At 39.9% G+C, this 547304-nt stretch overlaps 4 protein-coding genes across 5 annotated transcripts; 1 reads left to right on the top strand and 3 right to left on the bottom strand.

The window, feature by feature from the left end:
- Positions 1 to 3285: 3285 nt before the first annotated feature.
- aspm (assembly factor for spindle microtubules) lies at positions 3286 to 66420 on the bottom strand. The gene is made up of 29 exons (XM_052012453.1): positions 66055 to 66420; positions 63376 to 63516; positions 55699 to 56929; positions 54599 to 54697; positions 53348 to 53494; positions 52839 to 53087; positions 47219 to 47286; positions 46869 to 47010; positions 42671 to 42801; positions 41644 to 41819; positions 38743 to 38885; positions 38562 to 38647; positions 37884 to 38102; positions 35728 to 35929; positions 31745 to 31890; positions 31307 to 31435; positions 27104 to 27298; positions 20353 to 24825; positions 19584 to 19733; positions 18259 to 18425; positions 17274 to 17433; positions 14518 to 14727; positions 13291 to 13440; positions 11975 to 12166; positions 11212 to 11404; positions 7388 to 7542; positions 5555 to 5731; positions 3828 to 4000; positions 3286 to 3703 (listed from the first exon to the last, which is right to left on the bottom strand). Exons 1-29 carry the CDS (start codon positions 66325 to 66327, stop codon positions 3601 to 3603), a joined length of 10080 nt encoding a protein of 3359 aa, XP_051868413.1. The 5' UTR covers positions 66328 to 66420; the 3' UTR covers positions 3286 to 3600.
- A 4330-nt stretch (positions 66421 to 70750) lies between these two features.
- zbtb41 (zinc finger and BTB domain containing 41) lies at positions 70751 to 101209 on the bottom strand. The gene is made up of 12 exons (XM_052011024.1): positions 101136 to 101209; positions 100232 to 100474; positions 97182 to 98477; positions 96437 to 96633; positions 94521 to 94601; positions 94204 to 94351; positions 91252 to 91381; positions 90925 to 91020; positions 88065 to 88171; positions 87561 to 87666; positions 78640 to 78728; positions 70751 to 74624 (listed from the first exon to the last, which is right to left on the bottom strand). Exons 3-12 carry the CDS (start codon positions 98296 to 98298, stop codon positions 73972 to 73974), a joined length of 2724 nt encoding a protein of 907 aa, XP_051866984.1. The 5' UTR covers positions 98299 to 98477; positions 100232 to 100474; positions 101136 to 101209; the 3' UTR covers positions 70751 to 73971.
- A 35121-nt stretch (positions 101210 to 136330) lies between these two features.
- crb1 (crumbs cell polarity complex component 1) lies at positions 136331 to 247793 on the top strand. The gene is given in 23 exon segments (XM_052010771.1): positions 136331 to 136558; positions 170639 to 171223; positions 176233 to 176428; positions 179387 to 179526; positions 181454 to 181636; positions 186341 to 187083; positions 187085 to 187159; positions 187161 to 187239; positions 187242 to 187298; positions 190537 to 190671; positions 190674 to 190808; positions 190811 to 191085; positions 194357 to 194522; positions 196026 to 196091; positions 198834 to 199710; positions 207173 to 207295; positions 210875 to 210911; positions 210913 to 210981; positions 210983 to 211130; positions 224060 to 224263; positions 231802 to 231963; positions 239264 to 239328; positions 240571 to 247793. Coding segments are annotated over 23 exon segments (4821 nt in total). The 5' UTR covers positions 136331 to 136479; the 3' UTR covers positions 240793 to 247793.
- An 11850-nt stretch (positions 247794 to 259643) lies between these two features.
- On the bottom strand, positions 259644 to 499626 carry dennd1b (DENN/MADD domain containing 1B). Of its 2 annotated transcripts, XM_052012640.1 has the most exons (23): positions 499417 to 499626; positions 492609 to 492673; positions 427319 to 427362; positions 402052 to 402101; positions 397438 to 397557; positions 375291 to 375360; positions 371062 to 371142; positions 355767 to 355823; positions 352083 to 352136; positions 350053 to 350163; positions 334262 to 334362; positions 328342 to 328387; positions 323956 to 324057; positions 314928 to 315053; positions 301427 to 301528; positions 297163 to 297253; positions 295672 to 295712; positions 292729 to 292797; positions 288539 to 288595; positions 287791 to 287904; positions 269144 to 269217; positions 264069 to 264285; positions 259644 to 263563 (listed from the first exon to the last, which is right to left on the bottom strand). In XM_052012640.1, the coding sequence occupies exons 1-23, from the start codon at positions 499431 to 499433 to the stop codon at positions 263036 to 263038; spliced, it is 2337 nt and encodes a 778-aa protein (XP_051868600.1). In that variant the 5' UTR covers positions 499434 to 499626; the 3' UTR covers positions 259644 to 263035. The 2 variants fall into 2 exon arrangements, with proteins under 2 accessions (XP_051868600.1, XP_051868601.1); XM_052012641.1 differs by lacking the exon at positions 355767 to 355823.
- Between the last annotated feature and the right edge of the window lie 47678 nt (positions 499627 to 547304).

Here is a 547304-nt window from a genome sequence, read left to right as displayed (position 1 = left end):
CCATATAGGAGTGAATTGATTGAAATATTTCAAAGAGCATCATTTGAGATGTGGTTGTGCTAATGGCTGTACAAAAAGGAATGGGATTGAAATAGAAAATTAAGAACTGTCACACAAAGTACATTTGACAGCGTGATTTGCAGCTCTGCCTCCCATGGCCTGAAATCCTCACTTGGTCCAAGTTTCATTATTTTATAAAGCATCCTACAACTATGTATAATCAACAGATTTGGAAGATTAGGAAGAAAATAGCTGAATGCCCGAAGAAAGGAAAGTAACTTTCTATTTCATCAGAAGCCAAACATAATTTTACAATGTTTAAACTTTTATCCTGGTCTTTTATGCTGCAATTAAAATGTTTATGGCACGCCAACTGTTAATACAATTATCACAAGTTCTCATTGTCAGAGAAACAGAGACATGGAAAATCAGAGGAGCCACCATTCAATATGATAATGAATGATCACCTACTTCAGTACCTTGTTCCTGCTTTCTCCCCTTAACCCTTGATCATTAAGAAATATATCAAACTTCCCCAAGAATATATTTCATGATTTGATGTCCATAGCCTTCTGTGGTAGAGAATTGCATTCTCATGACCCTCTGGGTGACAAAATTTCTCGGTTCTAAATGATTTTCTGCATACTGAGGCTGTGACACACAGATCTGTCGTCCTCAGCCATCGAGAACTTCCACCCTGGATGTGGTCTGTCTGATCCTGTTCAAATTTTATAGTTTCGACGAGATTTCCTCTTTTTCTCCTAAACTCCAATTAACTTGGGTCTAACCAATCCAATCTCTCCTCATGTGTCAGACCATCGCAGAAATCAGTCCAAAAAACTTCTTTATGCTCCCCCTATGGCAGGAACATCCTTCCTCAGAGAAGGAGACTAAAACTGCACACCATAGTCAATGTGTGGTCTCACCAAGATCCTACACAACTACTGCAAGGCATCATTGTTCTAGTACTCTTATCCTTTTGCAGTGAAGGTCAACATACCATCCTTTCAGTGATTGCTATGCAAGGACACCCATATTTTGATTGGGAAAAGAGGAGCTACAACAATCACAATTCTGACAACAATCTCGTTTTTAGCTCTAATGTGGATGATCTAACATTTATCCGCGTTGCACTGCATCTACCATGCACTTGGCCACTCACCCAACTACTTAAAAATCATATTTGGATCCCCTTTGCATTCTGCTCACAGCTCACAATCCCCCCCTAGCATTGTGTTGTCTGCAAACTTGGAAATGTTACATTAAGGTTCTCTCATCCAAATCACATATATTGTGAATAACTGGTGACCCAATCCCTGAGCTGTGAGTTTCCATTAATCACTGTCTGATACCTGGGGAAAAAAAAATGCTTATTCCTTCTCTATCCTGTCTGTCAACCAATCCTTAATCCAGGTCAGTATACTTGCCCCATTCCCGGTGTTTTAATTTTACATATTTGTTGGACCTTATCAAAAGCCTCCTGAAAGTTCATATATATCACATCCATTTGCTCTCCCTTGCCTGTTCTACTAATTACACTGCAAAAAAGTAACCAATTTATATGCAACTTCAAGTGTTTGATTGTTTACCTTTGTTTATGAAGGGGGTTACTGTAACATTTCCTTCCCGAGTGGCTTGACTAGTTGCACCACTTGGCCTTCTGTCCCACCTTCTATTCAAATCACAATCCATTTTTTAAACCAGCATCAAGAACAGAATATCAGTATTTCTAAGTTAAGACTGAGTCTTAGAAGTGATGGTGTCCCCCCGCACCTACCGTTGCTGTGTTAGGTGGTGGAATACACAGGTTTGGAAGCAGCAACTTACTGCAATGTGTCCTTTAGATACACAATACTTCACTTGAGTGTTAAAGGGATCTTCTTTGTATCTTTGGAGATGCTCCTTGCTTGGATTATACTGCACGTGGACAAGGTTAGCTTCATTACCTGAAGAACCGTAAATGGTGATGAATACTGCAGTGGTCAACAAACAGTCCTACTTCTGATCTGATGGAGGAAAAGTCATTAAGAAAACTATGAAATTAATTTGGAATTGGAAGCTGTTGCTGAGGTTCCTAACACAAGGCTGATGGTTGGCCTCCAACAAACCAGTCACCTACTTTTGCTTAAGTTATGAGCACACCTTTGCATGTTTCACCTGGGCACTTTATGCCAAAGACAGCCGTAATAACTTCAGCTCTGGAATTCGGTATAATAGCTTTGCTTTTTGAGAGCAACAGTGACCAACGTCACTTGATGACTCTATTGATAACTCCTTCCTCCAACTAGACTTTCAACCCTACTCTGACCTTGCGTGGGCTAAAGGGCCACTGGTTGTCCAGATTAGATTTGGCTTTCAGTTTGTGCACAGATTGGTAGATCTCAATTTTGTAGCTGCATTGGAAAAATCTAGTTGGAGGAACAGCCTGATCTGAAGCACATCTTCAAGTGTTTGATTGTTTACCTTTTTTCATTGTTTATGAAGAGGGGTTCCTTTGTGCTCTTTTGGAGTTGGTTATGGATAAAGGTGCTTTACTCAGCACTCTGCTCAAATGGATCGAACTCCTAGTTAACACCACTCTGGGAACACATTTTGCAAAGATTACACTGGTTCTAGGTGAAAATAATAATCATCTTAAGGCAACCAAGGTTAGGCAGAAATTGCAGCCATGCTAATATGCTGCATCCCAAATTGTGTAATCTCAATCCAATCAAGTGCATTCTTGTTCCCTTGAATTATGTACCAGAAGCAGTGATAAGCAGTGAGTTACTTATCTGCCCTAACAAAATATTTAATCACCAAAGTCCAGTTTCCTTGCCTTTCTACTGGCAATCATGAGAGCTCTTCAGATTTTTTCGTGTCAACATGTTATTTCAACAGTTTGCCACCTATCTAAGCTGCTTAAAATAACGAGGTTGAAAAAAACCTGATCCCCCTTGAACCTTTATCAAGTTTGCTTAGCTTTGCAATGATAATTATTTATTTTGTATAATATTTTAGTGTGACAAAGCACAAGCAGAGTGCACTAAATCTGCTTAGGGAAGTGGTCAACCTAGAGGAGTCGAGATTATTGAACTGTTCTGTTACTACAAAACACATGGTTTTTGTTGACATAGTTGCACCTAATAACTGTATTGAAGTTCAGTGGAGACCAGGGTAATTATCTGTGAGGAGGCTCCTGTGTATGAAGTTTGCCTTCCCTACTTTAAACTATTAACAATATATTGATACAGCCAGGAAAGAGGATGACATCATGACATTTCTATTTACAGTACTGGGTGTAGTATTGTAAAGATTTATTTCTTTTCCTTGAAATGCAATAAAAGACAAGCTTTGAAAACACACTGTACAAAAAATATTAACAAATTTTGTTAAACTTAGAAACAATTCATTGATTTTCAGATTGAAGGTGAACGCTAACATTTCACCATGATGTGTGACTCGCATATGAAAACCGCTTGTGTAACCAAACTGTATTTATCCAACTTTGGCAAATATACAAGCAATACAAATTGGAAAAGTTTACAAGATTTTTTTTGCATACACATTTATATAAACATACCCATCAGAAAAATCAATGTTTGTCCTATTTTTGAGATTTTAAAGAGAAATTCCAAGTGTATCTACTATTAACTGAATTGCCTTTAAAGGATCCACAACTTCTTTCACATTGTCTCTCCTCAAGACCCAGTCTGGTTTTAGTCTGTAATACAAAAAAGTACAAAAGCTTAGCCATGTCCCACAGGAAAAATTAAAGGAAAATGGAGCGGGCAAGGCAAGGGAATGCCAGTGATGAACAATTGTTAAGTGAATAAATGGAGTCTTACTTAGAAACTGTCCTTGTTCGCATTGGAGTGGCTGGAATATACAAACTACCATTGAGAGGAGCTTGCATCCGTTGCTTAACATTTATTCTGTCTGCATCCATTTTATGTTTTCTCACCGTCAGTTTGTAAATATTTCTGATTCGATCTTCTGCTTTGGGCAAGCTACGGACCTCCTGGAAGCAAAAACCACCATTAGATAGTGTCACATTGACCAAATAATCACACTTTATTCTTTTGTTTTGGTGGGACCAGCTGGGGCAAAAGAGATAAGCAGAAATTGTGACTCATTAATTTTCAACATAAAACTTTATTCTTTGTAACTTCTATATGTTCAACAAAATAAAACTGCTACTCTGTTCAAACAGAACAAACCATAAACTGCATCCTGAGAGTAAAGTGAAGTATCACTTCTAATGTGTTATGAAATTATTTTAGATATGACAATAACCAAGTTCTTCACACAATTGTTATCAAAAGAGTATTATTTCATAAATTCGAGATCTGCTATGATGTGATACCCATCTATCCAATGTCAGGCAACACCAATTCTTTCAACCACTGGAATATGAGAATAATTTCAATTACTTGTAAGTAGCTCATGAAGACCAACGACACAAATCTACACCATTTGTGTACCATTTTAAATGATAATTATCGTCTATAAGTCTTTAATTGCTACTTTATTTGTAACAATTAGCCAGAAGTATACAAAGATTTCCTGCGCTAAACCAATGATCCTTGGACAAAGACTATTCTCAGCTATCAGTGCCCTCACAGACCTAGAACATTTTTTTCTTGACGGTATTACGTCTAGCTGAAATTTATAGGTCGACATGAACCTTGCCACTTGTGCAGTAGCCTCTATTGACCACCAATTCATTGGAAAATAAGTGAAATGTAATGAAACATTAACTCAAAAACAAAATTTACTCAAAGCATTGCCAAGGTTTTTCAGGAGGAACTTTGACAACCACCAAAATGAAAGCTTTCTTCAAGTTTTCTATACGTCATTTGTCACAAAAATGAAGCCCACAAACTTGTAAGGGGATGAGAAGGTGGAGTTTGTGTACCGAGCCATTCTTCCTGTTACTTATCTCTCTCTCTGATGTTCTAGGGTTTCTCAGAGGAAGTGATCAACTCTCAGCTTTTTCACTCATTTAAATGAGTTTCCATTTTAATACCTAATGTTTGGTGATTTCATTAATCAAGGCTAGAAAAAGAGCAGGAATTTTACAACTGGCTTCAGTATTAGGTCCAGAAAAAAGTTTGGTATAGAAGTTTTGCACAAAGATATTTCTGAAATGATCCCTCATCACTAGCTGATGATACATAACTCCAATGAAGAGCAAGCATGACATCTGCTTGGATTGTTCTCCTTCAGGTAGACTAGCCTGCCAAAGATCGCCCACATGTAGGATTAGTTATTCAATGTACGAGAGGTTAGCTGGCTCCATGTCCAGACATTACTGCATTCAACATGGAAAGATAAGGGAAATGAATGAAATGGAAACTCTCCACATTAACCATGTCTAACAACTGCTTACTTACAGCCTATTCTTTGGACTTAATTGCCCTATAGTGCTTGCTTTTCCATTAAATATTCAACAAAAGCAGGAAGCCAATTGGTAACACAAACACCTTCTTTAAGCTGGAATGTAAAAAGGCTATACCTAACATAAAACTTAAATGTTAAAACATTAAACATATACTTAAATACATATACTCACTAAAGCCTTCTTTGAGTCCTGTGACAGAATTGCAAGTAAACAGCACACTTTTGTAAAAATGCTGCCACATTTGTCAGATGTCTTATCACCAGCTTTCCCTCTGTATGTGTACAACAGGTCGAGCAAAGTATCAATGGAATTGTCCACTTCATAAACCACTGAAGCAGTTTTTTCATACTGGAGGCAATGAAAAAAAAATATATTCACAATTAAAATTAAAAGCTGAAAATTTATCATCCAAACAGAAGGAAAACCTAGAGAATAATCAACCGCTTGACAACTTTGATGACAATAATAAATTTTCTCTCAAAAAATTCAATATTTATATGGAGGAGATAAGAGAGAGCAGATTATGTAATGGTATGATCAATCTCAGAAGCCAAAGCTGCAAACAGCAAAAGAAAAGGGCTGCACTGAAGGCAGAACATATTAGATTATGTACACCTTACTAAGGTGTCTCATCTCCTCTAAACAAGTAGAAAGTGATCTATTGTTGGGGGGGGGGGGGGGGGGGGGGGGGTGTGGTGGTGAAGGGCGGGGTACATTTAAAAAAAAATTGGAAACACGCCCATAATTTGTGTTCAAAACTTCCCACAGATCATAAAAATAGACCTCTTCCCAAGGCTCTGTGACATGAGGTTTGTTGCCATCCAATGTCAGTTCAAAGGGATCTCTGAGGCCCACAGGTTGGTTGTCAAGCTGGTTAAGCAACTAACCACATAAAGGAGTTCACAGATAGGAAACCAGAAATCAAATTGTAAGTGCTAAAAATTAGAACATTGAGGGAATTAAAGCAGCTGAAATATAACAACTAAAAAAAAATTAAAATCAATTACACTTGGAAATATTTATGCAAAGATATCGCAACAAAAATACTTAAATCACTTTCGTTATAATAGGATGGAACAATTATTATTACCATTAAGCTAGATATAGGTCAAAATCCCAAAGTTTCATAATGATAATAATAGGAACACTAAGCTAATACTTCACTGAATTAATTGTCAAGCTACAAACCAATTCCAAATGGGATGCGAAAGATGTAGATATAATTCAAATATACAGTACAAAAATTTCTTCTAGATAATACTTTGGTGGTAAGAATACAAGTATTGTGATAGAGGAAGTACAGGTGTAGAACGCCTGGATTAATACAGATGGAAATCTGCTGCCCAAAACTTTCTAACACTCAAATTTCCCTTGCTTTACATGATTGGGTTACTATGGACTAATTGAAAAACAATGAATATTATGACAAAACCACTAATTCCATACCCAAACAGTTGAACTAACTGAACCAATTAGCAATTCCTATTTTGGCATTCCGCCTGCAATACATTAATTTAGATCTTAAATAATTTACTTATTTTCTCAGTTTAAGAAATAGGTAAACAAATAACTTAAAACAAAGCACTTGATTGCCTGATGAGGAAACTACCTACAGTTAAAACAATCTCAGTACATAGGACAGTTAAAACTATTAGGGTATCGAATGCACAGTTACAACTTTTTGAGTACTATCTTAAGTTAAATATACTCATTTACGTCCATAAAGCAATGACAGGCTAAAGAATTTATACCTATAATCATGCACTTGGATGCTAGTAAAGCCATGATAAATAAATCCAGTTAAGATTTTGAAAATTTAATGAGCTAGGCAAATTTTGTAACATACTGTTCCTGCAGTCAACATGTGCTACATAAATAGTTATTTTTATACCAATTTTATACCAATGTTAAATTGAAAGGATCAACCGAATAAAGAACCAAACTGCTTGTGAGAAATAGAAAACAGTATTTTAACTGACAATTGTGAAAGACTTCATACAATACCTTAGAAAGATTGAGGAGAACTTGAACTGCATTTTTAATGACATCCATACAAGGCACACTGCGGTTACAACTTCTGATCAAAGTGAAAATTACAGGTGTTGCTCCACTTTGAGCAAGATTTTCACAACAAATAGCAGATAGCCTAGTTGCAACTTCTGAAATTAAATTAATGATAAAACCACTCAGAATCTTATGACGAGAATTAGCAGAAATATTTAATAAATCAGTAACTATTATCAATTTCCATTTAAAATATTTTTAAACACAACAGAACATCACAATGGACTTGAGAAAAGGAGTCTACTTGTTTCACTAGATTCCTTTCTTATGCATCTTCCAACTTCAAGTTCTAGAGTTTGGACTTCCTTCTCATGATATTTTAAATTCAAATTCTAGCAGGCATAGCTTTAAGGTGAGAGATAGAAAGTTTAAAGAAGATTTACCTGGCAAGTTGTGTTCTGTTTTAAACAAAGAGTGTTGGGTTCCTGGAACACACTGCCAGGGAGATGGTGGAAGTAGATACGACAGCAAAGTTTAAGCAGCGTTTAGTGAGTCACATGAACAATCAGGGAACTGAGGGATACAAACCTCGTGCAGGCAGATGTGTGGTTTAAATTGGCATTGTGGTTGACACAGACATGTGCTGTGCTGTGTTCTAAACTGCCTGTCCCCTCAGTCCACAATGCCAAACTTTCTTAAATGATCCCTCTGCTCTCCAACTTGCAGTTTTCTATAGTTTCTCTTCAACATCATCATAAACCCTTGGACTTAGCTTGTTCAGAAGCAATTGCTCGCATTCTTTTAATCCTAACATCACTGAATTGGTCACACACATTTTTCCTCCTGGATAAGTGAAAGTTAATAACAAATGGTTTTGCCTTCTCAAGTATTGCCTTTCCTTTCAAACCTGCAATAATCTGTCAAAAATATGTTTGACAAGGGCATTACAAAGTACATAACCTCCCTTGCATCTAAAATCAAGGAAATGTTGTTGCCATCCAAGGCCAAGTCCATTACACTATCAATTACACAAATGAACCTCTCCAATAATTTTTCAGTGCCATCTATAGCACTGAAATAGACCTGACCAAACTATGTCTCCTGTGACTCTTATCGTGGTATATGGTCAGTTTTCACTATTCTCAACCTTACAACACCCTCTGACAGAATCGGCCACATATTCTCCTCCAATCATCCTTCTGGATAGTTCAGCTGAGATGGCCAAATCTCATCTGCTTCTGCTCTTGTCCATGACTATAGCCAAGGAATCTACTATATTTGCTTCTCTTCTTAACCTTGTTTTGCAATCTCTCAAGTTCTCCTCTGCATTTCTCACCTGCATGCTACCCTTTGGCAAACCATACAAAGAAATGATTTTTAGTTCCACATATCTACTAATGAAAGCCACTTTTACATCAATTTCCTCAGTCTTGAACCCTTCATTGCCAACCAGGTCATTTGAAATTCGCTTCTGAAGTTTGCTCCTTGTCAGCACTTGAAAGTCCTAAGCCACAGTCTTCATCCTGCATCACTACCTCCATCCTTAGCCACTGAATCTATCCATGTTCTCCAAGGATCCAATCAGTCTCAACTGCCTCAGGCTGAACTAGTCTTTCCAACCAACATCCTATCTGATTCTGAGCTAAGTTTCTGACCCAAGTTGAAGTGTACTACCAGAATTGCTCTTGAAGCACCCATCAATGCCACTTATACTACCATACTGCCAATCAGTAACTGGTGCGTCACCGGCATCAGTGCTGGGACCTCTACTATTTATAGTGTTGAATGATGACTTGGATGAAGGGACTGCAGGTACTGCAGTCAAATTTGCTGAAAATACAGAAACAGGTGGGTTCCCAACTTGTGAGGAGGACACAAAGAGCCCACAAAAGGGATGGACGTAGGTTGGTATAATATAGGTATAGGTAGATATAGTATAATGTAGAAAACTGATATAGGTAAATACAGTATAATGTGGGAAAATGCAAAGCTATCTACATTAAAAGGAAGAATGAAAAGCAAATTATTTTTTTATATGGAGTGAAATAATATGTTGTGGTTCTAAGGGATGTAGGGGTGCTAGTTGAAGGTACAACAGCTCGGAAGGCTAATGGAATGTTGGCTTTTACTGTATAAAGCATGGAGTATTAGAGTAGGCCACTGAAGTACTGGGTAGAGTATTGATCTCCATTTTTAAGGAAGGACATGATTGCATTGGAGGCAGTGCAAAATTGGCTCACTAGTTTGATTCTTGTGATGAAGGGGCTGAAGTATGGAGAAAGCTGGAGCCTGTACTCATTGGAATTTTTAGCAATGAGGAGTGACATTATTGTAACATATGAGATTCGGAAAGGAATTGACAGGATGGATGCAGAGGTTGAAGGAAGAGCCATGGTTAAAAGATGGCAAATGAGCAGAGATCAGGAGGAAGGAAACAAAGCCTTTGGATTTTCCTTTGTAGAAAGTGGAGAAATTCTGGTTCAGTCTACAACCTGGTGTCAGATACAACCTAACAGCAACATATCATGCCAGTAAATATCAGCTGAGCAGCACAGCCACAAGAAAGATTAGGACTCAGATGCATTTTGGAAACTTAATTTATGTGGGAATTAGAAGAGCCTCTGTTGGGACAGAGAGAGGAAGAACAATACACGAGAAATACTGTGTATGAGAAACAAAGCAATGTATAGGTAGGATGAACTTCAAATGTATTTGGAAGCTGATCAAGGAGATTAGCCTGCTGTAGATCAATAAAAAGTGATGGTTTTTGACGATTTTGACCACCTCCACCTTGAAAGAGCATGAACCAGATCAAAGGAATCAGAACATGAGAGAGAAGTGGCCACAAAATTAAAGGGAACATGCAACGATCTTAGATTGAAACTGGAAGCAGTATCTGGAGAGTTCAGTATAGAGAGTGCTAAGGGAATGAGCTTTTTGGGAAAAAAAAAACAATAGGCTTGGAAACAGCTTGAAAAGAGAAAAAAAAATGTGGAGTAACTATATAATTGAAGAATCGTTAATAGTAATGAAAACAAGCTGGTATTACAAAACTTTCTAAAGTGCCGAACTGGTACACATGAAATTATATACAATTCAAAATAGGTTTATAGCCAAACTCTCACCTGTAATATTGATATTTTTTTTTAAATATAAAAATGGACAAAAAGACTTACAAAAAAGAATAATGAACATTTTACATTCTTGCAATCAAGTTTTTCACCCAAAGTAGATTATGAGTTTGCATAAATATAAGTGGTTTAAAAATATTGCATCTCACCCAGCAAATAAGGTGATATAAAAATGACAGTAGCATAAAGGCTAAAAATAAGGATGGTAGCATAAAGCTCGTCATTTATCAGCTTCATCTGAACACTAATATTTATAGCAATGAAATATGCTTAGGTGGAGTCTATTTACAAGGTACAATAATGGTTCTGTACTTGCTATCCAGAGGTTTAGGCTCATGGTCCATGAGCACATTCAAATCTCAGTAAGGCAGTTGAGAACATGAATTTTCAAATTCTTGTTTGGTATACAACCAGATATCAGATGCATTTACTTAGTAACAAGTAATGTTTCAGGTGCAGCATCAACACAAGAAGAAAAAAAAACCAGGAGGGAAAACATGCATTATGGAAACTTTGGTAATAGCCACGTAAGAGTTAGAGGAATCACTGCTGGAAATGGGTTTGAACAGAATCATACATGGAAAACATTGTGTACGAGAAACAAAACTTTGAAGCACGTTAAACTGCAAATATTCTTGGAAACTGCTCAATAATTACATTTATAAAGATTGTGAATCATAGAAATATACAAACCTAAATGCTGTAAAGCTGCAAGAATGTAGGAGAAATGTTTATATTTAAGAATGTAATCTACAGCTATAGCCGTTCTGTTGCACAACTTCTGATCCTCGTAGCTGTTCTCATTGACCTGTTGTATGCGCTGTCTGATAGCAATGATTTGAGGATTGCTGGTTTTCTTACGCAACCAATATCCTTTCCACAAAGCCTGCAAAATTAGACAATGTTGATATTTTCTTAAACAAATAGGTGCATAATTCCAATAAACATCTAATGTTCACCAAGAACACTAATAAGCGTAACTAAGATATCTTCATTTGTCACATGTACATCGAAATACACAGTAAAATGCATTTTTTTGCATCGATTGTTCTGGGAGCAGCCCATAAGTGTCGCCACACTTCCGGTACCAATATAACATGCCCACAACTTCCTAACCCATATGTCTTTAGAATGTGGGAGGAAACCGGAGCACCCGGAGGAAACCCACGCAGACACAGGGAGAACGTATAAACTCCTTGCAGACAGTGGCCGGAATTGAACCCGGGTTGCTGGCGCCGTAATAGCATTACGCTAACCGCTACACTATTGTGCCTGCCCTAACTCCAATGTTTTGTGTACTATATCTATCAACACAGCAACTATTATGCAATGGCAAGTAAAATTCAATTGGTATTCAACATGCCTTTGCAAACTTAAATGCAAAACTATTAAGTGGATATTTTTCTTTTACAATATTTGGAATGTCAAGAATTCTCAAATGGCAGCAACAACTAACCTGCATTCTGATAATTCCACTGCGAATTCTCTTATTCCGGATTTTATAAAGAAACTTCCTTACAGATTTCTGAATGACAACAGCAGCTTTGTGTCGTCGCATCAGCCAAGCTTTTACAATTCGCTGTGCTACAATGATCTTTCCACGTTCATTAAGATATCTGCTGCGCTGAAGACAAGTCCGGAACCATCTCTGTAATGGAAGATTTGTAATAAATAAACCACCACTCTAAAAGGACAATTTGACTTTTCACAAGGAAATGAGGATATCTTTCTCCACCAATCTGTGGTGGACCAGAAAAAAATTTGACAAATACCAAATGAAATTTTAGGGGTCAGAGACATACAGCACAGAAACAGGTGCTTTGGCCCACTGAGTCCTGCTGACCATCAAGCATCCATTACTCCTCTGCCAATCTCATTTTTATTCTCCCCATATTCCCTTTAACTCTCCCTCAACCCCACCCAGATTCTATCACTCACCTAAACAGAGGGGACAATTTGGTGCAGCTCATTAACATATCAGAACTTGGAGCACCTGGAGAAAGCCCAAAATAAACACTCCACACAGTAAGGATCGAATCTGTGATCACACTCCTCTGAAAACTACACTTTCTGTCTTGGCACAGATAATACTTCCCTTGATGAACTTGATACGTGCATCGAAAAGGCAGCCATCAATTTAGCCAATTCACAAAATGGCACAGAAGAATAATAAACTTGTCCTCTGGACTAAGATGCAGATCTGTAAAGTCTACATTGTTAGCATATTTCTGTATGGCAGATAATTTACACAGCTGCCAAGAAAGGCAACTTATGTCTTTACGGAGGATGAACGGAGCACGACCAGCTATTGATGCTCCCGCACCTGTTTGGCACTTCTAGTCCTCAAATATCCCGACCAACATTTCTTGGTCAAGTATCATTACAGATGTTTTGGTTGTTCAGCCATTACCTGTTTTATATTTTTGCTGTAGGTAGTAGGCTGCCACAATTATTACATGGTGACTTAGGAGGAATTCATATTTTATCTGTTCTTGGACATCTGTTGGATATGTTAGGAAGTTATGAAAGTTTTGTTTTTCAGTACTGATTAAAATTGTTAAAATGACACATGAATCTTTTAAAGCAAATTACAATTGTGGAATAACTCCTCAAATCAACATATGCAGAGATTTTTTAAATTATGAATTACAATATTATAATGCAATGACCAGATTAGTTCTTCTGTTAAGATGTTAAATTCTAGATTTTGAAAGAGACATTTTCAAAATTTTGATCAGCCAGGTGAAGTTCACCTTTTCCATTATTTATTACCTGGATATAAATGACCGAGTTGATCTTGTCTTTTGCACGTTTAAGAGCCATGTGGGCTCTGTATGCTTTTTGAATCTTAATAGCACAAAGATTGTGATAGACAGCAGCAGCAAACCTAAGCTTTCTTTCTGCCTGTTTTTTCTCAGCAAGCTGTAAATAAAGACAAAAAGCAAAAAAAAAGTTAATGTGGCATCATACTACAGTAAAAATACACTTTTATGGTATTCTAGACATTACAAAAATCACATTTCCAAAATTGATAGACTAGTTACAGCCCTGACGCAAACTGTCACAGCATTAACATATTTGTACAACAACATATTCATTTTTACAATCTTTTTCAACGTGGTGTCACCTTTTCCTTTTCCCAATTTTATCGCTACATTATCAAATACACTATACTCTATCAAAAAAGCCTGTATGGTTTACAAGTACAGGACAATCGCTCCACTCCGAATTGTCCTGAAGACAGACAACTGCTGTTGCATTGTTGCTGTCAGATTTGACACATGCTTTCATTAATCCTTTTGATTAGTGCTGTGGTAATATGTAAAATCTTGCCATTAGTTTAGTTTTCATTTAATGTACTTCTCCAACGGGAAACTGGTAATGTTCTGGATGAGATAATTAAATAAACCTCAACCCCAGCTCATTTACTACAAAGCTCTTGTCCATGGATTTTCTTACCTTTAAATTAACTGTTCCAACAAACTCCAAGCTAGCATCCCTTACTCTAATGTCCATACCAGGTCATTAAAAATTCTGCTGTATTGTCCACCCATCACCCTAATGCTTGCTGATCCAATGTACCCCTTTAAGCTATGGTTCAATTTTATACTCTCATCCTCGTTTAAACTTCAGTTACCAAAGCTCAGCCCTTTGCGATTCCCTCTCCAAATTGCTCTATCCTCCTCTAAAGGTGCTCAATGAAGCCAAACACTAGCATGTTTTTGAGTCATCTGATTTCATATCTCCTCGTGGCTCAGACCAACAAATTTTAGATAAAACTGCTTTTCGTGCCAAGGGATGCTTTGCTGCATTACAGTGAGCAGAGAAAAATATGGTCCCAAATCATCATTTTCTTCATTCTCTTTATAAGACATCCCATTGACATGAAGGAGTAAAAAGAAAATCAATGTGGGGTTTACAGAAACCCAACTCCATTGAAGATTGGCTTCAATAAATACTGTTCACTCAAAGCACCCATTTCAGTGATTAAAATCATACCTTTTTGCGAACCAACCATCCACGACAAACAGATTGCAAGTGAATTATGGACTTTCTAGTTTTATTGTATTTCACATTTTCAGCTTTTGCAAGGTGCCATGCTTGGTATTGCCTCTGTATCACCACTGCAGCTCTTCTTTGTTGAAGGAACTTCTTTCTTTGGGTACAAGCTCTAAATGCAAGTTGAATTTGAGAAGCTGCTGCATGTTTCTGCAATTCCAATAAAAAAGGATAACACTTGTAGTACATTGATTTGACAGTGCCATCTGTCCAACTAATTAAGCTTCACATTCAATTTCACATATTGGATCAGGCTTTCTAAGCATACCAAGATTCTTTGAAGAAATTAAATTATTAGATTAGGGGAGAGGTAATATAGTGCCATGCAGAAGGTGGTGTAAAATTCCAAGCTCCATGCAGAGTTTAATGAGTGCAAAAGAAAGCAATTGTACAGAGAGACTAATATGTTAATATGAAAAAGGTGTGGGGTTGCGCAATGATCTTCAACTGCAAGCTTCACATAACGATAGAAGCTGTTGAAAACACAGGAGTCTTTCAATAACAGAGAAAATGCATGACAATTCAGATACAACAACCTAAAGGAAAAGTCATGCTATTGCAGCTCCTGAAAACAAAACCCTCTACCTTGAAAATAGTGTGGAATACATGGTCTTAAGTTACTTATGAAACCATTCCAATCACAAAGCCACAAAATTTGACACTATTACTTTTATTCCATCTTGAATCACTTAGTATTTTTCAGCTAAGATGAAGGGATGCACTTGAAATATTCATTTTCTTCTCATATAAATTGACTGCTTCTATTTAAGAAATTATTCAAACCCTCCAGATCGGTGGGGTGAAAATACTATCCGAACTTATGCTGGAGTTTCCACACCAGTGCAATTGATTTAATATCAGGCCAACCAGCAACAGCATGTTGAAATCGTACAGTAATTTCAGGGCGAAGAAGAAAAGCACAAGTATGAGTATGCAACGGAGATAGTACACAAATGAGTGATATGGGGGAAGGTTTGAAGGAGAAAAGAAAATGAACAGAGGGAGGGGAATGAAGTGGTATGAAATCCACTTGGTTTGATTTGGGCTAGTGCTCTGGCCACTGGCTTGTGTGAGCATTGGATATGGAACCATTCCCCCTGGACTAGCAAACACTGTTGTCACTCTGGGTGTGTAGCTCTGCTGTGGATCCAAGTGAAGTCTAGTGCTAACATGTTCTCTGCATGACCCTGGAACCAAGTCTGGTTTGCCTCAGCAAGCAACCTGCTAAAGGAACTTCGCAGGTTGAGCAGCATCCCTTCCAGCAGATCGTTTGTTGCTTCACATTCTACCATTTGCAGTCTTTTGTGTCTCTGGTTTATCTCAATACAACTTGGTCACCAATACCAAAGCATGTGGAGACTGCAAGGTGATAACACTCTTATTGGACCCACATATATGGTTTCTATCTAAGAATAAAACCCCATTCAAATTTGAGCTAAAAGTGTAACAAAGCTTTTTAACAAATAGCCATATGGTTTATTGGTGGTGTGACAAATTAAGTCAGAGCAACACAGACCTGAATTGAAGGAATGTAGCGATCTAAGATTTGCAGGACTGGAAGATGGTAGTTATAGGGAGGGTAAAATCCATTGAGGGATGGATAAATGCCCATTTTTCCATTTGGAATATGCATAAACGTTGGTATTCTATTATCGCTGAACAAATGTGATTAAAGGTGCAATTAACTCTATTTTTTTTCCACATTGCACAATTAAAAAATAATTGCTTTACATTCCTACTTTTAAATACAAAGATACTTAAGGCACTGACAGGTATTACCATTAAAGAAAAAGAATCATTTACTAAAATCATTAATAGTCTGACCCAGATTGCTGTTCTTGAAAGCATCAAGTATTTTCTTCAAAACATAGAAAAAGATTATATTCCTTGCTGCTATCTCATCGATCAAGATTTTACATTCATTGATGTGTAAATGAGCAGAAACTTGAACAATATTTCACTTTGCAAAGCCAATGTAGTTTGCTCTCCATTTGCCAAATGCATCCAAAGCTGACCCTCTACCCTGTTACATCAGGTTGTGAATGCATATATTGGAAACCCCAAAAGGAAATCACAACATGCTGGTAATACTCACCAGGTTAGGCAGCACCTTGGAAAGAAACAGCTAACATGTTGTGTTTCATTTGAAGCAGATAATGTTAGAAATTTAACATTTAAAGTGGTTGGTGGGCTGAGGTAAAACACAGGAAAGATCTGTGATGGGGTAGAAGTCAGGAAACTTGAGGGATGATTTTAAGGCAAAAAGGGTCAAGGAACAAAACAGATTATCAACATGAAAAACACCCAACCAAACCACTCCCTTTTCAATCCCGATTGGTAACCCATTCAAATGAATGGGGTTGCACTACATACACCAGAATGCCACATACAAGTGCATCCTGTCCCCTCACCTCAGACCAACCATGCTCTACCCATGCACTCAATGCTGAGTGTAGTGGCAGAGCTGGAATGTCAGATGCATTAGCATCATACCCTCAGTTCCCGAGTGTTTGGGTTGCAATGCATAGGCACAGAAGTCAGGAACGAGTCGACCTGTGCACCATACAACTACTGAGCAGTTTGATTTGCTCTTCTTTCACTTTTTCCGCAGGTGCTGCCTGACCTGTATTTCAAAGTATTTTGTATTTATTTCACGAGACTCCAAAAGGGACTAGTTCACTATCAAAAGTGGTTACCCTGATCATTTGTTTTCTGACATTAAATCCTTTCCAAAAGGCCTGGATTTTGATAGCTGCCATGGTTCTTCTAAGGTTTGCATCTTCCAATTTCCTTGCTGCAATAGCCATTCTCCATCTGCGTTGAATAACAATTGTGGCAGCCTGGATCTTTAGAAACCTACAACCATGGAATTTGAGGAGGTTACTAACTTAATCAAGATATATTTAACATTCAGAGGACTTATCATTCAAGGACAACTTCATCTAAAGAATATTACTCAAACAAACAACCCACGTGTATTATTTTCCAAATTCAGTTCTTTTACATCAGTGATAGCTTCTGGATTCTTCCTCCTTCCTTGTGCTCTAACACGACTTAGTTGCCTTCAGGTCCTAGAAATTTGCTAGTGTGGGGGTAATTCTTTTTCCAATGCACAATGAATGTTGGTGCAGATGGTAAAACAGATTGTAACAGTACACATGTTGTTCTATTGAGCAGGTCATATCAGGATTCTGTAATTGTGCTTAGAGTAGAATAATCATTGCATGAAGAGTGATTTTTAAGTCATCCTAGAACTCTATAACTGGGTGGTGTCTTTGCCAAAACTTGAATAAGCCTGAAAACAGTGTTAAAAACAAATATGAAGTAAACTACTTTTTCTTGAATAGAGGAACTCAAGTTTTGCAGGGGATGCAAACCAACCAGTTTACTTCTTTCTTGCTACTAAAGAGTGAAGTACACAGAGTTAATATGAAATATACTTTGGGAAGCAGAAGCAAATATTTCAATCAGTCAGCGAAAAGCAAAAAAAACTGCAGATGCTGAAACTCAGAAATAAAAACAAATTGTAGGAAATATTCAGCAGGTCTAGCAGAATTTTTGGGGAGGAAAAACAAGTTATCGTTTCAGAACTATTAAACCATGAAAATTTGATCTGTATCTCATGTACGGGGCAAAAATATTGTAGAAAACCCACACAACTTTCCTTTATTGAAAAGTTACCTGGATCTATCTTGTTTTGCTCTGAAATGCCTTTGGACGAATATAACTGAAGCAAGAATGGCCTTGTACTGTTGACGTATAACTTGCCCCTTAAACCAAGCCTGAATTTTTTGTGCAGCTGTTGTTCTTCTAACTTGTTGTCTCACTTGGTATCGACGGAATGAAGTCTAAAATAAAATTAAAATGCAGGATAAATTTTGCTGACAGTAGGTACAAAATTTGATGAGAAAGTACAGATTTTAAAGAAAAATCAATGATGCATTTCAACCACAGAAGTAGCACATTCACATTAGAACATTCTTGCAGTTAAGATTAAGACAGTAAATTGGAACCAAAACAGGAAGGCAAAATAATATAATTTAAAATGAAATTCTTAAATGTCAATGTTGGCAGCATAAAAAGGACTCAATAAGGAGAATTAACATTGGACTGACAGACTTGTTTAAATCAATGTTTGGAGTTACAATACTTCTATTACTTTAAGGAGGCATAAAACACAAAGCTACTATGGATGAGATTTTATGTCAACAGCAAACAATTCTGAAGACATCTAACCAAAGTGCAGAGTTCAGAATAAAGTTCAGGATTAAAAGAAACATGTTAAACCACAAGAGGAAGAAACATTTAATAATAAACACAGTGTGTTGATGGCAGTTTCAATAACCAAAAATCTCAAAGTTATGGAGTGAAACTGCAAATGGTCAGTGCATTACATTTTGATTTCATGGGGTTGGCAAAAGGTACATAAGTCTGTTGTAGTCCTGTGGAAGAACAAAGAATGTTATTGTTGAAACACAGGTTCATGGCCAGCTGAAAGCAATATCAAAACACCATGCTGGAAGGCCTCACTACTCTAAAAGAATTACCATTGTTAAAAATTAGTACATATTGTAAAGAAAGGAATTTCCAGAGTTGTTTTTGGGATGAAATTCAAGAAGAGAGTTTTCAAATTAAGTTTGAATCAGTCTTTACAGGGAGGAGAAAGTCATTTAGTCAGATCTAGAAATCAAATCAAAAAGCATCCCAGCAAACAAACATTCCGAAGACTAGGTACTTTTGAAGCAAATCACCTGGCCCAGATAATGTGTGTGAAACTTTCAACATAGAAATGGCACATGTTATAAACAAACTTTTTAAATTCATACCTCTTAGAATTTGCCTGAAAGTGAAAAGTGATAAATAAGCATTATCTGACAACCTTGGTCAGGAGATATGAAGACAGGCAAACTTATCAATTATGGGGGAACTTCATTTTTTTTTAAAAGGAACAAATGGAGTAGCATAACTTAATTAATAGGTAATCAGTATGGATTCAAAGGAAATACCTGTATTATGACAGCAGCACATTTCATTTTCAAGTATTTTTCTTGTTCAACCTTTCTTTGACAATAAGCTCTGTAGTGTTGTTGTATCACACATGCAGCTTCCTTGTAGAGAAGGAATACTTGCCTCTGTTTCTTTCCACGATAACAAGCCTGCAAGGATTATTAAATACAAATAAGTAACCCACATGAATTTGTATGTGCGCTTCCAGTGCCAGATCTTTTCCTTACTTAATTAGCATTTGGTGAGTGTCCATGCACAAGAGGTGAGCCAGAAAAGAAAATGTTTTAATGAATTAGTTGGGCAAAAATGCCCCTCTTGATCATGACACTCAATAATTCAACGCAATATACAGTAAAGCTCCAAAGCTCTGATAATCCGCTAACTAAATAATATGAAAACCCAACAGTTCAGCATCTGGTTCACTGGGTGCTGTTTACTGCAGCTCCTTTCAACTCAGTGGGGCCCTGGTTCCCATGGTCCCTTTCAATTCATTGTGTATATTGGAAAATTTATCATACTGTGTAACATCGTGAAAACAAAAACACATTGGGTATTAATAGGAATAACATTCAATAGTTCAAAGTATCTGTCAGTCTGACACCAAAGTCATGAGTGCATTATATTATTGGAATTTTACTATCTGTATTGCAGTGAAGTCAAAAAGTTCCTCTATTTACAATTTTATTCTTCAACTGCTTTCAAACCTTAGAATTGCAATAAGATATTACTGTACATATCATAGTTTAAATTTTCTATCAGAAATATTACCTGAATTTTAGTGATACTCTGATAAAGTTTTTTATAGTTCCTTCGAACAATAAAGCTTCGTATTCTGGCTTGAAGGCTGATGATTGTCTGACGGAATGTTAAATAAGTACTTCTCTCTTTCTTCATTAAGAGGTAGGATCGGTATCGTCCTTGCAATACAACAGCTGCTTCTACATATTTTCTGTATAGTTTCCTTGCTTCATAAGCACGGTAGTGAGACTGCAGTATAATTGCTGCACATTTTAGTTTGAGGAAGCCTCTCCTGTAGTGAATCATACGGAGTAATGACTGAATTTTTGCAGCAGCTCGCTGTTGCTTAACCCACCGTCTCACCACCATACCTTTGTAGGCAGCCTGAATTGCAGTGGCTGCATACCTCATGGACTGATATTGCACAAACTGTGAACGTCCTACTTTGCAGGCTCTATACCATCTCTGGATCAAAATGGTTGCCAGCCGCATGGCTCTGTAGCGTACCCTTACTCGATAACCACGGAATGAAGCTTGCAGAGTTACAATAGCTGCCTTCTGAATCAAGAAACGTTTCCTGGTAATACACATCAGCAAGAATGAATTAATACGGTAAGTTGCCTTCATTTTATGAGCCAAATCTCGGGCTTTTTTCCCACGGTAGAAGGCCTGAATACAAACTGCTGCTTTTCTTAGAGTATCGTACTGTCTCACATGGGCATCTCTTATTTGACAAGCTCTATATCTTCGCTGTATAGCAGTTGTTGCCCATTGCAATTTCTTGAAGCACTGTTGCTGTTTGTGCGTTCGATAATACGTCTGTATGATTCTGGCAGACTTGTGCAGGTTCCTCAAATGCCCTCGAACAATCATTCCTCGGTAGGCAGCCTGAAGCAGCAAAACGCTCTTGCGGATTGTCACATAATTAACACGATCGGTTTTCCTTTGAAGGTGTGCTCGATAGTGGTTTTGTATTATCATAGCCGCCAGTCTCATTGCCCTGTACGGAAGGTATACCCTATGCATTCTAAATGCTGCTTGTATCACAGTTGCGGCCTTGTGTTTGTGCCGGATCTCTTGCCGTGCCTTCATTCCTCTGTAGGCAGCTTGTATAGATAGAGTTGCATTCCGGATCAAAATGTATGCTTGCTTTTGACTTCTGGCAAGCACAAGTGCACGGTACCTCTGTTGGATTACAGAAGCGGCAGCTCTTAGCAATAGGTATCTTTTCCTTTCAATATAGGCCCTGAATCTTCTTTGTATAACTGTTGCAGCTAGGTGAATTCTTTGGATTTGTTGCCTGGTTTTCATTCCGCGGAAAGCAGCCTGAATGCAAACTGTTGCTCTTTTCATGGCATTATACTGTTTCATGTGGGCATCTCTTACTTGACAAGCTTGGTATCTTTGTTGTATAGTGGTTGCTGCCCAACGCAGTTTTTTGAAATATTGGTGCTGTTTGTGCATTCGATAATATGACTGTATGGTTCTGGCAGACTTGTGTATGTTCCTCAAATGCCCTCGATCGATCATTCCTCGGTAGGCAGCCTGAAGCAGCAAAACGCTCTTGCGAATTTTCACGTAATTATCACGATCAGTTTTCCTTTGAAGGTGCGCTCTGTAGTGGTTTTGTATTATTATAGCTGCCAGTCTCACTGCCCTGTACGGAAGGTATACCCTGTGCATTCTAAATGCTGCTTGTATCACGGTTGCTGCATTGTGTTTGTGCTGCATCTCTTGCCGTACTTTCATACCCCTGTAGGCAGCTTGGATGGATATAGTTGCACTACGAATGGACAGATAGATTTCTCGCTGTTTTCTGGTCAGGAGCAATGCTCTAAACTGCCTTTGCAGTACAACTGAAGCAGCTTTAAGTGTGGTGTAATGCTTCTTAGCCAGGAAGGATTTAGTTGCTCTTTGAATAATTGTTGCAGCTTTGTGCATTTCTTTCAGCTTTTTTCTGGTTTTCATGGCATGAAATGCAGCTTGCAAAACTATTACAGCAGCCTTCATATTTTGATATTTTTGATGTTGATATTTCCTTTGTATATGAGCCCTGAAGTGCTCTTGTATTAACAATGCTGCTTGTCTCCTTGTTTGAAACTCTGTACACATTTTGTGCATTCTGAAATAAGATTGTATTACAATACAAGCCTTCCGTTTCCTTCTAAGTTCTTTCCTTGCAATCATACCTTTATAAGCTGCTTGAAGTGTTATTGCTGATTGGCGTATTGTCAGATATGCATAACGTTCTTTCCTACCCAACAACTTTGCTTTAAAATGGGATTGAACAGTCATCACAGCGCTTTTTAACACAGCGAAATGGTACTGTGCACTGAACCTCCGGAAAGCAGCTTGAATGGTCACAGCAGCTTGATGTTGTGCTTTTATTTTTTTCCTTGTAGATAATCCACGGAATGCTGCTTGAAGAATAATCACTGATGCCTTCATATCAAGGTACGTAAGTCGCTGCTGTTGCCCAGCTTTGCAACTCCTGTACCAATTCTGGATTGCAATGGCGGCATTTTTCATTGCCAAATACTTGATCCTTAAAGCATGCCCTCTAAAGGCTGCTTGGATTTTGCCGGCTGCTTTATATTGAAGCTTCATCTTTTTGCGTACACTATATCCTTTGTATGCTGCCTGCAAACATATTACTGCTCCTTTGGTTTTTAGGAAGTTCTGCCTTTGACAAGTTCCTTCCTGGTAGGCACGGAATCCTCTTTGAATTATGACTGCGGCAAGATGAATCCGAAGGTATTGACTCCTTACTCTGTACATCCTGAACGTAGATTGAATTTTAATTGCAGCTTGTCGACTCAAATACAACTGCTTTTGAGCTCGGTGCTGTCTAATAACAGACTGAAGATATATACAAGCTTCCTTTTTTCTCAGATATTCTTTTCGCTTTTCTAAAGAAAGCTTGTTAGCCCGGTAATGTCTCTGGATATATGTTGTCGCTTTTTTAAGGGATCTGTAATATTTCCGTACTTGGATCATTTTTACCAAGGCCTGAATTTTGACTGCTGCACTTCTGATTTGCAGGAATTTCTTTCGTGAAACATATGCACGAAAGGCAGACTGGATCTTCACAACTGAATGCAACAGGCAAATTTGTCTTCTCATTTGTAACCGCCTATAGGCAAACTGTAAGACAATAGCTGCAGCCCTTACTGCCCTATACTCAGCTTGTGCTTTCTTTTGAGCTAAAATAGCTCTGAAGTGGGCCTGTAATGTAAAAGTTGCTATTTTCACTGAATGGTATCTTTTTTGAGCATATGATCTTCTCACATGGGCTTGCAGTGTAACAATACATTGCCTATAATACAAGAACTTCAATCTCTCTTTTCTCATTTTCCAATATGACTGAATGACTCGTGCAGCTTTCATTCTTCTGGCAAGCTGACGAGTGTTCATACCACGAAAGTAAGCCTGTATAATCATTGCTGCTTTGAGCATTAATACATACTTTTCATGCTGAGCTTTACTTTCCCTGTAAGCTCTGTAATATTTTTGGATAGCTAATGCTGCAGTTTTCTTAGAATGAAAAGCATGTTGAGCAATGCAGCATCTATACCATGATTGGATTCTAATGCAGCTTTTTTTTGCATGTAGATATTTTTGTTTTCCTCTGTGCATTCGGTACCAAGATTGTATTGTAACTGCAGCTCGATTCTTCCTAACCTCTTTTTGTGCTTGCCTTTTCCGAAAAGACACTTGTAGTTTTATAGTTGCTTGTCGAAGTTTCAGGTAGTTCTTCAAGTCATTCTTCCCCTGCTGTTTAGCCCTGAAGTGCCTTTGTATGGTAATGGCAGCATGCCGGCATTGTAGAAACCTTGTTTGAGCCAAATGCATTCTTACTAAAGATTGCATGGAAATAGCAGCTTTCCGGACAGCGACAAATCTTTTTCGCTGCTTGTACATTCTAAAAGTTGATTGGATTAGTACAGCTGACATAGTTAGATGATAAAGCTTTCTCATTTTTAAGCGACGGTAAGCTGTTTGAATTATTCCTGTAGCCCATTTGAGTCTCCGATAAGAATCATATTCATGCTTTGCTCTCACATAAGCCTTTATGTACTTCTTTAGGGTGAGAGCAGCATTTTTCCTCCTGCGCATATCAGTTCTTATGAGAAATCCTTTTGCATGTGCTTGTATCAAGGATATGGAGTGTCGAAACCGCTTATATTTGCGTCGGGAGAGAAAACCCCTTATATACTTCTGTAGTACAATTGTTGCCTTTGTCTGCTTTTCCATTTTGTGAGCTTGCCACCTTCTAAATGCAGACTGTATTTTAACAACAGAAGCCTTCAATTTTAAGTAATTCCTTTGCTCAGATAGACACAGGAGACGTGCTCTGAAATGCCTCTGAATGATAACAGTAGCCCATTTAATTCGTCTGTAAGAGATGACCGCAATTTTCATCCTGATGCGACTTTGCATGAGAATGCAATACTGCCGTGCTCTCAGAAAATGCTTTCTAATAATATATCCTCTCCAGTAAGCCTGTAAATGAAATAAAGGAAACATTACATGAATAACAAAAATTATGCACCAAAATTAAAGGAGAACATAACACCATATTAAATTAAATTGGCACTCAAATAATGTTCTGTGATCTTTGTTCATTTATTGCTCAGTACAACGCAGAGCAGATTACAACTAGGGTTGAAGTTCAGCCTTCAAAACTTATTTTTATAAATAGAATGACTATTTTGGGCAAAATACAGAATATTTACCTCTACGGTTAATTACCTCCTAAATGATAATTTGGCATTCAAACTCAACTGTCTAGAGTGCTGCATTTTACCTTTAACTAGCATTCATCAAAAATCTGATCATCAACCATCTTCATGCAGAGTCCTTCCTTTGGAAAAAGTCAAAGCATAGACTTTACAAAGAGTAGAAAAAAGCCTTAATACCACTTTTGCAGTCACTGAAGAACCTATCCAAGCCAACTAATTTTGTGGCCTGGAGATTTATATATGGATACGTGGCCCCCCTGTGGCCAGTACTAAACTAGAATCATATTCATAAAATGAAGCTGTACATTTCTCCAGAGATTCATATGACAAGATTTATGAATGAATTTTTAAAAAATCATTTCACCAGAAATGTCAGATTTTGAAGTGCATCCCTGGAAAGAAATGTGGATCAAAACTCATAGTTGACAAAGTCCATTGCAGAGCTTGTCTTCATAATAGCAAGTTATACCATTAAACACTTGAACCAGTTTAAGACCAGGTTTCAGTCAGTCAACTCCAACTTGAAAAAGAACACTAAAGCAAATGAAGTTAAAGGGAATTTTAAGATGTGGCAACAAATGCAGATATATTTCTGCATGGTTTCCATGTTCTGAACAGAGAGGAACAACCCAAGACTGCTAGCAGACAGCTCAATCACAGCTTTCACGTACAACTCTGATATCTGCAACTACAAAAATAGCTACTATAAATATGAAGCAAAAATGATCACCAGGAGAGCAGAAGAGTCTCTTCCCAATGGGACTGGTTGCTGGGAAAGGAGGCCAAGACATGACTGAGGAACTAATAAGGACTTTACATTAGTCTATATCAAGAGCAACAATGTTGTTGGAAACTCAGCAAAGGAAGATGCAGTAGAGATTTTAGATAGGCCAGACATCGATAAAAAGGAGTTACTAACCAACTTGTTTTGTTAAAATGGAGGGTTCATGAGGGAAATACAGTTAGTGTGATATGTATGGATTTCCTAAAAGTATTTGATAAAGTGCCACATAATCAGGTTATCATCAAGATTGAAGCCCATGGAAATAACTGGGCTGTACTAACATAACTAAAAAGTTGACAAAGTTACAGGAAACAAGGCTATTTTCCCAACCAGAGGGAAAGTACAAGGCTAATAGTACAGGCTGATTCAATTGCAACATTTAAAAAAGCTCCATAAATATTCAAAAGGAAAGAATTTGTAGATCTGCGTGGAGAGGGACTGGCTGGATTACTCTTGCAGAGCCAGTGTGAGCAGCTTCTCTGCTGGAATGATTCTGTGAAAGGAGGTCAAGTTGAGGGCAGAACAGAAAGAAATGACTATATTATAGCAGGTATAATATTTTTGAAAAGATGGAATTTAACAAATTTCCCACTCATGCGTCATGTTGTTCAATAGCCCTCTATTATGGGACAACATGAAAAAATAAACTTTCATCCAGTGCAGGAAGTTTTCAACCAAAATATCTGTTTTATCATTTGGAAGAAATTACCACCTTTTGTTTTGTCACCAAGTGTTCCACAAATAAACTCAAGGTGATCCATTCCTTCATCTTCAAGTGTTTGTTAAAATATTACTTAGCTTTTCCCACTCAAGCTATTTTCTTTGGTCAAGGTGCAGGTAGTGGAAATTGTTATTACTCTTTGGAATAGAAGACTAATCTCAAGAGTAACCATTTATGCATCAATGAGTGAAATTTATGAATAATGTTACTACTTAGAATGAGAAAGTCATGTGTAAATAGTTTGGTTTCTCCCTCTAATCTACCAAAAGATGCCCGGAATTTTTGTTGGCTGTCAAAAGCTTTGCACAACTTGACTTGCTTTTCAGGTCTGACAAAGTAGAGAACAAAAATGCAGCATCACTAATGTTCAAGTAATTGAAACTTACTTCTGCCTTGTATACTTAAAAGTTAACTTCATAGAATAACATTTGTAAAGTGGGAAGTCAGCAAATGCAGCAAGGTATAGGTTCTAAATTGGATACAGTGTGTATTATTTTAGTCATAAATTTATTTCTTAAGGCAAAATGATCCAACCTGAAGAAGTGTTGCTGCTTCATTCCGCAATGCTTGCATCTTAATCATCAACAGTGCTTTGGTCTTCTGCCTTGCCACATAGCCACGCCAAATAGCTTGTATAATAATTGCAGCATTGTTTTTCTTCTTGATCTGCTGTCGATGCAAAAATCTACGCACTGCTGCTTGAATGACACCTGCAGCTTGCTCTTTCTCCTAAAATGCAATACAATTGTTAAATTTAAAACAGTAAGCTGGCATCTTAGTTCACACTTTCACAGCTTTAAATTCCAAAATTACATCCAGCAATATATTTCCAATAACGAACAGCATATTCAAATACATAAAGGATAATATTGATACAAGTTTGGGAAGACAATGGCTTAAAAGTGCAAGTTCAATACTTTGCACTCTACAGACCATGTAACTTTCTTTTACTCTCAACAGAAGACAGCTACCCAAACGAAGATGAGATATGGAAAACAAATTCCACATTCTTGCTTTCTGCGCTGCCAAATCTACTTTTAAAAATGGGGGGGGGGGGGGGGGGGGGGGGGAAAATAGTTGGAGGAAACTTTTAAGTACTTAGTCGTTTAATAGAAAATTAAAAGATCTAATACATTTCAGGAAAAGTATCATAATTATAAATTATGCCTGTTCCACAAAACCACTGAAAGACGGTCAAAGAAGGATTGCATCAGTTGTTGAACTCAGTTCATGCCACATGGCTTTTGAAAGGACTGAGTTGTTCCTTAGTTCCTCCACTGAATTTTCGCACAGCTTATCATAGACAATGTACCAGCAAGTATTCACTGTTTCGTAAAAATATTAACAAAAACAGGAAGGAATGGGCCATAGACATTTTAAAATTTGCCCTGCCATTTCAATGTTATGATGGCTGATCTGATTATTGTCCTCTGCAGCAGTTTCACTCCTGATCATATAGACCAACAATCTTATCTTTGAATACATCAAATAACTCAAGTTTCAATAGCTAAGTGAATTCCAATTTATAATCCTAAAAAAATCTCAATCTTTAAAAAAAATCTTTTAATCTTAAATAGCTGTCTTTCCCCCCCACCCCCAAAAAATATTACTCCTCCTTTTGTTCTGGATTTTCCCCATCTATATTTTCATAAGCATCCACCCTGTCAGGTAAACCCCCACCACACCTTCCCCCCCCCCCCAAAATAATCTTATTTCAATAGAATCACCTTTCATTCTACTAAACTCCAGAGAGTAAAGTCTAATGCAGTCAATCTTTGTTGATTAGACAACTTCCACCCTAGGAATCAGTCATTTAACCTTTTCTGTAATTGCTCCAAGATAAATAATAAGACCAAGTCTATACTCCAGGCGTGGTCTCACTGAAGCCTTGTACCGCCGTTGCAAGACTTCCTTATTTTTGTATTCTACCAGGCTAAGCAGCAAGAATGGTGTCTGTCACCTCCTGAAAACCATTGCCACCTCCCGAAAACCATTGCCACCTCCCGAAAACCATTGCCACCAACCCTAAAAGTGGCATTCAATTCCTTGCTACTTTATCAAACAGCTCTTCAAGTCACAAACATCATCCACGTCTACGTTAAAAGGTTAATAGATCTCTCCAGACTTGTCATGCCCTCAATATTGGGCAAATCAACCTCCTCCAATGCCTTCCTCCATCTTCTAGCTGAGTAGGATACGACTTACTCAATTCCATTCTTATCTAGTTAGTTTTACATTCATCCTATTGTGTTCTTCCAGTGTTACTTCTGGCACTCCTCAAGGACCCATATGCGGGTGTCTCATTCTCATTCATAAGACATAGGTGCAGAATTAGGCCATTCGGCCCATCAAGTTTGCTCCACCATTCGATCATGGCTGATTTATTTCTCCCTCTCAACCTCATTCTCCTGCCTTCCTCCTGTAACCTTTGACACCCTTACTAATCAAGAACCTATCAACTTCCACTTCAAATGTCTTGGCCTCCACAGCCGTCTGTGGCAATAAATTCCACAGATTCACCACCATCTGGCTAAAGAAATTCTTCCTCATTTTTGTTCTAAAGGGATGTCCTTCTATTCAGAGGCTGTGCCCTCTGGTCCAGACTCTCCCACAACTGGAAGCATCCTCTCCATGTCCACTCTATCCAGACCTTTCAATATTCAGGAGGTTTCAATGAGATCCCCCCCTCATCCTTCTAAACTCTAGCAAGTCCAGGCCCAGAGCCATCAAACGGTCCTCACACATTATCCCTTTCATCCCCGGGATCATTCTTGTAAACCTCCTCTGGACCCTCTCCAACACCAGCACATCCTTCCTTAGACATGGGGCCCAAAACTGCTTACAATACTCCAAATTTGGTCTGACCAACGCCTTATAAAGCCTCAGCATTACATCCTTGCTTTTATATTCTAGTCCTCTCGAAATAAATACTAACATTGCATTTGCCTTCCTTACTACTGACTCAACCTGCAAGTTAACCTTTAGGGAATCCTGCACTAGGACTCCACAGTTCTTTGCACCTCTGATTTCTGAATTCATTCCCCATTTAGAAAATGGTCTACACCTTTATCCCTTCTACCGAAGTGCATGACCATACACTTCCCTACACTGTATTCCATCTGCTGCTTCTTTGCACATTCTCCCAACCTGTCCAAGTTCTTCTGCAGATTCCCTGCTTCTTCAACACTACCTACCCCTCCATCTATCTTTGTATCATCTGCAAACTTAGCCACAAAACCATCAATTCCATCATCCAGATCATTAACATATAACATGAAAAGTAGCAGACCCAACACCAACCCCTGTGGAACACCACTAGTCACAAGCAGTCAACCAGAAAAGGCCCCCTTTATTCCCACTCTTTGCCTTCTACCAGTCAGCCAATCTTCTATCCATGCTAGTACCTTTGCTGTAATTGTAATATCATGGGCTCCTGTCTTGTTTAGCAGCCTCATGTGCATCACCTTGTCAAAGTCCTTCTGAAAATCCATGTAAACAACTTCCACTGACTCTCCTTTGTTTATCCTGCTTGTTAATTCCTTGAAGAATTCCAACAGATTTTTCAGGCAAGATCTCCCGTTAAGGAAGCCATGCTGACTTCAGCATTTTATCAGGTGCTTCCAAGTATCCCGAAACCTCATCCACAATAAGGGACTCTAAAAATCTTACCAACCACTGAGGTCAGGCTAACTGGCCTATAACTTCCTATCTTTTGCCTCCCTCCTTTCTTAAAGAGTGAAGTGACGTCAGCGATTTTCCAGTCCTCTGGAACCATTCCTGCCTCTAGTGATTCTTGAAAGAAGCTGCTCCTTCAACCACTGGCAGTGCTCAATGATCAACATTGTCTTTCAATTAAGTGCCAGATGGTAAAATTACTACTTTGTTATTGTTTTCTTGCTTTCAAATTTGTTCACAACCTCACTCCTTGCTATTTCTAATGTTCTTCTAGACACAATATTTTTCAAATTCTGGCTTCTTGAGAAACCCCCAATTTAATTGTGTGTTACTGGTGTGCCTCTCTTCGAAGGAAGCTCAAATCTCTGCAACTCCCTTTCCAAAATGCTCCACCTCACTATCATCCTTTACTTTGCTCTGCAAAAGCTCTGCGTGACTGAGCTTTTCGTCAACTGGTCAGATATTTATCACTTTGAACTGCAAAAGAGTCGAGGATTACAATGAACAGGCCAATAAGTGAAGTTGAGGCCAAGATCAGATCAGCTGCGATCTTACTAAAAGGCAGAGCAGGCATGAGGGGTCACATGGCTGCACCCAATTCTTGCTTTATGAGCTTTCTTTATATGTGGCTTGGTGTCAAATTTTGTTGAAGATCATGTTTTGTTGCTTTAAGGATTCCATAAAACATAGATCTTTCTAACCTACACGTTTGACATAAAAATGTGGAAATCTGGCAATACATCATGCATGCTTCCATGAAGATTATTGAACTTTACTGGATGTAAAGACCTTGCCTCCAAAATACATCATTTTTGCAAACCTTTGATATTCTGAATTTTGTCTACAGACTACTAAAATACCTTTTTGCCTCATTTCATTAGGATGCATATATGTTTAAATGGTTATTAAAATGTATAAATATTTAAATGGGATTTTCTTAAATTAACTTGATAGAACTTAACTTGCCTCACCAAAGGCATAATGTGTTACAATAGTTTTACCCAATATCTTGCAAAGAATAGGCAACTTTGACAGCAGAACAGAGCAGGATAACTACACTACCTGTAAAAGCTGAAGCTCACAGTTTAGCTTGTATTTCCTCCAAGCAGCCTGTATGATTCTGGCAGCTCTTGCTTCTTTTCGTAGATCAAGAAGACGTGCGCAAAGAAATGAGACATAAATGATAACAACCTGTTTAAAAAAAAATAATTAATATGTACCTCAGAGAAACAGTTCATAAAGCAATTATAGAACTGCCATTTTGCTGCAGTGAATCATTCAATCCAAGAAGCAAACATACTGATACTTATTGCTGGCTCTAACATGACTACTCAACAGTCATGGTCCATAAATAAAATGAAATTTCAAAATTCAAGACATTCATTTTATTAAAAGAATTGTCTTGTAAACCTTCAAATGAGATGCAATACTCCCTTGCTCAGAATTAATTAAACATTTCAATTCATTTTAAGCTTTCATTTGAAGGCAAGAAACTTGTACCTTCTCTTCTGGGATGGTGTTTGACATGTCCACGTGCCGTATCATAGCTGGGATGCCTCCAAGTTCTGCAACAGCAGTTGTCACTAAATTAAGATTCTTCTTCTCATTCTCCAAGAGTTCTTCATAGATACTGGCTGAAGGCAATGCTAAATAAAACGGATATATTATTCTGTATCATTTGAATAGCAAAACTAAAAGCAGCAGATCACTCAGACATATGTGATCATTAGTTTTCACTCTAATTTATTCCAATCAGCAGAATTTCATTTTAGCATGACACAGTGATAGAAACCTGCCACCTGACTCTGTTTGTGCAACTCAAAATTACTCTGTTGTTTGCCAAGATTGCCCCAAGTATCCACTTGTTTTTTTTTGTTTTAATGGACTAGCCTTTGGATTCATTTTGCACAAAAGAATTGATATTTGATCTCTGCAGTTTTCCAAATGCTTTCAAGTTGCCTATTTAAAATTGACCAACTTGCCAAAATGAATAGCTTTTCTCTATTCATAGCAACAAAATACTTATAATTTTTTAAACTTTTGCTAAATATCTGCTGAACTTCAAACAGTTCTGGTACCTAAACTTTCTCCTCATAAGTAATTTTTCATCAATAGTAAATATGGATTAAACACTTCAAGAATGCAATGTTCAAAAACTGTATACCAATCAGACTGTGGCCTAACCATTTACTTCCACACATTTGCATTCACTAACACTGCCTTAGTTGGAAAACCCAGAAAACTGGGCAATTTTTAATGACTATCTCGCAATACTTCCATTTAAAACAGCACGTTGGCTGCTGTCTGCATTGTGTCTTTGATATTCAAGCCACTTGAGGCTTCCACCTCAACCAGGGGAAGTACGGCAATATGAGTGGAGTCTGAACTGAAATTTAAGTCAGAGCTGGTTGCACCAGAACTGGGGAAGGCAGGGGAAATAGTCTAGCAAAATGTAGAGAACCTTGCACTCCCAACCCTATTAGTATTTTTCTTATGCTGGGAACCATCCACTACGGTCATCCATTCTAGCTGTCAAATACCGAAAAACTGGTTCACAGGGAAAAAAAAAGCCCAATCAGCCAGCTCCATCATTTATGCTCATTTCGAGTCTTCTCCTTTCTCATTTAATTTTATCCATGCAAGCTTCCATTCCCTTCTCTCTCACATGCTTTACCAGTTATCCTTAAACATATACATTGTATTTGTTTCAACCATACCCTGCAGTAGCCAACTCTGCCTCCTTACCAATCTATGGGTAACAAGGTTTGTCCGTTCCCTCGCTGGATTTCTTAGGTCATAATAATGGCTCCAGATATACATTTCCCCACAAATGGGAATATTCTTTTTTGCATATGAAAATGTGTCATAATTAAGCCCCCTATATTCTCAAGAAAAATCTAGTTTTTCATCCTTTCCTGATACTCATACCCTCACATTATCTTCCTTGTAAATTTCCATTTTGTCCTCCCCAGTGCCTCTGCATCCTTTTTACAATACGGCATGTCGGACAGTATGCAGTTCTAACAAAGGTTCAATTCAGGTTAGCATGACTGCACTACTTTTCCCAATTACAGCCCTCTGGAATTTCAGAGCTATTTGCTTTTTGTTTAAAATATTAAAAAGGCCTTGCTAGTCTTCAGTTTGCATTCTGAAATCACTATGTTTCTCTACCCCAGCTGAACTTGCATCTTCTAAATGAGCTTGATTATTACTATCAGAATGTACTCATCCTTGTTCTATTGCATGTGCCAATTATTTGTCCATTCTCTGTTCATAAATGTCTTCCTGTATTGATTATACTTGTTACCTGCCACTATTTACATGGCTCCAAAAAAAAGTATCAACTACAAATTTAAAAAAAAGTGTATTTCTGATTGCAGTGTTTCAGCATAAACAAGTTGTTCACAGTAATGGAGTGTTGAAAGAGGTGGCTTCAGAGATAGTTGATGCATTAGTTATCACTTCCAAAGTTTCAAAGATTCTGGAATTGTTTCTGTAGATCAGATGCGAGCAAATGCCATCCCACTATTTAAGAAAGGAGGGAGAAAACAGGGAAGTACTGACCTGTTAGCCTAATGTGAGTGATGAGGAAAAAGTTAGAGGCTATAATTAAGAATGTAATAACAGAAAATCTTGAAACAAGGATCGAGCAGAGTCAATATGGATTTACAATATGGAAAATCTTGCTCGACTAAACAGCAAGTGTTTTAGAATTACAGAGCATGAAACAGGCCCTTGGGCTCAACTTGTCCATGCCAACCAAGTTGCCCACTTGAGCTAGGCCTATTTGCCTGCCTATTTGGACCAATCCCTCTAAACCTATTCTATCCACATACCTGTATAAATGTCTTTTAAACATTGTAATTTTACCCGAGTCTACCACTTCCTCTAGCAGCTCATTCCATATATAGACCAAACTGTTTGTTAAAGATTTACCTCTCGTCCCCTTTAAATCTTTCCCCTCTCACCTTAAAACTATGTCCTCTAGTTTTAGACTCCCCTACCCTGGGAAAAAGACTGACTATTCACCTTATTTATGCCCCTCATGATTTTATAAACCTCTACAAGGTCAACCCTTAGCCTCCAATGGTCCAGGGAAAGAAGCCCCATCCCATACAGTCTCTCCACATAACTCAAGCCTTCCAGTCCTGGTAACATCCACATGAATCTTTTTGGCACCCTTTCCAGCTTAATGACATCCTTCCTGTAGCTAGGCGATTAGAACCGTATACAATACTCAAATGTGGTCTCATCAACATCTGAAAATTGATCAGACAAAGCCAGCAAGCAAAACGAGAATAACTGGCTTGTTGTCAGGTTGCAAACCACAGGGTCTGAGGTTTGGGCCCCAGCTTTTAAGTCTTTATCAATGATTTAGCAGAGGGGATCAAATGTGACTAATGACACTAAACTAAGCGAAATTGAAAGCAGAGGATGCTGCAAAGATGCATCAAGGGAATATGGACAAGCTGACAGTGTGATTGAGAATAGTCAATAGAATAAAACAATGGAAAAATGTGAGCTTATCCACTTTGGAGCACATAACAGGAGGAGAGTTTTTGTTAAATGGTGAGAGATTGAGTAGTGTTGATGCTCAAAAGAACTTGGGTACACTTGTAAACAAGCTGAAGACCAACATGGAGGTACAGCAAACAATCAAGATGGCTTTATTACAAGAAGATCTAAATACACGAGTGATAAAATGTGTCGTAAAATTGTACAGGGCCTTAGTGTGGCTGCACCTGGAACACTGAGTACAGTTTTTTCTCTCCTTACCATGGGAGTGCAGTGAAGGTTCACTTTTCTGGATTCAGGGATGAGAGATTTGCCATTTGAAGACAGATTCAGTAGATTGGGACTATATTCTTTAATGTTTGGAAGAATGAGAGGGGCTCTCATCAAAACAGAGCTTTACAATCTAGATGCAGGAATGATATTTCCCTAAGATGAGGGATCTAGGACAAGGGAACAGTCTCAGAGTAAGGGGTAGGGCACTTAGAACTGTGATGGGGGAAGGGAATTTCTTCACTCAGAGGGAAATAAACCTTTAGAATTCTCAACCCTGGAGGCTTGGTCATCACGCTCATTCAAATCCACAGTTTTCTCAACATATCAAGAGATAAGGGGATAGTGCTGGAAAATGGCTTTGAAGTGCAAGAACAGCCATGATTTTAATGAATGGCAGAGTGGGCTCCAAGGGCTGGACAGCCTGTCCCTGCTTCATCATCTTATTTTAATGTCCCAGCACCAACTTGTGGAAAAACACCTCTCCCACTGCAAAGAGCTCTTTACTGGTCCTCTCTTTTAGTGCAACATTATAAGATTTCACCTACCTATTTTGTGCACTAACCACCCCAATGATCTTTACAGATTTAAAAATCAACCTCAGTGTTAACCTAATTTTATTGTGAGGGCATTCCCAGAAAAACTTTTTTTTATTTACAAGTTTCACCACAGCCATATGGAACACCAAAAATACTCACAGTTTGTAGGTATGGCATCAATGGAACTTTCATCAGACTCACTGGTTGATGTATCAATTGCCACTGTACCATGTTGTGCACATTCCACTGTCTGAGTGGTTCGCTGACAGATGTTGTCCACAGCCAAAAGGCCAGGGTGGTAATGATGAATAAGGTAACATAAAACTCTACCATCAGAAAAGGGAACAGTAAAATTCTCAACCTGAAACAATAAAAAAAATGCATTATACATCCAATTTTTAAAAATGCAATTTATTACAGTTTTTCTCATTTAGGCCTCATTAAAATAGCCATTTGCTAATATTAGAGCAAAATGACAAAGTTCTGCATTGACACTTCAATTAGAATAACAGAATTATGGCAAATAATTTGCTAATTCTTAGGTAAATAAGAATTATTTGCCTTGTGTTGTTGCAGGCTTTATTCCAAATGTTAAATCTTTGTCCTCTAGCTACCAGACAATTTCTAATACTAATAATTTCTCTCTACACCATCCAATGACCACTAGTTGATCAGTTATTCTTCATGTGAGCTTCAACTGTGTACATAGCATTTTATTCAACAGCAAGGTAACATCATGCCCACCCTTATACTATAACCACAGAAGCAAGATTTCTGGCATGGGTCACTAAATCATGAGTGGAAACACCATATTTCTAGTTTGCTGATACCAGGATGAATTCTAATTGATGATACTGTCCTGTACTATCAATAACACATTGTTCATGAATCAATAACAGGACCACCAGTTTCCCTTCAAATCATTTACAAGCCAAATTCAGTGGTCTCATGTTTTTTCCCCCCTTCTTCAAACAACGTCAAGCTTCGGTAAAATTCAAATTTAACACGGTAGACAAAGGGTCATCTTCTTTCACTTTACATGCTGGGCATTGGGAAAAAGTGAACCATGTATGAAATAGTAAGATTTCAAACAAAATAAATATTACTTACAAGATGGTGAGAATAACAAAACGTTTGACTAAAAATTTGTCAGTTGTATCCATCATATGAACTAATTTTTAATCACTGATTTAGTTACAACAGAAGAAAACTTTTAATTGAAGATGTTTACATGCAAAATGATAAGACAGCTTGTGTGTTTTTCCATTATCATGTTATGGGTTAGGATTTTTGTTCCTTACCTGTTGAAATTTCACTTTTTCCCCTTTTAATGCCTCCAGATCTGAACCATTATTTTGAAAGAATTTTAAAGTCCCGCAGCATTGATTAAAAGATGTTCAAGGTACAATTTCATTTGAAATGAGTATTAGGTAGATGAAGACTAACATAGCAAGACAGCAAAAACATTACAATTAATATGAAGTTGCAGGATTCCAATTAGCACGTATATTCACACGTTGCATTTGTATGAATGCAAACCTTATCCTCCCCAACATATTTCAGAACCACATTTCCAATGTGTTAAACTCTTAAACATTTTAGAGACAATGTTATAATTGCTCACAATACAGTTCACCTGTCTTTATAAAAAGTGACCTGTAAAGTTCTAAGATAACTAACTGCCTTGCTCGGTCTGTTTGAAAATCAGTTGGCTCTTCCCTAGAGTTTCAAAGATAACTTGAAAACCTACAACTTTTGGAACAAACGAGTTCTCCTCCTTAAAAATGCTAAGATTATTACCGAATTTATAGACCTTCTATAAGCCTCAAATTAGACAAAATTTGTTAATCAACAGATATGAATATATTGAATTGCTTAAAGATAACAATAATAATAATAATAAAGATATTAGTTTCTTGTCATTGCAGCTTTCAGGTGGTTCAAAATATTGAATTTATAACATTAACTATATCTGGAAAAATATTCTTAAGCATTAAATTTCATTAAGCATATGTGAGACTTAGAAAGTTGCATCAAGAAACTAAGTTCATGAGAGTTTGATGTCTTCCTGAAATGAAATCAGTCATGTGTATTTTTTTCCCCATGGATCACACACAGTGATGTGCACATCCTAAAAGTAAATAAAATTTAAGTCAGGGAATGTATGAGAAAATATGCTTATACATATTATCGCCTGAAGAGCCTGTCAAAATCTTGCACCACCAGCAGAAAAAGTCAAATACACAAGGCAACCAATGACGACTCATTTTAAATGCAAAAAGCAAAATTTAATTCATTATAACAACTTTACCTACTTTCACACCATAATATGCACATACAGCATTTATCCAATTCATCAACAAAGTGATCTGTGGACTATATTTTTCAGGCATGCAGTTGAGGTCTTTATCTTTCACTGGGTGGGATGGAACAGACAGAGAACGCAGAGCTGCGAGTTTGTGTGATGTATGCAACGCTTTTTTCAGAAATTCAATTTCTTCTCGCAGCTGATCTTCATTTAGCAAAATCTCCACCTGAGTAGATGAAAACAATGTGGTCAAAACTGGAATGTTAGTACTCTATGCACAATACTTAAACTGGTTAACTTTTTGCTGTCAATCTTATCAGTGTTATTGAACCGCTCATTTTCTATTTGAACCTTGCTTCTAATAGCGAGACACTAGAAGACAAAAATAAAATTAGGGCTTTGGGCTTTTATAATATTCTTAGTTATATTTGTATGCTCCATGCACTTCATTGTACATCTGCTTCCCTGTACAAAGGTGCAGGGCCAGTTACTACCATTTACTTTTGACAAAAAAAAACTAAAATTAACAATGAAAACTAAAAGAAAGTCATATACGATTTCCCAACGTGTACTTCAATATTTAATTTCAAAACTACCCAAGCAACATTTAATGATTATAAAAATAGTATAGGTGAAGGTCACAACTCTTCAAAGTTCACTTAGATTTCCATAGTCTATACTATACCTGAAAGGCAAAGATGATTCTCCACAGTAGTGCCAAAGTTTTTTCCCGATGTCCATCTACAATATCTCTAGGATCTATATCATTGCCTGGTGGAGGACAAAAAACAATTGTATTCAAAATCTATTTGAAAATTAGGAAAAAAACTAATCTTTCTGCCGAAGTTAAGAAAATTTAATTTTACCCCGTTCATCTTTCAGATCAACTCGAGTTTTAAGGGCATTAAGTGCAACATCCACATTATGCAGTTTTTGAAGGCGGCTAATTGCTGGGACCCTTAGCTGCTTTGACAGTTTCCAGTTTTGAGTAAGAAGCTCCACTGCTCGCCTGTAAAAGATCACCCCAACAAAAAAAAACATGAATTTTAAAAGTGCACATCTATAAGAAACACTTCACAATTGCAACCCTCCAGCAGTGTTAGTGCATAATTTTCTTTCATAAAAACTTCATCTCATACCAGGAGGATAAAATCATGGACTGCAGCCAAGATGCTTCTCTACATCAGTACATTGAATAACTATTTATATTATACTTTGAAAGAGGGTTAATTAATGCTGTGGTTAATACATTTAGGAAAGAACAATCATAGTAGTGGAGATTTTTATATAAGAATTGAAAGCTATTTAGTTCACTCTGAAATTATGGCTTTGCAACTAAAAGCAATCTGGAATAATAGGAGGCACGAGTTGACTATGGTAGATTGGAGAAAATAAAGAAGAAATGTATGGCAGTAAATGGAGCAATGACTAACATCCAAAGAATTAATAAACAACATGACAAGTACACTTCTTGTTGGGTTTTTGAGTCTTAAAAGGGATAAGTGGTCAAAGCATGATTCATAAAATCTGAATATTTTATTAGATCAATGGAAAAGGTATACAACATTGTCAAAGAAAACAGCAAATCTGAGGATTTGAGCTTTTTTAGAATTCAAAGGGCAAAGACATCGATTAGGGTACATAGAATACTTAAGCAATCTCAAGGGAACAGGCTGGAAAAGCATCTACACATTTAAAAAGGAAAGATTAGTAACGTTATTGTGGATCCCTTATGGACAGACAGGATAAATTATATTTTGGAATAAAATAAAATTTTATTTTATTCAATATTCAAATATTTTGCCATTGTCTTCACAGAAAGACACATATAACCTCACAGAAAAGGTGGACAAAAACAATTAGCAATAAAAAAAGTATTCAAGAAATTAATAGGCCAGAAAGGCAAAGAAGCCCAAGACTTCTTGATCTTCATCCTAAGATTTTGAAAGAGGTTGTGATAGACTTGTAGAAGCACCAGTTGTCATCTCCCAAGTGCCACAAATTCTAGAATGATTCCTACAGATTAGAAGGCAGTAAATGCAACTTGCCTATTTGAGTAATCTCCAACCAGGGAATCAACTGGATTGCTTCAACAAAGAGGGTTGTTGTTTTAATTAACTAGAAAGTATCAATAGAAGAGATTGCCCTGTCAATTTACAAAGCAAATCTCAAGTGGCCTCCCAACTGTGAACCAGCAGCTGTGATATCGACAGGCAATGGGTCTGCTTGATTACTATTGGGAAGTTACAATTATCCATTTTGTGTTTACTACACCACTCCCCCCACTTCCCCACATTCCGCAAGTGTGAATTTTTATTCTGTATCTCAGAACCTTTTGTAGTGATCTGTGAAGATTGCAAGATGAATTCCCATTACCTAAACTGCTGTAACGCAGGGGTCATCTGTACTTGAACCATTGATAAGGAAACAGAGAAGAGATTATTGAATAAAATTCCAAGGTCAAAGACACTGACATTGATAACAGTAAATAAAGAACAAGGTTGTGGTCAATACATTGATGTAGATGAAGATTGCTGAATGGACAAAAAGCAGTAAAATAAACACGTCATTTTCAGATTGGGAGGCTGTGACTTGTGGGATGCCATGGGGGTCAATGCTAAGGCCCCAAATGTTCCCAATCTATATTAAAGATTTGAATGCCAAGACCAAGTACAATATATTCAAGGTACTAAACTGGGTAGCAGTGTGAACTTAAGAAATAATGCAGAAAGCCTTCAAGGGGCTGTAGACAAGCTTAATGAATGAGTACATGGCAGAAAGAATATTAATGCATAAATATGTAAAGTCATCTATTTTGATGGAAAAAATAGAAAATCAGAATTTGTTCCCCCCAATGGCAAGAGACCGAAAGGTTTTAGTGTTCTGAAGGACATGAAAATACACAAATCACTGAAGGTTAATGTGAAAGTTCAGTCAGCAATTGGAATGACAAAGGGTACGTTGGCCTTTATTGCAAGAGACTTGAGTAAAGACATTGTACCACAATTATCCAGTGTCCGAGTGTTACCACAACTAGAATTTTATCTACAGGTCAGATCTCTGTACTAAGATAATTTAGTGGTACAAGTGCACCCAAGACTCATCAGATTTGGGAGTGTGGGTGGAAATCATTCTATGAGGAGACACTAAACAGATTGAGCCCACACAGACTCTAATTTAGAAGAATGAGAGGTGATCTTATTGACAAAGTACAACATTTTTGTGGGGATTCACAGGGTAGATTCAAGGATAATGTTTCCTGACTAGGGTACCTAAAACCAGGGGTCACATCGTCTCGAAATGTGGGAATGGTCATTCTGGACCGAGATAAGATAAGACTTCACCCAGATGGAGAATTCAATCTTTGCAATTCTCTACTCAAGAGGGCTGTGGATCTCAGTCACCGAATATGTTCAAGATAGAGCTCCTTTGATCTTTGGCTATTAGGGGAATCAAAGGACATTACGTTAGCACAGGAAAGGGAAGCGGAGGAAAGAGATTTGCCAATGGATGAACAGACAGGAAAGGTCAAATAGCCTACCCTTATCCCCATCTTATATTCATAAAGATCTACCAGTAAAACATTAAATTGACTGTTTGGTCCAAAGTCGCAGCAAAAACCATTACTGCATTTGTAATTTTGTATGAATTACTTTCAATTTAACATAATTATGTTAATTGCTACTCAAATTTTTAGATCACACAACTCATTTAACAATTAATTTTAGAAGCATCATTGTTCTACTGGATGACTAAAATATACTTACACCAAACGAATACCACATCGAAGATCAACAGCAAGGTTGGTGACCGCAAAATTAAATTCATGAAGGGGCGTCTGACAATGACTGACCGTCAACCCCAAGAAACCAAGATGACGGGAAATGTCTCCTTCACCACTGAGAAAGTCTCTTGAGAAGGCAAGTAACAGGTCTTTGCTTGTCTAAACAAAAAGAGCAAGTTAAGGGAGCTTGGTAGTAAACAAAATCATCTTGTAATGCACCCTCATCCTTCTGTCCAGGACATGCACCATTTTAGGCCAACTACAATTTCACAGATGCAAAAGGTTTTCTAATAAAATGAAATTCATTTTCAATTCAGTAGTATTACCTATATTACATTTTAACAAAATCAATAAAATTGTAGAACCCAAATTAAACACTTCACTTGTTTACCAAATGAATTTAATTGTCTTTAACAGATGCCACAAGTATACAGAAAGTCCCTATGCACAATGCAACGAACTGATGAATCTTAATTTAAGTCATTCATTCCATCTTTGGTGTGCACCCTTATGGCCCTCGTGCATTAAAACAATTTTTCAAGCATTAAACTAAATCTCAAATCTCCAATTTATCTCAAATTCTTTTGGTCCAGAACATCACTCAAAATGGAGAACATAATATCATGGATAAACATCAACTACAGTTCTGAAAATACAACTTCACATAAAAACATGAACACAAGTTAATGTAATAAATGTTTTCATTTAAGTACTAGATTTGAGGGTTGAACAGGTTAATCTAAAACATTCTATCCAAATGACCTGCTTAAAAATTTAATAGTTCCACTAAAACATTGGAAGAGTGAAATGGCTGTACAGTTTGGCAATTCATGCTGGTAGCACACAGAATCAAGGGTCTATCCGTGTTCTAGACTAATACGTTCATCGTTCCAGAAGATAATTAATCTTCTATCTCATATATTGCTTTTATACTTGTCGTTAAGAAAGAGAAACTCTATGACAATTGCTCAGTGACGTATCTGGAAAACTACCATATATTAGTATCTTACCTTAAACTCAGCATCTTTGCAGAAAAGACATGGATCATGATCTATCATTCTGGATTGTTTGGCAGTGTCAAGAAACCAAACCAGAAGTAGGAATTTCTTCAGTGTGAATTGTGCCAAAACTTCTTGGTGCTCTAGAAAAATCAAATCACAAAAACTACAATATTTAAGATTATTCCCCAATTTGCATTAATACTACAAAATATCAAATCCAAAATTTAGCTGTCAAAAGTCATCATTAAAATGGCTTTTTTGAAAAAATGGTTTTAAAAAGTGACCAGCTTTAAATGTATTATTGATCACAAACTTAATGTTTAAACATCTGGGGACAAAAATTCATATTTGGCTGATTAGGAATAGTAAAGGAAAGAAAAAGTCACTGGGAGTTGTCTATAGGCCATCAAACAATATTACAGTGGCATAGGTAATAACCAAAAAATATTTGATCCCTGCAAGAATGGAACGGCAAATGTCACGGGGTACTTTAACTTCCACATGAATTGGGCAAATCAAGTTGGTTGAGGCAGCCTTGAGGAGGACTTCATAGAATGGATCCATGATAGCTTTCTTGAGCAGCATGCCAGTGAACCTACAAGGGAAAATGCTATCTTGGATCTGGTCCTGTGCAACAAGACAAGTAAAATTAACGATCTTGTAGTTCGGGATCCTCTTGGAAAGAGTAATCACAGTTGAATTTCTCATACAAATAGAGGGTGCAATAGTTCAATCTAAAACCAGTATATTATGCCTAAACAAGAGAGACTACAACGGGATGAGAGGAGTTGGCTAGGATAGACTGAGAACACAGGCTGTATGGTGGGACAGTTGAAGAACAGCGGAAGACTTTCAAAGGGATATTTCATGGTGCTCAATAAAAGTATATTCCAGTTAAAAGCAAGGACAGTAAGGATAGGGAGAGCCAGCCTTGGATAATTAAGGAAATAAAAGAAGGCATCAAACTAAAAGCTCATCCATACAAAGTCGCCAAGATTCCTGGGAAACTGGAAGATTGGGAGAACTTTAAAAAGCAACAAAGAACCACTAAGCAAACAATAAGGAAAGATAGATTATGAAAGTAAACTAGCTCAAAAAATAAAAAAAATTTAATAAAAAAAAGTAAAAGTTTTTATAATTATATAAAGCGGAAAAGGGTGGCTAAAGTGAATGTAGGTACCTTGGAAAATGAGAAGGGAGAATAAATATTGGGTAATGGGGAACTGACTGAGGCCTTGAACAACTATTTTGTGTTGGTCTTCAAGGTCCTTGCCTCCCATCACATCCAACATGCCAAAGAGAGATGCTATGGATGTGATGGGAGGCGAGGACCTCGATACAATCGCTGTCACTAAAGGGGTAGTGATGAGCAAACTAGTGGACCTAAAGGTAGACAAGTCTCCATCCTGAAGGGATGCATCTCAAGGTACTGAAAGAAATGGCGGAAGTTATAGTAGACACGTTTGTGATAATTTACCAAAATTCTCTGGACCCTGAGCAGGTTCTGGCAGATTGGAAGACAGCGAATAGCACACTACTGTTTCAAAAAGGATGCAAGCAAAAGGCAGGTAACTATAGGTCAGTTAGCTTAACGTCTGTAGTCAGGAAAATGCTTGAAGCTATCATTAAGGAAGAAATGGTGAGCCCACTGGATAGACGTAGTTCCATCAGGCAGACAGCATGGATTCAGGAAGGGCAGGTCCTGTTTGACAAAGTTACTGGAGTTCTTTGTGGTTATAATGATAGCAGTGGATGGAGGGGAACAGGTGGATGTTGTATACTTGGATTTCCAGAAGGCCTTCGATAAAGTGCCACATAAAAGACTTGTGCATAAGATAAGGATGCATGGAATTGGGGGTAATGTATTGGTTAACTAATAGAAGGCAGAGAGTTGGGAATAAATGGGTGTTTCTCTGGTTGTCAATCAGTGGAGAGCGGAGTGCCGCAGGATTCGATGCTGGGCCCGCAACTGTTCACGCTATTCATTAATGACTTGGAAGAGGGGACCAAGTGTAGCGTATCTAAGTTTGCAGATGACCTTAAATTGAGTGGAAAAGCAAATTGTGCAGAGGATGTGGAGAGTCTGCAAAGAGGCATAGATAGATTAAGTGAGTGGGCAAGGGTCTGGCAGATGGAGTACAACGTTGGTAAATGCAAGGTCAGCCACTTTGGAAGGAAAAATAGAAGATCAGATTATTACTTAAATGGTGAAAGATTGCAGCATGTTGTTGTGCAGAGGGACTTGGGAGTGCTTGTGCATCAATCGCAAAAGGTTGGTTTGCAGGTGCAACAGGTTATCAAGAAGGCAAATGGAATGCTAGCCTTCATTGCTAGAGGGATTGAATTTAAGAGCAGGGAGGTTATGCCACAACTGTACAGGGTACTGGTGAGGCCACACCTGGAGTACCGTGTGCAGTTCAGTTCTCCTTACTTGATGAAAGATATACTAGCTTTGGAGGCAGAGGAGGTTCATCAGGTTGATTCCGGAGATAAGGGGGTTAGCCTATGTAGAGAGATCAATTCGCCTGTGACTATACTCACCGGAATTCAGAAGAATGAGAGGGGATCTGATAGAAACATAAAATTATTCGAAGGATAGATAAGACAGAGATAGGAAAGTTGTTTCCACTGGTAGGTGAAACTAGAAACAGGGGATCTAGCCTCAAGATTCAGGGAAATAGATTTAGGACAGAGATGAGGAGAAACTGCTTTTCCCAGAGAGAAGTGAATCTGTGGAATTCTCTGCCCAAGGAAGCAGTAGAGGTACCTCATTAAATATATTTAAGACACAGATAGATTTTTGCATAGTAGGGGAATTAAAGGTTTGGGGGAAAAAGCAAGTGAGCCCACAACCAGATCAGCCATGATCTTATTGAACGGTGGAGCAGGCTCGATGGACCAGATGTCCTACTCCTGCTCCTATTTCTTATGTCAGCACTAAGTGGGTACTAGATTAATGACTGCCCACTATATAGCAAATACTCCAGCAACCAAAGATGAATTTTTAACTCTTGGAGTTAGGCATCAAGTAACTTAACATTTGAGACAACTGCAAAAACTGTATGTAGAGAAAACACATCCTCAGATGATATTATTGCAGCTACAAAATACAGTTTTGTTTTAAAAAGAAAGGCAATCCCCCAGCTGGGATTTGTATCACTCATACTGGTCTAGAAGCATTAACTTCTAAAAGAGTGTACTGAAGTACATGTGATTACAATATCCAAAACTAATCCATGGAAATTCCACAGTATTTTCTCTTATACACTCCCAAAAGCATTGCATGATACAGATTACTGGCATTTTAAATGTCATTTTTGGGAATCTATATGTAACAAGAATAAACAAAAGTGACCAGCTTCATTCCAAAAAAAGGTGAAATGATGGAAAGGATCAATTTGAAAAGCAATATAAGCTTAAATGACATTAAAGAGCTAAAGATTTGGGGAAAAAAATCAGAACATGGTAGAGCAAGAAAGATCATACAATTGCTTTGGCAAAATCTCCAATAAAGAGAAATCAAAGAAATATTAGCACAAATAATGGCATATTTCTGCAAGCTTCTCCACTAGAGTCACTCATAACAACAATTATAGTTATAGCACTGGACTGGGCAACTGAAAGTTGCAAATAAAAATCCTACATTGAGATACAAATTTAATCCTAATAAATCTGCACACTTGTGGTTTGACACCCAGACAATGAAAGCTCACAATCACAAAAACACAACTTATTCCGTCATTCAATGGGACTGCCCAATACTACCTTGTAAAGCATCCGATTTGTGTGTCACATGTAGGTATTACAACTCACCAACAAAGTGGACTAACAAGCCACTGCAATGGATAATTAAATATAATAATAATAAGAAGCACTAAAGATAATAAAAATAGTAGTGGAAGCAGAATCCACAATAGCTCTTGAAAGGAGAGAGAGTATACATTTAAGGGGAATGGAAATAAGTGGAAAACTTTCTCAAGAGATATACTGCATTGAACAATGCAACTACTGATTCTATGGTTCTAATGCAAAATTCTATAAATCTGATCAATGTAAACCAAAATTAAACATCTCTTCACATCTAGTCAAAACTTGTATCCAATTTTCTAAATTCAAATGGAGATCCTTCCATTTGTTTTAACTGTGACCTACATGCTCAATCTAAGCTTTGGAATACAATCCACATATCGAAAGCATAATTGCTTACCATCACGATATAAATGTGGCACAGTTGGATGTCTATAAGCTGCAGCTATGTCAGAGTTCCAAAGCAGGCGATTCAAAATGAATCTGGCCAATCCAGTAACATCGCTGTTGCTTTCCAGTGGAACCAGTTCACCAAAAACACACTAAAATGTAACAAGAGTTAAAGAATTTAAACAAATACACTAAAATTCACTGCAAACAGAATTGCCTTTATTATGCATCGTCTTTATTATTGTTAGTCTTGCTCACTACACATACCAAATAACGTAATGTAAAGAAATGTGTATCTAAATAAAGAAGCAATTAAAACATAACTATTTTACTTTACAGTTACACCAAATAAAACCCTACCTCTAGTCCAATTCGTAGCCACAGAGGATTATATGACAAAAGCCATTTGAGGATCTTCTGTCGATGTCCTATTGTGGAGAAAAGAATATTAACAAAACAGCAAATACCTACTCCAAATGTGTTCAAATATTAAAAATTCAAAACAGAGCTCAGCAGTGACTTTAGTGAAAAGCAATTAAATTAGAAAAGCAGAAGTTATGGTACGGCCCACACTAAAAAAGGTATGCTCAACGCAAATTGAACCTTCAGTTATGAATAATTTCATTCTAATTGACTTGCATTGGTAATGGAAGAACTCAGCAAGGCCATGGATCATGCTGAATAACGTTGGAGGCCCCCACAAAACAGACAGCTGGAGAAGGTTGTGTAATTCTAATCTAAAGAGTGTGGAAGTCATGGTCATTAAAAAATGTTATTCTGTGTAAACATTCTCACCCTGTGAAAAAGATCTGATGTCCATTCAACATTACAAGTGATTCACTAATACCAGGTATAAATGTACTACTCTGTACCTATAAATACTGAATGCATTGTGGATTCCTGAAATGTACTTGTGTTCCTTCAGGCCAGACAATCATTAGAAGCTGAGAATGCGTGTGGAGAAACAATTATGGAATATTCAGGCTTCAATAACCATTGGAAAAGTATTTCAGGATTGTCTGATACTTTGCAAGAGGGACAGGGAGAGAAAATATACCCAAATACTTCTGACTATGAGCAGAAGTTAGAGAACCAGCAAAACATTAACTTAAATATTCTATAGTGATCTGTTAAGTTCTTCAGTTTGGTGTGTATTGTGATGATTTGGTGGTTTTAAATCATAGCAAATGGTAAATCAGTTTATTTTAACTGTAATGGCACAGAGATACAGATGATGGAAACTTCCTGAATAAAAAATGTTTCTTGAATATAATAGCCCCTTGACACTGCATATATGCTGATCAAAGTTTCAATAATCATTTACATTAGTGTACAAAAGTGCATAGATTTTTACCCAATTGAGAAGTTTCAAAACTAAAGATTCGAAATTTCACCCGAGTTCATGCTTCCCTCCCTTCCTCCTCCCTTTGTGTATAAAGTATATGAGGTGCATTGAATGAACAATGCAATGAGGGCCCGTGACTGTTTTATGAAAGGGCTCAAGTAGTAATATTCCATTATGTTGGAACTATGGCAAAGTAGGCAGCCATTGGCCCATTAAATGCCAACTGATAGTAGAACAACTCCCCCACTCCTTCCCCATAGCTCTGCAAATTGTCGTTCATGTGCCCATCCAATTCCCCCTTGAAAACCTGCTCAATTGTTTCTATCAGTCTTACAGTTTGCGAGTTCCAGATCATGTTTTATTCATACCCTCTTTACATCTTTTACGTAAAATGTTAAACCTATACCCTCTGCATATGATGCCAACTTGCCACCATCTAACCTAGTCATGATTTTGTACAACTCTAATAATCTCTTCTTAACCTTCTTTGCTCTGAGAAGGACCACCTTTATGGAGCAAGCCTTCCACACATTACATTGGTCATGGAAGAACTCAGATCACATAAATAACGTCGGAGGCCCCCACAAAACTGACAGCCGGAGAAGGTTGTGTCAGTGAACAGCAGAAATGCTTAAAACCCAAGTGCCAAAAGACAACACCTCAGGCTCTCTAGCAGTAGACCTCTAAAGACTGGGGCACTTAACACAAGAAATATCAAACCCTCCAGTTAAAAACTGCTTTGATCTAAGGAGCCTGCATTGTTCCTGGCATTGAATGCAAAATGTAACATTGCTTAAAGCAAGCACGTACGTGCTTTTTGGCCTCTGAATTTTTGCATCATATACATAGAATGTCAGAATAAATTTCTGTTAGTGCATGGCACACACACAAAACAAATGATCAGGCTGCAGATAATATTCTTAAACTAGCTTACATTTCATGCTCATCTGTTGAATGTACTGTATTCAAGATGGGACATTATCAGGAGGCAGGAAGAGAGAAGGGATGAAGAGCTAGTTGTCGTTGTACATAGTGATATCAACAAGAGATGAAAGAATTAGGTACTTCAAACTGAATATAGGAAGTTAAGAGCTACAGTAAATTAAGAAGACAGACCTGAAAGGATTACTCTCAGTGCCATGTATGACCAAGAGCAGAAATAGTAAGATATCTTGGAATGAATACATGGCTGGAGAGATGGTGGAGAGGGGAGGGATACTGATTCCTGGGACATTAGGACTGCTACGAGCTAGAGAGGTCACACCTGGGCAAGACCGGCACCAATGCCTTGCAAGGGTAAGGGTGGTGTTTGCTTGGGTTAGCTCGGTCGGTTTTAATTAGAAATGGCAGGGGAAGGGGAACTTGAGCACGGAGACAGAAGAAGAAAAATGAAAGTCAAGAAAGAAAGGTGGAAGGGAGAGGAAACAAAACTGAGAGGCAGATAGGGCCAGAGTGCCAACAGGGCTAATGTTAAAAAGTCTAGTTTAAAGACAAGGTACCTTAACACATGAAGCATTAGCAATAAGGTGAATTAACAATGCAAATATATAAATATAGTTATGATGCTGTTGCTGTGGCTGCATGGTGACCAAAGATGGGAACTGAACATTTAAGTGTTTTCATTATGTAGGAAGGACAGACAAAAGGAGGAGGTAGGCTAACATTGCTGATAATAGAGGAAAACAATGTAATGGTGAGGATGGACATTAGCCCGCAAAATCACGATATAGAATCTAGAATGAGTGCAGCTAAGAAACACCAAGGGACAGTAAACGTTGGTGGGAGTTAACTATAGGCCCCCCAAATGGAGGTGGTGATGTAGGGGGATTGAATTTTAACAGAAAACTGGAAATGTATGCAATAAGGGTACAGCTATAATCATGGGTAACCTCAATCCAAATTCTAGAGGGTGTAATTTTTTTGAGACCTGTGTGTTGATGAATGAACCAGAAAGCAGCCATCCCTGACAGGGCATCATGCAATGAGAAAGGAATAATTAATCTTAGTGTGGATTTTATCATTTAGGGAAGTGCGACAATAACACAACAGAATCCTTCATTAACATGGGACAGTGAGGTAGTGGGAGCTAGGGTCCCAAATCTGAACAAAGGAAAGTACGTGGAGATGTGGCACAAGCTATGGTAGCTGGGGAACATTTCTAAATGGGTTAACAGTGACTGGGCAGTTAACAAAAATTAAACAATATATATGTGAATTATAATTATTCATTCCTTTCAAGCCCAAAAAATTAGTCAGGAAAGATGGTCTACTTGTGGCTTATGAAGGGAAATAGGGGTAGTATTCCTCCTCTTTAGATCTAATACAAGATTGCCAGAAAAAGCAGCACGATTGGGAACCGTTTAGAATTCAGAGGACAAAAAGAGGGGAAACATGAAGCACGAATACAAACTTACTGAGAAGATAAATGCAGATTGTAAAAGCTTCCCTAACTAAATGAAAAGAATAATGTCCGTGAAGAAAAATGTAGGTCCCAGAAGTCAGAAATGGGACAAGTTATCATTGAGAACAAAGAAAGCACAGGTGAACATAAAATAGGACACAAATAACCTTGTAGATGTGCTTGAGAACCAAGAGTTAAGTGAGAGGAAGAAGTGAAGGAAATCATATTCATCAAGTATTGCTATGGAAACTAACGGGACTTAAGACTAACAAATCCCCAGGACCTGATAATCTGCAACCCAGAGAACTAAAGTAAGTGGCCCTGGAAATAGTAAATGCATCTGTGGTCACCTTCCAAAGTTTACGGAGACACTGGAGCTGTTGCGACAGATTGGTGGGTGACAAATATAACCTCTCCATTTAAAAAAGGAGAGAAACAAAGGGATTTACAGATCAGCGTCCATTCTCAGGAGTGTGAAAAATGCTAGAACCTATTGTAAAAGAAATGCATTAAATAAACAATTGTAACATATCAACAGGATTGGATAAAATCATCAAGGGCTTATGAAAAGGAAATCATGCCTAACAAATTCACTGCAGTTTGAGAATATAACTAGTAGAAAAGGAAGAATCAGCAGATGTGATGTATTTGGATTTTCTGAATTTTTTTAAAAATAAGGTTCTGCACAAGAATGGAGTGTGCAAAATTAAAGCAAATGAGACTGGGGATAACGAACTGACGTGGTTGAGAATTGGTTGATGACAGGAAAACATTAGTGATAAATGGCTCTTTTTTGGGTGGCAGAGAGTAACAGTCTAGCTGAAAGGTCCCAACACGAAACGTCGACTCTCTGTAGATGCCACCTGACTCGCTGAGCTCCCCCAGCATTTTGTGTGCTGCTCCAGATTGCAGCATCTGCAGTCTCCTGTGTCTCCAGTAACTAGTGGGGCACCGCAGAGGTCACTGCTTCAGTCTCAGTTATTCACGATATATAGTGGTGATTTAGTTGCAGCAGCTAAACATAACATCTCTACATTTGCTGGGATAAGCGAAATGAGCCGAGGAAGAAAATCTTCCCTGAATCTAGTCTTTCTAGTTCTGTTAATTTTTGTTTTAAATATAGGTTTCTATGAGATACTTTCTTGATCTTCCAAACTCTATGAATCTGCCCTTGGAGCAAAGAGGCTCCAATGTGATTTAGACAAGTTGAGTGAGTGGGAAAATGCTTGGCCATTACAATTTTATGTGGTTAAATGAGGTTATCCACTTTACTTCCAAAAACAAAGACTTCTTACCTGAGTGGTGACAGATTAGGAAAAGATAAAATGCAATGAGACCCAAGAGTCCTTGAACACCTGTTGCTAAAACCAACAGTTCAGCAAGCAATTAGAAAGGCAAATGGTACATTGGCCTTCACTGCAAGACAGCTTGAGTACCAGGAGCATGGATGTCTTGCTGCAGTTGCACAGGGCTTAGATGAGATCCCAAGGATGTTTTTGCCATGGTGTAATAAAGATTTACCAGACTGATTGCTAAGATGGAAGGACTGATGTACAAGGACAGTGTCATCAAGTTGGAAAAATAAGAGAGGTATCTCACAGAAAATTATAAAAAAATTTAACAAGACTTGAAGGCATGGATCCTGAGAGGATTTTCCCTGTGGCTAAGTATTCCAGAACTGGGGGGGTCCCAGCCTCAGGATATGGAGTAGACCATTTACAACAGAGAAGATTTTTATGCCCCCACTGAGAGGGTGGTGATTTTGTGGAATTCACTTTCATGGAAGGCTGTGAAAGAAAAATCAATAACCATATTCAAGATAGATCTATCCCTCAATGCTAAAGGAATTAAGTGATATAGGGAAAAGGCAGGAACAGGGTACTAATCAGTCATGTGTCGAACGGCGGAGCCTGCACAAAAAGGATGAAAAGGTCCTATTTCTATTTTCTGTGTTTCCATGCAAAATAGATAGATGTTTTAGGTACTAAGGGAATCACAGGGTTAGTGCAAGAAAGTGGCAGAGATAATTGATTGGTCAGGATCTTATTGAATGGTAGACCAGGCATGAAGGCATGAATGGCCTCCTACTTCTATTTAACCTCTTGCCAATAGTCTGTGAACATGATTCCTTATCAATTCTAATCAAGCATCATCGTTGTACAAAGAATAAACCGCAAATCATAACAATGATCATTTGGCTGCATTGAGTAAGAATTAAATGTTTGTAAGGTTACCAAAGTCTTTCCAGAGACATCGATCTTTCCGCACAAGGAGATGTTTTGCTTCAATGGTTGCTTCCAGTTTCTGTATAATTTTGACCATCCCTTCAGATGTAAATAACCTGCAGGCTGCACGGCGGAGACGATTGAGTCTACATTTTGCAGTATATGCTCTCAGTGACATTTCTTCTTTAGTTGGTGCTGAAGAAACACTAATTTTGTGGTGCTGAGTCTCAGAACCCATAAACAATGTAGCAGTATTCACTGGAAAGTAGAGCCAAACACTTAAAAGTTAATATGATATATAAAACATACAGCAATTTTCTCCCACACTATTGAATGCCCAAAAAGAATTTCTTTTAATTGAGCTTAATTAATTGAATTTTGAAAACAGATGCAAATCTGAAAATGTGAAGACTGATTGAATTGCATGGACCATAGAATGTCGATGAGCAAATGAAGCGAATCCAAAACAACATGACCGAACATAGTAAGAGTAGCATACTGTAATCATCAGAGCTCACCTTTGGAGGACTCTGTGTTCACTGTAAAGTCATCAGGAGTAAGAATAAAATTTAACCACCACGTGAATCCTCTTTCCTGCTTCTCTTTCCATCGTTCATCATAAAACATGTTTTTTGCAGCAAATGGCAATGGATGTCTAGGAATCACTGAAAAATACAGGTAACCATCTTAAATGCTTATCAATGGAAATTCAAATCAAAATGTTTTTTGAAACAATAGCTTTCAATTTACAACATGTGCTTTAATGCAGGATAGTTGAACACACTGGCCATTAATCACACATCTAAAAGGCATCCCCATGTGGCTAACTATAGTTGTGATCAATAAAAGTGAATCAAGAGTGATATCAATACTGATGCATACTACTAATATTTGTAATTTAACCTTTTGTATACATTTGCTGATGACATCATAAAAGATAACCCCGAGTGTGGGTTTCTTCTGATGTTTTGAGTGTTTTGCTTCTTATGGAATTGTGGCTTATGCTTTGAAGAAAATATACATGGAGTTGATCTAATGGAATCAATACATGTAGCCATACAAGGCCAAACCTGTGATTATTCAAAAATGCTTTATAGTTCAGTTAGTAATAAAAGAATATCATCCTGTATTTAATGTGTTTCTCAGTGACATTTATTCAAAATTTCCACTGTATGGTACTTGTGACCAGTGCTCTAAATTAATGAAACCAGCTTTTAAAAACAAGCAGCAAACAATTTCCATGGACTGAATAGATAGAAAAATAAAAACCCTAACTTTGATCAGTCTCCAAATTTTATCAATTGATTTCCTTAAGTTGTATTTTTTGTCAACTTTAACATCCCTGCTCTAATGCCAAAAGAAAGCCATTAATATGATCCATGTTCCAGTGACTTGACAGCTTCAAGGCCAATAATTTATAAACTTATCTGCTTGTAGTGACAAGTAGGTATTCACTAGAACACTGAACCAGACAATTTCACCAACACCAGCCCTTTGCGTCAGGTCAAAAATCAAATTTTCTATTATAACCAAATGCAGCATTTCTTGAACTGGATTAATCCCAGGTATAACAACTTAAAAAAATTTTAAAAAGATTTTGCATTATTACTTTATAAGAGTAAATTTCAAAGAATCTAACACAACTTTTAAGATAAAGCATTTTTTCTGTCAACAATCAGAATGCAATAAAGCTTGAGTTCAATTTAAAACCTTTTATAAAATATGGAACAAACATTTACACGTGCTGCAAGCTTGAACTTTTCACTCACCAGTCTTCATCAATTTTCTGAAAGTTAATTGTGATTGTGCAACTCCAGGCATAAGTTTACCCCTGTTGGCTAGAACAGTGGAAGACTTGACTTGAGAAACTGTAGAGTGCAACGTAAAAAAAAGAGCATGTTACTATACATCCTATTACAACCTGAATTAACTGACAGATTTTTTTTTAAAAAAGAGAATAGAAAATGAAAATGTTATCATATGTTACTAGTAATCAGTTATACAGATATGATCTTTATTGACAATTATAGTGTTGATATACAATAGCTAAGAAATTGCAAGGCAGTAGATGGGACAAGTTGACTCCTGTTTTTAGGAAAATAGATTTTACTTTGGAAGGCATTTCTTAGGCAATTCAGTGCAGTATTTGTGTATTACATATTAATGTCACAAAATCAGCCTCAAAGTGGTAAAATGCAACACCTTCTAACGTAACCCAAGGACTTGTCTAATTGGGCGTAACTAATAAGTAGCTTGATTATGTGGTGATTTGTACAGTATTGTTTTGAAATATCAACACATTGAACAGAATAGACAGGGCTTAATTTGAAATTTTCAGTGGCTGTTTAACCTTGCATTGGTGGGCATCAAGATAACAAAGTTAAACTAAAGTAGAAACAACATTCTTAAGGATGAAATAATCTCTGTCGTTAAGCTTTCGGCAAGCCTGGAGTGTAAAATACTCAGTTTCAGTGACGTGCACTCAAAACAGTTCTGTTTGCACCAAACTTTAGGGCTCTACAAAGATAAATTTGGTTAAACTGAAACATCATTTCTACAGCTCAGATGAATGCATCAGCGTTGAACTTATTAAGAATTTCAGGCCACAAAAACTTGAAAAGACTTTGTTTATAAATACTGCGTTGGGCTCTAGTATTCAAGTCCTGTCCCACTGAAGTGTGGGATGCAGTATAACACCAAAAAAGAAGTTGAATGAAATGATCAAACATGTTGGTAAGCTGCATCTTGCTTAGTTTCAAACACCAACACATTCATTGTATGCTCAAACAAGCTAGAGTACATAATCTGTTTAAATTTATTAATCCATTGCACTATCCAAATACAAAAAGGCAAGTACTTAAATTCATACCAGATTTTCTTTTCTGGAGTCGTTTACCACCTCCATTCAAGCATCTTGAAGTAGTCTTCTTCAGAACATTTGACTTCAGACTAGGTTGTTCAACACACTTAGACTTTCTTTTATTGGTATCAATATCCTTTTCACATGCATTATTTGACAAATATTCTGAACTTTTTCTCTTTCTGCTTGGAAGGGATGACCTGTTAGCAAGTTTAGGGTTTCTGTTTTCAGCTTTAGTCTCTACACCAATAACAGACCTTGATTGGAAACGAGAGTTAACTTCAACAAAATGATTGCTTGAAAGTTTAACTTTATTATCCAACTCGTGGTGACCCACAGATTTATTTTTGATGTCTGTAGTAGTGAAAACAGGGAGCATCTTAGTTTGAGCAGTGGACTGATGTACTTGTCCACTTGCCTGTGAATTCTGAGGGAGATCAGAAGTTTTAGAATTTACAAAAAAAGTTAATCTTGACTTAGCTGGCTTCAATTCTTCCACATTTACAACAGGTGATCCAAACTTTGATGCAAATCCTGGACTACTTTCCTGCAGTGAAGAACTTCCAGATTTCAAATTTTCAATGGAGGAAGCTTCAACATACTTATCTTGACTTGACCAATGCTGATTCATAGACATCTTTGCATCCTTCAGAAATTGATCTGGTGATAGCACTGATGATTCAACAATTGGTTCAACATCTTCATCAGGGACATAACTGTCATTTACAAAAGAATCGGGGCTTAAAATCCGCCGTTTGTTCACAGGAGTATGAGGAGCGGAAGTGCAAAGAAAAGTTTGTGGTGTTTTATTCAGTCCAGACTTCACAATCTCAGATGCACACAATTCATCAGTCTTCTCCTCATATTCTAGCCTCCCATCTATCTGTAATGACATTCCTTTACCTTGACAGACAGAGAAGGAAGCAAATTTCTTAAGTGATTGTGGAGTATAATTTTCAAGTTCTTTTATTTGGCATGGAGGCAATATTGGTGATAGACGCATTATCTCATAGTTAGCGTAGTCTAAAGTGTCCGCAGGGTGAAGGGGAGGAACTCTTTTGCCAACTGATCCAAGATTTTCACATGGCTGAAGAGGACTTAAAGGTCGGCCCATTTTCATAAGATCCTTCTTCTGTGATATGATGATTGTCTTGCTGCCAATTGAAACATTCCTTTTTTGTTTCAACCGAAGAGTACTTTCTGAAACTTTCTTGCCTTTAATTGATTCCCATAGGCTTCGCTATGGAAGTAAATTAAACAGTTACACTGCAAGCAAGAATATATGGCTTCAAACTATTTTGGTCAGACATGTTCAAAATTAAAATTAATTCATTGATTAGAATTATTGATATTGTACACATAATAAAAGACATGTTAGAATTATGATCAATCTCTTAGTATTCCTATTTGTTTTAGAATTAACATATACATAGAACAGTACAGCACATCCACACCTACCATGGTGCCAATCTAACCAACATCATCTGTCGGCATACCATCTGTATCCCTCTATTCCTCGCCTGTTCATGTGTCTGTCTAAATGCCTCTTAAATGTTGCTATCGTATCTGCTTCTTCCACCTCCCCTGGCAGCACGTTCCAGGCACCTACCACTCTCAGGGTAAAAACTTGCCCTGCAAATCTCCTTTAAACTTTCCCTCTCTCATCTTAAAACTAAGCCCTTCAGAATTTGACATTTCCCCCCTGTGGAAAAATAATCTATCCTATCTATGCCTTACATAATTTTATAGACTTCTGTCAGGTCGCCCCTCAGCCTCTGACAATCCAGAGAAAACATCTTCCAGTGCATCAATTTTGAAATCCAAAACTCTTCCTTTGCTACTTCATGTCATGACTAAGTTGATTTTACCATCATTGCCTTTGGTGTTTTAATTAATGTATCATCACCTGTTGCAGAAGATAATACTTTGTGATTCAGTACGTGACCTTATCAAGTCACAAAAGTCTAGCAAGTGAGCATACTTGAAAGGAAGGCCAACTGAACAAATGGGACAGGCAAGACCGTAGAATCTATATGAGATGACTTTTTTGTTGCACTTGTGATGTTCCTTTTGGCCAGTCATTTACACAAAAGAAACCAGGTCTTTTGAAAAAATTCTCCCAATCAGATATCACTCAATTGTGAAGCTTGGAATATCTGCAGATATATGCACCAATATATCTAAAATTCATAATTACTGTATTTTGGAAAGTGTAAACATTTGTTTCTTGGTCCTACTACAGCTAAAAGAATTTTAATGGCAACAATATGAACTTGCATTTATATAGTTTTAACACAGTAGTGTGTCCCAAGGCACATCACAAGAGCATAATCTAACCAAATTTGACATCTAGCCATGAGATTAGGACTGGTGGCCAAAAGATTGATTCAAAGGTAGGTGAGTTTCAAGCAAGCGCAAGAAATAGAAGCAGGCAAGTTTTGACTGAGTGCAGGGAACAGAACCAGGCAAGTTCCAAGGGAGCACGAGGGGCAAGAGACAGATGCAGAACCATCAGCATGTACAAATAGTTGGATAGCTGCTCATTTTTTTTTTACTACATTCAGTTGAAAAATCCTTTGGGATGTCCAGGGATTGTGAAAAGAACAGCATAAATGCAAGTGATAACATATTTCCCTTCCAAACCAACTCTCAGTTTTTACCTGGAATATTTGAAACAACACAAAACTTTTGTTTATCATTTGGCCCTCCATTCCCCACAACAGAATTTACAAATATTGGCAGGTTTTCATCAAAGCAACAATCCCAATTCAATTATCAATAGGAATACCTGGATAGCAAAAGCCTTGCTCCAGAAAACACCCACTTTGGAGGGAAGTTCAAAGAAAGGCAATGGTTTTTAATCCACAGGCAGAATGGAAGATAACAGTATGTAGGATGAATTGGATGCATAGAAAGATCATTACAGGACTGCCAAGATCACAAGATCACAAGATAAGGGAGCAGAAGCAGGCCATTCGGCCCATCGAGTCTGCTCCAAGGAAAAGGGAAAAAGAAATGGGGTGGGAAAAAAAGAGAGAGAAAAAAAAAACTATTCTAATCCCATTTGCCAGCCTTATCCCCATATCCCTTGATACCCTGACTATTTAGATATCTGTCTATCTCCTCCTTGAACACCCCCACTGATCTGGCCTCCACTGCTGTGCGTGGCAAGGAGTTCCACAATTTCACCACCCTCTGGGTAAAGAAACTTCTCCTCATCTCTGTCTTGAAACTGTACCCTCTAATTCTAAGATTGTGCCCTCTGGTCCTGGACACGCCCACCAAGGGAAACAGCCTAGCCACATCTACTCTATCCTTACCTGTCAACATTTTAAATGTCGCTACGAGGTCCCCTCTCATCCTTCTGTACTCCAGCGAGTACAGTCCAAGAGCCGACAAACGCTCATCATACTTAAGCCCTTTCATTCCTGGAATCATTCTCGTAAATCTCCTCTGAACCCTCTCCAACGTCAGCACATCCTTCCTAAGATGCGGGGCCCAAAACTGCGCACAGTATTCCAAATGAGGCCTCACTAGCGCCCCGTAGAGCCTCATCAACACTTCCTTACTTTTATACACTATACCTCTCGAGATGAATGCCAACATAGCATTCGCTTTCTTAACCACCGATCCAACCTGGTGGTTAACTTTTAAGGTATCTTGTATAAGTACCCCCAAGTCCCTTTGTACTACCGCACTATCAATCTTCTCTCCTTCTAGATAATAATCTACCCGCTTATTTCTACTTCCAAAGTGTACAACTGCACATTTCTCAACATTGAATCTCATCTGCCATTTTCTTGCCCATTCTCCTAAACTGTCTAGGTCCCTCTGCATTCTTTCTATTTCCTCTATGCTCCCTACTCCTCCACTTATCTTGGTGTCATCCGCAAACTTAGCCACACAACCATTTATTCCATCATCCAAATCATTGATGTACAAGGTAAAAAGGAGAGGCCCCAACACCGACCCTTGCGGCACACCACTAGTAACCGGTAACCAACCAGAACGAGATCCTTTTATTTCCACCCTTTGCTTCCTGCCAACCAGCCAATTCTCCACCCATTTTGCTACCCTGCCCATAATTCCATGACCTCTCATCTTATTAATCAGTCTCTTGTGAGGCACCTTATCAAAGGCCTTTTGAAAGTCTAAATACACAACATCTACCGCCTCTCCCTTATCCACCCTACCTGTGATTTCTTCAAAAAACTCCAATAGGTTGGTCAGACAGGACCTCCCCTTCACAAAACCATGTTGACTAGGTCCTATCTTGCCTTGCGCCTCTAGGTATTCGGTAACCTCCTCCTTGAGGATAGACTCCAATAATTTTCCCACCACTGACGTCAGACTAATAGGTCTGTAATTGCCTTTGTGCTGCCTCCCACCTTTCTTATATAACGGAACTACATTCGCTACCCTCCAGTCCTCCGGAACCATGCCAGAATCTATCGATTCCTGAAAAATAATCGCCAACGCCTCCGCTATCTCCACAGCCACCTCCTTCAGAACCCGGGGATGCACCTCATCCGGTCCGGGAGACTTATCAGCCTTAAGCCCCTTTAGTTTTCCAAGCACCTTCTCCCTATTAATCTCAATTGAACTCAGCTCCAATTCGTGAGACTCCTGACTAATGGGCACATTGCTTATGTCCTCCACGGTGAAGACCGATGCAAAATATTCATTCAATTCCCTTGCCATCTCACTATCATCCATTATAATACCTCCTGCACCGTTATCAATTGGTCCTATGTCAACCCGTGTCTCTCTTTTATTCCTTATGTATTTAAAAAAACTCTTAGAATCCTTCCGAATGTTGTCCGCCAGCTTCCTTTCGTAACTCATCTTTGCTTTCCTAATGACCTTCTTAGTTTCTCTCTGCAGATTTTTAAAATCGTTCCAATCTTCTGTTTTCCCACTAATTTTTGCTACTTTGTACGCCGCCCCTTTTGCTTTTATTTTATCCTTCACCTCCCTCGTTATCCACATCTGTGCCTTTTTTCCATTCAAAACCTTCTTTTTTCTTGGAATATATCTGTCCTGCATTGTCCTTATTTCCTGTAGAAATTTCTTCCATTTTTCCTCTGCCGTCCCTCCAGCTAACTTACTCCTCCAATCAATTTGGGCCAACTCATCTCTCATACCTTTGTAATTTCCCTTATTCCACTGAAATATCGATACACCAGTTATCAGCTTCTCCTTCTCAAACTTGAAACTAAACTCAATCATATTGTGATCACTTGTTCCCAGTGGTTCCTTTACCTTTAGTTCCCTAATCACCTCGGGTTCACTACACAGCACCCAATCCAAAACAGCCGATCCCCTGGTGGGCTCCTCAATAAGTTGCTCCAGAAAAACATCCCTTAGACATTCCACAAACTCACTCTCCTGAGTACTACCGCCTTGCTGCATTTCCCAGTCCACCTTCATGTTAAAATCCCCCATAATTATCTTCACATTGTCACTCTGACATGCTTTTTCTATCTCAATCTGCAACTTATGGTCCACTTCCTGACTGCTGTTCGGGGGCCTATATATGACTGCTATTATTGTTCTTTTACCCTTGCTATTTCTCAGCTCCACCCATAAGGATTCCACCTCCTCTGACCCAATGTCCTTCCTTTCTATTGATTTTATATCGCTACTAACCATCATGGCCACACCTCCCCCTCTGCCTACCCTCCTATCCTTCCTATATACTGTATACCCCTTGACATTCAGTTCCCAATCACATCCATCATGAAGCCACGACTCAGTGATTGCAACAATGTCATATTTATTAACCTGTAGTTGTGCCACTAGGTCATCTACTTTATTCCTGATGCTACGTGCATTTAAATATAGTATGTTTAGACTGGTATCTGCTATTGATTTTATTGTACCTCTATTGATCAGCAGATTATCCTGACTTTCTACCTGTCCATCCTTCTTACTATCTTCGCTACCTACTATCTTAGACATGTTCGTGTAGACCTCATCCCCTATCCTAACATTCGGTATCCGAACATCCTCATCCCCGATCCTAACATTCTGTATCCTAACATCCGGATTTGTTGTACTTCTATTATTCAGTAAATTATCCTGACTTATCACCTGCCTGTCATTCTTGCCATCCTCAATGGATTCGTTTCTATACACTTTCTCCCTCACCTTAGCATCTTGTAACCTAGCATCCTGGTTACCATCCCCCTGCCAGATCAGTTTAAACCCTCCCCTACAACTAAATTAAACATTCCCGCCAGGATATTGGACCCTTTGGAGTTTAGATGCAACCCATCCTTAGCAAATAGGTCTTGCCTCCCCCAAAAAAGGTCCCAGGTATCCAAGAATCTGAAGCCCTGCCCCTTGCACCAGTCACTCAGCCAGGCATTTAACTGCCAGAGCTTTCTATTCTTCCTGTCATTGATACGCGACACGGGTAGTAGTCCTGAGATTACTACCCTTGAGGTCCTACTTTTCAACCTTCTCCCTAATGCCTTGTATTCCTCCTTCAGGACCTCTTCTCTTTTCCTACCTACATCATTGGTACCTACATGTACCAAGATTTCTGGCTGCTCACCCTCCCCCCTCAGAATATTCTTGACACGGTCTGTGATATCCCGTACCCTGGCACCAGGGAGGCAACACACCATCCGAGACTCATTATCGCTATCGCAGAATCTGCTATCCGTACCCCTTACTATCGAATCCCCAATAACCACTGCATGTCTCTTCCTCTGCTGGACCACTGCATGTCTCTTCCTCTGCTGGACCACAGTATCAGACACGGTGCCAAGGTCCTGGCTGCTGAGGTCTTCCTCTATGAAGTCATCCTCTCCAACCGAATCTAAAATGAGATATCGGTTTTTGAGGGGGACTGCCACTGAGGTGCTGTCTACATAATCTTTATAACTCCTGTCTATCTCCTGCTCGCTCTCCCTAACCAACCGAAGGTCATCCAGCTGCTGCTCCAGACTCTCAATCCGTTCCTTGAGGAGCCGCATCTCGGTGCACTTTGCGCAGATGTAGTTATCAGGGAGTCTGGTCGTCTCCCAGGGGCCCCACATCTGACACTCCAAACACAATACTAATCCCAGATGCATACTGCTGAATATCACTGAGCTCAACACTAAACTAAACTAATAACTCACCCCTCTCTATAATCTGGAAGCAGCTTTAATTGCAATGTACAGGAAGGTAGTGACACAAGTCCCAATAAAGTACTGCTGATTGGTGAGAAAAACATAGCTATGATTTTATCCACAGAATTTGAGTTTGAGACGATAAGAAAATAGGAAGTTACGAAGGAAGAAATGCATAGAGAGAAAATAAGCACTTAGTTGGATGATGTGGGAGAGCCCCAGAAGAAATAAAATATACAAGTATTGGCAAGTATCTGAAGTGTTTGTTGAAATTCACAGACAGATACAAAGGAAATTTGGGCTAACACAGACTGCAAGGATTTCAAGAGTCATTATGGGCAACATATAGCAATATTGATTTTGGAACAAAGACAGTGTTATCTCTTAGAAAAATAGCAAGTTTGGCAAACAGTAAGGAATGTCAGACTGCACAAGATAGAGACCATTTCACAGAATGGACAGAGACAGCAATGATAAATTAATACTATACAAGACCCCAGTACAATACATTCAGGTTGTAATAAGGAATAAAAATTAAGATGCTAAAGGATACAACATTTCTCACCTTTTTTTTGGGTGGGTCTTCTGCCTTGCCCAAAAGAACGCAAAGGACTTTCACACAACCAACACTAAATGTCACTGTTTCTCGGACTCCTCCAGCTTCCACCGGTGTCCAAGTTATGGAAAGATAATACCTTTCTGCTGGCTGTGAAAGTGAGGACACATTTCAAAAGATGGATTAAAAAGTATATTTTTTAATTAATTTCTTGCACAATTAAAACATGAGATACCAATCCTAACTTCAGGATCTGGAACAATAAATTCCAACTTTTGTACTGGACTTAAGAGCTTCATATTTACTTAAAGCTATTGCTTATGGGATATGTATTAATTTTCATAAACCATACACAGCCCCTCAAGCCTATGCTGCCATTTAATAAGATTGTGACTGAAATCATATTGTACATTTTCACACAAGACAAGGGGTCATTCAGCCTGTTGAGTTTTTGCTGGCCCTCAGAGCATTCCCGTCAGTCCCATTCCCGTCAGTCCCATTCCCTTACCCATTTCTTGCGACTTCTACATTTAATAGTGCAATCTCTGCAATTTCAAACTTGCCCATTCATCTTTCCCTCCCTTTCAGCATTTGAAAGGGTCTCTTCACTCAGACTTGTTACTCCACTCAAGTCACCATTCTGTCCAACTGAAACCAACAAAATCCATCACCTCTTTCCCCACTCTCCAGAGCATAAAACATTATCAGGTGGAGCGGTTCGTTTGTAGTACTTCGATTTAGGATATGGTATTCAGTGTTAATGATATGTTCTCCACTCTACTGACGTGTCTAAATAAAGATGGGGAGTTTTCTTAACGGGACGGCTGTTCGGTCACATCACTTAATTTTCCTCCTGACCTCCCAACAAGTTTCCACCTTTAGGAATGCAGAAAATATCAAAGGGGGTGGGGATGGGGGAAAAGAAGGGTACTTAAAGAAATTAGGACAAAGAGGACACATGAAATATCTCTGGCTGATAAGCTTAAGCAAGATCTTGAAGCATTTCATAAAGGAAAGAGATGGGCTCATTTGGAACCTCTTTATTTGGCCAGAGGTGAAGTCTTCTCATCAATGTTTACAAAAGAGAAGGACATTGAGGGAGGAGGACAATGAAATTCTGAATATGTTTCTAGAACAATTCTAGACTGGTGAAAGCAGCCACCTTAAACTCCAGGTATCATTGGATAAAGTGTTCCAGGATTTAAATTCAGTGACCATAAATGAATGGCAGTACATCTTCTTGTTGGTTTGTGTGTGTGACATGCAGGTAAACCAATATGTAGTGGTGTCCCCTTGCCCTTTGTCTGGTAAAGGGTGCATGTTTGGGAGGTGCTGTCAGGGAATTGGAGTCTATTTTGTTGACGGCACCATGTACAATTGGTGGAGGAAGTGGACATTTAGAGTGGTGGAAGGGATGTCAATCAAGTGACTCCTTTTAAGATTCATCTCTGGATCATTATCTGTCAAGGTGCTAGAAATGCTGTTGTTGCTCAGCAACTTCCACTCCATATTTTGTTTTTTTATAGTTTAACAGTCCACTATATTTTAATGTATAGTTTTATTTAGCATTTAAGGCATTTTAACTAGAAGAATAGTGAAACAAAATTTAAACATATATTTGGGCCGGTGAGCAAATGTTTGATTAATGAGGTGGTTCTGCAAAACCAAGTGCAAAAGATGAGGTGCAAATTTCAGAGCTTGAGGTCCTGAAGAGCCACACGCAGCGTTTCAGGAACAGCTCCTTCTCCTCTGGCATCAGATTTCTGAACAGTCCGTGAACACTACCTCCTTATTCATCTTCTGCATTATTTCTGCAAATCATAGTAATTTTTGTCTGTCTTGAATTTACTGCTGCCACAAAACAACAAATTTTACGACATATATCAGTGATAATAAACCGGATTCTGATAACTCAAGGCATTAATTCCGATTTGACATTTAAATTTGAAAGTGATCAGAATTAATATGCAAATATCTCGAAGGATTATGCATATGTAGATCACAGAGACAGTGGGGCCATGGCAAATCTCAAAAGAATTTCAGAAACAAGGAGTTGCTTAACCAGTATAGATCATCAAACACAAAGGTGACAAGTGAACGGGGCTTGGTGCTGTAGCACAGGGGAACTCAACCAGAAACACATTGGGGTATTACATTTAGAAGAGCAAATGTGGATTTCAACGGGGAGGATGAGCTTGAAACGGCAGAAATCATCATCATCGGGATGGCTGGGCAGAGGACACTGCTGAAACGGAAATATTCAGACTTGATGACAGCCTGGATACGAAACCCGAAACTTATCTCAGGGTGGAGATTGACAAGGATGCGAACAAGCATGTCCGTCTGAAGGAGGCCAGGGAAAGTGATGGAGAAAGCAGCTCGGGCACGGTACATTTTGCGGGTAATGAAGATGTTGGCTTTGAGCTTCCCGATTTTCGGTCGTTGGAAATCTCTGCTCAACTTTCTGCCAGACGAAATGGTTGAGGCAGCTACAATAACAACGTTTAGAAGACACTAGAACCGGTACATGGATGGGAAAGGTGCAGAGGGATATGGGGCAAACGCGGGCTTGCTCAAATGGACATCTCGGTATGCATGGGACCCGTTGGGCCGAATGGCCTCTTTCCACGCCGCACGATTGATCCTGCGACCGACTGGTTTTCCAGCCGACGAGAGGGCAGCCCTTACCTCCACCACGAACTCCCGCTCATTCACCGCGAACCCCTTGCAGCTGGGGAACTTGTCCACCGTCACCAGGACCGGCACACTCTCGGGGTTTTCCACGGCCAAGCGCTCGGTCCTGGCGCAACCTGTCCTCACCGTCTTGAAGCAGACGAAGGGAGTCCGGGCAAAGTGAGTGAGGGTGAGGACGGGGACAGCCGCCTCCTCCTCCTCGGGTCCGCGGTGCGGCCGTCGGCTCGGGCCCCCCGCCACAGCGGGGCTTTGAACCAGCGAGTCCATCCGAAGTGTGCGTTGGAGGCTACACGGGTACGAATTCGGCCGCCTCCGGCTCCGCTCCTCCAAACCCCTCCTCCCCCCAGATCGCACCTCACCACACCCGCCGCTCCGTTCAAACTTCCCGCCGCAGCCAATCGCCCGCCGGCGTCCTCACCGCGCATCGCCAATCAATCGGGACGCCGAGGAAACGACAGCCAATGGCGGAGAGGCTCCTCCCGCTCACGCCCCGCCCCCCGCCCCAGCGCGGCCTCCGACCGCGTCGCCCAATCGGCGCTCGGCGTTCCACGGGTGACCAATCACAGGCCGCTGCTCCAAAATATTTTGTTTCAAATACCCAGGGCCGGGCCGGCTCGTGCGGATTTGAATCTCGGCTTCGTAAGAGCCCGGTAATAGCTGGTGGGGGAGCCGGAGGGGCGCGGCGCTGGCAAGGTGATCACACGCTTCCACACAGAAAAGCATGGTCACTGCTGTGGCAACTCTGACGCGATTTGGTGCTTTATTAATTTTTTTTTTGGGGGGGGAGAGCCTTGCCAGTGAGGCGAATTATAATCCCTAACAACTAGTTGGACCGAGAGCGCCCTGTCTGGACTGTGATTCAATAAAATGCAAACGAATAATGACAGCGTGTTATTTTATTTGCAAAGTACTGCAGGCACTGGAAAGGTTAAATAATACAGAACATTCTGGGAATGCTCGGGGTCAAGGAGCATCTATGGAGGGAAAAACGGAGCTCGAGTCTATAACATTTCAAGCGTGTTTATTCACTGGTGCACACTCAGCTGTTGACAGCCACCTCCCCAAACCGCTCCAGTCCTTGCGTGTTGGTGCTTATCAGTGCAGCTGGGTCGGGAAGTCCCAGGATTTTGACAATGCTGAAGAAACAATACATTTGGTATCTCGGAGGTGTTGGCGTTTCCACGCATCTGCTCCTGGTACAGTTCGAGGGGGTGCGAGCTATAATGACATATAGTACCAGGATCTTGTGAATGGTGCACACTGCAGTGATGGAGGGAGGGCAGTTTTAAGAGCCTCAAAACATGCAGATGACGAGACTTCAAAAATATGATTGTGATAAAGCAGTTTGCAATAGAAGTTAATCGAAGTCCAGTCTTTCAATGAGAAGCTAGACAATGAAGTTGACTTTTTTTTGTTCTGGTTGATTTGGGCTTGCCCTTGCAGCACAAGCTTTGTGGGGCTGGTTTAGTTCAGTTTCTGTTCAGTGGAGGGCTCTGGACACTGGCTACAAGTGGCAAAAGCAGGGAACTGGCTAGAGAACAAGATCGTTTTGGAGATGATTTATAGTTTTGATTAACTCAGTAATTTTCTGATCTTATTTCTGAGAATAAAATAAAATGTTAAATTAAAATGTACACGGTGAACAAAAATAATCTCCGACCAAGCAAAATGGACCTTATAAAACAGTTAAACAAATCGACCACACAAAAAAAAGCCAACTGCCAATTCTGTAGTTTAGTCTGTGGCTATCATCTGGTGCTTACTGCATGAAGAGAACTTGGGTTTCTCTATCAAATATAAATGATCAAAACAGAATAAGCTTTCATTATATTCATTCACAAAAACATGGGAACTGTTGAAATGATATAGAGTTCACCAGAAAATTCACTGTACCATACAAATTGTGTTGTTATGTCACTGCTTACTGAATGCAGAGAAATAAGCGTGAAATTAATTTTTCAAGCAAAATGTCAATAATGTGTCAATATAGAGGTGATAGTTGTTATTGTGCTTTCAAAAGAGTCATACTGTTTATCCTGTGAACATGAACAATTTTGTATAAATAATTCACAGTGAATTACATTAATTGAAGTGTCTAATTCCTGCAAAAGCACTTATAGCAATGAAAGTTATAAGATAATCTAACTTCAATAAAGAGAAAATCCATCAGTATTTACTTTGGAAAAATAAACCATTTCCTTTTTCAATAACTGTAATCATGGTTTGGTAAAGGGTTTAAATTTTCCCTTGCCACTAAGAATGTGAATAAGTATTGCTTATCAGCCAGACTGAATTTCTGGTCTCTGCCACAGCAGAGATTTTTATGTTATGTGGCCTTGAAGGAGCCAGATGACACCAATATGTGGATAATGTGGATTACAAAGCAACAGACCCTCTTCGTAATAATGGCAAATATGTGGAGAGTAAATATCAGAAATAATACCAGTTTCTTCCATATCACAGTGGATCAGTGAAATACTTACAGTAAATGAAATATTACACCAAGGTGGGATACTTGATACAACACTCTGCATGCCGACAAAAGAATTATTCCCTTTAAATGTACAATATATGGGCAAATCTCCAGAGCTTATCATTCTTCTAACTTTTTCCATTCAAATAATGATATCCCTTCATTTTTATACTCATTTTTTTTTACTCTTTGCTGGATAAAGTAGTCCAAAAGCATTGGGTACCTCATGCATTGAAAGGTTCTGGTCCTTGCAACAAATACCTCCAAACTCTATATCAAACAAGTCTCACTGATCCTGATCTTTCATTCAGCCAAAATTGATGACAGTCAAGGAAGTACTGAAACACCTGCAAGTCAGTATTGGCTAAATGCATCAAGCTTGATTAATGGTTTGGGAAAGCAATATTAGCAAGCAACACAATTAGTCACTTTCATTATCCACAAAGAAAAGCTTATGATAGCCACTTAACATATCTTCATTTCTGTCTCTAGAACTGCAAAACAAAGATGCCAGCAAGGAAGCAGCAGCAAGAAGACTTTCACATCAGCTCATCAACCACATCTTCACCCAAGCTAGCAATCTAACAAGCCTAAGATGTGAACTGCACAATTTTAACTTTGCAGGTTGTTGTCATGGTCCTGTCATTTTGCACACATCCTTCACAAACAAATCTTGTAAGCATCCACTTCCTTTGAAATTTACAACTTGCATTTATAACACTTAAGATAGAAAAACATTTCAAGGTAATACCTAATCAGAAAAAAATGAGCACTATCCCAGAGAAGTTACAAAAACCTAGGTCAAAGAGATGAGTTTTCGAGCATGGTTTTAAACTGTTTAGGGTGTAGTTCAGGGTGCAACTCTTGGAAGGCTTAAGTTATAGCTGTCAATGTTTGAAAGTGACCATAAAGAAGGGAGGGAATGCATTGATTTGGACAACAGTTCAAACAAAGACTTTGAAAGGGTTAATGCAAATGATCCTTTCAAAGACTGTGCAAGAGTAAAGGAGAACTAACACCCGAAGCTTGTTTGTAACTGAAATTAGGACTGTTTGAAGTTGATGGGAATGATTTCAACAGTTTAGTAACAAACTGTCTTTGAAATTGCTCTTTCTCAAATTCAGGACAAAGTTCAAAGAGGATGTTTGAAGATGTATTAAGAAATATGAATATGATTTATTTGGTGGTATTTGATGGTAGTTTTGAAAGAGAGAGAGTGTGTGTGTGTGTGTTTGTTTGTGGGGTGGGTCATTGTGGATGGAAAAGGAAGCCATTAATGATGTTAGAGTATATGTGAACAGAGAAATTATGTTGACAGAAGTTGGAGCTAAAGGAAGTGCGGTGAGCCACATGAGCAAAGTGAGCTTGGAGAAGGGCACAAAAAGACAGAAAATAAATAGAAGATGCAAAGGATTAGGTGATTGAAAGAGGTGAACAGACGATTCTATCTTAAGATAAATACTGCAATTTTAGGACGCGAGGAAGGCAGGATCAGCAGATAGAAATTGTTGGTTCCTGGTGCAAAAGAGAACGAGAGGTCATTGATGCTCTGGAGGATGATGCCAGAGTTCTAAATGATTTTGGGAGAAAAGGATCGAGGTCCAAAAAGCACCTGATTTAGCACGTATTCTAGAATGGGGTTATACACTACTGTACATAGCATGAACAAAATTTGTGAAATTTTGTAATCTCCAAATTCTAAAGTCTGGTGCCAAAGTTAATCCAGTTTTAAGCTCCCAAAAATTGTTTACCTAAGGTATCCATCTTTGGGGAAAAAAACAAGGCATTATATATATTAAAAAAACATAAAATTGTGCACTGGATTTCCTTGGAAGTTTTGTTGCTGATAAGTAATATTAAAAAGCCAGACCATTCATGTTTGTGCAGATGAATATACTTATAGGTCCCTGATTCTGCAGAAACCCAACAATTTCTTGATAATTCTTCACTGATCAGTCTGAAAGAACTTCAAGAATGCTGAGATGATATCATTTATAAAAGTATTACAAATACAAGAGATATTTTTCCAGAATTTGATACTGCACAGCAAATCAATTACATAAAATTGTTTGGTTATAATCTGTCAACACTTGTCAACCCGATTGATTAAAAACACCAGAAGCACTAGGCTGAAACTGTTTCTCTGTCATCAATTAAGGTTTTCAATGCAGAGACTTAATTTATAATATTTATTAGATATTGATACCCACAAACAATACAATGATGGAAACACTTAAGTACTTCATGATACAATTGTTTGACTGCAGAGTGATTTAACCTATCGTAATATCCTTGCAATGGTCTCTAAGCCCAGAGAAAAAAAACTGTGCCTCAAATCTCTTCCATGTTTTTCAGTCTTGATTATATACCAACCTATATTAGCTTGGCAGTCCAAGAATGGACCTCGTCAGTACACAAAATACAGTCTAAAACACAAAATCAAGCATTTCACAAAACTCTTCCTGATAGGATTCTTAACAAATGTGAGAAAACTCGTGCACTAGTAGTGACAATTGAAAGTGAGGTGTAATCAACATTTATGTCAAGATGCACATCTGATAAATATTTTTATTCATATACTTTAAAGTGCATGGTGCTACCTGTCATAGCATATAAAACAGAACTGAATTTAATAATGTCTTAAATATGAAACCACTGCTTTAAGTTTCTTGCTATTATTTTTAAATAAAATTGTGCAAGTATCCAGCAAAATTGATCTTTAACTACTGTTATGCTTTAACTTTTTTTCCTGCTAAGTACTTACACAATTTTGTTTTTGCTAATCTTTATTCTATATAAAATCTGGCTAGAAAGGATGTCTGTGCCTTTAAGATATTTTAAGCGCCAACACCCATATATTTCTTTGATGTATATGTAAAGCATTGCAATTAATCAATTAAAGAGGCAGAAACAGGAGGCCAACCCAGCCTAATGAGCTTAGCTTATCCTATATCTCTCATCGACTTTCCCAGCCAATATCAACATTTCTTGACCTCTTAGTACCCAGTTTTTCTTTTTTACTTCCACCTTGAATATTCTCAATAACTGAACACTCTCATCCTATTGTGGAATAATATTGTCTAAGATCCACAATGCTTTAACTAAAGGAATTGACCATCTGTTTTAAATAGCCAACTTCTTATCTTGAGATTGTGTCCCTTGTTCAAGCCTCTTGTCTAAGGAGCAGTTTGTTGGCATTTACCTGTCAATCCCTCTCAGAATTTTCTGTTTCAATTAGGACATTCTTTCAATGTCCGACGAATAGATACCCATCTTATTTGCTCATTCCTCACAGAAAACCCCATAATCCCAGGAATGACCCTAATAAACCTACAGTACAACAACTCCTCCAAACCAAGTACCTTTCTTTAGGTACAAAGACCAAAACAGCACACAATGCTAGTTCCTTTTTTTCCACTGCAATTGGCAACAGTAACAAGGCAAAGTGCATGTTGTGTACAAAACAAATCTTCCTCTGAAAAAGATTAAATTTATAGGCATACTTTAGAATGTTCTGAACATTATATCAAGCTCTAATTTTGAGTCTGGCACAAGCTGCAGCTAAATTTGACAAATTATTACAGTAATGAATGTCTCTGATGTTCCCTGAATCTCAAGTTTGGAGAGAAATCAAGAATACAAAACGTGCTCAGCTAAGAGAAATAATTGAAGATTTACAAAGCAGAAATTTAAAAAAATATTTTAAATTGCTTCCCACCTCCAATCTATCACAAATCAGAAAGGGTAGGAAGAGGGAATAATCTGAAGCAGACAAAGCCCATTTTATATTAGGAAGCATTCTCCAAGGCCACTGTAAAATTGCTCTTGGTGTGTCAATCAGTAGTAGAATCCAAGGGAAATTTGATGGGAATGTGGCAAGAGTAAAATGGGATTAAGGGAAATGAGTGGGGCAAAGTGCCTGTTTTCACGTTGTATGACAGAGGATTTAGGTGTGGTACTGAGTCTGCAAAACCTTCACAATTAGTCACAGAGAAAATGAACCTAAATTTAAACTGCAGGATTCATTGTATAATACTTATTTATTGAGAGTGAATATGTAGAATACTAAAATACAATATACTCCTAATTGTTAAATATTTAATAACTAATCTTCCTGAACTATTTTTATCTAATCCATCCAATACAGTCCACTACCTCCCAACTGCCATGAGTTCTCAGCTACTCCTGGAATGTAAGATAATTATATCGATCAGCATTTCATTTATATCTCTTTACTAATTGGTTTCCAGGTTAAGTAACAAAAAACTCCATCATCGGAATATATGGACAACATTGACCATCAACCAGAGTAGACAGAATAGCTTCTCAAAACTACTCCCTGATTGCACTTTTAAATGACGTCAATTTGAGTGGTACTGAAGATAGCTTTGTAAACCTAAAAGAGCCAACCATAGTTGACAAGACCTTTTACTTGTGTGTGATTAACAAGGGATTTTCCACATTTGGTGTCATGGTTACAATTTTTATTCTCCATACGATGTAAAGCATCTTTTAAACAAAATGTCTATTCTCCTTCTATTGCTATTCTATATTACAGATTCCCAAGTTTTTTTTGGAAGGAGTGGGGAAAAAGTTCATCTTAGAGTCATCACCTGATCAATCTTATATCACAGTCCAGATTATAGAATATTAATATTTCCTATCTAGTTTTCAGCATACCTTTGTATCTAATGGCTTTGCATAGCAGGAAACATGACATTTCAATGGATACACATTACACTATCATAAATTCATTTCCAGGATATGGGACTGATTTAAACTTTTCATTCAATGGAACTGAGGGCAACCTATCTTGATACTGAATCTGATGACAGAATATTTCTATCAGTCAAAAGAATTAAAGTATCTACATGAAGCAGGTTGTCTTGGGTCCAAATTTTTAAAAACTAGTTTCTTACTAAAATGCTTCTTAAAGAATCAGACATCCATCAGATATTTTAAGCTGCATGGTTAATTTAATAGCACATAAAATATAACCATGTAAAACAAAAAGGATGACACAACCTAAAGCTCTTTTCATCCTCCAATAAGCATGAAGGTATTATGCTCAAACAATAAATATGATTGCTTTAATATTAATCTTTAATATTTATCTTTGGGTTCGAATAGTTTAAAATCATTCAAGTCATTTCATAACAGGAACTGAAACACAATTTTAGTTATATACAATAGCCAAGCCTTGCATTGTCAGCTAGATGATAGGCTGAAGAACATAAGTAAATACAAAATGACAAATCCATTTTTTAAAATCCCTAATTATAAGCATTCCCACAGTACAAAAACATGGATATTGGTGCAAATCATACCAATTGACCAACATGATTCACAACCGATATCAAATAAATTTTGAATTAAAAGTTAATGTTTCACTTTCCTGCATAAGACTACAATTTTACACAGTGTGCTGTTCATTACTGTTAATGTTCTACATTGGAAATACTTTGCACAGGTGTACCTGTGTCAAGTCCAAGTAAAGTTCCAAGATATGACGGCTCTCTGGGATCTAACATTTGATCATCACGAACTGGATGCACAATATTGGCAGGTTGTGGTGTAAGTGTATACTTCTCCAGAAATGCAAGGTCTGTAGCTCTTTGAAAATCAGTCTGCTGAGGAGGCTGTTGGGAGTGAAGGAGGTTGTGAGGTTGTGAAACCAAAGTTGTTGTATGCTGAGTAGCATCAGACTGTACCGCAGCAGCACCAATCCGTACGGGTACAAGAGTTACATCTCCATGAATGTTCTGAATTGCTGTTTTGTTCTCTGTTGAGTAAACCTTATTTTGATGCAAATATGATTTAGCATCTGTTTGGTACATTTTGCCATCTTGGGCATATAGCAACTCCTGAGATACTATTTTCACTTCAGAAGCAGCCACAATTGGCTGTTCTATAGGCTTAGTGCCATGAACATGATCCATATGATACTTCAGTTTGTCTTTCCGTTTGAATGTCGCATTGCAATGATGACAGTTGAAGGGGCGGGCATCTGAATGAATGACCATGTGTTTTGTTAAAGTCTTCTGAATTCGAAATGCTTGGTTACAAACTTGACATTTATAGGGCTTTTCACCTGTGGTAAAGAAAACATCTTGGCTATGTTTTATCTTGAGTTTTAAGAAAGATATGATATGCTCAGACCAATTTTCATAACAAATCTTTACTGCATAATAATTTTCCAAAAAAGACCTTAGCAATAGCATTAGAGGATAGCTGGAATAATTTTATGTAATCAAGCCCAAATCAATTCAACTACCTTAGGAATAGCATTGGAGGATAGCTGAAATAATTCTAATTAATCAAGCCCAAATCAATTCAACTTAATTGTGTTGAATTCAATTCAAGGTAAATTTTGTGTAACCTTATAAAAACAAATCACTAATGAATATAATCTAATGAAAACGAAGTTCAAGACTTTCCAGAACCAAAAGCAAGTATCCCTACATGAACAGACAATTTCCTTCATCTATGTTGCAGGATCTGGGGCTTAAAATCAAAGGGAACTCTGGAATACACAAGGAAGATGAAATACCAATACATTTTTGTCTTTTTTTATTGAAATGGCAGTTAACAGCTGCACGTGCCACATTTCTACAATGCACAGCAAAACTTTTGACTCCATGACTATTGAAATGCTGACAAAGAAGAAACCTTTGCACACCTTCTTAGACCACAATATCTTTTAGGATCCACTCAGTATCACAAGGTAATTGCAAATGCATACCATGTATTACTGACTTCGTTTTGCATAATTCAGTGATATTCATTCAAAGGACTTTCAGATTTGCAGATATTCTCAAGAATTGGAGTTCTGAATTCAGCAAGTAGAACCAAAGGGGTTCTCAAGAAGGCATGGAGGCACTTGGTCCCTGCATCAATGTTCTTGCGGTCCACTTTAAGGACAGTTAAAAATTAGTACTGAGAGTCCACAGGACACTTGCCAGACTGCTGCAAAAATGGTCAAACTGCAGATGCAGCTCATACATCTTTGACTTGGCCTGGAAAATGGTTCACACATGGGACCCCTGCATTAAGCATCTGACATATTGTTTAGCCAACAGATGAAGTTTTGAAGAATAGTGGATTCATGGAGGCAGTTCAGATATAAATGAGTAATAGGGGATCACATACAGTTTGGAAATTACTCCAAGGTTGCTGAGCAATTTGAAGATACAATCAGCATGTCTGGAAAGCTGAAAATACCACTATGGTGAGAGAACCAAAGGATCCAATTGCTGCCACTCTCTATAATACCTTATTGTTTTTGCTCAACTCCAACACATTTAACTTGACAATTGAACAGATTTCCCAGGAAACTTGTTACTCATCGTCAATAAGCCAAAATATATCATACAGTCCAGAGTATCCAAACTAAAGAAACCGTTATGGGTCTCAGTAAATCCAGAGAGTTAAACCTCCACAAGCACTGCAGTCTTTGCTGATTTTTGTCTGTGTCAGACACTCCATATCAAATTATGATACCTATCTTCCAGAACAAGGACATTAAATGTAAAACTACTTCCACTTAATCTGTGGACATTAGTTTGTAACTCACATTCCAAAAAACTAAAATTCAAAGGAACATGTATTCCTTCTTGAGTGCAGGGCAAGTAACCAGGTGACTGAAGCATTGTTCACTGATCACTGGTGCTGCTATTCTCTCACTATCTATTTTAGTGGGTGGATGTCCAAGTTTGTTTGGAAAACTAATTGAAAGGGCCCATCTTAAAATCATGCCTTCCATGAAAAGGGAAGGATAATGTACAGGCAAGGCATTGGGGGAAACATCAGAATCTGTGCTTATGTGGCAAATGTTAGAAACCCAACCAACAGCTCCCTGAAGAGTAAGTGTTTGATACTCCAAATGGCCACATGTTTTGGATGAAACATCTTAATATTGGTCATCTTAGGAAACCATGAAATCAAACTATGTTCTTGTTGTGTTTGCAAAACTAATTTATACTATTCCACATTGCAGGATTGCAGAACGTGAACAGATCTCGTGTCACAACTTGAACTGTGAGAAATGTCAGTTCAGAAAGATGAAAAATCACAGTAAATCTTTTAGAATATCAACAATGATAAGCTTTGGTTACAAGGAAAAACTAGAGAAACTAAGTTTGTTTATCCTAAATTGGAGATGATGAAGGGGGAAATAAAATCAAGGAGTTTGAAGTTGTGACAAGTTTTGATACCAAAAAAATTATTACAACTGTTAGGAGGGTGGTAAGCAGACAATAAGGATTTAGGTAACTGGCAAAGATCCAAAAGGAAAATCCTATTTCATTTTGAAAACATTCAGCAAGTTGTTATGATCTGGAGAATATCTGAAGAGGTTGAGGAAAGAAATTTAATAATAATTTTCAAAGGCAACTGATACATCAGATAAAAATTTAATATAACAAGACTAGAGGAAAAGGATAGGGGAGCTGGAGTAATTGTCATCTCTTCTGGATGTAGCACAAGAAAATTAATGAATAGCCTGCTTCTGTACCATATGGTCCCATGAGGAAGAGAAAATATAGCAGCATAATGACACCGATCATCTTAATACCCATCAAATATTGCCACTACAAAAATTAAAGGCACGTCAAACAGTCAGGATCAAAGCTTTAACAAGAAAATGATGAGCAAAATTAAAGAAGTGGCAAATTACACTTAATGCAAGAGCGAGATAATGCATTCTGGGAGAAAAGAAGTCTGGGGGCAAGTACTCAATGAAATGACATCAAAGCCGTAGAGATGCAAAAAGAGATTTCAAGGAATTAACGAAAAGACCAAGTGCATTTAAAATTTTGTAAATAGTGATGGAATCATTGGCTAGACCACAGAAGCACTGTTAGCGATCTTGGACATTAAACCGATAAAGTGCATTTATGGATTCATCCACCTATTGCAGGAGATAAGATGGTGGGCTAAGAGTGCGGATTTAAAACAGTGGGACTATTTCTGTTGGAACAAAGAAACCCAAGTGGAGACAACTGAGATTTTGAAAATTATGGAGAGTTCTGGTAGGGTGAATGAGCAATAATTATCTCTGGCTGGGGATTAGTACTACAGAAATATTACACTGAAATGGTCAAAAAAAAGTTGATAGGAAAGGAGAGAATGATGGAAAAAGATTGTTGTGTAGATCTTAGTGCATGGATTGGTTTGCTGGAGAACAATTGAAACAGAGACCACTTTATTTTAGAAAGAGTATTTACATCTTTGCAGAGTTTGTGGGGACATCAGGATAGCCATACGGCAATTGTCAGTGTCATAACTTATTCTGGTCTATAATTCACCTTACATTGTGGAAATAGTCTTAAAAAATGAGATGCACGTGGTTCTTTTTACATCAAAATTCCTTGACTGGATGGTTGGGCTTCCCTCTCAACTATGGGGAGAATTAGGTTTCTTTATTAGGTACTTGGTACTGTGAGCATACAGATGCATGCTGACCTATGATTGATTTCACTGGTCTTCCTCTTGTTCTTAAAATGTTAACGTTTTTTAAAGCAAGAATAAGGTGCAAAAGATTGATGTTCACAGCATCATTACACCTATGAGTAGGCTATCATTCACAGCAACAGTTAGATTTCCATCTGAGTGCACCATGTACAGGCATCAGAACTTGCTGGCTGCTTCACGGAGTAATGATAGAGACTGACAATTTCACCATAATTACAACCACAAATTCATTAATATTGAGTTAATCTTGTAAACTAATTAATATTTGAATTTTTCACTATCTGCAGCTTTTTATTAAATTCATTTATAAGCTGTGAATACTGATAATTTCATGGTCACTGGTGCTAGATTTTTAATTTCAGAGTTACTCAATTTAGATTTCTCGAATGCTGCAACAGGATTTGAATTTGCATTTCTGCGTCTATAATCCAGACATCTGGATAAAAATCCAGTAATATAAACACCATGAAACAGTACCTCTTCAACGACCACTAAAATTTTGCCCGAAAACATTATTAGGAGCCTCAAATATAGACCAGAGAAATTAATAGGAAGTTTAACAAAATCAATAAAATAAAAGAGAGCTGAAATGGACTACAGCTGCAAAGGTTGTCACAAGCATATTATCAGGATACCTGAATGTGTCCTAAAATGCATGTCCAAGCTTGATTTTCCTTTAAATTCTTTTTTGCATACTTCACATTGGTGAAGAGTGGCTTTGTACCTGTAATTGGTATGGAAAAATGTTAGAAGTTTTGTTGCTATTATTCATACTCCAAAACTCAAAGTTGTATCCAAATAACTCCTAATTTTAATATTCACCCACTGCAATGGAGACAATTGAAGTGGTTTTCAGTAACAATTTCAATGCTGCACAGTTAGTGATCTTGCACATTATTTCCCCCCTCCACTGACAGAAGACAGTGAATATTGCCAGAGCAACACTCAAGAGAAAACCACTATCATCCCAGTGCCAAAGAAAAATAATGTAACTTGCCTTAATGACGACTGCCAAGTGGCTCCGACATCCTTCATCATGAAGTGCTTTGAGAGGCTGGTCATGGCATGTGTCAACTCCAGCCTCCCAGATAACCTCAACCTACTGCAATTTGCCTGGCACCAAAACAGGTCCAAGGCAGATGCCAATTCCCTGGCCCTACACTCATCTCTAGTAATAACAAAGACAACTATGTCAGACTCCTATTTATTGACTACAGCTTCACCTTCAATACCATAATTCCAGACAAACTTATCTCCAAATTCCTAGACCGAGGACTCAGCACCTCCCTCTGTAACTGGATCCTTGACTGCCTGACAGCAGAACATAATCAGCATGATTACCCTCAACCTGTGTCCTCAGCTCCTTATTTTACTCCCTATACACTCACGACTGTGTGGCCAGATTCTGCTCTAACTCCATGTACAAATTTGCAAATGACACCACTGTAGTGGGCCAGATCTGAAACGACGACAAGATGGAACACAGGAAGGAGATAAACAGCCAAATAGCATGGTGTCAAGACAACAACCTTTCCTTTGATGTCAGCAAAACAAAAGAGCTAGTCATTGACCAGGAAGTGGGGTGGAGTACACGCCCCTGTCTGTATCAGTAGTGCTGAGGTGGAAGTGGTTGAGAGCTTCAAGTTCCTAGGTGTAAATATCACCAACAATTTGTCCTGATCCAACCACATAGACACTGCAGCCAAGAAAACACACCAGCACCTCTACTTTCTCAGAAGGCTAATGAAATTCGGCATGTCCCTGATGATCCTCACCAATTTTGACAGTTGCACCACAGAAAGCATCCTATCCCAGCTTGGTGTGGCAACTGCTCTGCCCAAGGCAACAAGAAATTGCAGAGATTTGTGAACATAGCCCAGTTTATCATGAAAACCAGCCTCCCCTCCATTTAGCCTCTCTATACTTCCCACTGCCTTGGGAAAGCAGCCAACATAATCAATGATCCCTCCCACCCCAGTCACTCTCTCTTCTTCCCCCTTCCAACGGGAGAAGATACAAAAGCTTGAAAACACATACCACCAGGCTCAAGGATAGCTTCTATCCTGCTGTTAAGACTCTTGAACGAACCTCTTGTACAATAAAGATGAACTCTTGATCTCTTAATCTGCCTCATTGTGGCCCTTGCACCTGATTTGTCTACCTGCACTGCACAATCTCTGTAACTATAACATGATATTCTCCATTCTGTTATTGCTTTTCCTTTTGTAATATCTCAATGTACTTAAGTTTGGAATTATCTCTCTGGATGGCATGCAAAACAAAGCTTTTCATGGTAGTGACAGTAATAAACCAATTACCAAGCATTTATCATCAGAAATATGACAGTAACACAGCTCTCTTTGGCATCAAATTCTCTAATCAAATTTTGCTTTCATTACAAATCTGCCCAATGTACAGTATACCCAGGCTATACTGGACCTAGCTTCTATGTGGATACCAATGACATATATCATTGCTTTTAAATCCTTCATTTCTGCAGTTAGTTAAATATCTTGTCCAATGTCCAGTTTGTAATGACTCATACCTTCAACCAGCTGCCTTGCAGAGACTGCATGTTTCCCTGTAATTGTGGGTTTCCTTCAGGTGCTCCCATTTCCTCACACATCACAAAAATGTTTTGGTTGGTAGGTTAATTGGCTGCTGTAAATTGCCCCTAGTTTGTGGTAGAACCTGTGATGGTGGTTGGGGGTGGGAGAGTAGTACACAAGAATGTGGGGACAATAAAATGGGTGACACAGGATTAGTGTAAATGAGTCTAAATGGTTGGTGTGGACTAAGTGGGCCAAAGGGCTTGTTTACGTGAGACAAGTCTCTCTCTCTCCCTCTCTCCCTCTCTCTCTCTCTCTCTGATTCAAAGAAAACCACAACTTCTCTCAGCTTCTGGAAAATGATCTGTCAGGTGACATGACTGCTTCTTAGAGGATATATTGAAAGTAGCAAGGATGTAAAATGTAAGCTGGATGGGGTACTTTGAAGTCAGGGTGCTTCAAATTATTGTCTAGAAATAATTCTCAGGATCCAATTAAGTTTCCATGTAGGAAAAGACTACTTAGCTCGATTTTATATTAAATATGCGTGCATTTTAACCATGTTCAGATAGAATGCCATACAGATGATCATCTTAGCTTCCTCCTGAGATCCCCACTATTACAGAAGCCCGTCTGCAGCCAATTCAAGATAATACGAAATGGCTGAGAGCACTGAATACAATAAAGACTATGGACAATACACTATCCCAATTGTGGTACTGAAGACTTGTACTCCAGAGCTAAGTACATCTCTTGTCAAGCTGTTCCTGTACAGTTACAACCCTGGTGTCTACTTGATAATGTGGAAAATTGCACTTGTTCATCCTGTCCACAAAAAGCAGAACAAATCCTGTCCAGCTATTTATGGCCACTCAGTCTGCTTTCAAAGGGATGGAACCTGTCATTAACAAGGCTATCAGGCAGCACTTACTCATCAATAACCCACTCAATTTTGGTTTCAATGGGACCACTCAGCTCCAGACCTCATCACAGACTTGGTCCAAACATGAAACAAATAGCTAAATTCAAAGTGAGGCGAGTGACTAGCTTTGACATCAAAGTAGCATCTGACCTAGTATGGCATCAAGGCACTCTGCTTAAACTAGTCAATGCAGATCAAAAGGAAAACAATCCAGTGGCTCAAGTAAACCTTGCACAAAGGAAGATGACTGTGGTTGTTGAAGGTCAATTATCCTGACCTTAGGGGTTCTTCAGGGCACTGTTCTTGGCTCATCCATCTTCAGCTGCTTCATCCGTGACATTCCTCCATCATAAGGTCAGAAAGTGCAGATGATTGCACAATGTCCCATTTAATTCACAACTCCTCAGGAAATAAGGGAACTATATGTGCATGCAGCAAGACCTGAACAACATTCAGGCATCGGCTTATGAATGGCAAGTAACATTCACACCACAAAACTGCTATACAGTGACCAACAAGGAAGAGTCAAATCTAGCCTTGAAATTCAATGGCATTACCATTGGCAAATCTCCCAACATCAATACCTTGAGGGGATACCGCTGCTAAAAAAAGCCTCCACTGGACCAGCCACAGAAGTACTGTGGCAATCACAGCAGGTCAGAAGCAGAATATAATGCAGCGGATGATACATCTTCTGACACCCCAGGGCCTCAGTTATCCATTAGGCACAATTTAGGAGCATGATGGAATACTTTCCACTTGCCTGGATGAGTGCAACACCAACAACTCTTAAGAAGCTTGATACCATCCAGGACAAAGCAGCCCCTTGGTTGGTATGCATCAGCCACCCTAAAAATTCATTCCCTCCACTCCTGGTGGACAATGAATGCAGAGTGTACCATCCAAAAAAATACATTGTTGTTACTTGCCCAAGCTAATCCAACAACACCTCCCAAACTTGCAACAGATCATAGGAAAACAACCACCTGCAGGTTACTCTTTAAATTGTACATCATCCTAACTTGGAAAAATATCACCAATCCTTCATCGTAACTGGGTCTAAGTCCTGAACTCCCGATTGAACAGTACTGTGGGACAACACTCAAAGTGAACTTAACTATGGTGAGGTCTCTCTTAACATTGTAATCTAGAATAAGATAACTCACTGGATATTCTTCATAGAATCATAGAAGATTTACAACACAAGAGGCAATTTGGGCTACGTCCTGTGCCAGTCAAGAAACAATCCAGTCCAATGCCACTTTTCAGCACTTGGTTCATAGTTTATAGCTCTTTATGTGCACACACACACACAAAAACACAAATATTTTTTAAACACAATGTTTTCTGCCTCTATTATTCTTCCAGGCAGCAAGTTCCAGACCCCCATCATCTTCTGGGAGGAAAAATATTTTCTCCAACTTGCCTTTAATCCTTCCTCCAATTATTTTAAATCTATGCACAATGGGCTTTGACTTTTCTAGGGAAATAACATAGAACAGTACAGCACAGGAACGGGCCCTTCAGCCCATGATGTTGTTCTAAACTAATTAAACTAGTAATTAAATGCCAAACGAAACTAATCCCTTCTACCTGCACATGGTCCAAATTCCTCCATTCTCTGCATATTCATGTGCCTATCTAAGAACCTCTTTATCATATTGACCTCCACCACCACCCCTGGCAGAGCATTCCAGGCACCCATCACTCTCCGTGCAAAAAAACTTGCCCCGCACATCTCCCTTGAATTTACCCCCTCTCACCTTAAATGCACGTCCTCTAGTATTAGACATTTTGACCCTGGGAAAAAGATACTGGCTGTCTACTCAATCTAGGCCTCTCAATCTTATATACTTCTATCAGGTCTCCCCTCAGCCTCTGCCACTCCAGAGAAAACAACCCAACTTTATCCAACCTCTCCTTATAGCACATGCACTTGAATCAGGCAGCATCCTGGGAAACCCCTCTCCAAAGCCTCCACATCCCTCCTATAATGGGGCAACCAGAATTTAATCCAATACTCCAGCTGCAGCCCAACCAGAGTTTTATAAAACTGCAACATAACTTCCCGACTCTTGAATTCAATGCCTCAACTAATAAAGGCAAGCATGCCATATGCCTTCTTTACCACCCTATCAACCTGTGCAGCCACTTTCAGGGAGCTATGGACTTGGACCCCAACATCTCTCTGTGCATCAACAATGTTAAAAGTCTTACAGTGTACGACTTTACATTTATTCTCCCAAAGTGCAACACCTCACATTTGGCTGGATTAAACTCTATCTGCCATTTTTCTGTCCATATCCTGCTGTACCCTTTGGCAATCTTCTACGCTATCCACAACACCGCCAATCTTTGTATTGTCTGTGAACTTACCAATCCACCCATCTACATTCTCATCCAAGTCATTTATATATAATCACAAACAGCAGAGATCTCAGTACGGATCCCTGCAGAACACCATTAATCACAGACCTCCAGGCAGAATAAGTCCCATCGACCACTACACCCTGCCTTCTATGGGCAAGCCATTTCTGAATCCAAATGGCCACGTCACTGTGGACCCCATGCATGTTAATTTTCTGAATGAGCCTACCATGAGGGACCTTATCAAATGCCTTACTAAAATCAACTTAGACAACATCCACTGCTCTACCTTCAATCACCTTCGTCACCTCCTCGAAAAACTCAATCAAGTTAGCCCCACACAAAGCCATGCTGACTGTCCCTAATTAGACCAGTTTTCCAAATGCTCATAAATCCTATCCCTAAGAATCCTCTCCAATAGCTTCCCTACCTCTGACGTGAGACTCACCAGTCTATAGTTTCCTGCATTACTCCTATTTCTCTTATTGAATAACAGAACAATTTTAGCTACTCGCCGGTTCTCTGGGACCTCACCTGTGGCTAGCGAGGACATAAAGATCTTGATCAAGGCCCCAGCAATCTCATCTCTTGCCTCTCTCAATAACCTGAGGTATATCCCATCAGGCCCTGGGGACTTATCCACCTTAACATTCTTTAAGAGACCCAACTCTACCTCCCTCTTTATCTCAAAATCTCCCTAGCATATTAGCACACTCCACACTGATGTCACTATCCTCCATGTCCTTCTCCTTGGTAAATACCGACACAAAGTTCTCTCCCACATCCTCCGTCTCTAAGCACATGTTCCCTCCTTTATCCTTGAGTGGTCCTACCCTCTCCCTAGTTATCCTCTTGTTCTTGACGCATGTATAGAATGCCTTGGGATTCTCTTAAATCCTACATGCCAAGGACTTTTCATGGCCCCTCCTGGCTCCCTTCTTTTTGAGATTCGTTAAAATACTCAATGGCTCCATTTGATTTTAGCTTCCTAAACCTTATAAATGCTTCCCTTTCCTTCTTGACTAAATTCACCACCTCTTTCAACAACCAAGGTTCCCTTACCTTGCCATTCTTGTCCTTCCTTCTTACTGGAACATATCTGTCCTGTCTTCTGTGCAGTTGGCCTTTGAACAACCTCCATATGTCTGATGTGGACATGCCCAAAAATACCCTAGTTCCTGCCTAATACTCTTGTAATTCGCCCTGCTCCAATTTAATACTCTTCTGCAAAGTCCACACTATAGCCATCTTAAACCTTAAGGAGTTGTGATCACTGTTCTCTAAATGTCCTCTCACTGAAAGGTCAGTCACCTGCCTAGGCTCATTTCCCAACACCAGGTCCAGTATGGACCCACTTCTCATTCGACTATCTACATACTGATTTAAGAAACCTTCCTGGATGCACCCTACAAATTCTGCACCATCTAAACCTCTTGCACTAAGGAGGTCCCAGTCTATATTGTGGAAGTTAAAGTCACCCACGACAACAACTCTGTTGTTTTCACACCTTCCTTAATCTACCTGCGTATCTGTTTATGGGTTCTTCCTAGTTATTCCATCTAGTTCCTCAATTTTATACACTTCAACTTAGGTCTCCCACGTGTTCCAAAAAAATCAATCCAAATTTATCTTTTTCCAGAACTAAAATTATCCAATCTTGGCAGCACCCTGGTAAAATTCCTCTGCTTCAGTACAAATGCTTCTTTCCTGTAAAGCAGTGTCCAACACCGTGTACAGTACTTAAGTCTTGTTCTAACTAATGTCATATACCGCTCTAGCAAAACCTCCCCTGCTCGTGTTCAATGTCTTGACTATTGAAGAAAAGCATCCTTTCTGTTTACCTTTAGGATCTGTGGACATACAAGAACCCTTTGTTGCTCCATACCAGTCAATATGCTTCCACTTAACTTTGATACACCCAAACAACTGCATCATCTCAGTTGTCAGAATTAAGTTTCATTTGCCATTTTCTACCCAACTGACCAAACCATCCAAATCTATCTGCAGTCTGAAGCATTTCTTCTCAATATATGTTTCTCTGCCAGTTTTGTATCATCTGCAAACTTCTTTATCATGTTCCCTACATTTAACTCCAATTATTATTCTATTACAAAAAGTAACGGACTGAGTACTGAACCCTGTGCAACTCCACTGGTAACAACTTTCAATCACAAAAATACCACTAACTCATGCCTTCTGCCATTAAGCCAATTTCAGATTCAATTTATCACTCTCCTTTGGGCTTTACTTAGACTTGATTTTAATAATCTGCCCTACACGAAAGTTAAACTAACTGGCCTGCATTTAATACATCTCTTCTTGCTTTTTAAACAGTACACCATTTAACAGTCCTGTAATCCTTGAGAACCCCTCTAGTAATAAGGGATAAGTGAAAAATGATAGTCTGAACCTCTGTATTTTCTTCTCTTGCTAACTTTTAATAGCCTTGGATGTATTTATTCACCTGGCAATTTATTCACATTCAAGGATGATAAACCTCTTAATACTTTCTCTTAAACAATGCTTTTCCAATTCAATAAATTTATTTGCATCCTCCTTAATGACCCCACAAGTGTCATCGTGTTCTTTGGTGAAAAGAGCTACAAAGTATTCATTGAGAACCTCAGACTCCACACAGAGGTAACCTTTTTGGTCTATATTAACATCTATTCTTTCCTTAGTTATCCTCGTTACTTTGTATTTCTAAAACATATTTAGATTTTCTTTGATTGTATTTACCAGTATTTTTTCATACTCTCTGCTTTCCTAATTTCCCTTTTAAATTCTCTCCTAGACTTTCTATGCTGTTTTTGGCTTTCCGCTATATTAGGATCTCTGTCTCACAAAACGTTCCCTTTTTCGCCTTGCCATACCCTCTCTGGCACAGCTAATAGAGCCACTGTCTCACATAGCCAGAGGCACAAGTTCAATCCTGACATTGGGTGCCATCTGTGGAGTTTGCATGTTCTCCCTGTGTCCATGTGCGTTTCCTCCAGGTCTTCCGGTTTTTCCTCCCACATCCCCAAAATGTGGTTGGCAAGTTAATTGGCCACTGTAATTTGAACCTAGTGTATTGGTGAGTGGTAGAATCTGGGGGGAGTTGATGAGATTAAGGGAAGAATAAAAATTAAGATTAATGCAAGATTAGTGTAAATGGGTAATTGACGGTCGTTGTGGACTCAGTGGGTCAAAGGGCCTGTTTCTGTGCTGCATCTCTCTGTGACTCTATATTTGATCGAAATTGGGGTTGGGTTCCTTACATTGTCCAAAATAATTCATTGAAGCTCTAATTAAGACATTAAATCTTAGCTGCAAAGCCACTTGCAGTGATAAGCAAGTCTGTTGTTAAACTTCAAGGTATATTCAGACTTTAAGCTCTCAGCTATGGTTACTGTTCTACTGGAGCCCAACAAGTTAAGAAATGTCTGAGATCTAGTGAAGAGAAAAGGAGTAAAATGAGAGCATGTGTTCAAGCGCTATTTCTCTTGGAAGGTGGAAAACAAACAATAGACCTGCAGTACGAATGGAGAAGAAATTGACAGGAAAACCAAAATAAAGCAAGGGAAAAGAGACTAAGGAAATGGTATGAATAGGATGTGTGTTTTTGATGGAAGTTATATAATATTTTAATCTAACTTAAAATATCACAAGATTTCTTTCCCCATACATTTCAAATATGACTACTTAAATTGAGCTATTTCAAATTAAGCAGACTTACTTCTGCCAGACTTTTTCTCCCAAATGAACACTTCTGTAATGAACACTCAGATGATCCCTGCGGCCAAAACATTTTCCACATTCTTCACATTGATGAGCTTTTTCTCCTTTTGAGAGAAAGCAAAAAATACTTGATTATATAGACTCCAGCTGATTAAAACTGCATCTCTTCCAAAGTTAACCAAAGAGTTAAATGGAAAAACAACTAAAATTAGTTTTAAAAAAATTGGGGAAATGTAGTCTAGTAACAAAAATATTCATAAAGTTAATACAGCTAGAGAAGCTAAGAAATTAAAAGGAGTCTTTCAGTGAAATCATGTGGTGCAGAAATTAGAAATGTCAAAAACTAAGGCAGTTAAAGTGAGGAAAATGTAACATTAGTGATCTAAAACTTTAATTTGTAGGTAGGATGGAAAACATTTTGGGTAATCAGAAATCCAGCTGACAACCATGAAGGCACAGAGGGAACCACAAAGGCATCTGTTTCCCCTTCTGAATATTTTACCTGAATGAGTTTTTCTATGTTTGGTGAGATGGTCATGGCGAATAAAGGTTTTCCCACATTCTTCACATTCATAACGCTTGTCATCATGATGCACACGGAGATGTAATCTAGTAACAAAATGTGAGTTTATAAAAATGTTCAAGTAAGATTTCTTGCTACTCTACTGTCAAACATATAAAATGGAAAGTTTAACTTGTCAAGAAAAGTTTCAATAACTTGAATAGATATGATATCAAATTGTACAATCTAGCTGCAGAAATTATGTCCTAATAATTATTTAATAATCTAAAATAATTATAATAATATTAAAAATTTGCCTATACCACTGAAAATTTAGAAAACAATCTAGTGCCTCTACCAATGAGGGGCAACTAAGAATGCAAATAAATGGCACATCAAGAACAATAAAAATGTCCCACTACATATATAACCACACAGATTTATACTGCTTCACAAGAGTGTCACTTATAAATATAGGCAACTTTATTTTAAACAAAGTAAATTTACTCTTTCAATTGATTATTCTATGATGGACTACTGCAACATTTCTACATTGTGAGTTAAAAGTTAAAGTTAAAAACTAATTATAACTAAAAAATGTTATCACCAACAACTACTCACTGTGAACGTTAACAACTTTAAAAATTTGTGCAATCCTAGTAACAATCAGTGGATGTCAGTTACAAACCTAGAAATCGGTTGGGGCTGCCTCCTGCTGCTAACTGGATTTTTAACCATGTGAGGTTTAAAAATCTGCATGAGTTGGAGCAATGAACCCCATTATTGTGATGCTGACATGAACTCATCATTCAGGAAGAACTCAGCGGGTCAGGCAGCATCTATGGAGGGAAATGGACAGTCGACGTTCTGAGTCGAGACCCTTCCTCAGGACTGAAAACGGGGAGGTAACCAGGGGGTGATAGGTGAATCCGGGGGGGGGAAGGTAGACAAATGGGGGAGGGGGAGAATGGGAATGATGTAAGAAGCTGGGAGATCTTAGGTGGAAGTGACAAAGGGCTGACGAAGATGGAATCAAAAAAGGGGGACAGAGGGGAGCAGTTATCGGAAGTTAGAGAAATCAATGTTCGTGTCATCAGGTTGGAGACTACCACGGCGGAACATGAGGTGCTATTCCCCTAACCTGCGTCTAGTCTCAACTTGGCAGTACAGGCGGCTGTGGACAGACATGTCGATGTGGGAATGGGAAGTGGAATTAAAATGGCTGGCCACCGGGAGATCCTGGCTGTTACGACAGATGGAGTGAAGGTGCTCAACGAAGCGATCCCCCAATCTGCATCAGGTCTCACCAGTGTAATTTATTGCATCCAGTGCTGCCTCTTCCACAGCACCTCATATTCTGCCTTAGTAGTCTCCAACCTGACAGCATGAACATTGATTTCTCTAACTTCCAGTAACCGCTCTCCTCTGTCCCTTCCTCCCCACCACCCCCCCCCCTTTTGTTTTCCCTTATCCCACTGGCCTTTCTTTTCCCCCTCCCCTGCCATTTGATCTGCCCATCACCCACACATTCCTCCCTCCGGTTCCTCTTCTCACCTCCTTCCCTTATTCCATGGTCCACTGTCCTCTCCTATCAGATTCCATCTTCTTCAGCCCTTTGTCACTTCCACCTATCACCTCCCAGCTTCTTGCATCATTTCCATTCTCCCCCTCCCCCATTTGCCTATCCATCTTCCTCCCCCAACCCCCCCCAACCTGGATTCAACTATCTCCCTTTTATACAGGTTACCTCCCCTCTTTCTTTCCAGTCCTGATGAAGGGTCTCGACCTGAAACGTCAACTGTCCATTTCCCCCCATAGATGCTGCCTGACCCTCTGAGTTCCTCCAGCATTTTGTATGCTGCTCCAGATTTCCAGCATCCGCAGTCTTTCTTGTGTCTCCATGAAATCATCATTGCTGGTTTATATCATGATCTGTTAATGATGCTCGTGTCTGGCCAGCATTAACAATGCACAAGCTGACACCATCAATAACATGCAATCTAATGCAATAAGCCACACATACATCAGCTTTTTTTTCTTAATTCATTTTCTGATCTTGGCATACATAGCTAGGCTAGCATTTATTGGCCATCCCAACTGCCCTCGAAGGTGGCAGTGAGCCACTTAACTGCTACAGTCCTTCTGGTGAAGGTACTCACATAGTGTTTTCAGGGAGTTTCAGGATTTAAACCTGGTGACAATGAAGGGCTGACGATATTTCCATTAAGTAGTCATCAGTGCACACCCAACTTCTGATGGAAGGAACATCATTAATGAAGCAGCTGAAGATAGTTGGGCCTTGGGCACTACCCTGAGGAACTCATCTTGGGGCCAGAATAATTAACCTCTGACAACCACAACCATCTTTGTATAAAGTTTGACTCTAACCACTGAAGTATTTTCCCTCTAATGCCCAATGACATCAATTTTACAAGGGTGTGCCAACGCCACACTCAATCAAATGCTACCTTGATGTCAAGGGCAGTCATTCAGCACTTCAGGCCTTGTTTGAATCAAGGCTGTGATGGGGTGCAGAGCAGTGATCCTTGTGGTGCTGTTCTGAAACTAATCTACCAGCTTTAGCAAACAATATTAATGAGCAACAGAATCAAATTCTGTGCGTTTTTTTTTAAGTAGTAACTCATGAATGACTCTCAAATTATGTTTTAAGCTCCAGAATACTGTGCAGGACACTCTTAAAATACAAACAGATTCTAACCCATGTTAAAATGGTGCCGCTCAGAAATCTAATCCTCTAATATTTTTTTGAGCTTCAGGAATCCATGAGTATTGTCATGAAGGAAAGGTGGTAGAGTGTTGCAGGAAGGTGCATTTCTTACTCTATACTTAATGTTCTTACCTGTATGAACTACCATGACGGAAACTCTGTCCACAAATACTGCAAAGATGTGGCTTTTCCCCACTATGGATCCGAAGATGTTCTTTTAATGTAGTTCTGTTTTTAAAAATAAAATGAGCATTATTTATCACTTTTGTCAATTAAGAGTTATTGTATAGGAGTCGGTTTTTAAATTTATTTCGACTTCGTATCATGCTGAATTAGTAAAATACTTTGTGCTCACGTAGATTCATAAATTATGGTTTAGTTACAAAATAATTTTAAGAAGTTCAGTTTTCAATAGCACATCCTAAAACTTACAAATGATTTACTGCGTCTCATGTTTACCTTTCCCTTACAGACTTCCCACAAATAAGACAAGTCCACTTTCTTTTTCCTCCATGAGTGCATTCAATATGTCGTTTGAGATTTCCTGTATCATTAAACTGCCGACCACAAATATCACATGGGAAAGGCCCTGAAAGAGTGATGAACTTTAAGTTATAGTCTGTGTCTAAAGTTCAGTACACCAAAGAGTCAAAGTTATTTTCTTTTCATCAAACTGAAAAATAGAAATTGGTCCCCAGACAAACCTCCAGGCTAGATCACACTTCATCCTGAACAAGATTTTTTACATTGTAGCACAAATAACTTCTTGCAAGAAGTTTAGCATTTATTATGGTGTTTGAGAGATAAAGAACAATTAAAATTGAAAACAGTATTTATTTTACTAACTGATTAATCTTCAATTTTTTAAATACTCACTGGCATCACTGTGGCATCCAAGGACTGTCTGAGAATGAACAAATAGTTTTTGTGCAACATGCTCTCTAACAGCGCTGTTATAACTTCTGCATTATTAACGTGGATTTGTGCCCACAATCTACTTTGTACCACAGAATTATAATTTTATTATGCCACTGGAAGTCATTTCTTGCAAAATGTCCTTCCTCAAGCTGTTTTTGGGTACTTTTGTAAGCAATGGTTTTGTTTTTTTTTCTTCCCCAGTTATGTTGCTCAGATTCATATAACACTTCTAACCAAATTGGTTGGAAATCCATCTCAAACCTCTTGATCAACCACCATCAAAATCATGGCAGAACAAGCTAAGGGGGAATCGTCTGTTCTTAATTAAATGCACTTATATTCCTGTCATTGTTAATAAACAAGAGAAGTTTATTCAGCAAAACAATTGCAGTAACTGAAAGGATAATCACTTTCAACTTGCTGTGTCTCACACCAGAGTCTAATAAAATGACCCACCCATGCAACATTACAAACATAGACCAAGATTACAGTTGTAATGACTATGAAGCTATCACTATTCACCATCATTACACCGTGAAACTTACAACCACAAAGTATTGCTTTGCCTACATAGTTTCATGTGGAAATTCAAAGAAGCAGCCAGTGATTCAGCACTGCTCCATAAGTTACACTATTTTACAGCCTTCTCCATTGTAATCAAGGAAAATCAGTAACTGAACATAAAAAAAACATATTTATCACTTTTTTGTAAAATAACCCGAAAATATTAGGTTTTATTGCCTGAGGTTGTAGTGAGTTTCCATTGATTTACCAAGACACAATTACTGCTTAGCAAGCTCACTGACTGTAAACAATCTAATTTTAATAATGCCCTCAAATATTTCAAAATATTTCTATATGATCTTTTACACCTTTTAAAAAAGATTATTCACAATATTTTAGCTTCCATCTTGATTTTAACTGAATTTTCCAATTTTTATTTCTTGTTCTGTAAAACATTTAAACTATTAGTTAAAATGCTGCTTGCTTCCCGATTTCTTGGCTGAGAGTGTCTTTTCAGTACAAATAGATATTCATGCATCTCAAAGACATGACTGTCAATGGATGCGTGGAATCCTATAAGAGTTGGCACTTTACATCAATCATTAGAACAGAGGAAGACACAAATCTTTGTGAGCAACATCTTTTAAGGTCAATAGTAAATAGTTACTTCATCAATGAATACAAAATTCAGGTCTGACAAAACAAGAACCAAGAAAGGAAAAATGTCTTGGATATATAGGCATGTTTTATTGCAACTGGAATAGAATATCATTAAGCAATAGTAAAAAGAGTGCTTGAAATCAAGATTAGACTGTTTTGCTCACAAATTACTACTGAATATAAAGAAGCATCCTGCAAGATGAATAAGCTGAAGGTTATTCTGAGTATTCTTTTTGCTGATTTGATCACATGAATCTGACCTGTTCCATTTCCATACTTAGGTTATTCAGAAAATATTTTTAAAAATTGGTCTTAATTATAAGTTACCTCAGATTTTAAGACAGAATCATGCACTGGAGACCGCATATTTTCAAATAAGAACAGTCCAAATGTTGTCCTCTGTTTTGCTAATCGGAAAACTTACACATTTATCTCAAGGGAGCTACCCTGTTGAATTTTTATTGTTAATTAAGAACTTGGATTTAACAATGCTTTTGACATCTCCCTGATGTCTAATTCCAGTTTATTACTAATAATAAGAACGGCCACTTCTAGTTACACTGCCAAGTACAACTGCATTTACTTTCAGGAAGGTCATCAAAATAGCAAACTGAATGACTTCTTCTACCACACTTTATAATGACGTAAAAACAGGTAAGAGAGGTTTTGGTTGACCATCTCTCTGAAAAATGAACTTTCAACAATACATTACATTCTGCATCAAGGTTGTGCTGGAACTATTTGAATCATAAGTGCTGACAATTCTACCGAACTGACAGTAGTACAAAATGTAACTGGCAACAAAAAAAAACTATTTGTGTCTGCTTGATTTTACTCTATACTTCACCAATACAACTTTAATTTATTGTGAAAGGATGAAGCTTTCTCATGCCAATGTTTGTACTTTGTGGCTCGTATTTCTATTTAACAAGAAATGTATTGTGCACATTAGCCCTTGTGCAGATTTAATAAGCAATATTCCAAAGTGAATATTCAGTGTAACACACAAAGGCAGCCATTGACTACAAATCCAAGAACATGCCGGGGGGGGGGGGGGGTGGCGGGGTGGTGTGGGAGGGTGTTAGATCAATCAAGGTAAGGTTAACTACTTAATTTTACAGTACAAGATGATAAATGGTGACATCAGACCAAGAACATTGTACAACCAACTGAAATTGTAATAACTGCCAAAAGAGAACTGCATTCAGACAGAACCAAAAAACCTAGATGATAATTGGTAATCAGCGACACAATCAGTCAAAACCTGTTCTGAATGAAATGGCATACACGCTGAAATAACAAAAATCCAAAACATATGGACATCCATACCCAGATGAAACTTTTCCTGATGTTTAAGCCTTGCAAATCTTGATTTGAAATGTTCCTCACAATAATTACATTTAAATGGTTTATCCTGTGTGTGAAGAATCATGTGCTCCTCAAGATGAGGTCTCCGTGTAAACGTTTTGTTACATACCTATGGCCAAAAAAGCAATTGAGAATTGTCACAGAGTTCCAGAACTTCAAATACTGCAACATAATATAGAGGGGCAAGAACAGTTTAAATCAGCTACCACTTGCACATTTAACTTTGATAAGTACGTTTGTGGGAGGGAGTCCAGATCAAGAAATGGAAAAGAACTTACATCACATCTCCATGCTTCGCTCCTCTTCTTTCTGGCAGCAAAAAACTCCTGTATATTATCTGGATGGAACCTGTAAATATTCTCAAATCAGTAAGTGTAATGTTGTAAATCACAAATAAAGATGAAAGCAGGCTTGAAAAAGCAAACAATTTTTCCTTTTTCACAGTAAAAGAATTTTACCAAATTTCAAATCCTCAACACAATAAAAAGTAGCTGAATCTGTGCACTGATAACCTGTGAATTTTAGTTTACACTCAATGCAGGGCTTAATGCTGAAAAAATTTCTTTGGGCCCTCTCTTCACCAGTTATAATATAGGTTATACCTCATGTGCATTATCACTTCATTCCTCAACATGGCAAAGCAATTTTAAGGCCACAACACCAACATCCTCTTTTATTCAATACTGGCATAAAAAGAAAGCTTTCATTTTACTGTACGTGACTTTTTTTCATTGATTTCCTTGCTACCATTAGCAAAGAGCCCGCAGACTGCATTTGTTTTAAAAAATATTTGTATTAATTTCAAGAACCTCAACAAAACATGAGTAAAGGAAATACAATTTGCCAAAGCTAAAGAAACTCAGTGGGCCCAATCTTGCTGGCTAATGCCTCTAGTTGCAAACAAGCTGTTGGTGTTTAACCACTACAAGTCCTGGTGTTCTGCAAATGCATTGTTAAATGCAGAGGTCCCAGAATTCCTGAAAAAAGTGTAATGCAGAACTTTCAGTATACACCAGTGGTAGATTCCACAAGAAGCCAAATTACAAAAACAATCTTGATGAGATTCTCTAACATTTACACTTTAGAAATTGCCCCTTGGCTCCTGTAACAGTTTGGTGTTGTTGATATGAAGCAATGTTTCCTGTTTTGTTTTAAATTTTGTCTATTGAATCCTTTATAATTTTACTATTTTAGTGCTTTGAGTTTGGCTTAACATTTTCATTTTTTAATGATTTTTATTTTTCTATTTGCTTAGATGTTTTTCAATTTCTCTGTATTTTAGAAATTAATAGATGATATTCAGCACCTTTATAGCAATGAAGTTGATGGCTGGGTTTTGCCAACTGGGTGGGACTTTCTGAATGCACTTGTTAAACTCAGGTGGTGTCTCAGGCCATAAAATCAACTCTGTCCATTGAAACAGGTAGAATGTGGGCCAAGAAAGACTCTGGGCAGTAATTCCAGCAGGACACTGAGCCAGAAAGAACTGATCTGTTACTTATTGCCACCTACGACTTTAATTTTCAACTGAATGCAAATATGATGACAACATTTTATAACAACATAGTGGTTTTACAATGCCTTCAGTCACAGCATAACTGCATATAACAAGCCCAAACCTGTATTCACTAATCAATTAACAAACTAATCAGAAACACAAGTTTCACCTGTTTATTTCCTTCTTTGTTAGCTTGCATTTTTGTTTTACATTAGGTATTAGGGCCACTTTAAATGAGCCACATCTGGTCTGAAATCAGCTGTTCCAAGACTTTTCAAAAATCAAGTAGGACTCCCATACAGGTCAAAATAGATTCCTTTCCACTTAAAATACATGCCTGCTTTTTTTTTAAAAAGCAAATAAATTATTTCAGTAACTGTCAATCCCTTAACAACAACAAACCTTTGATTCTGTCACAACTGCAAAAAGAACAACTTTTCAAATAAAATGTATATGTTGTTCAGTTCTATTAACAATACACTTTATTTAACATTCTTATTTTGTTCCATTTGGCAAATGTAGCAGGATAGTAATTTTACTGAAATTTGTTAATAGGACAGGTATGGTCAGAACAGTGAATACTAATTCATCTTCATCAATTCAACTACAATTCTTGTACTCAGTATGATGAAAACAAGGATGTAGAAATATTATAATAGGAAATAAGCAATAGTTTACACATACCGCTTCACGTGCTTTGCTAATGTTTTTTTTGCTCGCATGCAGCTTGTTGCAGAATGGGCACTTTTGCTCCTTTCTTTGAAAAGAAGCTTGTGCGTTATGCTTCTTCCTATGAGCAGTTAAGTTGGATTTGGTGGAGTAACGCTGATTACAAATATCACATTCAAAAGGTTTTTCCCCTGTATGCACACGTGTGTGGCATTCATATTTTCCTGTAAAAATCCAAGGACACAAAATTAAGGTACATTAAGTTTTTGGTCAACTTCTAAATTATGGCAGCTGTGCACAATAGTATCCAACATTACACAGAAGAGATTCACTTAAAATAAGCCCCACAGCCACTAACTTTCAATCACCCATCTGCTTCAAAGGGGGATTCAAGTACTTCTTCATTTTAATAAAAGAAGAAGAGCAAGAATTGGTCTGCAAGCCCGAAGCAGTATTTAAAGAGGCTTGCCTAGCTTCACAACCAGGGAATGGGACATGAAGCAAAAACACATTTGTATTCTAGTAATGATTAGATACACTTATATGTCACATGATGAAATGGAATTAAGTTTTGATAAAAATACATATCAGATGTTAGATTCTGTCACTGTACAAATATTTACATATGATAATTAAAACCAAGATTGCTCTGTTAGGTCAAATTCAAAGTAATTTTAAATACCAATTTTGTTTCTATAGTAGTCACATTCTATTAATTGGGAACAAAGGACAACCACTCTCCCAACAAACAAGCATTATTAATCTTACCAACCTATTCGGTCAAAACTTTTATCACATTTTGGGCACTGGAGTGTTTTCTTGCTCCCAGTCTGTAAAATGACCGGAGGTAATTCCTTGGGAATATTTTGCTCAATTTCATCTGCATCCAGAGAGTCATTCTCATCATTCCTTTGAATTTCTTCCTCTCTTTCAATTTCTTCAAGCTTTGCTTCAACTTCTTCCATTTCGTCTTCACTTTCTACACTTTCATGGGCATCATTGTTATTCTCAGAGTCACTACTATTTTTACTAGAACATTCATCTTCAGAGATATCCGTGTTATCAACACTTTTACTCTCAAACTTTGCTGGACATTTGCGTGTTCGCATTGACCACCTCCTTCTACTAAGTTCCATTTTTGTTGCATCAGAACGTTCTTCCTGTACCAGGGAGCTAGCATTATGAGCTTTAGTTATGTGGTTTTCTAAAGATTTTTTATAACAGAAAGTTTTATTGCAGAAGGTACATACATTGCTATGCTGTAGCTTGGCAGTTGTTTCAAGGGGATCCTTTTCTTCCAAACACTGGTTGTTTTCCGTTAACAGTTCTGTTTGGGTTGACCTGGACACATTTTCATTACTGGTCAACAATTTAACTGCATCGATAATGTCTAGAAACTGAGCAGCTTCCAAAATTGAAGGGATTTCACTTTCCTGAATAAAGAATTCAGAGGTGTATAAAAATTCTAACAAATGATGGAAAACATAATAACTTACATGGTCCAATTGAATACAATCCATGTTTGGGTTTTTACTTAAACAAGCATGGAAATAACTGCTACCTACAGCAACAACCACCTTATGGGCACAAAATTGCTTCCCTTCTACCATGATAACTAAATCACAGAAAGGTGACTGCTTGAGTCGATCATCATTCATATATTTCAATAGATTCTTGTTATGCAGCAGTGATCTCAGATGTATAATTGGTGATGATTGTCCTAAAGGAACATCAAGATTGTCTGAAATATTTGAAATGCTTTGAATTGATCTTGGACCATAGTATAGATTTTCAAATTTTGTTGTCTGTAAATCCAAAAAAACATCTTTGCACTGTGCTCCGGATAAATTTGACCCAGTTTTATAAGAACTGTCAATATTCTGAGACATGGTGTTTATTAAAATTGCTGTGGATGAATACCAGCTCTTCTCAGTCTGCTGTTTCACAGTGGACCATCATTGTGGAACAAGTACACAGTCTCAACATAAAATCTCCTTGTAATTTTCATTGGTATCAGATGACCTCATACCACACAATCTTCTCAGGATGGTTGCAACATTCATCAGGCCTGCAAGATCATTCAAATATGTGATGCAAAAAGTTACAACATGATTTAGCTTTACTTATCTAAAAGGCCACACTGAATACTGGTCAATTTTTTTTAAATATGCCCAGTTGGCATTTAATGTCAAATTTCCAGAGTACTGCACAAAATAATAACGCCAGTTGATAATTTGTTACCTAGTAATTGAACTCATTTGTGTACCCATGTCCCAAAGGTGTGCTGGCAGATTGACTGGCTATTGTAAATGTAGGCAAATGGAAAAAGAATAATAAAAGGGAGCTATTAGCCACGTGAGAGAAGATAAGTTGCAGGGCAACAGGAAAAAAGAGGGGAGATGAGACTGACTGGACAGCTCTGCTGGGAGACAGTGTGAACTGGGACCAAGTAACCTCCTTTCTGTGCCATAAATAATTGCCCAGTGTCCAATATGCATCTAATGGCTTTATCCAGTGCACAGCAGCCATTTCCACATTTGCAAACAGAAACTGGCTGCTCATGGTGCATCCTTTGACCTTAAGAATTTTCACACAAAGAAAAACAAGGGATAAATTCTGCAAAGTCAGTAACGAGGTAATTAAAGGGTCCATGTGGAGCCTTTTGATACTTTACCCAAGGCATCTTAAAGACTTAATTTTCCTTGCTCTACCTTTGTTCCATTGTCATAAGCAATAATAGCAGCATCTCTGTATTAATTACTTCACTACAATGCTGCAATTGCTGGTCCTTTGATAAGCCGATACATGTCCTCCCCAGCTTACGAACGCCCAACGGATGGATCTGCCGGCTACTGCAGGGATATTTGTTGTGTGGGAATTTGGTTCGGGTTATGAACAGTTTGCAGAAATAGAATCCTGCCGTAACCTGGGGAGGACCTGTAAATTAGAGACTCCTGGCACAAGGATTGATCAGACCATATCATTGCACGGAGTGTTCAGCCACACATACACTTTCTTTCATTTTACTGAATAATCACCTGAATGTTACCCATAATTAAAATTAAACTAATAGAATATATAGCATCCAGTAATTAATGAAAACCATGAAACATTATTATCAGTTTGAAAAATGCTTTAAAACATAGGGGAGAATTTGCATAAAGCTGGGTTTCCCCAAATCAGGTCATTCGTAACTCTGGGTGCCCCTGTAGTTGAATTATTTCAAAGGAGACTGGTAGATTACAAGACAAAATTAGAATGCCAAAAATATTTTTCTAATCCATAAGAGGTGTTAACCCAGAAACATGCCATTCAGTATTATTTAAATCTCCATTTTCTTTGAACTCAGAAATAAGCAGTGCAAGGGAGAAGAATTTGTGATAATGTCAACATCACGTAGTCCAAGCTCAGGCACTGCATATACAACAAAATGCCCTTATCTCGATATCAACAAAGCAGTAGCTCCTGGCAATGAAAGTGACTTATTTCAATGATTCAGTCTTTGTAGGTTGAAATTGAAATGATAACACTCCTACAAAGTAGCATGGGATCTTTTGCTGCAGTAGATCAGCAGAGCACTGTTTCCTAACCAATCACCTTTGTTTAAATCTAGCCCCTTGATCTATCCCCAGTTTTAATATTTCTTCATTTGTCAAGACTCTAATCTCTAGAATTCCTCTCTTAAAATTTATGCCTCTATTTTTGTCGTTAAGTAACCTCCGAAGCTTACCTTCTTGACAAAGATTTTAGTCACCTAAAATTCGTATCTTAACCTGTCTGTATATACAGTATATGTATGCACAGGTGCAATGATAAACTTACTTGATGCAATGTGCCTGTGATGCTGCTGCAAGTAACTTGTGCATATGACAATAAACTCAATTTTGACTTTGATATGGCTCAGCTTGTCAACATTCCAGTGAAGCACCATGGGATGTTTTGTTACATTAAAAGCACAGTATAAATGGAAGGTTTTGATGCTCTCAAACTGTAGAAACTGGAGTATGAGCTCCCACTTTCATTTCCGTCACCAGAGACCAAGAAGTTTCATCCTATCAGCTTGGGCTGGATTCAAAACAAGGCAGGAGAAGTTAAAAGCGGTTTGCTAACTCAGTGAGACAGCGGATCCCAGCTCTGTTTTCAAACTCCCCACCCTCTTCACCCTAACAGAAAATACGTCAGCCTTCTACTGACAAAAATGATACCTTTGCTAATCCCCTGTCTCTGACGGAGCCCCCTTATTTCTAGCAGTTAATATCAAAAAAATCATTGATCTTGTACTGGGCAACTGGGGTGGAGGATGTACGGGCGTGAGGAGGGGACACCAGCTGTGATTTCCAGCCTCTTGAGCCACATCACCCAGGTGAACCCAGCAGACTGAAGGAGGTCCTGGGCTGGCACAGGCCGGGCTTGTGAAGAACCGGCGCACAACTCGGAACCGGACCGGTCGGCGAGGTGGGGTTTCACCTCCCGAAACCATCGATCTCATTGCACTCGATGGCGGTCAACCCCAAGCCCGTGCCTGAGCCTGAGCCTAACCCCGGGTCCCGGCCCAGACCGGGGCCCGTCTCCCGATGCCGGGACGCGCCGCCTCTCCCTTCGCCAACGGCCGCCGCCGCGTTCCATCTCCCTCCCGCCGGCCGGCTGCGTGCATCGCTGCCATTGGCTGATCCCAACGGTCCCGAATCCCGGGCCCGATGCTCGCGCTCCCCTTCTACTTTCAAACCTTTGTTTCCGTTCCCGGACCACAAGTACCGCCGGGCGCCCGCGCATGCGCGGTGGCGGGCCGGCCACTTGGCCGGCCCGGCGCGCGTTGCATTGTGGGAGTGCCGGGAACCAGCCGCCGAGGAGGGGACTCGGTGAGCCCTGGCGTGTTTTCCGCCGCTCCTTGAGACAGTCTTTCACGTTGGTATTGGTAGTGCCGGCGCGGCGAAGTCAATGCCAAGGGGAAGTTAATGCTAAGGGGAACACATGTGGCTCTCGAGGTGAGTTGAGTTGAGTCTAGGATTCCTCCCGAGTGAGTGCACATGGCTCCTATGGTTTAAACCCTGGTTCCCGCCGCCAGGACCTGGTTAGTCAGTCCTCTTCCACGACCACTTGAGTTTGAGTCTGGTTACATTGTAGCTGTGTTGTTCTTTTAGGGTCTCTGCAGCACAGCGAGTCGCGCCTCCCCGCTGGAAACACCTTGACTGGTGGCCAAAGCGACTTCCCACGAACCCTTTGGAGGTGGTGTTCGCTGCACCCTCCAAAGGTCTGTCATTGCCCCGTCGTCTCTCTGAGGTGTCCAACTCACTGGAAGCAAGAGTCAAGGTAGCTGGAAGTTAGACGTTGAAAGCCCAAAATCATACTGGTTAAAAAAACATTTCCTGAGTGCTAGGAACGTTCAACGGCCCGACGAGGGGAGAGCTGAAAGATTGTTGGAGATTTAACAGATTATAGGTGAGCAATGGCAAGGTTTTGGGGGGACAGCATACACGCTCCCTGATTTGCTGGCTCTTCGCAATTTCGTTTATTGGGAATTATTTGTCTTTATCCGGTATTGAGTTGTTTGACTAACTTAAAGAACATCCTATTGCGATGTTTATAGTTATTTAGCTGTATATTAAGGTAATATAATTATTTGATCTAAACGTGCACAAGTGCGCGCACACACAATATACTCACACAGATGTTCTCACATACGTTCTATAACATTTGAGGCACTAGCTAGCAGAGCAACAGATAGTACAATCACTTTGGAAATGAGAAATCTTCTGCAAAAAAAAAGTAAACATAAGACAGATCGGGATAGGTCTTTGATAAACAACTACGGGTTGATGGAAGTATTGAGTTGAGGCTACAATCCGATCGGTCATTGAACAGACTTGAAGGGCCGGTTCTGGATTTGTTGTTATATTTAAACCAATTGTTTTGCAGCGTAAAGTGATTGATAAAATTACATATCTACTTCATTTGAAAATACAATCCTGTTATGAATTATAAGGTACAATATATCAATAAACTTTAATATTTAATATGTAAAAATGTAACATGAATTCCAGAGGCAGGCCTGCATACAGAAGGTCTTAATCCAAAGAATTTACAAACAAAATATTCAAAATGTACAACACTGGATGAGTAATGTATTTATTCGGCATAAAACTGGAGCCTCTAAATGTCACATTTACATCATATTGGTAACAAAGTATGAACATGAATAGACTGCACAATAGAGTAAAACTTCAATAATATGCATCTGGAAATCCTGATGGTTTGGCACCTGACTCACTGGATGATGTTTGCTAAGCTCCCTTTTAATTCACTGGGTTCCCTGTTCCTCCATCCCCTTTCATCTCCTGGGGACCTCCATTCCCACAGTCCCTTTAAAACTCACCAGACCCTGGTTCCTGTGCTCTTTTTAAACTCACTGAGGCCCTGAATCCCACACTTCCTTTGAATTTACTGGGTTCACTGAAATCTTAAAACAAAAGTGGGGGATTATTAGGAATAACATCCAAACGTCCAGAAAATCTGCCAGAGCAGCAGCACCTAAATCCCAAATGTGCCAGATTATCAGAGTTTCACTGTAGTTAAAAGCAAACAAAGGGAAATAATTTGTTTCACTCAAAAGAAATAAGTAAAAATATAATACAGATTCAGTAGTACACAGGCAAGTAAATCCCATTGCAATGCATCTGCAAATGAGTGCTTTAATGGACAATCTGGACATTATGCAGACAAAGAATAAGGTTCCTGAGGCACTGCAAACATGTTTCTTAGTGGCTAGTACAATGGAGTAGTGTGAATTTCCCAGAACTTGCTGTTCTACTCTCTCTGTACCCACTTCACACTTGTGGAATTTGCGGCCAAATTATCTGATAAAGCAGCCAGTTTTGAATTCAAAAACGAGAATGACTTGTACTTGTGTAGTTCAAATTGGCATAGCAAAATGACACAAGTTGAATCCAAGGAGTGTAACCAAACAAAATTTGACAGAGCCATGTAATGAGGATGGCAGAACATGCAAAGACTGGGTCAAAGGAGTGTGGTTAATGGGTTCTCCTAAGGGAGAAGAGAAAGTCAGAGAGGTTAGATGGGGATTTGAGAGTTTAGGCCTTGTTAACTGACAGTGTGGTGGAACAGTTTAATTCAGAGGTGATTAAGAGACTGGAATTGGAAGAACACAAATATCTCAGAAGGTTGGAGGGCTGGAGATTCTGAAGAGGGGAAGAAACAAGGATGAGTACTTTAAAACAGAGGCATTGTTTAATTTGGGGAAAATGAGTAAATAATGAGTGAACAAGACCTGATACAAGTTAGCATTGCAAAGGTTTATCTCAAGTTTGCGGAAGGTAGAGTATTAGAGGCCAATCGAGGCAGCAATGGAATAGTCAAGTTGCTGAGAGTATTATGAGAAGATGAGGTGAGGCAGGGATGGAATCAGGAAATGCAAATGGATGGTCTTCGTAAAATATCAGTCATATGGTCCAAAGTTCATCTCAAGTCAAAGCAGTCTGATTCGATTTCAATCAGTTGCCAGGGAGAGTGATGAAATTAGTGGTTTGGAAACAGAGCTTATGATAAGAATTGAAGACAATAGCTATGGTCTTTCCAATATTAAGTGAAAAAATTGTTTTCTTTTTATACTGCATCAGATAATCTGCATAATAATTTAGAAAATGTTAAAGAGATCAAAAGAAGTAATGGTGAGTAGATCCCTGTGTTGACGGCATACGTGTAGAATCTGGTGATGGTTTTCAGAGGGACCGCCAATGATACTGATTAAAGCTCCATTATCTTGATTGAAAGCCCTCATGGAAATCACTCTTACCATCTGGCATGACACTACCAGGAGTGAAAGGGGAGTTAGCTACATCCAGTTACTGGTGATTGTGGAGGAGAATCAGGAACACTGCAAACATTATGGAGTATTCCCTTTATTCTTTACAATTAAAGAGTTTAATTTCAGAAAGTAGAATTCACTATTGTTATGTTTCTAATGGCTTAAATCTACATCTAAGTCTGGCCAATATTTGTTCCTCAACTGGAAAAAAAGTTCTTCCTTAAAAAGATAATCAGATTATATTACATTGCTCTTTGTAGGATTTGCTGTGTGTAAATTGGCTGCTGATTACAAACTCTTAAAAACTCTTTTCATTGACTATGAAGTAATTTGCAGTCTTCCAAGCAAAGAAAGAACTATGTATTTTCTCTTAAGCCTGACACCCCAATGGGTGTTTTCTGTGCATTAAAGAGAACTGTGAGTTTTGCTGATGAAGTTGCAAAATAAACTATGATCACACAGCATAAAAGGTTCCTCTAAAATGTTTTTGTTATCAGGAACTGAGGGTGATTTTCTACGGAATGAGGCTGCACATGTAAAATACAGGAGCCTGAGGGCACGTACCACCAGATTTAAGGACAGCTTCTACCCCACTGCGATAAGACTATTGAACGGTTCCCTTATACGATGAGATGGACTATGACCTTACGATCTACCTTGTTGTGACCTTGCACCTTACTGCACTGCACTTTCTCTGTAGCTGTGACACTTTACTCTGTACTGCTATTGTTTTTACCTGTACTACATCAATGCATTCTGTACTAATCCAATGTAACTGCACTGTGTAATGAATTGACCTGTATGATCGGTATGCAAGACAAGTTTTTCACTGTACTTTGGTACAGGTGACAATAATAAACCAATACCAATGTATATTTGGCTGCATTTACTAGTGGCATAGGCAGCACATTGTGCTCATGAAATATTCAAACCTGTCTTTATAAATTGGTGCAGACTGACATTCCCTGCATGTAGAATTTTCACTAGCTTTTAGGCATCTCTAACTTTGCAACCTATTGTTACTTGTTCTATGTCTACCTTCAGTGCCGCTCTCCTAATGCACACTTATACAAGAAAATGGGCACTTTTCCATCCAGGTCAGAACATGTCAGTGGCATCCAACCTGTTAATGCTCCATGCAAAGGATGCGGCGGTGAAAGATTGCCAAGGTAGATAGATGATGCAAAGAAAATTAAAGGGGCATTTTAAAATGGTCAAGATTTTACTGGCAATTAAAAGAGTGCATGGGAACCACAGTGGTCCATTAACATCCTCAATCCTGTTTGCTAAAAATATTTGGAATGATTAGAAGAGGAGCAGAAGAAACAAGGTCCAGAAGATGGATGATGTCTAGAAGGTTTGAGAAAGAGAGTTTTAAATAGTTAGTTTGAATCATTTCCTCAATATAGAGGAAATTCCTCAATTTGGCAGCCAGCACAAAGTAAGTCAGTAGTAAGTTCTGGGATCATATGAGAACAAGGTTGTTCATTGGTTTAAAAGAAGAGTGAGCATATGGTCTTTTTCAGGTTTAGAGTAATCAATCCCAAATATAAAACCTTCCTCAGAGAAAGGAAATTTTATAAAATAGAAGATCTCTGGATTAAATTTTAATTTATTTAGATTTGAAGACTTTGACTATAAAATTACCAGCCTTCAATAAGACCCAGACTCAATGTTATTAATGACAAAATTGAACAAGAAAGTAAAGGAGACAAAATTTAAAATTTCTATCTGAAATTCAACAGACCGACACAACAATCCTGTATATGTTTTTGACATAAACATTAACCAGTTTACTTGAATGTCAGCAGTTGACCATCTTTTCTCATTTTTAAATACAATCTCTACATGTCTCATTATAAATTTGAAGTAGTATTGTACAAAAGTGGTTTATATTGCTGCAGTTAAGTAGCCTTGCACACATTTGGAAAAGGAAAAGAAAGTTTAATTAAAGTATCTTAACAAAGTGAAATCATTGATGGTGAACATATTTGAATCATTGTTCCAAACAATTGCATTTGAATATATTGCCATTAGAGAGCGATGTTCTCACTCCAGTGGCTGTGCAGTGTCAACAGAGTACTATGCAAAATAATATACTGGTTGAGAACAATCAATGAGATTTTAGCACAAAAAAGTTGCATTTTAATAAGAAATTTACTTTCTTTACTAATATAATCTTATAGTCCCAACGCATTTATATTTTCACAGTTGAAATTTTTTTGTAATTTCCATATTTCAGTTTAAGAATTTCTTTTACAAAATTAAACTTCAAACAATTAGCATAATTGGCATTTCATTCTTACGTAACTTAGTGGGCATGAAAGATGTTGAAAATTAATAAAATGGATTTGAAAACCTTGAAAAGCTTCACTCAGCTGTTTCATTTTCCAGCAATATTTGGAGGTCACAAATCCAAGTAATTTTACTACTAGGAAATACTTTAGATTTAGTTTGTCTTTTTCTTGATTTATTGAGTAATCCTATCAATAATCAAGGGAAGAATCTCTGTGCTAATTATTGAGCATTTTTTTGTTTACGTACTCCACAAACATTTCACTTCAACATAAATGCTGTGCAGAGAATACATATGTAAGCATTGTGCTTTATTTGGTATCTATCAATCATTTGTTTCATTTCACCTGCTTTAACTTATTAATAATATGACATTCATCCTGATCAATTTAAAAGGTGATAATTAATATAATATTTCTTGGTTTAAATAAAGATCTACCCTTACTTTTAGCATCCTTCCTGTTGTGAATTCATTCCTACAAACTGTCCCCTGATTTTCTACTATTATTCAGATGCTATTAGGAAAAGACAAATCCCTTTGGAAGTGGAAACAGACAAGAACTTCAACATGACATGCATGGAATAAATGTCACAATGTTTCTGTTTTTTTTCTTGTTTCTGTTTATTTCGGTTACCTTGCTGACACTCATCGACTTTCCTCTCCACTCTCTCCCTTCTTGGTAACTTAAAACATGTTTTATTTCTAACTTTTCTTAGTTTTGATGAAAGAAGATAGACCTGAACTGTAAATTCTGTATCTCCATTCACAAATGCTGCCTGGATGGCAGTCTTTTTTTTTAAATTTTAAATATTTCCATCTGCAGTGTCTTGCTTTTCTTGTTTGTTTGTTTGCCCTTGTTAGATTCTGCTCATCATCATTCATATCATTACCCCACATTATCACCTTATCCATTCTCTTTAACTTTCTGAATTCCTTTCACCTGAACTATTCCCCATAATTATTTAGTTTAAAGCCTTATTTGATTTGGCTGGATGCTTGGAACATCTCCCTCTTTCCCTAGGACAGCTGCCATTGCCTCGTGAACTGAAACCTATTTCTCTCACACAGATCTTTGAGCCACGCATTCAAATCTCTGATCTTATTGATCCTATGTCAATTTGCATGCGACTCCAGTAGTAATCCAGAGACTTTAGTGATTCTGCTTTCGAATTTAGATTGTAGCTACCCATACTCCCTCAGCTATGTTGTTGGTTCTTATGTGGAGCACAACAACTGGATCTTTCCCCTTCCACTTCAAGTTCTTCTCCAGCTCTGAGAAGATGTTCTTAACCCTGGTGCCACAACCTTCATGGCTCATAGTCACTACTGTAAGACTAGTGTCCATCCCTCTCATTATAGTGTGGTCTACCATTAATACATTCCTTTTTAGTTCCCCAGTTTAAATAGCATTCAGTACCATGGTGGTCAGTTTGGTCTTCTTTTCTGAAGTATCTGCTTATGCCCACACCAGTTGTAAGAATGTTGTGTCTTTTGGACAAGGGTAAGAGCTAACACTTCTCCAAAACAATTCTCTGAATCCCCACACCTGTTTCACTTATAGCCACATTCTCCTGTACACTGATCAAATCTATAGTACCCAATCTAAAGAAAGTGACTGTTCCCTGGAACAAAGTATCTGGATGACTTTCTCCTTGATGCATTGTAGAATGCATTGTGGCAGCAGTATAGTGCAAAGACATAAAAAAACTATAAATTATGAAATAAATAGTGCAAAAAAAAAGGAACAATAACGTAGTGTTCATGGGTTCATGGACCATTCAGAAATCTGATGGCAGAGGGGAAGAAGCTGTTCCTGAATTGCTGAGTGTGGAACTTCAGGCTCCTGTACCTCCTCCCTGATGGTAGTAATGAGAAGAGGGCATGTCCCGGGTGTTTAGGGTCCTTAATGATGGATGCTGCCTTCTTGAGGCACCACCTCTTGAAGATGTCCTCGATGGTGGGGAGGGTTGTGCCCATGATGGAGCAAGCTGAGTCTACAACCTTTTGCAATCCTGTGCATTGGAGCCTCGATATCAGGATCAAAGTCAGGACTGAGTTCATCAACTCTAAGCAAAGTTCCTTGAGCTGCAGACATTTAGCACAGATGTATTCTGTGGATCACAGTAGCCTCCACCAGCTTCCGCATGATAGAGCAACAACGTATCATCATGTCAGCTACACTTTATTTAATCGGTGGTTAAGTTCTTCAAGTATTATTTATCATCTTATTAGCATCTACTGGCATAAATAAAAACAATAATATTTATAGGGCTCTTGGATAAAATAAACTTGTCTCCAGGACCCTGGACAAAATGAGTGAGAAAGCAAAGGAGTTGAGGCTGAATAATTTATTCGTGGCATGTTCTCTCTGTTGGTTCAGGGACAATGAAACTAATTATAATGTTCCACTGATCAAACTAAAATCAAGTAACATGATACAGATAAAGAAAAAAAACAAAATACTTTCTTGGTATATGAGGCTCAGAGTTACAGTTGCATACCATATATATGTGTTCTACCCATCGCCGTATTTTTGTATTTTCTTGAGTCTAGGCCAGGTCTCAGGGCAATCCTGTCAACCAACATGTTTCCCCTGTGACCTATTTTTCTACGCATGGCCATTAACACCACCTGATCCTCCCAGCAGCCACCTACATTAGGGATATTTTACAGGAGCCAATTGACCAACCAGCATTTTTCTTCTCAGACATTTTGAAGAAGAACAGAATGGTCCAACTGATTGCAGTGTTCTACTGTGATATGGCCAAGCCCATCCTTCACAACAATAGGAATGGTAGCAGATAGAACCTCAGCATGTAGTAATGCTTGGTGTTTGTGTACCCCGGATCCATACCCAGCATAATGCAGGCATGCACAAAGGTAGCCATCAGGATGAAGGCCTCGTTGGGTACATTTTTCCTCCCTTTCTCTAGCAATTTGTATGTTGTGTCTCAGCAGACACAATCCATTTTCACTCACAAATAAACCTGTCATCATTTTGACTCAGGTTTTCTTTTTCTATCTGTAGAATCTGGCTTGTTATTAACAATACATTGCACAAAGGAGTATAATGTGCTTGTAACTGGTATTTTAACTGCCTCCATCAACCTATTTGGACTCTCCCAATCAGAGATGCTCCCTTTATATCAGAGATATTCACCTTAGATCCAAAATTTCTATTAATATCCGTCCAACCATCTCTCCCTCATCTTCTCTGGTACTGAAAACTGACTTGCTCAGTAATCACTGACAATCAGTCCTCCTCCTCGCTGACAACACAGGTGCACCTCAAGGATGCGTGCTTAATCCACTGCTCTACTCTCTCTTCATTCATGACTGTGGCTAAGCACAGCTCGAACGCCATCTACAAATTCGCAGATGACACCACTGTTGTTTGGTAAAATCTCATTTCGTGACGAGGAGGCATACAGGAGTGAGATTGTTCAGCTGGTTGAATGATGTTGCAATAACAACCTTGGACTCAACATCAGTAAGACCAAGGAATTGATTGTGGACTTAAGAACTGGGAAGTTGAGAGAATACCTACCAGTCTTCATTGAGGGATCAGCGGTGGAAAGGGTGAGCAGCTTCAAGTTCCTGGGCGTCAACATCTTGGAGGATCTGCCCTGGGCCCAACACATTGATGCAGTCACGAAGAAGGCACATTAGTGGCTTTACTTCATTAGGAGTTTGAGGAGATTTGGTATGTCACCAAAGACTCTTGCAAATTTCTGTGGATGTATGGTGGAGAGCATTCTGACTGGTTGCATCACAGCTTGGTATGAAGGCTCCAATGCACAGGATTGCAAGAAGCTGTGAAGGGTTGTAGACTTAGCCAGCTCCATCACGGGCACAACCCTCCCCACCAGAGAGGACATCTTCAAGAGATGGTAACTTAAGAAGGTGGCATCCATCACTGAGGACCCTCACCATCTGGGACATGCCCTCTTCCCATTACTACCATTGGGAAGGAGGTACAGGAGCCTAAAGACCCACACTCAGTGATTTAGGAACAGCTTCTCCTCCGCCATCAGATTTCTGAATGGTCAATGAATCTATGAACACTACATCGTTATTCCTTTTTTTTTGCACTATTTATTTATTTTGCAATTTGTAGTAATTTTTATGTCTTTGCACTGTACTGCTGCTGCAAAACAACAAATTTCACAACACACAAGTCAGTGATAGTAAACCTGATTCTGATTCTGACTTGGTTTTCTCTCTATCCCAATTCTGACGAAGGGTCCCAGACCTGAAACCATAACAGCTTCTCTTTCGTAGATGCTGCCTGACCTTCTGAGCGTTTCCAGCATTTTCTGTTTCTATTTCACTAACAAACACTGCATAACATATACTACAAAAACCAAACGACCACACAAAACATGATTGTGCAAACCATTGCTCCTACTGTCTGGACCCATAACATATCATGTTTTCCAGATGAGAATGATTTCTACAACTCTGCTACTTGCTGCTTCAATTCTGATGTTTTAGGAGGTGTCAACTAGCTTTAAGTAGTGCCTACTAGCTTAAACTAGTGATATCTCTGCTGGGTTTTGGCTACCTGTGAACAACTACTGAACAATGCAGTTAACAGAGGCTCATATTGGCATCATGTAAATTCACAACCAACACAAAGATGGTAACATCAGAAGCAACAGGCACTATTTTGTTTTGCATGGCATGGACTTATTGGGCCAAGCAACCTGTTTCTATATTGTGGATATTTTATGGTTCATTGTGGATTTGTAAAGTCATTTTTGGAAGGTGTGCAAAAAATTAGTATTTTATTTCATTATACCTTCAATACAGCTTGTTCCTGCCATAGTGCAGGGCAAGGCTAGAAGGATTAGGGAACCCTGGTTGACGAGCATTATTGAGGCACTGGTCAGGAAGAAGAAGGTGGTGTATGTCAGGTATAGGCAGCTGGGACCAAGTGAATCCTTGAGGAGCATCACAGATTTAAGAGTACACTTAAGAGGGGAATCAGGAGGGCAAAAACAGGACATGAGATAACTTTGGTGGATAAGATAACAAGATCACAAGACAAAGGAGCAGAAATAGGCCATTCGGCCCATCGAGTCTGCTCCATGAGCTAAATTAATACTATTCCTGTCTAGCCCCAATTTCCGGCCTTATCCTCATATCCCTTGATACCTTGACTAATTAGATACCTATCAATCTCCTCCTCAAATGCCCCCAATGATTGGGCCTCCACAGCTGTACATAGCAAAGAATTCCATAAATTCACTACCCTCTGGCTAAAGAAATTTCTCCTCATCTCCGTTTTAAACCGGTACCCTCTAATTGTAAGATTGTGCCCCCTAGTCCTGGACTCACCCACCAGGGGAAACAGCTTAACCACATCTACTCTGTCCAGTCCTTTCAACATTCTAAAGGTTTCTATGAGGTAATGGAGAATCCTAACATATTCTCTAAGTATATTAAGAGCAAAGGGTAATTGGAGAGAGAACAGGTCCCATTAAGGATTAATGTGGTATTCTATGTGTGGAGCCACAGGAGATGGGTGAGGTGTTAAATGAAAGTTTCACATCTGTGTTTACCATGGAGGAGGTCCTGGAGGCTAAGGAATTAAGGGAAACGAATAGTGATGTGTTGGAAAATATCCACATTAGAAAAGAGGAGGTGCTGGTGGTGTTAAGGCATATTAAGGTGGATAAATCCCTGGTATTTCTATTGGTTTATTATTGTCACTCGTACAGAGGTACAGTGAAAAACTTGTCTTGCATACCGATCGTACAGGTCAATTCATTACACAGAACAGTTACATTCAGTTAGTACAAAGTCCATTGATATAGTGCAGGTAAAAACAATAACAGTACACAGTAAAGTGTCACAGCTACAGAGAAAGTGCGGTGCAATAAGGTGCAAGGTCACAACAAGGTAGATCGTGAGGTCATAGTCTGTCTCATTGTATAAGGGAACCGTTCAATAGTCTTATCACAGTGGGGTAGAAGCTGTCCTTAAGTCTGGTGGTACATGCCCTCAGGCTCCTGTACCTTCTACCTGATGGAAGAGGAGAGAAGAGAGAATGACCCGGGTGGGTGGGGTCTTTGATTATGCTGGCTGCTTCACCAAGACAGCGAGAGGTAAAGACAGAGTCCAAGGAGGGGAGGGTGGTGTCCGTGATGCGCTGGGCTGTGTCCACAACTCTGTGCAGTTTCTTGCCGTACCAAGCCATGATATTATCCAGATAGGATGCTTTCAATGGGTGCATCAGTAAAAGTTGGTGAGAGTCAGGGGGGACAAACTGTATTTCTTTAGCCTCCTGAGGAAGTAGAGGCGCTGGTGAGCTTTCTTGGCCGTGGCATCTACGTGATTTGACCAGGACAGGCTGTTGGTGATGTTCACTCCCAGGAACTTGAAGCTCTCAACCCTCTCGACTTCAGCACCATTGATGTAGACAGGTGTATGTACACTGCCCTCTTTCCTGAAGTCAATGACCAGCTCTTTTGTTTTGTTGACATTGAGGGAAAGGTTGTTGTCATGACACCATTCCACTAAGCTCTCTGTCTCCTTCCTGTACTCCGACTCATCGCTGTTTGAGATATGGCCTACAACGGTGGTATCATCTACATACTTGTAGATGGAGTTAGAGCAGAATCTGGCCACACAGTCATGAGTGTATAGGGAGTAGAGTAGAGGGCTGAGGACGCAGCCTTGTGGGGCACCAGTGTTGAGAATAATCATGCCGGAGGTATTGCTGCCTATCCTCACTGATTGCGGTCTGCTGGTTAGAAAGTCAAGGATCCGGTTACAGAGGGAGGTGTTGAGTCCTAGGTCTCGGAGTTTGGTGACAAGCTTGCTTGGGATTATTGTATTGAAGGCAAATATATCCTAGGACATTGTGAGAAGCTAAGGAAGAAATTGCAGCGGCCTTGGCAGAGATATTTGCATCATCTTTAGCCATGGGTGAGGTACCAGAGGACTGGAAGGTGGCTAATGTTGTGCCTTTATTTAAGCAGGACTGCAAGGACAAGCCAGGGAACTGCAGGCCGGTGAGCTTGACATCAGTGGTGGGAAAGATACTGAAGGGGATTCTGAGAGACAGGATCTAGCAGCATTTGGAAAGGCAAGGACTGATTAGGAACAGTCAACATGGCATTCTGTGTGGGAAATCATGTCTCACGAATTTGAGTTTTTTGAGGTGGTGACGAAGAGGATTGATGAAAGTAGTGCAGTAGACATTGTTTGCATGGACTTTAAAAGTCCTTTGACAAGGTTCCACATGGTAGGCTAGTCTGGAAGGTTAGATCACATGGGATCCAGGGTGAGCTAGCCAATTGGATACAAAATTAGCTTAGCCACAGATGAGGGGTTATATGACCAGTGGTGTGCCACAGGAAACAGTGCTGGGTTCACTGTTGTTTGTCATCTATATTAAAGATTTGGATGACATTGTTGTTAACATAGCAAATTTGCGGATGACACCAAAATTGGCGGTGTGGTGGACGGTGAAGAAGGTTATGTAAAATTACAACAGAATCGAGATGAACTGGGGAAGTGGGCAGAGGAATGGCAGATGGAATTTAACTTGGACAAGTGCAAAGTGTTGCATTTTGGTCAGTTAAACCAGGGCAGGACTTACACAGTATATGGTAGTACCCTGGCAAGTGTTGTAGAACAGAGGGACTTCAGGGTACAGGTACATTGTCCCATAAAAGTGGCGACAAAGGTGGACAGGTGGTGAAAAAGGCATTTAGCACACTTGCCTTCATCAGTCAAGGCATTGAGTACAGGAGTTGGGACATCACGTTGCAACTATACAAGTCATCTGTGAGACCACACTTGGGCTATTGTGTGCAATTCTGGTCATCCAGCTATAGAAAGGATGTCAATAAGCTGCAAAGGATGCAGAAAAGATTCACGAGGATGTCACCAGGACTGGAGGGCTTGAGTTATAAGGAGAGACTCAGTAGGCTGGGACTTTTTTCCTTATAGCATAGGAGGTTGAGGGGTGGCCTTACCACCCCTACCACTAAAGGGATGTGTAAAATCATAAGGGGAGTAGATAAGGTATTAGTCACAGTCTTTTTCCCAGGGTGGGGAATCTAAAACTAGAGGGCATAGATTTAAGGTGAGAGGGGAGAAATTTAAAAGTGACCTGAGGACCACTTTGATCACTTTGCACTAAAATGGACTTCGTTTTCTTTTAATTGTGTTCTTTCTTGTAAAAATTGTGTTTAATTTAAATTTTTCTTGTGAATGCTGCTTATATGATGCTATGTGCCTGTGATGCTGTTGCAAATAAGTTTTTCATTGCACCTGTGCATACATGTATTTGTGCAAATGACAATAAACTTTAACTTGACTTGAGGGGCAACTTTTTCACACAGAGGGTGATGGGTATATGGAACAAGCTGCCAGAGGAGGTGGGAGAGGCAGGTACAATTACAATGTTTAAAGGACATTTGGACAGGTACATGGATAGAAAAGTCCAAGAGGGAAATGGGCCAAATACAGGCAAATGGAACTAGTTCAGGTAGACATCTTAGTCAGCGTGGACGAGTTAGGCTGAGGGGCCTGTTCTTTATGACTTCTCTATGACTCTGTAACTTTGTGCTGTGCAATAAATTGGTAATTTTAATTTGAAATGAAACAAATGGTTGAAGGGAAATGATATTCATGCATCCAAATTACATACTTTTGGAATTTGTACCTTTCCCATGGATATCCTGGCAGTTTCAATATGAAATGTAATATCAGCAATGGAAACAGGGTTCCTACTATACACAATGAAACTCGAGCCAGTTAAGTATTTGGATTAGAGAATGTTTGCAGCAGGTATTCGATTAATGTACCCAAAACTCAGGAGGCCAACTGAATAGTGTATTTTATAAAATCAGCAGGACTTAAAATCATACTCATTAAAAATCAGCAAACAAATTTGACCAAACTGATTACGTGAACCAAGAAGAAAGATTTGTGTTTAAGGAACGTTGTATTTATTGCAGAGGGTTTAAACTTATGATATAATCACTGTGATTGAGATCACACTTAAAGTGGTCGTGACAGCAATTTCAAATCAGCACAAAGAATGAAATGGCCAGACTGTGAGATTATCATACTCCAGCATGCCAGTTGCCATGGCAATACTCCTTGGCAAGACCGACTTTGTCCTCTCATCTGGTTCAAGAGATTTATTCAGCAAATCAAATATGTATTTTTATCGAGAACAGACAGTGAGTTTAGGGAAGGAAAGGGAAGTTAAGAAATTTGGAATTTAATTTGCATTGTTTTCAAAAGGTAAGAAATTGATACTGGATGGTTAACACTTTCACTTCTGAAATCCATTGCCTGATGGGACAAGTGAATGGTAGTTTGGGAGGAGGTTCAAGTCAAGCTGAGTTTATTATCATATGTACAAGTATGGTGAGGTACAGGTGCAATGAAAAACTTGCCTGCAGCAGCATCACAGACATGTAGATTCAGACAACAATGGAAGAACATAAGGTTTCATTAATTATATAAGACAATGAAGAAAAAAAAGACAGTGCAAAACATGACGCTAGTCCAATCCAAGACAAGTCTATGGTCAAGCAAGAGGTGGTCTGTAGTTTTCCATTGCAGAAGTAGATGACGGTTGTACAGGTCATTTTAAGAACCTGATGGTTATAGGAAAGTAGCTGTCCTAGAACCTAGTGGTGTGGGACTTCAGGCTTCTGTACCTCTTGCCCAATGGTAGCAGCAGTGCTCCTTCCACTATTTATGCTGGCCTTCTTTGAGCTCCTGGCACACAAACTCGTGGTTCTACATGACATCCCAAATGCTCATTCACCACTTTGACCAGTCGTGGGCCAGGGATTCCCAGGAGTCTGTGGGGATGTCACATTTTTTCAAGGTTTTGAGAACATTCCTCTATCTACCTCTGTCTTCCTGTGACATATACCTCAAAATATGTTTCAGGAGTTTGGTGTTGGCTATCCAAATGATGTGGCCTGCTCAATGGAGCTGACTGAATCTAATTAAGGTCTCAATGCTGATGTTGGCCAGGAAAAGATACTGACATAATTTTCTTATCCTGTCAGTGGATTTGGAGGGTTCTGGTGTAGAGACACCATTGGTGGTATGTGTGCAGTTCCTGAAATGCCTGATGTATATTGTCCATGACTCAGAAGCATACAGGAGGGCTGCCAGGGGACCATAAATTATGTGCTGGGTTTCTGATCCTGAACTTCTGACATCCTTTTCCTCAGACGGTCAAACGTCGGCCTTCTTTGAAAGATAGCTCCAGAGATATGGGAAGTGGTCTATGTTTTCTAGGGTCTTGCCATGGACCTTTGTTGTCAGAGGATAGTGTTGAATTGCGGGGGCAGGTTGGTAGTGGAAATTCGTTCTGCAATGCTGAGTGGAAGATCAAACCTCTTGTATACTTCAGTGAACGAGTTGACAATGACTTGAAGCTTGGCCTCTGAGTGTGCACATATGCAAGCATTGTCTGATTACTGCAGCTTTACAATTGAGGTTGGGATGACCGTGATTCTGGAAAAGAGGTGATATAGATCCTGTAGATTGGTTCCACTCCAATAGGGAGTTTTTTGGTGTTGAGATTGGCTCAGTTGTCTACCAGTTGGTTAGCATCATGGCTTGTATACAATCATGAAGCAAATGTAAAATGGAGCTGAGCCAGATTTAAATACAGCACAACATTGTCAGGATGAGAGCCACCAGCTAAACAGCAAACTCCTAAGGAGCCAAAGAACAAAGAAAAGGTGAAGAAGGAAGGGTGCAAGCAATATATCCAAGCTTTTATAGCCTTGACGTCTGTGAACAACTTATCTGGCAGCATTGTAAATAAAGCAACTCTATACTCCATGCAATTATCATGTAATTATCCTTGTGTGTTCATGTAGTGACTGCCTCCTGTGTGTCCTTGCCTGAACTAATAGTACTTATGCAGAATCCTGCCCCAGTAGCTGCAGCATAGCTTGTGGAAGGCTGCTGAATATCATTGATCGGTACTGCAGGTGGCTCTGGAGGACAAACTTAAGCATTTTGGTGTCTAGAAGGAATTCCTTTACATCCTCTTGTTGAAAGCAGCAATAATCTGAGCTGGCCAGCTCAAGCAAGCATCAGGAAGGGCACTAACAGTGTGACAAAGGTGGGTTGATAAATACCAAGTTCATGTTCCAGGGGCCCGGTGCCATTTTCTGGAGTAGAGACCTAACAAATTTTGTAATCTGTAGAGATTAAATTGCTGCAGTGCTGTGAAAGCCTGCAAGCCACTTGTAGAACTGGTACCCACAGTCAGAATAGCAGCAGCATGAGGTGGCATGGCAGAACTCTGAGCAACCTTAGCATCTGGATGTTATATGGCGTCTACTTGTGCTGAGAACTTGGTCAGATTCTAGGTTAGGGTTTGGTCTACAAGTGTTCTTAATGCAGTTTCCCATTACTTCCATGCTGAAAAGGCCTGACTCAAGCTACTTCATACTTTTTAACATTGCATGCAAGCTTTCTGGTGGTCCTGACATCATACTAAGCATTTCATTCTATATAGCTGCCAGTTTCTTCCTCTGCAGGTTGTCTCACTGATGTGTCATCATGAGACCTCTGCAACAGGACTCTTGTGTGAACTAACCTCCTGGAAGCTAGCACCTATGCTTTCCTTAACACTTGCCTTGGCTGCAACACTGCCTGCCTTTTAACTCACCATATGATGTTCCTGCTAAACTAACATCCAAAGTATGTATGATATTTGTATCTGAGTTGGTGAATCAAGTGATGGTATGTCTTCATCTTCAATTTCATTTTGCACCTCTACCACTTCCATGCCAATGTGTGAGGATGCAAAGACAAGACCTTTAATTGATAATTGGCAGGGAGGTGTGTGATGGGGGACTGTTGAATAAAGCAATGTCTCAAAATAAGGGTTCAGTTAGTGGGATATGGCATTTGCATTCACTGACCTTAAAGACAGGTGTGAGATCTTTAAAGTTAGTGCACGTGTGCATGCAGCTTCTTGGGTTTGGACTCCCATCTCCACTGTTCCCTGCACCCTGTGTTTCTGCGCAGTTTGTCTGGAAAATATCTTGACTCCCAAAGGTTAGATCACAACTCTCCTCTTCACTTCCTCCACCCAGTCCTCCAGTTCAACATCAGGAAATCGAGGAGCCCAGTTTTATCAGTGGTGCCCTGCTCAATGAATTGAAACCTAGATATACATTTTAAAGAACTCTCATCACTTCTTGCAATGCAGCTCCATTTGAAGAGGCACAAGCTGGGTTTAGTAGTGTAGACTATTTATAATTAGTGATAGCCACACTCAATTTCAGCCCCTTCCTGAGATGTGTGGGCATTGAACAGCACACTCGTGCATATGAGCAGAGAGCATGAAATTGGAAACAAAAGGGATGGGTTAATCTGGTTTTTATGTTGCTGCTTTTGGGCACTGTTATACCCATCCCCATGATCTCCCAGTTGACAGTATCACAATTCAACACCAGATTGCAGAAATAAGTCTTCAGTAATAGTAATCTGTGCAACAGAAACAACTACTGATATCATACTACACCTGAATATATTGCAATTATCAATCTAAACTGGAGTGACTCTCCTTGACATACTAAAATACGTAAATTTGTTGTCGTTTTCCTTTGACCACATAAAAACATTTAGTAATTGTTTGGAATAGGTTCAACAGCATGTTGATTACTTTGCCTTTCTGAGATCCATTAGTGTCTGGGTGCCAGGTTTCTAAAGCCACCTGGAAGAGTGGGGTCACACAGTCTGAGTGAATGATGAACATCTTTGTGTGTGCCCTTGTTGAGAAGACAAGGGATTAACAGCGGCAAGGAGCCTAGCCTTTGCCAATTAATTAAAATTTGATCTTTATAAATCTTAAGCATGCATCTGTTTCAAGTGGCTGACATCTGGGCATGATCATGTGATTAAATAGTTTTCCTTCATTTTATCCAGAATTAAATAGATGGAACAGGGATCATGCTTTGCAAAACCAAGGGAATAAAAAAGTATGCTGTTGACAATAAGATCAGCTAGTTTTCACAGAATGTGCATGTTTTGGAAGTGAAAGCAAATTGATGGATTTTAAGAAGCAGCTTTTTAGAATGAAGGAAAGGTTATGTAAAAGTTAAAGGTAAAAATAACAGGAAATATTCAGCAGGTCAGGTAGCCTCAGAGGAGAGAGAAAGGTTAATAATATATTGTTTAATCTGGGAAAGTTGAAGGTGAGATTGATTTTAAGTGACTATATTGTCAAGAAACTTAACGGAAGGAGACAACTGAACAAAAGGGGAGGCCTAAAATAGATGGAAGGCTGGAGATTAAGTGGGAAAAGGTATATTGCTGCAAGGCCCTATTTCAATTACATCTGCACTGATGGTGTCATATTCCACACCAGTGCTTCTGATATTTCTTTCCTTTTCCCCAATTGAACATTCCTCTCCAATTCCATTGGTTGGGTCTCGGTCCAATCTGTTCCATCTCCTACACTTCTGCTCTGACCCCTTCCTTTTCTGCCGAAATCCTAATGGGCTGGAATGCCCTATCTGCCATTCATCACCCAGTTACTTTCCAGTCACGGCCATTATTTGCACTACTCAGCAATCCCTTGCAGATTCTACCAAGCTCCCAACAGAGCTCATGTCCACCTTCCAACGAATCCCACTGGTCTCATTGGTGCACATGGAGGTCAGAAGACTCAGCAAGCATATGTGCACTATTGGTGTTGGTAATAAAGACATACCTCCATCTTGAAGAAGCTTATTTTTCAAGCTATCCAAAGCCTGACTGTAGTTGATATGCATGACTTATTTCTATGTTTCAATTTATAGTCAGAAAAAGTAAAAACATTCCATATAGTAATTCAGATCAATTATTTGTTTTTATTGGCAACATTCGTAAAGGAAAATTATTTTTTTAAAACAATCATATTTTATACTTAATTGTTTAAAATGTTTATGGAGTTTTATTCACGAATTTGGAACTTCTACCCTCTCCTTTGGCTGACCACATCATGCTAATTTTGTGAGTTATTTATTTCTCTATGTGTATTCTATTAAAAAAAATTCTCAACATACTATCAAGCTAGGTAGGGTGAAATGATTGTCAGAGGTCAGAAAGTATGTAATATGGTAATCCCAAAATTTATTAACTTTTGGGAATACATTTGTTAGATATAAATAGAAAACCTAATCACTAATAGCCAATCACTATAACACTGCATAATTTATCAAATTAGTTGGGCTTCAGGAGGTGATTTTTTTATTTAAAGTTTTCAATTATTTGATTATCCTGCCTAACAGTATTACAATTGAATCTTTTTAGCCTATATTAATGTATGTTACAACTTTAAACACTGGAATCATGATCTTTGCATGAAAAATAAGTGCAACTTAACAATATTATTTTCCTCTCAGCAGTTATCCTTCAACCATAAAGAGGGAGCATGTGCATTGTGGAGGTTCATCCTATTTTGAGAACAGTGATCCTTTCTGTGGTTACGTACATCTCACTGCAGAAAATATGGAGATTTTTCAATAGGTTCTGACCTTGTACCATCCAGCTGAAAATACTCAAGTGGTCATACAAATTGTCAGTCAAATGGTTCCACCTAATGCATATTTATTTGCAAAGATCAAGGTTCTTTACCAATATGTATGAAATAGTGAAACAAGACTATAAATGACCTGATTAATATTGTTAAAATGTACAGATTAAATACCAATAATTTTGATACTGCAGTCATTTCTAATCACATAAAATATACATTATTATTTTATACTATCAACATTATTTCAAGTATAGTTTGTCTCCTGATTTTAGGGGATATGGGGATTGTTACTGTCTTAAGTAAATAAATTCGTAATACAAATCATGGCTGTTTCAGAATTGGTATACTATTCCACTAATAGCTGTCACTTGAAATATATTAAATGAATATAATATTTGAATAATTTTAATAGAATGACACTGCATTTTGCTTCACCTGGCAATAAATGATCTGATTAACAAGTCAACACAATGATCAGCTGCACAGAACTGAAACTGATTGCCTTTTAATTGTAGCTAGTATTGTTATAATGAAAATCATAATAACAGTATAGTACCATGTTACATTAATTTAGGTTTTTAGGTAACTGAAGCATATAGTGAGCTACTACAATATGTTGTAGTTTGATTTGATGTGTTATGAGAAAAGGTTATCCTTCTTACATCAGTCTTTTGAATTTTATTCCTCACAACAGAATATTGAGATGTACAAATGTTTCAGATTTAGAGATGTAGGATTTTACAAGAATTAATCAACATCTCGGTACTATATCTCTCCACTGCACTATCAGGACATACCCACTGACCAGTAGGCTGCAGCCATTGTCTTTGCCTTTGTCAAGTGATGTTCAGATTTCTTTTTTAACACTTGTTAAAACATTAATAGATATATGGTTTCATTTAGTGGATAAGATCCAAATTTTGAGTTTTGGAGTAATCTAAATAGAGGCAGATGCCATATAACAAGCATCAGGAATATTAACTTCATTTACAGGGAGAATTAATCCAAAAAGCTTTTGGATCACATGAAATAAAGATTCCCAGAGAAAAATCTTTTACAAGGGGATCGGTGGATAGGATTTCCGTGTGCTTTCTTTGATAAACTATTTCCAGAAATACACGTTTTCATGCCTTCTCTGTGTACAACATCGCTGAACTCAATATTTGTCCTTCACTCCCCGTGGTATTACATTCAAAATGACTTCTTTGTCAGCATTTCAGCAAGTTTCTTTTATTTCAGACAGATGTTGATTCAAGCTACGGCAATGGGATTTTGTACCATAATGCTTGGATAACATCAGAGATCCAAGACCATGAGTATTAACAACCACCAATGAACAAAACCAAAACACTTTAGGTACTCTAGATTCTGCAGTCCTTCAGTTTCTACTCTCCTGTTTCAGCACTGTTGATTGGATACTTCTGTTTGGACGTTCTTGTTTCTGTTCTGTGTGGGCACCGCTTTTTGAGTGATCCAGTTTCAGCACCCCTGTTTCTGTTCTGTGTGTGCACACTCCTATACTCACATTTTGGCATGCCTGTAGGACACTCTTCTGGTTAATCCCGTTTGGCAATACATTTTGAACACTCCTTTTAGGGCTGTCTTGTTTTGGCACTCCTGTTTTGACTGTCATATTTCAGCACTCTTGACTAAGTACAACTGTTTTGGGAAATGCTTTATCAGCACTCCTGTTTCGGCTATCCTGCTGGTCTCATGCTTCAACACACGGGCATTCCTGATTTGGTACTCCTATTTTGGCACTATATATTCATTACAACTTCAGCAGAGTCATCCCTCATACATTCCCAGCTGGTCTTTGATGGAATTTTGTTCATATCTAATGTAACTCTCTGATTGATTGAAGTTGATTATTAAGAAAATCCTCATGAATGAAAATCAGAAAATGACAGATGCTGAAAATCTGAAATGAAAACAGAAAATGCTGTAAACACCCAGCAGGTCAGTCAACATCTGTGGAGAAAGAAACAGAGTTAACATTTAAGGTCAAATAAGGATTCTGAGAAAGGATCTTCAGCCTGAAATATTAAGTCTGTTTCTCTTTTCACAGATGCTGCCTGACCAGCTGAATGTTTTTAGCATTTTCTGTTTTTAAGGAACACCTGGTATGAGTTCACAAATTTCAGTTAATGATTCTGCTTGTCCATGTCACACCTGCTGTGGACTAATTTTGGCCTCCTGCACCCTTACAATAAGTTGACGAACAAAACCTCAGCCTCTCTGTGGGCATTTTGCAGTCCTCTGGACTCATTATCAAATCTTTCAACTCTTTCTTTCTATCTATACGAAAGCTAGCCATTTCTGTCTGTCAACATTTGGCTCAGTTTTTCTTCTGTAAATATATTCTGACCTGCAGGACATATCCCACAGCCTTGCTATTAGCAACATATTACAGAGACAAAGAAGCATAATCTGATCCTAACTGTTACATTAACTCATTTGGTCTCACCATATCAGAGATAGTCCCTTTGTTCTACCCATCCCCCTCCCACCTCTCCTACTGAAAACAAATGTTTTCTCTCTTTCCCCATTCTGATAAAGGATCTTGCTCCTGAAACGTTAATTGTTTCTTTTTCTACAGATGCTGCCAAACCTGCTGAGCATTTCTAGCATATTCTGTCTATATTTCAGATTACAGGCATTTTTTGATTTCTATTTCCCTATTGATATGTATCTATCATATCACAGCAAGTGCTGGAAATATTCAACAGATCAGGTAGCATCTTTGGAAATATTGTGAAGAAATAATTAGAACCATACAGTGTTATTACACACAAAAAATCAATTCATTGGTTGTGATTTTCTTAATGAGTTACCTATTGCTAATTAAATCGATTCTTGTTCACCCAAGGTGTTATAACAGGTTACTCGGTGATTTTGAGTTATAGGGACCATAGATACATATCAAATGTTGCTGACTTTTGAGTTAGGTACAACGAAGGAATGAATTATAGCACCAGTACCCTTCTTAACAATCCAGTTTCATTTTAGGATGGTCTTTGATTTCAAGTATTTCCTTGTTCTTATGAAGAGTTATCAATCTGAAATATTACCTCTGTTTCTCTCTTCACAGATGCTGCCTGACCTCCTGAGTATTTCCAGCATTTTCTGTTGTTATTTCATTTTTCCAATATCTGCAGTCTCTTTGCTTCTTACTTCCACTCTCATTGTCTGCAGACATAGGCTAGCAGACCTCAGAATTCCTTTTTACTGCTGGTTTTTTCAACTTGGATAACAAATTATTTCCATTCTTAGCCAATTTGTTGAGCATGGATATATAGTTTCATACACCATGGAAACATGCCATTCAGCCCAGGCACAGTAGTATAGTGGTTAGCGTGAAGCTTTACAGCACCAGTGACTCAGGTTCAATTCCAGCTGCTGTCTGTAAGGAGTTTGTACTTTGTCCCTGTGTCTGCGTGGGTTTCCTCCGGGCACTCTGGTCTCCTCCCACATTCCAAAGGCGTACGGATTAGGAAGTTGTGGGCACGTGATATTGGCACTGGAAGCGTGGCAACATTTGCAGGCTGCCCCCAGAAGACTCTATACGAAAAGATGTATTTCACTGTGTGTTTTGACGTGCATGTGACTAATAAATAAAATTTTATTTATATCTGCGCCATCCATACCAATCCCCACTTCTCGCACTCGGCCAATTGCCTTCTACGCCTAAATGATTCAAGTGCTCGTCTAGATTTTTCTCAAATGCTGTCAGCGACTTTTTCCAACACACTCTCAGGCAGTGTATTCCAGCTACTCACCACTTTCTGGGTGAAAAAGATCCCCCTCAGTGTCGTCTCGAAATTAAGTTCTCACTTCTGTCCACTGTAAAGTAACACAGTGCCACAAGGTCGATTCGATAAAACTCGTTTATTAGCAGTGCACCGCTAAGGAGAAGTCTTTTCAGCACTCGTTAAGAGTCGCTTCCCGAGGTCTCCCCATACAAAGGAGCAGACAGAAATTTATACAGATATTGTCACTCACACCTAATGCGTGCGGCACCACGAGTTTCGGTCAAGCCACAGAGATCCCAAGACAGACATTGCACCTATTGTCCAGCATAATTGAGTTATAATCAAGAAATTCAAAGACAGGTATCACCCCTCATTGTTTCGGACAAGCTTCCCACTCGTTGTTTATTGCACCCAGTACCCCTATTGTCTAGCATAACGGGACTGAAACCAAGGTTCAGAACACAGTAATTAACACCTTATCCATTGAGTCAGCAGCTTGCGTGCTCTTGCTTGCGAGGTATTTTTTCTATCAGCTATAGGTATGGTTACAGTTTTTAACCATTTACTTCCTCATTCCCTCCTTTTTATCATTACATGATAACCTGGAGGGGCGCCGAGAACGGGGCTGAGAGTTTATTAATAAGGACCTTGCGACAGGTATTTAGACAGGCCAGCACCACACAGCATACTATTATAATAACAATTAGCCCCACTGCTCCATGCAGCAGGTATGATGCCCACAATCCTCCTAGTAGCCACCCCAACCAACCCGTCCCTCCTGTAAGTCCCTGCCTAAAGCTATCTACTTGCTTCTGAATGTCCTGAATGGCATGGGAAATGTTGGACTCATCTCTCACATTGGTGACACATTTGTCCCCTACTATGGCACATACTCCTCCTTGCTGAGCCAACGGGTAGTCCACAGCATACTGGGTCTGCTGGGCATAAAGTCGAAGCTCCACCAGTTCCCGGTTCACTGCCTCCAGGCCCTTCATAGTACTGTTTCCCAGCGTGGCCAGTCCACAAATAAAGGTAGTTCCGTTTTTTTGCGGCTATAGTTCCTGCCAAACCCCCCAGAGAGAGAGTGCTCAGAAACCCATAGCCTAACGACGATAAGGAAGATTCCAACGTAATAGGATCCCTCCAGTCCTCACAGAACTCCTCACTCACTGATCGCACCACAAGTCTTCGTCGGACATGAGCCTTCTGGGGGCAGGGGACCGTGACCCGATCGTTCCCATTGCAAACCAGGCTGGCAGAGTGGGTGTGGCGGTAGTGTAAGTACCATTAAAGAGGAACACATACCCTTCCTTGGCCCGGTAACAGGTTACATTTCCCGATTGCTGTGGACTGGGCATCTGAGAATACCAAGAGATTCCAACAACATTTCTCCCATGATCTCTTCGGTAATTCTCCCTGGTAAACCATTCTAAAGAGACATTAGACAATTTCACATGGGTCCCATTCCCTTCCCCACAAACCAATTGCTCCCCTGCAAGTAACATAACACACCTAGTGGCAGCGCACTCACACCTAAACCATTCCCCCTTAAATCCACATTTTCTCTCTGTACAAGTAGTGGTGGCACATGATATCATATGCTGTGCAATCACTATCCCACAACACCATCCTTTACCGGTGAAGCAGCGGGAGAAGGACTGGTGGTTGGTTGTGCTACTAGGACCTGTTACTGTTCTTTGCAAGCATTTTCCCGGCAGCACCCTCCCGTAAGTTCCTGTCTGCCCAATACACTTTGTTTTTGAGTGTTCGTACTCTAAGAGGGTCCTGGGGCTCCAGCTTGGTGTGGCTACAAAATGGCCTTCCACTGATTCTACCAAGGAGTAGCAAACGGTGCGATTCCCATGTAGCTGCATATGTACTTTGTAAAACAAATTATCCTCTAATGCCTATGCAAGAGTACTAGTAATGGTAAGGAGTCCGAATCTAAGAAATATCATCTTTCTTCCGGCAGCCATCGTTTACAGTCACTCAGATGAATCCAGCGATCCTGGCCCTGTACTTTCATGGCTGTAGGAGTTTGGAGTAGTACCTGGAAGGGGCCTTTCCACCGAGATCCAAGTTTAGGGCAGTCCGAATCTTGTATCAGTACCGAATCTCTGATTTCCAGGTCAGGCAGTTCCGCATTCTGTCCTTCTAGTGGTTTAAAGGCACTCTCCACCTGTGAATGAAGAAACTTTAGAGAGGACATAAGTTGTCTGAAATACTTTTGTAGTTCATCCCCCATGATATTAAGGTCAACCTGGGTGGGGGGGCTGGGTGTCAGCTTCCCATAGGGTTCTTCCCGGACGTCCACAGTCGATTTCGGCAGCTGACACCCCGGTGGCCGAGTGGGAGGTAATTCTCATGTGGTATAATGCTAAGGGGAGAACCTTCAGCCAATTTAGACCCGTCTCTGATACTAATTTAATTAGTTTATTCTTCAGGGTGCTGTTAGCTCGTTCTACTATACCCGCTGCCTGAGGGTGGTAGGTGCAGTGGAACTGCTGTTCGATATGCAATGCCTCGCACAACTCCTTATTTATTTTCCCTATGAAGTGGGGACCATTGTCTGAACTTATCTGTCGGAGTACCCCAAACTTTGGTATGATCTCTGTAAGCAATAACTTCACCACCGTTGAGGCCTTATTGTTGGTGGTTGGAAAAGCTTCAATCCATCTACTAAATACATCAACAATAACAAGATAGTACTTATCCTAATGTACACGCAGTAATTCAATAAAATCAAGTTGTATACATTCAAAAGGACCACCTGGCAAGGAGGTTTTGCCTGGGGTGCACTTCACCCCTTTCCCAGCATTGGTTTGTTAGCATATTAAACACGATCGTATTTTGCCTTGTGCTGCTTCCTCCAATCTGGGGTGCCACCAGGTACATAGTAAAATGTTACTCATTCCCTCCTTGCCAAGGTGGGTGTCAGAATGTAGGCAGTCAATAAGCATCGGTAACAAGGAATCAGGTATACAGACTTGACTGACTGGAGTAATCCAGAGGCCATGTGGCGCAGAGTGCGTACACCGTGCACCTTCCACATTTGTTTTTCTGAGTCAGGGGCATCCCCCTGTAAGTGCTGCACAGTGACCATGTCTGGGGTGCCCTGTGTTGTTATCTTTGGCATGCAAGCAACTGCCTGTTTTTCCTCAGTCGAAACGATTTTAGACCCCTGGTGTGCTGCCAATTTGCCTCTGCATCTGCCCTGTTATTGCCCTGTGTTACTAGGGAGGGGTCTGAAAGGTGAGCCGAGCATTTAATGATAGCCAATTTGTTAGGGAGAAGGATGGCCTGGAGGAGGTTCTTTACATAAGCCGCATTCTGTAGAGGTCAAGAATCCCCTGTGTGCCCAGAGTTGGTCAAAATCATGGGCAACTCCAAAAGCATAGCGGGAATCAGTGAAGATGTTAGCTACTTTGTCCTTGGCTAAAATACAAGCTCTGGTCAGGGCAGAGAGTTCTGCTTTTTGGGCAGAGACTGGGGGCTGCAAAGATGCAGACTCCACAACATGGGAGTCGTTTACTATTTCATAGCCGCAAAGGCGGGTTCCCTGTTCGGAAACGGAGGAACTACCATTGACATACAGGTTTAAGTCTGCTGACTGGAAGGCCTTATCCTAAAGGTCTGGACGGGGTGTAGTCAAAAAGTGTTTATGCATTAAACAGCCATGTGGTGGATCTGCAAGATCATCCAGTGGGGCCTCTAGAAAGGTGGCAGGGTTAATGGTGGTGCTGTAGGCAAAAGTGAGGAGTGGGTTATTCAGGAGCACTATCTCATATCTGTTTAAGCAGGCCTGGGTAAAGTGTTGCGTCCGATGAGAGGTTAGGAGTGCCATTACTGACTGTTGCAGGGTTATATTGGAGGCTGCTGTTACTAGGGAGTAGATGGCTGGAAGCATCTGTGAGCATAGCGGGAGCCCCCTAGCAACTGGGTCCAGCCGAGTGGAGTAATATGCCACCGGTCTTTTTCTATCCCCACGGGTTTGAGTAAGGACGGCTGTAGCGCAGTCCTCCAGAACATTCACAAAAAGCTGAAATGGGCGGTCACATAGAGGGCATCCCTGGGCCAGGGCGCTGGCAAGGGCCTGTTTGAGCTTATCAAAGGCCTCTTTTTGTTTCTCCGTAAGTTCAAAAGGTCCCACGGACTGGCTTGAAGCAAGGGGTGTGAGGTGCTTAGTAAGGAGGGCCACGTTAGGTAGTCACTGCCTGCAGAAATTTACTAAACCTGAGAAGGGGCACATACCCTTCGGGGTAGCAGGCGGTGGGGTAGCAATGATGGGTGCAATACATTCAGGAGTGAGCCACCGCTCAGTAGCACTTAAGAGGGTGCCTAGAAATTTCACCTGACGCTGGGTTCATTTTACTTTCTGTGGAGGTATTACATATCCTCAAGAGTGGAGTGCGTTAAGTAGTCTATTGGTGTCCGTGATGTTGGCGGGCTCCGAGGGGCTTGCCAATAAAAAGTCATTGACATACTGGACAACGGTGGATTTGTCAGAAAGTTGCAACCATTGGAGTCGTTTATGCAAAACTTGGGAGAAAATAGTTGGGGAGTGTATAAAACCTTGCGGGAGGCGTGTCCAGGTGCATTGCTGACCTTGGAAGGTGAAAGCAAACAGGTACTGCGAGTCAGGAGATAGGGGAATTGCAAAAAATGATTGCTGGAGGTCCACAATAGTAAGAATACAGGAGTCGGCAGGGATGCTGCTGAGAATGGTAGCTGGGTTCGGGACCACAGGATGTAGTGGCTCCACTATCTCATAGACCTTACGCAGGTCTTGTACAAGGCGCCATTCCATCCGTCCGGTTTTGGGGACGGGTAAAATGGGAGTGTTGCAAGGTGATTGGCAAGGAATCAGAATGCCCTGTTTGCAGAATGAATCTATTAAATGGGTTATTCCATCAACTGCCTCTCTCCGAAGGGGGTACTGTGGGTCAGAAGGCAGTTGTGCTCCTGGTCTTACACGGATTTGGACTGGGGTCACTGGGGTGCATCCTACCTTAGCTTTCGATGCGGCCCATAAATCGGGGGTTGGCTCATCCGAAGGGAATCGGTGGGGCTGATGGTGGCATAAACAGCCTGTCATCAAGAGGGGTGAGGTAGTAAGTCAGGGTCCCTTCTGGCAGTATCTGGGGAACCCCGTAAAGGCCTGTGTCTGCCTGTGCCTCAAGCCAGTGGGCTAGGAATCCCAGCTCCTTCAGCTTATGACCCTCATTAACTGACAGGGTAATGTGAGGGGACATCAAGCCTGACTGATTCCACAATTCATTAGGCATTTGAACTAAAAGTGCTGCCCCCTCCTTACCCACTACTTCCCCTAAAATAGTGACAGTTACCATGCTACCCAGGAAGGGAGCATACAACCCTTCTAGCTCTCTTGAGACCCCTGTGGTGTCATAAGCTAGCATCACATGCAGGTCAGAGGTTTTCAAGGGTGGGTCAAAATCTCCGTTCGTGAAGTTCACCATCCACCACTGAGGAGGCTGGTGAATCCAGAGGATCCTATGGGGTTTAGGGCTGGTAATGGTAATTCCTTCATCCAGGCATTGTATTTTGCGTCGGAGGGAGCAGAGCAGGTCCCTCCTGGCCAAGTTAACCCCTAGGTCTGGGGTTACTGCGAATTGGATCAGACATTCCAGATCTCCAAATTTCACTTGTAAAGGTTCAGTTAAGGGGTAGGATCTTTCCTGTCCCTCCAGCCCGCTCAATGGAACTGAGGCAGTGGACAGTTTAAAATCATGCTGGGCAATACAAGGAGCTTCAAGGGTCAAGGTATTTGCCCTCGTGTCTATCATAAAGGGGATCGGTTTTCCCTCAACTAAGAAATTGACAATGTGTTCATCGTCCGGGTTATCGGTGAGGGTAGGGTACATGGAATGGCTACTCCCCACAGCTAGTCAGGCAGAAAACGGGTTGTTAGTTGAAAAAGGTTGTTGTCTACTGGGGGGTCTAGTCTGCTGATGGCGGTAGTGAGGGCAGTCCCGCTGCCAATGGTCAGGTGCGCCACAAAGGTAGCATCCTGTTGACCTGACGCTTGCTGGTGCGGATTGTTGGGGTGTTCTGGGTCCTGGGTAATTACGAGGGGGTGGTGGTGGCTCACAAGGGGGCCCATACGCTGGGGCTCTTGCGTCATTGGGGTACAGTGGATATCCTTTACCAGGCTGGTCAACCCCTCCTGGAGCGCAAAACTGCCATTCCATTTGATATCCCGTATTATCGGAGTAGGGAGGTCGGGGCCCGGGGGTCTCTGGACCATTTCCTGTTTTACCCTTGTGGCTTTCAAATCGCGCCCATTACTCCAGAAGTGGACTAGGGCCCTCCTCATGGATTGTCGTGTATGGTCAGGCCAATTCATGTTATTAGTGCGGATAGCTGACACCACTCCCTCAGGAATACATTGTAATAGGAGGGCGTTAAACTGGGGGGAGGCATTGCATCTGTTGTAGACATCATCCCCCGCTTAGGTACCGTAAAGTGAACAGAAACAGTCCCAAAAATCTGGGCCGTCCTCACCCTGTTTCAGTCGGCATTCTAAAACCTTAGTTACGTCAATAGGCTGTTGGAGGGTTTTGCGAAGGGCAGTTCTAATGGTGGTTACCTGGTCCTGAGGCCGGACAGCTGCCTGAAAGGCTGTCCAGTCCACCTAGTTTCCCAGGTGTTCTTTCCACCTTTCCACCTCATTAGTTGTAAGGGCCATGCAACAAAGACTGAGAAGGTCTTGGGGGGTGGCCTGGTACATCTGAATTGTTCCGATCACATAATCTATGAAATCCTCCAGGTTGGTTTTACAGTTGGGCGCCTGACTCATGATTAGGCACATCTCCTGAGGCTTCCAAGGGGTGTAGATTTGGATCGTAGGATTAGCGCTCGCTTGGGTTGGATCGGGATTGGGAACACTCCTGTTGGGGAATTGTTTTTTAGCCTTGGCTCCCTTTACCTTATTCAGCATAGGTGGTGGGCCAGGATTTTTAGGGTCATCATAATCAGGGATAGAATCAGAGTCATAATCGGTGTCTGTCTGTGAATCTACTAAAGGTCTGTCCCCTACCAAAAAGTTCCATCGCTTGTCTGTGACCTTAGAGCCATTCGTATGCGGGTTTTCTCTCTGTCTAAGCTGATTCCTGGTTCGGGATGCAATAGGGCCATGGAATTGTCCTTGGGGTGGGACTTGGCTAGCAGTCGTTGGTGGTGAGAGTGGAACGGTTTGTGGACTAGTCGCATTATATGGGGGCGGCAGTGAAACGGGGGGGATAGGTAGGGCCTGTGGGTCGGACTATCCAATCCTCCTCATTTTCACCCATATCATTACTTTGGAACAACAGGGGCACGCCAGACATGTCGGGAGGTACCTCCACTTTATCTTTATTTCTTTTATTTTTATTCCTACGTTTTTCCGTATTCTCCTGATCTACCCCTTCTCTCTCCCTTCTGTTCCTCTCAGCATTGTGGTCTCCGCACTGAGACTTCAGGACTTCCCAACTCTTAGGATTTCCCTTTTCATCACACACACTAATTCCCCTTCTGCGCACATTATGTTCCCAACTATTCTGTTTAGATTTATTTGTTAGGTCATCGGCCATTTTTCTCCAAGTAGACATTAATATTTTCCATTTTTCCCCCATATTGCACTCCCAAATCGCCCTTTCTGCTTTTAGGCACTTATCCACATTCCAAGTTCCCCTCAAAGGCCATATTTCATTTCCCAATTTTTTATTGAGGCATGCCAATAAGTTACCGAAGTTACTCTCACTCTTTGGATCACCTTTACGTAACTTAGATAGTGGGGTATTGGACCCAGACTTATCGAGAGTTTGTCCCATTTTTTTCCTTCCCGATCATACGGTACAAATTGCTGCGAGTATCTTTAAGATCGGTCTCTTTCCTTCACCCACTTCAGGTTCCTGACCTTTCCGTGGGGGATTTCCCCTCTTAAGAACCGGTCTAAGGCAGGGTGGTAGTATCGGAGAACTGATCTCAAAACTTAGAGCTCAAAACCTTGAAATTCACAAACTTAAAACCCAAACCTGGGGACTCGAACCCCAAACCCGAAACTGGGGACTCAAACCCCAAATGCGAAATTAACTTAACTGGTGACTCAAACCTCTCTTACCTGTGGCACTCAGACAGGTTCACGAGGAGTCCGTCAGAGGATATTCGACAAGCAAAGGGATCGATCAGATGTCCGACTCCCTGAGACAGATCAAGGTGAATCGTACCTTGTGGGCCCTTCTGTCGCAGGTAGTCATTATCCCCATCGATCGCTCACGCTGCCTCCGAAACCTCGTCTTGGACTCCTGGCTGGCTCGCCAAATTGTCAACTCGAAATTAAGTTCTCACTTCTGTCCACTGTAAAGTAACACAGTGCCACGAGGTCGATTCAATAAAATGCATTTATTAGCAGTGCACCGCTAAGGAGAGGTCTCTTCAGCACTCGTTAAGAGTCGCTTCCCGAGGTCTCCCCATACAAAGGAGCAGACAGAAATTTATACAGATATTGTCACTCACACTTAATGCATGCGGCACCATGAGTTTCGGTCAAGCCCCAGAGATCCCGAGACAGACATTGCACCTATTGTCCAGCATAATTGAGTTATAATCAAGAAATTCAAAGACAGGTATCACCCCTCATTGTTTCGGACAAGCTTCCCACTCGTTGTTTATTGCACCCAGTACCCCTATTGTCTAGCATAACGGGACTGAAACCAAGGTTCCGGACATAGTAATTAACACCTTATCCATTGAGTCAGCAGCTTGCGTGCTCTCACTTGCGAGGTATTTTTTCTATCAGCTATAGGTATGGTTACAGTTTTTAACCCTTTACTTCCTCATTAGATCCCTTCCAAATCTCTTACCCCTTACCCTAAATCGATGTCCTCTAGTTTTATCTGCCTCTGATGTGGGGAAGAGCTCCTGCAGTCTACCCTATCTATACCTCTCATAACTTTGTATACCTCAACCATGTCCCCTCTTAACCTTCTCCACTCCAGGGAGAACAGACCTAGCTTCACCAGTCTCTCCTCAAAACGGAAACGCTCCATCCCAGGCAACATCATACTGGATCTCCTCTGCACCTTCTCCAGCTCATCACATCTTTCCTATTGTATAGTGACCAGAAATGCATGCAGTACTCCACTGAAGTGACTGATTTCTTTTTCTGGTCAATTTGTGAAGCTATTTGTCTCATTTCCCATTGAAGAACAACAGAAATGTGGTCCAATTTCCTTGCATTGCTGCACTTCCTAGCCAGAAAACTCACTCCTCTTAGTACCAGTGCTAATTCTTCCTTTATGTCTGTCACCCATTGATATTGTCATAAGGTTAATAGTTGATCTATTGCTTTCAAAGATTGGTGAGGTGTAGAACTTTTTTTGAGGTTCTCTCTTCAGCAGCCTGGTTTTCCAGACATATAATGAAAAATTGCTAATATTAAAATGTTCCCCATGCAAAACCTTTTGAACAGCTCACACTTTAAAAGGTCTGCCATTTGTGTCATTGATTATCCAAGGTGGGGGTGGGGGGGAGGCAAAACATAAAACCTGGGTTGGACACTTTCTCAATTGCTGGAGCGCTTTTATCGCTCCTATCAGCAAGAAGTCCGGCGTACAAGCATTTAAAGAGTTGGTAATTTCTGAGCCATCTGCCAGCTCGGGTATAATACCAGGCATTATCTTGAGTGACATATGCACAGTGACGGGTGTATGGAAAGCCAAAGGAGAGCAAACAGGTTCTATGGCTACTAAGCATCGCAGAAACAACGTACATTTTGGTAAGAATGCAGTTGTTAACTTGCATCTGTTTAATAAGATACTTTGTCAAATAATAAAATGTTAACAGATTCTACTGCAATATTCTGCAGATGCTCACATTTCTCCACGTATTTTCTTTACATTTTAGATTTTAGGAGAAACTTTTTCTAAAAGATTATCCATATACAATTGAGAAATTCTTCATTCTTCAACAGTGACTATATTACAAAATTACTTCACTTGCCGTAATATTCTTCCAATGAACTTAAAATTGTTATATAAATGAGAGTTATTCAGTGTATATCATAGTTGTCAAGCATTTGGCCAAATATAATGAGGTAATGTTCAGCAACTTAATTATTATATGGTCTTGTTCAAATGCTTTCATTACATGGAGCTAATTTTCCATTCTACAATCCAATTGAAATCTTGCACTTAAAATTTTGACAATAATTCACACAATGCTGTTGAAGTGTCATTGTTTGAAATAATGTTTAAGAATCGGTACCAAAATATGTATCACAATTATTTTGTAATTTTTAGTAATCTATTTAGTAACACCTTGTCGCTCATTCTATATTTACTTTACTGCAAACCATCGTATAACATATGCAAAACTTGTAAACTACTGTACTTAGTAAATAATTGTGGAAAATAGTGATTATCCGTGAGTGATTAACTGAGGACATTTTAACAACTGAGACACACGTTCAGAATGGCAAATGGTCATTTTAGGACTGATATCAGGAAATAAGTCTTCAAACAAAGAGCTTCATTTTAACAGTAAGTATGAGGTTAAGGCAAAATTTTGGGAAATCACTCAAGAAATTGCATTGTTCAGATGTTATGGTCTCCCAGTGTGGCTTGCTTCAGCTAAATTGAATGGTTTTTGTCTGTAGTTTGCAGAAACAACTTTAAATCTATGGCTAATGATTGAACATCAAAATTCAGATTGGTCGCCAATCTCTCAACTGTCTTTTATTTGATACCAATAGTATGATATCTTGATTTTTGATTGTGGTGGGGAAAATATGCATTACCCCTTTTCCAGCGATGATAGGTTAGTTTGCTGAGGCAATTAGAGTCTATCTACTGAACAGCTTTTGGACAATTCATACCAAAGTCACGCCTGAGTAACTAAGGTTTTTAAAAGGTAAACAGGAACTAAATAAAAACTGCAGATGCTGGAAATCTGTAAAAATATAATAGAAAATGCCGGAAGCACTCAGCAAATCAGGCAGCATCTATGGAAGGAGAAAGAGTTAACGTTTCAGGTTGAAGACCTTTTTGAATTTTTCTACAGATGCCGCCTGACTCAGAGTTTACAGATTTTTCAGTTTTTACTTAATGTTTTCAAAATATTGATAATATTCCTTTCTTCTTCAATATATCTTAAAAACGTTTTGTACCTGACTGTGGAGAATTCACATCCGCCAATAAAAAGTTCGAAACAAAAAAGTAATTTTATTCAGCAGCTCTTTCGGGGTTAAAGAGTAACACGTTTTCTGATTCATGTAGTACAGCAACAAGTTATACATAGATCATTTGATGTACCGTCGCATTTATGTTGCGCTGTGGAGAAATAGGGGAGCTTTTCCTGGCCGTACTTTTACACAGGAAGATGAAAAGACAGCGCTGGCCGGAGCGAACTCCAATCCGATTAGCATTCAGATCTGTAGCGGGTTTGGAGAATCGCCCGAGCCCTTGGAGTGAACTCTGAGAAGGTAGTGATTGCTGTCTCTGGGATGAAAGCCTCGCAATACTTGGCTCCTGAAAGAACTGCGTGCAGATGTCACTTGGCAAGTGCTTTGCCTTAGAAGCGTTGCAGCGTCCGCAGGTGTGGTAAATACCCAGCACGGAAAGAAAATCTCGCACGTACATCAGAGCTGCAGAATGGTTTCTTTTCAAAATCATGGCTTTGCGTAACACTTCAAGAGTGGCTTCAAAGCCCACCCTTTCCCTGCGCCTGTTGCTCTTCGTCGTCACCCAAAGTAAGTTCCCCCACTGTAATATCGACTGTTGTACTTCTAATATTCAGCATCACCTTTCCACAATTTGTGTATAAAGGTTAATGAGACTTGAAATGCTAATTTTGGGCCAGCTTTTCATCATTTCTTTGCAATATCATTCATTGTGAAACAAAACGTTCTTTCAAGCGCACCGGATCACTTGATTACCATCGATTGACCAAACAAGTTAATTTCAGGTGTACAAAGACTATGTTCTTGAAATGTTTTTGCGTGTGGATTAGATTTGATTTAAAATCTTAGCTAGAAGCGAATGGGAACGTGCCGGATGAATGGAGAGAAGCAACAATAGATTAGAGAAAGGGGTCATTTTGTATCCCGACAACTGCGAAATAGTCTTCTGAACTCCTTCGAGAGTTAGATTCAACCTGAACAATCGTTTTGATTCAATGTAGGTCATCGCTTGGCCATGAGGAATTTGAATTTTACCAGATTTATCTGAATGTCGCTTTGGAGCCAGCTGTTCTTAGACTGGGATTCGGCGGAAGTTCTGCCCACAGTGTTTGTCTTATCTGGGTCACCTTATGCTGCCCAGATCAAGTAGATGCTTCCAAACAGAAATCCAGTATTAGCTTTATCCTTGCCCTTTCTACCCCGAGAAGACTAATTGTACAAAACAAAATGAACGCCTCTGAATATGTTGGACTGTTCGTTTACTTCATTTACATAATAATGTGATTTTGGTTATCTGAACTTGCTGCCTTCCACCAGTTTAGTATTACGGGCAATGTTTCAAAAAATAACTTCTGACAGATTTGTCAAATGCGATGAAGATAGCGAGGTTCAATACAGAATTAATATGTATTCTAGATTTGTAAAGGTGTTCGCTTGCAATTGAGTGGCCTGCGAAAATAACCACCTCGCTGCCTTATTTTCTAATCTTCACATACTGAAAATTAGCCGAAAATATTAACGCATTATAGACCTGCGTGAATCTTGGAACCCTAACCTTGCGTCCAATGTAATGACTGGTTAACTGATTCATCAAAATTGCGGAAAGTTCCGTTAAACGTTGTCCCGCCTCTTTGTGTCCAAAGTAATTGCATTTAAAGCAGCTGTTGCAGTTTGTTGATTTAAGAGCCTTTGCAAAATCAGGGAAGTAGTAGACATAAGATTTTTGTTTAATCGGAGCCTATGATTCTAACATAACTTCTTGGAACTCGAAAACATAGAACTAAAAGCCTTCTCCCTTTGACAGCCCCAGAAGCACTTTAAATAGCATTTTTAAACCAATGAAGTAGATTTGAAATGTTGTCACTGTTATTTTTTTAGGGAAATGGGGAACTGATTTGTGTACAGCGTCGTTTCACGAGCAGCAATGTGGTACTGACAGGAACTCTTTTTCTCATGATGATGTCTGAGATGTAACTATCAGACAGGGCACGTGAGAAGGATTAGGAAAGAGGAAACGAACGAGAACTCTCCCGTTGTCTTTTAAATAATACTATGGGATCTTTTACTACTAGGGCCTGATTTTAACGTCCTCCCAAGCATAGCAGTCTGTTGATGCAACATGCACTGTATCACTATGATAGGCCCGTTGTGTTCAAGCTTCAAGAATGGGTCTTGAACCCGCAAATCATCTAATTTGGAGCAATTGCCTGCAGCTGAAGACAAACCAGCTGTGTTTCTGTAAAGTTCAGTCGGAGCAAGAGACTCTTTAAAGTAAAACACTTGGCAGTTACAATTTATTGAAAGAAATTAGATGAGACCCTTTTATTGTTTAATTCTGGAAAATGTTACTTTAACCCCTATTTTATTGTTTCCATTTTCCTTTGTTTCCCATCCCTCACCTCCGAGTAACCTTAGTAGTTCGCTATTTCCATCAGTGTTTGTTCCTTTTCCTCCGGCACATCTCGTTCCGTTGACCCTTCATTTTCACCCCAGCTGCAATGAGGCGGCAGATTTCTTTTTTGCTTTCTCCACACTTGTTTTCGGGATCTGGCTTTGCTGACTGCATCTCCCTATTTCAGGATCTCTAAACCTGCATTGCAAATACCATTTAAAAAGTTAATCAGGCTGTTTTAAGGAAATGGTGCTTTAAATGCCAGGCTCAACTTCCAATGTTCCAATCGGAAAAACTTGAGAGCCCATTGCTGGAACATTTTCGGGACCGAAGCTAGTCAGTCTGTCTTCATTTTAGGACTTAATTTTCACGAACATTTTGACACTTTGTATCCTAAACATTTTAAAAGCAGAGTTTTAGTATTTATTTGCTGTTAATTCCATAACTTAAAAATATTAGACGTATTATTAAATTAGACCAAGAAAAATGTACCTTCGCAGAACATTTCATTTTGCACGAAGTATTTCAAATATTCAAATATTTTTGACTTCAGCATATTTCAGTGACATTGAAAGAAGGCTTAAAGTAATTGTTGAAAATTTATGAATAGTGAAATTGTCTACTAGTTGATCAATCTGAACTATGAAGATAAATAAGATATCTTTTATTAGTCACATGTACATGGAAACACACAGTGAAATGCGTCTTTTGCGTAGAGTGTTCTGGGGGCAGCCCGCAAGTGTTGCCACGCTTCTGGCGCCAACATAGCATGCCCACAACTTCCTGACCCGTACGTCTTTGGAATGTGGGAGGAAACTGGAGCACCCGGAGGATGCTCCATTTGCATGGGCCAGGAAATAAAAGCATCTATCAGAATCATTAATTTTAAATACTTATTGGACTAGATGTTTCTGTTATTTTACATCAAATTAGCTGTTTTCCATCTTATTGGAACTCTTATAAATCTACTTAAATGTACAAAATTTTGTAGAATTATTCTCTAAAAGTCAGCATATTATTAAAATGAAAATTAAAAAGTTTCTACTTCAAACACAGCCTGCTTTGAAATATTATCTGTGACTAAATTAGAAAATGACATTTCAGAATTTTTGATGGCAACGTTACAAATAACTCTCCCCAAAGCAATGGTCTTGTTTGACTCCCCTTCACAATTTCCATCTGTGTAATATACTGCAAACAATCAAAATACATAATGCTACCACAGAGACTTCTGGAGTGTTATGCAGCATAGTGGAACTTACAAAATAAAAATCAGGAACTATTAAACTTGTGCACATAAATCATTACAAAAGATACAGTAAATGAATTGTAATGCTTGTGAATAATACCACACCTTTAGGAACAGACATTTTTTAATTGCCATATCAAAAGATTGACTTGGCAAAATGCATATCAAAGGGATGTGCATGGGGGTAGGGAGGGGTGATTTTTTTTGGACACGTGATGTGACCCTCTAAAAGCCAGCAAATTTACATTCCTGTATGTGCCTTTGGAACCAACTTATAGTCATTAGTCTAAAGACCATTTGTACAAATTCAATTTAAATCAACTCCTTGTAATGTTCTGAAAGCAAAATACTGCAGATAGTGGAAACAAAAACAGAAAATGCTAGAGATACTGTACTTAGCAGGTCAGGCAGTATCTGTGGAGAGGGAAACAAGAGTTGGTTTAAAATCCATGATGAACTGAGAACACATTTGCACAGTGCTAGTATCTTGAGAATAATTTCTAAGAAATCAATATTAAATAATCTATATGTGGTAACTCATCATGTGCTCTCTAAAGTTTCACACTCTGGTACCTTTCTCATATGTTGGTGCTGGAAGATCAAAACCCACCCATGAGACAATGTTGTAGTATCTTCACTGTATTTTCAATCTGACTGCGGGAAAGTTTTCTCCATTTCCTTTGTGTTCACACAAATAACCTTGATAACCCACAGAAAGCTCTTGCTCTAGGTGGGCCAGCTTCAGACTATTGCCCAGGACCAGCTGCAGAGGCGTTATGGGATGTCTGACTGTGGTGAACTTGATGTGTGCCAGGTGCATTGGTGCCCTGGTGAGGGGGATCATCAAATTTTTGGAATTGGTTTATTATTGTCGCTTGTACCGAGGTACAGTGAAAAACTTGTCTTGCATACCGTTCGTGCAGATCAATTCATTACACAGTGCATTGAGGTAGTACAATGTAAAACAATACAGAATGCAGAATAAAATGTCACAGCGACAGAGAATGCAGTGCAGGTAGACAATAAGGTGCAAGGTCATAACGAGGTAGCTTGTGAGGTCAAGAGTCTATCTTGTCGTACAAGGGAACCGTTCAATAGTCTTATAACAGTGGGATAGAAGCTGTTCTTGAGCCTGGTGGTACGTGCTTTTTGGGTTTTGTATTTTCTGCCTGATGGGAGAGGGGAGATGAGAGAATGTCCCAGCTGGGTGGGATCTTTGATTATGCTGGCTGCTTTACTGAGGCAGCAAGAAGTGTAGACAGAGTCCATGGAGGGGAGGCTGGTTTCCGTGATGTGCTGAGCTGCGTCCACAACTCTCTGCAGTTCTTGCGGTCCCAGGCAGAACAGTTGCCATACCAAGCCGTGATGCATCCAGATAGGATGCTTTAAATGGTGCATCAATAAAAATTGGTGAGTGTCAGAGGGGATATACTGAATTTCTTTAGCCTCCTGAGGAAGTAGAGGTGCTAGTGAGCTTTCTTGGCCATGGCATCCACATGGTTGGACCAGAACAGGCTATTGGTGATGTTCACTTCCTGGAACTTGAAGCTCTCGACCTCAGAACCTTTGATGTAGACAGGAGCATGTACACCGCCCCCTTTCCTGAAGTCAATGACCAGCTTTTTTGTTTTGCTGACAGGGAGGGAAAAGTTGTTGTCATGACACCATATCACTATGCTTTCTATCTCCTCCTGTACTCTGACTCATTGTTACTTGCAATACAGTCCACTACGGTGGTATCATCTGGAAACTTGTAGATGGCGCTAGTGCAGAATTTGGCCATGCAGTCATGAGTGTATAGGGAGTAGAGTAGGGGGCTGAGGACGCAGCCTTGTGGGGCACCAGTGTTGAGAATAATCATGCTGTTGCTGCCTATCCTCACTGATTGCAGTCTGTTGGTCAGGAATTCAAGGATCCATTTGTAGAGGAGGTGTTGAGTCCCAGGTCTTGAAGTTTGCTTGGAATTATAGGATTGAAGGAAGAGCTGTAGTCAATAAACAATAGTCTAACGTAGATGTGTTTACTGCCTAGATGCTCCAGAGATGAGGGCAGGGCCAGGAAGAATGGCGTCCGCCATAGACTTGTTTCGATGGTAGGTGAATTGCAGTGGGTTGAGGTTTTCTGGGAGGCTGGAGTTAATGAGTGCTATGACTAGCATCTCAAAGCACTTCATGATGGTGGATGTCAGAGCCACCGGGTAGTAGTCATTAAGGCACGTTACCTTGTTTTTCTTGGGTACCGGGATGATAGTGGTCTTTAAGCAGGTGGGAACCTCAGATGGAAGCAGGAAGAGATTAAAAATGCCCACAAATACCCGCGCCAGCTGATCTGCACAGGATCTGAGGACTCAGCCAGAGACACCGTCCAGGCTAGATGCTTTCTGCGGGTTCAATCTCCAGAAGACTGATCTTGTGTCCTCAATGGTGTCCATGGTTTCAGGTTCATTGGAGGCTGTCGGGGTGGGTGGTGACAAACCAATCCCCTTCTGTTCAAAATGTGTATAGAATGCGCTTTGCTCATTGGGAAGGAATGCGCTGTTGTTGGCAATGCTGCCTGACTTCATTTTGTAGCCCATTATAGCATGTAAGCACTGCCACAACTGATGGCTGGTCTGGGACTGGATTTTGGACCGGTTTCGTCTCTTGGCATCTCTAATAGCTTTGTGGAGGTTGTATCTCGATTTCTTGTAAAGGTCAGCATCACCTGATTTGAATGCTGCAGTCTTAGACTTCAATTGGGAGTAGATCTCCCAATTCATCCATGGTTTCTGGTTTGGGAACACCCAGATTGTCCTCTTTGGTGCACAGTCCTCAACACACTTGCTGATTAAAGTCCATGATAGTGGTGACATACTCATCTAGGCTGGTAGCTGAGTCTTTGAGTCAGTGACTCAACACAGTCACGTAAAATCTCATCTATTTCGTCAGACCAGCATCGTATGACTTTCTATACTGGATCCTCCTGTTTCAGCTTCTGCTTGTATGCAGGGAGAAGGAGCACAGCCTGGTCGTCTGAATTACCAAAGTGAGGATGGGGGGTGGCTCAGTAGGCATCTTTAGTTGCATAGCAATGGTCAAGGGTCTTTGGGCCCCTTGTGGGACAGGAGACATGCTGGTAGTATTTTGGTAACATTCTCTTGAAGTTAGCCTGGTTGAAGTCACCTGCAATGATGAAGAAGGCCTTGGGGTACCCTGTTTCAAGGCTGTTGACCACAGACTGTAGTTCATTGAGTACAGGCTTCATGTCTGTCTGGGGTGGGATGTAGACTCCCGTCAGAATAGCTGAAGTGAACTCCTGTAGCAGGTAGTAGGGGCAGCACTTCACCGTTAGATATTTCAAGCTGGGTGAGCAGGAACTCACCAGGACTGTCACATCTGAGCACCATGAGTTATTGATTAAGAAGCAGACCCCTCTGTCTCTGACTTTGCCCGAGGACTCTGTATAGTCCATCCGGTGAATTGAGAAGCCCTCTGTTTGTGTGGGGCAATGAGGTGAAGTAGATATAAGCCATGTTTTGGTGAGACATAGCACACAGCAGTCCCTCAGTTCTTCTTGGGAGGTCAGTCTTGCCCTTAGTTCATCAACTTTGTTCTCAATGGCCTGGCTGTTAGCTAGTAGTATGCTTGGGAGGGGGGTGTCTTGAACCCACGTTGTTTCAGTCTCACCTGCAGCCCAGCCCTCTTACCATGTTTCTGAGGTAAGTGACTGTGACTTGTTGGTCTTGGAAGTCCTGGAGTGGAGCCACCTGGACTGGAAGGTAAGTGACTGCTTAAGGACAGACCTGGAGTGGATTCAGCTGGCCTGTGAGGTAAATTGTTGTTCCCATACAGATCTAAAGGTCCTGAAGAGGAGTGGCTGCCCCAGCAGGTAAGTAGGGGCATCTAGGGGACCCTCGGCATCTGGACTTGGTCTCAGGTGCTCCGTAGGGTCGGGCTTCCGATCCGGAGGGGCCCTGGCATCAGGCGTCGGTGTCGGGCGTCCCCACAGGTCGAACCTGCAGACAAAGTGACCTCTCAGGTTTGAAGTTTAATTGTGGGCTGAGAGTAGGGGATGGTGCAGGAGAGGGTGGGATATTTGGGAGAGTGCATGAAGCAACACCTTGTGTGTGTGAGGAGCAATGTTTTTAGCAGTGTGCAGTTCACTTTGATGTCTCTTAGGACATCATGAAATTTCTTGCAATGTTATATTCATAGAGTTGTACAGCACAGAAATGGGTCCTTCGGCCCACTATGACAATGCCAGCCTTTTTGTCCATTTACACTAATCCCATTTGCCTGCACTATCCTTCTATTCTGTGCCTATTCAAGTGCCTGTCTAAATTTCTCTTAACTGTAGTGATTGTATCTGACTCCACCACCTCCTCTGGCAGTGAGTTCGGGGGGGGGGGGGGGGTGTGGAGGTGTGGGGGGCGGAGATAAAAAAGCTTTCCTCTCAAATCTCCTTTGAAACTCCTCTCTCTGACTTTAAACCTATGCCATCTTGTTTTTGACACCTTTTATCAGTGGAAAAAGTTTATTTCTTGTTTTTTTACAAGATGCTTGCCTTAATGAGCTGGGCAAACATGTTGCTCCAATGTCTGGGGATTCTGATTCCTGGAAGAACCAACTCCATCCTCTCTTGGTGGCTTTGGCAGATCTCCAGGCATCCCTGGACCACAGTCTCTCCATCCTGGCATATATTGTATTCATCTGGACCTCCTGGGAGTTCTCCCTCCTTGATGGCAGCCATAGGGTATGTTGCTGCCAAGGGGATGGCTGATGTCCCACTGTGACTGGTGCCAAGCAAAGGATTGGCAACTGAGCTGAAACTTGCTCTGATGAACTACCCTACTGCTGCTTTAAAATTTCTTTTGAACAATTTTGCAATTTTATTTATTTTTCTAAGTTTATCCAGATTCTATCCTGCTGTTATCAGACTCTTGAATGGACCTCTCATGTATTGAAAAAATGAACTGTTAACCTCCCAATCTATCTCATTGTGATCCTTGCACTTTATTTGTCTACCTGCACTGTACTTTCTCTGTAACACCTTATTTTGCATTCTGTTTTCCTTTTAACTACCTCTGTGTACTTGTGTGTGGAATGATCTGTCTGGATGGCACACAAACAAAATCTTTCACTGTATCTCGGTACATGTGACAATAATAAACCAATACCGCTATGGTTTAACACACCAAAAACAGATGGAATGCATTTTCTAAGTTCAGGAAAAGACAGTTTGGATAAAGAAAAGCTAATTTATTTACATAGTAATGCTACATTAAACTGGTGTATAATTTAAGAGTTGCCAAGAATAATGTTACAGTATAGAATAATAGAAATTAATACTTAAACATGTTTTGAACAGTACAGCTACAGGAGTATGCCCGTCAGCCCATGCTGTCTGCACCTAACACAATGCCAAATTAAACTAAATCTCTTTACCTGTACATGGTCCATATGCCTCCATTCCCTGCATATTCAAATGTCTATCCAAACAGCCTCTTAAATGCCACAATGGTATTTGTTTCCACCACTACCCCTGCCAGTCTGTTCCAGGCACCTTCCATTCTCTGTGTAAAAGCAAAAACTTCCCCTGCACATCTCCATTAAACTTTCCCCCTCTCATGTCCTGTAGTATTCGACATTTCTACCCTGGGGAAAAAGATTCTGTCTGTCTACTATATCGGGGTGTCTCATAATTTTAGATCTCCCTTCAGTCTCTGATGCTCCAGAGAAAACAAGACCAAATTTGTCCAACCTCTCCTTATAGCTCCACCCTCTAATCCAGACAACATCCTGGTAAACCTCTTTTGTACCCTTTCCAAAGCCTCCATCTCCTTCCTGTAATGAGGCAACCAGAATTGCACACAATAGTCCAAAGTTTTATATAGCTGCAACGTGACTTGCTTACTCTTGTATTCAGCGCCCTGTCCTATGAAGGCAAGCATGCCATATGCCATCTTTACCACCCTATCTTCTTGCATGGCCACTTTCAGGGAGCTGTGGACTTGGGCCCCAAGATCCCTCTGCCCATGTGCTTTTAAGGGTCCTGCTGTTAACTGTATATTTTCCCCTTGCGTTTGACATCCCAAAGTGCAACACCTCACACTTGCTTGGATTAAACTCCATCTGTCATTTCTGTACCCAACAAATAACCCACTGGAGGAACTCAGCAGGTCAAGCAGCATCTGAGGGAGAAAAGGAATTATCAACCTTTCAACCCAAAACATCAATGATTCCTTTCCTCCCACAGATGCTGCTTGACTGGCTGAGTTCCTCCAGCAGATTGTTGCTCCAAATTCCAGCATCTGCAGTCTCTTGTGTCTCTATTTCTGTGCCCATATCTGTAACTGATCTATATCCTGCGGTATCCTTTGCAGATGACACAGAAGAATGGTGGAGTTGTCTACACTGCCCACAACTCCACCGTTCTTCTGTGTCATCTGCAAATTTACAAACTCACCCATCTACATTTTCATCCAAATCATATATATCACAAACAATTGAGGTCCCAGCAACAATCCCTGCGGAACACCACTGGTCACGTACCTTCAACCAAGATAACACCCTTCCACCACTAACCTCTGACTAATATGGGCAAGCCATTCTGAATCCAAACTATCAAGTCACCACAAGCTCTATATATCTTCTGTATCAGCCTACTATGAGGGATCTTGTCAAATGCCTTGCTAAGTTCCATATAGACAACATTCACTGCCCTACCCTCATCAATCACCTTCGTCACCTCCGCAAAAAAAAAACCCCAATCAAGTTGCTGCAAGTTGACATTGACCAACTGTACTTTTATGCTTTTTACTGGATCATCCAATTGCATGCAAACTTTTACTATTTTGCTGTTTTTAACAATGAAATGTTTTCTACTTTAATTTGCAACTTTTTACAAAGGATACATAATACAACCTAAACTGAAACAAGTCTAACGATACAGTATCAGTTTAACATAAGCACAGCTATTTAGCATGTTATAATATCACATTGGGTACATTTATAATCAGATTCTCAAAATCTACATAAATTTATTCTTACTGATTTTTTTAAGAGTTGTTATAATTAATATTACTTCTGTTTTCCCTTTCCCATTAAAATAGTTTGGATCATGGCAAGCCTTGTAATCTGTGAAGTTATTAGATGCCCCTGGTATTGGTATTGGTTTATTATTGTCACTTGTACCGAGGTACAGTGGAAAAACTTGTCTTACAAACCGATCTTACAGGTCAATTCATTTCACAGTGCAGTTACATCAAGTTAGTACAGAATGCATTAATGTAGTACAGGTAAAAAAACAATAACAGTACAGAGTAAAGTGTCACAGCTACAGAGAAAGTGCAGTGCAACAAGGTGCAAGGTCACAACAAGGTAGATCATGAGGTCATAGGTCATAGTCCATCTCATTGTATAAGGGAACTGTTCAATAGTCTTATCACAGTGGGGTGGAAGCTGTCCTTAAGTCTGGTGGTACGTGCCCTCAGGCACCTGTATCTTCTACCCGATGGAAGAGGAGAGAAGAGAGAATGTCCCGGGTAGGTGGGGTCTTTGATTATGCTGGCTGCTACACCAAAACAACGAGAGGTAAAGACAGAGTCCAAGGAGGGGAGGCTGGTGTCCATAATGCGCTGGGCTGTGTCCACAACTCTCTGCAGCTTCTTGTGGTCTTGGGCAGAGCAGTTGCCATACCAAGCCGTGATACGTGAACATGGCTCAAAATAAATATTTTTTTATAACAAGTTAGATATTCATTGAGGACTTTTCTGGTCGATGTGTTGTATCAGGAAACATTTTTTTGTATATCATTTTGTTTCCTATTTTCCTCATCAGGTCACTGGGATTTATTCATATCATTTTTCACATAAGGGGCTTGTTCAGTGATGCACTTGACTCAGTCACCAGGAGCTATACCAAATAGTGTGGACTGACTTACCACTTGTCCACATTCTCCCAGCCTCTCTGCAAGGAAAAGATATCCAACGTGTCATTTTTTCCAGTCAGCACAGTTAAAATCATCTGTTGAACAGTTGGGGAAGTGCACTTCAGAAAGTATGGCTTTCTTGTTTGTGATATAACTTATTTGAATGCACATAGTTGCCAACTCTTGTTAGACATATTTCTGATGTTATCATCACAAGTTATTCTGTCTTTCCAAGCCAAACAGCTTTTCGTCCTTGCTCTACCACTTTTATAAATACTCAACTGAAAAGTATTCAGTTTAGAAGAAGGAAAAGAAGTGCATATTTTAATGAGGTAACATTTGCTACTCTCCAAGCTGCAGTAAGCATTCCAGAGTCTGTAGATCTTCAAAAGAAGATTATCGGAACCCCCACATTCTCAACAGCCATCTCTTTCAAAACTGGCATCTAGGTCATCAGGATTTATGTGTTCAGTCTAGTTAACTTCTCAAATACTACATTTTCACTAATACTTGTTTCACTCATTTGCACTGGACCCTTGGTTCTCGAGTATTTCTGAGAGATGCCTCGTGTTTTCATTCAAGACAGACACAAAATGTTTGTCTGCCATTTCCTTATTCCTCTTTATTAATATTTCCTGCTGTCTGTAAGGAACCTACATTTACCCTCACTAGTCTTATACTTCTTACATACTCACAAAACTCCTTTAATCCATTTTCACGCTTCTCGCTAGTTTACTCTCGTATTCTGCTTTCCCTTTCTTTATCAATATATTTATCATCCTTTGCTAATTCTAAAATGCTGTCAATCCTCAGGCTTACTGCATTTTTGGGGGGGAAATTTTACATAACTTTTCTATAGATTTAATGATATTCTTAATTCCTCCTGTAATCCGTAATGAACTGCTTTTCCTGTTTTGTCTTTGTGCCTTTAGGGAACTCATGTATTACCTCTTTAAATGCTAGCCATTGCCTATCTACTGTCATGCACTTTAATGTAGTTTCCCGATCTACCACAGCCAAGCTGCCCCTCATAACTTTGTAGCTTCCTTTATTTTATCTGAAAACCCTGGTTTCAGAACTGCATCTCTTTTGAACAATGTAGAATTTTATTGTATTGTGATCATTCTTCCCTATGGGCCTCTGCACTACAATGTTATTAATTAATGCTTTTTCTTTTTCAGTGCCAGATCTATAATAGCCAGCTCCCTTGTCAGTTCATCAACGTAAGGATCTGGAAATCATCATGTACATTATTAGTCCAAATTTGATTTGCATAGTCTGTATGTAGTTTAAAGTTCCCCCTGATCACGGTGTTACCCATGTATCTCTCATTTTCTTATCCATACTCTGCCCTACACAACTTCAATTTCGAGATCTATAAATAACTTCCAATGTTTTCTGCTCCCACTGTTTCTTACCTCCACCCAGACTTATTCTAATTCTAAACCATGATTTGCCAAGTCCAGATCCTCTCTAACCACAGTCCTGATGTCATACTTTTTTGGCAGTCCTACTCTATCTCCTTTTTGCTTCTCCTTTCTAAATGTTGAATACCATGGAATATTTAGTTCCCAACTTTGATCACCATGCAGCCATGCTTCTCTGATGGCAATTAGACCATATCCATATACGGCTATCTGTGCTGTTAATTTATCCGCCTTGTTACAAGTGCAGCATGCCTTTAAATTTGGCCTTTTAACATTGTTCCAGTATCCAATCTTACTTGCTGCTGCTTGTTGTTTCCACTGTGTATTTAGTTTGCTTACAACATTTCTAACTTCCACTTCCAGCTTTCTTTCTTTCCCTCCTGACTTTCCTCATGGGTTCCCATCCACCTGCCAAACTAGTTTAAGCTCTCCCCAAAGCAACCCCCACTTCCTGCTCCCCTTCCCAATTCATGGTTCTGTTGAGGTGTAATCTGTCTGAACTGTGCAGGTCCCACCTGCCCCAGAAATGACTGCAAAGCCCACATTTCTGCAATGCTTCCCTAACCATTCATTCATTTGTTCTATCCTTCTATCTTTGTACTTATCAGCATGTGGCAGTGTGAATAACCTTGAGATCCTGCCTTTTAAACCTCCTTCCTATCTCAAAACCTATTTGCAAGGCCTCAACCCTGCTACCTGCAACACTATGACCAATCTGATCACTCTGCACTAAAATGGACTTTGTTTTTTTTTTCCGGTTCTAATTTTTTTTTTCTTTTTAAAAATTGTGTTTAATTTATGTTTTTCTTGCGAATGCTGCTTAAATGATGCTATTAAGTGATGTTGCTGCAAGTAAGTTTGTCATTGCACCAATGCATACATGTACTTGTGCAAATGACAATAAACTCAACTTTGACTCAATGTGGACCACAGCTTCTGGTACTTCAACACTTCAAGATGTTCTGTAGTGACATCCTTGACCCTGACACGAGGGAGGCAATATACCAACTTGAATTAATGTCAGCTTCACATAAGTGCCTGTCTATCCTCTGCACCCCTCCAAGAAACCATCTACTGATTTTCCTTTTGCATTACCTGCACTCTTACCCTGGAGATTGAACATTAATCCCTAAATACTTATGACAATTCTGGACGGTTGACAAAATTAGGAATGTTGTGATAATGAGATACTTCTTGGAACTCAAACCTGAAAATGGTAAATCAAAAATAAATTATCATACTTCTCAATGCACATGGAATGAAACACCTTCTTTACAGATACTCTTCAGTGCTCAAAGTATAGGAAAGGGCTTCCTGCAAATGGAAGCATGCACGACTAAATAAATATTGCTGGATTTGTCAGTGTGGACACTAGGGCTGAGACTGAAGCTTACTAGAAAACTGTAGCCACACTGGGCTATTTGTGCTCTGCTTTCATGGCTATGCCTTGTACCAGCCATTAACTTCTTTAATCTGTTCCAATTTGTTCTGCCACTTTGATGTTAGAACAGTAGGAAGTCATCAGTAAATGTCCTGCTGTTATTCCTGAGGTCACTTTTTTCATGTCTTCCATCCATCTATTAATGTATGAGCTTCAATCTTATAGACAACACATGCTTAATGTCTTTATACTTAATATTTTTCAAAACTTGTAACACAAATGTTTGCCTCCTATTAAATGTTAGAGAAGCTACAAATAAGCATTTAAATTCTGGAATTCAATTAGAAAGATATTTTGTGGTACTTCTCTTTAATAACCTTGCATTTGCTTAGGAACCATGATGCATCTTTCATTTTATGAAATATTACAGGGCAGGTTAAAACTGGTCTGATTTAATGGCCAAAATACAGTTTAAGTAAACTTGTGCAGGACCTCAACCCTCCTTTCAGAAGCAGCATGAATATGTTCAGGAAGAGTAATAATTTATTGCTTCATTCATTTTTGCTTTTCTTTACATAAGGAAAGGCTATGCAAGTGTTAGCAATTTTTGTTCAGGATTCCCATCATTAGAGTCCAAAATATTGAGAGCTACATTGGTTTAATCTTTTCATTATCAGAGCAACTTCATTACTTTTAAAACTGTTAATACGGTTCACAGGAAAGGAACCGTGCCATAACCTGGGAAGGACCTGTATGTAACTTTTCATGACATTTGAAAAGTATTTTCCACAAAGGTTCAATGTTCACAGTAAAGTAGAAATAAAAAGTCATGACATTGAACATTATGCAGCAGCATTGAATGCTTATAAACCGATAGCAATGCTCAATTACAATGTAATAAATTTTGTTCTATCTACATGTAGGTTTGTGTTGATTCAGAAGTACAGTTTTAATAATCAAACACAAAAAGTGCTTCAGGACCTCCCGGTGGCCACCCACTTCAATTCCACATCCCACTCCCATACTGACATGTCTATCCGTGGCCTCCTTTACTGCCATGTTGAGGCCAGACGTAGGATGGAGGAATAACACCTCATAGTCCGCCTTGGGAGTCTCCAACCTGATGGCCTTAACATCGATTTCTCTAACTTCTGGTAACCCCACCCCTTTTTGTTTCTTCCCCCCCCCCCCACCCCCTCCCCAACTACTTTGTCTTCCCTTATTCCTATGGATCCCTTCCCCTGCCTTGATGACCTGCCCATCTCCTCTTCTCCCCTCCCCCATCCTTTATTCCATGGTCCACTGTCCTCTCCTACTGGATTCCTCCTTCTTCAGCCCTTTTGCCTCTTCTACCCATCACCTCTCAGCTTCTTACATCTCCCCCTCCCCCACCCCCACCCCCACCCCCACCCACTACCTTCCCCTTCTCATCTGGACTCGTCTATCCCCTGCATGCATGTACTCCTCCCCCCTCCTCCCATCTGGCTTCTGCCCTCTTCCTTTCCAGTCCTGATGAAGGGTCTCAGCCTGAAACATCAACTGTTTATTTCCCTCCATGGATGCTGTCTGACCTGCTGAGTTCCTCCAGCACTTTTTGTGTATTGCTCCAGATTCCAGCATCTGCAGAATTTCTTGTCTCAGTTTTAATAATCATGCTTGTTGGTTGTCATGGTAATGACAGAACTAGCTCAATTTAGAAGAATACAGAAAGTAGTTATGGAGTGTGCTATCTTATTGCTAATAAGAATAAATTAATTCAGTTTCTTTCATGTTTAAGGAAGTATGGTGTTGCTAAGGTAACATAGTTAAAAGAATGAATTAGTAGCATGATATTGAGTATGGTAACTGACTGCATGTTGGGAATGGATGCAATTAAAGAAGTGCAATCAGTGTGCGAATGATGGCTGGCCCCTCTGTCCATGAAGACGCATGCATCTGCTGCTCTTCTTCCAACAGATCATCATTTGCAGATTCTAGAGAACTATCTCAATGTTAGTACTGACATAAGGCTTCAGTACTTAATGAATGTAGATCTGTTTGTATAGAATTGTAAGGATTTTTGCAGCACAGGAAGAAGCCATTTATTCTGAGTACATGTGTCACCTCTCCTGGAAGGGAGCAGTAATATGCTGTTTTGTGGTGTGGGAATGGTGATACACTTCCAAGCTGGGAATGTGTGATGAGGAGGGCAATTTGGAGATGTTTGCGGTCCCTGCTAGCTTTGTCCTTTTGAGACACAGAGGATACAGGTGTGGGAGATGCAGTCAAAGAAGGCTTGGTGAGTCACTGCATTACACCTTGTAAATAGTACGCACTGTGGCCTCATCATTTGGTGGAACGAGTGAATATTTAAGCTGGGGAACAGGGTGCCAATAAAGTGGCCTTGTTTCTTCTGGATGGTGATGACTTTGTGTCGTTGAAGCTGCATTCTTCCAACAAATTGCAGAAAATTCCATCATGCAGGTTTTTAGATGTGGAAAGACTTGGAGTTAAAGTTCACTACAGGATACCATTCATCTAAACTACTTTTAGGATGCTGTATTTATTTAGCTGGTCTGGTTAAGGTTTTAGTCATGATAACCCCCAAGATTTTAATGGTAGGATTTTCAGCATGGGTAATGCTGTTGTGATTGTGAATAAGCCACTGAAGATGAAGCTGATGGATGTAAAAGGTATTTCATTCATCGCGACAAGCAGGTATTCTCCTGGATCCCCTCTTGGTGGAATCTCCCTGAACTTGAAGTACATCAGGTTTTTATATGCTCAAGAACAAAGACAACAGCAGGTGATTCAATACAATGGCATTGTTTACTTTGTTAATAGTTCCATGGAATTAAATTTTTTTACAATGGGAGCACACTGCAATTGACAAGCCACCTATGAATGTTCAAACACCTTTTCTGAGACAGTCATTGATAAGGGTGGTCTGAAAGCTTCTGAGGACACGGAACCCAGGCACCCAAAATTAGTGTTGTGAGACCTGGCTCTCTGGGTACACAAACATCCCAGTTATGGATAGACAGAGCAAATATGCTTAAGACCATGTTTGATGTTCTCAGTAATGGTTTGATGTAGGCCAATTAACATAGCCCCATTATCGTGTCTGATGCATATAGGAATATCTCATGATTATATCACATTCCAAACCATATCTCTTGAGCAGCCTTCTGCTGTGGGCCAATACTTTGTAGACAGCACTGTTTGTTTACAAAGCTGTCCTTTTAATTTCAGACTGATTACTGTTAGTAATTTACATTAGAATGGGTTTTCATGAAGACTGGATCTTGTTTGTATTGGTGCCTGCTGTACCCACAATTGCATAACTCCTGAATCACTAACGTCTGTAATATCTTACAAATTTCCAGTAAGTAGCTTTAGATAAACTTCAAGGATGTTGTAAAAAAATCATTAGGGTACAGAAGCTAATCCGTTAAGGTTTACTTTGTCCAACAAAATTGATGGAATCTAATGAAACTTGCTTCCATGTATTTTAATATGAACAATTTAAATTCACAGGATTTTCTCAGTCTCTTCATTCCATGTTACTTTTAGAGTAGCCTATTGGAAAGGTTTTCTGTAAGAGATTGCCTGTTGTAGGTTAAGCATTGTATAAATTGTTTAAGCCTGTCATACTCCTTCGGAGCTACGGACAAATCACATATTATGCCCTATGGGAAATTACATTACCAGTGGTACAAAAGGCAAGATTTCAAAGTTGCCTTCTCCAAAACAAAAAAAATTCATTCAATAATATGTCAAATATATATGCATTGTGTGAGCTTTGGAGTGCAAGTGACAGGGACTGATTAATATCACTGAATCCCAGAAGATATCTAGAGCAGGCCCAAATCTGAATCGAGTTGGCTGAGACTGTCATCTATCCCGCTGGGGACCGCTGGAGAAGGTCGAGGTGGATCCTCCACTCGGCACTTCTGGGTGATGATTCTTGCAAATGCTTCAGCTTTCTCTTTTGCACTAATGTGCTGGGCTCCCCCGTTTGTTGAGAACGGGGATATTTGTGGAGCCTGCTCCTCCAGCGAGTTGTTTAGTTGTCCACCACCATTCACGATTGGATGTCGTAGGACGGCAAAGCTTAGATTTGATCCGTTGTGGGATCGCTTAGCTCTGTCTATTGCATTCTGTTTATATTGTTTGGCATGCAAGTAGTCCTGTCTTATAGCATCACCAGGTTGATTCCTCATTCTAAGCTATGCCTGGTGCTGATCCTGGCATGTCCTCCTGCACACTTCGTTGAACCAGGGTTGATCCCCTTGATTAATTGTGGAGTGGATATATGCCAGGCTATGAGGTTGCAGATTGTGGGTGAGTACAATTTTCTTGATGCTGACGGCCGACAGTGCCTCATAGATGCTGAGTTGCTCGATCTGTTCACAATCTGCCGCATTTAACACGGTGGTAGTGCCACATGACACGGTGTATTTTCACTGTGAAAATGGGATTTCTCCTCCTCAACGACTGTCTGGTGGACACTCCTACCGACACTACGACAGATAGATTGGGGAGGACGAGATAAATAGGTTTTTCCCTCTTGTTGGTTCCCTCACCACCTGCCACAGGCTCAATCTAGCAGTCGTTTAGTGCTCAGTCAGTAGTGGTGCTATCAAGCCACTCTTGGTTGAAGCCCCCCACCCAGAGTACATTCTGCTCTTTTGCCACTCTCAGTGCTTCCTCCAAGGGTGTTCTACATGGAGAATTATTATTGATTCATCAGTTGGGGGGGGGGGGGTTGTGGGGAGTAGGTAGTAATCAGTCGGAAGTTTGCTTCCCCAAGTTTAACTTGATGCCATGTGATTTCATGTGATCTGGAGTCAGTGTTAACAGTGTTAAGGACTCCCAGAGCAGTTCCCTCCTGACTATACCACTATGCTGCTGCCTCTGCTGGGTCTGTCCTGCTAGTGGGATAGGATATACCCTGCGTGGAGATGGTGGTGTCTGGGATGTTGACTGTAAGGTATGATTCCGTAAGTATGACTGTGTCAGGCTGTTGCTTGACATGTCTGAGACAGCTCTCCCAAATTTGGCACAAGTTCCCAGATGTTGGTAAGGAGAACTTTACAGGGTCAACAAGGCAGTTTTTGCCATTGTGGTTTCTGGTGCCTAGGTCAGTTTCACTGGTCCAGATTGTCCTAGAGCTGAGCAGCAAGCCCCTAAGTGGGGCAGGGTCACAGTCAATGTGGAATTGGTTTATTATTGTTGTAACTTGTACTGAGGTACAGTGGAAAAACTTGCCTTGCATTACCTTTCATAGATCAATTCATTACACAGTGCATTGAGGTAGTACAAGGTAAGACAATACAGAATGCAGAATAAAGTGTCACAGCTACAGAGAAAGTGCAGTGCTGGTAGACAATAAGGTGCAAGGTCATAACGAGGTAGGTTGTGAGGTCAAGAGTCCATCTTATCGTACGAGGAGACCGTTGAATGGTCTTGTAACAACAGGATAGAAGCTGTCTTTGAGCCTGGTGGTACGTGCTTTCAGACTTTTGTATCTTCTGGGGAGGGGAGAAGAGAGAATGTCCGGGGTGGCTGGGGTCTTTGATTATGCTGGCTACTTTACCAAGGCAACAAGTAGATAGACTGAGTTCATGGAGGGGAGGCTGGTTTCTGTGATGTGCTGAGCTGTGTCCATGACTCTTTGCAGTTTCTTGTGGTCCTGGGCAGAGCAGTTACCATACCAAGCCATGATGCATCCAGATAGGATGCTTTCAATGGTGCATCAATAAAAATTGGTGAGTGTCAGAGGGGACATGCCAAATTTCTTTAGCCTCCTGAGGAAGTAGAAGCACTGGTGAGCTTTCTTGGCCATGGCATCAATGTGGTTGGACCAGGACAGGCTATTGGTGATGTTCACTCCTTGGAATTTGAAGCTCACAACCCTCCCAACCTCAGCACCGTTGATGTAGACGGGAGCATGTGTACTGCCCCCCTTCCTGAAGTCAATGACCAGCTCTTTTGTTTCGCTGACATTGAGGGAAAGGTTGTTGTTATGACACCATATCACTGAGCTTTCTATCTCCTTCCTGTACTCCTACTCATCATTATTTGAGATACAGCCCACTATGGTGGTATCATCTGCAAACTTGTAGATGGTGTAAGAGCAGTCTGGCCATGCAGTTATGAGTGTATAGGGAGCTGAGGACACAGCCTTGTGGGGCACCAGTGTTGAGAATAATCTTGCCAGAGGTGTTGCTGCCTATCTTCTCCGATTGTGGTCTGTTGGTCAGGAAGTCGAGGATCCAGTTGCAGAGGAGGTGTTGAGTCTAGGAGTTTGGAGATGAGTTTGCTGGGATTATAGTATTGAAAACAGAGCTGTAGTCAATAAACAATAGTTTAACGTATGTGTCTTTACTGTCCAGATGCTCCAGAGATGAGTGTAGGGCCAGGGAGATGGCATTCGCCATACACCCATTTTGGCGGTAAGCAAATTGCAGTGGGTCGATGTTTTCTGGGAGGCTGGAGTTAATGTGTGCCAGTTAATGGGTGATGACATACCAATCCCCTTCTGTTCAAAATGCGAACAGAATGCATTAAGCTCATTGGGAAGGGATGTGCTGATGTCGGTGATGCTGCCTGACTTCGTTTTGTAGCCAATGATAGCATGTAAGCCAATGTAATATGTTGACATGGATGAACATGAACATGAAAGTCCTTCAAAGTGATACTTCCAACTTTGCCCTCGGTCAAAGATTTTTTACTACTTTCAATATTTATGAAAGTCAAAGGCATTTAAAAGCTTTTAAAAATAAATAATAAGAAAACAAAAATAATTAAGAAGTTTTGATGAGGATCGTGATCTAAACACTCTTGAAATTGTAACTGATTCCTTCTTATCTTCCCCAAAAGCCTACAATCCCCATTCAGATGAACTGGTTTTTGGATCCTTCAAGTCCAGATTCCCCACTGTAAGTGCTGGGGAGACTCTATAGAACCATACAGCACAAAACAGGCCCTTCGGCCCACCATGTTGTGCCATCCATCAAACCACCCTCACACTATCTAACCCTTTCCTCCCACATTTCCCTCAATCTCACATTCGTCCATATGCCTATCCAACAAACTCTTGAACCTGTCCAATGTATCTGCCTCCACCACCACACCAGGCAGTGCATTTCATTCACCAACCACTCTCTGGGTGAAAAATCTCCCCTGAACCTCCCACCCATAACCTTAAAGCCATGCCCTCTTGTCTTGAGCATTGGTGCCCTGGGTAGGAGGTGCTGACTGTCTACTCTATCTATTCCTCTCAATATTTTATATACTTCTATCATGTCTCCTCTCATCCTCCTCCTTTCCAGTGAATAAAGCCCTAGCACCTTAAGCCTTTCCTCATATTCCATACGCTCTAATCCAGGCAGCATCCTGGTAAATCTCTTCTGCACCCTCTCTAACGCCTCCACATCCTTCCTATAATGTGGCGACCAGAACTGAACACAGTAGTCTAAGTGTGGTCTAACTAGAGTTTTGTAAAGCTGTATCATCACTTCGCGGCTCTTAAACTCAATCCCACGATTTATGAAAGCTAACATCCCATAGGCCTTCTTAACTGCTCTATCCACCTGTGAGGCAACTTTCAGTGAACTGTGAATATGAACCCCCAGATCCCTCTGCTCCTCTACACTGCCAAGTACCTTGTCATTTACCCTGTACTCTGCCCTGGAGTTTGTCCTTCCAAAGTGTACCACCTCACACTTCTCTGGATTGAACTCCATCTGCCGCTTGTCAGCCCAGCTCGGCATCCTATCAATATCCCTCTGTAAGCTCCGACAGCCCTCCACACTATCCACAACACCGCCGATCTTAGTGTCGTCCGCAAACTTACTAACCCAGTCTTCCACCCCCTCATCTAAATCATCTATAAATATCACAAAAAGTAGAGGTCCCAGAACCGATCCCTGCGGGACACCACTAGTCACTGCCCTCCAATCCGGGGGCACTCCTTCCACCACAACCCTCTGCTTTCTACAGGCAAGCCAATTCCTAATCCACACAGCCAAGCTTCCCTGGAACCCTTGGCCTCTGACCTTCTGAAGAAGCCTACCATGAGGAACCTTATCAAACGCCCTACTAAAATCCATATAGACCGCATCCACCGCACTACCCTCATCAATCTTCCTCGTCACCTCCTCAAAGAACTCTATCAGGCTTGTGAGGCAAGATCTTCCCTTCACAAAGCCATGCTGGCTGTCCCTAATCAGTCCATGATTCTCTAGGTGTTCATAGATCCTATCCCTTAGAATCCTTTCTAACAGCTTACCCATCACAGACGTGAGACTCACCAGTCTGTAATTCCCTGGACTATCCCTACTACCTCTTTTGAACAAGGGGACCACATTCGCCACCCTCCAATCCTCTGGCACCATCCCCGTGGACAACGAGGACTCAAAGATCCTTACCAGCGGTTCAACAATCTCCTCCCTCGCCTCTCGAAGCAGCCTGGGGAAAGTCCCGTCAGGCCCCAGAGATTTATCTGTCTTGATATTATTTAGCAACTTCAACACATCCTCTCTCTTGATACCTACAACCTCGAGAACATTACCCTTGCCAGCACTCCCTTCGGCCTCATCAAGACCCCTCTCCTTGGTGAATACCGAAGAGAAGTACTCTACTCATTGAGAACTTCTCCCACTTCCGCCGCCTCCAGGCACATTCTCCCAACTTTGTCTTTAATCGGACCTACCTTTACCCTAGCCATCCTCCTACCCTTCACGTATGTGAAAAAGGCCTTGGGATTTTCCTTAACCCTACTAGCCAACGCCTTTTCACGTCCCCTTCTAGCTCTCCTCAGCCCTTTCTTAAATACCTTCCTCGCTACTCTATTATTCCTCACGTGCCCTGTCTGAACCTTGCTGCTTATACCTTATGTATGCTACTTTCTTCTCCCTAACTAGTCGTTCCACCTCTCTCATCACCCACGGTTCCTTCACCCTGCCATTCCTTCTCTGCCTCACTGGGACATATTTATCCCTAACATCCTGCATAAGATCCTTGAACATCGACCACATCTCCATGGTACATTTCACTTCAAAAAGGACATCCCAATTTACACTCCCAAGTTCTCTCCTTATAGCCTCATAGTTCACCCTTTCCCAATTAGATATCTTGTCCTCTCTGCACCTGTCCCTGTCCATGACAATTTTAAAGGTTATGGAGCAATGGCCACTGTCCCCCAAATGCTCACCCACCAATAGATCCTTCACCTGTCCCAGTTCATTTCCTAAAACTAGATCTAGCATGGCATTCCCTCTAGTCGGCCTGTCGACATACTGCATCAGGAATCCCTCCTGGATACATTCAACAAATTCCGTCCCATCTAAACCTTTGGCACTAAGCAGGTTCCAGTCTATATTTAGGAAGTTGAAGTCTCCCATTATAACAACCATGTTATTTTTGCTTCTCTCCAAACACTGCCTGCCAATCTGCTCCTCTATATCCCTTCTGCTACTGGGGGACTCGGCAAGCTCCTCCTCCGTGCTGGAAGCCCTGCGATGCAGTGCAGCTGGAAATTGGCTGACTGGGCTCAGATAAATTTGGGACTTCTGTATCTTCCGTAAGACTAAGTTAAAGAATTCAAGACCAAGCAAGGGTATACAGCCTAAGCAACTGTTGACGAATCTCAAAAAAGCAGAAACTGCTGGAAACACTCAGCAGGTCAAGCAGCATCTGTGGAGAGAGAGAAACAAAGCTAACATACCGCGTACTTAGTACGCCAGGGTAATAAACAGTTTCACAGTGTCAGCTGAGTTATGTTGCAAAAGTGACGCTTTAATGATATCCTTTTTGAAGCGTTCTTTCACACATTAATCATCCCAAGACATCATTTTTTAAAAAAAGACTGACTTCCGTGATGTTTCAGGTTGGTGGCAAGCCATTATTTCTTTCTTTCTTGTACCACTGCAAATAGCATTTGATGGCTAATTCATCACATTATCTGAGAGCAAATTGTACCCATCCTGGCAGAAAGGACATAATAAATCAACCATTTCTTTGTCTTTTATCTAATCCATTTCAGCTCTTTTAGTATTTTTCCCCTGCCTGTTTTATTTAAACCTTTCCAATTTCTCAGTTGTTTTGTTCCTCCTTATCTTTGTATAACCTTGGGCACCCGTGACGTCATTTTAGTCATGCATAAAACCTTTTACTTTGCTGACCATTTCCTCGACAAGATTTAAGAGTTAACCGAAGAAACAGCTGAGTTAAACTAACAGATTGAAAAATAGTGATAAACTTGCTTAAGTCCCGAGAAATACTGAGGAGCAAAAGCGGAGAATTTCTTGTACGAAATGAAAAGAGCAGCATCAAATACAGCAGATATAATGCACAGTATTAAATGGAAAATGCTGCTGTCTGCAGCTGTTCATTTTGTTTAATTTGATCTTAAAAAGGAAAGCTTTCAGAGAACAATAGCTAGAAATCCTGCTTGGAAAATGGAACTTGAAATTCTAATTCTGTTTTAGATGAAATCCTGGGAATAAGATTGCAGCAACCTCCACCGCGCCCCCCCCCCCCGCCCTCCCCACCCAGTTAAGCTTCCATGGTAACCAACTGCCTGAGGTGCTTGTTGATGTATCTGAGGGGCACAAGTGAAGGGGTCCCATCTTTTCTTGTTCGAAGATTTGGAACAGGTGGAAGAAAGAGCTGTATTGTGTGCTGAAAAAAAAAGTACAATACCAATTTACTTCTCTTCCTCCAGATCAGGATATATAAGACAAAAATTTTGAATGTGTCTGGTGTGAAAGCTAATCAAATGTTTCACTTAATTAAGAACAAGTCTTTTCGGTCTTGCATTTATAAACAACGAACATAGCTGAGCCTTTTCACGGAGGATTACATTCCCTTCATATTCAAATTTACTTTGTTCTAAAGCTTTTGACTACAATTTCTATCATTAATTTAATTTTTAATAACCATTTATGAATAAAATTTATAGCCCTATTAAATGTTCAAGGACTGAAGTGTTACGGATGTCACAAGAACTATAACTAGCATTCGGATTGTTTGACTGTTTAACATTTATGGTATAAACGATGCTTGTTGCAAGAGGCTATCAAAATGTTAAGAAGTAAATTGATCCTGGATAGGCCATCCTCCCAGGCATGCTAATTCTTTATTCACAATTTAATTTTAGCATCACTGAACATTTTATAGTACAAGGTGTTAGCTGTCATTCAGTGTTAGCAGTCCCACCTACAATGGAAGATTGTAGTTTAGAGTTCTGCTCCAGGCATTTGAGCACAATTTATACTGGCTCTCCAGTACCATAACCTTGGGTGGCATCTTTCAGCTTAAAGGTTAAGCTTGAGGTTTAGTCTGTCTTCTTGGTTGCAAATATAATATGTCTCTAGGTACCATACTAGGAGTCGCTAATGAACTGGCCAAATCTGTCTCTCACTGAATATGATTGAAACAATGGCCAAATCTGTCTCTCACTGAATATGATTGAAACAAATCTTGTGTCAAATTTGTATCTGTGAGAGCTTGCTGGGCACACAATATCTTGTTGCATTTCTGACAATTCAACAGTGATACTATGGTAAAAGTACTGCTTTGGGTGAAAAGCACCTTGCTGTGTGTCAAGGCGATGAAAATCACTATACTTGCAGCAATTTGTTTTAGATAAAAGCCAAAATATGGTGTCGGGTGTGTAGGCTTATTTCAGGATTCAACTGCAGCATTATTCTAGTTAACAGCATACCTCACTGAATTAAGATTTAAGTGTGCAATATTATTGAAAAATTGCATTAGAAAAGTACTTGTAGTACATGAGTGTTATTAGTGTCCCACAAGGATTGGTGCTGGGACCCTTGCTGTCTGAAATGTACATGAATAACTTGGATGCGGGGTGCAAGATCAGTAATTTCACGGATGACACTAATGGCAGATTTGGTGATAGTGTGGAAGGTTGTCTTAGACTGTAGGGAGATATCGACATGTTAGTGAAATGGGATAAAAAATGGCAGATGGAGTTTAATCCATACAAATGTGAGGTGATGTGTTTTGGGAGCATGAATGAGGCTAGACATAAACCACGGATAGTAGGGTGTTGAGTAGAATTGAAGAACAGAAGTCCATACAACCTCGAAGGTGACAATGGAGGTGGATAATGTGGTTAGGAAGGCATTGGAGATACTGACCTTAGTTGGGGTGTTGAATATATAACTAGGGAGGTTATAAAACCTTGATCAGACCTCAGCTGGAGTACTGCATGTAGTTCTGGTCACCAAAAGTGTAGGAAGGATGTGATAGCACTGGAGAAGGTGCCGTGGAGATTAGCCAGGATGTTGCCTGGATGGAGCAACTCGGTTACAAGGAGAGACTGGAGAAGCTAGGTCTGTTCTTCCTGGAGCAGAGGAGGTTAAGATGGGACATGACTGAGATGTATAAAATTATGAGGGGTGTAGATAGACTGCAGGAAACATTTCTCCATATCAGCGGTAGATAAAACTAGAGGACATAGATTTAAGGTAAGAAGGAAGAGATCTGGAGGGGATATAAAGGTGACCTTCTTCACCTAGAGAATGCTGAGTACCTGGAATGCAGAATGCACTGTCTGAAAGAGTGGTTGAAGCTGGTTCACTCATAGCATTTAAGAAGTGTCCAGATGAGCACTTAAATTGCCTAGGTATAGAGGGCTATGGACTAAATGCTGGGAGATGGGATTAATAAGGAAGGTGCCCACTGGTTGGCATGGATGAGTTGGGCTGAATGGTTTGTTTCCATACTGTATGATTCTGCGTGTATATTCCTGGCACTTAGCAGAAGGTTCAGCAGTCATGTAATGATTTTGGACTGCCTCAATGGTTGTACCTCAAGGATGATTTTGTCTGTCATCATCTCCAAACTTTCCTGCATCCTCACCACAAAATTCAGCATCAGAAGTTTGCAAAGGAACATCTAAACAAGCCTAATGCATTTTGGAAAGAAGTCCTGTGGACTGATGAAGTTAAAATAGAACTTTTTGGCCGCAATGAGCAAAGGTATGTTTGGAGAAAAAGGGTGCAGAATTTCATGAAAAGAACACCTCTCCAACTGTTAAGCACGGGGGTGGATCGATCATGCTTTGGGCTTGTGTTGCAGCCAGTGGCACGGGGAACATTTCACTGGTAGAGGGAAGAATGAATTCAATTAAATACCAGCAAATTCTGGAAGCAAACATCATACCGTCTGTAACAAAAAAAAAGCTGAAGATGAAAAGAGGATGGCTTCTACAAAAGGATAACGATCCTAAACACACATCAAAATCCACAATGGACTACCTCAAGAGGCACAAGCTGAAGGTTTTGCCATGACCCTCACAGTCCCCCGACCTAAACATCATCGAAAATCTGTGGATAGACCTCAAAAGAGCAGTGCATGCAAGACGGCCCAAGAACCTCACAGAACTAGAAGCCTTTTGCAAGGAAGAATGGGTGAAAACCCACCAAACAAGAATTGAAAGACTCTTAGCTGGCTACAGAAAGCATTTACAAGCTGTGATACTTGTCAAAGGGGGTGTTACTAAGTACTGACCATGCAGGGTGCCCAAACTTTTGCTTTGGGCCCTTCTCCTTTTTTGTTATTTTGAAACTGTAAAAGATGGAAATAAAAAATAATCTTGCTTAAAATATTAAAGAAATGTGTCATCTTTAACTTTATGCCTTTTGGAAATCAGGTCATCTTTTACTCGCTGAGCTATTCACAGTAACAGAAATTTTGACTAGGGGTGCCCAAACTTTTGCATGCCACTGTATATCTGAAACAAAATCCCACCACCTTCCTATTACCAACTAATTACACGGAAAATAGCAGCTTAATATGCTGGTATCTGTCCCCATTAAGCCATTTTGACTGATCCTATTACTGACACTCCTTTTGTTTTACACATTGCTCTCCCAGTGAAAATCTACCTGCATCTCTCTTTCCCAGTTCTGACAAGGGGTTGCAGATCCAAAACGTTAATGGTTTCTCTTTCCACAGATGCTCCCTGACTTGCTGAATTTTTCCAGCATCTTTTTTTGCTCCTAGTTTTAATACTAGCCTTGAAAATTCTCTTAACTTCCCTTTTAAGCTTCCTATCTCCTGCACGTGTTTATTAGTTTCTCAGACTGTTGACTCCACAAGTGAGCCATGGGATCCCTCTCCTGAACTCTTATCAGGTAGAACAGTAACTGTATGATTTCTAGGCTAACTGGCCAAGGCATATTTGGCCGTCTTTAATCCATTCAAGAGGCATCATCCTGCAAAGTATCACCCTACTTGTTTTCAGATTCTAAAGTGCTAAGTTGACCTAATTAGGTATTTATTGAAAGCAAGGAAATACATAAATGTATAACTTGCATAACATTATTAATATACGTTTGCATGTGTTTTAATTAAATATTTAAATTTGCATAATCAATCAACAGAATAGATAGAAAGACATGGTTTAGTCAAATAAGCTTTAGTTATTTCTTAAAGATGTTAACTCTGAACAAAAAGGATATTCCTTGTTGAATGGACACAGACCTTTAGTTAAGAGTCAGTTTGGCATCAATATGAAGCTGAAGTTGCTTTTCATTGGATTAATTTGTAGTATTAATTAAGTTTTGTGAGATCACCTAAGGTACTTTGTGCCCATTGCATTGAATGAATTTCCAGTCTATGAAAGATAACTTCAGCTTGGTACAAAATCCTATTTTGGATATCTAGTAAATTTCCTGGACACTGTGTCAATTTGGATTCATTTTTAATCCTCATTTTAAAAATTACCCCACCCTGCTTGGGTGTCCTCAAATAATTAGGATTTCTTTCCAAAGTTATATCAGTGGATGGACAGTTATAGCTGTTGTCATGCTCCTGGCTTTCAAAGAAAGGCAACAAATAAATCCGTCATCAAAGCTGACACTTGAAAATGATTTGATTGTCCACTAATGATGTCCTCATGCTCGATGTTTGTCAAGAATAATTTGACAAAGTCCCAGATCTACCATTTAATTGTTTTTTCCTTCTGGATTATCTGACATGTCAGATTAGTTTTATTTAATTTAACATGAAATAATCCATGTGGAAAAAAAACCTCGCCTGAAAAGCAAAAAGGATTTTTTTTTAACCCCTGTGTTAATACACTAAGAGGATTAGTCAAATTCAGAATAAGAAATATGGCAATTTGATTGTGAACCTGCAAGTAAAGCTGCCGCATTGATGATGTGAAATAGCACAAAAGAATTGCATTAGATTTTGAGCTGTGAGTGCAGCTGAAGAAAGCTGAATTGTGTGCATCGCCAGAGTACGAAGAGCATGCATGCTAAATCTCCTAGCACGACTCTACACAGGCACAGTCACTTCACACTGGCCTTGCTGTGACCTGGCACCAGTCCAGCTCATTATTTTTGCATTTCAAAAGAAATTTCAATCACCAACTCAAGTTTAAGTGCAGAGTAGCCCTCCAATCTTCAGTTCTCATCGCACATTCATTTTTTTTCCCCATTTCATCAGCCCAGTAAAAATGGATATTAAACACTTTTTCCACAGACTGGATTGCAATTTTCTTTTAAATTGGAATGTAGGACAGTTTTTACTGAAGGTGCTTGGTGAACTAAAAATGTTTAAAGTTTATTTAAAACGTAGTAACACTTCAGTTATCCCTTTACAAAGGGCTTACACCCAACTTGTGTTTGATATATAATCTCTAATTTTCTGGTCTCTGGCCCGAATAATTTTTCATCTACATGCACAAACAAATTTTGAATTAAGTAATTTCTACAAATTGAATGCAATCCTAAAACTCTTCAATGATATTGTTAGACTACTCATCGTTTATTTGCAGATAATGTCACAGAGAATACTACTGATTAATATATACAAAAATGACCAGGAGCAGAAAACATGGTACTGCTTCAACAGTGCCAGGACTGTTGCTTTTAGAGCATTGTGCATGGCTGTGATGCTTGCTTCTGACCTGGGCTCTAGTGTAAGGTCAACTCATTATAACAGTCGCTCACCAATTTCAGTTTGCAGCTCATAACATGCTGGCAGCCCCACAACCAAGGGGAGCCAGGAGATTTTAAAAACGTTGCTATTCACCCTCAAAGCCAATCTACAATTAAGGAGGTGTGAGGAAAACACTGTGATGCTGGCGGTACTCAGCAGGCCAGGCAACATCCATGGAGAAAAGCAGGTGGTCAAAGTTTCGGGTCAGGACTTTTCTTCAGGACTGAAGATAGGGAAAGCCCAATATATATATAGGAGGGAAAAACAGAGCAGTGATAGGTGGATAAAAGAGAGGAGGCAGGGTGGGCACAAGATGGTGATAGATAGATGCAGGTAAGAGATGGTGATAGGCAGGTGTGGGAGAGGAGGGGAGAGTAGATTCACCAGGGGATAGATCAAAGGTAAGGAGGAGAAAAAGAGAGGCTAGGAAAGGGAAGAAAAGAAGAGGCATGGTTGTTGGGGGTGGTGGGGGGCAGGGTTGTGGGGATTACTTAAAGTGGGAGAATTCAATGTTCATGCCATTAGGCTGCAAGGTTCCAAGACGGAAAATGAGGTGCTGTTCCTCCAGTTTGCGCTTGGAATTTCCATCTTGGAACCTTGCAGCCTAACAGCATGAACATTGAATTCTCCCACTTTAAGTAATCCCCACAACCTCCCACAACCATGCCTCTTCTTTTCTTCCCTTTCCTAGCCTATCCATTTTTTTTCTAACCCCCTTTTTTCCCTCCTTACCTTTTGACCCATTTTCTCGCACCCCCCCCCGCCAGTGGATCTGCTCTCCCCTCCTCCCCTACACCTGCCTATCACTATCTCTTACCTGTATCTACCTATCACCACCCTGTGCCCGCCCCACCTCCCCTCTTTTGATCACCTATCACTGCCCTGCTTTTCCCTCCTATATATTGAGCTTCCCCTTTTCCTATCTTCAGTCCTGAAGAAGGGTCCTGACCCAAAACATTGACCACCTGCTTTTCTCCACAGATGCTGCCTGGCCTGCTGATTTCCTCCAGCAACTGCAGTCCTTTGTTCCTCTCGGTTTGAGGGAAGATTTGAGGTGAACAAGGACTGAGAATCGCAACAATTGATGACAATGCATTGAATGTCCTGTGCTAAGAACATAAGAAAATAGGAGCAGGGGTAGGCCAACTGGCCTGTTGAGCCTGCTCCACCATTCATTAAGATTGTGGCTGATCTGGCCGTGGACTCAACTCAACCCTCCTGCCTTTTCCCCATAACCCTTAATTCCCCTACTATGCAAAAGTCTATCTAACCGTATTACATATATTTAATGAGGTAGCCTCCAGTGTTTCCCTGGGCAGAGAATTCCATCGACTCACTACTCTCTGGGGGTGGGGTGGGGGGGGTGGGGGGTTGCAGAAAGCAGTTTCTCATGTCTGTCCTAAACCTACTCCTGTGAATCTTGAGGCTATGTCCCTTGGTTCTAGTCTCACTTACAGTGGAAGCAACTTTCCTGCCTCTATCTGATCTATCCCTTTCATAATTTTATATATTTCTATAAGATCCCGTCTCATTTTTCTGAATTCCAGCAAGTATAGTCCCAGGTGACTAAATCTCTCCTCAAAGGCTAACACCCTCATCCCTGGAATCAACCTGGTGAGCCTCCTCTGCACCACCAACAAAGCCAGTATATCTTTTCTCAAGTAAGAGGACCAGAACTGCGTGCAGTACTCCAGGTGTGGCCTCACCAGTACCTTGTACCGTTGCAGCATAACCTCCCTGCTCTTAAATTCAATCCCTCTAGCAATGAAGGCCAACATTCCATTTGCCTTCTTGATAACCTGTTGCACCTGCAAACCAACCTTTTGCAATTCATGCACAAGCACTCCCAAGTCCCTCTGCACAACAGCATGCTGCAATCTTTCACCATTTAAATAATAATCTGATCTTCTATTTTTCCTTCCAAAGTGGATGACCTCGCATTTACCAACATTGTACTCCATCTGCCAGACCTTTGCCCACTTACTTAACCTAACTATATCTCTCTGCTCGATTTTCTTCAGAGAATGTGACGCTCTTTTTATGGCAAGAATTAACCCATTGAGCAACAGATGGAGGGAGCAGAATGAGTAAATATTGTCTTATCTGGGGCAATATGACAAAGATACTTGAAGGCTGGAAATTGAATGTGTTGCCATGGCTTCATTTAACAATATTGTCAACAATATATCTTAAGTCTGCTTCATTCTAAACCTGGTTCAGGGGGTCGATGAACTGTGCTGTACCAGCCGTTGATCTCTTAAGTGGGTGGGGTGCTCACGATGTTCCTGAGAATTGGTCTCCATTACCATATCAATCAGTTATCTGCATAAACACTCAAACGTGGCAAGAATAAGTTCCAGTTATGTTGTCCTCTTAAACTATCTGAACCCTGCACATTTCCAGGCCAGGAGCCGAGGCAATGTGTTGACATCTATTACTAACATTTCTCTTTATAGTAAATGCTTATTTTATAGTGACCTACAAGAGAAGGCTGCAGTTAACCAGAGGCAACCTCTACGGGCAAGAGGATGGTACATAGAAAGATATGATCCTGAACTCTGAAATTGAAGGCCGTGGAGATTTTCTGCATAGTTGATGTTGAGAGTGAGCCTATCATCAATTTAATTTTTGTATGCTTTTCATTTTTATCTTCATATTCATTTCTTTCTTCCATGACTTGCAAATATTGCAGCCAAAAACTATAGTCTCTTGCCATAGTGATCTATTGAAAGAAATCAAAAACGTCATTCTCTACCTCCCAGCTGCTCAAAAACCAGAGATGACAGTATTCAGCATGACTGTGGCAATGGGCATTACTGGCTCCTTAGAGTGCTTGGCCAAGTTAAGTGTTGATGTCTGCAGTGCCTTATTTGTTTCCAGTCTTCTGATTTCCTCCCACATCTCAAATATGTGTTTGTTGGTAGGCTAATTGGCCACAGTAAACTGCTTCTTGTGTGTAGGTATAATCTGGGGGGACTTGAGGGGAATGTGAGGAGAATGGTCTTCAAAAAAAAAAGATGGGTGTTTGATGGTCAGCTTGGACTCAATGGGCCAAAGGACCCATTTCTGTACTGTTTATCTCCATGAACTGTTACCAACTGTGGCTGCAATGTATTTTGATACTCAGCAGTCATTTGTGCATCTTAAAAAGTTTTATGGAAACTGCCAAATATTGAGCATTAGGTATATGATTCTGCCCTGTTTACATTACATGGTTTTGAGGTGGCAACTATTTCTCTTAAGGAACAGATTTGTTACTGGGATATTGGCACACATGATCACTTGAGTTTCATCCAGAAAACCTGACAAACTGGGAATCCTGGTTGCACACAAGAATTGATGGTCTCTTTTATGTTGTAGGCTGCTTTCCAAGCATTCTTTGATCATTACTGTGTCAGTGACCAGACTGATACAAATGCGCACTGCGACAGAGACCTCCTGTGTTGACTGCAAACATAAAGGCTTTTATGCAGCAGTTAGCTTTGCAGCCCTTAATCAAGGGCTGTCATTGTCCTGAAAGTTGTGCCAAAGCCTGGCTATGGATTATAACACTCCTATATGTTTCTGAGCCAAGACTATGAACAGCAGGCACCTCCAAGGCACTGGAAAGATACCAATAACTCTGTCTCCACAAAATCCTCCAAATTCACTGGAAGGATAAGCAAACTAATGTGAGCATCCTCGCTCTGGCCAACACATCCTGTGTTGAGGCCCTAGTAACCCTCAGTCTGCTATGTTGGGCAGGCCATGTCATTTCCATGCCCAACACCAGACTCCCAAAACAGACACTGTATTCCTTTCCCTTCTCTGTCATGTGAGGAGATGAGCAGGTGGACAGAGGAAAAGGTTCAAGGATGTGGTCCAAAGCTTCCTTCAAAAGTTGCAACATCCCACCTGACTCCTAGCCCATGACCGCTTTAAGTGGAGAAGGTCCTCTTGGGATGGTATCGAGAACATAGAGGTCAAGCATCAGGAGCACACAGAAGCCTTTCATAAACACTGGAAGAATTGCACTATCTCACAAACTAGCCATCTTTTGCCCCACTTGTGGTTCCCACATTAATCTGATTAGACACCTCAGAACCCATGAAACCGAAGAGGAAGCAAGTTGTCCTTGATTCCGAGGGACAGCTTTTGAAGAAGATTAACATAACATATCGAGGCACAGACAGACTAACTAAACCAAATATTATTTCCTAAAATCATGCATCATTTTAAGTGAACTGTAATTCTGATGAGGTTCCAAACCAAAGGGCTTGCTTGCTTTGCTGTAACTTGTGATCACATTTGAAGATTAACTTCGTCTTTCTTTTGCCCTCTTCTTTAGGTTCATGTTTTGCTGCAATTCTTAACAAGTGCTTCTCCAACCCTTGCAAAAACAATGCAGCCTGCGAGGACCTTATCAACGACTATATTTGCCACTGTCCAAAAATACCTGTGGCGTTCATGGGAAAGAACTGTGAGGAACTGCTTGATGTTTGCGAATCACATCCCTGCCAGCACAACGCAACATGCAAGAGCACTTTGGGCACAGCTGACTTCTCTTGTGATTGCCCTCCTGGTCATGCTGGCACCAGCTGTGAAAGTTACATCAACAAGTGTGCTAGCATTCCCTGCTTGAATGGTGCCACCTGCCTGGACAATGCCACTGGCTATAGCTGTGTTTGCCCTTTAGGTTACACTGGCACTGACTGCGGAACCAACATGAATGAGTGTGCGTCAAACCCATGTGAAAACGGAGCTGTGTGTAAGGATAAGCTTAATGGATTTTCTTGCTTCTGTGTGCCTGGCTACCAGGGCAGACTGTGCGAGATTGAAGTGGATGAGTGTGCTTCAGAACCCTGCAGAAATGAATCCACCTGTGTGAACAAAATTGACAAGTATGTCTGCATCTGCCCACCTGGTTTGACAGGTAAAAAAAACCACATTCCGGGTTTGCCTGAGCATCACCTGGGGAAACCTTCTGCAGGGGAATTTTGCAGTGAACAGTCTGAAAGATTCAAATCAGAAGCAAAAACGTTCAGTGTCTATCTTTTTCTGATATCTATAAGTGGCTATCTTTTTCATCTCGTATTTCCCTGAAACGTAAGAGGCTGAGGGGTGACTTTATAGAGGTTGATAGAATCACAAGGGGCATAGATAAGGTGAATGGTCACAGTCTTTTTTCCCAGGGTAGGGGAGCCTAAAATAAGTTTAAGTTTAACAGGGCTTAAGTTTAAGGTGAGAGGGGAAATATTTAAAGGGGACCTGAGGGGTAACTTTCTCACACAGACGGTGGTGGGTATGTGGAATGAACTGCCTGAGGAACTGGTAGAGGCAGTTAGAATTACAATGTTAAAAGGACAAGTGGATAGGAAAGGTTTTGGGCCAAACACAGGCACATGGGACTAGCTGATATAGGCAACTTGGTTGGCACGGACAAGTCAGGCCAAAGGGCCTGTTTCTCTGCTGTGTAAATCAATGACTCTAAAAATGGAAAGGAAACTAATTCTACATTCGGAATTATACAATAATGCATGCTCTTTGTCATCCTCATGGCACAGATCAGTAAATGCCTGATGTCGGTGGATAATTTCAGTTATTAGTATGGAGCTGTGCTTGAAAGGGGCCTAGGGTGGAGATTGTGCCTCTATTTATAACCAAGCCCACGTTCATAGTTTTCCATTGGGAATGCAGGATCCCTTCAGTTATCCTGATATCTTACCAATAAGTAGTTCAAAAAAAAAAGAGAAAAAATAAATAATTTATTCTAATTTACAAACTCACTAAGGTCCTTCATTTTAACTCTGTTTTAAGGTAGCTTATAAATGCAGGTGGTCACCGAAACTATACCATTTAGCAAATAGTAATTCTGGAAGTTAATTCCTAAATTCTGTTCAAACATTAAACAAAGCTCCTACAATACTTCAGTAAGGCTTGCCCATTATCATAAAAAGAGTTGCACATTTTAAGGTCTACCTAATTATACAAACTTCAAGGAGGAAAGATAATACAGTGACTAAAGGCAAACCAGGTGCATCAATTTCAAAGACTCAGAATGTAGCTGGAGATTAATGAATATGCTTATTTCAATGAAACTAAAACTGACTGTGTTGTTTACATAAGCCAATATAATTGAAATAAGGCATCTGTTGTTAAAATGGGCATATTTACAGTTATAGCCACACTTGCGCTCAATCTGTCACTGAATCTAAATGGATAGGAAGTTACCTCATGCAAATTATTTGCTAAACCATTTACTGCATTATTTACAATATTTTGCTATTTTTGTGTGCAGAAACAGAATTCTAAGCAGCTTGTACTTTCTTTGCTCAATGCTGTTATTTTTCTGATGATAACCAAGAGTGTCACCCTGGACCCTGAAGCACAGCCATAATAATTTTGCTTAAGCAAAAAATGTCACTAAGATGGAGACCTCAACAAACACCTTGAGGTTCTGAACAGGATCTTTCCCAAAGACACAGAGCCACATATTTTGGTCAGATTAGAATCAGATTTATTATCACTGACATATGACGTGAAATTTGTTTTGCGGCAGCAGTACAGTGCAAAGACATAAAAATCTATAAGTTACAAAATTAAATAGTGCAAAGCAAAAAGGAATAATGAGGTCATGTTCATGGGTTCATGGATCATTCAGAAATCTGATAGCAGAGGAGAAGAAGCTGTTCCTGAATCATTGAGTTTGGGTCTTCAGGCTCCTGTACCTCCTGCTTGATAGTAGTAACAAGAAGAGGGCATGTCCCAGATGGTGAGGGTCCTTAATGGTAGCTGCCGCCTTCTTGAAGCACTGCCTCTTGAAGATGTCCTCGATGGTAGGGATGCAGGATCTGTGATGGAGCTGGCTGAGTTTATAACCCTCCACAACCTCTTGTGATCCTGTGCATTGGAGGCTCCATACCAGGCTGTGATGCAACCAGTCAGGATGGTCTCCATTATACATCTGTAGGAATTTGTAAGAATCTTTGATGACAGACCAAATCTCCTCAAACTCCTAATGAAGTAGAACCACTGGCATGCCGCCTTCGTGATTGTATCAGTGTATTGGGCCCAGGATAGATCCTCTGAGACTTTGACACCCAGGAACTTGAAGCTGCTCACCCTTTCCATCGCTCACCCCTCAGTGAGGACTGGTGTGTGTTCTCCCGACTTCCCCCTCCTGAAGTCCACAATCAATTCCTTGGTCTTGCTGACGTTGAGTGTGACGTTGTTGTTGCAACACCACTCAACCAGCTGATCTATCTCACTCCTGTAAGCTTCCTCATCATCATCTGAGTTTCTACCAACAACAGTGGTGTCATCGGTGAAAAATGACCTCCAGCTTGGTGAAAAAAGTTAGATGAGAGCAAGAGAGATGTTTGGAAGAGGATTTGAGATAGGAGATAGAATGGCACAGGCCCTTCAGCCCACAATGTCTGAGTCGAACACTACGCCAAATTAAACTAATTCTCTTCTGCCTGTACATGATCTATATCCCTCCGTTTCCCTACATATTCATGTGTCTATCTAACAGGTTCTTAAATGTCACTATCTTATCTGCCATTTCCCCAGCAGTCCATTCCAGGCACCTACCACTCTGCTTTTTTAAAAATAAAACTTGCCCCACACATCCCCTTTTAAACTTTCCCCTCCTATTGCCTTAAATGCATGTCTTCTGGTACATGACATATTCTACCCTGGGAAAAATATTCTGACGGCCCACCCTATCTATAACTCTCATAATCTTAGAAACTTTTATCAGATGCTCCAGAGAGAACAACCCAAGTCTGTCCAATCTCTCCTTGTAGCTCATGCCCTCCAATCCAGGCAGCATCCTGGTAAACCTCTTCTGCTGCCTTTTCAAAGCTTCCACATCCTTCCTGTATTGGCGTGACCAGAATTGCATACAATCCTCCAAGTGTGGCCTAACCAGAATATTATATAGATGTTGGGGCTTGTGGCTTAGGATGGGGATGGTGTGTGTGGATTGAAAGCAGGGATGTCATTGGTGAAGAAATTAAATTCAGAGAAAGCCAAGGAGCCAGAATTGGAAGACTTAAGGCACTTTAAGAGATTACTGAAGTTGGGCTGATAGGGTAGAGGAGTGTGCATTAGGCCACACGGCAGCTTATGGGAAGTAATTGTGACTTAATTAGTGTAAAATGGGTGATACAGTAGCAGAGCTCAGTTGTACATCACATCCCAATCTAACTTTACATTTACTTCCTATTCTCATATCTTGTTGGACATTGGAGTGGAGCTCATTGGCCTGGTGCCCCACCTGGAATCTCTACCCATGGTCCTTCACACCCCTGCACTTGCCTTGTCTAGACACAGGGCCTAAATCCACTGTCCTTGAGCATCTGCGAGAAGAGTAGGGTGGTCTCGGTCTCATCAGGACCTATGGTGGTGCCATGAGGAGATTCAGCCCCTGAAGCATTACAGAAAGCATTGAAAATCATCAAAACCCCAACCTCAGCATTCAGAGACATTTAAAAGGTATCAACCAAAGGAAGTAATTAAAATAAACCATTATTTTTTTTAATGTAGTTAACTAAAAAATATAAATAATCAAAAACAGAATTAAAAGGTAAGTAATTATTTTTAAAAAGTAACATGCCTTCCCCTTGATCTTGTAACCCAAAGCCCCACAGTTCCCATTGAAATCAGTAAGGTCTCTGATCCCAGGCAGGTCCAACCATGTGCAGGTAAATTTACCTGTTGTAAATACTGGTGAATCTCTGTGCAAGATTGAGCTGCATGTGGAGTTTGGTGGAGTGAGCCGACAAATCTGGTTTTGCAAATCTGTCGGTAAATTTTGGACTTGTTCCCTTCACAGTGTCACAGTGAAATACAACATGGAAAGAGGCCATTCAGCCCATTGACTCTGCACCAACCATCAGCCACGCACTTATGCTATTCCTACATTAATTCCAATTTTACTCTCCTGACATTCCCATCAACTCCCCCCAGATTCTACCATTCACCTACACACCAGGGACAATTCCATTTCAGGACGTAGGAGGAAATGGGAGCACTGGGAGGAAACCCATGCAGCCACAAGAAGAATGTCTAGGCTGTGAAAGGATGAGACTGGGTAGAAGGGACAAGTATTTGGATGTGTTAATTTATCATTCTGATGTTGAATGTTCTCAATGTCAAATATTATTGAAGTTTAAGTCTGTCAATGGGTGTATGTATACCTGGTGAAGTTCACAGAAGCACCAAGCTCTGCCAAAGAAGGCATCGATGCTTCCTATTACATTGATGTTAAATCAGTCTGCCTGAGCCTTTGTTTTCAAAGACAACCCTTTGGTATGGCATAAATATAAACAGAAAATGTCAGAAAAAAATTCAGCATATCAGTCAGCATCAGTTAAGAGAATACAGTTGACATCCTAGACTGAAGACGTATCTGATGGAGGGTCTCAACCTGAAATGCCAACTACTCCTCACTGCTGCCTGACCTGTTGAGTTTCCAGCATTTTCTGTCCACCTTTTAGATTTCGAACATCTGCATTTTTGTTTCAAAATTTTTAATTGCCTTTGGTGTAGCATGATGGCACATTCAAGTTACTTGAAGACAATTCTGTCTATGGTGCTTAAAGCTTGAATTTCTGTTTGAAAGTGTCACCATTAGCTTGCAAGCTTTAGTCCCTGTTGTTGAAATTTCCAGTTTAGGCAGTCAATGCTACAAGTCATCACGTCTGCTTGATTGATGGGAAAATGACTTCCTCCTGCAGTTTTCCTCTCTTTCTTGAATGAATGGAAAACTGGTCAACAGCAGAGCAGTTGTGTGTGTTGCATGGAATCTGTAGTGTAGCTATCAGGTAATTTGTTGATCTTGTGGCTTCCAAATCACGGTGTGATGTTAAATTAAATTTATAAAATAACAGAGGAAGTTCAATTGATGACTTTTCTGCATTCAATTGTATGTTGTAGGAACTCATTGTGAACTGGAAATCAACGAATGCTTGTCGCAGCCTTGTCTGAATGGGGCAACTTGTCAGGATCACTCTGCCAGCTACACTTGCACATGTTCTCCAGGGTTCATGGGCAGCATCTGTGAAATAAACCTTGATGAATGTGCTAGTCACCCCTGTCAGAATGGAGGGAAATGTATTGATGAAGTAAATGGGTAAGTTAATAATGATGGCAAAATCGCCCAGATATTGGTCCATATTTTGAGGGCAGTAGTGAATGGAATGATAACAGGTGTTCATTTTAGATGCTCATTCCAACTGCGTGCCTTTCTTTAATAATTTGCTGCAATTAGAAAATCTTTATTAGCATCTTTTTATGGGATATGGGTACAGTGTGAATTGGACCAGCAAATATGTCTCTCTGCAAACAATTGGACCTACTATGGCACATCAAGTGTAAGTTAGAATAGTTAATTCTGTGCTGCTGAACTTACTGGTCAAACACTGCTGCTGACTCTTTGACTGTTTTCTGATGCTGAACAACTTGTGGTGTATACTGATGGAATATGAAAGCTGCAGTTGCCCAGCAGTCACACCGAGGGAACTGTCTGCTGAATTCACTCATTCCAGGTTAGACCCAGTATGTGAACAGTAGCCCAAACAGAAAGGAATTGCTATTAGGGTCAATGGCAAGTATAAGGTAAGTAACATTGTTTTTGAATTAATTGACTAAAATGTATTTTCACTTTTTAAAAAATATTTAATTTTCAGCATGTCAGGGTCATTCAAGTGTCTGGTTTGACAGCCACTAAAGCCTGGGGGTGTGGTGACAAAGTTTTCAGTTGTTCTGATCCACCCATGTAACATCATTACATCATGCAAGGTCCTCTTGCTCCAAGGGACTGCAATACTTTGGATCAGGATAGCTCCTGCAAGCAGGTCAAGAATGGCAGAATTGCTGCTGACAGTCGTGTCTCACAAGTTCTGGACCAATGATTTGTTGGTGTTTTTTTTACTTTAACATTTGAGGGAATGAGACCACACACTCTTTAAGGGTTAATTTTCAGCATCCGAAATGTTGTTCATGAGTTATTCAAAATTTGTAGTTGAAAGACTGGAGTGGATAGTCCTTACTTTTTCTGGGGAGCTTTACGTTCTATCTTTTAGGTACAGTAACACTGTACCATTGTTTCAATACTGAATCTCTCAGCATGGTATTGGTATTATACAGCTTATGAAGGACCTTGGCAATGTGGACAGTAACATCTACATACATGTGGTTGCTAGACATTAATATCCAGTTTAAGTTTAAATAACCATGTGTGATAATATCCTCACTGCTATCTTTACTGCAATACCTAGGCCAACGATACCTAACTTGTCACACGGATGTCATGAAGAATTCTTTTTTTTATTGTGGTCATCCACTTGAATTGCAGAATTTAATAACAAAATTAGAGATGCAATATTCTTTTAAGTCTAGGATAAAGCATCTTACAGATCTTGAAATGCAATGAAGAAACTAGAATATTGACTGACTTTATTGACTTGCATAAACTTTACTGGAAAGATGAGCTCTGTGAAGATCAAAAATTATTTTGTTTGTTAAATTGTTTTCTCTTTTAACAGTGGGGCTGATGACAGCTTTGCACAGTTTTCCCAACCTCAGCTGAAAATAACACAGCAGGGAGTGAATTTGATTTGTACTGTTATATCGTGACCTTATGACCACAGGAAAGAAAGGTGGTACAGTGGCGTAGCTAGTGGTGCTGCTGACCCAGGTTCAGTCTGCGGTCTGGTGCTGTCTGTGTAAAGTTTGCACATTCTCCTCCAAGTGTTTTGGTTTCCTCCCACATTCCAAAGATAGTCGAGACACAAGAGACTGCAGGTGCTAGAATCTGGAGCAACAAACAATCTGCTGGAAGAACTCAGTGGGCTGAGCAGCGTCTGTGGGAAGAAAGGAATTATTGATGTTTTGGGTTGAAACCCTGCATCAGGACTAAACTGTCAACAACTCCTTTCCTCCCACAGATGCTGCTTGACCCGATGAATTCCTCCAGCAGATTGTTCATTCCAAAGATGGTAAGTTAAGTGGCCACTATAAATTGCAGTTAGTGTGTAACTGAGTGAAGTGGTTGTGCTGGAATCTTTAAGGGGTGTTTGATGAGAGTGTGGTAAGTATAAAACAGGATTAGTGTAAATAGGTGCTTGATGCTCAGTGTGGTGGACCGAAGGCCCTGTTTTTATGCGGCTGAACCCATTGAGTACTTCCCGCAGTTTATTTTTCTCCATGAAGATGGTGGTTTTCAGGATGCTGCATTGTGATCACCTCTCAAGAGAAGCCTGCTTGCTGTGATAAACTTCTGAACGGGAACAAAGAATGAAAGGGTTGATTGCCATTAGAATGGCTTCTCTCAGTTTAGCATCTGAAAAGAGGAAAAATATTTTAATTGGATCCCTTGAGAATAATTAATGTTAATAAATGACTGCTTTTTAGTTAGCTGTCATGAATTTCAACATATTCGTTAAATATTGCTCAAGTATTACTGTATTGAGGGACAGAAACATTGAATTAGTGTACTTTCTGACTTTTCTTTATTTACATATTTTATTGATTGTTTTGTTAGAGAATCAAGTGCATGGCACTAACTTGGTTAATGAAACCTACTCATTTCCATAGGTATTTCCAGTGAATGTGGGCATTTTCTACTTTACTATTTACTTATGACGTAGGCTATTCAGCCCATCGAGTCTATGTTGGCTCTTGGAGCAATCCCATCTATTCCATGCCCTCACTAATTTCCCTGTACCCTATTGTCTCTCTCATACCCATCAACTCTCCCAATTCTCCTCATCACTCACTGACACCAGGGGTAATTTACAGTAACCAATTAACCCATGTCTTTGGGATGTGGGAGGAAACCACAGCACAGGCGAAATCCACACAGTCACTTCTACTGTGACCATAAGATCAAGGATAACTGAGGAATAAGTAATTTTAAATTGTTTTGGTCCTTGGGATATATAATTTTAAATATTGCAATTCTTACTTACAACTGTAATCATTAATTCTGTCACAAGACATTGGTTTGCTCATTATAAACTCTGTTCTCAAAGATCACTGATCATAAATAAAATTTAAAAACAGACTGCCTTTTATTTGCTTATTGCAGGTATAACTGTGACTGTGTGAACAGTGGATACACTGGTTTGCACTGTGACATCTACGTCCCAAGTTGTCTTTCGCATCCCTGCCTCAATAGTGCCACCTGCCAGGATACTGCTGGAAATTACACTTGTCACTGTTGGCCAGGTTTGTATTTTGACATTTTGTCTAAAGCAAGTAATCTTGTTAAAGGAATCAACAGAAATTTGTTACACATTTATATTAATTTCTCTAATTTGGGGAAGATATGGCCGTGTATTTTTTTTAATATGTACTCAGTTTTTTGACATGCCTTATGTGCTGATTGCAAATATTTTGTGCTGTCTGCTGCACTCGTGCCCATGTGGTTTACCTCACCACATACATAGTTACACAATCAAGCAGTACACAGAATGTACCTGCTTGTCAGAGGAAGTTGCTAGCCTTGTCCATGGGTGCGTTATGCCTACCTACCGATTTTTGTTTTGCCCTCTTTTTATTTTGTTTTCCCCCTGTGGTTTAGCCAGCAGATAGCTCAGCAGGTTTGTACTGAGCTGTTGAGTGGTGATTAATGTGATGTTACTGGTCTCTGTGGTACTTCATTGGATGAAGTAATTTAACGTGTGCTTTAAGTCAAGATGACAGCACTAACATTATATATATATATATATATATATATATATATATATATACACACACACACTTATTTCCTTTGCAATCTTCATTAAGACATTGCCATTTGATTTCTATTACAATAACTCATAACTTGTAGTGTGTCATTTGAATCAACATGGCAACTAGCATTGCCCAACATCACTGGCTGATGTATTGTGAAGTTCATAATCGCAATTATAAAAGGTGAAAACAAATCATGAAATTTATTTTAGAAAGTGTTTATGGCCAAGTATCTTGACTGGTAAATTATAAATGTATGGTATGATTCTGAAAAATTCAGATTCCCAATGTATGACAAGTTCTTAGAATATGGAGTTCTGTCTAGGATTAAGCTAAAATTACGATTTGCCAGAAAGCTGAAGCCTGGAAAGTGAGGACCTACATAAGCAAAGCTAAATATGTAATGGGAAATAAATAAAATTATCCCTTTACATGATTAGCTAACTGCTGCAGGACCATGAAGTAAAGGAATTGTTGTACATTCTTTTTGAACTGCTCTACCAACTCTGCCATCACTAATATTTCATAGTGTTAATGGGTGGAAGGTGCTGTGGACACTTGTAGATGTTCTGTGTAATATCAATCAATGTATTAATCTGAATGAATATATCAGTGAGTGTTCTTGACAATTTCACTTAACTCAGACTGTCAAAGAATAGCTGAGCATTTTACAAAGTAATATTTGGCAATAGTGCTTTTGAGTTGAATATTTTTTAATTTTAAAGCCAATACTACCATCACACTGTCAAGGAAAGTGTAAAGTAATGCTGCATTCTTTTAAAAAAAAACCAAAAAGATGTTTATCAAGTCCAAACTGAAAAAGCTGCTTCCATGAGGCACAATTATCAGTGACAGCTGCGCATAACCATGGACATTATCTGCTGTTGGTACTTGCCTTCCTCTGATTCAGATTGTCAGCATCTCTTGGAGCTGACTGAGGTATTCTTAACTTTATTGTGGAGAAGGTGGGTGGAAAGACAAATGTGGGAAGGAGGTGGCAGACGAAAGGAAAGACGCAACTAAAATTAAGGGGAATTGAAGAGTAGAACAAGAAACTGGGAACAAGAAAGATAAAAGGAGAATGGATAATGAGTGAATGGGGGAAAAACAGGATAAAGAAAATAAACTGAATCAAGAAAGGAAGGAGTGGAAGAACAGATCAGAAGTAGCAGGTGGAAGAGATGAAAGCTGTTATAATATTTTATTCCTCTGCTTAATTTACTAATTTCTACCATTTTTAAAGAACTTGAGTATTGAATTAGAAGTTAGTTAAGGTGTTTGTTTTCTTCCACCCCCCCCCCCCCCCCCCCCCCCCACACCTCATTCCATGACTGAGGTCAAAAGTATTGATTTGTTCTATTATACTGTCCAGATTGTAAAGAGAAATGTTATCATTATATGCATTTTGTGATTTATCCAGGTTTCATGGGGTCGCAGTGTGAGACTGATATCAATGAGTGCTACAGTAATCCTTGTCTACATGGGGGCAAGTGTATTGAACTCTCCTGGCAAAATATGTATGGAAACACTACAGAATTGCCTGTAGTCTTCAGCTATGAGCATGCTTCTGGCTACATCTGTAAATGTCGGCATGGATTTACAGGTATCTTTCAAAATTACACTTTCCATTTTGTTTCCTGAAAAATAATATAGAAGTTGGAAGAAATTTCGGTTTACTTTGGTAGTAAACCAGTACTTGGAGCCAAGGTGAGGCTAAATATTTTGCCCTTTCTTGCATCTGGGTACTACAATTAGTTTAGTTACTGACCTTACAGTAAGTGATATCAGCTGGCAAAACACTTTAATAATATGGCATAGGTCAGATAATAATGAACTAGTTACATGGAAACTGGATTCTAATTTAGAAATATTAACAAAGGAAATAGATGTCCTTAACATTTTATGAGTTGCCTGCTGAAGGTGAATTGAGCTTCAGTGCCATGGGTTGATTCATTAACTAGCTTAGAGAAAATCCACTGGCTTAAAGAGTTTTCATACAAATTTTTAATGTGGCACTACCGTCGAATCCTCAGAGGGATTTTACACTGGAAAATAGGAATAGGGAGAACAAAGATCCCACCAAAACAGAGGTGATGAATTTCCTGTTGAGCAATAAGACACCCCAAAATGTCAGCAAAATTGTTCCACTCCAGGTTGGGTCAATCTTCAACAGCACAGCACCACTTTGTTTGGAGTTGGATGAACAAATTTCTAACCTGATTTATCCATCCATTTTAAGCTTAGTGGCTTTGGGACAGCATGTTAAATAGACTCTGAAAAGGCAAACCTTTTTGTTTTGGGGTGGGTTCTGGCTAACGTGCCAGTTTTGTGGAGAGAATAGGAACAATGTTCTTTCAGTAGAGACAGCCAAAAACATTATATCAAAGAAAAAACTCCATCAAGAGCTTTCCCTTTCTCCAATGTTCTCCAGCAGGAGGAGGGCAGGATATATGATGCCAGAGAAATGACTGCCCCCACCACCTCCTCAATTGGTAAGCCTGCATCAAACTGCTACAGTGCAAAAGTGATGCTAATAACAGACATCACACTGCTAAAGAACCTTAAGTGAGACACAATTCAACTGGTACAGCTGGGTGTAACCACTCCTGGGATTGTAAGATTATTTCAAATGATGAAAAAGGATTAATCTCAGACATTTTTTTAAAATTAATGTAATTAATACTATATTGCTGGTAACCTGATGGGTTATGGGATTAATTTGAACAAATTTGCTTGCTTTTGGGTTTCTCAGTGTCATTCATGGTCTGAGATTTCAAGGGCTTCAGGCTAGGACTCCTGATTTGTCCTTTAGGACATCTCACCACAGCCATTTTCCCATCAGTATTTGGTTAATAATTACCTATCAACAGGGGGTTAGGTAGATTAACAAACAGACTAACCAGATTACGATTACTGCTGTTAATAGCAGATGGAAGAAATTAGTGTTAGCAAGTGCTGGAGAAAATGGACAACTTCGATGCAATGGGATGTGCACGTAGAACGTGCCCACTCACTTGGTGGTTGGATTCATGATAAAAGCTCCCTCATGCAGGGCATAAAATAATTGTGTTTCGTAATAAGATACTGAGACAAGAAAGTCATCATCTTAGCTTTATTGGTAACTAGGAACAAGTCTTGAAATTGACAATCCAGTGAGTCACTTGGACCTGTTCCATTTCAAATTACTAGTTAGTAGTTTGTTTGAATTTGACCTAAACTATGGGATAATAATTGAGAGGCAAAGGTGAAGTTTGAGTAGCTTTTGATTCTTTGTAACTCAAATATTTGTAAATAGACATGTAACGAGTCGTGATGACTTTTCCTGGCAATAGTAAAAGGGAATGCCCACCTGAAGCTCACATTTACAAAATGTCATTGCAATTGATTTCTCCAGTTACACAAGGCAATTTCAGGGATGGTAATGTTTCACTGTATTCTTAATATTTCAACTAATAATGTGACCAGGCTATGCATTTGCCCTATAAGGGCAAGGTTCTATCATGCAACACATAGTTTTGAGCAATTAATTTCCAGGAAAAAATATGTGCCTCAAAACACTTTATAGTGGTAGGTTAGTGTTACACTCTGCCTCTGCTGTGTACTCAGGAGTGCAGCCTGCAGGAGTTACTATATATAGTCATCTTTTTAGCATTACTGACTGGCAGTAAGTTTCTAGGCCACAGCTCCTTTGGATTGAAATGTTGTTAGATTGGTACCTTATTAATAAGGGGAGTTCTTGCATCTCTTCCACGTTTCATAATCCCAAGTCCTCATAGTACCTTCACTACCAACCAATGTAATGTGGTCAGGGAACATAGCTACTTGCATCACCAAGCTCTCTCAAGTAGTGCAGTCATAACCAAATAATTTATTTTAATGATAATGGTTCAATGATAAATATTTGTCTGGACACCTGCTCTTTTCCAAAATGAACATCATCTTAGGCAAGTAGTCAAGGCCTCATTCAGCCTTCCATCTGAAGGATGGCACATTCTACAGTGTAGCATTCTTTCATTGCTGAACTGAGGTGCCAAACTAAATTATGTGCTCAAATCTCTGTAATGGAATTGGAATCCACAACCCTCTGATTCGGAGAAAAGGCACCGTTGGAACCTGATTACTTGGATAGAATAGCATTGCCAAATTTGGCACAACCTTACCTTACCTTGCTACATTTTAATCAAAGTTAATGCTGATTTTGTGCCATTTTATTCCTGATTTTAAAAACAATCAAAAATTGTGGAGATAAGTAAGGCTATTTCTTCTTTAACTGTTAAAAAGTCAGAGTTTAGCTTGTTTAAAATCTGTAACAGAGGCCTTTAGAGCCAGAATAGTGTTTTGTATTTGTCTTTTTTTTGCAAGATTTGTTTTTGTGCTGCATTGTACACTTAACCAATTTATTTAAGTGATGGGATTAAAATAGCACACAAAAGAACTTTGTAATGGTTCACAATATTTGCAGTCATGTTGCCGTCATTTTAAAGTTTAAATAAAAACATCAGGTTGGCACAAATGTAAACACATGAATCCACTGAAAACAGCTAAAAACAGATGTATAACTTAATGAAAGTAATAATATGACAAAATCTATTACCTCACTTAATCTGATTATAGTAATAAATAGCCTTTAAGATAAAATGCACTGCTGGAGAAACACATTTTGAACTATCTTCAATATTGTTTTTCTTCCACAGTTATAATCTAATATTTCTTCATATTCTTTTCAGTGACTCTAGTTATAGTTGTGGGGAGTAGCACAAATGGGTCACAGAGACAAACCGTTGGGTAAGCAAGGAATTGACTAATTCTTAAGCTTAACCTTGCTGATCTGGCTTTCAGAACATTGAGCACTGAGCTGAGTCAGCAGGCATGGCAGACAAAGGAACAATGTGTACAGTTAGGATATAAGTTAACAATAAAAAATGAACTACAGTCGGCAGGGGTTGAGCTGACACAAGACTAAGGTTTTTCGAAGATTTTCCTCGTTTTTAAAGAATTTGGGTGCAGATCCTTTTAAATCTCTCTTGGAGCAATGGTATTATCAGTTCTTAAGGTTTCCATTTTTATGATGGTTGTCGCAGGTAAATATTTTTCAAAAAAAATTCTTTTGTAAGAGCATAAGAGTGGAGAGTGACATTACTTTAATACTCGGGGAGAAAAAAGTAGGTGATGATACCATGTATAAACACTGTGTAATTGCTGTTTTGTTAAATATACTTCTAATGAGTTCATTGCAGTCATTAAATTTCAATATTGTGTGGTGAAGGATCAGGGCATCATTTAGACTTAACTAACATTCAAAGATTTTTCATTAGTGTTGCACCGATCCAGAGGAACCATCTTTATAACCATTACCGTGGTTTATGTTTTGAAAAGTGTAACTAGCTTTATGAATTTTTCAAATGTAATTAATTTGGAATGACTTTGTGGTTTTACTGAACTGGAAATAATTTGCTTGAGTTTGGCTGATTTTTTTTTTCCAAAATAGGCATGTTAAGCTGCAATTCCATAATCAAGAGTCACCGAGATTTTTGTGTTCCACACATTTAACCAATAATAGATTAATCTCCATAATCCACAGAGCAGCTGTCACTTTAATATGGAGGGTTATAGAACAATTTGTTTATGAACTGATTTTCCCAAAGTTATTTCATAATTATTTAAATTATTTCTATTTGCTTATTTTGTACATTGCTCAGTGGAACAAATGTATAACAAACAGCACACAGTATCTTGTAATTTAAAAAATAGCACAACTCTATTGGCTATCCTGTCCTATTAAATTGGTACCAATGTACAGTATATAAAATCTTTTACTTACCATGTGTCGTCTGTTGTTGGGACAGAACTCCTAACTGGTTAAAATAACTACAAAAAGACTAAATGTTTGCTAAGAGAAGGCACAAATTTAAACTGGTTGGCAAAGAAACGAGGTGATGTGAAGACACAAATCTCTGAGACAGCACGGGTGGGGATTGGGAAGCCATTTAAAGACAGTGCTGGAAACACGCAACAGTTCAGGCAGCTTCTATGAAAAGAGAAACGGAGTTTATGTTGTCTGTTGTCATATTAAAGTGACAGGTCATGTTGTCTGTTTCCAGCATTTTCTATTTTTGTTTCAGATTTCCAGCAACTGCAGCATTTTGATTCTGTACAGTATAACTCTATAATAGCTTCATGAGAAAAATGAAGTAATTTATGATAGTCACTGAAAAATTCAATAAACTTCAGACTATATCCACAATGTACAAAATTTTTAACGTATTACCTATCAGTAGAGCAAAAATTTATTTTCTTTCTTTTCAAGGTTCGCACTGTGAGATGGATGTTAATGAGTGTGACTCAAGCCCTTGTCAAAATGGAGGAACATGCCAGAATACCCTGCAGGGTTACATTTGTCACTGCCCAACAAGCAATGCACAAGGGATATTTTATGGAGGCCAGAACTGTACAGACATTCTGACTGGGTGTGAGAACCATGAATGCCAGAACAAAGCAACGTGCATCCCTTACCTGATGGATTCACAACACAGGCACCATTGCCGCTGTGCTAATGGCTACATTGGTTTGAACTGTCAACTATCAACTACATTTTCTTTTGCTATCAGTGGGTATCTTCATTTTAAAACACCACTTACTGAGAAAAATGAGGACTTGGCAAATAAACTTCCTTATCACATATTCCTAAGGTGTAGAACTGTGCTGTCTCATGCACTTATTTTTCATAGAGGGAACAGAGAAACATTTATGAAATTGGAAATACTCAATGGGCATTTATCTGCATCTCTGCAAATAAGCAATGAACTGGTTGCAGCTCTTGAGATTTTTAAGAATGTAAGTGATGGAGACTGGCACACTGTGGAAGTGACATTCAGGAGTCACTTTTCTGTCAAACTCCTGGACGATTCTTGTTCAGGAGAATGCATGATCCTAAAGTTTGTAGGGATGGAGAGTGACCAACTTGCATCTGCATTTGAAAACATATTCTTTGGAGGCATGGAGGACGACTATGGAGATTTCCAGGTGATACCCAGCCCCAGAACTGGCCTCATTTATTGGTTGCCTTCAGGACGTGACAGTGGAGTCAGAAGTAATAGACGTGGACACTCTTTTGTTGATTCGACGCTGAATGTGAACCAGGATGCAGCAAGACTGGCTGGTGCCAGAGGGATCCGTGCCAGAGCAGGGGTCAATGTATTGATTTGTTGATCACAATTACAGATGTGAATGTTTCAGACCATACATTGGATTGAACTGTTCTGAAGGTAATAGTACAAATAATATTTTAAGGCTTGAAGTTAATACTCTTCATTTTCTTTGATGCAATGTTCCTTCACTGTAAGTGCTACATATTCCTATAATTTAGTTGCCCAATTCAGTATTAGTTATACAAGAACATAAGACGACAGGAGCCCAGAACCTTACTCCACCATTCAATAACGTCACAGTTGATCAGATCTTGGCCTCAATCCCATTTTCCCGCCAATTCCCATAAGTCTTGATTTCCTGATATATTCAAGTTGGGACAGCTAAATTTTGGAATAATTTAATGATTTAGATTGTACAGTTTTCTGGGCTAGAGAATTCCAACGTTACTGACCTCCTGAGAGAAGAAATTTGTCCCCATTTCTGCCTTGAATTGTTGATTTATTCTTAAATTATGCCTTCAAATTAGAGTCATGTAGCATAGAGACAGGCCCTTAGCCCGAGATGCCCATCCAAGCTAGTCCCATTTGCCACTGTTTTGGCCCATAACCTTCGAAACCTTGTAGCTGTCCAACTATCTTTTAAAAGTTGTTATTGTACCTGCCTCAAGCACTTCTTCTGGCAGCTCATTCCACCTACACACCACCCTCTGTGGAAATATAAAAAGTTGCCCCTCAAGTTCCTATTAAATCTTGCCCCTCTCACCCTAAACCTATGCTCTCTTGTTCTTGATTCCCCATATAACCTCTCCCTATAACTCAGTCGCGCGAGTCCTAGCAACATCTTTGTAAATCTTTTCTGCACTCCTCAATTGCTAAATTCCCTCACAAAGAAGAGCATCCTCTCAGATCGTCCCTGTCATATGCACCCCCAGGATTATGTGTTTGTTAATTCATTCTTATTCTTCTAATTTCAAATGAGAAGAAGCCCAAATGAGTACCTCCTACCTCTAATTTCTTCATCCTTATTGTCTGTGGATTTTCTACTAATGGGATACTTTTATTATCTTCCATGAATTAGATACAAAATATTTGTTCATAAGTGTCTTGACACTTCATTATTTTCTATTTTAATCCTCCAATCTCGCCTCCAAGGGACCAACATTTACTCTATCCGTTCCCTTTCATTTTACGTACTTAAAGGAGCTCTAGTTGTCTTTTAATGGTTCTTGCTCACTTGCATCCATAATCTACTTTCTACCTCTTTAGTACCTTTTATTCATCCTTTATGGGTTTTCCATATTTTTTTCCAATCCACTAATTAGTAATAGCATCGTATGCCTTTTTCTTTCATTTGATAACTTTCCTTTGTTAGCCATGGATGGATCATCCTTATCGTGGTCTTCATGGTATAAACCATTGTTAGGAATTGTGAAATAATATGTACTTAAAAGTTTTGCCACTACTTTTACTACTGCTTTATCTTTAAATCTATTTTTTGCCGGTTTACTTCAGTCAACCATACATTCATACTTTTATAATTATGTTTATTTAAATTTAAAGATACTAGCTTCATTCACCAATTTTTCGGTCTCAAATCAAATATGAAATTCTATCATGTTAGTAACCACTGTTTCCCAGAGGACCCTTTACTATGAGATCAGTGATTAATCTTTTTGTATAATCAGATGTGAAGAAGCCTATACTGTAGCTGGTTCCACAGTATATTGTTCGAAGAAATTGCCTCAAATACACTCAACTTATCCTCCAGGGTTACCTTTTTCCATTGACTTGTCCAATCCCATGAAAGTTAAAGTTACTCAAAAATATTACAGTACTTTTATAAGCCTGTATTATTTCTCGATTCACACAAGCCTACAGTCTAGCTACTGTAGTGGGCCTATTGATGACTTTCTCCAATGACTTCTTTCCCTTCATATTTTTCTATCCTCCACCAAACAAGTCCTAGATCTTGACCATTCATTTGCTACCTCCCTTTGTTAAAAAGAGCTATCCCACAACTTTCTCCTTTATGCCTATCTTTTTTGAATGCAAAGTACCCTGGATTTCCATTCCCAGCTATAGTCAACACTGCAATTATCTCTCCAGTAAAATCTTTCAGATCCTATCCATTTATTTCTACTTATGTCATCAATTCATTTATCGCATTGTAAAGGCAGGGTGCATTCAACTGAAGAAAATTAATTTTGTGGTCCACCACTTTTCCCAACTCTGTTCTTTTAGCAGATGCATTTTTATGTTTCTATGTCCTGTCCCTTCTTGAGGTTCTCTTGTTATCATTATCCTTATTGCCCTTATTGATACTCCACACTATTGGATTGGCTTTCTCCTTAACTTTCTTTCCCATTGGTAATAGCTAACAAGATTTAACCTTCTGTTTTGAAGTGCATTAGTAATAAACTGTATATAAAATTGCTTGTGCCAACAATAAATTGGGCTACAAATCATAACTAGAAATGTTTCAATTGTATAATTAATCCAAATAATCTAAATCTATTAAAATTAAATGTATAATTCTGAATTTGAAAATGTTGTCTCAGTACAGTATCTTTACAATTAGAGCTTTGACCTTTCCCTCTCCTCCCTTGTGCTATTTATTGTAAAGTCTGATCTACATCACTCAACTAAGCTTCATTTTAATTATCATTTCATTATAAAGCATTAAACGCTACTCTAATTAGTCAAGATTAACAATGGGCCAGATCTTGCTGGACACGTGTTGAAATCCCTGCCCGTAGTCCCCATAGGTCCGCACTCACCTGAGCCACCTGCAGGGGAACTCTTGTTGGCCTCGTGTCCAGGTTGGACGGTGAGGTCTGGATGTTGACTGCACTACATCCAGCATAAGGTAAAAGTCCCAAGCCTGGAACAGTCCTAGCAGAAGGCATACACGGCATGGTCAAAACCATCACTGAATGTAACAATTTTTACGTGTCTTTCACATTCATAAATATTTAAAATCTGTTAATTTTTATTCAAAAATGTATGTAAATATTAAGCTAATTAATATACATGGACACTGTTAATATTACATTGAAGTAAACTAATTGTATAAAAAGAAATCTTAACTTCCCCTTTGCCTCCCAGGCTTAGAACCCCATTGAAATGAATGGATAAAAGTGAATCGGCCACCTATTTTGCAACCTTGCCCACCTTCCAACATAATGCTGGGAAATCCCAGCAAGACTTAAGTTCCACCATTGGACTCCATGTTCAGTTCAGCAACAAAGTGCAATGACAGACATGGGGCCACCTGTCAGTAAGTCCAGGACACTCAGCATGTGCACATGTATTGGAGACTTGCTTCTGCTTGGATGACTGTACCTTTTTTTAACAGAATTAACCCCGGGTGGATTTGGCCATGAAGGTTCCAAAGGCTATGCTTCTTTTACCATTGATGATGATCCAGGAGAAGAAGTGAACATATCCATGTTTGTTCGCTCTCACAAACCAGATGGTTTGTTAGTGAGCCTGGGAACAGCAGTGTTGTCTATCTTCAGATGGAGTTGGATGCTGGCCGTGTTGTAGTCCAATCCCACTTGTCTAAACCTCTCACAAGTGATCACTACATCACTGACAGCGATTTTTATTTCATAACTCTGGAAATAAAACAAATGAAATGAAACTTGTTCAGTCAGGACAAGTGGTTGGTCACGTTCAAATTTCTCCAATTAGAATTCAAGCTGGTGATATGGTTTATATCGGAGGCTTGCCAGATCAGCTGGAACATGCTCAAGACACAAGATACTTTGAAGGATGCATCCAGGATTTAAAAATCAACAACAAGAGACTTGAGTTTTATCCCATTGGTATCCCTGAGGAGTCTTACAGTAACAGAACACTTGTAAATATAACAAGCGGCTGTAGTGGCAAGAATGCATGTAAGGTACAGTATACTGATAACAACACACACACCTTCATTAATTTTTTTTTAATTAGACACAAGGACAACTAATTGTAACCAAAATATCAGCACAGCACTATAATCTCAGAGCAAACAAGAAATTGTCATGAAGACAATATTGATGGGATCCACCATTTGAACCATTCTCTTTACCTCAGGGTATCAAGACCCCTAGCTTAATTAAGAGGTGAAGTGAAAAGATTATAAATATAAATATCAAAACATGTTCCAAATTAAGATATATATGCTCCAATAACTCTGTGCAAACACCTTTCACGCTGTGAATCTGAAGTCATTGAAGTTTTGAGACAAGCATGTGTTATTCAATGTTTGATGAATTTATCTTAAATGGAATTTTGCAAGGCCTTAATCTTTTAGCAAATGTAACATTTTGACTAAAGTGTTCTGATCTGCTTTTAATATCTTTTCTTCAATCGACTGCTAAACCTAACCTCTAAATTCAAAGGAAACAGGAATAGATTATGTGGGGAGTCTTTTATTTTTCTGAATAGTCGCAATAAAAAGTAACACAAAATGCTGGAGGAACTCAGCAGGTCAGGCAGTGTCTAGGGAGAGAAATAAACCGTCGACGTTTCGGGTTGAGGTGAAGGTCAACCCTTCATCAGGATCAGAAAGGAAGAGGGAAGAAGCCGGAATAAGGTCGAGGGAGGGGGAGGAGTACATGCAAGCAGGTGATAGGTGAGCAGGGGAAGGTAGGAGGGTGGAGCAAGGGGAAGAGGACCACAGGAATGAGGGAGGGGGAAGAGGGGAGGTTTACTGGAAGTTAGAGAAATTGATGTTGAGGCTGTCAGGTTGGAGACAACTAAGGCGAAATATGAGGTGGTGTTCCTCAAATCTACATCTGGTCTCAATGTGGCAGTAGAGGAGGCCGTGGATAGACATGCAAGTATGAGAGTGGGATGTGGAATTAAAGTGGCTGGCCACCGGGAGATCCTTGCTTTTGTGGCGAATGGAGCGAAGGTGCTCAACGAAGCGGTCACCTAATCTGCGCTGAGTCTCACCGATGTAGAGGCGGCTTCACTGGATGCAATAAATGACACCCTCTGATTCACTGGTGCAGCGGTGCCTCACCTGGAAGAACTGTCTAGGGCCCTGAATGGTGGTGATGGAGGAGGTGTAGCAGCAGATATAGCACTTAGTGCAGTTGCAGGGATAAGTGCCGGGAGGGTGGTCAGTGGGGAGGGACAAGTGGACAAGGGAGTCACTGAGAGGGAGGGAAGGGGAAGATGTGCCTAATGGTAGGATCCCTTTGGAGGTGGTGGAAGTTGCGGAGAATGATGTGTTGGATGCGGAGGCTTGTGGGGTGGCAGGTGAGGACAAGGAGAACCCTGTCCCTGTTGTGTCGCGAAGGGGAGGGGGTTAGGGTAGATGTGCGGGAAATGGAGGAGATGTGGGTGAGGGCAGCATTGATGGTGGTGGAAGGGAAACCCAGTTGACTGAAAAAGGAGGACATCTCTGATGTCCTGAAATGGAAAGCCTCATCATGGGAACAGATGTGGTGGAGGCAGAGGAACTGGGAGAAAGGGATGGCATCCTTACAAGTGACAGGGTGGGAAGAGGTGTTGTCAAGGTAACTATGGGAGTCGGTGGGTTTGTAAAAAATGTTGGTGGTTAATCTGTCTCTGGAGATGGAGACAGAGAGAGCCAAGAAAGGGGAGAGAGTTGTCAGAGGTGGACCAAGTAAATTTGTGGGCAGGGTGGAAGTTGGAGGCAGAGTTGATGAAATTGACGAGCTCAGCATCGGTGCAGGAAGCAGCCCCAATGCGGTTGTCAATGTTGGGGAGCGTTACCAGTGTAGGCTTGGAACATGAACTGTTTCACATAGCCAATGAAAAGGCAGAAATTGCTGGGGCCCATGCCTACACCTTTAGTTTGGAGAAAGTGGGAGGAGCCGAAAGAAGTTGTTGAGAGTGAGCCCCAGTTCAATAAAAAGTATTTTGTTTAAAAAGTTACTTTCTTTTTTTACTGTAATGATGAATTTCTAGCTCCTTGAATATGGCCCTGTTCTGATCATAGATAATCTGCCCTCTGTAAGAATATTAAAAATAGGAGCAAGAGCAAGTGCCCCTTGTTTCCACTCTGTCATTCAATAAAATCAGAGCTGATCAATTTCACATTGCTGCCTGATCCTCATATTCTCTTAGTGTTGATCTCAGTCTCGAGGATGCTAAGTAACTGAACAGCAACAGCCTTCGGAGGTAAAGAATTCCAAAAAGTCACAACCCTCCACATAAAGCACTTTCTCTTCTGATCTGAAATGGCTGACACTTTATCCTGAGGCTATGCCTCTTCTAGTTTTAGGTTCTCAGGCTTTATGAAAAAACTACTCCCCATCTCACTGTCAGTCTCTATCGCAATCTTGAAGGTTGCAATGAGACCATCTCTCCATCTGGAAAAATAGGCTAACCTCCTGTGCACCAATATTATTGGAGGGTCCAGACAGGTCTGACATGAAACTTGCCACTGTATGCATTCCATAATCCTTGATACAAAATTTTGTAAAAGTTGACCACAAACATTACCTTTTAATGAAAGAGAGTTCCATCATACTATTCACTAGTTGCCCTCTGTTACTGTTGCACCCAAGATCCAATTTCTACTTGGAAGTTGAGGAAAGTGAGTGGTGTTTCTTGGGAAGTGCATCCACCTCCTCAGCTTGGGCTATTTGTGCTGTACCCCTGGTCTCAGAGCTGATTCACGCTGAGGAGCAGGAGGTCCAACATGCCAATATCAACATCCAGCTCATCCCCAACTTGCATGTTGCCCTGCCCAGGTGCACGTCAGGGACTAGCTTACCTGCGAAGCATCTCTTGCTGTCAGTTCTCTACAGAACTGCCTGAAAGTGGTAAGTATATTGAGTCAGTATGATTTAGAACAGAAGAATAGAATTCATATTTTGTAACTATTATAACTGTGCATCTTACTGAATATACACAGTCATAATAATTACAAAAGGTTTGCGTGACACCCTGCAATTAAATCCTAAAAACTAATATAAGTATTAAACACATTACTTATCACTATCAGAGATTCCCTATGCAATTCCAATAGGACAACCTGTTCTTTATATGGATGCCAGTTCCATGAAATACAGATACAATTTTTTTGAAAGGTCGACATAGGATAAAATATAGCACATTGTTTTTAAGCAGCTTGATTTAATGTCTAAAATTTAATCTGCCAGACATAATTTTTCATACTGTAATAATTGTTTTTTTTTTTGCTTACCTAGTCCAGCCCTTGCTTGAATGGTGGAACCTGCTCTTCCATCTGGGGTGACTTTGTATGCACCTGTCCTCCAAATACCTCAGGAGAAACCTGCAGCCAAGTCCAGTGGTGTCAGCTTGATCTGTGTCCACAAGATTCAAAATGTCACCTGCTCAGAGATGGATTTGATTGTAAGTGGGCACCTTTCCAGTTTTCTCAACAGATGTTCTTGGAAAACCAATGTCACTATCATCATAGAATATTGATTAAAACCATGCTTTGAAAATTACTTGCTTCACTGAAAAGTAATAAAGTCTATCTTCGGTGATTTTGAGTAAAAGCACTTAAGAAATCTTAATTTGCAGTGGGGATTCTAGTGTTGTTTCCTAGTGCCTCAAGGTGGCATCAACTAGAAACCTAAGATGATTAGACCATCTAATGGAGTGACAGATCACATTGAACCTGAAAGAGGAGTTATAGCAGACCCAGATTTGTAACACACACTTTAAAACAAAAGAAGCAGTTGCAGTTTTTATGTTGCCATTTGAAAACTGGATCATGACTCTTCCTCAAGCTAGTCCTCATTCCAGGGCATTGCAAGGAGCAGGCATCTGCAATATATGAATTATAGGTGAAGACATAAGACAGAAATCTCATGAGCTAAGGGCTCGCCTCAAATTTCAACATGTTCCTCTCCCTCTGAACTCAAGGTTCAGAGATTTGGAGAGAGTTTATTTTTTCTTTCCATTCTCTCAAAGGAAATAGGTTTCTGCAGGCAGCAGGCTGACTGACCTATATTTCTTCAGGTGGCTTGGAAAACTGCAGTAGTGTAAAAAATTTAGCGTGGTATTAAGCATCACAACAATTATCAGAACCAATTTTGTTGACAAAGTTGTCTGCAAGTGATGGCTTCCCCAAGATAAATAGGTATCAAAAACACATTTCCCGTGAGATACTCATTTGGAATCTGGACAAGCACAGATGTGTACATAATGACAAGAGCATAATTGTATCCACCTTTCTCACCCCCTCCTTAGTTCATTTGTCCATACCTTCTATCTAATGAAAATACAAAGGATTTGTAAATTTTCAAATTTTATTTAAGTAGCTCTGTAGCTTTAAGTGATGAATTAAATCTCAAAGTCAATATGGATAAGACAGTAAAAAAAAATTTAAAATATATGCAACTTTGTAACCACTACTAGAAACTCCAACACTTGTAGGAAGCCTACTTCTGCAGGCTGTGTCTTCTCAGCCTTTTAAAGAGGTGAGCTAGATTACAGTAAAATGACAGTATAAAACTGACATTTCTGCTCTGTGACATTTTTGCCCCCAAGTGAAATCAAAATTAACTTATTTAGGAACTCCATATGCAGTACATGGTATAACAAGTAGATGGATTTAAATTAATAATGCACACTCTCTTCATGCCAATAGATTAACCTTGGGAAAACTTGTTCTTGGTGTCAGACATCCTGATAAGTCTGTTATGTTGTTACACTGCTGTGAAACCAAGATTAATTGATTTTTTTTAGATTCCTTGCCAGCTGTTGGTTTCTTTCTTGATAGGACACTTTTAAAAATGATAACAATTAGGCTGTTAGAAAGCTGTACACAACAATGAAAGTAGTTTGGTTACAGAACTGGAATGCTTCAAAATTTAATGCCATGGACTCCTTCATGATCTCTGTTAGCATATGATGGGATTCATATTGGTATCACTATGGATGCTTATTGCCAACAAGATTATTATATCTCAAGTAAATATATTCTGCTTCAATTAATAATTGACTAAATGCTGAAGGAATTTCACACATCGATCGCAAGTTTTTTAAGGTCCAGAAATGCTGTTTTGTTTTTAGAACTGGCTCTGTTGAACAAACAATCACACAAGATATGCTTTTCAAGTACAAATGTGGAACATGATGTATGACAATATTCATCAAGTAAACTTTTTGAATTAAATTTCCTTGCCCCTGCAGGTGTAAATATGACAGATGCTGGAATTTGGTCAAAAAATGTTACAAGAAATTACGCAGCAGTGACCAATATAATATTTATAAAATGATCATGTGGAACTACGTATTGAAAGGCTTTCACCTCCATGTACTTACCATTATTTTTTTCTGTTATAAATTCGCACATGCATATTGATAATGGCAAATGGCTCTTAGCGCATCTGGTTGTGAATACTCCTTCGTTCTCATGGTGGCAGTCCACTGCTGGGAAGATAACATTACAAGATTCATAAAGAGTTCATGATGCAATTATTTGTGCAAAGGCCTAAATTGATCTGGACCTGGGGTATTATTATGAATTACAGCCTGCAGTCACAGCACACTCAATATTAGCCACATGGGAGCATTGATCTCACAGACCTCTGCTCTTTTGAATTGGGTAGTGAAGTCCAGTTGGTGAATGAGCCTCAGATGAATTGCAGAGGTGGCATCCCTTTAATACCCCTAAAAGTCTCCAAGAAAAATTTTTTAAAAAATTGAGTTCTAAATAATAAAAAAAATTAGACACATAAAACCACTTAAAATTAATCTAAAACATTAATTAAAGTTAGTTAATCTCAAAAATAACTTACCTTCCCCTTGCCTTCCAATCTGCTGTCTTAGAATTTCCACTGAAGTGAATGGGATCTCTAAAACAAATCCAGCATATTACTGCGGTGTCCCAGCAAGAATAGGTTCTCTGCTGGACTTGACGTGGAATCCTCTGGTGGAGCACTGTAATGAGTACGGTACTAGCTTTCACTCAGTTCCAGACTTCTCAAGCATTTGCTTAACCCAAAGCCTCATTTCTTTTGATTGGCTGAACCCCATTAATTCTGAAGTGAAGCTACCGATCATAGCCAAAAATACTGGCCCCAAGGGCACTAAACAGGTACAGCATTACATTTAAACCTGGCATCCATCCCATATATCTGAGAGTCATAATTGATCTTCTCTGCTGCCCTGCAGTGAGTTATCTAATTTTATATTAAACAATTACCAACTGTAGTCATTGTTTTGCAATTAATATTGCCAGGAAGGATTTTTTAAAATTTTTCTAATGATTTGAAAAGCAGATACTGCAACTGAAATTCTTAAGGGCAATTTACAGCTGTGCACTTGACTGAAGGAATCCAAACAGCTGAACAGGCTGTTAGAATAACTGTGGACTCACTAGTTAAGGGGCTGCACTCTTCCAACTGGATATTGGTTTTCACCTGCTCTCCAGAGCAGAAACCAGGGCCATGACCAAAAGAGGCCAAAAACATGAAGCTTTTCCATGCTGGAAATCTGAAAGAAAAACAAATGCTGGAAGTACTCACCAGATCAAGCAGCATCTGTGGAGAGAAAACAAAGTTAACAATTCCAGGTCTGAGATCCTTCATCAGAACTGGAAAATTGCAACAGAAAAAATAATTAATATCAAGCACAAACAATACCTCACCCTCCTTGGTTCAGGCAAAGGCAGCTCATTTTTGTCGCACTGCAAGACAAGAATAGAAATAGGACAGGGGAGGCTCTGTAACAAGTTTAGTATAGTTTTTTTCATTTTGTTGGGCCATTGCATGCTACCTGAAAAGTTAAGATAAGGGATAAGATTTCTTTATTTGTCACATGTACGTCAAACCACACAGTGAAATACATCTTTTGCATAGAGTGTTCTGGGGGCAGCCCGCAAGTGTCGCCACACTTCTGGTGCCAATATAGCATGCCCACAAACTTCCTAACCCGTACATCTTTGGAATGTGGGAGGAAACCGGAGCACCCGGAAGAAACCCACGCAGACACGGGGAGAACGTACAAACTCCTTACAGACAGCAGCCGGAATTGAACCCGGGTCATTGGCGCTGTAATAGCGTTACGCTAACCGTTGAATGCTTTGGGGTAATGCCCTTCCATATAAGGACTTCACAGAACCTCTGAATAATTTATCTGGGTACTGGGACTATTCTTTTAAATTAAGATCTCCTGATATCCTGCTTCTGCTCATCCATTCCCATTGGTTTCAAGCACAAGGTTGAGTGTCCATGCTAATAAGACCCAGTCATACATAATATCCAGGCATTACATTTTCATGGTAGTGGGGTATTTTATTCTCTATTTCAGACCCTACCCACACAGCCCAAAAACCGGAACTTTGGATTGCATATGATATAGTTGGCTCAATTGGTTAGTGAAGGAAATTCAGATCATAGAAATTATCCAGAGTCGAAATAGCATTTCTGATTATCGAATCTTCCTTCACTTACATATCTCAACAACTAGTTAGGTTTAGTCATTGCCAGTTGATTTTTATTCAGTTTACTGGAATGCAAAAATATGCTCTCCAATTCTATGATTTGTGAAAAGAATTGCAGTGTAATCAATTAAATTAAAATTGTAAAATTCTTCACTTTTTGAATATTTTATCCTTTTAGTTCTAAAGAAAGTTGAAATGTTCAGTATAAGCCTCTGACTTTGCTTCCTCTTGTCTTAAATGCAGGCCTTACTAGTGCCACTTTAAAGGAGAAGAAGGCCTGACTTTCAGAGGGAATGGCAAAATTGAGAGAGAGCTCACCAACATTACTTTCAGCCTTCGGACGAGGGAATCGAATGCTGTCGTGCTCCACGCGGTAAAGGAGCAAGACTTTATCACCATGGGCATCCAGCAGTGCCATTTAATATTCATGATACGAAGTGGAAACAACTGGGGCAACCTGAGTATCCTCAGCTCAAAACCAATAAGTGACGGTCTCTGGCATGATGTTATCTTTCGCATGAGTGATCCCTTACTTCAGTATTCCAGCTGGCAGCTGGAAGTAGACAAGAAAGAAATTGTAACCAGCGTGGCCATCAGTGGCAACTTGAACTTCCTGAGAGGAAGAACAGACATTTACCTGGGTAGTGGAGGTGAAGAGAAAGGACGAGGCTTCAAAGGTTGCTTGAACACAGTGAAACTTGGTGGCATCTCGTTACCATACTTTGCAACTGATAATGTGCACATTGTCAGACCTAAACAGGAACAATTTATACAAACATCCTTCAAAAACATATTACTGGGTTGCCCAATGGAGAATATTTGTGCATCCAATCCCTGTAAAAATAATGGGACCTGTGAGGACATGGTCAGTTACTATCAATGTAGCTGTCCTACAGGTTGGGTAGGCTTGAACTGCGAAAACAACATCAATGATTGCCAGTCAAGTCCTTGTATTCATGGCAATTGCACAGACAAAATGTCAGCGTACAAATGTGTCTGCTTGCCTGGTTTCACAGGCGCTAATTGTGAAGTGAACATAGACAACTGTCAAAAGCACAAGTGTGCCAATGGAGCTACCTGCATTGATGCCATAGACAGTTACTCATGTAGTTGCCCAAGTAACTTGACTGGAACATTTTGTGAGTAAGTAGACATGTATTTTACAATTAGAATTGACAATGGTGAAGCAAATCTGCTCTTACATTGCAGCACACTTATTTTTTTTGTTTGTATGAGTAACGAACACAATATGCAAATATGTATCGATGACCTTATTCCTCAAATTGCTACATCAATTGCTCAATTGACGATTCATTGCGGGTACCATCATTGATTTAGGGACTCAACAAGGCACATACTGTGAGTCTTAGCCTTTTTATAAGCTGTTCCAGTGCATGAGTAAACTGCAAAAGTATTGAGTGATTGCAGGCATGATGCTGGCCTTATTGTCCATTACAAGCCCACAGAAAAATTGAAAGGAAAATTGAAAAACTGCAGATGCTGGTACTCTGAAAGAGAAACAGAAAATACTGGAAGCACTCAGTGGGTCAGGCAGCATCTGTGGAGAGAGAGAGAAACAGCTAACATTCCAGGTCTGAGATAGTTCATTCTGGTCTAGACGGGGTAAGTGGAGAAAATACATTCCCACGATTGAATGCTTGGATGACTGGGCTTCATTGGCTAAAATATATGGGGCGTAGTGGGTTATATAGGGGAGACAGATGTAAGGAAAGATTTTTTTTAAGCAGAAGTTAGTGATGATATTAGTGGCAATGAAAATAGAGCCAGAGCATTCAAAAGGGAATTGGATAGGTGCTTGAGGAAAAATGATTTGAAGTGCTCCAGTGAAAGAGCAAGGGAATGGGACTGAAAAGACAGGGATAGGCATGGACTCAACAGGCCAAATTGGCTGCGTTGTATACCATAATAATTTAATGACCCGGTAAGTTATTTGTTGCTTAAAGAAGACATGCTCATACTTGCAAAATACAAACCCTCTCATAGACAAGTAAACTGGCTCTTGGAACTGGGCCATGTCAGCAACGGGCTTCCTGATGAAACAGGTATTGTGAGATCTTATGCTGATACCTGAAGTCAATTCCCTGTAAATCATGGTCAAAAGGAATGTGAAAATAATTGGGATCTGTACAGACTGACCTTACTTCATCCTTGTTACCAGTTCTGGCTGCTTCTTCACATTGATATTTCATGCTTTATAAAACAACTATCCAGGTGCAACCGAATTTCAATAATCTGCTCTTTGTTGGATTCTGTTTCTTGCTTTGTGGCTTAGTTGATTGGTTATTGATAATTGATCGGTTAAGGAACCTTACATAATAATCCCTACAAAAAAATGTTGCAGATTTGACTAGTTTTAAAAATACTTAGTAAATGTTCCAAATGTTTTTGTGACTTTGGGGAAATTAGAACTCTTATTTGAAAAGAGCACAGACTGAATTATTAATAAGCTATGGGGAGAAAGATATAACTTGGTTATCATCTCATTACTATACAAGTTTGATACAGAATTTTCCTTAATCCATCAGAGGGTATTAGGCTCAGACTAGTTTGTTTCAGATGTCTCAATGATACTTGTTTAATGATTCAGCCTCTCTCTGACTATTTTCTTACGCAAAAAAGCCTGACAATGCTGTCTATAAATGAACTACAACTTGAAACCCATGACTTTCTCTTTATATTACATGATGTAACCATTGTTTGATGTGACTGACAATCCCATGGGGATCTGAAAGTAAATACATATAGTGCAACTTATGGTGTTTTGCTGTTGCATCTGTCATTATGTTGGATAGTAGAAAATCTGAAATGCAAAATTCACTGTCAAAATAAATTAGATGATTGACAAATTTTATAGAATTATCAGATTGTACAGCACCACTTGACCCATTGAGCTCCGTCAGAGAAATCCAGGTGCACCAATTCCACTCCCACCAATAGACCATATTCATAAAGCATTAGCAATAATTATATAAAAGACTTCAAAGTAACTCAGGGTTAATTTAGGTTTTTCAAGCATCCATCAACTAAAGGCAGATTATGCAACAAATACTGCTTTATGCTTTTCTTACAATTGCTTGGAATAATCCTTCTCATACTCCTTGATGAACATAATATTGAGGTTCATTTTAATTCAGAGAGGGAAATCATTCCCACAAACTATTTTTTTTTCCCCTGAAGGAGGCAGTGTTCGTTTAAATAATGCTAATTTCCAGCTCCCATCAGAGGTGAAGAGAGCTCAGAGTACAAGCAGAGATCAACAACACTTGGTTTCTTCTGTGTAAGTGGTGGAGTAGATGCTTTCAGGAAATTATTGAGAGGAAGAGAGAGAAAATTTTTGAGTGGCTTTGAGTCCTGAGTTGTGCTATCCTGGTACAAAAGCCATGGTGCCTTCCCCACTTAGGTCCTAGTTAAAAATATTATTCTGATGCAGCCATCAGAATGGAATCTAATCTTCAAATCCACAAGGCTCTTGGCTATTTAAGAGTAATGTCTCTTTCAGTTCTAACGTTAAACTTGAATGTAAAATGCTGAGATTCAGAAGGTAGTTAATTTTGTTTCTGACTGCCTGTACTTTTTGTTTGAGTCCCATCACCTCCATAAAGAAGTAATGTAGAATAACGTGCCCACAACATCACTGATTTGATTCATTCTTGTTATTTATGCCATTTCTTTCTTTGGTAGAAAGATGATTTATTTTAAATTGCCCTGGGCTTGAAATCCCATCAAAATTAAAAGCCTCACACAAATGGCAAGGCAGCTGTTAAACAAGTTGTCATATGCCTGCACTAATCCCAGGAAGTAATGCTTCAGTAGGTCAGATTCATGCATTACTATACTTGCAGCAGCTCAAAGCACAGTGGGTCAGAATTTCTGGGGCCTTTTGCACACCACTGCCAGGCAAGGCAGGAAACCATGTCAAGAGTTAGCCTTCAACTACTTAAAAGGCCATAAAAACAAAGTGGGAAGCAGAGTTTAGCCAGGGGGACAGCTGAAGGCAGAAAACTTCATGGAAATCCATAGACCCCATAACCTGGCAGAGGTTGGAGCATCTTTGGAGGACCATGCATCCAATGAAAAGCATTACTCTGTGTTCTATTTGGGAAATACCTTGTGTCTGTGCTAGGGAAATGCCCACAAGCTCCCTGGATCCTTCTGAACTAATGAAGCATCTTAATCTAATCAGAAAACCTTGATTGTAGACACATGCAATATATCATTATCTCCGACAGTTTATTAATGATGGATTTACATAATTTGAAAAATTGTTTCAATCCCACCCTACATCTTGATTTAATTGATAACATTTAGCCTGCGGCACTGAAGTTATTTTGTGGAAAGAGCACCATCATCAACTACTTGGGTTAGCTAAATGTTCATTAGTTTATCAGAGAGATTCATAGTAATTACCCTCCATGCAAGTTTTGACATCTTAATTGAATGTGCATTGTATTGTACTGGAAATGGTTTTTAAAAAATGGCTTCAGTTACTGAACATTTGCATTGCATCAAAGAGATCACTTTGAAGCATTGTATTTAAATCTAACCAAGACAGGCGACACTGCAGCTTTCCCTTATTGTTTTGCAGCTGCTTATAGTACTATATAAAATGTTTCAACAAGCTCATGCCCGTCGTGCGCAAGTGACCTAATCCTACATCATTGGGGAGTTTTACTCAGTAATGATCAGAAATTAAGAATAGCTCAAGGACACAGTAAGGATATTTCATTATTCTGTTGCGGTTAAAGCACATTGTTGAACACAGCGAAGTATGTTTTACACGGTGTATCTTAGAATCATAGAGGGTCAAAGGTTTGCTAGGGTGGTTCGGGAGGGTTTAAACTAGTTTGCGAGGGAAATGGGAACCAGAGGGGTAGGTCAGAGGTAGAAGTGCATGGGGAAAAATCAGATCTAACATGTAGAGAGGCTTTGAGGAAGGAGAAGCAGACTACAGGGTATAAAAGTAGAAAGGTGGATGGGCTAAAGTGTATTTACTTAAATGCAAGAAGTATCAGGGATAAGGGTGATGAACTGAGAGCTTGGATAAATACATAGAACTATGATATTGTGGCTCTTGCAGAGACTTGGCTGTCACCAGGGCAGGAATGGATATTGAATGTTCCTGGTCAGTGTTTTAAAAGGGATGGTGGGGGGGGTGGGGGGGGTGGGGAGAAGAGGAGGATGGGTGGCGATACTGGTCAGGGACATTATTACAGTTGCAGAAAGGGTGGATAATGCAGCAGCATCCTCTCTAGAGTCAGTATAGGTGGAAGTTAGGAACAAGAAAGCAGTTACTCTACTGGGAGTATTCTATAGGCCCCCCGGTAGAAGCAGGGATACTGAGGAGCAGATTAGGAGGCAGATATTGGAAAGATGCAAAAATAACAGGGTTGTTATCATGGGAGACTTCAACTTCCCAAATATTGATTGGCACCTGCTTAGTGCCAAAGGTTTAGACGGGCCAGAGTTTGTTAAGTGTGTCCAGGACGGATTCCTGTCACAGTATGTTGACATACCGACTGGAGGGAATGCTATATTAGATCTAGTATTAGGTAATGAGCCGGGTCAGGTGACAGATCTCTCAGTGGGTGAGCATTTGGGGACAGTGACCACCGCTCCATAACCTTTAGAATTGTCGTGGACGAGGATAGGAGCAAAGAGGACAGGAAGATATTTAATTGGGGAAGGGCAAATTATGAGGCTATATGGCTAGAACTTGAGAGTGTAAATTGGGATGACATTTTTGAAGGGAAATGTACTATGGAGATGTGGTCAATGTTCAGGGATCTCTTGCAGGATGTTAGGGATAAATTTGTCCTGGTGAGGCAGAGAAAGAATGGCAGGGTGAAGGAACCATGGGTGACATGAAAGGTGGAACAACTAGTTAGGAAGAAGAAGGCAGCGTACATAAGGTGTAAGCAGCAAGGATCAGATAGGGCTCGCAAGGAATACAGAGTAGCAAGGAAGGAACTTAAGAAGGGGCTGAGGAGAGCAAGAAGGGGACATGAAAAGGCTTTGGCGAGTAGGGTTAAGGAGAATCCCAAGGCTTTTTTCTCATACGTGAAGAGCAGAAGGATGACGAGAGTAAAGGTAGGTCCGATTAGAGACAAAGGTGGGAAGATGTGCCTGGAAGCTGTGGAAGTGGGTGAGGTTCTCAATGAATACTTCTCTTCAGTACTCACCAAGGAGGGGGGGTCTTGATGATGCTGAGGACAGTGTTGGTAAGGTTAATGTTCTAGAGCATATAGATATCAAGCGAGAGGATGTGTTGGAGCTGTTAGAATATAGTAGGACAGATAAGTCCCTGGGGCCTGATGGAATATTCCCCAGGCTGCTTCATGAGGTGAGGGAGGAGATTGCTGAACCGTTGGCTAGGATCTTTGAGTCCTCGTTGTCCACGGGAATGGTAACTGGTGGATTGGAGGGTGGCAAATGTTGTCCCCTTATTCAAAAAAGGTAGTAGGGATAGTCCAGGGAATTACAGACCAGTGAGCCTTATGTCTGTGGTGGGCAAGCTGTTAGAAAGGATTCTAAGATATAGGATCTATGAGCATTTAGAGAACCATGGACTGATTAGGGACAGCCAACATGGCTTTGTGAAGGGAAGATCTTGCCTCACAAGCCTGATAGGGTTCTTCGAGGAGGTGACCAGGAAGATTGATGAGGGTAGTGCAGTAGATGTGGTCTACGTGGATTTTAGTAAGGCGTTTGACAAGGTTCCACATGGTAGGCTTCTTCAGAAGGTCAGAGGGCAAGGGATCCAGGGAGGCTTGGCCGTGTGGATTCAGAATTGGCTTGTCTATAGAAAGCAGAGGGTAGTGGTGGAGGGCTGTGACTAGTGGTGTCCCACAAAGATCGGTTCTGGGACCACTACTTTTCGTGATATTTATTAATGACTTGGATTGGAGTGTACCAAGTCATTGTGCCTGGATTGGAGAGTATGGATTATGAGGAGACACTAAGGGAGCTAGGGTGGGTTAGCAAGTTTGCAGACGACACAAAGGTCGGTGGTGTTGTGGATAGTGTGGAGGGCTGTCGAAGCTTACAGAGGGATATTGATAGGATGCAGAGCTGGGCTGAGAAGTGGCAGATGGAGTTCAATCTGGAGAAGTGTGAGGTGGTACACTTTGGAAGAACAAACTCCAAGGCGGAGTACAAAGTAAATGGCAGGATTCTGGGCAGTGTGGAGGAGCAGAGGGATCTGGGGGTTCATATCCACAGATCACTGAAAGTTGCCTCACAGGTGGATAGGGTAGTTAAGAAAGCTTATGGCATGTTAGCTTTCATAAGTCGGGGGATTGAGTTTAAGAGCCGCGAGGTAATGATGCAGCTCTACAAAACTCTGGTTAGACCACACTTAGAGTACTGTGTTCAGTTCTGGTCGCCTCATTATAGGAAGGATGTGGAAGCATTGGAAAGGGTGCAGAGGAGATTTACCAGGATGCTGCCTGGATTGGAGAGTATGGATTATGAGGAGAGACTAAAGGAGCTAGGGTTTTACTCATTGGAGAGAAAGAGGATGAGGGGAGACCTGATAGAGGTATGCAAAATATTAAGAGGAATAGATAGAGTGGACAACCAGCACCTCTTTCCCAGGGCACCAATGCTCAATACAAGAGGGCATGGCCCTAAGTTAATGGGTGGGAAGTTCAAGGGAGATATCAGATGGAGGTTTTTCACCCAGAGAGTGGTTGGTGCATGGAATGCGCTGCCTGTGGTGGTGGTGGAGGTTGATACGTTGGTCAAGTTCAAGAGATTGTTAGATAAGCATATGGAGGACTTTAAAATAGGGGGATATGTGGGAGGAAGGGGTTAGTTAGTCTTAGGCATGGTTTAAAGATCGGCACAACATGGTGGGCTGAAGGGCCTGTATTGTGCTGTATTGTTCTATGTGATCCATGTGGGATCCAGCTGGGGTTAGTCAATTTTAAGACTGGGAGCAAATTATAGAAAATAATTTTTATTCCTTCACCCAACATCTCTCAAAAAGTTTTTCACAAACTAATTTCCTAAAGAATTAATAATATTATTAATTTCCTAAAGAACACAAAAAATGGAAATTGGAGCAGCAGAACTCTTGTCATTGTCTGAAGTTGAACAATGATGCATTGGAAGGTGGACAGATTGAAGTCTTGCAAGTTGGAGCAGAGTTCAAGCCCTGTTTGTAATTTGTATTTAGTAATGAAATGGAAAAGCCAATAAAAGAAAACTGTGATATGCAGAGTAAAACTACCTTTGCACTGTTTAACATTGTGCCTTAACTAGAAAACCCACTTTCTGTACAAGTGGCATGATTCAAATGCAGAAGTGATGCGTCCAACCTGACATGCAAGTGTTACTTGGACATTCATATGACACTGCCTGCGGTAAAGACTGCATCCAGCCCTGGGAAGTTTGATGCAACTTACTGCTGCAAAGGTAAAGTAAAGAATGTTGAATTCTTGAATGTAAACATTTCTAACATGAAAGCACAAACACATGGGGGGACAAAAAAATTAAAACACTTGACATGTAACTGTACCGAGATGTTTGTCTAGCCTTTTTTGTAGTCAATAACTAATATAGAATTAATTTCCTTTTGTCATAGATACCTTAGATTATCTCTTACGTTTTGCAATGATGAGAAGAAAAATTGGACCTGTTACAATGGAGGCAACTGTACTGAGAAGGACACAAGGTGTACCTGCCCCATAGGATTCACTGGAAGCCAGTAAGTGAAAGACAAATTGAATGTAGCATATTCTGGTCAATTCCATACTAAAGGTGGGGAGAGACATTTAGAGTTGAAACATTTTCTTGGAGGCAGCATGTGGAAGGACAGAAAGAAACGTTTTAAGTTCAAGACTTTCCAGCTGTTCTAACTGTAGAGAGCTCAACACAAGCCAATCAAGATCAATACAAGCAGGAACCTACATAATCCTCACCAACAGAGTCGTGTGGCAAGTAACAAGAATAAAATTGCAAACAGCTAAATCGAATCTGAGCAAAACAATAAAAGGAAGATCATCACCATATTTGAAAGTCAAAAAAAATCATGACAACAAATTCATTAATGTGCATACTGCCTGTTGAGTCTTCATAAATGGGTAGAAAAGTGTATGTTATTTCTGAACAATTTTATAGAGAACAATATTCCTCTAAAATCAAAGCTAAAGTAGAAATAAAACAAAATATGTAAATATGTATTAAATTATTTCTTTTCATGCAATCTATCTGCTGTTTCAAAGAAGAAAACTTCTCATCTCAGATTTGTCAGCAAAATCATGTTTGATCCAAATTTTTATTCTGTTCTTATGCCACTTGTTTATTTTAAATCATAGCAAGTGATGGAAACAGCTTTCCCAATTCAACTTGCTAGGTATGTGCAAGAAGAAATGCATCACAGTTCAAAGTGGCAAAAGTGTGACTGAGTTAAGTTCAGCTGCTTCAACAGTGATGGTCCCTCTGTTTTAAACTCAGAAGAGGGGACATTGGATTTTAATTGCATCTCCACAGATAATGAAGCTGTCCATGCCTGAATATAGCAGGAAATTGAGAATATTCTGGCATGGGTTAATAAGCAACAAGCAAGAAGTGCCAAACAATGACCATCTCCAACAAGAGAGTGCTAAATATTTCCCCTTAATATTTAACAGTATTACCACCACCCACCAAATTCCCAACCATTCATATCTGGGGTGGGGGAGTGTCACCATTATTTAGAAAGTTAAGTGGACCAGCTTTCTAAATACTGTGGCTGCAAGAATGATCAGGGACTCTGTATCCTGTGGCAAATGACTCACCATCTGGCTCTTCCTAGTCTATCATCATCAAGGTTAAGGGGTATGATGGAACATTCCTCACTTGCCTGATGATTGCAGTTCCACTGACACTCAAGAATCTAAACACCATGCAGAGCAAAGCAGCCTGCTTGACTGGCACCCTGCATACCCACCCCCACACGTTTACCCCCTCATAGTCTTGGACAATGCTGCCATGTGCATCATCTGCTAAATGCACTGCAAGAACTTGCCAAATTGTTTTTAACAATATCCCATCCAAGCTGCACAGTGACTTGAAGACATATCCCCATTTCTTATCAGTGCTAGTTCAAAATTCTGGAATTACTTATCAGCACCATCGAGATATTTTCATCACTGGAGCTGTAGCTGTTCCAGAGGGCAGTTAGAATGGATATTATATGCTGGCCGTACCAAAATCTGCCCATGACCTGTGAAAGAAGAAAAATATCAGTCAACCTTTGGAAAGAATGTAGAAGCCCTGATGGAGCACAAGTAAACAGAATGAATATTTTATGAGATGCTATTGTTATGCTGACACGGACCCTTTTCCTGCATTCAGCAGCTGTTCTCACTGTGGAGGTCCTATCATGTTGCCCCAAATCCTCGGTGGCAGCAGATCCTCTATCAGTGCAGTATTGAAACCCTGCTCCTAACAGCTAGCAAAGTTTTGCCCCTATCTTTGCTGAAAGTCAAAGCCAAAAAGGTTTCTAAATTTCTCAAGTTTAAAAACAATTAAAATTATTTAGAACTATATTAAGACTAACCAAATGCATAGTTTAATTAAAAAGCATTAAACGGTAGCGTAGAGGTTAGCGCGACGCTATTACAGCGCCAACGATCGGGGTTCGATTCCCGTTGCTGTCTGTAAGGAGTTTGTACGTTCTCCCGTGTCAGCGTGGGTTTCCTCCAGGTGCTCTGGTTTCCTCCCACATTGCAAAGACGTACGGGTAGGTGAATTTGGGTTTAAAATGGGCAGCGTGGACTCGTTGGGCCGGAAGGGCCTGTTATCACGCTGTCAATAAAAAAATTTTTTTAAAAATTAAAAATCAAAATAGTTAACAAAAAAAGCTTTTTCTTTTCCACTTTGCTTTTACTGCACAGTCCTCAATCTCCTACTGAAATTAGTGGGGCAATCACCCCCACTCCAGCTTTGCCAAATGTCAAAACTTTAATGTTTGTAAGTGTTTCTGAAAAAAATTCTAGAAATGAAATAATTAACAAAATTATCGCAAAAATATCAAAGTAAAATGAACTAAACACAACAACAAATAATTACATATAATAAACAAAACAAATTTTAAGGAAGGAATTTACCTTCCCCTTTCTTCTCTGCAGTCTGACAATCCCCATTGAAGAGAGCAGATACCCAAGTTTAAATGGTGGGGATTCTCAGCAAGATTAAGCTCTGTCAGTGGGCTCCATGAGGAACTGTATGGCAGAGTGTCTGATGGATCCAGTAGCCATTAAGTTTGGCACTTCCACATTTGACAATGCATGCATGGAATTCCCAGACTTCCTAACTTGCCTTTAAGTGGGTACCATTGGCATTTACCAACAAAATCTGGGCTGACATTGTACAGGACAGGCACATTTTGAGTCATAAAGTATTCAGACCACATATAGAAATGACTAACGTATGGTGCTGCATTCCAAAGAATATCTGAAACTCAAATTTGCAGCATTCCATAATACTGCAGTGGATGTGGTTTGAAAAATTTCCTACAATTAAACAAGTGACTACTTAAAGACTGTTATTCTCCTAATTTAATCTCTAAAAATGCAGAGCAGTTTTCATTTTGGATTCTGGGCATCACTGGTAGGCCAGAACTTATTGCCCTCGAGAAGATAGTGGTTCACCTTCTTGAACTGCTTCAGGCTTTCTGGTGAAGGTACTCCCACACTGCTATTGGACAAGGAATTCTGGTAACGGAGAAGCAATAGTTATTATTTTTCTAAATCTGGATGGTGTGCAACTTGGAGGGGAACCTGCAGGTGGTGGTGTTCCCATTGTACCTGCTGCCCTTCTCCTCGGTGGTGGAGGTAATAGGGGGAGGGAGGTGTGGCCAGAGTTGCCTAAGTGAACAACTTCAGTGCATTTTGTCGATGGCACAAATTGCAGCCATGGTGTGATGATAGTGAATGGGGTGAATGTTTAGGGTGGTGGATATGATGCCAGTCACACAGGTTGCTTTGTCCTGGATGGCATCGCGCTTCTTCTGTGTTGTTTGGAGCTGCACTCATCAGGCAACTGTAGAGCTTGGCTAAACGTCTGCTTGGATACCTCATCTATCAAGCCCTTAAATGTGAAACTGATGAAAAAAATGTCATCAGGGTGGTCAGGCTTACCACTGTCTCCAGCACTGTTACCAATCACGTTCTTCAGGATTTGTTTTGATTTATGGTAGTATCTCTGAATGAAGACCAGTTAAGCAGTAGTCCTTAAAGATAAGAGTAAAATAATTTGTCTTGAGTGTTTTATTTGAACACTTCTTCTGAACATCCTGCAGCTGTGAAATCGACATTGATGAATGTGAATCGAACCCATTGTCTTAATGGAGGCTTCTGCCAAAATCTGCCCAACGAGTTTCAGTGCATCTGCGACATGAGCTTTGCATGGTGACCGCTGTGAGTTTGATGTAAGCGATCTCTCCTTTTTCATCTCTTATTACTCTGGCAGAATCTTTTCCAGCTTCTTTCTTATCTCATTCTACGAATGGATGATGAACCAGCAGTTGAGTGGGCTTGAAGGTCTTGGATACCAAAGTAATAAATCAGTTTATCTAAAAAGGATGACACAAGTAACTTATGCCTGAATAGGTCTTGATGCTATGAGGAAACAGCTTATTAGTGGAAACTTCTATGAACCCTGGGAGAACTCTGATCCTATTTTGGCTTTCAAAATATGTAACATTTAATACATATTATCTGGGGAATTTATTTTCTGTAAACATTTAGGCATCAGATATTTCAAAATTGAAATATAACACACAACTTAAACTTTTTTCGATAATTTGGGAATAAATACATGTGGAGATAACCTCATTATATTTTGTTTCCAGTAGAGGTTAATAAGGATATCCAATTTAGCTAGTTTAAAACTCTTGCTTTTTGCAAAGCAAATGCACTACACTGAGATCAACCATCCCAACTCACTTTATTTAGCAATTTTAATTATCAGGTTCTGCAATTTCTTTCAGATGAAAATAATAAATGATTAAAAATGGTAAACATTTGCCATGATATCATTTCCTCCTATCAATGTATCATAACCGCTTTTCCCCTAATTTTCATGTTCATCTTTTTAAATACATTTATGCTATCAACCTCAGTCACTTCAAATGGGAGCAAATTTGATGTTTTAACCACTCTGAGTGTAATTATTACTCCTGACCTCCTAATTGATTTGTTGGTGACCATCTTATAAATTGGATCTTGATTTTTGGAGCTGTACTTCTCCGCTGTTAAAGACCTCTAATGTCACCACTACATCTTTTTTCTGGAGTAGAGAGTCCCAGAACTGCTCAGCTCTCCCTATTTTTTTTAATTATTAAAACAAGATAGACCCGAGTACCAACGAGAATATGGTTTGAGAACCTGCTGGCCCATCAGATACGACCTAACCGATGTCACCCTATTCTGAGCTTCTTGCTGGTAGAGGTTGTTGGTTAGAGAGGTGTTGCTGAAGTAGCCTAGACAAGTAACTTAAGTGCATTTTATAGATGGCACAAGTTACAGCCATTTAGTGATGACAGTGAAGAGGGTGAATGTTCCAAGTGTTGGATATGGTATGAGCCAAACAGGGAAGGAGCAAGTGAGCTTTCATACCAGGAGGAAAGTCCAGGCTATTCCACCACTTACCTAGGACCTGGGTCTTAGGGAAGTGTTGCTTAAGGTCCAAAGCAAAACCTCCATTGGTAGAGTGCAGTGCAGAAACTGCAGAGTGTGGGGCTGATTGAATTGCTCATCTAAGGGGCTGGCCATACCCATAATGATTATTATTTTGGCATGAGGGATATCTGGCAAAAGGTGATATTAATTTGCAGGAAGAAAGGACGATAAAATCATATATATCAGCAATGCTGCTTCGCAAACCAAAAATTTCAGCCCATTCACCCAACTCCTCAGAGAAGAAAAGAAGCTGTCCATTGCAGGAGGAACTCAGCAGGCCAGGCAGCATCCGTGGGGGAAAAGCAGACAGTCAATATTTTGGGTCAGGACCCTTCTTCAGGACTGAAGATAGGAAAAGGGGAAGCCCAATATATAAAGGGGGGGAAAAGCATTGAGAGGTGGACAAAAGAGGGGAGGTAGGGTGGGCATGAGGTGGTGATAGGTGATGTAAGTAAGACATAATGATAGGCAGGTGCAGGCGAAGAGGGGAGAGCAGATCCACCAGGGGATGGGTCAAAGGTATGGAGCAGGTGCCCCATGGGGGAGGGGAGGAGAGGAAAAAAATAAGGCGAGGAGTAAAAAGAGAGAGAGGGAGGCTGGAAGGAAGAAAAGAAAAGAGGCATGGTGGGGGATGTTGGTTTACTTAAAGTGGGAGAATTCGATGTTTCTTGTTGTTAGGGCTGTAAGGCCCAAGATGGAAATGAGGTGCTGTTTCTCAGTTTGCGTTTGGACTTCTGGCAGTGGAGTAGGCTGAGGACTGACAGATCAGTGATGGAGTGGGAGGGGAGTTGAAGTGACTGGCCACCGCAGGTGTTCTACGGACTAGCTGACTGTTTCTTAGAATACCTGTGCTCCATCCGTAACCGCGTTCTGCATCTCCCCATTGCCAGTCACTTCAACTCCCCTCCCACTCCATCACTGATATGTCAGTTCTCAGCCTCCCCCACTGCCAGGAGAACTCCAAATGCAAACTGGAGGAACAGCACCTCATTCTCCATCTTGGGACCTTACAGCCTAATGGCATGAACATTGAATTCTCCCACTTTAAGTAAACCAAACTGCCCCCCCCCCCCCTCCACATGCCTCTTCTTTTCCCTTTCCTAGCCTCTCTCTCTTTTTTCTCCTTGCCTATTTATTTTCCTCTCCTCCCCACCCCTATGCCACCTGCCTCCATACGCTTGACCCATCCCCAGGTGGATCTGCTCTCCCCTCCACCCCTGCACCTGCCTATCGCTATCACGCACCTGCATCTACCTATCACCACTTGTGCCCACCCCGCCTCCCCTCCTTTGTCCACCTATCACTGCTCTGTTTTTCCCTCCTATATATTGGGCTTCCCCTTTTCCTATCTTCAGTCCCGAAGAAGGGTCCTGACCCAAAACATTGACTGTCTGCTTTTCTCCACGGCTGATGCCTGGCCTGCTGAGTTCCTCCAGTATCTTGTTGTTTTTTCATCTAGATTCCAGAATCTGCAGTCCTTTTGTTTCTCCAGCTGTCCATTGTACTTTGGAATAAAATCACAAGGCAAAGCTGATCACCACAGAGTGGTGTCTTAACCAACTCAGATGAACTCTGGCAAATCAAACTCATCCTGAAGTTGTCCCCTTTCCCATTGATTATCAAGTAAATCACTGTGAACATCACCTATGACTACCTTAGTCATGACAGGAAATACATGCAAAGAAAATACATTAATGGACTACAATTGTCTAGGGCATTTGGGAACATCTTTAGGGCTGCAGCATAAATCTGGCTGTGATCGGCAACATGAAATTCCCATCAAGATAGAGAGAGATGCACTAGTAAATTCAGCAATCACTCATCAACCACAATATCTCTCTTTTTAAAAAAAATATAATTAAGAAATAAATCTAGTTGTTCTCAAACTGCTAAAGTTTCTACTGGCCCATTTCAAATCATCCCATTGCTGATGCAGTTTTTGAAGCCTTCAAAAAGTGCATCAGCGATGGTGTGAAAATTGGTTTAAATAACTAATTCAAGAACAAATCACTCTCTTAAGGTGTTCTTTTTCTCTGGTAAGAGATTTCACCAAGGTTCCATTGAATCACAAGTAGCAAGTGAAGCAGAAAATGTTAATGCTTTCATGAACATCTATAAGAGGTTACACTTGATTCTACAAAACAGCCTCAGAAGATTGTGCTTCGGAATTCATTCACAGTAAGCTTAGCATTAATGCACGGTGGCTTCACTTTCACATGATGCTCAACTTGTGATGTACAAATTAGGAATACCAAACCAAATCCAGGATTAAGTGGTGTGTGACTCTTTTCAAAGGAATCCCATTCCACATTTTTGCAATTCCAGGTTAAACACTTATCAGATCAGGCTACATTTATTGCCATAACTCCAACATAACATAACATAAATCAGTGGAAAGATGCTGTTGTTGTTAATCGAGTGCACTACAAATACCTCACGCCTGTTATCTATGCAAGTCTAGTATTCAATTCACAGCGATAATGTATTAATAAGGACTTGCATTCCTTTGGTGGTTGCAATAAGTATCTAATATAACTAGCTGGCCAAAAAAAATCCTAATCTTCATGCCAGCATCTTGATGATGATTAAGATTGATCATTAAGAAATCATGTAAATTGTGCTATTTCTTATTGTTGCTATGAATGTGAACCAATTACAATAAGAAAAAAAACTAAGCACACTTTATGTTATACATCAGTCTATAAGTATTTATACTAAAGGTTTATAAATGTTCTTATTGTTTATTTTATATATGCATGTGTTACAAATATTTTCTATTTTTCCTGTTACCTGAAATTATATTTTTGACTGGCAGTGAATATAGTAAGTCAACCTAAATAAAGCATGATGTTAGTGAATAGTGGAGTAGGCTCAAGGGGCAGGGTAGCAAAGGCCTGCTCCTTTTTCTTGTGTTCTTATAAATAATGGAGCTGCCCTGGTCAGAAAAACACAGACCAAGGGGAAGTATGAAATGCACACAAAATAAAGTATGAGCTCTGGTTTATTGGAACAGGGCAAAAAAAGACAAGGGAATACCTGGGTTGCTTAAGTTGTTTTTTTGTCCCTTTCCTTGTTTGTACACAGAGTTCCTGTATTTTCAATGTCATGAGACTATAAATTTCCTCAATAGTCATCAAGTTTATAAAGTTGAATGTGTGTGAGCTGGCTTTCCTGTGTTTCTCCTTTATGTTCATTATTACTAACTTCACCAACCACTATTGCCATTCTATGTCTCATCACTGTGTCTGAGTTCTTTTGGCTAAACCACATCATCATTTGGCATAACTCCCGACGATAAACGGCTCTCTCAATTCCTAATATTCACAGTGTTGTTTTATCTGTCACTACATGTGTAAAAATCCACATTTTTGGGGCACTGGCCTATTGCTATTGTTTGAAATCTTAATAAACACACCATCATTGTTGTAGCTGTGTGTCTCCATTTCTTGTGCTTTGTTTAATGTTAAACATGTGCACTTGTAAAAAGCATACAATGGGAGTGAGGTAACTCTGTGCACATGCATTTGTGTAATGTGTTGTAATTATTCTGGTTGCATTGATGCATAAAATACCCAATCCATTTTTGCCCAATTTTCGAAGTTCCTTCTTGGACTCTACCACTTTAGTTTGTGTCAAGATTTCTAACATCCTTTAGGTTACAAGGAAAGGACATAAAAATAGAGTTAAATCAGTTGGTTCCTGTGTGAAAACAGCATTGATACAGGCACAATCAGAAAAACTTGTTTTTGTACTAAATCTCTGTGATTGCGCAACATACAAATAAAGCAGTATTATTTGCTGTGCTTTCAGAAAGGGATGTTGAATATCAATTAAAAGTATTTAAGCAGACATGGAAGCAAATAGTTAAATTACTGACCACGTGTTCAGAGACCAGCTCTTTTTAAATAAATCTGGCATCAATATCGACAAGACTAAAACTACCAGACCATCATAAAAGCCCATCTGATTCATGACTGTAATTCAGGAAAGGGAAATCTGGCCTTTCTGAGAGTCCAGGCCCACTTATGTGGTTGACTCTTACCTACCTCAGTCTAGCATGCATTTCAATTGAGAAGGCAATCAGGGATAGACAAGTTATGCTGACCTTGCCAGCAGCATTCATATCCTGTGATTGAGTAATGATAAACAATAAAATTTTTCATACTTTTAAATTCATACCAATAAAAGCTGCTATTAAGACCATGAACTGCAGGGTAATCAGTAGAAGTCCAGCACGAAACATTGGATAAGATAATTGTAAAGTGGAGCTTAGCTGTTCTGGGTAAGGTATCTGTAAAGGTAGGTCAGGGAGACTGATTTAGCTGAGCACATTTCAGAGGGGAAATAAGTCCATGGCTATTGGAAGATGACCAAGGTTTGGTGCTGACCCATGTAGAATGTCTGGCAGAGGAACTAACTCAACTTCACCACGAAGCAAAATGCAAAGAGACTGAGCAGATGAATTGTTCTTAATCCTGGAATGAGACGTACAATCAATTGGCCACAACAGTGCTATGGTACAATTAACAGCAACACTAGTTACTTGTATTGATATGGCACCTCCATTGTAAGGAGTTTTATCAAACAATATTTGACACCGAGCCACATGAGGAGATATTAGGACAGCTGATCAAAAACCCGGCTAAAGAGGGAGCAAGACAAGTGACAAATTCTTTCCAAATTACTAGAGCCACAGACACTGGGATTTAAAAAAAAGACATGCACCTTTATTTTGAACATGAGGAATGTTCTCTGATGTTCAATAGATAGGGATGCCACTCATTGGTATCCATACGATCTGTAATCACCAACAAATCATGCATGTCAATGAAGAGTTTACTGGGAGAGGCCATTCAAGTTCTACCTTCAGGGCCTCGTGGGCGGAAGCTTGTATCTGGATGGTAACTGTTTTAATGCAAGCTTTTGAGCTATTTGTTTTTTTTCAAAAGTAAGCTTTATGCAGAACAAAAAAATATATACAAAGAAAGAACAGCGCAAAATGCAAAAATCTGAACATTCATGGTTGTTACATTCAGTGGTGTAAAACTTTAAAGAGAAAAAAAAACACAAACTAACATAGCACCATTGCCACTTACGTGGCTCCCTGAGGTGATACCCCTTTCATTGTTCGGGGGCTTCCCCACCCAACTCTGCTCCTCCATATGTGGTAGCAGAAGGAGCCAAGACTGTGGTCCTTCCCCACAGAGCCTTAGCACTGGCTACCCAGAGCTTCAGTGCATCCCTCAGCCTGTACTCCTGCAGCCTGGACTGTACCAGTCGGCAGCATTGCCTTACAGACATCTCGCTGTGCTGGAAGACCAACAAACCCAAAGGGCGTCCTTCTCCGAGCTGATGACCTGCCAGCAGCACTTGATGTCTGTCTCGGTGTGTGTCCCTGGGAACAGCCCATAAGGTCAGAGAGTCTTCAATCACGCAGCTGCTGGGGATGAACCGGGACATGGACCCTTACATCCTTCTCCACACCTTCTTCAGCAAATCCACAGCCTGCAAAAAGTTGGGTGACCGTTTCTTCCCCACCACAGCCATGCCAAGGGCATGTTGGGTGTTGGGGGTGATATGTCGTTTGTCGAGGAAAGCTCTGACTGGGAGGGCACCTCTCACTGCCAGCAAGCAAGGTCTTTGTGCTTGTTGGTCAGATCTGGTGATGAGGCGTTCTGCCATATAGTTTGGACTGTTTGCACTGGGAACAAAGTTACAGAATCCATAGTGTCCCGGTCCCGCAGTGTCTGAAGTACATTCCGCACTGGCCCCTGCCTGATGGACTTGTGGTCAAAGGTGTTTACTTGGAAGAACTCTTCCACAGAGGACAGGTGGTGCAACAGCATCCAGTTGATGGGGGCGCGGCGCAGTAGAGGGATCAGGCCTGTCTTCCGCAGCACCAGGGACAGGTAGAACCTCAGCACGTAGTGACACTTGGTGCCCATGTACTTGGGGTCCATACACCGACTGATACAGCCACGCACAAAGGTGGTTATCAGGATGAGGGCAACACTGGGTGCACTTCTTCCCCCATTCTCAGGGGACTTGTGCAACGTGACCCATCGGATTCATTCCATCTTGGACCCCCAGATGATTGACAAGGCAGAGGAGCGAGGAACAGGTCATACCTGCGCCAAGTACAGCAGCCCTGAGAGCACATCACACGTGATGACCAAGTTCTTCCCAATTATTGACAGAGAACGCCACTTCCACAAACCCAATTTTTGTTTTGCCTTCCCAATCCTCTCCAACCAATTCTTGTTACACACCTCAGCCCCTTCGAACCAGATCCCCAGCAACTTCAGGTAGTCAGACCTGACGGTGAAGGGGACATTGAATCGGTTGGGCCAGTTACTGAAGAACATGGCTTCGCTCTTCCTGTGGTTGACTCTGGCTTCTGATGCCGAGTCAAACTGGTCACAGATGCTGATCAATCTGCAAACTGACCTTGGATCCAAGCAGAAGATGGCGACATCATCCATGTACAGGGAGGTTTTAACTTGTGTGCCTCCACTGCCTGGCAATGTCACCCACCTTAGGCTCTCATCCTTCCTGATGGATTTGGCAAAGGTTCTATGCAACACACAAACAAGACAGGGGAGAGTGAATAACCCTGCCTGACTCCAGACTTGATGGGGAAACTATCTGTCTCCCACCCATTGATTTGGGCTGCACTATGGATGTCTGTGTAGAGGGATGGCATCCCTGAGCAGCGCAAGGATGTCAGAGATTTTCCTGCCAGGTACAGCACAGGTTTGGTCTGGGTGGATCATCTGTCCTAGACTTGACCCGGTTGGTGATGGCCTTGGACAGGATCCTATAGTCCACATTCAATAGTGAAATGGGTCTCCAATTCCTGATGTCCTCCTCCTCCCCCTTCTGCTTGTCAGTGAGGGTAATAATGCCCTTCCTCGTGGAATCTGACATGCTGCCAGCCAGCAGCATAGCGTTATACACTTCCAGCAGGTACAGGCCCATCCACTCCCACAGATCCAAATACAACTCTGCCGGTAATCTGTTGCTTTCAGGAGTTTTATTCCTGCCAAAGGAATGGATGGAGCCAGTCAGCTTCTCCAGGGACAGTGGCTGATCCAGACCCTCCCACTTACTGTCATCAAGCACCTCCGTGATAGACGACAGAAAATTTTGGGAGGTTGTGCTGTCTGTGGTCTTACTGTCATACAGATTGGCATAGAAGGATCTGCAGATCCTCAGTATGTCTGTCTGTGATGATGTTACTAAGCCGACCTATTCCTTAAGGCTGTGGATCACAGAGCTCTCCCTGTGAACCTTTTGGAAGAAGAAGTGTGAGCACATCTCATTCTGCTCCACAAAGTGGACTCTGGATCTGAAGATTATCTTTGTAGATTCAGAGGCAAAGAGCGCAGTTTGCTGGCTCTTCACCTCTTGGAGTTCTTCTCTCACTTCCACCCCCCTCGACTGCAGAAGGAGAAGTTTCTGCAGGTCTGTCTGGAGTTGGCGCAGTTCCCTCTGACTCTGTTTTGCTTTCTGAACACCTTTGGGGAAGAAGAACCTCTTGATGTTCTCCTTGGTTGCCTTCCACCAGTGAATTGGTAAGTCAAAGAGGGGCTTCACGGTTCTCCAATCAATTCTAATCCCTCTTTAGTTCCTCAATGCTCTCTGGGGTCAGCAGCTTGACAGTCAACTTCCACGTCCCCCTGCCTGCCTTCAGGTCCTCCAGTAGGTGACAGGAGGCTTGGAGGAGGCAGTGGTCAGAGAAGAACACCAGCAAGACATTGGTGGATGTGACCATGACTGCCTTTGATGTGAAGAGGAAGTTTATCCGGGACCGTACTGAGCTATCCGTTCCAGTCCAAGTGTATTGTGGCTGTGCTCCACCTGCAGGGGTGCTGAAGGCGTTGCACAACTTTGCATCTTTAACCGTTCCCATCAGGAGTCTGGAGCTGCTGTCCAGTCTCCTGTCGGCAATGCCCGATTGTCCAGCTGCATCAATGATGCAGTTGAAGTCAGCGGCCAGAATGACTGGTAAGGACATTGCCAGCTGTGGTGGGAGCTGCTTGAGGACAGCCAGCCGCTCGCTCAGCACGGGTGAAGTGTACACATTAATTAGCCAGAGCAGAGTGTCACGGTACTTTACATCAGCCACAAGGAACTGCCCCCACCACCGTCCCCCCCTCCCCTCCACCACCTCCTTGCCTTCAGTGATAGAGAAGTTACCTCCCCGCAGCAGAATTCCCAGGCCGGATGTGCGACTATCATTTCCATCCCCATCCCACCACCCCCCCTCCCCGCCCTGACCATATTGACAATCCCTGGAACCACCATTGCATCCACCTCCAATAGATGAGGAGTTGAGGCAGCCCACACTCCTGTAAAAAGGTTACATCAGTCTCGACCTTGACAAGGTATTGCAAGGGTTTCACACATCGCACGGTGCTCTTCACACTGCGCACATTTAAAAATGCCAGTTTTATCTCCATAGTTATTTGAGTTCAGGGATCACAAATGCTGTCCATTGTCAGTCAGCCTGAGCCCTCTAGTTGACACCCTTAGTGAACTGCAGCACTGTTTGTGCACTCAGGTACTGGGAATGGTCCTCCCCAGGGATGGCGATGCTGGTGGTGTCACTGGAAGGAGATTAGTCTCTGTTCTGCCCTCTGGCTCTCTTTGTTCTGTACCCTCCATCCCTCAGAGCTGGGATGTGCCAGATGTCGTACTGCTCCTGGTCTCCCGGAGCTGGGGTGCACTGGACGCTCTGCTGCTCCCAGTCTCCCAGAGCTGGGGGCTGATGGTTTCTGTGCTGCTCCCAGTTTCCCGGAACTGGGGGCCAATGGCCTCTGTACAACTCCCAGTCTCCCGGAGCTGGAGTGCGCTGGTGGCCTCTGTGCTGCCCTCGGTCTCCTGGAGTTGGGGGGGTGGCAGGCTGAATTTCTTCCTCACTTGTATTTGTCTGTGGCCTCCCCTCCCCCTTGTCCCCTCTGCCTACATCGATGGTTTCTCATATTTGCTTCATCTTCTGATGAGGAGAGGTTGCTGGCATCTGTCTGTTGCATAGCCCTTTTCTTCCCATACTCTTCATCTCTGCAGCCCGTTGTCTCTTAGGTGGTGTCTTCTGGGACTTTTTCCTTTTCACCACCTGCCATTCCCCTTCTTGTCCCTCTGCCCTCCCCTCTCCATTGACTCCTCCTCTTGGGGAGGGGCCTGGGGACTTGTGGCTGAAGTTTGGGAGCTCAAGGCAGTTGGCTTTTCCTCAGGGAAACAAAGACTGCAGATGCTGGAATCTGAAGAAGGGTCCTGACCCGAAACGTTGACCGCCTGCTTTTCTCCACGGATGCTGCCTGGCCTGCTGAGTTCGTCCAGCATCATCGTAGCTTTTCCTCATCTCTGGTCTCAGTCTCTGCTGGGGTCTCTGCACTGGTGATGGGGGGGGGGGGGTGGGGGGGGAGGTGTCAGCATTCCTCTGGGGGTCATCAGTGCCAGCTCCCCCTCTTATTGCCTATGCATAGGTACAGGCACATTTTGGGCAGGTCCTTTTGGCAACCTTTGCTTTCTCTCCGTCCTTGGTCTGGTGGCCTTACTGCTTGCAGTTCTTGCAGACGACTGCACTGCATTGGGCCAACACATGTCCGGACTTGTTGCAGTTACGACACAGTCTGGGTTGTCCTGCATATACCATGTACCCATGGTTCCCTCCGATAGCAAACATTTAGGGAGGGTGGATGATGGCACCATTGGCATCCACCCTTAGCTTGACCTTCACCTGGCACTTGCTGGTCCGGATCCCAAACAGGTCTTTGATATCCACGCAGCTTCCTGCTCCCTCGACATAACGAGCCAGGAAGGTGAGGACATCCACAACGGGCACATGTGGATTGAACATGTGCACTGTTATTTCTCGCTCCTTCTGAGTGGGGAGGGTGAAGAGTGGCTGTGCCTTCAGCAATGACAGTGGAGCCTCATTCCCCCTCTCCTGAAAGTCCAGTAGCACCTTCTGCCATCCCGCTGGGTTCTTGAAGGTAACGTCAAAGTACCCGTTACCTGGGAAGTCCTGGAGGCAGTAGATGTCCTTCACCTCAAACTTGCAGCACTCCAATAGGACATTCTTAATGAAGAGGTGCCTGCTGAAGGGATTCCCCTCACTGAGATCCTTCACTGCCACCCTGACAGTGTTTTGGATCCCGTGTCCTCCTTCCAAGGCGCTCGTCGCTGCAGCCATCCTGATGGAGCTGACTGGTTATAGCAGGTAATTTGCTGGAAAAAGGGTGTTAGATTGGTTTCCCGATCAGCATTAGGATCCACCCCCACGTCAGCAGGTTAAGCTCTCATCAGGCAGCCATTTGACTGTTGTCTTCCTTCTTCAACGTCAATGTTCGACTTCACCTGCAAATCTATCTCCGTGATTACCGTCCTGGAACCTTGGCCCTCCTGTGTCACCGATGATTCCTGCCAGGTAAGTAACCACTGTAAAAGTAACTAATTAAACTGCCAAGCAATTTTAAACACCCTCAGCAAACTGCATGCCGTGAAGCTCATTTGAGAAACAGCACATTTACACTTGTACAATTCTTGTAGTACACGCTCAAAAACTTCTAGAAAGTGCATAAAATATAATTGAGCAAACATGCTTAATGCAAAAGCAAAGTGAAGTAACTTCTTTTCATTTAACCAATTGTATTCAGAGCAATATATCGTAAAGCCAGTTCGAGCATGATTGGAGTTTATTCATTTGAAAACCTATTTCCCTCAGCAGGGTGGTCAATAACTAGGAGTGATAGATTTAAGATGAGGGGAGAAAGACAAGAAGGAATTTGAAGAGTATTTTTTCCCCCACTCATAGACTGATGAATTTTCAGCTTGGAAGAGTGGTGGAAACAGAAACTCACAACACATTTAAGAGAAACTCCTTAACCATTTGAACTGCTGTAAACTGCAAGGGTGCAGACTGAGAATTAGGACATGGGAGGCTACCAAGTACTTTTGCATTACCTGACACGGAGATGATGGGCTGAATGGTTCCTTTCTGTGCCATCAATTTCTTTCCTCTCCCCGATACAATGTTAGCCCAGTTAAGTTTAGCAAGGAAAATTTCTGGAAGGTTCTTAATGTGTTACAAGAATCAGTTGTTGGAAAATAAAGGTAACAGGAGATTTTCAGGCGAGTAAATATTGATTTAAAAATTACTGATCTTTTCTGCAATTTATATTTGGTTGCTCTAAAAAAATTTCTGAAGATTTTGTAGTTCTGTGAGATAGCAGTTGGTTCTTCATTCCCATCTCAATATAATTAGCATTAGGGCAAGGTTGTCAGTAGAGAATGCCAGAGACCGTTATAGTATTCTGTTGGCTGGTTTGCCAGTGCAAGCTCACAATAAGTTGAGTGCATTAACTAATAATTCAAAACAAAATCATACATCATCATCAGGTAATAATCACATACCTTTGGAGACATACTTATCAATGCTTCAAGTGTACTCACTTTGATTCTTTCTCTCCAGAAATTGGCATGGCTCATGCACAAGACAATTCAGTTCCAGATTACAAAAAAAACATGCATTTGTATTGTTTCTTTCTCAATGTAGTGAGATAACGATCAGACAAATTATCTTAGTAATGTTGGCTGAGAGATTTCTATTAATCAGGACAACAAGAAATTGTCCCATTCTTTCCTTCAAAATAATATGGTCAAGGCACCAGTACACGATCTACAACAGTATAGGGGGCTAGACTGGATGTCACTGTGTGTTGGGATTGCTCTGTCTGATTAAGCCCCTTATACTGGTGAATGGTGCACATGAAATTCATGCTTACTGCTCATGAAACCAGTGAACTATGCTGTTGGTTACCCAAGTGCCATGTCTCAGCAGTGGCTAATATCAAGCCAGCCGGTTCTCTTGAAAGCCAACCTGCACCTCTTGAATGGAAGACAGTGTATGACTGAGACCACTGAAGATGACAGCATGCTTAATCCTCCTCCTGACATCCCACTGCATTATCCCACAGTCCCTTCTGATCGCAAGCTGCAGATGTGTAAGTATGCCCTTCTCACTTTCACTCTCCTACCCTTCCCTCAAATCATCCATGTACCCCTCTCCTTTTAAGAGTCAAATCTGGCCAAGTGGTGGAGTACAGCAAGAGATTGAAGATGAGGCCACCCCATCACTCGATCCTACTGCTCAGTCAACAGCTGAGAAACAGACACTTCATCAGAGGGAGTCAGGGTCAGACGGCAGGGAAACAGGCCCCTTGGCCCACTAAGTCCAAGTGCCCATTTACACTATTCTGACATTAATCCCATTTTTAAAAAATTTTATTTACAGTGTGGTAACAGGCCCTTCCAGCCCAACGAGTCCGCGCCGCCCATTTTAAACCCAATTAACTTACCCGTACGTCTTTGCAGTGTGGGTGGAAAGCAGAGCACCCGGAGGAAACCCACGCAGACACGGGAGAACGTACAAACTCCTTACAGGCAGCGACGGGAATCGAACCCCGATCGCTGACACTGTAATAGCGGTGCGCTAACCGCTACGCTACCGCGCCTCCCAGGTTTATTCTCCCCAGGTTCCTATCGACTTCCCTCAGATTTTACCACTCACCATCATACTAGAGGCAATTTACAGGGATCAGTTAACCGACCAACCTGCACAGCTGTTGGATGTGGGAGGAAGCCAGAGCACCTGGAGAAAGCACACATGGTTACAAACTTCTACACAGGCAGCACTGGAGGTCAGGACTGAACCCGGGTCACTGGGAAAATGAGATGGTAACTCTATCAGCTGGGCCACTGTACCCTTCTGCGTGCTGCAGAGTCAGTTGGAGGCAGGTCCTGCACCTGGCAAGCGTCTGGGTTCAGCTGCAGCCGGAGCCATGTCCCGAGAGGGTAAGGTCACAAATGAGTTCTGCAGGACAGGACTTGGGAGGAATTTAGTGGAATGGTTTGCAGAAGAAGACAAAGGATTTGCATAATGACATTGGTCAGTGCGTTGACATGCCTGCCACAGTGTTTAGGTGCGCCGAGAAGTCCAGCTCCTTGACAAGGCTTTGTGCAGAACTTGGATCCCTTACTTTCTAGGGTAGTGGGGACCTGTCTATTTTAACACTGAGACCCAGGCATTATGCAATACATCTGATGACTGATATCTGATGTCTCAGCTTCCAATACAGTACAAATGAAGCCACCCAGAGTCCGAGAGCTTTGACAGACACTCAGACCACAGCCGCCATGGCTCTGGATACTACTTTCAAGGCGGTTTGCTCAAGTCATCAGACCTCTCCCAGCCCTATTGAAGCTATTGCTGCTGCCGCAAAACAACAACTTTCACGACATATGTCAGTGATAATCAACCTGATTCTGACCTATGGGCACAAGGACAAGAGGATAGGTTGTCGGGCTTTTCTCTTTGGAGAGAAGGAGGATGAGAGGTGACTTGATAGAGGTGTATAAGATGATAAAAGGCATAGATCGAGTGGACAGAGACTTTTTCCTGGGGTGACAATGGCTAACACGAGGGGGCATAATTTTAAGGTGATTCAAAGAAGATATAAGGGGGATGTCCAGGGTAAGTTTTTTTTTTACACAGAGAGTGGTGGGTGCATGGAACGCACTGCCAGTAGAGGTTGTGGGGGCAAATACATTAGGGACATTTAAAAGACTCTTAGATAGACTCATGAATGATAGAGAAATGGAGGGCTATGTGGGAGGGAAGGGTTAGATAGATCTTAGAGCAGGATAAAATGTCGGCACAACATCATGTACTGTGCTGTAATGTTCTATGTTAAAAGACAAATGAAGGGCAGTCACAAAGGATACGCACAGGGGTGATTATTTGGTGTTTATGTGGTTATTGGCCTGGTTGGATGCAGCAATTCAATTTTGAATGCTGGTTTAGTGCTATTTGCTGTTATTATGCTCACCCAGATGCTGTGGTGATCAACAGTTGAAAGTCAGATGAGAACAGTTGTGCAATGCAAAGTTAATACTGCACTCAGTGAAAATCCACTCCGCCTCACCACAAGTACCAGTGAACCCTATGGTACAAATGTGCACGTGGGGATAGCTCACCATTATTGGAACTAAATTGACACTGTGAACGATCAAACAATAGATGTAATGTGGATGGATTTTACAATCTCCACCAAACAGTAACAGTACGTTGAAGGATTAATTTTCAATGCCATGTTATGGTGGAAAGCGAGTTCATTCCTGGGCTTCCACCTGGATTCTCATTTCGGTTATTCAGTCAGAGGAAGGGCTTCCTGAGCCTTACCCTTGACGTGAGGGAGAAACACTCGACTGATTTTGGAATTGTTAATTCCCAGTTGGTTGAAGTCTGACCCACCTTCTCAGAGAGCTGGTGCTGTATGTGTCCCCCGGGAGCCCTTTTTGGTAGTAAATAAAATGTTACACAGCTTCCAATCGAGTGTACTGTTACAGTTAAACGAAAGGGAGTAAAATAATCTGCTGAATGATAAATAGAAATAAAATAAAAATGAAGATAAAACGGTGCCCACACAAAGAATGGGGCGGGGTAAGGAAAGCAGGACATCGCAATGAATGGAATGTGTAACAAAAGCAAAGATGAAAGGCACAGAAAGAAAAGGAGTTGGCAGAGGTAGGGTAATGTGGAAGAGGAATGCATGTTAGGGAGAGTCACCATGTCTGAGGTCTTTTGAGTTTTCTAGAGATTAAAATGACAATGGTTTAATTCATCGCCGACAGAAACTGACTCCAGATCTGCAGCTACAAGATAAGCATCACTGTGTGGTAGCACACAGGTAGCTAGCTATCAGTGAGGTCTGGTGGGAGAGAATCACTTCAAACCTTCAAGAGCTGTAAATCTAGATGCAGCTTTTTTTCTGTAAAGAACTCGTGAACTAACAAAGGCAACATGGGAAATAGAGGTTGCTGTGAATTATTTGATGTTTTTTTTTAAATGAATGGTTTTAATTTTCCAGGGAAAGTAAAGAGCTGAGTGAGGTTTATTTTAACAGCACAGAACAGTGGCATGTTCACTGACAATACATGCAAAGTGAGAAAGTTTTGATCGGCCAGTTACATATCGTTATAGCTGTAATGTGAGGCTCTTGTCCCTAAAGACAGGTTTCATCTTCCAGGTATGTCTTGGACATCCCTCCTCCACCCTTCCAAAAGGTTTTATTTGGAAGAATTTTTATATTTTATAGAAATAAAATTTATTTCAAGTTTTTTCCTTGGTTGCAAATATACATGTAGAAATAGGAGTTAGATCACATGGATTTCAAAGAGACATCATGGGCCTTCCTTTTGGGAGGTCTGATTGTCTGAAATGTTTGTTATACATTCTATTTCATACTGAGAGTCTCAGAAAAAAAATATAATGGTATTGGTATTGGTTTATTATTGTCACTGGGAGCGAGGTACCGTGAAAAACTTGTCTTTCACACCGATCGTACAGGTCAATTCATCACACAGTGCAGTTACATTGAGTTAGTACAGAGTGCATTGAGGTAGTACAGGTCAAAACAATAACAGTACAGAGTAAAGTGTCACAGCTACAGAAAAAATGCAGTGCAATAAGGTGCAAGGTCACAACAAGGTAGATCGTGAGGTCAGAGTCCATCTCATCCTATAAGGGAACCGTTCAATAGTCTTATCACAGTGGGGTAGAAGCTGTCATTAAGCCTGGTGGGTGGTGTAGATTGGGAAAATATATTTATTTTTTGAATTTTGAAAAATAGCTTGGTCTCTCCAACACTGGCATCATCTCTGTGACCATTACTCTTTCCTGCCATTCACCCAACCTTAAATCTCACATCAATCAGAAATTTCTCCAACCTGTATTTGCCATTCTGGTCACGCCTCTCCTCAAACTCCACTCAACAGCCCTCGATTCCACCCTGTCCCCTACTGCCTTTTCAGGCTGACCTGACCTGACATGACATTTAGCAACCTCAGTGTTGAATGTAGACTTTAAATTCTGCAGCTTCCTCTTTTCCCACCCCCACAAAATTACTTGCTCACCTCTACCACAATCTGTGCCGATGACACCCTCAGTCCTCTCATTTGTCACCTCCAGCATCAATGGCCCAGGAAGTCAATAGTTCCATGCCTATTTTTCTCAACTGCAGAAGGAGTGCTGCTCCTCATATTATTACAAGCAGTCCACAGGTTATGACTGGGTTCCATTCCTGAGAACTATTCGTAACCCGGAAATAAATAGTGTGGGAGAGGATCGCAGAAACAGCTGTGATGGGAGAGTGAATAGGTAGGGGTAGAGCAGCCGTCAGCCAGCCTCACTGACTCAGTGAGTGAGCGAGTGAGTCTGCTCAGCGCTCCCAGCTCTGCTCAGCTCGACCCAGCCCCCCGATTGTTGTGGCTGGGGTGGGGGTGGGGGGGGGGAATGCCTCATTCCCACCCAGCAGAAGATGCCTACAGCCCCGTAGCAACCGGCAAATCCATCCTCATCCATCCCGCCAGTCTACCAGATGCTCATTCATATGTGCAGGTGTCAATAAGTCCAATAAGTCAGGCGTTCGTAACCCAGGAGGGACACGTAGGGGCAAAAATAAATAGGTGTCCAGTTCTACACCTGAAACGACACTATGTCCACTGCAAATGCCTTGTTAGAAGCCACCTGTACAAAACTGGGTTGCCTCAAATACTGACAGTTTGTCCACTAGTAGGTTCTCCCACTTGGAATCAGCACTTGGTCTACCATGTTGAGGAAAATGCACACAAAATCCAAATCCCCTACCAGCATGGGTGTATAAAACATACTTAGCAGAATGTGGAACCTGGAAGAGTAATCACGCTCAAGGTAGCTTCCCATTAAAACCTGGGCTGCTGCCCAAGCCATCACTCTCCACCCGTACTTGACCTCATTTCACATTATCAAAGCCATTGGTGTAGATTGAGACTATAATCTTGGATCTTGATCCTCCAACGCAAGCCTCATGACATTATCTCAGAAGATGAAATCTTGCACGTTGTATTTGTCTGCCTGCACTGCGCTTTCTCTGTAGCTGCAACACTATGTTCTGCAGTCTGTTTTTCTTTTTACTACCTCAATGTACTTATATATGGCATGATCTGACTGGATGGCATGCAAACAAAATCTTTTCACTGTATCTCAGTATATGTGACAATAATAAACCAACACCAATACCAATGACGAGCATCTTCTCCAGCAGTTTGCATAACCCTATATCTGGCATTAGTCAGAAATTTTGACCAACTCATTCCAAAACTTCACATAGCAGCCTCTTACCACTGAACCAGCTCAACATGAGGAGTGCGAAAGGATTGCATTTGGTTCGGTTAGGACCAAGGTCATTTGGTTTACTTTGGTGTTAGCCTGACTGACATTCAACCTACCACAGCCTTCCCACTGCCTCATACTGCAGGATAATCAGATTGAGTGGAGTCCAAACAATGGCCTAATTCTCTCTGACAGTTGGCGCAATGCAGAGCAAGAGTTCACAGAGAGAGAGAGAAAACAAGTTAACTTGTAAAACCTTTGTACACCAGCGGAATTGCAAAAATGCACATTGAAATTGTAACATGAATCAATCTTTAATCAAGAAAAGGTGCTTGAAGTATGAACACCCCAAGAGGTACAAGATCTGGTGGCACCTGGACAGAAGAAACTAACCCCCCCCCCCACCCCCACGGTGTCTCAACTGAGTGTTGCAAACTGGCACTTGCACAGAATTACCTGGGCAAGTCCCTGCCTTTGTGTTGGTATCAAGCCAGAAGAACTGCCCTTGCCTTTCGTCCCTGCAGTCTGGAAATCCTCATCCAAATAAATAGACATGGATCCTGCAATAGGATTCAAGAGCAGGATCCCAACCAAGCTTCTGCACTTCTATTAGAGTCCCTGGGGAGCCCAGTGGTGGAGTACACACAGGAAATCACCAATGAAGCTCAGACACTAAGTTCAGGTACTGCATTCATCCTGAAATTTACTTGTACTTACACTGAGAAATGCCAAGGAAACCCAACCGAATCTTGCCAGTATCTTCAAGCCTATGAATTGTCTGGTGCGTACAATGGTGTGTTAATTGGGTAGTACGTGGCACCGAATGACTGAGCACGCAATGGGTTCATGTCATTGTTATGTGAATGGGGCATCACAGGGAAGGGAGGTCTGGGATAGGGATTTGGTCTTCAATTGTATCAGGACCTCATGGGCCAGACTAGAGCAATAAGGGTAGGAGGGGCCATCACAATCTAATGCTGGGGATCATTCAAGTAGTTGGGAGAGAGATGAATGCAAGGGTTCAGGTGGGAGATTGTAAAAGTCAAGGTGAAGGTAATTAGGAGAGTGGCAGTAGTTTTGACTGGGAGGGAGGAACTTGAGGTAGAGTTGTTGTGACTATGAAGTATTTTACTTGAAGGGGACTTACCCAAGATGAATTTCCAGCATCAGACCCCATAGCCTGGGAGCTGCTCAACCATGTGCCCTATAATTAACAACATACTTCCCATATGCTGTGAAGGCTGTCCACAGGCTACGGATGTAGCCACCAATATTACAGAGCTTGCAGGTCTATGACTTGCCTTTGCAGTGACTTGTATTGGAATTGAGTTATGTAGTGGACAAAACCATTCTACTACACAATTCAGTTTCTAAGCCATTTTCTGTACTGATAAAGCTAACACATAAATACTTTCTCTACATGAAAACATTTGTGTTATCTATATCAGTTCTTTCAGGAAGTCCCAAAGTGTTTTACAAAAAGCAAATTACTTCTATAGTCACCCTAGTCATGCAGAAAACCTGGCAGCCAGTTTGTTCACAGCAAGCTCTTAGAAGAGCAATGTGCTAATGTGTGAACCGCCACATCATTTGCTCTGTCATGATGTTGGCTGACAGATGAATATTGGCCAGGACACTGGAGAAAACATTGCTGCTTTTACCCTTTAAGTAATGCCTGGGGATCTTTTACAATCCCTTGAAGAGCAGTCAGAGCTTTGACTTAATGTCTTATCAGAAAGGCAGATGAGATTTGAACAAGCAGCTTGTTCAGATGTGTTTATCTACACATCTAAATGTACATTCAGCATTCACTTTATGAATTACATCACTTCCCAAGGTACTTACCCAAGCTTGAAAAATCCGGAGGGATGTTTATTGTCACCTTGACAAGTATGATTGATTAATATATTCAGGAAGAAGCTTTAACATAAAACAATGCTGCTCTTTGAACTGGAAAAGAAAAGAACTCTAGATTTTATTGCATTAAAATTTAAGATTGCTTTTTAAGGCCAGCCAAAGACAGCAAAGGGGACCTAACAGTCGATTACACCACAGGCTACAGCTTTAGCTGCAGGGTTCAGGTGTGGCTGTAACCTGACACCTGAGCCAGGTATCGAGTAGGATCTGACAGAAAATGCTGGTTTTCAAAATGTAAAGACAGAAACTACCAGTAAAACCGGAAGCTGGGCTAAATGCAGAGAGAAGGGATATTTTTAAAATCAGACTCAACGTCCTATTATTTTGAAGATCAACCACACAGCAAAAGAACGGTGGATTAGTAAGTTGTAAGAGTACAGGTAACTCATCGTGCTGTACTGCAAGGTTCTTAAGTTCCCATGACCAACCACTTCAGAAACATAACTCAAAATTTTGGAGTTGGTTTTCGAGCTGCACGGCTATGGACTCGTAGAATGGAAGAACGACTGCTGCCTTGCCTTGGCTGGTTATTGGCTACAATACTTTTACTAAAGGAAGGATTTCTGCTCACACAAGGTAATCATCTATTTGCTAAAAGTAAAGGAAGCTGTAGAAGCAGAAATGTACTTTTTCCAGATGGTGCTGGATTGGATAATGATGTAGGAAGTCAGTCAAAGCTAAATATATCATAGACTCGAGCTCGCATAGCATGGAAGCAGGCCTTTTAGCTCACAATGGTTTCTTCTGGCCATCATGTACCAAGCTATATTCATCCCTTTTACCACCACCTGGCTTGTAACCTTCTATGACATGGTATTTTAAGTGCTCATCTATGTACTCCTTCAATGTTGTGAAGAGACCTGCATCCAAATTACAAACACCCTCTGGGTGAAAAAAAATCTTCCTCAGATCTCCCCCTCACCTTAAACCTATGCCCTCTGATTGTAGAGACATCTCTGCTTAGGGATGAAGTTTCTCACTAATTCCCCTTGCAATTCCTTGCATAACTTTGTATGCCTCAATCAGGGTGCTCCACGACCTTGTCCACCATGGAAAGCAAACCCAGGCTGTGCAGTCTTTCTCCCAGCTGAGACACTCCATCTCAGGCAACATCCTGTGAGCAGCACAATGGTGCAGCAGGTAGAGGTCAAGCGACAGGTTTGATCCTGACCACTGATGCTGCCTGTGTAGAGTTTGCATGCTCTCCCAGTGACTGCACAGATCTGCTCTGTTACTCTGATTTTCTCCTACATTCCAACTGTGTTCTGCTTGATAGGTTAATTGGTAGTTGTAAATTATCCTTAGTGTCGGTAGATGGGGAGTTGATGAGTGCGTGAGAGAGGTTAGATTACGGGTAGGTATACAAATGGGGGGGAATGAGATTGACAAGATTGTTCTGAGCAAGCACAGGTTCATTGGGCTGAATAGCCTTCCTCTATGTCCTCTGCACCATTTCCAGTTGAATCACATCCTTTGTATGGTACGGCAATCAGACACAATATTTCAGCTTCGGCTGAGCTGATCTATAAACTAGTTGTGAATTCCCTACTCTCAGCCGTGATATATAATTCGTACTTCTTTGGAAAAGAATTTTTTATGAATGAAATGTCAGGTAGGTTCGTATGCTTAAAGACTGGGCTGAGGTGAAGCTTTTACTATTGGTGGATATGTTTTTGTTGGTGCATAATGTATGAGTCTTTACATAAAGTAAAAGGTAGCATGTTTGCAGAAAGGAAATATTTTAGGATGTATACTTTTTGAATAAATAAAAGAAAGAGCCACTGTTGTCTTAGATATCCCAATACAATCAAATTATTATCATTTTCCACAAAGGAGTTTGTAGATGCTTACATCAATTTAGACTTAAAAATTTTGCTCATTTTATATTGGCATGGTAGCATGGTAGCATAGCAGTTAGCGTAATGCTATTACAGTGCCAGCAATCAGGGTTCAATTCCCACCACTGGCTCTAAGGAGCTTGTACGTTCTCCCTGTGACTGCGTGGGCTTCCTCCAGGTGCTCCAGTTTCCTCCCACGTTCCAAAGACGTAGGGGTTAGAAGTTAACATGGGTGTAATTGGGCAGCGCGGGCTCATTAGGCCCGAAGGGCCTGTTACCATGCTGTATAAATAACATTTAAAAAAAAATTATTTAAGTTTTAAACACTCAGGAATTTATAAAAATTAAAATATTTGATGTGGGATTAATGAAAGAAAATAATAATTACAGGTGAGATTTTCTGTGGGGAAAGGGATTCAAAATATGTCATTGATTCTCTTTTCCTCATTAAGCAATTGAAATTAATTCTTGTGGTTCCAGAGGTGAACAAAGCATACTCAATCACAGCTGTCAGATTATTTCATGATGCACTAGAACCAAAATATTACTGGGATTAAACTTGCTTCAGGGCATTGTTTGGCGTTTAAGGATAATCTTGGGTATGAGTGAAATATTTTCACCTATTTATGAAACAATTGAACAAGTAACTATTCTAATTCCGAATGCAAATGATTAACTTGCCCTGACCCACTCCTAGAAGGTAGCTATTCTAATTCCCAAATGGGATATATAATGATGCCTACTACCTGTGCAAATAACTAATAAAATCAGTTCTCAGTCCAAACACATCACAATGCCAATTCTGAATTTGAACGTGCAACTATATTAACTCAAATTCCAAAGGTAGTTTCACCATACAAGTGGTTTTAGGATAGTGACTTACACACACGAGTTACTCATACAATATACAAGTCACCAAAACTACTCTTTAGTCGGGCATTCCATTTGCAAGATCAAATAACCTGGATACCAACCCCACCAACCCAATCCCCCATCTTGCAAACAACATTTTTCAAGGCACAATTTAATACATCTGGTCTTCTTCACTTATTCATGAGTATTTGAATTTGTTACCTTTAAGGTCTCTCTATTCAATTTAATTCCTTGCTACTTAATATCACCCTTGAGAATTCCATTCTACCCATTCCTATAAACACTGAATCCAATGTGAACCTGGATTTCCAATTGATTTATATTCCAGGATTATATTGCCAACCCTGCCCTGAATCCTGGGAAAAATATATAAAAGCAATCAGCTCTCCGAGCTAACCTGTTGATTAATTAGCACCCCTCGCCACTTAACTAATTAGTATCACTCTCACTGGTCCTGATGGTAATCACCTCACTCCATTTAATTTCCCCTGTACTTTACTTTGTGACCAGCCAGTCTTTGAGTTTACATTTTTCCAACTGGAGAAACACCTGTCTTTCATCTCTATTTTTTCTAACACTTGGTGGTTACTTCCCAAAATACACCACTGGCCACAGGCTTCCAATCATAAAAGCAATCCCCAACCATCATCTTCTGCCTCCTGTCACCAAGCCAATTTCAGATCCAATTTGCTAAATTACCCTGGATCCATCTCCTGGACACTTACCTTTTGGACCAGTCTCCTATGTGGGACCTTGTCAAAGATTTTACTGAAGTCCACATAGACGACATCAATTGCACTGCCCTCATTGATGTGCTTAGTTACCTGATCAAAAAATTCAATCAAATTAGTATTTAATATCATCATCAAAGTAAGTGTCGTTAAAATGTTAAATCTCAAAAATTAAAATATATAAAATAATGCTAAATAATTGATCAAGGTGCACATTGGGAAATCACAATTTAAAATGACCATGAAAATACCAGATTATATTAAATATGATTTACAATTATTCTTCAGGAAGGAAATCTGCCATCCTTGCCTGACCTAGCCTATATGTGACCTCAGGCATACCAAAATCCAAACATGGAACTTGCTGCTCTGTACCCATCCTGCCAATAATAAAGAGATCATGGGTCTTTACCTTGTTAAGTCCTAAAATAAACCAGGTTTTAGCTCTATACAAAAGTTGCGTAATTGCTAAAAATAATCTTAGAAATGCATTTAAATGGAGCCAAGCATAGAAACTCCTGAATGAGAAGAATACCAAGACTCACATACTTGGCCTGTCTCCATCACTACCATCACACAATACAAGAATGGAGTTGTCTACACCATCAATGAATGCCCACAGCAAAGTGTCTGTTAGTTGATAGATTTAACACAGCCTATTATTAATATAGACTATGGTTTTAGTCTAGTTCAGCTTTTTAAGGTTCAGTTCACAAAGGACTTAGATAAAAACTGTTTCTGTAGCATCATGCACATTCACCTTTGAAACTTCAATTCATCTTCCAATGATCACAAATAGGATACTATGATGATTGGTACCATGATCAATACTGCAGCATTTAAGAAGCCTTCTCAATTAAAATGAAGGCAAATTAGTGTAATTTTAATGATGACCTGAATGACCAAATACTGCATTTCAGATAAATTGCATATTCCCTGAATCTCTTGCAGCAGGCTGCTTTGTACTGATAGCTACTCCTATACAACCAAACTAGGAAAGCCTCTTTCTGGCACATATAAGAAATCCACTTGAACATCAGTGGACCCTGTTTTCTGAAATTTAAAATAACGTTAATATTTCAGAAAGGACTGCGCGTAATTTTAAGGCCTACTGCTGCAAAGGAAAAATAAAAGTTTGTTAACTTTTTTAATGTTAGAAAAAGAGGAGCTGGAAGGGTTTTGTACGTTCCTGCTGCCATTCCTTCCAGTCAGGTCCAGGACTCAGCTTTCCAGTGGGAACCCAGAGGATATCAGCATAACCCCGGGCAGTCCATTGTAGGGCCCAGCTGCTCTGACAGTAGAACTGCTGCATCACAGCTTCAGCATCCCAGGTTTAATCCTGACCTCCAACTGCTGACTCTGTGGAGTTTGCACATTCTCCTTGTGACTGCGTGGGTTCCCTCCGGGTGCTCTAGCTTCCTTTCACATTCCAAAAATGTGCAGGTCGGTAGGTTAATTGGTTCTAGTGTGTAGCTAGGTGGTAGAATCTGGGGGGAGTTGAGGGGAACATGGGGTGAATTAAGTGCAATTAATGTAACTGGGTGCTTGATGGGTAGTGTGGACTTAATGGGCAGAAGGGCCTGTTTCCGTGTTGTATGAGTCTATGATAAATCAGACTTGAAAAGTAGTGAGGTCCCACCCCCAGGTTCACCGGCTGTGAAAGCTGTCACTGTTATTGAATATTCAAAGTTACCTCGAGCCTGTTAATAAATGAAAATAATATTACAAAAAATTGGATTTCTTAAAACACATGTGCACACCCACATACTTAACGATGATTAAAACTATTTAAACAGACCTAATTAAATGAACAAAACGAAAAGCTGTACTTACCTTCCTCCTGATAGATGATTTCAAGCATTTCAGTGGGGCTATTGTACTTGCATCAGTTTGAATGGGAAGATTTCTCATTATGAGAGTTGGAAGACAATGCAAGTTGGTGCTGTGATAGTGGAATCGACCAGGAGTCCCCTTGCACTGCGGTGGTGGACCAGGACCAGCAGTGTGCTTAGCACAAGTCTACAAAACTGCCTCACTCTGGACTAGCCCGGTTATAGCCTTATCTGCCAGCAGATTCAGGCAAATCATGACAGATCTGCCCCAGTATATTCCATCTTGGTTAATATTGTTACACTGTGAGTTTATTTTTTTAGTAAGTTAGCCTTTCCACAAACTTCCTGAAAGGTTGTATTCCTTGTTAGACTTGAAATGCAGTGCATGGTTTATGCATTATGCACAGATTATGCATTAGATTTGGTCATTTTAACACCTACATTTACATTATGTCGGCATCTACTTACATCAGATGAAGTTATGATTTGCTTATCATTAGTTACTTCGCAGCGTATTACCAGCAGATTTGGTCTATAGCTCAACCATTGCATTTATGTTGTTATCGGAGGCCAAATATATGTAACATGGATAAGATCTGGTGAGGTTTATATAGCTGGAATTCAACTAAGTAGTATTTTCACAACCTGTGACATTCACACAGGCTGCCATTAGTTAAAGAGAACAGAAAATGCTGGAAATACAAAAGGTAGCTTCTGTGGAGAGAACAACAGAGCTAACATTTCTGGTTCTTGACCTCTCAGCAGAACAACTTGAGGCCAGGCCAACAGTGTAAATTAAGTGGTTGGACCAAGACAGGCTATTGGTGATGTTCACTCCTAGGAACTTGAAGCTCTCAACCCTCTTGACTTCAGCACCATTGATGTAGACAGGTGCATGTACACTGCCTCCTTTCCTGAGGTCAATGACCAGCTCTTTTGTTTTGTTGACATTGAGGGAAAGGTTGTTGTCATGACACCATGCCCCTATTCTCCAACTTATTGTTATTTCAGATATGGCCCACTATGGTGGTATAATCTGCAAACTTGTAGATGGAGTTAGAGCAGAATCTGGCCACACAGTCATGAATGTATAGGGAGTAGATAGGGGGCTGAGGATGCAGCCTTGTGGGGCACTAGTGTTGAGAATAATCGTGCTGGAGGTGTTACTGCCTATCCTCACTGATTGCGGTCTGTTGGTCAGAAAGTCAAGGATCCAGTTGCAGAGGGAGGTGATGAGTCCCAGGTCTCAGAGTTTGGGGATGAGTGTCCTTGGAATTATAGTATTGAAGGCAGAGCTGTAGTCAATAAATGATAGTCTAACGTAGGTGTCTTTACTGTCCAGATGCTCCAGAGACAAGTGTAGGGCCAGTGAAATGGCTTCCACTGTAGACCTGTTTCGGCTGTAGGTGAATTGCAGTGGGTCAGGTTTTTCTGAGAGGCTGGAGTTAATGGGTGCCATGCCCAGCTGCTCAACACACTTCATGGTGGTGGGTGCCAGAGCCACTGGTCAGTAGTCATTAATGCATGTTCCCTTGTCTTCTTAAAATAGGTGGGAACCTCAGATTGAAGCAGGGAGAGATTAAATGTCTGAAACTACCCCCGCTAGCTGATCAACACAATATCTGAGCACACGGCCAGGGACACCATCCAGGCCAGATGCTTACCATGGATTCACTCTCCGGAAGACTGACCTCACGTCCTTAATGGTGACCACAGGTTCAGGTGCATTGGAGGCTGTCGGGGTGGGTGGTGACATTCCAAACCCCTTCTGTTCAAAACGAGCATAGAATGCATTAAGCTCATCGGGAAGCGATGCGCTGTTGTCAGCGATGCTGCCTGACTTCGCTTTGTAGCCCATTATAGCAATGCAAACCCCGCCACAACTGATGGCTGGTCTGGGACTCTATTTTGGACTGGTATTGTCTCTTGGCATCTCTAATAGCTTTACAGAGGTCATATCTCGATTTCTTGCAAAGGTCAGGGTCACCTGATTTGAACGCTGCAGTCCTCAACTTCAGTAGGGAGTGGATCTCCCGGTTCATCCATGGTTTCCAGTTTGGGAACACCTAGATTGTCCTCTTTGGTACACAGTCCTCAACACACTTGCTGATAAAGTCTGTGATGGTGGTGACATACTCATCTAGGCTGGCAGCTGAGTCTTTGAACATGGACCAGTCCGGTAACTCAAAGCAGTTGCATAGAAGCTTATCTATTTTGTCAGACCAGCTCTGTACGATTTTCTGTACTGGACCCTCCTGTTTCAGCTTCTATTTGTATGCAGGGAGAAGGAACACAGCCTGGTCGTCTGATTTACCAAACTGTGGGTAGGGTGAGGTGGGGGGGGGGGGGGGGGGGGTGGTGGTGATGGCTCGGAAGGCATCTTTGATGGTTGTATAGCAATGGTTAAGTGTGTTAAGGCCCCTTTAAGTTCTTTACCTCACATTCCCTCACCTTGTTAAAGAAAGCCTGCGATAGAAATACATTCTCCATAACCGTTTTGTCAGAGAAAGGTTGGTGATTTCTGTTTAGAAATTGGTAGCATGTAGATTTAAATTTTCAACATTCCAGTATTGTCTTCATGTTAGTGTTGGTTCCTTTACAGCAGTGAATGAAACAACCCCTACACCATCAACAACCCCTACACCATCAACGAATAACACATCATCTGTAAGTTGATAGATTTAAATTGACCTAATGTTAATATAGACTATGGTTTCAGTCTAACTCAGCTTTTAAGGAACAATTCAGAAAGGATTTAGTTAAAAACTGTTTCTGTAGCACTATACAGGTTTATCTTTGGAACGCCAATTGATCTTCCAATTATCACTAATAGGATACTATAAGATTAATACCATGATCAACAATGCAGTTTTTAAAGAAGCCTTTTCAATTGAAATGAAGATAAATTAGTGCAATTATATGCATTATCCAGCTAATGCATTTATGTATAAGTGCCACTTAAGAGAACCCGATTGCAGTTTTGAAACCTTTCATGCTTTTGTTGTGGAAATATTCCTAATATAGAAGGGCACCATATTCATAACAAGTACTGAATTAGATACAAAAAGTATTAATTTATTATGCATGAAATATTACAGAAGGGCTTAATGTTGAATTAGTCCATTGTGTGACCAATGTTACCCAACAGTGGGTGCTTTTGTCAGACACATAAAAATATGGGAGTAAAACAAGCATGATGAAAATATAAAACCTGAAACTGCAGTAGATGAGTAACTCTATTGCTGCCGACTTGGATTTATATTCCAGCTTCAGTTCACCCTTTAATCTCCAGTAACCCCAAAATAGTCTGGAGTGCCAGGGGAAGGGTGTGAAAGCGTGCCCATCACTGGCAGGCAGACAGCTGTGTGCTGAAGCTGGACATTGGGCAGGTCCGCATGAGATCATCATCTCACTGATTATCAGGAGTAGAAAAGGAAGGCAGTAGAAAAGAGGATGTAAAGAGAATATTTTAAAGAACAGGAAGGTTATATGCATTTGTAAAAGTTTTTAAAATTAAATATGTTTTTAAGGTAAGTGGAAACACTTGACCTGGAAGCATTTTAATCCTAGAATACAGACAATACAGACAGCATTGAGGACAACTATTTAGCTCATCATGTCCGTGCCTCATGCGCAAAAGAGCATTCCAGTTAGTCATACACCTCCTGCTCCTTCCGCACATCCTTGCAGAATATTTCCTTTTCAAGTATTTACCAAGTTCCTTTCAAAAATTACTTGTGAATCTGCTTCCACCAGCCATTAAGGTAGCGCAATCCAGCTCATAACTTAAATAGGTTTTTAAATGAAAGAAACAAGCTTGAGCTTCTGATTCACAAGCCTAGTCTAGACGAACGTTTGTCCCATTTGGGTCAGACTTTCTAATAATTAAAATATGGATTATTTTCACAGACAAATCCGCCACCTAACCAAGTAAACATAGCAGCCATTGTGGCTCCATGTGTCATTGGCGGGGTGATAGTTCTTGCTATCATTCTGACTTTGCTAATCCTAAAACTGCGTGAGAAACGTCAGACTGAAGGGAACTACAGCCCGAGCAGCCAGGAGCAAACAGGATCTCGGATGGAAATGAACAACACTCTTAAACTACCACCAGAAGAACGCCTGATCTGATGCGTTCAAGCTTTGGGGTTCATGGTGGAAGAAGTCAACAGACCCCAGGTATTCCCTGTGCTACTCAACAATTTGGGATTAAAAAAAAAACTCTCACAAAGCTGTGGAACTCAAAGTCTGTGTGCGTGTGTGTTATTTCTTTAAACCAAGGCAGCTTCAAGGCTAACCCAATGTGAGTTACCCCTAAACATTTAATCATTTTGACTCTTGTCAGCAGGATGTGGAAGCCTGGACCTCAGAGCTTCTGCTTTATACTGGGTTGGTCACCGTCGTGTTGTTGCTGATTTTCTTTCTAGTCCTCGCTACCTGTATTGTGACCCTGAATAAAAGAGCAACGCACGGGGCCTACAGCCCAAGCCGGCAGGAGAAGGAGGGATCACGAGTGGAGATGTGGAACATGGTGCAACCACCACAGGTGGAAAGACTTATCTGAATGAGCCCTGACCAATTGTTTCCACTGTATGTTGGCCAATATCACTGCTGTATGTTATAGGGTGAGGACCATCCGATTCAACATGCCACAAGAAATGCTTTAATTGGCACTGAATGTTTTCTTTTACTCATTCAAGTGGGTATCACCAGCAAGGCTCACTTTTAATGCCAATCTCTAACTGCCCTTGAGACGATACTAATGAACTGCCTTCTTGAACTGTGGGCCGTCAACATGGTGATGGTGACAGTGTAGTTAACGAGGAAGTTCCAGCTATGATGAGGTTTAATCTGTCAATGTCTTGGCCAAATATTCAAAAATACCGGGTAAATTGCTCTTCCTCAAAATTGTCAACCGACAATGGGTCACAATGCTAGTATCTAAGTGATGTTGGGAATACAAAATGTGCACAAATACAGACAAAAACCTATGGAATTGGATGGTTCAACCAAGGTAATAAGCTTATTTACCAACAACTCTTCATTTAGGGATCACTGTTACAAAAGAACAAGATCGTCAGAAATGGACCTTCAAACTCCTCCATGTGATAGAAGAGAATTGAGCCCAAATGCATTGAAACAGGGGGAAAATGTTAAAAACTCTTCTCTTTCCTTTCGTTATAGTAGTTCAGAGTTTTTGTAATACAGCACTGTTTTATCAGCATAGTTTACCCAAGATCGCCAATACCAGGGGCAAAATGTTACAGAATTACAAATTGTAGTCGGTGAAAATTGAGTTTTTGCGATCTTTTGAGCTGATTTAAAATTAAGCTGGAAGATGACAGATTATAGTTTTGCTAATAAGCAAATAAATTTGAGTGGAAACATGAGAAAGTTAAAATATTCGACCCAATTTGTGCTGGTTTGTTAACTGTGTTGAAAATGGACATTTTATCACAGGGTAAATCTTTTTATAACATTACTACAACAGTGTTACAAAGCACATAACTTTTTATGGATCTGATGAAATAAACCTTTGTTACAGATATTCAAATTAGTCACTAGTTTCAAACTAATTCTTTAAAGGAATCAAAGCTGGTTAATATTTAATGGCTCAATCCTGCACCAAAAGAATGGTGTCCACATAAGATATTCCTTCAGTTTGTCCTCTTTTCAAGCACTTTTTATTTATATTATTTTCTTTTCTTATTTCTGTTCTTTTTAACTCTAGGAAAATTGACAATTTTTAAACTTGTATAGGGATAGGTTTGAAGAATTGTCGAATGGAGGGAGTTTAATATTTGCCAGATTATGCTTTAATCTCCATCTGCAATGAACAAACATTTCAAATTGAATGCATGCTGAAAGTAGCACGGTGAATTAATTATTTTCGATACCCGACTACTGCATAGTATTATATGGCAGAGTTGGGAAAAAGCAACTGAAAAATGTTTATCAGTTTTTGATATTTTCTGATTTGGGAATTTTTTTTTATAGTCCACACAGTGGGAAATGTATTGTCAAAGAGTTAAAGGTCAAGTACCCACACAGATGATCTCACCAGCAACGATCAGTGAGAGTAAATACAAAGAACAATAGCATAAGTTGCGTGGGGCCAGTTTTAATGTGTATATACTTAGAATGTCTAGGGACTCATTTATGGTTAGGATTAATTCCAAAGATATGTGTTTGTTTAAGATGAGTGAGAAGGCTTTTCTGGCGATGGTGAAACTATTAAGACAAATTGTAGGACAAATTGCAGTTGACTATAAGAATTTTACAGCATAGACGCCGGAGACAATTCAGCCCAACAGATTCACACTATGGTATATGTCCCACACAAGCCTCATGTGTCTCACCCGAGCAACATATCCCTCTATTTTTTTTTCTCCTTCAGCTTTTTTTCTCCTTCTCATAAATGCTACTCACTTTGATTACTCCATTTGGCAGCAAGTTCCACATTCTAACTTTTTTTTAAAATAAATGTGTTTCTCTTGAACTCTTTATCGTTTTCCTTAGTAAATTCTTGTGAATGTTTTTTGTTAAGCACCACAAATTTTGGACTAGCTCAGAAGTAGAGTTATCTATCATATTGAACACTTTAATAATTTCTTTTAAAGTCCTTGTCAGCTCATCTCCCACTCTTCCCTGGTCCATCCAGTCTTTCCTGGTAGTGATATCCTCACAGTACTTTAGGCCAAATTAACTCAAAAGACACAACCTGCCAGGGGACCAGTGCGACATGGGTGAAAGGTTCTACCTGTGCAGATCCATAACCGCAGCAAGTGAACAGCCAAGGGCCAAGAATTTGGAGGAATGCAAAGTGGGAGAGAACTTTGCTCAGGGAATATGCACAGGGTACCCTGATGTACCTGCATCTACCTATCACCACCTTGTGCCCACCCTGCCTCCCTCTTTTGTCCACCTATCACTGCTCTGCTTTTCCCTCCTATATATTGGACTTCCCCTTTTCCTATCTTCAGTCAGGACCCTTCTTCAGGACTCTACAAAAGAATTATTTTAACTGCAACAGATTTTAAAGAATCAAACAGCAGATATTTTGGATGGATGCAGTGGATAGTTATTTGCTGGACATGGATTCAAAAGGATTTGCTGGTCTCCCCTAGGACAAAAGAAAATGGATCTATCTATTGAACAAACTGAACAACAGTACTCGCAACAACAATAAAGTCAAACTGGAATCACGCTATCCATCTTATCACAGGACATTGTACTGCAAAATGGGTTAAGTTTAAAAAAAATTGTGACCTTCCAAACATATTCTCAGATTAATTTTGGGAAGGACAGCATTATGGATATAGTACTCGACAGGCTGAACTGCATCATCTTATCATTTGTGGGTGATGCTCTGGCGATAACAATATTTTGAGTATTTGAGCCAACAAGAAGAAATAATTTGGCCAATGGCTTAACGAAAATAGTGAAAACAAAATGTTGTTGACACCTGATAATATCAGGCAGCATCTGGGGAAAGATGGGTCTTCAACTAACAACTCTAAGTTAATTTGTTTAAGTTGAATTCAAATCATGTAATTATAATCTAGAAAATTAGGGACTGAAAATTCCATTTAAATATCTCTGAATTCTAGTGTTGAAGTAATGATTTCACCTCAAAAATTTTGAAGGTTTGTTAGAAATGAGAGATTGGCCTGGATTCTGTTTATGTGTTATGAGTATTTTAATGAATATGCATAATTCATTGAGATGCTGCCAAAAGCTTTGTCTAATGTTGTGAGCCAAAAGTTTTCAATGCATTAGGCGAAAAAGAATAACCGTTGAATGCATTCAGTGCATGATTCCTTATTGTATTGTGTTATGAGTCAGTATTATCTTAACCCACATCCACCTCCTGTGGGTACCCTTGGAGAAAGTTCCCTTCCAGCTCACATTCTTCAAAAATCTCAACACTTTGGCTGTTAGTTTGCTGCAAAATTTCTGAAGTTACTGATCTGCTCAACCAATCCTTCGCTTTATCATCGGATCATTCTGGACCACCTCAAGCAATGTTGGTTCATAATTTCATCTACTCCAGGATTATCATAGAACGCAAAAATGACCCACAACTTTTTTTTTGTCTGATGCAAGCTGTGTTCTTAAACCTCTTCTTTCATGATTGAAAATGAAACTTCCCTGAAATTAGTGTAAGGAGCTCATAAACATCTTTTAAGTGAATATTGAGACCATCTGGTCTACTGCTTCTCTTCCTGCTCCTAACTCACTTGACTAATCATCCATTGTTACCTCTATCCCTAATTCCAAACTTAGATCTTCCTTGTTGTCCCCTTTGTGAAATCATCTTGCTATTGAGACTCACTTTCTGCTCCCATAATGCACTAAGCTACTAACCAGCCAACTTATCTTCATGGCTCCTATTGATATTGTTAATGGTCCCATCACCCCTGGTACTGCCTTTCAAAGCAGCCATCATCACTCATCTACTCCAGTGGCCCTCCTGTCCTTGCAACTTGCTATCCCATTTCCAATTTCCTTTTTCTCTCCAAAGTCCTTGAATGTGATGTAGTTTCCCAAATTTGTGCCCATCTTACCTGGAACCTTCTGTTTATATCTCTCCAATCAGTGGTGATCAAAGTCACTAATGACATCTTATATGAATGTGACCAAAGTAATCTATCTGCCCTAGGCCTTCCAAACTACAACCGTTGACATGATCGATTGCCCAGCCTTCTTTCATCTGGTTCTATTCTAATCCAGAGTATCACCATCAATGTCCTCTCTTCCCAGGGTCAGAGCATTAGCCCTCGTATTTCCCCAAGGATCTATTCTAGTCCTCCTCCTCATTCTATTCTGCATAGTCGGTGATTGCTGAGTGTTAGTTTTCTATTTGTTAGCTAAATATGAATAAGGATATCATTTATTTCCATTCTGATTTTCTAAATACACTGTATTAACAAACTGGGGCTCTGAGATAAACTGGCAAAACACTACCGCATAAATGTTCAATGTACCAACATACAAATCATTGATATTTGTTTTAGGGAGGTGTGAATCTGTTTAAAATGGTCTGTTAATACCTGTGCTAAGGAAACAGGAATTTCAAATAGATCAAGTGTTTACACGTTATGATTCTGCTGCCCTATCAGCCAAAGTTTAAAGGTAAAATGTGTGTATTTTACAAGGATGTGTCTTTTTTTGATATATCTCTACTGACGGCTTTAAGTTAGGTAGCCGCGGAGTTCATTGTCAATTAATCACATTTTTAAGAAATATTTTAGTCAAGTTAAAATTTCACTTGTCTCTAGATATCCAAACCAATTTGAATTTGAGAACTGCAAGCAACTCTGACACAAATTTACCAAAACTGCGATTCTGCAAAGCAAATACTTCAGTCTCACTGTCAATCCCCTGACTGACATTTCTTTGTATTTGCATATGTTGCTCCTTAAAACTGCTCCACTGTCTGTCCTTTGATAGTAATATTAGTGTCATTTCTTTGTGCATCTGCACACAATCTCTAACTATATTTCAACTTGCATTGCAATGTAGGCAACTGAAATCAAGATCAACTAATTCCCCCCAAATGGTGGACATGTTATTTTAAAACTGACTTATAGTTCATATGTTTTACAACGTTCATAAATCAGTTAGATTGAGCAATGCCATTTTGATTATAGGACCAGGTTCCTTAATGTGCAGGGATAAAATATTGCTTTTGATCTTCAATCTCAAGACAAGTTATTTGAAGAAATAGGTAGTTCAGTGGCAGATGGGCTGAAGAAATAATGATAACATAAATGCATTGTGAAAAAACATGGTTTGGACAGTATTTCTCCTATGAAATTTAACTGGTATTTGTGAATAAGCAAAATGATAAATTCAACACCAGTCATTTCTGTAATATTTACAAATCTCACACAATATGTATTGTCACTCTAGCAGAGAAAAGAGGAAAATGAAGAACAACACTATTTATCTGTTCATACCAACTTCTTGGGAATTTTTTTTCCATTTTGCAGTCACTAGGTACCGTAGTATTGTAGAGATTGTACAGCAGTCTCTTCCCTGGAATTAAAAGACTGATCAGCACTAGCTATATAATGCAACCTTGAAGTTTCAAGTTAATATTGTTAGACTAAATGCCTTGAGTTATCTCATTTCTTTTTGGGTAGGAATTTTCAATTTTTGAATTCTCTTTTTGTTAGAAAGTATTGTGTGTTAGTATCCCAACAAAGACATCATTTCAATCCTTTTTCCTCTGTTACATACCTTGCTATCTATTCAGAATGTTGCTTAAAGAATTTCTGTGAAGAAATAATCTGTTATATAACTATATATTCAATAGGTGATAGCAAACATTAAAGAAAAAATGATCATTTAAATTACGTATGTAAATTGGAACCTCACTTTATCATCTGAAATTGACAAAGAAGTCACAAATTATAAAAGGCACAACTAAAATTGCATAGCTTACATTAAACCAAAACCAGCTTGCATGGTAACCAAAACATCAGTGCTTTCAGAATGGTTCTTTTCCTCTCCTGGTTCTGCATGTTTCATTAAAGTTTATAAATGCATAATGGGAAATATATAGCACAAATGAAGCATGCCTTATTATACCTTGTCTTCAAATTGAAATAGAAGTCAATTACTTTAGCACTTTACCATAGGGTTAAATACAAGATCCAGTAATCCTGTTTATAATATTTTTTTCTGCTGTTGTAATTGTGGGTCTACAGCTATCCTAAATTTTGTGAAAATAATTTGAAAGTGAAAAACGTCAATGTACATTGTGATCAACCAACACCAAAAGGAAACCCAGTTTTGCAAAGTGCCAATTTTCTTGAGATTTTTGTTTGCAATGTTTCTGCAACAATTGTGCCCAAAACTTCTTGTACATGATATATTTTAGAATGTTGTTTCAATTTTGTATTTGATTTTAAAGACAAAATGTAGAACATTTTTGAATGTAGATATTTGATGTTTAGAGCAACTTAAATGACTGTAAATAAATTGTGAAGCAGAATAAACTATCTCTTTCCCTAGTGAATATTCTTCCATTGCTCACTGATTCATTTGCAAATATCTCTGTTTATGATTTTTGAATGTAGATATTTGATGTTTAGAGCAACTTAAATGACTGTAAATAAATTGTGAAGCAGAATAAACTATCTCTTTCCCTAGTGAATATTCTTCCATTGCTCACTGATTCATTTGCAAATATCTCTGAAAAATTGTTTGAACTGGCTCACACTATCAGCTTTTAATGCAACAAGTGGTTAAAGACCTAAATCACATCTTATTTTTCACGAAAATATTAACTTGTACAACTATCTTATTTGGTGTCTGTCTGCATCTGTTATATTTTGTGAAGCATTTTTAATAACATAAACAGTATCTCCTATGGATTTATATGTATAATTTTCTCCATTATGCAAGACTTGGGAGATGGAACAAATTAAAGGCTAACTGCAGGTTCTTGTTCAAACAGAAGCTGAATTACACCGACAGCTAAGTCATTCAGCTCTATCTAAATAATATGGTTGTGTTTCATTTTATTTTATATAATTGCACCTTTGTTCAAAAGCACTCCATGTTCCCTGATTCAAGACTCCTCATCTTCTATGAACTGTGGTTGACAATGGCAGTAAGATTTCAATATGTTTGTAATTTCAATTGTGTGCACACTTGTGCCACTCAGCAAATGGGGCAGTGCGTGCACCGCGCGCACGCGCGCACACACACACACACACAAGTCCTGCAGAGAAGGCGGCTGATGTTAACCTTCTTGCAGTGTTGGATTTGACATCACCCTTCTCATGTTGGGAGATGAGAATCTACTGGCCGCCATTGTATTTTTCAGACATATGAACACACAAGTTAGGAACAAGAGTAGGTCAGATCTGACTGGAAATCCGAAATGTTCGATGTTTCTTTTTACACAGGTGCTGCCTGACCTATTGTGTTTCTCCAGCATTTTCAGTTTTTATTTCAGATTTCCAGCATCTGCAGTTTTTAACTTTGGTTTTCATTGAGGTGACTTGGCACCTTAAGTCTGCTCCGCTATTCGATGTGACAATAGCTGATCCAATTGTGACCGCAAATTGTATTCCTGTTCTACCTACTATAGCCTTTCAACCTCTTCCTTACTACATATCTGTCTACCTCTGCCTTAAAAATATTCAGAAACCCTGCTTCCACCATGTGAGGATGAGACCTCCAAAGACTCACTTTTGAAGCAGTAAGAACCTCTCCAACTAAGTTCTAAAGGGTTCCTAAATGATTTGCAGGTTTGTTGGGGGTTGAACGTGAGTGGAAAGGATTATAGAAAATTGTGGATTTAATCTTCATGGAGAAGGTTATCATTTTATGGCAGTTAAATACAGATTAGGATTACATATCTTTGCACATGGCTCAAGTAATAGCACCTGCCATACCTTCTGGTTCGTACTTTATTTGGAAAGTGACAGAGCAATTCATCTCATCCTGAGCAAAAAGCGAGCACTCTAGACTTCACTAACAATGGTGGGCTTCTCCAGTCACAAGATCACAAGACAAGGGAGTAGAAGTAGGCCATTCAGCCCATCGGGTCTGCTCCAAAGAAAAGGGGAAAAAGAAAAAAGAAATGAGAAATGGGGGGGGGGGTGGTAGTCTGCTCCATCAGCAAAAAAAAACACTATTCTCACCCCAATTTCTGGCCTTATCCCCATATCCCTTGATACCTTGACTAATTAGATATCTATTTATCTCCTCCTTAAACACCTCCGATGGTCGGATCTCCGCTGCTGTATGTGGCAAGGAATTCCATAAATTCACTACCCTCTGGCTAAAGAACTTTCTCCTCATCTCTGTTTTAAACCTGTACCCTCTAATTCTAAGATTGTGCCCTCTGGTCCTGGACTCTCCCACCAAGGGAAACAGCATGGCCACATCTACTCTGTCCAGTCCTTTCAACATTATAAATGTTTCTATGAGGTCCCCTCTCATTCTTCTGTACTCCAGTGAGTACAGTCCAAGAGCCGACAAATGCTCATCATATGTAAGCCCTTTCATTCCGGGAATCATCCTCTTAAGTCTCCTCCGAACCCTCTCCAACATCAGCACATCCTTCCTAAGATATGGGGCCCAAAACTGTACACAGTATTCCAAGTGAGGCCTCACTAGTGCCCCATAGAGCCTCATCACTTCCTTACTTTTATACACTATACCTCTCGAAATGAATGCCAACATAGCATTCGCTTTCCTTACCACCGATCCGACCTGGTGGTTAACCTTTAGGGTATCCTGCACGAGTACCCTCAAGTCCCTTTGTATTTCTGTACTTTGAATTTTCTCCCCTTCTAGATAATAATCTGCCCGTTTTTTTCTGTTTCCAAAGTGTACAACTGCACATTTCTCAACATTGAATTTCATCTGCCATTTCCTTGCCCATTCTCCTAAACTATCTAGGTCTCTCTGCAACCTTCCTGTCTCCTCAATACTCCCTACTCCTCCACCTATCCTGGTGTCATCCCCAAACTTAGCCACAAAACCATCATTACTCCATCATCCAAATCGTTAATGTACAGGGTAAAAAGAAACGGCCCCAACATCGACCCCTGCGGAACACCACTAGTAACCGGTAGCCAACCAGAACAGGATCCCTTTATTCCCACCCTTTGCTTTCTGCCAACCAGCCAATGCTCCACCCATTCCAGTATCCTACCTGTAATTCCATGATCTCTCATCTTATTAATCAGTCTCTTGTGCGGCACCTTGTTGAAGGCCTTTTGAAAGTCTAAATACACAACATCTACCGCCTCTCCCTTATCCACCCTACCTGAGATTTCTTCAAAAAACTCCAATAGATTGGTCAGGCAGGATCTTCCCTTCACAAAACTATGTTGGCTTGGACCTATCTTGCCTTGCACCTCTAGGTATTCCATAATCTCATCCTTGAGGATCGATTCTAATAACTTTCCCACCACCGACGTCAGACTAATAGGTCTGTAATTTCCTTTATGCTGCCTCCCACCTTTCTTATACAGCGGAACTACATTTGCGACCCTCCAGTCCTCCGGAACCATGCCGGAGTCTATCGATTCCTGGAAAATTATCACCAATGCCTCCGCAATCTCTAAAGCCACCTCCTTCCGATCCCGGGGATAAACCTCATCCGGTCCAGGAGACTTATCAGTCTTTAGTCCATTTAGCTTTCCTAGCACCTTCTCTCTAGTAATCTTAACCGAACTCAGTCCCATTCCTTGAGACCCCTGACTCTCCGGTATATTGTTGATGTCCTCCACAGTAAAGACCGATGCAAAATACTCATTTAGTTCCTCTGCCATCCCTTTATCATCCATTATAATCTCTCCCCTACTGTTATCGATTGGTCCTATATCAACCCGTGTCTCTCTTTTACTCCTTATATATTTAAAAAAACTTAGTATCCTTTTCGAATGTTATCTGCCAACTTCCTTTTATAATTCATCTTTTCTTTCCTAATAACCTCCTTAGTTTCTTTCTGCATGTTTTTAGAAGTTTCCCAGTCTTCTGTTTTCCCACTAATTTTTGCTTCCTTGTATGCCCTCCCTTTTGCTTTTACTTTAGCCTTCACCTCTCTCGTTATCCATATTTGTGCCTTTTTTCCATTCAAAACCTTTTTTCTTGGAATATATCTTTCCTGCATTTTCCTTATTTCTTGTATAAATTCCATCCATTTCTGCTCTGCCGTCCCTCCAGCTAGCTTACTCTTCCAATCAATTTGGGCCAGCTTCTCTCTCATACCACTGTAATTTCCTTTGTTCCACTGAAATATCGATACACCAGTTATCAGCTTCTCCTTCTCAAATTTGAAACTGAACTCAATCATATTGTGATTACTAGTTCCCAATGGTTCCTTTGCCTGTAGTTCCCTAATCACCTCCAGTTCATTACACAGCACCCAATCCAAAACAGCCGATCCCCTGGTGGGCTCATCAACAGGTTGCTCCAAAAAGCCATTCAGTAGACCTTCCACAAACTCACTCTCCTGAGATCTACTGCCTTGCTGGATTTCCCACTCCACCTTCATGTTAAAATCCCCTATAATTATCTTAATGTTGTCACTCTGACATGCTTTTTCTATTTCTAACTGCAACTTATAGTCCACTTCCTGACTGCTATTAGGGGACCTATATATAACTGCTACTACTGTCCTTTTATCCTTGCTATTTCTTAGCTCCACCCATAAGGATTCCACCTCTTCTGACCCAATGTCCTTCCTTTCTATTGATTTTATATCATTAGTAACCATCATGGCCACACCTCCCCCTCTGCCTACCCGCCTATCCTTCCTATACACTGTGTACCCCTGGACATTTAGTTCCCAATCAAATCCGTCATGAAGCCATGACTTGGTGATTGCCACAATGTCGTATTTATTAATCTGTAGTTGTGCCATGAGGTCATCTACTTTATTCCTAGTCATTTAGATGGCTGGAATAGTCTGGATTTCTTTTTCTATTCCTCTAAACATTCCCTTGCTCCACTACAGTACAGGAACAGAGGAAATTTGGGACATGTGTGCAAACCTTCGAAGGAGATAATGGATTGAGAAAGAGGTGAAGAGAAACAAACATGATCCCGGGCTTTATAAATGGAGTCAAGGGATGCAAACAGAAAGGTGTTTCATTGACCCCATATGAAACATTGGTTGAACCATGACCATGGTATTGTGTGTACTTCTGTGTACTGGATTAAAGGAAGGAGTGAGGGCTTTACAGTGGAGCAGCTGGGGCTTGGGGTCTTCTCCTGAGAGATGTTCAAAATCATTTTAGATGTAGACATCGTAAAGAAAGAGTAATTCTTTTACCATAAGTGAAAGGATTAGAAACGAGATACAATGAGAAGGAGATTGGAAAAATGAGTTAAGAGGCATTCCCTTACTTAGCTATAAAGTAGGGGAATGCCTCCCATTCCAACTTGTACCATACCCGAATGATCATGTCCACAACTTGAAATAATCTCTTTCAATCCAAGTGATGTAGTTGAGTCTCCAAACTCACTTTGTGATAAGAGGAGATTTAGGAAAAGCTTTCTCATTGATCGAGAACACTGAGTTTGGAAATGTGACAGAAGCCAGGACTTTCAAAAGCTATTTATCCACGTATTACAAAGTAAAAGAAATTCATAGCTGCAGGAAAAAAGGCCAGTGAACTAACTGACAGGATGGCCTCTACAAGAAGCTGGTTTGGGCTCAATGGGTCAAATTACCTCTTTCTGTGCCGTGGTTGCGATTGATTGAGACTGTTGTGAAGTGATGGTGGTATATTTCATGGAGCAGTGTGCATGAGAATTAGAGGTGTGATTATTGTAATGGCATTTGCTAATATGCTTACTGACCTTCACTACACAGGCATGCTCGAGGAAACTTTTCCAGCACAGTGTGCATGGCATTGATGCTTCATCCCCATGTTGACTTGGTTTCATTATGGATTTCTGTGGTTCCTAGGCACAAATGACTTCTTCCTGTATTCCAAGATGACAAGAAAATTAGGATGGACTCTTGCCCATGCTCCATCATGGCTTCCACTAATTCTTGTTATAATTTCCAGCAGTGGTTTGAGGCAATGGGCATCTCCCCATTTAGGAAGTGCAGGCACAGCTTCAATCCATGGTGATTAGCTTCGACTAATGCTTGTCATCTGTGAATAAGTGAGAAACTAAGAGAAAAACGCCAAACTGGCTGTAGTCACACCTTGCACAAAGGAATGTGCTTGTGTTCATTGGAGATCAATCTTTCCATCCCTGGGAAAATGTCTAGGTTGTGCCCAACTTCTTACTCATTGAGCTTCCTTCCATCGTAAAATCAGATGTGGGGATGTTTGCTGATGTTGCCACTGTAACAATTTACTATAGTGGAGTGGGAATAATTTTGCATGATCTGTACAGGGTCAGAGAGGTACCGGTTATTAACACATCACATTTCCATTACACACATTCCATTGCTATACAATTTCTGTCCTGTTGTAAACATGGGTCCACAGCTTTTAAGTAAGGGAATGCCTGCCATTTCAAGCTGTACCATACCTGAATGATAATATCCAGAACATGGAATAATCTCTTTTAATCAAAGTGATGCAGTTGAATTTCCAGACTCACTTCATGATAAAATGAAGATCCTTCAATAGAAAGGTGGATACACCTGTGATGGAAGAGGTGAAAGGGAGTTATCTTGTTGGAATTTGATGAGGAAAAATGGGAGCTTCCAGTCTTTCACAAAAATACCTGCAAGAAGTAGCTGGGAGGAAAGCCCTCTCTTTCGCAATGTATATTCTTTGTAATCATCTGCTAATTTGGATTTCTTCATCATGCCACTTACGGCAAGATTACCAGAGGATTCAAAATTAAGGACTCGGAACTAATTGATGGTGTGTGTGATGATCCGTACTAGAGATTAACATTGTCATCCTGCAAATCAGAAGACACTACAAACTGATCTGTGAGTTTGGTGCATGTGAACTTGCAATTTCTACCACTGTGATGGATTGGATTGTTTCGGAAAACTCCCACACTAATCTAGGACACTTAGATTAACGTGAATATCAAGTAATCTCATTTTCTGCAAGCTCCAAAAAGCAGGGAAAATAGAGAGGTGTACATTTAAAAGTGAATCCAAGACTGAGAACTATGGAATGAGAGATGCCCAGAACTGAATGGATTCTGCAGAGAGTGAAAGTACGAACAGGGAAAACTTAAATAAAGAAGGCCATTCATACCCCAAAGACAGCATCTTGGCTTATCTATAGAAATGATAATTGGCAAAAAGAGCATATTTTCAAACAACATTGGGACTGGTAATGCAAGCGTGGCAGTAGGTCGGTCGGTCAAAACAGGTAAGATCAAATTTGGAATTATACCCGCATGTAATGAAGACGGAGTGATATATTCGATGCAGTGTTAGTTTGCAGCTTCATTGAAAGATGTATTGGTTTTGTTGTGAAGAGGCATAAAAGTTACAAGAATCAGCAGAGTGATATTATTTCTCAGGTCACCTACCACTTATGCATTTAAATTACACATCACCTGCCCAGTTTGAGGTTTAAAGCTGCAATACAATTTTCTGCCAAGAAATACCCAGTTTACAATGGGAGTATTTTTCTGCATATAGGTTGGCACAAATGAATTCCTCCTGCAGTTCAACCTCTAAAAGTTGTGTAGCTGCTAAATTTATCAGGAACCACGATTCTGGTTTAATGCACATTTCAGCAGTTTTGTTTGCAAAATATTGTGGATCTTTATTACAACTAATTGGTTGGAACTTTTGAACTACAAGTAACCCTACCACTTTTGCACCTAAGTTGAGGCCAGGCTTGTACCAGCGCCTGTGTGATGCTGTCTTGGCACGTGATCTTGCAAAGAAATGCCATCCTGACCCTGTTCCTCTAATGTTCTGAGTCTTCTGTCATACACTGGGCCAATTTCATTAAGTGCCAAGGTTGCTATTACAAATGCCAGGTCGTGAGATATTCTCATAGGTACATTTGTGCCAATTAGTTCAAAAAGAGACAGTGTTTCCTCTGAGTACATTTACTACCTACTGTCTAATAAGTGTGAGGTTCAACAAAGTAACATGAAAATATCCCATTTTATGCAAGGAATGCTTGAGCATGCTACAGATACCTTATTCATTTCTTGTATCATTTGGAAGACAATCTGAACTGGTATCCTTGAAGAATGTTTCCCCACAAAGATTTGGTGACCTTTGTGTGGAAATGTCCTCTTTTCCTGATGTTTGCTGCTATCACGGATTCCCATTATCCAGTAGCTGCTATGTCATCAAACTGGCTGAGCAGCCGATGACATGAAAGGATTCTCACAAATAGCAAACTGGGGGGAAAAGCACAATGTTTTAATTAACCCTACAAGCAGTTTACAGAACACTAAGATAAATAAAAATGTAACAACTAAACTCATATTTTGAAATATTTATGAGGCATACAGTGGCATGAAAAAGTTTGGGCACCCCGGTCAAAATTTCTGTTACTGTGAATAGCTCAGCAAGTAAAAGATGACCTGATTTCCAAAAGGCATAGAGTTAAAGATGACACATTTCTTTAATATTTTAAGCAAGATTACTTTTTATTTCCATCTTTTACAGTTTCAAAATAACAAAAAAGGAAAAGGGCCCAAAGCAAAAGTTTAGGCACCCTGCATGGTCAGTACTTAGTAACACCCCCTTTGGCAAGTATCACAGCTTGTAAATACTTTCTGTAGCCAGCTAAGAGTCTTTCAATTCTTGTTTGGGGGATTTTCACCCATTCTTTCTTGCAAAAGGCTTCTAGTTCTGTGAGATTCTTGGGCCGTCTTGCATGCACTACTCTTTTGAGGTCTATCCACAGATTTCCAATGATTTTTAGGTCAGGGGACTGTGAGGGTCATGGCAAAACCTTCAACTTGTGCCTCTTGAGGTAGTCCATTGTGGATTTTGAGGTGTGTTCAGGATCAGTATCCTGTTGTAGAAGCCATCCTCTTTTCATCTTTGGCTTTTTTTTCCACAGACGGTGTGATGTTTGCTTCCAGAATTTGCTGGTATTTAATTGAATTCATTCTTCCCTCCTACTAGTGAAATGTTCCCAGAGCCACTGGCTGCAACACAAGCCCAAAGCATGATCGATCCACCCCCGTGCTTAACAGTTGGAGAGGTGTTCTTTTCATGAAATTCTGCACCTTTTTTCTCCAAACATACCTTTGCTCATTACGGCCAAAAAGTTCTATTTTAACTTCATCAGTCCACAGGACTTCTTTCCAAAATGCATCAGGCTTGTTTAGATGTTCCTTTGCAAGCTTCTGATGCTGAATTTTGTGGTGAGGATGCAGGAAAGTTTGGAGAAAAAAGGGTGCAGATTTCCAATGAAAAGAACACCTCTCCAACTGTTAAGCACGGGGATGGATCGATCATGCTTTGGGCTTGAGTTGCAGCCAGTGGCATGGGGAACATTTCACTGGTAGAGGGAAGAAAGAATTCAATTAAATACCAGCAAATTCTGGAAGCAAACATCACACCGTCTGTGAAAAAAAAGCCAAAGATGAAAAGAGGATGGCTTCTACAACAGGATAATGATCCTAAACACACCTCAAAATCCACAATGGACTACCTCAAGAGGCACAAGCTGAAGGTTTTGCCATGGCCCTCACAGTCCCCTGACCTAAAAATCATTGGAAAGACCTCAAAAGAGCAGTGCATGCAAGACAGCCCAAGAATCTCACAGAACTAGAAGCCTTTTGCAAGGAAGAATGGGCGAAAATCCTCCAAACAAGAATTGAAAGACTCTTAGCTGGCTACAGAAAGCGTTTACAAGCTGTGATACTTGCCAAAGGGGGTGTTACTAAGTACTGACCATGCAGGGTGCCCAAACTTTTGCTTCGGGCCCTTTTCCTTTTTTGTTATTTTGAAACTGTAAGAGATGGAAATAAAAAAGTAATCTTGCTTAAAATATTAAAGAAATGTGTCATCTTTAACTTTATGCCTTTTGGAAATCAGGTCATCTTTTACTCACTTAGCTATTCACAGTAACAGAAATTTTGTCCAGGGGTGCCCAAACTTTTGCATGCCACTGTACAATGTACATTTATTATAAAATTAACTCTTTTAGGGTCAGAAAGTGTGTTAGGCAGTAATTATCGCTTAGTACTGTATTAAAATCTCACTGAGATTTCATACAACAAAGCACAAGACTTTGTGTACTTTTGGTAAATATCTTAAAGCTCATATAGATTTAAATGATGTCCTTTGATTACTGCAGAGATGCAGCACAGCCCATGGCATAGCACTTGGCCAATGACAATAATTTTGGTATTTAGTTATAAATATCCCGCAATCTTACGGGTACTGAGCAAGCACCAGTCACTATCACAAAACCCAAGCCAACAGGTAAATGAGGACTTAAGCTGATGGCTCATAATTCACAGACCACAGCAAGTCACCCACACTTGTCACTGTCCTACACACTAAATTTGTACTTACCTGGTACAGACCTCTTAAAGGCAACATGGTGGATGAAGCCAGGTCAACAGCAGCAACAAGGTCCTGCATGGTGAATGTGCATTTCTTGTCTAAATCTTGATACAAGGAGTGGCCAGAATGAGCTATGACCATGAAATTGCTGGGAAAAAAAAATCTGACAAGTGGCTGAGTCACATTCCTCCTCCGGCTTAACCAGTTGCCCAGGCTTTCAAAATTCTTGGATGCTACTGACATTCAGAAACATCCCCAACTAATTAATAATATTCAAACCATTAAAATACTAGTGTAATGCACTTAAAGCAAATCAAAAACATTTAAAAAATTTAAAATAATTCAAATGTATGTGAATTAATCAAAACTTAACCATAATGCCTCACAGCAAAGGACATGCTGTTGCTGGTCCTGTGTAAGGTCTAAGCTGGTGCAGATCTTTGAGCAGGTTCCTCACCTTAATGTTGGAGAATTGCTGCATCTTCACAGTCTGCTACTGGACTCCCTTTGACTACAATACCCAGAGCATAGTCAGAAGTTACCTGGTGTACAGCTGTCGGACACTTTGGAACTTCTGAGTTGTGCATGCACAGGAATCCTGAATGCATTGGGAATATGCTGGGACTTGCCAGTATTTCCTTGTAAATCTGGTAAACAGTTTTCACAGCAAGGTAACCAATTTCAGACTCATCATGATAGTATACAGAATAATATATTTTGCACACTCATATCTTCCTAATGACAGGAAGTCAGTGAGAACAACTTTTTCTCATGGATTTAAGTAATAGCACTATCTTTGACTTCATGCTTCAGCTTTTCACAACAAGAATTGACTCACCAAGCCAATCAAAAGTACATCACAAATTAGAATCCACTGCTTTGGTTTGGAAGCCATGGGGGAACTGTATTGTCTATTTAACAACAATCCCCTCCAGGCATGATCAATGGAAACTACTCTTGTGTTAAAATGAAGTTATATTTGGAAGGTGTCGAACAAATTTTGTCTCCAATTGAGATAGAATGTCAGAATACATGGTTCTGGGAAGGACAATTTTTGAACTTACCCTAAATAACATTCCAGTTAGTTTGTCTGTATCACTTCATTCTGCCAACTGTAGTTAAGATTTTATGAGCAAAATCTATATTCAATAGAACTTCATTATATAATGAAACCAAATTTTATTGCTCAAAACGGTGCTAATTACATACTGCTATCTTGAGCACTGGGGCAGAACCAGAAGCTGAATTCCTTTAGTTCCCAAAGAGAAAATTAAAAAAAAATGTAAATCAGACAATTAGCCTCTGATCTGGTACACATCTTACTTTGAAGCAGCAGAGTGGTGCGGCTAGCAAAGCTACTGCTTTACAGCTTCAGTGACCAGGGTTCAGTCGTGACCTTGGGTGTTGTCTGTGTTGAGTTTGCACATTCTCTCACATCGCAAGGATGTGTGGTTTGGCTGGTTAATTGGCCACTATAAATTGCCACTGGTGTGTGAGTGGTAGCATCTGGGGAAGGTTAATGGGAACGTGGAGAGAATAGGTTACAGGGCAAAATTAGTAGGGAAATGGAATTACTGGGTAAGCCAGTAAGGACTTGGGCCAAAATAGTCTCCTTTTATGCCATAAGGAAATATGGACCTGCAGTTTTTCCCCATGTATAGGGGGAAATCAAAACATACCAGAAAAACTCATCAGATTAAACTGAAGGTGGAAACTGCTCTGAAGCCCATGGGAGAAAGAAAAATCAACATATGTAGAGACTTTGACCATAAAATGCATACAGTCTGCCATCCTGCAAGTGACAGACATAGTAAAAATTCAGATCTTGCAGTGTGGATCATTGGTGTTTTAAAATGAACATAGGATTTCTTGCTCTGTTTGCTGGAACCTTTCATAACAATTGCACACATTGCCTGTGTTCATATTTGCCCTTTTGATTGGATCACATGATCTGAATTCACGGGGTAGGTTCTTCTGATTTCAACATCAAAATCACAAGGCTTTGAAGAGAAATAGTTTGGACAAAACATTTCAATGTAAAATCGAAATTTTATTGTTCGGCAAAGGCAAAGCACAGCTCTGCAATGTCTCAAGAATAACTTTATTCAGCCAATTTTGCATTATTCTCCTTAACATTATACAGCAGCTTGGACAACCATCAAAAGAACAGATCAACCAAAGACATCAAGTTTCCACATCAGTGTTACTGTACATACTGGCTCTGATGAAATGTTATTGGTTTTCAGTTTTAGACATGGTCTGAATTGGAATTGAATACATATAAATGTCCCAAAATGTTTATTTGAAGGTAATTATTATATTTTGCCTCAGTGTACAAAAAGGTCAGGCAGTTGGAACATCAAGACCAATTTAAACATGGCTGGAGACCACACAGCTATAAATGCAATTTTCTTGCAGTTCTTTGAATCACAGAGAAGTTATTGCACTCATAAAATCTGTGGCAAACAGCTTTCACCATGTTAATCTGGATAAAAATGGGTGGTCTGTACAAATGAGCTCCACAAAGGAACACTGTCAATGAAATTGGCACCAACAGTAGTTGTACAGATTATTAGTTCAAAGTTTTATGAGCCAAGTGGTTGGATTTTCCATTAGACTCCTGCACAACTTTTTTTTTGTAAAAAGCTAGACTCAGCTGAGATATACAATTCAATGGCATTACTGTCGAATGGAACTTAAGCAATAAGCCAGGTGGTATTTACAATAACTGACACACGAACACAACTTAAAAGTTTTAGCTAACAGTGAACTGGTTAGTTTTCAGTGATTCCTTATCAATTATGTTTTAGCTAGATGTTTAAATGAGCAATCAGATAAACAATTGCATAAATTACACATGCAAGTAATTTACATGATGAACATCATGTGCACACAATCGGACTTGGACAGCCATAACAGTGGTGGACACTTACTTTTAAAGATGAACAGACAAACACAACAAACATGACAGTTTAACAAAATATTGCATATTTAAAAAGTGCACTCCAATTTATGCATGTGATATAAGCTATGCAACTCTAAATTTTGAAGCACTTGTTGGAACATGATGGATTATTGGTCTAATAAGATACTGAAGACTAGGGTAGGAAATGAAAAATAGCAATTAAAGATAATTTAACAGTGATCATTATTCACAAATAACCTCTTGACCTTATTCCTTGACTCTGTAGTTGACAATGGAGCAAGTTTTAAAGTTAACTCAAACCGCATGCAATTTAGCTGCTTCTCTGTGTTAAATTTTATTATTAAAAAATCATTGTGCAAAAATCTAACTTAAAGCCACATCTGAAATACAAACCATTGGTAAATAGGATTCATATTGCACAAAATTATTATAAAAAGGATATCATGCCTTCCGGACTCAGAAATAGGCGGCATTTAAATTATTTTCAATATATAAACTAAAGACAATAGCATGTTTGATTAAGAGAGCATTTAAAACAAAAACTCAGATTGATTTGAGTTCTTGGGAGTCTGAGGTATATCAAATAGGATTATCCTACTGACTTTATGTTTTGATACACAGCCTATGTAACGTGGCAGCAACATTACACCTCAATAGGTCAGTGCACATGATATCTTTTTATACACATTACATTCTCACTTTCTGCTCAAATTGTTCCAGTTCCCAAAATAAAATTCAGTACCATCATTCATATGTTTCCGTTAAGGCACCTATTCCAGCCTTTGCCGCAGTGATGTACCAGGCATTTCAAAAAAATTATTTATGTACCTCTGACAAATTAACAATTGGAATCCTTTAACAACATCCAATTACAAGAAAGTTAGAACAGAACAACAGAGGGCCAAAGTTTACCACTTGACCCTAGTGACAAAGAGTGCAAGGCAATATCTTATTAATGGTTATAAAGTAACCAAATGTTATCTACAGATTTAAAAGTATTAAACATTAGTGTAGCACAAGTTACTAGAATCATCAGATTTAATATGCTGTCATCTATCCTAATATTTATTTTCCCTGTTTGTACCACTAGAAGTACCATTGTGAAACAAGGGTGTTAACAGGTTCTTCTTTTCCCTTAGATACCAGTGTTGGTTGTCACTTACATAGACCAGCTCTATCACAACACATTCTAAAGACACAACAATATTTCACTATTAACACCTAAAGCATTTGTGCACAATTGTTCAATACAAAAAAGAAATACTTTACACCAAGATTATTTTTTAAAAAATGGTAACACTCAAATCCTTATCAAAGTGTTAATGCCTGTATTTTCACCACAGGCCAGAACTCTTAAATGAGGTCTCAAGATAGCCAATTGAATGTCCTGAAAATTTGTTTTCTTGTGAAAGTATCACTCAGAGATTCAAATAAGCGAACATTAAAGATGCTGGGGTGGAGGAGAAACAATTCAACTTATTTCAGAAAGCCATGGATTGAAAACTCATTGGTAAAAACCAAACCGAATTCTTATGTTATAAAATGCAGCATTATCTCCACAGGAGTTTTTTTTAAAATTTTCTCCCTTAACTAACACAGTTGCATTATAATCCCAAGTAATTATTGCTTAATGGGTTGTTTTCAAGCATTTTCAGGTTATGCCATTTAAGTACCATATGGTTTGAGAAAGATGCTACAGGAAGATCTAGGATTTCTGTAACTTTTAAGGCAGGACCTTTGATCATTTGGCTTTAATTTACTGCATATTTCATTCATTAATGTAGGTAGAGCATAGATAATGGAAGAACACAGACAAAATACAAATGGACTGTTTAAATAATTCAGCGTATCCAGCTTAGAAATATTACAATGGAACAGAATGGGCTGAGGAGAGTTTAGGTGTAACTAATTGCAGAGAACGGTGACCACTATTCCCCCCTCATTTTGCTTCTGAGCTTTGGTGAACCAACTGCTGACTCTCTTCCGCTCTCCATGGTACAAGATTTTATATGTATGTTTTATAATAACCTTTGCAAACATTTAAAGTTCACCATATCCCTCTAAACCTTTCTTATCCATGTGCCTGTCCAAATGTCTTTTAAATGCTGTAATTGTACCTGCCTTTACCAGCACCTCGTCTTGCAGCTCATTCCATATACCCACCGCCCTCTGTGTGAAAAACCTGCTCCTCCAATGTCCAGTACCGATATACCACTTCCATCAAAGCAACAATCGGTAGTCAACTGTTTAGCCCAAATCTATAAATCAGAAGTGATCTTAATGGTCATTTTAGAAGTGTGGGTTAAAAGTTAAAACTATAAGAAAATCTGTATTTCATTTTGCATAATTCAGTGAAGCAGTGCTTTTCTTTTACTTATTCTGCACTTTAGAAAGTCTTAAGATTTTTTTCCCTCCCTGCAGTCTAACACACACTTTCAGTTTCTTAAATAGTTACCCAAATCTACCCCAGCTTAAAACACTGCTGCACGTTCACACTAGGTATTGGTAGTGGAAGCATCAACACTGGAAATGGTGTGACCAGTTTTAATTCTGGAACATAAACAGTCAATCTCCTCAAGCAGGTCTATTTCACTTGTGGGTTCAGCCTCAACATCATCTTTTTCCCAAGGGATTAAAACAGATGGGTTTTTTGGTGTATTTTGACACTGCTCTTTTTCTTCACTGGTTAGTGTTCGTTTTGGTTTCTGTCTGGCTGAATTTTTTACCTCCTGGCTCACTTCTTTGCAAGAGGCATGAGTTCCCAGTGAATTTTTAAATGATGAGTCACTATTGAGTTTCGGGAAATCTGTCAACTCTTCAACAAACTCAACGGAGCTTTCACAAGGCATTGGTTCAAAGGTGACTGGATGTTCAGAATAGTCATAAAATGATTTCCTTGGAGATGGGGGAAGGGGCTTTCTGTGGACCATAGTATCATCTTGTCCCAGGTGCCAACTCAGATGATCATTGCACTGCACACTGAGTTCAGCCAGGTTCCCCTCACTTGGAGTATTGGATTTATTCTAAGAAAATGAAAAGAAACACAATCAGGTCTGAGACAAAAAACTGGCAAAAATAAAACAAATAGCTGTCAAGTATGGAAGCCCAACACAAATCTCTTACACAAAATGACTATTTCTTTATCACCTTTACAGAGTTAACATTTTGTAAATCATGATTTAAACAAAGCAATGTTAATTTTGATTTTTCCCTCATTTTCTTTCTAAATTAAATCTCAATTGGATTGTGTGCCAGGATGGAGGTTGATAGCCGTAACAAAGGTACCTCCAAGCACTGCCCCCATGGCATTCCTTGACAACCAACTAAGACACATGCACAAGAAAATTAAGAAACAACATTGTTAACCTCTCAAGCAAACTGACTCGAATGAAGAGTATGAGCTCTTAAAGCCTGAATACAAACTCCCTTGAGACAAACCATTGGTCTTTTTAACTTGAGTTATTTTATCCCTGATATTTTAACTTGATGTACAACCGTGATCCAAGAAATGGAATACAACGTACTCACCCTAGTTTTATAACTGACATCATCCATTGATTTGAAAAAGTCCAGGCTCTTTGCCGCACACAGCTTCCCTTGGTCTGAACTGTGGGTACTGAGGGTGTCGAGGATTTCTCCCAACAGGTCCATCTGGCCTGGAGATTCTGATTCCAATTCCATCTGTTCAGATTCATCACTGTCATCAATATAGGCACATATCTCTCCACTGTCTTCAGACGACAACCTAAGAAATACAAATGTTTTAAATGGCTTGGCTCTTAAGGTGCAAATCATACTAGCCTAGGTCAGTACTACCATCTGCACTAACAAAATCATCTCCCATTTATTGGTACATTGAAAGAGTTTATTAAAAGCTATCAAAAAAGTATCTTAAGCGCTTAAAAAACATGAAACTTAGAAAAATGTAAATTAATTTAAAATGAAGGAAAGGTTAGCAAAAAGGTCAAGTAATGCACTTGCTAAATAACACAAATTCTTTCAACTGATCCCAGGATAAACTATTTTATTCCGTGTGTCTAGGAATTGTGCAATAAAGAAGTTCAAGCATTTGTAAGCTATTAAAATATAAATAAATATGCCGCAAGTGGAAAGGATTGGTACTGAAAGGACACATTAAGCACTTATGAAACAAGTAGTCAGAAATTAATTTGTGAAAATATCAGTTGAGAGTTGTGAAACTGTTTTAGATCCAGTCACAAAAAGCAACAGAAATAACAAAGAAAAAAACAAAAACAGACAATACAGTTCAGACAACCAACATGGAAGAAGATTGCCCCATGAGAGACTCCACTTCATTCAGCAGAAACCAACAACCAAGTTGGGGGCTGAAGTTGAGCTGATAATTAAAATAAAATTGTCTCCCATTCATAATAATACTCAATAATGACATCAGGACACAATGGAAATTGTATAACTGATTACAAGGTATAAAGATTAAGTCTGATGAAGATTTTTTGAGATGTGGATGGAATTGCCCTTGGATCTTGATACCAAATGAAGTGGAGGAGCCAAGGAAGGGGAAGGATAAACATTCTGATTGGCGGACTTTGAATTTGTGTGGCAGCAATGTGCCCATTGTCACATGGCATCCAAAGGAAGCATTTATTTGAAATTCAGTCTATAAAACCTGGATAACATCAGCACTTATGAGCATCCATTTGGATATCTAATTGGCTGGATCTAATTATTCTGCCTGTTGCAGCACTGGCTTGTAGAGTTACAAGGAAAAAAATGGAAGAATATCAGCACTTAGTAATGTCTGCCCCTGCAGGCTCCACTGCGAAGCCAGACTCGTTGCTGAATCATGAGCAATATCCTGGAAGATGAAGACCTGATAGATACTAGAGCAGGATAAAATGTCGGCACAACATCGTGGGCTGAAGGGCCCGTACTGTGCTGCAATGTTCTATGAAGTTCCATTTTATTCTGAGCATAACACTTCTCACCCTGTTGACTTTAACCTCAAAAACACACAGCTTGCCTTGTACCTCCCATCCTTAAATAAACACATAAACCATGCGGTTTATTTTTAAGAATCACAGGTACCCCACTTTAAGTTGAATTGTGTAAAAAGTAACATGTTTATTAAAATAGTATTTATGCTTAAATAATAAATCTGTAATTATTGACAATTCCAGATTTCCTTTTCCTCACTCTGCCTGCTAAACATAGCTAACAAATTTTGCTTTCTTTCCAAATGAGGAACGTCAGATACAAGCAAGAGGTGGTGGGATTTGTCCAGTGCAATCTCAGCAAAGGTGAAAGCTGCCTTGTAAAATTATTAAAGAATTAGTCGTAACAGGAGTATAGTTAAATCCTGACCACCACTGAGTTACTACAACAAGTCATTTTGTTCTCGCTAATTGAACTAGTGATGTATTTCGCATTCTAAGATCTGATGAATCCACAATCAACAAACATCATTCTTAAAAATATCCCCTTGGCAGTCATTAAATAACAGACAATATAAAGGTATCAACCTTTGCTAGGCAGATAGAAGGTTTGCAGACAACTCACGGTAAAATATGCAATTCCACTGTCACCATTCCTTGGTCTACACCAGAAACAAACTTGACATCCTTTCGGAAAATGGCATAACCAGTAAGTGTAATAGAATAATAAGGAAGTAAAATACTGAGCCAGAAGATAGTTTGTATCTGCTTTCAAAGGAGAAGATGCACATAATGTACCAGTTTTACAGCCCTCAAGATCAGTAAAGGGTAATCTTAATGACAGAAAAATGGGGGACTATGTGAGAGGGAAGCGTTAGATAGATAATAGAGCAGGATAAAATATCGGCACAACATCGTGGGCCGAAGGGCCTGTACTGTGCTTTAATGTTCTATATTCTATGTAATATCTACCGCAGTACAATGCAGGTAAATCAATGCAGTCATCAAGCCTTGGTTAACTCATACCATGCGTCAAACCAATGCTTTCCACCAAGTCTAATATCTTACCTCCACGCCCCTGGTGCACATTTGCCATCAACATGTTGGAAGAAGTTAATAGTGCTTCCCAACTTAACTCTAATGTCTGTCAGGCATATACACATATAGTTTAATTATTGTTTTCCTACAACGTACAGAGTTGTTTACATGAGGGGACTGAAGTGCTATCTCTTGCTCTCCTCACTTTCTTTGGATGCCTGCTTTACTGACAATTCCAGATTTCCTTATCATCACTCTGCCTGCTGAACAGAATTGACAAAATTTTTGCTCCCTTTCCAAATAAGGAACATGCCAGATACAAGCAAGAGGTGGTGGGATTTGTCCAATGTAATCTTCGCAATGGTGAAAACTGCCTTGTAAAATTATGAAGCAATTAGTTGTAACAGGAGCATAGTTACATCCCAACTACCACTGAGTAGCTGCAAGAAATCATTTTGTTCTTGCTGATACAATGCGAAGTACGTCACTAGTTCAAAGATCTGATGAATCCACAATCAACAAACATCATTCTTAATAAAAGTAGACACCAACCATGCTTTTTTGTGTTTAGTTCACAAAATTAGTAAAAAATAAATACATATACACACACACTCAATATAAAATATTAAGTTTTTATATTTAAACACATTATTAAAAAAGGTGTGACTTTCTGAAGGTTTTTTTTTTAAATTTGATGTAATTTTAAAAATGGCTCAGATTGCGACACTGTGTTTACTTATGGCATGCACTCACCTGTACTCACCACATGCCTGTTCTATTCTTGGGTCTCACTTGCTCTCTGCGGTACCAATCAACCTCAAGGCCCGGACGCTATGGCTTTGTTGCAAAATGGACTGGGCCATAGCGGCAGGCCTAATGGGAATAAAGCCGAAGGGTCGTTTGAGAAGTCCATCTAGCTCCTCAGCTCAGTAGGTCTGTGCTCCAACATTGGAGTCAATGGTGAGGTCAGCGGTGAAGCTGGAGGTCAGAGGCATGTCCCCTTTGGCCCTCACCAATTTTTATCGATGCACCATAGAAAGCATCCTATCTGGATGCATCATGGCTTGGTATGGCAACTGCTCTGTCCGTGACTGCAAAAAACTGCAGAGAGTCGTGGACACAGCCGAGCACATCACGGAAACCATGGACTCTGCCTACACCTCGCTGCCTCAGTAAAGCAGGCAACATAATCAAAGACCCCACCCACCCCGGACATTCTCTCTTCTCCGCTCTCCAATCGGGTAGAAGATACAAAAGCCTGAAAGCATGTACCTCCAGGCTCAAGGACAGTTTCCATTTCACTGTTATAAGTTTACTGAATGGTCCCCTGGAATGATAAGATGGACTCTTGACCTCACAATCTGCCACGTTATGACCTTGCACCTTATTGTTTACCTGCACTGCACTTTCTCTGTAACTGTAATACTTTACTCTGCATTCTGTTATTGTTTTACCTTGTACTACCTCAACGCACTGTTGTAATGAACTGATCTGTATGAATGGTATACAAGACAAGGTTTTCACTGTACCTCGGTATATATGACAATAATAAATCAATTTACTTCAAAGCACAGGCATGGAAGTCAGTGGCAGAGTGACCTGTGAGAAGGACATTGTCAGTAATTCTCTATGGAGACAGCAGAAGTCAAGAAATGTTGGCCAAATATATCTCGACAACAGCCTTAGGAAAGAAACTCGTATCTAACATCTTTTAGAGCTCTATGATCAAGCCTGTCTGTTGGTAGTGCATACGTGTAATGGTTATCTGAAAACAATGAATAACACTAGAAATAAAAGCTGATTCTATACACCTCTCAGTTCTACTATTGCGAATACACCAAATAATGTTATTTTGTCAGCCATCGAAAATGCAGATCACACACCAATCTAAAGAAACACTCAAAAATAAAAGTGCACATTTAAAGTGATTTGATATTTTGAAACCAGCAGAGGTCAGCATTGATACACACATTTCTGGTATTCTGCACCTTGAATCCAATATGATCTTTGCATTGGCAAGAATACACGAAGTATGAGAAAATAATAATTGTAACCATTGGAAAATGTGATTTTTCCCAAATTTTGTACAAATTCTAACAGGAAACTAACATACAAAATATTTTTTTCTGTAAATGTTTTTGCAAGATGAATTAAAATCTTTCCAATGAATATAAAACTGCAACCACACTAATATAGTTACTCAGTGGTTCAAATATCATGATAATCTGACTGTTGTATCAGCAAATAATTTAACAAAGCAATACTTGGGATCAATTTACTTAGTAAGACAAGCTGCTACTTTTGAAAAGAAAATGGAGCCACTCAACATGATGTGTGAAGAAATATTCACAAATGCAAAGAGAACATATATCCAATGAGTCACAAGCACCTTCACCATTCTTGGAGTTTGCAAAGTACATCGATGGTACTGCCTTTATGTTATTATCTTAACAACTATTCAGATTTATTTCAAAGCATAATTGAGTATTCCATGCAAAGGTTAGTGGCAAGGGAAGCGTTGCACAAACAGCACTTGACAATTAAGCACACTGTTTTGACATTGCATAGAAATTTAGCTGAGAACTGTGTGCATAAGGATGACAATCAGATGAAACACAGAAGAAACAAGCAGCAACTAAAATGATTCCTTACTTGCTTGCTGTGTCTACCTCATCATCATCCAGTGTGGAAACACCTCCAGTGTGTGATAATCGTTGAGGGCGAATCTAAAGACAAACATAACAAAAAAGTGGTTCTTATTTCAAATGGTCATTCCTTATCCCCATCCCCACCCCCCCACTTTCTTCCTCCTACACTTCCATAGGTGGCAGCAGCATACCCAAGTAGACAGTCACTTATTTGAGAGTCAGAGCAGAGAATGTTAATGAACTCTTTAATCAATCCTGCCTGCAGTTAAGGTCTCAGAAGCACCATTTCTGAAGAAGGCACTCAGAGGGCCAAACAGGAATAGCAAAACTGAATGGTCCTGAATCCAGTCGATTCTGAGAACAGTACTGCACAAACTTTAATCAGCTAACACTAATCCTGTGGAACAATGCTGCTGTGTCACATTGTAATGCAAATTTATTTATTATTTTCATTTTTGGGACCAGGGCACTCCTGGCAAGACCAGGATTTAGAGCCCATCCATAGTTGTACCTGGGGACATGCTTGTGAGCCACTTTCTTGAACATACTTCCACGGTACTGAGGGAGTTCCAGTGACAAAGAAAGACCGGTGATACATTTCTAAGTCAGGGTGGTGTGTGACATGGAGGGGAATTGGTGACGTGGTGGTGTCACCAACGCACTGCTGACCTTGTCCTTGGTGGTTGAATGCCATTGGCAGAGCAACTGTAATGCATCACGTCGTTGATGCATACTTCAGCCATTCTTCACTAATATTGAAGGGAACATATGTTCAGGGCTTTGGATGGGGTAATGATCAAGTGGGCTGCTTTGCCCTGAACGTTGAGCTTCTTGAGTGTTTTTGGAGCTGCACTCATTCAGGCAAGTGGAGATGGCAGGCATGCTCCTAACTTTTGTAGATGATGGAAAGACTTTTGGGGTGTCAGTGGGTGAGTCACATACTCCAGCATACCCAGCCTCTGAATCTATTCTTGGAGGCACAGTTTTTATGCGGCTGGTCCAATTGAGTTACTGGTCACTGAGCTTCTGAGATAGTGGGGACCTTAGAAGAAAGGCAAAATGGATCTTTCACTTCACGCTTAGCGCCAAATATGGCTGTGCATGTTTAAACTAACATATGTGGGCCCCGACCTCAATGAGAATGGGGATGTTAGAACACAGAACAGTACAGGCCCTTCGGCCCATGATATATAAACCTACTCCACGATCAATCTAACCCTTCTTCCTACACAGCCCATAATCCTCCATTTTTCTTACATCCATGTGCCTATCGAAGAGTCTTTTAAATGGCCCTTTTGTATCAGCCTCTACCACCACCCCCGGCAGTGCGTTCCAGGCACCCACCACTCTCGGTATAAAAAACCTACCCCTGACGTCGCCCCTGAACTTTCCTCCACTCACTCCACTGTTCTTGGAGTTTCTTCCTCTGGCTGGCTGTTGAATTGTCCACCACCATTTGCAATTAATGAGAGCTTTTATCTGATTCCATTGGTTGTGCAATTGCTTAGCTGTGTCTATTACATGCTGTTTTACTGCTTATAGTTCTGTGCTGTAGGTTCATGAGGTTGGCACCTCAGGTATCGGTATACCTGGTCTGTTCAGGCCATGCCTTTCTACAGTCCTCAATGGACCAGGGCTGATCCTTGGTTTGATGAGAATAGAGAGTGAGGGATATGTTGGGCAATGAGGTCACAGACTGTGGTGGGCCACACAGTACAAATGGATGGCATCCTCAGTGTGAAGAAGTGACTTTGTCTTCAGAGGGACTGTGCAATGATCACTTATGCCAATGCTGTCACAGATAGGTGCATCTGGCACAGGTAACTTGGGCGAGCATGAAGCCAAGTAGGTTCAGCTTTCATGTTAGTTCATTCGCTCCCTGCCATGGATGCAGTCTGGCAACCATGTCCTTCAGCACCTGGCTGGCTCGATCAGTGGAGGCACAGAATATACCAACATTGAAGGCTGCTAGACAGAGGACATTCTGTACCCCTATTGCTTTCAGTGGTTCTAAGTGTGGTTCAACATGGTGGTGCACAGATTCACCAGCTGAGGGAGGACGGTAGGTGGTAATCAAGGATGCGCTTTCCTTGCCTGCACTTGACCCGACACCATGAGCCAGTGTGTCACTGTGCCACCCTGCTGGTGGGACTGAATTCATCCAGGAATTGTAACAAAGCAGCCAGGGATATTGCCTGTAGGGGATGACTTGGTGAGGAAAACTATGTCAGGCTGTTGCTTGACTAGTCTGTGGGATAGCTCTCCCATTTTAGAATCAGTCCTCAGACATCTGTGAGGAGGACTTTGCAAGATCAACTCTCTCTCTCAAATCTGATGCTTTGGTCAATGACAGGCTGTTGTCTGCTTTTATTATTTTCCGGTTGCATTATTTTGTATTTATGGGCCAGAAATAGAATGCCACCATTACTTCAATACAGCTCATCCAGCGGAACCTTGATGTTCAGTTTACAAATTGGACCTTTACATTAAGATTTCCTGTGCCATTGCTCACAGTAAGCTCAGTGACATATTATTTTCAGTACCCGGCACATTATACTACACTTACACCATGTCTCATCCTGTGGCTAAGCTGCATTTTGTTTTAACTGTGGCCTGCAAGACAATCACTGGAAACAGGAATATTTTAAGATCAATTAGAGGCCAACTTCAAATTATAAAGTCTTTTTTAAATTTTAGCTTTAGACCAGAAAGGAATCTGCAAGAAATGACTGATTTTTTAATATATTGTTTACATGTGGAAATCATTTAAGATTAAATACTATGAAAACTATTTTTTAATGATACTGATCACACTGAATGGGAGGACAAGAACTTCACGTGAAAATAAGAAATACTCTTCAGTTGTGTACTTATACATTAATAAAAGACTGTTTAAGAGAACACACTGGTCAAGTTCCTGTACAGGTCAATTCAGAGGCTACAGACATTGTGGCTGTCTTATGGCCTTGCTGCTTGCTGGACCACATATTCAATGTGACTTCCAGCATCAGCGTGAGCATGCCCAACAAGGGAAGATGGAACCCACCAAATATTCTTCAAATTGTACTGTCATGAATAACAAACCAATTGCAAAGTGAAATTTGTTATCTCAATAAATGAGACAAAAAAATCTTTCTTCTATGATAAAATAGTAATGATAAAGAACTTCAAACATTAACTTGCTGATCTCAGCTCCTCAATATTACACTACTTTATAATGATAAAATCACAACATCATATTCAAACTGAAATGGACATCACTGCAATGCTGCAATTTCATGAAACAGAGAAGTCCCGGCTATTAGTCATCTTCATTCCGAAATGTGGCAATTAGAAGTTATAAATTCCACCTCATCTACTTTGGTGTTCCACAGGTTAGAACTGCTGAGTGTTACGATCTGTCAGTTGTAAGATGCTTCCATCAAATCTGGTAAGAAAAAAACCCGCTCTCTCTATCATACCCCTATTTCAGGAATTCTACTATGCTGTTTTTTTCCGTCTTGTGAGAGATTGCATAAGGGAACTGTCTTGTAATAAGAGCTGTGGCGCAGGAGTAAGGTGCAGGAGCATAAAAGCACCATGAATTTTTGGTGTGAATGAAGTAGCAGCAGTTGATGAACTGATACATTATCCTGAGAAATGCAGCTTTGTTGCCTAGATGATCTTGCAAAAGTTTCGGGCCACAATCAATTTTTGCATTGTTCCAGTTTTTGCCTTCTCTTCCCAATAAATTACCCATCTAGCCGGGCACTTAAAATTTTAAATCCTTAACTAAATATCACACTAACCTTTCACAACTACAACACACGTATACTGATTCCAAATCATCAGGGTCATTTTCAAAATGTATGAAAATCTTATATCTGACCACCTTCTTCACAGAAAATTAAAATTGATCAGGTATAACATGAATATATTTTGCAATTGTACCTGTATTATATAAGATATCGTGCACACAAGAAGGATTTCATCCTTCCATAATAAATTCCCACAAGTGACAAAGATTTTCAATGCAACCATATGGTAAACAAAGACTTAACAAAATGCATTGGATCTCTCTGCATTTACCTGCCATGGTCAAAAGGGTAAGCAAATTGCCTTGAGCTTTCACCTGCCCTGCTGTGAAATGCACTGATGTCAGGTCGCGAGAGGGAAGGTGGTCAAGGCTGACTGTGTATCTGACATCTTTCTAACCTCACTCCCTGCAGTAAGTGCCTAACCTCCAATAGACACACAACCCATTCTCTGTCAGTGGAAGTCACAAACACGACTAAGTGCCCCACTATTAGGTAATGCGGTATGCTGGATCCACAGGCTGTCTGTGTTTGGCTGCTTAGAACCTAACCCTGCAATCAAATAGCAGCCGACGTTCACCACCCTGACTCAAAGTAAAATATAACTTAATTATAAAGGAGGAAGAGGAGGCTAACTGCTCCTGCAGATCTGCAATGATAAGAAGGGACAAGAAAAACAAAATGGAAAACTAGATGCAGCACTACTAGTAAATAAACAACACCCATTAATCATTCTGGGATACATTGGTTTATGTATTTTTCAATAAACAACTATTCCTCCACATTTCTTGTTGCAAAAAAATGAGAAATTTTGATGACTAGTTCAAAATGTTAATTTTGGGGCCAGTTGACAGGTTTCTGATAATTATTTTTCTGTAGCTGAACAGAACCTTTTTGTAGCAGGATGTTTACAGCACATAAAAGGTCTTTGTTGTCAAGCTGCATTGAACAGTAAAAAAAATCATGTGTATTAATAATCAGTCTGCACTTTATATTTGATCTGCTCATTTGAATACAAAAGCTAATTATTAGTAATGAGGACTCTTTGATCTTTTTGGAAAAGACAAGCTTTCATATATTTCACTGCATGTTTTGTTCCAAGTAACACTGGATGTTTCCCTTGCATGTGTTAATCATCCATTTTTGTTTCAGACAGAATTTGTTTTAATGACTGCATTTGTAAATAGCTGAATCAAGGAGAAAACCTACAGAAACCACTTCAAGTGATAGATCTGAGGCACCTTGCACCATTCAGAAGATTTATAAAGTACTGTTACAAAAGAAATGTTGTAAAAAAAATTGTAAACTACACCCCCTCTGGCAAATCGAAACCAAGTTAAGGTCCCGAGTTCCAGTTGAAAATATTCTTTTGATTATAGAACCCTTTCCCAAATCTTGCGTGAACTCATGAAACTGACATCTATTTGATGAAAGCATGTAGAAAGAAAGCAAGGAAAGTCTATTCTCTGTTTGCAGGAGTTGAACAACTTTGCAGTTTGAAAGGTGTTAGCTTGTCATTGTGGGTGATATTGAAGTTCCAAAAACAAATATCGTTGAATTAATTAATCCTATGTAACCCATTGAAATTGGGCAATAGTAATTTGGAATAACATTAATGAAGATCTGGAAGGCTTTCTGTATACCTACTGCCTCTACCATCTAGGTGGACAAGCCCAGAAGAAAAACTGGAATATAAACATCTCCATATACTTATCTAACAGCATTGAGAATACCTTCACCACATGAACTGTTGATGTTCAAGCAAGTGGCTCAACAGCACCACCTCCCAAACAGCGTCAAGTGATGGGCAATAAATGCTCCCGTCTTCAATACCCACATATGGTGAATGGATAAATAATCAAGTTTTTGAAAGTGCACTTCTACATGAGGAAAACATTAAATACAAAAAGGTACCAAAGGATTTCCTGCAGATTTAAGATAAGATATCTTTATTAGTCACATGTACATGGAAACACACAGTGAAAGGCATCTTTTGCGTAGAGTGTTCTGGGGGCAGCCCGTAAGTGTCGCCATGCTTCTGGCGCCAACATAGCATGCCCACAACTTCCTAACCTGTAAGTCTTTGGAAAGTGGGAGGAAACCGGAGCACCCGGAGGAAACCCACGCAGACACAGGGAGAACGTACAAACTCCTTACAGACAGCGGCCGGAATTGAACTCAGGTCACTTGCGCTGTAAAGCGTTATGCTAACCGCTACACGACCATCTTGTTTGGCATTCTGACTTAATTTGGACATGAAGGACACATTTCATTTTGGTCAGTTGAGGATTATGGTCCATTTTGGGACAGAGATGACAAGTTGTTAAATGCAAACATTAAATATATTGCCAATGTAATAATGTCAACATGAGATGCATACAAGTTGGTTACAGTTCTACCACAGCTTACACCTCAACGCCAAGCAACAGCACAATACAAAATCATTAATTTCTCCATGAATATTGAAAAGGATTGCACTACTTTGTACTCATCCAAGTATTGAAAGACCCCATAGAAGATTTCATACATAAAATTAGTTTAGGATGCAAACCATTCTTTGTATTTAACACTGTTTTGCAATCAGTTTCTGGGATACACAGAGTTCACAGAAACTTTTAGCATGAGGTGGGTAATTGTTTCATCACTCCCAGTAACAGAATAGTTGGAGACTAAGTATATAGTCCTGACCACCATTCTAATCAATCTCTGTATAGTTTTATTGAATATTATATTTCTGAAAATAGGTATGGAATTAAAAAATTCTCAGTTGTGTGTTTCTTAAATAGTCCATGGTACACATAAAATAAATATAACATTGTTTTATTCAATTAATATAAACTTCACAGATTAACCCATCTGCAACCCGGTAAAATATCAGGGACTTCCTATTCTTTACCCATTTTATTTTCCACATGCAATGTTTATGAGCATAACATTAACAATATTCCATTGAAATTCTATTTTCTCCCCAGATAATAAAATCTTGAACAACTAACAATGAAAAGCAATATTTGCAAAGTAATTAAGAACAAAGAGGGTCAATAATAACATGGATACCCATTATATGAAATTTATTTTTAAGCACCCTATCCAACAATGGGAGTCCAAGCAATTCCCTGATAACCATAACAGAACAACTATTAAAACTTGAGCTGCACGTCATTGCATGCCCAGCATTACACATGTCCTTCCTGGGAGACAGAAGAACTCTGAGCTGCCTCATTAATTACAAAGGTGAGAATTCAACAGCCAAAAGAATATGCATTCAGTCAGTTTGCTGAAATGTACAAAAAAAAACCCTCTTCCATTCACCTTTATTCACCATAACCCTTAATAGGGACTGAGAATTAAGATGTGTGCACTTTCCATTCTCCCATGCCCTTCCATTGTGGTTTATATAGCCCAGGGCTAGCCATCTGTTATCATGAGCAATGTTCCATAGTTAACAAAACAAACAGCAAAACAGCTAACCCAAGCAATTATAGGCTGCAGCACACAAATACAAAAGCACGCAAAAAAAACCAAGAATCTTGTTCCTAAGTGTTCAACCACACCCACACACTGCTGACTGAGCTCAGGAAAGAGCAGGGATACTATTTTTTTCAAGCAAGGGCAGCACATATTTGCATGCAGATTAGGAACACACAAAATTCAGTCCAGATTATTTAAATTTCTAATGAACTCATTTGCTGTTAAGTAACAACCAATTTTCATCTCTGAGGAATTTACACTGCTTTCAACAGCCATGGAAGATTTTCTGAAATTTAAAGTGTCCCAAAGGGATTTTCCAAACACTAGATACAACTTAGTAAACTGCATAAAGAAAGGCAATGCTGATGGTCGTGTAAATTTCATTATGGGCAATTTCACTTTGTGAGAAAATAGCGATGGTCTTTCGAGATATGGTATTATATTAAAATAACTTGGCAACTGTCCATGATTCTTCAACAGCTCACTTACGATCCTAAAAGGAATGCAACTTTAGCATGAGCTTTATTTAGCCTTAAATTAACCAGATGGGTAATTTTATCAATGGAGGGACAAAAGATTGCTTAAAACTTGTTGGAAATGCCATACCATAGAAATGCGGTTTATATCCGGAAGGCTGAACTTGCTGAATGAAAGAATTCAGGACCCCTATGGTGAGGCCCTGAGTGATAGCAAGACCAGGTTCAGTGTAACCCAGTCACGCAAATGGACTGGACAAGCCCCACCCACAACAAAAGAAGTAAGGAGAATCTGATGGACAACAAAAATCATACCTCTGCCTATGCTGGCTGTCAAAGCAGTCAAGTTTTTGGAATGCTCCCACATAGTGGAAAAATCGTCTTTACAGACTATTCCGAGTTGGGAGCTAACATGGAGGTTTTGGTGGAAATTGGGCATTGGCTAAAAGAGTGCACATGAATAATGAGCGCTGCAATTGTATTCCTCTTATTTTTGAAATGTTCAGCTCCTTGAACAAGAGAAAAGCAGGCATATCAAAGTTTAGTTTATTGAGACATTGAGTGGGAGCCAGTGAATGAACTTAGCGCAAGTGCCAGCTCAGGTATAATACCACAAATGATTTGGAATACATTTGGAATAAGCCTCATTGGAAACACATGCAATGAGTTCTCAAAATCAAGAGATGCAAAATTGGAGGGAAAGCAGAATTGATATTAATCAGCAGTGGATTTATTAAATGGCAGGGCTGGATTGAGAAGCCAATTGGCCTTTAATTCCTTGTTTCAAATAAACTGAAATTGCAATAATTAGACACAGTGAAAATAGTAAAGTTCAAGCCATCTGAGGGGTCAGCCTTAGTTATTCTTTTTTTTTGCTGTCCTTGTTGGGTAGATGATGCAAACTGTGTTTTGAACAATTTTGAAAAAACAGCCACGATTACAATCAGCATCTAATCATCAATGAATGTACTTGGAAACAGAAGTGCTAACAAAACCGATGTGGAGCAAAAGCTATTCCCAGAGATGCTCTTAGATGAAGAAGAGTACGTTGGGATTTGGGGAGGGGCACATATTTTCTGGATCTACATGGGATGGTGTGAGTATGCATATCTGGATTAATGAAGATGAGGTGTATGCACATCTTCTGGATCTGCCTGGGTTCAGTGCATGCATTCCTTTTGGGTCAACATGTGGGATGCATGCATTTCTTCTGGATCTTTGCATGGGCTGAGGTAAATACATTCTCTGTGTCGGCAGAGGGTGGGATACCTGCAAACTATTAAATTTGCTTTAATTAACAACTTTTTAAATTAAAAGTTAAACAATGAAACTTCTTGAAAGCTAAACCATTCATTTGATTTGATTGCAAACATCACTTCCTGTATCAAACACATTCACCTAAAATCAGTAGTATCAACAGTCACATGGACACTGGAAAAGGTTTGAGATTTGTTGAAGCCACGCTGAATTCTCTACCCAAGGTGGTTGTGGGGGCTCAGTCAAATACATTCATGGCCAATAGATTTTTGGATATTGACAAATTCAAGGGCTACGGTATTAATGCAGGAAAGAGGCATTGAGATAACAAATGGCAGAACAGACATGAGGAGCCAAATGTCTACTTGTGCTTTTATTCTCTACAGTATATTCTTATGAGTACTCTGGGGTTAGAGCAGCTTCTTTACAAGAACCAAGATATATCAGAAAGGGAGAATAATTCTGAGTAACACTAAATACTAAAGATTGAAACCAATTAGGTTCACGGGTACTAAAATTTGATTTGCTCAATTGATGAAAATTTCATTTTCTTTAATCATAGGATAATTCTGCTGAACACTACAGTTCTAACAAAAGCTATCATATTTAATATTGACATAATTTATTCAAATGTCATTGTTTTAAAATAGATCCAACTGCTATTGCACAACTGAAATGCATCAGGATCAGATTTATTATCACTGACGTGTATGACATGAAAATTGTTGTTTTAGGAGTCGTGGTGCTGAATTTTACAGGATCCTTTTCATTAAGAAATGGTTAAATGATTGTAAGTGTTAGCAGGTAAATTTTCTTCATAGATAAAGCACTGTTATAGGTCTAAACTCCATGCAGTAGGGAAAACAAGTTGTCAAATGCAGTAATTACAATTTTATTGGCCCATCTGTGTTAATGAGTAAAAGCCAAGCTGTTTTTAATAGAAAGACATCCTTTTTACTTTGTGTGTGTAAAGGAGTGGGTTTTTAGTTATTCCAGAGTGCCTACACTTTTTTTTTACTTTAAACAGGGAAATAACATTAACAGCTTCACGTGGAGTGCCATACTGTGAGGTAATTAAAAATCCTTTTAAAAAATAAAACTTGTGCTTTGCAAGACTCTGTTTCTTGCCAGTAAGGACTAATGAGTGAGCACTGTATCAGTGTCAACAGCTTCACTAGAAGGCCTCTGCACAAAAATCAATGCCAACACACTCAGTTCCCACAGCTTTCACAGATATTGATGTTTCCAGAGCAAAAAGTCTGAATCATCTATGGAAATGTGTAAAGCATGGTTCTTTCTGAATGATCACAGTCCAGTGTTCCAAGAGAGTGTGACATCCGATATACTGTTGTGAAAGATATGCTGCTGTGAGCAGTGCTGAGCTGCAGCCTATTACTGACAGAGCATGGCTGAAAGACAAATACAGGTACTCACTGCTTCTCCAATGTCAATTTCTGTCAGACAAAAGAAAGACAAAGAAAAACTTACACATTATTACATGCCCCTTAATTAATCATGGAAACAGGCATTATAACACTGCAAATATTTCTTCACAAACTTTGAGTCTGCTGCACAGATTCATTCTTTTTCAGAATGACTATGGAATCTTTCTAGCAGCCAAGAGACTCCTACATTGAATATGCTTCAGCAGTCCCAAGGCCCTAACGAGAGGGTACTTACTCTGTAGCACAAAACTGATGACTTACTCAGGAGGACCATAAAGCCACGAGGAAGAGAAAGTGAAGTGGCTGATATGCATGGGGGTCTGAATTTTTTGATTTTAACTGATTTAAAAAGAAACATCCATAAAAGCCTACCTGGGGAATCATCATCTTTTTTTCACCAATGAAACACCAAACAATGGGCAGGTGTGAATCAGTCACGGGGGGAAACAGGACTGATGGGATTGCTCTGAGAGACACCATGTACTCAATGGGTTGAATGGCCTCTTACTACATCATTAAACATTTAGAAGAAAATGAAATAAATAAACTCTTGTGCCAGCAATAAATGACGCCCAAGCAGAATTTAGAGTCTTTCATTTGCAATAGGAATGCCACATGCAACTTGTGCAGACATCTGGCCAATTGCATTTTGTTTGTGAGATATGCTGGTCAGTGACATGGTAGTGAAAAGGCCAGATGGGTTAAAGACAAGTGGAAATGAAGTTAAGCCACACAAAGCCAAATTCATAGGAGTTTGATAATTACAATGGACACCTATGAACTTTAAATTCCATTCGTGGAGAAATAATGCAAACTTATAACCGTATCTTCAAACATTTTTTGCATGGGACAGAACTCAGAATAAGTGAAAAACAAAATATCAGACTTGGTTCTAGCTGCCAGTGATAAAATACTACTTTCCCCAGCACTTATTGTGAAAGAAAAGTGGCAGTTTCACATTCACTTTGGGTACACCTAATATCTATCCATTTAACAAAATTCAATTAGAATAACAAACAACAAAAATAAGTGCTGGAAATTCTCAGCAGGTCAGGCTGTATCAGTGGAAAGGGAAACAGGCTAATCACTTCAAGTCAAAGACCCCTCATCAGAACTGGGAAAATGAGAAAGGAAATTAGTTTTAACCGAATACTCCCAGCATTTTCTTTTTCTTTATTTCCAGTTTCCAGAATCTGTGTTTTATTCATTTTCATTTATTAATTCTTAGTTCTGTCCCATGTAAAATGTTTGAAGATATGGTTATAAGTAAGTTTGCAACATTTCTTCACAAATGGAATTTAAACTTTATATGCATCCACAGAAATAATAGCCTCAGAGGAGAAAAATACAGAGTCTTGCATATATTCTGCTTACCAGGAGCTCAGGAAGAAAAAGTAAACATACTGAGGTAGGAACAAAAAAGTTACAGATAAAAGACTTTATTAGCTTTAGATATGCTTCACCATGCATTGGTTTACGGGAAATCTCAGGTTTACCTCATTCCCAAATCACATTTTGTTCCATTTATCTATTGATGCAGTAATCTATTCAACCATTTAACTAGAGCCTCCTGCTATATATAAACCATTTGCTGTTTGTGTTATATAAAATGATAGAGAAAGTCAAGCCAAAGAGTTATGTAACTTTGAAGTTCTAAGACTGGTATGCTGAAATCATTCTCATGTTATCATTTTTCGCCTTTCGGTATTGCTTTTGAATACATATACTGCAATATTCTGACATTTCATTAAATTTCAAAGCAACTTAAGTAATGCTGTCAGATAAAAGATTTTGACAGTCTCTATGAGTGGGTGTAGACACTTCTACTTCAGAATTTGCATAATTGTTTTGGGTAGTTATTTCCTAGCTACTAACCCTTTAAGAACTGAAAATGTTTCAGATGGTAAAATAGGCAGATCCATTCACAAATCTGTTAAAAGTATAACTTTTTTTTTAAGGAAAGTAAATTGAATATTTCTTGATCAATCATTTTTGAAAACAGATATGCCATTACAATTTTCATTCATGCTGCTTTTTGAAAAGTGATCATTAAAGTTTAATGCAATAAAATGCTTCATAATGTAATTTTTTTTTAAACAAGCTGGTTAGAAACAAAAATACATGCCACTCAATCACTTGAGTCTTCTGTGCCACTCAAGTAGATTTCAACCGACAGGGAGATCAAGTCCATCCTCCATCCTTGGTTCCAATATCCCTTCATGTACTTGCTCAACAAAAAAACCCCTACCACTTTGTAATTTTCAAGTGACCCCTATTCTTTATAGCTTTATATGAAGAATCTCCCTGACTTCCACAACCCTTTGTATGAACAAGTCCTTCCTGGTGTTACCCCTGATTGTGGCCCTATGTTTTAAAGTTCTTCCACCAGAGGACTAGATTCTATTTGCTCTACCAAATCCTTTAATCATTGTAAGCACCTCAATTAAATCATTATCTTCTGTATGCAAGGGAATAAAGGCCTAGTCTATGCAGCCTTTGCTCATAGTTTTTACAACAAATCCACTCATAAATATCTATGACAGAAGGAGCCCTACAGAGAATTTCGTTGTTACCTACATTGTTTTTTTTATCAGATCGAACGAATCAAACTGATCAAATTTTGAGACACACTCGCAAGTACTGCTTTGTTTTTGCAAACTAAAAAGCAGCCAATGAAAAGTACGACTCAAGAAGTGAACAAATGGAACATTGCACAACAATTTTTTTCTGATACACCGGGTCTAAAAGGAACTGAAACTCCATGCACACATAGCAGGGTTCTGTGCACTGATAGTAAGATGAAGAAGCTTCATTGGGTCACAAAGCCATTAACAAATTATATTTTGGGGCACAAACATCCATGGCAAATGGACATCAAAGCTGATGCTAGCATGTGACAATATCACATCATTACATCTCATCACAATACCAGAAGCCATTTTGTAGTGATTTCTCTAGAGAACAGCTGCTGGTAAAATACTTTCAGTGCCCAGAGTTAGATGAGTGCTGGCCATTACGAACCAGTGAATGAACTTATTCCCGCTACCAAACCAAATAAATTTTGTCAGTTTTACTTTCACCATGCCCCAGGCTGCTGGAGACCAGACTTCAGGCAACCAAAGGTTAATATAAAATCATTACATTCTTCTTGGACTCACTACTTTGTATTCAATTTGTGTCTCTTTAAAAACATCTATGGGTCCTGCTATAAATTGGCACAAAGTCCAGTAAGTAAAACACTTGAAGTGCTATACAGTTAATAACTATCTGAAAGAAAATAAGTAAATAGAAGACTGGAAGATATTAATTCATTATCCTAAATGCACTATAGTATTGATGCTCTGCCTGCAAAAGCCAATTTTAACAACAAATCTACATCTGTCCTGATGAGGGCCCCCAGTAAAGCAGTACACATCAGCCATGTCATAACAGCTCAAGTCACACTGCAGAAATGTAAGCAAAATGCAGAACTGCACAGATTAATGATGTCACGAGACACAAGATGTCCATGGCAATATAATGAATTAACTCAAGTCAGCAGTGCGTGCAATGATGTCATTACATCAGGGGGACCTAATGCTCCAGTGCATAACTGAGGAACTGCTGCAGTGATACAAGTGCCACCTTTTGGAAGAGATACTTAACTGAGGCCTAGTGGATATAAATGATTACATGGCAATATTTTAAAGAGCAAGGGAACTATTCACATGTCTGGGCCAAAATTGATTCCACACTCACTATTACTAAAGCCAGACTGTCTATTTACAGGGTTGCAGTATGACAATCACATCAAAATGATGTTGCCACAGGGTCACACAACATGGGAACAGGCCCTTCAGTGCACCACTTACACACTGACCATCAGGTACCCTTCTTCATTAATCCCATTTTTCTTCTTGCCTCCCCATAAACTTACTCTCCCCACCAGGCTCCTGCTACCCACCTACTTTAAGGGCAATTTGCAGGAGCAAATTAACCTACGACCATCACACCTTTGACATGTGGGAAGAAAGCAAAGCAGATGGAGGGAAACCACACAGTCACAGGGAGAATATGCAAACTCCATACACACAGTACCCATGGTCAGGATCAACCCTGATCTGTGGAGCTGAGAGGCAGCAGCACGAACCACTGCACCACCGTGTGACTATTAGCGCTGCTGTATCCACACTAATTCTAGGTTCCAGGGTCTGTATTGTTTCTGGTCCAGTCATGCACTTTCCTTTAGTTTTTAAAAATAGATAATTCATCCACATGTTTCATTCAATGATCATATTCAAAATAATGCATTTTGACCACAAGATGGCAGAGTGTAATTGTGTACAGAATCGTAGTGAACTGCAGGCTTAATTTCACGGATAATTGACCCCACAATCCCACAGTGACTTCAAATTTAGTAAGTTCAGTTCAGGAAAATTCTTTGATATTTGTAGCACACCTGTATTTATTTTCAAATTAACTTAAGTTTCACAGAACCAGTGATAGGAAAGAAAATACTGCTAACTAAAAGGGCAGTCATTGGATGCACTTAAAGAAAACATTGTTTAATGTGACAAATCACAATAAGACAAAATGAGATCTATTCCCTCTCCCCATAAGATTTTAAGAAACTGTTCGCTCCCCCGCTCTCTCCCACCACCCCCCCATGAATGGTCTGCTGGCACAGGTCAGGAATCTACCACCATTACAAGCAAACAATGCTCCCACTGCCACAATGCAGTGGGGAGTATTGGTCCAATTAGTGTGAAGTATCCCAGCCATGAACTTTATCCAAAAGCAGTTTGAGTTGTCAGTTCTGGAGGAAAATCATTTCTGCATTTTTCAGCTGAGGAAATTCAGCTAGCAATTATGGTTTTGACAACAGTTCTTACGTTTTACATCAATGCAAGATAAATATTCAAACAAAGTAAAGCAACCATTCAAAATTAAAGACAGAGGTAAAATATAGGAGGTTCTGGTGGGAATGTGGGGAGAATAAAATGGGATTGATGTAGGATTAGGGTGCTTGATGGTCAGCATGAACTCAGTGGGCTGAAGGGCCTGTTCCTGTGCTGTACTGTTCTGTGTTCTAAGAGTCACACAGCAACACAAAACCATATTATTGCAGATGCCGTAAATTTAAGCCAAATGCAGGAAATATCAGGAGAACTTCAGCATCAATGAAGGAGCAGCAGAGTTAACAGAGGTGTTTTCTAACCTACTGAGTACTTCCATCTTATGTGCTTTTTTAAAAAAATCTACATGTGGGGAGGTATGGGGTGAGGGAATACACTGATTGAATAAATAATTTATAAGTGGCTCTAGAAGTGACTAGAGGACCATTTTTGAGAGTATCAGAACAGTTATTGAGAGTCAGGTCTTCATGACTCAAGTGCTGTCAGCTTCTCTGTACATGGAAAATGAGGTAAAATTTGTGGTCCTGAACAAGCTTTAGGGAATTTTGCAAATCCATTTCTCCACCCTAATCCCCACCCTAAAAATGAGGGGATTTAAAAATAGGAACATTACTGAGAAATGGCACAGCACAGTTAGAGAATACACTTCCTTATTAACTATCAAGATTCATTCAAATAAACCTTATGCATGGTCGACGTTTGAAGTGTCACAAAACTCATGGCAACTGTCACCAAGGATGACACTAGCAGTCCATTAAGAATGTTGGCTGTATGAACAAAACCAACAACTTTTTGGCAGATAATTAAAATGTTCTGCAAGACTGAATATGTTAAGAGATAGCAGGAGAAATTCCTTTTAATTTCTCAAGTTCTGAAAAGCAGTTGTAAAGCAATAATAAAATTTAACAGACAGCCAAATCTCTCTGCATGTCTCGAGTCTAAAAATAATTGACTGTACTGACATTTTCCTTGGTCATTGATTTCAATTTCTGGTCACTGAGGTCCAAAGCATGTTGCAACACAAAAGAGTACGATTAACCATTTAAGCAGAAAATGTCACTCTTTTTTTTAAGCTATAAAACAGAGTACAAGGTTTTTGACAAATAACCTGTAATTACAAGGAACTTAATCACCTCTAAAAATAGAATATTTATTCATGTCATTTTGCATTCAGTTCCAAGGAACATTTAACTTTAAAAAAGGACCCAAGATACACTAAATGTTTTCAGAAAACAAACGACCACCAGGCAGAAACTTCTGCTGGGTACTTCAACATGTTATGTTGTTCGATGAAGGGAACTATTTTGTGACTTCCTCTCTGTGGCTACCATTGGTATTCCTTCCTTTAATTAGTTCTGGCAGCTTCACAACCACCACTTAATGCTCCATCATTGTATAACTGAGTTCTGTTGCTGTTGCGTAGTTTCCTTTATAATTTGAAATGCTGCAAAAGGGTTCACAGCATGGATAGAAAATGCACATGACCCAAAAGTCAATGCACGCATTAAAAAAAGGACATTCACCCGAGGACAGAAAGCACTATGGTTCAAATGGAATGCTGCAAAAATCAACCCTGTTCAGAGCAGCTGGCAGGGAAATGTACTTGGAAGTGAACTTGAAATTTTAAAGATGAAAGTCTTCCTTTAATGTTTGTAAATAGAGATATTTACCATCTGTTTACATCGCCTGGTAATATTCTCTGGTACTCTGAAAAATAGTACTCTGTACACCTCCCACACACCTGCAATCTAAACTACTTCCCAGGGTTATATGCTCTGTGAGCTGCTGGCAGTAGGTGTCAACGATAATACTTAGTCAGTACTCACAATCCAACTTGTAAAAACTTCAATGTGCCACAAATATGAACATTGATTACTGATCAATTATTACAGATTTTCTAATTTTACAACTCAGATATAATATTGCTTGTGTGTGTTGGGGGGCGGGTAGTGTAAAATGAAGTTTTTTTTTCATTTTGCTCTTTCAAAGGGAAATGTCTTATTTGTTTCTTTGAAAATGTTTAGCGCAGACTTGATAATGTTAGTTGAGGAGTGATTGTTTGTCACAAGATCTCTTACATTCAGTTGGACAGACAAACGGGGGTCTCAGTTTGACCCCTATTCTGAAATACTGTACCTCCAGCAACACTGTACGTCTTCAGGACTGTGCTGACCCATCAGACTAAATTATGCATACAAATGGTGCAGTGGGCTTGGCATGTGACTTTCCAATGCAGACAAAAGAGTGGTATAAATAAATGTCAGATCGACTGATTTAAGGCAAAGGAAAATGCAACTAAAATGGCAGCACTGGTTCAGGGGGACTACATAGAATACCTCAAAGACAAAATACTACCTATGCTGGAAATAGTCAGCAGGTTAGGTAGCATCTTTGGAGAGAGAAACAGAGTTAATGTTTCAGTTCTGAAGAAAGGTCCAATGAACCTCAACTGTTTACTCAGTTTCTCTGTCGACAGATGTCCCCTGACCTGCTGAGTATTTCCAAAGTTGTGTTTTATTTTAGATTTGGAGCATTGGCTGTATCTTGCTTTGGTAAGTCTCTTTCAGTGCTTTGTTATATCAGTACTACTATTTTACCATGTTATGTCTCAACACTTACAGATTTTAAGTATTGTTGGCAGTTTAGAACTACTTTCATTTCTATGGCACCTTTAATATCCCAAAGCTATTTATAGATAGAACATACATCTGAAGTACAGTCAGTGTTGTGAAGAATGCTTGTCCACTCTCTCTCACTCCAATCTTCTTTCCTTCCCTGTTTTGCTTCATACCTGATCAAATACTAAATATTTCAGCTACCACTTTCTGGTTGAGATGTAGAGAAAAAAAACTCAATCTGAGGTGCACAGCTGCTTCCCATGTTCACTCAGAGTTCAACCTGCTCTATGGTGGGCATCATCCCTTCCAGCTCTCTAATTTATACAACGTTCCAATGTGACACCCCATGGAAAGTCTACAGGCAGCTGTAACAGTATCTGATGTTTGCAATCCATCTTACCCAACTATTGCTTGGAACATTTCAGGGATTTTCATGGTTGATTGTAACTACAAATATTCCACACTGATATTTATTAAAATAAGTTTTGAACATTAATTTATTGAGATAATAATGTGAAATGGAAGTCACTGTGAATGCTGTAGCATTAATGAAAACTAATTTCAGTAAAAAAAAATTAGCAAAGCCATTCAAAATCAAACAAAGTGAATGTGAAGTATGGATAATTGGAACAGCAATAGCATGAATACATATAAAATGGATATTCTAGAAAAACTAGTCCAATTCCTTTTCTTACCCGTTTACGTTTAGTGGCTGGAAGCCTGTTCTTCAAAATATCAGAGTTCGATCGCCTTTGTAGGCTTGGAGATGGAGTCTTGCTACAATCCAAGTCATCATCTTCATTTGCTTCCTGTACAAAATAGTAAATCCAATAGGTGCTGTTCAATTCAATTCTATGACAAAATATGTTAAATGAAAAACTATTTTCTTCACCACCCACCAACACCAAACCCCTCTCAGCCCTCAACAAGAAAAGTACTTTTCCCCAATATGAATTTGGAAAGAGTTTAGGGACACAGTGTCAGTCTGTACTCTATTTAATCTACAAAAGAAAGGTGTCACGCACTTTGTTGCGAGCAAAAGACGATTTTACATTTTTACTCTGCTGGTAGTCTGCTTGACACAAATCCACGCAAATTTTACATGCGAGTTCGCTGTGAATTCAGCACCAATTAGACATTTAAAGCATTAACTGCAATATCAAAACAATCAACTTCATTAAAATGCACGTTATGTTCCAAGCAATATTTGGGACATCAATATTTCTGTAATAAAATATGCAAACAAAAAAAAGGGATCATTCAGCCACAGCATGAGACAATAACAGATCATGATAGCCTGAGGGTCAGTTATGAAAAATGTATGTTATTGAACAAAGAACTAAGCAAATTTCACAAATCATTAACAGACAATGTCTCTTGCAACTTTCTTGTTTTAGATATTTCAAAGAATACTATGTCAATGAAGTCAGATATGTTATGTACCTTCTGTTTTAACATGCTCTTCACTTCTTTGATCCCCATCTTAGCCTGATTCTTAGCCTTGAAGGAAAAAGCAAGAGCTTTATACAGCATTCCTTTTAAATGCAATAAAAATTTCTCAATATGAACAGTCATAACAGTTTTCTTTTAAAGACGCCACCAGATATTGAAACCAGTTATTTTCAATGTGGATGGCTTCCTTCAAAATTTTTTAATGTATTTATTTGCTCACAGGATGTGGACATCACTGGCAATGCCAGGATTTATGACCCATATCTAAGTACCCCAAATTGAAGCAGCAAATAACAGTTAACTGAAAAGGTGGCTCTGCAGTCACACAAACCCAATAGGACAGAAAAGTAGATTTCCTTATCTGAAACAAAGTTGGATTTTTATGACAATCCAGTGATTGTATGATCATCATTACCACCATTACTGATATTAGTTCTTTAGGTGATTGCTTGAATTGAAATTCTCAGCTGCCATTGTGGGATTTGAACTCATGTCTCAATGATAAAGAAAATTTCTGATTGCTCATCCTCAATGCTAACCTGTCTAAGCTTATTAGGGACGTCAACTGAAAAAATCTCACAATCTATGTTACCTATTTATTTCTAAAACCGATCACACTGTGTTTTGGATTGCTGACTAAATATAAAAAAATGAATTTCATTTCCAGTTGTCTAACTACCTTCTTCCCTTTGGTGAAATGCAATATTAAAGTTTAATGCCACTTTTGTGAGGATAAATAGAGACTGTATATTCTACATTTAGAACAAAAACCAAACGCTGGGCCAGGCAGCATCTATGGAGGCAAAAAGGTGACTTATGCTTTTTGCCTCCACAGATGCTGCTTGACCCATTGAGTCCTTCCGGTGTTCTGTTATTTGTTTAAGATTCCAGCACCTGCAGTGTCTTTTATCTTCCCACCTTTGCTTAGGTTATTTTTGAGCAATGCAGATGGAATTAAGAAGAAAGAGAGGGAAATTCAACAAAAATATAAAACAACAGTTTATTGTTCAATGTTAATTAAATTGTAAAGGAAAGAGACTCCACATTTGTAATACATTTCCATACCTGAGAGGTGTTAGTAATTATAATAAATAATACAATAAAAGTTCACTTACACCTCAATGCATCAGTCCTAATGTTTTTTTTAAATCATACCTATTGGGTAACCAGTGAGTTATAGTCATAACTTAATGGTGATTAAATTGATTTTAAAGTGCAGTCTATTGGTGAGGTACTGCACAGCCTCTAGAGGATGTGGATCACTTGGATCATAACATCCATATTTCCATGTTTAAATGCACAAATGCACACACTAAACATTACAGTTTGATTTAATCCTTCACAAAGGTAGGCACCGTTGGCCCTGTAATTATTTTCAATGCAAAATCAGGCTCAAGATTTTTTGGTGCCGTTAATCCTAGAAGTCATAAATAGGAATATCCTGAGCTTATTAATATTTTAACCATGAGCTCTTTTCCAATATATTGACAGAAAATTTTCCCAATGTGATTTCCTGGAAATTAGCTAAAGTAGCATGAAAGCCATCCTGTCTCTGGTTCAGCCAGAACTGGAGCATTGTGGGTATTGCACTTTAAGAAAGACATCAGGGCTTCAGCGAGTGTGCAGAAGGGATTTATCAAATTATTCCAGGGATGAGGAATGTTCCTCATCTCATTTTTTTATGCAGATACACCAGAAGAGCTGGGGCTAGGGAAAGTTGCAAGGGGATTGTACAGAGAAGTTTAAAATCATGAAGCATAAACAGTTTCCAATGGTGGAAAAGTCAAGAACGAAGGGATGTAGAAGGAAGGTCATTGGCAAAAGAACCAGAAATTAAACAAGGAAAAATATTTTTACCTAGTGAGTGGCTAGGGCCTGTATTGCAATGTTGAGGGTTGTAGTGGAGGCAAACTCAATTGTTGCATTCAAAGGAGAGCTGGATAGCTATTGGAAAGGAGAGAATTTACAAGGCCATGAGTGGAGTGTAAGTGAGTAGGCCTGACTAGAGAGCCCACGCATAGAGCTGGCATGAACTCAGTGGGCTAAATGACCTCTCTCCATGCTCTAACCGTTCTGTGATTCTGTGAAGATGTTGAGGCATGTCCACTAGAACTGACTTCCAGCCTAAACTGAGCTTTTGCAGCTGGGCTGCTGGTTTAAAATATCAAGCTGAAAATCAGCTCTGTGATTGGTTAAATCAATTGGCAAATTAATCATCATGGTGAGCCCATTGGGATGCTTCCCAAATTTCTTTTTCAGCTCTCTAAGGGGATGTGATTGTGGGTGGTGTTGTGCCACTTTCTTGAATCATTGCAGTCCTGTGGTGGAGGTATTCCCACAGTGTCATGAGGCAGGGAATGACTGAACTTTCACTTGATATAAAAGCATTAATGGACAAGTTACAGAAGATTGTAAAGTGATTCATGTATGCCAGTGATGCTAGAAAATGGTTCTATGCAGTTTTAAGTCATTTTTTCAGATATTTAGAATTATATTGATAACAGTTAGTAGATTGCAAATATTAAATAACTCTTCGTGGTAAATCCAGTTTCCATTATGTCAATCGTCAGGAGGTCTATCGCCTCAACCCCATGACATCACTACAGGAATTCCTAGGCCCATCCATCTTCAGCTGCTTCATCAAGGTCCTTATCATATGGTTTGCTGAAGATCATGCAAGTGACTTCACCAATGGAAGGAAGGTCACTGACGAAGACATGTCCAACTCCCTTTTCAACGAAGCAGACCGTGCTTGCAGGAACCAAGACATGGACAAATTCAGGATTGGACTGAAAGGTGGCAAGTAACATTTGCGCCTCAAAGTGATGGAAACTGAACTTCACCTACATTGCTCGACCTTCATCTGTATTACCTGTACTGATTCCCTACCATTCTGGAGGCACGATTGACCAGAAATTGAATTCAACCCATCACAAACACACTGTGGTTGGGTATCCTGGGGTGAGTGATTCACCTCCTAACTAATCAAAGACTTTCCACCATCTGGAAGGCACAAGTCAGGAGTGTGACAGAGTACTCTCTACTTGCCTGGATGACGAAGCTCCAACAACTTTCAACTTTCAAGAACCTTAACAGCATCCAGCAAACTATTTGACTGCACTCCTTCCAATACCATAAACATCCATTGCCTCCACTAAAGATGCAGAGTGGCTGCAATGTGTAACGTTTACCAATTGTACTGCAGTTACTTGCCTAGGCTACTCTGACAATACCTCCCCAACCTGCAACCTCAAACACCAAGAAGAAAATGATCGCAGGCTCATGGGAATGCCGCCACCTGCAGGTTTGTTTCCAAGTTGCACCCCATCCTGACGTGGCTGAAGATCACCTTCATCAACATTGGATCTGAAATATGGAACTTGCTATCCTGCGGTATTGTGGGAATACCTTCACCAGGAGGACAGTAGCAGTTCAAGGCACCAGCTCAATACTTCCATCTTGAGTATAATTAGGGTTGGGCAGGAAATACTAGCCTTGCCAGTGATGCCTACATTGTAAATTAATAAAAAGCTATACAGCCCACCACACGGTTGCCACTTGTTGCATTAAGTTTATCAAACATTCTTTCTTAATGCAAGGGCTAAAATCACAGAAGCTTCTGAAATGTTGTCTGATCGCACTGCTTTATGGAAGATTATTTATTATTATGCAAATGATTAAATGGAATGATGAATCACAACTACACTTCCAAAATCCAATATAATTTTGAATGCAATTTGCATTTCAATTTTCATTAATGCCCAAAGAAGAAAGAAATGTGATGAAACAGCTGGTTAGGGGCAAGTTGGAAGCAGTCATCTAATGTATCATAAATAGAGAATGGGAACAACAACCACAACATCCTCAGTTTTACTTTGTACAGAGAAAGGAAATGGATATCAAGCACGGTGTTTGCTTCCAGACAGATATTTAGACTTCTCTGTAAAACAGGGTGTTGGGCAGGCTTACTTTCAGATACTTCCCTACTTGACAAAAGTTAAAATTAGAGAATTAAAAAACAAAAGTGATCACAGATGGTTCCACATTTAAAGTTAAAGATAATTTTGTTCTTTAGCGAGAATTGGAGCAAATGTATCCCCACAATGTGCAACTGTCCCACTTTGTGAGTAGCATGCTTACACCCTCACTCTTAGCTACAGCTATTCCAGGAAGGGACTTACATATTTGTATGCGGTTTTCATGGCAGGATTTGCTTTTGTCATTACTGTATTTATTAGAGCTCCACCTTTCTGTAAAGAAAAAAAATCTGATGATTCTCAGAAAAAAATCAAAATTATGATCTACAATTACAATAATAACAGTAAAATGCTTTTTTTGTTAAATTCATTGTTTTGTTCACCAGTCACTGGAAATTTTATATCGTTGCATCTCCAAAATGTTTTAATTTAACAGAAGAGTTGGGATCAAAGGAAGGTTGGGTAAGAGTGGGTGAGTCTTCTGCTAACCAGGGAGCTGGCAGATATCGATGGTCACCTGCCCTTACAGTGTGTTCTCTTTTGCAGCATGCCATTGGAGACATTGTTACTACCAGGAAGCTGACTCTCAAGTGATAAGAGGAGCCCAGCACAGCGTAGGGGCACTCCAAGCTGAGGCATCTGACTCTGTCCCTAGGATTGCCTCGACAGCCAGTGATGTTGCACACCTAGGCTAGTGACCGTCAAAGCTTTCCCCTAAAATTGACTGAAAATCAAAACCTCTAATTGCTGGAAATCTGAAATAAGAATAGAAAATGTTGCAAACACAGCAGGTCATGGGAGCATCTGTGGAGCGAGAAAACAGAATTAACGTTCTGGGGAGATAATGAAGAGTTCTATGTCAATTAAATTGATGGTTGTGAATGCCTCCAGCAATTACATTCTACAACACACAGGCACTAATGGGAAGAAAGTATTAAAACAAATTAAACACAATTGAAGCAATTTGTTGAAATAAATCGACTAGGAGAAGGAGTTGAACTTGCATTCTCCTTTTTTGATGTTGACATGATGACTGTACTACTTCAGGACTGACCTGGCACAGGCTCAGTGGACAAGTTTCCCAGCTGCTGTGCTGGGAAATTTGAGATGGGCAGTGCTCCCCCTTTGGACTCTGTGAGGCATCCACCCTTGCAAAGCAAGTGTCCTGATTGTCAGTAAGCGGGAGCAGAAGACTGGACTTCAGAACATGCTCAGGAGTCCCAAACATCCCCTCAAGTAAGTGGATAAAAACCAGCAATAGTTTTTTCTTCCTTAATGAAAACTCACATGGAAGCCTTTTCAACAATGTTTTCACTTTACAGTTCCCAATGTTGAACCTTCATCTACAGCTTTCTTCTGCAATTTTGCTTATTTCTCTTATTTTCTGAATGATGACGACTTGGGTTCCAACCATATGAAGACTTCAGAACATAATCCAGACAGGCACTTTAGTGCCATTTTGAGAGGGTGCTGCATTACATATTGTGGATAAGACATAAACCAGATCATGTTTCACTGTTCATACAGATGTAAAAGATCCAGCCTTTTTTTTTGATATCGCTCAACATTCCCTCAATCAACGTCACCAGATCTAATTAACTGGTCATTTGCTTCAGTGGTGCTTGGGGAACATGCTACATCTATCAAACAAGGAACTGCAGTGCACTCCCAAAAATAACTAAATGGCTGTGAAGCACTTTACAATATCCCGAGAAAGTAACAAACAAAGAAGAACTATCCTTCCTTCAACTACCTTCATGGAATTTGGTGGAAATGTCAATCCATGTGTTTCTCATAACCTTACTAATTATTTGTATTTGCTCTTTATTTTAAGCTCCTAATTAAGCCAATAGCCCACATCTTTCCATGTTATTCTTTGGTCTTGTGTAGCTTTTTGGTTCCTGTTAACTCTGAGCAGACTTATCCCTATTCAGGTTTCTGGGAAGGAAATTAGAAATGATTAAAATGTCATGAACACAGATATGTTAAAGTAGCACCACCTACAGAGGATCAGTTTTAAGATCTATCAATGTTGCATCCAGTATGGCAAAGCCTAAAGCTACTTACTCCAGCCAACAAGATGTAGATTTTTCACTGCGATTAATTTATCACAATGATACCTCATGAAGTATGGCTGGCTGTTCTGCTGAAGGGTGTTGATTGTGATACAATGCAGTTTAATTGAAATGAGAAAGCCTTTAGTATTTCATGTACGTTGACATTCCTCACACAACCCTGGCTGGTCAGTGTTGGCAGTCTACTGGACAATCGAAGATATCAGAGCTGAGCTAAATTGACCCTGTCTCAACTGGACTCTGACACATGCTCATTTTCCAACACTAGTCCCCAAGTTCAAACCCAGAGAAAACTGAGAAGGTAAAGTTAATTATAACATTCAGAATGCTTATGCAGCTGAAATCATATGAATCAATACACAGCAGCAATTGAAAACTCACATAGAAGCCACTCTAGCAATACAGTGGAACTTCCCACATAGTAACATGGTGGAGAACAGAGAATATATATACTGCTCTCATGAGCAGTAAAGTTTTATACTGAGAGGAGAAAACATCAAGGTCAGGCTAGTTCACAATGTGCAGCAGGTCATGTTGTTGCCACACAACTCCAGCAACCCAAGTTCAATCCTGACCTTGGATGCTGACAGTGTGGAATTTGCATTTTCTCTTTGTGACTGTGTGGACTTGCTCTGGGAGTCTCTGGTTTAACCTCCCACATCCCAAAGGCAACTAGTTGGTAGCTTAATTGGTTATTCTAAATTACTCTGAGTATAGCTGGGTGGCAGGGGAACCAGTGGTGAGAGAATAGGTTACAGGGAAATAAGTGGGGGAATGGGGACTGATGGGAATGCTCTTAGAGCTGGTGGAGACTTCATGGGTCGAATGGTCTCCCATTATACCATTTGAAATTGTGATACAAGAAAAAATGAGAACCCAAAAATAAAAGGCTTGTGAAATGAAATATCCTCCCTCAATTGTTTAAATATTATTTGTGTAAATATTAGCTAGTGCAACACTCAGCAGCAATGGCTAGCAGTAACATACAGAAGTCACAGCGATAAACTTTAGGCAGTGTGAGCAAAAGTAAATGTCAAATCTGAATCGCAAGAAAAGGCGTATTTAGTCTCACCTTGACTGTGCACATCCATTGCTGATAAGATTTTGAACTTCCTGTGGATTAATTTTTAAAAATTCCATTATTACAGATATTAATGCATTGAAATCAGTTCAGAGAGGATGAGCCCAGACTAATATCAAGAATCGGCCGGTTGTTTTAAGGTTGCTCAGGCTACGCTTGTGTCTGCTGCACTTCAAAATGAATAAGAGGGACAACTTGATTTAAACATACAAGATGGTGAGAAGTCCTGACAGTGTGGGTGCGAAGAGGATGTTTCCCCTTGTGGAGAATCAACTAGTGGTTGCAGTTCAAAAATAAATGGGCGTCCATTTTACAAAGAAATGAGGAAATTTTATTTTTCATCTCAGAGGGTCACTAGTCTTAGAGCTCTCTTCCTCAAGAGAAAACAGAAGGTTTGCACACTTTTAAGGCAGAGGTATATGGATTCTTGATTAGCATGGAGTGAAAGATTACATGAGTAGATGGGACTGTGGAGTTAAGGTTACAATCAGATCATACATGGCAGAGCAGGCTTGAGGGACTGAATAACCTATTCCTGCTCCTAATTCAAACATTCATAGTTCCTCCTTTTGTTAAAACTAAAGATAGTGGAATAATACTTCATTTGGTAAAGCACAGAAAATGAAAGTTAAGGCTCATATTTTCAGAATTTAGAGGAAATATGTGGATATTTTAAGATTGAGATGAGGTTCATTTTGTTTTGGGCAGGCATGGTAGTGTAGCGGTTAGCATAACGCGACCCGGGTTCAATTCCGGCCACTGTCTGTAAGGAGTTTGTACATTCTCCCCATGTCTGCGTGGGTTTCCTTCAGGTGCTCTGGTTTCCTCCCACATTCCAAAGACGTATGAGTTAAGAAGTTGTGGGCATACTATGTTGGCGCTGGAAGCATGGCGACACTTGTGGGCTGTCCGCAGAACGTTCTACACAAAAGATGCATTTCACTGTGTGTTTCGATGTACACGTGACTAATAAAGATATCTTATCTTTAGTATTAAAATATAGTTTTGATAATCAGTTCCAAACAAAGGTCATTAAAAAAAATCTCACTTTTCAGTTGAGACCAAAACCTCTTCCCTCTCTCCATCACATAGATTTTATATACGAATGATACAGCATTACTCTGACCCTGCTTATCCTATAATGCTCATAAACATCCCTTGCCTATTCCTGAACTAGCGCACAAAACTGAGCAAGTAATTCAGAAATGTTGTGCTCTTTGACAACAATGTCAGTTTTGCTTATTTGAAAGCAATCACTATCCCAGTAAAACAAAATAAAATCATCTCAAGCAAAATCAATGATACAGTGATTGAATGAAACATGATCAATGGCCAGGGCAGACATTAACCTAGACTAAGTCCAAGGAAAGTGGGGTGGATTCATGACATTTGAAAGGTGACAATCTCAAGGGAAAAAAACTAGAGCATCGCTAAAATACTGACAACAAGGATATATACTTTTTATACCAGTTGGGTTCTTACCTCCACTATAGCCTCCAGCAGTGATCTCATCTTCAAAAACATCAGAAAATCCTTTCCCTGCATTTAACTTTTCCAACCTGCCATCTATAAACTAAAAGATAAAAAGTGCAAGATTCAGTGAAGAAAATGGAAAAAATATAAATAAAAGGCAGAGTAATCCAGATTATTTCAATTTAGTTCATTTTTAAATGTAAAACCAAAAACATATTCCATTTTTTTTTACATTGCATATTACAACATTCAACGTCAACTCATCAATGCCAGCTCACAGAGCAATCCCATTCCCCCACCAGCACCATCAAGTTTCACAAGAAAACAGTGTACCGTGACAGGGGAAGGTTTGAGGATGATTCAACAGTCCATGTTGATCTCACCTAGCTCTTGTGTGAACACAAGAATCGAGTACAATATCCTTGATGGTTGCAAAGAATGCAGCCAAAGCTTTTAGCCTCCTGCTGGGTATGCGTATGGCTATTAGAAGGGAACACAATTTGTCTGTGTAGCTGGAGCACTAACAGTAAAAAAAAGTCCAACAGTGACTTCTCAGGTTCACACAATGGACCTCTTGGTAAAACATCAGAACTGATACAGCCCACTGCCATGGGAACCAGCACATACCCTACAGAAAATCCCCTTTTGGCAGCCTTGTGGCTCAAGGCATCGTCAAAACAAAAATAACAATTTCTAAAAGATTTCACCATATTTCAGGATAAAACTTTAAAAGTTTACTGTGTGGATCTCACAAATCAAGACTCTGACAATCCTTTGTTTGAGTTTGGCTTTCAAACCAAGAGAATTCAAGTTGTTGGGTTTCTTACAAAAAAATCTAGTTAATTCCTACAAATCCCTCAGAAAATAAACAAAAACAATATTGCTAAGTTATGGGATATTCAGATGAAATGTATGCTTTTGGTCTAATGTTGGATCTTTGAAGCTAACTTCAGTTAACAAAATCTGTCCGTCGTGTCGCCTTCCTCATCACTCCCCAGCATGAGGAACAAAGAGAGCATTGGTCCAACTGACTTAGTGGCAGGAAAACACAGTCGGTCAGGCATTGCTTTTAATTGTAATTTCTTGGGAGATAAACTTCAAAATCTCAAGACTTTGAACTTATTTTACAAGTATAACAGGGGCATGTTAAAATACATCGTCTTATAATGGTAATTCTAGTTCATAACATTTTCAGGTGATCAGATCTCATTAAATAATCTGTACAATTCCAAAAGATTTCAACCTATTTCATAATAAAGCTTTAAAAATTTACAGCACAGGACTTCCAAAAAAGCCTCCAGTCACCTCTTGTTTCAGTTTGAGGACAGTAATTACCACTTTAAAAGACTTAGGCTGGAAAGTAGCTGTTGTTCTTGAATGACAGGTATTAGCATAATTGATGGAAATAGATTCATAGATTTCATAAAGTAATACAGCACAGATACAGGCCCTTCGGCCCAACTCATTCACACTGACTTAAGTTTCCAACCTGAGCGAGTCCCATTTCTCTGTGTTTGGCCCAGATCCCTTGAAACCTTTCCTACTTATACAAATATCTTTTACACATTGTAATTGTACCTGCCTCAACCACTTCCTCTGGCAGCTCATTCCACATACCAACCACCCTCCGTGTGTAAAACTTGCAACTAAGGTCCCGTTTAAATCTTTTCCTTCTCACCTTAAATCTATGCCCTCCAGTTTTAGACTCCCCTACCGTGGGAGAAAGACTGTGACCATTCACCCTGTGGTGAAAGATATTTCTTTGACAGTAGAAGAAATTAAACAAAGACAGAGTAAAATCTCCCAAATCCCAAAGACTTGAATAGAAGCTAAATGTTTAATGGACTGCTAATACCGACTGTAGAAGTATTGCAGTCATTGGTAACCCGAAGCTGCCAGTACAGCCACTGATATGAAGCAAGCTAAATTCCTGCAAATCAAAACAACGGCAGAAGAAAATGGGTTACAAATGATAGAAACCAGGCAGATATTCTATAACTTTATTGGACAAAGTCCTATTTATTCTGAATGGGCTCTTTTCCAAGAAGAAAGGCCTTGGTTCATGGTCAGATCAGTAGTATTTTATTGGATTTCATGTTGAGCAGAATAAGATAAAGACAACTGAGCTACCACAGAGCAGAAATGTCTTTGAAATGCTGGCTGCTATCGCACCAAAAACTCAAGAAATTCTTCTGCCATAAGATAGCACTTGATTCATTGTCATTCTCCTCATACTACTGAACCACATCAGCTTGCAACAAGACGAAACAAATTATCGATGTCTAAACAGATGTTGTACAACAGCTTACTCAGAACCAATAATACATATTTCCCTGTCAAAAATGAGGAAAATACTCATTTGTTATTGCAGTTGATAATCAGTTAGCAAACGTGCAAGAACTCAGATCTGAAGAGCAACTTTTGAAAAGTGTTGAAAAACTGTTTGGCCAAATAATGATTCTGAAACTCCGAGTAAGAGTTGATTCAAGAACGTAAAAAGGGAGTGTTCATGAACAGAGTTGTGGATTTTGTGGAGGGCAATTTTTTTTTCTTAAAGTGGCTCAACAACACAGACAAATATCAGAGTTAGCAATTAGGTCCTCAGCATCAGCATGACCATTGCCTTGACCGTTGCCTTCTCTTCTCCCACCTGTCCTCCACACTTCCTCTCAAGTGCCAAAGCAGCACCATTGATGGATAGAAATGTGCATCAGGATATCCGGATAATAGAATGATTTGCTCCAACATTGATAATCTTTTAAAATTAATTTTTATGTAATCTTAGAGAAACTTAAAAGCTTCTAATTTTAAAAAAATATCAACACATGAGAATTAGACCAGCTAGAATATTCTGTTTGTTGAGGGGTCTCAGTTAAGTGGAGAGGTAAAGATTGCTCCCTTTGCTCCAGAGAACATTTGGAAGAGATTTGATACTGATGAACTATTTTTGACAGAGGAAATAGGAAGAAACTGCCTGAAGTGGCAAAAGGTACAATATGCAGAAGATTAAGATTCAGTGATTTGTATTGAACCAGGGTACATGAGGAACAACTGTAGTGAGTTGTGATTTTGGTGAAAGGGTGGTGGAAGCAGGTTCGATGATAACTTGCAAAAGTTTGGATAAGGAACAAAAATATAATAAGGACTGTGAAGAAAATGTGAGGAAGAGAGATTAATTAGATACTCTACCAAAGGTTCAGCCGAGAGACAATGGGTCAAATGGTTTCTTTGTGCTTTATTATTATGCAAGTAAAACTTACGTGGAGTGTTTTAGATCCTTTGAGAGAAAAAAGTATCGACAGACTGATATGACTAAAGGAGTTTTACTTGCCATTTGAATTGTAAATATTGTTATGCACTCCAGAAAGCTCAAGTTGAGAGTAATTCAGAGAAGGAGAATATGCAGAGGAACATGACTTGAGGAAACAATGACAATTCAAATGTAATATTTTTCAGAGATGGTTTGAAAGCTTACCAACCAATTGCGGTAGACAGGTGACGCTCCATCCACCCACCAAATGCTATGAGGTTTATGCCCCCTCACTCTCCTCAGTACTGACAGATGCCAGAGATGTAGCAGTGAGCCAAACTTCACATTCCACCCACAAGTGCTGCCAAGTCCCAGTGTCTCTCTGCATAGTGATGTGATCTCCACACACCCACCACTTCCCAAGACAGTGCTTATGCTCCACTTGAGCCTTGTCCAACCCAACTTCATCTCATTCTTCAAGAATTTCTCCCTTGAGCATTTATCTAACTTCTTCTTACAGACTAATTGCCTCAACTACTCTGTGCTCCAAATTTTAACCACACTCTGGGCAAAAAAATTTCTTTTGAAATCCCTATTGGATTTATTTGTGAATATCATACTTAAGACCCCTCCCTAGAAGTGGAAGCATCCTCCCCAAACCTTGGCAGTCACCTTTCATCATAATTTTGAAGATCCCTACAGGTCAACACTCAGCATTATCATTTCTGGGGAACAAAGCCCTACGTTGTTCTGTTCTTTCTTTACAGCTTTAGCATTTGAAGTACAAAAAAGTCTCTTTTTTTTTTGCACAGTTTCAGCATTTCTCTGGCCCACATTGAAGCATACCTGCATTGATCAAGATAAATGTATGGCACAGAATAAGGGTTTTCAGCCCCCTGTGTCAACATTGGCCAAACTCGGAACCATTTGAGTTGGTCCCAGTGCAGGATTTTCCTCTCCAAGTATATTTTCTTTCCCCAGCTTTTCCACATTGCAACAGACAAACCTTGGTTTTAACTTTACCTGCTTGAAGAGCTGAAGTTGCACAGCATTTTGAAGGAAGTGTTTGATAGTGCTGGATCGATGGGCCACATAACTCTCTTCACAAAATGTAATTGGCTCTCCCTGAAATTAAACATTTATAGGAATATTATTCAAATACACAATTTCCTTCTTAACAATTCACAGCATTTATATTTCTAATGCTGTTTTCTCCCCCCCAAAAGACTGACAATGAACTTGACCAATGTTAATAAAAGAACACATCAAGGTGCTGGATTATATATTCCATTTTGTCAAAGAAATGGTCAACAGAATAAAGGTGAAAGCTTGGAGGATTTTATTTAAACTTGTGTGAAACAGAAATTTTGCATTTCTGAAAAATATATACAAAATGATCGAAGCTAACTTCATTTCGAAAAAAATGAATTATAGTCAAGTTGGCAGAAAGCAAATTACTTACTGCTCTGCTCTAATTTCTATTAATTAAATAACGACCCATGCAATTACATGTAAGCAAGTGTGCTCTGTTCTTGAACTATCATATTAAATCTGCATTTGGATACTGAATCAGTTATTGAAATCAGTTAATTGTTTGAGCAAATGATCACAGCACCGACTGAAATACAAACATCTTGAAATTAGAAGGGAACAGAATTTATCCGCATAGCTGGAGCACGAACAGTTAAAAAAAATTCAACAGTCACTTCCCAGGTTCACACAATGTACCTCTTGGTGAAACATCAGAGAATTGATGCAGCCCACTGCCATGGGAACCAGCACTTACCCTATAGAAAATCCCCTTTGACAGCCTTGTGGCTCAATTACTGTATAGATCTTTTTTTAGCTTAACAGTTGGCATTTAAATTTGCTTGGCTCAAGCCATTTTTTGATACCTATTTCTCAGTCTCTGATTCAAATTGGACAAGACAGCTAAAGCCTTAAGAAAAAGATAGACCAGAGCACACCCGTGAAGCACTGAGGAAGGTAAAACAACCCTCACAGAAAAAGTGTGAACATTACAGGTTATTTTAACAGTCACAACTATGTTATTATCTACTCACTCGAAGGCTTAGCAACTACTGCACATACTAGCTCCTGCTAGCTTAAGTTCTGTATAACAAATTTGCTTGACAGACAGAAACTCATCAAGATCCAATGAACTGTTATATTGCTGCCTTCTTAAGTCAAATAAGAACATGCAAGCGCATATGAAGAAATGAGAAAGGCTTTGGGCAAAATATACAGGATGGATTTAAGGAATTAAACAAAAGCACACCAAGTGACGATGAACTGGAACTTTCTACATATAGGGTGAAAGCAAAGATAATCAATGGTTTCAAAAGGAGACTGCATAGAGTGGGGGAATGGAACGAAGTGTATTGGTCTGCAGACAGCTGGTATAAACTCGATAGGTTGAACAGCTCCCTTCTATACTATAATACCTCGATGACAACAACAACAACAACAACAGATTATTTAAATTTTTTATTGCAAACATTCAAAAGCAAATGTATGAGATGCTATGAAGGTTTAAATACATGAATGCAAACCTATCCACAAAAGTTTCCTGGAAGAAAACTAATTAACATTTAAATGGATTGTGTAGAACTACTTTCATATTCCAGATCTGTGCTCTTTTCAGAGTATACAATACAGAATTTTCTTCTGAAATGTAATGGGAGCAAGTTATATTTATAGTCAATCTATTAATATTGACAAACATTGTTAGATATATTCATGCTGATTAACAAACTGATGTGTTGACTGAAAAAGGTGTTGGGGAGTGGAGAAATTAAGGAATTTAATAACTTGGTTGTATGCTTTGGAAAAGGTAAAATTGCAAATTGATACTTTTTGTACACCAATGAAATACTTCATGTTTAATATGTTATAGAAATGGAGAAATAAACTAAAACAGGAAAGTTTTAATTTAGAGGCTGTAAAATGGTCTATAAATAATCTAGAGATGATCTAAATGATAAGGACACTCCCATGCATCAAATAACTTCGAACATGAAACAGCTATTTGGATAATATACATGCTTTTGAATCTCCTTGAAATGCAAATGCAAGTTGTGTGCAAGATAAAATGCACAAAAAATATTAGGGTTGTGAAAAATTCTTTGAATTTTAATGTTTATTCATACTACATTATAATAAATCATTACAAAAGCCCATATTTCTGTCAGGTAGTTGGAACATGATAATGTGATAGAAATTGCGACGACTCTCTGGAGTATGGTTTTCATTGCTGGCTGTACACAAAGGACAAATACTAGACACTGTAGAAGAAGCCAAAATTACAAATTTAATGCTAATAGCAATTCATAAAATCATAGGGGGAAAAAAAAATCAGCATTAACAATTTTCACACTATAGCTTGCGATCCATCAACAATCAACTATTATTGAGGCCAACGAGTGGCTTTTAAATAAAAACAAAGCAGTGACCTAGAAGGCTTGGATGGAAAAATATTATAAGATGACAAAATTGGGCTTGTTCTACCCCACATTATAACCGCTGAAAAATCTTAGGTAGGGTGAATTTAAAAGGTTCACTTTAGTAATTAAAATCAAATCAAGCCAGCAGATAACAACAATTTTTCAGGTGCCATATAGAAACAAGTGTTTTTTTTTAATTTTGAAATTTAAAAAAACTATAGATCTGTGACAAAGGCAGAAAATGCTTGAAACAATCAAGGGCTCACTCAAAGGCAGCATTTGTGGAAAGAGAGACTGTCAATGTTTCAGATCAAAGACACTTTGTCATAACTGGAAAAGAGAGAAAACAATTTACCAGTTTCCCAGGTCTGATTAAGTGTTTTTGATCTGAAATGTAAACTGTTTCTCTTTCCATAGATGCTGCCTGACGTGCTGAGTGGTTCCAGCATTTACTGCCACTTTTTATTCATTTTTCAGGATCTGAGCACTGCTGGGAAGACCAGGATTTATCACCCACCCCAAATTGATCCTGAAAGGTTGGTGGCAATCTGACTTTATGAATTGCTTTTTTTTTCCCCTGGTGAAGATCCTCCTAAAATGCCAGGATGTCCAGGATTTAAAAAAGCATTGATAAAGAGAAAACAATATATTTGCAAGTTGGGAGCAACAAACAATCTGCTGGAAGAACTCAGCATGTCGAGCAGCATCTGTGGGAGGAAAGGAATTGTCGACGTTTTGGGTCAAAACCCAGCATCAGGACTGAGAGTGGAGAGGCAAGATGGCCAGTATAAAGAGGAGAAGGGGAGTGGTGAGGAAGGGTTCCGGGGTGACTGGTGGACTGAGGAGGGGTGTAAGGTGACAGGGAGGTGGGGGAGGTGAGTGGGGGTGGAGTTGGAAGACAGTGGCAGGTGAATGATAGATGGAGGCTGACAAAGAGAGAGAGAGAGCAAAAAGGAGAAAAGAAACAGATGGAGAAAGGTGGGGGGAGGGGAGTGTGAAGATGGGAGGCAGCTGCTGGAGGGATATAAGCAGGAACAGAAAGTGCTACCTCAGGATGGCGTGTGACTTGGGGGAAGCACCTGCAAGGGCCGCCATTGTCCTTTTTGGCGGTAGAGGTTGGGGGTTTGGGTGGCACTGTCAGAGTAGCCTGGTTAAGTAGCTGCAGTACATTTTGGAGTTGGCACAATAGCCGAGGGAATTAATGTTTAGCGTGGATAGGGTGCCAAACAAATTGGAAACTTTGTCCTGGATATGGTCAAGTTTCTTCTCATCTGGACTTGGACCCGTTAGACGATTGAAAGGCTTAAAAGTGGAAGGAGGTGAATCACTTGCTAACATGCCCTGTTGCGACAGTACTTAAGTAGCTGGTCCTGTAGTTTCTAGTCAGCAATCGGCCAGAGCTGCCAAAGTTGGTGATGGTAATGCCACTAAATTTCTAATGGAGTTGGTAAGACTCACTCTTGTTGGAGATGGTCAATACATGGCACTTCTGTGGTGCAAATGTTAATTGCCACTTATCAGTCTGTGCCTGAAAGTTGTCTAGGTCTTGCTGCTTACAGACACTGACTACTCCATCTGTTGAGGAGTTGAGAATGGAAATGACCATTATGCAATCATCAGCCATTTATTACTGAGGTAAGGTCATTGGTTAAACAGCTGAAGATGGTTGGGCCTAGGGGACTGCCTGAGGAACTCCTGCAGAGATGCCCTGGGCCCATGATGATTGAATTCCAACAACCATCTTCAGTTATGGGAGGCATGCCTTCAACCATTGGAATGTATTCTCTGACGCCCACTGACTTCAGTTTTTCTGGTGCTCTTTGATGCCGCTCTCAGTCAAACGCTGTCTGTGTTAAGAGCACATGTTAACAGCCATGTTTGGACAAAGGCTGTGAAGAGTCTGGAGCCCAAGTGATCCTGGGAAAAGCCTACACTGTGTACTAGTGAGAGGGTTATTTGTGACTAAGTATCACTTGACAGCACCATTGGCAACACCTTCCAAGACTTTGCTGATGATCGAAAGTCCACTGATTGGGTAGGAATTTGCTAGACTGGACTTGTCCTGCTTTTTTTGCGAATAGGGTACAACTGAACAATGAACGATATTGTCAGGTTTCTGTCAGTGCTGTAATTGTACTGGAATTGCTCGGCTAGAGATATTCCTGACTGCAAATCGATGCGCTGCTGAGCAACAACAAAAGTATTAATAAATCTGTCACAATCCATGTACTTTTATTTCTGCTGCTTCCAAACACAATCATAAGTTTGCCTTTATGCACTTGTGTAACAATTTCAGGATATTTGGTGTTCATCCCTCCAACACAAAAAGGGTTAAAGTTAAACATCCTTCATTTGTGTATAAATCTTACTTTGTCTGACAAAAATAATTTACTCTATAAATTAGTTGCGAAATTACAGCAGGAGCTTGGAATGCAGTTAACAGAGAGAACCCCTCCTGTTATCTTATAGGGGAGTGAGCAGTAGTATTTCCATTTTTGATGCTGAAATAGCATTATCAAAGATTGACCTAGTGCTGGCAAAGACAAGGCCGTGTTAATCATAAAACATGGGCTTTATTTCACTGAAAGCTGACAAGTGAAGCCATTTATCAGCCTACCCAGAGCCAAGTTTCTGAATGGGAGCGCAACCTCCAAATGTAAGGTTGGGCTTCAAAGACACAAAGAATGGAGAAAGAATACAATGTGCTTTCTTTAAAATAAAATTATATACAGTACTTCATTTCAACATTTAAACTGTGCAGGTAAATAAATGGGAGCCAAGAAATTTGGCAGGAAGATTCAAGCATATTGCAACCACGAGCATTTATCCAGCACCTTGAACTTAGAGAAGCATCCAAAGGAGCTTCTCGGCAGTGTTTTCAAACAAAGCTGTTTCAAGACCGTGCCTGAGGTACATAGTATAAGCAGGAGATCAGAAAAGCACAGGATCAACAATGCTCTGTGTAACATACCACCAAGGGATACAGATTCCCAAAGGATCCAGCTGGTACAGCGTCAACAGCAGTGCAGTAAATTGCGGGCAGCACAGTGATGCAGCAGTTAGTGCTGCTGTCGCATAGCCCCAGTGACTCAAGTTCAATCCTGACCGCTGTCTGTCTGGAGTTTGCATGTTGTCCCTGTGACTGCGCAGGTTTTCCCTGGGTGCTCTGGTTTCATCCCACATCCCAATGACGTGCTTATTGATGGGTTAATTGGCTAGTATAAATTACTCCTCATGTAAGTGGGTGGTAAGAGGGGAATTGATTAGTATTTGAGAGAGAGAGAGAGAGAGAGAGAGAGAGAGAGAGAGAGATAACTGATTACAAGGAAATAGTGGGAGGAGGAAATGGGACTAATGGGAATGCTCTAAGAGGTGGCATACACTCGATGGGCTGAACGAACTCTAATGTCATAAGAAAGGATGGTTGGGCCTATTGTGGCTGTGCAATTTAATATTATTCCAGTATACAGTTATTTCAATGAGATGACTCGATCCAATTAAGCAGCTTTCTCACTTTACATTATAATTTATTTCAATGATGCAATGTGTACTAAATCACTTCTTCAAATTGAAATGGTGCACTTCAAAAATAACAATATGAAATCAAAACAATCCTCAGCAAAACAAGCTTATTGCAATAAAATAGCCTGAAGCAACAAGGGCTTGAAAGGACTAAAGTTTTTTTTAAAAAGTATATTTTTTCTCATCAATATGAAATTCAGTTATATCAAAGCTATCTGCAAGTCTGACCCTCAAAATGGAAACATTCACATTTGAAGTGTGTCAGTGTTATGAACACAGACAATACCCCTTTAATCTTTGAGAGGATGAAAACTTTACATGTTGTAACATTCTGATACAAATGGATACATTTTTTGGCTGTGTTTCAGAGTTCTGGCAGTTAATAGCACTGGGAATTACTGCTGCCAAGACCTATTACACATGACTTCTTCCCCATTGAGGAATACCAAAATGTTGTCAGTAAAAACTCTGAACTGTAGATCAGATTATTCAAAGAAAAATTATTAAAAGCAAACCACAATAAGTATTTTTCTCCCGTTCTAGAGTTGGATCAACAGAGCTTCGAATTGAAATCCAGTTTCCATTTAAAGCAGAGACCCAACACAACCAGAATAAATCAAAGGATCATTTCTTTTTTAATAATATTTTTTAATACTAAAAACGCCAGGGAAAAAGAAGTCAGATGGCACACTGGATTTAGTGCAAACCATCTTTTTAACTTTGAGATGTGTGTCTATATCTAGCCTGAAATCATTTTTTTTTAAAAAAAACACATATTCTGCCCAGATTGAGACTAGGTAGCTTTAATCACCTCCTGGAAAGTGTGGCTACGAAGCACTAAATTAGCTGCAATTCAACACCAAACAGACAACTCATGTGGAGCTCCCAAAAATGGTTGCTGCTTTGACAAAGGTACAAGGTTTAAGTATGATCTTAAAAGAGCAGCAAGGGATGGAAAGGCAGAGGGGATTCAGCAGGAAATGCCAGAGGATGGGTCCAAGGTGCTTAAAGATGGAGCCAACAGTTACGGGGGTGAAAGAAGGGTGAACGCGCAAGAGGCTAAGAGAAATCGCAGCTTGGGAGACAGGCTTGGCTACAAAACAAAAGGGAATGGCAAGACAATAATTAATGAAGACATTAAGGGATCAAGAAGCACTGTCAGTCATACATGGTGCAGAATGATGGGGAGGCATATGTAAGAATGTATCAGGCGGAGAGTAGGCTAGCAAAGAAAACACTGTCTGGTAGTCAAAGCACATGTATTTAGGTATTCATTTTTTTTTGAGATGCAGGTGTCTAGAAAAGCTAACTTTTATTGCCCCTCCCTAACTGCCCTCAGCAGGTGGTGGTGAGCCACCTCCTGAACTGTTGCAGCCCACGGGGGCTCCAGCAGCAGAAAGCTTTAAGTAGTGGACTTATTCTAGAGACAACGGTAACAATCACCTGTCACGCAGAGGACACGTGTGTGAACAGGACACTTGTGGTCTTTGCCCGCCGGGTTCGGCCAAACAGCAGAAGGGGTTGGAGAGAGCATCAGTGCAGGGAGTCCAGTTTATTTGACGGAACTGAAAGAAATGAATTCAGTCTTCTGACTGTTTAACTGGTGAATGTCTCATCAAAGAAATGGATGCGGTCAAGCAGCATAAAGGCAACAGAAAAGTCGGAAAGATAGGCGGAGTTCGAAGCAGTCAATGCAAATCCATTAACATAATATTTTCCAAAGGGCAGGATCTAAATGCGCAAGGGTGAGAAGGAAAACTTTAGTTGAATGTGCCCTGTGATTGGATAGGCAGGAGTGAATATGAGCATGGCACAAGGTTAAGGATAAATAATGCAGCCCAAGAATAAAACCACCACCAAGCTCTGTGCTTCTGTACGAAAGGCCAGAAGGGTTTTCTCAAAGAAGGTAGCTCCAGATCAGACCCCTGGATAATCCAATGCAAAGCTCTTCAACAAAGCCAATGAGGATGCTCCAAAATGCAAAGGTGTCCCATTTTGTTTTGCTTAAGCTAAAAAAATTGGATTATTTTTCATTTGCACAAACAAAAGTGGGCCAGATCTTGCAGAGGGCCTACCTTGGTGCCCCAGAACCCCTGAATTCTGTGCTGTGGCCTGAGAGGTGGCGAGGCCTCCAAAGGTGCACTGAAGCCCTGCCTACAAAACATCCCTCAAAGCATTGACAGCTGGCAAAGCCCCAAAACTGTGAGTGCTTCGAAATATCTGTCACATATAAAAATGATTAAAAATAGAGTAACTTTTCAAAACAATGAGTGAAAATACTTAAGAATGGTACACAAAAATAATTAAGAGCGAATTGCTTTCCCCTTGGTTGCTTTCTCTGTGGACCATAATAAACAAAAACAAGAACAGATCATTTGGTCCCGACTGCCTGCTGTGTTTTTCCATAAGATAACAGCAGACCTCTACCCACAGTGCCACTTTCAGCACTAACCCCATATCCCCCGATTCTCTTATTATCTAAAAATCTATTGACTGGTAGATTCCTCACTGAAATCTATGGGGAAGGGTTCATGCATCAGGTCTAACTTGCCACAGGACTTGGGAACTGATCCTTCTATGTAAGTGCTGTGCAATCTAGGTAAGACTGAGCTCCAGAGTGTCTAGATTGACACTACGCACAATGTTGCAACCATAAGTACAGGACCTCTGCATTTGATTTCACGTGCACGGAAATCCTGGACTCTTTGGAATTTACCAGCAAAATCCAGGCTTCTGCTTTCCACCATGATTAGTACCTCATTAAATATGAAAGATTATCAACACTCACTTTATAGGTTCCTGGAGATTACTGTTTTCCATCTGAGCACTTCCAGCCCCAGATGATAGCAATCACCGCCAGCTCCGTGCTCCCACGAGTAGATCTGTTGGGTTTTCTCAGAACAGGTGGCTCCAGATGAGCCCTCAATCTGATCCAAAGTACAGTTCTTTAATGAGACCAATGAGAATGCTCCAGGATGCAAAGGTGTCTCAAAATGCAACTGGAGATCCAGGAATTAAGAGTTGTTGACCTCTGTAGTTAAAACTGACTCTGCAGCTCATTAAATTGAGAAGGTCTTCCCTTCAGAATATTTTTTTTGTCTGCAGGTGAGAACCGTGCATTTGAATCTAAATTATGTGGCAGGTTAAAATAAAGAGTATTTACTTACCTTGATCTACACACATTTTATAATGCAGATGTAAACCACAAATCTACTCAGCACTTGCACTTTGCAGCAACACAAGAGCATTTCATGATGCTGCGTGGACAGCTCTGGAAGATTTGGGGTGGCACAGTGGCGCAGTTGGCAGAGCCGCTGCCTCACAGTGCCAGAGACGCGGGTTCAATCCTGACCTCTGGTGCTGCCTATGTGGAGTCTGCATATTCTCCCTGCGACCGCGTGGGTCCCCTCCGGGTGCTGCGGTTTCTTCCCACATCCCAAAGATGTGCAGTTTGGTGGGTAAATTAGCTGCTGTAAATTGCCCTGTGTGTGCAGGTGGGTAGTAGAATCTGGGATGAATTGATATAAGAATGTGGGGAGAATAAAAAACAGGATTAGTGCAAGATTGGTGTAAATGGGTGGTTGGTGGCTGGCATGGACTCGGAGGGCTGAAGGACCAATTTCCATGTTGCATCTCTCTACGATTCCGGAGTAACATTGTCTCTCTCTATGACTCTATCTGGAGGACAGACTGGTACAGCCACAGGCTGTGATGATGGGGCTGCATTAATACTTGTGTAGCAAGCTGTCCATCTGATGCTGGAACTTGGAGGCAACTGCTTGGATTACAGGATTGCTCAGGGGTATATTCTTCACAGGGCAGTCGGGGGGACAAGCGAATGTGAGGGGAAATATGGGGAGAGAGGGCACTGGGGACTGCAGCAGCTGAGATTGTTTTCATGAAGCATGAAGTCACTCAGGAGTCTCAACCACTTAAGCAAATGGTACTGTTAAAATGGTCATGGGGCAGTGGGTGTTTAATTGGCTATTTTCACTGACTGATGGAGTTAAAACTTTCTGATGATCAGTCATTATAATCACAGACCAGGTAACAAAACTAACAGACCCGAAAGATGTATCGTGTCTGTCACAGAAAAAAGTACTTCAGTAAAAAGAGTCAGTAAGTTATTGTAAACCAAGGGCTGATATCAGATTGTACTGAAATAGAAATCATCTACACTCCATTAATGTTCCAATAAAGGCTAACAAACCCAAAACATTTCCATGGATACGGCCTGAATTACTGAGTTTTTCGAGCACTTTGTGTTTTTGTTTTCTTGCATGAGCATTTTTTTTTGTTTTCATATCCTAACAATTTCATTTTTGTCCAGTGAGACACACAGGTCAGAATGGTTCCAAATTAAATCCTGAGCAGCAATGATAGAACTGACCTCAATAACCCTGGCCTGGATAGGAACAGGAGTCCTCCAGGAACTGCAGATACAAGGTAAAATCTGGAGAAGGTTGCACAGGGACCAAGGGAAATATAATGTTCAACACACAAAGACTAAACATAATGGAATCCAGGCACCAAAGTCTAAAGAGAAAGATCAGAAAAATGTGTATGGTGAAGAGATGCATTCAAACTTGTCATTCCAATTCATGAACCCATTTCTTTATCTTCATGGCAGCTGTCATAGAAAAAGAACGTTTTTATACAATTAATTCCATGCAATTTAGGATTTGGGGAGGTAAGGGTAGCTCCATGATCCACTGGCACTAAGTGTTACATCATGTGTGCTCTCTCTTTAAGTCATCTGATAGAATGGAAGAAGCCAATATAATGCAACAATTCTCTTCTTCCATAAGGAACTACACGACTATCTTGGCATTCCTGCTGGAGGCATTCTTTCGGATCATCAGATCACCAACACTGTGCCTTACTTAAGAACCCAAGATGGGAATGGGTCACTTTACTTCCTTATAATTGGTTCAGGGTACATTAGTTAATACAGCAGCATCTTGTTTTCTCATGCAGTGAAATCTTGTTGCTCCCCATTATTAAAAAGCAACAAAATACTGGCTCATTTTTCCCAAATGGAAAATTGGCACAGATGAGGAGATATTTCACAAACAACTTAGACAAAACCAGCTATTGCATATGAAAAATTGTATTGGTGTATCCTGCAGAGACATGATGAATGACAAGTATTTCATGAACCATGTCTGAGCAGCAATGGGTAAGTGAATAAAATACACATGTAGTCTGTAAGACAATGCTGTCCAGTCCACGAAGCCCCAGTGACACTTGTACTGGCATTTTTTTTTAAATGTGAGGAATGTATGGACAATTACTAAATTCCAATATAAACTTGGATGACCTCCTGTGGCATTGCTCATGGGGAGTTGAAGAATAACAGTGTCCTGACTCTGCTGGCAACCAATGTGTGGAAATTCAGTGAAAAATGGAAAGACTAAATGGAAAGACTAAAGGATAATTGTATTCAAGATATCTTAATAAAGATATCTTGAATGCAATGCACAACTCTGGTGTAAAGCTACAGAAGCATTTAATGTAAAGGTCATCCAACTAGTATCTGGTGTGTCCATTGTCTGGGACCATGTATTGGTTTGACTTTTGGAATGGGTGAATGAGGTGAGGGTTTGCTCCATCCACACTATGCATCAATCTGGTGTTTCAGTCCTTCTGGGAATAGTGCATAAAAAACTTGTCATGTTCCACATGCACCTGACACATTGATGTCAGGATAGAGAGTTTCTGGTATTGCTGATAAAGGTTTGTAAATTGGAAGGAACCTGTAAGATTTTGTGAAATCATACAAGGTGGGCCCAGTCAACTATTATTCTTTCTATTTTTAATCTTGATATATTGAAGAACTGCACATTAAGCACATTCACTAATTTAGATTCATGAATGTACTGGTTCTGCATATGTCATATTTCATCAGAATTTGGCTGCTGTAATACAATAAATTTGCTCGAACGATATATGATGCAGCTGAGTGAAGTTAAAAACATTACATATCTTACAGATCCTGAAAGATAGAGGGCTTGCAAACTGTGATTCTATTCACTATATTTCAAAATCAATACAAGATACAGGCAGATTCGTCCATACTGTCCAAAATTACTTACTCCCAGTTGTTTACATAAAAAAATAAAACCTTCCTTTTTACCAGTTATTTTCATGGTTATTAACTTGTTACTCCAATTATTGCCATTTCACGGAAGGAGGTTATAAACCAACCACTGAGCAGCATTTCACACATGCATGCATACAATTTGTCAACAGCAACTGGGCATTCTCAACACCCAGTCAGAGAAAATTCCCACTTCTAGGCAGGCTGCAAACAGGATACGTCAATGTGGGGAATTTCAATATGGCAGTTCTAAAGATATAAAACCAATTTTAAGGGAAATTTAACACTTTTAATTAAATTGAAGTGACTATTCCTGTTATGGGAACAACTCTCACACATGCCTGCTCTGCTGGCTCAAGGAAACAGCATTCAATAGATAATCTATATTATTCCTTCATCCACCAATTTTCAACTCGGCGCACCGGTTTAGTCTTTCCATACATTGGTTGTCAGCAGAGTCAGGAGAGGCTGCAAGTCCTTTAGGTATCTGATCAATGATCTCATCTAGATTTGATTACCAATATTTCTGACATTTGGACAAAATATATTCTTGGAAATCATTTTGGAGAATGACATGAATCATTCATATTTGTCAATTTTGTTAGTTAAAATCAATTAGGAAACATATTATTTGATGTGAATACATCTCTGAGTATTACCTTGACTTACCTTCCACTCACGCATCAATTATTACTATAATAATTTGCTATCTTTCCATGGGCAAGGACAAGAAATTAATGAAACAATACATACAGGGGGCAACAGCCACTGGCCCCCGTAGATAATCTACAAAGCGTCTCTCTAATGCACAAGGTTCTCAAACTCCTTAAAGAAAACTCTTCTGCTTCCTTCACCGAAACTCTCTCTACCTAATGAGGCCAATCCCTGACAATTGACAAGTAACCCAATAAGTATTCTTCAAATCTCAAACAATAACTTAGATGAAGATCTCAGATCTATTAAAAATAAAAACAGTCCAAAAGAATTGTGCACACGCACCTCTGAATAGGTATCGGCCCAATGTGGTCACATGGTCTGGCACATTACAGAATTTGAGATCAATCTGACATTTGAACATGTCAAATACAACCGTGATAGCTTTCTTCAGTCATTGGACCGGTCACCATGCCAGGAGTCTTAAGTAAAAAATACTGTTAAAATCGTCGCATTCATCCTAACATAGCAGTGATAAACTTCTTGTCAGCCCCAATGGGCAACCAATGAAACTCCCAGGAAGCCAGGGTGGTAAAATGGTAAAACATACAGCAGGTGGTTGAGGAGAAAGCAAGTGTGGAGAAGAAAAATCAAAACGATACATGAAACCGTGGAGCTGCAAGAGGCAAAAACAATGAAGAACAATATGGCCATGAAATCAAACCTAAAGATTGCTCATTTCTCTAATGCATGTTTAAGCCAAGAGAAAATATAACAATAGAGATCTTTCTTTTTAGATACTTACAGGTTTATATCGTAGTGCATCCCGATAGGAGCCAAATAATGCTGCCTGTGCCTTAAGAAAGGCCCTGGCCACCCCATCACCAGTGGCTGTAGACTGCTTCTTCAGTTTGTATTTCAAGGATGAGACCTGTACAGAGAGAATGAACAGAAATTCTAAAATCTACAATGAGCAACAATTGTGCCAATATGAATGCCTTTCCTGGGTACACTGGTAATCCAAAAGGAACCTCATTTTTTCCCTGAGTACCTGCTACTTTGTTAACAAAATAAAAATGGCACAGGATTGACAAAAGCATGCAAAGCCATGTTTTAGCACCGCATGCAGTGACTGTGAAGTGTGGACTTTGGTAATGGAACTTCAGTGAGCGAAGGATGACAGCGCAGCTTTATGTTTAAAGAATGAACTGAATAAATAGTATTAATTAAATTTAGGCATGTCATGGAAGGTGATGAGGTGCAGCTGCAGTATATTGGAAGCCATTGTGATCCATGGTAACTACATCTACAGTGTCTGCAGCTTGAGGAACTTGGCTCAGAGTTGATGAGCTGAAGTCTGAGATTTGGAACTGCATTGTATCAGAGATGAGAATAGCCACTACAGAGACATAGTTGCAAAGTGACCAAGGTTGGAAATTAAATATTCCTGGATACTTGACTTTTAGGCAATTCCTGGATACTTGATAGGAAAAATGATGTAGCCCAGACAACAAAGAAAGAGGATAGAGTTCAGAAAAGGCAGAAAATATTGGTGGGAATTGTTTATAGGTTCCCAAACAGTAGTGGTAATTAGGGAATTGTATAAATCAAGAAATCAGAGGCATATGTGACAAGGATTATGCAATATTCTTAGGGGAATTTAATGTACATATAGAACAAATTACTAGTGGAAAGTATAAGAAAGGGTTTGCCAGGCAAGTATATTGAGGAAGCGGAACAGATCCGAAGGGCCAAATGGCCTGATTCTGCTCCTATATTTTATGGTCTATGGAATCAACAAAGGAACAGACTATTTTAGATCAAGTATTGTGTAAGGAGAAAGAGGGAATTAATAATCTTGCGGAGCAGAGGCCTTCAAGGAAAAGTGATCGTAATGTGCTGAATTTTACTAAACTGGACTGAAAATGATTTAGTTTGATCTGAAAACAGAGTTGTAAATTTAAACAAAGAAATCTATGACGATATGGCTGTAGCAGACTTCGAAACTACATCAAAAAAAATACAAGAGTAATTGAGGAATGGCTAATACTTAAAGAATTATTACATGGCTTACTACAAATGCATATTACCCCAAGACACAAAAATATACAGGAAAAGTTGTCCAGCTGTTGCGAACATTATGAATTAAAGACAGTATTAGATCAAAGGAAAAGGCTTATAATGTTGCCAATAAGAGCAGTAAGCTTGAGGATTGGAAAAGAAAACAGAACTTGAGAATAATTTGGTGAGAAATATATAAAAAAGACTGCCAATTCTTTGATGGAAAGGTTAGCAAAGTTATAGTTGGTCCCTTACATACTGAGACTGCAGAAATTATATTGTTGAATAAGGAAATGGCAGAGAAATTAAACTTTTTTTTTGTCTGTCTTCATGGAAAACCAGAACACAACCCAGGAATGGTGGAACAAAACAGATGTACAGTGAATGAAGATCTGAAAAAAGTAGCATCAGTAAAAAAAAATGTGCCTGAGAAATGAATGAGACCGAAAATCAATAAATCCCCAAGACCCAATTATCTGCATACCATACTTTTGAAACAACAAACAATCTGCTGGAGGAACTCAATGAGTTAAGCAGCATCTGTGGAAGAAAAGAATTGCCAATGTTTATGGTTGCAACCTTGCATCAAGTCCTGATGCGGGGTTTTGACCTGAAATTTTGACAATTCCTTCCCCCCCCTCAAATGCTGCTCAACCCGCTGACTTCCTCCAGCAGATTGTTTGTTGCTCCAGATTCCAGCATCTGCAGTCTCTTGTGTCTCCATGCTTTTAAAGACAGTGTCATCTTCCAAAGTTTGAAAGATTCTAGATATTTCCATAGACAAAAAAACATAGCAACTGTAACTCTACTTTTTAAGAAAGAAGAGACAGAACAAACAGAGAACCATAGGCCTGACATCCATTGTAGTGAAAACGTTGCAAGTGGTAAGCAGGACACTAAGAAACCAACAATTGGAATGGACAAATTCAACATGGATTTATGAAAGGAAATCATATTTGACAAACCTGTTGCAATTTTTGAGAGGTTGTAACTAGCAAAATAACGAAGGGGGACAGATCAACTCTAGCCTGCCAGACAATCTGGACCCATTGCAATTCGCCTATCGGCGAAACAGGTCTAAAGCGGATGCCATCTCCCTAGCCCTACACTCAGCTCTGGAGCATCTGGACAGTAAAGACACATATGTTAGACTACTGTTTATTGACTATAGCTCTGCCTTCAATACAATAATTCCAAGCAAGCTTGTCACCAAACTCCGAGACCTAGGACTCAACACCTCCCTCTGTAAGTAGATCCTTGACTTTCTAACAAACAGACCGCAATCAGTGAGGATAGGCAGCAATACCTCCAGCATGATTATTTTCAACACTGGTGCCCCGCAAGGCTGCGTCCTCAGCCCTCTACTCTACTCCCTATACACTCATGACTGTGTGGCCAGATTCTGCTCTAACTCCATCTACAAGTTTGCAGATGATACCATCGTTGTAGGCCGTATCTCAAAAAGCGATGAGTCGGAGTACAGGAAGGAGATAGAGAGCTTAGTGGAATGGTGTCATGACAACAACCTTTCTCTCAATGTCAACAAAACTAAAGAGCTGGTCATTGACTTCAGAAAAGGGGATGGTGTACGTGCACTTGTCTACATCAATGGTGCTGAGGTCGAGAGGGTTGACAGCTTCAAGTTCCGGGGAGTGAACATCACCAACAACCTCTCCTGATCAAATCATGTAGATGCCACGGCCAAGAAAGCTCACCAGCACCGCTGCTCCCTCAGGAGGCTAAAGAAATTTGGTTTGTCCCCTTTGACTCTCACCAACTTTTACCGGTGCACCACAGAAAGCATCCTATCTGGATGTATCACGGCTTGGTACGGCAACTACTCTGCCCAAGACCGCAGGAAGCTGCAGAGAGTTGTGGACACAGCCCAGCGCATCACGGACACCAGCCTCCCCTCCTTGGACTCTGTCTTTACCTCTTGTTGTCTTGGTGTAGCAGCCAGCATAATCAAAGACCCCACTCACCCGCGACATTCTCTCTTCTCTCCTCTTCCATCGGGTAGAAGATACAGGAGCTTGAGGGCACGTACCACCAGACTTAAGGACAGCTTCTACCCCATTGTGATAAGACTATTGAACGGTTCCCTTATACAATGAGATGGACTCTGACCTCACGATCTACCTTGCTGTGACCTTGCACCTTATTGCACCTTGGTGATAGATTTTAAGATATTAAGGGAACCAAAGGACTTAGCATTAGTGAAACAAAGTGGTACTGAGGTCAAAGATCAGTTATGATCTCACTAATTATCAGATCAAATGCAAGGGTGAAATGGCAAACTCTTGCTTCTATTTCTCATGTTAAAATGTTTTGAGAGTTTTGACTTTTAATTGTTTTAATGTGCTTCAGTGAATAACACACCTTTTCAGATCTTCACTGGACTTGTGCAACATATGACCTACCACCAAAAAGCAGCACATCTTTGAAATCTCCGAACCAATGAGGGATAAACAAGCCATTCTTCCCATTTTAAACTATTTCATATTGAAAGACACAGCACCCCAAGTGCAAGAATAATTCCAGTGATTTGCAATGATCAACTTTTTCTTCAAAGATTCTTGCAATAATTTAGACAACAGAAAAACAGAAATCAAATTAGAGCACAATTAATTGCATATACCTGCTACATAATGAAATCATACCAAATTTTCATCAACAAAATATAATTAGCAATGAACTGCACACTGAAAAAATCATGAAGACAAGAAAGCAGTCAAGGGATGAGTAAAGAGAAAATACAATCACTGTTACTAAAATACTGAATGCATTTTTTCTGTGCTTCAGATAATGATTTGCTGTTTAATTACTCATTATACTTCTTTTAATAAAGATAACCAGCACAGTACAAGGCATCAGAGAAAACTAAGCACTACAGGTGATAAACCTTTACAGCAGTGACATTTTTCAGTGTAAAGTCACAGTTACTGTGATCAGATCAAAGAAAGGGACCCCCATAGGGTCCAATTACAGCCATATTTTTATGGAAAAATCATTGAGTTATGATGTTCATAATCTATGCAGAAAGGACTTTACAATATAGGTCTTTTCCCAATAGCTGTGATCTTTTCAATTTACATCAAGGCTTGATGGCTACAGATGAAAGTTTTGAAATCCAACTCATTTAGTGCTCTGACTGCATATACCAAGCCTCATTAAGTATTTTCAATTAACTTCAGCACAGGTTGCGAAGTACATAATCTATATCTCTGTGGCGAGAAAGGTTAAAGAACATACAAATCCACTGGACTCTCTATGCCCTTTTAATTAGCATGACATCATGGATTCATTCCATAAACCATCAGATAATGAAATATCAAGATTTATCAGTCTGATACATTTTAACAGGTGCAACAAAACAGTACGTGCCCAGGGCAGATTCCACAAACAGTACCATTGGGGATTAAAAAGAAATAATAGTGCAATGTCAGTTAAAGTATCTCAGAAGAAATTTTCTCAGATGCATTAATGGAAAAAATTAATGATTTAATTGGAAATGAGTAAATTGGATCTCAATGCCACATCGCCAAGGTTTTGAGATTTCAGCGCAGGCTGTTTATTCCCACTTCTGCCCAAGAACTTTCGCGTAACAATGTGCCTTTGGACAGAACAGCTACTGAAGGAAATTATCTTATACTCATTGACAATGTGGTATTGAGAATCATGTTTCAAATTAAATTTCAAAACTCTAGAAATATTAAAACACATTTTCCACATCTTCTTAGTTCAGTAAAAAAAAATCTATCAGCATCTGTCCTACTAAATTAGGCAAGGAACAAAAAACAGGGGCAAAACTGCCTAGACTAGACTTTGCTTAAGCCTTGAATTTTGACATTGTATCATGCTAGTTTGCAACTAAAGTGCCCACTAAGTTTGCTTTTTGTCTTCTTTGACCATTACACAGGAAAGCAGTCAGGACAGCAGACAGCTCTTGGCTCCTGCAGACATCATTAATAAAGCAACCAAAGTCAAGACAACCTTCAATTTCCATCTTTAGAGAAAGCAACCACAAACTCAGAACAACCAAAGCAAAATAAAAACACAAGTTCTTGACATTTTAGCACAGTTTCCCAGTGTAAGGTGCACCTCTTTGGGTTTGCGACTATTTGATTCACTTTGATTTAATAGCTGACTTTCTCGGTGTTTTGAGTAACCTTATTCTTGGAAAGCATTCCGGACAAAGTTATTATTTGACCACATTTGTCAAAGTTTTAATGCAGGAAAAAATGTATAAAAAGCAAGAACAAAAACCTAAATGGACATGTTTTTCCAAACAGAGCGATTCCTCTAAATATGCAGGAAGATTTTCCTGAAATGACTTGTGCAATCTTATGTCTCAGAGGCAGAATTTTTCTACTTGGCCCCTTGCTGATCCTCATAAGGTGAAGCCTTCACTGACTTCAAAGGAAATCGGGCACCCTAACTGTTGTTATACAACCTGGTCTCCAAGCTTTCAGGCAAAGGTTCTGCAGCCACATGAGAAGAATTTCAGTCTGTGTGGTTTGAAACTTTCCCTACAGACCTGAATTTTATAATGAAAAATTCCTTTCCTCAAGAAAGCAAGCTTAAGGATTTACTTCCTGGAGGTCTAACTGAACAGTGGACGCCATTGGAAAACCTCATTGCTGCTCCCCAAGTGCATCTGTGAATAATGTCAACAGCAAACCATTGTGACAATTTGGGTTTTAAATTATATTTTTCTTTAGCTATGTTCAGGGCCACATCAGAGATGCACTGAAGTGCTACAGTTAGGATCAGCTAATTATGCATGAAGATAGTAGTTAGTTAGAAGTTCACCAACATCTTTAAGAATATTTTCTTAAAACAAGCTTTCCAACTGCTTTCACTTTTGCCCTGATTCAGATTTGTATTTAGTTTATAGATGCAAAAGTCAGTATCGAGTGCACATGCACTGCACGTATTGGTATTCCAAGGTCGACAAGGCAACTTGTTGTTATCCATCTGCCACAGAAAAAATAATTCCAACAATCATTTCATAAGATTTGAGTCAATTGGCAACAGTCAAGTTGAACCTTGGTGAACCCAACTTGCACTAAATTTCTCCAGATTGAAAATGAGGTTGGTGTTAGGTTCTCAGAGATGTAAATTCATATTCAGAAGACTCTGAAGAACTTGCAGCCAGAGGATTTCAGGATGAATGAGCAAAAGCTGAATTCTGTACTAACAGATATCCCTTAAGAACATGTTTTGTGTGGCTGTTCTCCTTTTTGCAGAAAAAACTTTGAAAAATATGTAGACTTAACTAATTTCTGTAAGTTAAATCAGAACACCAAGTAATAGCAGTGCCCACTGTTAATTTTAATGGTTTTAAGGAGGAGGAAAATAACAGAGTTACAACATTATTGGTGAAATTGTTGACAGGTGAATTCTTGCTATATCTCACTGCTGAGCAAACCGCAAAGCTGGAAGGATTTTGTTTAATATAAGTAGTGCACCAGTGCCAAGAATATGCATATTTACATTTTTAAAATCTCAACATCTATTAGCTAATGTGGAGATTCACCAGGATGCTATCTGGATTGGAGAACTTTAGTTGTGGGGAGAGATTGGATAGGCTGAGCTTGTTGTCTCCAGAGCTAAGAAGGCTGAGGTGAGATTTGATAGAAGTTTAGAAGATTGAAAGACATAGATAGGGGTATTAAAAACAATAGGGCATAGGTTTAAGGTGAGAGGACATATTAAAAGGGATCTGTTGGATAAGTGTTTTTATACAGAGAGTGGTTGATATCTGGAACACACTGCTCGAGGAAGTGGTGGAATCAGACACAATCACTACATTAAAGAGGCATTCGGGTAGACACGAATAGGTAAAGCATGGAAGGATACGGTCCTAATGCAGGCAAATGTGATTAATGCAGATTAGCAAAAAGGCAGCATGGACATGGTGGGTCAAAGGGCCTATTTCTGTGTTGTACACTCTAACTATGACTAATAGTCTTGATTTACGCTGGAGGCAAACTACAAGCTGTTTTGATCACAGTTTTTCCCTACAGAAGCCATTGCAGTGGCTATCAAAAGCTGCTAAATAAGGGTAATGGTACAAACAAGGAAGCCAAAAAATCTGCAGTAGGAAATTTCCAATGCATTTTCTCATGGCTTCATCTTATAACGCTGGATTTATAAACAAGACCAGAGTTTTGTTACTCATACTTTATATCCAAGGTAACTTTTGTAAAATAAAATTTGATTGGGGGATTTTAAATCTACATTAATGCAACACCATTAATAATGTCCGCATGGAAGTAAATAAACAGGTTTTCAGAGGCTAGTCACAATAATTATTCTTCATCTGGAAATACACAGTATTTCCTAAAGCAGAATACTATCAAGAAAACTAATATTTCTAATAGTCCATAACTCTTAAATATTATGTGTGAATATCTGACAAGAGACCATTATTAAGATGGCAGCATACAACACAGCAGTGCGTCTACATGAAAACAGTTCAGTAATTCAGGACAACTGTGACCTGGAGACCTTTATGACAACTGAGACCAATACAAAAACTGACCTAATAATAAACTCCAGATGGACTAAAATCCTTGTGACATGAACTCACATGTAACTAAACATATCTTGTAACGGCTTTACTCAAATCAGCACAGGAGACTAAATAATAATTTTTTAAAAATTACTTTATCTGGGAAGGGGGAGGAGAAGAGCACAAAAAATTAAAATACTGTATGCAGACTGTTGTGGTGTTTGATAAATTCAAAAGCAATGTACTGTACTGCTGTTTGTAAATCTGCATGTTAATTTCTAGAAACGCATAATGGATACTCAGAAATGGGTATACTTTGTACAGGTATTGCTATGCACTGTTTATAGTTTGCTTAAATTTAAACATGAAATACTAAGCATCCTGATGCATTATTAGCAAGGAAAAGTAATATAAGCAATACAAGATCAAAGTAGGGATGCAGTTGACATCTCATTTATCAGGCTTCATTGATAAAGAGGCAGCCTTTTTTAACCATGTCTTTTAATTTAGACCAGTATCCTTTTGTGCCAAGTTAAAACTGTCACTTTCTTTCTAACAAGAAATCTAAGCAAAAGAGACAATTGTCGATTTTAAAACAAATAGCGTATTTCCATTAGAAACATCTCAGTGAGTAGGTGGAAATAAATTAAAATGCACGGGAAAACTAGTAATTCAAGGAAACAAATGTTTCAGAATACTTAAGATCAAAGGATCAATTTTGTGACCCCAACTGTAAAAGTATTTCTTATTATATTGACCAGTGCCATCCAAGCATTAATTAAAGGAAAAAGAGCTGGCAGGTGGCAGGGAAACAGGAGCTGATAATTGGCCCCCTTCTTCTACTTGCCTTCACAACTCAAACTCGTTCTTCAGCAAGAAATGCCACTAGGCAGACAGAAATGCATACTTTGTAATTTAATGATTAAGTATAAGATGAAGAGACTTACATTTTAAAAAGCTACAACTAATGAATGCAGATATCTTTCTGATCATAAGCTTCATTTACGATTGGCTGCACAACTCAAAACCTCTGCAGCCATAGTCTAAATCTTGAAAATAATTCTGCTTTTGCACATGTCAATTTGCAGCTCCTGACTTCCACAAGAAAAAGGAACAAATGTGATACCACTAACCGCTTCCTCCCCCTCCCCATCCCCACCCTCCCATCTATCCATTTCTGATAACAGAAGAGATTTTATCACATTCAATGAGCTAATGAAGTTTAAAAAAAAAGCACTGCTCCATTTTTACTCACCACTTCACTCGGTAGATTGTGAAGGTCATCAAATGGTGTTTCCAGTGTATTTGTATCTACATTTAATATAATCACATCTTCTAAAGCTTTACTCTTCACCTTCTGTTAAATAGAAAAGAGAGGAAATGTTCAGCTTTTTTGTAAATAAGATTGCCTCATTTTCTCAAAGTGGCCTGTGGTCTGAAGAGTTGTGAAAGGAAATATCATTTTTGTACAGTTGCCATGTCACCAGCCTGAAGTGTTCTCTCAGGGGACACCATTCCACCAACTGTGAGTGTGAGTGTTACCTGTCTGTATTTGGCAAGTTTATGCCAGTAATACTGCTCTTACAGGTTGCAGTGCAAAGCCAAAGGGGTAAGGTCACTTCCACAAAATGAGTGGCCATAAAATTGGCTTTTTTGTTAAATGCAAGGGTTCTATTACTGAAACCGTAGAACTTTATTTTGCACAGAAATGAAACCTAATGCAGCTTTGCATATATGATTACCAGTTCCACTTTAGAAGGTTTAACGTAATTTGAGTGGCAACTCACTATTTAGTAAATGGAATATTTCAGTAGTACTCATACTAAGTTACCTTCATTTAAAATCAAGATCAAGAAAAAGGTGCAAAAAGACATCAGACTGTTTACCAGAAGAAGCAGGAAGACTGTGTCTGAAAATAATTAAGCAAAGAATTATTAAATCATTATTTAGTGACTGTTTTGGCAATGAAATTGCAGGGGTATGTCAAGAGAAAAAACATGTTTAAGTTAAAAAGGGGGTATACAATGGAGCAGATTGAAAACACTTATCAGAAGGAAACACATAATAAAAGGTTTAGGAAGTCAAAGGTAAAGAAAAAGGCTCCAGGCTCTAACAATTTTCATTTATGGGTCCTGGTGGAGTTGACTGAGATTTTAAATCCACTCACTGAGCAAGTGCTCTGCCCTTATTGGTTGGTGTACAAAACCAAAAGAGGTTACAGTCAAATTTGTTTCCAAACGGAAATTAACAGATTTTTATTAGCTAAGGAGAATAAGTGATTGAATAAGTAACAAATAGATGAGTAAGGTAACAAGCATCATAACAGAGGCTACGTATGAGGAAGAAATAGAGGCCAGGAATCAACATCAGCCATGAGGAAGAGAAGCAGCAATGGATTATGCGTGCTGCTGGCAAGGCCGGTGTTTGTTGTCCATCCACAATATCTGTGGTGAGCCATCTCTTTGTACCTCTGCAGTGCATTGCTATTGGGTGAGATGTTCCAGGATTTTCACACAGTGACATGCAAGGGTCAATGACATATTTGCAAGACAGAATGTTTGTAGCTTGAAAGGGAACTTGCAAATGGTGGTGCTTCCATGTTCCTTCTTCCATCAATAAAGGTTGTGGGCTTGGGAGATGCTGTCATAGAAACCTTTCTAAGTTATTGTGGTGCATCTTCTGCATGAAACATACAGAAGACCTACTTTCACAAAAGGTGCTGGACGAACTCAGCAGGTCAGGCAGCATCTATGGAGGGAAATAAACAGTCGACTTTTCAGGCCATGACCTAATTTGGTAGTTTTTTTCTCATGCAGCAAGTAGTTTTGTCTGTTACATTTGAATGATCTTCATAAAAATTAAAATGCAGAAGGAAAAAAACAAATCAAGGCCAATATGAGATCGAGAAAGGAATTCAGACAAAGCTACTTCCCAAAGCAAATTGTGAGAATCTGGAACTTGGTACGGCAAGCAGCTGTTCAGACAAATACTTTAAGGGAAAACTTTTAATGGGAAACTATGTGGGAAGAGGAAATAGTAGATGATGATAAATTAGATGATGAAGGGTAGAAGGAGGCTCAAGTGAACGTAAAACTAACCTGTATGTGGTTTTGCTGTGTTACCTGCCTCTGTATCTCTGCTATGTATTTGGTAGAATGCCACAGAAAAACTTAAACTACTGCACATCTTAATTATATACAGTTTTGAAAAAAAATGGAGGAATAAAAAAATCTCTTTCAGGAATTACCTGAACAGAAAAAAATCTGAAAGCAACAAAAAGTCCACTTTGGTGTGGACACAAATGCAAACTTTGAGCTGGAAACTGAAATCCATGTCCAGCAGTTTCCCTTGCAGTTGCACTGAGATATTCGTATGATATCGAGGTGACCAAACTACCCAGCTTAAATAATTCTAGTTATAGGCACAACTACAATTTCCATCCCTGTGGCTACCCATATGAATGAATGAAATCGGCAAAGCTCCAATTGTCAAATGTGCCTATCAGTTGCACCGGTTCAGGCGTGTGAGCAGTTGAGGGCAGTGGAATCTCTTGATATTTCCACAGAATTTGCGAGTACAAGAAGATAACGATTCTTATTTTCTTCTCGCAACCACTTGTCCCAGCAGTTGAAAAAAATCCATTCCTACCAAGGTCTGCTCTGTATTATGTGCATTTTAATCCAATTTTAAGACATCACATTAAAAATTGACATTTCCCTGGTTGTAGTCTCTTAAACCTGTTGTGTCAATGTACATGAATGATGGATAAACAAGTTGAAATTTTAAATCATGAGCACTGTAAAGAAGATATAAATGAGTTGGTTTTCCATTTCCTTTGGCTTCAATGGCTTTCATGCCCATTTATGCTCATTTTAAATTTGGGCATATTGCATCAGAAAGGTATAATTTCTGGGTTGTGCCCATGGAAGAAACTGTCAGATCTCAAGTGTCTGCACCAAGCAAATATGACGCAACACAATAGAGAACCAGAGGTGAAAGCGAGCTGATACAGTGTACTGGGAAGAGACTGGTGCAACAGTACAAATGGGTTTAAATTGCCAATGACAGCAAAGCGACTATCCCTGTAAGTAATTTCAGGTACTTTCACCACTGTACTGATTCAGTGTCTTCAACCCAAAACATGAACTCTGTTTCTAGCTGCTGCCTGATCTGCTCAGACTTTTCAATATAGTTTGTTTTTATTTCACCTGTCCACATTTTGACTAGAACAAGTCAAGCTTGCTTTTAACCTTCATGTGAATATGTTAATTGTCAGAATGCATCATGGCCAGAAGCATTCAGGAGGCATTGAGACAGGGACATGAACAGACAGGATATTGAGGGATATGAACCACATGCAGGCAGATGTGCAGTTTAAATTGGCATCATGGTCGGCACAGACATCAGGGGCCAAAAGGGCCTGTTCCTGCACTGTACTATGTTCATATGGTTAAAAGGCATCCCATTATTACAGCACAGGGAACACAAAAGCAGTCATATTTCTGTACTCAGGTGAAAATTGGAAGTGTTTCATAATTTACATTTTCAAGGTACCTGCACCAACCTTTGCCAGCTCAAATCCTGCCAGCAAAAAGAGAAAGTTTTTTCTACTCCTCACATTTCAGGGATCTGATGTCAAAAGCAAATATTCCCAGATCAGGTATGGTGCAGATTAATCTGGAGTACTTCTCCTTTTATTCAGATATAACAGTATGCCTCAGAAAGCTTAATCTGGTACACCAGGGTGACTACTTTCCTCTCTCTCACCTGCCCCATGGTCTCCTACATCATCCATCATGTTTCAAATCTACTGGGCAATGGATTGAACAAAGACAAAGGAGACTGGGCTAGATTTGAACCTATAATAAGTGGAATGGCAAATGCAGAACACATCATCTAATGCACTTGCACATAGCACAATTTTTAGCAACACTTATGTGGAAGATACGGTTTCAGCAGTTTAAAAAAAAAACTACCTCAAGAAAATGTTTTAATTCCCAAACACGGAGTACAAGTGCTTTGTATTCCATTTACTTTTCTACATTCTAAAAACAGTCAAGGTTACTCTGTAATCTAAAGTTTAAACATATCTGGCATTTGTTTTTCTAAGTTTTCTATGAACAATTCAAGACTAATTGTCTTCATATCTAAACTATTAGAGGCAGAGACCATTCCCACTACTTCTACAATCTACTCATAGTGATGTTACAACAGAGCTCAAAGGACGGCAAGAAACTCTGCAGCCCATCTTACCACCAGGGAATGTGTTTGTAAATTCCACAGTGGACCACATTCCTAAAAATCTAAGCAGAGAAACATTCAGCAAAATAATTAAATACAGAGCAGCATACTGATTTAATACAAAATTGTTTTCTAAGATTAAGTATTTTCTGTGTTTCCCAAAATATCTTGAAAGTGTTTCCAGTTGTCATACCCAGGATCTCTCTCATCCATTATGTATACAGTATTATTGCACACTTTCAACATTTGCAACACAAGGTAGTGACAATATTGTTGGCACGGTGTCTCTGACATTTAGTCAACATTTGCTTCTGCCCTTTAAGCCACGTAATAACATTTCTATTCTATGACTTTACACGTGCTCATATTGCTAAATATAGTTTAAAAACATTCAACTTACTTCCATTAAGCTCAAGTGAACGCCAATCAGATAGGGCATTGGGGCACTGGAAAAGAAAACAAATGGAAGTGTTTATGAGTAGCTGACAATGACTGAATATCAAGGCCAGCATTGTTGGTCAACCAATGTGTTGTGACATGGAACTAGTGAAATATATAGCCCACTGAAAACCTTCTGCAATGTGAGCTCCACCCCTCGAATGTAGGTAAACAAGTGGGAGATACTATTGCACTGGAAATGAGAGAGAATTAATAATCAGTTAAGGAGTAGGGGAGTTACACTCGTGCCCAGACCAAATGAAGGGGTTGGTATGATGTACACAGGTATCAGGCTTTTTAAAAAAAAGACACAATGAAATACAGATTTGGAAATTCAAGGACATGACTTTTAATTGGAAAATGTCTGCAGTGCAATAAGAATTCTAGCAATGCATCTCTCACAATTTTCCCATGTACCAATATGTGGTTTTGTATGCACACACAAACAAACAAGCACACATTTGCATTAAATGGAAAAATTTGGTAAATTGTGAAGTACACTTCTTTGGCACGCAAATTATAACTGAGATAGGCAACTGTTAACAAGGCCTGTTTTTAATGAAGGATTTTATTTGTTAAAAATGTAATTTCCTGTGGCAATTACTGTCTTTACATTATGTGGAACAGGCAAGTCAAATGATAAATAATTGCTCTCATTTTATGAAATAAGGCTTGAAGAAGCACTGCTGCTGTACGCGTATTCATGCTGTAAACAGTAACTTCCCTGTTATAAATTGAACTCAAAAATTGGACCACCAAGTGATCAATTTAATGTGGGGTTCTGAGACTCATTTCCCATCACAATATTGCATCCACTGTACTGACTACTCCCTCACTGGTTTTTATCCACAGCATGATGGGTGGCTTCTGAAACAACTGTGTCTAGCATCAGCAATTAACACTGACAACTGCCTGTGTTTGATATTTCACACACAAGCATCAGGGTATTCTTCTTTACGAAAAGAGGGGAAATACTTCTGATTAATTTTGAAGTTCAACATTATTTTGGGAACAAGGGCAAAATCTGTCCTGCATTTCCAGGCAGCATGCTGTTCTTTCCAGTACCAGTTTTTTTGTTAAATGGTGCAAATTTGCAGAAGCTAAGATATTCATGAATGGCTAAAATGCTTTTCTCCATTACTAACAGATCACAGAATGTAGTCTCTAGCTAATAACATTTTAATCTCAATTTTTGAATAGTCATGACTAGCTTAATTTGTGTAAACAGCAACATAAACCCTGCCAGAAATGTAATCCCAGAACACTTCTCCATTCCCCAATGAATCTGCAAGACTGGCATTCTGTGCTATATGTAGTCTAGAGTTTAAACACAATAACTTCATTATGTATTTAAATATGTAATTAATAGTTTTGGGCTCTGATTTTGATGTTTACAACCTTTTCATGAAATATCTACATATTCCACAATCTTACTGTAAATGAATAAATTTACAACACTATTAATATTTACCAGCTTTTAATCAAACTTTGTGAAAATAGTAACACAAGAAATTTAAAAATACAGCTTTTAAATTACCAAAACCCAGCAATTTTGTGGACAGGGTAGATATAAAGTTCATTTTAGGTTAATATTTGTTCAGGGATGTGGATGTCACTGGTAAGGCTAGTGTGCATTGCCCATCCCCAATTGTCCTTGAACTGTGGAGGCAATTAAGAGCCAACCATGCCAGTGGTTCTGGAGTCACATATTGGCCAGATCAGATAAGGATGACAGATTTTCTTCTCTGAAGGGACATCAGTTAACCAGATGAGTTTTACGACAAGTAGTTTCATGGTCACCATTACTGACAGTAGCTTTTCATTCCAGACTTACTTAATCACTTGAATTTAAATTCCCCAGTTGCCATGGTAGGATTCAAGCTCATGTCTCTGGATCAGTGGTCCAGAACTCTGGTAACTAGTTCAGTAACTTAATGACAATGCAGCAACAATCCTCATTAACACCATTAACACAAGGCACAATAAACAAGAGATAAATCTCTCTCTCACCAATTGCACACGACATTGTTTCTCCCTCCTCCTGCCCCCACCAAGCATTTAGGATCATATTAAACAATCTGATGCATGCATGCTTTTATGGAAGCAGAAGCTCTTCCCATTCAAATCACTGTGGTCTATAGCTGATACAACACTGATTAGAAAGTCCATCTGTTAAATTTCACAGTAAAATAAACAATAAATTCACACTATTTACATGAGGCATTTTAATTTTGAACAGCTGGAAATTCAATACAGAATCAACTTAGCAGCTGCAGTGTTTAAAATGAAATATTTTTAAATTGGCACCAAGCACAAATCTTGCCCACAAAACAGCAGATTTCTCAACAGAGTATTTATTAGATATTTGATGATTCTTAACTACAGTTTCAAAATTGGTTTTATTTTCTTCAAAGAAAGAACTCATCATGTACTCCATAATAGCTTTCGTGCTCAACAACTGCAACACAAACCTGATGTGAACATGGATGATTGGAAATTGCAAACATGTGAAACATGGATCTCAAAATTAATTTGTTGAATATAAATAAACAAATAACAATGTACCATTTTGTTAGAATTTGCTTTAACAATGCAGACTTTTGATGGGAAGAGAAAGGGTAGGGGAGGGGGACAGGGAGACCTGTGGGCGAACACTAACATGCATAGTTACGAAGAGTTTTGGCTTCTGAATTAATTGATGATCAAGGGCAATGGACTAAAGGCAGCCAATTCTGAAAATTGTAAGCAATAGATTTCTCTGCTATAGATTGTGAGGTCAAGAGTCCATCTTATCGATCCCCTTCAATAACCTTTGAATACAGAGGAGTGGAGTTGACAACATAATAATGTTTTTTTCTTTTTAATTGAAGAAATATCAGTCCAGTTTTTTTTTGAAGTTTTTGGTTTTATTTTTGGATTATTATCAATATTTTTTTTTGATTTGGGGGTTCTTCTTTTATATAATTAAATTTCATTTCTTTTCAATCTTTCCTTTTGTATTTGTTCACTCAATAAGAGAACTGGAGGTCTAGATTACTTTTTTTTTAACTCCTTGTGATTATATAAATTAACTGTTATGATTGTTATCCTGATGTCTTTGCACATATGTATAATTACTAATGTTATATATATTATTTTGTACCAATTTGAAAATTAATAAAAAGACTGAAAAAGAAGAAAAGTCTATCTTATCGTGCTAGGGGACCGTTCAAAGTCTTATAACAGCTGGACAGAAGCTGTCCTTGAGACTGGTGGTACGTGCTTTCAGGCTTTTGTATCTTCTGCTTGATGGGAGAGGGAAGGATAGAGAATATCTGGGATGGGTGGGATCTTTGATTATGCCGGCTGCTTTACAAAGGCAGTGAGGTGTACAGAGAGAGTCTATGGTGGGGAGACGGAGTTCCGTGATGTGCTGAGCTGTGTCCACTACTCCCTGCAGTTTCTTGCGGTCACAGGCAGAGCAGTTGCCATACCAAACCATGATGCGTTCAGATAAGATGCTTTCTATGGTGCATTGATAAAAATTGGTGAGGATCGATGGGGACACGCCAAATTTCTTTAGCCTCCTGAGGAAGTAGAAGCACTGGTGAGCTTTCTTGGCCATGGCGTCTACGTGGTTTGGACCAGGACAGGCAATTGGTGATGTTCACTCCGAGGAACCTGAAGCTCTCAACCTCAGCACCGTTGATGTAGACAGGAGCATGTGCACCACCCCCCTTCCTGAAGGCAATGACCAGCTCTTTTGTCTTGGTGACACTGAGAGGAAGGTTGAAAGATCAGGCAGCAACTCGAACTGCCTGGATTCTATACCTTTACCAATATCCAATGCCACAGCCACTCAATCAAACTGCATTCAAGTCAAGGGGCTAACTTCATTCTTATACTTTTGGTGAGCTGTGAAGATTCAGTGGGATTGCACTGGATAACTTGTCAGCAATGGCAAGTACAACCAGACTTTTCTCAACAGTAGTTAAACTTGACAATAGCAATACCAGAAGGAATATCTTTTCACTTAATTATTGACGTATCCATTACCAGATCTTAAGTTTGGGTATCAAAATCATTGTAATCTTGCCCATTGATTGAGAAACAGCCCTCACAAGCGCGAAGTGGCACTATTAACTGCTGCTTCACACACATAGAAGGGAAAGAGAGGAAACCAGAGGCCAAGAATGGCAGTTCACTGAGTTCGCAGGAATGACCCTGTTGATATCAGGAGACTGCATTAGGTAGCAAAGCATCCCTACCCTTGCTCCTCTTTGCTTCCACATGGCCACCCAATTGTCCCCCAATTATCTTCAGCCCCCTCATCGCCTGTATGTTGTCCTTTGATGGCATCATCAATGCATATGCAGTCAGCTCTGAAACATACACTTTAACATCAACTTCTTTCTCACAATGACCTCTCTTCACCTTTCCCCACAGATTCTAGGGACAAGACCATATCTTTGACATCCAGTCTCTGACTCAATATCTTCAGCCTCAGTTAAAAAAAAAATTTTGTAAGATCGTCACTAGCTCCATCCTCCCTGACCACAGTCTCAAGCTGACCCAGGAGGCATGTCACCTTAACAAGGTTTTCACCATGACACAAAGTAGTAAACACCCCTTTCCGACATCAAGCCATCAACTTTCACCTCAATCACGTTACTCACCTTTGCTCCACCTTCGCTAAGCCTAAAGCTTCATAGATAGTTTTTTCTATATATTTTCAGATCCAAATATTCCAATGCCTTCCATGTTTCATCTTCCAGTTTCAGGTCACTCCAAGCCTTTCATCCTTTCAACACCAGGTCCTCAGTGAATCATCATCAGCATGCTGCCTGACCTCCTATTTAAACCTCTTCAAAGGTTTTCCCATTTTTCACTGTAACCATGTCCAATGCTCTGTATAGTCTCACACACCAAACTTTTCATTCCTCTAAGCCCATCTTCTTATGCATTCCCCTGCACAAATATTGGCATCATGCCTTGGCTACCTCTTTCAGCAGGCTTTCAGACACTTGTGCTGATATCTGCTTCTTTGGCTCAGCTTCCACTTTTACTTTTGTGAAATGTATTGAGATATTTTCCTACATCAGAAGCATATTTACATTGCATCATGAAATAATGAGTTTACAGCCTGCTGTTGATAATCAATTGTGGACTCACTCAGTATATATTGTCATAATAGTGATTACATATTTTGGAACACATGAAGTTGCATATAGATAAGCAGATGGGCCACAATGTGGAAATGATGGGATCAATTTTCTTATACAAATTCTGCCCTTATGCATGAGAGTACACAAGGCAACTGATCAAAGATGTCCAACCCGTTCCTGTGCTGCACTGTTCTATGTAATCAAGTGAAAGATTATTTTTATTTTGCTGAAATAAGAGTAAGTATTTTCAGGTGTTGATAGTACAGTTCCTATTTTTTTAAAGATGAACTCTTTTGACAGTGCTACAACTCATTTTAAAAAAATTAACTGGCACCACCTCAAAACATATTGCCGAGGGCTAACAAATGAGCTCATATCAATCAGTTGCAAATATCTTTCATCCTCTTTTCACTGTGCAAATGCCATGGAGAAATAAATGGCAATAAACAAATGGATTTTGCAACAGCCTTTAAAGGCTTCTGTGGAAATTTTCTTACAGGAATTAGATACACTTGTTCAATTTTTTCCTTTTATTAAAGAGCTAGAAGAAATAGCATATCCCAGGAACCTGCAATGCACTCATCCATAATGATTACACAGTGGATGAAGCACCAATGGTGGTTCTACAAACCTCATGACACTGTCATATTAATATACAGAATCCTGGTGTTATCCAGAGTCTTAAAATCTACAATGGTAACTAAAGCAGAGATCTCAAAGGTAGATTAGTAGCCTTACCAGCAATAGTCCAGCAGGTGGGGAGGGAGCACTGGGATGTAAATATGCTGCCAATACATTGGATAGATCATGGCAGCTGATGCATGAACACAAGCCGTTAACTGAAAATAAAAAACAACAATACTTTAATGAACAAAATTGACCAGAAAACTACAGCAAAGCACAAAACAGTCGATTGTAAATCCTTATGCTAAAAATGTTTAATGATAAAAAAAATGTACAACAGTGAAAAGGTCACGTCTGCACCATAATTTGCTCATCTTCAGGATTAAAATAACATGATTAAATATGGAAAAGAACAGGGTCTGAAGGCTCCTGAGGGATATCATTAGGGCAAATTGCCAAGAATGAAACATGAGCCAGCCAGGAGAGTCTCGAGGCTGAAAAACACTGAGGGATTGAAACATTCGACAGTTGGAGCTATGGTGATGTGTGAACTGCAGCTTGAGTTATCAAGAGAATTTGTTCACTGACACATGGAATGCCACTATTGACCAGCAACTGCCCGAGCTAAACAGCTGTACAGTTGAAAGCATAAATATATTATAGCTTTTCATCTCCAGCCAATGCTCTGGAACCGACTTATTTGCTTTTGTGTTGCAATGGGAACCATGTACAAAAACAGTAAAGCTTACTTATACAAATGCATCTTAATGTGACTATTCTAGTGGTCTAAACAAGCCATATAATTAGATTACAAAGATTATTTGACAATATGGGTCATCTCACAAAACAATTTTTATAAACAACAATAAACCCACAGCTGTTGCTACCAATAATACATCAGTCTTCCATTGAGAGCATTGATAATTTAAACAGTGCAATTTTTTAAGCTAGCAATACATTCCATCTTATTTCTTTAAAACATTCATCGATTTTTTTTGGTTTAATTATCCAGTTTTGGATCTGGTTGTCACTGGTGAGGCCACTATTAGTTGACCATCCTTATTTTCACTTGACAAGGTGGTGGTGAGCTGCCTTGAACTGCTGCATGTACTCCCAGAATGCAATTGGGTAATAAGTCCCAGGATATAGAACCAGTGACAAAGGACCAGCAATATATTTCCAAGTCCGGCTGCTGTGCGACTTGAAAGGAACACGCGGTCATGGTATTCCCATGTGCCTAAAGCCCTTGTTTTTCTTGATGGTGGAGATCACGGATTTGGGAGGTGTTATCAAACCTGCTCCACTTCCCTTCCCTAATGCCACACAAATGGACCCACAAAAATTCTTAATTTTCAAAGTACATCAATTCCACTTGAGTGGACAAAGTTTAAATAGGTAGCAATGTTTTTGTTTAACTCCCAAACCATTATAGAGAAATAAAGCAGCATAGTGTAGGCTGAAGGTTAAGAAATATTAAATTGCAGTTCAAGAAAAAATATTCTTAAATCACCATACACAGTCATCAATGCTTATACCATTACCACTTCATTTTAAAATTATTGGATTGCATGTGGTCTAATTCTTCATAATATACATATTGCCTTGGGGTTTCAATGCAGCAGTCATCATATATTCTGTGATTTATTCTATATGCACGAGCACCCCAGTAGGAAGTATGTTCTTTACTTCAATGGAGCTGCAACAATGAGGGATGTCATTCAATGTTGTATCCATCAATGTTGTATCCATCAATATCATATCCCTTCAAATATTTCACTAGTTTAGCTGCTATTTCCACTTTCACCCTCCTTTCCCCACCTGACTCCATCTGCCCTTTTTCTCCCCTTTGTCTGCTTCCACCAATCATCCAGCTTCCAACTTCACCCCTGCCCCACCTGGCTTCTTCTGCCCATCATCCTTCACTCCTCCTCAGTCCACCGGTTACCCACCGGCCTCTGTCTCATCCCTCCCTCTTCCCCCATCAGATTTCTGAACAATCCATGGACACAACCTCATTATTCTGTGTTTTTGCACTATTTATTTATTTTTCTAACTTATAGATTTTTGTATCTGCACTGTACTGCTGCTGCAAAACAATAAATTTCCCGTCATACGTCAGTGATAATAAATTTGATTCCTCTTTATACCGACCATCTTCCTCTCCGCTTTCAGTCCTGATGCAGAGTCTTGACCCAAAACGTTGACAATTCCTTCTCCCACTCCCCCAACATGCTGCTCGACCCGCTGAGATCCCTCAGCAGTTTGATTTTTGCTCTGAATTCCAGCATCTGCAGTCTCCTCTGTCTCCATTTCACTGTTCCTCTCACTGGGCTTCAGATGCTCATTGTCCATCCTTTGTTCAACACTTTCCTGTCATTGGCTGGTGTAGGTAGCATTCAATATCATTTTACTATCACTCCAGCAATGCATCACCAATTATATTGTTATGATCCATATTGCTTGGAAAGTTGCATTGACACTATCATGAACATCACAAACCTACCATAAAAATCTAAAGCAATGAGGGACATTTTATTCTTGCAAGATATCATCCAACTTTGCATCAACCTCCTGTGTTTTGTTTAAGTCGCGATAAGCCCAATAGTCTGACAACTGTTCAAGCACCTAATTACGCACTGCTGAAAGTAGCTAATGCACCCAAAGTTATGGTTTGCCTCAGACAATACATTACACCTGGATTACAATGCAGGAGAGTTCCAATGTACATGCAAAGTACACACAAAAAGATCAAGAACAGAGAATTTCTTGATCTTATTGTCTATCTGAACATGATGTTAAACTTCTTAAAATTACTACGGCAGCCATGAAAATAATTTCCATAATCTTAGCAGGTCTATAATGCAATCTTATATAAATAAAACATAATTTGAATAATTCCAAGGCTGTAGATTTGACACTGTGTGGAGCTAGATTCCTTTTTAAGAAAGAAAAAGGAAACAAGTGTCACTCTAAGGCTGATACCTCCTATACTCCTGAAACCCGTATTGTTTCCTAGTTGCATTCCGAATGAAAATCAATTAAACAAATGCAAATCATTTCCAAAGTACTATTAATACAAATGTAACCCCACACTCCATAAAAAGTCCATATAGGGTTCTGTTGCTAATAAATATACGTTAAATCCAAAATACAAGTTATTCATTATTCATCATGAAATAAATATTATGGAGATTTTTTTTATTCTTCGTGATTTTAATAGAATTTTACAATGACACACTATGGTAGTTACCTCTATATTGAAAGCACCTTTGAGATTTACTCAAAGGTTCTAGAGCTGCAAAGACATTAGCCAAGCATTTCGAGTGCTCAGAAGGGAGTTGAGCATTCAACAGAGGTAAGTACATCCATAAACAATCATAAAATTGTTATAAATAATAATAAAAATGCATTCTGCACTTGAAATTTGAGGTTGTGACTGGATTAAAATCCGTACTGAAAAAGAGACTGACAGTTGCCGTCGAAATGGAACCGTCTGATTAATGCACCTTACAACCATCTCCCAAACCACTAGAAGAATCTACCGACACGATAATTCATCAGAAGCACTGATACACTTTGTAAGTGGCCACGTGAAGTACCCCATCTATGACAAAAACGCAGATATTGATTGTTTTCACCATTTTACTGATGAAATATTGAATGAATTGACAAGTTGTAACATAGAATTAAGGATTAAGAAAATGAATACATTAATATAGTACTGTGACTTGAGGCTGCTGTTATCCTCTGCAGCCACATAATGGTTTGTACATGCACAATTTTCTTGACCAAGAGAGAATTCTGCTGTCATGCTTACAACACTGCACAGAATTCACCTTACAGTGCTCAAAACTGAAATATTTTAAGAGCATGACATGAAGAGTCTGCACTGCACCAACATTTCAATTACTGATAATCAGAATAACCAAATTTTGCAAAATGGTGAGATACCAGACTGAGATCCAGCTGGAACAAAACGTTGGTAAACTCCACAGAGTAATCTCACACCAGTTCTCTTTGAAGTCATAGTTGGGTTACAATTACTGGCCAATTTTGATGTTGCCCCTGACTACTGCAGCAAGAGAAACATGACCTCTCTAATATATCAAAAATCACTCCTTGGGCAACCACAAAACTTTCCACCTCTTAATGCACATAAATGTCCTTTTCGAAACCTGATTTGCAATGTGACTATATTTAACAGCAGTACCTACCATGCCTGTAGGTGGTGGTGCTGTAATGGACTTGTTTCAATTCTTTTTATACATGAAGCCAAGAATTACAGCAGACTACCTTGCAACTGTAAATTCATGTTTAGATGCAGCTGCAGTCTCTAGCCTGTGCATGTCACTGTGGCACAGCCTATGATTTTGATGATTCACTGAGGCAGCAAGAAGCCACGTTGACATGAAGTAAGATTTGATGTTCCTTTCGTGATCTCTCACACTCATGCTTCCAATATTCATCCTACACTATTCATCGCCATCTATTTCCTTTTTCTGCAAAATTGCCTTCGTCTATGGGCCTCACTTTCCAAGAAGCCAGTTCCCTTGTTTGCTGCCATCAGCAACTCCACCACCACTCCATATCCTTCCTGAACACCAAAGTATCTCAATAATCTTCAACTAGTACCTTGATTGACTTCTGAGAAGGAAGCAGTATGTTGCTAATCTGGTGAAGAGCTGGCCAGTAGTGCTGCTGACAAGAGAAACCAACCAACAATACCAGTTTTCGTTATACCTCATTGCTATTCCTTGTTAAACTGAACTGAATATTTTAGCACAACATTACAGAACACAAATACTGACCTTACGGTTGTGGTACTATGAATCTATCCCATGGGGTGAAGAAATGACTGAGTGTTATAAATAACCTGAAGCTGAAAACTAAATGTTTTATTGCACACAAGAGCTTTGTTCTGTAGTTTTTTTTCAAGGCAACATTTCAGAGCCAACTTCCATAAAACTCCAGTCAATACTTGTTTAAATACTGCATTTTGTTCCAATCACTTGCAGACTCAAACACATTGCTGAAATCAAAGGGTTTTCTCATCCTGAGATCTTGTCAAATGATGCACTTAGTGAGGTCCTTTAAATATCCCTTGATTGTTTTGAGTACTACACCAGTTGCACTTCTGGGCACAATTCTTAACATAACTGCCCCAATGCTATTCACATCACAGGAAGGAGTGAACTATTTCAATACCATTTATAATTTCTACTGTCATGAGTTTCTTTTGTATTTGTACCAACAAAAATCAAGTGAACAAAAATGCCCTCTGTTGGGAATAAAAAGCACCTATTCAAAGTGGTAACCAAAACTGACTTCTTTCCCTTAACACTATTTCAGTCCAAAATAAAGAAAACAGTTTCCAACTTTCAGGGAAATGATGAATGATTTAAAAAGAACCATTTTATTTATTACAATTTTTTTTAATATTACCTCAGTACAAATATAATAGAGATTGTAATGCAGGCATCACAATACAATGACGACAACAACTGAACCCAGTCACCTTCCAACTTACCATTTTTCTTGTGGATAATTTAACATCTTTCCTCCCCTCTGTCTATGGCAAGTTCAATACCATGCAGCTTTGTTCTGCTATCATTCCATTTTACATAAATTATATTTCACAATATTTAGTTGAAATAATGACACTGAGTAGAAAAACTTAATTAAAGAATTTTGACATTATTTTGTAAGGTAGAAAAAGAACTCACTTCCCCACTATAGCAATGAATGCATTATCTATCTACAGTAAATCACCATCAATTGGACAGTATCTCCCTGTCCCACAGGCTCTGCCACCGAGAATATCTGAAGCTATAATGTCAGGAGAACATCATGTCCAAATTGCTATCCTGACTTGGAAAATATGATGTTGCAAAATGTTGCTGCTCAGCCCACATCCAGGTATTCCCTGTCGAACCCTTATTGTGGGAGCATTGTCACAAGTACTGAAAAGGCACAAAATGACAGTTTGTACCAGAGTAATGAAGGATGGGAAATAAGGCCTTCCTACAACTCCCAAAAGGTTAAAGTTACATAATTTAAAAAATAACTTAAATGCTTTACCTGCGAAAGTTGTATTTTTAAGTTCATGGTCCATGCAAACTGAAAACACAAGCTTGCATATATTAAACGTAGGGAGGACCCAACCCAATTTCAAAACAACAGAGGTCCAGAGATTTAGTTGGGTGTGCTCCAGAGTGAAGCCTGGCTCTGACAGGAGATTTAGACTGAATTTGGAAAACAGCTGCAGCACTGGTGAAATTGAAACTGCTTTGCATTTCCCAGCCTGAATCAGTTAAAATATTTATGCAAAATTATACCAGTGTTCCTGTTAGCGTATGTACGTACAAAGAGGATACAAAAGTGTTTATCTTTTTAAACAAATCAGTCATAGGCAAGTGTTTGTACTTCAGTATGAAGTGGAAGTACATAATCACTGCTTCTTTAGGGAAATATTTTTCACAATGAAGTTTTGATTATCCTCTTTTATCTTACTAATCGAGCAGAATCTCTGTTGATTGTCAAAGACACGTAAAACAAGCTCCAGTCAAACTGGAGGATGTGAATTTCATTACCTGTGTTCACTTCATTTGCAACTTGTGCATATATTTTGTTAAAAAAACTTGCAGCTCATTTCTAATTAGATCGGATGATGCAGGTTGTTTGTTGAAGGGGGCCTGATTGTGTTGATCTGGTGAAATGAAATGGCTGAATTTCATGTTATTTATTACACTGGTTGCACCAGATGTGTTTACAATGAATATACTTGAGATAAAACTTATACCTGGTACTGATGCAAATATAAATTTCTAAAAAAGTTGACCTATCAGAAGAATGTGCCAATTAAAATTTAAAAGAAACAATATAATTGCCTACAATTCGTCCATTTTCAGCAGGGTAATGCAAGAGATGCAGTTTAGTAGCAGTAATTCTTATTACTTCCAACTAGAAATCATTATAACATGAACATGCAGTCAGTTCCTGACCCAGTGAAACACTCAGCAGAACCCTGACATAACCAACCAGTTTCAGAGGCCACATGGACACTGCAAACAAGCTGCTGCCTTGTCCCTGAGGAAACAACCTTTCAGCAGCCAATGCCATGAAGTAATGGCTCAGAAAACTCAGGCAACTGACTCCAATTATTTCAACAAGGCCTCAAGGCCAAGGAAACAGTCATGGTTTATTTATAAACAAGGTGGAAGTTTTGAGAATCCGTACAAAAAGTGGCAAAAAGAGATGGGTTTACAAGGTGAACGGCTTTTGACTGCAGTTAGTTTTGCCTGCTCTTCTGTTCTGCAAAGATGATATTCTGTATATAACATTGGACTTACTAACCACACACATATTGACAGCAGGTCCATGTAGAAACAACCTGCTTGGGAGCCACTGTATGTTGCAAATGATTCACTCTGGTTAGCATACGTCTGACAGGATGATGAGAAGCCTCTTGTCAGCTGCAGGCCAGCCAAAGTCTCCAAGACAAAATGCACGGCCCCAGCTGACTAGTTAAAGAAAGCCTGGTGTGGAACAATTATACAGGCATATGACAAGCCTGCACGGTTGACTGACTTGAAAACCGATGACATGGCTTTAAACTGCGATATTGCTCACCTATTGGCACAAAACAGCAATAAGTCAGCTTATGCACTGTTGTAAAATCATGATTTATTTCTTGGTCTTGAATGCAGCATGAGTACTGCTTGATGTTCAAAACATTTTCCACAGTACGTTTGTTCAGAGTCAAGACTTCACACATAACATCAGCATTCTCACTCTTATTACAGTGAACTATCTACCTACCACTGCAAAAACTGTCGTTTCACTGATATCAACCCCTTCAAAATTTAAAAAAAATGTATGAGAGGACTCGTTTTTCGTTAACATACAATTCAAACTCCCTTTAGCAAAAGAGGCACAAGAGGGAAAAAAAGTGTCATGAGAATGAGTTGAAGCTGACTCTATGTCCTGCATTATTGCTTTGCTTTTAAGATTGTTGAATTTCTCTCTCATACATGCTAAATATTTGAACTTGTGTGTGTAGCCACTGCTTGATTCTCAAAATGCCAGATGGTCCTGCTGTTCTCCAAGCTCCAAGGCCAATCCAGACTTCCCCTTCACTTACCAGCCCTCATTCCAGATCACTTGATGATGATTTAACTAAATTTTCTCTCTCTCTGGGGAGGGAGAGAGGGAGGGAGGGAGAGGGAGGGAGAGAGAGAAAAGGCTGGGTGGTGATCTAATACAAGGTGTTTAGGATAATGAAAGGGTATTATACGATCGGAGCAGGAAATCACACTTGGTCACTGCCAAGTCCAATGAGGAATTCAGGAGAAACTTCTTTGCACAGGGAGTGGTTAGAATGTTGGTATTGAAATAATTGAGAAAAGCAGGAAGGAAAATGAGGAGATATGTACCTGTGGGAGAAATTCTTGGTGGTACCATTAATTGAAGCATTTGGGGGTGCTGGGGGAAAAGAATGGGGGCACAAAACTGGCACAGATTGGCTGGGCCGAATGGTCTGCTAGTGTGCTCTGCATCCTATGTGAAGGCTTCTGCCACCACTGAGAAGGGTCATGTGGTGATCTTAGAACAATAAAAATATGCACAAATGACCTTAAGTATAAGCACAACATGACATACTGTACCTATTGTGAGTGTTTACCATTGGATAATTTGTACAATTTTTCAGCACTGTTCACTGCTGACCAACATGCAAGAGAATACTGGGTGATGGCAATGAGGATGTCAGCAATCTTCTCAGATTTCTATAAAATCCTGTGTCAGAAATATCTGGTCCCTTGCAACAACATTTGTTGTTTTTTTTAATATTACTATTACTTTGCTTGCATTAATTTGGGTCACTTTCAATCCCCAATTCAATATTAGTTCCCTTTCCATGTCCAGCATACTGTGAATTATGTTTCACAGTTATTGTTTAATAGGAGGGCCAGTTTTATTAATTTACAACACCTACAACACTTTTCAAGAAATGTGCATTGCTCTTGACAAATCATTTTTCCTAGTATAAATGCAAAAAGTGTTGCTTTGATTTTAAAATCCATTCCAACATCGTTCATCACTAAAGCTAATCGTTACCCCTCTACCGTTTTCACTTTTCTCCCAGAGCTGACCAACTACTGTAACCGTGACTATGGGGTACAATTCATTAAATGATCTCATGTGCTTGTGTGTACCTTTTTGGGTTGCATGTTCTAACCTTCTGTCTGATGTTTTACTCATACATCAAATAACCTTCTCTATCCATTTAATTAATATTAATTAACCTTCTTTTAATTTTCCCTTTATCTGCAGTACCTAAAGCATGATTTTTAACTCTACTCTCCATCTTTCTCTTAGAACTATTGACCCTTCTTCCCCTCCGTGCCCAATTGACCTTACCTACCCCTACCCATCTGTCCTATTTATCCTTTCTCTGGGACCCTGCCCTAGACTAATGCAGGTGCAGATGTTTCTGACAGCACAATCACTTTCCATCCTAGGACTGGTGCCAGTGACCTTTGAACTGCAAACAGGTATGTTATTTAGCTCCTACTTTACTGAACCTGGAATGAAAAGAACGGAAGAAATACAAATTGAACTTCAAAACAAAATCATCTTATGATACTTAAAATCCCCAAATAATATCAAAAGCAGTACTTAACTTGATCCTTCATTCTAACAGTAAGTGTAAAATAATTTATTTTCCACACTTCCTGGTTAAGAGGATGCAATTTCTTCAACATTATGGTAAACGATCAAACTGTCTATGACATTGTGCAGGTTATCCAAAGCCGGAGCAAGGACAAAGACTGCAAATATTTAAATTCGACACAACTAATCTCAACACTCAAAAAAAAACTCACTTAATTTAAGCTGCTATTCCAGAATCTGCAAAGCCATAAATTTCAAATTCTGCAGGATAGATTCAAGCAACCTCCCACAAGTGAAGCCTTGAAGCTCTCATCACTCATGTTACCCTGTGGCATCAACAGTAACTAGACGATAGCCACAGGATGACATCACACCTTGGACTGCCTCAAAGGCTGTAAACCTGTCACTCACAACTAACTTAAAAAGATAACTTTATTGTTGTTAATACTCCTTGTAAAAGAAAACAGTACCGAGAAGAGGGAGTGTGGTGGGAGCGAAGCAAAAATATTTATAAGTACGGTTCTTGAGTAATTATCTTTAGGCAAAACATTCCATTCACAAGTGTGAACAAGCAGCAAAATACTGCTGTTTGGGGAAACCCGAAACAAAGGCAGGAGATGCTACAAGGGACAAGCAGTAGAGGTAAAAGACTATGGGAACCATTTTCAAAGCCTTTCACAAAACCAAAATACTGCAACATTTTCTGTTTTTGATTCTGTTGGCAATTATCTGCATTTTGAAGCACATCTTCTCAACAACATTGCTGAGACTGTTCATTTATATCGCTTTTCACTTGCCATATTGAATTTTGCCAGTAATGCCCTAAAGTGACGACAGAAGCATACTTAAAAATTGAGAAACTTGATTGCCATCTGCAGAAACAATGAATGAGAACAACATTTAAACAAAAGTCTGTAAACAACTCTCAACATATAGAAACATGAACACAAATGACCAGACATGCAAGACAACAGAAGGTGGAAGTGAGGGGTTCAAGTGGGTGTTGTGTTAACACAAGGGGAAGGATACATCTGAACAAATGATTACATTCAAATTTGGCCGGATGAAACATTTGCTTAAACATGTTTCATCATGTGTCAAAAATTGCAAGAAACCCCCTTTGATGAGAAACGGGTCTTGAAAAGGAAAGATCTTGAGAAGTAACACAGGAGGTGATGAACTTCTGTGACAGGAATGACTACTAAGCAAAGCTGACTGAGACTTCAGAAACATCAATGGGCAGGATTATCCTGGACTGGGCACATTGTCTGTACTCTCTGCCCTCCCACACTAACTTGTTTTGGATTTCATGAACAGTCTGAGCTGACTCTCTGTGAGGTGGAATGACCTCTGTGCTATGAGCCTGCTTCGGGTGTTGCACTCTGAAGTCATGCCCTGGGACACACTGATGGCCTTTGACAGCTCTCTGGGACATATGGTAACCATAGAACAATACAGCACAATACAGGCCCTTCGGCCCACCACGTTGTGCTGACCTTTAAACCTCGCTTAAGACTATCTAACCCCTTCCTCCCACATATCCCCCTATTTTAAATTCCTCCATATGCTAATCTAACAATCCCTTGAACTTGACCAGTGTACCTGCCTCCACCAGTACCCCAGGCAGCGCATTCCATGCACCAACCACTCTCTGGGTGAAAAACCTCCCTCTGATATCTCCCTTGAACTTCCCCACCCGTTACTTTAAAGCTATCCCCTCTTGTATTGAGCATTGGCACTCTGGGAAAGAGGCACTGGCTGTCGACTCTATCTATTCCTCTTAATATTTTGTATACCTTTATCATGTCTCCCCTCATCCTCCTCCTCTCCAAAGAGTAAAGCCCTAGCTCCCGTAGTCTCTCCTCATAATCCATACTCTCCAAACCAGGCAGCATCCTGGTAAATCTCCTCTGCACCCTTTCCAACACTTCCACATCCTTCCTATAATGAGGCAACCAGAACTGGACACAGTACTCCAAGTGTGGTCTAACCAGAGTTTTGTAGAGCTGCATCATTACCTTGCGGCTCTTAAACTCGATCCCGACTTATGAAAGCTAACATCCCATAAGCTTTCTTAACTACCCTATCCACCTGTGAGACAACTCTCAGTGATCTGTGGATATGAACCCCCAGATCCCTCTGCTCCTCCACACTACCCCAAATCCTGCCATTAACCTTGTACTCCGCCTTGGAGTTTGTCCTTCCAAAGTGTACCACCTCGCACTTCTCTGGATTGAACTCTATCTGCCACTTCTCAGCCCAGCTCTGCATCCTATCAATGTCCCTCTGCAATCTCCTACAGTCCTCCACACTATCCACAACACCTCTGACCTTTGTGTCGTCTGCAAACTTGCTAACCCACCCTTCCACCCCCTCATCCAAGTCATTAATAACTATCACGAAAAGTAGAGGTCCCAGAACCGACCCTTGTGGGACACCACTAGTCACAGCCCTCCAATCTGAATGCACCCCCTCCACCACAACCCTCTGCTTTCTACAGACAAGCCAATTCTGAATCCACTCGCCCAAGCGTCCCTGGATCCCATGCCCTCTGACCTTCTGAAGAAGCCTACCATGTGGAACCTTGTCAAATACCTTAGTAAAATCCATGTAGACCACATCTACTACACTACCCTCATCAATCTTCCTGGTCACCTCCTCAAAGAACCCTATCAGGCTTGTGAGACATGATCTTCCCTTCACAAATCCATGCTGCCTGTCCCTAATCAGTCCATGATTCTCTAAATGCTCATAGATCCTATCTCTAAGAATCCTTTCCAACAGCTTACCCACCACAGACGTAAGGCTCACTGGTCTGTAATTCCCTGGACTATCCCTACTACCTTTTTTGAATAAGGGGACAACATTTGCCACCCTCCAATCCTCCGGTACCATTCCCGTGGACAACGAGGACTCAAAGATCCTAGCCAACGGTTCAGCAATCTCCTCCCTCACCTCGCGGAGCAGCCTGGGGAATATCCCGTCAGGCCCTGGGGACTTATCTGTCCTAATACTTTCTAACAGCTCCAACACATCATCTGCTCTAGAACATTATCCTTACCAACACTGTCCTCTGCATCATCAAGACACTTCCACAGCTTCCAGGCACATCCTCCCACCTTTGTCTCTAAATTGGTCCTACCTTTACTCTCATCATCCTTCTGCTCTTCACGTACATGAAAAAAGCCTTGGGATTTTCCTTAACCCTACTCACCAAGGCCTTTTCATATCCCCTTCTTGCTCTCCTCAGCCCCTTCTTAAGTTCCTTCCTTGCTATCCTATATTCCTCCTGAGCCCTATCTGATCCTTGCTGCCTACACCTTATGTATATGCTGCCTTCTTCCTCCTAACTAGTTGTTCCACCTCTCGTCACCCATGGTTCCTTCACCCTGCCATTCTTTCTCTGCCTCACCAGGACAAATTTATCCCTAACATCCTGCAAGAGATCCCTGAACAACGACCACATCTCCATAGTACATTTCCCTTCCAAAGTGTCATCCCAATTTACACTCCCAAGTTCCAGCCTTATAGCCTCATAATTTGCCCTTCCCCAATTAAATATCTTCTGGTCCTCTCTGCTCCTATCCTTGCCCATGACAATGCTAAAGGTTAGGGACCGGTGGTCACTGTCCCCCAAATGCTCACCCACCAAGAGATCTGTCACCTGACCCGGTTCGTTACCTAATACTAGATCTAATATGGCATTCCCTCTTGTCAGCCTGTCAACATACTGGGACAGGAATCCGTCCTGGACACACTTAACAAACTCCGCCCCATCTACACCTTTGGCACTAAGCAGGTGCCAATCAGTATTTGGGAAGTTGAAGTCTCCCATGATAACAACCCTGTTATTCTTGCACCTTTCCAAAATCTGCCTCCCAATCTGCTCCTCAGTATCCCTGATGCTACTGGGGGGCCTACAGAGTACTCCCAGTAGAGTAACTGCTCCTTTCTTTTTCCTAACTTCCACCCATACTGACTCTAGAGAGGATCCTTCTACATTATCCACCCATTCTCCAGCTATAATAGTGTCCCTGACCAGTAACGCCACCCCTCCTCCTCTTCTGCCCCCCTCCCTATCCCTTTTAAAACACTGAAATCCAGGAATATTCAATATCCATTCCTGCCCTGGTGACAGCCAAGTCTCTGCAAGAGCCACAATATCATAGTCCCAAGTGCTTATCCAAGCTCTCAGTTCATCACTCTTATTCCTGATAGTTCTTGCATTTAAGTAAATGCACTTTCGTCCATCCACCTTTCTACTTTTATACTCTGTAGTCTGCTTCTCCTTCCTCAAAGCCTCTCTACATGCTAGATCTGACTTTTCCTCATCCACTCCTTCCTCTGACCTACCCCTCTGGTCCCCATCCCCCTCGCAAACTAGTTTAAACCCTCCTGAACCACCCTAGCAAACCTGCCTGCAATATTGGCCCCCCTCGGGTTCAGGTGTAACCAGTCCTCTCTGTACAGGTCCCACCTTCCCCAGAAGAGATCCCAATGATCCACAAATCTAAAACCTTCCCTCCTGCACAACTCCTCAGCCACGCATTCATCTGCCATCTCCTCCTATTCTTACCTTCACTATCATATAGCACTGGCAGCAATCCTGAGATTGCTACCCTTGAGGTCCTGTTCTTCAGCCTTTCACCTAGCTCCCTAAACTCACTTTTCAGGACCTCTTCCCTCTTCCTACCTATGTCGTTGGTACCAACATGTACCACGACTTCTGGCTGTTCTCCCTCCCACTGTGGACCCGATCAGAGACATCCTGGACCCTGGCACCTGGGAGACAATATACCATCCGGGATTCATGCTCACTTCCACAGAATCTCCTATCTGTTTCCCTGACTATCGAGTCCCCTATCACTACTGCCCTCCTCTTCTCCTCCCTTCCCTTCTAAGCAGCAGGACCAGTCCCAGTGCCAGAGACATGGCTACTGCTGCTTGATCCCTGCAGGTCATCCAAAGCTTCCAAACTGCTTCCAAAGCAGAAAACCTGTTACTGAGGGGAACAACCTCTGGGGTCCTCTGCACTGTTTGCCTGTTCCCTTTCTTTTTCTTTTTCTTTCCCCTGACAGTCACCCTTCTATCCTCTTCCTGAACCCTAGAAGTACCTGCTCTAAGGGGTGGGTGACTGTCTCCTGATGCACAGTATCTACATAACTCTCTCCCTCCCTGAGGCACCGCAGTGTTCGAAGCTGCGACTCCAGCTCATCAATTGTGAGCAGAAGTTCCTCCAGTCTCCATATTATTAATTACTTACTGGAGTGTCAGTGCATCAGCGACTAGCTATGAATGGATTTTAAAAATTGAGTAATTACTAATAGGCCTGAGAAAGTGGGGAGGATTCAATGCCCATCTGTTGTAAAATAAAATCCCTGAAAATAAACTGGTATTGAGGTCAATCAGTTTCAATCTACAAATGACAGTATTTTGGGTGCCATTGATATTAGGTCTATTTCAACCATTACTAAATGTTGGTCATCATCCCCTGTAGGATGCTGTTGGAGACATTCAATGGAGCATTACTAGTCTGGAACTTCACTCATTTGTGAAGACAACTGCACCATTTCTTACAGCATGTCGAATAAAGTACTGTTAATAAAGCACATGGCATATCTGGTGCAGAAGGCCTGATTATTTTGGTTGATGAGCAATAGCAGTCTTTGAATTACCTAAGCACTATAAACAGGCATTCAGAATACTTGGCCCCATCATCTGAGTGCAAAGCCTTGAAACATCACAGAAATAGCTCCTCTTCAGCCACAAAGCACTGGAAGCCTTATTCAAAAATAGCATTATTACATCTTCCCAAGCTGCTACACAGAAGCTGAAATGAACTTACTTATTACTGCTTGATGTAACCATTATTATCATGGCCTTTTGCTTTTTTTCAAGTAGCCTTGTCAGTATAAGCCCCAAGTGATAATAAAGAACACAAAGGCCCTAAGGAATCTTGTACATTGACAAGACAGTTAAATGAGATCTGCAGAGCCAAAAAGCTCTTATCTCCCAATAACTCGCAGTAATTAATTTATCTGAATATGGCTCAAAAGACTTTGTATAGCTTGAACTTTTTTTTTTACATACAAAAGTCAATCAAAGCCAACTCTCTTTGACATTGTCCAGTAATGATAGTGAGGGATAAATCTTCTGTGTGCAGTTTCCTTTGAGGTAAAAAGCTGCAATGTTTTTAAACAAAATCCCGTTTCCCATTAAGTGACACAAGTACTCACAGTGCTAAGTTTACTGGAGGTAATGATAATGCGTCGTTCATGCAGCATACTGGCATAAAGTTGCAACATATTGTTGACACTCACAGCAACAAAATACTCTGTCATATTTCTCTGCAATATAAATGCAAAATTGATTATAAGCAAATTCTGTAATGTAAGACAAAGCTGTATTTGAATATCCTACTGCTTGAATTAAAAATGTTGGAACCTTTTTTTATAGTCAAATAAGCTTCGATTAAATACTGCTTAATATTTATAAACAAAAAACATTTGCATTCGTTTTAAGTTCATCTTTTATTACAAAAGTAAAGCCACAAAATATTCTTTCTGAATCCACAGAGTTATGGAGTCATGAAGTTGTACAGAACATAAACAGGCCCTTCAGCCCATCACATCCACGCTGACCTTTTTGCCCATCTGCACTAACCCCATTTGCCCACATTAAGACCACGTTCTTCTATGCCTTGCTTATTTAAGTGTCTGTCTAAATGCCTCGTAAATGTACTAAATGCATCTGATTCCACCATCTCATCTGGCAGAGCATTCTAGATATCACCCACTGTGTAATAAACTTACCCCCAAAATCCTCTTTAAATTTTACCTCTCACCTTAAACCTATGCTCTGTTGTTTTTGATACTCCTACAATGGGAAAAAAATGTTGACTGTCTATACCTCTCATAATCTTATACATTTCTGTCAGGTCACCTCTCAGCCTCCTTCGTTCCAGGGAAAACAAGCCTGTCCCCATAAGTCTTGAAATTCGGGTAACATCCTGGTGAATCTCCTCTGCATTCTCTCCAGCGCAACCACATCCTTCCTGTGGTGTGGAGACCAGAAATGCAAAGTGCAGCCTAACCATTTATAATACAGCTACAATCGCCAGAGGTCTGCACCATTGACTCGAACATGGAACAGCATCTCACCATGGGAACGAAGGATTTTAGTTCAGGTAATTAAAAAAAATCTGAAACAATAACCAGCTAACATCAGAAATGGTGAAACTACTGGATTGTCATCAAAAACCCTTCAGATTCCCAAGTGTCTTTTAGGGAAGAATATCTTACATCTTCAGCAGGTCTGGCCTTTTTGCAACTCCAAACCCACCATTTGATGATTCTTAACTTCCCTACGATATAGCCCAGCAGGCCAGTTTAGGAGCAATTAGGGATGGAAAATAAATGCCAGCCTTGCCGGTGATATCCACCTCTGGTGAACAACTTTCAGATGGCTAGCCATTATATGTTATGGTTATTGGAGAAAGTTGCATTTGGGGGCATCTATTGTGCACGCCTTTGTGAAAGCCACAAAATCATTCCTCCTGGTTTCATTCCAATGGCAGAGACTAAAACCAGGGTATCATCAAATCTTCTGCACTTCCTAACTGAATCAAAACTGCAGTTTTAGCAGGCGAGTTTGTCCCTCAGCATTTCAGCTAAATTGAATTTTTTTTTGTAGATTAATCAAGAACTCACAATGAACGAACATCTTCTTAGAGCCCAGTCTGGCTTACTTGCTGCATACATGCTTCACTCTTAGATTAAGTCGAAACTCTTGTCCAACTGCATTAAATTCCTAATGAGGCTAAACTGCACATTCCTCTGACTTTCCACACGACTAGTTTTTCCACACCTCGCAATTCAATTAGATCAAATCTAATGTAACGTGTGCGCATGGTGAACAAAAAATTATTAAATTCAAACCATATCCAACAAGCTACCTACTTGAACAGAGAACTGTCTTAAATTTGATTTAACATTTGTAAAGTTTGATTAATTTTGCTTTAGAAGCACATGAAAACATTTTACTAACCATTTTAGGTTTGTTATATTTCAGACATTATGCCCAAAAGATAGACAGATAAGCGTGTGGCAATTGTGTGAATCGCATTTATAAAAGTTAACTCTCAATCACTAGCATGTAATTTATAATGTTTTTACATTACGAGCTGTTGTGAAAAGTAACCAGGATACCCTGCCACAAAATGTGAAACCAGAGAAGTAAACCTTGCTCTTGTACTTATAGTACTTACACTTTCAGGTATTGTAGGCAGTCCACTTGTATCAGGGGTGATGAAGTATGAATGCTACATGAAGAAAAAGATACACTATTACTCAAACTGCACCTAAGCCTAAGGAAATCAAGGAAAGAAAATATGAAACTGACTCCAAATATGCATCGATTAACAAAAACTTCTCTTATCTGTGACAATTTGTTTTAACTTAGCATCACCAAAACAACAAAACTTCCCAAAGTGCATAGCAGAGGTTTAATCAAATGAACCATAAACAAAATTTTATGCCAAGCCAGAGGGAGAGATACTAGGATGGATTAAATTGGAGGTTCTAAAGTGCATTGTAAAGGAGGAGAGAGTGGGAGAAAGGCAGAGAATTTTTAGAGGGAATTCCAGAGCCTTGAGTTAATGAAAACACTGGGTGCAAATGATGGAGCAATTAAAATTAGGATGTCAGAACTGGAGGGCCCAGAGTTCAGAAGACTCAGAGGACTGGGTGTTGCAGAGAATTTTGGGATGGAAAAGTTGAGGCCACTGAGGGATTTGTAAAGAAGAATGACGAGTTTAAAACAGAGGTCTTATTGGAGCAGGAGTCAGAGTAGGTCAGCAAGCACTCATTTTTATTGAATGAAATTTGGAGCAAATCAGAATTTTGGATGAGCAGTAGGTTCTGTAGGGTAGATGCTGCGAGACTGGCTGAGGGAGTAGTGGAATAGGTCTGGAGACAACAGAAGCATGGAGGAGTGTTCTAACAGCTGCTAAGCTGAAGTAGGGGGTGAACGCAGGCAACAGTACAAGTTGGAAGCAGGTAGCTTTAGTGACGGAGCATAAGTGAAGATGACAAATCAGCTCTGTGAGTGTGAGATCGAAGGCAATGCTTCGGTCTTCCCTTATTTAGGGAAGCATAATGACAAATCTGAGACCTGGGCGTGGTCCACAGGAGGTCTTGGAGAGTACACCACAGTATCAAGAGCAGATACTTCCTCAAATACAAGGTGGTCAAGGCTGAACCTTTAGGGATCTCCAGAAATGACAGTGAAGGAGTAGCAAAATGAATCACTGCAGGTGAGTCTCTGGTCATGATTAAATAAAGAACAAACAAGCGCAGGTTCAGCCTGTTGGACGAGGGCGAAGGAGAACGTATTGATCATTTGAGTTGAAGACTACAGACTGGTTGAAAAATAATGGAGTGTGGGAGCTTACCAAAACAGAGGCTTTTTCAGTTTAATTGTGAACCTGCCCAATTTAACCTCACTCCTTTATCAATGCAAGCACCTTTCAAAATCCCACCCATTAACCCTGTCCCCTCCACCATTCTCTTACATACCGTAGAATTTAACCTCATACTACCTCCAAACAGGGAATGACAGTTCAAAGCAAACCCTCTGTTATACCTCCAGGACCATGCTCCCTTCCACCGCCATGTTCTTCAGCCAGCCGCCAGAGGAAAATATCTGTCAGGCTTTGGGGGGTCAATGGGATAATGCAGCCTGCAGTTAAACTGCAGTGGTCTAGGACAGGACTTCTTTGGTTTGACCAAAAAAGCAAATAGGTGGTCATCCTAAAATTAAATCTGACACCAAAGTTGGATAATAGAAAGAAAACAGCTTGTCGGCTAAATTTTCAATGCATGATTTGCTTTTGGGCCAAGATGTGATTCACACCACCACATCAATGCTGGCATATTTTTTCAATTAACGTGGGAAAAAATTGCTGCAAAACTACCATTGGCTTAATTTTCAATTTCTTGAAATATTTTAGTGGAAATCGGTGAGAGTGCAGGAAGGTGTAAGAAGTGGTGACCTCTGCAACACATGCAGTCCCAGTGTAGTGTCCTCCAAGGATTGAGCAGTGTGCGCTTGACTAACTCCTGCAACTGAAATCTTTGCTATGCCACTCTCTTGGTTTCAATGCATGTTAACTGCAGATCAACGAAAAGTTGACTGCAGATGAACGAAAGCCAGAATTATCTGAATTTTTTTTTTAATTAAATAATTATTCCTGCCAGATTTATTAAGAAGAACTATAGCAAAGCATAAGCACCTTTAAAAATAGATCAGAAAGTATCAGAAATGCTCAACAGGTGAAGCAGTATCATAGTTAAGTTGTCTTTCTCAACAGATGTTGCTGAGCACTGAGTATTTCCAGCATTTTGTATTATATTGCAAAATACTGCAAATCCTACAACTCTGAATTTGGTTTATGGAACAAAAATAGGGTGATTGCATGCAGGAAGTTGATAATTATCACATAAGCAGTATGAACATGGCTTTGGATGTTGAATAGTTTGGGTTTATAGGTCAAATTTACGTAGGTTTTGCTATGTACAACACCCAACACCATGGTACACTTACCATCAACAAAACCATGAAACTCTCTTCACCAAAAATACATGAATCACACAAATCAGCTCTACTAAGTGTCATAATCACATGCACCAAAATTAAAAGGTTGACAATTGAATTCCCCACAGCATCTTCCATTCATTAATATAACCCAGGATCTGCTATTGGCTGATGTAAACAGCTTTTACAATTTGCACATCTTGTGGCAAATGATTCACAAGATCAATGCTCCAATCTGTTCACGACTCTGACCTTCACGCAACAGGCTTCTTTTAGAAGCTTTGCTATATTAATTTGAAATAGATTGTTGTCATTTTTGCACCAACTTCAGATCTTAGACAAAGTTGTGGGTTGCTTACCCTGATAAACAAAACACACCTAGGGGTAGAAATTTACCCTCAGGTTATTTGCAAAAAAAAAAGTGCACATTTAATTCAGGACCGTACTCTTCTGAAATCTGCCTTAGTTAGCTTTGATGGAGCTGAATTTCAGTAGCCGCTTCTATACTCAATGACTTTCCACTCTCTCAGCTTCCATTCAAACTTAATCTCAGATACTCCTGCTCTCACTCTGCATCTCACATTTAAACTTGCATATACAAGATCAGAGCTAGTGTCAGCACTGCTGCTGGTAGGTAATACAGTCATTTATTACAGTCCCTTAATTCATGCACCTGTAAGAATAACGAACACCAATTATTTCAACTCTGTTTTCAATTACAACTGAAAAAGCGGCAAAATGGAAGAGTGCAATGAAGCTGATCATCACTGAAAAAACTCATTAATGATTATAAATCAAGTAGACCCAGTGCCAAAGCTATGAATATTGAAAATGACAGCAATTCTTTTGTTAGTCAGCCTACCAAAAGGGCATCCTTCTGAGCTTTTTTAAGTTGAGGAAATGGTCATTCCAATAACATGCAATAAACAGACTGGCAATATTTTTAAAAAATTTTCAGTTGATACCAAATGCTTGATTAAAATAGAGTTGGTGTTTCATTACAAATTTTTAGTTGTTCAACCGAAGAAACAACAACAATTTAAAATAAAGCTGCAGGAGGATTTCCAATTGGCAGCATTAATCAAAGAACATCCAAAAATAGCGACAAAGATGTAGTGAGAACATAGTTTCCTTAGTCCAATATTTTCTGGTGAGCAATCACATTTGAATTAAGGATATGTTGACAGTTTTCCTAAAATAATACGATAGATCAAGCCCCTATTACCAGACATGCACTGAAATTTTCTATAAGGCAGGCCAAGTTATTTGTCGTAAATTAACAAATTATTGCCCAAACACTGATTGACATTTAATTTGGTAGATTATTTTAAGGATGACTCTCAAGCTTTAAACTCACCAAAGCCTGCTTTGGCATATTTTTCAGTTGTCCACTTCTAATGCATACCTGTTCATTCTTGTACATATGAAAAAAGAATTCAGCATTTTTCACATTTGATGAGCTGGTAGAGTCAAACTTAAACAGCTCCATACCACTTCTGATGGTATTCAGGATAGACACAGATCTCCTCCTTCCTTCTCTGCATTCATTCCATCTCTCTTTTGTAAGATCTAAAATTGCCTAATCTGACACCATTTACGGAACTAGATTTCAATCTTTCCTTGGGTTTAATCCATACAATGGCATTCATTTAATTTCAAAGTATTATTCAGTGCATATAAAAAAAAATCCATAGTGCTTCAATTCATGAATAGTTATTTGGTTAGTTCACATAATTCAATACATTAGAAAAACGAAACTTTGACAAATCTTCCCACTGATCTATTTATGTGAGACACTTCTATTCATTTGTAAGTTTTCTTTCCTTTCAATTAATTCTCATCAAATTATTTAAGTTTTAAGGGTAACCAAACTGCATGTGGCTGTTTCATTATTGAGTCTGTATATTAGCAGATCAATGCTCTGCTGCTGGTTTCCCCCAATTACATGTTCTGAACACGTCATCCAAACCCTGAGTTGTAAGAGTAGCCCAGCCATGGGTTTAATACACTTTAATAATAATCATCAAGGAAGTAGGATGCTCAGCAAATACACACTTGAGGCAGCTTTCCCAGACTGGCAACTGGAAATATTGATCTATCCTTTCCAGTGGACCAAACAGGAATAATAGCAGTGAGAGAAGGGAAGGAAGGAAGACAGCAGCTAGTTTTGTACATCATTTAACACAACTATAGCATATCCCCATATAACAAATTGTTTGTAATAACTTGGCAACCGGGTACATCTATAGAGCCACATCGAGACTGAACTTTAAGCAGGCATTAGGGGCAGAATGCCTACTCCTGCTTCTATATGTTTGCATTCTGGCATTTTATGCACATTGCTTGCTCCATAAAGAACGGGCAGACCAGTTGTCTTTACTGTGTTCTCTGAAGTTCTCCACCTAAATTAGTCTTAAAAGTCTCAGTAGTTTCACATTGAGCTTCCAAGTGGTTTTATCACAGTCAAGCACCAGGACCAGTTGAGCCAGAAAATTTATGATCTTTTTTTTCTGATACCCAACCTGAACCTGAGAGTCAGATCCTGTCAGACTGGAGTTGGGAAACCTGCTTGAGGGAACAGCTGCAGGTCCGATTCTGGCCTTCACTATTTCAGCAATGTTGAGTGGGCTTTGCTGCCAGCCATTGTCCTAACCTGTCCTCTGGTTCAGGGCTGCCTTCTGGTTTCTGTTCCTGTGTATTCCTTCTCAGCTCACCAGGGCACCCTGCATTCAGCACACACATCTCCACCGACCAGCGAAATTCAATACTGGAAAATTAGTTACTTTTCAAGCTGACCCAATCTGACCTGAGCCCTGGACTTAAAATTCTCCTTCAAAGCACACCTAATCTGAATCCAACAGATATTAGGAAGGTCTCATCAGGCTTGGGCCAGGAAACCAGGCCCTTGGGTGAAGCAGAGGATGGATTTGAAGATCAACATGGAGAATTTTAAACTAAACGTGTTGGCAGACAGGGAGGACGTGCAGGTCAGTGAGCTTAGGAGGTCATTGGTGGCCAGGACAAGTGATGGGTGCTACAGCAGTATAGGAGTGGCTGAGGTCACAAATAGGTTAGCGCTCATATATGAGGATAATGCATAGAACTGTATGAATGTCCCAAAGTGGCAAAAAGTTTACATCAGAGTGGAAGTCCAACAAGACTAATGCTTCTTAGAACAGTATAGCACAGCAAGGGCCCTTCGGCCCACAATGTTGTGCCAAAAATGTTGCGCCAAAAATGTTGCACTTCAGTGCTATAAAATATACGGTTTATTGGTTTTCATGGAATAACATGAAACTGTTAACCAAGGTCAAACCTGCACAACTAATAACAGAATTTTACAACCAGGATTTACCATAGTCAGCAAATTTAAATGAACCTCCTCTGAGTTTATTTGTGACTGCATTGTCCTTTACCTGCCTTAGGAAGGCAGACTATGATTATATTTGCTGATGTTAGCCCAGGATGGTAAAGCAAATACAAAGTTTGGAGACACAAGAGACTGCAGATGCTGGAATCTGGATCAAAAAACAAACTGCTGGAGGAATTCAAATGGTTATGCAGCATCTGTGGAGAAAAAGGAAAGGGGGAGGAAAGGAAAGCATAAAAAATGGGGTGCAGAGAGAGAGAGAATTTCTCCTTTGTACTGGGTGAAGCTTTTCTTTATTAACCATGTTAGTCAGGACCAGAAAATTGAATAAAATTTCTATTGTTATACATTAGAAACAGAGGAAATGATCCATTATTGCTATCCAATGTGCAATGTTGAAGAGTTGCATCAACATCTCGCGACATTCCCAACAGTATCACAAATGGAAAACTGAGAACACTCAATATGCTGAGATACTGGAGGTCAAATGAAACCCTCTCGGAAACATAGTTCAGGAGAAGTCTGCAATTTTGTTGCAAATTGGCAAAATTATATTAAAAAAATTAAATAAGGAAACTCTGAAACCATAACACAGGAAAAAGAAACATTGAAAGAAGAGAATAAATTTGAGGATATTTGTACAAAACAAATTGTGTCACTTTACCAAAAGAACAACAATATTGGAAATGTTTTGCATTATAATATCTGAATTTAACAAACCCATACAAGACCAAACTGTAAGCTTTATTAATATGATGTGCAAGTGATTTCCACACTACAACTTTCCGGAGGTCTGGATCAACCATTTCTATTCCACCCCACATCACAGACAGTTCTGACATTCTCTCAAACCTGCCACTTTAAGCTGAACAGCTGAAATTATGCATTTAATTTTTGCATTTATTTGCAGCAGGATTTTATTCAAAATTGCTATCCTCTTGTAGACAGTTCATTTTTCTTTTAAATGCAACTTGCTTCCTTGAGTTGTCCAGCAATCTTTCTCCCCCCCCAGTCAAAATTGCTCCATATTGCTCATTTTTACATTTCCTGTTCCTTGCTGTTTGCTACAACTCTTCCATTCACTTTTCATTTCTGAAATCTTTGCAACTATTTCTTCTCCTGGATGTCTAAATTTCTACTATCCTCACGCATGCTGTCTTCCCATGTCCCTTTCTCTCTACACAGGAAGTTTCATATTGGGCTGTTAATATCAGATTCCCAGTGCTTTGCTCTGATGAAACCACTTAGAAGCCTAGTGTGAAACCGCTGAGACTTTCAAAACACAACGGCCTGGAAAATCAACAGCAAGTAGGGCTTCCCAGTGCTGCCTGGCAGTTTTGCAACACCCATCTGTCAACACAAGTCTTTGAAGTACAACGATTTGACTCTTCCTTGTTTTTTGATTGCAAGATTCTTTAAACCTCTCAGATCAGCCCCCCTCTCCCAAACTCTTCCCCCATTTGCATCAAAGATGCTCCTTTACTCTGCAACAATCATACAACCAGAGAGACAGAATCAGAACTCCAAGCATGTGAGCCTATGCATGATGCTTGCCTTTTCTCTCCCACTTTCTTTTCCTCTTCTTCTTTCACTCATTTTTCTGTCACATTCACACCTTAATATTTCTTTTACCCCTTCCATAGTTCCTTTACTCTCATTATGTTTTGGGATCCTTGTCCATTTCGATGCAAAAAAAAAATTCAAGCAATGTGCAGGATGATCTCTCTTTTAGGGAATTTACAACAAAGGGATAAAGACTCAGAAGATTTGAGGAGTGCAGAGTAAATGCAGATGAACTGGATGAGTGGTGCTTCCTGTATACTATATCAGCTTGAGATAATGGACATTCACTAATCCTTCCAAGAAACAAACATTCACTGGAATAACTTCACTTGTGAGTAGACTATTCCCTGTCAGGATGCCACAGCCAGTGGGCAGCGGCAAGGTTCGGTGACAGCTCAACTTAATTCCTGGTCACACACAGTTGCATCAAGGAAATCTTTTCCCATCTGGTTTGAAGTTACTGAATATTCACAAAACTAGAGTGAAGTTATAAAAATGGTAGGAACTTTTACTTTTATGTCAAGAGAAAGGTTTTTTTTCCCAGTCTGTAATTGAATTTAGCTTTCCAACAAACAAACAGTAGTATGGAGTGTATTACATTAAAGGCATTTGATCAATGCAAGTTGTGATGTGGTGCCCAAAAACACTACCAGAGTAAATTGAAAATGTTTAACCTTCCACACAAGTGAGCTAAGACTTTTTTTTGTCTTTTCTCTATAAGTTATGTCTGATCCAGAGCGTTTCCAGGATTTCATTTCATGTCTTCAGCACCTGCAGTATTTTGTCATTTCTAATCACTTCTTTCTCTCTCACCTGATGACTTTGCACTTCCATTTGCAACTGATAATATTTACAGAGCTAACACATTGTAGGAGCCAGATGTGGTAGAATCCTGGTAGGGCCACTAAGTTCTGTAGAACTATGCCCATTGTCTCTGTTTCTCTCTGCAGCAATTCAAAAACAAACATCCCACCCACCTCAAATGTTTTCAAATATGCCCAAATGGATTACTTTAATTGACTTCTACCTTGATATTGTTTACCTCACTGTTCCCAATTATTTAAACATCCACAGACGTTTGACTCGCATCCACTGCCTGGTAGTTGGAAGTACTTGGAAGAATTGCACCCTTTTCCATTCTTTTCTGGTCCTATGATTTCTGTCTTACTGCAGCTCCAAAATACTTTCGTGTTCAAGAGCCGTGACGGAATCTTTTACGATCATTTCTGTCACATCCTCCTTTTTTTTCTCTTGCCACTCATCTCCCTTTAAGTGTATTGTACACATTAAAAGAACACAAAAAACTAGGAGCAGGGATAGGGCACGTTCCCTCAAGCCTGCCCCACCATTCAATACAATCGCGATCTGCCAAGGTCTCAACCTGTAGCAGTTCCCCATAACCCTCAATTTCCTGACCTTACAAAAATTTACCCTCCCCACCCCCCTTTAAATACCTCCAGTGATATAACCCTCCACAACTCCCAGTGCAGATACTTTCAGAGATGCACCACCCTCTGTGAGGAGAAGTTCCTACACATCTCAGTTTTAAATGACCACCCCCCTTATCATGTACGTAACTAAGTCCCCTCATTTGATTCTCTCCCACTTCTGGAAGTGTAGTTATTAATACTTGGAATTTCCCAATTTCATTTTGAATCCAGTTAGCAGATTGCACCTAATCCTGGCTCCAATTCTTTGGAATATTCGCCACAGTTCTTCATTCTAGTTTCCTCATTTTTGATGAGCAATTTTACCTTCCTCCCCCTTCACCAAATCTCCCAATGTATTCTCTCAAGAAATGCGTTAAATTGTTTCTTGACCTTATTTCCTGTATTCACTTTGGTGATATTCCCCATTTGTTATAAAGATGCAGATTCTACTGGTTTCATTCACAGCAAAAGATTGACTGATTTCTATTATTCAAATAGATGGAAGGCTTCTTCGAAATTTTTTTTGAAAGATTTCAAATTACTACTTGCCAGGAACTAAATTTTGAGCTGGAAATGGCTGTTTATTACTTAAATGGAGTGGTCAGATAAGGATAAACAACACCTGAACCATTTTTCTTTGCAGGATATTAATACGTCACACTTTTATACTACTATTTTACACTAAAGTGGACTTCATTTTTTCTTCTAATTGTGGTTTCTTGTAAAAAGTGTTTAATTTGTTTATTTTATGTTTTTCTTGTGAATGCTGCTTATATGATGCCAAGTGCCTGTGATGCTGCTGCAAGTAAATTTTTCATTGCGCCTGTGGAAACATGTATTTGTGCACATGACAATAAACTTGACTTTGACTGACTTTCCTTTATTGTTCTTTGCTGTTGATATTGCTTTTTCATTCATTTTCTGGGATCTGGCCATCAATGACAAAGCCAACATTTACTGTCCATCTCTAACTGCCCTGTTAAAGTGCTGGTGAGCCACCTTCTTGAACAGCTGCAGTGCTTCTGTTGAAGGCATGACCACGGTGCTCCTGGGGAGGGAGTTCCAGGATTCAGGCACACCAGCAATGAAGGACTAATTCCAAGCCAGGATGGTATATGATATGAAGAAGACTTGCAAGTGGTGGCATTCCCATGCTCTTCCTGCCCTTGTCCTTCCTGCCAGTAGAGCTCATGGGCTCACAATAGAATCTATTCCACACTTGATACTGACCATTCTGCTTGGTGTACAAGTATGGAAATATGATACTGAACTAATAATCTTGACAGCCCTGGGCTAAAAATCAAGGAGACACCTGCTCAGTTTCCTTGGTGGGAATCTGAAAAAATGAATTCCACTTTGATAAAGAAAGTGCTGAAATTAGAAAGCTGAAATCAATGACAAAGAACTAGCAGATTCCCATCTCAAAAGAACACTGATCCATTGATGCCAGTCAGGAACAGTAGCCTACTACCCCCACAAGTCTGGTCTACAATTAACTCCAAACCTACACCAATGCAGTTGTTTTCAGAAAGTCATCTGAAGTGACCTACTTTGACATGCAGTTGTACAGTGTGAGATTATTGAATGTTATACAGAGGGATCTGCATGCTCTTCAACAGATAAGAACAGAATGTAGCAAGATTCCTGGAAAATGTATTGAATTTTAACCCCTTATTGTGATGAGATGAAGTGGAGGGAAGTTGTGCTTCAGCTGTGCGTGACTTGATTGAGACAACATGTGGAATAATGTGTATAGTTTGGTCTCATTAAAGAAAGGATATACTTGGAGGCAGTGCAGAAAAATCCACTGGATTGATTCCTGGGATAAGGCAAGATCGACCCTGTCCTCTTACTGAACTACTAGATCCTGAGGCACTTGACAGAGTAGATGCTGTGAGAATGTTGCCTATTCTGAGAGTCTGGCAGCAGGGTGCATTGCTTCAGAATAATGGGTCACCTAAATTAGTTTGAGGGGACATGATTTGGTTCTCTCAGAAGCTTGTCAATTTTTGGAAATCTCAGTACCAAAGATGTTGGATACCGAGTCTTTGAGTACACATTCAATACACATTGACGCAGAGGACAAGATTGCCACCAGGTTGCAAAGAATGAGGTGAACTTGGGGATTTTAAATCTGAAATGTTGATTGTTAAGGAAAGGAATAAAAGAAGCTGCGAAGGAGTTGATGTTTCAAAAATAATTAAGTGGAAGGTATTCATCAAAGCAATCTTTTCACTGCATGTATTGAAAGGTGAGATGGAACAAAAAGTTAAGTTCCTGAGAATGCTCCTTAATAATACCAATATAATGGCAAGATTGTGTAAGAACATGGTCAGAATTATGAGATTTGACTGTCCAGACAGCAAGCCATTTCCTGTATCCTGTCCATGGCTACAAAAAGTGAGGAGTTTCACATGATTTAAATGATAGCAATGAGGAAACTGAAATAAAAGCAGACTTCAGGAAGAACCAAAGGCTCCAATACTTGTGTAGAACTGTTCTGTTCCTTTAAATTGACAGTTCTCTGTGCACTGTAAGTTATGTTTTGATGCAAATCACTCTTGCCTGCTGCACATTTTTTTTCATCAGATAAGTGGCGCAGGCAGTAACTTGCCACAGAAGGCTGGAGGTTCAAATCCTACTCCAGAGAATCAAATTCATAATGTAGGTTGACACTCCAGTGCCGTGATGAAGAATTGCTGCTCAGAGTGAGTTATAACATTTTGGATCGAATGTTAAACAGAAAAGATTCAAAGAAGAAAACCTGACACATCCTGCTCGAAATGAGAAAGGATGAAAATTAATGCTGGTGAGACCCACGTCAAAATAAAACTTAAAAATCAAATAAAAGACGTATTTCTATCAGGTGGGATTGCATTAGTCCCAGCCCGAGTATTGCAGTCTCTCACGTGGCCACACAAAATGATTGCGACTCCAAATGCACTGCCATGGCCCTTCTACAAGGAGTGGGGAGACCATAGGCAGTGGGAACCAAGACCCTGGCCACACATTGCCATGATGGTCTTCCAGCGACTCTTGCTGTGAGAAGGCCTTTTCACCATTTCCAACAGTTGGAAATAATTAAAACGACCATACATTTTTAATGTGGTAATGACCCGTCCATCTGTTTTAATGATGTTGACAGAGAGATAAATATTCAGCAGGGCACCAGAGGTATATCCTCTGCTCTTCTTTGAAATAGTGCCATAGGATCTATCACATCCACCTGTGGAGTCAAATGAGACTTCTGTTTAACATCCGATCCAAAAGATGTCAACCCACACTGACAAGCAATTCTTCATCACAGAATGGGAGTGTCAATCTAGATTTTTCAACTCAATTCTCTAGAGTAGTATTCGAACCTCCAACCTTCTGTCTTGGAGACAAGTTACTTAGTGAACCACTTGGCTGATACAACGTTTGCACCAAGCAAGGGCGATTTACATCAAAAGCATAACCTGCAGTACACGGAGAATTACCCAGTTGAAGGAACTTAATAGTTCCCTGAAAGTACAAGAATCTTGCCGAAAAGATTTCTTCCTGAATTCAGCTTTTACTTCCAGTTTCCTCATTGCTCACATTCAAATCAGGTGAAACGCCTCATATCTTGAGCCCAGGGACAGGAAACAGGAAATGGTTTGCTGTCTGGACAGTCAAACCTCATAATTCTCAACATGTTCTCTCACAATCTTATTATATTGATATTATTGAGGAGCATTCAATGGAACTTAATTTTTTGTTCCATCTCACCTTTCAATACATGCAGTGAAAAGATTGCTTTGATGAATGCATTCTACTGTTTCCCAGCTTCTTTTATTCTTTGTCCAAACAATAAATCTATCAGACTTCAAACCTCTAGGCTCTGCTGCCAATTCACCTCATCCTTTGCAACCCGGTGGCAATCTTGAACTCTGCGTCAAGAAGTTTATCTTAAATGTATTCAATGACTCAGCATTCACATCTCTCTGGGGTTGCGATTTCCAAAGAACCACAGCCCAGTGAGAGAAGGAAATTATTCCCTGTCCGTCTAATTTGGGCAACAACTTATTCTGAAACCATGCGCCCCTGTACTAAACATTGTAAGAATGGAGAACATCCTCGCAGCATCTTTCCTGTCAAGCTCCCTCAGGATCTAAGAGTTCAGCATGAAGATAGGGTCAATCTTGCCTTATAAAACCATCCCATTATCCTGAGAATCAATCGAGTGGATCTTCTCTGCATTGCCTCCAAGTATATCTTTTCTTTAACAAGACCAAAACTGTACACAGTACTCCAAGAATTATACAGTCACACAGCACGGAAACAGGCCCTTCAGTCTATCCAAATCCTCCTCAACCATTAAGCAGCCATTTACAATGTCCTACGCTGATCTCATTTTATTCTCCCACATTACCATCAACTCCCCCAGATTCTACCACTCACCTACACAATAGCAACAATTTACAGTGACCAATTAAGCTAACAACCCACACATCTTGGCCACATGGAAGGAAACCGGAGCATACAGATGAAAACCACGTCTCCATTGAATCTCTACTGGTTGTGCTACTGTGCTGCCCTCAAGTTCTATCTCAATAGGATCCTGCACAGTTGCAGCAAAACTTGCCTCAGTTTGTATAAGATCCCCTTGCAGTAACAACTTAAAATTCAAAATGCCTTCCTGAATACTTACTGTACCTGCATGCTTTTTTTTAAAAGGACACCCAGATCTCTCTAACTTGCATTAAATATTCTCACACCATTTAAATAATATTCTGCTTTCCTACTTTTCTTACTGGAGTGGATAATCTCACAGCTCTCTGCATTGCACTCCATTGCTCTTTTTAGACAGGCATGGTCACAAGGGGTTGAATGGCCTCATTCTGTATCATAAATTTTCTATGATTGAATCTTCATTTGGTTTCTAAAAAAGGGAAAAACTGGCTCCTCCTGGTATCGGAAATGTAACTGAACGATTTAACTTCCCAATTCACTTCCTTGATCTTGAGAACTTTGTGATCTTACTCCCCCCTCCCAAAGGAAATTCCTTAATATTTCCTTGTGCTCGATTCCAGGTGTCTGGAATTATCATTGCTATTTTCTAATCCTCAAAAGGATAATAACACATTTGCTGTGATCGAGGAGCAGTCAACCTACACACAGTGCACTACATGTGGTTTGACCTTAAAAAAAGCAATAAAAGCTTCCTGATCTATGTTCCATTCATATCTCGAAATAATGTAGTACCTCATAGGACTTGGGAAGCATCATAAATTAACAAAACTTAATATTACAATAAAAGCAAATGCAAAGAATGATACATGCTGAAAACCCAAATTAATTTGCATTGTATTTGTTATAAATAGCTCTTTGAAAACATGAACACTCAAGTTGTGAACCTTCAATGCACCATAATTCAGGGAAGGCATCATCAGCAAGGTGGCAATGGGTGAAAGAAGCACCTTTGTGGACAGATAGCTCATTTACCCTGCATCCACAGATCACCCCATCTTCAGGGGTTGAGTACTTGCATTCCACAGACAGAGGTGTTTCCCCCATCACTCTGGCTCCTGGACAACAACTCACCATTCTACCATTCCTTCAACTAGTACCAGTTGCACTCGACTCCACTGAGTTTTCCAGCCATCGTGACATCACACCAAACCAGAGGGAGCCAGGACTTAACATGGATTCATCCCACTCCATTTGGCTGGGAACTTGCTGGCACCTCAGCTACCTCACTCTGTGGAGTGTGCCTGTGTAGCAGAGACAAAGGTCCTTCAATACAGAAGGGACCCAAGATGGCAATCTAGTTTCCAAAAAGTAATTTTGTTACATGCTATTTCTTATCATTCAGTTTTTTTAAAATGTAGATTGCTCATTTATTCAAGTTCAACTTTAGCACTCTGAGAAAGCTGCTTGCAAATTTAATCAGTGTTGCATCAGTTTGCTGGTAGCATCGCCTATGCCATGGAATAGAACATTTCAAATAACTTTTTTCATATTTTGTTTTAAATGGGCAGCATCAGTACATTGCACTGCTCGTCAGGAATTGTGGTTAAATGAATGCTTTGCTGCATTGCAGGTACACCAGATTGAGCACATTCTGCCTCCTTCCAGTGGCTGAATAGCTGGTGCCTGAATAAATATGGATTCAGTCCATTTAGTATGGACATGCTCTTTACTCTGTGACAACTCAAAGAAAAAAGCAGGGAGCAGCACCTGCTACTATATATATTGCCTTCTTCAACCATTTGACGTGATCAATCAAGGAGGAGTGTGGAACACCCTCCTCAAATTTGGCTACCCAGAGAAGTTCTGGGTGGATCAGGGTGGCGAATGTTGTCCCCTTGTTCAAAAAAGTTAGTAGGGATAGTCCAGGGAATTACAGACCGGCAAGCCTTACGTCTGTGCTGGGCAAGCTGTTAGAAAGGATTCTAAGGGATAGGATCTATGAACACCCGGAGAATAATGGATTGATTAGGGACAGCCAGCATGGATTTGTGAAGGGAAGATCTTGCCTCACAAGCCCGATAGAGTTCTTTGAGGAGGTGACGAGGAAGATTGATGAGGGTAGTGCGGTGGATGTGGTCTATATGGATTTTAGTAAGACGTTTGATAAGGTACCTCATGGTAGGCTTCTTCAGAAGGTCAGAGGCCAAGGGATCCAGGGAAGCTTGGCTGTGTGGATTAGGAATTGGCTTGCCTGTAGAAAGTAGAGGGTTGTGGTGGAAGGAGTGCCCTCGGATTGGAGGGCAGTGACTAGTGGTGTCCCGCAGGGATCGGTTCTGGGACCTCTACTTTTTGTGATATTTATAGATGACTTAGATGAGGGGGTGGAAGGCTGGGTTAGTAAGTTTGCGGACGACACTAAGATCGGCAGTGTTGTGGATAGTGTGGAGGGCTGTCAGAACTTACAGAGGGATATTGATAGGATGCAGAGCTGGACTGACAAGTGGCAGATGGAGTTCAATCCGGAGAAGTGTGAGGTGGTACACTTTGGAAGGACAAACTCCAGGGCAGAGTACAGGGTAAATGGCAAGGTACTTGGCAGTGTAGAGGAGCAGAGGGATCTGGGGGTTCATATTCACAGTTCACTGAAAGTTGTCTCACAGGTGGATAGAGCAGTTAAGAAGGCCTATGGGATGTTAGCTTTCATAAGTCGTGGGATTGAGTTTAAGAGCCGCGAAGTGATGATGCAGCTTTACAAAACTCCAGTTAGACCACACTTAGACTACTGTGTTCAGTTTTGGTCACCGCATTATAGGAAGGATGTGGAGGCGTTGGAGAGGGTGCAGAGGAGATTTACCAGGATGCTGCATGGATTATGAAATATGGAATATGAGGAGAGGCTTAAGGTGCTAGGGCTTTATTCACTGGAAAGGAGGAGGATGAGGGGAGACATGATAGAGGTATATAAAATATTGAGAGGAATAGATAGAGTAGACAGCCAGCGCCTCCTTCCCAGGGCACCAATGCTCAAGACGAGAGGGCATGGCTTTAAGGTTATGGGTGGGAGGTTCAGGGGAGATGTCAGGGGGAGGTTTTTCACCCAGAGAGTGGTTGGTGCATGGAATGCACTACCTGGGGTGGTGGTGGAGGCAGATACATTGGACAGGTTCAAGAGTTTGTTGGATAGGCACATGGAGGAATGTGAGATAGAGGGATATGCGGGAGGAAAGGTTTAGATAGTGTGAGGGTGGTTTGATGGACGGCACAACATGGTGGGCCGAAGGGCCTGTTTTGTGCTGTATGGTTCTATGGTTAAGTTCAGACCATGATATTAACCACTGGGTCTGCAACAGAACCAATCTCAGTGAAGAGCAGTATCAAACAAGACTGTCCCAATGCTTTTACTAATCTCTCACTGCAACATTGTAGCTCACCTCCAATAAACTTCCCAGGGAGCTAATCTTCAGAACTAACGAGAAATCTTTCAACCTACGGCAAATGCACTCCAGAACCAAGGTCACTTGAACCTCAGTAGTCGAGCTATCGTATGCAGGTATTGCTTGCGTTTGCGTATACCGAAGGCAGAGTTCCAAGCCACCAGTGACTTATTCACCAAAGCATGCGAGAGGATGGCCTTACACTTAACATCTACAATTCGATGGTCCTCCACCAACCTGCCACCACTACACCACAATGCCCTCTGCTAATATAGTTCATGACGAGACCCTGGAGAACATGGACTACTTCCCCACCCTGGAGCCACATCTCGGTGAAAGTAGACATCGATGATAAAATTCATCAACGTAGCAGCACAGCCTTTAGTTGATTGTGGAAAAGGGTATTTGAAGATCAAGACCTCAGACCTGGCACAAAATTCTTGGTCTACTGGACATCAGTGATCCCTGCCCTCCTGTCAACCTCTGAGACCTGGACCACCTAGACCACCTACAGCAGGCACCTCGAGGCACTAGAAAAATAACCCCAATGCTATTTCCATAAAATCCTCCCAAATATACTGGACGGACAAGTCAACCATTATCACATCTTCTCCCAGGCCAACACCCCCAGCACTGAGGCACGAGTTACTCTCAGTCAGCTACATTGAGCAGGCTATGTTGTTCACATGCCCAACACCAGCCTCCCAAAACAGATGCTCTGTTCCAAGTTCTGTCAATGGAGGAGGTGACCAGGTGGATGGAACAAAAGATTCAGCAATCTGTTCAAAGCTTTCTTGAAGAAGTGCAACATCCCCGCTGACTTCTGGGAACTGCTGGCCCATGACTGCTCAAAAGGCACTTGGGATGATATCGAGAAACTCGAGTCTGTGCGTTAGAGATGCACAGAGGCCCTGCAAAGCCAGCATAAGTAGCACACCACCTGACCACCTACCCACCCATCTGCCCCATCTATGGGAGAACCTGCCACCTTAGAACCTCACAAATTTGGAGTGAAGTAAGTTGCCTTCAATTCTGAGGGACTGCTGAAGAATAAGGACTGATCACAACCAAAATCAGATCAGGAGTGAGTAAAACAAACAGCCAAACCTTTTCACAATAGAAATCATTTTCATACATCTGTCTGTTTTCTCTAAAATATATCCCCAAATATTGTTTAGGACAAGAGTTTAGAATGACCAGATTACCATTTCTGCTTCTACACTTCAACTAAGTCCACTTACCTCATCTGCTATAAACCTAATCATCCAGAATTCTCTGTTCCAAGATGATCCTGACTGACTTCCTCTGTTTACCCTCCATAACCAGAAATTATCTATCACTCTTAGCCTAACAGACCAAGACTTACCCAATAACCATGTACTCACTGACTGATAGTAGCCACTAGTTAACAAATACATCAGTTATAAAGTCCTTCTCCTCATTTCCCTTCGTTATCTTTTTAATAACTTCCTGCCCTTCAGTACTCTGAGATATCTGTACTGGAATTCCCTCCTAAAGTATCTCCACTACTCCTCATCTCCTTAACGTTCCTTACAATCTATCCAAATATAGAGATTGGTGTCAACCTTTTCACCGATTCCTACTTTTTTTTTTACAATATAAGATTCATTTTACATTTGTGTTTTGCTTTTATTTCTCGGATTTTATGTTTATCACTAGTTCGCTGGATAAGGATTTCATCCTTTTAATTAAATGAGTTGATTGGAAGGTTACTTTACTTCACAGTACCGTGCACATGGAACAATACATTGATAACATGATTATACACAGCAACTGTTTCAGTTAAAAAAAATAGCCACTCAGGACTACTGAAAAAACAAAAGCAATATCCTTCAAATAAACAAATCAGCCATCTTGATGAAAGTGCAAAGACAACCATCTGTGTCTTTTCATCTAATATTGTATCGACAGACTCGGCTCCAATAGCTTCATGTTCAGCCAATTTATTTAACAAGGAAATGAAGTTCAACAGGTAACTAAGATCAAAATTTGAACTCACATTCAGTTCTGAATGTATGCTAATAAAAGGAATAATAGAATTGAAAATGTTGCAAACAGTGGCAGCTGAATTTAACTTCACTTTCTGTTAAGTACCACAATTTGCTCACCATCAGCTCTTTTACTGAACATAATGCAATAAAACTTTCAGCTTTTCAAAAGTAAATAGTTGTGCGAAAGAAGTTAAGATAAATAACAAAGAGGTATTATTTAACTATCACACAGTGGACTGCCAAATTCAAAACTAAAGCAGGAAATGAAAGGTTTTTGTGGATTACTTAAATATAAAATACCAGGGAGTCCAGTTTGTTTTCACCTTTGGCACACACAACTAGGCTAACGTCAGAAAATATTAGAATATCAATTGGACTCTAAAGCAAGCAAATGCAAAAGTAAACCTACCAGGCTGAGATTGACAGGAGTATTTGGCAATGGTACATCATGCTTGTATAATGTTTGCAAAATATCATTCAAGTCATTTTCCTGCAAGTAAAATGAGAACAATGTTTTCACAAACTGGTAAAAGTCAGATATTTGGAATTCGTCTTAAGTGGAATCAAGAACTAAAAATTTAGGGAAAGAATTTAGCAGAAACAATTTTTTGTGCACCATCCCATTGATGGAACAATTCAACCTTCTAAGTATAAGTGCTATCTGTAATTATTTTCTTCACCCAAATCAAAAAGCAAAGTTTTTTTTTTGAAAAAGATCACTAATCTCTTTCAGAAGAAAATATTAGATATCCATTAGATATTAATTAAAACAATGAAAATAAAATTACATTTACATCCATAGATTTATTTCAGGCACCCTTCTGTATCTATACATTAAACCAGATTGACATCTTACATTTAATTTGGCACTAGCACTTCCAAATTTTACAATCCACTGGGAGTAAAAGGCAGTGCTGGTCACTGATGAGGAGCAGGAACACATCACAATGAGGTGTGAGAGCCACGGAACCACCTCGGTATTGATTGGGATACCACAAAAAGAACTGGGGTGGTGGGGTGCAGAGTGGGAGGAATTTCTTAAGAGTGTTGATAAGAACTTCCTTGATCAGTGTGCTATTGCGTTAGTGAGGAAATAGGCACAAATGGATCTGGTTCTGGAGAATGAGCTGAACTAAATGGACCAAACATCATAGAAGGAACACTTGGGGAATGGTGATCATAGTATCAAAAGGTTTGGATGAGTCATGGAAAAGAGGAAGGATTAAGCTACAGCAGAACTTTATAACTGAAGGAGCACTAACTTCAGTAGGATAAGAGGGGATCAGGTCCAGATTACCTGAAGTTAAAGATTGGCAGAGGAAACACTTGGCAGCCTTCAAAGAGGAGATGGCTCATATATGGTCAAGGAAATTTCCCATGGGGCGAACCAATGCCTGAGTTCCCGAACAAAGAAAGAGACAGAAAGTAACATAATGCAAAAAGTGGATGTATGACTCCCATCAGTTTGAAAATACAAGTGAAAATGTGGCTGAATACAGTAAACACAGAGGGGAAGTGAGAAAATAAAAGAGAATATCAAAGTAAATTAGCATTTAACATAAAAAGAAATCCAAAAGTTTTCAATGACATATAAATGTTAACCAGGTATTAAAAGGAGCAGGCCTTATGAGCTATCAAAAAGATCCCTTCACGTGAAGCTGGAGGCATGTTTGAGATATTTGGTGAATAATCTGAAACAGCCTTTACCAAGGAAGAGGATGCAATCAAAGTGTCAGTAAAAGGAGAAGTTACAGAGATAATGGATGGACTGAGAAAGGAGGACCTGCCCAGAGAGGGGAAGAGGTGGGGGAGAGGAGAGAGGTGGGGGAAGTGGGGGACAGGGAAGAGGTAGGAGGGGGAGAGGGGGAGCTTCCGGAGCAGAGGAGTGGGGGAAAGGGTGAGGGGGGAAGGAGGGAAGGAGGGACAGCCCCAGAGAAGATACCTGTAATGAAAGTGAATTCATCACAAAACAAATCAACCACCATAGGCCTGGCAGGAACAATAACAAAAATGGGCATTTACAGATGTCTGAATAAACAACAGACAACCAGCACATGTGTGTTAATCTGATTGTTTTTGAATGGGTTACAAGGAGGGTTGATGAAGGCAATGTGATAGAAGTTAGATGTGTGAATTGAAAAAATCCCAAATAAATTGAAGCACATTATTGAAGGAACAGATAAGGAATTGACAGAGAGAGAAAACACAGCTGTCATAAAAGTTTGTTCTTCAAACTGGAAGGAGGAGGCATTTCAGGATCTGTCATGGTGAGTGAGAAGGGCCAATTGGACCATACATCAGAGGAAAAATACGAAGGGAGCAGAGGTTGGTGCAGGGACCACTGCTACTTCATTAATGACCTGGATGCCGATGTGTGGCACAAATACGACAAAGATTTTAACTGTGGTAAACAGCAAGGAGAATGCCAATAGACTTCAGGACTGCTGGAATGGGCAGATGAAATTTAATACAAGGAAGTGTGAATTGAAATATTTTGACAGGGAGGAGGAGGAGAACCAGTATAGACGGAATGGCATATTTCTAAATCGGATTTCAGAGCAGACAACCATGGTGTATATGCGCTGAAATCTTTAAAGGTGATGGCATGATACATTGAGAAAGTGGTTTATGAAGTATTTGGGATAGTGGGCTTCACAAACAGTGACACAGTATAAAAGTCAGACGGATACAATGAACCTTTATAAAACACCAGTTAGCCCACAGTTGGGTATTGGGTCCCTTTCTAGGCACCACGCCTCAGGAAAGACGTAAAGGACCAAAAGAGAATGCAGTTAAATTTACTAAAATGGTTCCAATACGAGGGATTTCAGTTGTGAGGATTAACTGGTGAAACTGGGATTGTTCTCCTTGCAGTGGAGAAGCTCAAGAAGGGATTTACAGATCTGTACAAGCTCTTGACAGGCTTAGGTGGAACAAATAAAGTGGAAGTGTTCCCAGTAGCAGAGAGGTCAAGGACCAAAGGACATGATTTTCAAGTGGCGAATGATCAAGGCGTGAAGCAAGGGTTTTCAAAGCATCAAGTGTTTATGATCTGAAATGCCCTGCCTGAAAATATCATGGATCCAGTTTCAATTGTGGCTTTCAAAAGGCTAGGTAAATATTTGAAAGCAGAACATCTGCAGGTCAATGAGGGAAAAGCAGCCAAAAGCAATTGCCTGGACTGTTGTTGCATGGTCATCTTCCATACTGAATATTTCCAAGATTTGAATTGGGCCAGGTTATCAGCTAAATAGCACAGACCAGAGACTACCTGGAGAACAAAACCGAGGAGTAGCAGCAACTTCCAATGTAACCCTTTAATCCTTTCAAATCACTACCATATGGTAAGCAGGATGTGCTTTCAGGACAGTTCTCAACAGCTTTTCAAATTAAGTCAGTAAAAGCATGGTAATGCTCAGACCATTTGCAAGCTTATCTTAGTCAGTACACGAGCTCTTGGAATCGATATTTTGTTTCTTGTGGCAAATTGAGGGAAAATTAAGAGTTAATCAAAATGGAACGGATCTTGTGAAGAAATATTGGCAGTCAGCTGGCTAACTGCTGACATTTCCCGGTCTAAATGACAGCAACCTCAGACTTTCTACATGGACACAGAATCCTAAAATTGCTGTCAGCTGTTTGCGGTATTTTTCCCAGAAAGCATAATGAAGTTGAACTTCACATGGAGTCCGGGAATCCACTTGAACAATCTGTGCGAGGGTTAGGCCTGGCAAAGGGGGCTTTACTCTAATGATTTCAGTGGAGAGTGGATAAGCAATAGTTAAGTAATTGTGTTTATAGGTAGTTTTGACTTTAAATGTTTGTGTTTTAAGTGTATTATTCTTCTTCCATTTCAAAAACAACTACTTTTAATAGTTTGAATGGATTGCAAATGTTTCTGAATGTGAATAACATTCATAATTCTGCAGAGCTCCAACAGTCAGCTAAGCAAGAGTGCATGGTTTAGTGGGTTATTTAAGATTTAGCCGGTTGTGTGACAATGGGGCTTCATCTGATGCACTACTGTGATGGCCAGTTGTTGCACTGGTAAGAAGGCTCACTTAAGCCAAGCTTTTGTTGAAGGAATAGCCCAAGATCAGAGTGAACTTTTTTGTCCCCCCCCCCCCCCCACCCCCCAGAGTCACTGGGAAGTACAAGTGATTCACTGCAAATTATGGATCATTATCACAGAATCACTTAACATTCAATTATTGGTAATACAAATACTTCCTATAAGTGTTTCATGCTCTATTATTGCTGTAGTTCAGTGAACTAAACTTAAAGAATGTCCAATAAACATGTTATTGATTAATAATTGTTAACCAGACACTGTCACATACATGAAAATAATCATCCATGTGCTTGGTTAGGTCAGAGATGCATTTTCAATTTGTCCATAGATGTGGGCAAGTAGTCATCTGTTGGTTCAAGTTACAATTCTAATTTCATCTTACAGTGTTCCATTCTAACTTCAAAATTACATCCTCTTGCTCCTAGAATTTTGTAGGACTTGAAATTTTACACTCAAGTTTGTTGGTGAGATTATGGCAATAAATGGAAATAGTGCCATTTGAGTGTCACATAATTTAACAAGTTTAATGAACCATGAAAAGTAAGAGGCACAAGCAAATATTTTACCTGTTCTTTAACCAGAAGATCTGCCAACGTGTTCAGCAGCTTGTAGTAAACTTCAAACCAAGGCAAATAACTGGAAAAGATTACAAGATATTCACTAAGTCATAAATGCATAATATAATTACTCTTCATCTCACTTGAAATGATACTAATACAGAAATCTCCTTGTGAACGAGTTCTGAAGTAAAAGCAGATACAAAAATAGAAACTTTGTGAAAAGACATGCACGGTATTATTTGTCAGCAAAAAGCAAAATGATAGTTGATATGCCGACTTCATTTCAGATTTTGTGCTGTTTTCCCTCTACTTTTATCCCTCAACATCAACTTCTATATCAAGATAACACTGCTGATGGTTTTAAAAATCCTTTTCCACAATGAAAATTAACTGTTTAAATATCTTCGATGTAGTCATTTTGTTACCTTTAATATTAAAATTAAAATTCTCCTAATGTATTAAAGGTTAAAATGAAATGAGCCACCAGATGCATATACAATAGATCGCAAATCATTAACCATATGTAAATCAGTGTAAATTTAGTTGCTGAATTATTCAAAGTATTTTATATATTTCCTCCAAATTAGGATCATGTACTAAAAACACCCAATGATTAAAACTGAATCTTGGCACTTCCCACCTAAAATTACTTACTTCAGAACGGAACAGAATCACTTCTGTACCCAGTTTCAAGTGAATTTACATTTCCATAAATTGGTCTGTGTGTTTCAAATGGCAAATCCAGATCTTGCTTTTTCCCGCACCCCCCCCCCCCCCCCCAAACCTTTTCAGACAGCTCCATTCCCTTTCTGTGTCTGACTCCAAATGCGGCCATAGGCTTTATGTACACTTCCATGGTGTATTCACAGTATGCCTGCTTCACCTCATGAACCTAGTGTCAACCTGAACAGTGGACTGTTCTCTTCCTATACTCTATTTAAAGTCACGTTAAACCAGTATAACCCAAGTTCCTTTTTTAATTCACTATTCATGTCACAAGCCTTACTGAATGTGTTGTCCTCATTTTTTTCTCTTGGCCACATCTCTCAACCTCATACAACTTTACCATTGTTCACTTCTCTCTTCTGGGATACTTTGTCATACCAGTCCCAAATTCAAGTTCCCACTATTGCTATAGCTTTGAAGGTTATGCATTCAAGTCCCATTACAGAGCTCAGAGCATAAACATCTAGGCTGGCACTCTATTGAGTTAATGTTGCACTCTTAAAGGTGCCATCTTTCTAATGAGCCATCAAACCAAAGCTCCATCTGTTCTCTTATTTATAAGCAAAGCACCCCAATGCACCACCTCACATCTCAAGGAAGATATCCACAGTTCCCTGGCCATTTTACCATCCCTTAATTAACATCACTGTAAGAATAAAATACATCTTATCATTATCATATTGCTGGTTGTGGGAGCTTTCCCTGCACATGTTGTCCTATATTAAACAACTGCTTGTCAACGTTATTTCAGTGGCTGTGAAGTACTGTGGGGCATTCAGAAAGGGACATGAAACCCTCTCATTTATTTTATTCTCCTGCCAACATCCTTACCTTGCAGTTCCTTGGAATAAACTTAAATACCCACTGAGACACCTGTCACTGCCACCTTCAGGAACAACAACCCCAACTCCTTCATCCTTTTTCACTTATCTTCCCTCCCGGCACATTCCTTGAAAGCTACCGACAATAACTTCCTTTCAGCCTGCTTTGTCTAGTTCCCCTACTGGCAAACTACTGAGTGTCCCTATCTTAATCCCCTAGATTGCCCGTTCAGTTTCAAAAAGACTCGGTCAAATGCAAAACCAAGATAGATGTCTTGTTTTCAGTCCTCTTGCATGATTCATATAATCTAAACAAAATCTCCCCTTTGAAATGCTGCTGTGCTGGGGAGAGGCTCTTTCAAGTACTGCTTCCCTTTGGTCACCAGGTTCAATGTTCCACAATTCCCTGCTCATCATCTGCCCACCAACTCACTTCTCAGTCGTTACAACTTACTGCCTATCAGATGCACTGCAGGTGCCTTCTTGAGCCTTGGGGCTCCTGTAAAATGTCTGAGCTTCTTACTTATTTTCCCAGTGGAGTCCACCAACACTTTACATCTACTTGCACAAAAGAAACACCTTCAGATTTGGGCTGTGTCTTACACTCATGCAATCCTCCTGAACTCTGTTCATTTAATGCTCTTCACTGCCATTTATCCCTGCACAAATGCCTTGTAATACAAAATAAAACCAAGATGCATTGCCACCTCCCACCATTAATTTCTCTACTTTACTTAAACAGAAAGAATTTGTAACCATTCTTTGGCATTTCTAAGCCCTTCACATCCCAAATTGGCCTTCAAAAAGTTGGTTTGCAATTGCACGCTTCCTGCTTTAAGTAAATCCCTCTGTCAGCTGTGTGCCAGTCCCAACCCTACTGACAGCAATAAATACAACTTCCAATGCAACAGATGTGCTGTCTTTTCCAATTACTCAGACTAGTAATGGAAACCTTGAAATCTCTAAATTATCCTAATACCCATTAGTTCACTAATGTCCTTCAGGGAAGGAAATATGCCATCCTTACCCAGTCTGACTTACAACCGACTCCAATTCATGGGTAATTATTACTGGGCCACAAATGCTGGTCTTGCCAACAACGTCAACATCTCATGAACAAATTAATAAAATAACTCCCACGGAATTTCTTCTGACACAATGAAGGCATAATGCTAACTATTATCAAAGCATGAAGTCTTCTGAATTTAAACTGCTCCAACTATAGGATTTGCCTGCACAATATTAACAAAAGTTTTGATTATTGGCAACTGTTTACCACTTGATGGTTTGAATTTATGTTACTTTAATTGATATGATAAAGCACTTTGGGTTCAGCACAGACACTGTGTATAGAAGAGTGCTTTTGGTTCATCATTTCAATTACTTTTGAAGTTACTATTACATTAAATATCAATTCTAAGTCCCAAGAGCAGGTTCCTGAGCACCATCATTCTATTCTCATTGATATGGGGGATGCTTTGTGAGGAGTGATGGGAATTCTGCTGTAAAACTATCCAAGGAAAGACTCCAGATGTGCTTTCCCAGCTCCAGGCAAAGATCCTGCATCACCCTTTCCAACTGGCTCATCTCCCACTGATATTTAAACCACATGCTTATGGTTGTGAGGGGAGAGCAAGCAGGGGAGCTCCACACCGCTGTAAGGATTCTCTGCTCAGTAGCAGTTGTGATGGTCTATAAATCATGAGAGTCCGTGGTCCTCCTCAGGCAGAGCAAGGCCGGCACACAAAGCAGTGAGATGGAAGGATCACAATTGTGCTCACACCCTTTGAAGTGCTCCAGGCTGCTCTTTAGAATTGCTGAACCTAAATCTAGCATCGGAAATTGAAGAGAACCATGCCACTCCCCTGTGGATTAGACTGAGAGGAATGAAGTCTGCAGCTTTTTGAGTGGAACAGTTGACATACAGGGTTCAGCTCACCTCCCCATATCTCACCACATGTGGAGACCGAGAGAGGTTTGTCTCTGCACTTTCTCACTCCTTGACACTGAGCTCTGAATTTATTCAGAATTGCCATAGAATTGATCAATATGCCAATCTGTACATTGTGTAAGAGGGCATCTTTTAAAAATGACTGCAATGAACCCTTCAGACCAGCTGCTACCTTCACAGTAGAAGACAGTGCAGTTTTCAACACAATCAAAACACAGAAGATTTCTGGTTGTATTTTCAACAAACGTTAGCTATTGCTTCCCTGTAGAGCTCCAAACTCTGAACAGCAATCACACTCTCAACCCGCAAATGTGATTCCTGCAAAAAGAATATACACCTGGGACATAACAAAAATGGAATTACAAACTCTTCCTGGTGGTCCAGTGGTTGGGTGAATGCCACAGAAAAACTGCACACAATTGATTCAAATTTAAAAACAAATACTTCTAGTTCTTCAGAAACTCTGAACTCTGTAAATGTTGATCATAGCTGGCTGTATTGCTACAAGAGGAACATTTGTTTCTAGCCCAAGGCATATGGCCCATGATGAAAGGATGTCTATTGTTTAGTTTGAAGATTAAATAAATTCTACTCCCCAAAAATGTGGTCTTAATTAACTAAGAAAAAAAAGAATCATGAAATTTCTATTATCTGAAAATAATATAAATGGAGGTATCACACAGGTAGATAATAGTGTTTGCTTCTGTTTGGTTGGCAAGGCTACACAGATTTAACTACATCTGTATTTCACTGCTTGCAGAAGCACTAAGGATAAGTCTGAGTAGAATTATAAATGCTTCATCAATAAGGACTGATAACACGAACAAAAATTAAAGAACAGCAATCAAAAGTAAAAGTTAAACATACCTCAGAGGCTTCTGATCAACAGATCACATTTTATAGCATGGATTAAATTCAATACAACCATCTCCAACACTATTCCATCAGAAAGGTTCATCTCACAATATATCCAGTTTCAAAACTTAATGTCAAGTATTAAATATTAGAAATGGAAATTTGTGAAGGGCTTGATGCTCCAATACAATGGACAGAAACTTTAGTCAAGTTTGCTTTAAAAGAAAACTGATGATAAAGAAATTCAAATGCTTCCAAGAGAAGCAATAGAGAATTGGATTTTAACACCACTTTCCATGACATCAGGACATCCTGAAGTAGTCTCAAACTATTAAAATATTTTGAAGCATAATCACCATTGTAATGCAGGAAACATGGCAGTCAATTTGTGCACATCATTCATTGTGTTGCCGGAGGGATAAATATTGGCCTGGACACCAGAATTCTACCCATTTTTAATAGTACCTCGGGATTTTTTTACTTCTGTTTGAGATAGCAGCTGGTTTAACATCTCAAATGAGAGACAGTACTTCTGACAGTATCTCTGATAGCACAACACTCCTTCAGTGCTGCACAGAGATGAGCTTCGATAGCCTTGTCAAGATTCTGTTGTGAGAGCTAATCCGTAAACTAGTGATTCACAGAATACAACCACTGAGACATACCTAACTAATCTTGAAAGCAACCTCAAAAACAAAGCATAATTTATACAATGGATGATTTTTAATTTAGGATCCTATCAACAATGGCATGACGATCTTAATTTAGAACATTTTATTGAGGTATTTATCCTTTTGATTTCACACAGCTAGCACTTTTCAATCCCCAGCAGTTACCTTTGAGTGCAACAAGTATTTTCATCTGATTAAAGCAATGACAGTAAATATCATCTAATATTACATTCAGTCACTATGCATGTCAGTGCAAAATAAGGGATTTTCAGATTCCACTTTTGACGCTGGATTAATCAGTCTGATTTGTTTCATGATTTATAATTTTTAATTTTTTTACCCTGATTCAAAGATGATGTATAAACAAAGTTTTGTACTTCAGTGTCATACTAAGCTGTCAAAATTTATCTACCAGTGTATTTATTCCTTGATTTTTTTCCTACTGTAAAAACAAGACCTAATGGTTGTAAAATATTTTAAATTGTATGAAACTGTCAAGTTTAAATAGCATGACATTTTTATAAAAATCTTAAAGGACAGTATTTTGAGGGGGGCACTTCCACCATGAAGTTAATTTCTGACAACTTCAAAAATTATGTAGACACTGAAACAGTTTATTTTTTAAATCAAGGTTCTATAAACTCATTTTTAATCCTCATACATTTCAACCATCATTTCAGGAAGGTCAACCTATGCATTAAGTACTAAGTTGAGAAGTCAATTAAATACATAGTTCTACCATCAGTCACTTATCAGTGCAGAGGAGTCTTTTTGCAAAACATGAAGCAGCTTATCTGAAGGTGGAGGAGGATAATATGCAAGCAAGTAGACTGTGTCTTCTTCGTCTCCCCTGTAAATGCAGCTGCTTTTGAGAAACTTGGTTAACATGGAATGCACTTCTGAAGCTGAATTACTTTTTGACTCATGAACAAATCGTTTCCATGATATGGTGGGAGAGGTGAGTTGTGGTTTTACACAAGGGGCAAATCTATCTCTGTCCTGAGATCACTGGTCGTCAGAGCTCTGGATTCCAACGTTTCTTCTGGTGTGGCCCAGGCCAGTGCAGGACCTTTCACAGAGTCATACAGCATGGAAAATGGTCCTTCAGCCCATACCTGTCCATGCCAACAAAGATGTATGTTCAAGCTAATTCCATTTCCCAGTACTTGGCCCATATCCCTTGAAACTCTTGTCATCCATATACCTTTCCACATACTTAAATGTATCTAATGTACCTGCTTCAACCACTTCCTCCAGCAGCTGGTTCCATATATCTATCACCTGCTGCGTCTTTTCCAGAGCAGGTGGCCAACACCCTTGACAGAACGGCTTTCAGAGCCAGCGAGGCCCCACCTACCCCAGCTCACCTGTAGTCAAAGCTGCCACTGTCATTGAATATTTGTGCATGTTGTTGACTCAAGACACACACATGCTTAAAAGCAATTGAAAACACTGAAGTTAACTTCAGTGGAATTAAAAAAAACCTTTTGCTTTCCTTTCCAACAGCAGCTAAATTCTCCCATTCATTTCAATGGGGCCACCAAAGTTGAGCAGGGAAAACTGCAGGACTTTCAATGGTCTTCCATGAAGTGTCCACTGGCATAGTGTCTTGTGGGTATCCTGTCACCAGTGTTCTGCTCTGCTGAAGGCAAAACCACAGTCTCTGCTTGGGAATAGCCCAGTTAGCGTTAAAATAGACCTGCAGATCTTGGAAGAAAATGTACATGCCTACATAAGTGACTGAGTGTTCGTGTACTTATAGTCAGAATAAATTCTAATACACTCCTTCCTAAAAGCCTCAGATGGAATAATATCTGTGCTATATAATCATCTCTTGATGGACAAGAAAAAGGGAATTGGCTGTGCTTTATTCCAATAAAATGTAATGCATCAAGTATGAATACCATTCCAAGACAATTTGCTTTAATCCACAGTACCGCAACCAATCCAAAACCTCATGTCATGCCATGAGATTTTTGTGTTACAAACGGTCCTGGAGCGAGGCTGCAGAAAGTCTTTGCTCTGAGCCACATCTCCAAGCAACAAGGAATACACTCTACTCTTGGATGCCGCACTCAAAAACAAGTGCAAATATATCCAATTACCTTTTCAAAGTTACGACTTTATTGTTACCATAGAGATAATTTTTTTCCTCAAATCTTGCTGCTTCAATGTAGTATCAGGGTACACAAGGTTTGCAGCTGTTATGTAGTTATTCTGAAGTATTTCATGATAATGTTTTGACTTTAAGTTAGACAATCACTAGGCAACAACTAAATCTTTCATAAAGTGATCAGAGGTAATGGACATCTGCAGAGACTTAACAAGGACTGAATTTCATACACCCAAACGCCTGTATTCATGTGCCATTAACAACCATTCTCAAATCATTTAATTAGGAGTGGCACAGTGGCGGAGCTAGCATTGCGCTGCCTCACAGCACCAGGGACTTGGGTTCAAACCTGATCTCTGGCACTTCGTGTGTCGAGTCTGCACGTTCTGCCTGTAAATGTGTGGGTTTCCTTTGGGGGCTTCAGTTTGCTCACACATCCCAAAGATATATAGCTTGGCAGGTTAATTAGCTGCTGTCAATTGTCACCTGTGTGTTGACGAGTGGTAGAAACTGATGGGAGTTAATGGGAACGTGGGGAGAATAAAATTGAGATTAATATAGGTTTAGTATAAATGGGTGTTGATGGTCAGTGCTGACACCAAAGGCCAAAGGGCCTGTTCCCATGTACATCTCTCTCTGATTTTAAATCATACTTTTCATGAGATTCAATTATAATCCAGTGTCAAAGTATCCATTTTATATTTACTCAACATTTTTTGTCCCCTGTACATTTAATTATGCTTCCCTTGCATGCATCAATCTGCCACTGCTACTATCTACACTTGATATATTGGTTTGTAAATCTGAATCTTCTGCTTCACTACCTTGCATGCAGATAATTTCTTTCCAGTTTACCTTGATGAATGAAATTGTAGAACCATACAACACAGAAGACCTATTTGGTCCATTTGATGGAGCTATCCTACTCCTCGGCTCCTCCTCTGTAGGTCCACACAAATGTTTTATTTTCAAGTATGCATCCAATTATCTTCAGAAAGCTACTGCTAAACCTGCTTCCAGCACTTACAGCAGCACTCCAGGTTGCAACAACTCATTGTAGTAATAGAAACACTTGCTCATATTCCCGCTAGTTCTTTTGGCAATCACCTCAAATGTGCCGGCTCATTACCGGTGGTATTGGCCATTTCTCATTATTTGCATCATCAAAACTGCACATAATTTTGGACACTATTATTTAATCTCCCTTTAACCTTTCCTGCTCTAAGAGCAAACCAATTGTACAAATCTTTTCACATAACTAAATCCTTCACCCTGCTGCTATTCTAATTAATCTCCTCTGCACCATCTTTAAAGACTTGCCATTTTCCTAAAATGTTGTGCCCAGAGTTAGACAGTACACCAGCTGACTCCTAGACAGTGATTTTTAGTACCAGCCTGGAATTTGCAGTTAGTCTCAAGTGAACAGGGCCCACTGCTGACCTTTATACATGAAAAAAATTGCACATCTTTACCAGCCTCCCAGAGCCAACTTAAAGAAAACATGGGAAGGCTTTTCCTACAGGAGGACTAACATGTTGTTCCCTCCAGCGAACACACGAAGCGCACTTGTTGGAGGTGGGGGCTGGGGAGAATAGGAACTGGTCTCACCCACAAAAATGAGGAAAAATTCTGAGAGACTGCGACGTCACAATTCCAGTCAAAGCTGGGGATGTCATCTTTTTGCCAACCCTTTTTTTCCCCCAAACACATTAAAACTTTTTCAAACTGTCAGAACTCTAACTTTGTAAATGTTAAAAAAACTTAAAACATTTTTAAAAATCTAAATTGACAAGGCATTAATGAGGTTGTTTTTAAAAAATTCTTAGTAAGACTTTATTTTTTTTTAATCCAGTTAGCAACTCTTTAAGTTGACAAACTATTACCTTGACATCTCTCAGCTATTCCCATCCATTGCCCCTAGCATCTCCTCAGACATGGCACAGAATTTTCCATTGAGTTCTCAGTGCAAGTACTAGGCAAACACATGCTCTCCCATTGGTTTTAAATCCATTGCGAAACTATGTAGTCCAGCCTGGCATCATATCACTGACAGCAACTTCAGTATTTCCACATTCTAACTGACATGCATACAGCTCCTGAAGTTGGTGTCATTTTTGAGTAACGTTGGTGAACACAGCCAGTTTGGATGTTATGAATCCTGCAAGATTTGGGCTATAACTTTCTTGCTTTTGATCTCTGTGCCTTCCTTTATGAAGCACAGGATCACACGTTCATCACAATCAATTCTATTATCAACTTAAGTACAGTTATGGCTATTGCCCACCTAGAAATAACCTGAGCATCAACATCACGTTGCTTGTTCCATTAGGAACAAGAGAACCACGAAGGGAAATTTTAAAAAAAGGCTATCGAGTTGCCAAGTCAATCATTCTTTGCTAATTGATTCACTATATTGTACTTTATTCAGGTTCAAATTCTGAATTTGAATCTTTAAAGTATGCAGTTAATTTGAGTCAAACAGAAACAAAATATAAATTGGTAATTATTGTCATATGTACTGAGGTACAGTGAAAAACTTGCCTTGTATGCTATTCCTACAGATCAATTCATTACACAGCGTATTGAGGTAGTACAGGGTAAAAACAAAAACAGAATGCAGGGTAAAGTTTTACAGATACAGAGAAAGTGCAGTGCAGGTAGACAATAAGGTGCAAGGTCATAATGAGGTAGATTGTGAGGTCAAGGGTCCATTTTATTTTACTAGGGAATCATTCATTAGACTTCTAACAACCGGATAAAAGCTGTCCTTGAGCCTGGTGCTTTCAGGCTTTTGTATCTTCTGCCTGATGGGAGAGGGGAGAAGAGAGAACGACCAAGTCGGGTGGGGTCTTTAATTATGCTGGCTGCTTTACTGAGGCAGAGACGTGTACAAAATACCCACCATCAACCAACCATTTATAATAATCCTACATTAATCCCAATACAAAAACAAAATACCCTTTTGTTTTGAAGTGCAAATACACTTGGATAATGCCCAATTTCAAACGTCATATCACTGCATTTGTTGGCATCTCTGTTCCATCAAATGCAAGGCTTTGCAGCTTCAGTTACAGTTTTTTTTAAACAGTAATGACATAACGCTGAAGAGTTAGCATTTTTCATACATAGAATCATGGCAAGACTTTATGTCACTTACATCAAACACCATTTCAACTACTCATATCAATAAAACAGAAAAAAGAAATTAGGTCAAGGCACTGTTACAACATTAGGATTTTAAAACTAAAATGTTACAATGGGTTGAACAATGCTACACAAACTTTATTGCAAGTCATTTTTCAGTCACTGGCTCAAAAGCAAACATTTGTAATGTTTATTTTCCCCTCTTTATTTTATCTACATAAAGAACACATTTTCAAAACTGTACTGAAAAACACTAATAACAGTCTTTAACAAAATATACTTTAAAAACCATAAATACCCAACATAAATCAACTATTATTTTCAGTTCCTCTACGTTCCCAAAGGCAACTTAGAAAACTGTTTCTTGACTGCAAAAAGACTCTGCTCCAAAACGCTGATGATTCAGTACCACATTCACAAGGCTGAATTATTTTTAAGCAAACAACCAACTCAAGCAACATCTCCATGACTGAGTAACATTTGTGAGAGCAAGCATCCAGAAAGGGGTAAACTGATATTTACAAATTCATTGATGTGTTATATGACTATTCACTGATATTTACATAAACCTTTAGTGTCTAGTTAAATAATCTGCATATGGAACAGGCTGTGTGAATGTAAGCACTCAAAAAAAAAGTTAAACTTCCTGCACTACACATAGAAAACATGACATCCTGATACACAAGGAATGGATAGCATAATTCAGTGTTTCCGCCTTATGACAGGAATTAAACCTTGATCACAACTTGTTCATTTGTCTTGTCTTCCATTGTACACATTTCACCTTTGATGTTTTGCACTTTAGTCTTGATCCTTGAACTTGGTTTCTCAAATTAAAGAGAAATATAAAGGACTCTCCTAATTTTCTAGTTACTAAAGGCAATACATAACAGATGGAAAAGGATCAGCAGATCCCAGCTACGACTTGCTTGAGAACAGGATCAGATTCAGCTGGAGCAGCTTGTGACTGTACATTTCCAAAATTTACCATTTACACATACAAGAATTGAACTGAAATTACTATTGTTAAAATAAAGGATTAAATCTGATAATAAACTAATTCAGAAATAAAACAATTGCTTGAAATCTTAAGAGAATAGAGCTTACATTAAATGTTTGTTCACAGTGATTAACATAATTTGTTTTATTATACACAAAATAATTATCACTCACCTAGAGCAAAATATCAAACTGAATCCTTCATCTAAACTGTTTACATTTGGTACTACATGACAACAAAAATGTTACACTCCTATCTGGTTAATTAACAAATAGTCTCAGATAAACCAACTTTTGAGTACATTCCCATTAAATGGTAGATACCCCATCATGAAGGAAAAGGGCAGCAGGTACATGGGAATGCTGCCATTTGCAGGTCCTCCTCATTCTTACATTATTCCGACATGGAAATACACCTTCATTCCTTCACTATCACTGTGTGAAAATAAATCTATCAGAGAGTGTTGTGTGAAAAAAGCATCACTGCGTAGACTTCAGCAGCTGAAGAAGGTAGCTCACCGTTGCTGAAAACATCTAAGATGGCGAGCAGCCTTAACAGAGTGAATGTGGAAAAAATGTTTCCTCTTTTGGGAGAAGCCATATCACGGGTCAGTGATGATAAGGGGTTGCCCATTTAAAACAGAGGTGGGCCAAATCTTATCTTTCCAAGGGTCATGTCTCTTTGGAAATTAAGCTCAAAGGGCATTGGAAGCAGACGCCTTGAATGTTTAAGGCAGAGAAAGATCGATACTTGATAAGGAGAGGGATGAAAGAATACCTGGGTTGGACAGGAATGAGGAGTTGAGGTTACAAACAGCTCAGCCACTATCTTACTAAATAGTGGAGCAAGCTGGAGGGGCCAAATGGCCTATTCCCACTTCTAATTTCTATGTTCGTATCACCTCTTTAATTACCAATGGGCATTAAACACTGTACACCCTTTCTACTATTGTACCACAAGATACTGAAGAGCTGTGGTCAGCTGAAGAGAAAAATTTGCACTGGAGGATGCTAGGCCTTGGCAAATGACAAAATAAGCCACGTTCAATCTCTCTGTGTTTCAAATGTACGTTTATTCCTACGTACATGACTTCGGTCTGTACGAATTCATCCTTCCCATTACAAGTTGAGAGTTCATTGCAACAACCAATGAAGGACTTGCTTAACCTTCCTATGGTAACCCAAATCTCTAAATCCAGCACTCGCTTTGGACTGGACTGAATGTCAGCTGCATTAATGCACTTAATCTCTCAATGGAGACTAACAGCCAAAACAAATTGATACAAAGGAAAGCTGATATTCTGCAGGCTCCCAAAAAGCTCCATTTCAACAGCAAGACCGTGCTTCTTTTCCTTAAACAGAAAGAGTACCACCCTGAAAACCAAGCACTCACACAAACTGTGCTCGGAAGTGGATGCATTCAACGGATAGCCACGTATGGATGTATCACCCTAACCCAGTTCTAATGAAAAGCCATTGAACTGAAACTTCCAGCATCTTCAGCATTTTCCTTTTCCATTAGCCTAACATGTCTTCTTCAGGAAGTGACTGCCAAAATAAAGGTGATTGTTTGAGTCTGGTTAAGTTGATCACCTGCAGAGTTAACAGTCAGCCTGGCTCATTAAGCTATTACAGGGCCAAGGTGAAATAATGAAGTTAAGATACAGATCTTCCATAATTTAAATGAACAACCAAATCATCTCAAGGGTCTGAATGAACCACTCTTGTTTCAATAATCCTTTTCACACAAACCTTCAAAACTTAATTACAAAACAAAATGGGCATCTCAGGTGGAAGAGATTTCTAAATAATAGTTCCAAAACAAATTAATGGATTTATTGTCAGAAATAGTATTTGCATCACTTTAGATAAAAGAAAGGAATGTAAAGAATTGTCCTAAGAGAAAAGCATTTAACACTGGAGCAGAAGACCAGATAACAACGTATGGCCCAAATAAGGGTCCTTACACAAAAGTAGAATACGAGGAACAAATAGTGAATTACATTCAATGTGGGCAGCATAACAGTATATCCATTAATGTGACGTGGCTGCAAGATATTTAGAATGGAATATTAAAAGTCACAAGATCTGTAAAATGGTAAAAGTAGCAGATGAGGTGAAGGAATCTTGTTGATTGAAACAAAATCTCTTCAATGATGAAAGGATCTAACAGAAGGTAAACTAACAATGGATGTCTAAGAGATAGAATTAAGACATGTAATAGGACAATTCTGCAGTGGGAGTTTTTGCACAGAAGATGTGAAACTGTTGAGTGTATGAATGAAGAGATTGAACAACTTTTAAATGGTTTGGTAAAGCAGACAAATTCACTTTAGAATGGTAGAGAAATTCTTGTCTGTATCTGGGATGGTTTTCTTCAACGATTTGAACCAGAAAAACCAAAAGGGACAGATTGTATTCGATTCAGTTCACAGTGTATGAACATTTATTTGACAGTTTTCATTATGAGTTCAAAGTAATGCTTGAAAAGGAGGAGTGCAGAACTGCTTAGTAATTCTATATTTTGCTAAGACTGATTTCAACAGGGTGAGACAGGAACTTTCCACAGAAAAAATGGCCAAATCTGAGGAAAATGGCAGCTGATCAGTGGGAGAAGGCAGACAAACAAATTTAAGGTCCAGCTTGAACCCCAAAGAGCCAAGAGACCACTTGTTAAAAAAAAAATGCACAATCATGGATGATAAAACAGCAACTAAAAAGTAAAACATAAAACTTAAAATATCCTACATTGACTTAGGAACTAGAACAGAGGCAAAGGATAATATGACAAAACAGATACAGAACAGAAAAGGGAACACAAAAAGAAACTTGCATGTAATATCAAAATCAATGCAGATTATTGCATTTATTTACTGAGAAAGATGGTGTCCAGGTACAAAGTTGGCTCGTTGAAAACTCAAAGTGGCGAACGTGCAAATGTAAACAAAGAAATAGAGAATATGCTGAATAAATACTTTGAATCAACATGTACTATGCCACACTACCTGATAAAACCAATATCAAGTCACTGACAGGGACTTTCCAAAATTAATGGAAGGAAGCAAATTAAAAGCTGAAAACAGTGACTAGTACCCCCAAACCAGAAGACTTCTGTTTCTAAGTTTTAAAAGAAGCAAGTGAGAACAATGTCAACGCACCAATATTAATCTTCCAATCATCTTCTTACTCTGGAACTACTACTAGATTGCAAAATTGCCCTGCTATTTAAGAAAGGGGAGGAGGTGGTGATGGTGAGAGTTGGGGGAGGGGATTAGTGGGAGGAAGGTCAGAAACCAAAGAATATGTAATTATTCACCACACTTGTGAACAAGTAGGATGAGCACAGAAAGATTACAGCAGTAAATGAACCCCTTTAGCCCAATGGACTTTTGTTATCTGTATGAAACAACAGCTCATCCCACTCACTAACTCTCTCCTCATAACTCTAAATATTTTCCTTTCAGATATTTACCCAGTTCCCACTTAAGCATCTTGATTGAGTCTGCCACCCCTGCTCCTCCTCCACTATGATGAAATGGAAAGCCATGAATCTAAGTTTGCCAGTGACATGGAGATGGTCAAAGAGAGGCTGTGTAGATGAAAGCATTAGATTGTAATGCAACATTAATAAAATCATGATGGGCAAAACCATGGCAAATAAACCTCAATGCAGTCAAATATGATGTCAGTCACTGAACCTTAAAAGATCAAAAATAGCAGTTGAAGGTGGAACACAAGCAGCAATGGAAATCAATGTACATGATGTAATTGTCAGGTGGAAAAAAAATCAATTAAAAATGCCAATGGAGTGCCAGCCTTTATAACCGGAGGACCAGAATACATGGGAGAGGTTGCATTACAACTGCAAAAGGCATCATTCATGGCATTGTGCGCGCAGTTTTGGGCATCACATTTTATAAGGGATATGCCGGAGTACACGACAGACAGGGTATAGATACCCCAACATTTCAGGATAAATCAGGAGTACCTACTACCACAATTTGAGTAGTATTCCCTTAGACTTTAAAAACTAATCAAGTTTTCAAGAATACTATTCATAAGATAGGTAAAAAGAATCAATTTCCGCTGGAATCTGAAGATAAGAAGTTGTTGGAAATACTCAGGATGTTAGGCAGCATCTCTGGAGAGGCAAACAAAGTGTAAATTTCAGGCCAATGACAAACCATTCTGACAAAAGGCCACTATTCTGAACCATATTTCCAGAATTCACTGTTCGTATTTCAGATTTCAAACATTGATACTATTCTGCTTTTGAACTGTTTTGGTTGACTGGACATTCCAGCACAAGGAGGCATGGTCTGAAAATCAGGTGGGAGGAAAGTGGTAAGAACAGAGAGAGGTAGTAGTTTGTAACTTCCGTACATCTCACTTGATGTTGATAAGATTAACTTTGAGTCTGAAGTTGGGAAGAGTTCTGCAGAACAATATTTAGTCATAAATTGGTCTTTTTCTAGTTAGCAGATGTATTGTGTGTCACAGGGGCTGGTGGTGGACCCTCAACCTTTTAGAGTAAAGACAAATGATTGGGATGAAGGGAGCAAAGTACAATATGCTTATGAACCAAAGATAGTAGGAAAGTAAGTTGTGAAGAGGACATAATATGCATCCATTTGTAGCCTGTTGAGGGAGCAAAGGTCAGGAAAATGGAGTAGAATGTGGGAGAATTGTCTGCTTTTGAAGGAAATATAAAAAGAACCATTATCTACAAGTTGAGAGATCAAGGAGATTTGAGAAGTAGAGGGACCTGGGTGTCCGAGTGTATGATTAATAGGATAGTATGCAGACAGAGCAAGTAATTTGAAAAGCTAACAGAAGTTGCTGTTTATTGCTAGGGGAAATGAATACAAAGGTAGGGAGGTTATGATTCATTTATATAAGGCGTTGGTGAGATGTTATTACAGTACTGTGATTACTACAAGTTTCCTTATTTCAGAAAGGATGGTGGTGTATTTTAAGCATGCAGAGAAAGGTTTTACTAGATTAATACCAGGAATGCGTGGATTGTCTCATTAGAGATGGTTGGCAGCATTAGACTTCTATTTTTTAACATTGAAACATCTAAGAACCTGAAGGATTCTGACAGGATGGATGTGGAGAGAATGTTTCCTTCTGTGGAAGAATTGAGAACTGAGGGTCACTGTTTAAAAATGAGGATTTGATGTTTCATACAGAGGTCAGGTGGAAGCTTTTCTGTAATCCAAGAGTCTTAGGAACTCTCTTCCTCAAAGGGTGGTTGAATCCAAAGTTTTGAGCATCTTTAAAGCAGAGGTGGATTATTTAATTATTCATTTAGGTGCTTCCATTACCAACACAAGGCCATTGCACTGGCATTCAGAACAAAGCACTGGGAGACTTCCTCACTGCTGATCTGACTCTGACCACTCAGCATTAACCATTATGCCCACCAACAGCAGCACCAATGACTTTGATAGACAGACAAAAGATTCTTCATCGCAAGACGATGAAGTTACCAAAGGTAGGCAAGAACTCAGTATTGAGGTTGCTACTGATTAGCCACAATATTGTATCAAATGGCAAAGTAGACTCAGGGCTCCTGATTTCTATGTTTGCATGATATGGGGCAAAGCAGGTTGGGCTTGTAGGGGAGATGTATGGTGTCGGTCACTGAATGGCTACAACTTAGCTGAATGACTAAACAGACTCAAGGGATATCTCCCCTACTCTTGTCCACAGGTTTTGAATAAATTTTTGTGAGTTGCAAAAATCATTTTCAGATTCAGAGATAAAGGATCCCTCATTTTGACCAGCTGGCTGATTTAATTCTTGTAACACTGGTAATTTCCAATTGAACCGTGATGTTTCCAGAGACCAAAACTGGTCAGGCTCTTCCCCCAATCTTAAAAAGAACAGTGAAACTGCAGTAAAATTTATTAAGATTTCCACCTGGAAAGAGTCAAAAAGCAGTCTCTCAAAGTTACATTTACAGAGCTGGATCAACTTTATTTGCCAGCTGTGGACTTCCACCTTACTGCTGCTTCTACTTAAGCTTTGATTAACTTTTACTTTCAAAAGTCAAAGGTTAAATAAAGGAAGGGAAATGTTTTCCGTCAAATAACTTACTGACCACTGACATCAACTTCCAGGAGAACGCTGCTTTTAGTAATCAAATCAAAACAGAGGAAGCTGGTTTTCCAAACCTTAACATGAAATGTCTAGGGGGTACTTTCTTTTGCAGAAAATTGACACAAAATGTGTAAAATTGAAACATTCTGCTTTTAAGGGGATTTGCCTTTGGCAACTGATGACTTCACTTCGATGGGAGCTACTGCACTACAAAGGCTTACCTTCTTTAAAAAAAGTGAGCTTGCTTGTTAGGGCACTTCCTTTTCTAAGTGAAGGTGACAATTTAACAATCGCAATACTTCAAAATCAAAAGCAGACCAAATATTTTAATGATGGTTTCATGTCACTGCTGGATGAAGGATTTATTGCAGTCTTGTCCCCATAGATTAGAAAGTCTAATCTATTTACAGAAGCAGAACAGTTTGATGGTTAAATTGAAAAATGTTAAAAACTAAAAAAAGGAAATGCATTTTCCATAAAAATAAACATGATGTTGTATTTTGAGCTATTAAGTTGAATAATGTCAATAACTGGACACACTTAAATAGCCGGGATTTTTGTGCACAAACACAACAAATATAATGACTTAAACAGGTTTTATTTTCAGTTAATTATTCATTTAGGTACCTCCTTTACAAGCACAGGGCCATCATAGGGGTGCCCACAAAAAAACCCTGGGAGCCTTCTTCACTGTTGACTCTTACCGCCCATTGGTAACCATCAGGCCTGCCAACAACAGCTTCAATGACTGATGGACAGACATGAGAGTTTGTTCAAGAATGACAGAGGAGAGGACATTCCATTTATTAACTGACTGTTTTAATTTATTCTTGGGGCATCAATGGCATTTATTGCCTCTCCCTCAGCACCATCTATGCAAAAAACAGTTACTGCAACATTTCATTTCTTAACCTATCCAAATTAAAACTACTTCATTTTCCTTTCTTCTCAAGTCCACCTCCCCCTTGGCACTACCATTACTCACTCAAGAGGCTCAAATGTCATTCGAACATTCTCCATCCAATCACAAGACTGAAATCTAACTTCAGGTTCATGTGAAACAATCCCACATCAATGTAGTTCAAAAACGAATTCACTCTGAGATGATTGGATACAAATCCGTGCATCACCTTTGATACAGCACATTAGAACTGAACTGCAACCATTCCCCAGAAAGCATACTTAAATAATAATTTAGAGTCTCATGGAAATTTATGATATTTGAAGTTCTTTCTAATGGCTCAAGACCCGAAATGTTTTTATGTTTGGAAAAGAAAAAGCTCTCAACCAGATAAAATTTACTGCACTGGGTCCTAAAATCAAATGCAATTAAAACAAGATATGTGATTTAGAAGTAACTGAAAATCCCCTTAGGCCTTTCATCGCTCAAGTTTAAATCATTTTTGATTGCTCCCGCTAAAAAGTAACCAAAATATTTTTGCTCAAAAAATAATCTTCATTGTTTGAGAAAGTGTGTTTAATAAGTTAGTGTATTTAAAAAACCAAGTGATTTCTTCAAAACTTAATCTAACTCAATCAAAAACTTCACTTAGTCAAGGAATGCCATTCATTTAAAGACTTCCATGAGACTATTTCAAAGTATCATACGTGAAAGTAAAGTAACAGAAGTTAAAAAGCTGAGACTGCAGCTCAGATTTTGAACTGTACACAAATGGAATATTTTTTAATACAATTGCTTCCCCACCCCCCCATCTCAGACATAACTGTAGAGAGATCAATAGGTTCCTTAAAGAAGCTTTATATTGCTCAATCATAAAAAAGTGTTTTTCAGTTGTTTAATCTCAATCACGTGCATAAATTCCCAAAACTGTTCCAGAAAAGATAAGCTTTTGTTTTGAATAGATCAAGAAAACAAGAATGAGCCACCTTTTTTATAGAATCATAGAAAGACATTTGTGAAACTTAACAGCATTCATTAAGGAATGCAAAACAAATTCACTAAATATCTCAATTCTATTTTGGCAACAAAATCCACTAATAGTTGACAGTCCATTTTCAAATTTATCATAATATTTGAATGAAGTAACATTTTAAGTTAAAATTAGACTGAAACATGAAATAGTTATTACTACTCAGATGTGCTATATGGTATGCATACGATATACCAATGCATGTTACTAAGAGCTATTTCACCCCACAACCCCCAGTAAAAAGAAAAATTCAAGAATTTATTCATAGAGATTGGCAAATACTAATTTTGAGAAGTTCCTTTGAGTGACGGATTTGTAGAAACATGTATCATGAAAAGCATTTCTTTCAGATTAGAAGATAAAAATTACTGAGCTATACCAAATTGCATATTTTAGACTCAAACAAAAATAGCCAATATATATTTCACCTTCTGTTAATATTAGATGACATTTTGCAGATTGATCTATCAACAGTACTTACTGGAGCAGAAATATTCAGAAAAACAAACTCCGAGGCATCATATAATAATAAAATTATCACATTAATGAAGCAAAACCCTTAAATTTTAATTCAAGTCAATTAAACAAAAAAACTGAATGTGGATTTTCTTTTGTTCTGACAAATAACTGCTGCTGTTATTTAAGATCTTTTGTACTAGAAAGTGCCTTTTCTGACAGAAGGTAGTAATACACAAAAACTTAGATGAAACAGTAATAAATACAAGTCTATAACAGAAAGTTAAATGCCCTGGTTAAAAAATGATGGCAAAGTTTTATAACTGACGTAATTCTAAGCAAGAACCATGCACAGCTATTTTCAAAGCAAAGATCAAGGAAATTATTGATAAATTCTGTCAATGACAAAAGCATAAATTACCTTCTTCCTGCATTAAAATTGAAAACATCACTCTGTACATAAAGACTAATCAAAAACAGCTATCATTATGGTGCTCTGATATGCGATTGCCAAGGTGACAACTCTGCTGCTTTGTGGTTTAAAACACAACAGCGAGATCGAAAATTGGTGCTCAAGGTAAAACTGTGCCTCTACTCCCCTGTGCAGTGATTAAAGTATTCTTCAGCATTGCTAGACAACTTGTCGAGCAATTAATTTCTTAGAAATTAAAGTCTTCCAAAACCCACCTGCAAACTAAGAAATTTCTGTGCCTAGTTGTGCCTTTTCACTGCACCTTCAGATAGATCAGGTAGTCAGGAAGTAACCATAACCTTGACATCTCTTGTGCTTTTGGTATAATTATTGTACAGAACTTCTTCCATACAGCTTTTGGTTTTGTTTGCATAAGTGACACCTACAACTTTAAGCTAAGACATGCAGCAATGGACTTGGAAATGAAAATAATGGAACCCAAAGGAAAATGGCACAGAACCACAACACACCAGCTATGTATGCCAACTTTCTTATAATTATGGACATTTCTGAAAGCCTGGAACTTAGCAAGAAACAAACTCCCAAATAATAAGCAAAAACACTCTGGACAACACATAGCAAATCCACAATGAACAGAAATGCTTGGGTGAAATCCCTCAATTGTTAAAACACACTGACCTCTTTACAGCTATTACTTTACCCAATTTTTTTCTTCAATTGACAGCATTTTCTATTTTAACCTCAGAGTTCCAACAATCACCTTCCAGTTAGTAATCAGCTGTTTCTTACCAACAACTTGCATTTGCACTTGCACTGCCTGGGGTAGTGGTGGAGGCAGATACATTGGACAGGTTCAAGAGTCTGTTGGATAGGCATATGGAGGAATGTGAGATAGAGGGATATGCGGGAGGAAAGGGTTAGATAGTGTGAGGGTGGTTTGATGGACGGCACAACATGGTGGGCCAAAGGGCCTGTTTTGTGCTGTATGGTTCTATGGTTCTTTGGATGGTGACCATAATTTGGGAAAACACCCTAACATCCACTGAAGGAATGTGATTATTGATTGAATATTGAGCCTAAGATGACTGCATTGGAGAGGCTGATTAAAAACTTAGTCGCAGGTGTGGGCTTTAAGAAGAATCTAAACAAGAAGGAGTTGAAGTAGGTCAGGGAAGGAACTCAAGTATGAAACATGAAAGACTCCAGCCAGAGGTGCAGGATGATGAGAAAGTGGGCCATACGAGGGGCCAAAGTTCTGAGAATGGAGAGTTTGTGGGAGCTGAGAAGTAATTTAACCATGGGAATGCAACTTTCATATTTCAGATGGGTCAGTGAGAAGTGGACTGATCAGGCAATCTGTGGGATAGATTTTGGGCAAAAGTATAATGGATGAAGAATTTTGAGAAGGATGGAGGTGGGCAGTCAAATCTGTAGGTGACAAATGCAGAAAGGTTTTAGAGCAGGTGGACACTTTACAAAGGTTTTAGTGGGCTGTCTTTGTCATGGAAAAGATGTGATGTCACAAGCTCAAAGGATAGGGGAAATGTATTGATGCCTGATATGGAAGTGAGGGAGAAATCTGAAATTCAGGGATATGGAATATACTTTGAACTTCTCAACAATATTCAGCAGGGGCAAACTAAGACTCATCCATATCCAGAGTAGGGCAAGTAACCTTACAGTAGAATGATGGGCTGAAGAAAACAAGTCGGAATATAAATTCAAGACCTAATGAACAAGATCTCTCCAAAATATTCAGCATGACTGGGCATAGCAAATAAACAAACAAAAGATGATCACAGATTCAAGTATGGTGGGATCAGGAGTGCCACAAAAAAGACCTGGCACCCTACTGCTAAGCTTGAATGGTGGAGACATCATTTCAACTGCAATAGCTTTGCATGATTCTTAAACACAGTACACGCAATTTATTTTAAATTCCACATACCTGAGGATACAGATGCAGACTTTACATCCTGATGTCAAGCGACAGAAACCAAACCTCTGTCTGCTTTCAATGTCTGTTAGCACAAAAGTGAAGTGCTGTCCCACCTGACTTCGTGAAACCCTGTGAATAGTCAAGCACAGACATTAAGGTTTCATGGACAGAATGTCAGCTGTATGAAAAGAGATAAATTGTAATGTCAAACCACTTCTGAGGAAGACTAAACTGGAAAAGTATTCCCAAAGGCATAATGAAGAAATGAGAAAGCATATGAAGAAATAATTTGAAAATTTTGAAAAACAGAATCTTTAAATTGGTTAATATAATGAATTTAGTTGGTCAGAATATTTAAACACTGATTGTTCATTGTTGATCTTTATTTGTGCACTCTGCAGAGGAACTGAAAGTTGACACGAACAAGAATTTTACTAAGGTTTGCAAAATGACAGGGAAAGGGAAGGGAAAGAAAACCATTGCGATAAGAGCAATTGGTTTGTTAGTTCAATATTTTTTTTTAAATCAACCATTGATTTTGCCTGAGAGAAAGCTGTAAAAAAATACAATAGTGGTCTGCAAACAAGTACCTCAATAATATTGATGTTTTGTATGCCATTAGAAGAGTTTGGATTAAACTTCATTTTGCATATTTTTATATCGAAGGATATTGGTATTTACCAAGCTGAGGTGATGTTTTTATTTTTCAGCATTTATCTTCAGCATTAAAATATTTGATGCTTTGTTTCCCTCAATTTCAGCGCAATGTGTCTTAGAACACATCACAACATTTGTGCATTATATCATTATATTTGTTCATATGTGGGGCTTTGTTGCACCACAGAAAAACAATTTTGTCTCAAACGTTTTCAGTGAATGCTTGGTTTTCATTCAGTGCTTCAAATATATTTTCACCAGCACCCAATGAGCTGAAATCAATCGTGCACGAAAATAAATCCATGTAATCAATACAAGCTAATCTCTCATTAAGCACTTGTTGCACAGCAACAATTAAACCATTGCACAGTCCACAAGTCCATACAGAATGGACTTAAACAGAGTCCTTCTGAAATTGAATGGGAACTTGATAAGTAGATCAGGGGTAAAAATCACTCGAGAGGGAAAAGGTCTCACTTTCCCACCATACGTGCAGCAATTTATCTAAACTCGAGGCTTGAATATTTTGACCAGTTTTAGCAAATTGTGCCAGTATGTTGGATTAAAATAGAATTGCCTCAGAAGTAAAATATAAATATAGATGAAATCATATGTGCTCCTGAATTTCAGTCTATGGGAATAGGCGCAAAGTTTGACTTTCCAGCATCAACACATCTCGATGTTTCTCTGCAGAACCTCTGTGGTTCAGAGGACATTACACCGGAGTAAAGCTAGAGACACTACCATCAATAAAGGAGTGTTGAGGAACAGTTGGACAATTTGTCTCAGACTTCACCCTCACCTTGGACGGCTGCGGAATCAGAAGTGGTTGCTGTGGCATCGGCTAAAGGGAACTCAAGTGAGATAGAGAATGACAATTCACTGAAGCTGATCCAATCCAATTCGTACAATGCACGAGTTAATTGTGGGGATAAGGTTCAAGTCAGTTGGGAAGACAGTCAGCAAGCTGACAATGAATCAGTGATAAAGGAAGCCATCCAGAGTGGAGAGGAAGGAGGGTAGGCTGCAAAGTATTTGATCATTTGGGTAGCATTCTTTGTTAGAATTTTAAATCTAAATTTATAGTCTGGGTGCATTACTTACTTGAAGCCAGCACGAGGGACAACATGAATTGGCTTGAATGGACGTTAGGGTGGAAGGGGAGGAGCTGGCCTCTGTGGTCCATGTTGAGTCCAACAACATAGTCAAGTCCATTGGGGAAATATTGGTTGCTATGAGTTAAATTAAAGAAATGGATGTCAATTGTTCTAACCACTGATCTATTACCTGAGCTACATGCAGACTGGTATCATGATAAACAGATTTAGGGAGGTGAATATGTAGCTCAAGAAGTGGTACAGGAAAGTGGGTTCTATCTGAGGGACACTGAGTGCAGTACTGGATTAAGCAGCAAAAATCCCAGTGGGAACATGCCAGGATCTGGGTCCTACCAGAAATGATAATATGCTCACAAGAATAAATTAATAAAAGAGAGAAAGGGCTCAAAGCTGAAGAGAAATGGTAATATTCAACGATCAAAAGGAAATGAAAAAGAAAATGAAGGCCAAAATTCAGAGATGGAGTTTTTGGCCTTGGAGGTGAAAAGAGTAAAACAAATGATACAATTAAACCATTAAAAGAGAGGGAAATACAAAATATATGAGTAAAACATTATAATTAAAGGACAGGAGGCGGCTGTGGCCCAAATAAATGTTCTTTATGCAAACAGAGTACAAGGAACAAAGTAAGTAAGTTGCAGACACAAGTTGAATTTGACAAATACAATCACTAACCACTACTGAGGCACAGTTGCAAGACACTTTGGGCATTAAATATACCAGATTTTAAGGTCTGTAAGAAAAAAGGGAAAGTGGCACAAAGGAAATAGCAACTCAAGTGAATAAGAATGGAATCATGTGCTTGTGATTGGGCTGTTATTCTCTTTCTCCTGTAAATACTAATGGAAATTATTCATTTGATTGGAGAGAGCCAGCATGGGTATGAATGGGCTGATGGACCGGGCTGACTTGCTTGAGGACAAAAGCAGCGGACTGAGCAATGAAATATATACATAGACTTTCAGGCAGCAAAGTAGGTCCTCAAAAGAGGACAGTAGTTAAAGTTGAAACCCATGGAGCAAATGGGTTGCTGGTGGTGAAGTAGTTGTGCAACAGGAGACTGGAAGGAGGGATAAAGAGCAGAAACTTTGATTGGCAGGACCTGAGCAGAAGGGGACCCACAAGGATCTGTTTAAGGCTGAATTTGCTCATCATATTTATAAATAACCTGGATGACTGGGATGGAAAGTCACATCCAAATTTGGTGATGAGACAAAGACTGGCAGCACTGTAAACTGCGTTGTTGGAAGCATTAGATAACCAAGACATCATCCCAGGTTTAGCAAATAAGAAGGACTGCAGCAAATGGATTTCATGTAGACAAATGTGAGGTTACTCACTTTGAAGCAAAATTGAGTATTTTCAAAATGGTGAAAAGCTAGAAATGGTGGAAGTTCATAGGGGGTCATGTATATAGATCATTAACATCAGGGACAGGTACAGAAAATAACCTAAAATTAATGGAATGCTAATATTTATATTTGGAGGGTTGGAGTACAGAACAATAGATCAGAATCAGGTTTATTATCGCTGACAGATGTCATGAAATTTGTTGTCTTGTGGCAGCAGTACAGTGCAAGACATAAAAACATAAAAATTACTATAAGTTACAAAAATAAATAACCTGTGCAAAAGAGGAATAACGAGGTAGTGTTCATGGACTGTTCAGAAATCTGATGGTGGAGAGGATTGTTGAGTGTGGGTCTTCAGGCTCCTGTACCACCTCCCCGATGCTAGTAAATGTGAAGAGGGCACGTCCCAGATGGTGAGGGTCCTTAATGATGGATGCTGCCATTCTTGGTTAGATCACAGCTAGAGTACTTAGAGCACCAAATCATTGTGGGGCTATACTGACAATTGAGGGATTCTGACAACACTAAACCTGGACTCTCAGGGTTTAAATTAAAAGACATGATTACAAAGACCAAGACTGTGTTCCTGGAACACAATCCAGGAGGATTGGGGGTGATTTAATTGAAGGTTTGAATATCAGAGTTAGGATTTTCAAAATTGAATGACAATTGGTGCGACATTAATTCCTAATTTTCACCTTAACTTTTGATATCCAGTAGATATTGAGGGACGTGGGGAATGGGCAGGAAGATGAAGTTAGGTCACAGATCAGCTGTGATCACATTGAACAGCCTCAAAGAGCAAAGTGGTTTGTTCCTCTTTCTAAATCATGTAAGTATATTGAAGAATACACAAGCCTATTGTTGCCTTGAGGACAATGTGCACAAAAGGAGAAAATAAAGGTGAAATTGGAAGTTGATTGGGGCAAAATTCAAGAACTACAGCCTCCTTCAAAGTTGAAAAATATATTCACAGCTAGCATTTGACAGAGCTGGTGCACTTGCTTCTTTGAAAACCAAATTGTGTCACCAAGTATACCACTGGATGGCAGCAATGGAGCCTGGTTTGACATACATATTGTAAACCTTAAACCAGGCACATTTAGCTCTTTATTAAAGACTTACAAAAATCTTCACAACAAGGTGGAACACGCAAGTGCAAAGACTTAAGAGGATGTTGTCACTTAAAAAGCTCAATAGTGGGGATGAAGTTTTCAAACACCATCACTAATTTTTAAAAAAATCACCAACACTTTATTAACTACAGATAAGATCTTTCCAAATGAAAGACTTCTTTTTAATAGAAGTATACCCCAGTTCACAAGCAATCAGCTGGAAAACGTACAGACAGTTTTCTGTTTTGCAAAAATCCTCAAAAAATGGGGTTTCGTCCTTGCTGAGATTTTAGGAAGATAATTTTTTAAAGATTGGACTGAACATTATTTCAAAGCAGAAGGTAAAATGTAAAATGACTGGTTTATCATGCAATACTGTACCTTTCAACATCAAAGGGGAAGCAAAACTTTGGCACAGTCTGCAGCACTTCCTGTGAAAGATAATAAAAATGTTAGGCTCATGCAGGACTTGGGTCAAATCACTACTGTATGCACAACAAAAAGGTCTGAGAATAACCTTTTGAATTAAAACCATATACAGACAGTTGTTTCTGTATTGAAATAATCAACCACAATGAACTTCATTGATTATTAACAAGAATCAAATTTATGCTTCAGCAGACTGTACTGACAATGGTAAAAGAGCACCAGGAGGGAATAGTTTGGCCTAAAGGGCATTAACACCCCCTCTCATCCCCACTGGGATCCCCTTCGACAAGACCATATGGATTTTACAAGCAGCACAGCACCATATGGGTAAGCCACGTCTGCTGATACATGCATCACAGACTAGCCACCAGTTTCTAGTCAACATGTAACATGTGCTGACAATGGAAATTGGGAAAAAATACTGAAGGGTAGCAGTAACAATAAAAATGTCAAAATTCAAAATAAATGTGCCCTGCTCAAAAAATCTGCATTGGTTTATTTAAATAAAATATACATGTCACTTCGTTTAACATCAGCATTCCCTCTGCAAAGTGATACTCCACTAAGTCTGATTTTTAGTTGATCTAATAAAAAAAACATGGCACAACAATGAAATACTACATCACCAATAGCAGCAGCTATTTGTTTACAAGCTCTTAAATAACACCTCCAGTCATTTTTAAATCTCTCGATAAAACTTACAGAAATTTGGAATGGCACTTAAATATGTTGCAATTTTCAGCTTCCGTGGTTGTGAAGTTTTTCTTTGCAGGTAAATAGCAGGGCTTCTGAACTGTTTAAAGATTAATTTTTTACACCGTGAAAGACCCTGGCAGCTCTTTTATTGAAAACTTGGCTTGTATAACAAAATGAACTAAGAGCGAGCAGTGTGAACTGTGCTTACAAAGGTGACACAATGATCAAATGGAACAAATTTTAATCTTTATCCTTAGTCTTTAAAAGGGTGAATGGTTCTTGTTATTGCAGCCAAAACAACTCATTTGGATGACTGGGACGACAAATTCTCAGCAATTATAACCATCATCCTTCAGAATCTTTACTTCACATATTGCTTTGCCTTTGAATTTCCAAATCAATTACATTAAACTGGTTTTAAGAATCCATATAGGTTTCTAATCTGACCTATAAATGTGAGGTAACATTTTGGACTCTGTAATTCACTTGATCTGTGCTCATCAGTTCTCGTTCAATCACAGGGTTAATACAAAGCTTGTTTTATCCATGACAGTACATTCCCAAATCAAAAATTACTCATAGATTTCATTCTTTAACACAACTAAGATACAGCAAGTGATAAAAGCAGACCATTTTCCAAACTAATTTAACATTTACCATCTCAGAGGGACAAAATGGACAGATGCAAATAAAATCATTTGCAAATTAGTTCTGTATGGACAAAATAGTTCCATTCTAAATGAACAAAACAGGAATAATATTGCTCAACAGAAACAAGTGTTCTATTAATATTAATCCTTGCAAAACAAACTATTTTAGCAAGACATACCAGCTTAAAATCTAATTGCCACTATTTAGAATTCCTCTTTTTTCATTCAGAATAGAACCCAAGCTTTCTACTCGCTTTCCAAATGGCACAGGCAAGTCTCAGGGGAAGGTGGCATTTTTTAAAAAAAAACCTCAGTGCTCTTTTAAATTCATGCAACCAGCAGGTCTATAGACTCAAAAACAATTCAGACAAAAATTGTTTGCAACACTTATGGGACTGACCAGCTCAGCTGATGACTGGAACTCCCATGACAGCATAGATGAGGTTACTTACATCAATCAATGAATCAGTGCACCAGCTCCACAGCCAGATCTCATCCTAATTAAAAGGCAGTATCCAGCACTTTCACTTAATGAAATATTGTATAATGTAAATTTAAGATTCCCCTTAAAACAGTGGTTCTCAAGTACCATGCACATTCTATAGTGAGTGGCCATGGCAAAAATAACAGCTATGCTAATCATTAAGCCATGTATTACAACATCATATTTATTTCAGTTCATTTATTGATGAGCTCAGCTGGAGCTTTGCTATGAAAAAGCACAGCAGCATTTGCCTGCAATCATTTCAAAATAGTACAGTGGGTCCACAAAGTGTATTTTATCAGTGATGGGTTAAATTCTTACACATCTTTTGTGTAAGTAGAGCTTGAATTTTTCAGTTTATATTTCTGGTTGTATTCAAGAGTGTTGTTTTTCGATATTCTATAGGCAGAATTGGTTATTTTCAGTCATTAATAGAATCTTTGTCAGAAGTTGCATCAAATTTTGGTCAAACAAAATTCAATTGAATTGAAAATCAGTAATGACATTAAAATTTACCACACCAAGGATCAATGCAGACCACAAATAAATGGAATTGGTCACTAGCATTTTTGTGCACTTCGAAAGCTCTGTACAGCATTCTTACAACAAAATGAATGGAAATATACATTTTGCCTGTTTGATAGTTAATGTTTTGTAAAAAGCTGTTGAAACTGAAAAAAAATCAATTCTTATGCATTGGATTCAAAAATTTACTTGGGAACTAGCGATATTTACAGTTTGACAATGGAACGATCACTGAAGTTGCAGCTTACATACATACACACACACACACACACACACATATATACACACACACACACACATACATACACACACACACATACATACATATATATAAAAAAAACACAGCATTCATGCAAGAACTATTGGCCATGACTTCCCATAAAGACTGAACGATGATGGTATATGCTGGATAATTGCTCTGACAGAATTAACATTATTTGCTTCAAGTCAGTAATCCAAAATTTTTCTTTGCCACAGCAATCCTTGGGTACCGAAGGATTCTGTACATGGATAGTTTTGTGGGTGAATGTTGTTCCTTTCAGATGAAACAAGGCACAAGGCTCAGAAAGGTGGGTCAAAATGTAGGTTGTCTAAAATATTCAAAATTATTTTCTGGACATACAGGGATCTTTCCAAGTAACTGACCTACATACTAAATTATTTTTCCAATTTAAATCATATCATCAGTGAGGATTCAGTTGAATGACTTTTGGCTTTGGCCAAATGTTTCACTTCAACAAACACAAGAAAAATGTAGGGCTTCATTCTATGTTCATTGACATTAAACAAACCCACAGAATCTATATACATTGCCATTTCGATAAATGTTTGAGACCGCAGAGCCAACTATATGTGCTGAAATCACTGTTATCAAGTCAGTGGTCATTCATGGAAATTATCAGTCCAATAAATTTGCAAAGTGAAACTCACTCCATTATGAGGTCATTCTGATATTAAGGAAGAATTGGAAGAAACAAATTAAAATGAAAGCAATCTTATGAAAAATCAATAAAAGAGGTGTGAACCTCATGGAACTTGAGAGTAAATTCAACTTCAATGGATGGAAGCACTCCAAATTCAATTTGGTTCATATGATAATGGGTCTAGTTCTCTGGCTAAATGGAATGAGCTACATCATTTTAAATCCTTCTACCTAGATATCTTTATCAGTCACATGCACATCGAAACACACAGTGAAATACATCTTTTACGTAGCATGTTCTGGGGGCAGCCCACAAGTGTCGCCACACTTCTGGCGCCAACAGAGCATGCCCACAGCTTCCTAACCCATACGTCTCATACATCTTTGGAATGTGGGAGGAAACTGGAGCACCCAGAGGAAACCGGAGCACCCAGAGGAAACCCATGCAGACACGGGGAGAACGTATAAACTCCTTACAGACAGTGGCCGGCGACACGGGGAGAACGTATAAACTCCTTACAGACAGTGGCCGGAATTGAACCCAAGTCACTTGCGCTACAATAGCGTTATGCTAACCGCTACACTACTGTGCTTGCCCTGCCCTACGTAATACCTTGATTCAATTTCTGGATTTTTCAGGCATTTATTTCATGAATATTTTATGAACCTGTGAACCATGTAGTCCTGGAACAGCAACTGAAAAACAAAAACCGCGGATGCTGGAAATGTGAAATAAAACAGTAAATGCTGGAAATATTGAAAGGGCATCTGTGAAGAGAGACACAATGGAAACGTCTCAAGTTGGTCATCTTTCTTGTGTTTCTCTCTTCACAGATGCTGCCTGACTTGATGAGTATTCCCAGAGCTTTGTGCCTTCATTTCTGAGGCAGCATTTACTCTTCAATAACTCAATGACAACAAGACTTTCTGCATCCGTACTGTTCTGCAATTTAAAGGTAATTTTTTTCTGTGCAATGATGATACTGGATCACTACTGGTCAATATCAGTTAAAATTAATCCTGATGAACCATCAAAGCCCCTACAGATGAAACTACCTACAAGGGAGACAACTGCAGAATGGCAAACTCCATTTAGTACAAATAGAAGATGGTGGGTTCTTCACCATTTCAGAAAAGGTTACCTTCAGAAATCACTGTGGCAGAAAACAGTTCCAGTACAACACTATTAACTCAATCATTCCTGTAAATAGATGCACTAAATGTTGACTGGAGAGTTTCAATGTCTATAATGGTTAAATGTTGGACTGAATGATCAGAATGATCAACACCAATGACCAAACTAAAATGCATGCAAGAAAAATCTGAAAAAGCCTTCTTATGTCAACATAAAACAGAAACATTGTCCCCGTGGTAACATATTGACTGGCTGTGGATGAAAGAACTTAAAAACATCAGGTCATGCTTTGGCTCAAAGTCAGATATCTCACAGTTGACAAGGACATAGAGAAAATATCAACTACTGTTTTTGCAGTTTATCCAAACAACTATGAGACATCAAACTTCATAATAAGGGTTGAGCAGATCGTGAGCTTTCCTTGAGCTACTATTAGTTGAACACTGCACTGAACTTGCATAGCCCCTGCAGTTCTGAAATCTTCAAAAGCAGTTCCTGTCCTCATCTTTCATGAATTTCTGGCAAATCCTGTTGAAAGGGAAAATGTATTTGTCTTCTCAATCCATAAAAATGCCGTAATGCCTATCAATAGGTGTCAAAACATAAAAAAAATCTATTCCCTGGTCAAAGAAGAAATCAAAATTTTAACTACAAAGGCATGCAGATGGCTTGCACCTTGCCACATCCTCTAGAGCAAGGACCTGGTCTGATTCTTGGAATCTTCCCACTCATCCCAAAAAAATGTTAATGCTGACAAATGGATCTGGATAAATTGCAAGTAATCTGAACAATCACCATCATCACCAACAATCACCACAAAGGAAATACATCAGCAAAGCACCATGTCTACTCAAGTCAACAAAGCACCTACTTCTACAGCTGTACTGTTGAAAGTATCCTGACTGGTTGCATCATGGTCTGGTATGGCAATTCGAATGCACAGGAATGCAAGCGCTGCAGAAAGTAGTGCACTCTGCCTAATAACATCATGGGCACATCCCTCCCCACCACTGGTAGTATCTAACAGGAGGTGCTGCCTCAAGAAGGCAACATTCGTCATCAAAGATCCCCACCATCCAGGCCACACCATCTTCTCACAACTACCATCAGGCAGGAGATGCAGAAGCCTGAAGTCCCACACGACCAGGTTCAAGAACAGCTACTTCCCTTCACCCATTCAGTTCTTGAACCAACTGGCAAAACTATGACCACTTTGATCATTTTGCACTAAAATAGACTTTTTTTTTGTCCAAATTGTTTTCTTTCTTGTAAAATGTATAATTTATGTTTTTCTTGTGAGTGCTGCTTATGTACCATGTGCCTGTGACGCTACTGCAAGTAAGTTTTTCATTGCAGCTGTGCATACATGTACTTGTGCATATGACAATAAACTTGACTTTGACTTTGTCCCGGCATCATCCTTCACATCATCCAGCTTTGCCTGCCACTGGAACAAAATACCCATAAGTGGATATTCAACCAATAAAGGAAGGAAAATTCCTCAGCCAGAGCATGATATGTTTTTCATAATAGCCTGTGCTAATACTAACAAACTATTCAAAAGTTGGAAATTAACTGGCATAAAGTCTTGGCAACTCTGCAAGTTTTGTTATTTGAACTACATGGCAGATGTGTTTCCAAGAAGGCTAGGAATAGCACAAGTCACTAAGATCAGGTGTGGGTCTCATTGTAAGGATCCTTGCACTTAAAACCCAAGCAGCAGTAAATTGCAGGCTATATATACACAAAATGTGGGTAGCTTCCATGTAAGCCATCAGGGCCTGAGTGGTATCATCTTCAAGGCTAACCCAAACATTAAAGATGTCGGGGGAATAAGCAAGTTTGGCCTTGGTCCACATTGCTTTGGCAGCAATCACAGACAGCCTGCAAAGCAGCCATCAGAGCACAATGAGTTTGAACACAGCAAAAGCACTTTGCATGTAGTCCCTAGAGCAGGTAGAAATCCTTTCTTAGTGGCTGACCCAGCTTACACATGCACTTTGATGATGCAACCAGGTTAAAAAAAAATTAAGTCCCAAGGTAAGGCACATTTTTGCAACAAGAAAAAAGTCCTCATCTTCCACAATGTCAAACAATTTATTGCAATAAACATAAACAGGTTTTCAGCTGTACCTGTTGCTGCTCAAAACCATGGCTCACTCACTGCTTTTTAATCACTCAGTTCAATGATTACAGTAATACTAATGGCAAGGCTGCAAATATCACCATATCATCAAATGTACTTTGCCCTAACAGTAGAACTTATCTTGGGATGGAGCTTTCCCCACTGAAACCAATCCCAGCAAAATGTAATGAAAATAATTACCAGGTGCAGTTTCCATGTGAAGCATGGGATAACAACAGTACAAGGTAGTGACCGAGGCCATCATCATTAATGAAGACTTGAGAGTACATCAAGTCAAGCAAACTTAGAAAGAAATTTAACTATCACCTTCACAGAATCCCAACAGTGAACCAACAAACCCTAATGAAGGAAACGCAAGATGATGGAAAATTACTTCAGAAGCAATTTGATGACTTCCTATTCAAGAATACCAATGGGAGCAGCTGAACCAATAGGGAAAAAGAAATTAAAGAGCAAATTAGTTTGCCCAGGGAAATGTGTTTATCTACACAGGAAGAGGGGTTATTGGGCAACCATTCATCATATGTCAAAAAATCCTCAAAGGAGATCACATATCACATGTTCCTCTTTTTTGTCAGTCTGATCTTACTTCAGGATATGGAGAATAGTTTAAATATATTGAGAAAATGTTACAATAGCATTTCTCTTCCCAATTATTGCAGGCAATCCAGGTCAGGGACTTGCTGCTCATTTAAACCTTCATGTAATATCCTTGGAATACTTGGAAAAGATGCCCAACCATCACTAATGAATATCTCATAAGAAGAAAGAAGAGTCAAAAATTGCATTTTAATTATAGATCCATCCAAACAATTAGACATTTTTCACATCACGTTTCTTATTTCTTTTTCAGTTTTAATCAGACTACATTAGCAGGCAATAGTACTTGGATTTTGAGATAGAGTCATGAATACAATATTGATATCTGTGCTTTCTTTTAACCCCTCACAATAAGCCCTATTAACATTGTTCATCATTTGAACTTCAATTCAAAAACAGTACATCAACATGCTGATGCAGTTTATGTAGTTTAGCATGTTACATAGCCTAAATAAATTTTTAATTTACTTCAGTTCAAATACAATCTTTCTTTTGTCATTTGCGACGTACTTGAGAGATACTGTTTTATACTAGGTACAACTAATGGTCAAAAAAAAATTCAAATAATAGCTCATGCACTTTTGTCTCTAGTACTTTCATGTGCAAGTCCAAGATGGATTTCAAACTTGAATCGATCTTTATGGGATTTCAAATGCTCCAAGATGTACAAAAACGACCTGTTTATAAGGCCTTATGCTTACAATACACCATCCATAAGACCATTTAGGATCTTCCAACACCTAATAAATACTTTACTATATTTCGAACACCTCCCACTCATCATTCTTTCAAAACTTTTTAAAACACGAAGGGGAATATTTGGTTAACTACTCAAGTATCATCCTTGAAATGGACACATGGCCTAATAAGTTTAGTAAACACTTGCATAGAACAGGTAAAGGCCCTTAGGCCCACGATGTCTGTGCTGACCATGACGCCAATCTAACCAATCCCACCTACCAGCATATGGTCTAAAGGTCTCCATTCCTTGCCTGTTCATGTGCCCGTCTAAATGCTTCTTAAACATTGCTGTCGTATCTGCTTCCATCACTTTCCCTGGCAGTGCATTCCAGTTCATACCACTCTCTGTGTAAAACAAAAACTTGCTTTGTACATCCCCTTTAAACTTTCCCCATCTCACCTTAAAACTATACCCTTTAATATATTTGACATTTCCATCCTGGGAAAATGACACTATCTACCCTATCTATGCCCCTCAGCCTCTGACACTCCTTAGAAAACATTCCAAGTTTGTCCGACCTCTTCTTACAGCTAATACTCTCGAATCCAGGCAACATCCTGGTGAACCTCTTCTGCACCCCTCTCCAAAGTGTCCACATTATTCCTGTAAAGTGGCAACCAGAACTGTACACAATATTCCAAATGTGGCCTAACCAAAAGACTTAATAGGAAATTGAGAGGCAACCTTTTTCCCCCCAACACAGAGGGTGGTACACATATGGCATGAGCTGCCAGAGGAAGTGCTTCAGGCAGATACAATAACAACTTTTAAAAGCCAATTGGATAGGAAAAGTTAAGGATTAGGGCCAAACAAAGGCAAATGGGACGAGCTTGGATGGGCATCTTGGTTGGCATGGACCAGTTGGGCTGAAGGGCCTGTTTCCATGCTGTATGACTCTATAACCATAGCTTTATACAACTCAACATGCCTTCCCGACGTTTATACTCAATACCCCAACCAATGAAGGTAAGTGTGCCGAAAGCCTTCTTTACTGCCCGATCTACTTTTGTTGCCACTTTCAGGGAGCTGAGGACTTGCACCCCAAGATCCCTCTACACATCAATACTCCTCAGGGTCCTGCCATTTACTGTTTACTGTATTTACCAATCATAAAAATTGTGTATGATTTCAGTGGTTACAAATGTGTAGAAATCCAGTTGGAATGCCAGTTTAAGAACTTGAAAACATATTTCACTGGAAGCCTCATTGAAAAATACTTTAACTGATGCTCCAAATCAACTCAGCACACACGTTTATAATTCGAGAGGAGGAAATAAAAGTGATATTCAAACCTAATGCAGGAGTAATTTACAGCAGCGTAATCTCTCTTTGACAATTCTTGGCCAAATATCAGGTCACAACACAAGAGTCTGCATTCATACTCACTGCATAAATAACCAAATTTATTACATTCAGTGTTGATAGTCATGCCATTATATACAGCACTGTAACAACCAAAAACAGTCTCTTGTGTCTCCATATACAGCACTGTGTTGTTATAACCAACTTATCCAAATGCTCCTTTGCTGACTGCCCTCCTGTTAATTGTAGTTCTGAAAATTCATTCTGATTTTTTTGTTTGTAAATGGGATTCTGTTAATACAAGACAGAAAACAAAACAATATAGCCCTCTGTGATGAACAGAGGGGAACAAAAATAATGACAATTTTCTCCACTTGAAACTTGTGGAAGATCTGACCAGGAGAGTAAACAGAAGAAGCCATAGAGCAAACAAAAAATTCTCTGTAAATCATTGTTAAATCATCAAAGGCTCTGGTCCTGTTGTGGTTGATGTACATCTCAATGTAATGTAATTTTATAGAAATTAGCAAAGTTGATTGGACATAATTTCTTAAGCCAGCAGCCTAGTTGTGAAAGGACTGAAATATAGAGCAGCAATAATTGATGTTTCAGCTGCATTAATGTCAGAAACCAAGCTGTCAGGGTAGGCAGGTGGTATCAACACTGTTGCTTTTGTACCATTTGACTGTGCACACCATCAATATTAACTGTGGGAGAAACCTGAACCACAGAACTCAGAGCAGTATACAAGAAATGAAATGCACAACACTGACAGTCAGATTCAACAGATCATCCATCGCTATTTCCAAACATCACCAAAGCAATGCCAGCACCAGGAACATCTTCCCCTCTCCAGCAAAACTATACCCTTTGCCCCAGCACCTTCCCACACAACTGATGTAATACCTGCCCTTCTGCCTTCACTCTCCCTGATGTTCCAACCCACTTCCCAGCTGACGCAGTGGTTTACTTGCGATTCTTTCAATTTGGTATTCTGCATTTGCTGCTCACAATGTAGTATCTGATAGAACAAGGAACAAAATGCAGATTGGGTGTCCGCCTTGCGAAATACCTCCATTCAGTCCGCAAGTGTGTTCAACACTACTGCTGCTTGTCACTTTAGTTCTTCATCCCACTCTCACTCTGACCTTCCTGGCTCCAGCCTCCCACCCTGTTCTAATGAAGCTGAACATAAGCATGATAAAGAACACATCATCTCACTACCAAACAGATAACAGCCTTCTGGACTTGATATTAAATTCAACAGTTTTGGATAATGAGCTTCCCCAGCATTTTCATTTCCAAATTGCCATCATTTTTGCTCTGGTAATTTTAGATAATTATTCTCTTTCTCCCATTGACATCTCCTCCGGACTGACTTACTGTTCTGTTACTATCACCTTCTTCCACTTTGTACAATTATCCTGGTTCTCATTCAACTTCCACCCCAAGACAGACCTTTCTGTTACCTTCTCTCCTCCCAATTTTTCTTGTTTCCTCAAGCCCCTTTCTCTCCAACTTTCCCAGTTTAGTTGAGAAGTTATCAACCCCAGACATTGACTCTACTTCTCTCTCCATAGGCGTTGCCTGATCTGATAAGTATTTCCATCACTTTCTGTTTTTCAATGCAAGTTTGGAGCTTACCTTTGTTTGAAAAACAATCCATACAATCCATTTAGAATCTGCTCATGTCAAATATCTTTTTTTTTGCTTTATTTTCCTCAATTTTGATGAAACTTCTTTCAGCTAATACACTAGGATTCCAATGATTTGAGTTTATGAAAAACTGAAAAAACTAATTACTCCTTTCCAGATGGTAAACAAAAAGATGATTCATGCCATGTCTGGGATACAAGAAACTCTTGGTGTAGAGCCCTCTGCGTAACAGCAAAACATGCCTCTCTACTCCAGGTGGACCAGCCAGGCCTTACATACCTTGTAGACTTTGCTACGTTCATCAATGTAATTTGGCATCACCCCACATGCCCAGCAAGCTCAACGCAAACCAATCAAACCTGGAAATGTCGACAGTAACACTTGGTCCAGGGTCCTGCCTGTACATTAAAATATGAATTGGTCATGTTGGGCCAGAGATCTTATAAGGCCATGAGGATGAGGTACTGATTAGTTTTGCCTTCTGGCAGTCCATCAATTTAGCCCCAGGACATTGTTGCAAGAGATCCTCAGGCCACCATCTTCAACCCACCTATGTCCAGCTGCTTCATTAATCAATTTCTTCACAAGATCAAAAGTGGAACCATTCAATGATTGATGTTCAATTCCTCATGAAGCAGTCCATGCTCCATGGACTATGGATACACAGGTTTGGGTGGATCAGCAGCAATCACAGTTATGCCAAAAACATGCTTGGCATTGCCAAATCCTCCAGTGTATTCATCTCTCAGTCACGGAATCTTACAGCACGGGAGGAGGATGAGATCTGCAGCTTGAGAAAGAACTATGCAATTGATCCTTGTCCTAGCACCACAACCTGCTGAGTATCTCCAGCTGTTTCTATTCCTGGCAGCACGTCAGCTAGCCTAAACATTCCACCAGTGTACCATGGCTGCAATGTGCATCATCTATCCAGAGCTTCTTCCCTTTTCACCAAACACTGTTCCAGATAACTCACAACACCACACCGTCAACCACTTTGAAAGACACGGAGACACCATCATCTCCACCTTTCCTTCCAGAGCATACAACATCGAGTTTTGGGCATATATGCGTTTCAAGTCCCAGAACTCTCAATCTAACAACACAAGTGAAAGCACATTCACCACATAACACTGCTCCGAAATCGCTCACCCATATCCCCTCAAGTGCCATAAAGCACGTGACTGTCTTATGAAATCCACACCAGGAGGGGGGGAGAAGCCTCCATTGCTCACAGAAGGAATGTTTAGACCTACGAGACAATTCACTGACTACTAGTGCAAATAAAGAAAAATTATTTTCCATTCCGAACCATCTACAGAACTTTAAACTCCACAGAAGAATAATTCTGCATAAAATTTAAGAAAACTTTACACAATGTACCAAACATAAACTGAGCATCAATTTTCAGCAAATGAAAGAGTCACAAAGCATGAATCATCTTCACTGCTCTCTAATCTTCCTCATTTATGCATATTCCGGAATGCCCTGTAAATTTATGCATGGTAGAAAAGAAGGTATTTTTGAAAGCAATAATAAGATTGAGATAACAGGGCAAGTTACTTTTGGTTGCAATAAATGGCACACAAAATTATAAATGTATTGATTATTTCAATCACACATAGCACACAAGTATTCCTTTCCCTCGTATAAAAACCCACAATTGCATTGAATCCACCAGATCAAAAGAAGATACGAGTCATGAAAGAGCACTCAAAAATCCCACAAGATTATAAACCAGCAGAGGGATTTCAAACATTCAAAAGTATAAACCTGCTTATGTTTCAAACAATTCATTTGTATTCATGTGGTAAATGTCATTGAGGAAATGTTTATTTCCTTCTGATTATCATGTGATCTTTAATATGGGCTGTTTATAGAATTATAGAAGTTGTGGCTCCTCCTGAAGGGTTTTGCCACGGTGTTTTACCTTCCCAGGAACCACCTTTCTTATGCTTAGATGATCTACAGATAAGGGGCTCCAAAAATTTAAATGACTATAGGAAAATGTCTGTACCCTTCATTCTATTCACACATCTCTGAAGAACATCAAGAGGACATCAAGAAGGTAACTTTCCTAAAAAATTCAAGCATGTCCTTTGTTGAAACGTTCAGAACATTTAATGTTATATTATTACACTGCGTGGATAACCTTAAACTTAACTTTCAATCCAATCTGGTCAACTCTTCCACTTAACCAAGAGTTTTTCAAAAGATGAAGCTACCCCTCAGGTTGAAGGCTTCAGATTAATCATAACCACAGAACATACACTGTGTAAACTTCTATCTTACCACCCCCCCCCCATCTTTAAAACTCTTCCAAATATCTTAATTAAAAAAATCAAATCCTCAGCACTACACCTTTGTAAAAGTGGAAGGTATAGCTGCTGCACATGAAACCACTTCAGCATTTTATAAACATTATACAAGAGGAAAAAATAACTTTGCTGTACTCGCTGATTTATTAATGGTGGTATACTGTCATTTCTAAACTCAAGCAAGACCAAATCAGGCAAATCATTAATGTATTTTATCAATGATAGCCAATTCAGCTCACTGGAAAGCATGCCAAAATTACCAGTTCCCCACTTGTCACTTTGTCTTCCCTTGAAAGACAGAGTAGAACTCAGTGCTGTTCATAAATCTTGCTTTTCTGTTAAAAGGTAATGAGCACTAAAGAGATTTTCGATGGAATATTTTCTTCCTGACACAGAAGCTCTTCAGTCAGGTCATTTCACCTGATAGGCTGTGTCACTAGATCAATTCCATAGGTCTGCAAGACCAGCAATGTCCATCTGGCCAGTCCCCAGTGGGCATAATTGGGAGCTTTCCAGAGCAGCATAATTGCCAACAAAGGGACTGCAACTACACATGTGCCTGAGGGATGTTCAAAATCCCCCCCAAACCAGGCGATCCATGCAAAAGGCCAGAAATTCACATTTCTCAGCCTGTCGAGTGAATCCCCAAGGTTGCTCAGCTCAGTCACTCCAATTGTCAGTTGCAATGGAATCTATCTGGGATTTATATACGATATCCCCTTAACCAAGCCACCTTGGCTATGCAGAAGAACTACCCAAAACCACACACTTTGCAGCAAGAATCTAACAAGTAAACATGTAAAATTTGATCCCCATAGTGAAACATCCAAGCAGGGAATGATTCTGAAGGGAATATTATTTATTAACTTTTCTGGCTTTGGACATCACTGACACTGTCAGCATTTATTGTCCATTTGTCTCTGCCCTTGAGAAGGTGTTGGTGATTACTTCTTGCAATCCTGCAGTCTTTCTGCCAGAGATAACCCCACCATGGTGTTGGGGAGGGAGTTCCTGATTTAAATCCAGTAATATTGAAGGAACAGTGACAGATTTCCAAGTCAGGAGATGAGCAACTTGGAGAATCTGCAGATGACGGCGTTTCCCAAAGCCCGGGGCTCTTGTCCTCACGTGTTTAGAAGGTGCTGTCAACTAACTTTTGTTGATGGGCTATGTTGCACCGGCGGTGGAGGGAATTAACATTTAGGGTGTACGGTGAAGTGCAATTCATCATCCACCCTAAACATTAATTCTCTGTATATTGTTGAGCTTTTTGAATATTGTTGGAGCTACACTCAAACAGGCAAATGGAGAATAGTCCATCATACTACTGACCTGTGCTTCACAGTGGCTAGGCTTTTGGGGTGTCAGGTATTGATACTCAGCATCTGGCCTGCTCTCATAGCCACGGTATTTATCTGTGACAGGGGGATCTCAGGAGCAGAGGTGGATTGCATTCACAGGGTGGGCCGCACCTTTGTTGAGGATAAAGGGACTCCCTCAGCAAATCTTTTTCCTGAATGCTTGTGGATATTCATGTTTGAAACAATGTCCCACTCAAGTTTTTTTTGATACTAAAAGTGTCTTGAAAATTCAAAGCAATACAGTTAGAGCATTTGCTTCCAGCCACTTTAACGGTGCACACAGTACAATTCAAATATTACTCCAAATGCAGAAGCCACAGCCTTTGCAAAGTGCAACTAAACATTTCTTAATATTGTGAATTCCTTGGGGGGATACCATTAATTCCAAGCTGACTCCACGAAAAGTAACAGTTTTATTAGCATGTGCACCAACGTTAGATCTGATTACAGCAATTTTCATCTCTCTCAGTGTCTAAAAGTGCATACTGTGAAGCAAAGTCCTTTGAGAATCCAACAGCTTCAAAGCAATTTACAAGCATGCAACAACGCTGGTTAGATGCCGCAGGTGGTTTGCCTGGCAAGAGCTCCATTCATCTCATGCTGATATTTTTCTTTAAACAACAGAAAAATCTTGAATTAATGCTTTAAGCTAAAATTTCACATATCTGAGAAAATGCCCAAAGCACTCAAATCACACCCAATTGGGCAATCCTGCGTACAAATTCTCCAGAAAACTGCTCTCCCTCTATTGATTCCGTGATAAGAAAAAAGCTTCATCAAAGTGAATGCTGTAATGATGAAGTTTTCCATGGTGTATGATGGCTGCTTATGTCAAAGAGCAAAGTTGGACCACCTGGTTTGAGTTGGGACCGACATATTCTAGAGAATCTACTTGATTACCAATGGGGAACTGAAAGTACTTTTCAAAAACTTTCTCTGAAACAATTATATCATTGTGGTAGAACCTAAATAGACTATAAATAGTCCAAGGAAGGACAAGACATCATAAGACTTCAACATGTCCACCTAAGGAAAATGCATAGTGCCCAATTTAGCCATAAAAGACCAGAAGTCACAGGTACGATTGCACTCTGCTGCTCAACCACCTCAATGGCATATAAAAACTGACACTTGCCTCCCTGAGAGTCTGTGTGCGTGTGTGGTGGGAGGAAGGGGAATGGTTCCAACTGTGAAGCTTCTCGACGAGATTAAAGCCTCTGGTACTGGTAGCAATCTAACTGCAATATTGAGAATTGGCCTGAAGCCAGCAAAAGGGTATAAATGGATTTGGGGCTGCTCGGAGACCAGTCACCTCTGATGCCCCAAGGCTGCTGTTTTCATTATTTTTATTAATTACCCAAGTGTAGGTCTTGAGGGAAAAATCTACAAATATGGAGATGATATCAAGCTTCAGGCAAGAGTCAGATCTGTAAATGAAGATTTAGGTTACCTGGGGGTTAGTTCTGTTAATGTAACTGCTGACCTCAAATATTCAGTATCGTGCATGTGGGCAATGATAGCACTTCACAGATGTACATCTTCTCAAAGATGTGCCAAAGCCACTGGGAAGGTAAACATGCAGACATTTGGAAGCATGGATCTACAAATATTCCTGACCAAACCAGTAGTGCAATAGCTAGAGTGATTCAGGGTGCTTGGTGCATAGCAATAAACAAAATTGCGAGGGGGATAGATAGGGCAGATACTGAGAAACTTTACCCCTCAGCATAGGTGCCTAGAACCAGAGGTAGGAGATTTAGATGGGATTTGAGGAAGATTTTTTTTTCCAGCCATAGGATGAATGAAATCTGGAATGCACTGCCCTGAGGTGGTGATGGAAACAGAGACCCTCACATTTTAGTAGTGTTTAGATGAGCACTTGAACCACCATAACATAACATATGGAAAAAAGGAATAGTATAGGCACAGTGCCAGTGCAGTCACAATGGCCAAATGGTCTGTTTAGTGCTGTGTGACTCTATGACTCAATGAATTCAGTGCAAAGTAAAGCACATAACACAACACTAAGTCGTGTTTCATCTCCTTACGTAGACAAGCTTTAAAAAGTTCATGAAGAAGGCCCTTAGACTGATAGCAGTTTTGGATGAAAAGGTTCATGGTCTTAAACCGTGCAAGGCTAAAACTATGTTGAGAAGTGGTTCTCTTCCAAAATTACAAGTTTTGATCATCGAAAGGAGTTAAGGGGGAATTCCCCCAAAGAGTCTGTTTTTGGTTTTGTTTTGTTACCTTTGACTGGACCATACATAGCATTGGGATAGATAGGCAGTATTTATATTGTGATGAAAAAAGCAATTAAAGGTGTGCAGGAAATGCCCAACAAGCTACTTGATTTGATCCTTTGTGGCAGTGCTACAAATCTGTACTCCAGCAAGATGCCAAAAGGGAGCTGGTGTCCACTGAACCTTGACCTGACCACCTCCAAGGGATGAAGGCAAGAGAGGAAAAGGAAATGACTTCAAAAAATAATCATATCACCTCCTTACAAAAAAATAATTAGTTTTATTTTGAAAAAAATTCTTTGGTGAAAAATACTTGCAGCAAATTGTAGTCCTTTATCTTTTATTAGAATAAGGCAACATTGGCATGATGCCCAATGACACTGAAATCATTCCTAAAGACAGGTCTCCTAAGATCAGCTTATCAGTTTCATCTATAATTTTTAATATTCATTTTTGCTCTCCTATATACAACTCAGAATTGTATGTTCCTAACCCATATTAAAAATGTATCCGGTGGCTGACAGTAGCTGCTGAATACATTTTGCTCACTGAAACTAGGAAAGATACCAAAACTTCTGTTAAAATGTCTGCATCAAGTGACAAAGTTGAAAAAATATCGACCAAATCATTTCTGTTTGTGCAAACTATATTACTGATTGAATCAAGCTCCAGCAAGGACTTAAAAGTTAATAAAACAAAATTGTTGATTAAGATTTAGTAAAACACGCAGACACAAATGTCCAAATGGAGAATTTGTTGAGGTAAACACAATTATTTACTCATGCACATTGATTACATTTAATAATTAAGGTATCAGAAGTGCAAGAGACATCTGAATCAGTGCAGCAAAAAAAAATCAAACATGTACATACTATAGTAGCTGCAAAAAAAAGACTAAAGGGAATAAATTCACTTCCATCTGTCTACTCTATTCGTCCCTTTAAGCCTTTTTTTTTACTGATGAGCTAAATATATGCTTTTGCTCCCAATGACAGCAGCTGTGAATGACCAAGACTTCACAGTATTATACCAGTCATTTTCACATCATATTCCAGTGTTGCTGCCAGCTCCCAGTCTGTTTCCTTTGAATCCCATTCTACTGCAGCAGCATTCTTATTCAATCAATTCATATTTCCATAATCCACAATTCTGCTGCTCCTTCACCTCCCTAGGGTGGACTAACCCCTTTGCCCCAAACTATGGCCTACAACTGTCATTAAGCGCTGCAACAATAACGAGACAAACAAAAGAGCCAGCGGTACTGAGGGTTGCTGCTGCCATATGCTGGCTAACTTAGAATTCTTTGACTATTGCAGTAACCCAACAAAAACATTAAAAAAAACCATAATCCTAATCATGAGCAAACTGAATAGGTCTTTTATGCTGTTGAACTAGAGGCCAAGCCATCTGTACACAAATCCTCATAAAGTGTAATCTCATCCAAGGAATGCCTTCATTTATTTATTTAGCTGTTTTTCCACCTTCTTCCAGTTAACCCTTCCCCCCACCTTGATAAAGCAAATCACGGGCTTGGACCGGAGATGCCTCAAATGATGCTCCAGGCCTCACCCATGAAGAAAACACTCTTCACACTTACTAAGACACAAATGGAACATCAGGTTCTATTTTTTATTCCTAATCCTCGGTAAACAATGATGGTATTCTGAGCAAGATTCAAACCTACAACAGGACAACTGTACAAGTGGATATTCAGTAATTCAGTAACTAAGTGGTTACACAAAAGCAGCATTAATGATAAAATATTTCCAATAATTATTTGCTCAGATAGACGAAGTGAAACCCTTTATTTTCCTTATCAATTGAGTAATGAGGTACCCATTTGAGCTCAGTAAGGAAATGGGATGTTCAAGCTCACAAGATTAAAAAAAAGATCATATTTTGAGGGATTCCATGAACAAGAGAGCTGCACCCAAAATAAAGAAAAAAAGAGACAATTTTAAAAAAGTTCAGTCTTTGTGCACAATAACAGCGCAGTAAACTAGCACTAGAGCATCCTCCGATCACAAGTGATTGTGCATGTCAGAAACTGGAGTAAAAAAATAAAATGCTGGAAGAACTCAGCTGGTCGAGCAGCATCTGTGGAGGCAAAGTGATGGCCCTTTGCTGTCACAGATGCTGCTTGACCTGCTGAGTTCTTCCGGCATTTTATTTTTTGCACAAGAGCATCCTTCATGTTTGCAGATACTGAGAGAGGTTAGCTCACATAGGTGCTAGATCAAAACTGACTAAGAGTTCAGAAGCACAACACCCAGACTGCAAAGGGGAGAGACAGACAGATTATGTTTTGATTCCAAGAGACAGCCAAGCCTTTAGGATGCAGCGCCTTACAATTTAAAAATGTAGAAAACTCCTCAATTACAAACTGCTGCACCACGGCAGCAACTGGACTTTGAACTCTCTGCTCCGTAACTGGGAAATTTTAGAAAGAGTTCCAATCAATGCCAAGTTCAATATCTGAAAGTAAAGAAAACCAGCATGCATATCGTGTAAAAAAAAATGTCAGAACAAATTCAAAGTGTGGCAAGGATGGAAAAGAGACAGTGGCACCCATCCACTTACTTTTGCTTATTTCCCCATCTCAAGCAAATTGCCATTTGCATTCTCTCCCAAAAATCCCTGGACAAATTTCAACAGTTTGAGTTGGGTCCACCTCAAGGCATTAAGACTGCTCAGATTGAAGGGAGAGTTAGCAGTCAATTTAATTGTGATGTGTGAATTCAGTTTACTCTCCACAGTTCTGGCTGTGTAGCCAGGCTCCTTGACTGAATCTGACAGGATCTGACATGAGTTCGGTTTAGGGGCAGGTCAGGTATTTATTCTGAAAGAACATAGAACAGTACAGCACAGTACAGGCCCTTTGGCCCACCATGTCTGCACTGACCATGGTGCCAATCTAACTGATCCCATCTAACTGCACGTGGTCCATATCCCTCTATTTTCACCTGTTCACGTGACTCTCTACATGCCTCTTCAATGTTGCTATTGTATCTGCTTCCACCAACTCCCCCTAACAGCGCATTCCAGCAACAACCACTGTGCAAAAGAAAACTTGCCTTGCACATCTCCTTTAAACCTTCCCCCATTCACTTTGAACCTGTGCCCTTGAGTATTTAACATTTCTACCCTGGGAAAAAGACACCGATTTTCTACCCTATGTCTCTCATAATTTTATATACTTAACTCAGGTCACCCCTCAGCCTCTCAATCTCCAGAGAAAATAACCCAAGTTTGTCCAACTTCTCCTTCTAGCTAAAACTCTCTAATCTGGACAACATCCCGCTGAATCTCTTCTACCTCCTTCCTGTAATGTGGCAACCTGTACTTGAAGTGCAGCCTGGCAAAAAGTTTTTAATGCAGCTGCAACACAACTTCCCAACTTGTATGCTCAATGTCACAGCCAGTAAAGGCAAGCATGCTGTATGCCTACTTTACCACCCTATCCACTTCTGTTGCCACTTTCAGAGAGCTCTAGACTTGCACCCCAAGTTTCCTCAGTATATCAATGCTCCTAAGAGCCCTGGCATTTACTGCATACTTTCTTCTCACATTTTGACCTCCCTTCACAGTTGCCCAGATTAAACTCCATCTGCCATTTCTCCACACGCATCTCCAACTGACCTTTATCCACAACTCCACTAACTTTTGTGTCATCTGCAAACTTTATTCATCCGACTACCTACATTTTCTTTGAAATTATTAATATATATGACAAACAGAGATCCCAGAACTGAACCTTGTGGAATACCACTAGTCACAGACCTCCAGTCAAAGAAACACCCCTCCATCACTAACTTTTGTTCTTCTATGACCAAGCCAATTTTGCATTCAATTTACCAACTCACCATGGATCCCATGTGACTTAAGCAACCTTGTCAAATGCTTTACTCAAGTCCATGTAGACAACATCCACTGCTCTACCCTCATCGATCACTTCCACCACTTCCTCAAAAAAACTCAATCAAATTTGAGAGACAGGACCTCCCGTGCACAAAGCCCTGCTGACTTCCCCTACTAAGTCCATGCTTTTCCAGTAAATCCTGTCTCTGAGAATCTTCTCCTGTAATCTCCCTTCCACTGATTTAAGGCTCACTGGCCTATAATTTCCTGGAGCAATAGACAAAGTGCTGGAAGAACACAGCAGGTCAGGCAGCACCAATGGTGGGAAATGGACAGTTGATGTTTCAGGTCGAGACCCTTCATCTGGGCCCTGGGAAAAAGACCATCTATGCCGATCTGTGGCCTTTCATAATTTTATATACTTCACTCCATTCCACAACAGCCTATTCCAGATCAGACGAAGGATCTCAATCGGAAATGTCAACTGCCCATTACCCACCACAGATGCAGTCTGACCTGCTGAGTTCCTCCAGCACTTTGTGTGTTGCTCCAGATTCCAGTATCTGCAGTCTCTTGTGTCTCTATAATTTCCTGGTTTGTCCCCGTTGCCCTTCTTAAACAAAAAGACAATATTAACTATTCTCCAGTCCTCTGGGACCTCGCCCATGACTAAAGAGGATACAAAGATCTCGGTCATTATTTAGGTTTGCCTTGGATCAGGCCATGCTTCATTCAATTCAGGATGCCTTGCAAGTATCACCATGCATCCCCCGTTCTTGATCAAGTGCATGTGACATAGCAAGCCTTTTCTGCAAATGTCTCCCTATTGTGTCATTAGTCCTCGGACTCAGGTCACAGTCAGGTCAGGTTTTCATTTTATATCCAAGGAGACCTCTAATTGGCTACACTATTATCCAGTTCAGTGCAATTACTCTCCAATGGCTCAACTTCTAGCTCTCCACACACAGCAAACATTGTATCCTGTCCTCGAGTGTCAGCCCAATAAGATCACTGAGCCCACTCCAGCTCGGCTACACACTGCTGTCTGATATTGTTATCAGTTCACTCATTTTCTTTGTGCTCTCTCTCAGCACCATTCCCTTTAATCCCCACAAACAGTGTCTTCAGTTTTTCTGTCAGATGTCCAGTGTTGCATGGGTCTCAAATGGCTTCAAATGATCAGCAGTAAGACCAGTGTCAGTGCTTTCACCCATTGACATAAACTTCATATCCGTGCAGTACAGACCGAGCTGGACCCTTCCGCAAACATCAAGTGGCCCAAAACTACTGTCGTCTGCCCAATCGCTGAAACACACATACTCACCACTTTTGGAGAGAATCTTAGAGATGAGCAAATAACCAAAAAAGACAAGTGGTTGGGCCCCAGTTCCTCTTCCACTCCTTCCCCTTGCCTCCCTCTTCACTTCCTGCCATAAACATTTTTCTTTGCAATAAATGCAGGGTGGTTTTAAGTGCATTTTCAGAGAATGAACTTGGCATTGATTGGAACACTATGACCATTCTGATCACTTTGAACTAAAACGGACTCTTTTTTTTGTTCTAATTGTGTTTTTTCTCATAAAAATTGTGTGTAATTTACGTTTAATTTATGCTTTTCTTGTGAATGCTGCTTATGTGATGTTATGTGCTTGTGATGCTGATGCAAGTGAGATTTTCAATGCACCTATGCATACATGTACTTGCCCATATGACAATATATTCGACTTTGACATTCTGAAGCTTCCAAGCTACATAGCAGAGAGTTCAAAGTCTGAGTTGGTGCTGTCATATAGCAGTTTGTCATTAAGAGTTCTGTATGATTCTAAATAGTCAGGCAGGGCATCCTAAAGGTTTGGTTGTCTCTTGGAATCAAAACCTAATCTATCTGTCTCTTCTCTTTGCAGTCTGGATTTTGTTCAAAATTTTGCCAACATCGTCCTTTTAGTTTTCAATTCCCATTCTTCACAAACAGTATGGTCAAAATGCATCATTGTTATTCTTGCACTTCGAGTCACTTATCCTAAACACTATTTTCAGTAAAGAGCCACGGATCTGTGTTTATCAGAATATTCCTCCATTCCTTCACCTCACCCCATCTACCCAAGCTCATTCGGCCTTATTTTCCTACCTGCATAGCTCAGTTCATTTAATGTTGGAAAATTTGCACAAAAAAAACATCTTTTTGCAAAGGTTTTGGTCATTCCCCCCCCCAATCTATGACTTTGTGGTTTATCAGTCATATTTGCTTGTGATGTTCACCTCCCAACTAAAAGCACCCCAGGATGTTTTTAGTTGACACACCCTGACAAGTACAAGTTTGATTTCTTACATAGGTATCAGGCTTAAAATATCAGAATTTATCAGATAAAACTGACAACTAAAATGCCATTACATAATACATGTAATTACACTAAGTGAGTTGAAATGGGAAATAAAGGCTCTCTCAGAATTACATCTTTCACTTTAATTTACATTATTCATAAATAATAGATCTGATTTTGATCCTCACTTCCAAAACAAATAGCATTTCTACAGAGCTCATTTAGTACAGAGATGAAACACAAGTGCATTTTACCAGGCTGTGGATAACTTGGGAATGTTGCACATGGGGAACAAAAAAGTAAAGGCAATTTTTAAACAGAGGAATAAGTCAAATGGAGATGGTGACAGAGGGAGCTCCAGAGCTGAATGAGAACAGTGGCTGATAGAATGGTTAGAGAGAGAGCGAGAGAGTGCGAGAAATAAGTCAATCTCTGCAGATGAGAGTGCAAAGAGAGACACGCAATGCATAAAACAGAAAAGATAGTAGGGAGGAAGAGGCTGTGTGAATAATTGAAGTTTTGGACAAAAACATTAAGATGTTTCCTTATTACAATGAGTGATTACACTTCTGAATGATTGAATTGGCTGTAAAATGCTATGGGACATCCTGACATAGGGAAAGGCATTTTATTAGCATCTTTCAAATATAATTCTCACCAACACAGCAAGCCAGAGGAGCTTTGGGTATGGGTAGTGATGTATGCAGCACAATTTGTCATTTACTGATGTCAGTGCCGATAGCAGAATTTTTCTTTAAAACAGTAAGAAAAGCAGAGGCTTGTTCAAAACCACAAGCTTCAGTGTGCAGTTCAGCTTCACTAACCATAGAAGAAGCTTCATCTTTGTTACGTGATAAGGAAACAGTCTTGCTATGTGCATAGTTAAGGTTGATGAATTATAAGTACCATTTACATTATTATGGAAAGCTTGGACGCTTGCAGAATATTATGCCTCCTGTTATGGCGAGAAAGAGCTGGATCAGATACAAGTAAACTGTAGTATTTAACTTTTTTTTAATTTAACAGATTAAAACACACACGAGGATTTTAAAATTAGTTTTGTTTTCAAGATTACTCTCAGCATTGTACAGCAAAATGGTAATTAAACCAGTTTGGTGTTTATATGAAAGGGGATCTGGGTGTTGATTCTGGCAGTAACCATACAGATTTGCTTATATTTGTTGATAGCCTAATGAGTGAATTTTCAGCCATGTTTTCACTTTTTTGTGGAATTTCTAACAGTCTCCTATATTGTTAAAGTCTCATGGATCCCCAGAAGAGTTGTGCGCCACTGACCTCGGAACACAAGTTCAAATTATACCACCGCATCTGGGAAATTCCAAGTCATTTAATCAAAGAGTTCAACTAGAGAAAAAAAAATCAATAATGGTGACCATGAAACTTATAGATTGCAGTCAGAATCTCTCTGGTTCATTATTTTCTTTGATGAAAGAAATCTGGGAGATATGTAACCCTAGACCCACAATGCTGTGGTTGGTTCCTTGTACCAAGCCATTATAAAAATGAATAGTTAGAATGAAACTTAACCAGACCCAAATACAACAAACTCAACCATGCACAGAACCCGTCACTATCCTTCTGAGGATTGTGACTAAATTGAGGGAGCTTCCCCACAGAGTAGTCAAGAAGCAGAGTGAGATTGTCATCTTCCTGAGGATGTCAATTGAAAATGTCAAAACTGATATATTTTTTAGCTGGATGAGGATATTCAGGAAGATGAAAATGATGTGGATAGATAAAGATATTGATTCAGTTGTGATTTAACCGAATGGTGGAACAGGTTCAGAGGGCTGAATGGTCTCCTCCTGTTCCATCCCAACGTCACCAGTCAATAGGGCGAGCCTACTGTTACCAGTCTTTTCAGTTCTGCTGCTCAGATTGATTATAATGAAAAAAAAGTTACTCCAATTAGAATTACTAAATAATATTCCGAGGTCCATCACAATCTCCCTTACTTGTCCACCAACTAAAACTATGGCCATGAGGGGACATGCAGGCCTGGAAAGAAATTAAGGCACGTGAGAAAAGAACTACACTACAAAGTAATGAAATCAATATTAAAATAAGGCACCTATCATTAATCAAGCAAAACATTAGGGTTTTTTTTAAACATTGCTCTATCTGCTGTAATTGCTTTAGGTTACATCTGAGCGATCTATTCAGTGACTTCATTCATCTCTGCCTTGTCATAGCTACCTAGGAAAAACTATTATATTATGAAAAAGTTAATCATGTTTCAAACCTGGTCTCTGAAGTCCTCTGGGAACTTCCAAGTAACCACTGGATCTGTAAATAATTGACAGACAGTATTAATCAGCTGTGAGGGAATAAAGCCTTGCACAGTCAGAGTACATTAATATTGAAACTAGCTACTGTTTTAACTTTTCAGGCAAATACTGAAGCAGTCTTCCAAAAATTACTGCACAATATTCTCACATTTCTATTCAGCACAACTTCTTTGCATTTAGCATCTTTTATTCAAGTTGCTTAAAGTACATTAATGAAACAAAGAACAGTTTGTTCTTCATTTTAGAGCAAAATTGATTTAATTACAAAAATATGAATATGCAGTAAAATACTCATAAATGCACAAAGCTCTATTGTGCGTTTACTGGCTGCTCTACTAAGGTAGAAACATGAGGCAAATCATGTTCAAGATAACCATAACATTGAACAGAGAAAGCCCCAGCCTGTAATCGTCATAAACCAAATTTGCCTCTAATGGACAGGAACTTGCTGGGAAATGCCAGCAGTTGCAGGTAGAGCTGTCCACATTTCTCACTTTAAGCACCATGGAATACAGGAATGCTGAGCAAAAGCAGACATCCCGAACCCTCTGGCTGCTCTTAGCCAGTAATTCTCTATTGTGTGTTGACATCAAACTCCACTTGCAGTGGAAAGATGAAATAGCAGGGCATAAACTTGTGGGAAATATCCCAGCATTTATGCTGGGTAGTCAAACCACTGGATCTGCATTTGATTGGTGTAGGAACAGCGGGTCCATTTGACTTAATGGACAGTAGTCAGGGTGGCCTCAGCAAGTCAACATGGGTGGATCTGGGAGAGCGAAGCCTATACTTATCACAGAGGATAGCGATGAGCAGGGTGGCTCCCCACTGGTAGCAGGTTCTAGCCATTACAACAATAGCTTGATGATAGCTTCTCATTCGTTTTTATTTAAATCACACATACCAACACATAGAAGATAACCCCGTGGCTTCAAAGAAAGAAGCATAGCATCGATAAAAGCTTTTGTTCTAAAAGTAGTCAAGATTTAGGAAGCATAGCCAAAATTCACCTACATGAAATCCCAATTTTAATACATTAACTTCTCAGGAATTAGGAAATTAGGAAATTATTTCACACTTAATAATGGGAAAAATTGCAGTGCATTACATTATATATTTAACAATTGGTATCCCATAGATGAAATTGTGCTACTTCATCCAGGCCTATCTTGACCTTCAATATTTTAACATGGGAGCTTGGCTCTGTGAAATTAAAAAGGTGTTAGTTTACGAGGCTAGACACATACTGTGGCTTTGAACCAATGGGCCCCAAGACATCCTGTATGTCATTACAGGCAGCAGTGTGAAAGCCTACATTTAAAGTGTCTCTGCAAACTCCTAACATATGCAAGGAAAATATATTTTACAAAAATTACTAGGCATCATTTACAGCTTGAGCTCCGAACTGTAAAGTGAAAATATTCTGTAAACAAAAAAGATGAACATCAGTAGCATACAATGGAAAACAGTTTCCATCAACTACAAAAACAGGGCAGAAATGTAATTTAAATGCTAACACAGAAAATCAAGGCTGCTCATAGCTATTTGCATGCTCCTCTTATCCAATCAACAAAATGTGGAAAAGTTCCAAGACATAGTTGTAAAGTACTTTTCCATGCAGATGTATTACTGATCAAATTTATGACCAGATCTGAACAAATAGTGAAAACACTTCCTTACACTGTACCGTCAAACAAACGCACCAATTAATCTTTCATATCGACATCGCAAAGTTGCATCATCAGTGTACAAAGACATTTCTTTCCATGTTGTGGCAATCCTCTGATTCTTTTAACTCCCACTATAGCGATCTGTTCTCAAATAATCCATTACAAAAAACTGGCCACTTTGTAGAGCTATAAACTAGATTAAGCAGTGCAATTATTTACTTATACAGGAAAGAAATTAGTGTGTCTCAGTACATTTACACTATTAGTTCAAAGCTCAGTATTTTGCCATGAGTTATTCTTCGAAAAAAAATTACATTCTGTGCTGTTTGACACAGGTCTCAATACCTGTAGCTGAACTTGACGTGATTCTGTCAGTGTGCATTAGCAACAATGGCCAAGAATATTCAATCTCCCATAAACAGTCAACTTTCCAGAAATGCAAGAACATCCAGGCAAAGCTAATTATCCTCAACCCAGGTGTGGAGAAGGTAATTATTTAACTAAATTGAGTCATCGACATCAAACACTCCATTTGGTAGGATTAGCTTCCTGAACAAAGTTTTCCAATCAAAGGATACTTCTCTTACAAAAGACACTAAAAACTCTTTAGCCTTTAAGCACCCACTCCAGCCTATGTAATGCACAGCCAACTGGTCCTGTGGATGATGATTATCCCAGTTGTGTTCTATAACCCCAAAACTGAACACTGAATATTTGGCAAATGCAAGGGTAGTCTAAAACCCTGCATGCAGAAACATCAAATATAGTTAAAGCTCTTGGAAGAAAAAAATTTCCATCACTTGTGTCCAAATGAATAAATTATTGTCCTTCTGCAGCTCACAGTACATACATTCAGTCCCAATATCAATTTTTAAGACTCTGAACCGGGACATTAGGCTAAGTTAGTGTCGATATTGAACACTTTCATTTTAAAAGTTGGACCACTGTAGAAATCTGGAGCAGGTGTTTTTCTCCCAGCAACATAATCAGTGATATGCAGAAATGAATTACTTATCTCACTAGAGTACAACTCCAATGAACTTCATATTTCAAAACTGATGCTGGAATAACTCTGACCAAAGCTAAAAGACCACAAGTAAACATTGTCCACTACTATCAGCCCAAGAACTATAACAGCTGCTGCTGACAGCTTAATAGACTTAGTTAATTGCAGCAATCTGAGTTTTATTTCAATACCCATAAATGTAGTGGTAGAATATGCACCAACCTGTAAAGTGTAACTGTTCTGTAAACAACCATATCTTCATACACTGTTGTAAAAAAATTCTGCAAATGTACATGAGAACAAATATACATAATTTGATCCCATGATATATAAACATATGCAAATGCATATCTATGTTCAATGGAAAAAATATGTACTTCTTTGGCACACAATCAATTGTGCAATATTTCACTGTTTGCTTTAAAAATATTGAAAGCAAATCCCTGCTTTCTATAAGTGATAGCTGAAGGTGAATTTACAAAACAACGTTACATCACCAAGGAATTAGATCTCACTACTAGAACATCTCAGAGGGCTTCATATACAATTGCTCTGAAGTGAAGTCACAAAAGATGCTAGAGGAACAAAATAGTTTTATGACTGTTAGATTTGGCAAAGAACTACAAATATAAACATAATGGAAAACAAAGTAATTTGTAATTCTTTTATGACTAAACACAGGGGATATCTGAAAATCATGACAAAGTGTCAAAGTATACCTCCTATATCTTTATTCTATTCATGTTATTTTGAAGGAGGAATGTTGCCAGGGGGAACCAGAATGACGTGATAATTTAACAGTTCATTTACAGGCATAGTATGTTTAACAATACAAGTTTGGCAGGAGAAAGTCATTTAGATGTTGCACCCAAATGACATTGTATGAATTTCCAACTTTCCAACATTGTAGAAGCAATATTAAGAGAACAAACTGTTATTTCAAATTAATATGGCTGATTTGTTTGAGTGCAGTGATCATCTCAACCTGCCGAAGTGGCAATGTCTTCCAGTGCCACTTATTTGTTGTGTGACTGCATGTCATATCAGCTTCCTGACAATTTCACCTATGTCATGCCACATTGTATCATGTGCAGCATGCCTGGTGTGTGAAAGCGAAAGATGCAAACAAAACATCTTTAAATAAACTGGTCCAATCTTCCTGGAGGCTTGTTGCTAAGAACTGCTGTAGGTCTGATGTTGCTGTGAGCAGCAGCAGTTTGTTCGGCTGCACTCTCACACTCTTCTTCTCATGTTATTGTCAATGGGCACTCCAGTAGCATGGTGCCCTCTACAGGACATTTGGGATCTATGAGGCAATCAAGTGCACATGTCCTCAACCAGATTGAATGAGCAATGCACTCTGAATCCTCAAGTTTAAATTAAAGTGGTGAATTAATTTCCAAATCAGGTATAGAAAGCAAATTAACAGAGAGAAAGCGAGATTAGTTAAATGAAAAACAAAAGAGACAGGAGAGAAAAAAATCCCAATTATTGAAATCTTAAGGAATGAGGATATACTTAGAGTCATACAGCATGGACACAGGCCTTTTGGCCCAACTGGTCCGTGCTGACCAAGATTCCCATCCACGTTTGGCGTCTATCCCTCAAAACCTTTCCTATCCATGTACCTATCAAAGTGCCTTAAGTGTTGTTAATGTACTGGCCTCAACCACTTCCTCTGGCAGCTCATTCCATATACTGACCACCCTCTAGGTGAAAAAGTTGCCCTCAGATTCCTATTAAATCTCCCCCCTCTCACCCTAAACCTATGTCCTCTAGTTCTCAATTCCCCAACACAGGAAAAAAGACTGTGCTCATTCACCCTATCTATACCCCTTATAATTTTTATACACCTCTATAAGATCACCCCTCATTCTCCTATGCTCCAATGAATAAAGTCCCAACCTGTTCAGACTCTCTCCATGACTCAATCCCCTGAATCCTGACAATGTCCTCGTAAATTTCCTCTGCACTCTTTCCAGCTTAATGGCATCTTTCCTACAGTAGGGTGACCAAAACTGAACACAATATTCCAAATGCGGCCTCACCAATGTCTTGTACAACTGCAACAAGTTATAAAGTGAACTTTCAGTCCCAGAAGAGTTGTTTGACAGTATCTACCACATCATTAATGTGGTAATTATACTACAAATTCAGCACTATCCATGGTGTTAGCAGAGCAATTTCATGCAAGATGTCATTCTGATGTGACGCAAGGAACAGTACTCCTCAGACGGAGCTTCCAAATTTCCATGTTTAACCACGAATATGCTCCCATTGTCTGTTGTTGTCCAATTTGCAAAATAAAGTCAATGTTGTTAGCCTCACCATTATTTCTACAACAAAATCCCTAAAAACAGTTTATTTATGATATTTTGTGTTGGACTTTAGAGCAATTTGAAACTTCTGGACATGGTCAATGTTTTCCTTACTGAAAACTACTACTTATTTACATGCACATGCAATAGTGTGTGCCGTGAAGTATTATATTCCCAGCAAATTTTAGACCATTGCACCCAGTCAGAACACTTCAGTTAGTAAACCAATCAAGGTCATTGGGAAAATATACAAGTGAATATCCCTGGGAACTGTCTTTATATCCTTTAGTTACATGGAAAGGCTAAAGATTCTCTATGTTACTTCATTAAAATCTGGTGGAGGCTTACAAAAATATTAAGAATTTTGATTGGAGTCAGCAGAGAAAACTATTTTTTGTTACTCAGTTTGTAACAAGAAAGCACAAATTGAAGATTACCACCAACAATGCAAAAGGTTCAAACAACATTTTCTTTTCCACCTGAAAGTTAATTAGGATGTTGAATGTGAGGGAACCAGAAACATTGCAGGAAATATAATTCATCGTTTCAAAAGAAAACTGGTTGAATATTTAAATGAGCGAAGAATGTTTAATTGAATGAAAAATTTAAAAGGTTATCCATTGGCGGCTACTGAATGGGATTAAATCAATAGCGTTTCTCTGCAGCTAGACCAACAGCTATAATGCTTGCTCCTCTGCTGTACAATTTTATACTATTGCCGCAGGTAGCAACCAAAAGACTTCTCAACTAGCCAGAAGTCCTCGATGTTGCCTGCCATTTCAAGAGAAAGGATCAGCAGCTCTGTGTTTTAGGGTGGGGGAAAAAGCAATTCCAGCAAGAACAGGGATAGAACACCAAACAATTTCAATACACAACACATTCCAACTATGTTATTCCAACTATTGTAATGTTCATCAAATTTAATATTACTCATTCATTTTTAAAATGTGCATAATTATATATGCAACAAAAATAACAATTAATTGTTAAAATGAACCATAAATGTCAGTAAATACTCTGTAAAGATGCAATCAAATATCTTACAGCAAGTCAGAGGTTGCATGGTTAAAAGATGATGATGGATTTAAAAAAAGGGCAGAGAGAGTTTCTTATCTCCAGGCTGAAAAATCTGACAGAACTTAAGCTCCAGGGACTAGAACTTGTTATATTTTCAACAAGAGTTGGGGAATTTGATGGGAACTCGAACTGAAGTACAACTTCACTGTAATGGACCCATCTTATAACAAAGTGCCAGTTTGAATAATCCCATGGCAAAATCCGATTTATTCAATGAAAATCTATGTCACTGGGTTCAGGACAGAATGAGGAAACTTGTCATGATGAGTGTGTGGAAGAACTGGCTTTATCCCTTCACTAGCAGAGTTTTGCAAGTCAATCACAACTCTGCAAAACATCACCACCAACAAGCTTGCACTGGGTAAAGCACAAGCACACATTCAATTCAAATGGTCATTTCTTCAAATTTTGGCTGCGATCAATCTTCAAATCCTCTGCAGTAAACACTTACGCATCATGATGCTTTTTGCTGGTTCCCATGAGTGCTCATTGTTGAAGTCTAGAATCTCTATATATTTGTTTTATCTGAAATTATTTGTCAACTTTGGTGTAGTTGACTGGCCAGCCACAAAATATGGCTGTTGAGAAAAAGTTGCCACCTGAGCTGAATGATTTGCCATTGGTCCTTTGACATGAGCAGCTTCTCTTTCCATTTTTGATGCTTTCAGTCCTTTCCACTTTTCCTTAAATATTACGAGACTGCTGGCAATATTCTATGCTTGAAATAGTCCAACTCCGCAACAGTTGGGGGTCAGAAACCATGAATGCTATATTTTCATTGATGTGATCAAAATTCTGTAAAAGCCCCCAAATCCACTGGAATATGCAAGGTGCAGGGAATGCATCATTATTTAGGGAGTCGGTGATGTTGGAGAAGCCATTGGGTGTGGAAATGCTGAGATGAAGTTGGAGAATTGAAGCTGGAAGAATTGCTTTGGGAGCATAATCACTGCATTCAGCGCTGGATGCTGCTTCCTCCATGCCTCAGACCATCTCCAACTCCACCCTTTGAGTTATATACCTTTGGGCTTCTCAACTTACCGGATGGACTGTACAGCATTCTCGGGCAAAGTTAGAGGCGGAGTGGTCTGCTTCCTCGTGGTGCTCATACATGATGACCCTGGTGAGTTCCTGTTCACCCAGGTTGGAATATCTAACAGAGAAGTGTCACCCATACTACTTGCCACGGGAGTTCACTTCAGCTATCCTGACAACAGTCTACAGCCCACCCCAATGCGGACATGAAGCCTGCACTCAATGAACTATACTCCATGATAAACAGCCTTGAAACAGGATACCCTGAAGCCCTCTTCATCATTGCCAGTGACTGTAACCAGGCCAACTTCAAGAGTGTGTTACCAAAATACTACCAGCATATCTCCTGTTCCACCAGGGGCCCAAACACCCTTGACCATTGCCACACAACCATCATAGACTCCTACTCAGCCACCCCACCCCCCTACCTACACTTTGGTAAATCAGACCACCAGGCTGTGCTCCTTCTCCCTGCATACAAGCAGAAGCTGAGGATCTAGTGCAGAAAGACACACAGTGCTGGTCTGAGGAAACAGATAAGCTTCCACGCGACTGCTTTGAGTCAGTAAACTGGAACATATTTAAAGACTCAGCAGCCGACCTAGATGAGTATGTCACCACCATTACGGACTTTGTCAGCAAGTGTGTTTACGACTGTGTACCAAAGAGATCAATTCAGGTGTTCCCAAACTGGAAACAATGGATGAACCGGGAGATCCACTCCCTACAAGTCGAGGACTGTGGCATTCAAATCAGGTGACCCTGACCTTTACAAGAAATTGAGATACAACCTCCGTAAAGTTATCAGGGATGCCAAGAGACAATACCAGTCCAAAATAGAGTCCCAGACCGGTCATCAGTTGTGGCAAGGCTTACATGCTATTATGGGCTACAAAAATAAGTCGGACAGCATCGCCAACAACAGCGCATCCCTCCCCAATGAGCTTGACACATTCCATGCGCGTTTTGAACAGAAGGGGATTGGAATGTCACCACCCACCCCAACAGCCTCCAATGCACCTGAGCCCACAGTCACCACTGCAGATGTAAAATTAGTCTTCTGGAGCTTCTATCCCACTGTTATAAGACTAATGAACAGTTCCCTAGTACGCTAAGATAGACTCTTGACCTCACAATCTACCTCGTTATGACCGTGCACTTTACTGTCTACCCTGCACTGCACTTCTTGTAACTGTAACACTTTATTCTGCTCTCTGTTATTGTTTACCTAGTACTACCTCGATGCACTATTGTAATGAATTGATCTGTATGAACGGTATACAAGACAAGTTTTTCACTGTACAATAATAAACCAATTTAGCAAAGTACATGCACTTATCGTTGAAGTTTTACAAAACACTCACAACCAACAGGAGTCGTGCATATTGCAGTTTGTACACTTAACTTTCTCTGAACTTCCAATTTCTTGCCTCACCTCTTTAAGCTGTCCTCTGATCAATTTCCCATTACTGCAGTATTGGGCCAGATCTTCCATCAAACTCAACATGAATCTGCTGGGAGATAAACCTGTAAGTGGACTATCCCCAAGGTTTGGCAGAAGTGCAGCCTACTGGACTTCAGAGTGCTGAAGCAAGGACAGCTGCACTGGATCAATGGACTCCTCAAGGCTGGGAAATCTGTCCGCTGACACTGACCCTGACCCAGGTTAAACCCACTGCCCATATAGTAGACCCAGCAAAACGAATGGGAAAAAGTAACCTGGTGGGTGACAGGCAGGTAAAGCTAATTGTTAGTTTAAACGCTCTTTACTGTTTTCAAGTGTGCAAGCAATGTTTTATCCTTTTAATTCTTAAACATTAATCATGTTGATATTTGCTGTGTCCCAAGTGAAGGTGACAGGTTTGACAGTAAGCAAACCTGGGGCCACAGATCCCAATGGAAGACTATGTCCAGAATCATACTGGAATGGTTGCAAGGCAACAGGAAATCTGCCTCAGCAACTGCCACCTGCCTCTCCACCTTACCCTGACCAGCCCATTCATTGTGTTCTCTTCCTGATATGATGTGCTTTTCCTATCTCTTCAAAGATCTAAAAATGAGGCTACAAACCAGCTTCTGCTCAGACAGCCCAATGAGATGATAGATCAGTTGGCATGTAACAAGTGACTAATGGTCCTCTACTATCTGCCAGTGAATGCAAAAACTTAAATCTAAAGTAGTAAGGCACAGGTTTGAATCATAGAATCAGGCTTTTCAGCCCACCAGCTCTTCACTAACCATCAAGCATCTATATACACTAACCCCATTTTATTCCGCTCACGTTCCCAACAACTTCCCCAAATTCTACCACTCTTATACACAAGGAACAATTTACAATGACCAGTTAACCTCACAATCCACAAGTCTTTGCAAAATGAGGGGAGAAACCCGAGCATTCGGAGGAAACTCACGTGGTCACACGGAGAAGAAACTAACTCCACCCTGACAGCTCTGGAGGTCAGGATCGAACCCAGTTCGCTGGAGCTGTGAGGCAGCAGCTCCACTGGCTCTACCAGTGTACCATCCAGAACCATTTGGTCACTAATAATCCAGCTCACTGCTGAATTCCTCCACCCATGGTATGCTCTGCTATAAAATGAAGATTTTAACTCTGCCCCCAAAACTCATTTAACAGCTCGCACTGCCATCTTCTCACCACTTAAATTCATTGTCCACTTGTCATTAAAATTGCATCTGTCAACTATAATCAACTTTAGAATCAACAAGTACTATGCTGAGTTGGGAATACTGCTGCACAAGAGTTTGCCTTCCTTTCACACAGATTTCATTTATCAGAACTTGAGTCTTTTCCAGCTATCCGCAAAACACGGCTGATCATCATGAAAGCTTTGGCATACCAGAGAATAACACAATGGTTTGGTTTATTTCCCAGTGTTAAGAGAAAATTGATGAACTCACACTGAGATGAGGAAAGTCATTCCTGTTGGTCAGCAGTCTTTCATGACAAAAAAAATGTAAATTGAAACAGCTGTTTTTCCTTGCAACAAATTTAAGGTATTTGTTTACCACTACAAGAGGATGAAGCTTTCTCATTATCAGTTAATCTCCCAGCTCACCCTGACAAAATCTCCTAATGCATTCCTATAACACTGAACTCTTGCTCAAAATATTTACTCCAAGTGTTTTTGAGAGAGGCTGTACCTTCACTTTTCACTAAAATGAACAAAATTGTTCAGACATATAGGACAACTTGAGAAGGGAATTTAAGTAGTTGTGAGGTTTTGCTTGGAAGGCATTTTTATTATTTTGGTTTTAGTCCAAAAATGGTTTTAGACCCTGTTGACAAAAATAACAACATTTATAAAGCACCTTTAGCAGGGCCTAGAATTTCCCAAAGCACCTTATAAGCACGTCATCAACAAATAATGGCACAAAGCCACATTCCAAAATGACTAAAGGACATGACAGAAAATGTTTAAGCTGCATCAGAGAGGTGGAAGGAAAGATGGAGAGCTGATGAGGCTTTGGTTGGGGGTTCATTCAGTGGACCTTGGCAGATGAATCCATTGTCACCATTGAAGGAACCTTAATAAAATGCCTGGAGCTTAAAGGACAGCAGAAAAGAATAGTGCCATTTTGATAATTTTGTTCTCTTTGTTTTAATCACTCATTCTGCTAATTCATGACTGATTTTCTGACATTTTTCTGAGTCATTGTTACTAGGTATTCTCTGCCCATTTCTTTTGTTATTTGCTCTAACCTCATCAGTTGAGGTTTCCTTCAGTTTTATTTTAAGCCAGAAAGGACATGCTAAAAAAGCAGCATTTTGGAAAAAGTGCCTTCTGTTACCATGGCTTTCAATGAACTACTGTCCAAGCTTCCAAGACACTGACAATATGTAAAAAGATAAAATGGTTAAGGGTTCTGTATGTTCCAAAGCAGTGGGCATTATTTGGGCACAGATACAGATTTCAATTAATGTTTCAGACACTGAATTACAAAATTCCATGAAAACCATTGCTAGGTGGTTTTGAATGAGCCAGTCTTATTTATTTGTCACATCGTACCTTTCGTGGGCTTGAAATATAGAAAAGATGGGAAGCAATGTGTCACAATAACAGCAGATTTATAGGCCTTAGAAATATTAAGGGATTTCTATAGGATTTAACAACACATATGGAGATCACTGCCTTCAAGAACATCCAGAGCACTCCAGATTATGTCAGTATTATGTGGGGAGAAACTGGGTGTCAATAGTGTAGATGCTGGAGATATTTAGAATGGAAAACTCCTCAGGCTCCACACCAAGGGGGTTGTAACAGGAGAGAGGGTGGAGAGTGTAATACGGGACAGCAGCATTCAAAAGCAATAACTGGGCATGACTTTGTAACACCGACACCCTCAAGGGTGTGACCCCAATTCTAGAAAAAAGGAGGGTCAATATTAAGAGAGAAATAAAATCAATTTGTCAGGAATCTGGTGACCAATGCATTTAGGCAACATTGGAAAACAGATGCAAAAAAGGAAGTTAAATAAGCAAACAGCAATCATGGCCAGGAAAAACACAATGAATGAAACTACAGCAAAATAATGAAGCCTCATCTGACTTGAAGTGAAACAGAAGCTGGAGAAATGCAACAGAATTTGCCCAAAATGAAAAACTAAACTAGAGGTATCGGACTGAATCATCCCACTGGGCACTTGCCCATGTCTTTGTAACTAATTTCAGCTGTATTGTATGCCTTTCACAGGCTAATGACAAGCCTGCTGAACACTGACTGAGTTCAGCAGGGCAACACTGCAACTCCACAGCACACTCAGCTCCACCTGTACTCAATGGTGCATGGGGAGGTCCCATAACCAGCCCTCGCATGACACCACTTCCTTTGTCAGCTGGCAGCCATTTTGGCAACCCACTCTGCTAATCCTGCCACCTTTCGATTGGAAGCAAGGCCAAGTAACAGAGGTTACTCCAGTAACTGCCAGTCCACGAGTCAGATATCCCAGCCCAAGACTGCAACAGCTAACACAAAAAAATTTTAAGTAACTTGGAGATTAACACTTTGCTAAATATGAAATGCACAGATCCTGGTCAATAACCAGTAAACTAAGGATACAAACACAAAGGCCCCCCAAAACACTTATCCACTACAAGGCTTCCTAAGGATTACTACAGCAGTTCCTGTCCATTACACACTTCAGAAAGAGTGACCAACTCATATTTCACCAGGGTCATCGGTCAATGTGAAACTAATTAACTATAAAGCCCCTTGAGCAAAATATTATAATCTACTGGAGATCATTGGGGACTTGACAGGAAGCAATAAAAGTAAATGTAAAATTCTTGCCAGGTCAAGTTCACGTGGTAGTGCAAAGTGAATAACAAATCCATTATATTCAGTTTTAAAATTCGGTCTCTGTTTATTTAACATCGCCACTATTTGATCACGTTAACACTCAGAAATTGTGTACATTTCCAAATCAAACAAAATTTCTGTCTAAATTCTCATAGAAAAAAAAGACTTATTTTTATTGGTGTATTTGCCACAGGAGTTTCATGGTGATAAAATGAAGGTACAGGACCAATGCAACTCAATGAGCAGTAAAACCAAAGTGCAATCATCCATGTTTATGTATCTTCAACAATAACTTTTCCTTCCTCATAACCTCAGAAGCCAAACTTCAGTGACTCAACAGGTAAGGTGACCATCACAAAAACTTTACCATTGCAATTTTACAATCCTGCCAAAGATCTTACTCCTCTTCCAAGTGGCTGGCGGGTCATCATCCTCATCCAGTTGAATGGCACCAACACTTCCTTAATATAAAAATATTAAAAAGATGTCCAAACAGTTCTAGAATGATACTTTCACATGCTGTTAGTATGTTTGATACTTTCTGCACAACTTGAAGAATGTTGCTGACTAAACGTAGGTTTTGGATTTTATGGAGGAAGATGATTCCAAGTTCAAAAAGAAAGTGGAAAAAGTATACCAGGATAACAAGTGTGTCAATTTTCTCATGAAAAGCAAGCAGTTTAGAAATCATTTAAGGAAAGTACTTTTGGGGAGGGGGAGCAAAATGAAGAAGGAAAGAAAAGACTAAAACACTGAAATAGAGAGAATGCTTAAAATACTAAGATGGAGAGAGATCACAATTTTGCATCAGAATCTGAAGCCTCAGTTTCAATTACAGACCGAGAGAAAGAAATGAAGGAGCAAAGAACAAAATGCAATTTTGTGACTGAGTGGAAATAGTAAATGACAAAAGGAATGAAACAGGAAATGAAAGAGAAGGATGGGTCTGTACGTTGAAAGTGGCAAAAGCTGAATTAATCCCAGCACTGGTTAGGATCTGAAATGGTAATACTCAGGACCAAGTTCAAAAGACAGTAAAGTGCCCAATGAAAAGATGTAGTGCTTTTCTGGAAGCTTCCACTGTGCTTCATTAAAACAGCATAGATGATCAAGAGCAAGGTGTAGAATTAAAATAACAAACCATTGATTCATGAGCATGCTTGAGGAGCAAATCAAAATGCTCCACAAAGCCGTCACCTGATCTGCATTTCTCTCTCCAGTGTAGAGGAAACTGCAGTGGGCTACCAAAATAGTGCAGTAAATTGAAGGGTTTGCAAGTAAATCACTATTTCAACTGGAAGTAGTGTTGGGGCCCCAGTTGGTGGGAAGGGAGAAGGCTCAAAAGGAAAGTGTTGCATCTGTTGCCAAAACAAAAATGAGTCATATTTGCAAGAAACCTGGAGCACATATGAGTCAAATAATAAACATTTCCTTCTGGTGCTCAAATATACAAATAGGCCAAAAGTTTCAAATGAATCTCCTTTCCAATATTTGAACGCACAGATTCATCAAATTATACAGCAAGGAGACAGGTCCTTCAGCCCAGTTCGTTTCTGCCTACCAAGGCGCCTGCCTGAGCTCGTCCCATTTGCCTGTGTTTGGCCCAAATATCTCTAATCCTTTCCTATCGATGTACCTATCTAAATGTCTTTTAAACATTGTAACTGTACCCACCTCTACCACTTCCTCTGGCAGCTCGTTCATGATTCATAGGCTATTTATAAATCTATTCAAAATCTTGGTTACAGCACTTTCTAATACTGCAATGCAAATATCAGTAAAAGAGTGGTCCCTTTAACAATTCAGCTGAATATAGCAAAGTACATCTACTGGTTGAAATTGTAGCCAAGTTATCTTGTGCAACATAAATCGCATGTTACAATTGGCTGGTGATCGTACTGCAATATTTCTGTTGAATGCAACCACATGCCTATTAACACAGAAAGTTCATAGATTCTTAAATTGATAAGAGTTATGGAAACAAATCCTTCCGTCCAACTTGTCCATGCCATACACCTCGGAACCTTTCTTAACCATGTACCTATCCAAATGCCTTTTAAATGTTGCAGTTGTACCTACCTATACTACCACCTCTGGCAGCTCATTCCACATATCCAGCACCCCGTGTGTGGAAAAACTTGCCCCTCAGGTCCCGTTTAAATCATTCCCCTCTCACCTTAAACCTATGCCTTCTAGTTTTAGACCACACTTGGAAAGAAGACTATTACTATCCACCTCAGCTATGCCCCTCATGATTTTACAAATCTCTATAAGGTCACCCTTCAGTCTCCTTGGCTCCAGGGAAAACAGTCCCGCCCTATCCAATATCTCCTTACAACTCAAGCCCTCCAGTCCTGGCAGCATTCTTGCAAATCTTTTCTGCACCCTCTCTTTCTTAATCACATCCTTCCTATAGTATGGCAAACAGAACTGCATACTATACTCCAAGTATGGCCAAGCCAATGTTTTGTACAACCGTAACATGACGTCCCAGCTGCTATACTCAAAGCCTCAGCTGATGAAGGCAAGCAGCCCATATGCCCCCTTCACCACCGTCTACCTGTGTCATCACTTTCAGGGAACTAGGTACTTGTACGTCTAGGTCTCTCTGTTCCACAACACTCCCCAGAGCCCTGTCATTCACTGTGTCTGCCCTGGCCTGGTTTATCTTCCCAAAATGTATCACTTTGCATTTGTTGAAGTTAAATTCCACGACCCATTCCTTTGCCTACTATCCCAGTTGATCTAGATCCTGTTATAATCTTGGACAACCTCCTTCACTGACCACTATACTACAATTTTAGTTTCTTCTGAAAACGTTTTCATGCAAATCATTAATATACGTGATGAACAATTAAGGACCCAGCACCAATCTCTGCAGCACACCACTTGTTATAGGTCTCCAATCTAAAAAGTAACCCTCCATTACCATCGTTTGCCTCCTATCGCCAAGCTGATTTTGTATTCAATTTGCTGTCTCACCCTGGATCCCATGTATTCTAGCCCTCTAGACCAGCTTACCATGGGGGAAACTTATCAAAGACCTTGCTAAAATCCATGTAGACAACATCTACTGCCCTACCCTCATCAATCCTCTTGGTCCCCTTCTCAAAAAACTCAATCAAATTTGTGAGATGTGACCTCACATGAGCCAAGTCACGCTGACTATCCCTAATCAGTCCTTACCTTTCCAAATGCAAATACATACTGACCCTCAGAATCTCTTCCAGTAATTTTCCCACCACTGACATAAACCTCACCAGCCATAGTTCCCTAGCTTGTCCTCACAGCCCTTCTTAAATAAAAGCACAATATTAGCCACCCACCAGTACCTCACCTGTAACTATTATGTCTTGTAGTTATCCAGCAACATATCACATCTTCCAAAAAAGTTTCCAATGATTATGTTTACATTTATTAAAGCATGGCAAATGGAATTATGTAGGCAGACACATTTGCAGTTTCTCCACAAGCTAACATGTAACAAGAAATATGAGGTAAATGGACAGTTAGTCTGTTGCTGGCAATGCTGGCCGAAAGAGAAACGTTCATCGGGATAGAAAAAAGCTAGACTCAATCTCTTCCAAAAAAATCACCATATTTGATTCCAATGCACTCATATAAACATAAGAATTTAGCTATAACAAAACCCACCTTGGGTTCATTGACTCCACCTGAAATATTACAAAGTACTTGCCAGGAGCAACGCTGATGGAACTCCCAAGAGAAGTGAGTAGCAATGTAAACGTTATATTGACTCTGATGTTTGTTTCATTTCATTGTGTGGATTCTTCTCACCATACAGCCCTTATTATGTGCATGGTCTGAGAAGCACCCCCAACACAGGCCAATAGGCCAGGATATAGTGAACCAAGCCCAATGCTTGGACTTGCCACTTGTAGTCTCTACCCACCTGCATTCACCTGGGTCATGCAGGGAGCCAATCTCACTGACAAGCTGAACCTAGGAGGCACCTATGAAGATGCAGCAAGGTCTCTGTAACAAGTAGGCTGCAGGTGAAGTCCTAGAGCATCTTGACAGCCTTTGATACAGGGTCAAGCCAAATTTCTTGCCAATTAGCTTATGTTCAATTTTAACAAATTAAATGTCTCTAATATTCAGAACAACGAAATAGCTGTCCAAAGTGATGTCAATGGTTAAATAAAATGGTTAAATGTGTTTAAAAACATTAATATAACAGATCATTCATAATATCAATAAAAAACGATGCAAGTAATAGTTTTTTTTTAAAACCACCTATTCTACAGGCAGAGAGTTGCCACTAAACTAAATGCATAATGTGATCCTATGCCGGGAGTGACTGGTGTAGGAACAGAGAAGAGAATTCCCAACATAATTGCAGGAACTCCCAGCAAGATTGGGCTCTGTTGTTCGATTTCATGTGGACTCCAGCAAGGGAGGCAAGTGGCAGCCCAATTAGGTTTGGGATTTCCTTGCACGCGTGTGGCTGAATGCCTGGCCGTTCCTTCCAGAACAGCATGCCATAGCCAGCACTCTTTAGACCAATGCTTCCTGTCACGTTTTGTATTCAAAGCCCAACACTCTGTGAAAATGAGAAAGTAGTCAAATCCAGATATGTGTATTAAACTTGTTACATTCTGTTCTTATGGAAGTTTTATACTCCATGATTATATCAAAATATTATTGTAAGCAGTGATTTTCTAACTGCCCTGTTGTTATTGGCATACAATAAGTTTATAGCCAAGTCTCCAGCAAAATATCAAGACCCAAATTTTGCCATGACTTTCACAGCAAGACTATGTGCATTCACCATTCCCATAGAACAAATCCAACAGCACCCATTTAAAAATCTGGAAGCTGCTATCAGAGATTCTCTGCTCCTCCACAGGGTGTGCTGTTACAGATGCTGACAGACTTGGCATAGAGTAACTGCAATGCCATCAACTCAACCTGCTGACAATGTTAGGATGGTTGAATTCTAGAGAGACTTTTTTTTTAAATGGTTATTTCAATGATAAATACTTGCAAACAATCTCAGTGGCATCAAATTTCTTTTCTTTAATATATAATGCATATCAAGTCCCATTCCCTCAAAAAAAGTTACGTTGGAGAATTCTAAAAATGAAAAACAAAAAAAAGTTTACATTTTTCTGTCATCTTTATTTCCCAATCTCTTTCATACTTCAAATCTTTTTGTTTATGCTTCTGGTTTAAATTATGTATGCTTTAGGATGGTTTCCTTAACGTAATTGGTTTGCAAAGCCTTGCAGGTTCATTTTGCCCTGCTCCTAGATGCCAAAAATCCCCATGAGTGCACAATGCTGCAGAGCTGCTGGATTAGTGCAAATCTTAGTTGACAAGATCATGAAAAGTCTATGGGCAACAGTAAATGGCGAGCACTATTCCTTCACACGAGGATCATTCCAGGAAACCTAACCTTTCCAGGCATACCCATGGGTCCCTGTTTCCCTGTAGAAGATCCCTGCTTCTCTCCAAGATCCCTGTGCCTCAGAGGACCCTGTCTTTCTCCCAATACATTGTCCACAGCTCCAACCACCTTAAAGCTTCTTTCTCCGTACACCGTTTCAATAGATGCTTCTGAATGACTCACAATACTATTCACTATGATATTTAGGATACTAGGTTAGATGAGTGGACCAAATTAAGTTAGTTGATCACACCGAGGTCGGGAGTAAACAGTTTTTGTCTTTGAGCTGAATGAAATGAGAAGGTAACTCACCTGAGTTTTAGCAATTAGGATTTTGAGCCTGCCTACTGGAGGGTGTGCTTATGAAAATCAGATGGTACAGTGGTTTTAAATTATAGAAGCACAGGAACTTAAGGCTGAAGCAGCCACCACTCAAGCCCATCATTTGTATGCATTAAAAAAAATGGACTTTATCCTAATGGAATACCACTTCACAGCTCTTGGTCCATAGCCTTATAGTTACAGATCTTCAGGCAGACATTTGGATGATTTATAAAGCACTGAGGGCATCTGCCTCCACCACCCTTTGGAGTATAGTGTGTCGTTCTAATTGCTACACTGCAGGAAAAATGTGATTAAGCTAGAGAGGGGTGCAAAAACAAAATCACAAGGATGTTGCCTGGATTGAAGGGCTTGAGTTACCAGAAGAGATTGGATAGGCTGGGTCTGTTTTCCCTGGAGCAAAGGAGGCAGAGATGACGGAGATATATAGAATTATGAGAGGCATAGATGGGGTAGGGTACGTTTCCTGTGGTAGGGGTGTCTAAATGTAGAAGGCATAGGTTTAAGGTGAGGCGGAGGAGATTTAAAGGGGATCTGAGGGGTGAAATTTTCACACAAAGAGTAATTGTCACCAGAAAAGGTGGAGAAGGCAGGGCCAGTAACATTTAAGAGGCAACTGGATGGGTACTTGAATTAGCAGGACACAGAGGGACATGGAATTAATGCAGGCAAGTGGGATTGGTATGGTTAGGCATAATGGTTGGCATTGACGTGGTGGGGCAAAGGGCCTGTTTCTATGCTCCACAACACAATGACTCTATTACTAATTTCAATCTCTGGCCCCTAGTTATTGTCTTCTTTGTTCAGGGAAATAGGTCATTCCTGTTAATCCTATCTAGGCCTTACTCACTTTGCACAGATTTCCCCAAATTGTACAAAGTACTCTGACTGTGGCTTAATGTGGTGTATAGTTCTATACGAGCTTCCATGCTCTTGTATTCTATACCTCAGCCAATCCTGTATTCTGTAAAGTATCCTGTATTCCTTCTTTACCACCTTATCTGCCTATCCTGCAACTTTCAGAGATCTGTGGACATCCACTTCAAGATCCCTCTGTTCCTCTCCACTTCTTAGTATCCTGCTGTGTTCTTCTATGTTACCTTGTTTATCCTTTGGAAATGCATGACTTCACACTTGTCTGAATTGAAATCCACCTGTCATGATTGTGTCCATCTAACTAGACTATTAAAACATTCCAGCAGCCCAAAACTTCTTTCCCCACTTTCAACTATTGGCAATGTCACAGCTTTTGTGTGAGGTATAGCTGAGGAGGTTAAAAGTTATAACTCTCTACAAGTCACCCCTTTAAAGGAAATCTAAAACACGAACAAAGGGGCATATATGCACAGAGAAATGCAAAATTGGTTCAGGAACTAAAGGAGCATCAGTGAACATTGAGAAAATCTGATTTGCCATCCCCAGTACTTTGATCATCCCCTCTCCCAATATGCTTGACATAAATGTCAGATTAAACCAGTAAGACTGCCAAGTTACTTGTCCAGGTATGAAGTGAGAGCACTTCTCTTTAACTATTAGTCTTAGACCTTTTTTCATTCACTGTGATTTTTCTGCTCTTCCCTCTTGGAGATTATCAGCAGGAAGGAACAACATGTCTCCTGCCTCAAACTATTGCTCAATGATGCTTGCTCATGTCAAAAGGAAACTAGTTTTATGTTTACATTGTAGCTTTCGCACCAATTTTAGATCTTCTTAAAGTTCATTGCATCCAATAACGTAATTCTGAAAAAAATCAAAAAACTGCAGATGCCAGAAATCTGAGATAAATGCTGGTAAGAGTCAGCAGCTCAAGCAGCATCTGTGGAAAGAGCAAGAGTTAACATTTCAGGTCATGGCTAGCATTTATTGCCAATCCCAACTCAGTCTTGGGAAGATAGTGAAGATACTAAGAAGTAGTAACATACGAAGTGGAAACAGGAATAGGTCAAACCACCCCTTGCACCTGCCTCCTTGAACTGCTGCATCAATGAGTCAACATGGAGAAGATATTCCCACAGTTAGGCAAGATGTTCTCAGGTTCTGTCCGAGCAACGATGAAGCATGACTCTTGATGTCTAAGCCGGGATGGAGTCTCTCTTGGAGATGGTGGTGTTCCGATCTATCTGCTCCCCCCGGTACATTTAATGGCAGGGATCCTGGTTTGTGCAAGTTACTGCAGGTGGCACAAACTGCAACCATGAGCTGGTGGTGGAGGAGTTGACTATTTAATTTGGAGGACAGTTTGTTAATTAACTAAGACGTTCAGTCCTTTAGACTCGTTTCTCTGATTCTGGCTTCTGCCCATTACTCTGAAGGACAAGGATGTCTGTGGACATTCATCTTGTGAGCTGTTTAACAGTTCAGTGCCATTCATAACTGGATGAGGTAGGACTGCATATCCTCGATCTGATAATTACTTTGAGGCACCATTTATGTCATGCAGCATCCACTATGTGACATGCACGAGTCCTCTGTTGCAGCTTTTCCAGCTTGGCACTTCAGTTTTTAGGCATGATCTTTTATATTCCTCATTGAACATGACTTTATAGTAACAGTAGGTGGAAGGGTAAGCCAAGCTACGAGGTTGTGGACTGGCAGAATGTGGTTCGGCAGCTGGATGACCCACATCACCTCACGAACAGCAAATCTGTTCTGGATCGGTCCAATTTAGCACAACGTGGAAGGAACCTTCAGTGTGAAAGCCCACTCTATAGGGCTTTCCAAAGGGAAGACTAGAGCAAAGACTTGTGCTGCCATAATCCCTGACACTTCCAGAAAGATGGGATGAGAGGGGAGGAGTCCAAGAGGTACAATACACATCTCCGACTGCAAAAATCACTGGGCTACAGCAACGCAATGAGAAATTTTACTGAAAATGAAACACAAAGCCTGCACTAAAATATCTTAATAAATGTAAGTTACTAAAGCAGCAGTGCTTTCAAATTGTCTGTAAATCCTGCAGGAAAGGCCCTTGTTCTTCAATCAATATTCTCAACTTGAATTCAATTTTATCTTTGGATTCAGAAGTCACGACTGGCTAGTCTTTCAGGAGTCAAGAGACTTTCCCTCCTTAAAGCTAAACAAGAATATTTTCCCCAGAATTCATTGCTGTCTCACACACAAAGGCAGCAAACAGTTAGAGCACTGACTCCAGTATCATACTACTGTCTTCCCACAGACTGAATGGCAAAAGTAACATTATCCATGCACAATCCCTGAGAGGAAGGCACAGGTTAATGCTTTTTTTTTTTGTTAATCTACTATCAACATTGGTGATCAAAATATATTTGGTCAGAGGTGAGGTGAGAGTGACTGCCCTTGATAGGAGGGCAACAATTTACTATGTGTGGCATCAAGGAACCCTGGCAAAATGAAGTCAGCTGACATCAAGGAGAAATCACTGCAAAGACTGCAGTTTATACCCTGCACAATGGAAGATGGTTGTCATTGTTGGTGGTCAATCATCCCAGCGACAGAGCATCACTGCAGGAGTTCCACAGCAATGTCTCAGGCCCAACCAGCTATTTCATCAATGAACTTCCTTCTATCAGAAGGTCAGAACTAGGGATATTCACTGATAATTGCACAATGTTCAATTCCATTCACAATTCCTCAGTACATTCCGCAGTCCATGCTTACATACAGCATGACCTAGACAACATTCAGAAATGGGCTGATAAGTGACGTACAACATTGATGCCACAGAAGTACAAGGCAATGTTCATCTCTAACAAGAGAGCATCTCAGCAATTACCCTTGACATCTAATCATATTACCATGGCAGAATCCACCGCCACCATCAATACCCTGATGGACTCAAATGGACCAACCGCATAAATACTGCGGCTACGAGAACGGGTCAGAGGTTTGGTATCCCATGGCAAGTGACTTACTTCCTGTCAGCCCAACATCTTTTCACCATCTCGAAGGCACAAGTCAGGAGATGGAATATTCTCCATTTGCCTGGACGTGCACAGCTCTAACAACTTTCAAGAAACTTGACACCATTCAGGACAAAGCTGCCCATTTGACTGATGCCCATTCACCACCCGAAACATTCATTCCCTCAGTGTGTATCATCTAAAAAAGGCACTACAGTTACTTGTCTTGGTTACTCTAACAGTGTCTCCTACTCAACAGCCTTTAACAACAAGGAGGACAAGAGCAGCAGGCAAATGCAAGCGCCACCACCTGCAGTTCCCCCTCCAAGTCACACACCATCCTGATATGGAAACACAATTCCAGTCCTCATTGTTACTGGGTCTGAATCCTAGAACTCACTCCCCATGACCACAGTGGGAGTACCTTCACCAGAAGGACTAAAGCGGTTCAAGAGGCAGTTCATCAACACATTCTTAACAACAATTAGGGTAGGGCTAGAAATGCTGGCCTTGCCAACAAGGCTCAGATCCCAAAAAAATTAATAAAAATAACAGGTCAAGAACCCTGATGCAGGTTTCGACCCAAAATGTCAACATGCCTGATGGGGGTGGTGGAGCAAATTCACTGGGGGCTTTTAAGAGGGATATGGGCATTCTGTAGGTAGGAGGGAATAGCTATGTCGGCACAACATTGTGGGCCAAAGGGCCTGTTCTGTGCTGTACTGTTCTATGTTTAATTCCTTTCCTGCTGCTAAGTTTCTCCGGCAGGTTGTTCATTGTTCCAGATTCCAGCATCTGCAGTCTCGTGTCTCTTGAACTTGAGTCTGAATGCCCAAAACACTTAATCCACAACTGAAATATGGCATTCGCTCATACCATGTGGATTGCAGAGAAAACAAAACTTGTGCACTATGTGTGACACGAGTACAAATGAACTGGACTTTTGTTTTCCAACGAGCACACAATGGAATCTCTTTCCGTTCCCAAGAATGGCTGGCATGGTCAATGGAAATATCATGCTGGTGCGGTGAAGTGTGTTCCTTTCTATTTTAAGATACCAGTATGAGAAACTTTACCTGCTTTCAATTTGTTCAATTTCTGAGTCAAGAACATATGATGTTCACAAAGGGTGTAGAATTTTAGCGTGCCAACTATCACATCTCTGTGAATCATTGGACTCTTAAACCAATGAATTTCTTTAAGACTCAGAAATTGGGGAAATTTTCTTTGATAATATGAAAATTGCATAAGCAGGTATTGAGAAGTGCAGAAATACTTTTAGTTATACTGCACCTTTCAGAGCAACACTGCAAATTTGCAGCTGTTTAAGCATAACACTGCCCTATTTAATGTACTCAACATACACCAAATGTATCTATACATGTATTCAGTATTCAAGCACAGGGTGAAGCACAATTTTCTGATAGGAATTTTTTGTATGTCTCATTCAAGAGATAAGAAAAAAATTATAATGCAAGTGAAGTCCAGATTCACTCCATTGACATTAACATCGTGAGCAAATACATGCACACAGAACACCAGAAATACACAGAAGGCCAGGCAATATCTGCAGAGAGTGAAAAATTCATTTTAAGAGGAAGAACTTGAATTACTGGGACTATTTTTACTGGAATAGAAACAGCCACAACAAAAATGTTTTAAATTATTAAGTGCTTCACCAGATCGTAAGGGAAAATACAATTTTCTGTGCTTGGGGGACAGTGGCTATCAAATATTAGTTAAAAATGCTCACTTTATAGAGCATGAGGGGTGCTGGAGAATGGAATATAATCATACAAGAAATTATTAATATAGGAACCATCTGTTCAGAGAAGTCAAGATAAATGTTGATGAAGAGGGAAATAAGCATCTATTGAAGAAAGCAGAGCAACGGGATTGATTTGATCTACAACATCACAACAAGACCAACCTGAACAATGGATCAAATTACCCCTTTTGTGCTGTCAACTTGTGTGTGACTGTCGTTAACAGATCACACTTGTTACCCCTCAAGCAAGATAGCCAGCACCTAAGAAATTAACACCGACCGGAATAGGTTAGATCTTTCTGTGATGACAGCAGAGGCCAGGAATTCCCCTCAGGCAGGATGGCAAGTAACGCAACTGACTGTAAAATCTGCAACCACATGCCACCACCCTGCAAACTACAGAGTGCATACCATACAGCAAATGGCATTTCCATGCGCTGGATAACTGAGCTTTAACAACAGAGTCCATCGTATCTCTGCAAGCCATTTAAGCTAGTTATCAAATCTTACATTTATTTTCTGTGTTTTGCCTATACAAGATGGATTCAATCAAATAATTTTTTTATAATTTAAAGCCTTAGTTTCTACTTTTCATTTGCAGCATTCAACACACTGAAGACTTCAAGACAAGATATTGTAACAATTCTGGGAAATGTAGATGCAACTCATTTCCTTATTGTATGACTGCTCTTTTGAACTGTTGAACTAAGTCATGCACATTTTTTATTTGAAACAGTGCAGGTGATGGGACTGCACCAATCACAGATAAGTAGATACTGGTCATTCACTGTCATGATGAAGTCCCACCAGAAAATTTGCATTTCATGCTGCATTCTGCCTTAATACTATTGGAACAATCAGACATTTAGATTAATAGATCAGATTCCACGACTATTCCCAACCATGGCATTACATTTCGAAAGGACAAATTAAATCCTTGTCTCTTTCTAGTCTCTCCAAATGCAAAGTTCAAGGTTTAAAACTTGGGAGCACCTCATGTCAATAGGAAACTGATGGCATTCCCCTGGCGTTTTCACATTTGATTTCAATTCTGACATTTTAATCACAAATTTCTTGAAACTGCTGCAACTATCCCCAGCAAACAATTACTTTATTACTTGTAAATTTAAGGAAAAAAACATTTTGCTGCTTCATGCTTCTGCTGTAAAAACACAAGCATGTTCACAATTAAGCAAATGGTACAGTTGTCAAATACCAAAACCGTAATTTAAGATTCGTACCTGATAATACAGAAACGTGTCACTTTATTTCAGTGCAAATCATGAAAATATGCTTTGCTGTTCATCATCATCTGCAATGGCATTGAGTCTGCAGCACTCGGATTTGTAACCCTGGGTGGTAATCGGTGGGATTTAATCTCAGGAAAATGCTCAAGCCGACCACTCACCAACACATTCAAACTGCTATAGTAATCTCTGTTCCTATCCTCTTATGTAACTTGGAAGATCCCAAGGTCATGACATGAGTTCTATGAAGGCAACTTTTCTCTTAATGGTTAAATTACTTTTGTTACACAATTGAAGTCGGAGTTCAAAACTGCCTTTAAGTTAAGCATTTTCTGTCATTTAAACCAATTGCATTAATATCTTAATTTGTTTCTAAAACCAGTGCTATATTGACTGTTCCAAACTCTTGCTTTCACTCACAAATCAGTGTTTTGCTTTCAAACTTTGGCTCCCCTCATCTCCATTGTTGAAGTAAATTTTTATTGTTGCCTCATTCAAATTCTCTCCATGCCTTGTTCTCTTCTCCATGTCACTCAGCGCTCCAATTTGTCCTACCCTCTTGCCTGCTCTCCTGTCTATCCACATGAAGTGAACCCAAAGACAAACAGTAGGGACCTCAATGGCAACTTCTTGTGATCGGGCAAATTTAACTGTTATCATTTCACTTCTGTAAATCCAAGCTTTTTGCTTTAATCTGAAAATTCTGAAATTTTCCTGTTCAAGTGCCAAGGATTCCAATTGCAAACCCACTAATTCCGCAGCTTCCCTTTAACGAGGAGATGTGAGATGAAGTTCAGAATGGAAAAGCCTGTAAACATCTGTAAAATGTATCCATCAATATATTGAAACCTATCTTGCACTGCTTTTATGTAAGGGAATGTTCATTGGGTTTTGCAGATATCAGCTGCAGTAACACAGTTCCAATTTCCCACATCAGCAATTAAGCAGTTAACAAATTTCAAACATACTCCCTTGCAAGAACAAGACAACTGTTAACCACGAAGCATCTTTTAAGATCAGCTCTGCGTGCAAAACAAACAGGCCAAGTCAGGTGACTTCCTATTGCTTAGATATACCAGTCTTCTCAGAAAATGAAAAGAGGGTGTTACCAGTGTGAGCAAAGAGCTAAATTTTAAATGGATCTGGACATATTAGGTCAGGTAACAGACATCTGCAAAGACTATTTGCAAAATACTCTAAACAAATTACCATATTTGAGATTTTCCAAAAAAAAACAAAAGCAATTTAAAAGTTTTCTTTTCGAAGAACACCAAATGAACACTGCAAAGATCTGGTTGACTAAAACCCAATTGTAAAGAAACAAATGAATGTAGATGTTTTAAAAAAATCCCTTTATATTATTAAATGCCCATTTTTTTTAAAAAAAAGAACTCCCATTTGGAGTCTCCAAAGCTGAAACAAAGTTTTGGCACAGTCTGAGTTTCTTCATTCAGGATGATTCCAGAGGATAAACAAATGGACTCATTTTCTTAGGGAAGATCACAAAATCTTGAATTCCCCAACAGTTGAAATGCCACTCAGAATCTGGGGTGAATTGATCGTAAGAACAACTAAGGAGAATTCCAAGGATGAAAGACTGCCCAAAGAGCAGGCAAGTCCTGAGGAGCCAACAACTATACAATATGAAAAGAGATTTGAAACTGCAGTAATCTTAAAGTGCACCAATTTCATGGTTATCAATGGGTTGAATTCTATTTAACCATCGCTTCAGGCAAGCAGATAAGACCACAAACTAAAACAAAAATATGATTATGGTCTGTAAAACAGTATTACAGAATTGCAGTTAGTCAAGATCAGAGATAATGTCAAAATCCAATACTTAATTTAATTTGAAAAGCTAACATTAGTTTCAAATAGTGATTGACATCAATAAAAAAGACCCAAATCCATCCTTCAGAGGCTAATTCCAAATTTAGCCAAAGAGGACGAAGGGGTGAGAATTGAATTTAAAACACCTTAGCAGTAAAAACAATTTATTTCATTCACACCCCTCTGAAGCAGTGGGTGATCACAGTAATCAAACCATCACTGGAGAGGAGCCTGCCAGTCCCCAGGGTTTGGAAAGTAAGTAACCTTCAACAAGAAGACGGCAGTATCACAGATGTTGTGCTTTGATAAGTCTATGACAAGCTCCAAGGAAGCAGACTGACTGAAAATCAATGTTTTGACATTCTTCTGACGCCTGTCTGTGAAAGTCTACACTGAAGCTTTAAAAGAGGGAAAGAGTTTTGGTCGGTAAAATGGGTTGTCAGCAGTAAATATCACTAAAGTCTAACAATTAATTGGCCTCTTGCTGCTGAACTCTAAAAATATTATACATATATGTTTCTTCCCTGTAGGGTGAATCACAAGTTCCAATTATTTATAAGCTGGTATAAAGCCGAAAATGGCACACGTTTCCTCTCGGGAGTAAATGTTAACCAGCGGTGTCATATTAGCAACTACAGTTTCCACATATTTGTATCAAGTGTCAAATGCCATTTTCACATGACCATATGCCCAAACAGGCAAGCAATGAGTTTATTCCCCCCCCCAAACAAAACTGTTAATTTCACAAAGTAATAAAAAAGTTAAAATTTATCTCACAACCTTTTAATAAAAATGAAGTTGCACCTCACAAGGGCATCTTTTAAGTTGAGGATTGTTACTAAATTTATACCTTTCACTCTTATTATGCCAGTCCAATTTTGAGATGAAAATTACCCCATTGGCAGTATAGGTTTTATGTATAAAAGGTTTGAACAGTTTTAGCCAAAATTTCCACTAAAGCCACAAGATGACCAGTATAGAATATTGGAAATTGGCAACCTTTTCCAACATCAAACCTGAGGAACTCCAAATGGTAAAATTCAAATAACTTACCTCTGAAGATATTGATGGTGGGTGCATGAAGTAGAAAAATAACATTCTACTTTTTGACCACAACATAATTCACCCTGATGAACATTAAATGTACTAACCTAAGAATAATGGATCAAAGGTCATCTGTACACTAATACCCAGTAATAAAGAAAGGGGGAAAAGCAAGACGTTCTTAAAGAAAAATCACAATTGTTTTTATTTTAACGAACCTTGTATATCACTTTCACAAGCAAAATTCTTCTACTTCACCAAAGCTGATTAATTTTTTGTCTTGTAATATCCTAAATGATGGACATAAAAAGCAATTAAAATAAATATGGTCTCACAACAATTTAATTTGAAGATCCTAAGAGCCATTTGCCCGAGCTCCATTTTCGGATGTTTTGCAATCCCTTCACTGGACTACTGACAGGAAGCCTGTATCCATTCTACTCCTTCTGAGTTACTCAAGTATGATTATCCTTTTGTGAAAGTGATTTAAAGATAAAATGTATGCTTTAGAAACGTACATGTATCTATACATATCCTGACTCATGGGCACACACACACACATCCTCTTTCTTCTAAGGCAGACCTTCAGGATTGAGAAAGACTTACTTTCACACTGGCTCTGTAGGTTCTGAGGTGACTGACGAGGCCAACGTGGGGACCACAGACTCTTCCGCAAATGGGGCAGCTGATGGCTGAGTATAGTTGTTGTAGGTTGAAAAGATTCCCATTTTTTCTGAAGATGAGTAGTTTAAGAATCAATTCCTTCCACAGCTTACAAAGGGATTCTATGTGCTCTTGATGCATGGTCTCAAGGCTCTCAATACCATCCCCAACATTCCTTCTCCACTTGGAGCAGTCACAGGCCAGAGATTCCTCCCAAGTCAGTGGGGATGTTGTACTCCTTGCTCTAATCTTCTCCTCTGAACACTTTTGTAATATTTTTCCATGACAATACTCAGAATGAAGTCCAAAATTGGTTTGCTTGTGCTCCCTTTGGAAGTTTTTGTGGAGACAGCATTAGTGGTATTTATCTAGTACCTTGAAATGGCTCATCCACAAACTTATCACCCATACCTAGGATAAACAGGATATTCCAGGGAACCTCAAAGATGCTGTAATCATGATCACCTTCAAGAAAGGAGACGTCCAACTGTGTTAAGTGAAGAGGAGTTTCCCTGCTCTCTGCCATGGGAAAAGTCAATGCCAGTGTCCTCCTCAACAACCTTCTCCCAGCAGCCAAAGAGTGCCGAATCACAGTGTGGTTTCTGTCCATCCAGAAGCACAATGGATATAGTCTTCAATGCATGACAACTCTTCAGAAAAGTGCAGGGAACAGCACCAGGCACTCTGCATGGCCTATCTCCACCTCACTAAAGCCTTTGACCCCGTCAGTCAGCAGGGACTATGGAACATCCCTCTCAAATTCAGCTGCCACAGAAATTTATCTCCATCTTAAGTTTGCTCCAGAAAAGCATGCAAGTCATGGTACTAAAAAAATAGGTCTATGACACAGCCTTGGTCTATGACACCATTATCAGTGAAGACTGGTGTCAAATAAAGCTATGTCACAGCCCAAATAGTTTCTCAATCTTTCTTGCTGCAATGTTGTGTTTCACCTCCAATTAGTTTGCCTCAGGAACTCATGCTCAGATTATGATTATGAACATGTGCTTAAGGTTTATTATTATTTCCAATTTTATTTTGCTGTAGCCAGCATGAAGGTTCATACTTATGATCATGTTCAGAAACAATGGGAAGCTTTTCAACCTACAACAACTACACTCCAAAAACAAAGTTACTCAAACTACTGTGGACAAGCTGCAATATGCAGACGATGCTTGTGTGTACATACACTAAGAGGCCGAGCTCCAAGAGTGTCAATACTTTAAATGAAGCATACAAGAGAACTTGCCTTACATTCAACATCCAAAAGAACATGGCCCTCCACCACTCTGTCCCTACTGCACCACACCGCACTCTGGAAAGAAAGGATCACAGTGAAACCCTGGAAAACATGAACCATTCCCCATATCTCAGTTGGCACCTCTCAACGAAGGCATACATCGGCCATGAAATTCACCTCTGCCTTCAATGCACCAGCATAGCCTAGGCTGGTTGAGGAAAAGGGCATTTAAAGATCAAGACCTCAGACACAGCACAAAACTCTACTGGTGTATTGGGCAGCAATGACCAGAGATTACTCTATGCTTCTGAGACCTGGACTGCCTACAGCAGAACCTCAAGGCACCAGAAGAATACCACTAACACACAAAACAAAAACTCAGGGATGAAGGATCATGTATAAAATCCAAAGGTTAGAGATTTTTTAGCAATACAACCATCGTTTTAAGATAAGCATATAATTTACAATCGATCCACATTAGCTCTAGTGTAGCATTTCCAGTGCCATCACTATTGTACTTGTAAATCAATAATTCACTCATTAACAATAATTCATCTTGTTCATTCCTTGGAAATCTTAAGAAATATAACAGCAAAAATACTAACTCTCAACAGATGCCTCTGCCTGTACTGTATGTTCTGCGACTTCAGTTCCAGCAGATCCATCTACATCCATTATAGTATATGGAGTCACCACGAAGAAAAACGTTCCAGAGCAATATCACTGACAGTCTGACACTTGAATGTTTTTACTTAGTTTTTGGCTGTCACTTTGAATACAGCTTAGTAATTTATATTAAACAGTATTTGAAATGTTGTCTTTAGAATTGAAGACAATAAGATCTGAAATTAGAATTACAGGATGAAACTTGGCAGCTCATGGAGGATAATGTATAACAAGACTCTAAATATTCTTGATTTTTTTTTATTCTTGGTGCATTCCTTTAAATTACAAAATATCCAAAAAATCTGAAGCAACAATGCAACTTAATTAAATATATTTAAGTATGAACCTTCATGCTGGCTACAGCAAAGTAAAATTGGAAATAATAATAAACCTTAAGCACATGTTCAAAATCAGCCAAACCTACAAGCTCAGCAAAAATAACTCCGGAAAAATAACATATTCTTAGAAAATAGTTAAATATCAAAAAGTCCATGACCAAGGAAAGCTATAATCATTTGGGCAGCTCTGGGAAAAGCTCAAATACTTAACGAAGGGAAGGAGCAAAAGGTTCAAGCACAATAATACAAGAAGATAAGAGCAGGAGTAGGCCACCAGGACCCTCAAGCCTAGCCCGCAATTTAATATGTTCATTGGCTTCAACACCTCTTCTGTGCCAGTTCCCCATGACCCTCAAATTTTTCAAATATTTATCAATCTTCACCTTAAATATATCTATTGATCTGGCCTCCACTACCTCAGAGTCAGAGAATTCCAGAGATTCGTTGTCCTCGGAGAGAAGAAACTTCTAGGCACCTTAGTTTCAAGGTGCCTCATGTTGTAACCATGTCACCTTGTTCATGACTCTCCCACCAGTGCAAACATCTCAACATCTTCACTGTCAAACCTCCTGATGATCTCCTATGTTTGAATTGGTCACCCCTCATTCTTCTGAACTCCAAGGAATACAGACCCAAGCTGTCTATCAATCTGAACTAACTATAAATCTCATTGTGGCAAACTATAAAAATATTACTAAAGGCTTGTATATTAAGGTTCTAGCCTAAGAAAGGTGCTTGGTGTGGTAGAAGGCCGAAATTTGAGGGAAAAATACTCATGGAAATAAAGCTAGGCATAAAGTATCACTTGTATCTGACGAATGCTAAGTTCAGAACATTTTACCCTTTCCAGATGTACAAACGAGCAGTGCTCATGAAGTGAAATGCAACTAAATAAGATGACTTTAGTATCCTTTTACTTATTTTTTTTTTTACAGAATTCATACTCAAGGAAAACCACAGGAAAACTCTGATAATTGAAATTCCAATTGTGCAGCAATCCTGGTAATTCAGCATCCAGCTCACTCATTTGTCCAGAATGTCAGCTGAGGTTCCAGAATTGCAAGAGAGGTAAACAGCCTGATACGGGGGTCCAGGGTGTAGCTGGGGCCAGGATCAAACCATGGGCAGGGTTGCAATCTGGAGCTGAAGTTGGGGTCCAGAACACAAGGGGTCAGGAATGTGGGTTGGTTTGTAGCCAGAGCCCGGAAAGCTTTGATATCTCCTGCTCCCTTTAAAATCACCAGGTTCACTGGAAAGTCTATTTTGTCACTGGGTAACAAATTAAAGTGTGTGGGCTTTAATAGGAATAACATCTAATAATCCAGAAAATCTCCTAGTCCAGCACTAAACTCCCAAGCATGCCAGACTATCTGAGTTTTACCAAATATGGTAAGAATTGTAGCATTATGCAGACTTCAAGCAAGTAAAATCTATTTGCTGGATGTGGAAATCGACTCCAAGGCTTCATATTTTGCAAGCAGTTTGCCCCAGTGATCACCTTAGATTATCATTGGCAGAGTTTAAGAAATTGTCATGGAACACTCTTAACACAGGCATAATTAAAGAAAAATTACTTTAAAAATTAAACATTATATATTTTAATTCTATTGTACCATTGACAATTTAAATATTTATATTTAACAATCCATATTCTGCTGAAATTCCCCGAATTCCCATGCATGCTTTTGTTAAGATCTTGCAAATTTACTGTTTTCTCAGTGGGAATATTATTCATGTAAACTGCAAAATAAAGATTCAAACGGTTGATACTATATTAATCGATCAATCCTTGACAGCTCACAAATGGAAACTGCACTGTTATTCTCTTTTATTTTTTCCTCTTGCACTGTTGTCTGTTTGCGGAGAATTTGTGCTCAGAAACCAAGAATTGCAGTTTGCTTATTAGCACAAAGTCCATTTAGACTTTGACATCATATGTGTTTTACTAGGACTCTTGTAACCATTCCTGTCAGTCATCTGTTTAACCTGCCTTTGAGAAACAAGGGAAGCGGACCTTAGGAGAACTTTCTCCTCTTGTTCTTCTCCACAATTTTGAAACTCCCTTGCCCTCTTATTTTCTGGTCAGAGGTTAAACTGCTGACCTTTCACCTTTTACTCATGGATTTTTTTTGTGTGCAAAAGATTTCACAGTCTGCTTCTGCCTGGATTAGCTCCTCTTCATGAACAAAGGGAAAGTCTTTGTACCAGCAGCTTGGCCAAGGAGCCTGTTCGTCAAGGGAAGCTGCTCCTACTTAACATTCACAATGATCGCATTGTGAATTCCCTGTAAGTCCTACATCTCTGCGTCTAGACTTTTACCCAGCTAGACAGCCATAGGAGAAAATCCTGTGAGGCACTCAAGTGAAAGCAAACCAAAGCAGCCTGCTGTGAAACTGATGAAGATGTCAGTTTCCAGGACAGAAAAAAAAAACTTTCTATTGTTCAACACACTTGCAGAAACAAATGTTCAAGAATCAAAAGCAGTAGCTGTGATTATATTTATGGACCAGTCAGAAAGTTTTTCAGCACTACCAGCTCGTCCCCACCTCCTCTCAAGTACCAACCAATGAAAATGGCCAAGATATACTAATCATAAATACCACAAATGTTTGTTGTTATTCCCCTGTTCTTCCTCCCTGAAGTGTACGAAGGAATATCCAGAGTCCGCAAGGTGAAGGACTTATAATCGACAGTTTGTACATTTTTATTGCCCCACCTCCCTTCCGCTTTACTAGTTGCGCAAATTTAAATGAACACTTACAGTACTGAGTTTGAAATGTTAAATCTGAAGCTTGGCTCCGAGAGATAAATACAAAATACTGCAGCGAGCTATAAGCTGGTGGTTTATAAAGGAATTGAAGTAGCCAAAAAATAATAATCAAGAATAAACTTTCAAAAATTACCAGTGAGATTAGAGATCTTAAAGAAATGAAATGTTTACACGAGCCCCAATAATGTGCGTTTTCAGTGAAGGTGCCTTAAATTACACTGAAGACAGTCAGAATATCAGAAACAAAACTGATCAAAGAAACAAAGTATTCTAAGCTTCAAAAGCACACAACCTTTCTTGACGGAAAAGTACATTTGTTGGATTCACTTTGCAACTGGAAATTTCCCCAAACTGTGATTTTGATTTTTTTTTTCCCCCACTCATTAAGAAATTCCTTAAATCCATTGAAGGAAATCAGTTAAAAATTTTCGCACAATATTTAAAAATTATTCCTCAATGTGGGCAAACACCACAGAGAATGATTTCCTGTGTGACAGCTTCATCAAAAGAGCAATCCAGTTTCTTCCAATCCTGTACTTTAACCCAGGGCTTTCACTGAATCTGTATTCACCACCCCAGCAGACAATGCACTCCAAATCCTAACCAACAGCATGGTCAGTAAATTTTCATCACTTTCTATATTCCCCCCAACCTCCCAATCACCTTGAACATGATATTGCAAATAAAAATAAGTGGCAGACATTCTTAGCAATTGCTATATATCTGTGCTTATTGCAGAGAAGGGGCACAGCATACAAGTTGCCCAGGGAGAGCTGAAAGTGAATGAGGGACAACAAAACTGAGGCAAAATAGCAAAGAAAAAGAATCAATGGCACTAAGAAGTGGCGAATCCCAGGATCATCTGATTTTAATTATTGTATATAGAAGAAAATAAGTGAAAACGCTCCAACTGCCACACTGTCACTTTCCAAACTTTTCTTAAATTTGGCAAAAAGTTTACTGTAATTTGGAAAATTGTGCACATCAGTCTACTGTTTAAAAATTGCACGAGTGAGAAGGCAAGTAACATGGCCAGGTTAGCCTTAGTTCTGTTCTTTGAAGTCTGTAATAATGGATAGAAAGATTGAACACTGAAAATTTTAGGTGATCAGAGCAAGCCAGTATGAATTGTGCCTGATTAGCCAACAGATTTCTTTTTAATAAGGTAACTAGATTGGCGGGAGAATGTCAATGGACTTTACTCGTTTGTATTTCAAGCTGACATTTCATTAAGTCCCTTATTGGAATTCAAACTCTAGGATGTATTATAGAGGTAGCTACAAAATTGGAGGATCAGTACAGATTCCGAGTAAAAGGATCTGTATAGATCCTGCAACCATCCTCCATATTTTTTTTAAATGGCTTAGCAGGTGGAAGAGAGAACCTTGTACCTACATTTGCCAATGACCCAAGGACAGAAGTCTCTGAACCATGTATAGATGAAAGCCTAATTTACAATGAGATATTAATGGACCAGATCATACTCTGCCATGGGTGACAATTCCATTGGGAACCATGGCCCATCTAACCTTCACTGTTCAGCATATCTTCAACTGTCATATTTGCACACCACAGCACAAAGTATGAAATACACTGGCAGTCCTATGCCAGGAAATACCACCTCCTGGTCTGCATCAAGCCCAGGGGCAGAGCTCAGGTCATGCTGAGTCAAGAGGCTGAATACACTTCATTTGAATGTGGTCACCAACCCGGATGGATGAGGGAAGTGCTTTCTTAAAAAAATGAGTTAATATTAATGTCTAATAAACTTGCAACACTTCATGTGCTTTATTTCCTTTAATGTTTTCAATAAATATTACTTTATTAAACAAATCTTTTAAATGCCTTTGATTATCAGCCATTTAAAAACAATGGATAAAACACTGAAAAACAATGCCCCTGTCACACATCGGGGCAGCCTGGGTCTCAGCCTCCATTGTCTAAGGCCTGGTTGCCATTCACAGATCATTCCACCTGTTGGGACAGTAACAAAAATTCAATTTCAATTGGGCCCCACAGGGCTGCAAAAGATTACTGCAGCCATGGGGATGGCACGGAGAACCAAAGCAAGGAGGGGTCTGGATCAGAACAATCCAACTCAATAGCTTAAACAAGTAGGCAAAAGTATAGCAAAAGGATTCTAATGAAAGAAAATGCAAAGCCATCCATGTGGACACAAGATAGAAAATTAGGTAAATGGCAAAAATCTAGAATAATTGAAAGTTGAAAGCAATTTTCATATCAGATCATTTCATACAGATCATTAAAATAACATGAAACAAGTACAGAATATAAACAGAAAGGCTCATGGAATTCTAGACTTTTTGCTCAGAGGCCTAGAATATAAGATAGAATCTTGCTGCAGGTAAACAAAACCCTATAGGACATTGAGCTCTCCTGGGTCCTGCATTATTAGACTGACACACTGAAAACTAACCAGAATGCTAACTGATCTCCGAGATTAAACTAAAAAGAGAGATTGGACATTAAATTAACTGAAGAGACAGATAAAGAGAAACAATTTCCATTTTCCATGGGTTAAGGACCCCAGGACTAAATGGTTTACAAAGTGAATCAGGAATTTTAAGAATGAAATCAGTAATCACTTCTAACAGAAATATGGAGTTCTCTTCCTCCAGCAACAATTATTACATTTTAAACCTGAGAATGTTAAACTTTTAGTGACAAAGGAATTAAAGGATGTAGGGGAAAGGCTGACATTTGAACTTGGATCACAGATCAGGCACAATCTCATTACGTGGTAGAATGTGTTTGGGGGAGTATAGAGCCTACTCCTGTTTTCAACAAATTCTCACCTCTGAGGAATATAACCCTAGCTTCTCCGGTCTATCTAAATAACTGCAGTCTATTTTCCTTGGTACCAATCCAGTATATCACTCGTGTACCTAATAAGTGCTCCACTAGTATTTTATCTAAGTTTAGCATAACCCCCTCTCTTAGACTACTGTTCAGATAATCTAAGAGGTAAAAGGGATATTCATAGGCTATGTTGTCAGCATGGCTATCTTATAATGTCTTTCAAGATTATTTTACGTTATTTCCCTCCCCTTTATAGAAGTACATTGTACAAACAATAACCTGGACGGAATCTTGCTCATTATTGTCAATGTCCATGGACTTTCAGTTAACTTTGAGGATATGGCTGACAATATCTGGGCAGTGTTTTTGCCTCTGAACACCACTTCACTGTGTGAACTTGTGGACCAGGGTATGATTGCTACTGTCAAGGCTTACTTCCTGCAGTTCATAATGAGAATATCATTTCAGACTCAGATGGAAATTATTCCAAAAAGGTACAATATCATGATAGCTAAAGACCACAACGATGCCTTGGGATGACAAAACCCAAGCAACAATGAATGGTGTATGGAGAAATCAAAACCCAAGTACATGCACGAGTTCAGTGAGTTTACAAACCAGGATAAACCAGAAAAATTAACTGTAACCTCATGTCAGAAAGTTTACAAATGAGGATCTGTTAGAGGGAAAACAACAGAGGTTACCAGGCGAACAGGAAGCCATTAGCAAAACACCCATCACAAAGAAAAGTTCATCACAAACAGGCAGTGTTCATTTCAGGGCAATGATCCCATTATGGAGGATGGGATTAAATGTAGCCACATGATGGAAAATATGGCACCTTGCTTTTCAGAGCTTACTCATCTTAAAAAGAAGAAAACTATCCAGATTTCCATTGATACCTTTAAGCTTCATTCATCAGTCAGACAGTTAAAGTCACACAAAGAACTCTTAACATCAACTTTGCAAACTCCCAGGTGAATCTAGCCCAGATTCACCAGCACCACCCTCGCCAAACACCAGTTGCACCACTGCCATTCACCATTTCTGTGTAAAATACTGCACCAGGAATAACAATGGAAAATCTTTTTCCTTTAGATTCTTGTGCACCAATCTCTAACTTCATTTCAAGAAGTAGTAAACCAACACTACGTCTTATTTCAGTGCATAAATGCCTGACAAACATTAAACATGCACAACATCATGACCCATTCTTACCCCAACCTAAAATGAATGCAAATAGATTTTACCACAGATTTTACAGACATCAGCTGGGAGGGTAGTTTGTCATTAATAAGCACTGATGCCAAATACAGCATTCTCTACCCACTGTTCTGTCTCTGATCAGGTGATATTCAATTCAGAACCGCCTGACTGGTCTAGCTCATTACCCAACTTGCTAGTTTAATTAGATAAAGTTATCATATATTCAGTAGCACAGAGATCAACAGTCTTTTCACTGTGTAAAGAGTTATACTGTATTAATTCACATTAGAGTTTAGAAAATGCAAGATTTTAAATGTGTCTGTGAAAGATCAATCATGCTTTATGCAAAGTATGATGCAAAACTCGATTCAAATATAAAATTTGAGTAACCATTACACAGCATGATTTATTTCATTCCCTCACCATTAAATTTGTGCATCTAATCTCATCTGAATTCTAACACAGGTACTAGCCTCAACTATTTGAATTCATAATCAGTGAGCAATTAGTGTATCTAAAGATAGCTTTTGTAAACTTTGCTCCAACCAGCCCTAAAGCAAAAACCTGTGGACAAAGGCTTTCCAGTTCTTGATACATTCAATTTCTTGATTCATTGTTAATGTACATGCTTGGTGCATTTTTCCTTACTGTTCATATGCAGTGTGCAGCTGCCTATTGGCAGATATTTATAAAACTGCATTGGGAATTATGGGGGCCCTGGGCTCCAAATACATTTTGGAAATCCTTTACGTTCATGCATTAATGAGCCGCTGGATAATTGCAACGTGTTGTCTTTTCAAAAAAAAATACTGAGGAAGTGTGAAGCCAATGCCATTTTTTTTGCAAAATTACTCAACAAATATATACCTTTTCTATAAATTTCCCTCTTCTTGTCAATCAGGAAATCACATTTCAAGTTCAAACAATTTGGAATCTTCTTGTTGGGAAACTTTTTTCTGGAACTAGTCCAGAAATTTGCTCAGAATTAAACAAAAATGTCAGATGAAACTCCATGAAACCATGCTGCTATTTTGAAGCAGCAGGTCCTGAAGAAGGGTCCTGGCCCAAAATATTGACCATCTGCTTTTCTCCACGGATGCTGCCTGGCCTGCTGAGTTCCTCTATCATTATCGTGTTTTTCATCTACATTCCAGCCTCTGCAGTCCTTTGTTTCTCCAGCATTTTGATTTGCTACTAGATATACAACTCTCCACAACATAGTTCTTTTTAACATGATCACTATATTGTCCAAAACACTTACTTCTCATAACGTGCAAGCTAAGTGGTTCATCAACTTAAAATGAAATAGATGATGCCACAAACAATCATGCATAGAATTACACTTCCATTTGGTATACATTCCAATGCAATGGTGCGTTACTGTCTTATCACGTTTGGTTTTTCAGTCAGCAGCAAGCCACCAGCACTTAATGCTAACAAATGTACAGTCCTGTAGGAACTTTCTTCACAATGCTATCCCTATTATTCAAGGAGTCCTGCAACATAAGCAGGTCTTCTTCAACTTCAATGTGTCATGTGGTGGAGGGGAAATGCCAGAACAAGCCAGAAAATGCTAAAGCAAGCCCCTGGGTTCACTCAGCAGTCAAGACCTTAGAATTCTGAATATCTCCATTTTTTAAAATTAACAAATAAATTAAATCTGAAAATCCTGTTAAAAAATTGTACAAAAATAATTAAATACATTAGAAGCAAGTATGAACTTTGCTTATAAAAGCACAGTGTTATAAAAACTGTGATTCTTCAGACATTAAAAACCCTTTTCAGACTACTAAGAAATGTATAACTACTGAGAAATTGATGTTGCACTCCCCCACAAAACATAACATGGTTCCATTTCACAGTGAGCTACAGGAATACAAATACACCAGAGTTATTTTTCATCTGAGTCCTTTACCTGTTTATTCCAACTACTGGAATGTTATAACAGAACCAAACATGCCTAACTTTAAGAAAATTGTGTAATGGGTGTACTTAATTTAAAGCTAGATATGCAACCATCTTCAAGTCAAAGCAAAGGTGCCTCACTGCAGTTCACAGATATCAATGACTAAAAACAAACAAGGATCTCAGTCACCAGCCCACCCATTTTTCAAGTTTGGGTCACCACAGGGCAAATCAGCATTACCAAACTGATAAAGACAGAAAAATAATTTTTATTATTTACTGCAAGATGAATCAAGCAACTTGGGCACGTTCACAATGCACCTTGAATTTGAACTGCACTGAATACCTTCCAAGCTTCAATTCGTTTAGGAGATAAAAGCTCCATTTTAGTGTTGTTGCACTTTCAAAGTTACTGCATGCTGAAACTAAATGTAAAGATATTTTCAGTTTAAGGGGCAACAAATTTTGCAAGTCACTATGTTATCATGACTGATAAACACTTTTGCAATGACCTTTACCCAATTATTTATCACTCTGCCCTATTGCAAAGCAACGATAGATTACAACAATTTGATTTATTGGATGTCCTAAAGTGCATCCATTTACTGGTTTCAAAAGAGCTGGGGCCCCTTATTTTATTGTTCAATTCAAAGCAAATGCTACTTCAAATCTTGAAAAGTTGGTATATATTCAACTGTGATGGATTACTTCCGATCACTGGAGATAGGCACAAATTTAAGATAATCAGAAACAGGATTTGAAGTGAAAAGAGGGAGCTGGGGGTGGGTTGTCGGAACCTATGCGGAATAATAAAATGTGGCCTTGGCCACGAACTGTAGTTGAAGCAGGACATGAAAATGCATAGGAAATGCTAAGAGTAATTGGGTTATACTTGTTGACTCATGCACAAAAATTACACAAACATCTAGGGCCAAATAGCCTGTTTCTATGTTTTGAAATCACAAATTATCTAAACTTCAAAGTCAAATAATTGGGAATATTATGCACAACTCAGCTCATAGTGGTGTCTTACCAACCACATAACAACCAGGAATGGAGTCACTGTGTCTGATATTGAGAAAATAGATTGTAATGATCTCCCACAATCTACAATCATTGTTAGTAGAGCCTTAGTCATAAAAATTAGCCATCCTATCCTTTGTTTTAGATTTCTGCCATATCCACAATCATATATGGTTCCCAGAGAAATCAGCTGCGAGACGGGCCAAAAAGAGACACTTTCATAGCTGGATTTTCAGCTACAAGACGATGTTTAAGGACTCAGACATATTTTTCAAAACCCGCCAGAATGAATAAAACTATAAATCAGACACAATGCATTTCATAGCTGTACTGTAAGGCAAAATAATCTATTCATTGGATTTCTAAAAACACAAAGCAAAGTATAAAACAATTAAACCTAAACATGTTTATTTCACAAATATGGCTGTCAACTTGCAAGATATCAGATTTGAATGCAGAAAGTTGGACAAAAGTAGCAGTATTCCCTCAATCACCAACATATAAAAGTAGCAGGTCAGATTAATTAAGCCACTATTGCTGTTAATGCCAGTAACTAACAAAATTCACACTAATCAAGTGTAGTAGGCTCTGGATTTCTGCACACATGCTGTCAACCATGGAAATCAATGACCTTCTGAATGAGTTGGAAGGCTAAATCTGTCAGGTTCCCTCAAGGGCCCAAGCTTGACAAGATTCACAAGCATTATACTGACTAAATGATTTCATTAAAAATTACAGGGCTTTGATTAGGAAGCAAAATGGATGCTAAGTTAGTTCTTTAAAAAATGATTTTGCAAAACTTTATTTTTTTTAAACTACTGATGAATATTTTAGGTGTTTTAATTAATTTTACATAAAATACTCTAAATTATTAACAGCAGCCCTAATTATTTATAATATCTCTGAATGCAAGAAGCACTTAAAAGCAGTTAAACAGTGCCCAAGCTTTGTCTTTGCAGGCAATGAAGCTGGTGGCATGGCTTAGCCAACTGTCAAAACTTTCACTGCAGTTCTGGGAATAGGGTCTCCTCAGGGCACTACCAGAGGCCCAAGTGCCTTTGTAGTCCTGAATGTTTTGAACTAGCAAGATTGGCCATGTGCATCTAGACCAGGTAAGGGCAGGTGCTGAGAGATTCCATGCAACAATTCTGGACTGGGAGGATGGCACCAAGAACATTTGGCTCCATAATATGTTTCGGAAATCTGAATTTAAGATTAGAAGTACCTGTTCCCCCTACTCATGGTGCTTCACTGTATGAATATCAAATAACTGGGCAAAAATTCTTACATTATCTTTCAAATTGATTTCATTAAGGATTATAGAATTTGGATTTGGAGGCAAAGGGGACACAAGCATTTTAAAATTATTTTGCATCAGCTTGTTTTTAAAATATTGATGGATGTGTCTGGGTATCTAATTAATTTTACAAAAAGAATAATGATTCAAATAATTAATTTTAGTTTCAATTGTTTTTACTATCTCTGAATATCAAAAAAAAGGAGTGAAATAATGCCCATTTTTCTTAAAAATTTAGCAAATTGTCCCGATAGGTTTTTATAGAAGAAGTCAGTGAAGCAACAGATGTGGTCAACCAATGAAGGTCAAAAGTGTGGATTTTAAGGAAGGTCTAAAAGAAAAAGTGGAATGGGGAGGTTTAAGGCTGAAAGTACAGACAACAATGGTGTCTAAGGGGATAGCAATGATCTCCTCAACACCCCCACTCCCTAACCAAACTTGGAGGAACAGGGAGACAGAGTTGACTGGACATGGTCGAGTTGGAGGAGGTTCCAGCTGTTGCAAGAAATGAGCCTATTATGGTTAATGGTCTCGTAAACTTTATCCATTGGGGATCAGGAATCCAAGTCAATCAACAAAGATAGGGATGATGGATCAGCGAAATTGGATAAAGGATTGGATATGAGCAGTAGAGTATCATATAAAGATCTTCAGATGCTTGAAGGTGGAACAGCCAGGAGAATATTAAATATTTTCTTCATGCTTTGAAAGATACGCACACAGAAAGCTTCCAATGAGGAATTGCAAGAAAGGCGGGTATGGATTTGAAATGCCCTAACATGCTTGAGGACTTAGGAAATGAGAAGGTGCTTGGAGAAGGACCAATATTATGACAAAATTAAGGAATTGAAGGTGTTCATTTTTACTTTCAAAGAGATGATATTTGTTGACAATTTTGAAGGGAAGGGGGATTGTAGTGGCAAAGGTACCTGACTATAAAGAGTCGTGATGGGCAACTGAACAGATGGGCTCAGTCTTGGTGATAATTAAGTCGGTAGCTCTTTGAATCTATTGTTGAGAGCTGAAAGCGCAGGCAAGAGGGAAAGGGTTCAGAGACATTGTTGAATTTTGGGCTACAAAGTAAGAAGCAAGGGTCACTCATTTGTTCTCACTGGAGATGAGGTGAAGGATAGTCAAGATTCAGGTTTTCATATTGTGCAAAAAGTGGATGATAGTACAGCGAGAAGGCTCTTCAGAGTGGCCTAAGAGCATGAAGTGTTTTGTTTGTTTATTTGTTTTTCATGAACTGGATATGACTGGCAAGTCCAGCAGTTATTGCTCATCCCTAATTGTCCTGGAGGTGGTGGTGAGTACTTGAACTGCTATAGTCCTTTTGATAAAGGCACTTGCACAATGCTGTTGGGAAGGGATTCAGACCCAGCACCAAGGAAGTACCAATGATATATTTCCAAGCCAGGATGGTACGTGACAGGGAGATGGTGGTGTTCCCATGCATCTGCTGCCCTCATCCTTCTTGGTGGTTGAGGCCACATGTTTGGGAGGTGCTGTCGGAGTAACCTAGGTGGGTAACAGCAATATATTTCACCAATGGTACACACTACAGCCACCGTGCACTGAGAGGGAGGGAATAAATGTTTGGGGTAGTAGATCGGGTACCAGTCAAACTTCTTCAGTGTTGAAACTGCACTGATCCAGGCAAGTGAAGAGTATTCCATCACGCTCCTGACTTATGCCTCCTAGACAGCAGAAAGATGCTGGGGAGAAAGGAGGCAAGTCAGTTCATGCAGGATACCTGGTCAGTTTTTATGTCCAGTTGTTATTTGGCTGGTCTAGTTGAGTTTCTGGTCAGTGGTGACCAGGAGAACATGGAGGACTCGGTGAAGGTGGTGCCATTAAATGCAAGGGGTCACTGGTTAAAACTCTCAGTACTGTCTGGAACTTGTGTGGCACAAATGTGAACTGCCTTTAATCAGCCCGAATGCAGAAACAGATTTAAAACGACCAGGCCTTGAGCAATATTAGATGAGGACAATACTATAGAATTGTGGATAAGTGGAATAAACTTTTTGTTTTAATTTTGAAGATTTTGAGAGTTGGTGAGTAAAAAAAAAGGTTCAACTTGCCTTTATAGAATAAATTTGGAGGAGTGTACAGAGGAGGGCGACGATCCAAAATATTTGATGCAAGTCTGGCAGGTTTGATGATGGATGGCAAAGATGCATATACCACATATTCTCAAGTCTGAGCCCCTTAGACATGAAAAAAGCAATGTTGGGCCATTCAAGGCCAACTACTAGACTAGGACAAAATAAATATTTTACCAATGGCAAGGCATTAAAAGGATAGGAAACGCTGTGCTTGAACACATGGAAATTTCCAGTTTCAGAAGGCAAGAGGCCGATTAGGCCAAACTCTTTCACAGGCCAAGTATGATTAAATACGGTTCCACAGATTAACTTATCGTTCTATATTTAGAATCCCATTAAACAGAGACATTTTTTGTGAAGTTCATTTAACCAATACATTTTCTTTTCTTTAGAAAACAGCATACCCCACATATCTACAACATTGGGTGTAAGTCTGAATCTGATATTGTTCAAGACCTGATTGTCTTAAATCTATTTCTGTCGTTTCCGTGCTCTCAGTCTGACCACCCTAGTGTAGCAGTTAGCGTAATGCTATTACTGTGACCCGGGTTCAATTCCCACCGCTGTCTGTAAGGAGTTTGTATGTTCTCCCCGTGTGTCTGCATGGGTTTCCTCCAGGTGCTCCGGTTTCTTCCCACATTCCAAAGGCATACTGGTTCGGAGTTGTGGGCATGCAATGTTGGCGCCGGAAGCATGGCAGCACTTACAGGCTGCCCCCAGAACATTCTATGCAAAGGTACATCGAAACACACAGTGAAATGCATATGCAACTAATAAAGAAATCTTACACCATGCAAGACCTCACCAATTAGATTGTAACCAGACTCCTTCACAAAGTTTCTGCTTGAAAATCCACTCCAAGGAAGTGACAGCCTCATGGGTAGGGAATGACAAATACAGACAGCTTCTCTTGAACATAGAACATAACAGCACAGTACAGGCCCTTCAGCTCACAATGTTGTGCCGACATTTTATGCTGCTCTAAGATCTATCTAATTCTTCTCTCACACTTCTCCATCATTCATGTGTCTATCTAAGAGTCTCTTAAATGTCCCTAATGTATCTGCCCCCACAACCTCTGCCGACAGTGCGTTCCATGCACCCACCACTCTCTATGTAAAAAAACTTACCCCTGACATCCCCCTTATATCTTCCTCCAATCACCTTAAAATCATGTCCCCTCGTATTAGCCATTGTCGCCAGAGAATTACTGGTCATTAGGACTTGACAAGTGGCACAGTTCGCCTGAAGTAGGAGCATCTTGAAAGAAGTGGAGAGGCAGAGATAGTTAAGAAAACTTGGGCCTGAACGGGAAAAAATATATACTTCTTTGAAAAAATAACTTGCACTCCTCTAAACTTCTGGCTCCCTGTCATGCCTCTTTCCTGCACAACAAGTGTATTTCCAGTAGCTTTGCTGGGAACAAAACCTTGGACCAGCCCATGAAAAACCTATTAGTACCCTACTAAAAGTAATTATTCTTATGGCTAATCAAAGTCAAGACATTCTATTAAGGATGATAAAAAGGAGGAAGTTGAATATCTGCAATTTCCTTGACTCAAATGGTGGATGACTGAAACTAAACTAAATGTTTGAACTTTAGTGCCTCACCATCTATCACCTTCAGCAAAAGACAACCTTTACTTAGTTAATAAAACGTACATCTCTCAAATGTGAAGCATCACTGGAATGCCAAAGTTTATGCAAACTGAAATTACGCACACCATAGTTTTGGGGTATTACATGCTGCTGCATTTCAGGGGAAAAAAAACGACTGATAATTTTCTGAGGAATTTTTGAAATTACAAATAGAAAAATGGTCTTTATTTGAAAGTTGTGTGAGGGTGGGGGAGGGGTGGTGGAAATGCAAATCAACAAACAAGTCTCTTCCTACTTCCGATCATTTTGATGAAAGATTTTGTTACATAAGTTAGTTTAGCCAAATAGAGATATATGACACTACATTAGGAACCAATAAAATGAATCTATTTAACCTTTCAGCAATGTTGTACCCAAACTTGACCGAAAGGAATAAACTTGGTGCACAATTGGCAAACATGTGCCAGATTCTCACTCCCAACCTCGTTGGATATACCAAATTCAACAGAATATTAAATCCAAGGTAAATTGTCTGAAGTACAATACAGTATATTCATGTCAACATAACAAATTTTCAGAATAAGTTCATTTAATGTAATGCATACATGTACAATATAACCGTTTGCCTTAAAACATTATTGATCAAAAGGATTCTGGTACTCATTGCTTTTACACAATGCAGTTACTTTAATCTTACTACTGTGCATTTGGAATTGAAAATTATTCAAAGCAACCCTAAAATGTTTTAAAAATTTTCAATATTTTATTAAGAGAAGAAATGATGAAGTAAGCTTAGATACATGAAACCAACATTTTGTTCCCTTAATAAATAAGGGTAACACAGCATATATTTCTTGTGTTCCACTTTAATGGGCTTAATTTTTTGGAAATTTTGTTAATGTGATGAATCCAATTCCTGGATATGCAACAGCTTGGTTTAATCTACAGCACTGCAAGCACTAAAGTGGAACAAACTACCTTAAAATCAAATTTCCTTCAGACAAATTGACATTAACCTCAATATTCAACTCACAAATAGCTTAAACCTTCAAAAAGGGCAAAAAATTGTGTGAAAAAAAGTACAGGAAATTCAGATCATAAAATGAAGAGTTGCAAACTTTGCTAATTATAGACACACTTAAATTATTGTGTACAGCTCAGAAGGGTGCTTCAGGAGCATGCAAATCATATTTTATAAATATAGACCATCTCACTTTCAGGGAAAACATAATCTGCCAACGTACAGACTATTTGCACAAGTAACATCTCATTTGCTCTGGGCAACTAAAAATAAGTTGCTGACCTAACTATTCCCAAAATATTTCTTCATCTCACAAGCCAACTTGATTCCTTGACCAAAAATTGCTGCTGATTCTCAAGAGCCTTACTAAGACTTTATAGAGATCATCAGGAACTAAGAGAGGAAATGTTCAGGAATACATTTATCCATGTACATGTATGAACATAAGAAATAGGAACATGAGAAGGACATCTGACTCCTTGATCCTACTCCACCATTCATCATTCCTGCCCTATCTCCACATCTAATTTTTCCATTAAGAGCTAGAAATCTCTTGAATGCAGTGGCTGAGCCACCACGGGCCTCCAGAGTACAGAATTCCAAAGATTCACCACATACTGAATGAAAAAATTTTACATTTCAGTCCTAAATGGCCTACCCTTTATTTTAAAACTGGGAGCCCTAGTTTCAGGCTTCTTAACTAGGGGGATAAATCTTCCCTGCATCTATCCTGTCAGATCCTCTCAGTATTTTCTACATCTCAATGAGGTCTTCTAAATTGTAAAGAGGTCTATGCTATGCAATCTCTCCTCATTTGACATACCTGCTATCCCAGAAACCAGTCTAGTGATCATTTGGTGCATTCAAAGTACATATGTTCTTTTTTATAAATTAAGGAGACTGAAACGGTGCACAATACTCAAGGTGTTCTTACCAAGGCTCTATATAATTGGAGATAGACATCATTATTCTTGGACTCAAACCCTCTTGCAATAAAGGCCAACATACTATTTCCCTTCTAAGTTTGCTGCTGCACCTCCATGTTGGCTTTCAGTGTACAAGAACACCCAGGTCACTTTGAACACCTTTTCCAAATCTTTCACCATCTAAAAATATGCCCACCATTTGTGTTTTTTTCCACTATTGAAGTGGACAACCTCACATTGTATTCCATCTGCCATGTTGTCACTCACCCACTTGGTTCATCTATATCCCCTTGAAGCCTCACTGCATCCTCATCATCACCCACATTTCCACATTGTTTTGTGTCATCAGCAACTTGGAAGTAATTACCCCCAATTTTATACACCCTAACCTTGTTCACCAATCTCCTCTGTAGGACCTAGTGAAAGCAGACTGAAAAATCTAAAAACACCACATCCACTCATTCTTCTTGCACCATTCTACTCCATACATCCTCGAAGAATACCAGTAGATTAATCAAACAGGATTTCCTTTTCATTAATTCATGACAATTCCATCACATTTGCCACCCTCCAATCTGCAGGAACTGTTCCAAAGATGATACAATCTTGGTAGATGATAAGTACATCATCCACTTTCTCCAAATCCACCTCTTCCAAACTCACATTATAGTCCATCTGCTATGTTGTTGCCTAAGTGGATCATCAGATCCTAGGATTTATTGTTTTCAAACTTATTAACCTCTCCAGCAGTTTAATGTTTAACTATTACCAATTCATTTTATTTCTTCATTTGCATTGGACTATTGATTCTCCAATACTTCTGTGAATTTTTTTTTTGGTGTCTTTTGCAGTGAAGACTGCCGCTAAAAAGTTGTCTAATGCCTCTGCCATTAGTTTACTGACCATCAGTTTACTGACCTTTCTGGCACCTTTACAAATACTAGCTTTAATTTCTCCTGTAATCCACGGTCGGGCCTGTTTTGAGTTGTTTTGAGGAGATTTTGAGCCTTCCAAATAATCCATTATTTCTTTCTATGCGAGCCATTGCCTATGCACTGTCAGAACCTTTAAAGTAGTTGCCCAATAACTATGGCCAGCCTGCCCCTCATACTTTCATTTCTTTTGTTTAGACAGAAAACCTTGATTTCAGATTGAACTACGCCACTTTCAAACGTAACGTAGAAGCCTTCCATTTATGGTGACTAGATCCTTGGGACTCCTTTACAACAAGATTATTAATTAAGCCTTTTTCATTGCACTATAGCCCAATCCCCAACAGGTTTCTCAACATGCTGATCTAGAAATATGTCTCATATATATCAGAAATTCATCCTCTAGACTGTTCGTATGATTTTCCCAGTCTACTAGATTAAAGTCCTCTACGATTACCATATTACCCTGTTAATTTCCTTTTTCACATTGTACCCTACATCACAACTATTATTAAGAGGTCTATAAATAACTCCCACAAACATCTTCTGTCCCCTGCTGCTTCTTAGCTTGGCAGATGTAAAAATAGAACAAGTTTGGATAGAGCCAACATCTGAACACTGAAGTTATACTTTTTAATAATGTGCTTCCTTATCCCTTTTCCTTTTTGCTTGTCCTTCCTAAACATCGAAGATCCTGGAATATTGAGTTCCCAGCTTTGGTCACCCAGCAGCCATCATTCTGTAATGGCAATTAGATCGGATCGAAATAAAGCTATTCCTGCCATTAATTCATCTTCATTGCTGAGGATGCTGTGTTCCTTTAAATTTGATCTTTTAAAGTTTTCCTTATTCTGACACTATTTACTGCTTGCTTTTGCTTCTACTGCCTATTTATTTTGCTGACTACATTTCTAACTTCCAGCTTTGTTTCTCTCCCACCTGACTCTCAGATTCCCACTGTCCTGCAAAACACTCCACAAGAACTTCAGCAACCTCAGCCCCAGTGATTATGTCGGTCCCAGTCCTGTTGAGGTACAACCCAAATGGCTTCCATAGCTCCTATCTACCACAGAAATGCTCCTCAAGTCTCAAAAACCACAAGGCCTCTCTCTAACGCTATCTCTCCAGTCAGGTATTTATGTGCTTTATACTTCTATTTCTTTACTTGTTCGCATGTGGCACTGGGAGCAATCCTGAGATTACCTCCTTTGAGGTCTTCCTTTTTAACCTCTTTCCAAACTCCCAGAATCTGTTTGTGGAACCTCATCTCTCCTATCTGTGACATTTGCACCAATATGGATTACAGGTTCATCACCCTCTCCCTTCCAAATGTAGTGCAGCTGTTCAGAAACATCCTTTACCCTGACACCAGACAGGCAACATACTGTCCTAGATTCACATCCATGCTTGCCTGTCCTCCTAACCATCAACTCCCATGTCACTGTTGCTGCTCACTCTTCTTCTTCCCCTCCAGTTTAGTTGAGCCACACTCCCTGGACTGGTTGTACTCCCAAGGAAGCAACACTGTCATCAATATCCAAAAGTGAGAGAGATGGGTTTTGAAAGATCCTTGAACCACCTGCCTGTTTAACCTAGTCTAAATTTTTTTAAACTGCAGTACGATCACCATCCTAAACATGCTAGCCACATAGTCGTCAGTCTTGCACGACAGCAGGCCCAGCTCCTACTCCAGCCCTTAAACACAGACAGCTGCAGCCGAACACGTTCCCTGCAAACCTGGTTGTCTAGGTCATTGGAAATGTTCATGACTTCCCACATGGCACATTCCTCTTGACTGTGCACAAGTTATAAAGCAGAAATTCATCCAGAAATACTCACCAGATGCTCACCATTCGGCTACGTGCCTTCCCCCTACATCACTTTCTAACTATGGCTTCAATCTTTCAAACTAATGCACCCACTTACCATTGCACGTTACACCCCAAAGTCCATACTCCAAGGACCATGCACTCCAAGAAATGCTCTTATCAAGCAGGCCACAGCTTTATACACTGAAATGTTACTAGCTAAGTTAACAGCCTTCAAAACATACCAACCATGAGCAGGATTAGACCACTTGGCCCCTCAAGCCTGCTCCACAATTCAGTAACATCATAACTGATCTGAATGCAACTTCAACCTTTCATTCCTACCCCCTCTAACTTTCACCTCCTTGCTTATCATGAACCTATACACCTCTGTCTTAAAAATATTCAAAGACTGTTTCTACCACCCTTTGAGGAAGAGTGTTCCCAGGATATTTGGCCTTGTGAGAGAGAAAAAAAATTCACCACATCTCTACCTTAAATGGGCTACCTGTAATTTTTAAACAGTGATCCACTAGTTCTACATTTTCCAACAAGAAGTACCATTCTCTCCACCCACCGTCAAGAAGTCCCAGGATCCTACATGTTTCAATCAAGTTGCTTCTCACTCTTCCAATCTCCAATGGATACAAGCCGAGCCTGTCCAACATATCCTCATAGGCAATCTGATGCTGTAATCCCAATACAGTGGGAAGCTAGTTACTATGAGTTGCTAGCTAACAATGATAGCATGTAAAAATGTTAAAAGTAAGCTGTTAAAGCAATTAAATTTTTGCTCAATTTCAACATCAATACAAAAAAACCAAGGTACGATGCAAGAAATTAACCATACTATACTTTCAGAAATCGCTACTTTTCATCAGCTTTGTAAAATGACACATGCTTTGAAACAAACCACATTTGAAAATGCAAGGTAATTCTCAAAATCATTTCCTGGCATGAAGATAAATGTTCCTTCTTCGAGACGGATGAACTAAGTCATCAACTCAATAATCAACTCAGTTATTTCCATCAGTTCACAATGAAGAAGCAATACTTCTGATCTGCATGTGGGGTATTACCTGCCACCAACAACATTTGTAATTTAATATAATTCGTTTGAACATGCACATTCAAGCAGTTTTCACATTAACATGCTCATCTTTCTTCCATTTTTGGATGTCAGTATACCATACCAGTATATGCGTGGTTTAATTAAAGATTCTATCCTGATAGGCTTCAAGCTCCCAGTTCCATATTACGTCAGTTTCACCTACATGACAAGCGCAAAGCCACGCTGCTACTCTTGTAAAATGCCTTTCATTATATTTTGTATATTAAGTGTAACCTCCACAACATAAGCAGCAAGCATGGATTTAGAAGATAGAAATCTTGCCTGAGCAAAACCTCTTAAATGCTTCATTTGTGACCGGAGAAGTGTGCAGAAGCTGTACAAAGCAGTTAAAAATTCTGTTCATTTTAAAAAGGTGCAACATTACACTGGAAACATACTGCAGTCTTGCTGTCTACACAGCACAAAAGCCATATCAGGGCTATTCTTAAGACCTTTAATGCGCAACTCCACTGATCAGGTGCGCCAGCCAGACACTCTGTATTGTGCAGTGCCTACTCACCTTGTCTGTCTGACCAACTTGTTGGGACATGCTGAATCTGCAACCTTTCGAAAAAGTGGGAAACATGATTAACTTCCTCTATACTTAAGCAAGCAGCTTTGTCTCATCAGATGCAAGATTTTTTTTGAATTTGCAGCAAGATGTGAAGAGCTTTTCTGGACAGAAAATGCTAAAATATGTGTCATGCATTGCTTGCTCATCCAGCATAAAGCATGACAATCAAAATACAAGCTTTATTAAAACTGCTGCAGAATTCTCTTGAACACATACTATATACCACCTAGATGGTAGTGGAAAGACATACAAAATACAGTTAGAGCTTCTGGCACGACCAAGTCCTGAATCCACAAAGAACAACCAAGTTGCACCACACATTTTCAAATGCTGGGAAAATTATCAGGAAATAGAAAAGAGATGGAGGATTTGCAATACTGCCCTCTCTGAATAGACCCTACTTTGCAAATAGCAATAGCATTGGTATTAATGACAATAGTATGATAACTGCAAAGCACACAGACAGTCACACTCATCATGTTGAAAAGGCCCTGGTTATTTAACCATCTCCATTCTGGCCCTACAATTCTAAGTGAGTGGAAACTGACTCAGGAGTTCAATAATATATACAAAAATCACAGGACACACATTTTGGAGCACAGGATGTTATCAGGTCTCAAAAATCCTCAGTATCAACTGTTTCTCTTGACCACTCCTCCAAATTTGATCCCTTGAGTTACTGATTCCCACCCCAAGGAAATGGTTTAATTTTACTTACTTTTGAGAAACCTAAAGCAAATTCAACTCCATTTTTATAAGAGTGGGTATGTTGTTGCATTGTTAGATGTCTCCCCTTTGAGATGAGGCTTGAAACACAGGATCAACAAGATCCAATGGCACCCAAGAATAGACAATTCTGCTGCCAATTCTAACGCCCATCACAAATTCTTACCTTTCCTATCTCAGCTTCTGCGCCTACATTTTTGGCTGCAGGTTAGTGATCAAAATGTTTCCTTCTCCTCCCCCACTTGCCTTCTCAGGAGCTGTTTCCTCAGAACACTTCAATTTACTCCTTAATCAAAACTGACTCCTCTTCCCTGACACCTAACACCTGCCCATTCAGCCACAGAGGAGGTGCAACACCTACCCTTTCAACTCCTCCTTTTACACTGTCCCCAAGCACACTTTCCATGTGAAGCAACAATTTGCTTGTACTTTCAATTTGGTATGCTGTATTCATTGCTCACAGCCGGCTCGCTACTATAGAGAGAGACAAAACACAGCCTGTTTTGTAATAAGCTCCCTCTAGTCCACAGTTGCGTCCTTAGAATCTAGTTGCCGGTTGTGCTACTCCTCCACTCTTTGCTCACTCCAACATCCGTCCACAGCCTCCCACACTGTCGCGATGAAGCTCAATACGAAGAGCAGCACCTCAGCTGTTGATTAGACATACTGGATTTGACACCAGAGTAAAGCTAATTACTGCACTCAATTCTATTTATAACTTATCTAGACCCAAAATTACCCCAGTTCACTTGTCTCATCACTAACTGTTTCTGCAATGGTACCCTCATCCCACGTGGTTATTTAATTTCCTTTGCCTTCCATGTAATCACAAATCTGACCCTGGCCCTTTCTTGCCATCCCTCCTTCTATGCATCTTTAAATATTTTTTTAATCTGTAACTTTGTCTAGTTCCCATGAAATACTAACTGTCCAGAGATGCTATCTCACCTGTTGAGCATTGAAAGCGATTTCAGTCTTTAAGATTAGATTAAATCAACGTCATAATCTATATTCCTTCCTGCTCTAACACTACCTCGATTTTTATTTTGTGAGGTTTTACTCTGCACAAACTGTCTGACCAATCCGTCTGCGTGTTTATAATAACAAGAAAGAAATTGATTGCAAGGTGCCTTGGGTTGCTTGAAGACATAAAAAAGGTGTCATACAAATGTAAATTCCCTCTCTGCACCTGAACAGACATGAATTTAAATGTTTTGAAGTTGTCATTCCAAATATGCAGCACTGCACTCAAACATCAATCTAACTATAACAAGCCCGAACGTGACACTTGAATGCAAAAAGGCCAAGAGCTTCTCGTCCACGTCATTAGAGATCAGTTCAGAGGAAGCACAGGAGAGGAAAGCAAGGATAACCATTTGAGGCATGCATGTGAAATCGTGGTTTATTCTCTCTTTCCATGATGATCCTGAAAAAGTGAGCAATTTTGGAAGAAAAGACAAGGAACAACTAATGCTTTTGAAAGTGTAGGGAGATCAGCAAAGTGTTCAGAAGGTAGATCAGAGCAAGTGTACAGCACAGAGTAAGGCTCTTTGGCCAATCACATTCCTTGTGTTCCTTTTGAGTCAAAAACTACCAGGAATGATGAGCAGAGTGAGATACTGATGGTTTAACTAGGAGCATCAATTGCAGGGCAAGGATTTGTTTGAACTGCAGAAAGAGCAGGATGAATGGAAGGGCAAACGTCCCACAGCTGGGAATGGAAAACTGATTGTTATTGACTTAATTTTCCCGGGCAGTCAAATTGGAAATGGGATTGACAGGGAGGAGGAGGAGGAATGGAGTGAATTATACAAGGAAGTGATTAGAAATGGCTTCATTTGGGGGAAAGATGTGTCATGCAATCTAACAAGATCAAGAGGGTGTCTGTTAGTATGGATTGCGAGTTTAATGGAAGAAAAGATCGAGGGAGGATTGGAGTGGGGAAGTTAGAGGAAAGAATGCTTCAGGAGTTTGAGGTTGAAGTCACAGAAGGCACATTGGCATTGAGGGAAAAATTTTGTGGTATACGAGTGGACAGTTGAAAACATCAATTTTAAATTAGAGGCAAGGGGGATGAAACAATTCAAGATGATAAAGGGAAGATAAAGTGCCAGAGGGATAAGGGGAACAGACCTGGGTGTCATTGGTGATGAGCCATCACAACAGTTTTGGTGAGAAAAATGGTGGAAACTACAGGAGGAGAAACTTCAGGAAAGGGACAGGTTTTATTCCCTGTCCTCCACGTTTCCATCCAAGCTGAGATTTTGAGTCAATTTGGCATGGTGGGTGACAAGGGTTGTGTTCACAGTCAACAGACATTCCATGAAGAGATTTGTGATAGCCAGTATACTGGCAGGGTCCAGAGAGATCCCCAGTCTCTGCATTCTTGGTTGATTTCAATGAAACCACACAATCACTTTCCTATTCTTTCCAAAAATAAAGTCCAGTATCGAGGAGCAACTGTACAACACACACTGAATTAAAGTTAGATTGTGAATCATTATTAGTTTCAGACCAAGACTCACAACGTCAATTCCTCTTCTTTCATTTGGCTGACATGAACTAACAATTCTGTCCAGCTTAAGGTTAGTTACTTAGTCTGATGTTGTGAAGGAAAGCAAATTAAGAGGCCAGAATGTTGTTACATGATCCAAATGCTGATCAGGGATGACAGTCACATTCTAGCGAAGTCCTTAGTGAATAAAGTGCCTGCAGTGACTTGGTCCCTCTTACATTGATTCAGAGCCTGCCATGTTCTCTGTGGAATGTCAAAACCAAGCAGCTTTATTGTTGGGTCAGATGTTTATTTGAATTGGTGATTTCAATCCATGCTTTCCTCCAAGCTGCTTCACTGTGTTGTAGCATCCACAAGGTTTCCAGGAGACTCAGGGGTGAGCTGGGAGACTTGTAAAATCTCCATGGAAGGTCATTCGTGCTGATGACTTTTCTGTACTTCATGTCCTCCAGGTGAATCTCAGCAGGAGCATCTTTGCCCAGCACTAGTACCATTGAAGTGGTTGCTGGGACATGATTGTTACTCTAAAACTACAATGTTAGCAGGAGATAAGCAAGCTGGCCACAAAATGAAGAGGACAAATCTAATTAAATCACATTACGTTCCAATTGTTTAAATAGTTTGCGCATATTGACCAGAAGTGAAGTTCAATCACCTGCTATAAAAAACAAACAGCCACAACAGCAGCATTAAGCGCTGTGTGCTTGACAGCAGAGGAAGCAAATAATTTCCCCATTCCCCAGTCTTTATTGAAACCTCTTTTGAGTCCAAACAATGTTTTGTCAGGTAAACTTGAGCCAAACTCTTCAACTCTTCAACTGTATTTTTTGCTTTCTGAACTGGAGTACATACAAGTCAAATGCCAGAAAGCAAATTTTGCTGCCTTCACAATCACTTGCAAACCAATGCAGTCCCCAAAAATAGACAACTAAGGGTATTTTGTAAAAGTTCTCAATCTTGCTTTGAAGTTTCCTATTTTCATTAGTAACTTGTTTCCTTCAGTAGGCTCAATTCTGGCTCGGTGGGGTTAAATTCTGACGCACACCTGACTGGATCCTTCACATTCACTGAGAACAATGCTACAACAAGTGAGGGAATTAGTTTACATTCAAGTAAATGATGACATTCCCCACATAATACTTGTGTAATAAACGTGTTTATAAGCTTTCCAACTTCTGGGTCATGTTTTAATCTGCAAAAGTGCCTCTTGGTCATTTTGAGTCACAGCTTCAAAATGCATTTGCAGACTATCAATCTGTAGTTTGGAAAACTGTACTGGTGTAAATTATGAACAAAATCATCAAGGTGATGGCTGAAGTAGTACCCAAAGAATGCAAGTTTTCTCTGGACAATCTATTTTCATATTTTAGGGCAACTTAGCTGCTGTTAAATATGTGGCTGACAACTGTTGAATTGAAAGCTAATCAGTCATCTTCTTTAAGGTGAGTGGGCAGAAACTGACCACAATGAGCTGTTATAGTTCACGTCCAGGTGGGTGGAGTTGATGCTCTGACAATGGTTCATTTATACCACAAGTTGAGTTGTCAATTCAAGATACTTTTCCAAAAAAAACACCTTATATAAAATATATCCTTATTTCACATCCATGATAAGGAACTGAATTTTAAACTTAAATCGGCTTCCTCTCCTTCATTCCTACACTATGCAGTCATACTCAGGAATGGTTCAGTTATTTTTTTTAAATTAAAGATAAAACAAAAGGGAGTGGGTGGTGTGTTGAATGCTGGCCTTTCATCTCGAGGACAACAGTTGAAAATCAGCCCACACAAACAAGATCCAAATTGCCTCAGTTTCCCAGCATGCAATTCAGCACGCTGAGATCGAGTGACTTTGCTGGACATAGTAAAACAGCAGCAGCGGGATGCTGTTTGAGCACTTGACAATTCCACCATTACTCTTTACTTCACGTATGGATTACTTTGGAAATATTTGACAATGTGCACTTACCCTTCTACTCCATACTGAATCTGGCCTTATGATTTTGTGGTTGTTCCTGAAATCTTAATTCACTACATTATCATTGGCAATCAAATTATTCTGGGATCAGTCTTACTGAAATCGTAAAGGACCTGGTAAGACTGCATCTGGAGATATTGCGTCCAGGACTGGTTTCTGGACCTAATGAAATGCAATCGGAATTTAGAGATTGCAATCAAAATTCAACAGATAGATTCCTGAACCGGGGAAAGGAGAATTATCCTCTGAGGAGAGATTAAGCACACTGGAGACACAAGAGGCTGCAGATACTGGAATCTCAGCAAAAAACAAACTGCTGGAGGAATTCAACAGGTCGGCCAGCATCTTTGGGGTGGGAAGGAATTGTCGAATTGTCAATGTTTCGGGTCAAGAACCTGCGTCAGAACTGAGAAGGAAGATAGCCAGTATAAATAGGAGAGGGGCAGGGGTGAAACAAGGGCCAGTAAGTGAGAGGTGGACAGAGAAGGGGTGAAGGATGATGGCCAGAAGCAGCCACGTGGAGGAAGGGGAAGGGTGAAATTGGGAGGCAGAGGCAGGCGGGTGATAGGTAGAAGCAGATAAGGAGAAAAAAGGCAGATGGAGCCAGGTGGGGAGGGGGGTGGGGAGGTAGGAAGGGAGAGGGGAGGGTGAATTTACAGGAGAGCTGTAATTACAAGGAGAGTATGCAGAGGCTGGGTTTATTCTCACTAGAACATAGAAGGCTGAGGGGTGACCTTACATGGATAGGAAAGATAGAGATTTTTCTTCCCCCCAGGGGAGGCGAGGCAAGTTTAAGGTGAGAGGGAAGAAATCTGAAGTAGATCTAAGGGATCAGTTTTTCTGCACAGAAAGTGGTGGTCAACTGAAGTGATCTGCCAGAGCTGGTGGTAGAGGCAGAGAGAATTACAACAGTACTTGGAATAGGAAGGGTGTAGAGGGATATGTGCCTAATGCAAGCAAGTGGAATTAGCGTTGATAGACATCATGGCCGGCATGAGCGAGATGGGCTAACTTGGCCCATTTCTGTGCTGAACAGCTCTATGATTTTATCTCTTTGCTGCTGACTGCTCCTGCAGTGCCAAAAGCTCAGCAACTTGTTTTTGCAAAAATTTCAAGTCCAAGTGGTGACTTACTATAATTTGTCAGAGCTCATTAGAGACTGAAAGCTTTACTTCTTCCAAAGGCATTTGTTTATTGGCAATGCTATCTGCACTTTCTGAAGTACAATTTTTACTCACTGAAACACTACTCTGCAAATTTTCCAATCTCTTTCTTTCTCAGACACAGTTTGCTATAATGCACTCCCTGCAGCTTCACAGTTTTCAGCCGGTTTTTCAACAATTTGCTATTTGAAGTTTGACACCAGTGCTCCTTGTTCTTTCAGGCATTTCACATTATTATGTAACTGAGCTGACATCTTAGTCAGCTTTCCGTGCACCTCATTTAGTGTCCTTTTTAAGCTATCTATTTTAACATCTTTCAACTCCATTTGATTCTCTAGAGTATTTAGTTTTCTTGTCAGAAGGCTATTCTGTTCAGTTTCTTTGCCCAGGTCTACTGGCCATTTCCTGCACGATTCAGTCTGTTCTAACCTTTGGACCACTAATTTTAGTTTAACTTTTTCTTCTGATTTTGAAGGCATTAATTTTCAACCTTCATGCACAATGCAGCAGTAGACTTGCCCCGACCTCATATACAGTTCCACATTGTTTGTTGAACATGTGCACTGATTGCTGATGCAAATGTTTCAGACAGCAAGCATTCACTTCCTTTTTCATCCTCAACTTCCAAGGCTTTTCCCTGCAATGTTCACTCTTGTTATTTCTCCCGTGTGACTCTCTGCCCTATAAAAGGCTATTCGGCATTCATTCCTTGAGATAATTCTTACATTTGCAGAATTCCATCTGCCTTACTTTCACTAGGAAGAAGCAGGCTTTCCTGCCTTGAATCCAGGTTACATGCTGGGTTCCTGCCCAAGTGCACACTTTTCACCAATGAAACCAGTGCAGACCACTCATTAATTCATCCACCAACTTGCATGCTGCCTGTATTTTATCAAAATGGTCACCAAGTATTATATTGAATTCATCACCCATCAACTGCTATCAACCAGCAAACAAACCAATTGTTGCCACAAACGTGACATTTCTCCATTTAATTCAGTAATGCAGTTAACCCAGAAGAAAAGCAATACTAACGTATGTGCTAAAATCCTGCATTCTGTCACAGGGACTATGAAATCTACAATACCTTGTTCTTATCTATCTCACCACGTCCTCTTGAGCTCTCTGACAAATGGCCTTATCTTAGCTTAATTTTGAGGATGTTCAACTGCAACACCACACTTTGGCAAATGTGCAAATTCACCCAGTCCTACTTTATGGACAGCCTCAGACTTTCATACATCCTGCGTCCTGCATCCAAAGTGCTGTAATTGTTGGTTCCATTTGGACTTGTCTTTCAGGCTGAGTATCACCATCATCCATTTCCCTGCTTAGGCAAAGAGCATCCAGCAAATGCTCCATGTTTAAGCAAGGAAATGCATGTATTAGTGGCAGTCTGTCTTTAACTGAAGCATGGAACAACCAACATAACAAGATACAACCATGTGAAACAACCTCTTCAGGTTGTAAAAAGCCAGCTTTAACATTGCACTTTCCCTTGGTGCTTACAGCCAATGATCACACCATCACAGCATTAAATACAATGAATATTGAAACTTTTTGGGCAGGGATTACTGTTGAGACTTAATTAGGTGATCATATGAGGACAAGATAAGGTGGAGTAGTCAGAGCAATGACTCACCTCCTAAACATTCGTAGTCTTTTTTGTCAATTACAAAGCTTAAATTAAGAGTGCAATTGAATACTTCCCATCCTATCTTACTCTACCCATCACCCAAGTTGATCCAGAACAAAACAGTAAACATGCAGCCCTGCTACTGGATTCAATATCCATCCCTCCTACCAGCTCGTGTATATATAATCTAGAGGATGCATTAAGGCTTCTCAATAATTTTACATCACAAGTAGATTCCAGCCTCGACCTCGATCAACAAAAAGTCAAGAGCAGGAAGAAATTGGGAACATCACCACTTCCGGAGGACGCTGACATCGACCACTGATCCAGACTGTTGCCTCATCTTGAATTCTCAAGCTAACAACATGTAGGAACGTGGTCACTGTAAAGACTGCAGCAGTTTTGGAAATTGCCCGTCCGCTCGAGCCATTAAAAATCGGACAATCAATGCAGCCTTCTTAGGACCAGCAACAAAATATCCCCTAAAAAGCTCTGAGTCATGATTGAGTTAATACAAAGGAATGATATACACAGTGAAGGGACAGTGGTTAAATTTCTACACTAGTAACCCAAGGTACACATTGGACATCTACCAAGCAGCTGTGGAACATAATTTCAGCTAAAAATAATCTGGAATTGTAAAATATATAAAAAGAACACAAACTAGTTGTTCTTTGGGGTGACACCAGCCAGCACTGCCTCACAGTGCCAGAGACCCAGGTTCAATCCTGATCTCAAGTATTATTTGTGTGGAGTTAGCACATTCTCCCAGTGACAGCATGGATGTCCTCCACATGCTGTGGTTTCCTCCCACATCCCAAACATGTGCAGATTAGTCGGCTAATTGGCCGCAGGAAATTTGCCCTAGCATGTATGCGAGTGGTAAAATCTGAGTGGAGTTGAACAGAATGCGAGGAGAATAAAATACGGGATTTATTTCGGATTAGGGTAAAATGGGTGGCTAATGGACAGTGCTGATGCTATGTGCCAAAGGGCCTGGTTCCATGCTGTATCTCTCTGTAACTACATGACCAATCTTCGTAATAGTGATGGTGAAACTACTGGATTATCGTAAAAGCACATCTGGATCACTGATGCCGTTCTTCCCGACTGTGGCCTGCATGTGACACCACACCTGCAGCAATGTGTTTAGCTCTGAACTGCCCTCTGCCCATGCAAGTCACTTAGCTGTGTCATTCCCACCTTTCCCAGCAGCACTGTGGGAGAACCTTCAGCAGAAAGACTGCAGTAGTTCAAGGTGGTGGTTCACCACCAGCTTCTTAAGAGTAATTAGGGACAGGCATATCAAATGTACGAATGATAATTCAAAGAAGAATGACAAAGACTCAACTCTACTATACCTTAATCACCGAACAGCAAATCTTGGCAATAAAGCAGATCAATGGAAAGGCCACATTTGCCATAATAGTTTTTATTAAGGATAATTGACAGATATAGAATGAACTGACATACTGTCGCCAGTTAATTTTTAACATACAGTTATCTGGAATCAGGAAGGAGCTTTTTGTATTTAGGAAGCTTGAGGACAGGGTGATTACTACATGTCAGCAATGAACTATCATATTTTACACTGATTAAAAATGATTTCATGATAAATATTTTGCTGCAAATTAAATGACAGATGTCGCTTTGAGTGGGAAGTTACACAATAAAAACAACACCCACTGCTCCCCTCCCCCCCAACAATACATTCTGGCATCAAAGAACCAAAGTCCATTTTCACGTTGAGACCTGTCAGAATGTCAGCAAGTTTTTTTTAAAACTGAGGGGTGGGGGAGGAGGAGGAGGAACCACAGCCTCACCCCAAAGTGGATGATGCAAGTGGGTGTAGAAACACAAATAGGCCATAAGACAGAGGAGCAGAATTAGGCCATTCAGCCAATCGAGTCTGTTCCGCCATTCAAAATATATATAGAAGTTAGAGCAAAGAGTACACAGGTGAGATGTTAGTTTCTCCCTCCCTAGCTGAGGAGGGCCGAGGCCAATTCTAGTTTCACATCATCATCCAGCTGAAACTGGATGATGAAACAAGACATACCAAGAACCAAATTTGGGCATTCCCCTGAACCCACCACAAGATAGAAGTTCTAAACAAGAAAAAAGTCAAATGTAGGAAAAGCTATTCAAGATGCAACAATGTGCAAATGCTACTGCCTCAAACAATGATGCAGTAAACACTTAAACACAAATTTCCGGGTGGTGCAGTGTGTAGTAAAATGCTCAAACTGCAGTTTTGCATATGACCACTGCAACCACATGAAAACTATAAAAAGGAGTAACACTGTACTTTAAAACCTCCTGTTGACTTTTATATGAAACAAACCAAACTGCAACCTTTCTCCTTCATGGATAGCAAGTCACCACACAACAAGTGTGCCTTTGAGCACAGCTGCATTTCCTCATATCATGAGGGACACAATAAAGTAGTTTCGTAGTCACATCTCGTTGCCTAACCCACATACTGCTGTGGGCCTGAGAAGTGTGGGCGCATCCTTCTAACTATATTTGTAAACATAAACATATTTAAAAAGCAAATTTTGTAGCTTTCTTCTGCATAAAAATGTACAGTACCAATTCTTTTGTAAACTTCACTCTGACTGCATAACTGGATTTGGATGGCGTCTTGTGGAGATGGGGTACATCATGGATTAAGAGGGGAATACACAAGGAGGGGAAGTTTTCAAACAATCAATGAATTTACAGCTGCTTCCACAACATTTTAAATTGTTTCACAGTTCAAGTCTTCAACACTTATCCAATCTTGCTTTCAAACTCTGTTGCACACTTCTGGATAACATCCAAGCAAGAAACATGCCAACTCTAACTAGCAACCTATGTTTGCTGTTTTACCAAGAACAAGCACTGTTCCTCTGATCTCTCTTCTCTTGATGTTAAAGCTCAAAATAGCTGCCTCCAAGCTCTTTCTCTGCCTAATGCAACAAAAATGTTCAGATGAACACCAATTCCTCTGGCTCCTACTCATTCTTTCTCAGGGCTCCAGTACTTTACATTACTTAATTTTTCTTGCTGATACTACATCATAAAGAAAGTTGCTTGATTATGTTCTTCTAAACAACCAAAAAAGTCTGATAACTGGAATACTTAAAACATAAGTATGAACTGGTTGGGGAACAAAAATAATCATAAGTTGCTCTTCAAAATATTACAATGCTGAAAAAAATTCAAAATTTTATCCTGTTGCTGGGTTCTTTGCACTAGGGAGACCAAAAGAGTTAAATATTTTCAACTGTATGATCTAGTGTCCCCTTTAAAGTTGTCAAGAACAAAATTACTGATTTTTGTTTAAACTTACTTTGCAGAACCACTTTAATGATCCCAATGCAACTGCAGCAACAGAGGCTTCTTTATGATTACTAACTCTGAATCAAGCAGAATAGTGATTTAGAGATACTCAAGGCCAGAAATCAGCTCATTACAGCCTGTTGAAGGAATTGCTTTTAGACACACCTATTACTCAACTCACTGAAGTGTTTGTTTTATGCTAGAACAGACCAAATGCAAGTCTCCACATGCAGGGGACTTTCATCTTTTAATTTTCATGTTAAAGTTTAAATCCCAGAAGTAGAAAATGTATGTGGAAAACATGGGGGATGGAGCTAAATAAGTTTCCTCACTGAATCCAGACATGGCCACATGGATGCAGCATTACATGAGCTATCACTTAATCAACTGCACCACAGAATGACATTGAAAGGCAGTTCAGCACAGCCCACCATTTCCATGGTTCCTCCAGTGCCATCAGGTGCTCTCAATTGCCTGACTCTGGGTTAGGCAATTCAAGTGATTACATACCATTCTCAACTTGTTACCCACATACATGCACACATAATGATGCATTTAATTTTCCTCATTAGAGTTCATGTCCAGTTTAAGGGATAGAATCTGGAACTGCCAGTGTGAGTGCTTCAACAATTCAAATTCCATAAGTAAAAGAAAATCTGGAGACTTCAACTGAATATTTAAGGGAACTGAAAACAAAAGGCATTCCCCAAAATGTCTCACTTCCACACTGTTGTTGAGTCATTTAAGTCTTTAAGAACAGAAGACGCATAACCTTATGATTGATTTCACTTACTCTTTTAGTAAATTGTACTTCCCATTAGCTGGCTGTTCACTCCCCTTAAATAGGAGAAGAAGTTAATTTTACAAGGGACCCCACATTACACGGGGGCTGCATTCCTAGAAAATGGTCTGTACCGCAATTTTCTATATCACAATACCATGTCATCTGCATGCGAGTCAAGAAATGCAAGTCGGTAAAAAAAAATGTTTATTTATTTACCTTTTCCCACATAAATTTCATAAGAGCAGATTTTTATTCCATATCCCAGTTTTTTGGTAATGATTTGTGAATTCCATATGGGTGTATTTCGATACCCAAACTGCTATAATAAGGGGGATTGCCTGTATAAAGCAATGGCACAAGCTGGTTCAGCCATAATGCTCCATGTTGAGGGTTTCTTTTTCCACTTAAACAATTGGATTGTGCCTATTTCTCTACCTATAACCATTCTGCTTTGCTCCCCCATCCTCACAGTCACCCAGGACAAAAATCCCGAGATAATTACAGCCAAATTCATCAATCTGATAAACATTCCTTCAATCCTACTCAGTTTCTTCTAATCACAATTTAATTTGCTGCTCTACCCTGTGCATTAATCTAATATTCTAATAATCTCCTACACCGTATATTCTCAAACTTATATTAAAAATACACCTGACCCACTAAGTATCTACAACTACCCTATCAGTCACCTCTTCACATCTTTGCAGCACTCTTCCTCTAATTGCACCACACAGGACAGGAAAGCAGAGTATGGGACACACACTGGATTAATTATCTAACATTCCTGGTGACAAACCCAATCCCTTTCACAGAACTTAAAAATCTATCAAGAATATTACTCTAAATAAGCAACTGTTAAATTGTAAAATATGAAACTAATTTTCAACAACCGTGCAAGTGGCATGTCAGAATGAGAATTAACTCTCACCCCAGGACTTAAACTTCTGACCGGAAAAGGAAAACAAACTTAAGCTATGTAAGCAACTTTCACCATGGTTCTACTTCCCAGGATCCATGTTTCATCTGAAAATGAAATAGTATTCCTGGAAGAAGTCAGTAAGCTAAATGAGAGAGCATGCAATGAATGTGATTGCCAATGGCAGACAACTTAACAAATCAGTGGCAGTTCTTCAATGTTCAAAAAACTGAATAGTTGCAATGCAAGTTACCTTCATTTTCGGAAGTCGGGCAGGTCACCTTGAAGACAAGATCGAAAGTCCTTTCTGGGCTCTCTCTGTTGAAAGATAAAATTGATTTATCTGATAAAACAGATTTGTTAAGCTATTGCCATAAATACTCTATTATAAATATGAAAATTAATACATGACCAACATTTAATGTAAGGAAGACTTTACATTCAAATCTCATGATTCTCACCACTGCTTCCAACCAATCCCACTCATCATGCAAGAAATATGAATATTTCATTCACAAAATATGATGTTTCAATCACATTCATATATGGGAACATATGCAAGGCCAGCATTTTTTAACCATCCCAACTGCTCTCAAGAAGGTGAAGTGCCTTCTCCAGCTGCTGAAGTGGGCATGTACCTCCAGTGATATTAAGTTGTGAGCTGCCAGACTGAGTTTCAGAATTTGGCCCGATTTATGATGACCAAACATAGAAATAGCACTTTAAATCATAATAGTGCATGAGTTGAAGAGAAACCTGAAGGTGGTGTTCTCATGTATCTTCTGGATAACCAGGGTAGGGATCTGGGGAGTCAAAGAAGCCTTCACAATTTGCTGCGGTACATCTTGCAGTACAAGTGTGCTAATTTTAGGGTGGTCGTTCAAAAGGCTATTTTGAACTTAGATGGCGTCCAAGTTATTGGAGCAGCATTATTGAAGCAACCAGGGAAGTAGAGAGTATTTCATATTGTCCTCCACTATGCCTTGTGGAAAGACTTCAGAATTTCAAAGGCAAGTCACTCACAATACATTACTCAGCTTCTGGCCCGCTCTTGTAATCAAAGTATCTACATCACTAGACCAGTTAGATTTTTGGACAACGATGGCCCCAGGATGTTAATGAAGATGATGTTAATTCAATATCAGGGGAGGTGGCTATATTCTCTCTTAATAGAATGGATACTAAAACTATTAATGAGAATGGACATTGCCTGATATGCTGTGGCATAAATATTAGTTACCACATCAGCCCAAGCCTGTATGTTGGCCAGGTTTTGCAGCAGGCAGGTATGGCCTGTTTCAGTTTGTCATCAGATTACAAACTGCAAATCAAATATTCCAAAGCTCTTTGGTGTCACACAGTCAATATTGCCATGATGTGAAGGGTAATTGCTCACCTCAACTCTGGAATTCAGCTTTTTGCTACATACTTGGACTAAGGCTGCAATAGTGGTCCTGATCAAGGCCAAATGGAACACCAGTGCTCATTTTATCAAAAAAGGAAGTGCTGCTTAATGGATCAGTCATTGATCTCTGAAGGAAATGTGGGGAGAATATACAGGTCCTCCCCAGGTTACCACAGGGTTACATTCCCATCAACTGTTCATAACCTGAGCAGTTCACAAGTCAGAATGCTGCCGTGAACCGAGTTCCCACACAGCAGAAGATGCCTGCAGCCCCGCAGCAGCTGGCGAATCCATTCCGCTGGTCTCCCAAGCACTCTTTCATTTGTCCGGGCTGTAAATAAGTTGGGCGTTCATAAAATGGGGAAGACCTGCAATGGGATTGGTCTGGGAGGTTTGATGGACATCATTGAACTTGGCGAGCCGAAGGCCCTGTTTCCGTGCTATATGACTCGATGATCATCCATCACCTTGATGACACCCGAGATTAGTTGGTGAGAAAGTAATTAGCCATAGCTAATTCACACAGCACTTCTGGCTAAAGGATGATTGCAACTTTATCTCTTATCCTGTCCTTAAACATCCATTAACTATTTAATTGTCCATCACCATTCATAAATAGACGTGGCAGGATTCTGGAGATCTGATCTGTTGGCTATAGGACCACTTTGCTCTATCAGTAGAACACTGCTTCTGGTGATTGGCACATCTGCAGTTCCAAGGTTGGTCCTATATCTGACATGCTTTTCTCTCCATTCCTCATTGAACCAATTATCTTTGGCACCTCAAGAACCATACTGTGGTCACTACAACCAACAGCACCATAGGCAGCTACAGTTCCCGTTGGCTGGGTCCCTCCTGCCTGTTCTGCCATTCAATAGGATCACAGCTGATCTTTTAACTCAGCGTCACTCTCCTGCACTAACCTATTATTCCTTGAATGTCTTAATGTTGAAATGCCCTTCAATCACAGTCTTGAAATATACTCAGCAATTGAACCTGCACAGTGATCCTGATTGAGTCGGCAATTCCAAATAATCACCAGTCAAAATGAAGAAATTTCTCCATATCTTGATCCTGGGCAGATGACCTCTGATTTTAAGACTGTGACCCTTGCTCTAGGCACAGCAAACATCATGCCTGCACCTACCTTATCAAGCTCCACAAGAATCTTGTTTGCTTCAATGAGATCATCTCTTATTGTTCTAAACTCTGGAGTACATAGGCCCAGTCTGCCTCATCTCTCCTCGTACGACAAGCCTACCAACTCAGGAATTAATCTGGCGAATCAAGTATCTGTATCACCACTTACTGTGGTAAATGCAACACACCTGTTGCCATGCAAAAGCATTATATGTGTTCAACCAAAGAGGCATATATTAAAGGGATAAGCCATTTGACCACTCAAGCCATCTCAGCATTCAGTTATGCCGTGGCTGATCAATACATCAACGCCATTTATCCAAACTTGCTCTATTTCTCAGTACACTTCCCCAAACAAATCCATCCACCTTCATATAAACCTAGCATAATTTGGTTGAATAGTTCGATTTCTATTATGCTGTGTGTAAAGAAATCTTTCCCACTTTTGCTGTTTAAAGGCTTGGATTTAATTTTTAAGATTGTCCCCTCTTATTGTTGACTTGCCCACCAGAGGAACTGGATGCTTTTTTTTATCTACTTTGATGTTATCACTTTAAGCACTCGACGGAATCACCTTTCAATCTTTGAAACTCAAAGGAAGGTAAAATGAATTAATACAATCTGTCCTCAATTTAACCTTTAAACCTGCTGTTATTCTTGCGAGTCTGCACTGCAAAGTAAAAAATATCATTCCTGGGAAGATGTTTCCACAAGAGTTCAGTTCTCCAGATGGGGCCTGATCAAGACTTGGTGCAATTCGTACTTCTTCCCACTCCAAAAATTGCCAACATCCCGTTAAAATTTCTGATCACAGTTTGTAACTATACTTGTGTATGTATACACCCAAATCTATCAAGCCTTTTACTGTTACTCATCTTTCACTGTTCAGAAAATACCTCAATTTGTCTGCCTGATAAGTTTAAACTCACCCACATCGTCAGCTACTTTGTCACATTGGTCACTCGCTCAGTGTGTCAATCTTTCTTCTTAACTTCCACATAGAACATAGAACATTACAGCACACTACAGGCCCTTTGGCCCACGATGTTGTGCCAGCCTTTTAGCCTACTCTAAGGTCAATCTAACCCTTCCCTTCCACATACCCCTCCATTTTTCTATCATCCATGTGCCTATCTAAGTGTCATTTAAATGTCCCTAATGTATGTGTTACTTACTATGCCTCCTGGTGTACTGTTATCTGCAATCTCTAATAACCTTCTCTTGATGACTTCATCCAAATCAATGACAAACATCCAAAAGGGAAGCCCCCAATTGAGATCCCTGGGCGACAACATTCATCACATCCTTGCAGATCCGTCACCTCTGTCCCATACCTACCAAGCAACATCCAAATTCAAACAAATGTACTCACTGGTGTCATCACTTGCACCTGGACACTGTTTGATGTTAAAGATAATTGCTAACTTCTATGGTGCTTGCATCAGTTTCTACAGTCAAACTCCTGTGAGATGATGAGAGCCTGCTGAATCAAATTTTCTTACACAAGCACCCACTGGAGCATGCTCCCTATTCAGAGAGACTTCTTCACCAAGCAGTCCTAAGGTACCTTGAGGACAGTGAGCTGACAACAGCAGGAGAGAAGGATGAGACCGGGGCTGGGGAGAACAGAGGAAATCAAGAAGGAAAAGAAAAGGGGCAAACAGTCAGAAAGGTGAGGGAAGGGGGAAGGAGATAATAGGGAGGGAAACCAAGGAAGTGGGGAGACTGACAGAGCCAGTTGGGGAAAGGGGGCTAAGAGAGAGGGTACTGAAGGAAGGATGGATCAGGATCAGGATGGAAGGTTGTGTGGAGGAGGCAAGAAAAATGGGGTAGACAAGAGTGTGTGTGCACGTGCATGCACTCTCTCAGTCCGTGCAGTGGAGCCTGGTATCGGTATATTTTTGTCACTTGTACCGAGGTACAGTGAAAAACTTGTCTTCCACCAATCATCTTCGACCTCCTTGCCATTAGACCAAGACCTTGCTCTGTGCAGTAGCTGGCATACAACGGCCACCCTACGTTAAAAGAATTCATGACAGGTAATTTCCACTTTTCTGAACTGGAGGGGAATCAGTCACCCGACAGCCCACGGCACAATCTCACTTCTATACACAGCAAGTTTATGACAAATATTAACAAGGCACAATATATACATATATCTCCTGGTTATATTAGGATCATAAGCAAACTTGTAGAACAACATGTCCATGTTTGGACCCAATCATAAACATCAAATTTAAAACAGCACATCAACATTTAAAGGTAACAATTGCATTGAGATTTTGATGTAAGGCAAAGACAACGTAATGAAATCTCTTTCATGAATGGGAGAAGCATAAATGGTAAAGGAAAGCTGCTAAATATAGTATGCAGGATTCGGATGAACAAATTACCATCTGCCCTAGAAGCCTTAAGGATGGAATTTAGTAATTCATATAAGCACACGGTAGTCATTAAACTCAGTCTGGGAGAAAATTCTACATATAATCAGTCAGTCTGCTAAATTTGGAGCCCTTCAATTATTTCCAAAATGGATATCAACTGGAGACAGAATCTATACTAGATGGTTGACTGCTTTAGTAAATATCAGGCAGTCACTGCAGTGCATGAAGAGCACGTCCAGTCCAACTTCTTCATTTTCTAACTGAATGACATGGCTAGTTCACCAGAATGATTACGTGCTCAGGGCAGCATTGTTTGGACCAGCCATACAAAGTTCAGATGCCTTGTACTTGCTCTGTTCAGCATATTCATCAGTTATCTGATTTTTTTTAAAAAGTATTGCAAAGTTTCACACTTGCTCCCCTATGGCAGTTACTAGCAGAAACTCAGCTTGCTCCTGAATACTGTGACATGAAAAAAAACAGTATAATCATCTAGCTTTATGATAAGGATGGAGGAAACTGCCAGTTTTCTACAGCTTCCTTCCTCCAATAAGGTTATTCTCACACAGCAACCATAAATGGCATCCATCAGTCATCTGCATTGCTTGCCTCACTGTGAGATCCTTCAATGTAGCAATATAAGCCAGAGAGCAGAGCTGCAGGCCAGTATCAATTCAACATTTTGCATCAGTTCCAAACCCATTTTACGGAAGTTGTCTCCAAACACGATACCTTTCGCACAATATCGATCAACTTTCAGATATGAAAAGAATGTAGGTGGTCACTTGTATACTTAGAAAACTACATGTTCACACATGGTGAGAAAAGGTGCCTGACCAGAAGACACTAGGTTTAGTCTATTTGTGTGCAATAATTGACCCCAGGCAAGCCTATAGTTGAGATTCTTCAAGAACTGCTCTAAAAATGCCTGGCAGGCCATTCTGGCTTCTGTTTCAGGAGAAGTCTCTGCTCAGCTGCTACAGAGCTTTCACGGGCATTTCTCAAAACTAACCATCATGTACTTTCTTTCTTCCTTCTGCAGTTCCTTCCAAACAAAAAAGAACATTTGGTCTTATCAACATGATTTCATCTTTTTTCATCACAGTCTGTCACATTGCCCCGTAGAAGGGTGGACCGACAAGCCATTGGTATTCCCCCAATAATTTAAATTTGAAGACATGAATGGTGGCAACCTGAAAAGGTTATCATTTGATCTTCCTTTTTGTGACTGTTCAGAGAGCCTGGGTTTGAACTCTGTTTCTAAAAAGACACAGATAAATAGGCCTCATTGTATAAGAAAATAGACAGCATGCAACACTCTACTCATGCAAACCACAAAGAAATGACACCTAGTGTTATTTCAGAACCTCCTCAAAATCCACAATATTTCAAGATCACACAGGAGAAATATGGCTAAATATAAATATCTCCCCAGTGATCCCTTCTCGTGTTCTCAGCCACAAAGTCCCACTGGGAGATCACTGAACAGTGTTGAAGGGAGATATCCAATCCCATCACATCCTGCTCCCACAATGTGACATGGAACTAGAGTTATCTAAGTTGCCATCACCAACCAGAGAACTGGATTCCTTAATATGAATAATTTCAGCTGCATTATTAGGTCCTTTTGATCCTACTATAATAGTTTTGGGATTTCACAATTTATCCTATTAGCACACAAACTGTTTACAATATTCTTTAGGTGTATTACTTGAAACCAACCACACTGTTGAAATATGCCCAAACAGAAAGGTCTGCTTATCACCTTGCTCCTATTGATATACACAAACTGATGCTTGTAGTTTTCAAATACAAAACATGACACGTAAACCGGTGGAGACTTTCAAAAAAAAAATTAGAAAGCGCAGATGCCCCGGGCACATCCTGGCTTATTGTGAGAGGTTCAGCCTTTAGTGTTGTCAGTCTGATTTGGCAGAGAGTGCAGGCCCGAAGCCTGGAGACTTCACCGGCATTGCAAACAAAACCCTGCTGCCTTTGCAACAAAAGCAAACCGTCCCAAATGGGTTGGCAGGAGCTCGGCACCCAAGCCCAGCGCGACTCCTTCTGCAGGAACCTCCTAGCTTCCTCCTCCTCCTCCTCTCCCCCGCCCCGAGTCCCGGCTCCTCACTCACTTCAGTCTGCAGTCCATGGCTACGGCATCTCGGTGCGGCGTCCCCCCACCTCCTGTCTGTCCGGTATGTGTGTGTATGTGGCCCGCGGGCTGCGCCGAAGGTGCTGGCTCCCCGGTCAGCGCTGCTCCCAGAGCACAGCTGCCTCCCCGCACAAACTAGGAAGTGAGTGTGTCTGTGAGAGAGAGAGAGAGAGAGAGAGAGAGAGAGGTGGGCGACGTCAGCGACTCAGAAACATCTGACTGCTTCCCACAACAGGAAGCTTTCCCCAGGGAAGGCAGCCAGTGTGAGAAAGGTGAGTTGGTGTGGGGAGAGTGGGCTCAGGAATGGTCACTCACTGGGGTGAAGTGAGAGAGTGAAAGAGTGAGAAAGAGATACTGGGACCGTGCAGGTGAGTGGGGGAGGGTTGGAGTGAAGCCGGAGAATGTGAACTTAGTGAGTGCAATAAGTGAATTCTTCGGTCCACCTTTGGACCAACGCTGGAGGGTCATCGACTTGAAGCATTAACACTGTTCCCCTCTCAGTGAGTGGATTTGGGGTGGCCGGAGAGGTGTGAAGTGGGAGTAAATGAGGGGAGAGCGGAGTGAGTGGAGAAGTGGAGAAGGTGTTGAGGGCATTATATATTTGAGAAGGATGGGTAAGTATGGAGCTCCACTGATGTCAGAGTAAACTCTTACTATCAAAATGCAAACAACTGCACGTGCTGGAAATCTGAAATAAAACCAGAAAATGCTGGGCATACTCAGTTGGTCAGGCAGCGGTCTGTGGAGAGAGAACAGAGTTAGTGTTTCAAATCAACGACCCTTCCACCTTGTTCCAAAAATAGACCACAGTTATGATGAAGGGCCATCAACCTGAAAGAGTAACTCTGTTCTTCTCTCTGCAGATGCTGTCTGACCTGCTGAGTGTCCCCCACATTTTCTACTTCAGCCCTTTTTGTAGCTTGCAAGTTGTAAACAGACTGTAGTTTGGTGGTGAGGTAAGGTCAAATGTGCAGATATCTATTTCCGAGCTTCCACTATTGCATCCTCTTTTGTAAACAAATTATCTTCCCTTTTTTTGGTTCTTCTATCCACTTGTGTTTTCATTACTAAACCTGCACTTAAGTGAGATTTACCATAACAGAATGAGAGTCAATTGTTCCAGAGCTGTGCGAATATATTTTTCACAGGCTAATAATTTGTGGAACTGGGTGCGAAACATCCACAGACACAAGCCACTCCCCAGCTGCCACCACGATCACCAATATCACTCCCAGCCACACCATCGAACAAATAACTACCAAAAATGACATAGAAGAATTTCTTATAGTCACAATCAGATAATTAATACATTTAATTTTCTACACCTCCAGGTATAAGAAAAAAATTCTGAATTGGAAGGCAATTACACTGATTGACACGCTATACTTTATGAAACCTGGATACTTGGTACATACCTGGACCCGCTGCAATTTGCCTATCACCACAACAGGTCTACAGCGGATGCAATCTCACTGGCTCTCCACTGGAGAACCTACACAACAGCAAGACATACATCAGGCTGCTGTTTATCGGTTACAGCTCGGTGTTCAACACCATCGTTCCCTCAATACTAATCAACAAGGTTCAAAACCTGGGCCTCTGTACCTCCCTCTGCACCTGGATGCTTGACTTCCTTATCGGGAGACCACAGTCAGTGCAGATCGGAAGTAGCATCTCCTCCTCGCTGACAATCAACACAGGCACACCTCAAGATACCTGCTTAGCTCACTGCTCTACTCTCTCTACATTCATGACTGTGTGACTAGGCACAGCTCAAATGCCATCTATAAATTTGCTGATGACACCACCATTGCTGGTAGAATCTCAGACAGCGATGAGGAGGTGTACAGGAGTGAGATAGATCAGCTGGTTGAGTGGCGCCACAACAACTATCTCACACTCAACATTAGCAAAACCAAGGAGTTGATTGTGGACTTGAGGAAGGGGAAGTTGGGAGAACACACACCAGTCCTCACTAAGGGGTCAGCAGTGGAAAGGGTGAGCAGCTTCAAGTTTCTGAGCATCAACATCTCAGAGGATCTATCTTGGGCCCAACACATTGATGCAATCATGAAGAAGCCATGCCAGCGGCTATACTTCACTAGGAGTTTGAGGAGATTTGGTATGTCATCAAAGACTCTTGCAAATTGCTACAGATGTACAGTGGAGAGCATTCTGACTGGCTGCATCACTGCCTGGTATGGAAGCTCCAATGTGCAGGATCGCAAGAGGCTGCAGAGGATTGTAGACTCAGCCAGCTCCATCACAGACACAACCCTCCCCGCCATCAAGGACATCTTCAAGAGGCGGTGCCTCAAGAAGATGGCATCCATCATTAAGGACCTCACCACCCAGGACATACCCTCTTCACATTACTACCATCAGGGGGGAGGTACAGGAGCCTGAACACCCACGCTCAACGATTCTGGAACAGCTTCTTCCCCTCCGCCATAAGATTTCTGAACAGTTCATGAACCCATGACACTACCTTGTTATTCCTCTTTTGCACTATTTATTTATCTTCGTAACTTATAGTAATTTTTATGTCTTTATGTCTTGCACTGTACTATTGCCACAAAACAACAAATTTCACAACAATACGCAATAAGTGCTGGAGGAACTCAGCAGGTCAGGCAGCATCCATGGAGAGAAATAAACAGGACGTTTCGGGCTGAATATCCAGTTTCGGGCTGAAAACATCCTGTTTATTTCTCTCCATGGACGCTGCCTGACCTGCTGAGTTCCTCCAGCACTTTTTGTGTATTGCTCCAGATTCCAGCGTCCGCAGAATTTCTTGTGTCTAAATTTCACAACAAATGTCTGTGATAATAAACCTGATTCATTCTGATTCACTTGGAATATAAATATGATAAATACCTTCCAAAAAGCATGGTGATTTAAATTCTATGTTTAATAAACTGTAATTTTTATGTCCAGTGAAAGCAGTATCCACCTGAGGACCCCACTATCACAAAAGCCAGTCTTCAGTCCATTTGATTCATTCCACATGATATCAAGAACTCGCAGACAGCACTGGATACAACGAAGTTTACGTCATCAGACAACATCCCAGCTGTAGAACAGAAAACCTTGTCCCCGAACCAGCTGCTATTCAAGTGCAATTACAATACAGGCATTGACCTGACAATATGGAAACTTCCGCAGGTATGTCATGTTCACAAAATAATCGGACAAATCTAATCCAGCTCATCAAGGCCCAATTAGTCCACTCTCAGTTATGAGCAGAGTGATCTAAGGCATTGTCAACATTCTATGAAGAGGCACTTGCTTCCCAATTACCTGCTCATCAATCTCACATGATTCCAGACCTCATGGACCAATTAGCTGAATTCCACAGATGAGGTGAGCGTGCATCAACGGAGCATTGGAACGAGGGTGGCAATAAGGTGCTCTGGTCAAACAAGTCAGTGGGTATCAGGGGAGCCATGCCACACATAAACGATGATGGATATTAGAAGTCAATCATCCCAGCCTCAGGACATCACTGCAGGAATTCCTCGGGGCAATGTCCAAGGACAACTAATCTTCACTTGCTTCAGTAATGATGTTCCTTCTATCATAAGATCAGTGGTGGGGATGTTGGCTGAAGATTGCACAATGTTAAATTTCATTTGCAACTGCTCAGCAAATGAAGCAGCCCATACCTGCATGCAGCAAGGCCTAGACAACATTCAGGTATAGGCTGATGAGTGACAAGTAACATTTGTGCCACAGATGTCTCAAGTAATGACCATTTCCAACAAGAGGATACAACCACCTACCCTTGCTTACCATTTCCCAGTCCCTGACGATCTACACCTTTGGTGTCACAATTGATCATAAGCTCAACTCCACAATCACATGAATACTCTGGTCACAAGAATAAGTCAGGGGCAGGGTAACCTGTGGTGAATGACTTGCTGATGACCCAAAGCCTGTCTGCCATCTGCATGGCACAAGTCATGAGTATGATAGATGGGAGCAGATCCAGCAATACTCAAGAAGCTTGACACCATCTAGGACAAAGCACTCTGCTGATGGGCTCCCCATTCATCACTTTAAACATACATCCTCTCCACCTCCCTCTTCCCTCTTGGCTTACATCTACTGCACAGTTATTCATCTAGGCTACTATGGCAACACCTCCCACACTCAAATCCCCTAACCTCAAGAAGGACAAGGGTTTAAGGCCAATGGAAACACCACACGTGCATATTGCCCTTTTAGTCATATGCCATCCTGAATTGCTGCTCCTTCGTCATTGCTGGGCCATTATCCAGGAACTCCCTCCCCAACAGCACTGTAGAGGTACCTTCACCAGTAGTACTGCAACAGGCCAAGACGGGGGCCCTCTATCATCTTCTCAGAGGGATGGACAATAATGCTGATTTTGTCCAAGACTCCCAGATCCCAAATATTGAAAATAAATAAAAGTCATTGTGTTTATCATTTGTGTTTATAATTGTGTTTATCATTGATGAGGGAAAAATGAGATAAACATGCAACTGGAGGAACTGAAACTTGGAACAGAAGCATAAGGATCATAAGGACATGTAAGGTTGAGTGAAGTTTCATTTCCAAATCCTCTAAAGCCCCATGTCTTGCAAATCCTTAGCACAATATTGTGACAATAATATTGCCACTGCTATACACATAGGTTTCATTCATATATATACAGATTTTTGTAATACTCCACCCATAAATGATAAGCAGGTTAGTACTATTAGTCACAGACATTATCTTCTGCTTCAACTATATCACCATTTTCACCCCTAACAATGTTTTCAAAGGTCCAGATGCTGAAAGCCATGGAGTTGAATCTATCCCATAAAACGATATAGTTATTAACAGTGCAAAGAATATTTGACATTGTTAAAAATGTTTCCAAAACTAAAATGTGGAGGTCATCCAATGAATAAAGAAAATGTCTTCTTAACAAATTGATTGATACCATATTTTGAAAGTGAACATAAATTTTAAATTAAACTTACATTATGCACACACACAGATTTCATTCAGATATAAAAATTCCATTAAATAAATCAGAGCACATAATGAATGCACATTATTCAATCCTAGGATGTTTCAAGAAATGTTTTATTGCCGATTATTTATGAAGTTTACCATTCAATTATTCATGGGGAGTATTCGTGGAGTTCAAATTGAAGTACCACTGCTCACCAAGTTTTCTTTCTCATCATTGCAGGAATAAATAATCTGTCTTTTGGAGATATACCTCCTGCATCCCTAATCCTTCCTCACTCAACCACTCTTCCTGGCTTCCATATTTTTCTTTCGCAAGAGACATCATCAATTCCATTCACCTTCAAGATCCCATCTACTAACCAACTGTCCTCTTCAACCTACCATAAATTATCCTTTTATTTCCACGTTCCCTGCAATTTTTCCCCTATACAGTTTGGCATTTACTCTGCCCATGGCACCAAGGCTACCCTAGATCCTATCTTAAGCAACTGTGATGTGCCTCCCTTGAGTTCTCAACAGCATTTAACACAGACGTTCCTGCCATTTTCTTCTGTGAGTTCTTCTGTTTTCTAGCTCAGTGAATTTCCTTTGTGTGATTTTATTCCTATTTGACCAAATACAATCAGTAGATCTCCAGAAGCTGATTCCTAAGGAAATAAGAAGTAGGGGCAGAGGTCAGCCATCCAACCCTATGAGCCTGCTCCACCATTCATTGAGATCATAGCTGATCTTTGACCTTGGTGCTATTTTCCAGCAATTCATTAATGGGACAAGAATGATTACCTTAATTGCTTTTGGATTTTTTTTTGCTCTAAATTAGGTCCACACTAAGAAAGTAGAAATTCAGTTTAATGATAAATATGCTGTATAAATCTCAATCCAACATCACTTGACACAACAACTACACTTGATAAGTAAAATATTGAGATACAGTCCAAAATGTGGTGAAATTTAATTCTTTGCTTTCAGGCACAAGTCAAGCAACATCAAGAAGTATCAGCAGCAATATATTTCAATACAAATATATATTGTTTAACACATGTTATGGTTGTATCTTAATATCCCTCTTGGCATGAGGGAAGGTGATATGAGAATGACATGAATTAATTCCTAATTATCGATAAACTGCACAGCTGTTTGCACTGACTCTGAAACTTTGAAATCAAGACTGAGCAATAAGGATTTGAGGAAGGTTAGTGAGAGCACCTGACAACCATGCTTGGCACATTTTGCCCTAAAGATGGCAAGCAAAATAATGGCAAGTTCACCTCATGTGTTAGTGTTTAAATCCCCCAGCAATATATGGCAAGGGTGATGCACCCTGTGAGTTTTGAAGCAACACTGACAGCTGGATAATTTACACAGCTCTGCTGTTAGCATCGCAACAACGGCAGCTTACACTCAACTTCAGCTTGTGTTTGAAAAATTTGCTTCATTAGCTCAATACAAATAAAATCCTTGCAGAAGGTAAAAATTATTAATGGAGAGATTTACTTCCTGCACTGCCACACAAACCTCTCCAGTTCAGCAAAAGCACATTTAAAATTGCAGTCTCTCTGCCCACGGGTACAAATTGTTCTTGAGGTTTTTACATTTTAAATTTCTCTTCCTGCTGCAACATGTGACTTTATTTCACCCTACTTCATTTCTCTGATTATCTCTCAATCCCATTGGCTAAGGTGTTGGACATTTGGCCCCAGCATTCCCCAAGATTCCATATGCACTATTATCATCTAACACTTCCAATAATTTACAGCATGGAAGATTTTCGGGCTGATTGATGAATAGAAAATCTGATCACCAGAGTATGCTGCAAGATGCTCTTTTCCAGCAAATTCATACCCATTTACACTGAGCGTGGAAGTGAGAGACAGCATGTGTTCATGAAACAGAGTGAATGTGCATAGGGGTGTGTGCAAATTTGAGAGAGAAAGAGCTGAAGACACAAAGACAACATGAATGTGAAATATGGGAAGATAATGCCATAAGATGGAAAAGATAATTAGATTAACACGTGAATATAATGGGCTGTGTGAATGAGAAGGTACAGGAAGGGAGATCAGAGGCCAGCCTAACATGAGCACAAGGGGCAGACTGTCCTCCTTTGGTGTGATTCTATGAAAGAGAAGGGGTAGATGGAAAGAGGAACACACATACAGAGCAACAGGAAGGAAGAAACAACATGTGCAACAACTCACACACCAGCATCCTCCACTCCTCAGTATGATGGAACAGAAACAAGTCATTCTTAACCCTGAGGGACTGCCTAAGAAGAAGAACATGACAAGACTATCAGGCTGCGTGTGCTTGTAAGAGGCAGAAAGAATGAATGCACATCCATGAGAGATAAAAAAAGAGCAAGTGTCCCTGTTGGAAACAAAGTGAAAATAAAAATGCACAAGCCAGAAAGACAGAGGGACAGAGGGAAGAAGAAGCAACAAAGAGGATGATAAGAGAAGCTGAGACAAGCGCATTGCACAAGAGCAGCATAACGAGAGATCAAATGCCTGAGACCAAGCGTGCACCTGAAGGAGACGAGTGAAAAAACATGCACAAAACCAACTCTCAATCACTTTCCTTCTCACTGACAAGTACATACAGAGGGAGTACACAGTGGGTGCAAGCACAAAAGAGAAGGCTCCAATCTCATATTGAGAAATGCAGAACATTAAAATATATAAACATAAAGACAGCACAAGGGAGGGTTTGAAATATTACCATTCACTTTCTCCACACTACGAGAGCAGCGCCTTTTCTTTGAACTGGGGAAACTGATTGCCCAGATAACTGAAAGAATTAGTCTAGCATGTTTGCTTTTCTCAATTACCAAACATATTCCTACGTTAAAAATAAGGACTGTCAGAACAAATCCATCCAGAATGTTGTACAAATCATTGTTTTAGAATCAGGTATTTCCATTCAATAATTATTTTTACATCATCATGAATATTTTTGCTGCCACTTAAAATATTAACAGTTGGGCAGGAGAGGCCATTGTTCATTATCATCTGGTGAATACTGCATTTTGATAAGTTATACATTTAATGATTCCACCACTGGCAGACATGCCTTCAGCTGTTAAGACCCAAAGCTCTGGAAACTCCCTCCCAAAAGCTTTCCCGCCTCTCTTTCTTTGTTTAAGTCCAAACTTAAAACCTGTTTCTTTTAACAAGATTTTCGGCATCTGCTGTAATATGCAGTTTAGTAGCAAACTTTTTGTTTAGATGATGCTGCATTTAAAATTAAATGTTAAATACAGTATGATAGTTGGCAAGAATAGGGTCAGGGGCATTTAAAATGCTTGCTTAAGACTTGATGTCCTTGAATTTGGACAAATTTATGAAAGTGGAAGATAGAAAGTGCAAAAGGAAGTATCAAAACATCAAAGGGATAGACATATAGACAAAAATGTGCCCAGTGAACTGAATATTTCTGGATATTTCCTTAGAAAGAGGCCATTTGGCCCATCATGTCTTTGCCAGCTCACAGAGCAAATCCATCCCTCCACTAATGTTTCCTGTAACTTATTCTCTCCACATTCTACAAGAAAAGCAAATTTCAGAGACCAATTAATTGACCAACCCACACGTCTTTGGGATGTGAGAGAAAACTGGAGCACCCAGAGGTAACCCAGGTGGCCATAGGTGGAACATGCAAACAGACAGATAGTACTGGAGGTCAGGATTAAACTGGGACAGCTGGAGCATTGAGGCAGCAGCTCTACTAGCTGCACCACTGTGACATCGAGTCTTAGCTCTCTAACGTGGGGTCAAGCAGTATACCAGATTTTATCAGACATTTTTGCAATGTCGGGGAACTTTATAAATGGAAGTTGTTGTGTTGGTTTGTGACATGGTGACAATTCAAGCACAGGAACTTTATTTTTCAATTTTACGTCATACGTCATGAAATGAAATTGCATACAATCTTCAGCAGAGGAAGTAAAAGCACTTGTAATTTCTATCTGCGCTCCTGAAAGTCTGAGTATACAGCATTTCACATTTGTGCAATCTCTTCAATGTGCCATGTTCAAAAGGGAAAATGTCCATTTACATATCCATGTTGTCATTCTGTGACGAGGTATGAAATTTACTCAAGCGATTAAACAGGCACCATTTAGCACTCAAAGCCAACTATTAATGTTAAGTGCAATAAACCAATGAACATGAAGGCAAGGACTTTCTAGGATCAAAAGAAATGCCGCTGTATAAAGACCACAGACAGAAAGCAATTAGAAAGGCTGATGACCTGTGTTGGATTTGTTCTTTCATCAACAGCAACAAATGATCAAAAATCATCCTCAGAAGCTATCCACCCAAGTGTAATTGTTACCATAAAGCAGGTTTCATATGTAAATGTTCTATCCTTGTGCATACATGCATAATAGTCACACAAAATGCTTGTATTTTCTTAGCATGCTAGTATTTTCATTGCAAGATCGCCAAAGGATAGCTTAACGATGCAAAGCCTTCTGCAAAAAAATCAGAACATAAAGCAGTACAAAAACTCTCAGCTTTCTCAGGATCGCAATGAGGCAAACAGGAAGCACTTCCATTTATAAAGCATATATTAACCATTTCAGAGAGTAAAACAGCAGGTCAAATTATTCAACAAAGAGGGTGGCTTGTAATTCACCATGATGGTTAAGAGAAGATGGAGTCAGGACTAAGGACAATTACATCATGCACTTGAATTTCATTGGATTCAGTCACAGTTCCCAAGTAATCTTCCCAAGAAGAAGATGTGAAAATATTTCCTTTAAATTTAAAACTTCTTAAAAAGAATCAGATCTTCTAGGATTGAGGATAAAAGAAGCACAACAAGTTTTCATTCCTAACTGTAAAATTCCTTTCATTCTTTGGTATTAAATAGTGAGGAAAGAAAATTGGACATGGAAATTAGTAACACAAAGTAATTTGTTACTTTGTTACATTCTTATAAAATATGCCCCTTTTAAATGGTGTTTCTTGGTGACATCATTTGAAAACATGTGTATATTCTTACATTGTCAAAACCTCTCTTGAACTGCCTCTGAATTATCAGGCAGCTTGATTGATGACCAATTCTAGATGACCACAAATGTCCTCCAACAAAATATTGGGAATGCATTTGTCCATATCTCTGTCACTTCAACACTCTATGTTTCAAAACCTATTTGTTCACTTTCCATTTCTTTAGACCTGATTCAACTGACCATCCATCTATCCCCTTAGCCATTTTCAAGACTGAACAAGACCATTCACAAACTTAGTATCTTATTTGACATTAATATAATCACCCAGTCCCATATCTCCTCTAACCAAACTGTTCCAGCACGGTTAGAACACTGGCATCAACCCAAGAACGTGGAAAATTGCCCAGGTATATTCTGTTGACTAAAAGCAGGTAAAATCCTACCTAGGTAATCACTGTCCAATCAGTCTTCCCTCAATCATCATCAAAGTGACAGAAGCTCTCATCAATAGTACTATCAAGCAGCACATACTCACCAATGATGGCCAGTTTTGGTTTTGCCAGGACCATTTGTCTCCAGACCTCAGCACAGCCTTGGTTCAAGCATGGATTAAAGGAGCTGAATTTAAGAAGTAAGGTGAGATTGAACTGCCTTTGACGTCAAGACTGCATTTGCCTGGTAAAACAGAAGTCAACAGGCATCAAAGGGAAAACACTCCAGTTGTAGAAGTCACTTAAGGAAGATATTTATGGTTGTTGATGGTCAATCATCCTAGTCCCAGGGTGTTACTCCAAAAGTTCCTCAAGGCAGTGTCCTTGGCTCAGCCATCTTCAACTGCTTCATCAATGACCTTTCTCCTATCATAATGTTGGGATGTTCATTGATGATTGTACAGTGTTCAATTTCATTTGAACTCCTCAGCAAACAAAGCCGCCCATGCCAGCAGGCAGAAAGACCTAGACAACTTTCAGGAATGATATGAATTCTTTTTATTCATTTTTGGGGTCTGGTGTCACTGGCAAGGTCAGCATGTATTGTCCATCCCTAATCGCCCCTGACAATGTGGTGACACGGCTTCTTAATCCTCTGCAGTCCCTCTGGAGAAGGTATTCCCACAAAGGTTGGTGAGTGAATTCCAGGATTTAGACCCAGGGATGGTGAAGGACCAATGATAGATTTCTGAATAAGGATGTTGAGCAACTTGGAGGGCAGCAGGCAGGTGGTGGTGTCCTCATGCACCTGCAGCCCTTGTTCTTTTCAGTGGTGAAGGTTCCCATGTTTGGGAGTTCAGTTTGAGTGGCCTTGGCAAGTAAGATAAGTGCACATTGTAGATGGTCCACAGTGCAGCCACTATTCATTGGCAGTGGAGGGAATGACTCTTTAAGATGATTGCTTAGGTGCCAGTCAAGGGAGTTGGATGGTGTTGAGCTTGTCCTGGATGATGTCGAGCTGATCAATGGCAAGTAACATTCATGCCACAAAAATACGAGGCAATGACCATACATCCAACAAGCGAGACCCTAACCACCTTCCCTTGATATGCAATAGCATTGCCATTGCCAATATCCTGAGGGTTATCATTGACCAGAAACTCAGCTAGATCAGCCACATAAATACCATGGCAACAAGAGCAGATCAGAGCCTTGGTATCCCGCAGTAAGTGATCGGCCTTCTGATACCCCCCCCCCCCCCCCAAGCCCTTTCCACCGTCTACATGGCACAAGTCAACAGCATGATGGAATACTCTCCAGTTGCCTGTCCAATACCAACAACTCTCAAGAGGTTTGACACCATCCAAGACAAAGCAGCTCACTTGTTTGACTTGTTTTGTTAAATTAAAGGTGATGTAAAAATGCAATTTGTTCATTATAGTTGTTGAGGAGCTATACACAAATATGTACCAAGGATATCCACACTTTTATGGCAAATTGTTTCCTAGAGATTTTCTTTTCAGTATTTCTATTGGGTCTTGAAATGTTAAACACATGCAAAACTTACGATAGGTTATTGAATTTATTCTCCGAGCCAGGCTGTCTGAAGTCCAAGTCAGACACTAGCACCATAAGAGCAACCAGGACAGCTGCAAGTACATAGCCTTTGTGGCACATTGCATGTGGGAAATAATTGCTTTAATCCGCCTTGTTCTTCAAATGCATTTTTCTCCAACTTTATAGAAGTATGGACAGCTAACCCAGTCCGTTCATTTACCCAGACCAAATCTAGAAAATGTTGGAAACATTTTGAACATCAGGCAGCATCTTAAGATAAGATATTTTTAAGATTTTTTCTATTAGTCACAGGTACATCGAAACACACAGTGAAATGTGTCTTTTTGCATTACTGAGAATGTGCTGGGGGGCAGCCCACAAGTGTCGCCACTCTTCTGGCGCCAACATAGCATGCCCACAGCTCCTAACCTGTACATCTTTGGAATGCTGGAGGAAACCAGGGCACCCAGAGGAAACCCACGCAGACACGGGGAGAACATACAAACTCCTTGCAGACAATGGCAGGAAGAGAAGCATCTGTTGAAAGAGAAGCAAAGTTAAGGTTTCAGGTTGACGACTTTTCATCAGAACTGGAAAGTGAGAAAACTCTGATAATCTGCTGTTCAGTTCAATGGAAATCTCAATAGTTTGGCATCCAACTCAGCAGGTGCTGATTCCTGTGCTCCCATTAACACACCACGATGAGGTAAAAGAGCAGGTGTTGTAACTCCTGCAATTGTATGGGGAAGTGCCACGAGAAGGGAAGTGGTTAGAGGAGATGGAAGAGGAGACCATGGAGTCGAGAAGGGGACAGTGTCTTCAGAATGTTGAAAGGCATGGGGAGAGGAAGTTGTGCCTAGTGGTGGAATCTCATTGGAAGTGTTGGAAATTGCAACAGATGGTCCATTGAAAGTGGAGGCTGGTTGGGGTGGAAAGTGAAGGGGTGAGAGCAGAGGTGTGGAAATGTAATCAAGAGCACTATCATCTATGATAGAGGAGAAGCCACAGATAAGGAAGAAGGAAGACCTATCAGAGGTACCTGTGTCAAAAGTCTCATCATTGGAACAGATATGATGGAGGCAGAGAAACTAGGAGAATTAAACTAAGTCCTCACATGAAACAGGTTGGGAGGATGTACAATTGAGATAGTCAGGCGAGTCTGCGTGCTTGTAATGAATGTTTGTCAATCAACTCCCCCTGAGGTGGTCGGAGAAACCCTCAAAGAGAAGGGAAGAATAAGAGATGGACCATGTGAAGGTGAAACTGGGTGACTGCAAAATGTAATGCCATTTTTAAGTTCCTTGTGAGTGTAAGAAGCAGGACCAATACAGCCATACTGGAAACAAGTTGAGGGAGGGGGTCTGAGTGGGATTGAAACAAGCAGTGTTCCCACAAGAAGGACAGACACAGCTTAGGCCCAGACAAATTCCCATAGCTACATCTGTGATCTGGAAAAAGTAGATAGTATTGAAAGAGAGGTTGTTCAATGTAAAGATGAATTTAGCCAGGTAATGAGTGTGCTGGTGGATGGGAACTCATTGGGCATTTGATCAAGGAACAAGTGGAAAATACTCAGGTCATCCCGATATGGGATAGAGGTGTAGAGAGACTGTATGTCCATGGTGAAGATGAGCCAGTTAGGACCAGGTAGAATCAAGGTAGAAAGGAAAAAGTTCAGTTTTGACAAGAGCAGGCTGAAACAATGAGTCTTCCCACAAAGTCCTAATGTAGATCTTGGGCAGGAGGTAGAAGTGGGCTGTGTGGGGTTGGGGCACCATAACGTTGGAGAATGTGGAGGGAGGATCTCCTGAGGAATGAGGTCTTTGACTGTCTGGGAGTCAATGACCTAGTCTGATAGGGTTATGGTTCAGAGGAACGTATGAGGAGGTCTCTGAGGACTTTTGACCTCCGTGAGAAGGAGGTCAGTCTACCAAACCACAACAGCACCACTCTGTCAGTGGATTTGATGACAATATTGGGAATGATTTTCAGCGAATGGAAGTTCAGAATAGTGTGACTTAGGGAACTGGAAAGATCGAGATGGTCAATGTAATGTTGGCAGTTAGCATTGAATAGAACAGGAGAAGAAAGAGGCCAGAGGGAGTGGTCCAATATTGGCAATATTGGAGATGGGAGAAAGGGTCCACGGTCTTGGATGAAGATTCATGGCCAAAGAGGTGCGCATGGAGGTGAAAGCAATGGAGGAAGAGTTCAACATCTGAATCTCTCAAGGTGGGCACCAAGGGTGAATAATTATTTGGGGTCAGAGAGGGGACGATCAGAAAGGGTGGTGGAAATACAACAGAGAGAGTGGGACTGGGGAGAGAGATGAGTTTTGAGGAAAATGAAAGTAGAGAAGATCTGGAGGAGAACTGGAATTAGAAAGCTGGTGGTTTGCAATCTTCGTTATATCTGAAAGGAAGGAAAGAAGTCTTCTGAAGCAGCATCAAATACGGCAAAGGATCCCTTTGTTTTTGCTCTCTTTAATTCTTCTCATTAATCTATCAGTTGAATGTATCACCACAGCAAACTGGCTCACCCGTCAGAGATATTCCATTTATCCTGTCCCTTCTCCCACCCATTTTCTGTAACTTAAAACGCTTATTTTCTCAATGACCAAATTCTGATAAAACAGTCTCTGTTTCTCTTTCCAGCAATGCTGTCTAACTTGTTAACTGTTTCCAGCTACAAGGGGGATCGTCCCATAACTTATGGTTTCCCTGGATGAAGCACACAGACAGGTTTCACAATTCTTGCTGATTGGTGGCTGCAAGTTGTTAAGCAACGTGTTGTTGGCCAGAGGGGAACAACAGGTTCAAGGGGATATAACTTTCTTGTCACCTGAAGCTGTCACATTGCACTGGCACATAGTGACAGCATGCTGGAATAGCAAGGCCCGAGAAACAAAATACATTAATTTTCTGGTCCTATCAGAATTAATCAGGTCAAACATGGGTGACAATGAGTAAATACCTTGACTGAATCCAACTCCTGGGATCAAAAGAACTGTGGCTCACACTATGGCCAAGGTGTAGGTCTGGAGGAGGTGAACAGCTTGGGTGAGGTGCAAATTTAGGCCTGGCTGCCTTCAACTGCAGAGAGATTTCCTGAAGTCAAACAGAAAATGCTGGAAACACTCAGCCGGTCAGGCAGCATCCATGGAAAGAGAAACAATGTTTGAGGCTGGGGACCCTTTGTCAGAACTTGGAAAGAGATACGAAGGTAATTTTAATTTGCTGAGAGGGTGGCAGGAGCGGTGGATAGGACAAAGGAGAAATCTGTGATGGGGAGGAAAGGTCAGACAGTTAGAGGGTGATTATGCTTCTTCGTTGGTTATGTGTTGCTAATAGTAGAGCAGGTCAGGCTGAACTCATGGAGAGAGTGAAACTAGGCCAATATCACAGTTGGATGACTTACAGCAGAAATGGCCTGTTCTGATATAGACAGAAAAAGCAACTTATCTGAAGAAGCTGAAGAAATCAGTATTGGGTCTGGAAGGTCGCAATGTGCCCAGATGGAAGATGAGATTTTGTTCCCAAAGCTGGTGTTGGGCCACATTATAAAAATACAAGAGGCCACATATAGATTGCTCAGTTTGAGAGTGGGACAGAGAATTAAAGTAGCAGGCAACAGGAGGCTCAGGGTTACTCCTCTGGACTGAACTCAGGTATTCCATGAAGCAATCACGCAATCTACATTTAGTTTCTCCAATATAGAGGAGGCCATGTTGTGAACATCAAATGCAGTAGGCTAGATTGGACACACTATAGATGCTGCCTGACCCATTGAGTTCCTCCAGCACTTTCATGTGTTGCTCCAGATTCCAGCATCTGTAATCTCTTGTGTCTCCACCCAAAAGATTGCTCCCAGCCAATTAAGTTGTGTTCCAAAGCCCCTTTGGGTAAGGACCTTCATTAAAATGGTTGTTGTTGCATTTATTTTAAGCAAAAGTAATGAAACTGTAATAACTTGTGCAGTGAAGTAAGTATTCATGCAAGACAAATTTGGCATCAACAAAAAGGTAACAGAAATCATTTATTTTCAGTGGTTAGAGTGAATAAAAGAACATTTCCCAAGAGAAAGAAAGGTATATGGTAAGTAAGAGATGAGAGAGTTGGCACTGTGCAGTATTAAGTCAGAAAGCAAAAACTTTGGAAGTGATAGGGATGCCATTGGCAGCAGAGGTTTCAATGAGTACATGACCCAGGATAAAACAATGAAGCAAAGAGGAGCAAGTACTGAGTTTTTTTCATCAATGTCATTGGGCATTAAATTAAGCAGAAATGTGAAATAAAAAAGGTTGGCTTGTTCTTTGGGTGATTTGGAAGTCAGGCATCAAAATGGAAATGCAGCGGGGAGAAACAAGCGATTAAAATAATGTACAAGAAGCTGAGATGCAGAAGGAGCGTCAGCTGCAAGTGCAGGAAGTCAGCAAGTGATGCTACATCTCAATGAAATCACATTTAGCAGCTCTAATAGTAAATTTGCAACAGTTACTAGTGGAGATAAACTTGGCTCTGAATTGTCTGACGATTGAGCTGCCAGTTGCAAGCGGCACATTTATCCGAGAGACAGCAGAACAACAGGCATGATTAAACCCAAATGTGGCATTTAGGTTGCAGAAAGGAAAGGATGCAGTTTGAAAATTTTCCCAGGCTAGAATAAAATCCACTATGTCATTAACAGGAGTGAGAGGATCAAAAAGGTTTTTGGTTAAATTTTGGAAATTTTCTATTTTTATCTGCAGGTTCTTATTTCTAGAATCTGTCCATAATGTTGATTAGTTTTGGAACAGCTCTCTGTTTGCATCTGCTGTATTGGCATTCTAATTTCCATGTGGATACGCTGTTTTTTTCCTCCTGAATGGCAGCCTGGGATTGCTGGTGAGATTTGTCTTGGGCTTCAGCTCTGACACTTCAAAAGCAAGGCCAATTTTCCTTCCCCTCCTCAGCTGGCCCAACATTTGTTGGCCATTGCTCGTTGGAAACCTGCCCATCTTGATGCAGGTGAATCTGCATTTTCTTCTTCATGGGCTGACTATCTGTCAGACTGGTTGACTGCCTTCTGTTGGTAGGCACTCACCTCAGAGCTAGAGGTGTTGTAATGGGGTAGTGGGTGGCTATACGAAAATTACCTCTGCTGCAGAGCTAAAAGTTTTACAAAGACCTGGTAAATTCTAGCCTATAGGAGCAGTCTGATTGTAGACTCCAGCTAGACTTGGGAAAGGATTGACAAATTATATTCTGCCTTCTGTTATTGTTTTTCCCTTGTACTACCTTGATGTACTGATGTGGTGAAATGATCTGTATGGATGGCATGCAAAACAAAGTTTTCCACTAGACATCGGTGCATGTGACATCAATAAACCAATTACCAATTAAATGAGATGCGAAGAGGTTGCTGATTTATCCATCCAGGCCAGCAAGATTTCATTGTGCTCAGTGCCCTAGACTAAATTTTTTCTGCCAAGGGCAGGTAGAAGTCTTCAGAAAATAACTCGGGAGGCATTATGAAATTAGCCTTAAAATTAGAATAACAGAATGCAAAATCCACAGTAGCTGGAGATACAAGAAACTGCAGGTGCTGGAATTTGGAGCAAAAGAGATAAGATATTTATTTATTAGTCATAAGTACATCAAAACACACAGTGAAATGCATCGCTTTTCATTACTAAGAATGTGCTGGGGGCAGCCCGCAAGTGTCACCACTCTTCCGGCGCCTACATAGCATGTCCACAACTTCCTAACCTGTACATCTTTGGAATGTGGGAGGAAACCGGAGCACCCGGAGGAAACCCACGCAGACACACGGAGAGAACACACAAACTCCTTACAGACAGCAGCGGGAATTGAACCCGGCCACCAAAACAAACTACTGGAGGAACTCAGTGGGTCAGGCAGCACCTGTGGAGTGAAAGGGACAGTCGACATATCAGGTTGAGACCCTTCATCTGGACTGAAAGCAGGACTGTAGCTGGAAAGTGACATGGTATAAAATGGCACATCTTCAGGCTGTGATCAATATAATGTTCCTTAATGGTGCCATTTTACCAGGTATGGCTCAAGCTTAAAACCACAATACCAAATTGTCCTTCCTCGACTATGGCCTATGCCAGGCTTATGTACAGCTCTTTCACTTTTTTTTATTAGTTAATTTATATTCCAGTGAGGTGTGCTTTCAAGTGGCAACTTAGAATTGACAGTCTTTCAGTCATAGTATGGACCCTAGCTACCTGGCATATGGTTACTCATCGCCACATAATGGACAGGGTAGCTCTAAGGTGGTGGGGGGGGGGGGGGGGGGTGGAGTTTGAAGGAGATTTGCAAGGCATGTTTTCGACAGAGAGAGAGGTAGGTACCTGGAACCCACTGCCAGGGGAAATAATGAAAGTAAATATAATGGTAATCTTTAAGAGGCATTTAGACAGGCATATGAACAGGCAGGGAATGGGGGGATATAGACCATGTGCTGGCAGGTAGGATTAGTTAAAGTTAGCACGGTCAGCACAGACATCATGGACGTGCTCCTGTGCTGTACTGATTTATGTTCTATGTTCAAGTGACCATTGTGAATGTGCCCTTTTGTCTTCTGCCATCTGTAGATAATGGCCCAGATAATAACCTTGAAGTGCTTTCCATACAAGTGAGTGCAGTAGTGGGCGGGATACAAAGAACGCTCACCGTGTAAGTCTTTGGCAATTTAATGCAACCACCCAATTATAATGTCAGCTCTAGGTCTGGTGTGGTACCCACTCACAGGGCACAAGGCCAATGCAGAGATGTTGCTAGGAACAGTTAAGAGTTTAAACCAAAACTGGGAGAAGTTTCATCATGGATGCAGGACAATCAGGGCACATGCCTTGAGTTAGTGATGACTCGCCTGATGCATTGTTGGGATCAGTGAGGGACCCAAGAGAAAGCCCCTCCTTTGAATGCTGCAAGGTTACAGAGGTCCGAAGAGGTCAGCAGAAGGAGCACTGTGGCTCATTCCTGCGTTCATTTCTGGAGATGGTTCAATAGCTAAATCATGCTAGGAAAAATAATTGGTGGTTGTAGGCAGTGCAGGCTGTGTGCAGCATGAGTGGTGATAGACATGATGGTGAATTGATCCAATGGTGGTAAGAATTGAACGGTATAATAATGCAGAATTGAAAATCAGAAAGCTGCAGATTTTGGGAATCTGAAATAATAACAGAAAATACTGGAAACATTCAGCAGGTCAGGTAACAACCTTGGAAAAAAAACAAAATGAATTTTTTTGGATTGAAGACCCTTCATTGGCTATTGGAGATACCCTGGGCATCCCAGGGAGCAATGTGACTGGTTCAGATTTGTCCAGACTCCTGAAATGCATCTTTTGCTTGCCAACTGTTTGCCCCATAACCTGACAGCATACAACTTCTGCTACGTATACTGCTCTCAGGCCTCTCACTGGTGTCATCTGCCAAATTGTGTCCTAGCAGCCAACTTTGCTTGGAGTCTCAGAGAGGTCAGGGGACTTGGACTGCCACAAGAAGAAGGCATCATGCCAGTTCTGTGGGAATTTGGGTCATGTTTGCATAAACCTTTTTTTTTGCAAATGCACTGATTTAAATCTTCAAATTGTTAAACCTCCTCTCAGGAGCAGATTACCCACACACTCAACTGAATGTGCATGAGTCAGTGCAGCTAGTCTTTAAAAATATCTGCATCTAAGGCCATAGCATCTTCCAGATTAAAATTCTACCTGACAACCACACCACAACTACCCCATCCCGCATTATCCCCACACCCAACACTTCTGCTTGCATGACAAGATACTGTGTTATACAATGGGATGGTCTTATTTTAAAGACCATCCCATTGTATGAGAAAGGTTCAAAAGTGGCAGGTCCTAATTTTTCTTTGTGAGTTGCACCTCAGCTCAAATGTGAAGGGAATTGCAATCAAAGTCATAAAACCAACAAAATATAGAACACAAATTTTAACTGTCCAAGAGGACAATTTACTTCTTAACTGTTTTAAAAATACATCAATTTGGAAAACTGTCAAAACATCTCTTCTCTTGAAAAAGACTTCCAAGTTCCTATGTTTAGTAATTTTCATTGTTTAAAAAATACATCTGAAGTTGAGGATCATATCTAATTCCATATGGAATTTGAAAACTGCATGTAGAAGTCAGTGCTTAAATACATGCAGCATTTCTCCATTCAGTACAGTCACTTTATCCACACTTGGGAAACCAGGCACTGTTGGAACTTGCAATAACCAGACTTTATCAGCAACCATCAATGACACAACAGGAAGACTCTTAACCTCATGTAACCCAGTAGCAACATGTGGTGACAGAACCAAGAGAGCCCCGACTTCCTGAGGTGCCCCCAGGTAGTGGCTCAGATTGTCTGTTTGTTAATCTGGCCCAGGTTACATTGGTAACAACACATCTCATTCTTCTGAAATGGTTCGCAATGAGTTGTCATAATGTTTTATTTCCCTTCCAGACCCTGGATCTGGGACCAGAGCAGACTGATGGGATGAAACGTTTCTTTTTCCAAAGGCATGAATTCCACAGGAAATGAGTTTTTTTCCAGTGAGTTCAGAAGATTAAGTTGGCTGGCTCTCTCAGAGAGACCACAGGATTGCTACTATGAGACATAGAAAAATGCACTACACTGCACTGGACATGCTCTATTGCCATTGACATTCAAGATTTATTTGTTTGACAAGAAGAGGGAGTTTTTCTTTTGAAAAGTAGGCCTTAAATGGAAAATATTTGATGTTGAATTAAGTGTGTTAAGTGGCAAAGGACTAACCCTTGACACACTGCACACAAATATTCACCCAAAGATTATGACTAGGCATATATAAACATCTGCCATTTTGTTTTTCACCTGTTGATATTTTAATATTCGAGCATTTAGTTCTGCTTTATTTTATGTCTAATTAGGAATTATATTACTGATAGATAAAACTAACAAACAACAAAAAATCTCAAGCATGGAATTAGACCACCAGCCACAGCTTAATTTTAACATGGTACTTCAATGTGATACTTTATCCTTTTATTCAGGTGACAGATGTAAGTGTTTTCAATAAATATGCATGAAGGAAAATTTAAATACTCTGAAGCACAGCTGGTCGGAAGAAATACTTCTGACAAGCAAAAGGAAGAATGGACTCTTCCTCTATATGATCAGCTGAAGATCATGTTCTTCAGCCAGCTATTGATCAGAACCACTTAATATTTATTTTACAGAGCGTTGAATGTATTGAGATACAGGCACTGAAAAATTGTTCACATGTTATCATAATGTTGGAATCCTCAAAGGCTGGAATCAGTTCTGGAGGTGCCACTTAATAATTTTTCATTAATGGATAATGACTTTGTTAAGCTCATAGATAGTGAAACAAATTACTTCATCAGTTTGATCAAAGATTCTATTAAATCAGTTTCAATCCTCAGGGAGGTCTTCAGTACAATAATTAGAAGCAAGCATTAATGCTGCCATATCCTAAAAGATGGATAAACTGAAGAACTAAAGAATAAATGAATAAACCGGAGAAGACACATAAGAATGTTCCTTATGATCAGGTCTGACAGAACTTGATAAAAGGAGGAAGTCCAATCATATTTTCAAGATGAATTGTTTTGCTGATCAGCACGAATTTGGGCGGGTGAATTAGCATTTGCCAAGTTTAACACCTAGCTTTTCTATTGACCTTGTCTTTAAAAGTTGGCAACTACATCAAACCAGCTATGATTTGTTCATGAGTGCTGCTATCAGTATATTTTCTTCAAAGCATCAATGCTTCATCTATGCAATAAAATTGGAATGTAAAGTGGGTGTCTTGGGAAGCAGGCAGCATTGTCTGGAGCCTGGAGCCTCATCTGGAGAAGGCATAATTATCATCCTAGACCTGGATCATTGATCACTGAAACTGTCATCAATCAATACGGGACCCTTTATCCTGCGGAAACAGTGTTGGCCCCAAGTTGGTGAAAAGATATCCCAGAAGTGATGAAGCTCTGTCTGCTGGAAATCCCTTTCCTTGTTTCATGATTTAGTGTTGTGGCTTGCAGAAATGGGGGAGATACTTCATTGTACTGAGAAAAGGCAGAATGATTCAGGAAACATCATTGATGGGGAAAATAATGTAAGCACCTTTTTTTTTGGTCCTAAAGCTTGCTTTGACTTGTTTCATTCAAACAAAATATGTAAAATCCCATTGGTTTATTCTGTCTTACTATGTTTTCAATTTTTCAAGCCAAATGAAAAATATTTTAACAAGTACTGTGGTTTAAAAAAGACAGGATGACTTGTTTTTAATTGCCTGTCTCATAACCCCTTCAGACTCAATTGCATGACTGTTTGATTCTATGAGATGAAGGAATCACACAACCGTAGCTGTTAGCAGTGAGGAGGTGAATTACATCCATGCATGTGTGCGAGTGTGAGTGGCACGCGCACACACACACACACACACACACACAGGGATCATTTGTCGCTCACACGCATTCCATATTATGGAGATTATGGAGTTATACTTGAGCAATATTTCCCCTCTTGCTCTGTGTTTTGCTGCTATTACAAACAGATAATAGAGGGACAGAGGATTCTAAGGATCATCTCTGAACCTTGAATCAGTTAAGTGGATTTGCTAAGTTGATGTGCCCAGATGCCCACACATTGGCAGCGTATCAAACAGTGAAAAGAAAGTGCAGCACAGTGCTTTCCCCTGCATCATCTTCATTCCATGACTTAAATTTCTCCACCTCTCCACAATGTTCACTGTTTTGGTTTTGCATTAGAATTTCCATGCATTGGTTTGCTTTTGACTCCTGGTGGTGTTTTTTTTCATACTTAAACTCTCCAATTAGAAGAAAACTGAAGATAATTATGTTCACAATAATAGCATTAATCCTAATCCCAAACAAAAAAATGACACCTCAGCCAAGATCCAGTTACTGTTGAATATCTGAATAAATCAAAATGCACCATAAGCCCTAGTCACACTTGCATTGCCTATTTGCAACAAAACTCTAAAAAATACAGCTAAGTATAAACAAGAGGGGCATTATTTGCAACCTTTCATTTTTGTGTAGAAATTCTGTTAACTTCCACAGTTTTTGTGGGAAATAGAAAGCAAGAAATGGCATGAGTGGCAGACCTGAAACTCCTTATTGTTTTAAACGGTTAGGGTTTGGTGCTAAGAACTTTCAAGTAATTCAGCTTGAGATCCAACTGAGAACAGATTTTGCTATAAATCCAAGGGACTGAAAAAAAAGTGTTGACCCTGATATTCCTGAGGAATGCTGGCAACTCCATGTAGAATTCCAAGTATTTGCCCCCCTCCTCCATTCCAGCAGCTTGGGTATTTCCCCACCTCAATGCATTACAACTGTTTGCCTCTGTCATTTCAATTGCACTTTGTTGCTGTTCTCCCATGGAATCCAGTTATGAATCACAAAGTTCCTGCAATTCCACTGCTATCGTGCTGGAAATTCCACCCAGGGAACCTGTAACCTGTAATAGGCCCTCCCTGGAGGAGATGCAGTGTCTCCACTGATTCCAATGCGGAGAAATGATTATGACAGACTAAGGAAAGTAATAGGTATATATTTGTTTAATTCTTTGAGTTTGGTGAATATTTTGATTCAATTATTTTAAACTGTTCTTGATGATTTTTGAATGTTCCTCAGTGTCTGACCCAAATCAAAGTATTTTAACATCTTTGACAGCAAGATAAGTAGCTTATCCATCTGCTAAAATTTCTTTCAGCATTTTTGGGGATGGGGTTAGGATATATCAAGGGAGGGCCTTGCTGTTGGAGGTAGTTTTGTTGAGGAAGATGCTGCCCGCAGATCCTCTTAAAATATGCACAGACCGAGTGGGGAGGTGGGCAGCTCCCCACTGGCAGGAAATTCAGGGTCATTTGTTGGCATAGTTCCATTTAATGCTGAACATTAGTTGACCTCAGAAAGGGGTAGTGGGGTCCTTGGACTACTGTAGTCTCAGTGGCTGCCAAGTTTGGAAATGCTGTTACGGTAATTTTAATGAGTGCTGAGTTACATCCTATATTGAGTATATACTGTAGTCAAAGTGCACTGCTGTGCAGAGGGTTGAAACAGTGTCCAGTGAACTGCTCCTTTCTGCACAGTTCTAACCAATAAGAGGTGAGTATATCATCACACTTCTATGTCAAGCTGAATAGATGGTGAAGAGATTATGGAGGAGAGTGGTCAAGAAGTCAACCACTCATTGCAGAGTAACCAGCTTCCGTTTTGCTCTTGAAGCCACAATACAATTAGACTGAACCATTACAATACACAACCATACAGAAAACATTAGAAGTAGTTCTTGATTGGGGAAGTCATCACAAAGCCGTAGAAAAAGATTGACACATATCTTCAAGAATTGGTCAGCTATAGATAATTAGAAAAATTTAATTTTAATGGCTCTGTTTGACATATTTCTGAAAGTATTGTAGCACTTTGAATAGGTTGAAGCCATGGAGCAATTTAAGTGACATTCAGTTTAGTATACTCAAATAAAAATTGTAAAATGTCATTTGAATTTTGTCAGTATTGTAACTTAAAAGCTTTTGAAGAAACATAACAAGTGACTTGAATAGGTACAACAGAATCATTTAGATGTCACTCCAGATGGTGACCACTTAGGTCTACTGGATTGCAATTGTTCCTACCTGTTTTGATAGATAGAGAGATCACTTTATCTATTAAATAAATACTTGGTTTATCTGATCTGTAAGTACCCTTGCTTTAAAAGGTTGAAGTGCATATTTGATACATCAAGCTATCATTCCTATCACAAACTGTTCAGTGATCTTGTAAAAAGTGTGAAATAATCAAAAGTGGAAAGTGCTTTATGAGATGCATTTGTTATATTCTCTTACATCAGAGATAGAGACCATTCAGCCCATCAAGTCTTTGCTTGCTGCCTGAGCAATCCCCATTGCACCACTTGTTTCCTGTAACCAACTCTCTCTCACATTCCCACCAAGTTAGATGAGCACTTACATCACCAAGGCCCAGAGTGGTACTGACTAAGTGCAAGTAAATGGGATTTATGTACTTAGGTAGTTGATGGTTAGCATGAACGTGGTGGGCTGAAGGACCTGTTTCTGTGCTGTACGACTCGATGACTTCATCAGATTCTCCTACCAGCCACCTACACCAGGGTAATTTACAGCAGCCAGTTAGTCTACCAACCAGGACATCTTTGAGATGTGGGAGGAAATGGGAGCACTCAGAACCCACATGGTTATAGGGAGAGTGTGCAAGTTCCACACAGACAGCACCCAGGATCAGAATTAAACCTGGGTCACTGGAGCTGTGAGACAGCTGTTTCTGCATTTGCATCTGAAATACTGGATACATTGTAGATTGGACACGATACTTGTCCAATGTCGCTAACCAATGTTGTTCTGTAAACAACTGACCTGAGGTGCAAGAGAGTACTCCAGGGTAGACTTAGTTATCAATTTCTGTTCCTTTACTCGTGGTCACCAACTGATAGCTGTTCAATATTTCCTTGCAAAAGACCAAGACTGAAGATCGGGGCAACATGAGGGTGGCATGGTTGCACAGCAAATAGAGCTGATGGCTCACAGCAGTAATGGCCTGGGTTCGATCCTGACCTCTAGTGCTGTGTGGAGTGTGCACATTCTTCCTGTGACCGTGTGTGTTTCGTATGAGTGCTCCAGTTCCTTCCCACATGCCAAAGAGGTACAGGTTGGCGAATGTAAATTACTGCTGGAGTGTAGGGGAGTGATAGAATCTTGGAGGAGTTGGTGGGACTATGGAGAGAATAGGATTCATGTAAATGAATGTTTGATGTTTGACACAGAGTCAGTAAACCAAAAGGCCTGTTTCCTTACTATATGACTCTCCACATTCATAATCTCAGTAATCCACCCCCCCCCCCCCCATCCCCCTTAGAGAAAAGAAAGCTTGGGGAAGATTGGATAGAGGTCTACAAGGTAATCACGTGCTTAGATAGGGTAAGCTGTTTCCAATTAGCAACTGTTTCAAGGACATTGATTTAGAGTGATGAGCAAAAGATATGGGGAGATGTGAGTTTTTATTTATAAATGCAGAGAGTGGTGATGATATGGAACTTACTGCCCGCAAGATCAGTGAAAATAGACTAAACAGGGCTTTCAAAAGGGAACTGGATAGGCACTTGACGGAAAATAATTGCAGGTCTATAGGGAAAAAAGAATGGACTGACTGAGTTGCTTCTTACAAGATCTGGCACTGGTCCAATTGGGCAAATGGATTTCTTCTGTGCTGTAATGATTCTATGATTCTAATTCAAGGCTCATTATTTGATTAAAAACTGCATTATAAATTCTAATTTAATCACACTCAATTTGTCAGATAAACATATAAAAATAAGATTTTTAAACAAATGAAGATCTGAAACAAAATGCCATGGAAGCAATCTTGGAAATAGGAACAATGTAAGATTACATGTTGAATAAATAAGAATATTTTACTGATACAGCAAGACAATGGGAAAAAAATGGAAGTATTATCTCAAAGGTCAGGACTATTTATAAGCTAATGCATTCCTCGAGGGATGATAATCAGGTTATTTACAGGGCAATTCACATATAAGCTTTATTTAGGTGTGTATCTTTGTTAAATTAAGGTTATTTGTGAATGACATCAGACAGGACCTATTATCAAATGAGCCAGGATAAATGATATAGTCAAGCAAAAAATACTGCCCATAATTCTATGCTAATTGGCATTCTCCCTTCGAGAGGCCAAAAGGATGAATGCTGTGCAAAATGGAAATGTCACCCCGGTGCAATCAGAGATGTTCCTCAGAGACTGGTGTCAGGGCATCGCTGCAGAAGTTTTGTGTTTCAGCCAACCTGTCCTACATGGGAACTAAGAGTGCTTGACACTGACATAAAGTGTCAAAGGTGAAAAAGTGAATCATTCCAGTACACAGATATGCTTTACCCTGAGTACAAAATTAACATCAACTCAGTGATATCAGGAAAGCAACACAAGGATAAAATAAAAATTAAGTGTGTTTCATTGCTTAATTGGACACAGTGAATTAATATGTAGAAGAGTTATTTTTCTGAATCAGAATTGGACATAATGGCATATTAATGGATTAATCCTACAAAAAAATTGGATTTTTGGCTTTAGCAGTTTACTTGACATGAATCAATATGACAGAATTAATTTGAATGTGAACGAGCTAAAGCCTAGAGATTAACATTTACCATATTAATGTCTAAAAACTTAAAATGTACAAATGACATTCTTGGCTGCTATTTTAATGGAGGTGTTAACCTAGTTAATACAGTATTTCAAAGTGTTTTAATTAAACTATTGAAGGAACCAAACAAATGTTGTATTCAAAAAAAAGAGTATTTGCACTTTGATCTGAAATATTCTAACAATAATGGAATAGCTTTCAGCATTTCCTGTACAGAAATACAATTATCTTTCTGAGGTTAGCTGTTTACCATTTGTTACCATATCACAGACATCATAGAGGGTTCTAAAATGTAAAGTTACAAATTTTAGATTCACTGGTATTCATCTTCCCTATCCCTTAATGCATCAGGTAGTTTTAAAAAATATTTGTCCTCTATTGCAATGTACTTTAATTTTGCCATCTGAAAATGATCTGGTTTATTTTCCTATACTCTTCAATATTTCTTCAACATCTTATCATAATTGAATAAACAAAGGCATTAGTTCTTTCACATTAGTATTAATTTTGTCATATTGGTGTGTAATCATATGCAGAGGCAGCTATATGATTTTACTTTGCACTGTATTTCCAAATTAAACAATTAAACGTCACTAATAACCACAACAGGCTTTTCAAACAAGGGATAGCAAAATCCAACAGGAAGCTCAGTTAGAGGATGTGTAGTTAATCTAGTTGAAGGAATCAATGCATTCTTGACAACATTCCTTTCCACTCCATATCCTATAGGGATTCCACTACACAGCCCCAGTTTCCCCATCTACATCACAATGGTTTTAAGTATGCCAAGTTTCATGTCCATGCTTCCAGTATCTGTTCCACTTTCCTCAACCCAGGATTTTCCTCTACCAGAGTTCATTGGGGTCTAAACTCTGTCCCTGTCCCAATTTGCAAACTTCTGCTTTCACTCTTTCCTCTACGTTCCAGAACCCTTACAGGGGATCTTTTTGTCTTCGCCTTCCGCCTCACCAGCTTCCACAGCCATTCTCCACCATTTCTGCCTCTTCAGGTGTGATGCCACCAGCAAATGCAGCTTCCCTTTACATCCCTTTCAGGATTCTGAAGGAACAGCTCTCTCTGTGACACTTTAGTCTGCATCACACTCACCAACACCACTCCTTTCCCGTGGAATTATAGGAGGTGCAAAACCTGTCCTTTTACTTCTTTCCTTCCCACTTCTCAAGGCTCCAAACACTCCGTCCAGTGAAACAACTAAACCTCTTTCAACGGAGTATACTCTATTCACTGCTCATGATGTGGTCTGCTCTACACTGAAGAGACCAAACACAGATTGTATTAGGAAACACCTTCATTTAGTCTGCAAGTGTGCCCCTGTGATTCCAGCCATCTATCTTCTTAATTCTTCATCTCACTCCATCCAAGGCCTCTCTATCCTTGGCCTCCTATACTCTGCGTTCATATTCAGTGGAAGCCTTTGAGATTTAATATTGACCCCAGCAATGTCAGATCATAACCACTTCTCCCATTTTGTTCGTAAGGCACCAGTTGCTAATGACGCTGATGCTCCTATTTACACCTCCTCTAGATCCAGTTCTTGCTTTGTTACTTGAACCATTCCCCTTTTACCTTTCACTGTCAACCTATTTGTCATTTAAATTCTCCTGCTTTCCACCCAATCACTACCCTTGCCTTTTGGTCATTCATTCCTCACCATTTTCCCTGCCTCTGTACATTCTTAAGATCTGCTTCATCTCCATCTAGTTCTAAAGAAAGGTCATTGACCAGAAATACCATCCTTGCCACCATCCCCACCACCAGACCTGCTGAGTATTTCCAAGATTTCCCATTTTTTTCAATCATCTGACATACAACTACCAAGATTTTCACATACTTATTATATGCAGATGTGATTTAACACACAAAAGCCAGAAGACCTGCACACTGAAATGAGTAGTATATTTTACTAATGGCCAGGTAGTACCAGGCTGTGGTATAAAAGTCAAAACAATGACACAACCACATCGCCCACTCATCAATTTTTCTTCTGTTACTTTCAATTGCCAAGTCTAGCTTCACTGTTCAACAAAGATGGCAAGCCTTTGAATTGGAGGAAGCTCTTTGCCAAAAACACATAATTAATTCGTGGGATTTGGAGAGGAGTTGAAATATCTCTCCAATTTCTGCAGCCTCTCAAAGCCTCAGAGCTCAGCCAAGGAACTTGACAAGTGAAAAATCACACTTGAGAATTTGTATTGTGCTATTGGATAGCCATGAATATCCTTATCAGATCTTTATCACAACCTGTGCTCCATCTAACCATGCCATTCTCAAATAAAAATTGGCTAAGGGAAAGCTTTTTTCCAAATTGTTTGCTTATTCAAGATGCTGTCAGCTGATAAACAGCACAGCTGGGACTACTGAACACTTATTTATTCTGATGCTTTCCTGTTTCGTCACAACTATTTCTGGTAGATTATCTTCAATTTAAATTTAGTTCACATGGTAATCTTCAATGCAGCACAATGTAAGTTTATTGTCACAATGTTCACACTACATTCTACAGACATCTAATGCAGAGTACAACCCAATTGGTTTGTGCAGACTACAGTGTGGGTTGGCACAACTGACCCCCAATTTAAACATAAACTACCCAGTGGGAGTGGGTTGGGTTCAGATCGGACACCCATGTTGAACCTTCCAGACCACGTGATTTAATGATGTTGAGATGTTTGATGGTCACCTGACTTGCAGTTTCGCAGTTACCACACATTCTTAGAGACTAACCTCAGAGGCTGCACCTATGCCTGTGGCACCCTGAACATTCTGAGTCTCAATGAAAGTGCATCAGGTACTCAGAAGAATATGTATTTTCTGCACACACAAACTACTGCCTGCCAGCTCCTCAACTGGGCTTCCTGTTAGGACTTTGTCAAATTTAGTGACGGGCGAGCAACGGGGAGGTTATGAGGAAAGGGTGAGATCAGACAATCCGGCATGTTTGCTTCTTTTAAAGGGCTGCAACAGGACTTACACACATTGAACATCGAACAGTACAGCACAGGAACAGGCCCTTTGGCCCACAATGTCTGTGCCAACCATGCCAATCTAACTAATCTCATCTGCCTGCACAAAGTCCACATCCCTCTGTTCACTGCCTGTTCATGTCTTTGTCCAAATGCCTCTTAAATATTACTATCATATCGGCTTCCACCACCTCCTCAGCAGTGTGTTCCAGCCACTCTCTGCGTAAAAAAACTTGCCTCACACATCTTCTTTAAACTTTCACCCTCTCACCTTAAATCTACACCCACTAGTATTTGACATTTCTACTCTTGGAAGAAGACTCTTGACTATCTTATGTGCCTCTCATAATTTTATCTACTTTTATCAGGGCATCCCTCAGCCTCTAATGCTCCAGGAAGAAACATTCCAAGTTTGCCTAACCTCTCCTTATAGCTAGGTCACTTTGAAGAAAACAGCTCAGAATGTGTTTCAGAGCCATTTATCTGCTCTCCTAGGGGTCGCGTGAGCTGTGGTTGGCAGGAACTTAAGGATGACAAAACAAAAGTGGAAATAGGAATCTCTTAGCATGCCGTATAATGTTTATGCTAATTCATATCTGGCTAAGTCACATGTCTCACAAAGTCAAGTGGACATGATGTTTCATGGGAGCACCATCAACTGTAGATTCTCCTCCAAGTCACACACCATACAGACTTGGAAATACATTGCCATTTCTTCATCACTGGGTATAAATCCTGAAACTCCCTGCTCGATAACGTTGTGGGAGAACTCTTACCAGAAAGGTAGCAGCAGTTCAAGAAGGAAGCATACGACTACCTTCTTAATGGCAGTTACTGATGGCCAACAAAGGCTGGCCTTGCCAGTGACACCTGCATGCTGGAAAATAGCTAAATAAATGAATGAGATGTGTGTAAAGAGCACCGAGGACAGTAGTATTGCGGGTCTCGCGAGAGCTGACGTTCAGGGTCAGTGACCTGCAAATACTTGAGCACAGATGCAGAAAAAAATGGTAGAATTTAAGAAAACCTTGATGGTATCATAGAATAAGCAGATGGCCCAAAAATGTATGCCATAAATTTTTCTTATAACCAAATAAATGGGGTCAGTCTTTGGCTTTTTGATAGCCTCCTGCCTGAATCTAAAAACTCAAACCAACCTCTGAGTGGTCTGTCTAGACCTACTGCTTCTCTGCTCAATTATTCTGTTACCTTGTGCCATGACAGAGGCCTCTCCCACAAACAAGACTTACCTACAACTATTGTGCGATGTACTACAATACAAGCTTTTCTTTTGGAGCTGCAATTTACAGCTGGAATTCTAATTGATGTGGCTGTCGTGATTGTAAGTCTGGTAGGATGCTGTTGCTGCTGTTGTCAGACCTCCAAGGCAGCCCACTGGAACGTTTCATCAAAGTTTGCAAACATCAACAAAGCAACAGCATGTCAAAGACAAAGTGAATGATATTGCACTGGGGGCCACAATACATTGTTTGGGAGGGGGAAATGATGATGTCAGAAGAAGAACAGTAACCAGATATGAATGATTAAGATTTTAGGTATTTACAGCAATCTGAGAGCTTTCTCGTTTGTAAATATTTAAAATTGTTTTCAAACTCCCAAAGTGCCCCAGTGTGTGTGTGTGTGTGTGTGTGTGTGTGTGTGTGTGTGTGTGTGTGTGTGTGTGTATCTATAATGTGCTATATATATATAGCACATGTGTGCTGGATTAGTAGTCTTGCCACACTACAAACCCTTTAGACGATAGATCAGATGCATATTACAAATAAATGAACTTGAAATGTTTCCAGGCATAAGTAATTAAATTCCATGGATGGAAACTTCAAAAGTAATTTCACAATTGGAGAAACAAACTGGTATGATTTAATGCTTACTCAAGAAGAGACCTGAAGCAGGTGTTGTGGAGATCCTTGGTGGTTCAGCAAGATTATTAAATGGGTGGAAGCTTTGTCGGTCTCAACGGAATTCATTGATCTCCGCTGAGGCAGAAAGAAAGGCTGTGTAACTGGTTTTAGTGTTCCAATGTTAGTGAACAGAAAGTCAGCCCTGTTTCCTAACCAGCAAACCATTCTGGAAGTGCATGTATTGAAGGATTTGTGATGGAAGGAATAGGTTCAGGCTCAGGGCCAAAATTAGGCTCAGGATTGGGTTTTGAGATAAGGTCAGAATCAGAGTGCCAATAGATTCAGGCTCAAGCTGAGAACTGATGCTGAGCCTATACATGGACTCAGTCTCTGGATCAGAATTGGGATGGGGTTGGGCTCAGATAGTTACATCTACATAGGGTCAATGTCAGGTTCTATCATGAGGGCGTTGTCAGGCTTGAGACTGGGGTTGGGCTTGGTTCAGGCACTAAATTGGAATCGGGCTCAGAATCAGGCACTTGCTAGTTGCGCTTGGTTATGGGCTGGACACAGTCTTGGGCATTAGTTTGGGATCAGACCAGGGTTTGGGTAAAGAAGTCTAAGGGAGATAGGCTCAGAGTTGGGAATGGCTCCGTTTCAAGCTTAGGAAAGACTCAGGTCATCAGGATCGGGGTCAGCCTCAGATCAAGTACGGGTGTCGGATTCAAGGTTTGGTCGGGCTCTGTGATACGGGCTGGGTGGATGTCAGTCTCAACATCGTACTCGTTTAGGGATCAGACCTGGCTCTTGAGGCTTAAGCGCAGGGTTGGGCTCAGACTCAAGGTAGATGTTGCGAGTCAAAGAAACCAGGATCAGTGTGGGATTTGTGGTTGGAACCAAGAGTGGGTCCAGCTCCAGAGTGGGCTCAGATGTGGTGCCGTGTGGATTGAACAGTCTGCCACCATTTCAAGTCAAGTTATTTTTGTAAATGATTGTCTCTTTATCAAAATACCAATGATCACCTGCAGTACTCCAGAAAAGAATCAACATCAGAGGAAGAAGATGTGGATACAAATAGAAACTCTGAGGAAAAAAATGTGAAATGAAGAAAAATCTTTAGAATCTTAATCACGTGATGTCTCCATTCATGATTGTGGAAACATATAATACTATTTTCAAGTTATTTCAGTTTTGGATACTGAACAAGTTCCCCAGGGAAGAGGGGAAGACCAATTGACCAAAACTGTCTCTTCCAGCTTCAACTGGCATACACTGATAGAACTGCAATATGATATATGATATATTTTAAAAGTTGCTGGGCATTTGGTGCAACTTGTGTCACTTTAGAAGCTGAAGTGAAGCTTATTTTAGCAGTGTGAGAGCATGAGAAAGAAAAGACAGCACTTTCCACTTTGCATTTGTAAAGCATCTTTCACAACTTCAGCTCATCCAAAGCATCCAATGATTAGGATTCAGGGTATGGGTCAATGGCTTGTGCTCATGTTTCAGAGTCAGAAAGTTGTGGTTTGAAATCCTGCACCAAATATCAAAACACAGATACTCTGGCTGTCTTTCCAGTGTATTACTGAGGTGGTGCTGCACCTTGAGAAGTGTTGCCTTTCAGGTGGCTGTTAAACTGATGTCTAATCTGCTTTTCATGACACAGTTTGGGAAAGGTGTGTTGTCCCCTCTGCTCCATTCCAAACTCTTCCACTCCTTTCTACACCTGTCCATTCCATTCTGTGCCCTTGCGCTCATTCTGCACCCTTACACTCCATTCCGGCCCCACATCGTCCATTCACACCCTTGCACTCGTTCTACATCCTTGCATTCTGTCCTGTGCCTTCGTACTCCATCCTGTGCCCACCCCTGCTGCATTCTGCACCTCAACACTCCATTCCAAACCCTTGCATTCCATTCCATGCCAGCCCACCCGATTCCATGTCCTTCCATGCTATCCCATACCTGTCTGGTTCACTTTGTGCCTCCTCCATCCTGCGCCCTTGCACTCCATTGCGTCCATGCCTGCCCTGTTCCACACCTGTCCACTCCATTCCACATCCTTGCACTCCATTCCATGCCAACCACTCTATTCCACACCCAGTTCCGATACCAATTCAAAATAGAGTCCCAGACCAGCCGTCAGTTATGGCAGGGCTTACCTGCTATAAGGGGCGACAAAACGAAGCAGCCAGCATAATCAAAGACCCCACCCACCCGGATTATTCTCTCTTCTCTCCTCTCCCATCAGGCAGAAGATACAGGAGCCTGACGGCACATAACACCGGGCTCAAGAGCAACTTTGATCCCACTGTGATAAGACTATTGAACAGTTCCCTTATATGATGAGATGGACTCTTGACCTCACAATCTACCTTAAATTTTTTTTTAATTTTTAATAAAATTTTATTTACAGCGTGGTAACAGGCCTTCCAGCCCAACAAGTCCGCGCCACCCATTTTTTGAACCCATATTAACCTACCCGTACATCTTTAGAATGTGGGAGGAAACCGGAGCACCCAGAGGAAACCCACACAGACACGGGAGAACGCACAAGCTCCTTACAGACAGCGACGGGAATCGAACCCGGGACGCTGGCGCTGTAATAGCATCGCGCTAACCGCTACGCTACCGTGCCGTGTTGTGACCTTGCACCTTATTGTCTACCTGCACTGCATTTCCTCTGTAGCTGTGATGATTTACTCTGCATTCTGTTATTGTCTTTACCTGTACTACCTCAATGCGCTCTGTACTAACTCAGTGTAACTGCACTGTGTAATGAATTGACCTGTACAATCGGCATGCAAGGCAAGTTTTTCACTGTACCTCGGTACAAGTGACAATAATAAACCAATACCAATACCAATGCTCCATTTCCTGCCTGCTCCATCTACACTCCATGCGGCACCCATTGACCTCTCAGTAAACATCACAAATACAGATTATTTGGTCATTGTCACTTCTGGAAGCTTCCTGTTATACATTGGCTGCTGTGTGTTCAGGGTGCACTTCAAAGCCTGTGAAGTGCTTTGGAATATGCTGGAAGAGGCATGGAAGACACAATAGAAAAGCGAGTCTTTTCTATTGCACACATTTGAAGGTGTATGGTCAAAAGAGGCTGAGGAGTGATCTTTCATTCTGTCCTGTGCCTTCGTACTCCATCCTGTGCCCACCCCTGCTGCATTCTGCACCTCAACACTCCATTCCAAACCCTTGCATTCCATTCCATGCCAGCCCACTCGATTCCATGTCCTTCCATGCTATCCCATACCTGTCTGGTTCACTTTGTGCCTCCTCCATCCTGCGCCCTTGCACTCCATTGCGTCCATGCCTGCCCTGTTCCACACCTGTCCACTCCATTCCACATCCTTGCACTCCGTTCCATGCCAACCACTCTATTCCACAACTAATTCTGCAAGGAGTAGATAAGATCATGAGAGGCATAGATAGGGGAGGTAGTCGAAAGCATTCTCCCATGATGGGGATATCAAAACCAAACGGGAATAGGTTTAATGTGAGAGGAAGGAGCTTTAAAGGGGTTTCGAGGGGAAGGCTTTTCACACAGAGAGTCATTGAAATCTGGAATGCGCTGCCAGAGGAGGTGGTGGTATCAAATACAATAACTATGTTTAAGGGGCATTAAAGCAAACACTTAAATAGAAAAGACATGGAAGGATACAGTCCTAATGCAGACAAATGAGATAGGTGCAGATGGACAAAAAGGTTGGCATGGACGTGGGCGCCCACAGGCCTGTTTCTGTGTTGTACAACTTCATGACTCTAAGCAATGTAATTTTAATCCAGTAAAAGGAGACACAAGAGACTGCGGATGCTGGAATCTGGAGCAGCAAACAATCTGCTGGAGGAACTCAATGAGTTGAGCAGCATCTATGGGAGGAAAGGAATTGTTGACGTTACGGGTCAAAACCCTGTATCGGGTCCTGCTGAGTTCCTCCAGCAGATTGTTTGCTGCTCCATTAATTCAGTAATCAATACAGCTCAGCTAATAATAATTTATTGTACCCATTCTCTTGGACTGACCCAAGATTAATTTGGTAATAGATTTGCACCTGAGGTAATAAAACTAACCAACCAACCAACAGAAATTGAAGTACATCATATCTAAAAAAACTCTTTTCAAGGGCCCAAAACAATCCTTGGATTGTGCATTCACCTTTAAATAAGTTGTATCACAATTGCCAGAAAGTGTTCAAGATGCTGGAAAGTGTTCCAGATTCTTTTCATTAATTACAATTACTAACATCTGTATGTGCTAAAGGACTGGTTCAGCTGTTTGGTCCTCTGCCTCTAAAGTGTTGCCAGGAGCTGACCAAAACAAGGACTCAAACACGAAAATGAATAAGCTCTGCGACAGTAGGGCAACCAGTGTCAGAACATCCTGCCACATAACAAGTAAATAAAGGCACCCCTCCCTTCCTCAAGGTACGTTACGCAAAACTGGAACTGACTCAGACATAAATTGGAGTTCAAGGGAACCAGTTTTTGGGAGTTTGAATCGAGTTGGCAGAAGTACAGCCACTGCTGTTTTAAAATACCCACAAGTCTGATGAAAAATAATCCCCATATTTCCACACAGCAATAAAAGATGGTAAGTACAAAGGTAGTGAGGACATTAAAAATCACAATATTTCCTCATTGGAATAAACTTTAAATACAGTCAAAATGTTAAAAATTCTGGGAGGCATCGTGGTTTCTTAAGTATACAGTTTTGCAGTTTGACTTTATTATATTTTCTTCATTTTTTTCTCTCTTCAACCTCATTTCTTCCCAATCCAACTACTCATTCATCAGTACTTCATGACTACACTCCTTCCCTCTACCTTTTTAAACCTATTATTAAAGCATATCATGGAATAGCATATGGATGCTTCATGTTGTACATATAAAACAGCAAAGAAACTCACAGAGGGCAGATATTCTGGGAGGGGAGGGGAGGATGGGCAGCTGTGTGATTGTAGACGTGAATTCAGGAAAGTGGCTAGCACTTTTGCTGTAATCACACTGGGATTTAACAACAGAATGAAAACATGATTCATTTTATGGAAAGAAGGAAACAGATGCTGATTCTGTCTACACTTTAGATCTTTATACTGAGGAAAGGAACTCTCATTTACAGGTGCCACTGAAGCCTGAAGTAATGTACTCTCATCAAAGTAAATGGACCTTTAGATGTTTGTTCACATTGTCTCCTGGGCCAAAATGTTACTTGAAGGACCTGTGTTACTTTTTAGAAAAAGTTATCTGCACATGCACATTTTGCTCGTTAGCAAGATTTGTTACAATAATTCAGAACGGCATTACAATAGCTCAGACAGGAAAGTTTGTCAGCAGATGGAAAATTCTAATCCGGAGGTATTTTTGGATATTCTTAATAATTATTTTTACTCATTCTATCACTTCCTTCTCATTCTTCTCAACCCATCTGTATTTCCCAAACTCCATTTACTTTTTGAAATTATATTTTCTGATCTCTTTGCTTGATTAGGAAGTCTCTAATATTGAACAAATATAAGAACTAAAGAACATAAGAAATAGGAGCAGGAGCAGGAGCAGGAGTAGGCCATCTGGCCTGTCGAGCCTGCTCCACCATTCAATAAGATCATGTCTGATCTGGCCATGGACTCAGATCTACGTACCTGCCTTTTCCCCATAACCTTTAATTCCCCAACTATGCAAAAATCTAACTGTGTCTTAAGTATATTTAATGAGGTAGCCTCTGCTGCGTCCCTGGGCAGAGAATTCCACAGATTCACTGCTCTCTGGGGAAAAGCAGTTTCTCCTTATCTCCATCCTAAATCTATTCACCTGAATCTTGAAGCTATGTCCCCTCGTTCTAGTCTCACCTACCAGTGGAAACAACCTTCCAGCCTCTATTTTATGTGTCCCTTTCATAATTTTATATGTTTCTATCAGATCCCCTCTCATCTGAATTCCAGTGAGTATAGTCCCAGGCGACTAAATGTCTCCTCAAAGGCTAACCCCCTCATCTCTGGAATCAAGTTGGTGAACCTCCTCTGCACCGCCTCCAGTATATCTTTCATCAAGTGAGGAGACCAGAAATGCACACAGTACTCCAGGTGCAGCCTCACCAGTATCTTGTACCATTGCAGCACAACGTCCCTGCTCCTAAATTCAATCCCTCGAGCAATGAAGGCCAACATTCCATTTGCCTTCTTGATAACCTGTTGCATCTGCAAACCAACCTTTTGCAATTTATGCACAAGCACCCCCAAGTCCCTCTGCACAACAACATGCTGCAATCTTTCACCATTTAAATAATAATCTGATCTTCTATTTTTCCTTCCAAAGTGGATGACCTCGCACTTACCAACATTGTACTCCATCTGCCAGACCCTTGCCCACTCACTTAACCTATCTATATCTCTCTGTGGACTCTCCACATCTTCTGCACGATTTGCTTTTCCACTCATTTTAGTGTCATCAGCAAACTTGGATACGCTAAACTCAGTCCCCTCGTCCAAGTTGTTAATGTATATCGTGAACAGTTGTGGGCCCAGCACCAACCCCTGCAGCATCCTGCTCACCACTGATTGCCAACCAGAGAAACACCCATTTATCCCAACTCTCTGCCTTCTATTGGTTAATCAATCCTTTTTCCATGCTAATACATTACCCCGAACTCCATGCATCCTTATCTTATGGATAGGTCTTTTATGTGGCACCCTATCAAACGCCTTCTGGAAATTCAAGTATACAACATCCATCTGTTCCCCCCTATCCACTGCACTTATTATATCCTCAAAGAATTCCAGTAAGTTTGTCAAACAGGACCTGCCCTTCCTGAATCCATGCTGTGTCTGCCTGATGGAACCATTTCTATCCAGATATCTTGCTATTTCTTCCTTAATGATAGCTTCAAGCATTTTCCCGACGACAGATGTTAAGCTAACTGGCCTATAGTTACCTGCCTTTTGCTTACATTCATTTTTAAACAGTGGCGTGACATTTGCTGTCTTCCAATCAGCCAGGACCAGCCCAGAGTCCAGAGAATTTTGGTAAATTATCACAAACGCCTTCACTATAACTTCTGCCATTTCCTTCAGTACCCTGGGATGCATCCCATCAGGACCAGAGGACTTGTCTACCTTTAGGCCCACTTGTTTGCTCATCACTACCTCTTTAGTGATAGCAATTGTATCAAGATCTTCACCTCCCATCGCATCCATAACATCTCTCTTTGGCATGTTAGACGTGTCCTCCACCATGAAGACCGACACAAAATAGTCATTCAAGGCCTCAGCCGTTTCCACATTACCCAATATTAATTCCCCCTTCTCATCTCCCAAAGGACCTACATTCACTTTATCCACCCTTTTCTGCTCTATATAATTATAAAAACTTTCACTATCTGTTTTTATATTTTGTTCTAGTTTACTTTCATAATCTATCTTCCCTTATTGCTTGCTTAGTGGTTCTTTGTTGCTTTTTAAAGTCTTCCCAATCTTCCAGTTTCCTGTTACTCTTTGCGACTTTGTACTGTATGCATGAGCTTTTAGCTTGATGCCTTCTTTTATTTCCTTAGTTATCCAAGGCTGGCTCTCCCCACCCGTACTGTCCTTGCTTTTAACTGAAATATAATTTTGTTGAGCACCGTGAAAAATCTCTTTGAAAGTCTTCTACTGTTCCTCAACTGTCCTACCACATAGCTTGTGTTCCCAGTCTATGCTAGCCAACTCCTCCCTCATCCCGTTGTAGTCTTCCTTGTTTAGGCATAATATAGTTTTAGATCGAACTATTGCACCCTCCATTTGTATGAGAAATTCTATCATACTATGATCACTCTTTCCAAGAGGATCCGTAACTACAAGAATCTGGAAATGGATTAGACAAAATCCATTTGCAGTTTTTAATGCATTAAAGGGGCATTAAAAATGATTTTGCACTTATTTTGAAGTGATTGTGCTCATTTCCCATTGAAGTCTCATCCAACTGGAAATTGGACTGGGCAGGTCCTGTCACAATTCCCTCAAATCATTCCTGTTCTCTGCCTACACATGATGATGTTATCAATGGGCACAGTGCCCTTTCATAGCTTCCTGGCAGAAATTGGAACAAAAGCTGGTGTTCTAAGAGCCTTGTACTTAATTCTTAGTTCAACGAGGGGTGAACACATGCAGAAGATGGTGAAAGATGTGTGACCTACAGAGACTTTGCTCGAAATCAATTTAAATTTTGTATATCACCCTCTATTTCAACTGTGAGTTATTGATTAAAAATATCAGGCACTGAGGTACAAATGCAACCACACATCTCCTATCCTGATCACTGCCCACAGCTCATCCCCGCCCTGATGACAGTGCCCATTTCATCCCTGTCCAGACCACAATCCCCAGCTCCTTTCCTTCCACATCACGGTCTCCGGTTCCTTCCAATCCTGACAACAACCACCAACCCATCCCTGTCCTGACCACAGCCCCAGGCTCCAGCCAGTCCTGTCCACAGCCCCAAGCTCAGTCACAGATTATTACCACAGCCAAAGCTCGCCCGATCACAGCCCTTTGCTTATATCCAGTCTTTTCATTTCTCCTGGTTCATCCATTGTTGATTGTAGCCCTTGGCTTGTCCACAGACTGGTCATGGCCGCCATGGCTGTGAAACACATAGGTCAGGTTTGTGCTCTGGAATTGGAATTGGTTTATTATTGTCACATGTACTGAGGTACAGTGAAAGACTTGTCTTGCATACCTTTCATACAGATCAATTCATTACACAGTGCATTGAGGTAGTACAAGGTAAAACAATAACAGAACGCAGAGTAAAGTGTCACAGCTACAGAGAAAGTACAGTGCAGGTAGACAATAAGGTGCAAGGTCATAACAAGGTAGATTGTGAAGTCAAGTGTCTATCTTATCCTACTGGGGAACATTCAATAGTCTTATAACAGCGGGATAGAAGCTGCCCTTGAGCCTGGTGGTACATGCTTTCTGGCTTTTGTATCTTTTGCCTGATGGGAGAGGGGAGAAGACAGAATGTCCAGGGTAGGTAGGGTCTTTGATTATGTTGGCTGCTTTACCAAGGCAGCAAGAAGTGTAGACAGAGTCCATTGGAGGGGAAGGCTGGTTTCCAAGATGTACTGAGCTGTGTCCACAACTCTCTGCAGTTTCTTGCTGTGTTGGGCAGATCAGTTGCCATACCAAGCCGTGATGCATCCAGATAGATTCCTTTCTATGGTGCATTGATAAAAATTGGTAAGGGTCAACAGGGACATGCCAAATTTCTTTACCCTCCTGAAGAAGTAGGGGCACTGGTGAGCTTTCTTGGCCGTGGCTTCCACTTCTCTTAAAGAGGGTAATCTACAGTAAAAATTTCTTCAAGCAAGGACTTTCAAATTTCATGTCTTTAAGTTGCCATGTGAGTTAGTGGAAGGGCAAAGCTTCAGCGCTGCAAAAATGGGTGCAATCCAATTTCTTCATTAAAGTTTCATGCGAATGAATATTATCTGAAACACACTAAGTGCACTGTGTGCACAATAATAACACAGAGGTGAATCCCGGAGAGCAGGGTGATTGGAAGTGGTCCGCGATAGGCAAATCGGTGCAGGGTGATGAGCCAGCGCACCTGGCAGGGGGGAAGCGTGAACAGGCTGAGAAGGCAGAGCCAAGCACATAGTTAGCGGGACAGAGTTAGCGGGCAACAGGGAGACGCGGATCTGGCAAACCCGGTGCGGACCCTCGGCAGGGTGGAGTCCAAGTGGACCTGAAAGGGAGAAGGGGGGGGGGGGGGGGGGGTGGGATTGAAGCGGACCTGGGAGGAGACGACCCAGCGGACCGTGTCGGGCGAACCGGGAGCCGGACAGTGTGACGAGGCAACTGGGCCAGGAAGGCGCCGCAGTGATCGGCGGCAGGGTGAAGCCTGGAGAGCAGGGTGATCGGAAGTGGCCCGCGAAATGTGAATAGGCGCGGGGTAACGAGCCAGCCCACCAGGTCGGGGGGGAAGCGTGAACAGGCTGAGAAGGCAGAGCGAAGCACGTTGGGGGCAGAGTTAGCGGTCTGCAGGGAGAAGCGGATCTGGCAATCCCGCTGCCGTCCCGGCAGGGTGGAGCCCAAGCGGACCTGAAAGGGTGATGGCCCAGCGGACCGCCGTCGGGCGAACCGCCGTCGGGCGAACCGGGAGCCAGAATGGACAGAGCTTGAGGGGCAACTGACCCAGCAGCGCGCCACAGTGATCGTCCGCGGGGTGAATCCCGGAGAGCAGGGTGATTGGAAGTGGTCCGCGATGTGCGAATCGATGCAAGGGTGATGAGCCAGCGCACCTGGCAGGGGGGAAGCGTGAGCAGGCTGAGAAGGCAGAGCCAAGCACATAGAGAGCGGCACAGAGTTCGCGGGCAACAGGGAGACGCGGATCAGGCAAACCCGGTGCGGACCCGGCAGGGTGGAGCTCAAGCGGACCTGAAAGGGAGAAGACAGGGTGGAGCTGAAGCGGACCTGGGAGGGAGACGGCCCAGCGGACCGTGTCGGGCGAACCGGGAGCCGGACAGTGTGACGGGGCAACTGGGCCAGGAATGCGCCGCAGTGATCGGCGGGCGGCAGGGTGAAGCCCGGAGAGCAGGGTGATCGGAAGTGGCCCGCGAAATGTGAAGAGGGAGCGGACCCGGCCGGGTGAAGCAGAAACGATGCGGATGAAAACGATTGATGTAGATAGGATAGGGGCGGCATGGACATGGCGGGCCGAAGGGCCTGTTTCTGTGCTGGTGGTGGGGCGGGGGTGGTGGGATGGGGTGGGGCGGGGTTGTTTGGGGAGGATCCTGGGTCTGAGAGGAGAGAACATGATGGGGGAGGTGGCTTAATGACTCTGGCAGCATGTGAATGAGTTTGGATGTTGCACACATGTGCAATCGCTATTACACTTTCAACATGAGGCTTCTGTGTGTATGGCCGGATATGAGCAGTGATATAAATTGGCATTTAAAGCATAATTGAAGGAGCCTGCATGAAAGTCTACTGTACACAAGAGACTCCTGTGTAGTATGGGTCTTGAATATTGAAACAGATTTTAACTACAGAGTCCATGTCTGTTCTGGGATTCATTGATAGCCCCATCCATCCTGGGGTACTGGGAAGGAGTCTGAGGTCCCCATATTCTTCAAGGCAGGTTTTTCTTAAATTCTCAACCTTAATTATCGCACCTCCACCCCAACACTGACCACATAGGTTCTTTCCAATCTTCCAAAGTGCATGGAAGACCTTGGATTAACCCATGACCCCCTCTATGAACCTCTCCTTGGCTCCTCCCCACCCCCCTCACCTCCCCTGCCAATCGTGTAGTCAGTCCCAAATCAATCATCTCCTCACCTCCCTGATCATGTTCTTTCCTCTCAGGCCCAGGATCCTCCCCACACAACCCTCTCCCAGTCTTTACTTCTCCTTCACCCGCATGTATATTCTCCCCACCCTGCCGTACATTGTATTGTCCATGCCCAGCATATTCCTCCACAGTCTCCACTCTCTACAAAGGAAGGAGATTGCAGAAGAAGGGGCTAATTGAGTGTTCAAAGCCCATTGCACCATCCCTCTATCAATTCTTTGATGCACATTTCCATGTCCGGACATGCGTCTGAATGAGGATTCCTCAGACTGACTGGTCAAGGGGCCTCACGGTTGCTTATTCTGCTCACTGATACCTAAGCATGGACAATGTTCACTGGTTCAGCGACTGGACTAGAACAAGCTCAAGCACAAAAACATACTTTTGGACAGCTGTTTCTGCCACCAATCACAAAGATCAACCCCATGAAAGTAGGAGCCCAAATCAACAGATTATACATTGCCAATAGCATTTTAGTTATTCCAAATATCAGCATAGGTTTTAACATTGGAAAAGCAGACATTTTTACAAAACAACGCTTTACCAAAGTTAAGAAATGATATTTCATTTTGGGCATCCAATTGTGGAAAGGTCACTTGATCCAAAGTTTCGATTCACTAGGATAAGGCCAGGAATGCTAAACCTGCAGATCAGAAAAGAAACTTGAGATTTTGTCACTATTCTCATTTTGAACAGAAGACCAGGAGAAAACCTATGAAGCATTTTCAAAATGATTAATTGTTTTCATTAAGTAAACAGGGAAAGACTACTTTCTCCATCTGAGGAATCAGGTGATAAGAGGTCAACATGCTAAATGATCACAAGAAAATGCAGAGAGAGTTGATAAGTGTTGTTGGTGCATGGAAGGTTTTGTGTCTGGGAATGTGTGAGGCAGATCTTTTTAAAGGGAAAATTGATATCTAGTTGAACCTGAGGAAAATACAGAGACAGCTGAATAATGGCATTGGCCTTGTATTGTTTCAGCAAAGAGCTGTCCCTAATACAAAAGACCCAATTGTGCACTGAGTATTTTCATACTCCAGTGTATACTATTCAATACCTCTGCTGTTCCAGAGGGATAGAGGAAATAAATGGAAGAGGTATGGCATTTTGGTGGATTAATAGACGTGATGCTTTTAGAGGCAGATAAACAAAATGAAAACACTGTGAACTGATGCCAGAGACATAGAAAAAACTACCAGCTAGTGGAGGAGACATTCAGGTCAACTGGGAATTTCAGACTCTCAGGTGGAAAGCTGGCATGTGATTGCTTTGGTTGTCTTTAATTTACAAAGGGTAAATAGAAAGAGCTAAGCCAGGAGTAAAAGGAGTGAGATTTTGTTTCAATGATCCTCACACAGAGGGATGATGTTATAAAACAACTATGGGATAATCTGAAGTGAAAGGTTGAAAAGGGTCATTGTTCACAACACTGAGCAATTCTTCTTCTCACTGTTGTTCAATTACACACATGCTGTTGTTGTCCTATTCCATACCATGGTGAATTACACAAGATTGTTACATAAAGTAACAATTCAGGAATTGCCTTGGAGTGTTCACTGGAGGCCTTGAGGAGCGAGGCATAAAGGATCAAGGTGCAATTTGTGGAGCTCTTCTTCTTATAAGCTTGCAGCTCTGCCTTATGCATGGGAAGCCCTTATACCATCTCCCCAGTCATAACTTTGTGGAATACTGACCACTTGGCTACATCCTGGGAAGCTAACACTTGTACTGTGTCCAATCAAATGTTTGTAGCCTGTAACATAGCAACTTGCTCCTGAATGGAGAGTTCCTTGAGATAAAATGAGACGGGGTAACTGGGACTTCTGTTATTCCTTAATATCAGTTTTCTCTCTTTGCAGCATTCCCACAAGGAACCCGTAATTTAGCTGGAGGAACAGTATTTTGATGCATCACATGAAATTTCGGAAAGTGTTTTCCTGAGCACAGGACTTATGTGCCATTACTGTAACACTGGATATTCATTAATATTGACATGCTTTTTAATTTTTTAATTACAGTGTAAAATAAATGTGATTATGAACCTGAACACATATAAATCATATGACATACATTACTTAATATATGGTAATACAGAATGATACTTCCACTGAAGCATTTGACAGGATGCTTCTCACACTCAACAAAAGTCCTTTACCAACATGCCCCTGCCTCCATCACCATCTCAAGCAGTGAGTTTCAGATCACTATCGTTTTTGTTCTCCCTCAATTTTCCCTGTTACCTATCCATTAATTACCTTACATTCCAAGCCCCAAGTTTTCCATTTTCAATGGAACAAGCTCCTTCCATTTCACCCCATCTGGGCCTTTCCATTGCTCTTTCTGTCCATGTGGTACAGTGCCAGGACTTTGGGGCTGATGTTATGTTTCAAAGTTAATGTTTAATATTTTTAACCTTATTTTCTTAATTGAATCATAAGGGTCAACAGAAATTCTCAAGCATTGGGCCAAAATATTCAATCCACAAACTGCTGTGATAACTTATTTTTCCCGGTTGCTCATGCTGACATGTTTGTATTCTGCAAATCATAAAGAGAATTTCATTCAAACTGGTAATTGTGTTTTCATGTTATATTTGCCACAATGAAAACTGAAACAGTGGACTAGCTTGTGCTAGACACAAGACTTCAGATGCTTGGACATAGTATTTTCAGATGTTGAGGGATGAACAACCTGACCTAGGACACCCAGGATGTGTCGTTTGAGATCATGCCCACTTTGAGCAAGTACTAGGGCTCAGGTAGCTTAAGGTCGAGGTCCTGTATCCCAGAGCAGACTGACAGCTGTTGAGAGCTTGCTGTTGTCAAAGGCTTTTAAAATAACTTTAAAAATCATTGATTTAAGAAACTTCATATCAATATTTTTAAATGCATTTTTGAAAAGAATTGTATTAAGAACACTACAAAATACTGCAAAAGATTAAAATGTGGAAATAAAGTTAAATAATTCAAATGCTTACCTGTACTTGGCTTTTCCTGCAGGAATGGTGATGATATTCAAATGAGTGGTGTCACTTGTCTGATCTCTTCAGCACACCAGAGCTCTGCAGCTAGGCTAAATGTTGAGCCCAACGGCACAGCCAGAGGTCCGATCTACTGCCAACTGTACTCTGGTTTGATTTGGACTTCTGCATTTGGCCAAGCATGCGCAGAAGTCTGAAATGAGCTGAGTCATGAATGACTGATGGCTGGCAGTTCCCAACAGAACCATAGACTGTCACTCGGCACAATTTGACTCCTGGATTTAAAGCAGAAACCATTAGTCTTGTCCGAGCTTCAAGGGCGTCCCAAAGATATCATAGGTTTAAAATTGCACTGGGCAAAGAAGTGCTTTTTGTTTCATCCAGTTTGCTCATTGTATTCTATATTTTTCAATTCATAAATTGACAATGAATAAAAAATGTGTAAAAAATGGTTTTACTTGCAAGTGCGATACTTTGCAAGATGAAGCTTAATGTTAATTGACAAATTAGTATTCCATAACTCAATAATTACTTGTTTTACTTCAATACTGAAGTAAGGCTACTCAATTTTATTTTCAAAAATATCTCTAGGATTCAGGTATCTCTTTTTGCAGCCAATTAAACGTATTGAGGAGAACTAATAACCATTTCTCTGCTGAGCAACACCAGCAGTAAGAGTGGCTTAACTTTACCTGCATTTGCAGGGCAGGCCAGCTATAGAGCGACAGATATGCTATGCAATTCAATAAGTTGACCAGAGGTGCAGCGTTCTATAATACCCTGAGAGAACCTAGGCGCAGAGAGACAGGGACACATATTTGAACCAATTTGGTTTTTACCTGTCCACAGAACTGTTGCATTTACATTACCAGCATAAAACGGGCTCCTTATATCCTAAGAAACTATTAGAAAATGCTAAGAGCAGGAGTTGGCTGTATACAGATGGCATTCCGTTTCAATGCGGGATTAGCTTGATTCAACAAGAAAGGCAGGTGCTGGGATGATGCTAACATTTCTATTCCCCATCTAAAATGAAAGTGTAATTCCCCTGAACTGCCTTCTCACCTGAAACCTTATTGAGGTGAATGTGCCCCAATGTAACGATTGAAATTGTGTTCAATCACCTGGAAAGTAATATAAAATTATGCCTCTGTAATATTAAAAATTGAATCAAACAACTGAGAAGGATACTGGACAGGAGAGGGGATGAGAGCTGAAGGACTGTTCACTCAGGCCAGCAGGGCAGAAGCAGTGAGAAACTTCAACGTAAATCAAGGGGAAAGCTTTACAGTTCCTTTTGTTTACCAACCACAAAGGCATTACAGTCAGAAAAGGTGACCTTGTCAGCCATGCCTCATCAGGTCATTGGTGGATTGATGCCTGGGATGGTAGAGAGTATTTGCAGGGCTTACCTCATTGCACAGAGGAGTAGAGAGAAAGGGAAGGGTACCTTGTGTAACTATTCCATGAAGAATCTCTCAACCTCAAGGAAAGGCATTTCACCGCAGATGAATAATTATTTGC

This window comes from Pristis pectinata, chromosome 3 (assembly GCF_009764475.1).
Source record: "Pristis pectinata isolate sPriPec2 chromosome 3, sPriPec2.1.pri, whole genome shotgun sequence".
Taxonomy (NCBI): domain Eukaryota; kingdom Metazoa; phylum Chordata; class Chondrichthyes; order Rhinopristiformes; family Pristidae; genus Pristis; species Pristis pectinata.
Note: the sequence above shows the minus strand (reverse complement) of the source record. Positions and strands in the feature narration are given on the sequence as shown.

What these genes read in the sequence shown, in the direction of transcription:
- aspm (XM_052012453.1), bottom strand. Translation starts at nt 66,327, where the DNA reads ATGGACTCGCTGGTTCAAAGCCCCGCTGTGGCGGGGGGCCCGAGCCGA. An exon ending in AGCGGGAGTTCGTGGTGGAG is followed by an intron (nt 63,517 to 66,054) that starts GTAAGGGCTGCC and finishes TCACTTTCACAG; the next exon opens with CCAGCAGAAAGGTATTATCT. An exon ending in TGATGCCATACCTACAAACT is followed by an intron (nt 31,891 to 35,727) that starts GTGAGTATTTTT and finishes CGTTTTATTTAG; the next exon opens with CATTGCCTTCAGCCAGTATC.
- dennd1b (XM_052012640.1), bottom strand. An exon ending in CCCGACTTCCGAAAATGAAG is followed by an intron (nt 427,363 to 492,608) that starts GTAACTTGCATT and finishes AATTATTTACAG; the next exon opens with ATCCAGTGGTTACTTGGAAG. An exon ending in TTCCCCTTTGATGTTGAAAG is followed by an intron (nt 397,558 to 402,051) that starts GTACAGTATTGC and finishes GACTATTCACAG; the next exon opens with GGTTTCACGAAGTCAGGTGG.
- zbtb41 (XM_052011024.1), bottom strand. Translation starts at nt 98,298, where the DNA reads ATGTCTCAGAATATTGACAGTTCTTATAAAACTGGGTCAAATTTATCC. An exon ending in GGGAAGTCTGTAAGGGAAAG is followed by an intron (nt 91,021 to 91,251) that starts GTAAACATGAGA and finishes TTTTAAAAACAG; the next exon opens with AACTACATTAAAAGAACATC. An exon ending in CGTCATGGTAGTTCATACAG is followed by an intron (nt 88,172 to 90,924) that starts GTAAGAACATTA and finishes TTTTGTTACTAG; the next exon opens with ATTACATCTCCGTGTGCATC.